The 508858-nt window shown below is 41.2% G+C and overlaps 37 protein-coding genes, 2 long non-coding RNA genes and 1 other non-coding gene across 89 annotated transcripts; 20 read left to right on the plus strand and 20 right to left on the minus strand.

Annotated features, from left to right (window-relative positions):
- The first annotated feature begins 609 nt into the window (after positions 1-609).
- LOC109638033 (uro-adherence factor A-like) lies at positions 610-39598 on the plus strand. Of its 9 annotated transcripts, none has more exons than XM_020100804.2 (21): positions 629-898; positions 8708-8809; positions 9614-9816; positions 10081-10247; positions 11640-11756; positions 12670-12758; positions 20306-20455; positions 21161-21492; positions 21627-23163; positions 25120-25166; positions 27037-27561; positions 29770-29858; positions 30191-30412; positions 30686-30865; positions 31313-31412; positions 31901-32032; positions 32220-32306; positions 32578-32676; positions 34074-34115; positions 35687-35719; positions 36254-39535. In XM_020100804.2, exons 1-21 carry the CDS (start codon positions 860-862, stop codon positions 36282-36284), a joined length of 4323 nt encoding a protein of 1440 aa, XP_019956363.2. In that variant the 5' UTR covers positions 629-859; the 3' UTR covers positions 36285-39535. The 9 variants fall into 9 exon arrangements, with proteins under 9 accessions (XP_019956358.2, XP_019956359.2, XP_019956356.2 ...); XM_020100805.2 differs by having other exon boundaries at positions 27040-27561; XM_020100799.2 differs by having other exon boundaries at positions 610-898; positions 21627-25166; positions 30716-30865; positions 36254-36610.
- LOC109638064 (glucosaminyl (N-acetyl) transferase 1) lies at positions 37227-45221 on the minus strand. Its single transcript, XM_020100844.2, has 4 exons — positions 41867-45221; positions 41679-41772; positions 41102-41506; positions 37227-41009 (listed from the first exon to the last, which is right to left on the minus strand). Exons 1-4 carry the CDS (start codon positions 42157-42159, stop codon positions 40524-40526), a joined length of 1278 nt encoding a protein of 425 aa, XP_019956403.1. The 5' UTR covers positions 42160-45221; the 3' UTR covers positions 37227-40523.
- On the plus strand, positions 45221-50474 carry rfk (riboflavin kinase). Its single transcript, XM_020101112.2, has 4 exons — positions 45221-46420; positions 47739-47890; positions 48876-48978; positions 49148-50474. The coding sequence occupies exons 1-4, from the start codon at positions 46339-46341 to the stop codon at positions 49318-49320; spliced, it is 510 nt and encodes a 169-aa protein (XP_019956671.1). The 5' UTR covers positions 45221-46338; the 3' UTR covers positions 49321-50474.
- A 3223-nt stretch (positions 50475-53697) lies between these two features.
- Positions 53698-128021, minus strand: pcsk5b (proprotein convertase subtilisin/kexin type 5b). 3 transcript variants are annotated; one of them, XM_020100978.2, is made up of 37 exons: positions 127375-128021; positions 122699-122803; positions 112646-112798; positions 111338-111481; positions 108934-109010; positions 104910-104998; positions 104029-104201; positions 100846-101058; positions 99289-99389; positions 94785-94888; positions 93546-93663; positions 89435-89623; positions 88647-88783; positions 88364-88495; positions 88015-88117; positions 85388-85581; positions 83119-83203; positions 80861-80964; positions 80174-80312; positions 78715-78830; positions 71150-71252; positions 70330-70466; positions 67931-68131; positions 65609-65671; positions 61192-61246; positions 60963-61108; positions 60406-60612; positions 59807-59890; positions 59476-59662; positions 59158-59372; positions 58084-58326; positions 57765-57998; positions 57135-57315; positions 56413-56630; positions 55369-55469; positions 54985-55195; positions 53698-54239 (listed from the first exon to the last, which is right to left on the minus strand). In XM_020100978.2, exons 1-37 carry the CDS (start codon positions 127552-127554, stop codon positions 53833-53835), a joined length of 5649 nt encoding a protein of 1882 aa, XP_019956537.2. In that variant the 5' UTR covers positions 127555-128021; the 3' UTR covers positions 53698-53832. The 3 variants fall into 3 exon arrangements, with proteins under 3 accessions (XP_019956537.2, XP_019956535.1, XP_019956536.1); XM_020100976.2 differs by lacking the exons at positions 53698-54239; positions 54985-55195; positions 55369-55469; ... (12 more) ...; positions 70330-70466; positions 71150-71252 and adding an exon at positions 74963-77191 and having other exon boundaries at positions 127375-128008; XM_020100977.2 differs by lacking the exons at positions 53698-54239; positions 54985-55195; positions 55369-55469; ... (12 more) ...; positions 70330-70466; positions 71150-71252 and adding an exon at positions 74963-77182 and having other exon boundaries at positions 127375-128006.
- Positions 128022-132881: 4860 nt separating this feature from the next.
- LOC109638146 (ubiquitin-associated protein 2-like) lies at positions 132882-146248 on the minus strand. 5 transcript variants are annotated; one of them, XM_069523686.1, is made up of 30 exons: positions 146094-146248; positions 144552-144689; positions 144278-144355; positions 144038-144148; positions 143745-143904; positions 143473-143550; positions 142800-142863; positions 142331-142419; positions 142015-142067; positions 141773-141837; positions 141386-141617; positions 141019-141274; positions 140746-140883; positions 140282-140418; positions 139604-139851; positions 139131-139380; positions 138912-138951; positions 138516-138645; positions 138244-138301; positions 137631-137856; positions 137391-137482; positions 137012-137062; positions 136774-136852; positions 136315-136515; positions 135748-135918; positions 134918-135022; positions 134789-134821; positions 134378-134451; positions 133883-134074; positions 132882-133731 (listed from the first exon to the last, which is right to left on the minus strand). In XM_069523686.1, the coding sequence occupies exons 2-30, from the start codon at positions 144645-144647 to the stop codon at positions 133636-133638; spliced, it is 3603 nt and encodes a 1200-aa protein (XP_069379787.1). In that variant the 5' UTR covers positions 144648-144689; positions 146094-146248; the 3' UTR covers positions 132882-133635. The 5 variants fall into 5 exon arrangements, with proteins under 5 accessions (XP_069379787.1, XP_069379788.1, XP_019956541.2 ...); XM_069523687.1 differs by lacking the exon at positions 146094-146248 and adding an exon at positions 145869-145913; XM_020100982.2 differs by lacking the exon at positions 134789-134821.
- Positions 138373-138448, minus strand: LOC138407537 (small nucleolar RNA SNORD121A). Its single transcript, XR_011240960.1, has one exon. It is a non-coding gene; the product is annotated as a small nucleolar RNA SNORD121A (small nucleolar RNA).
- Positions 146249-148375: 2127 nt separating the features above from the next.
- On the minus strand, positions 148376-156854 carry LOC109638028 (kinesin-like protein KIF24). Of its 4 annotated transcripts, none has more exons than XM_020100789.2 (15): positions 156717-156854; positions 155534-155638; positions 154663-155448; positions 154188-154350; positions 153947-154044; positions 153565-153783; positions 153214-153301; positions 152648-152769; positions 152430-152535; positions 151847-151918; positions 151655-151764; positions 149537-151485; positions 149044-149455; positions 148749-148842; positions 148376-148646 (listed from the first exon to the last, which is right to left on the minus strand). In XM_020100789.2, exons 2-15 carry the CDS (start codon positions 155590-155592, stop codon positions 148512-148514), a joined length of 4413 nt encoding a protein of 1470 aa, XP_019956348.2. In that variant the 5' UTR covers positions 155593-155638; positions 156717-156854; the 3' UTR covers positions 148376-148511. The 4 variants fall into 4 exon arrangements, with proteins under 4 accessions (XP_019956348.2, XP_069379791.1, XP_069379790.1 ...); XM_069523690.1 differs by having other exon boundaries at positions 155534-155673; positions 156717-156851; XM_069523689.1 differs by lacking the exon at positions 156717-156854 and having other exon boundaries at positions 155534-155816.
- Positions 156581-160359, plus strand: LOC109638029 (Rieske domain-containing protein). Of its 4 annotated transcripts, none has more exons than XM_020100790.2 (6): positions 156581-156649; positions 157624-157800; positions 158122-158181; positions 158774-159070; positions 159491-159525; positions 159607-160359. In XM_020100790.2, the coding sequence occupies exons 4-6, from the start codon at positions 158800-158802 to the stop codon at positions 159895-159897; spliced, it is 597 nt and encodes a 198-aa protein (XP_019956349.2). In that variant the 5' UTR covers positions 156581-156649; positions 157624-157800; positions 158122-158181; positions 158774-158799; the 3' UTR covers positions 159898-160359. The 4 variants fall into 4 exon arrangements, with proteins under 4 accessions (XP_019956349.2, XP_019956351.2, XP_019956350.2 ...); XM_020100792.2 differs by having other exon boundaries at positions 159649-160359; XM_020100791.2 differs by lacking the exon at positions 158122-158181.
- A 698-nt stretch (positions 160360-161057) lies between these two features.
- On the plus strand, positions 161058-164744 carry gtf2h3 (general transcription factor IIH, polypeptide 3). The gene is made up of 13 exons (XM_069523692.1): positions 161058-161314; positions 161391-161470; positions 161585-161691; positions 162314-162456; positions 162616-162678; positions 163074-163103; positions 163189-163217; positions 163299-163373; positions 163462-163515; positions 163715-163783; positions 163885-164020; positions 164130-164166; positions 164296-164744. Exons 1-13 carry the CDS (start codon positions 161305-161307, stop codon positions 164363-164365), a joined length of 903 nt encoding a protein of 300 aa, XP_069379793.1. The 5' UTR covers positions 161058-161304; the 3' UTR covers positions 164366-164744.
- Positions 164745-164982: 238 nt separating this feature from the next.
- psmd9 (proteasome 26S subunit, non-ATPase 9) lies at positions 164983-166992 on the minus strand. Its single transcript, XM_020101019.2, has 6 exons — positions 166775-166992; positions 166570-166669; positions 165855-166048; positions 165639-165740; positions 165378-165466; positions 164983-165233 (listed from the first exon to the last, which is right to left on the minus strand). The coding sequence occupies exons 1-6, from the start codon at positions 166898-166900 to the stop codon at positions 165206-165208; spliced, it is 639 nt and encodes a 212-aa protein (XP_019956578.1). The 5' UTR covers positions 166901-166992; the 3' UTR covers positions 164983-165205.
- A 567-nt stretch (positions 166993-167559) lies between these two features.
- Positions 167560-173291, minus strand: LOC109638167 (rab5 GDP/GTP exchange factor-like). Its single transcript, XM_020101016.2, has 9 exons — positions 173015-173291; positions 171121-171307; positions 170721-170848; positions 170276-170427; positions 170116-170185; positions 169892-170027; positions 169711-169805; positions 169140-169396; positions 167560-168637 (listed from the first exon to the last, which is right to left on the minus strand). The coding sequence occupies exons 2-9, from the start codon at positions 171276-171278 to the stop codon at positions 168221-168223; spliced, it is 1413 nt and encodes a 470-aa protein (XP_019956575.2). The 5' UTR covers positions 171279-171307; positions 173015-173291; the 3' UTR covers positions 167560-168220.
- A 1199-nt stretch (positions 173292-174490) lies between these two features.
- cfap251 (cilia and flagella associated protein 251) lies at positions 174491-182182 on the plus strand. Its single transcript, XM_020100877.2, has 22 exons — positions 174491-174601; positions 174684-174798; positions 175239-175480; positions 175789-175929; positions 176067-176176; positions 176265-176373; positions 176970-177050; positions 177148-177225; positions 177317-177358; positions 177466-177740; positions 177825-178001; positions 178087-178337; positions 178804-178955; positions 179127-179303; positions 179390-179574; positions 179665-179779; positions 180052-180215; positions 180320-180410; positions 180997-181140; positions 181235-181463; positions 181633-181758; positions 181865-182182. The coding sequence occupies exons 3-22, from the start codon at positions 175244-175246 to the stop codon at positions 181990-181992; spliced, it is 3012 nt and encodes a 1003-aa protein (XP_019956436.2). The 5' UTR covers positions 174491-174601; positions 174684-174798; positions 175239-175243; the 3' UTR covers positions 181993-182182.
- A 714-nt stretch (positions 182183-182896) lies between these two features.
- mlxip (MLX interacting protein) lies at positions 182897-196988 on the plus strand. 2 transcript variants are annotated; one of them, XM_020101037.2, is made up of 17 exons: positions 182897-183448; positions 185641-185747; positions 186466-186551; positions 186721-186807; positions 186891-186932; positions 187678-187918; positions 188162-188251; positions 188422-188516; positions 189928-190519; positions 191258-191364; positions 191523-191634; positions 191717-191826; positions 192225-192332; positions 192464-192591; positions 192673-192796; positions 192897-193026; positions 194461-196988. In XM_020101037.2, exons 1-17 carry the CDS (start codon positions 183138-183140, stop codon positions 194565-194567), a joined length of 2577 nt encoding a protein of 858 aa, XP_019956596.1. In that variant the 5' UTR covers positions 182897-183137; the 3' UTR covers positions 194568-196988. The 2 variants fall into 2 exon arrangements, with proteins under 2 accessions (XP_019956596.1, XP_019956597.1); XM_020101038.2 differs by having other exon boundaries at positions 182899-183448; positions 187747-187918.
- Positions 196989-198111: 1123 nt separating this feature from the next.
- Positions 198112-199540, minus strand: LOC138407481 (uncharacterized). Its single transcript, XR_011240897.1, has 2 exons — positions 199415-199540; positions 198112-198575 (listed from the first exon to the last, which is right to left on the minus strand). It is a non-coding gene; the product is annotated as an uncharacterized lncRNA (long non-coding RNA).
- A 2009-nt stretch (positions 199541-201549) lies between these two features.
- On the plus strand, positions 201550-207887 carry LOC109638063 (leucine-rich repeat-containing protein 43). Of its 2 annotated transcripts, XM_069523710.1 has the most exons (13): positions 201550-201769; positions 201865-202077; positions 202626-202736; positions 202908-203047; positions 203751-203989; positions 204107-204270; positions 204729-204885; positions 205266-205405; positions 205481-205570; positions 205801-206019; positions 206466-206504; positions 206598-206697; positions 206910-207887. In XM_069523710.1, exons 1-13 carry the CDS (start codon positions 201683-201685, stop codon positions 207098-207100), a joined length of 1890 nt encoding a protein of 629 aa, XP_069379811.1. In that variant the 5' UTR covers positions 201550-201682; the 3' UTR covers positions 207101-207887. The 2 variants fall into 2 exon arrangements, with proteins under 2 accessions (XP_069379811.1, XP_069379812.1); XM_069523711.1 differs by lacking the exon at positions 206466-206504 and having other exon boundaries at positions 206910-207260.
- A 432-nt stretch (positions 207888-208319) lies between these two features.
- clip1a (CAP-GLY domain containing linker protein 1a) lies at positions 208320-237536 on the minus strand. Of its 14 annotated transcripts, none has more exons than XM_069523694.1 (27): positions 237237-237475; positions 231785-232103; positions 230394-230980; positions 229684-229808; positions 229354-229570; positions 229043-229240; positions 228823-228914; positions 228207-228267; positions 225393-225497; positions 223262-224164; positions 222964-223080; positions 222599-222656; positions 222421-222504; positions 222184-222340; positions 221865-222030; positions 221460-221675; positions 217130-219583; positions 216095-216232; positions 215882-215988; positions 215626-215746; positions 215450-215502; positions 215284-215304; positions 214845-214962; positions 212121-212271; positions 211266-211318; positions 210075-210202; positions 208320-209380 (listed from the first exon to the last, which is right to left on the minus strand). In XM_069523694.1, the coding sequence occupies exons 2-27, from the start codon at positions 231873-231875 to the stop codon at positions 209152-209154; spliced, it is 6750 nt and encodes a 2249-aa protein (XP_069379795.1). In that variant the 5' UTR covers positions 231876-232103; positions 237237-237475; the 3' UTR covers positions 208320-209151. The 14 variants fall into 14 exon arrangements, with proteins under 14 accessions (XP_069379795.1, XP_069379797.1, XP_069379798.1 ...); XM_069523696.1 differs by having other exon boundaries at positions 230394-230977; positions 237237-237404; XM_069523697.1 differs by having other exon boundaries at positions 230394-230977; positions 236723-237325.
- Positions 237537-238844: 1308 nt separating this feature from the next.
- Positions 238845-243848, minus strand: zcchc8 (zinc finger, CCHC domain containing 8). The gene is made up of 14 exons (XM_069523709.1): positions 243573-243848; positions 243406-243446; positions 243248-243322; positions 242994-243096; positions 242822-242896; positions 242627-242730; positions 242416-242481; positions 242244-242304; positions 242013-242149; positions 241748-241890; positions 241536-241651; positions 240931-241017; positions 240460-240580; positions 238845-240155 (listed from the first exon to the last, which is right to left on the minus strand). Exons 1-14 carry the CDS (start codon positions 243846-243848, stop codon positions 239200-239202), a joined length of 2361 nt encoding a protein of 786 aa, XP_069379810.1. The 3' UTR covers positions 238845-239199.
- Position 243849: 1 nt separating this feature from the next.
- On the plus strand, positions 243850-245907 carry LOC109638136 (uncharacterized). Its single transcript, XM_020100965.2, has 4 exons — positions 243850-243983; positions 244620-244749; positions 244845-244978; positions 245057-245907. Exons 1-4 carry the CDS (start codon positions 243864-243866, stop codon positions 245813-245815), a joined length of 1143 nt encoding a protein of 380 aa, XP_019956524.2. The 5' UTR covers positions 243850-243863; the 3' UTR covers positions 245816-245907.
- Positions 245908-246214: 307 nt separating this feature from the next.
- Positions 246215-252129, minus strand: rsrc2 (arginine/serine-rich coiled-coil 2). 4 transcript variants are annotated; one of them, XM_020100964.2, is made up of 10 exons: positions 252001-252129; positions 250685-250826; positions 250316-250356; positions 248947-249110; positions 248652-248783; positions 248494-248541; positions 247576-247661; positions 247232-247482; positions 247044-247133; positions 246215-246925 (listed from the first exon to the last, which is right to left on the minus strand). In XM_020100964.2, exons 1-10 carry the CDS (start codon positions 252004-252006, stop codon positions 246740-246742), a joined length of 1146 nt encoding a protein of 381 aa, XP_019956523.1. In that variant the 5' UTR covers positions 252007-252129; the 3' UTR covers positions 246215-246739. The 4 variants fall into 4 exon arrangements, with proteins under 4 accessions (XP_019956523.1, XP_019956522.1, XP_019956521.1 ...); XM_020100963.2 differs by having other exon boundaries at positions 247232-247485; XM_020100962.2 differs by having other exon boundaries at positions 248425-248541.
- Positions 252130-252712: 583 nt separating this feature from the next.
- kntc1 (kinetochore associated 1) lies at positions 252713-272101 on the plus strand. 2 transcript variants are annotated; one of them, XM_020100958.2, is made up of 62 exons: positions 252713-252849; positions 253098-253250; positions 253356-253476; positions 253943-254058; positions 254266-254344; positions 254450-254527; positions 254619-254653; positions 254739-254849; positions 255111-255204; positions 255470-255522; positions 255635-255747; positions 255855-255909; positions 256010-256108; positions 256220-256263; positions 256363-256428; positions 256517-256592; positions 256770-256895; positions 257037-257203; positions 257508-257619; positions 257819-257962; positions 258052-258108; positions 258319-258390; positions 258522-258641; positions 259086-259229; positions 259329-259424; positions 259599-259702; positions 259817-259919; positions 260005-260139; positions 260256-260375; positions 260734-260806; positions 261091-261158; positions 261255-261556; positions 261718-261890; positions 262057-262157; positions 262506-262650; positions 262754-262810; positions 262901-263064; positions 263157-263261; positions 263351-263479; positions 264017-264133; positions 264275-264384; positions 264493-264709; positions 265042-265131; positions 265213-265378; positions 266198-266256; positions 266352-266568; positions 266651-266724; positions 266835-267045; positions 267211-267323; positions 267449-267504; positions 268087-268165; positions 268251-268375; positions 268477-268612; positions 268744-268839; positions 268964-269020; positions 269401-269455; positions 269660-269723; positions 270097-270226; positions 270344-270433; positions 271019-271173; positions 271637-271739; positions 271927-272101. In XM_020100958.2, the coding sequence occupies exons 2-62, from the start codon at positions 253110-253112 to the stop codon at positions 271960-271962; spliced, it is 6654 nt and encodes a 2217-aa protein (XP_019956517.1). In that variant the 5' UTR covers positions 252713-252849; positions 253098-253109; the 3' UTR covers positions 271963-272101. The 2 variants fall into 2 exon arrangements, with proteins under 2 accessions (XP_019956517.1, XP_019956519.1); XM_020100960.2 differs by having other exon boundaries at positions 256366-256428.
- Positions 272102-272658: 557 nt separating this feature from the next.
- LOC109638096 (hydroxycarboxylic acid receptor 3-like) lies at positions 272659-274552 on the minus strand. Its single transcript, XM_020100886.2, has one exon. It carries the CDS (start codon positions 274464-274466, stop codon positions 273471-273473), a length of 996 nt encoding a protein of 331 aa, XP_019956445.1. The 5' UTR covers positions 274467-274552; the 3' UTR covers positions 272659-273470.
- Positions 274553-278009: 3457 nt separating this feature from the next.
- On the plus strand, positions 278010-301435 carry hip1rb (huntingtin interacting protein 1 related b). Its single transcript, XM_020101051.2, has 32 exons — positions 278010-278585; positions 287009-287072; positions 287980-288122; positions 288688-288744; positions 288887-288967; positions 289663-289739; positions 289950-290011; positions 290782-290922; positions 291088-291145; positions 291614-291689; positions 292412-292579; positions 292700-292755; positions 292846-292918; positions 293620-293803; positions 293890-293978; positions 294066-294182; positions 294267-294368; positions 294560-294754; positions 295200-295347; positions 295549-295635; positions 295729-295836; positions 295969-296105; positions 296891-297001; positions 297101-297159; positions 297338-297368; positions 297505-297567; positions 297716-297816; positions 298618-298723; positions 298927-299050; positions 299139-299200; positions 299987-300217; positions 300321-301435. The coding sequence occupies exons 1-32, from the start codon at positions 278493-278495 to the stop codon at positions 300327-300329; spliced, it is 3213 nt and encodes a 1070-aa protein (XP_019956610.2). The 5' UTR covers positions 278010-278492; the 3' UTR covers positions 300330-301435.
- A 923-nt stretch (positions 301436-302358) lies between these two features.
- LOC109638048 (RILP-like protein 1) lies at positions 302359-307914 on the plus strand. 2 transcript variants are annotated; one of them, XM_020100827.2, is made up of 9 exons: positions 302359-302493; positions 302572-302924; positions 303719-303869; positions 304956-305074; positions 305174-305449; positions 305566-305754; positions 306176-306339; positions 306420-306518; positions 306845-307914. In XM_020100827.2, exons 2-9 carry the CDS (start codon positions 302631-302633, stop codon positions 306933-306935), a joined length of 1383 nt encoding a protein of 460 aa, XP_019956386.1. In that variant the 5' UTR covers positions 302359-302493; positions 302572-302630; the 3' UTR covers positions 306936-307914. The 2 variants fall into 2 exon arrangements, with proteins under 2 accessions (XP_019956386.1, XP_019956385.1); XM_020100826.2 differs by having other exon boundaries at positions 302394-302924.
- A 1059-nt stretch (positions 307915-308973) lies between these two features.
- On the plus strand, positions 308974-312207 carry rilpl2 (Rab interacting lysosomal protein-like 2). Its single transcript, XM_020101076.2, has 4 exons — positions 308974-309594; positions 309678-309829; positions 311165-311287; positions 311780-312207. Exons 1-4 carry the CDS (start codon positions 309301-309303, stop codon positions 311799-311801), a joined length of 591 nt encoding a protein of 196 aa, XP_019956635.1. The 5' UTR covers positions 308974-309300; the 3' UTR covers positions 311802-312207.
- A 1404-nt stretch (positions 312208-313611) lies between these two features.
- Positions 313612-317766, minus strand: kmt5ab (lysine methyltransferase 5Ab). The gene is made up of 8 exons (XM_020101075.2): positions 317623-317766; positions 317300-317406; positions 316096-316243; positions 315590-315803; positions 315392-315479; positions 315144-315203; positions 314760-314950; positions 313612-314185 (listed from the first exon to the last, which is right to left on the minus strand). The coding sequence occupies exons 1-8, from the start codon at positions 317639-317641 to the stop codon at positions 313975-313977; spliced, it is 1038 nt and encodes a 345-aa protein (XP_019956634.1). The 5' UTR covers positions 317642-317766; the 3' UTR covers positions 313612-313974.
- Positions 317767-318521: 755 nt separating this feature from the next.
- Positions 318522-320434, minus strand: mtrfr (mitochondrial translation release factor in rescue). The gene is made up of 2 exons (XM_020100870.2): positions 319280-320434; positions 318522-318909 (listed from the first exon to the last, which is right to left on the minus strand). The coding sequence occupies exons 1-2, from the start codon at positions 319544-319546 to the stop codon at positions 318691-318693; spliced, it is 486 nt and encodes a 161-aa protein (XP_019956429.2). The 5' UTR covers positions 319547-320434; the 3' UTR covers positions 318522-318690.
- A 4038-nt stretch (positions 320435-324472) lies between these two features.
- LOC109645052 (membrane-associated phosphatidylinositol transfer protein 2-like) lies at positions 324473-369540 on the plus strand. Of its 8 annotated transcripts, XM_069523761.1 has the most exons (27): positions 324473-325285; positions 343344-343580; positions 348244-348458; positions 349208-349329; positions 349760-349993; positions 350132-350467; positions 351945-352040; positions 354068-354172; positions 354271-354335; positions 354936-355007; positions 355584-355828; positions 356063-356252; positions 356543-356662; positions 356796-357010; positions 357205-357380; positions 357700-357870; positions 359430-359582; positions 360899-361063; positions 361909-362199; positions 362695-362843; positions 362929-363045; positions 363703-363819; positions 363924-364072; positions 364208-364357; positions 364466-364646; positions 364878-365006; positions 365398-369540. In XM_069523761.1, the coding sequence occupies exons 2-27, from the start codon at positions 343503-343505 to the stop codon at positions 365779-365781; spliced, it is 4425 nt and encodes a 1474-aa protein (XP_069379862.1). In that variant the 5' UTR covers positions 324473-325285; positions 343344-343502; the 3' UTR covers positions 365782-369540. The 8 variants fall into 8 exon arrangements, with proteins under 8 accessions (XP_069379862.1, XP_069379866.1, XP_069379864.1 ...); XM_069523765.1 differs by lacking the exon at positions 361909-362199; XM_069523763.1 differs by lacking the exon at positions 359430-359582.
- Positions 369541-370223: 683 nt separating this feature from the next.
- arl6ip4 (ADP-ribosylation factor-like 6 interacting protein 4) lies at positions 370224-372770 on the minus strand. The gene is made up of 5 exons (XM_020100945.2): positions 372491-372770; positions 371216-371554; positions 371014-371131; positions 370866-370935; positions 370224-370771 (listed from the first exon to the last, which is right to left on the minus strand). Exons 1-5 carry the CDS (start codon positions 372648-372650, stop codon positions 370715-370717), a joined length of 744 nt encoding a protein of 247 aa, XP_019956504.1. The 5' UTR covers positions 372651-372770; the 3' UTR covers positions 370224-370714.
- A 1343-nt stretch (positions 372771-374113) lies between these two features.
- Positions 374114-378488, minus strand: mthfd2 (methylenetetrahydrofolate dehydrogenase (NADP+ dependent) 2, methenyltetrahydrofolate cyclohydrolase). The gene is made up of 8 exons (XM_020101008.2): positions 378049-378488; positions 376052-376236; positions 375810-375932; positions 375520-375672; positions 375305-375412; positions 375110-375202; positions 374877-375002; positions 374114-374781 (listed from the first exon to the last, which is right to left on the minus strand). Exons 1-8 carry the CDS (start codon positions 378126-378128, stop codon positions 374633-374635), a joined length of 1017 nt encoding a protein of 338 aa, XP_019956567.1. The 5' UTR covers positions 378129-378488; the 3' UTR covers positions 374114-374632.
- A 39-nt stretch (positions 378489-378527) lies between these two features.
- On the plus strand, positions 378528-387695 carry mob1a (MOB kinase activator 1A). 2 transcript variants are annotated; one of them, XM_069523714.1, is made up of 6 exons: positions 378528-378667; positions 381363-381529; positions 382197-382290; positions 383385-383518; positions 384343-384506; positions 385456-387695. In XM_069523714.1, exons 1-6 carry the CDS (start codon positions 378648-378650, stop codon positions 385531-385533), a joined length of 657 nt encoding a protein of 218 aa, XP_069379815.1. In that variant the 5' UTR covers positions 378528-378647; the 3' UTR covers positions 385534-387695. The 2 variants fall into 2 exon arrangements, with proteins under 2 accessions (XP_069379815.1, XP_019956566.1); XM_020101007.2 differs by lacking the exon at positions 378528-378667 and adding an exon at positions 380509-380650.
- A 540-nt stretch (positions 387696-388235) lies between these two features.
- On the plus strand, positions 388236-396227 carry trafd1 (TRAF-type zinc finger domain containing 1). Its single transcript, XM_020101080.2, has 12 exons — positions 388236-388905; positions 389188-389236; positions 389336-389471; positions 390831-390884; positions 390980-391415; positions 392076-392357; positions 392435-392499; positions 393005-393265; positions 393374-393479; positions 394107-394323; positions 394455-394512; positions 395172-396227. The coding sequence occupies exons 2-12, from the start codon at positions 389202-389204 to the stop codon at positions 395208-395210; spliced, it is 1689 nt and encodes a 562-aa protein (XP_019956639.2). The 5' UTR covers positions 388236-388905; positions 389188-389201; the 3' UTR covers positions 395211-396227.
- A 1318-nt stretch (positions 396228-397545) lies between these two features.
- smtnb (smoothelin b) lies at positions 397546-445532 on the plus strand. The gene is given in 21 exon segments (XM_069523715.1): positions 397546-397837; positions 412728-412885; positions 414578-414656; positions 414746-414824; positions 415685-415764; positions 422471-422570; positions 426109-426815; positions 427808-427849; positions 427851-427860; positions 428643-429227; positions 431330-431403; positions 438088-438273; positions 438569-438644; positions 438739-438771; positions 439768-439947; positions 440077-440139; positions 440226-440307; positions 440401-440577; positions 440670-440796; positions 440966-441117; positions 443930-445532. Coding segments are annotated over 21 exon segments (3204 nt in total). The 5' UTR covers positions 397546-397786; the 3' UTR covers positions 444093-445532.
- LOC138407482 (uncharacterized) lies at positions 433132-437384 on the minus strand. Its single transcript, XR_011240898.1, has 3 exons — positions 437265-437384; positions 434415-434538; positions 433132-433268 (listed from the first exon to the last, which is right to left on the minus strand). It is a non-coding gene; the product is annotated as an uncharacterized lncRNA (long non-coding RNA).
- A 319-nt stretch (positions 445533-445851) lies between the features above and the next one.
- selenom (selenoprotein M) lies at positions 445852-448857 on the minus strand. The gene is made up of 5 exons (XM_020110143.2): positions 448583-448857; positions 447854-447889; positions 447639-447673; positions 447449-447527; positions 445852-446571 (listed from the first exon to the last, which is right to left on the minus strand). Exons 1-5 carry the CDS (start codon positions 448679-448681, stop codon positions 446356-446358), a joined length of 465 nt encoding a protein of 154 aa, XP_019965702.1. The 5' UTR covers positions 448682-448857; the 3' UTR covers positions 445852-446355.
- A 2373-nt stretch (positions 448858-451230) lies between these two features.
- Positions 451231-468875, plus strand: inpp5jb (inositol polyphosphate-5-phosphatase Jb). Its single transcript, XM_069523713.1, has 13 exons — positions 451231-451725; positions 456523-457059; positions 458738-458845; positions 459108-459216; positions 461613-461729; positions 462589-462764; positions 463279-463390; positions 463713-463822; positions 464013-464220; positions 464900-465037; positions 465128-465211; positions 465290-465394; positions 465561-468875. The coding sequence occupies exons 2-13, from the start codon at positions 456536-456538 to the stop codon at positions 465897-465899; spliced, it is 2130 nt and encodes a 709-aa protein (XP_069379814.1). The 5' UTR covers positions 451231-451725; positions 456523-456535; the 3' UTR covers positions 465900-468875.
- Positions 468876-471391: 2516 nt separating this feature from the next.
- Positions 471392-476198, plus strand: mat2ab (methionine adenosyltransferase 2Ab). The gene is made up of 9 exons (XM_020101023.2): positions 471392-471671; positions 472320-472397; positions 472490-472612; positions 472700-472812; positions 472909-473052; positions 473139-473357; positions 473437-473619; positions 473731-473864; positions 474423-476198. The coding sequence occupies exons 1-9, from the start codon at positions 471578-471580 to the stop codon at positions 474523-474525; spliced, it is 1191 nt and encodes a 396-aa protein (XP_019956582.1). The 5' UTR covers positions 471392-471577; the 3' UTR covers positions 474526-476198.
- A 6044-nt stretch (positions 476199-482242) lies between these two features.
- c4h2orf68 (chromosome 4 C2orf68 homolog) lies at positions 482243-484269 on the minus strand. Its single transcript, XM_020101082.2, has 4 exons — positions 483941-484269; positions 483391-483506; positions 483150-483295; positions 482243-483050 (listed from the first exon to the last, which is right to left on the minus strand). The coding sequence occupies exons 1-4, from the start codon at positions 484048-484050 to the stop codon at positions 482928-482930; spliced, it is 495 nt and encodes a 164-aa protein (XP_019956641.1). The 5' UTR covers positions 484051-484269; the 3' UTR covers positions 482243-482927.
- Positions 484270-484434: 165 nt separating this feature from the next.
- On the plus strand, positions 484435-489275 carry usp39 (ubiquitin specific peptidase 39). The gene is made up of 13 exons (XM_069523716.1): positions 484435-484581; positions 484875-484953; positions 485069-485163; positions 485246-485382; positions 485926-486078; positions 486169-486394; positions 486476-486550; positions 486948-487015; positions 487342-487530; positions 487734-487876; positions 488060-488195; positions 488345-488431; positions 488989-489275. The coding sequence occupies exons 1-13, from the start codon at positions 484512-484514 to the stop codon at positions 489040-489042; spliced, it is 1512 nt and encodes a 503-aa protein (XP_069379817.1). The 5' UTR covers positions 484435-484511; the 3' UTR covers positions 489043-489275.
- Positions 489276-489729: 454 nt separating this feature from the next.
- sftpbb (surfactant protein Bb) lies at positions 489730-493811 on the minus strand. Its single transcript, XM_020100872.2, has 11 exons — positions 493650-493811; positions 493439-493485; positions 492770-492844; positions 492150-492272; positions 491942-492073; positions 491779-491859; positions 491499-491682; positions 491256-491398; positions 490931-491011; positions 490220-490320; positions 489730-490063 (listed from the first exon to the last, which is right to left on the minus strand). The coding sequence occupies exons 1-10, from the start codon at positions 493699-493701 to the stop codon at positions 490243-490245; spliced, it is 996 nt and encodes a 331-aa protein (XP_019956431.2). The 5' UTR covers positions 493702-493811; the 3' UTR covers positions 489730-490063; positions 490220-490242.
- A 5482-nt stretch (positions 493812-499293) lies between these two features.
- On the plus strand, positions 499294-505175 carry LOC109638216 (eosinophil peroxidase-like). Of its 2 annotated transcripts, none has more exons than XM_020101094.2 (14): positions 499294-499435; positions 499665-499731; positions 499978-500065; positions 500175-500350; positions 500443-500575; positions 500737-500866; positions 501057-501263; positions 501399-501759; positions 501862-502022; positions 502254-502512; positions 502601-502771; positions 502854-503091; positions 503204-503403; positions 503641-505175. In XM_020101094.2, the coding sequence occupies exons 2-14, from the start codon at positions 499665-499667 to the stop codon at positions 504084-504086; spliced, it is 2637 nt and encodes an 878-aa protein (XP_019956653.2). In that variant the 5' UTR covers positions 499294-499435; the 3' UTR covers positions 504087-505175. The 2 variants fall into 2 exon arrangements, with proteins under 2 accessions (XP_019956653.2, XP_069379818.1); XM_069523717.1 differs by having other exon boundaries at positions 499312-499435; positions 499633-499731.
- Positions 505176-508858: the final 3683 nt, after the last annotated feature.

Genomic DNA, 508858 nt, shown 5'->3' on the forward strand with positions numbered 1-508858 from the left:
TAAGGTTAGATATAAGGTTTTGGTTATTGGCTTTTCACATTAAATAGAGGCCAATGCTCAAGTCCTAATAAGGATAGCAGCAAACCTGTATGTGTGTGTGGGTGGGTGGGTGGGTGTGTGTGTGTGTGTGACAGGATGCACTTTCATTAACCTGAAAGAAGCAGTGTGATTAATAACCACACACACACACACACACACACACACACACACACACACACACACACACACACACACACACACACGCACACACTGGTGAACTTTGATTGTGGCTCTGGTTTGGATCATGTTGCAGCACAATAGAGGAGAACAACTGGAAGCTGAACAGTGTAGAAATCGATACCAGTCAATGGGAGGGTGCAGCCTGTGCTGCTGGAGCTGGAACCATTCACTGTACACTCACATGCGGTTATTCTCACTGGTGGACGGTGAGGCTGTACAACCTGCAGGATAGCAGGTGTGTGCGTGTGTGTGTGTGTACGTTCGTGTGCATAAAGAGGGGGGGGGGGGGGGCTTGGATTGGAGGAGTGTGGGGGCATCCATACCGCAGGGAGCGCGGTTGAATCACCGAGCGCGCCCCCTCTTCTTCCTGCCGACACACCCACTGCTGGGTAGGTGCTGGTGTGGGCTCACCCCGGAGAGGAGGAGGAGGAGGAGGAGGAGGAGGAGGACCGACGGCACACGCAGCAACGGAGAGTGGTGCAGTGCGAGCGCAGCGGGGGGACTCGGGAACGGAGAGAAAACACACACATACACACACCATCTCTCTCTCCCTTACATACACACACACGCACGCACACATTAGCGGCCTGAACTCTATGGAGGGATCTGCAGCGGCACCGTAGCGACGCAGCGGGCCGTCATGGAGGAGTATCTGCGGAGGGTCCACAGCAGACTGGGGGTGAGTGTGACAGTGGCTGTAATGAATGAGAGGACGCTGCTGCTGCTTGTTTCCACAGGCTGCGTCCTGTTGCTGCAAAAAAAAAACAAGCCGTGCACGTCTCCTCGGTGCCCCCCTACCCGAGCACCTGTAGATTATGAGGAGGTGGGCGAAGGCAGGAACAGGAAGGCGTGTTCGACCCCTTAAAACACGAGCTGCTTGTGTTTCCAGGAACATCAGAGGGTGAATTTGAATGAGGGGCTGGTTTCTAATGTGGGGGGGTTGGGGGTGGCGGGGTGACATCAACAAGTGTAGCCAGGGGCTGTCCTTCCTCCCCTGGTATCTGGTTCCTCTGCAGACACACACTGACTCACAATTTGCATTATATCCAGGGTTGAATATCTGTTAACACACATTAAAAAAAACTCATGCAAATATGGAATGAGTGTGAAACCTCTGTGCAGCTGTAGGACTCACACTGTGTGTGTGATGTGTTGTTGTGTTGTTGTACTGTATTCTTCTGTGTTGTGTACAGTCAACCTGCCTGTAGTGACACATTTGCACAGACCGTCTGCCTTGCACTTATACCTTGAGGCCACGTTGCCCCTTAAACTGCTCTCTGTGCATGTGGCATAATTGTATTATAAGCTATAGTTCATGGAACTATGTGCTCTTCAGGGGTCTTTGCGTTTATTTTACTTTATGTTTTCACCCCATTTGTTTGTTGGTTGGTTGGTTTGTTTGTTTGTAAGCAAGATTTCACAATAACAGCTTAATAGGTTACTTTATTTGCACCCATAGGTAGATTTGTTTTGCAGCAATAAAAGAGAAGGGACGGATTTCAACGAAACTTGGCGGAAGGGAAGAACCCATTAAAGGCTGTTTTCAGACATGATCTGTGGATAAAGTCTGGAGAATCGGGCCTGGACTTAACCCACGGTTTGATTTTCACACATGAACAATGCAGCGGGAGGTTTTCACGTTCACAATGGCAACAAATCCTCTGTGAGAGGTGGAGCAGCCGGGTGCAGCAGGCAGAGAGAAGAAGTGACTTATTAATTCCACTGCGGAGATCACGTGATTTTCTTGACACCAAATTCGGGTCTTATCCTCACAAACTCTCTTGATATCTTCGTTGGGGTCTTCTATGTGTATGACACCACTTATTCACTGCAAGATATTTGTTTTCTTTTTTATGTTTCATTTGTTGCGTCTGTCGCTTATTAGAAGTGTCATCAATCCCCACACCACTTTCTGTAGATTTTATACTCAAGGGCCAGGCGGAGAAAGTCCACAGATAATGTGGAGGCTCATGTCTGAGTTCATTGCATGTCTGAAAGCAGCTTTGGTGCAGATCAGGATCGGAGGATGGATCTAATTTTTTTTCTTTATTGTTGCTAGATGTTCTTTATCGTTTTCTGGGCTGACATTAACACGTTTAGCCAGGGGCTGTCAATTTGCATTTGATCCAGGGTTGAATATCTATTCACACACATTAAAAAAAGCATCATGCTAATATATAGATCAAATTACTGTGCAACCACTGTGCAGCTTTAGGGGACACATACTTCTACTATTATCTGGTTATTCTGTTCCTTTTACATTTCTGGATTATCTACATGTTACCTACCAGGATGAAACATTACCACAGCCCTTTTTCACAATGGGCAACCTTGCACTTATACCTTGAGGCCATGTGGTCCTTTAAACTGCTCTTTGTGCCGGTGCTTGTTTAAATGGCACGGTTGTATTATTAGCTGTAGCGCATGGACCAGTCGAAGGCTTTGAGCTGTAAACATATTCTCACTCCCACAAAGATTATTTGTGATGATCCAGTTTCCAGCTGATATCACCACTTTTGCACTTCAGGCGTTTTTTGCATTTACCTCATTCGTCATTCATCATAATTTTTGTTGCCTCATGTTGGTTGGTATGTTTGATTGTATTCAAGCAAGATTAAACAAAACAACTGAATGGATTTCCACGAAACTTGATGGAAGGGTGAGGTTCTGTATGAGGTAAGGATGAGGGTCAGGTAAAGACCCAATCAAATTTGGTGTGGAACCAGATCAGAGGGTGGATCCAGCTTCCTTTTTAAAAATTTATTTCAGTTTTCCCAGGGAATAATTTATTTATCTTGATGGAAAAAAGGGGACTGTTGGCCCTCGGCGGAGGCATGTGCCATTCTTATAATCTGTATCTTGTGCATTTTGTTATTTCTCTGATGGTTATAGAACATTCCCAGAAATTGATCAGAATTACGTCTGTCTCCATCTGGCAGCCACTGAAGAGCCTATTAACAGTAATGATGCTGCAGTTTTTTTCACTGAGTCAACCTTGTTCTATCTTTCATGTACAACGGGATGGGAAAACATGAACACACACACAAACACACACAGCAAATATTTATTCACATGTGCACATCCAAACAAACAGCTGCAATCAGATTAAATAATATTATTGATATGTCTCTACAGGTCATATTATCAATTTATCCCAATGTAAAGGGAATATTCACCCCTACACTTACTAGCCCATGAGAACACGCCCATTTCAATGTCACTTTAGGAGCAGTTCTGGAGCTTTCAATCATATCACATAGTCTTTCATCAGCAGATGGAGTTTGTCCAGTTGTCATAGAATTACAGATTTTTCTTTTTAACTTTAGTTTCTTCTGCAGCTGACAAAAGTATGTGACTTTAAAGTTTTCATAATGCTCATTGAGAAACCAGACACACGTCAAAGTCCATTTCGTAGCTCTTCTGGAGCTTTGAATCATATCACATGTTCTTTATTGGCATATAAAACTGTACGTTCTGTGCATATATTGTTCAACCTGTATTTGAACATGTCAAAGTCCAAAGTTTACATCTCCTTGTCATAAAAAACATACAGGTGATGGTTTATGTTAAGTAAAGCTAATTTAAACATGCCTCTGAATGTAGAAAAGTCTAAAATACGCCTGAAGAAAAGGATGTAAAGAAGAATAAAATTATTTATAGTTGTGTATATATCACCAATATGCTATTACTCAGAATACATGCTTGTATTTGCTGTACCTATCTTGAATGTCATTTTAAGCAGGATAAGTGGTTTTATCTCAGATTGTACTTCACATAAACACAGTTAAAGCCAAGGAGACAAGAGATCAGAGAAGCACATCCACAGATCAGAGCACAGCAGGGTAACTGAGCGATAAGGACGACAGCTGATGAGTGTCCTGGAGGTTACAGATTAACACACGTCACGATTATCAACCATTTCACGCACATGCACGTGGATCCACTTTATCTTTCTCTCCCAGCTCTCCTATATAAACTTTGATGACTCGCTCTTTTGCTGGCCACTCTTTGCCATGATCCGGCTCTCTGTCTCTCTACTCTGTGGATGGCCACCGTCCAGAACACCCATACTCATAATTGGCCTGGCTCTTAGTGCTTACTGGACCTGTCTGTCTTTCTCTCTCTCTTTTTGTCTGCATATCTCCGCAGCTCACGATCCTTCAGTCTCACATCATTTGGCATCGAGCTGAGCCAGTGTGCTGAGTGGACTTTTCAGCATCTGTCCTTCTAAGTCTACACACATATATACACACACACACACATTTAAAATAGGTTTTTAGGACTACTTTGCTTTTGGCTCTGTGCTTTGTACCAAAATTTTATCATCTCTGACTTTATGTGTGTCTAGAATGTGCTAACATCCATTTCTTTTCAACCCTTCAAATGTTTTCAGACATAAAACAAACTGCTCAATGAAAAAAAGGTCCACGTTGGCTTCACTTTCAAGGTTTTCTAGGCCCTCTAAATATTAAAAGGAAGGTTGGCTTGAAAAGTGCAATAACTAAAACCTCATTTATTGGCATGAATTAATTGCAGACTGTAAATAAAGATGGACGCTCCGTCTCCACAGCCAAAAGTCTGTCCAGAGGTGATCAGTGGATAGAGCTGCAGTATTCATGTCTTACAGATACATGCTTGACCAATCACGAGACAGTCTCAGCTGTCAATCATGATGTTTCACCCCGTTTCAAATAAAACCAAATTTACCAGAAAAGTGACCCTTTTTTTCGGTTTAAAATTACTGGTACAATGCTCATTAATAAACATTTTTGTAAAGAGCCAGTCCAGCCATCTTGGCTAATTTTCAACTGTAGTCCCTAGGCAGGTGTGCCATGTCCCAGCTGCTAACATGAAGGAGACTAGATTTATCACCTATGCTGCAGTGAGGATTGGGTATCATTGGGTTTTTGTCCTTGCTGGTGCTTAATCGATTATCTCAAATAATTCAAAACTATTTAACACTTTACAGGAAAATACTCCAGCTCTAAATTCATCATCAATTGTCTCCCCACCGCTGGGGCCACGGACGCCCACACTGCCGACTGATGTGCTTGACATGCAATGGTCAAACATGGATGCGTCCTTCTGCTTGTGTGTCGCCAGGTGCTTCATTAAGTTTGTCGTGTTCTTCCCTTTACACAAGTTGTTAAAAACATATGCTGCACTTCCTGGTGTCGGAATGCTCGTGAAATAAAGCCACACTTTCGACAGGTAGCTTTTAGCTAACTGTATGCTAACGTTACGTGCTTCCAGAACCATATAGAGAGTGTGTTGCCACTAGAGTTAAATGTAATAGACATTGGGTACGAACCATGTAGGAACCCGTGCCTGATTGGCACTGGATTTCGGTGCTGAACCCTAACAACACCCAGCTACCATGTGGTGATTGAGACGCTCTGGCTTCACTTTTGGGGAGCAGTCACGTCGTCCATCTTTATGCACAGTCTATGGAATAGATCAAAAGATTCTTAAAAGATAGCATGCTCTTTCACAGGATCCACAACCGTCAAACAATTAACATAAAGTTTAAAAGCAAGCCTTTTTCCCTGCAGTACGCATTGTTTGTTTCTCCGATAGTTGCAAATGTCACTAATGTAAACATGTAATGTTTAAGTATATATGTCTATGCAAGCCTGTGCATAACTGCTCCACATTTTAAACACAAGGAGCATTTACTGAAAGGTTGTAAATCTCATATCAGAGTGATGATTTGCTGAAAGTTTAGATTGAGATAGCTGGTAGGGCTGCATCATTCATCAGATAAAAACCGTCACCTTGATTCACACCGATATGTGATTTCTAATTTCTAACAATTCTGCCGCAGTTTAATTAGGGACATCAGCTGCATCAAGCCAAGGACAGATAATAAAACAAAAAAATGGAATCCACAAGAAACCGCCCCCCCATTCACACACACACATACACACACACAGAGCTAGACAGCACTCAGATTGAAGGATATCAGATGGCCAACACACACACACACACACACACACACACACCAACGTGTTCTCTCTGAGTGGCCTTTTCTCCTGCTAATGCATCACATCCTTTTCTCTGGCCAGTATTGATTTATTCTCCCTTCCCATGGATCCAGCTGCAGACCTCCTCCCCCTCTCTATCTCTCTGTCACACATCTTCCACTTCTTTGCATCACATCTTCAGTTTCTCTCATCTGATGTCCTCCTCTTTTCTTCTCCCAAGCACTTTTTTAAATCCGTCTGGCCTCCTTATAATTCCCCTGTACTCCTTCCTCTACCTTTTGAACGTCTGATTTATCAATCTGTATTTCAGCCCCTTATTCTGAAGCGTATTCTAACTCCCTCCTTCCTCCAATCTCATTACTCTTTCATCCTCGCTCTAATCAACAGCCTCCAGTCTCACTTCTCCCGTCCCTCTCTCACTTCTTCTCCCCTCATTTCCTTCATCTCTGTGGCCTGTTGGTGAGATCCGATGAACCGAAAGGAGACACATGTCAGTTTGTACTACTGCACATAATTACAAGTATTTTGTTCATCTAATGTTTGCATTTAGCTCCCGTTAATTTCACAATTAAACAGACTCAGACATTTGATATATCAACAGTTTTGTTGAGCATTGGCCAAGCTTTCAGGTTGATGTGGAACAAAACAGGATTACTCTGTTAGAGAAAAGTGAAAAAGACCATGTTATGAATGTTTTAACTTGATGACTAAATGTTAACACTGCTGCTGATCATTCTCTGACTCAAACTATATTTTACCTCCTCCTCCTCTGGATCAGGGGGTGGATCCAGGATTATTATAATTGCATTCATTTCTTTAACCTGTTAAAACGGTTTTCACCATTTTCTCAGGCAATAATGCATGGATCTTGATGAAGCTATCTACACGTTTTGCATTGTGAATGCAATATCTCAAGAACACTTCCAGGGAATTCTTTCATATTTGGTACAAACACTAATTTGGACTCACAGATGAGCATATTAGAATGTGGTAGTCAAACGTCAAGGTCACTGTGACCTTAAATGGTTAACGTCTGTATTTATATCGTGCTTTTGTAGTCTTGATGGCCACTCAAAGCGCTGTTCACCTTACATAACACATTTTTTGTCTTGTGAACGCAACATCTCGGGAACTCCTGGTGGGAATTTCTTCAAATTTGTCACAAATGTTCAGCTGGACTCAAAGATTATCTGACTAGATTTCAGTGGTCAAAGGTCACTTCACTTTCTTGTGAATACAATATGTAAGGAACTCCTGAAGGAACTGAAACTGTTGACAACAGCAAACATCCACAGAGTGGTAATTCTAGTTTTGTACAATAAAGATGTTATTGTCGTTAAAAAAATGAGTGAATCCAATTTAATGAATCACTCAATCATTATGACCATGCTATCACTGTTATTTTACCATGGCCACAAAGTGAGTGTATCCTTTGTTAGCTAAGGTCAGAAGATGTTTAGAGGAAATATAACTGAGCTTCTGACATGAAGTTTGCTGCTTTGGTTCTAGATGCAAGAATCTAACCAAGCAGCATAAATAGTCGAGTCGTCCTACCAGATTCTGCCTCTGTAAACTCGCTTCCTTCCCTCCACAGCTCCGTCCTCTCCCATCAGAGCATCCTACAAGTCCATTAAGATGAGCTACAGATAGACATGATATTTATTGTCTCCACATTTTTCTTCTTGATTAATGGTGCAGGCTGCAGGGCAGGCTTGTGGTGAGTCAGCGAATCTGTTTTAGATGAAACAGATTGACACACACTTACACGCACACACACACACACACTTACACACACACACACACAAACACAGAGCAGGCTGTGGATGGTGGTTGGGGATTTTGCACCAAATTACCATCAGTTATTGCACTTTCTACCTTTACCATCAAGTGTGATTTATGATATCAATGCTTGAATCAGAGATGGTTTCATAAGATAATGATGAGCCATAAGAAAGTGTAGTACCACGGCTTGCAGTCAACAAATAAAGGAGGAAACTTAATTTTCTGCCTTTTTCACTCAGAGATGAATGTTTAATCTCTGTAATGGAGCTATCATTAATGTCCACTTAACATAAATGAGGATTGTTTGCCTGCTCTGTTTAGTAGAATTAATGAAACTCATCACTTCTCTGATAAAGCATGTTACTCTGAGTTAACACTGAAGTTACTCTGGATAATTTAAACCAGTTTACCACTGATTGTGCATTTGCATTGTGCAAATTGAGCATTATGTATCTGCTAAGGCTTGCTGCGCAATGATTTTATTATTAAAGCATCGTGTTCATTTCAAACTGCTGCAGTCATCTAACACAGTCATACTGGCTCGATGAGGTCCGGCTGATACAGTTATATCAGCTATCACATCAAACAACAGTCCCTATCTGGGGGTGGTAAACAAACAGATCGAGTGTCACTGAATCATGTCTCGCCAAGACAGAAATTTAGAAATGAAAAAAACATTGAGCCACAGACACACTAACCCTGTTCTTTATGTTTGTTTCCAGGCAGATGTATCAGAGGGTCCTGTCCATGCTGTTTTAGGTGGACCGAGGCCAGATGTTGACACTGTGGCCGCAACACTGTGCTTAGCCCTGCACCTCAGCCAGGTAACGTGAACTGTGCCTGTTTGTGTTCACGTGTTTTCTGCTTAAAAACATGTGAAGACCAAACTTTTATTTACAGGCTTAAATTTTTTGGGTATTTAAAAATGAAAAGACAGAGTCCATCACTGTCAGTTTTATCTATGTTTATACAGTCCATAACAGCACATGGAAGTTGAGCCCACTATCAACTATCGAGAATGTATTTGTCAGCTCTCAATTTAAAAACTTCTATTCTGTCCCAAATCTTAACTACACAGTAATCATATTCAATATATACCACATAGAATTAAATAGGCATATACAGTAGTGCCATCTAAAACATTTTTAATACAATCATAATTTCTTCATTTTAGATATTTCACATTTTTCTTTATTCTAATGTTTTCCAGCTGTAAGCAGCTTCTCCATGTGTTTTATCAATTGATGGCATCATAGACCATAAACAGTGAAGTGGCAGTATGGTTTCAATAATGCACCAAATAAAATTAATTAAACAAATTTTATTTAAAATTCAAGTTTATTTATAAACCACGTTTAAAGCAACCAGAGTAGACACACGTGCTGTACAGTAAAATAACATAAAGTGAAATAACATAGCATAACATAGTAAGAGCCAAAAAGAAACTCATACTGTGTATAAAGTATACAGTACACAGCAAAGAAATATAAAATAATATTTTTACTATAGTGGTATATTAGGAAGATATGACCATCATAAAATCATTTTGTATTATTATTAATATTATTGTCTTTGTAATCTCATAAATGAATCTGGTTTCATGTACTTTGTGTGTTTATGTGATCCAGAAGGAACCGTCTGGTGGACTGTGTCTGCCAGTGTTGTGCGGCCGGCGGTGTAATGCAGCACTGCCTGAGGACACGGTGAAGTATCTGCAGAGGGTGAACATTTGTGAGAGTTTGCTGCTGTGGAGAGAGGATGTAGACCTGGTGACACTTCATTACACCGGAAAACTCTCACTCACTCTGCTGAGAGATGGACTTCTAGATAGGTAAACACACACACACACACACACACACCCACACACATGCATATCACAAACATATCCAGACACAGTGGATTCTGGCTGAGAAGACTGTATTTATGTATAAGTATGTTTAGAGTATGTTTGGATGTGTATTTCAGGCCTGCGTGTGTTCATCCCACATGACCCAAAGGGGAGTTGAATTAATGCAAATGCCTCACAATCATCGCTTTTTCCCCTGCAGCCATCCATAACACCTCCACCTCCCCCCCCGTCTTCTCACCCTCGTAGCTCTGAGTACCTCGCTCTGGAGTCCAGCATCCTGCGAGTGGTCCATCACGACGGGCAGCAAGACACAGGGGATGATGGGGCATCGTTCGCGGTGACGACGGTCGCCAGGGAGATTCGTCAAGAGGCAGCGGAGCACATCAGAGCAGAGCTGGGGAAGACTCTTGGAGGTGAGAGAGGGGAAGACGGGCCCCCTCCCAGGGGGGGGTAATGGGGCGATGAAGGAGGACACACACAAATCCCCTGACATGACTCGCTTAACACTCACCAGGAGAGATAGAGAAAGAGAGAGATGAGGGGTGGTGGATGTGAGTAAGGCAGAAAGACACACAGAGTCCCATAATGGGAGTCTTTTTTATTTTAGATCGTCTGTTTTCTACTGAAATAAGAAAAAAGTGTGTGTGTGTGTGTGTGTGTGTGTGTGTGTGTGTGTGTGTGTACTCCAGTTGTCCGTGTTAGGCAGCTGAGTAAAGGTTGGTCAGAGACATGACTGATCTCTGTTCAATAACTCTCTGCTGCTTTTCCTCTGTGCCGTCCCTCACTGTGATTTACAGAGACACAGTCGCCTGCTACAGGAAAAGTAGATCAAGGTGGACGGAGTGAGAGGAGCTAAGGACGTATGTGAAGAGATAGAAAGCGAAAGAGTATTAGAGCATGAGACTGATGTACTGTGTGTGGTCCAGTTCTCATAGCTCTATGTGAGAGTTGTTAAGACAGTGCATTTTCAGGTTCATTGAGTCCTGAAGCGGTTGGAAGCTAGATTATATTTCTGCTATTTCCTGCTCCTCATAGGCTCCGTCCAAAGGAAACTAGCAAGTTACACTGTGTCCAGTTGAGCTGCTCATTCAGCGATTGGGCTTAAAAAGTATTCAACTACCACATCAAAATTTCCTCTAGATAGAATGAAAGTTTGATTTTACTATACTAGAAACCAACTGATTTATCAGCATATCAGCAAACATTTATATGTTATGTTTATGAAGAATAAGCAATTTAGAAAACATTTACTTTATGTTATTTTCTTAATTCAATATTATTATTATTTTGGGTTGTATAATGTGTTTTCTTTTTATTTATCCTTCATGTACTTTACTTTATAATACATTTATGGATGATCTGCGAGATGTCGAGCTTCAGTTATATATATCTTTGTCATAGATTGCCAATACATCAACCCATTTATCTGTATTGGATATTTTGTACTCCCTAATATCAGTATCAGCCCCGAAAAAAACATTTCAGTCGGTCTCTGTTCTTTATATTTTCTACAGTTTTCTTGGGAAATAAGAGAGGACCGCTCCAATCTATGTCATATATTTATGGATTACTGCTCAGCACAAGAAGTTACTCATTAATTATTGATTTTTGTTTATCAGTATTAGCAGTTAATGATTTGCATTGACAGGGCTCCAGAACAGCCACACAAAACTCAATATTTGCAATACCAGAAGTTCATCTAAAAGGCACAGATTCATCACAAATCTATCTTCAATAAATTCCCATGTTGTACTTATAAATGATATAATTGCTGGATACACTGATATGTGTTCATGTGTCTACAGAGGCTCTGCGGCTGCAAAATGAAGCACTGCTGATCAAACATGGCCGTCAGTCAACACAGCTGGAGGAGCTCAGGAGATCCTTGGAGCAACTGAGTGACGTCGACACAAATCAGTCTGGTGAGACGACGCTACAACGTGTGTATTTGAACTCGTAGAGAAGTGAGGCTTTAATTGAAGGCAAGTAGGGTTTAAATGTAGTGAGGGAGTTGGGATGACTGTAGATGATGAACTGATGCAAGTTAATACTGATGTTAATGATAATGCAGTATTCTTACAACCTTGTCATACTGTCATCTTATACACGTTACATGCAAATATGTTATAAAGTAAATAACAGACACGACAGCAGCGGGAGAAGCATTGACTATAATAGACTTTTGATAGCTGACATTCTGTGATAGCAGAAACTAAACTGGGTTGTATCATTAAAACTTAGCTGTAGCAGTTCAATTAAAAAACAGGCAAGAGTTTCAAGAGGAAATCTCTGTAGCATCACCATGGCTGTAGTTCTTGATACCAAGTGTTTCTCCCATTGGTGCTGCCCACACCATCCCACTCTGGGAAGGTTCAACAAATATAAAACCTTCATGGTTTAACAAAAATTCATAATTCAAAGAGTAATCTTAAAGTTTTACAGACATATAGTCTTTGGGGGGAAATACAGGACCTTATCATGACAGTAGGGGAGCTGTCAATCAAGCACTGTCTGTGTATGTCCATGCTGTTGTGAGAAAAGATCTAATTAGGCAACACAACTGAAATCAGTGTGGGTGTGTAGCAGACACATTTACCTTATTTTAAGGCTCTCACCCATGATTGCTAAAAGTTCAGTAAAACCCTGGTAATGCTACGTTTTGCTCAGTGGCACTTTATCAAAGTATCGCAACATTCTGTCTACTACCTCTCACTTCTGGAGAGGGTAATTCACAGTTCACTGTCTTTTTCTGTCTGTCTTGAAATTGTTGTGTATCTTTTTTTGTGTGTGTTTTATATAACTGTCAGTCTGTTTGTGTGTACTGACTGGATGTAGACTTGGAGCAGCTGCTGACAACAGAGCTGAAGGAGTTTTCTGACGGAGAGATGACATTAGCACTGTCTTCACTCACTGCAGATCAGGAGGTGAGATACTCACAATCAATATACCAATGAAAACAAGTCTCTGAATATCTGAATGTTGAAGTGAGTTCAACAGAGGCTTAATCTACCAACTACTTCCAAAAACATCTGTCTGTCTGTCCACATCTCACAAAACGTTCATCATTAATATCATTCGAATAAACAGGTGGCCAGCGCTCTATTGCAGTCAGTGGGGGCGGGGTGCCTTCAGTCTGCGGACCGTGTTCAACATGTCTTCTTCTTCGTCCTGGGTAACTGGGTCAAACCGCAGGTCAAAATCGCTGCCAGATCAACTTAATAATTCAATTATGTTTATTTCACCATATTAGACTGAGACACACACAGCACAGGTGCTGATCTCTGTCATGGCAACAATATTCATATAATCAATTCCTGCTGCATCGGATATTTGTCTTCAAAGTAGTCGATCCGGAGCATTGACACAGGCTGAACAAACAGCCCATGGTTTAGAACAGACACTGCACTAGTTAGATGTAAATTGACCCAGTTGTACTGGTCAAAAAAACTCCTATAATGTTCAAATTAACTTAAAGCTGATGTTGATGAGTTATGTTAAATGGGTCAGAGTTTCAGGTTTAAAGACCCATTTGATGTCAGTTACATTAAAAGACAATTTACAGCCTCATTAAATAGGGTTAAATGTATTTTATGAGAAATTTCTAACTACATGACTTCAATTAGAAATATGTATGTATATAAATCTTATACTTGACATATAAAGATAAGTGCGCTTAGAAATATTGGTTAATTAATACACTTAATACCTCAATTAATGGTCTCATTAGCCAGATTGTTTTTTACAATATATCATGGTGATTATATTAAAGCATTATTCAGTGCACTTCCCTCTGGTAATTGTTTTGAAAGTAGCTCATGAAAACTTGCAAAGTCTTTTGAAAGAGAGATGAAAGAGACAGAAAACTTTAACCCCAACGATAAAACGATGCTTTTTTTTTTAAAGTTACTTTTGATGCCTTCCGTGTTTTGTAGCCGTCACACCTGCGCTGTGTGATTGTGTAGAAGTGTTCTTATGCAGGTACAGGAGCCCCTCTGATGTTGTGATGTTCTGCATTTGGATGAGATGCAGATGGAGGCCTGAGAGCCTCACACACAACCAGGTATCAGCTTCCTCCCCACTGATATCCTGAGATCCAACACACACCCACACACATACACACACAAATGTACACAAATGTTCAAAGACGTTTGTGCTTTTGGGAAATGTTTGAGTTAACTTCACTATCTTTCTTTCTATGACTTCCTCTTGTTCTTCCTCTTCACATTTGTGATTGCTCTCTCCTTCTCTCTCTTTCTCTCTCACATACACACACGCACGCACACACACACACACAAACGCACACACAGAGGATGCTTTAAGCCTTTAAGCCTACCCCTTGCTTTTCTCCCTGCTGCAACTTCTAATGTGACCCCTCCCCAAACGCCACATAATGTACATACACAGAGACACACACACACATAATACCCCCCCAAAAGAAAGAAAGAGAGAAAACACAAGAAAATGAAAAAAACCCCAATATATTATTTCTTTTATATCTCCCTCTTACTTCCAGAACCCATTTTTCTCTGCGGCTGCCTAGTGTGCAGTATTAGGCTATGTGTAAAATAAATGATGTCTGTAGCCGTGGGGGTATGGCTCTGCCTCCCCCAGAAAACTACCTAACGTCCAAGGAACATTAAACACCCAGATCCTCGTTTAGCGAATAAATAACCATTCATTTGAATGGCTTTGTCTGTGTGTGCGCACCGGACTTTCTGTGCATATTTTACCAACGCTGAGCCGACATGCTGCGTGTCAAGAGAGAGAGAGCGAGAGAGACAGAGAGTGAGAGAGAGAAGGAGAGAGAGGGCCCATTAGAGACTTAATATAGAATAAATGGCCAGGGGCCTGTGTGTCGCCAGCGGACCCTCCAACTCCACAGCGTCATGGTGGGTTACTAATGACCTGAGATCGGGCTCCAAAATGAACCCCTTATATGCATGTCATTTGCAGTGTGTATATATTTATATATTATTTTTTAATTGTGTTTGAAAAGAGAGTAAAACGGTATCAGAGTACCATTCATTGAGGGGGCTTAGGGAAGTTCTGCCTTAAATGATTCTTTTCCAGAAAACTAAATAAATTAGATTCAATTAGCCTTTAATGGTTTATGTGTAATGTGTTTGTCAAAGTGTGTGTGTTTTGTGTGTGTGTGTGATGACAGTTAAAGAGGACAGAGTTAGATTTTGGGGTAAAACAATTCTGGCTTTGACTGTCTAGTTAGCAGAAGAAAAAGCTTCCAAGTGCGTGGTGTAATGATATGGACATATCGTATAGACTGAGTAATGCATTTTTGTCTATTGTTTAAACATACATTAGTCAGTCTGTGGGCTCCCCTATTATGGCAGAGAGAAGTGAAAAAGAATGGAGTTTCATTGTTTGAAACTCACAGGCCCTGTTGGGATGTTTCGATGTATCATTTGTTTTATCTGAAGCCGTAAAAGCAAATCAGTCCCTGAAACTGTAGTTCCATGTTTGGATACAGTTCCCGATGATGTTGGACATGAACAACCATCATATGAGGTTGTCTGTGACGCTCTTTTGCAATTCAGAATAATTAAAAACATGTATTGAATGTGTAAAATGAACAAAGAAAAGGCTATGGAAGCAGTGAGCAATGTATCCATCATACAACCTTGTCAGTTTTATTGCATATTGTAGATATTGTTGAATCTACTTTGCAAAATTCACTACATGTAGCATAGAAATAAGAAATATGATCATCTACTAATTGAGTCTGTCTATCTGTATCTGGAACGCATATCTCAATGTTCATTTTATCAGCTTCACACTTGGCATGTGTATTGTAAATTGCCAGGGGAAGCAATTTGGACACATTGTTTTTTTCTCTGCAGTAAAAAAAGTATTCATATATATATATATATATATATATATATATATATTTATATTTAATTAATTTTTATTTTCTTTTTGTTGGCTGGCATCGCAGAAGTCACTATGGGTCAGCTGCTTGCTCAAGGGCACTCAGTCATCACGCACCTGTAGCTGGGAGAAACTCAACAATTAAAGACAAGTTGATGTAACATAAGATAGATAAGTTGGGCTTTGGGTTTTTCTTGGGAACATAAAAGGTCTGGTGTAACACTGACACGCAGCTCAAATTAATAAACGCACAAACACACTAAATGTCAGTGTGTGTTTGTGTATCAGAGGTTTTCATGGCTCAGTAATAAGCGCTGGCAGATGAAGCTTTGGTCGGATGAGGAGTTGTCATGCTGTGGAGTTGATGAACTGTGGGAAGGACAGGAGCCTGCAGCCACACACACAAACACACACACACACAAACACAAACACAATTACAATACATAATACATAATATTTTAGAGTTCTTTGTTTCTGCTCTTGTGACAGTAGAAATCGTAAAGGTGGAAAAGCATTTGAAGTTTTCCATTTTTTTAAAACTCTGATATGATAAACAGATTTGTTGATTTTTTTGCATCCAAAGTTTTGTGCTGCTAATCTATTTTTGTTTGTTTCATTCTATTTGTGCACACGTGTACTTGTCCATCTCTGCGTCTGAGGTTTGCTTTAGGTCTCCATGTTGGCGACGGTGATTGCCTCAAATGCGTTGTTTGTTCACAGTCCTCCGGCCCTTCTGTTTGTTTATGCGGGGCCAGTTTTGCCCTACACCACTTGCACAAATAATTATGGTCGCTAATGAAGGGGCCCGCAGCCACAGCACTCGCTAAATGCCTTTCTGATGAGAGGCACTAGGAGACAGCAGGTGCAGGGTGGGCCTCCCAGGGACTAAGATTGAAGACCAGGGAGCCAGGGTGTCCCGCCCCTCCATCCCTCGATCTTTCTGTCTCTCTCTGACTTCCTGGTTCTCATGTTCATGCACCGCAGTGATTTTCTTGGCATCAAACTGAGAGATGATTCAAATATTCCCCTTATAAATCTGCATTTATAAACACATGCTGATGGTACATCATTACTCTGTTCGCTGTTGTTTTTGTTAGCGGGGCACAAAGAAACATATCTCCTTTGTCTGGAACTTGACATATTTTGTCATCAATTTGTTTCGGGTTTTGAACTGAATAGAATTCGCTGTATACACACAAATGTGGCATTTAAACAAGTTAAGAAAACCACTGCACAGGAAAGTCATCACACTGTATCTTTACTAACTTTGCACTGATGGTTCCTCCTCATCATCATCTCTTCAGAAACATTCATTGTTTATCTTCCTTCATTTTCATCCTCCCCCTGTGGCTTCCTCTGGCTTTGAGGGCAAACAAACAAACAAAACAAAACATTTATAGACTCAGCGCTGCATCTTGGCCCCAAAATCCCTGCACTTAGAGCTGAGTGAATGAAGCATGCCGAGAAGGCCCATATGAGAGAGACAGACAGAAAGAGCTTCTTTCTCTACAAACTTTTACACCCACCCTCCCCTTTTCCCTCCAAAACTTCATAAGCAGTATGTGTGTGCACGCTCCTGAGAGTAGAGCTTTTGGTTTGTGAGCAAATGCACGCGTGTGTGTGTTGTAAAAGCTATATATTGCACATGTGTGCATGTGCGTGCACATTGGCATGCGTGTGTTTGAGCTGGGTGGTGTCAGCTCGCTCCTTGCCACCCCATTTGCTGTAGCTGTACCGCTGTGATCACAGACAGATGTATAAATCAAACCTCGCTTGATGGATTCATCAGGGTGGTGAAACGATCGCCTGAGAAGAACTCGCAACTCTCTTAGCGTTCTGTGTTCTGACGGAAAGGGTATGCAAAGAGCCTAAATGGATGAACGCTTGATTAATTCTTTGCCAGAGATGTTGGCGACAGCAGGAAATGTGTTTTTGCTTTGACTGTGTTTGCACGGGAATTTGCGCGCGCGGGGCGTGAGTTATGAGGCCTGAGTTTTGTACCTAAGGCTATTGTGCATAATGATGGCAGGTTGGGAGAACTGCAAGCAGCCGCTAAAGACTTGCTACCTGTGGAGCAAAGACAACTAAAGAGAGAGAGGGAGGGTGTGTGTGAGAGTTGGAGAGAGAGGGAGAGTATGTGTGTGTGTGTGTGTGTGTGTGTGTGTGTGTGTGTGTGTGTGTGTGTGTGTGTGTGTGTGTGTGTGTGTGTGTGTGTGTGTGTGTGTGTGTGTGTGTGTGGAGATTGGAGCCGAGTGGGAGAAAGATGAAGCTGCAAAGTGAGGCACACAGGTGATGGAGAAACAGGTTACAACAGGAAAAGGACACAAAATGCAAAATGCAAACTAAGACTGAAGACTTGATCACGGTTTAATTATTATCCTCATAATTGTTTCTCACACTTGTTATTATTTTTTAATCTGTAGTCACATCATGAAAAAGTAAAAACAGAAACTTATTTGCAATGAAAAGGATCAAAAACCATGTTGACTTAGGTTTAAAGAATATAATTGAATGAGAAAAACTACATTTCTAAGTGGTAGTGATGCTGTCATATTACCAGACCTCAAAAACGACAAAGTTCCTTCTTCAAAACCCAAGAAATTTTTTATTACTGACACTATTATTTATTTTTATTTTTCTTGTCTTGATAAACTGATAGTGTCTTTCTGCCTTTGTGTCGTGAAACTCATTTTTTAGTTTTTTATTATGTTTTAAGTATTACCTATATTTAGTTTTTGATGTTTTTTCTCTTATTGTATAATGGAAACTCGGAACACTTGTAAGAGATTGGATTTGGATTTTATACTCTCTTTTTCACTATAAAAATGATTAGGGATAAGAGATCTGCGTCAGTGAAACATTGCTCCTGACTTCATATTTTCTGTGTACTTGACTTTGCAATAATCTTGACTTTTGGATTTTCTGAAGCATATTTTGTACTTTAATGACAAAACATGGCAATATTAACAGATGCTCTTGAATAAAAAGTTAATAGAAAGTAAGTAAAGCAACTCTGTTTATGTCTTAAAAACCTCATTAAATGAGATGCAGTTTTTCCGTGTCCAGATACGAAGGTTCTTGGAGACAGTTAGCAAGTGGATTTTTATAGCGAACATGTTGGTAATTTATAAGAAGAGGCAATCTGTTTATCTGGAGGTGGCAGAGAGAGGGAGGGAAAGGAGGGGCAGGCAATATGAGTAGTAATTTACTCAGTTAAGAGCCAAATGGCAGACAGACTGTCGCCCTGCGTGTTATCGCGGAGATTTGCACTCTGCTCGTTTTCTGACGATGTTTGTGTGTGTGCATACTGTATGCACGCAGCTGGGTGGTAGCGTCAAGAGTATCGGCATCATTTTAACATTTCTGTTTATATTGTACTGTAAATCTTGAAGACTTTATTGCCTTACCAGAACTCATATGTGTACATACAGATTGCACTATATACGGATGGTGGCTTATTGTGTGTATCCTTGTGTGTTAAGGCTTCATGCGCTTTCACTTGTGTGTTAAGTGAGTGAATATGTGTGTTTTAACGAATCTTGGGAGGCTTCATTGCACTCATCAGGATATCAGTGTTGAGAAATGGTGGTGTCAGAGAAGTTGGCAGTTGTGTGTGTGTGTGAGGATTGATGAGCCTGAGTATGACAGCAGCCATATTGTGGAGAGAGAGAAAAGGATGGAGGGGTGGTGGGAGGAACAGGGGGAGGAGTGTTGTAGCCCCCTCATCCTCACAGGTTAATATTGACACAGCCTGGGCAGATACAGCGCCTGAAGCGCTCATCAATCATTTTCAGTGGACCCACACAAACACACTCACACACACATGGGCTCAAGCAGAGAGAAGGACCACACACACTGTAACACACAGAAAAAAGAAGATGCACACATTCAGATCATTGGACTGTTTGAATTATGAAAGAAATTATGTTTTCACATCTTCTCACACACAACTTCCTCGTTTTCCCACAGCTTGTTTTTTAAAAGTTCTACTTAAATAAGCACGAGAACATTGTTGAGAACTTCTCAAAGCAAACAGTACAACCGATTTAGATTAATCAGGCAAATATGTTTTCAAACTTTATGTATAACCCTGCATTGCAAATTGTGGCTGCCATAATTTTGCTGTTAATCATTTCAGAGAGAAAGAAAAAAACAAGTTCCCTTGACAAACAAAACAATTAATTAATGCAACTTTCCATCCATCAATCACTGTGAGTGTCAGTAAATTACCATAATCTGTGCATGGTGGCTGTTTTAAGAGCAAACAGTTAATTTTCAGACAATAAATCACAAAGTGTCTCTCTACCCCTCTGTGCGTTCTGACAGCTTCGTATCTCATTGCTACAGATGAAGGCTGACTTCAACCACTTCAGATTTACTAAAACAAAATTCAATCATATGCGCAATAAAAGGCGGGGGTCTAACAAAGTTTCTCAAACAGCTGTAATCAAAATGTTACAAAACGTTTATTAGACTATTATAGTAAGTGTAATTGCTTTTTAAAAAAGTTTTCATTAATGGAGTAAATTTTAAAAAGTTGTAAATCACATTTTTTTCTGTTTTGCTTTGTTTCTTTTCTCTCTTCCAGCACTGGCCTAGTTATGTGGGGGGACTGAAATCATTCAGTCAAAGCCATGACCTTGACTGTCTGGTGGTTCTCTTGTCCAGCAATGATACAGTTCATCATCTCTGCCAGCAGGTGGCTGTCTACTCAAATGACACAGATATCCTAAACCAGGTAAATCAGCCTTGAGTTAACTGTGACACACAAGACAAGCTTTGGAAGAGGCAGTTCTTTTTTAGTGATGTGGTTACTGGCCATACGTTAAAGAAATAGTCATGTCTCTTTTCAGTGGTTTATTTCCATTTTTTCTCAAAATCCTTAGTTAGAATATTCGATTTGTTAGATTGCCATGGACAACAGCTTGACAGGAGAGGTGTGATGTGTTACACATGGTAATAACCTCTAGTAATGCTGGTCAGGAGATGATGATCAAAATGAACAAGAAGAGACTGTTGTGCACCTCACTGGATTTTGGCAAACATGGTGGGAAGACAGGTTTTGATGAGGGAATGGAAAACACCAGGGACTCATGTTTGATGGACTGGTTTGATGGATGGGACATATACATTATAAAATGGGGGAAATATACTGTTTACCTACGTCCAGATTATGGGTAATGACACATGTGGATGGTTAATAGCACACAGCATCTTATCTCAACCTCAATGGCCACTTGAAATGTTTGCTACTAGCTGGAACATTTGGCATGATACCGGAACCAAGACAAGCAGGTTCCCTTTGTTTTTGGTATAATTTAGTCTTTAAATTTGTTGATAGTTATTGTGATATGTTCATCATTATGGAAACAGTGATGAAATTCTTTTTTTACCTCTGTAAAAAGTAATTTGTATAAGAAAGGTGAAATGGCTCTCATTGCAGATCTGCTGTGAGCTGGAAGACTCCTCCAGCTGGTCTCTTTCTCGTGAACTGGAGGCTCGGGAGAATCTCCAGGTTTACCACATCCCTATCAACACTTCCCCGTCCTCTAGTACTCCTCCTCTGCTGGAGGAGGAAATCCAGAGCTTCCTCAAGGACTTTGTGGACAGACGCAGCTCAGTATTAGCTTGCCACCCCAGCAGTCGGACCTCTTCCACAGAGGGAGTAGCAGGCAGTGTGGAGTTCTCCCAGGGATCATCTGGTATCAATGACATGGACACATCTGACATAGAGAGGGCCGAGGGAGGCAGTGCAGATGTGGTGGCAATAGCAAGGTATTAAATAAATTCCTGATTTTTTTAACCTATCATCAGTAGAAGTCATCAAAACAAGCAATTTGAAAAAAAACATTATTTATTCATGATTTGGGGCAAAATCAATAACTGGATTGTTTTATCTCTGTATATAGGGTGATGACAGATGGTGAGGAGGACACAGGAGGTGTAGGAGTCAGTGCTGGTGGTGAGCTAGTGAGCCCTGACAGCGGTTTGACCACCATCCGCAGTAGCCGCTCCTCCAAGGAGAGTTCAGTGTTCCTTAGTGATGACAGTCCAGTCGGTGAGATTATAGCAGGAGGTGGTCCAGCAGCAGGGCCAGGAGGACTCCTCCTGAGAAACCCCTCTCCCCTAGGGTTGTCATCTCTCTCCCCTCCTGTCCCACTTGAGAGGAGGAAGCACCGCGCTGGCAGAAATAAGACTGACAACTTTGACCTCTTTAGTTTTGACCCACTACAGAGCAATGACCCCTCTTTGTCAGCAGGAGGGGAACTGTCAAATTCTCAAGTAAGAGGAGACGGGGGGCTAAAAGGGCAAGCAGCTAGCTCCAACTTATCAGAACTTGAAGAACTGAGTTTCCTGGATTTTTCTAGTGATAGTAGAAATTCTTCAATTGACCACCATGGTCAAAACCATGGGAATGAGATAATGGACACTGTGGTTCCTCCAACCCCAGTCAACAGCCTGGCTGGTAGCTGCCCACCCAACAGTTGCGCGATCAGGTTCTTCCCAGAAGATGTAGCTGAAAGGATCAATGGCCTACAGCGAAAGGACAGTATGTCATCATCCTTGTCAGAGACGTGGGATGAACTTTGCTTTGACACACAAGGAGCACTGTCCGCAAGTGATAATATTGCCTCGAATAGGACCAAAGAATACGAGAGCCCACAGAATATTGTAGAGGACATTGGATTCAACGAGTCGATCACTGAAAGGGAAAGCAGGGAGGAAATCTTAAAGAATCCCCACCAGAGGCCAAAGACCCTTCAACCTCAGCTTAGTCTGGTCAGTGGGCAGACTGACTCAAATGAGAACTGGAACACAGATTCTGTACTGAAGGAACTGTGGAACCCTGTTACTTTGGCTGATCTGCAACTGACACCGCCAGAGGAGGAGGGAACTGGAAAATGGAAAGCTGGTATTATTGGAGCGAGAGAAAAGACAAAATCTGTGTCAAGAAAGAAAGCAATCTTAAATATGTTAACACCAGACACATCTAAAGAAGAGGATGAAGGGGTCCAGGGTAAAAAGGACGACAGAAAGATGGAGCTCCTAGACTTCTGGACTTACTCTGCTCAAAAGGGATTTCTTAAATCTGATAGTGGAACCACCACATCTTACCCTGAATCACTAGATATGTGGAATATGACAATCCGAGATGACAGTCTATCACCTCTCACAACCCCTGACAACCTGTCTGAAAACTCTGGTTCTTTCTGTGGGGTGAACCCCAGTGTTGTGGGTGGTACATCCGTGGAAAGTCCACCAGGATTCTGTAATGGTGGAATGGAGATGTGGAACACCACCATACAGGAAGACAGCTCTTCCACTGTGACAAGCCCCGAAGGACCTGACAATGGAAAGGAACTCAGCCACATGGGATCACCGGATGCCAGTGATTCTCCAGAGACTTGTGCAGGCAAAGAGTCAGAAGAAGAAAAAGCCATAGAGGTGGGGAACGACGTGAGGAAAGTGATTAGTCATACACCTGAGAAAGTGGAGTGGGGAGGTAATGAGCACAATGTGAGAATAGTCATAGAAGCTGCAGAGAGTAGAGCACAGGGTGAAGAAACTGGGGAGGATGACATGCAGAACTTGGCATCTGAACATTCAGAAAAGGAAACTTCGCCACATCCAGACACAAACATGTGGGACTTACCTGTTCCTGGCATGGTAAACTCCACCTCAGAATATGACAACGTAGGAGCTGGTCAGTGGAGCCAGACATCCTCCCCTGAGACCTATGCTAGCCCCGTAATGGACATTATACAGCTTGAGGGGCAGTCTAGCCCTTTTATAGCATTGACAAAACCTATTCAGTTAGATGAGACACTCGATGAATCCAAGACGGCTATTACTCTGGGAAAAACTGAGAGCAGAGCAGTGATTTCAGTTAAAGAACATCCAGTCAGCCAGGTGTTCTTATTTGAGGGAACTAGTGGAGGAAGTTCTCTTGAGAGTGAATATGATAACAAAGGAAAAGGAGGATCAATAGAGGCAGATTGGGTAGAGCAACCCAGTGATTATTCCCCATTTGTTTTGGTCGACTATTCATCTGCCACTTATCGTTCAAGCCGAGGAGAAGCTGCTGAGACTCAAATCCTGACTGAACAATCACAGTCCTCAAGTCATGTGAATTGGGACAGCTCAGAATCGGCTTCATTGTCAAATGCTCTGTCAATCACAGAAGATAGGACTGCCAATGAAATCCAAAGGGGGTCCAACAAAGAGAATGGAGATGTGGAAAGCAAAATAATTAGCTCCAGCTCTAGTGGGAAGAGAGATACATTAAAATGTAGCCCTGACAGCCTGCACTCAGGTAGTCGAGACGAAGCCAGGTCCAATTCAGACGGAGATTCATCCTCAGGCCTAGAAATGGAATGCATCGTTGTGTCAGGCACAGTAAAAGAAGCAGAGAGAGAGTGGCATGACAGGCCTAAACAGGGAGACAAGCAAACCAAAGGAACAAGTAAGTTCATGGAGACATTTAGCACGCTTTTCCATGCTGCCACAGTGCTGCAAACCCAGGTCCAAGGTGCACATAAGGAGCATCAGGAGAAGACAGAACAAAAAGGTCAAAGTCAAAAGAGCGCAGATATGGAACAGAATCAAGCTGTCTTACCCACTTATCATGATCTGGACAATATAACGCATCACTTGGTGTCAGAAACCTTCAGTCCCAGCCAATCAAAAGTTATCTCAGAAGCTTTTCATCAGTCTCATTCGAGACCAAAAGTCTACAGTCAAACACAGGTAGAAGACGATAAGTCAAGCACCGTGGCCAGAAGTGTGTCTCCTTCATTGAGATATCCGTCAGATAACTTCTTAAAAGCCAGAGAGGAAGTTTATGTCCACTCACAGATCTCAATGGAAGATTCAGATGAGGGTGGACAGTCGCCCTCCGCACCTCCACTATGTCCAACCTCTTTGGGAGATTTTCAAGACTGGGGGGGTCAGTTAGTGAGACAGGACACACCGCAGGCCCCATCTGAAATACAATCCCCTGTACTTAGCAACAGTTCAGTGTCCCATCCCAGTTCTTTGGCTGGTACCCCATTTAGTGAATCTGGGATTTCTACTGACAGAGGACTTGGATTACCATTTTCTGGAGATTTAATGGAAGAAGAGAATGATGAGGAAGAGCAGGAGGAGGAAACAGATATGGAGCACACTACCCTGACAAAATCAACTCCAGAAGTACAGAATGAGAGGGAAGAAAAACAACTGTTAGGATCTTGTGATTTGTTAAGTTTCACTGAGGAGCTGAGCAGAGGTTCATCGTTTGGGCAAACTGATTTTCAAACACTTGAGATGAAGCAGGGCAGGTTCCCTCAGGACACAGTGGATTGCTATAATGGACAACCTGTAAGGACTGTTGATCATGATGAATGTTTATCTGACCAACAGACTGGAAGCCATGAAGCATCTCAAGATGGCTACTCACTTGTTTCAAGGTAAGCAACACTCCTCAACTCATATGCTGTGTCTTAAGCTCTGTGCTGCTACAACAGGACATTACTGTCAAGCTTTACTAATAGATCATGAGGGCACGCAGTAGGTCGAGCTGATACTGAGTGCCCTCTGTTGGATCGCGAGGCAAACTACTTCAGACTGACAAAACCGCCTCTAGACTATATTTTCAATTTGAATGGGTCATTCCAGTTTGAACATGAACTCCCCTCCCCACGTTCAAATAAATGTTTGACAGCCCTCGTTCAATACGTAAAAAATAATAACATTAAAATGTTTTTATAATGTTTATATAAAAAGACAATAAGAAAATTATTACAGTACTTCTCTTAAAAGGTTTGTAAACCCAAATAACAAATAGATCTCTCATATACTACTTTACTGTACATGTAGTGAATTGTGTATATTGCTATGCAGATAGTTTTGGTTCTGCCTCCAGCCCAATACAGTGTGAGTGAAGGTCATTTAGCTTGTGCTGATAGGCCACAGTTAAACATGTTAAAGTTCCAGCATTCTGTTTTTTTCTTTACAACAGATTTTCTGTTCTCAGAATGAGTGAATGAACAGTGCCTGTGCACACTTGTGCCTGTCCCACGCACACTTACACACACACACACACACACACACACACACACACTCCTCTCTTTCCCTCTTTGTTCTCTGCTGGGTTTTCGAGTCTCTGCAGTTTTCCTCAATCAAGTCTGTATGTCAGAGGAATATTAGAATTGCTGAACAGACTGTTGAAATCAAGCTGGAAGGCCCTCCTGAGGAAACAAGTTTGTGTGTGTGTGTGTGTGTGTATTTCATATGTTCAACAGCAAGCCTCCATCCACACCTCTCTGTGTGTGCTTATAAATCTGTTTATGCCTCATTAAATATGCATTACCTGCCTCATTACAGCTGGAGCCCCACCACAGCTAATGAAAACAGCTCCCCTAGCTCTCTTCCAAGGTGTTGGTGTGATTGTATGCGTGAAAACCTGTGTGTGCGTGTTCTAAGTTAATATCTAGTGTATCAGGGAAGAAAAGTTTGTCCCTGCAGCTTAAACTCGTAAACTAGTAAAAAGTATGTAACGTATTTGGGTCTATGTTGTTGTCAATGTTTTGAATATCCTGTATATAAAGCAAACTGCTACTTTTCATATTGCAGATGAGTATTACACGGTATGAATTTATATGAGTGGTGAATTTATATCTTGGAGTTAAAACAGTTAGGTTTGTCTGGATTTAATTCAATTAAAAGTTCCCTCTAGAGTTTTCTATAAACAAACAAACTTTCATTTTCCGTTCAGCGTTACGCACTTTGTTTGGATCCTTAAAGCCAAAGAAATATGTTAAACACTTCCCTCCTCAGAAATCATTACCTCCACCAAGGAAGTTATGTTTTCATTGCTATTGATCTGTGAGCATGACTGTGCAAAAACTACCAAACATATTTTAATTACTTTTGGTGGAAGTGTGGGGCACATGCTGAGAAAGAAGCCATTAACCTTTGGAGAAGAATTTGTTAATTTTGATGAGACATTGCTGTGTTTCCTTGATCAGGGGACTGAAGACAGGAATGCACTTCACATCACCCTTGTGGACATGCATGCAAAAAATACCTAGACAGGGCCCACTCATAATAACACTGCTCCAATAAGCTAACAGGTCAAAAACCCAACTCTCAATTGTTGAGTATTTGACCACACCAGTACTCAAACAGCTCAATAAAAAATTGGGTGAAAATGTTATCTCAGAAGTTTTTCACAGATAAATAATTCCTAGCTCAGATGGATGAGGTTGATTGTACTCCATTTGTATCGACAAATCCTGAATTAATTTCTCTTTCTCTCTGCACTTATTCCCCTGGAAGAAGACATCAAGATGTGACATCCCCGCTGCCTTCCCAGCCAGCCAATGAAAATGCTGCATATCAGTGGACAGGAAGTCACGATGAATCTCAGGGTCAGACCCAGTATGGCTACAACTACCATCACATTGACCAAAGAACTGAAATCCAGAACACGCACTCAACCTGTGTAGAAACCAAATCCAACAGCCAGTGGAACACCACAGCTGTCTACGCTGAGTTTACAACTGATCCAGCAGCTATTCAGTGTGGGTCTGACCAGGCTGAGAGCTACTATGAAACTGGAGTTAACGCTGAGTACACTCCGGATGATTCCAAGTATCAGTATATGGCTGAAAACCAGTATGGAGATGAAGCCTCTCAACTTCAGTGCTCTCAGTATCAAACTGACGGCCAATGTCAGTATGAGATGGACCATGCTCAATACCAGTTGGAGGGACAGCCATTCTACCAATCCGATGTCCAGCCTGAGAGGGAAGATCATGCACGGTACGTGCAGGAGGGATATGTTCACTCTCCCCTGTCAAGGTGAGCTTTCACCCGTACAGATTGAATTTGGACAGAAAATTCAAGGTTCAGCAGCTCTCAGTGTAACGCTTAAGTTCTACTGGCTAAGATTTCATTATTTACCCCACTGGTATCAGCAAATGCCAACTTTGAGGAAAAAGTTTTTATTTAATTGGTATTTCTAAAGACAGTGATTAATTTAAAACTGTAATCAGTCATTAAATTCAGTCAAGAAGTACACATCACGTAATATCTTTACATGACGTGTAATTCCTCATTGCATCATATTTAAGGATTAAAGAAGCAGGGATGTATCTATTTCAACTTCTCAAAATATATTGCACCCCCACCCTTCACAATAATTTAACTTTTATTATCTCTGCTGATCAAATAGAACAATACTGGTCATCAGAATTTAGTTTCTACCTTACTAATGCTGTCAGAGTTTAAGGAGCAGGTGGACCCAAAAATTCAGAAGCAAAAAAAGAAGTCAAACAAAAAAGTGTCCTTTAATAAAATGCAAAGGGTACTAAGGTTTTTAAGTCCAATAATACACAAACAGAAAAAATACTCATCAGGCTAAACTGAAAAGAAAAAAAAACAGGGAACAAGAAGACACTGGAAACATTGAGAAGACACTAGAGAGCATAAACCATGAAAAACCATCGAGGTGGGAAAGATAAATGAAGATGATCTGAAGCACAGAGACTTATATACACAGGGGAGGTGGGGCTAATTGAACACAGGTGAAACACATGAGGAACAGGTGCAGGAAACAGGACGAAGACAGGAAGTTAAGTCAGAAACACATGAGGCGCAAAACTACAAAATAAAACAGGAAACACAGAACTCAAAAAGAAACAGATCCAAACACTAGGAGGAAAAACCACAAAAAACAAATCCAAGATATTCTTTATCTAAGAGTTAAGGTCTTGATTCCAGAGTCATGACACATGCGGCTCTTAATGGAACTGACATGGACCTTGAAAGACATGGTAATTTGTAGGTTTTAACAAAATATGCCACTGAGTTGCATTATTTAATTTATCAACACATATTAAAATCTAAAAGTCCAAATATATCGGCTTAAAATTTGACAGAATGTTTCATCCAAGTTATGTTTTCTCAATCAAAAGTCAAAATCTAAAGTCTTGTTCTGGAATCACTTTTCAGTGATTGTACGTGCACTCTGTGTGAGAGTGTGTTTTGAAGAGATAGACACAATATAATCCAGTGAATAAAACAATAGTGAGAGAGTGTTCAGTCTAAAAATGTTAGTGAAAATAAAGATAAAAGTATAAATTGTATTGTATTGTAAATGAAATTAGTAATTAGTGCCAAATAGAAATAACAAAAGAAATGAGACAGTGAAACTAACAGGCTTCTAAACAAAAGTGTCAGTATGTAGTTATGATATAAACAATAATATGGAATATTACACATTATATTGAAGTAATACAATGAATAGTGTTATTGCACATGAGCTGTAATATTACACATGAAAAAGAAAAAGTATAATTGTTCCTCATTAGTAGATGCATCGGGGTGTTTTTCCCCACTTTGTAATTCAGATGACCCTGGCCCCTCTTTGAGATACACAACCCTCCCCTGTCTCTGTGTGTGTGTGTGTGTGTGTGTGTGTGTGTGTGTGTGTGTGTGTAGTTGCACAAATACACACTTTCCATAATCAAGTGGTCATGTGACTTGATAGTGGAAAGAGTGGTTCAGTCACTCATGCTGGGAGAAAACAGAGTGAGGGGAAGGTAAGTGTCCTGAGATTTAAAAAAAGATGAAAACACAGCCTTTGTTTGTGTGTACGTGTGTTTCTTCATGTTTATAAGCATGTGCACTGGATTCTCTGCACTGCCTCTATTGTTAGCAGGCCGTATGCTAATCAGAGTCTGTTAAAAGGGGCTTTGGTAGGGGGAGGTAGCAACACAGCTCAGTATTGTTTCCTCAGCCCACACGTGCAGCCTGGGAAAGAAGCAGTGAGTCGCTTTCTGTGCGTCTGCTTTGTCACTTCTGTAATCTTTCGTATCTGCTGTGAGATGAACAGATTTTAAACTTTCTCCCTCATTCAATGTCATGGGAAAAGTGAGGTTTTCTGTCGATGATTTTCTTTGGCTTGTTTGGCCCAATACTATGTGTAGCTGTGCCTATGGTGGCAGTGGTGATAGCAGTGGTAATCTATGTTGTGGTTCATTATTGCCTCTCTGTGCCTCTGAGCAGACACTCCCAACAGAGGGACAGTGCAGCAGGGATGATGATGAAGATGGCCTCCAGTGAGGAAGCTGCTGAGGAGCTGGATAACAGAGAAGGTAAATAAATAGCAAGATAAACTAAAACTACTGTATATTGTCTCAGTTATTCACAGTAAAGTTTGAGTGCTGGAGATTTTTGTTGCACCTAATTAGTTTAAGATTAGATGTAATGGTCAACTGTTGAATTTTAAGATGAATACCAATACGTAATGTTTTGTGGGGATTTAAGAAACTGTTTGAATTTGCTAATGTCATATTTAAGTTGTCTAAAAGTGATAATTAACATAATTTAGAATACTTGGATTAATTAACAAATGCCCTCCATGTACTCAACCACTACTGACGAAGTTTATGTAGTATCATGTAATACAAAATCTCTCTCTGAGCAGACCCAGCCTCCTCGGCAGATGTGTCGGGCAGCTCAAATCAAAGGAGGAAGTTGGCTGCTCCGCCACTGAACGTGTCTCTGGACCACAGTGAGGGGTCTCTGCTCTCAGAGGACGCTCTGGACACAGAGGATGAGGCCTTAGATACTGGAGACGACCTGGACATCAACATTGATGAGCTGGACACACCAGACGAGGCCGACTCACTGGAGCTGACCAGACACGGTGAGACAGACGCCTGAAGATACAGTATGAATACGTCTAAATGCACACAGGAGATGGCAGACTCTGCTCTTTTACAGTATGTATGTGGCAGAATCCATCATTTTCATCTCAACCCATTCGAGATCATTTGTGATCTCCACCACCTATTATGCTTAAGAAAGAAATTAAATAAACATTCCTTTTGTTTCTGCCCTGTCTTCTTGTAAATCCTATACAACTTATACACGACCTTATCATATCTTAATTTATATGTATCACTCATGTCACAAACAGGGGACTCAGTAGATTCTGATCTGGGTGCAGGAGTAGCTTCAAGTGACGTCACCACAGGACACAGTTCAGCCGAGGGGAGCAGGGACAGCCGACTGTGGCGGAGTGTGGTGATTGGAGAGCAGGAGCATCGCATTGATATGAAGAGCATTGAGCCGTACAAAAGAGTCATTTCTCACGGAGGTACACATGCTACCACAAACACTAAAATCCATAATTTCACCAAGACTCTGTGTTTCATAACTTTGGATCTTTTGACCTGTTGATGTCCTCATTCTCACATAATTCCACTACAAATGTGACCCATGTTACTATTAGTGCTAATTGATGGGTCCTGGTTAATTGGTTCATTTTCCTCTGACATCACGGTCAAATGCTGGGAAGTGGGGAGCTCAAATGCTGTTCAGACAATAGATGGAGGCATTAAATCTCTTTATTTCTGAGACACAATAATTTAAGCCTCAAAGTGAAATGCACAGGAATCCAGCAGGTCATCTGACACTAAATGTTGTCTATTGTTCTATAGCAAATACAAGAGAATGTTTTTTAAATTATATAGCTAAGAAAGCGCAGGTCTCTATGTACTGCAAGTGAGACCCACTTTGATTGTCCTGTGTTTTATGCTTTCAGGTTACTACGCCGAACAGAATGCCATCATTGTGTTCGCAGCATGTTTCCTTCCAGACAGCGACTGTGATAATTACAGTTATGTCATGGAAAACCTTTTTCTGTAAGTAAAGTTTTACTTCGTGGCTCAAGCACATGTGGACACACAGACATTAGAACCCCACACATCATCCCAAAATCACAGGTATTAAGTTGCTGAGCTTACAGCGCCTACTCTTCCGTCAATGGTTCCCACGAGGGTTGGAGTCTTTCTTGTCATTCAGCCACAAGAGCAATAATTAGGTTTGTTGATGATGTTTGGCCTGGCTCACAGTCACCACTGCCATTCACCTCAAAGCTGGACACCTTTATGGACACAGTCTAGCGCACTGAGGCACTGCCACATTGAAACAGAAAAAGTCCTTCACCAAACCCATGGACGCAAAGTTGCAAACGCTCTTTTATATGACTTTATCATGACATGCTGTAGGATTAAAACTACCTTCAATGGAATGGAAAGGCCTTTAGCCCAAACCAATTAACAAGAAAGTAGAATTTTGCTTTTTGTTGCAGTCTCTGTTTACCTGTGTGTTCTGTTGTCTGTGTTTGTAGGTATGTAATAAGTACCTTGGAACTAATGGTGGCAGAGGATTACATGATTGTTTATCTGAATGGCGCCACACCTCGCAGGAGGATGCCCGGTTTTAGCTGGATGAAAAAGTGCTACCAAATGATAGACAGGAGGTAATATCCACACAAACAAGTGCATAGCAAATGTAATGTAGGAATAGTTTGATGACACTGTCACGAGTAACACAAATATATGGTATATAAACTAGTAAATATAGTGTACTATGTACATTTGGAGAAAGTGTAAAAGAGCTACTTTTAATCATTTCACACTTCCTCTGCCTCTGCTTTCGTCCAACAGACTTAAGAAAAACCTCAAGATGTTCATCATTGTTCATCCTTCCTGGTTTATACGGACTTTGCTGGGAATAACCAGACCCTTCATCAGGTTTCACTGTTGTCCTTTAAGTTTAAATGACACTACTGTAGGTAACACTACAGCACAGGATGTACAATCAAGAATCCTCCTTAACTCTTTTATAGTTTATCCATGTTTGGATCTATTAGCACTTGACACTACAAATTAAATTGCAGCAACTTTAATAGGCCCAGACTATTTCTAAGAATACATTTTTGACGAGTCTGGAAATCCAGGAACCAACATTGAGTCAGTTCACTTGAGTAGTGAAACAGACCTTTCTAATTTTCGTTTTCTACAGCTCCAAGTTCAGCAGTAAGATCAAGTATGTGAATAGTCTGCGGGAGCTTGGAGAAATCATCCCAATGGAGTATGTCCACATTCCACCCAGCATCGTCAAGTAAGTGCATCTGTAAGATTACGATATCAGTGTTCAGGTCGGATCTGTCAGCAAACCTCCCCCTCTTACAGTAACAGTATACACTACTCTACTGTCATGTGTGGGTGTTTATGAAAAAATTCTAAATCCAGTTTTGACAGTTGAAATGTTCAGTGAAGGATGTTAAAGCCTGGAAATCGTTGAAACTTTTCTTCACAGCAGCTGTGCATGGATGTTGATTTTTTTTTTTAATCCAACACATACCTAACGTATACAGTATAAAGTTATATACCTGCAGATGTGTCTAATGTTGTGTCTGGATTTTTTATAAATTTGTGTGTTTTGTTTTCCTCGTGGCCACAGGCAATGACAAATAATATTATTTCTGCTGTGATCACATTTTAAATAGACCATATTCACACAGTGGCCATTTTCTTCTGAAATCATGCTGGGGGGGGCGCGCTGAAATGCTTTTATCGAATAATTGTTCAATGCTGTGGTTTATAATTCATGAACACAGAGTAGCTGACAAACTGGTTTTCATTTGCTTCCTCTTAACTGATCAGAGCCACTGATAGTTCACATGTGTGAAGCCAATAAGATGAATGGTTTGTCAGATATGTGTTCCTCATGCATACAGACAGGCAGACAGACTTTTGTGGAATTAATAGTTAAGATTGGACAAAAGCTAACAATGACATTTAACCACTTTCTAGTCGAGAGGGATGTTTTTATTGAAATGTCAGTGCTCATCTCGGACACATTTATTTAAGAGTGTAAGTAAAATAGACTGGATCTAATCCAGCAATGTAATGTTGTCGTGTCTTTTCACCTCACCCCGGAAATATTCTGTTTACGTCAATCAAGTTATGTCACACTCTGCTCTCTGGTACGTGTGTCTGTGTAATGTTGAGTTTACATAAACACAAAGGTTTGTTTCAGGCACTTTACCATTGGATAGAGCATTAGCAGTAGATTACAGGCTGGATTCAAGTGCATTTTAGGGTTGTATACATTTGTCCCAGAGGCCCATTGATATATCAGGATTAAAATACCTTTCCCACTGTATCAGGTAACAGTGTTATTATTGATGTGAGTAAGGAAGTGGTTGAATGCCAATGTTAGCAGCTATCTAACATGGTCCTGTGTCCCTCCAGATTTAGTCTCTCCAGTTGCCGATGAGTTATTAAGCAGGGAAATGAAATACTTTGTGAGATTATCTGTTTTTACATTATTCATAAACCTGGATCACAGCAACACATCATGATTCTGTTCATAAAAGCATTTGAGCTTCCCACCCTGAGCGTGATGTCAGAGGAAAATGTGTATTTGGTCTATAACAAACAGTAAACAAACACAGTGCAAAATTGTGCCTGATTTGCATTGGCATTTTTCCACATCTCTCACTCTGCCCAAAGGTATGACGGGGACAGGGGTAAACACAGATTTGCATGCATGAGGTAAATCTGCATCAATCACTTTTTTGCCTAAAGGTTTTTAGGCAAAACATTTTTTCAAAGCTGCTGTTAATTTTCATAAGCTGGGACTAACCTTTTACTGACCTCAGGCTGTCACCTTATCCAACATAAAGCAAGCCCGATACTGATTTTCTGTTTGTGTTATGGATTCCTGTGTAAACAGTTTCATCTCACCTCTCATCTGTGACATCTTAGTGAAACTCTAATAAATATCTATAACCTAAGAAAGCCTGCACTAACAACATAGTCACCCCCAACGCTCGGATCGTTTGCTATTGAGGAATTCAGAGGAAATGTAAAGCGGGACAGACAAACCAGAAAACATCAACATCTATTTTAAAGAGATTGTAGAGACCACCAGCACAGACTGTACTTTTTAAAAACTGAGAATAATAGGTGTAGCATTCTATCTGCGGCTGACCAATAACAGTCTTAAGTGAGATAAGTTAATTGTTAGTTTAACTTAGTTTTTCCAATCCTACACAGCAGCTGTGTCTCAATTCAGGGCCGCATCCTTCAGAGACTGAATTTGAAGACCAATTGGGTCACAACTAGGCCAGCCCTTCTGTGAAGGCTCCTTCAAATGCAGCCGACAAATGTGTCCTTTTATCCCGTAAGCTCCTACGGATGGATCCTTCCTGGTCCAACCTATCCCAGGATGCATTGTGCTTCAGTGACAAACCATTTTCAAAGAGGAAATAGTGCCGCCAAGTGACAAAATGTACAATGCTTGAGTATCACACTTCAACTCAACTGAACAGCAAACAGTACACGTTAAAAAAAACCAAAGGGTATTCAAACTCTCTCGGCATGTCTGACTCCAGCTCTGTTGCTAGGCAACAGCAATAAGGGTAGAAAAAGCTGGTGACACTGATCACGGAAAACCTGTGTAGACCACTCTTCATTGTCTACATGGCCCACAAAGGAGGTGGTTTTGGGCCGGGTAGGTGGTGTCCCTTTGAAGGATGCAGCCCCTGAACTGAGACACAGCTTTGGTGGCTTTAGGGTGATTCATTGGTTGAGGTTAGGGAAAGATTGGCCACTGCTACAACTACACACAACCATTCACCCTGACGCGCTCCTTGATACTTTCCTATGGCGAGGACAGTCTTGTACACAACTACTGGCGTCATCAGGAAAATGTAAACATTAAAACAGTGACAGTCTCTGGAATATTTAACATATGTGTGATTACTTCAAACGGATCTGGTGTATAAAGGAAAACTCCCCGAAACTCATACACATATCAGCACAAATAGATGTAAAAACAAAGTCTGACTCATTCTAACTTTATCCCTGTTCATTATTCAAGAGGCCATGTCAGTTTCTATCTTCATGCATTGTGTCACTGAGCATGTGTATAGAACTACACCCATCCACACAAAGTGCTTTATTGTTAGTCAAATATTAACACTCTTAGTGCTATAGTGGACATAAAGGAGAGTCCTCTAATCTCATGTATGCATGTGCACTAACAATGTGGCCGCACCTGACATTTGTTTGACCCCTTCCCTAACCTTTGCTCTCTGCCTTCCCACACAATGCGAATCCAGATTGGATACAGATTTGCAGGAAACCGCAGCTAAGTAAGTAGTACTCCAAGACAAGGAACTAAAATGAAAAACAAAAATGTTGGTCCAACCCAACTGTTTGCCAGTGGAGAAAAAGGGAACGCGTCTTCATTGCCAGTACAACTGTGTCAATGTTTGAACTGTGCATCATCTTTCAGTCACAATAACCTGAGTAACTTATCGAGTCAATTCTTCCTTTCAGTAAATCCTTGACTAGTTTCTGAGGTTTGGTTTTCAGATTGTTGTGTGATGTAGTAGAATGAAATATATTTCCACTGAAGCTTATACTCCATTTGCATTATTTAACCATCTTTTAAAAATTCTTCCCATTTGGCAAGCTGTAGGTTGACAGCATACACCTGTATGTCCAATTTCACATAAAGCCATAAAAGTAAATGCATTTACCACTGGTATAGGTTGTTCAATGCAGATGTATGCTTTTTAACAGCCTTTCAGTATGATCTGACCACTGTTTTAAGTTCTTACAAATCATTTAATTCTAATTCTAAAGATGTACTACAATTCTTTCTTTCATTTTCTCTCACCCAGAGCCGACAAGAAGGGCAACTCAGCCGTTTGACAGACACAGCATCTGACTTCTGCCCATTTCCTTCAGCATGACTGAATATGAGCAACCCTGCAGCATGATGTGTGTGGCACTAGCAACAGGCTGGAAAAAAAGATGCTGTGGTACAGAACATCGGGCAACTGCTTGTTCAGTGAGGGAGTTATTAACGCCTCTCACTGGGTGCTAAACATAATTCCGTATGTACAGTGACTGAGACTGTCACTGTTCTGTACTACTTTATGTTACACAGCACTTGATTCTGTTCCCCATTTTTAGTTTCTGGGGTTTTTTCTTCATCTTTGATTAAATAGTTTTATTTTTCTTTAATTCACTGGAGGAATTACTAACAGGCTTGGTAATAAACACAGTTATACGCCATAACAGCAGTTGTGATCCAGCCCATCTGCTCATAAATACAGATTGGTGTTTCCAGAACAGGATGTTACTGAACTGTAGCTTGGTCAATAGACTGTAATGTTACAGGATACTCTGTAGACTCTAATTTCAGATACGCAAGGTTTACAAATGTATAACCCACACATTAAAAGTTTCAATTCAAGCCTGCAGTTTGTAATGATATGAAACAGACAGTGAAAGCTGCTTTTTGAGTAGTTTATTTTATAGGTACCACATCCCAAACATGTCTTATAAAGGCTACAATTGGCTATTCTGTTAGTGTTGTATATCACTGTGAACATTCTGGGGATGTCATACAGGTAACAAAAAGGCAGTTACCAAAGCTGCAGTAATGTGTTGCATGCCTTCAGGTGCGCCCTTTCAGATTACGCTGATTACTCACCCAGATGTAGAACTGTGTACTTATGTTATTTGAATCATATTTGTCCAGGTTATGTACTTGTATGTGTGTGTGTATCTAAAAAACTATTTGGGGAGTGATGAGGGAATACTATTTTCACTGATGGTTAGTTTTATTTTATTTTTGTTATATATATATATATATATATATATATATATAAATATATATATATATATATACATATATTCTTTTTTTTTATATATATATATGTGTCTCTTGCAAGGTGTTGATCTGTTGTACAACAATGATTTGTTTCATTAAAAGTGTGTTCCTCCTCATCAGTCTTTAAAAAAAAAGTTTTCACATGGTTTCACAAGCACCAGCAGACTGGGAGAATAATTCAAGCTGCGAATTTGACCCCATCCCACACCACCCTTATTATGTAAAGCACCAGACTTTGTTTCTGTAGGTTTAACCTATTTGTTGGAATAGGTACCAAACTAGTTGTAAATGTGGTCACTATATTCTTCGAGGAGGAATGTTCGCCAAATGACCAGTAAGTAATCTATTTGAGTTTTCAACGTATGCTATCAAAAATTCAGTAGGAATACAGCAATCATAGGACACACAAATGTACAACGCTAGACACACGAAACAAGACTTTTAAAAGGAGAGTGAGATATCATATAAATATATAGAATATACAAAATATAAAGTATTTAAATATAAAGGGCCCATTCTAGAGTAAAGAAAACTACAATTCATACAATTTAGATGATCACACACTAGTGAAAACATCCCCAGGATTATTGTTCAATGTGTGCCAATGGATCCATTTCACCTAAATCTTACACACTGAAACTTTAAATGTTTAAATGACTAGCTTCATTTTCAATCATCATGCATATAAAAAATATCAAAAATTCTCACACACGTTCTAGCTTTGACATAAGATAGAATGTAAGTAAGTGAAAAGGTTTAGATAATGACTGACTAATACAGTACACTGCCACTAATGAAACATTTGTATTTGTGTTCATCACACTATAAATATAATTAATTCAAAATACATCTTGAAATCTAATCATGTGCAGCTACATGGCCTTTCCCATGGCCTTTCCCAGAATTCTAAACACAAAACTCTTTTCTGTAAACTACATTCACAAAACCTCTGATTCCTTTTGCAAAACCACACCATCGCTTCAAAATTGTTTCACATGTGCTCAAAACGGAACAATGTTGTCAGATCTTGCAGGAGTCGGTCAAAATAGAAAAACTGCTGAGCTGTCAGTAAACACTACACCAAAAAAATTGAAAACACAGTGGACAAGGCCTGTTGCTCATGGAGAAATGTTTATTGGTCACAATAAAGTACTTTACACAGTTGATCATTGAGCTTCATTGAGCGTCATCCTGTCTTTGGGCTGGGTCAGGCCACAGCACTTCATCCACATCACACGTTATATTTGCCCTTGCCAGGCAAAGGGGGAAAAAACCCTAGTGTGCCGTACCCAGCCCTGACACATCTCCTCACTGATGTCATCACAGGCTAGTTCCATGGACTCAAGAAGATTACTGTAAGCCTGGAGTAGGGCTGCCACTCGTACACCTTCCATCTCCAAGTGGACAAAAACTCCTCTATTGCATTGAGGAAGGGAGAGTACGGTGGCAAGTATAGGTTACTGTAATGATATTCTGATTCATATTCTCTGACTTAGACAGCGCGGTGAAAACTAACATTGTCCCAAATTATAACATACAGTTTTTTACAACCGCTATGACCCGTTTGTCAGAACCTTAAACACTTTTTCAAAACTGTTAACGCACATCACACCTGAAACACACAATTCCCCAAACAGTTAATTTCATGCTCAAAATCACGCAGTGTAATTAAACACAGACACACACTTCCAAAATACAATAATACACTAACACAATTCACCAAATCTACCAAAGCACTGACACACGTTGTCTTCCAACAGAAACATTTAGTCAGTCACATTAAAAACACTGACAACTGATGGAATAACACAAACTGAATCACTTTGCATGTGTCAAATCTACTTTTTTCCTTTTTCTTTTGCAATCAACAGATTATTGTATTGATCATACATGTAAATTAATGTTTGTGATGATGTTCTTCATTTTTCATTTGTTGGGCATGAATTTTGTTCCTTTTTTTTGTACAACACTCAGTACAAAAAGTGAACGACCCATGTCAGAGCAGCTTTGCAGAATGTTTATGAAAGAAGAAGACAGTAAATGACAGGATTTGCAGTAAACACTTTACTGTATTGCAAATGAAAATGACTTACAGTAAAGAGGAAAAAAAATCTACAAAAAATTTAGCTGTCATTCATTACTGTATTGTCAAATACACAAAAAGAAAAAGGAGCAGAAGAAATCACTGTAAAATAGGAAGATAAAAAAGCTAATCTAATAAGCTAATCAAGATACGCCTATACATATAGGTGATGTGATTGAAAAAAGCCCAGCACTTGAGCTGGGTGAGACGGGAATCAGCTGTGATCAGTGTAGTCTTCAATCCATTAGTTTTGTGTTTTGACAAACCGTGTGAAAGCAATTGAAAATTCACCAGTTAACATCTACTGTTTTGGTCTTGTTTGAGCTTGTGTGTAAAAGGAGTTAAAACTCATTCTAAACGTGTAAAATGTGTGTATTTTGTGTCAAAAGAAGAAGAATTGTGTTAATTGTATAGCCCACACAGGCTGATGTTGTGGTAACTGTGTGAAGAGTTTTGAAAAAGCGTTAAAAGTATTGAACAACGGGTCATAGCGGTTGTAAAAAACTGTAAATAGGCCGCTCAATCATCTCATGTTCCTGCTGTTCATTGCAGACAACACATCTATAGAGCACCAAGAAAGGTGAGAAGGTGCTGGGTGTTACAGTATATGGCCCCAGAGTGGCACGATGGTGAAGAACACCCCGGTTGCTTATAACAGCACACAGTGTTAAATTACTGTACCACCGTCAGAAATTGCCTCTCTTCGTCTTCCTCTCCCTCCTCTTCCTCTGCCTCCTTCTTGTCCTCCACCTCTACCTCCTCTTACAGATCCATTGTTGTCAGGACCAACCTGATGCACTCTGAACTTATATTGGTTGTCATGTTGGCATGACATGAAGAGAAACAAGTGTGATCAATTTTGAATCGTTGTGTTCAATGGATGACACGTGTGTTTCATTTGTGTTCATATTTTGCCACTGGTTTTTACCATTATGCATCACAAGTGCATCACAGTGACAACTGTGTTTTATTGCATGAGAATGTGTTTAGAGTTTTTCTAAAGGAAAGACTGAGATCTGCAAATAGTGTTTTACTAGGTGAAGATAGTTTATGGTTTTGTCAAAATGATGCTCAAATCAGTGAGTGAGTTTAGAGAACTGAGCAATTGATTCACACAACAGGAATTAGTGTTTTAGCAATTCAGAAAAACTGTAATGAAGGTTTGAATTTCATGCCATTCTTGAAAAATCTATTGTAACTTAGACAGTGCCCTTTTTCTCAGATATTTCTCCAAACAGTGAACAGCGATGGCGTCTGTGTCTATGTCAAACTTGTTGGCAAAGAGATGATGGTGCTCGAGCATCCACTGTAGGTCCCCAACACCATATATACATATTGACCTGACGTGGTTGCCTTGACACTCTGGGTACACTGCGTTCAGTGAATCCTGCGACCCCTCGTGAAACTGCCACTTCACCAGGCGAGTGATAGCATTGAGGTCTGACATGTCATATTTGATATGCGGCCGTTTTGAGCCAGGAATTCCGGGCATTCGCTGAATGGTTGCCCAGAGAAATTCATCAGGACTGTAGGTGTCTTTCGCCCATTCAATCAGTGCCAGCACTCGTTTGTCCTCCAACACACTGCTGATGTAGCCCCGGCTAACCACAAAATAGGCATTCCCAGACATTATGGTCAAGTTGAAGGGAGGTGGCTCCTTTGCCTTTCCTGTCCCCTGACGGAGTTGAAATAGGGAATTAATTTTAAAGTGATGATCAGTAAATTCAAATGTTAACGTTGCAAATATATGTAATGTGATATAAGTACCTGGATTGTTCCATCTATTATTTGGTGAGCATTTCTCACTCTCCACATCTTTTCTGCAGGCATTTTTTCTGACTCTAAGCTGTTCCCGCCCCTCAGTGAACGCAGCGCCCTTACAATCTCCAAGTTGGTTTTCAGTGGGAAATCTTGTCCACATAGGTTGAGGAGGTATTTCCATTTTGTGCTGGCATTATAGAGATCAGCCATACAGTTAAGGTCTGCCTGGACACGTGGCCAGGCAGAATAGACCACGTCTACAGGCTGGCTGACCATGAAGATGTTCGGGAAGCAGGCAGTAATGGCCCTGATGGCAGCTAAGACTGAGGACTTTGCTTTTTTGTCCACATGTACACAATATACATTTTGAGGTGCATAGATGGCTCGCAGAAGTCGCTCAAAGCTCTGCACCTATGAGAATATGAAAACATTTTTAGAATGTATCCTTTTTGTGTAGATGAACTAAACAGAAGTTCACAAGTAGTGGTGAAGAGCTCCTTTAGTTAATGACTTTGAAGTTATTTGTTTACTCCACTTTTAAAGTTTATTTGAATAAAAAATTCAGGCTTTAGACTCTGCGTACCTTATGATGCACAACCATAGAGTAGGCCAGAGGGAACTCCTCCTCTTCCTGGCTCAACGGAAATGTTAAATATTTCCTTCTTAGCTTGAAAGCACTGTATATAAACAATATCAAACAAAGAACACCGAAATGAAATCAAATATTGGCAAAGTACAAAGTTCTAAAAAATGTAGTTTAAAGCAACACACCTGCAGTCTTGGGAAGCATTCATGTAATATTCATCAGGGATGTGAACACTCTTCTTGAAGTCTTTGGTGATGGTCAGTAATTTGGCCTGCTCCAGTGCCTCCCTCTCTCCCTGCAGGATAGCTGAGCAGTCGCACATTTTCTCGGGGCTGTCATCATCTGTATACTCCAACCAGCTGTAGCTGGGATTCCAGCCTGATCTACTGCGAGTGAGTAGGGAGAGCATCCATAGTGATCCCAGTACCAAGGTGAGCTTCAGGAACAGGAGAAACCTGCCTCGTTGCAACAGCCTCATTGTGGGAGAGGGGGAACTGTTAGGTGTCTTTTTGCAGTGTGAGCTCTGGATGTATGTTCAACCTGCCCTTCCCCTTTTTATTCATGTCACTGTGTCACTGATTTACATGGTCGTCATATTGCTATGCAGAAATAAGGAAGTGTGGGGCCAAACAAAAGGCCAGACCTTTCAGCTTCTTTTTTACTTCCCTCTCCATCCTTTAACTGTCATTTTTATTGACTATTTTACAATTGTCATATCATGTTTTACAAACTGGCTCATGTCAACCAAAGGTTGACAGACTGTGTAAGATGACTATAAAACAAAGTTCACATTTCCCTGTGGATAGAATCAATTTTAACTAGCCAGACATTCATCCACAGACTAGAATTGCAAGAATCACAAGCACAAATGAATAAAAGGGCTAAAGATAAGGATCTGCAGGTAAACAAAATCCAAACTAACACAAGTGAATCCTACCGTTTTGTCAACAATAGCATTAACTTAATATTTCCAAGGTACTTCGAAGGTAAAATGGTGAAGGCAATGAACTTTTTTGGACAACAAAGCTGTCAATCATTTTCCTATCTGACATTACTATTCATTTATTTCCTCATTTATTAGTTTGTTTGTGTCTTCTTATTCAATAAGAATGGCATTCTTGTTGAAAAAAAAAGTTAAAAATTATAATAAATAAAGTTGTGTCTAAAACTCTAATAAGCATAAGTCTAAAGCAAACAAAATGTTAATGATTCAAAACAGAACTGTGAAGTCAAAGCACAGAGATTAGTGAAATTAACTTTATTAAGGCAGAACTGTCTTTTCTCACATTCTGCTTCAGTACAGTCACTGGTGGGCAGGACAGTCAGAAACTACATGTTTGAAAATGTTGATTGGCACATTAACTTTAGCTTCTACAAAAGAAACATTAGTGAATACAATGAAATGATCTCATTTCACCACTTGGCGTTAAACAGGAATGCCATTCAACAAAAACGCCATCTTGTTCAGCAAAAACACCATTCTTGTTGAGGAAATCTCTGATCATCTACAGTAGATGACATGGATACACATTTAATAGTCCAAAAAATAACCAATGTCACAGTCTCTGCTTTTGCAGTCTGGAATAGCTGCTTCTAACATTTTCAAATGTTGCAAACACCAAGTAGCTGCTGTTGCAGTTATACAGAACTTAATGGTCCAGTGTGTAAGATTTAGGTGAAAGGGAACTATTGGCAGAAATTTAATGTAGAATAATCCTCATGATGTTTTTACTAATTTGTTTCATGTTAATTGTATGAATTGTAGTTTTCTTTACCCCAGAAAAGACCCTTTATATTTATACTTTATATTTACATCAAGGGGGTCCTCTGTACAGAGGCCGCCATGTTTTTTACATTAGTCCAGACTGGACAAACTAAACACCTTTTGAGTTTTTATGACAACTGAAGCTACCACAGGTTCTTTTTCATGTTTGGAAGGAGAGGGTGAGGTGAGGGGTGTTTAGCTGCAACATGCAACTTCAACACTAGATATGACAAAATTCTACACACTGTACCTTTAAGAAACATTGCATTGCAAAGGCATTGAGTGCACTGCATTTTTAATACAATAGGGTTTGTATGCATGTTGCTGCTGATTGGGCGACACCTCTGACCCACTCACAACAGAGGACCTCATATAAGTATTCTATATAATAATTAAATACTCCTCTAGAAAACAAAGTTGTAAAGAAGCTTCGCCGATGGGATCTGCAGATTAATGTATCCCGCTTCCTACAAAGGGCTGCATGGAGTTCATGAAGCCACAATATCCAATATGTACGGTGGCCAGGAGAGCTCAACACACTGCAAATTAAGAAAACACATGTGAATAGAAAAAACACATGCAAAGTAAGAAAACAACTTCAATTTGATATCACATGTGCTGCAAAAAGTGCAAAACACATGCATATATGGAAATGCGCTGCAAAATGTTTCCTGGGTCAGGGAACCCAAAAAATGATGAGCCTGGCTGTAGATCAAAGATTGATGAAGTTCATTGAACAGCTAAAAACAGTTAAAAAATGATGAAAGAAGACTTCAAGAAATGTCTGACAGTGAGAACATATTTGAATAAACATCAGGTTTGCAAAGTTTTTAAAGCAGCTGCCTCTGCTGATGAATATTTCATTCTTGTATGTTCCTAAGATTAAAATATATTTTTACAGGCTGAAATAATTTCAGTGTAATGTCATGTAGCTGACAACCATTTTAACCAAATAAGGTTCATCATAAAAAGGGAAAAAGTTGAAAGAAAGACTGCTGATCTGGGCCGTTGAGTTGAGTTGAATACTTAGGAATGACACCCTCTAGTGGTTGAGATCAGACACCAAAAGAAGCAACAACATCAACAGACCTCAGATCAACCTGAGGTAAAATGCATTTTCGAGAATAAAATACTGCAATGTTGGAAAGGAGCTTCATTATAATAGGATTTAAGTGCTGAGGCAGAGTCTGCAGGTTAACTAAGCTTAGTAAACACACTTGAAATGTGATCTAAAATTACCACTAAGCAAAAGTATTTAACTGAATGTCACATAGTTATAGTCACAATTATAATGTCATTCACCTCAGTAATAGACTAATTCGTGGAATGAGCCCTACTGAGTAATTATTTCGACTACAAAGAATTATTTGAGATGATATCTGCACTCAAATCAATAATAAAGTTTAAGTGTGTAGAATTTAGTGACATCTGGTGGTGAGGGTGCATGTTGCAGCTGAATACCCCTCACCTCACCCTCCTCTTCCAAAGATGGCAGAGAACCTGTGGAAGCCTTCTTGGAGTCAGAAAAACTCAAAAGTTTAGTTATTCCAGTCTGGACTACTGTAAAAACCATGGCGTCCTCCATAGAGAGGACCCACTCCAGATGTAAATATAAAGTATTTAAATATAAAGGGCACCTTCTAGAGTAAATAAAACAACAATTTAGATGAAACAAACTGGTGAAAACATCACTAGGATTATTTTGTATTTAACTTCTGCCGATAGATCCCTTTCACCAAAATTTTACACACTGAACCTTTAATTATAATTTGTGGCTTGAATGGTTACAAAACTGTTCCCGGTCTCTCTCTCTCTCTCTTCTATCCCCTCTTTTCCACCCAGCTCTCCTCTCTTCTCTTCCCCACGTTTCTCTCCATAGCAGCCCAAGTACTTGCTGTGGTACCATTAGGTTTCTCTATCATTTTGGGAGGTCTTGACTTGACAATGCATTTTAGAACATCGGACAAGATGTTGATCAGACCCGGGTGCATGTCTGGCACAGGGCTTGTCCAGGATCTCCAGATCTTTGAGAAACCTGATGGTGGATGTTGCAAGGGAAAGCACCTTGAGATAATGAGACAAAGTAATGATTAGGGGCAATACTAATACAATTCAATTGAAACACACACACAGGGCGAATGGATGATAAATATACTTATATCACTAAAAATAGAACTGGGCATGATTAACCTGTCACATTTCATTTTGAAGTCCATCTTTATCTTTCCTCAACTTGAAACTCTGAGAACCAGGATGATGAATGTTGTCCCGACAAAACAAGCCAGAACCTGAGAACAGGGTGTAGCAGCGAGTTAACGTTTGCCACATGGGTTCCCTAGAACTTGCTGATGGATTTCCACATTTCATTTGCCATAACCCCAAAAACCCGTCCAGCAGGAAATCTTCCTACAACACGTGAAGGCAGCATTCGTCTCCTGGCCCGCTGTGATCACGCGGTCGATGACGTCAGCAGAAGCGGACGCAGATGTGTAAGATACGTAACACCGGTGGTTCTCCTCGATCCCCGGGTTTAACTCCCACCGTCACACCGCCGGAGCAGCCGAGACACACCGGGACCGTCATCCTCAACCACCGCACAGCCAGCACCCGTGAACGAGACCCGGCTGATGAGGCTAACAGAGGTTAGCTTAGCTGGTGTAGCTGCTGGAGTGTTACAGCCTCCCAGGTTTTAACTTTATCAACCTCGAGCTAACTCCCCGGAGGCTGAAGGCTCAAGGGCGGACTTTGACATCCGCACGGACTCAGTCTTGCTAACCGAGTTAGCCCACAGCTAAGTGCGGGCTGATCTGCCGCTCCGACTTCCTTGTGTCGTTCGAGGTCATTCTGCAGCGCTCACCCGTCAGACCGCCGACTATCACCGGGACAACAGCCATGAAGAGTCTCCCGTACTTCTGCCGGGGAGAGGTCATCAGAGGCTTCGGGAGAGGAAGCAAAGAACTGGGGATTCCCACAGGTGAGTGGATCATCGGTCAGTGTGAGTGGATCATCGGTCAGTGTCAGCCTTTAACCTGGATCCTGGCGGACGCAGGTAACGTACGGTCACTGTGAATCCGTCTTAGTAGCGTGGAGCCAGAGAACAGCAGCACTGACAGCTGGTCCGCAGGTAGTTACTGTGAGGTATTGGCGACGTATTGATGACGACACGTTTGTTTGCGTGAACTGAGCAGTGGAACTCGTAAGATGGTGAAAGCGCTGTTATTTAAGAAAGGTCATATTGTACCGAAGGCTGCTCCAGAATATCTTACAGGTTAAAAGATGCGAACAAATGAATGATCTGAAGCTGTCACCATCCAGTCTACCGGAAAACGAATCGTATCTGTAGCTAGAGATCATCATGATGAGACAGGATTTATTGTTTTTAATCTCTCTACTACCCGGACATGCAGTAGTCAATGGCATTGTGAAGGTGGAAGCCGGACACTAGTGACTTAGTGTAATTAGTGGTTCTTTACCCATTCAGATTGGGCTTGTGATTATTTTAGGCCTTGTCATGTGATAGTGAGACTCACTCTTTATGCTAACAAACACACAAGATCCAAAATCCATAATGATTCAAAGTAAATAGTCCAAATCATTCTTTGTAAATGCTGTTTGTAACTGGAATGGAGCTCAGTGGAGCGCACTCCTCAACCAAGGCCCAGCAGCCTCCTTACAGTCAGTCAAGCTAAACTAAATTTAACACACTCGTAGAAATCCGTTCCCCAAATGTGCCAGATTTTTGTTCATCAAGATCCAAGTTTTTCTCCCATTCCCTGGGAAAACTCTAAAAGATCTAGATCCAGATCAGCCCCATAACTGAGATGGGTTCTTCCCTGACCCACACCACATCCTACCTCCAGCTTTCATAGTAATCCATCAAGTAGTTTTGTGTACTTTTGCTCACAAACAAACTAACAGGTGTGAAAACATAACCTTCTTGGCAGATAAGAGCAAGATGATTCATCAGTACACATTAACAATATATAGAATGCAAACAGAATTTTTACACAACTCATGAAGATCCTTTTAAGTTAGAGACAAGTTACTTGATTTATTACTATAAAGATAAGAATGACATCTACTGAGTAAAAATAACAAAATATCTAAAAATATATTCAGACATGAATTCCAAGCCCTTCACAGCTAGATCAAGGTTTGTCAAAATAGGTTGTGTTCTCCCCTTCTTAAAACAAGTCTCTATCTTCTCTGCCATTGAGCAAGAAACCAACTTAATGTTACTTCTCAGGCAGAGCTTACATACTGAGCATTTTGTCTTTCCTTCTCATCTCCAGCCAACTTCCCAGACTCGGTGGTGGACAATCTTCCAGCAGATATCAGCACAGGAATCTACTACGGCTGGGCCTGCGTGGGTAATGGGGATCGCCACAAAATGGTGATGAGCATTGGCTGGAATCCATACTACAAAAACACCAAAAAGTCCATGGTAAGCACAAGATGAGCACTGTTTTAGTCTGAAAGAGGGTATTCACATTGGAAATCGATAAGATGTCACAGTCTTTGACCACCCGTGGTTTAAAGGCAGCAATGGTCTGGTCACAAGCCCACTTCTTCACCCTCAGCTTTGGGGGCAAGTAAAGACAGTGGGACAAAACATGAGAACTGATGAAAAATTAGTAACTCAAATGGAACTTTTGAGGTCAGATTAGACGGAGCTACAGGATGAATGTGGGCACTCACTAAAGAAAAATTATCCACGTGGTTTCCGATATGACCACACGTGAATGCTGGTGGCAGAATGTTAAAAGGATTGATTGTTATCAGTTTCATGGTTTGTTTTATTTCATACTATATTGAAACGGGGGAAAAAAATTTTTTCACTTAAATATAGTTTCTCTCACTTTCATAACAGGTTTAATATGCTTCCTATTAGTTTAATTTGCTATGACTCTTGTGTTGCTGAACAGCATTTAAGCATGACCATAAAGACTGCTGCCTCAAAAGTCCACAAAATAATGAGAATAGCAATTTTGTGTTGGGTGAAAATTGTAGGATTTTTTAGTTCTGAACAATTTACATCCCTAAACATGGTAACTTTTCTTTTTCATGATGTAAAAATTTGCAGCATTTTGTCAGCAGTGACATTCTAAAGTTAGAGTTTGATTGCACAAGTGCAAAACTGAAAAGTATGAAATGAATACCCATTGTGTTGAAAGTAGAGTTGTGCTAAATAAAATGTTTGGTGGAAAGGCTGTTTTCAAAATGGTTGCCTTATTTGATTACTGTAATTTTATCGTAGGCTACACTTACACCATACATGCGCATTTATTTGGCAAAAACAAATTTCACATGCACACACAGGGCAAGCCTCTCGTCTTCAGTCTGGTTTGAAAACACTTGGAACAAAGCACTAAATATTAATATTTGTTTGTGTCTTGTGAGAATTTATGTGAATGTTTTTCTGGTTCTAGGAGACTCATGTGATTCACACGTTCAAAGAGGACTTTTATGGGGAGATTCTCAGTGTGGTCATGGTGGGCTACATCCGTCCAGAGAGAAGCTACGACTCTCTTGGTAGGAAAACTTTACTCTATCGCACACTCGAACGCGCACACACACACACACGCACACACACACACACACACACACACACACACACACACACACACACACACACACACTAAGGCCCACTCTCTGACTTCGCTCACTTCTTTTCTGCATGTCTTCATCTCTTTACGAACAGAAGCCCTCATTGCAGCCATCAACAACGACATTGAGGAGGCCAGAGTCAACCTGGAGCTCCCAGAGCATCTCAAACTGAGAGACGACAACTTCTTCACCAGCGCCTGCACCTCATCTCCAGCCCTGCCCAGCACCACAGCGTCTACGTCACAGACTATAATGAATGGTCACTGACAGCTGGCTGTGACTGCTTGTCCACAGGCACACACACACATTTCTGTGTACACACAGGTTTGTGCATTTCTATTCAATGAAATGCACAGAACACATTCTAAGCCTTCTTCGCCATTTCTGCACGTAGACGTAATCACAAACAATCCTTTTAAGTTGTACTTATCTTTTCCTTTGTCAGTGCTTCTGTTTTTTAATAGTTGTTTTTCTTCCTCTATTGGTTTGTTGTTGATATAATAGATGATGTTCATCTGTATATACTCACCCCAGAATTGCTGTATGCAGCTGTATCACTGCTTCTGATGTATATTTGAAATCTTTTATGTGAGAAGGCACCTTTTTATATAAAACTATAATACAGTTCTTGGAATGGCAGTAAACAGAAAATACAAGCATAATATTTAAAATCTGTCTATAAATAATTATACAATTACGATGACCATCAATTCTACTATGTGAACACTATCTAGCCAAGGTTATAAAAACATTACTTATTGAGTCCTTTTCTGTTGAGATTTATTATTCTGAGCCAGATGGTTAGAAAGAAGATCTGGGCATTATTAACTGTAACAAAAACACAGGTGACGCAGTTCGGTGACTTTATGCAACAACGTAACTCAATACAAGACTTTTTTTCCTTCCTATTTCATTCTGAAATTCTTTCCTCTCAAGTGTGACACAAACTTTCTACTGTTCACTGCCCCAGAAATTAAATAAGCAGATGCAATATGCATGTGTGTGAACTGGAATTATTAAATAACAAGCATTTTTATTTATTTAAGGAAATGTACACAAAAACAATTTTAGCAATTTCATCATTCTAATGCATGTCTGAAGGATTTTGTTTAGTTTCACTGCAGACTGCCTGAGGCTCAGACCTACAGTCTACTAGTCTCTGTGGGTTTGTTACAAATAGTAAAACATTGATAGGTGAGATAAGATGAAGAATAATGTTCCCACGTCCTCTTTGCTTTGTTGGGGGCAAAAGTCTTTGAATTGTTGAACATTCATTTACACCACCCACATGTAAAGTCTGAACCTAAAAAAACAAAATTCAATTCTTAAAATATATGGACACATCACAGTTTAATTGATCGATTTCATGGGCTCTTCCAGAATTTCAATAAAACTTTTGTCCAATAAACAAGCTCTTCTTAGATCTGTGTGTTTGCCTGCTCTTTTTAAACTATTACAGAGACAGTGATTTGAAATTTGGTGAATAATATTTTTAATGAATGACGTGTGAGTCTAGCTATGTGCTTTTGGTTTTTAAGTCTGCATTGTATTTTAGTTTATTAAAGTGTTATTTAGGGAGTAAAAAGTCTGAGTGCATTTTATGGCGGATGACATTTATCATGCAACAGTAGCTGTGATCCTTTGCCAGAACCTTTCTATTCCCAGGCTGGTAATTGAGTTTCTTAGACAATTGGGAAAATCATGATAGAAGCAACATGGATGCTGTATTTCACTGCAACACCCTGTTTGATGTATGATCCATTAAGTGAATCCACTTAAGTGCTTAATCCATAAACTAGATCTTACTGTAACTTCAAGTTGTAATAAGCTGCTTCCTCTACCCAAAGCAAACATTTTATTTATTTTCATGTCTACCACTGAAAACTGGCTGCTGTAAGTGTTTATTCCGGTTTACACAGGGACCAGGGTTACTGCATGTAGAGTTACAGGTTCTACACAACTTTATATTTTTATTCATGTGTTTTATGATTAAATCAAATAAACACTTGATTAACATTTCAAAGTTCTTTTCTTTTGACAGTAGAGTGATTACCAACAGTCCTTTTTCATCCAAATATGGAGCGACGACTGCGAGCTAGTTCTAGCAGCCGACTCGAGATGACATACCTCACTCTCCACAATCATATATAATACACACCTATCTTATTAGGCGTTCTATTTAAGCAGAGAAAATATCCCATCACTCCTTTTGCTTGCCCCACTGCTGTGTCAGTATTGCTGCCAGTTGATTCAGCCCCTCCACCACGTTTGATAAACTTTTGAACGTGACTTGTCTGACAGAACAATTTATTATTCTCTGATGGAAACTGTTAAAAGACGTTGTAGCACCATAGCCCCCAGACAGGTGGAGGACCCTACTTGACACTGAAAACTTGAAACTGGAGAAGCAGGAGTAGATGAAATAATTTTATTTTATTAACAAAAAGGTGCTACAACAAAATGAGCCCTGGGAAATGCAACAAAACTAAATCATACTACAGTAGAGAATGAAAAAGGGCACAAAATTAGAAATATCTGCAGCCTTACTCCAAGTTGCCAACTCCCCCCCCCCCTCATTACTGACTGGCCTTTTGCTTTATAGCCTCACCTGTCTGGAACCTACCACCCGCACTGGTAAGTATAAGGTGAGCCATCAGGAAGACAAACAGAAACCACTATCAACACAATTCCAAGTTTGGACTCTGGGTTACCGCCGACCTCACAACTCAATCTATCTGCACGCGTAAAGAAGATCAATGCGATAAATTGACTCAAACGTAATCCAATGCAGCATACTTCACCCATTCTCTGTAATCTTGAGTCCGCCCTGCCCCTCCTTTCTCAGAGACCAGATGGGACAAACATGTGTCACTTTCCCTGATCAACCTGCTGATCTGACCCCACGTACCCGGCAAAACATCCAACAGAGCAACATCACTATCATAAACTGCTTTAAAAGAATACAACACACAATGCAAAAAAGATTATCTACATAATCTAATTGATAATCAAAATTCAAATAATAATCAAATGAGCAAATTTTTATTGTAGGGACACAGGGCCTAGAAAAAGGGGGAAAGAGCTCCCTTTTGATAGACGTCCTATCTCGCAGTTTTAAAGAAAGTGAAAAAAATAAACACAAAAAATGCTGATGTTAAATATATCTTCAGCAAAGGTAGAAAAGGCTCTTACTGAAATTAGAAATAGAAGTAACTTCAGATGCAAAACTATGAATGCTGCACTACTATGGGCCATATTTTGAAGGGGACAGGAAGTGGGTGTCTAGAATGAACCAGATTAACTGGTATTTCATATTAGTCCTGATAATGCACTGCACAAACAAACCCTGACCTGTGAGAGGGATTAGTTTTACATTACGTTTAAATTAGGAAAGGAGAAGCCACAAGTCAAGTCCATGTGTCAATGTGAAAAAGATTGTGTCAGATGTCCCTGAGTCAATGTTGTGTATATTTGTTCAGTCTTGTTTGCGATAAGACACTCAGTGTAAAGGTTATACGACAAAATATCTTCACAGGGTTTTTATTTTAAAGTTATGTGAGAATACAGAACATCAAATAGAGCAGTATGTCTGTTATAAGCCTACTTAGCATGAAATGCTGCAATGGAAATCTATACCTGTTTCAGGAGACTGGTAAATTAGGATTTTATTGTCTTTACACTGACTTAGCTTTGTTACGCAACTAATCATAAACCAGATCCAGTTTAAACATGTTTCGAAGCTTTGTCCTCACTGGGACCAGCGAGCAGCAGTCAACTGTTTGTATTTGTTTGCGTGTAACTCAACAGCACATCTGCAAGTTAATTAATAGCATAACACACACACAAACACACACACACACACACACACACACACACACACACACAAACACACACACAAACACACACTTCAACCCACTACAGAGGAAAATTTCACACACAGCAATACATCTATTACACATATAAAGGAAAAACAACAGTCAAACAAAATGATTGCTGCTGAGGTAAACAACAAGGTGACAGTGATATAGATTTAATCAGCAGACTGAAGCTGGGTGGCCACACATTAGTATTATTATTATTATCATAAACTGGTGCTGCTATCATTAATAACATAATTTCATCGATCACACTTATTTTTGTTATAACCAGCCTGACAGAACTTGATTATGACGGTTACACAACTGTTCCTGGTCTCCCTCTCCTCTCCCCTCCCCTCCCCTCTTTCTGTCTTTCTCTCTTCTCTCATCTCTTCTCTTCCCACATTTTATTCCGTCAAGGCAGATGGCCATGTTGAGTCTGGTTCTTCTCAAGGTTTCTTCCTCTCAAAGGGAGTTTTTTCCCTCCACAGTCGCCAAAGTGCTGCTTGTTGTGGGAACTGTTGGTTTTCTCTACAATCTTGAAAGGTCTCACCCTGACTATGAGATGCTTTGTATGATGCCATTTGGTGCCACACAAATAAAATGGATTTCTTTGTTTACCAGATATGTACCTTAATATGTCACATGTATGTTATTTGTTAAACCACAACTTATGCAGAATAAAGCTGGAAAACAAACAATTTGTTTTATTATAATTTACTGTAAGTCTCTCTGGTCGCCAGGTTGGAGTTATGAAAATGATTTATCATGTTGAAAAGTCACCCTGTCAAGAGAATAGTAATCTGAGTTTATTAGAAAGAAAGAACAAAAACAAATATAATCAGAATAAAAACATGAAACAATTGGCCAACAAAACAGCCAAATATTACATTTCCTTTTCTTCTCACAGTTTCTACATTCCTCAACCGTATGAGTAGCTCTCATCATCATACTCCATCTCAATCTCATCTTCGTCCAAGAGTCCGTACTTAAACTTCCGATACACAGTCCCATCTTGTCCCATGTATATGATATCATCGTCCTCTTCTTCGTCATCCTCCTTACATTCGACAATTCTGTCACTATAATCTCCAAACGCAGAGGTGGTGGGATCTGGGTTGATGCCTCCGTTGGAATCCAGTTTCTCGTAGCCTCCAGATTTGATTTTGGGTGCGATTGCAAGGGATCTAGCTCGGGCACTGAGGAAGAGGAAGACCCCTCCACCCAAGAAAACAATAAGTAGAACACAAGCAGTGATGAAGACTTTGGGGGCGTGGCCTTGAACCTCAGCTCCCTCCATCACAAAGTTCACACCCATGATGCACTCGTCTGAGAAGAAGGAGACGGAGCAGAGCATTAGGTCAAATTAGACAAGTGGAATTTGTATACAGGCTTATACTGCCTCTGTGCCTATGACAGCCCCATTGTTGTGAGAATGCCTTGACGGAATTTCCACAAATTTGGTCAAAAAAATTTGTTGAACTCCAGGTTTGACCCATTAGAATTTGTTGATCAAAGTTTAAAAGTCAGGCTCACAGTGACATTACGAAACACAACAACTCAGAAACACCTTGAGGTTCACTCTCTTCACTCGTTCACTTGGACACAAACAATTATTCATTATGTTTCAGTGATCAAAGGTCAAAGGACCTTATTTGAGTCTGAAAACATTATTTAGACTGAACCTGCACCGATTGATAGAGGCATGTAACTGCTATTACTGTTTTTTTATGAATATGTGTTTCATAAGATGCTAGTTCTAATGAAATGCAGACTCACTGTGATGACTACAGGCTAAGAAAGCTTGAATACTTCCTTGTATGAGGAACATTATCTTTCTTAAATACTGGAAAACCCCCATGAGCCAGGAAGATGTTGACACAGTTGGAAAGCTTTTTAGTATAAAATTGTATACAGGGCAACTGTTTCTAATGGCAGAAGCCCTGAAGGCCTGCAGCCAATGACGCATGCATGCATGCTAAATTTCCATAAAGGTATGAATACAGTATGTATTCTTATGTAGAGCAAGTTGCATCAATGAGATGACACAAGACGCCTCAGTGAACTGTGTTACCTCGTGAGGCCTGGCAGTCACAGCACTGCCTGGATATTGGCATGTCATCCTGACGTTTCTCATTTCCACAGCAACTCAAGCAGCGGCCGTCATCGGACAAGATCTGGAGTGCAGGGCACACAGTGCAGTTCCACATGCTGGGACCTCGACAGTCCACGCAGGAGTCGTCACACGCCCTGCAGTTGGGCTCATCGCTCTTGGAGTCAGAGTCCTGGAGCAACAGAAGAACTAGTTATACAGCAGACTGAGCAGTGTCAGTGTAACGCATCTATGTCAGTAAAGCCTTTTCAAACTCAAGTTATGTTAATAATATCGTTTGTTTTTCATGAGGTAAATGTAAAAGGTATGTTGAATGAAAACAAAAGCACTATTTCTGTCTGTCACCTGTGAAGCAGCATAGAAGCCTATTAGACACTGGGATTCACAGATTCCACCCATGAAAGTGTAGCCGTCATAACAGGACAGACAGGCCAGAGCGCCCTCATCTGGAGGAAAAGAGAGACAGCGAGGAATCACAAGACAGGAAATAGTTTCATGTGCAATCACAAGACTTTACTTGAATTTCAAAATGGTGAACAACCACGAAAACAACAGCAGACGTCTGCCATGACTTGAAGGGTCATAATATGATAAATAATACAAATAAGACATTGTTTTGTAGTCTAATCGGTTTTATGATAGGATAGAAATATCTTAAAAATTGATTTGTTTATCAAAAACTATTTATGAGATGAATAAGGGACAATATTGGACTTTCCTTCACACCCTCTCCATAATGTCTTGATTGGCTTCTGCAGCTCGTTCAGTGACAGACTCATACACCCACGCTGCTCGACAGAACGACATAGGAAATCATTCCTGCCTGTTGCTGTCAAACTGTATAATGAAAACCTGTAAATAAGCTTAAACATGTATACTGTGTATACTTAACTTACATATCATGTTGATCTATATTGCAGATTTATTTCTAATTATGCACATCTTTTACTTTTTACTTGATTTATTTTGATTACGCTGCATTTTTTGCTTAGTCATTACTCGTACTGCTATACCTCCTTTTTCATCGCTTGCTCAGGAGCTTTGTGACGTTTGAATTCCCCTGCAGGGATTAACAAAGTATTTCTGATTCTGATTCCGATTCTGAATAATAATCTAGAGTAGTAATGAAGAAAATACATATACAAAAATATGTTTTATGTGTTTATTTCATCAAAATAATAGAGATGTGATGTAACTTATTTTATTCTCCTGGTTGTCAAATGGGGACCGTGTAATTCCAGCATCACTGAGTCTCTGAGTCCAGACAGTGACCTTTCGTACTTCCACTTTCTCACAGTTCTCTTTGAATGAATTATTATCACCGTGATCACAACTATGACTGAACCGTGAAAGTTCACTCATAAGAAATCACACAAAGCTGTTTGTTACCATCGCAGCTCTTGCACGTTGAGTGACACTTGTGACAGTGGTTGGACCTTTTCTCAAGGTAGTAGGTTGGAGGGCAGCTCTTCAGGCACTGTCCCCACTGCTTCAGGTAGACGTAGTCCTGCCGACAACTCAGACAGTTCCTGCTACCACGTCCCTGGCACTGGCTACAGGAGGGGTCGCAGCGCTCGCAGACCATCGAGGTGGTGTTGCCAAAGTGACTGAAAAGGAGAGTGGATACCTAACTGAACTGTGAAGCAAACTGTGATCTGTTCAAAGGAAGTTTGCGTTTTTTCCACATTGACAAAACAATATTTCTTGTTCCATCGTATTTTCATTGAATTTTTTCTTTTTGTCTTGTGTCATAGTTTAGAAACATTTCTCTGATGGTTCTCCTATAGTCAGAGTCTCCTAGCGGAAAGCAAACTCAATTTTAAATGATGACATGCTCCTTCTCCACAATGAATTTAGGCTTCTTCCCTCTGGACGGAGGTTTATGTCCCTGAGGTGTAGAACAGAGCGATATGAAAATAGTCTTGTTCCAACATTGCACAAATGCAGTAGAAGCTACGGTATAGATTTTTGTTCTTTCCATATTAGTTGAGTTTCAGTTGAGTTTCAGTCCAAATCACAATTACAAACCAAGTATAACCTGAACCTGAACACTTCCAGGACAGGCATTTTGACCTGTGGCCTTCATCAGGGTCACATATGCGTGTTCTTACCTTTCGGAGCAGGTTTCCACGCAGCTGCTTCCCTGCCTGAAGAATCCAGGTCTGCAGGTGCGACAATCCACACTGTGGCGGCCAACACACGACTTACAGCTGAAGTGACAGCGCTCGCACACACGTTCATGCTTGTCCTCGGCATAGTAACCCACGGGACACTGCTGCACACACGTGCTGTCTGATGGACACAGGCACAAAGTCAAAACACTGAAGGAGAAGTCTAGGTTTTTTTTCTGTTTTTTTTATTTACAGATGAAGAAGTGGTCACTATTTACTTCAATTATATTGCATTTGGCCGCAACACTGTTTACCCCTGAAACTCCAAAAGTGTTTTGTGGACTCAATCACCTCACCCACCCCTCCTTTGGCATAGTGGTGAGTAGATAATGAGCACATTTTTTATTTTTGGGTGAACTATCCCTTTTGTTTTTATCATTAACAACAGATTTTTATCACAATTCACCATCAAAATCATACTAAAAATACCAATACCAAATCTAGGGAAGAATAAATAAATAGACAAACAAAATGAATGGATGAATACATAAATAAATAACAGTGATTTTATTTGTTCATTATGGGGAGAAAGAAAGAGGACAAAATGACTGACTGAGTTTGGCTTCTTACTCAATAGGAAGTGTGGCTCTTTGCAGTTGAGGCAGTTGTCTTTGCCTGGGCCAGAGCAGCGATGACAGACTTTGTCACACTGTTGACAATCCCCATTCTGGTCCATGTATGAATCCAGAGAGCACTGGTTGAACCACACACAGTGTCCACTGGCATCTCTGCGTCTGTCGGGGCCACAGCTGAGGCAGGACGAGGGCTCATGGCCTGAGCAGGTCAAACAGGACCTGTCACAATCTGAGACAGTAACAAAACAAAAAATCATTAGACTCAGCCCACTGGAATCCTGGGAAAAGCCCAGATATGTTTCCAGCTTCCTTACCTCTGCATTCATGTGTAGTCCCATCATTATAAGTGCTGTTGACACACTTGGCCAGACACTCTCCTTTGTAACGGACAGCTCTCGGGTTACGACAAACATCGCAGTCGTACGAACCTGGTCCGTCACACGAGGCACATTCAGCGTGGCATCGCACACAGTCCTGCTGCATCTCACTGGCAAAGTAGCCGTCAGGACAATCGTCCACACACTTGGCCTCATGGAGGAAGTAGTACTGGTCACATTCTGGGAGAGAGAGGTTTAAACACAATGCAAGGTGAGAAAAGCCAGTGATAAAAACGTAATATTCCAATCTGCACTTCATGCAGCCCAGTTACAAAATCAAAGCCTGGATGCATTTTTAGATTCAGACTTCTACTTTCCCTGGGTCATTTCTCATGTTCATCACACTTCTTCATCTTATTCTACACTTATATTACAATTACACATCTATATGATTCTTATGCTTATTCTTCCTATCCAGTTTTTTACCTCTATAGCATCATTCATTAAAAAGTTAGATATTCACCTCAGAGGAAATAACACAACTGCCACTGACATAATCAAACACTTTGATGAAAAAACTTAGGGTAGGAGATAGTTTTTATTGTCATTAGTCTGACTCTTAGTAGGATTACACCAAAACTACCAAAATGAATTTTGTGAAACTTGGTGGATGGATAGGTTTGGTCCAAGGAAGAACTCATCAACCTTTGGACTACAGAGTATATACAGTATATTTTTAGAATTGCAGAATCTTTCAACATTTTGGTGAATTTTTCAAAAATTAAGCAGAGATCTTTACAGAACCATGTGTAGAGTGCTAATATCTATGATATGATGAAAATTGGAGTGAATTCAGATAATGAAACAGCTACCAAACAGCCACCTAATAGTTACAGAGGAATATCAAGATACATATTGAAGCGAAACCAAATAGAGTGGTTGATCCAGGATATTTTCCACCTACAGTAAGATGTTGAAAAGATGGCTTAAGTGAAAACATTTTTATTTAGCACTCAACAGTTCCGTTAATAAAACTTTTAACATTAACCCGGCTCCACCAAGTGCACTTACTGTTGCAGAGGCCGTCCTGATTGCACTCGGTGCAGTGAGCTGGACAGTGATGGCACTCTGCGTCTGTGGTGTAAAACCCCTGTGGACAGCTTGACCTGCAGGAACGGTCCAGCAGGAAGTAGCCACTCTCACAACTCAGACAGTGGGAAGAATTTCCATGGCAGGATGCACACTCTGGGGCGCACGGCTGGCATTCACCACCTTGTGGAAACCCTCTGGAAAAGAGGTAGTGAGGTGAGAGGATGAGATGTCTCTGACGTCTTAGGACGGTGCCTCTTCACACGCAAGAGATCAAGAGATAAAAAAAACGAAAAGCACCTTTGACACTCAACAACACACAATCCATTTTGCAGGTAAAGCCCACTCCGACAGCGATGGCATTGCTGTGAGTCCTGGCACATGACACACCCTTCTGAGCAGTCCTTGCACAGGCTGGTCTCCTCGTTGGCAAACGTGCCGGGTGGACAATGAGATGTGCAGGTCTGTCGGGCAGTCAGAAATGTACCTGAAGACATTAAAGTAAATCACACCACGGCCTGCTGCAGAAAAATATATGTACTTTGACAGAAAGTTTGCCTAAAACACATGAGACAATCCCACTAAATATTTTGTAGAAGCTCAATGATGCACAGAGACAGAAGAGGTTTACCTGAGGAGCAGCTCCTGCAGTCCTCCTTCCCTGCAGCAGAGCAAGTCTTACAGGAGGAGTGGCACTGCTCACATTCACCATAACCTGATGACAAGAAAAACAAAATACTAACTGAAAGCTCTGAGATGAGAGATTCTTCCATGTTTTACTTCTTATTTCACTGCCTCTGCTCCCTTTCTCTTTTGTACATGTATGTAAAATGTCCCTGTAATAAAAACATCCTCACCCTGTTTAAAAAGGAAAACAAGCAAAATACTTACAGTAAACGGACACTTTTTATTGTTTGTGACCCTCGGTTTGACTCAGTTACCGATCACTGCTGTTTATGCAGAGGAAGATACGTTCAGCTGTCTAGAGACTGAAGGCACAATGCTGCATTCACTTATTTTTACTCATATTGAAAACACTGTGTGTCCAAATTCCACCAAAGAATACACATGCCAAGTGTGATGGCGATAAGATGAATGGCTCTTGAGATATGCGTTCCCCATATAGACAGACAGACAGACAGACAGACAGACAGACAGACAGACAGACAGACAGGCAGACAGACAGGCAGACATGTGTGGAATTAGAAGGCAGATCAACATTTCTCTTACTATTACTGAAGTGTCTCTCAGGGCAGGTAGCCTTTTTTCTCCCCTCCAAACATTCCCCATCCTCCAGCATGAATCCGTCCTTACAGGAGTCGCAGTCATTGTATTGTGGCCCTCCACAGGTACCACAGGTGCGGTGGCACGGCTCACATTCCCGGCTCTCCTCATCCACAAAGAAACCATCCTTACAGCGATCCACACATTCTCCCTCTGGACATATGAACACAATTGATCATATTTTTCTTTTAATAGATTTGTCAGTTACATGACTTGGATGTTTGTGATCATACGGATCTGGGCCACTTCAGGCAATGATGCTGTACTTTTGCCATGTGGGGGGCCAACAGATCAGGGGCTTTGACAATGATGTATACAGGCCTGAAAACATTTTTACCCAGTTAAAATGTTTTATATGAAAATCAGTGGAAAAGTGGACGAGTCTGAAAACAACAGTGACACTGAAAAAGCAGACCCACCCTGTTACCAAATATGAAGGATGATGAGTCCCCCAGGAGTTACAGCATAACTCCACCCAAAATTACAAATGGATCAAACGTTACCGAAGATGTAGTGTCCTTCCTTGCACCAGTAGCACTGGGACTGATCGCAGATTACACATTGTTTGTCCTCACATGGAGCACACACCATGTGGTTGTCTGAACTGTAGGTCCCATCTGGACAGGACTGATGGCAGTCTGTGTTTAATCTGAGAGACAGATGGACAGTTTGTCAGCATTAGGACCAATACATATGTGTAACATGGTGAAATTCTCAACCCAAGAGACTTACTGGTAATAGTCATCTTCACATTTGAGGCAAACGGTCTCCCGCTCTCCTGAATCCTCTGTTGTAAAGATCAGAAGTCAAGATCAAGCATGTTGTGAAATCTGGATTAAATGGACAAAATGTTCTAATCTCAAAGAAAGAAAAGAAAAGGAGAGTCTACTTGATCAGATGTTGTTCCAGCGTCTGTTTAAATCAGATTCAAATATGATGCAGTAGAGTTTTAGTGCATTCAAGTGAAGCAGCATCACAAGGATAATAAGGATATTTGTCACAGTTAGTAAGGGAGAATCCCATTTTACTGTAGACCCCAGCTCATTTTATCTATGCTCCCATAGGCAGCGCAGTGCTCCAAATCCAGCTTCACCAGCAGGAGGCGCTCTGACAACACACAATAACCGTGCCCAGTTCAGTGTAGAGTTGAAGGGCCCAAATCTAAACCAAACGTAAAAAATCTTTCTTCTTCTTTTGTCTTTGTGGTTATTTCGGTTCACATCCACAGCTTTACTCTCATCTCTAAAGAATCATAGCTGCTGGATCAGTGTTGTGTGTTCACCTGTGTTGTCAGCTTGTACTGCAGGTGTGTGTGTGTGTGTGTGTGTGTGTGTGTGTGTGTGTGTGTGTGTGTGTGTGTGTGTGTGTGTGTGTGTGTGTGTGTGTGTGTGTGTGACTTGTCTTCCTTAAGGGACAAAAGCAAGTCCCCATAACAGAAACAATACAATTTTTAAATGAAGACACGTTTTAATATAAGATTAGGTTTTGGTTTGGGTTTGACAAATCTTAACTATACAGTAAGTCTGCAGGAAATCAATGGAAGTCAATGTAAAGTTGTCTGAAGTCATAGAAACACAAATCACTAAAATAGTGTGTGTGTGTGTGTGTGTGTGTGTGCATGTGCGTGTTTGTGTGTGTGTGTGTGTGTGTGTGTGTTTGTGTGTGTGAGGAAAAAAGTTTTATACACTTGCAAAAGGAGAAAGTTAATTTTTTTTGCAGTCAATCCAACTAGTTCCTGAGGAAGAGCCACTCTGTCATCTCTTAGTTCAACAATGCCAAAACAGGACAGAGAGCAGGAGAGAGGGTTTCGACAGGAAACAGACAGAGGGAGAGAGACAGAGAGGGAGGATAGAGGCAAGGGAAAGATAGAAAAGAGAGACAGAGGTGGAAATAACTTCTAAAAAAGCCCCTTCTGCAGACTTTCCCCAGGGACTTTCATCCTCTCCAGAACAACCTCTGTCGACCCCCACACCCCATTCCTCTCTGTCTCCTTCCAGCACCCACAACTTAACACTGCAACGGTTTGCACTTCAATGCAGTCAACAAGCCACTACCTGTGAAAGCAATTACTCATCCAGAGAAGGACTGGGAGAAAGAAGAAGGTGGGAGGGACTGAGGTATAGAACAAGGGAGAGGGAGCCAGGAGCCGGAAATCATGCCTCCAGGCTGTGTCTGAAGTGAAGACAGAAAATAGCGCCCGCATAAATATTAACTGTGCAAGCCAGGGAATGGAGGGGAGGGGGGCTCAACAGAATTTAAACTGGCATACACATCCTGAGGTATGCACTTGTGGAATGTGCAAGCACTCATACATTTACAGGCACTCACAAGCTATACGCAACATTAGCACCTATATATTTGATGCACATGTACGTATCACATTAAGGTGATTCACTCTTATTTCCAGTGAAATAAAGAGGAGCCGGTGTATATAGACGTCATAGGGGGATGAAATTCCTCCTCAAACCGTCACTTGAGTGGGAAACGCTGATGTAGCACATTTATCAAGAAGTGATTTCTGAAACAGATGTGAGAATATAGTGAAGCGACATATGTTTTAAAGGACTTGATCAAGGACAGAAAAGCAGTGGTAGAGGAAGTACTTAAGTTTGCTGAGGTAAAAGTACAAATAAATAGAGGAAAATTTACCACATTAACTTTTCTACCTGAGTAAAAAAAAAGTACTTGCTTTCAAACACACTCAAAGGTACATTTATCCTATTCCCTACTGCATTTCAGGTGTCTCTTCTACACCAGTGATGCTGCTGCAGCAGGAGGCAGATTCTAATGTTACCTGTCCGCTCTGATTGGATCAGTGGAACCAATCCTCTTTCAATATTGAGTTCTTTTAGAAATCTATAAATTCTGTGTGAACATGTGAAATTGTAACGAAGTATATGTAGTGGAGTGAAAGTGAAAAGTTCCCAAAATTAATTCGACATCAGTAAAGTATTAATAAATGAAAAATATACTTAGTACTTTTACTTTGTTTCTGTGCAAAAGTATATTTTCCACTACTGCAAAATAGAGCATCAAAACTGCTTCTATCCAGTAACCACAGAAAACCACAGAGCCAGGAAGTAAAGAGCAACTTCTTAGAGATTTTAAATTGACGGTACAAGTGAATGTAGGTGTGAATAGTTGTTTTCCTCTGTATGTTGGCCTTGCAAAATGCTGGCAACCTGTCCAGGGTGTACTCGCCTCTTGCGCCATGTCAGTTGGGATTAGCTTCAGCCACAGCGACCCTCAAAGGATGAGCGATATATAATGACTAGATAAAGGGGGTTTAGTTGCCAGTAACCAGGCTGTTCAGTGTTTTCACCAACATTTAAAAAGATAATAATATAATATGTCATATCAAATGTTTTTAATCTAATTTATATCCTGATTCTGATTTAAGACTTAGTCCCAAATTATCCAACAAAACAATGAAGACTCATCAAAACAACCTCACATTCCAGAAAGATCCTCGTGTTACTGTAAATGTCTGACATGCTTTCATTACATTACAAGTGCAGAGTGACACATAGGGTAAGCATGCACGCCCACATATCAGATGCCAGTCTCAGACACCGCACGCTCTGTTTCATCCTTACTTTTGCCCGTAGCATAGCGTCAAAGGGCCAATCATGTCCCAACTCTAATTGTTTAGCCTGCAGAGTTGTGATTACCGAGAGCGGGTGGGTGGCAGAGAGGTTGTGGTGAGGGTGAGAGCGAAGAATGATATTCCACCCAGAATTCATAATGACTTAATAGCAGCCCGTCTCCACCTCAGACTAGTTTAGCACAACAACAACTTTCTATGGTATGTCGGTAATCATCTCTGGGAGACGGAAATGCTCTTGTCTTTATGACTTGTACTGACTGGACGGGGTGAAGCGGCACAAGGAATGAGAGTTAGGGACCTTCTCTTCCAAGTTTTAACCATTGACTGCACATAAAAATGGACGACACGTCTCCAGTTCCTCCCACTATCCAGAAATGAAGCCTAAATACCCCAGATAGGAATGCTGCCATCTTGCACCAATTATGTAATTTGGAGCCAGGGTCTGTGCAGTAGCAAATGGGGGATGGAGCCGTGGTATTGAGGTCCCACCAACACAGGTCCTCCACCACGAGTGAGTCTCAACTGTCAATCATGACTTTGCACCATCTTTTAATAGCATCAAATAACTGATTCAAACCAAACTTACTGGGAAAAATGAGCACAAAAACTGCCTGAGATGATCGGGTGGCTCAGGAGATAAAGAGGGTCATCCACTAAGCAGATGGTTGATGGTTTGATCCCGTGCACATCCAGTATTCATTCCCAAGTGTCCTGGAGCAAGATTCTGAACCAAATTGCCCCTGACAGCTGTGCTGACAATGTATGAATGTGTGCGATAAAAAAAGCGTGAGGCAAAGAGGATGAATGATGTATGAATCCATGCGTGAATGGGTGAATGCACTTTGAGGCGTTGATAAGACTGGAAAATAGCTATATAAATAGAGTCAATTACCATCAGACCATCTTCAAGAAAACATATTTAACATACACTTTTAAGATTGGTCCATGTCCCATCTGTTAACATGGAGGAGACTGGGTTTACAGCAGCCAGCCACCAGGGCACGATTTTAGGGAGTCGTTTATCTTTATGTACAAGCTGTGTCTCAATTCAGGGGCTGCATTCTTTAGAGGCTGCAGACTACACTGTCCGAATTTGAAGGCTCCTTCAAATATGGCCAACAAATGCATCCTTCTCCAAAGAAGACGGACCATGAATTTGGACACAGCTACAATCAATGGTTTTCAACATTTCATGGTGCTGAGGAAAAAACCCCAAATCTCACTTAAAACATAATTTAGAGGTTTAGAGTGAAACTGCAGATTAAGAGATTAAAAAAAAACACTTTGTCAGATAAAAAGCATCTAATCAACATCAGTCCTGGGAAACGTTAAAACTCTGAGATGTAGTTCAAATACTAAGGTGTATGATAATTAAGGAAATAAAGTGAAGTGAAGTTTAATTCTATGAGATGTTGTATGTCAGAGTAAACACAGTTTCCATTAACTACTTAACCTCTCACATCATAATTACTTGTATATATTACTTGTAAATATGGAAGAGGCAGAGAGAAAGTGAGGGGTGAGAAAAAGACATCTACTCACTGCGTTTACATTGTTTGCAGCCCTCGTCACAGTGGAGACAGTCCTCATCATCTGCAACTTCACCTGATGAAGACAGTGGAATGAAAAATAAATAAGAGACAAAGAGAGAAGAGAAGAGACGAGACGAGAAGAGGAGAGCATTAAAGAATACACAAACTAGGATTACCACACTGTGGTTGTTTGCCTCTACCAACCAGTGCAGTTTCAGGCCACATACACCTCTGACCACTGAAATCTAACCAGTTCATCTGAGAGTCTAAATGAATATTTGTGCCAAATTTGAAAGGGTTCTCTCAAAATGTTCTATCGATAACATGTTCACAAGCCGAAAAATATATTTTTCATTGAGGTCGCAGTGAACTTGACCCTTTCCTCTAAATTATAACCAGTTCATCTTTGAGTCCAAGTTAATGTTCATACCAAATTTGAAGAAATTCCCTCAAGGCATTCTTGAGATATCATGTTCACAATATCATGATATATTGAGAAAAAATGTGTTGTCCCCATTAAACAAACGTATCCCTGAACAGAAAGAAAATCTTCCATGTTAGAGATCAGTAATGTAAACTCTATTTTCAGCCAAGCAGTCAACAGACCCCTGAACATGAGCTTAACATCCGTAGGCCCTTCGTCTTTTCATCTTGTTTCCTTTGCTGAGCCGGATCCTCTTTTTTGTTTGTGCTATCAGGAAATGAAAAGAGGCGACACATGTGCGTATGTTTGTGAGATTTAAATTAAATCAAATTATCAAACAAGCACAAATCCAACCTCTGAAAGAGTTTTACCTGCTCCAGAGTTCAAGCCTTTGTCTGTGGGGCCTGTCGAGACCTGCCAACCACATGTGATAAGAATTTTGTCTCATCCTCCAACTCGTAGTTTATATCCTCACATACAAACTCTCATCGTTACACTGCGTCTCACATTCAGTAGAGTCATAGCTCCACACCCCCACCTTTCCCTATTGAGCTAATTAGAAAAACTATTTTCTAGATATGCCCCCCACGTACACTCACTGATTTCTGGATTTGATAAATGGTGATTTTGATTTGTTGTAGAGAATAGACTTATGATCAATTATGTTTCCTCTTGTAGTATAGTATGAAGATTATTTCATTGCTAAACTCTTTTTATTCAATGATAAGATCACAATAATAAATGATCTCTATCTACTCTTGGACACAGAGGTTTATAAATGAAACTTCCTGAACTTTCACATGCACTTTGGTTCATTTATGAAATATTACTGGTTCCTCCAGAAGCTTAAAACTCCTCCAGGAAACTGCTCATTTTTCACACCTGACACTGAAATAAAAAAATATCTTTTCAGTACCGTAGTGGACTAGTTAAATGAAGCCAGAGCCCCAGAACAGTTTCCAGTTCTTTGGTTAGTGTGTGATTTTAGTTCTTTAAAGCTGTGGCTCGGAGCCCTGCCTGTTGGCATATTTTCTGAGAGTGTTTGAATTTTAATACTAGCTTTAAAATGAGGTCAGTGTGCTACATGTGTGTTCCCTGAGGTGACGTTTGCCATATTCAGGCCAGCTGTGTGACAGTGGGGCTGTGAAGCAGCTATTCCAAAATCCTCCACAAACTTCTTCATGAATTGAAATGGTAAGTGGTCTATATTTATATAACACTTTTCTAGTCTTGATACCTACTCAAAATTCTTCACAGTACAGTTTTCACCCATTCACCCACATTCTTGCAGTTCATCTATGAGCAGGACTTTCTCCATCATCCATCACTAACAGACTGTCGACAAAGCCGTCAGGGGCCATTTGAGGTTTGGTATCTTGCCCAAGGACACCTGGCATGCAAAATGGGGGAGAGTGGGATCGATCTCGATGGAGGACGGCCTGCTCTACTCTCTAATGCATTGTCTTATTACCTTCTTCAAGGAGGTTATGTTTTCACCCCTGCATGACTGTTTGTTTGAAGGTAGGTTGGTTTGTCAAAAGGATTACCCAAAAACTATTAAGCAATTTTCCACGAAATTTGGTGGAAGGATGGGACAAAGGCCACAAAAGAACATGTTGGATTTTGGCACAGGACAAAAGGGCAGATCCAGGAATTTTAATTATCACTTTGTTCCTTATTTTTGTGTAATTTACGATGTGAATAAATGTCATTGTTAGCAACATTTGGTTTGGTTTAGCTTTAAGGCTTGAACTAATTGAAGGTGTATGTGCTCTTCTACTTGATGCTAATGTTTTTACTGTGCACCATTTTCAAGGTGGGGATTTTTACCTTGAACATTTGTGCTGTAAATGTGACAATTAAATGAATAGGGACATCAGTGAATGGGGATATTCCTGCACCTCTCACCTGCACTGCACTGCAGTGGGACGCACTGTCCATTCCTGGGCTTGTGTCCTGGGCTGCAGTGGAGGCAGTGGTTTGCTGCAATACAGATGATGCAGTCTTCAGGACAGGGCTCACACCGTCTCCATGTTGAGTGGAAAAAGCCCTCTGGACAGACCTCCCGACACTGACCCTGAAAGAAGTACCTGGCCCCGCCAAACTTATCTGGGAGAAAAAAAGAGAAAATATTACAAGGGTCAAAACTCTGATGCAAAAAACAAACAGACTGGGAACAGCCTTGTTGTTTGTCTGTAATTCAATATATGAGATTATTGAATGATGAGACGTTGACTGCAGGTCTGAGCTGGTTTTTTTCCATGTCACTCATGTAAACTTGTCTTTCTCGAATCAGAAAATAATTTATATTTACTTTCAACAAGGAGGTTATGTTTTCACTTCTGTCCATTTGTATTTTGGTTTGTTTGTCTGTAAGAAAGATTACACAACAGACTACAAGAAGAGAAGAGCCCATTCAATTTTGATGCAGATTGGAAAAGGTGGCGGATGTAGGAATTTTTTTTTTCTATTTCTTTAGTGATTTATCAATTTATTTCAGGCTCAACTGCTAATCCTCAAGTTGAGTATTAAAACTTGACTTGACCTGAATTTTTGACTTAACTTCAATCTAAGCTACAATTGAAACACTTTGAGCCCTAAAAGGTTTTTGATATTGGACTATATGACTAAACCTATTGGAAATATAAACAAGGGGGAATCAACGGTTCCAAACAATTGTATTATGTTCATAATACCGCTTTGGTTTAATTTAACAAGTCGGTATTTAATTGCTTGTAAGACTCTTTGCTTCCCGAGAAATGGAACAACAACTTGTGTGACTGAGATTTCATGCATGTCTGGGATTGAGTATCTGTATTGTGAAATGGACGCTTTCATTTTTTATTAGCAACCTCTTCTTGTTCTTCATCACCCTCCTTGTTCATGGTTATACTCACTTCTGCAGCTCTTTCACTGTTTCCCTCACCACAGACAGCAGGGGTGTAAAAACTCTCTAAGGTCAGTCACAAAGATTATCTGCTCAGCATGTGTCAGCATGTGTCAGCGTGTGTGTGTGTGTGTGTGTGTGTGTGTGTGTGTGTGTGTGTGTGTGTGTGTGTGTGTGTGTGTGTGTGTGTGTGACTGGCCAAGATAAGAGAGCTTGTTTTGAGAGAGAAATGACACGGGGAGAGACAGATGGAGGGTCTCTTCATGTTATTTTTGTTATGTCTCATTGAACGTCAGACAGACCTGCAATTAAATGGAACCACATTTGCAAACACAGTCTGACAAACTTGCTGGCTAATTGAGAGTTGGGGAGCATGTGTGTGTGTTTGTGTGTGTGTGTTTCCCTAGTGTAAATACATTCGTTCTGACAGCCATAACACTGTCTGTGACGCCGTGAGAAACACATTTTTTATTACCACCTTTAGGCTGATATTTCCTCAGCTGTGAGTTTCTAATGACATCCAGGTTTTATCACATTGCTTTTACATGGATGAACAATGACTAAGGTTTCTTTTGTTTTTTTTTAATGGTCTTTGGAAGGCTGATCCTTAGATAGTTTAACGTACCATCAGGTTCGATTTTTCATTCATCAAAGGGAGGAAACAACAAGTAAACAACAAACAAATGGTTGATTACCTCCTTACACACATCTGTCAGCAGGCCCTGGCTGAATTACTGCTTTAATTAGATTCATTTACCTTTAGAGGACTGATTGGTGCAGCCTGGCACAAATGAGCCTTAGCTTGATCCATGTGATGTTCTGAAGAAGCACGATTTCACTTACATCCCAGTCAGAGCCTGATAGATGAGTTTTTAAAGGAAAACACCAGTGCACCTCTGCAAAAAGCAAAAAGCTACCTGTGCCAGTTCAGAGCATGCAGTCTTTATATTGAGGGAATTTATAAAAAAGAATTAGAGATTTATCTTCACTAACTGATCTCGCTTTAGCTTGTCCCAGTGGTCTGGTCCTGAGACACGGGACACAGGACAGGGGGTGGGTTGTCGTGTAATTATTTCCATAATTCTAATACAATGTAAAACTAATTTAAAATTGAACAATTTAGCTCTAATTGTTACAAAACTTTTTTTTCCAGGCAATTAAAAAGACAGTTGCAACAGGTTAATCTATTGCACCAATTACAATACATTACAACTTGGGCACAAAGAAGTTTTTTTTTTTGTTAGCTCAAATCAATATCCTCTGGGGTCCTAACTCTCTGGCACCTCTCTGGTTATTTGGGGGATCGGGGCCTGAAAGGTTTTGGAACCCCATGAATGGAATAAAGGAATTTGCTTTTGATTCACACTATGAGCAAGTTAATATCAAAATATAGATATTTTTTATTTAAATCCCAGTGTACCTCTGTCACAGCTGGTGCAGTTGTCTGGCCCCTCGTCGTTACACTCGTGGCAGGAGTGGTGACAGAGGTAGCACTGCCTCCCCATGGCGTAGCGCCCTGTCTGGCAGCGGATGTTGCAGTGTCCGTCATCGAAGAACCTGTGAGTGAGTCGGGTTTGGTTTAGAATCAACGTGCAACTGCAGCCAAATGGAAAGTTTGAATCAAAACAAACAAACAGCTCAAAGCTTTTCAACATATATGTTTGACTCCACAGTGACTAGTTAGTATCAGTGTTTGTAGAAACCTTGAAGACGGAGGTCGAGAGGATTTCTTGCTCAGATTTGTGTCAAGTGAATTCAGGGTCTACTGTATGTTTAGACTGGAGATGAAGATGGACGACATGACAGCTCCGCTAGAGTGAAGCCAAAGCATCTTGATCGCACCTGGAGGCTGAAATCAGTAAAGGTCATAAACCCTGCCTCCTCCATGTTAGTAGATGGGACACACATCCCACTTAAAAAGTCAAAGTACAAGTCAAATAACTTTTTCTCCCTGATGTATGTTCACAGTTTTTGCTTTTTTTAAAAAGAAGAATATAAAATAGGGTGAAAGGTCATTACTGAAGACTGTTCGAGCACTTTCAATTGCTACTGCACAGACAAGATGGCAGTGTTTGAATTCAGGATATTTTGGCTTCTTTTCTGGATAGCGGGAGGAAGTTGACACGCCATCCATCTTTATATACAGTCTATGGTCTATTGGAGTGCTGTGGGTGCACCTCCTCTGCAGCAGTGTCACGCTACCCTTTGAGTACAGGTGTCAGAGTGTCAGGTGTCCTCACCGTGTTTCAGGGCAGCTGGTGCAGTCGTCTCTCTCCGGACCTGAGCACTGCAGACAGGTCACATCACACAGGTGGCACTGGCTGTGTTTGCTCAGGTACTCGTCTGCAGACAGGAGTGTGAGAGTGAACAACATGACGTTGTCCATGTTTGTTTTTAGTTGAGTCCCAGATTCCTAATGCTTCCAAGTGCTCTCATACATATTTTACTTGATTGACTTGACTCGACGCTGTGATGTTATAGTTACACCAATTATAACCACCAGCCGTTTGCTGTTGTTTTCACATCACTGAAGATCCAGCTCATTATCCTCTGGTTCCTGACATCTCCTGCACAATAACAACTATATTATCCCTTTTTTTCATTTTCCTCCCTGTCTTGTCATCTTGTATATTGTGCAATTTCATTTCACAGGTTTAAAAACAAACATTACTCTCAGACCTTCTTTTTAATTGCTGTGTGCTTTTACAAAAAACAGAGAGAAGATTTACTCATGTGGGAGTGAAGACACAGAGGAAACTAAAAAATGCTTTTTTTGTGCATGTAGGTAACTCAACCTATACACCAGGGAAAATATACATTTGAACAACGTAGGAGAGTATGTTCATCAACAAACAAATGACTTTTGATAATGGTAATATACCTAGTTTGTCCAGATGGTTTGAACAACTATCAACCACCAACAATGCTGTCCTCAGTTCTCTCCCCTATCAGCACCACAAATCATGAGCCCCTAACAAGGTTCCCAGCTGAGTAAAATGACCTGGAAGTAATTCACTGGCTGTAGTCGGTGCTGATTGAATTCTCTAAATGATAAGGAAAGGAGCTTCAGTGCTTCCTAACTTACCTCCTTTAGCGTAGGAAACACTGGACCGGACTTTACACAAGGACAGGAGAAAATGCTGTCTCACAATTCATTGTGGCAGCGACATTTAAAGCAACGCAACATCGTAGTTACACCTGAGCAGAACCACGTGAATGTTTTTTTCCGAACCTGATCCAAAACTAATGTGAACTAACATTTCACTGGCTGAACTTTATCCACTTTTACATATATTCCTCATGTTGTTATATTATTTCAACATTTCAGTCATGTAAATGTTAAATGGTCTGTATTCATATAGCACTTTTCTTGTCTTGATGACCACTCACAATTCTTTACATGAAAGTTTTACCATTCACCCACACATCCATACAGTGTATCTACAAGCTGCACATACTATAGTTAGGAGAGGAGTTTTGTTTTTGACTTTTCGATTATACAACAGCCGTAGATGGTTCTATGACTTAAAGGTATCAACTGCCATTCACACACCCTGACTCAGGGGACCCCAATGAGCCAGGCTTCTTGGATGAGGTGAAAAGTCCAGTTGTGCATTTACACATATACAACTCCTGAAGATCTAATGCCTTGAATGACAGAGAACCTTCACAAACTGATATTTGTGAATGAAGCATGATGTTACAAAACCTACACTCAAACTGTTTGTGTGCTCAGCCCAGGATTGTGTTCTTTCCTGCCACAGCCCAAAGACATGTGGACTTGAAACTAAGTTACCCACAGATGTATTTTCTTCTGGTTCACCACTGATGACTCTCAGGAGTCTTTTCAGATCGTGAGCAAGACAAGGTGATAAAAGATGGTTGGAAAATACTTCTCAGGATTTTACCATTTTCAAGCTTAAAATTTAAAAGGATGCATTTTATAAGCGATTACTTTTAATGAGCTGTATAAGGGAGCAGGTGATGGAAACATCAGCAGATCTCCGGCTCAGCTCCATGAAGGAGAAGTGAGCATGGAGTAGAATTATCTGTCGCACGATAAAGAAACATTATAACTCAGTTGCTTACTTTTCACCTGAGAATAAAAGGCCTGAGAGTCACATCCACTGTTGAATAGACTGAAATTGTGCACAGTTTTTGGAAGGTTGGAAAGTTTTTGTTGCAACATGGAGCACAGGCTGGAAATTAAATGTGTTGGGTGCCAGAAATCTCAACACCTGGGAAAGCCATTGTTGAGTTACTGGCACTGATGAAAACATGATCACACTCCAGGTGGATATCTTACTACGCTTCGCAGCAGTAACAAACATACTGGTCGTGCATGAAATATTACAAATCATGTTCAACAAATTTTTGCTTGCCTTCGGTTACATTAACCCTGGACACTAAAAGTTCCAAAAACTCACCAAACCTCTGCTTCACACTTGGCAGCAGTGAAAACATTGTCTCCTATCCTACCTTTGTATTAGACAAAGACAAAGGTGACAGGCACAGGCATAAGGATTGAGCTGTGTGTGTCTGTGTGTGTGTGTGTGTGTGTGTGTATCCTTCAAGGCAGCGGCAAGGTTGTCTATTCTCTCTGCTTTCTGTGAAAAGCTCAATTGTTCCTTTCAAAACAAAAGAGCTTCTTTGTGTACAAACACAACGGGTGGTGGCTTCCCATTCAGCAGAGCTCCGCTGAAACCATTCTAACAGCTCCCAATAAACGCCGACACTCTCCCTCACCCACAGAGACACATTCTTGTACTTCTACCTTAGAGAGGACGCTCATACCCATAATGCATTTGCCAGCCCCTTACCCTAACCATCAAAACTAACTGCCCTACCCTAACCTAAAACCAAGTCCTAACCCTCAAACAACCCTTTGAAAAAAATCTCCTCACTCCATACAGTCTATGCTCAATAGTCCTTACAAATATAAGTACACACACACAGTCTCCACCGTCTTTCTGTTTGTCTCCCCCTCACTCACATAGACAAACAAACAGGGAGCCACGTTCTCAAGAGATGTAAAGCTGCTAAACTCCACACACACTTTGGACTCCCACTGCCAGACGGGGGGAAGAATGGAGCCGAGAAGAAAGAGAGACTGTCACTCAAGGGAGTCAAAGTTTTCTGCTGTTATAGACTCGGCCGACCTTGTGAGACATCAACAGTCTACTCTGTCAGGGGAGAAGGAGAGAGGGAGAGGGAGAGCTCTGTTGGCGGATACCACACTGACAACCACCACACATGGTCCTGAATCCCAATGCCCTCCCACCTCCTGATGTCGTCACACACTTGGTCCCACAAAGTAAAAGAAAAACATGTTTACTTCACATTACAAGTCATCAAGAGCTCTCATCCTTCCTGAGTCTCCCTCCGCCCGGTCACCAGTGCATCCTCCCACATCAGCCTATCAGACACATCTTCTCCTCAACATCCAATATATCAATTTCCGTTCACACTTTTAAATCAAGTGTTGCTCTGCCGTGGTCACAGCTAGAGAATGAGCTCATGAAAAAGAAGAATAACATTTTGGCAGAAGTCACACGTCAGTCTTATTGTCTATAGTTCAGTTGGGTTAGAGTTATAAAACCTCTGCTTTATACAATATCTCCTATATAATGTGTATCAAGACTGAACACAGGAATCTACATATTGTGGCTGTTAGATAGCAAAAAATAACTTGTAGATTTAAATACAACTAATGAAGCGTTATTTATTATCTGATTCCTCCTCTAACAGAACTGATTTTGTACATGCTGACATTTGAATTAGGAGTTGTTGATATCTACGGCTTTTATCAGACTCAATTACTGCAATGCACTTCACTCTGGTATCAGCAGAGAAACACACAAAGATTACAACTTATACAAAACTCTGCTGCCAGGCTTTTCCTAAGAGAAGTGACCACATTAGCCCAGAACTCGCTGCCCTTCACTTCAGGTCAGGCTCCCGTATATGGGCCTGGTCATATATCGTGATATCGGATGAAATGATGTGCATGTCAACATAATCAATGAAAACTGTAAAGAAAACAAAAAAACATGAACAGATTAAACATTTTAATAAAGAACACTTAAGTAAAAAAAAAAGATTTTCAAAACTAGGACTTTGAGTAACATTAATAATGCATTGTCACAGATATGTCACAGGTACACAATAAAAACAGCTTTTATACGAGGGGTGTGTGTGTGTATACATGTATGCAAGTGTGTATGTGTGTGCGTGTGTCTCTAATATCACACAATCTAAAGTCAATTCAAGTCATCTTCAACAATGACCCAGAATAAGTTTTTGTTAAACAAAACAGGGGATTCATCAAGCTTTATTACAAATCATCAAGAACCATAACCAGTTGACAATACAACAAATCATCTAATACTGTAAATGCTCGAGCTGCAGGTGTGAGGACCCACACAGAAGAAGAATCTTAAACATTTTGTCTTTGCCGTTCTTGGTGAGGAATCAGCAACACCAGGATAACCTCGGACTTCTCACGGGGGAAAGGCTCAGAGACAGATGGGAGGAGAAACCCAGTGTCTGAAGTCTGCCAGGCTCAAAACGAGGACAGTTTTGACTTGTCCGGAACCGAAACATTACTGACACACTGATTGCCTCTTTATTGGTTTTCTATTCTTTTGTTCTTGGGTTGACGGAGCACAAGTTTTACCGACAAATGTTTTTACATCTACATTTTGGACGCTCACCACAGTGGATTGCTTACCGTCTGCCTGTCAGAGACCTTCACCTGCAGATGACACATGATTACAACACAACACGTGCCAAGCATTGACCTTCTGTGTTGAAGTGTGGGACAATACTACCGGTGATATGCAATGGCATTGAAATGTAATGACGTTTCATTTAGACAACAGTAGGGATGCACCGATACAGATTAAAATTATTAATGGGCAAATTTCAGCATCTGGAGGGTCACAAACCAACTCACAGAAAATATACCTATAATATACATAAGTTATATTTCAATAATTTTATCCAGTGACAGCAAAATAATGGAGCTTTAAATTGTTCAGTCACAGTAATGGATGGAATCGATATTATTTTATTTGATTTTTTTATCGGGCAAAGGTTTAGTTTTTGAGGATCTGCACTGAATGGTGTGAAAAATAGACTCCGGTGCATCCCTAGTACCACAAATTCATTATACCTCACTGCAGCGTTTCCTTCCCCGGCAGAAAACTCCGAAAGGAATGGCTATAGACTCGTCTTGTAGTACCTCTGGAATGAATCAATGCTGTCTGGGCTTACATCAAGAATTAATAGCATTCCTCTACACACACACACTAATCAAGACAAACACACACACTATTCAGAGAGGGCAGGTTCGTGTTTTTTAAATAAATGAAATGAGGTGATTTTGGTCAGTAACACGTGTCGGTCTTGTGATAAAGAGACACTGAGGCGTATGTAACTTCAAGTGATGGCTGATTTACGATCAATGTGTCTGAGTTCATGTTTATAAGTGTGTGGTGTGTGTGTGTGTGTGTGTGTGTGTGTGTGTGTGTGTGTGTGTGTGTGTGCATATAATTGTGTGTGAATTTGTCTTCCCTCCCCTAAACAGCCGGAATCAGCCCAGACAGACATTATTTTCACATTACAGTGAGCTTCTTTTTTTCCTCAGACGTATATTTACAGGCAGAAAACGAAGGCCTTTCCTACTGTATGTTCACTTTCCATCTGTTTAGCGTTATCACTGGAAAGAGAGGAGGAAGAGGAGCCAAATAAAAAACGCATACGGATGTATTCAGAGCTTCGCAGGCTGAGTGGCTCCTGCTTTAAGCAATGCTTCCTACACTGGCAACAAAAAGAAGAAGGTTCAACTATTTTGGCATCGATGCTTTGGTCACAAAATACCGACACTTTTATTTTGTTTTTCACTTTTGTTTTCATTTGCTCGTTTGTTCTTGAAATAAGTCCCAGTCATTTTACACCCTGACGACGTGTGTGTCCCAGTACAGAAAAAAAGGTAGGTTTGTTGTAGTCCTGTCATCGCACCTCCGATGCAGTCCCTTTAAGAGGCACAGATTCTCTTATAAATTATGTGACTGTGAATGAGTGGGCAGGGGGAGGGGGGCTTGAGAAGGAGGAGTGCCCCCGCTTCCCCCCCACACTCCCTTTATGCCCGGCGAGTACGTCCCGTCACCCCTTCTGCGAGCACGTTCTGCAGCACAGTTGCTGCAGCACTTTCCTCTGGCAAAGATTGTTCTTTTTAACAAGCACGCAGAAACTGCCTTCCGCCCAAGATTCTTCATTTGCTTTCCACAGACCAGGAAGAAGAGATATGGGGGGGAGTTTGGAAGGAGGGGAGAGGGAAAACATGTGCACACACACACATAATGTGGAAACACAAACACACAAAACAAGATAGAAACATCAGAAATAGTTGAATGGCGGGCAGAGCCATGTGATTGGTCAGGAGAGGATTCAGGTGACAGGAAGAGGGTTTTTTTTTTTTTTTTATCCAATCACAGGTGATGTTCATCAAGGTGGAAAATGATTGTAGTCCAGTGGAGAGATTGGATCCATGTCAGGAGAGAGGGAAAACAGATTCGGGAGAAAAAAAAAACAGAGAGAGAGAGAAAACAAATGTCACACAATTAGCAAATTGAAGGTTTTTAAAATGTACAACTTGCTTTCATTTTGCATCACAGAAAACTTAAAGTGGACCACCGTCTGTTACAATACTGTCTGCCAATTCTTTAATTTATCAACAGCAATTTGAGCTGCCAATCAACATTTCCTCCCCAAATATGAGCCTGGTTCTGAAGGTTGGCAACAGGCTGAGGGTGCACTTTGAGCAAAGTAGTCATCAACAGAAAGGTCACACATTTAAGACATTTTTCTCTTGAGAACATTCTCTCTTCATGCACTGGAGTACATTTTCAGCCATAGGTTCATTTTAACTCGAAAGATCAGGGCAAGAGCAGCTAATCACAGTAAAATGATGAGACCACATAGCCTCTGCCGGTGAGTGGAAAAACATGCACAGATTGGAAAAGGCGAGAACATAAAGTAGAGCAAATAGAACATGGTGAGGCCACAAGAGAAACCAGCGAAATGAGGGATGTTACATGAAAATAAGAAAAGGAAAAGTGGCAGCTTCAATAAACCTTTCAGCCTAGGCAGTGGGTGATGTAAACCAGGAAAGGGGTGAGTTGATGTTAAAATGAAATGATAAGAATGTGTGAGTGCGTAAATCCGGAGACAGTTTTTAGTGATATGCAGAACATGAATGAGAACTTTAGAAGGAAAACTCAAAAAAGCAAAAGCAAGGACAGAGAGTTCTTCTGCTCTGAAGCCACAGCAGATCTCTTTGAGGCATTTTAGTCCAGAAGTTAGTACAAAGCTCTGGGAGATGAAAAAGAAAAACCTCAGCTTTTACTTAATAAAGAAACCCGTTTGCATTCTTTCTATTCCCTCTGGCTTGGAACCCAATTTAATTTAAGAAGAGATGCAAAATTGCCTGAGTGTCACACAGAGAGCGGAGATGTAAATCTACACCTCTGAGGACTCTGCTCCTTTCATTAGCTTGGATTGTGAACTTTTACCTTTAACATATTGCAAAAAAAAACACTGATGTGAATTAAATAGATTATAAAGGTTGTTTTTTTTCTTGCTGCTACTCTATTTAATTAAGTGTTTGAGAAAATTCATTGCAGACCATATGAGAAGGTCAATGCATAAACAATATGTTCCCTGAGAGAGAGAGAGACTGCAACAAGTCTAAAATAAACACATCCAGACTATTATTTTATAAATGAGAAAGCTGACAACTCACCATCTTTGCAGATGGTGCTGACCACGCAGGCTCCTGCCTCCAGATTGTAACCACTGACGCAGCTGCTGCAGTTTCTCTCTCCGGGCCCCAAGCACTCGTAGCAGCTATGGTCACACCTGTCAATGGTTGGAGAGAAGAATTAGATGCTGTTCTGCTGAACTGTGATCACTTATCCTCACTGAAAGTTCTTGAAGGATAAATCTTTCACTGACTGAGCTCCATTGTTTCAGCCTTTTTAGTGTATGTGTGAGCAACAATCATGAAGAACTGGAAGTTTTCAAGTAAACACAACAAAAACTAGGGAAGAGGAAAAATACCTGAAATAAAACTTGGTGCACCAAAGGCTAAAATTTGGCATTTGCAGCCCCGCTCGTGTTAAAATGGGTTATGGAAATAATCCGGTGTCAGTTTCTGAGGCCGAGGGGAGCCGACAGAGAACGAAGGATTCGAGCAAGGTAAAGGGTCAAGCGGGCAATAAATAATTCATGGCGGGAGAGAGAAATAGTAGGGAGGCAAAACTACCACAGGGAGCGATAAGAGCAGCAGCCGAGACGTCTGACTCTGTGGAGGAGTTCGACCGTGGGTGTGATAGGAGGCAAAGTAGTCATCAAACTGTCATCATACATATAAAGGAAAATGAGTATGTTTGAATGAGTATGTCTGTCTCCTCACCCAGGTTCACGTTAGTGAAGCAGAAGAACTGTTTGTTCTGAAGGGCTGGACGACATGTTGACGTATTTATGAAATAATTTAAGTTCAGTTTCATGCTTCTACAGTCAAATTTAAATGAATAAAGTTCAGTAGAGTAGGTTTGCTGCTTACCTTTCCTCTATTGTTACAGACATTTCCACCTCTGTTATGTTTTCAACAGAATTACACAAAAATTGGATGGATTTACCATGAAACCTGGTGGAATGATGCGATATGGGTCAGGGAAGAATCCATTAAATATTGGTTTGGATCTGGATCAGAGGGCAGATCCAGGAAATTTTTTCCACTTCCACTAACATTGCATGATAGGACCTTGTTATTTTGACTTTTTTGGGAATTTCTCAAATAATAAAGGAGATACCTTTAGTAAAAAAATCAGGCATGAGTACTAATATCTATGAACAGATGAAATCTTATGGGAATCCAGATAATGATCTGGATTTTGTGAATCAAAATTAAGTATTTTTACGAGGGTGATATTTACTCAGTTACTATACAAATATACCTTTGGATATCATTGGAAATGTCAGCGTCTGAATCATCTTGTGAAAACGTTCTCAGAATGTTAAATTATAAAACAGACAACTGGGAAATGCAAAGTTTGTGCACTGCAGACAAAACAAGTGGTGCTAGGAAAAGTTTAAACTGGAGTTAGGAAATTTGCACAATCTAAAGATTTTCTCAATCATCTCTTGGGACTGGAGATCTAAAGGTTTTTTTTCCCTGTGGTGCGGACGTGCTGACTCACTTCTTACAGGACCTCTGCACCTGGCCATTGTCTGAGGTCTGCTCTGACAGGTAGTAGCCAGTGCTGCATGTTGACACACACCGCCAGTCCTCAAGTAAGTAGCCCTCTGCACACTTGGTGCACGCCTCGATACCTGTGCCTGAAAGACATGAGACGCACAATGTTGTTAAGGCATTTAAAATCAGATGATACTCCAAACATGTTCTTTTACTCTTAGCTGTCTGAGAGCAAATGTAACTCAAAAGCGGTTTTCAGGCATGTACTGAAGTCCGGACATTTTCAGGAGGGGCTGTATATGAGAACGCAAATGTCCAGGTCAGCTGCTTCAGACATTTTTAGACTATTCCTGCCAGCCCCCTACTAAAAGTTCCGGGTGAACCCATGTGACAATTCAATCAATCAATCAAATTTTATTTGTATCGCCCATATTCACAAATATCAATTTGTCTCATAGGACTTTAACGAGGTGTGACATCCTCTGCTGATGTGTCTTAAACAAAAGCACATGATTTCCGCAGTGGGATATATACACCATGTCCTGTGCGCTCTACCCACACGACAACCCTCGGCTGAATGTTCCGGATATTATCCTGTGGTTGTGAACTTGTCCGGCCTCCATGATCTCCTGCTGGGCTCTACGTACGTGAAAGACAAACTGTGCTCTATCACTGGCTTTCGACTTCCTACCTGCACAGGTGGCACAGGCCCGATGGCAGGGCTCACAAGTCCGCCTGTGGCCGTTGTAGTACGTGCCCTGGTCACAGGTCATCTGACACTTGTTTCCTTGAAGACTGTGAGGAGAAAGACAATAAGACACATATTCTTTAATTCTTAGTAAAACTACTTAAGTCTTTTAATCAGCAACATGAAGCTAACACAAGTAAATTTAAGAAAAGAAAAACACAAGAAAACAATCAGTTAAAGTTTGCCTGTGACACACGGCCAGCTGCTGATGTACAATGTCAAATATTTCCGAAGAATGACAGAAAACTGCAGCACCGGTAAAACTGTGTGGGTGTGGACGGCAGCAGCTGAACTTCAGCTCACTCTCTGTCTCTTGAACTGGAATCTGACGTCTTCTAGATTCAAGTGCAATCAGAGGAAATCTGTTGTTTTTGACAAAGACAGATTCGAGGGGTGCCAGATGTGAGGGGTCAGAGGTCGGTGAGGAAGTAGGTGTAGAGCTTCTAAAGTCACTTGTGTGAAATCACAGCGAGGACAGGTTGGTGAGCTCGCTGCACTGAACTGAAAAACAGCTGGTCTCTGTTAGTGAACGTTTCCCAGAAACAAACTCGCCTGCTCCTCTCTTCCTCCCTGGCTCCTAACCGACCTTGAATGGTGAAATGAATGGGAGACGGGAGAGTTGTGAGAGAATGTGCGTGCATGTGTGTACGAGCATGTGTCTTACTGCGGTCTCACATGGCGTTCGCAGGAAATTATGGCTTACAAGTGTCCCTGCCTAAACCTCTGGCTACACTTAAAGACTAAAGCCAGGTTCAAGACCACAATATGTTTTAAACGCTTCACAAGTGTTTCCTTCACGACCTATTAGGAATTCCAGCATTTTGAAACGCACAATCCTCTGTCAGGTCAAGTGTAGTTGGAGCGCTTTTAAAAGGGGCTGTTATGGAAGTGGCCAGAAAGTGAACTGGAACATGTCTGCATGGATAACTAAACGGCTTAGATCTGAAGGTTCTTCAAAGTAACACAACCCAAAATAGGCAACGGTTCCACTACTTGTGGGTCTCCGCATGACACGAGTATATGTGGGCTTTAATAAGCGTGGGTCACAGGGTGAAACTCGGTTTACTCCATTTGGGTCCCGAGAGGAAAACAGTTGGGAGGCCCCAGCTTCACTGGTTCATGCTGCAAAGCCAAACCACAATGTAACATAAAGTGCTGGTCCACATTAGCAGCACTGTAATCCTGCAGCGCTGAAATGTTTTCTTTTATCCACAAACCACAACAATGACAAAAGCACAAAACCTGAGCTGTGTGTCCTTGTGTGACAGTGGGCTGACTGTAATGATAAACCTACAGGAGGAGAGCTGGGATTTAAACCAGCAGCTCTGGATGTTAAGAGGATTTTTTCCAAACAGGCTACATCCACATACGTATTCATTTGAAAACAGCATTTTCAAATTAAAACTATCTCTGTCCTCACAAGCGTTTTGGCTTTGAATCAGTTTTAATCCTCTTACATACTCACGCCTGAAAACACATAACAAGGGAGCGCTCACACTGGGCATGTGCATGCCAGTGTAAACAGAAAGATACGGGAACTGATGCAGATTGCTTGAATAATAGCTCTTCTCCTACGCATGTCTAACTGAACGCTAACCTTATTCAAAACAAGGGTAATGTGTAAATAACTCGTATAACCCACCGTTTACATTTTTAGTTGAGGTTATTTCTACATTACATTACGGTCAAATGAAAAAAACACAAAAAAAGATCCTGAGCGACATAGAAGTCCTGCTTACTCTCTCACCTCCTCACACCTGGAGAAATTTACTGCGTGAAGTGGCTGCAAAATGTCTCATTGTTAATTTCACACAGTTACAAAACCACCAGACGCAGCAGCCTCCATTTCTAACATCAGAGAGGTGCGGGGAGAAGCTGTTTCCGACAATGAACAACCATTTCAAAAGCACTTCCTTCAACACCTGTGGAGTTCAAGTAGTTCAAATGGGGCCACCAAACAACTTTGATGCAAAATGGTGTTGAGGCAAATCCTCCAAACTGTTTCTGCGGCTCTTAAGATGGAGTGATTTTAATGTGTCTGCAGCATTTCCAGCTAAAGCTTTACCATTTAAAACACTGACATTTGTATAGTTACAAGTTACATAGGAACAGCAGGCGAGGCTAAAATCAGTTGCCGTCAACTAAAATCAGCAAAATGTTTCTAACTAATCAGGCATTGTTCAGTGTAACTTCAAGTTTACCTCATCCCAGGTTTACATTCTGTGCAGATATTGGAGCTGTTGCACCTCTTGCAGTTCTCTGGACATCTCCTGCAAATGTTGGAATCTGGAAGACAGAGGGTGAGCCGGTCACAAACACATGCTAATAAGATCCAGAAGTCTGGTTGCATTTGAAACGAAGAGGGGGAGCAGACGAGTAAGACAATGATGAAGAGGAGGAGAAGTGATTAAGAAAGAGCAGCGAGAAAGGTGGAGGAGGAAGAAAAGAGGGGAATGAGTGGGAGAACGGGGTCTATGAGCAAAACAGGAGGACAAAGGGCAGGAGGTGGGGAAACAGATGGCAAGAGAGAGACGGGGGAAGAACGGAAAGACGGAAGCTGCTGGGATGAAAAAGAAGATTGTAGTGTTGGAGAGGGAGGATGGGAATGTATATGAATATTTAAAAAGGCAATGACACACTTTGACACAACGCACATGGACACCTCTGCGTTCAGCAGCAATGAGGGTTGATGAAAAGATGCGTTAACATCGTGATTCATTACTCGTGGGAAACTATCAAAGACTGACTATTGAGCTGAACTCTCCCAAAATATTGTTAAAACAACCATGTTGGTTTTGTTTAGAAAGCTTCATCATTAATCAATAATGAAACTATGAGGGAATACCAAATATCGATTTTTACTTTTTGACACAAAGCTCTGATTTAACACTAAATAATGTTGATAGCGGCACATAACCTACATCCTGTAGCTTCATTGACTCTGTGTTATCATGTTAGCTTCTCTTAAAAAAGTTTATCTGGACCAGTAACAAAGGAGTCCGTGTGTTGATAGCTGCAGGAGTTCAGCTCAGACTGACAAAGACTCTCGATAGCTCATTTAACGTAACACAAAGCTCAGCAGTGCCAACATTTCAAAGGAAAGAAGTATCCACTACATCTTGGCCTGCTAAAATGTTATGATTGAACTTGGATCAAATCACATCACATCTGCTGCCAGAAACCCTCCGAGCTGCCAGGACTCACACTGTCTTGGCTGCAAACCAATATATAGACATAATTATAAGATATACATAGTTCCAGTCTTTCATTCCTGCTTCACTTTCATCCAGGCTGGCATACATCTCCAACACAAGACATACATTTAGTCATGTGTGCGTTTCCAACACTGCACTGTGCTCATTATAAACACATGCCTTCCCGTAAACATAATTTAAAGAAAGATCCTCACATAGATCTGTTTTATTATAACAATATAGATAGAATAGAATATAGAATAGAGATAATCTGGTAAAGAAAAAACAATCTTATTACACCATGGGATGCGTGAGCATGCATTCTAATTTCGGCCACTGTTATCAGGATAGAGTGGACACACTGCCAGCATGAGACACACACACACTCTGCTCTGCTCGAGAGTCTATACCATTTTGTCAACGTAGCGCACAGCAAAATAAAATCAGAATCTGGGTTTATTCCCAAGTAGGTTTACACATACAAGGAATTTGCTGTGATGTCTTTAGTGCAAGCATAAATATAAAAATGTAAACAATAGCAAACAATATATAATGTTAAAATAGTATAGACAGGTCAAGGAAAATGATCTTTCACCAGTTTCAACGTCGATCTGTCCAATGTGTGGCGGCCGTCGCATGCTGCACATGCAACCAGTGCGGCTCAGGCAGACATTTCAGTTCTGATGCCATCAACAAGTGCATAAAAAAACTTGGACATTATGTAACTGAAACGACAGCATCATTCTGAAATAGAGATTTAAGCACTTCAACTGGGTTTTAACCATGTTTGATGCAGGAGACACATAAAATCCCAGTTCGTTTGAAACATTGACATTGTCCTATTTATAGATGACCTCCCCTACTCTGAACAATACATTTAGTTACACTCTAATTTTAGGGAGTTCAGACCTTGACAATCTAATCGATGGGCAGCAGAGTAACAATGGACTCACCAGGACAGATCAGTGTCCTTGTGTACAATGGGCAATCATGAGGGAGCCTCTGATATTTTGAGTTGATGGAGGCAGTTTTGGCTGCAGGTCCCCAGATCATTAAAGTTTGGTTTGTTGGTTGTTAAATTATAAGAAAACAGGTGCAAAGGAGAAAATTGCTAATGAAGTCAGAAGAAGCTAATAAAACCCAAAGCTGGGATCAAGGAATGATGAAAGAAAACAAATGGAATGAAAACAAATTCTTGACTGCATGCTGTGCAATCATGTGCACTCAATTGGTGAAGACTTTGTGCATCGTATAGAGCCGGCAAGTGAAAACGTACCGTGGTCAAGGTAGAAGCCGTCACCGCAGTTGGCCCCACACGTGTTGGAGCCCTCGTTGAGGTGGAAACCGCTCCTGCATGTGGTGCACTGGTCGCTACGGCTACCAACGCAGGTCTCGCACAACGATGAGCACTTCTTGCAGCGCTTCCTATCATCACGGAAAAAGCCGCTGGGGCACTCAGACACACACATCCTGGAGGACGAAAAGAGAAAAGATGGTCACAAATGTGAAACACAAGAAAGGGACAATTAGTACTTTTGATAGATTTGTGCAGGTCGTAGATTACTCTGACTTCAGTCGACTCCAACTACATTATAATAAAGACTAAATCAACCTCTTTGTTCCACAGTTAACAACCTCGATCACAGCTTGACTGAGCTTATGTTAAGAGGCTCAAAATATAAAACATGTGCCAGCGACAAAAACACATGTCTCTTGTGTGAGAGTACTGAGATGACTGTGTTGTGTGTAATTATTAATAAAAGCTCAAGTAAAACTTTTGAATTAAAGATGATTTTTTTTTTCATGATAAGCTATTGAAAATGTGAATGTATTTTTCGTGTATCAATGCACATAATGTGTAGGGAACAGACATGTAGGGGCGGTGTGTGTGCATGCGTGCGAGTATGTATGCTATATGGTGAACAGGTGTAACATCTGTTGAATAAATCCACCGGCCTCCGACACTTCACCATTTCACCCTAAGGCTCCTTTTCTAAGGTGAAAGGATCTCTAAAATCCTCAAGAGCATAAAATGCACACATACAGATACACACAAACGCACCCTAAACCATATTCACACACTGCAGAGTTTTCCGCCAAGAAACACACATGGTGCGTGAGAAACACATAATCCACATGTGAAGTACACTGCCGTGCGTTTGTCCTCCAGGTCAACGTGGTTTTTCTGCTATGCTGAAACTATTATTATTCAAACAACATAATGTAATGGCTACACCAAGGACAACGCTACATGTGAGAAAAGATTTACACTGTTTTCCTGGCCATGCTGTCGGGGCAAACAGATGATGGAGACCATGAAACTGTGTTTAAAGCAATTTAAAGCGGAATTAAACATTTTTACAACGCAATAAATGAATAATTTGCTTCAACAGGGCAAGAAACACAAGTAGTGTAAAATATTTAGTTGGAGGTGAAAAAGTGAGTACACCCAAAATGTCAGTTACATTCCCTGCCCATAAAGCAATCTGGTTAAAAATGTAGCTACTTTACAAATGCGTTAAAAGACCCTTCCACAGTTACTGCGTGCTATTCAAAGGGCTTTCACAGTTTCTCAATGACTTGTCCTTGCTGCTTCATGAAAAAAGTTTTCTCTTCTTTATTCTTGTAAAAATAAAAAAAATCTCGTAATAGGACAGCTTTTTTTTTTTTAAGAACCAATGTCATGTTAAATTTGATCTTTTTTAAGGTATATTTATCAATATGCGGACAAATTAAATAATTCTTCCCACCAAACCCCTGATTGAGTAGAGAACGCTTTTATATGGTAGCATAAGGAAACTATGGGACTGACTTAAATAAATTGTTAATCAAATCCTGATGATCCTAATGAAATGATTAATCTCATCACCTGAGTATTCCTAACATTCTGGCTGCAGTCGTCACGCACACACACTACGCACACCGGAGTCTAGTCCCCCTCACCTCTTGAGTGCGTCTACACCATCAAACACATACGTGGGGAAGTAATTATCTGAACATTAAACACCACCACTGCCCCTCCTCTTCCCCTCCACCACTCCCCACAATCCGCACTCATCAACTGCTCCCTGCGGTGGCAGAAAAGGGCAGCGCACCTCTGAAGTGGGCTAATGATAAGGCAGCACCTAAGCTTGCACATTCACATGCACCTGCACTGGTTTGCCTTTTATTAGTGCAGAGACCCGCTGACACAAAGGCAATTACAGCAGACTTTGATCCTAATGGGATCTGACGGGCGGACACACACACACACACACACACACGCACGCACGCACGCACGCACGCACGCACGCACGCACGCACGCACGCACAATTAACAGGGGGAAGGGACAGACTAAACATATTATAAGCAACAGGAAACAACGTCTCTGTTATCAGACTGAAAAGGTGAGATTAATCAGGCCACCGCCTGCACGGCTTCTTTTCCTTATTCACATTACAAGCTCATCAAATAACAGGAACGAGCTGCAACCTTTGACCTTACATGTTGGAAAATGTGTTGCGGTCTACATGAATCAGAGGATCCCAGGTTTACGGGGCTTTAAAATGGAAGACTGTTGACCTCAGTAAGACATCTTCCTTTTAGTGTTTCTTTCACAAGGTTAAAAACCTGGACAGAAAATCCTGCTGGTATCCTGATTAAGAAATCCATTCATGTAAAGTGGACGTTTGCATGTCAACACAATCAAAACTTTTGCCTTCTGATTAAATCCACTTTACAGGTTGAGAGCAATCAGCTCGTATTGATTCCTCTCTTCACTCGAAACCATCACACATGGTTATACATTTTAAAAAAACATTGGGACCAAACGAACCTTCTTCAATCTGTAAATTTGTCCATTTGGGAAAATAATTATACAAGATCAATATCAATATTGATTCTAATTGATTCAGCAGTCTGACCTGGTGTTGTTCTTGAACTTGAGGAAGTAGTGGAGGCAGTTATTGCAGTGATGGGGTCCGGGACCCTCACAGCCGTTCTCATTGCACTCAGAGTCACAGGGGCCTGAAGACACAAACAGAATTGAAACATCTTGAAACTGAAGAGTCAACTTTTTTTTTCAACTATAAGACTGAATGTATTACCGTCTCTGACAGTGCTCCTAAAATAAACATTACAGCACAATCATTTCCCATAATCACAGGGCAGTAAAAAATAATATGCTGAGAAAAGTTATGCTATTTTACGACAAAGGAGAACATGGCTGCTGCGGCTGACATGTCTGAGTACGGCTCTGTATTTATTACTTACCATTGTACTCCTCAGTGAACTCCTCATCGGTGGGCGTCAGCATGTCTATGGAGCGAGTCTTATCGTTGCGTAGAGATGAGTATGGGTGCACAGAGGTGCCGTACAGCACCAGCGACCACTCCTTCAGCTTGCCTGAGGAGACGGAGAGAAGAAGAAAAATTTGATTTGTTTATTATATACATATTTTCGTTTGTGTGTGTGTGTGTGTGTGTCTATTAGTGTGTGCGTGTGTGTTCTTGCCAAATTTCTTTTTTTTAATAAAGAAATCAATATGGTGTCGTACCAGGCACTTTCTGGCTGCGGAGTTGAGAAGGAGAGTCATAGATCTCTAGGACCCAGTCGCCTGCAGCCTTCTCTCCCCAGCAGTGGGTGGTCATAAACTCCCAGTTCTTAAAACCCTCCATGGAGTGATCAAACAACCTGCATATCAGGAATACATACAAACAGACAAACAACAAACACAAAACACACACCAAACACACACCACACACACACCACACACACACACACACACACACACACACACACACACACACACACACACACACACACACACACACACACACACACACACACACAATGATATCAGATGAGGAAACAGTGTTGCAAGTGCCAGAACAAACCATTTCAACCACTCAACCAAGAAAAATCACAGCATCTATGGAGCTGTGGACAAACAATGAAGAGGACTGTGGTTTATCTGGAGTCAACAGGGCCTGGGCACATACAGAGCTTACACCGCTCTCAGTATCCAGTTTATGTATTTTGAGGAGTTGTAGCAAATCAAAAAATAATTGTTGCTTAAACTAGTGATTCCACATAATGATGCATTATTTATTTAAATGTGACACAGAAAGCTTTTATTTATCGAATTGTTCCTCACTTCTTCTTTGATGTCACAGCAGAGAAGCTTTTAGCTACTTAACTAAATAATTATCAACGTTTGCCTAGAAATTAAATTCCAAAAAGTGACAATGCACGTCATAGGTTACAGGAAATATAAGAACAGATATACAAAATTCAGACAAACACAATGGGTTTTATCGTCTGGTAACGTGATGGGACGATTACCTGTTGGCAAGAAGCTGAGACTTGGTCCCTGAGGGAGAGGTCAGGTTGATCGACAGGTCTCCACGGCGAGGATGTGTGATTGTAATACGCACGACCACATGCTCCAGGTAGATCACGTGGTGGTTGGGGTTGTCGGTGCATCCTGTCGCCTTGTACACAGACCGGACCACATGCTCTGGTCGGATGGTTCTAGGGGACAGGATGGAGACCAACTTAGAAGGTAGACATTAGCAGCAAATACTGCAGCAGAGGTCACTCTGTGTGCACTCGTCCATAATATTCCTTTACTGTGTTTGCCCTTTTTTCAGGCTGGCGGGACTGTGATGGTCTCACTACATCCAGACATTCTGTCCTGTCAGCTCCTGCCAAACACGCAGTTACTGAATAACATAACACTCAATAACATGTTTCACTACACCCAGGCACCCCTAAAAGCAATCACAGGCATTTCTTTTTTGCTTTAACCTGATCCAAAAACCAAAGAGCACGCATGTCAAGTTTTTTCCATTTGTCAAACCTCAACCAGTCAAAGAAACCAAGAAGCATGATAAGAAAGACAAAGAGCATGATTTACTCAGTCTGCTATGCTCAGCTCAGCAGTAGAACGATCACCCAACAGCCAACGCAAACATCCAACCAACCCTTGAATAACATCTGCGCTATGATCTAATATAACAACGATACAATACCAAAAACAGTCAAAACGTGGACAGGTCCAGGCGCAGGGGACAATTGATACCATCTTGCCAGGGGGAGGCTTTAGAGAGTCATAGGTAGCTGCTGCTGAGCCAACTCAACACATTGTTCACTGCAGCACTGGATTACACTCAGAGTTTATTCACTGGAGACTAGAGCAGAGCTGCTGAATTATACTGGCTGGCAAAATAACACATAAATGGATCATTATTATTCATTCTATTTATCATTTTAATAAAGTTTGTGGTGGAGGCTTGAAAGATAATTAACACCAGTGGCTGTTTGATCCTTTATAATTAGATTCCCTGCTGTCAGGGATACAATCACAGTATCATGACATGTTTAGGGACTACGTGATAAAACGCAGACGTTTATCATTTCCATTGCCCAAGATAATTACCAACTGGTAAAGATCATTTTTGTGCATTAACTTTCTTTTCATTGGAAATTCCTCCTCACACTTGGAGCAAGGACTGGGACCAAGAGTAAAAGTGAGGGGTGGGGCAGGACATAACCTTTTAATTCCACTGTAGAGACCTTATCACCAAACACTTGCTTTATATCTTTGTCAATTTTTTACAGAGGCCTGGCAGGAGAAACTCCAGAGCTTCTCACTCTGACATTTGCGTTCTCACATACAGACCCGCCAAAGAAGATTATCCGGAGTTCAGTGAAGGTCTGGAAGCAGTTTAAGTTTTCAAATCATAAACAGCAGCATTAAACATAAAGCTGATTCCTTCTAGCATGAATGCAACAATCTCAAATGATGGTTAATTGATTGCCTTGACAGTGGGATCAGTCCATTAATTATTAATTCCTGCTAAAAATACATGTTGTTTGTGAAAAGCCCCTAACCCAAAATTTGCATCGGATTAAATTATGTGTGAGGAGAGAAAGTAATTCATTGTTCAAAGCAGTGTGTTATGAATAGTTTTTTCAAAAAATGCAAGCAGTTTAACAATCCAAGCCACTTTCTCCATTTCTGATTATTAAATAACAGAAGGTTGACCGGCCAGTTTGTGAGGAAACAACAGTCCATATAAACAATTTACATTAAAACCACTGAACAAGAAAATGACACGAGCTCAAGCAGACCTGATGGAATAAATAACAGATTTATCTTGGAGGTGGTCGAGGAATGTTTGGAGAGTGGACAGCAGTAACGGCTGGGGAGTCTGGGGCTGATATCACAGCTCTGGCTTCTCTATGACACAACACAGATAACTGCACTGTACGCATGGGACGGAGCAGCGCAGATGCACAGCTGATTACCAGCAGTCTGATTGCGCACACACACAGGACCAGGCCAGTTTTTTTCCTAGTGCGTGCCCCAAGTGGAGTGAGGCGAGCGATTGCAGACAGACATTACCAAACGCAGGCCGAGGGGCCAGCCAGAGGGTGTGGAAACACTGCAGTGAGGTGACGGCTGCACTGGTGTAACGAGTTACAGTGGAGGTGGACAACACAGGGAAATTGATGCACAATGATCTGCTTCCAAAACACTTTCGTACAATCTATCTTACAGTCGTAAGCAGGCAAGTAAGCACAATTATACATACGTTAATGCTGGATTAAGTGCTTCGTTCAGGTAGAAGATTTTTCTCTCTTACAATCAATCTTAAATTAAATTATGTTACACATAAAACTTGACTTTTCATGACTTTTTCGCTTTTGTAACAAAAATTAAATAAAAGAAAGCCTTCTGTCGCCCCTCTCTCTGTAAATATATTCCTATAAATAAGTCTCAAGCTTGACAATTTACAAATGTTTGAATGGCCAACTTTGGGAATCTCTCTGTAATCCAGCTGGAGAACGGAGCCTGGCTGCCTCTGATACAAGCCGGACTTTACATAAGCCTCATGCAGGCTGACCAGAGTATTGGAGCAGAACAGACTGAATAATGCTGATAAATGCTGCAGTCACTGGACACCAAGCCTTCGACTGAAAGCAAACCAGTTCAGGGCCTGAGTTCAACCAGCCAGTCTAACACAGAACACTGCTCCGGCTTCCAGCTGCATCCAGAATAACAAGTTGTGAAGCCCTGGCTCTCTCTCTCTCTCGCTCATAAGTGTGTGTGTGTGTGTGTGTGTGTGTGTGTGTGTGTGTGTGTGTGTGTGTGTGTGTGTGCGCACATAGTAAAGGTCTTATGTGAGAACCACCCTGCCAGAACTAATGCTTGGCCCCTATCAAGGTACAGCTTGCACAACTGCATTCTCAAACACACGCCGGTGCATAAAACACCAGGGAGAGAAAAAAGGAGAAAGAAAGACAGTAGAGACAGACAGACAGACAGGGAGAGGGGGAGAGAGAGAGAGAGAGAGAGGGGGGGGGGGGTAGTAGTGGTTGTAAGAGAGATCTACTAAAACCAACATATTTCATCTGTTTTCATGACACAGTTCGACCACAATTTGTCACTTTTGCTGGTTTCAAAGTCGACTCTCTTCTCTTGCATTTCACTTAAAACTCTCACTTTGTTGACACGAGACAGAATCACATTCCATCGTGTTAAAGCAGGGTCTACTACACAATATGCTTGTTCAACTACAGTCCCGTTGGAGTCCCAAAGGAAATTTTCATGTCCTGGCAGAAAATGTTATTCTAAATATATAGAGTGCTTTCAAAGTGCAGTAACTGTTTGTTGAAGGTCTTTATCCCTGTGAACAAAGTGAGGACAGTGTTGAAGAACTTGACCAGCCTGCACAGATGTCTGATCTCAGTCCTATCAAACATCTTTAGGAAGAACTGCAACGTCGGCTCCATGTCAGATCTCTTCACACACACTCAGTGGCTGACCTCACTGGGGCTCATGATGCTCTGATGTGGGCAAACTGCTGCAGCCTTGTTCTAAAGTGTTATCAAAGTCTTCCCAGAAGACTAGAGGCTGTGGCAGCAGAAACTAGAATGTCTCTCAGTAGAGCACATACCTCCAACAGGCCCAACAGTCCCCTAATGAAACCACATTTAAATTCACTAGATTTACCCAACAGTCCCCTAGTCCCCTAAACCAGCTTGATTATTTTTTTTATCAAGATTCATGAATTATTCTCAGAGAAATCAAAAAAAGAATTTGGAAAAACACAATGTTAAAGAAAGAGAAAAGAATTCCTAGAGCTGCTCCCAAATCAACATGTATTGGGTTCTTCCTTGAGTCACGCCGTACCCCTCCACAAACTTTCATGGAAATCGATTGGCATATTTTTTGTGTGTGTCCTGCTAACTAACAAACAAACACAGATGAAAACATAACCTGGTTATTAAAGTGAGCACATATGGGCGCCATATTTTCATGTACTTGTTGAATGTGACAAATTTCCTATTCATAAATGAGCTCAGTAAGAAGTCTTCTGGTCACTTGGGCGGCCACCTCATCAACACAGCATTAACGGTGTGTGTGTTGTGTGTGTGTGTGTTTTACCTGATCTGTCGGTCTGCGCTCTCCACACAGACGTGCTGAGTGGGGACCTGCCTCCATCCCTCTGCCTCCTTCACCATGGCCTCAGCGTCCATCAGACCGAAGCCGTACAAATGGCTTACTGTAGGAAACAGTGTGAAGATGCAGCTGATCACAAGACTCCATAATGATTCTATAGTGTCTGTGTAACATTAATGGTTTTATTAATACATTTAACCAGATTAAAATGTTGTGATTTTTGTCAGATTAAGAATCAGGGACAAGAGCTTTGAGCAAGTCTGTAATGATTTTTAAGTATACTATCAAACCGACATGGGTTCCTTTAGGTTATTTTGAACTCTAAATGTGTCCAGGAAATTTTATTTTGTAAGGTAGTTGTGTAAAGAGGTAAATTTAAGGTTTACGGTACAGTTCATATAATATGAATTCCTTCCATACTTCACTCAGCCCTCACCCCCTCCTCAGCCCTGTTTCTCTTTAGTTCCTCTTTGAAAAAACAGTCACTTGGATAATGTCCAGGCACACTGGGCCTGCAGCCTGGCTGAATCTTAGTTCTCAATCTCTGCTTCTACCACACACACACACACACACACACACACACACACACACACACACACACACACACACAGGTATGCGTACACACTTAATCACACTCTCAAAACATTACAAAACAGTAACCAACACATGGACCTTGACAGATGGCAGCTGGTGACACAGTAGTTTAGCTAGAAGGAAAAAGTTTTGGTAACTGCTTGGCTCCCTTCTTCAGACTGGAGACAACAAATCCAGGAATCACAGTAATGCATACTGATTTCTCTGTGACTGCTCTGTATTTTTCTTTTAAACACACATCATCCCACCATGAATAAATGCAACTGATGATCAACTGATGTGTGTTGATGCTGAGAACCCACAGCAACATTGACGATTTGGCCACGCATTCAAATTAGCCTAAGTTGTCAAACACAAAGTTTCAACTTCTCTTTTATTCATTGTTCGTGATAGTTTGTATTTGCTTCATCCCTGCTCAAAAACCACAATCAGAACAAAGTTATTTTGGGAGGTTTTATTAAAAAGTTTAATTGGATCCTATCTCCTCCTATCCTGTCTCTTTGTTTATTCAAATGTTTTCCTTGTCGATTCACCGCTTGATATCTGCACAAGGTCTAAAGACGATAACATATCAAAAACAAAACTTCACAAATTTACATGAGAGAAATTCACAACTGTGTGTGTGCGTACCATTGTAACCAGCGGCATTGGTCTTCCAGTCAGGGGCGCTGAGATGTCCGGCTCTAGAGGTCTTTACGATGATGTGCTGTACATCTCTCCATGACAGAAGAGGACTAGAAGAAGAAACACACAGATAAATGAATTTATATACTATGTCATTTATTTAACATGTACATTTCAAATAAACATCCACACACACACAGTTTCAGTGTAAAGTCTGGGATCACTTTCCCATTCAAGTGAACAACGAGGTCAAGTAGCACAAGAATAATGATGAGGAAAAATGCTTTGAATGATTTATTGTGTTGTGGAAGAACAAGCAGAACCTGAGGAGAACAAACAAAATAAAAGGAGGTGAATGGACATTAAGACATGTCTTAGTTACTCGTGTAATTATCGGGTAGAGGGAGAAAAGGTGGATGGATGAAAAGGTTCAGATAAAAAGGGGAGGGGGTTAAAAACAAAGCCCAAGGATTAAGATGCAGGATGAAATGTAAAACAGGGTAAAGAAAACAGAGCGATATACAGTAGGTGGAAGATTACTAAGAGAAAATTACAGAGAGGCAGAGGTGGAGAGTGTAGAAGCCCGTTCATCTGTTTGTTTCTCTGATCTCACGTAAGATCCACTACGAGATGGCAGCCATGTGTCTCCACTGCTTTGATGTCCAAACACTACATTAAAGGGGAAAAACCAGGAAGAAGTGGGTCACCAAGTTTCCTGGGATTCCCTTCCATCTCATATGCCGGCCAGATGCTCCGCTCCCTCCCCTCGTGTCCCTCCCTCGCCATCTGAGACCTCCAGAATCTGCACCACTCCGAATCAGTTAACCTAAAACTAACATTTTAAGTTTGCAGCCCAACACTCTGATTTTAAAAATTCAAGCTTATCCATAAAGATAATTTTAAGTCGAGCATCAAGAAACAAAATCAGATCTGAACGCACTGCTGAGCTGCTTCTATGGGAGCAGGTTCTTTCACAGCGTCCTCTTAAAACCAAGAAACGCACGAGAGGACGTTTGAAATCCACAACATCTGGGAGAAATCCCACAGACTTTTACAGATTACAGTTAAAAGCTGACACATGCACTTTATTCTGTGAGGTTGTTTTCAGACGTGAACTTGAAACATGAAAATGTTCAGACCCAATTTTCCAGAGTTTGAATTTCACATATAAAGAACATAGCCGGTCAGACAGAACATTCTGGCGGGAGGTGAAGTATTCCGCAGCAGAAAGCTCTTTGTTTGTGTTCGTAGCAAATTAACATCAGCTTCAACTCTTATCTGCAAAAGCTCTTGAATCTCTCTGTCCTTCCAAGTTCACATCTTCATCAGTGTCTTGTACATATTTGTATTTTTCCAGTTTTGTGTCTGTTGATTGTTAGAAACGTCCTCAACACGCCCACTCACTCGCTGTGAATTTGGTAGAAAGGTTCCTGCTGTTCTCACATGAGTGAATATTTGCGTTCTCAAATACAGCCCCTCCAGCACACTGTACGCTCGAAAGCAGCTTTAATGTTCTGACAACTCAATATGTATTGTGGATTAGTGTAGATGTGTGATATGAGTGTTAGGGGCAGGAGTTTGTGTTTTCTTTTATTTTTAATTAGTCTTTCGTACATTTTTCTGTGCAAATAATTGTTTTACTTGTGTGTAAGAATAAACAATACATTATTCAATACAAACTGTGATTAGGATTTGGAAAGGGTATTTTAGATGAAAAGATTTCTTGTTTTCAGGGATGTACTGTTCATGGTGAAGCCAAAACCTTGCATTCCCATGATGCCCCTCATGAGTACAACGGTAGCTTAGACACTGCTGTAGCAAAATTCCCTAATGCCCTTACTGAGCCTCCACTCATTAAATCCAATTGAAGAAAATACCCGGGAAATAAAATATCAAATAAAAAGCAATTTAAAGGATGGTAGCAGAGATAAGAGCTATGAAAAGTCAGAATAAATAATGTTTAAATCAATATTAATAGGCTTAGCTGTCACTGCGTAATTATGGTCCCATAAATGTTTTATGGTCATTAATTAAAAGTGGCTTTGGCATCATTATCTAGGCCATGACAGCCTACCCATAAACAAGCCAATACTAATTAATGGAGTAGCTAACATACCGAGGAGAACCAGCAGCAGATCAGGATGTCTTATGTTGGCTTCTCACTGCTCCTCTCCAGTGCAATTATGGATAAAAACACACAAAGATAAACAGGGAGAAAGCAAAGATCATCTCAGTCTCACCTTGGTTCGGTGCAGAGATGAAAATGTGCCCATGAAACTATAATCTGCATTTTCCGTTCTAAAATCTGCCACACAGGCACGAATTTTAACTCAGATGAATGGAGGAGAAAAAAAAGATTTCTCTTCGCCCATCTGTCCCCGCTTTGATCGTGTAAAACCTCCCAGTAGATGAGCTTCGTATGGTGGGTTATCCACGCTCATCTCGAGCTTATCCCTCCAAATTTCCTCACTGAAGCGTCTCCGTGTTCCCTTGCTTTTCCATTTCTTTGCTTCCAAGGACACAAGCAAAAGGGGAAAGAAATAAAGGTTTTGAGGAGCCATACTATGCTGCTCCTTGCTGTCTTAGGACTCTTGCCCATGAAGAGATAAATCACATGCGAACTTGAACATCTTAAAGTTGGCAAAGTCAACAGAGAACAGAGCGCTGGGCTGTATTCAGGCATAAGAAAAGACCTTACAACAGAGAGTTCAGTGAAGTCTTGCGTAATGGCGTCTTGACATGTTTATCACAGAAAGTTTGCTCGCTTTCTTTCACCAGATAAGAGCAGATATGATCAGCGCTGCACAGTTTGTCTAAACTATTTCCCTCTCCTGCTTTGATGCTGTCCTCTCTTCATCTGCGTGTGCATGCATGCAAGTTTATCCATGTGAGAAACTGAATGAATGGATACAAAGAATCTGAGCATTTTCTTGGAGAAGGGAGGAAAAGACCATCGTGAGAGTGGTGGAGGCACAGCAAGCACAGCTGACAGAGAGTGAGAGGAGAGCGGGCAGGCGAGGGGCGGTGTGTGATAATCTTGTTGAGGAAACAGGCTTATTTGCCCGGCACAGCCTGGAAACCGAGAATATTTTCTACTTTGAGGATTTGAATTGGATTATCCAGGTTAAATGAAGTGACCTCGGCTAACTGAGCTGCTCGACATGTGATGATGGGGTAAAGCCCAATTCATGAATTTATCACAAATTAATCACCTCAACAGGTTTCAAAGAGGAGCGGGGAGTCATCTGCTGAGCCGGACACAAAACTGCAAAAGGGCCAGAAATGTCGGAAACCAACTGGAAAAAAAACTTTTCTCTTCCTACTGTCTGTCCTCTTGGAGAAATATTTGGCATTAAAAAACACCTGGCACAGAAAAGTCTGTGCATGTTGTAGACATCAGCTTTTGATCAAGTACACCCATAGACCTGAACTTATTCTTCCACAGAAGACATTGTGAACCTGAAATCTAATTATTTTATTCTCTATGCTTAAAAGCAACAAAGAATACTGTATGTCATATCCCAGCGCATTGGCACAATAGCAAATAACAGATAAAAATCAGATTCTTCACAGTTTCTAAAGAAACTGCATTAGATATCATTTTCTCAGCCAAAGAGCAACATTAACACAACATGAAGTATTTTTTTAAATAGCAATAAAAAAGGCAGGGGGCTGAACAAGTCTAAAGTAAAGCAGAAACAGGATCTTTTCTCTTGACAAGAAGTAATCACGATCGCAAGTGTGTGCAACAGAATATAAGTAAACACTATATGTGGTGTGTTGTCTCTTCTCTGTGGAGAGTTTACTCCTGTTAAAGTTCAAGCACAGTTCACCACTTACAGAGGCTGATGACAATCCATAGCATCTGAAAATCTCAGGCTGAAAACACTTTATTTTATTGTTTAGCGAAAGAAGGACTCAGCCTTTTCTCAAATCCACTGAAAACCCCTTTAGACAGGTCTTGGTACTGGAAGTCAAAAAGTCCACTGTTGATGTCGTACTGGATTGAAGAAAAATAGATTTAAATAAGCTTTCTTACTTCAGCACCCGAGTCCAGATTTTGCTTTTAAAGCAACATTTGAGAGACCCACACATGCTTTGGAAGAACCAGCAGGAGTCCTGCTTTAATGCTGACCTTTGACACTTCTGAGCTGCACATGTAAAAGCAGTAAACGACCACATCACTACATGGAGTCAGAATAATTGCATATAAGCACTGATACTCTGAACTGACTGGAAACAGGTGGATAATGGATAATATTTAGATTAGACATTGGCCCCATTCAAGAAGTACATTTAAGATATAAATATAAAAACAAGAGGCGGCTCTATGAGCATGTGTCCATGTACAGCACATTCCAGTTGTATGTCAGTAGCTCCTCTGTACATCTGCAGTGTGCCTGACAATGTGAGAAAATGCTTCTCGTGCTCCAACGCAATGAGTCCAAGAGGGCAAGAGGGCATTAGAAGGTAAGTGAGGGGAGAAGGGATGAAGTTAAAAGGATCTTACTTTGCCTCCAGGGCCAGAGCAATTATGGCAGCAGCCATGGGAGCCGAGGCAGATGTCCCTGTGTGACTGTCTGTGCACCGGTGTCTCAGGTCGGTTGTGATCTGCAGATAGAGAAGGGGAGAGAGTCAGAGGGAATGAAGAAGAGATGGAGAGAAATTGGAAAAAAAAAAAGGGGCAGAGAAGAAACAGGAGAGAAAGGAGGAGGAGTCGCTGTCAAAGATGAAAGGGGGTAAATGTTCATAAATGCCAAAATAGATGAAGGAGAAGAGAGGAGAACGTTAAAGAGGTGAAGGGAGAAGAGAAAGGGTGACAATGACGGCAGGAGGAGAAAGAGAAATCGACTGTCAAAGATGGACTGAAATCAGGAGGATTTAGACGCACCTGAAACTCACATTCCAGCTTTGACACACTGCCCCACGAGCGATAACACACACATATGTGCACAAATCACCAGTTTGCCTCAAAAATAAATGCCCCAAGGAGAGAGAAGGAAGAAAGAAGCAAAAAGACGTAGTAAAACGTGTTGTTAGAGAGCTTTGTTCACTTTGACTGTGCAGACTTTAGTCAGCCAACTAGTCAAACAGCTTAACAGTCAGTCAGCCAAGAAAAGCTTAGCTAAGTTCCAGTCTGAGCTCTCATCAAAGAACCTTTCCTGGACTGAAAAGTTTGAGGGATTATCTGAACACAAACACAAACACACACACACACACACACACACACACACACACACACACACACACAAACGGTTTAGTCAGTGAAAGTGGTCCAATAGCATAAGAGTAGATGGGGCAGTTTGTGCTACAGTAGATAACACTTTCTTTAAGATATATGAGGTTGCACTGTGTACACAATCAGAGGGAAGCTGTTAAGTGTGTGTGTGTGTGTGTGTGTGTGTGTGTGTGTGTGTGTGTGTGTGTGTGTGTGTGCGCGCTTACCAGGTCACAACACAGCATCCACAAATACATATACGCACACACACATGCATGAACATGCACACACAGTTGGTGTGTATTCATTTTACACTGCACTACAGTGCCTGTAATCGGAGGAAAGCATCAACCTCGTCTGTAGGTTCAGACACAAAAAAGCAGATGCCTGTCGGCTTCAGACTGTGCTCAGTTAAATCCAGACAGAAATATGCGCCCCAGGACACATTAACACACACACAAGGCCCAGTTAATGCCATGTTGTATGATGCTGTGGTCTAATTTGAAGTTATATATCAAATATGCAATGTTTTCAATTTTTCTAATCAAATGGACAGTCTTCGGTGTTAATTAATAGTTACTTAGGACACGGAGACATTTCAGCTGAAAGTCTCTTTGTTCATGTCCCATATTTAAAGCTGAAAACAGGAATCTTACCAATCTGAATTCAATTAAGCACAAAACAGTACAGATACAACTTGGAATGTTTAAGTGTTCTGGTTTGCGGTAAATTTAGGCCACTGGCACTTTCAAGAATTAATGTGTTTTCGTGTGTGTGTGTGTGTGCGATAAGCAGAGGCCCTCGAAATCTACAACAGACACACATAGACACACACACAACAATCCTCACAATCTTTCGGTCGTAGTTCTCCCCACTGCTGTAGGTGGTGGTCAGCGTGGACGAGCACTCCTCCAGATACCAGGGCTTCCGTCCACTCTCGGCCGTGCTGGAGATGGAGATGGTGTAGATGGAGTTGGTGTAGCCGTCACAGGAGCAGTGGTCTCTGCTGCGCCCGCCATTGCCTGAAGCCCACACAAAGATGGAGCCACGGCCTTTCCTCCCCTGATCAGAGAAGATGCAGAGAGGACACGTTAAGAGGCTGAAGATTTATCCTAGTACTCAGAGGCAGTTCATTTTTTAAATGTTTTTTTCATGTCCATGAGACGGGGAGTAACAGGTTCTGTGTTCAGTTTGCAGAGATCACTGTATGAAAACGATCAGCAGGCAGCAACACGCTGTCTGGCACCCGATCTGATGTGATTGTCCCAGTTCAGAAATCATAATGGGTTCTTTTCCTTTGAAACTTTGGTATTTTTGTGTGCAAGGCTGTGTTGTAGTGTTTTTGAGTGAGATGGATTACACAGGTTTGATCCCTTACTGGAAATTAATTCTGTTGTAAATGCGTAAATACTTCAGCTACAAGACAAACATGATATCATGCAAATGCAGACTGTCCAAAATTAATTTGGAAATGTGACACAATTTCAAAATCTTAATTTTCTGACAGCGAGAGGAGAATTATTTAAATATTATTTAACAGTTTTTTTTAAAGGAACTGACCTTTCTTTTAATGAATAGAATATGCCACTGCATCACATTTTCATTTGTTTCTTTTCCATTAGCTTTCAGGTGAAACAGGTTAAAAGTGTTCAAATAATCTCAGGTTTTGTGAGAGGTTCAGGTTCAGGTTGATGAAGTTGCATTTTTTTTTAACTCTATTAAAACCAATTTAACAAACTTTTGACGTGGACATTTGTTTTAAATGAATCCCATGACACTTGCAGCCAAGCAGCAGTTTTATATTCAAATATTAAGTCTTCCAGATGAGGTTACACAGTGCATTAAAAAAAGAGTCATTCCAGATGTATTTTGAGGATTTTGCTAATTGAAAGGCTAGAGTCAGAGCCAGCTCCGAGCACTGCATCAATTTAAAGTGTGATTAAAGACACCAGTTAATTTACTAATAAGAGAGTTTTAGTCCGTTTTTCTTTTCCACTGGAAACCTCTCAGTCAAAATCCTATTTAACTATATTTTAATTTGACTTTGTACTTCAGGGATTGGCTGAGCTGAAAATGATCTACACCCTGGTCCTGGTGGAGACACACTGAGGGAGTCACTGAGCTGCTGATGACCAGCTGAGTTATGAAGGCAAAGTTCAGCCAGAAGTCAGCAGAAAAGATATCTGACAAATTGACTGACACTGCGACTGACTGACTGACTGACATGCACGCGCGCACGCACGCACGCACGCACGCACACACACACACACACACACACACACACACACACACACACACACACACACACACACACACACACACACACACACACACACACACACACACACACACACAGACAGACAGACAGACAGAAAGACAGAGAGAGAGAGAGAGAGAGGAATAAAAGATAGTATGGAGCTCTTCAAAAGGGGCTTCTGTCAGGCAGCGATAAGTAAGTGGAGCCCCTCTGACTGAGAAGGGATCAGACAAGAGCAAACGCTGACAGATGAGAGCCATGGAGTGTGTTTTGAAGGGCAGTTAGCAGAAGAAAGGACGGGACAAAGACAGTGGAAGAAGGAACTGTGAAGGACAGATGAAACACAATGTAAAACTGATTGACAGCAATAATCAGCAAGAGATGAAGAGCAAAAGGAAATGCATAGAGAAATGATTTATTACTCCAACAAACTGCCTATAAATTCATGTATCAACTGTTAGAAATGTACAATGTCAGTGACAGGTTCACTATTTAGGTCATATCAAAAGAAATGCAGATTTTCTGTCCTTTAAAATATGACTATTTGCTTTTCACTATTATATATATTATTATATATTATAATTAAATTTAACATTTTTATAAAAGCTTAAAGAATGTGTTGATGGAAATCACTCTTAGGACTGAGCTGCTTTCAGACATGCACTGAACTCCAGACATGTTCCTGCCGGCATTCTAAAAAATTTGGGGGAAACAGCAACAATATTTACAGCAAGTAAGTGAGCATGCTGATGATGCTGCTGTAACCTAACTGCAAAAATGTTGTTCATATGGAACATAAAGATAAATCATTTCTTCTTTCCTTTACAGCAGATTTAGCTGGGAATCACAAAACACACACAAGAAAACTTTTGAGTATTTCACTGGTAAAGAAACCTGAGCCAGAGCGCAGCCCTCTCCACAGCTGTCAGCGGTATCGCTAACACCTCTGCTGTTTGTGTCTCTGACACTGTGTGTCACATAGGTACATGTTACCCTCACATACAAACCACTCAGCTTCACAAACACACTCTTACTAAGAACAGGGGGACGTGCGAGCGCGCACACATGCCTCACTCGTTGGACAGATATCTCCCTCGCCTCTGTCATCTTAAAAGGTCGAGCTTGTCAGGAACACCGGGGACTCTCTTCGGCTCACACTACCGACATGTCAGTCCCTTTTTTTTATTCGCTCTTTTTTTCGTCACGTGCCACAGGCTCTCAGCCTCCCAGTCAAAGTGTTCAGTCTGAAAACTCAAGAGATCCATATATTGCCCACCACCTCCTCCTCCTCCTCCTCCTCCCCCTCCTCCTCAAAGGTCTTCATCTGCTCAATCGATTGGTAGAAAGCCAGTCGCAACGAACTTTGTGAGTGTGTAGATGTAAGCATGTGTGCGCTTGTGACTTGTGACCAATAAATGACTTCACCCCTGTTAACCTCTATTATAGCTTTTCCACTCTGCCCTGCCAACAACACAGCGCCAGCTTGTCGTTATGCAAAATGAGCAATGAATATGCAAATTGATATAAGCTGATAGACTGGAGGTGCTCTCTAATGTCCGGAGGAGCTTCACAGGTAGACAGAGCCACTGAGGAGTTTGTTAGTATATGAGGGTGAAACACACACATCTGCTTTGAGTGTGTGCTAGTGTTTGAGCATGTGAATACCAATGTCAAAGCCATGGCTGAGCAGTTTATTTCTACACGTGTCTGTATGTTAGCGTGTGTGTGTGTGTGTGTGTGTGTGTGTGTGTGTGCGTGTGTGTGTGTGTGCCCACCATGCGGATGCCGTTCTCGAATGCCTGCCTGGCCAAAGACGCTGGCCCATCCACAGTCTTTCCGTCGTCATCGGGTCCCCAGCTGGCACTGTAGATGTCGATGTGCTGCGGCTGGAGGCTCAGAGACTTGGCCTCCACCATGTCTGTTACATCTCCATCCAGCATTCGCACACCTGGAACACAAACAGACATAATTCATGATCTAAAGTTTTAATGTGTCTTCTTCGTGTTTTCACAGGCCTCGCTGAAAAAGTTTGACAGGTAGCCAACATGAACTGCATAATTACCATAATCAATTCTAAACAGGCAGATTAAGTCATTAATTAGTTAGTTTACTTAACATGTTTTTCAATGTCAGTACAACTGTCCTACACATGTATCCATTTGATTCCAGAAATGTCTGTCCGCAGAACGCATATCTCAAGAACTGTTCATCTTATCAGCTTCACACTTGTATTGATAAGGGCCCAAGGAAACGGAGCTAAATATAATATCCATACAGGCATTCCAGCATTTCCTTAAACTTAAAACATGCTATTCCTCTTTAATGAGTACATTTGCATAACAACGTCTATGTATGAGGTTCTTTCAATAAAGCTTCTATCACACTCAATACAAGCAGGTAGAGGCAGTCAGACATCACCATGACAACATGTCAATCACAACCTGACAGTGTGTGGGACACAATGGAAAGATGGTTCTACACAGGCCGACGAGGGTCAAAGATTTATGAAATCAAAAGTTCAACAATGACAGTTCAGCGGATAATGTCAGTGTCATTTGATCCTCATGGTTATCAGGCCTACACATACATACAAATAAACACAAATGTATATGACAGAAGCCATAACACTGTTGGGTTTTCATTCTCAATCACTTACCCCCTATTCTGGCATTGTAGGCAATTCCCACAATGCAGTGGGAGTTGTTTGCGGCTGCAGCAACTTCGCCTGCGCACCGTGTCCCATGTCTGAGGAAAGAGTAAGAATTAACAGTTCACTATCTGAACAAACACACGCACACATATTTGTACTTCTATCTTAGGGAGGACACCTTAATCATCCAAACTAAAGGCCTAACCTAATTCTAAAACCCTCAAACAGTCCAGTGTAAAAGTGCCCTCACTCTGTAGGGTCTAAATTGTCCTCACAAAGAGGTACAGGAACAAACATACACACACTGGACAGACAACATGTGCTCGGGTGAGACGATGTCACGGACAAGGTCGACACAAGCAAATGTATACACAAGCAGTAGAGCACACACAAACCACCAGATAAAGATGCACCTTTTGAAGTGGAAAGCAAGGACACGTAAACACATCTTCACAGATAAACAGGTGCATTCCTGTTGTAGAGATCCCAAACTAAACAGGTTAAGTGTTACAAATGTGGAAAACTGTAAATATTCCAGCTTTTTGAGTTCATTAATGCCAACTGGTCCCCAAATGTACAAACACACACAAGCAGCAGCGCAGTTTGGACCTTGTTTGTAACGTGTAGCATGCAAGCAGTGTGCCCCCCAAGAGCACAGAGACATAAACACAGAAAAACAATGACAGAGAGAACAACGTCGAACATCAGTAATGAGTTAGACTACATTACTTTAACAACTAATCACACACACACGATGTCGCGAGTCTCTCTTTTTTTACACACACACACACACACACACACACACACACACACACACACACACACACACACACACACACACACACACACACACACACACACACACCAGGGTAACATTCCACCAGTGGTGACAATCGGCCCGGGTCAGTGACCAGCGTAAACAAACATGAGTATGTTTGCGTCCTCCGCCTCCTCAAAAACTCCACTTTCTCGATCGGCACAAACACACTCACACATGCACGCACCTCCTGCAGAGAACATCTGCATTATAACACCCCCTGGAAACAGCTCTGACCGCTACCATGGAAACCCAGCATCTAGCTAGAGAAATCCCCCCAAGGGAACACAACCACACACACAGGGACGTTTTTTGAGTCCAGGGAAGTGCTCAGACAGAGGAGAATCCATTTCACAGTAACCTGAGGGTTTCAGGTCAACATCTACTACAAGATCAAAAGGTTTAAGAAGACATCACTTAGTGGGAAAATTCATCTATGTACAGTCACATGATCAAACATTCATGGACTTCTGTTGTTTAAATATGGCTGATTTATTTCATTATTCCCTTGGAAATCAGATAAAATGTTGAAAAAAAAAAAAAAAGAACACCAGCAGAGAAATATCACTTGAGAGTTTTTTGCGTGATCCTGCTAACAAACAGACAAATGCTGATGAAAACATAGGCTCGGCTCGTAGTAGATCGGATCATTGGAGCAACATGGTGGTTGGGGATCGGAGCAGGTGACAACAGTGACATAACCCAAAAATCACAGATACGTGGTCCCCCCCACTGGATCCAATCAAGCAGCAACCATGAAGTTTTATAACAGATATGTGTAAATCTAGCCTGGACAGTCTGCTGGTACACGTGGGTGCTTGGGCCCCAGGGCACCAACTGAGTCATCGCTACATTTGTACAGATGTGGCAACCCTCCATTTATCCTCCGTCGAACAACAGAAAAGCAAATGTAACTGTGTTTCAGTGTAACATACGAAATGGTTGCAAATATGTGATGGGCCCCTTCATCATGGTTAATGAGCCAAACTGCTGACTCTCTCTTTTGAAATGCTTCAGCGGTCTTCGTTCAGTTCACTTCACTCCACTAATCCATAAAATCGTCAGTCTGGCCGTCTTTTCTCTCTGTTCGCCTGTATTTTCCATTTTCTACACATCTGTGTCACAGTCACTCGGGGATCTCTCTGTGTTTCAGCCAGAAACCATTTAATGTTTGTGCAACAGACAATAGTCAGTGGGAACATTATACAGTCTCGCACAACTCTTTGTGGTCCACATTTGATTTTTTATAACCCAACTTATTTTAACCCTGCTTCAGCAAAGTTAAGTCTTTTTTTTTTTTTTTTTTTACTTGTGTCTGGTATTTTTTCTATATCTGTATTTTTCTCACTGGTTGTTAACATGGTGGCCCTCTGGAGGAAGACCAACATTAACTACCGCCCTGCAGTCGTAAGCCTCCACAGACCAGTGCAGTTTCAGTACACATACTTATTTTCCAGACTTATATGAGGTCACCGTGACCTTTGTCCATTGAGTCTAATCAGTTCCTCTTTGAGTCCAAGTGGTAAAAATGTAAAGGAACTGCAGAAATGCACTTAAGGCAGATTTAAGTTATCGTGTTCAAGAAGCCAAAAACATCACTTGGCCTCACAGATGAACTGAATTGATTTGGGAGGTCAAAGTGAACATTAGCACAGAATTGGAAAGGATTCCCTGGAGGTGTTCCTGAGGTATTGCGTTCACAAGGCAAAACATTCTTTTTGTGAGGCCACAGTGACCAAAATCTGTAGATATCCTAGTAAATCTATGAGTTTGCTTTTATTTCAAACACTGAAACAAAACTGTCTGAAAGTTCTGTGATCACTTTCTCTCCTATCACAAGAACACCTGACTCAGACATTACAGAACGTAACACAATCTAATTTGTCATATTTTCCTTTTATAATCTGGGGTGGGTATGTTTGAGTATCAACAGACAAAAGAAACTTCACTGTTAAAGCAATAGACACATTCATCCAACATATGAGAGGCTGATGCAGTGAGAAGATTTTCTTTCCTGCTGCTTACATTCAAAGTGCACATAGCCAGCAACAAATGAAAATCCACAAGCGTTACGTCATTCTTGTTGCCATACAACACAAAGTTTGACAACAAACCACAGTTTTTCAGATGTGGCCCTGGATGGTGTTATCCCTCAGAAATCTAACACACGGTGTGCTTCTCACCTTTTAGGCATGATGACCAGTTTTAACTTGCAGGCCACCTCATGCAAATCATATCAGCTCCCATGAGACACAGTGTTTTGAGTCAACTAATATGACTTTTGTTAAAGAAGGATAATTTGTTTTAAAAAGAAACAGTTATATGAAAAGTCAAGGAAGGAAAGCCGCATTTCTGTCCACACACATGTCAGAACCAGCTCATTCAGCTGTATCTGGAGGCCTCGTGTCTCTTTAAGACAATGTATTACCAGCAGGGACTGAACCACGGCCAAGACACTTGGGCTGCTGCCGCCAAACACACACCAAAAATCACTCACAGAGCCAAACTGGCACAAGACAAGTGATTGGACAAGCGAGTCTCTCTTTTTTAATCTCTTACACACACACACACACACACACACACACACACACACACACACACACACACACACAGTCTTCCAAACAGAAAAACCACAACTCGCCAACAAATGTCACAATCAAATACAGTAATGTCACTCATCTCACCCACAACAAGGTCAGGGCCCAGCAAATACAAACATATTGAAACAGCTTCTGGAAACGCAGCATTCTCTTCGCAATCTGTGTTCATTCTGTCCGAAGTTGTGCAAGTCCTCTGAAAGCTTACGGATGTGGACGAAACAGAGCAGTACCACCTATAATCTTGAGGGGGCAGTGTAGCTGTTCATGCGAGACAATTATGAGACACTAAAGCTGTCTTCTTAACTTCACCTGCTGTGTTTACAGACCAATGGCATTTACAATGCGACCACTTTTACCTTTTTCTTAGGAGGTACATGTTTGTTTTAGTCAGAAACTCTCAACTCTGTGCTGCCCTCTAGTGGATGTATCACTTAGCAACCATGCCGACATAAATGATGCATGGAAGTTTGTGGGCAGCAACAGTTGCATCAGATTAAATGGACGAATCTCTTTTTGGACACAAGGGGCAGCAAAATATGAGCCATGAAGCCTGAAATCCTACCTGAACCCCACTGTGACTCTCAATAGTTCTGGAAAAGATCTTTTCTCTTACTTGTTCTCATTGGTTGCGTCATATCGAGGCAAGGGATCCATGTCGTTGCCATTGACATCGAAGCTCGCTTGAGGGTCCTGGAGGAGACATTGAGTTCAGTGGTGAGAATTATCAGAGGAGAGAAAACATCAGGTAAACAGGTTAATTCATTAGAAAAGCAGCTTCAACACTGCCCCTCTGTGTGTGTGTGTGTGTGTGTGTGTGTTTGTGTGTGTGTGTGTGTGTGTGTGTGTGTGTGTGTGTGTGTATAATAGACTTGTAGAACAACAAGAAGCTTCTCTAACCCAATCAAACAGTTCACATTAGCATCATTCACAACAGTTTTGCAAATCGAATGCAATCAGGGCTAACTCAATCTGCCACAGCACTCGCCCCTCAGCATAAACAAATCCAGGCGCTAAGACTGGCTAATAACAGCAGCGCCGGGGCTGCCAAACAGGGTGTGAATCGTTTTATCTGCACGGCTGATTGATGGCCTTACCTGCAGCCTGAGGCCAAGAAGTTCCTCTAACTATCTGGCCCTGGTCTGAGGCAGACGTACCTCAGCATGCTCATAAAGTTTGTAACCACAGACGAATAAACACGTAAACACAGCACACCTGCACACCCACACGTTTAACGAAGCTTCCCCTCAGAATGTACTCCATGACGCATGATTAAACTACAATCTTCACAGGCGCCTGGCTAGTTTTCAAAACGGGAATGCAAACTTGGAAAGATATATGATTGGCAGTGGGTCGGGGGTCCTGCCCCCAGGAAAAGCAAATGTGATTTGAAACATGTTTCCTGCATTTCAAGGCCATCTTACCTCTTTGATTAAATCAAGAAACACCAGCATGTACTAGTCTAGATTATTTATATTCAGGGTGCTATGAAAACTAAGAATGCATCAAATCCAGTATAAAACTGGGTCAGGATATGATTATGATAGGAATAGTTATTTCTATTTAACCCTCAGGAGTCCTGGGCTATATTGGCCATTTTCTAATGCTTTTGATTTCTCATTTATATTCCATATAAGGAATGTTAAAAATTCTACCTATGACAAAGTATGTCAACATATTGGACCCAAAACCTCACAAGAAACTAAATCTGATACGAAATTATGTCTTTTTTTTTTTTTTTACACTAACAAACATGCTCAAAAAGCAAAGACATGCTTTCAAAGAATTTTAAAAGTTGAGAATGTAAACACAGGTGCCAAATGTGAAGATTTAGTTGTAAAAGTGATATAATATTAAGTACAAATACATTATACTATTTGAAATGTAAAAATAGGTGTAATCATAGATGTTTCAAGACTTCCTTTAGACTGAAGTTGAACACAGCACTCCACGTGGTTTCGTTTTACGCTGTTACCTCTTGAAGTGGTTGCGTGATTTGATCAGGTCGGCATTATCGTCGACTCCTGACAGTTAATTTTTGAAATTATATTCAAAGAAACCCTAAAATGGTAGTAGATAGCAGCTGCTGGCTGCTTTCAAGGTGAATCAAGGTCAGACAATTTATAGAAATGAGAAAGCAACACACCACAGCATGATTTAGATAATTAAACCAAATTTTACTGTATTTAACCCGAGGGCTGCAATTCCCGATACTCATGAGGCATCTTCCAACAATCTAATAATTAAACAAAAGCATGAATGAAATGGTTCCAAAACAACTTTCTTTTTCCAATGCCATCGCCTTATTACACACAGGTTCTAGTGGTAGCTGATCTAAAAGCACCAGTAGCTGAAACAAAACGTTTGATTTGAAGTTATGTTATGTACGTGTGGGCTCTGTCAACCAAATCCACACAAACTGTTTGCTTTGAGCTCTGGAAAGAAGCCTGATGTTCAGACTTTGTAGTGTGCACAGATTGAAATTATATATTTACGGTTCGTCATATCGGAGCGGATGTGAGGCTTCTTCTTGTTCGGTGTCAGATTTGTGTCATTAATCTGAGAGAGATTAGAAACCCTTGTCCTGAAAATGTTACGAGATTTCATTCATGGTGTTCCAAAGGAATACAATCCTTAAAAAAACATAGCATAACCGTAGTAACTAATTTGCTCACCTGCCGCAGTGCACGAGGAAAAGGAGAGGACACTGCTGATTACTATGAGCATGTAAATAAATTCTACTTTACATTTTCAGGATATTTATACTCACATTCCTCCCAATTGTGTAAATAACCTGCTGTTGAGCTGTGTCGCTCTGTCTCAGTCGGTGCCTATTTTTCACACATTATCTGTTATGAATTTATTTCTCTGTAGACAGACTCCTGTGTGGACTGTGATTGACAGCTGAAGCATGTTGTGGCAAGGATCAGTGACAGGCTGCATTATATATGAATCAATAACTGGAATAATTGTAATGTAGAGCCCATCCTAACATACGCGCACATTACATACACACTCACGTAGTTCTGAATGAGGTCTGGGTGGTTCCTCTCGATGCCGTCATCCAGTATGGTCACCACCACGTCTTTTCCTGTGTAGCCTCTCTTCCAAGCCCCCATGATGTTCATGTCCGACTGGCAGTTGTGGACGTCGTCGTTACAGTGCTGGAGAGGCGGAGGCAGGAGATGGAGAGAAGGTGAGCAAAGGAGAGGAGAGAAGAGAGGTGATGATTAGGTTTTAGAAGGTGTTACTCAAGAGCCGTGCATGAGTGAAAAGAGGTGACATTTAGATAAAGTAATTGCCGATATGAAATATGGATTGACTGCTGACTTTCTCAAGTCACTAAAATCTGAGTCAAGTGCTAGAATTTGTAGGACTCCCTGTGAAAATCAATCCTCTGTCTAAAGCAGTGATACTCGCTGGTGTTACAGTTTCTTCATTAATCACATATGAAGGAATTTGTGCTCCTGAATAAGTCTCTATATCAATAAACATTTGATTTAATTTACAAAACTTACAGCTGGACAAGCTAACAGAGATTTTCAACTACAGGCTATGTCAGGTAACTTTGGAAGAATAACCAAAGGAAGCTTCTTTTTTTTTTTCTATTTACACGTCACACTCCAAGTTCAGAGAGTTCTGTCCTGAAGCTAGAAAAATATGTTTATAACGGCTGGTCAAAGTATTAGAATTTATCTGCAGCCAGTTGAAAATTGACAGAGCTGAGGACTCTCAACCACACATACACACGCATGCACAAAGGCATAACTTAAAGAGCAATGATCAGAGGGTGTAAGCAAACAATTGTGATAAGCCTGCAAATCTCTGCTGCAGAGTAGTCGAGTTTGAGAGTAGCGCGCGTGTGTGTTTGAGTGTGTGTGTGTGTGTGTGTATGTGTGGGTGCAGTTTGAAACTATTTGAACAACACTGCCGATCTCCAAGAAACTATTTTGAAATGCAGGGACACATATTCTTCCCAGCATAAAACCCCCTCTGACAAATACTTAAGAATTTCTTACCTTGACCCTAAATTGTGTTTTTTGAAATAAAGCAATCGCAAAAATTGCATCACCACGGCTTTTCCAGGCTTTTATTTCAGTAAAACACACAAATCCCTGAGCTGCACTGACCCTGCAGTAATCAGAAACATGACACGACCTCAGCCGACCTTTGACCCACAAACTGGATAAATGTGGGCGAAGAACGACACGCAGTCCTCTGAAGAGGAATGGACGAGCACAGCACAGTTAGTCTCAGACTTTGTGATATTCTTGTTTTGGTGCAGTTAAACAGAGAGGCGGTCTGGTACGAGTGTACAGCGTACTCACGATGTACCACATACTGCTCCACTTGGCGTCGTTATAGAATATGTTGTTCTGGGCCAGACTGCTGTGGGCGGGGCTTGACAAAGAAAGGGGTGGGGATGGTTTGTAATCCCTCTTGATCCTCCTCTTCACCACCTGCTGCTGTATCCACTCCACCTGAAACACACAAACAGGAAGCTGAGGAGGCATCGAACAACAAGACACACAGTAGAATCCCTTCAGAGATCACACTCGGTCGACAGGAGGAATTACAACTTATAATGTGTTCATGGTAACCGTATGATTAAGGGAAATACAAGGTGCTGGAAAAACCTGGGATCTCATCAAATTGTTGGTGCTGCATATTCAATTATCAAAAGTAAAACTATAACCAAACGCAAACCTCCACCTCAAAATCCAAATCGCTATCCAGATCCACACCATATTTCCCCTGATCACATTAGCACCTCACATTTGATTTTAAAATCACACCTTTTTAATCTTGCTTTTCATTGAGGCTGATTCTGTCTTATTATTCTTAAGGGTCTTTTCTTTTTCTCATTTACTTTTATCTCATTCGCTTCTATAGCATCTTTCTCTCGCACAGTTTTTACTTTCTTTTTTATCCATACTTGTATTATTTTTCCTTCACAATGCTTGCAAAGCATGTTGGTTCAACTGTTGTTTTCAACTTGCTATATAATCATATCTGACTGCATATGCCTGATTTCTTTCATTGAGACTCTCAAAAATGTTGAAAAACGCTCCGTCAATGTTGTAGAAAGTGACGACAAAATAGAATCAACTCTAGAGGTTGACGGTTCTTCCTTGGCTCATACCTCACCCTTCAACCAGGTTTCAAGGAAAATTCTTCAGTTGTTTCTGTGTAATCCTGATAAAATCTACACAAATAGACACAGCAATGAAAACATTACGTCCTTGACGTAGGTAATAGTGAAAAAAAACCCTAAATTTTGTATTTCCTCTTCTTTGCCTGTGTATGTGATGACTCACCTACTAAAGATAAAGACCATCCAGAGTGAATAGATATGTCTGGTTTACAGTGACACTCCATCAACCAAGACAGACAAATGATTTGAGGGCGGGAGAAGAGAGTTGAAGTTTTGTAAAGGATGAGCCATGAGCCTAGATGACATTTTTTATTAAGAGACAAGAGAGATATTTTTCATCAAAGAGAAGAGTATATATATATATATATATATATATATATAAAAAGCTCTAAAGTGGTTTTACCCTCATGGAGTATCAGTAAATCACTGTAACAGTGTTTCACACGTCTCTCTGTTTAAATGGGGCATAAGGTGAACAGATGAAGACTATACTGAAAGAAAAAAAAACACTGGGAGAAATGACAGCATATGAAGTAGGAAGGATAAAGGAGAATCGCCAGAATCTATTTATTGTTACCTCCATCAAGAAGGTCATGCTCTCACTCCCATCCCCATGTTGGTTTGCAAGCAAGATTATGCAAAAATGACTGAACTGATGCTCTGTTGTGTTGCTGCAGATCTGGACCAGGAGCAGATTCAGGATAGTCTTTGTCACTTTTGTTAACACTGTGAGGAATCTTTCTACATTTAACAAACTCTCTGAGAATAATTCATGGACCTTGATGAAAACAAAATCCAGCAGGAATAATATTTGTGAGTGTGTGCAATTTGGTGCAGATCCAAATAAAAATCCGGATCTGGTTTGTTTCACTGTGTCTTTTCACTCACACAAATGCAAACACACACATACAGAAAAATGTCTCTAAGGTGACTACAGTATCTCAAATGTTATGAGCTCCTGCTTCAAGGTGCAAGACATTCCTTGGCAGAACTTTTTCGCTCCACTTTCAGACGGATTTAAAAAATCAGCACTGTTGGAGTTGAACAAGATGGTTGGAGCCATATGTTGGCCCAGTCAATACCCTGAAAGTCTTGTGTTTAGTCTAGCTGAAGTGCGGCAGACTCCATGAGAAGTTTATAAGTACCAGAAAAGAAGTATTCTTAAAATATTAGCAGGCATGGGACTGGCACAGGAAACATGTGTTACGCTGTATACGCGCAGCTGGAGAATATTTCTGTGATAAATGACTTAGAGATTTTTCAAAAGTTTGCTCATGATAACGTGAGAGTTTACAAAGGTCACATCAGGATTTTTACGCATTTACTTTAAATACAGTGGATGTTGAGATGAACTTATTTTCAATGTGCGAGTAAAACAATCACCACTGTGTCCAGCTGCATGCAAGATTAACAGACAAACTCAGCACATAAAAAATAATCAATAGAATCATTTTAAAACTGCAAAAGTGTTTTCTGCCTGTGGCTCTGTTCGCCAGAAATCTAAAGCTTTACTGAACAATGTCCGACTGCAAAGACCGAGCGTTTCTTCACATCAATACGACTCCAGCAGACAGAAGAGAGGACGAGAGAGAGAGGAAAAAAGAAAAGAATATAGCTGACACAATGACTGCAGAGTGATTATCTGGTCTCATGCACTGAAACAATCTGCCAGGCTCTCCAGAGAGTTGGAGAGTGAGGCAACGAGACAAGATAAGACGGGAGAAGGAAAGGCAATGAAGAGCTGAAGAGAACGAGTCCCGGGAGAGGCATAAAAAAAAGGCTGAGCTGGAAGAGGAGGGAAGTGAAAACAAATAGCGAGAGAGGCCGAGAGACAGCGAGTGAAGGGAGGATAATTGATTTTATAAATAACATTGATTTAATAACTCAAGTATGTGGCTGCTTATAGATCATGAAGGAGGGAGAGAAAAATGTCTGTGGGTGTCGTAATTTTACATCCCAAGAGTGTGGAGAAAAAAAGAAAGCGGATGTAAAGTGAGATATTAGGAGTTTAAACCAAGTGAGATGTTTTGTTTTAGCCCGACGCTCCTCTGCGCACCGAGGCCTCAGCTCATTTCTCTCCATGTTTTCTCAGGACCATCCGCTTCAGAGCGACCCTTTACACACGCCATTAGCATCAAAACAATCATCAGGAATTGTGCGTGAGTACAACACTACCACACCACTGGTGTATCATCACAGTATGCATACATTATCATCGCATCAAGCACAATCTTTGATCAGCAGCGCAACTCATAACTGCTCTTGTCTGTAGTTGGATCCAAACTTGTGAGCAGTGTCTCTGGAGGTGAAAGTGTGAATGGAAATCTCTAAGTGAAAGCCTCTGGAGTTTCTTTGGACTTTCACCATCTGGTTTTCACCTCCACCAAGGAGGTTGTTTTCATCTGCATTTGTTTGACTGTTTGGTAGTTAGCAATTTCCATGAAATGTTGTGGAGGGGTGGGGGTACAACCCAAGGAAGAACCTGCTGGAGACTTCCTCTGAAATCCTGACATTTTTCTGAAATGATCCTGTAAGTGCATGCAAATGTCCCTGTCAGTTGTTCCGGACATTTTCCAAAACTTCTCTGTCTGCACAGCACAGATTGTAGTAAACTATCAGGTAAATGTCCCGTGTGTGAGTGAGACCATAGCAGGAAAAATGTCCAGGACATTTACAGCCAGTAAGTAGTGACGTTGATGAAATTTCAAACACACAACAGACAATTTTTGATAAATGAAAATGTTTCTCTTCAGCCCTTTTCATCTGATTACTTTCAACAGTTTTCATTCTAAAAAAGTACAATATACTTCTGTAAAGCAGAAATACCTTGTTATCAACGTACATAAAGTAGAAGTCTGGAACAGATCAGTAGCTCTGCAGCAGTAGAAGCTATAAATGTGACATAAATATCTCATTTTCAGAGGAGATCAATTACTTTAAGCTGATAAAGAAATTCCACCAAACTGTGGCTGATAATATGACGGCAGAGGAAGTAACAAAGTCCGGAGGTTGCACTGGAGGTGTGGGCAGTATTGATATTATCATCAATATATCCTAACAACTTTGCCTGCGTTAAATATAAATAACTCTGACTACTTATTCCACCATAATCTAATGATCACACAGGAAAAACTGCATGAATATATATGTGTGTATATATATATATATATATATATATATATATATATATTTATGCTTAAAATATCTGTGTATGTCAATTGTGCATGTGTTTTATTGTTCAATGTAATGTTTGAAAATTGTAGATGAAATGATTCCATTTCTTTTTGCCTATGGTTTCTAATTACTACCTTTTATTTCCATACTACTGCTGCTGCTTACACAGGGTGCTTTCTATTACTTAACATGGATTTACTTTTAAAATACACTTTGTCCTCTATTTGTATGGATGACCCGAGGCAGATAAATGATATTCAACATTTTTTAGAGCTGTCAAAGAGCAAAGCTATCCTTTGTTGTCCCTACTAAAAATCACTGACTGATAACAGCCTGCAGTTATCCACATCAACCCATGTCAAGCGTTTGCCAATCCCTATCCAAACAAAGACAATATTGCCCCTCTATTATTGCCTATAAAACTTGCCCATGTATCACTGCCTTTGTTTCACTGCCAGTTTGCTGGCAGGCTCCGGGGCATCGCGTTTGGATCTTTTCCATTCTTTTAACTCCAGCTTGGTGGAGCGGAGGAATGATCTGCTCGCACCTTTACCTCTCTGTCGCCATCTTTTTTTTCCTCCCTCTCCTATCCCTCTTTTTTTACTTTTCTTATCCCTCTCCCTCATTTCAGATCTCCACAGATGCCCGTTTCTCTCAGAGATTGCCTGTCTCTCTCTTCTTCTCTCTGTCTCATTCCCACTCCAACCCCCTTCCTCCCTCCTCTCTCTCTCTCTCCCACTTTCTCACTCGCTCTCTGTGTAAGGGTTTGCAGGTGGCTCTTGCTGGCTGGGTCAGTAACCAGGGAAAACTGGGGAAGAGTTCACTTCAGTAGAACAAATGGGAACAAATTGATCCACTTTCACTGCCGTTTTTGAGATGCTGTTTTGAGCCGCGGGCAAAAGGACAGAGAGCCGAGCGTTTTAAAAGACTAAGGTCAAAGGCTGATGTAGCAGAACACACAAAACAACCTTTGGACTGACATGAGACGCTGGTTCTTCTGCTCTCTTTAGTGCGATTGAGAGCCTCGGCCCAAAAGCTCTGCACACGGCCTCGCATCTTTTCACAGATGGTTTGAGCTCTGTGGTGCTGTGCTGGCCAGCTGTAGGTGCTTGTCTCAGTCTGAATGGCTCATCTGTTAAACTTGTTTAAGGAAAAGGAGTCAAAAGCAGAATGTAACACGTGTATCCAGGCTTTATGGAAATGTGTACCTGGGACTACATGGAGTCTCATAATACATGCATGTACACAGATTACCCCCTAAGGTCCTGACAGGTACACAAGCTCCATCTGTGTTGTCTCCTTGATGCTGCGAGTGTCCTTGTCTTCCGCACATGATCATGGATACAGTGAACTCTGAAGGCAGTCGGATGATGGTGAAATAATTCAAAGAGCTTCAGTCTGTTGAGCAAACTTTCAATGTTTTAGCTGATGAATAATTGGATCTGTGCTACTTTGAGCTGAAGTAGTTTTATTGTTACTACTATAGCAGCTGAGGCTGGAAAGTATAGAGGGTTATCCACTAACTAGAAGGTTGGTGGTTCGATCCCCAGCTGCTCCAGTCTAGATTTTGAAAGTTTAGTTGGGTGAGATACTGGACCCCAAAATACTGATGATATGCTGGCAGTGTATGATAGAAAGACTGATGCACATTGAAGCTGTATGAATGTGATCTGTGCTGTGAAGTGCTTTGAGTGGAAGACAAGAAAAGCACTAAGATTTGTAAAAGCTTTCACCTCATATCATGCCATCTTAGCTATTTTGCAGTTGCAGAGGATTCCGGCGAGGATTCAGGTCCAATCACACTGGGCTCTTAGTTTCCCTGCACTTGTGTTACTTTGGGTAAAATGTAATTAAACAGAGCGCTGTGGACGAGTTCTGCTTCTGGTCGTTTCTCTCTACTAAACTCTTCATAGACTTCAAAAAGGAAATATATGAAAAGGAGAAACAACCATCGTCGTACTCCAACTGTTGTTTAGAGTAAACTTGAAGTGGCTGACCAAAGCAGGAGGATAGTTGAGCTCATTTCACACCAATAACTAATAACAGCGCAGAGCAACAATGAAGAAAAAGGAAAGTCAGCAGTGGTTGAAGGTCTCTTGGAACTCCCAGTATGAATGAGTCATGGCTGTACGTCAGCAAAGCTGTGCAAGGTGCAAGCTGCTTAAGACACAAAGAGAAGATCTCCTCACTGACTGGTTAGGAGCCACCGGGTGATCCTCACTTTGTCTTTCTCAGATTGATATACAGGGTTTTCTGTGTTAGTCAACTTAACAAGGGTTAGTTAGACCTTCAGTGTTTGTTCAAATGCTGATTAACATCCGTCATAACTTGGACCTCCTTGAATTTTGTTTTGTAAAAGTCTTTGAACAGAGACATGTGGCTCATCAAGGTGAGAATGCTCGCTTTCTCTGGTCCTGTGGCCTTGACAGTCATTCCCCAGCAAGGAGAAATAACTGCTCTTTGACACAAGAGGCAAGTGACTCTGCATTTAGGCGAAAGCCATAAAGCAGTAATCTGTGCTGTGCTGCATCGCCATGGTAACGTGCGTGCCAATGACTACTGTGGATGGCAGGGTGCGCCTTTCATGGCACCGCTACACCCATCTGACTCACTCGCAAGCGGCTGTCATCATTACAAAACCTGATTGCAAAACATCATTAGCAGTGTGCGAGACTGCGCAGCAGCCAAACCGGTCATCATGTCGATCCCAGACCCACAAACAGGTCCTGCAGATTACACTGAGAAGATAGCAACCGGGGGAAAAAACAGTGACAGCTCCATTCCTCTCCTTGGTTTCTCTTATCCATCTTTCCCCTCTCCAGCTCCTCTTCACTCTCCTTCTGCTCCTTTCCCCCTTTCTCTCATTTAACCTCTCTCCTCTGATCTAGTCCTCTGAAATCTCCATCTTGCAGCCAGCTGGCATCGGCACACAAACCCTCCACTACCATGGCACAGTGTCAGGCCCAAGAGAGCAAGAGAACCAAAGACGGAGGTGGGGGGGGACGAGCATGCTGAAAGCAACAGTGAGAAAAAAGGAGGTAGGAGAGGGACGGAAGAAGGGGAGAAAGGGATGACAGGTAAGGACAGTGGGTGGACAAAAAGAGCTGACTGGACCAAACAAGAAAGGAGAGATATTTGAAAAGAACAGTGAGCCAGAGGACAGCAACAGTGTCAGGCACCGTTTTGCTCACTCACTGTTTTCTTCTTCCCATTTCCCCCCTTCTTTATATAATCACAGCGATACATCATTATCATTCCTCTGCAGTCAGCATGCACCGATACAAACAAACCCACATGCACCTTAATGCACTGTTCAAACACACTCACACACACAATAAACCAGTGCTGCTGAAAGAAAGTCCTGAATCTCCAAAAAGTCAGCATTTTTTTAAATTGACATGAATGGGATATTTATATACGGTAGCCGGATGCGACAAAAATACACTGAGAACATTCACATGTCAAGAATGAGGCATTTCCCCAGACAACACAATCCTTGAAACCCATCTGAACCTGTTTAACTTTAACACTCCACATATTTTACATACAAATATAAACAGTAAAGAAAAGTCTGGTGAAAACACTGTGTGCTGCTATCGAACACCATTCCCACTCCCACGATTCATTTATTTATTTTGATGAAGTTGCGGGTGGTGTGGAGTTCAGGCTTCATTAATAATGCAGCCCAGGTTTGATGATCTGGTGTAGTGACATGTGGAGCCCCGACAGGACAAGAGAGTGGGTTTACCTTAGGTCACACGCTCCTGTTTAAAAGGGGTGGTTCACCCAAACAACAACCAAAAATAAACCTTGTTAAATATGGCAAAAGTTTAGTTTTCATCTGTGTTAGTTTGCAAATTAGCAGGATTACGCAAAAACCACAGGATGGATTTTCACCATATTTGGTGTAGGGATGAGGTGTGGGTCAGGAAAGAACCCATAAAATTGTGGTGCAGATCCAGGAATTCTTCTCACTTTGTTTATCATTGGGAGATCAGACAATCTTCTTGATGTTTTCAACAATTTCCCATCAGGTAATAGTCCACAGCCAAGTTTAGGCGACTGGAGTTTGATGCGGCTTGACCAAATTTAAGGTCTCTGTTGGCAGAAATATGCTCTCTTCTAAATATAATTTTAGTTCTGATTGGGCATCAGTTGTCCCTGCTGGTTGACTGTGAAACACAACCTAGTGCCATTGATTTAGATCAAGTTACACAAAGTTAATACTACGTGATCTCTTTGATTTTTCACCAACAAACTGAACTTGATGCCAAAATCCTCAGATCTGAGTAAACTCTGTTCTTGCTGTGTTTGAACTCTTCAACAAATCAATTTAAGAGGCTCACCAACATGTCACCTCTTGCAATTAGATTTCCAGCAAGTGAAATATCTAGACAAATAGAGTGTGTCACCATTCAGTCATGTAGTATGAACTCACAGCGTGGTGTATTCCCACAACTTTGAATGTTGTGTCATCTAAACTTGGCATTAGTCCGACATATAAAAGGTTAAGTCCAGGGAGTCATCTGCTCAAGTCACAGAGGCCAGTTTTCAGTAAACTTTCTGGAACAGGACTTTACTGTGAGTCACATATTTAGAATGGAATTTCTAGATTCCCCCTGAATGTTGATTTAACAGATCCATTTTACTGGTTTACTTTAAAGTGATAGTGATGCAAGCTCAAACCAAATTCAGCAAATTTAACAGTATTTTGTTTTACGCAACTCTTCCTGGTTGTGGGGTGTAATGCATCTTACATTTAGAAGCTGTCGCCAGAAGTTGACATTTTTTAAACTTTTTCTTTCATAGAAAATTAGACTTATATAATGTTTCATCCCCAACCTCTAAACCTATCCATCACAACTAAAGTTGCTGGGTTTGTGAAATAGAAATGTAGCAGAACAGGCCTCATCTATCATACTTCATCCGTCAGGATCGTGATCAGAACAGCGTGAGACGACAGAATGTAATAGTCCCTGTCCTCATACACTGTGTCCCTGCAATAACCCACTTGAGTGCAGGTCCTGTCTGCATCAACAAGGACATGAAAGCAGAGTCATTTGGGTTGGTGTGTTAAGTGTTTATCACACTGAGGGTTGTATACAGGAGTGACCTGATTGTAAAAATCGGCACAAAGTTTTAAACAGTAAAGCACATTTTAAAATACGGTGCAACCAGACTTCATAAGCACCACACTGAAAGAGGACTATCAACAGTCTGGGCTGTTTTTCTTTATATGGGACTTTCTGTAGCAAAGCAAAGTTTTAATTTACACAGATATACAAATACTTTAACACAAACAGGCTTGCCAGAACTTCTTGATTTTTCTAGAGCTTTCAACAAAACCTCATAATATTCATCAGTATATTTAGTTTGTTTTGGTCACATAATAAGCAATCACATCAGTTCTGTGCTTGGGTCACATGAACACCACAGTGTATAAAAAGACTCACGACATGACAGATCCACAAATGTAAAACCAAATCACCTCAATCGCCCCCTGGTGGCTGACTGCAGTGTGGGTCATAAACCTAGACTCCTGCATGTTAGTGGACGGGACATAGACCAAACTAAATAACCCTCAAAGAGATTTCTGTCATTTCAAGTAGGTAATATACAGTATGATCAAGTTTTTAATAAAATAAATCTGCTAAGTTTGGTTTTAATTAGTTATTTTTGTTTTAAAAACAGGGCAAAACACACAGATTGTCAGAGGAGACTGAATCTTGAAAGGGTTGAACGCCTGCATTGGTGGGATCTCAATAAATCTGTTCCATCCCCTAATTGCTACTGCGCAGACTCTTGTTCCAAATTATGTTGCTGGTGGAAGATGGCAGCATTTATATCCAGGATACTTTGGCTTAATTTCTGGATTGTGGGAGGAAGTGGAGACGTGCCTTCCATCTTTGTACACAGTCTATGAAATAGCATCTGATGTTCATGAAAAGCATTGATGTCGAACTATCTCCAGTATCATTTAAATGCATGAGAAACATTCAACTACTTTGATTTTTTTAAACCTGTAATTGACAGAACTGTACAACAGGCTTACCTTGGGCTCCATTGATATGAAACTATGGCGTCCACGGCTGGACAGCGTCGACCGCTTGATGGTCCGACTATGGAAGAAGTGATAGTGATCTTTGAGATCCCCGATCTGCAAAAAAATATATAGATGTAAGACGTGTGTAATCCAGTCCATAATCCTTCCCACTACCTCACTATACATTATTAGCATAACTATTAAAATAAAATATAAAATTGTATTCATCGATATACTTGTGAAGATGTTTCCATTCCACTGCTGCAACAGACACATGTACTGTAGTCCAACATACACAGGATAGCTTGGTACAGTCATTAATGCATACTGTAAATTAAGCATCACAGCTTAAGTACTCAAAAATTACTTTTAAATGTTATTATAAGTTTCTTCTCCTAAATTCTGAATTTTTCTGTGTTTTTGTGTCAATTTTCAGATTATTTCCTGTGCATGATGGATAAGGTTTTGTGAGCCAGATATAAGACAAAGGAGACATTGGCTAGAAAAGTAAATAAGTCAAATAAAGGCAGACAAAGACAAAGACACACACAGACAAAACAACGAAACAAAATAAAGCAGCTGATTAGTTTGAATAATTGATAAAGACTGTACGAGCCCTCAGATGATCAAACTGTCATGGCTGCCCAGGGTCCTGTGGTGTGTCACTGATCCATGGCTGAGCTCCACCACTACAGAGCCCATTAGATCAGCTTTCAGCTCAGTGCTCAAACACAAACACACTAATAACTGATAAAATGAAGAAATGAGAAAACTGCAGCACATATCAGAGGAACTGGGTAATTCACTTATAAAGCATTCAACTAATTGATATAATGTGCCTCCATAACAGGCAGCTGCTGCCACTCTTGTCATTGCGTTAACGTGTATCAACATATCATGCTTCCACTGTATTTAATCTACCAAACATCTGCACTGCCATTTTCACTAAGAGTCTGCAGTTATGGAGAAATAGCTCAACACATAGAAATTAAAAAAAAAAATACCAATCCAAGTCTTAACTCTAGCTTAACTTTAGACTATTTTCAGTGTAAGATTTACATAGTTGTAGACAGGACAGCTTGTGTTTAGATGGACGTGCCCCGGTCACAAGTATGAAGTCAACTGAACTTTCATTCTGGTGCAATAACCCACACAGCGAATCACAGTTTCAGCATAACCTCTGGTTGCTTGGAGTGATGTCGTAACTCAATTTGAGAAGTGAAACCGCTTGCCATTGCTTCACAGATTTTTTGTTTTTCACGTTATGTTAAACTTCCAAGTCACTCGATGCAGGATCCGACCAGAATTGAGGAAGTTATTATATAGTGGTTGTCTGAACCACATTTTACAATGGGACAAAGACCTACATGGGACAAGAAGACAAGAAATCACAAACACTGGAACAGGAATTGCTTGAATACTAGCTCCTCTCCTACTCATGTAAGCAATTGTATCATAGATAGATAGATTCTTTATCGATCCAGAGGAACATTTGACTGCACAACAGCTCTTAGCAAAGACAATATAGTCAGCAATGCTTGTAATTGATTGTCCATGTTGCATTCTATACTGGTAGCTGAGAAAGGAGCCTGACGATGTCATTGCCAAAAAAAACCCAATCAGCAAGCGGTTGTGAGTTTTCGACATCATCATTTCCAAACTTCTCAGTTTTTGCTCGTCCAGGCTAAAATACTGTTTTCCAACTATAACAGGGCCAGCAGCGTTTCCAAACTTCTCTAAGACTTGAGTAGTGTGGACACCAGGCATATTTGCAGCAGAGTTGATGAGTTTTCAAACAAAAGTAGAGCTGAGGATGAAGCCAAAGACAAGCAACCATTCACACCTATGGTCAAGTTAGAGACCTCCATAATCCTGCGTCCCAATCCAGTGTTAAGAACCTTCTTGCTCTGAGGCTCCACAGTGTCAATGGAATACCAATATACACCTCTCCTACCTTCTTACTATGTAGGCAACAGTCTTAATACAGCAACACTGTTGAAGTGACTTCAAGAACAACACTGGTGAATTATTTATTGCTTCTTATATGTAGTTGCATACAAATGTGGGCAGATGGAGGTATTGGTAAGATTTTCTTTATTCTGCATATCATCAGTGTCGTCACACTGATGATATGCAGAATATCTCCACAAACATTCATCGCCCTCCTCCCAACTCCATAGCACTCCACCGCTCCAACAAGATTTAAAATCTTCAACTTTGTCCCAGGCTTAATCATCAAGTAAAAAATAAATCACTGGATGCGAGTCTTCACAGATACTGGATGATTTACTTGGATCAGAAATAGTCAGTATGAATTAAGCGTTTGTGGAAACTTGGATAAACGTCTCTCTTGACACCGTTCTTTTCCAATAACAACACCCTTGTTGACCTGATGCCTCTAAGAACTGGTGTAGTATCAGAACAACCTGTACACATCATCTCATCACCTGTTACTGATGCAACCAGCTCCTGTAACAACCAGCAACCAGATCTGGCTTCAGATCATCACACTCCCTCTGGCTCCAAGTCCTCTCCATCTCCTCAACACACCAACTTGAACCGATATCCTTGTCTGGGACCTTGTCAGCTGATCTAAACTCAATGTGGGCCAGTATCTCAGTCTGGGAAGGGGGCTCCATGGTTAAGAGGATTACCCAGAATTCCCCAACGAGGTGCTCTCTCACTCCATGCCAACTCTTTTCATCCATCCATCCATCTATCGTCCCTTCTTTCACTCCCTCCTCCTTCCATCTCTCAGTGTGTGGTTATCTTTGTCTGTTTTCCTCATTCTAACCCTGTCAGGAAGACTATATTGTCCCTCTGTCACAAGTTTTCCATACCCATCCCCCTTTTTCTCCCTTTAACTGATTTTGCTTCCCATCAGTTTTAAACCTCTTCTCTCTTGGCCATAGCATGCACTCATATCTCTGAATCATTCATCACAAACAGTCCCATCCTGATGAACAGTCCCAAGCATGTTTGGTTAAATTATACAAAAACACTTTCACACAAGTGAATCTCTGAACAATTTACACACAGACAGCAAAAAAAAAAACGCGACGATACATCTCACTTAAAGAGTTTCACTTTGTTTTTAGTTTACGTTAGTGCTGACTGATATCAGGAGGGAGGGCTTGATGACGGGATGTCAAAGTTCACATTAGGAAACCAGAGTGTTCTGTTATTACTCCCATGGGAGCAGCTGACCCCCCAAACCAGGAAGTGAAGTAAACCTCTAGTATATGAGGTGTCAAAGTCCAATGAACGCTCTATATTGATATGGAAATGAGGGCGAATGATGGGGGTTGGGGGCGACACTCCACTCCACAGGGGAATTCCTATGGAAAGGGGGGGCGGACTCCACACATTAGTTCCTGTCAAAGAGAGGGGATAAACGAGGCCATTAAGGCCTGCTCTCTGGGGAGTAGGCTATAGTGGGTGGGCGGGCTGGATGAGGCGGGGAAGAAAGCAGGGGGGGGGGGGGTTCCATGGCTGTTGACTAGGCTACCCCACAACAACCTGTCAGAATGCCCCCCTCAGTTCCACGCTGTCTTCACGTCGAGCACTGGCAAGTGCAGGCTTGAACTACAGTGGTGTTTTGGTGGCGACGCTCTGCAGCATGTGTGGGGTCCACGTTTGTACGACATGCTTCTCTTCCCCACAAAGAACACAGGACTTTACTCTTTGTCAAACCCTTTTTCAAGTGACCAGATTAAGTCCTCGTTCTGGAGCTGTGTGGACTCCTGTTCAAGTCAAGTGACACAGTATGGCGACAGATTGACAAATCACACACCTGTGTTTGTGGATTTTTTACAGCTGTGGCTGAGATTTATTTTAGACTTTGTCAGAGGGAATGAATACTGAAGGGCAGTTTGCTGTGGAGGCATACGCTGGGCAGCTTTTAAAAATACAAGTGGTATAATATCCCCTCAGATTATTCTTGTGAAATAAAGCATAAATATTTAAACATTTTCTCTTGTAGTGGTGCTTCAGCATTACTCAGAAGTACAAGGTTTTATTCCAAGTGTAAATAAAAGCTCCTCAGTGCTGTTTTCTAACAGATTAGCCAATGGGTCTATAGTAACATTTAAATATCACTCACAGGGAGAATAGTGAGGAACATAGGCAGAACAAATCCAAAACTAAAATCATTTTTTGATGTTAAATGCTGTTTTCAAGTTTTCAAATGAAAGCATCAATAATCGATAAAAAAGCAGCATCAATAACAGAACATCTTTCCAAATACCGTAAGAAGGGGAAGGAAGAGCGTGAGTTATCTGTTTGGTCTTGGACCTTTTGGAGTCAACTCCGAGCCCATAAACCAAACAGTCCCCTGACTAACTCACTTGAGTGTCAAAGCGAGCAAAGCATAAGAGGCTGAGGCTGGTGGATCAGCTCCCTGTGGCTCCGGGATGCAAAACGCAAGTGATCCACAATGAAACACAGCGAGGAGGCACCTGTTGTGCCATCTCCTGCTCCGGGTCCCTCTTTGTTCCCTGCAGCCTGTGTCAGTTCGGGGATTGGGAGAGAAACAGTGAGTTGGAGAGGGCAGGCTCAGGTCTGCACACTTTTGACGCCGTCCACCAACACGGACATGCGCCACTTTTTTAAGAGTTGGCAAAAGCCAGAAATCACACAGACACACGAATAAGATACAAGTTTGGATGGAGCAAGAGGCGACCTACCGGTCCCATGTTCCTATAGCCGTATTTTTCCGCTATCCACTCGGCCACATCGGGTCCCCCGCCTATCCTCACTGCCCAGTGGTTGGTGTAAATCCGAGCTTTGCACGGCGGCGACACGAAGCTGAGACTGAGCGCCAGGACGCACAGCAAGCTCCGTCTCCAAGCGGCGCTGCGGACCATCTTCTTCCCCCACTTTTAACCCGACTCTTCTCCTCCTCCTCAGCCGACCACGCAGACAACCAAACTTCTCTTCTCACCGAGCGAGACTCTCATAGAAACACAACTCTCCGGGCAGAAACACTGAGAGAGGGAGAGGAGGGGGGAGGAACGGAGCCCCGAAGAGGAGGAAAAAAAGGAATTATGCCTTATCCTCAAACCTCTAGCTTCCACATGGGAGAGTTGGAAGTTTGCGTCTCGCCTCCCTCTCTCTCTCTTTTTTTCCACGGAGGAGGAGGAGGAAGTGTCCGTGCGTCTTTACGCGCGAGTTCGTGTACGTGTGTGTGTGTGCGCGCGGGGCTTCTCAAAGCTGATTTCTCTTCTTCTCCATGAGCCGCTCGGATGTTGCTCGCTCAGCTCATCGGGCTTTCATGCGGCGAAATGGCTACAGCGCCTCCCGACTAATAACTAGCTGACACTCCGGAGAGTAGAGACAACTAAAGCCGCGGGGTTTCCCTGCCGAGCTCCGCTGGGTCTTAAAGACACTCAGCTTGGTTCTTCTCTCAGCGGCCCTGCGCCGCAGTCAGCGCGGGGGGGGCGTCAGGGGTCAGCCCCAGGGACAATAATGTACTTCCAACCAAACTGTCTGGAAACCACTGTTGTTCCATGAACGTGTTTGTTTTGAATGATGCTTTCTGTTGTCCTGTAACGCACTTGGACTTACAAGAGAACCAAAACAAAGTGAAGATTCATGTCAACGTGGCTCCTGCCAGCAGAAAGGCATGATGGCATCTAGGTATTTTTACAAAGACACTTTTCCACATGGTCAAAAAACCCACTTTCCACCAACATCAAGGATGGAAACGTTACACCCGGGTGAACGCCCTAATTTGCCCAGACAGCGAGGAGAGAGACATCGAACATGATGCACCGAGGAAAAACAGAGGAGATATCTCTTCTACTGGCAATGGGTAACGAGTCCATTTCCTTTATTCAGTGGGTTAATCTTTAAAAAAAAAGGATTTTGGCCCATTTTGCCCCTTTTTCTGTTGGAAACTCCAGGGCTGCGTTTTAGTCTGGACGAGCAGAAACCAAGATGTTTGAAAATGATGACTCACAATCACTTGCTGTTTGGGTCTTTATGGTCACAATATAGCCTTCGCTGATTCGTCAGGCTCCTATCACATGACCCCCTTTCTCGGAATACCAGCATAGAATACAACATGGACAATTCATTACATGCATTTCTGACCCTGTTGTCTTTGCCAACAGCTGTTGTGCAGTTAAGTATGACACTACTGTTTACATGCATTGGAGACGAGCTATTATTCGAGTTAACACCAGCATGGACACGCCCAGTGTACGTGAGCGATCACGTGATCTACGTTGTCAGGCGTGTTCATGTGGAAAGGGATTTAAACTGAGATGTTGGGTGGCCCCACCCCTGGATCCGCCCCTGACAAGTAGGGCTGGTCACAATGGTCAAAATGTCATCAAGATAAAACAGTTCATATCAGTTGACATCAATAATCATCACATTTAATATGACATTATAATTTCGTTTTACTTTTAACACTTGTGTTTTTGCCCCTGAGTGTAGGTTGTGGTTTTTAACTTCTCTTTATGGGCAGGAGATGAGAACAGCACTCAGTAGATATAAGACAGTCTCCTTATGAACCCACATTTAAATTAACTCGATCAAATCATTATTCTGATTTACTCTAAAATGCAACAACCTCCTAAACATGCCTGAACTTTCCACATGTTCACAGTTTGGAGGTTGATTTCAAAGATCAGGCACATTGAGGGGACTGATATCTATGAGTGTGTGAAATCTGATGCAGCTTGATTGAATTTATTTAATTTAACTGTTGGGCCTTGTCGGAGATATGTGCACCACTGAATACCACTCGAGTTCAATATGTGCAGATTTCAAGACTCTGCATTGACAGACTACAGAAGAGTACTTCTTTATTCCCGTGACAGTTTTTTAACCTTCAACAACCGAGCAAATGTTCACAGAAATGTTTGAATATCCACACGTTTACCTGTGTGTAATATTTTATAATGTTTTTACAAACTGCTGCACAGGAATGTCGGTGGTGTTTTTGCTAATTTCCCCTTTAAAATAAGTCCACCATCAGTTAACAAGTGGATGCATAACATTTGGGATCCTGCCCCCCCTTCCTACACCTTGAGATCTGCTGTTGAATGCCGGCCTTGTCAGTCTCCCGGGCAATATTGACACAGACATACCAATGTAAAGTTGGGTAAACTATGACCGCCATGCACTTAAGTCATCATCCAATGAGAAGCAGCCACACACATAAAAAAAAAACAAATGTATATTTTCAGAAAAAGCATAGAATTATTCTTATCTCCATTAAGACACACAGATCTCTTTCAGCTCTGTGGATCATTTTGTTGTTGTGACTGTCGAGTGTCTGTCTTCTGCTGAATCCCTGGACATGAGCTCATTTCAGGTGTTTTACTGTGATCGACCTCATAGAAATCCTCACTGTATGATTGGGTTATGTAGCCACCACCGCCAATTAAGTCCTCTGCCCCCCATTCTGGCTTTACTGCATAATTTCTCATTAATCAGTGAAGCTCTACATGTCATGCCCCCCATCGCAGCGCAGGTCACAGCTGACTAAACGCTGTCATTATGGAATGTGCCCGGTATTATCTGCAGTTGAGCCTCTCATTGAAGGCCTTTGTTGATTGATGGGTTTTTGTTTTGCTGCGGTTTCCCGGGGGGTGTCTCTGTGCACAGCGAAAACTCTGTTCTGCATGGGACACAAGTGAAAATCAGCATAATTGCACTAATTGCAGCCAATTTCTCAGTGAATGGACCCCGCTGTCACATCTCACAACAAGCAGGGGGACAAGAACATCTCATGGTCCTCCAGATGGAGATGAAAGGGAGCGGAGGGGAAAAAAAACACCCAGTGATCGTTCTCTATTGAACTGAATGGAAGGGCTTGTAATTTCACTTAAATAAAAAAAAGGAGTGGAGACGAAACACGGACGAAATTGATTTGAGAATCCAAATCAAGCACCCAGGTCACGGGGTCGCCTGGAGCATCAGGGCCCCCGATTTCCATTCAGGCCCAAACTGTCACGATATCCTGTGCGATGGCCTCGCAGCTCCCCCGGAGGAGTGAACCGAGTGAACCCCAACAAAACGTCTTTGTCAACATCTGAGAGCAGAGCAGTCACGAGTGTCAACAAACACTCGGAGGGGCATTCCTGTGGGCATTCCTCTGCCTCTTCAATGTACCGAACTGGATGCATCGTGTGCTCAGGCCAAACACGACTTGGGAAAAAACTGCACCCCCCTCCCATGATACGACATGGGATGGAATGGAAGGCCCCCCGTGAGAGACTGTTGCCAAGTAGCTTTGTTAACTGAGGACACGGCTAATTTGTTCATTTAGTATCAAGCCCAACACTTCTAGAGGGGAACCTCCCACATGATTTTCTTGCCCCATCAAGAAAGGGGTGTTATCAAACATGTGTGGCCCTCTTGCTTTTCAATGCATCTTGCAATTACCTGTCTGCCACTGCTTCTCCTCACCCTCTCCCTTATTGTTCCTTCATTTCCTTCTTATTGGGCAGCATCCTTTTTTTTTAGAAAGAATATGGATCCATTGTTTTCTTTTGAGTCGGTAGTTCACCTTCAAGAATGTATATATTCACCCCCCCCCCCCCCCCAGTCTTGCCCTTCCTTATCTCTTTTCCCTCCATCTACCTTTCTGCTCCCTCACCTATTTCCTTTGGCCCACTGCTCTCTCTGTGACACCTCCCCCTCCTTATCTGTACCTCGCTCTGGGTGGGCCTCCTGGGAGTTAAGACTGACCTTTCAACTTCACTTTGACCTTCGACCTTGTTGCTGTAGGCTCCTGCACTTCGGCCACAATAGCACCTGCCACTCAACCCACTTTCCATCCTCTCCCCTGCATCCCTCCCTTCCTCCCATCACCAACCATCCCTTCTTTACTCCCCCCCTCTCCTTTGTCAGCCACATACCAAGGTTATATGGGCTTCTCTGGGATCTCACACGCTCTACATTCAGCAGAGAGAGATGAGTGAAGGGGGAGACAGAAAGAGCACTGTTGTCACTTTAAACTTTGGCCCTCTGCGAACAGTGGGAATTCTGAGGTCCTCGTTCAGTTCAAAACAACTCCTCACAGAACACACACTCAGATATCAATTCCCTTAAATGTGCCTAATTTTTTTCATCTATATCAATGAAGTCATTCATGAAAAAAATGGCGGAATTGTTGAAAAACCTGTTAAAGAAAAGTTAGGGGTGCTAACATAACCACCTTGGTTGAGCTGAAAAGTATTCCTGTGTATGGGATGGAGGTTGTGAATTTATATATATGTATATATATATACATATATATATAAATATATATGTATATATATAAATATATATATATATATATACATATATATATAAATATATATGTGTCACTGTATGTGTATGCAGTTATTGTTATATATTGCCATCTGGTGGTGATTCATATGATTACCTATAGGGTGTTATTGAATCATTACTGCTATAGAAGAATTTGTGGTTATCTGTTCCTAAATCCATTATCCATGCAGTTCTGAACTGAAAATAATAATGTATAATTATTTCATTATACAAGGATTAAGGAAACCTCTCACCAATTATTAATTCTTGTATAATTGCATCTCATTCTTATCCTTTTCACATTTGAACTAAAAGCTCTGCTGAGTCACAGCATTAATAAATAGCATAAGTGTGTAATATTGCTGACTGACTATGGTATTTGTGGCCTCTTGTGATGGATTCACAGGAATCAGAGAGCCGCCTGTGTCTCACTCAAGCAGAGCCACCATATGGCCAACTGGCTTAAGACTATTTCCACGTAAACGAAACCACATAAAACAGAAAATGTTCTTTTCTGTTTCAGAGAACTTTTCTATTTAACCATTTACATTTTTTTCTAAAGCACAGTGTAAGTTTTTTTTATTTTTTCAAATGTGCCAATTAAACACAATTGTCATTTAAAAATTTGTTTTGCACTCAAAACAATGAAGCCTAGACAAGGTATGGACATGACAATGCCTGAACGAACACACACAGGCACAGCCTGGACTCATCTCACATTCCTCATCAATTAAATATAAACTACATTCTGCCGAAAAGCGAGTCAAGATTAATTCTAAGGTTCATTGAAAAAATGTGAAGCCATTGAGCAGCTGCCTTATATATCTGACAGTTTGTGATTATTTGTTCTGACACTTAAGACAGAAAACCTGAGTTTCATCTTTCAAGGACAAAACCGGTACCAGTACACAAACAAAAAGACAAGTCATTGTTCCAACTGCTCAGAACTTTTATTTCACAGGAAATGAGGGTTAAAATTAAATTAAAATATAAAATTTAGATGAACAGGTCTGTCTTTAAAGGGTAGGTGTAGTCACAAGGAGCAGGCCAACCTCCAGAACAGGGAGAGGGAGAAGGGTTTAGGACAGGAAGCTACAAAATATAGTTTGGGGGATGAACCGGTCATTCAAGGAAGTTATGTATAAAAAAAAAAAGAGACAGATGCAGTTAGTTATTATAAACCCCACCCCCATCTGAAATGTCCTCATATGCAATCAGTGCTGTAGCTCTCTCATTTTCCTTTTTCTGGTTTCTTCCAGGAAGTTTTTTTTTATCGTTAATCTTCTTCACTCGCTCTCTCACCATCAACATAATCCTCTTAATCATCTCATTCTGCCTTAATGTAACATCTTTTCCTGCAGTTTTGAAAAAGTAAACAAAAAGTCCTTCAAAAATAAAATGCCACATTTCATGTTCTACTATTACATATACAGTATATATATAAATACATACATAAATATCTTACATGTACAACCAATTTTGAAAAGGGGATAAAGAGAGAACCCAAAAGACTTATGAGGACTTGTGGAGGTGGGGGGGAGCAGGGCAAAGAGGCCCAAGGTTGCTCATTGTGAGGGTAGTGTGTCTTCCGATTTGCCTTTTTCCGCTTTAGACACGCACAATCGCACATACACACGCACACAGCCTTTTCGGGAACGGGGGAGAATGGGCAGCATTCCTCAGTTGGCCCAATAGGGGGAGCTGCCGTAGCTGGACTTGCTGCCCTGGGTTTTCTGCTGCATGCTGCTGGACTGACTGCGCTGTCCAGGACCACCCTACAGAGAACAATTAGGTAAATCTCATCAATCACGTTTAAGATCAACAAACTACCCAACAGGTGTATTGTGGGTGCAATTTCTCAAATGCACATGTGTTTTTAGAGACTGTGTCCTAGGATGTGATGTATGAGTAGAAACTTGGGTTTACCTGTCCTTCCTGTGTGAGGTGATGGTGCAGCAGCTGGGAGTGGGGCTGTTGGTGTGGTGGCAGGATGTGCAGGAAAGGAGCAGGGGCATAGCCAGGAGCACCCCCAGGGTTCAGGGGTCCTGTTCCCCCGAGTGCTGAAGGTAGGCTAAAGGGAGGTGGTGTCCCCGTGTGGAAGCCCTGCTTGTCAAATGACTGAAGACAACAAGAAGAAGACAGGAGAATAAATCAGGTGCATGCATTTACAATGAGTTTAAAAAACAAAATGCAAATGGTATCAAATAAATATTGGAGTGGACCAGGATCGGGAAAAGTCTTGGTGGGAGTATGCGCTCCACCAAGACTAATGCTAGCTAGTTATTTAAGCAGATGTGCTGGTGATACTCAAATCATTCTATTTTTAGTGAATTAAATAAAAAAAGATAATTCAGGTACAATTAAGTCTTACAGGAAGAAGCATGAAGTCCTCAAACAAAACCAACCATACAAGTGTCTCACCTGTGTTTTGCTGTAGATTGAACCTCCCATATCAGGTACTCCTCCGCTGTTACCTGATCCTGACAGTCCTGGTGCTGAGAGGAGAATGAAGACAGGGAGGGGGAGGGAGATAAAGACAAAGATTGGAAATTAGGAGGGAAGGGAGGAAAGCAAAGAGGGGAAATAAGAAAATGATAGATAGGAAAATCAAGGGGTTAAGGGGGAAGAAGAACAATTATGTCACTTCACTGCTGAATATCAGGCACTGAATGTTCATTTCCACTGTTAGTAGGAGGGGGCCAGCCAGTAGGAAGAAGCATATTATGTGAGGAAATTCTGAGGCACGTTTCTCTTGTTTTTTTTCCCAAGCTTTGGCAAGAATCTATTTACGTGCACATAAATGTGCAGTCACACACACGTGCATATACACACCTCTCTCCAAAACACTCTTGACAGTGGAATCATCTGCAATTATGAGTAAATCCATTTTTCCCCAAAGGAAAACGCCCATCGGTCTTTGTGTGTGTTGTTAAATTGTGCGCGCATGTGTTGTGTGTGTACCTTTCCCTGGGCCGCTGCCCGCTGACTTGGCCTGTGACTGGGCAGAGCCTCCGTACCCTCCCTTACTGTACTCCCCAGCGTGGGCTTGAGACAGGTCATCAAAGGCTGAAGGAGGTGGAGGAGGAAGAGTACAGAGGAGGAGGAGGCAGAACGAGCAGAGAGGGAGGGGAAAGCAAGAGAAAGACGGGGAACAGATGAGATGAAGAGAAGAAGAGGAAAGAGGATGGGAGGAGAAGAGATGGGGGCATAGGAGAGAGAGGCAGTAAGGTAACCTGACTAAAATGGCAGCTGTGTCTATATTGAGCCGTGTCCAACTTCAGCAGGGGGTTTGAGCTACGCATGCAGCACAAGCAAAAAACACACAGGCCCAACTCCACACACGCATGCAGCATTTCATGTACATGTATGCAGGGTTGGAAGATGGATTTCTAACTTTCCTCCCTGTGCACAGAATCCTGTCTCTTCGACAATACCTGTTTTAGTAAAATACAGCTGGTCCAAACCGATGGTTTTGAGCACCCCAACACATTTGACAGAACTTGTTGTTAACCCACCATTAAGATGATCAAGTCATCTCTTTCAAGTTTTAGTGACAGATTGTGGAATTATTATTGTTTGTTTGGTGGCAACAATTTAAGATGAACCTGTGCAGTCATAGTTTAAAGGCACCGTCCAATGCAACCAATTAAATGGCTGAATTACAACTGCTGAATATAACCTTCAGAGCTACTCAACTCTGAAGAAAATGTGCCGTTAGTTGTCTGTAAATAAAAAAAGTAAATAAATCAGAGCAGTGTCAGACACAGCCCTTTGTTAAATCCTTGTCTCACCTGTGCCATATGCGTGCTGTCCGTAACTGGGCTGATGCTGTTGGTGATACTGATTGGAGGGGTTGGCCAGACCCATTGTGGGTTGTTTGGCTGAAGCAGGAGGCACAAAGACGGTGGGGCCATACTGGAAGGCTGAGGGAACCCCAGGCATACCAGCATAGTATGGCAGACCTGTGGGCAGTTAGAGAAATAATGCAGCTTGTAAAGAAAACAGATTGCTGTGCAAGTTTTTTTCTGTTAATACAATAATACAGTCTACCTAAACTAACTGACCGTGTGTCTAAATCACTGGTTAAGTAAAAAAGGTTGCTTCTGTTTAATTTTAAATTAATAGTTTTTAAAACAAGAAAAAAACAAAACTGGTAAAGAACTTGTTCAACTTTTATTTGAGCTTTTAGTACCATTTCACCTCTTTATAAACGTTTAAATAATAAGCCAAAAATAACAAGATGGAAAGTACAAAGTAAAGCTGGAATTTGTATTAGGTGTTAAGTGCATGGATGAGTAATCCATACATGAAATTTGGCAAACAACCTCATCATCAAACATAAATTTGTTTTTCCTTACCAGTGTATCCATAGCCGGGAGGCAGAGGGGGGTTTAGGAAGGCCTGATTCTGTGCCTGTTGACCCTGGCTCTGTCCTGTACCCTGGCCCTGTGTTCCTCCCTGCGGTGCCTGCTGGGGCTGCGACTGCACCCCACCTGTAGACAGGCTGGTTGGTGGAGCTGGAGATGAGGAGTCATTCCTACCAAACTTTGTTGCCTCACCTGGATAAGAAATGAGAATACATCTTGAAACCCATTGTCATCAACCATTAAGTCATTGAAGTACAAGAAAAAAGGTCAAAACCTCTATGGTGTCATAAATGACAATTCTATGGTCAAATAACTTCACCACAAAAGCTGAACGACCAGTAACTATGTATATTTTTTTAAATGCAGTGTCAGGGTGAATTAGCAGCCCATCTTAAAACATAATGCATGATCACAACACACAAACACAGTTCAACATAAAATTTGATTTACCAGAATATGGGTTATTGGCAAGGCCATCTCTTCCAGGCATAGCGGCCGTAGTACCAGGGAATGTTACACCATAGTAGTCCTAGATAGAAAAGATAAAGGGAAACTGGAAATTACAGTATTTATGGCTGTAATATACAGGGAAACAGATTTTAAAGCCAACTAGTTATTTAAAAAAATACTAGAAGCTAAGTAATATGCAGCAGAGGACATTACAGATTCAACTCTACAACAGACTCACCATGGGAAGGCGAGACTGCAGCATTTGCAAGTCCTCGTATCCATAGATCTGCTGTTGAAACAAGGACATTGGAGGAAGAACAGGTTATTATTTCAAAAACATGTTGGAGTTTCTACCAAGCCTCATTGTTGACCGCACATTCCATTTTAGGATCACCTCAGCCTTAACTAGTTTGACGTGTGATCAGAATCTACAAAAACACAATCGCCCTTCAGACCGATAAGCATTATGGAGTGAATCGAGAAGGAGCTGAACTCATTTCCACCATTCTTCCAATTCCAACCAACACCCATCTAGATTTATGCATACAACCCTTCTTTCATTTGGACAAAACCCAGTGGACTAATTTACAAAAATATGATTAGAAACATGTAGTTACCGGGTAAGCAGGGAGCAAGCCTCCAGGGCCCATGATGTACTGGTTAGCCAGGAGAGGTGGTACTCCTTGGGCCAAATTTGGAGGCGCTTTACCTGAGGAAGGAAGAAGAGGAGAAACTGACTTAAAGCGCAGTGAGAAATATGCCATCTCTACTGAAAAAGTCCTCTTGTGATCTATAGATTAGTTTCAATTAAGACAATAATGCAACATATGCAATTCATGTGTAGACTATGAACCTACCAGAAGTGGTGGTGAGCAGTGGTGCTGTGCGGCTGTTTGAAGCTGAGAGTGTGGCGTTTGTGCCATTAGGAGTTAGTCCTGGGGCTCCAGATTGGTGAAGACCATTGATGGTTGAGCTGCTGACAGCCAGGGGGGCTGATAGACTGGGATTGATAATTTGGCTGGACGAAGATGAGAAGGCATGGAGGTTGACACCGCCGCCGCTGCTGCTCTCCTCATTACTCATCTGTTGATGCAGGATAAGAGAAAAGAGGATGTGATAGGAGAACCGGAAACTGTTTCGAAGGTTGAAGCAAGTTCAAGTAGATGTTAGTGTGAGATGTAATTAAATCCCCTGCAGATGTTGCTAAGATATCACATTCACAAAAATGTGATGGATGTACCAACAGACAGACATAACAAGAAGTCTGAAGTCTTGAGTTAAGGCTTAAAATGTGTTTTGTGTGGTCAGGGTTAACCACAGAGTTAACCAAATTTGTTTAAATTCCCTCAAACCGTTACAGAGGAATCACATTCAGGAGATTTGTGTGTGTGTGTGTGTGTGTGTGTGTGTATGTGTGTGTGTGTGTGTGTGTGTGTTTGTGTGTGTGTGTGTGTGTGTACAGAGACTTACTGTCAGGGAGGAACTTGTGGCAAGGACCGATCCAGATGAGTGGGTGTTAGTCACGTGACTAGAAACAGAGAAGCGTTTTTATCAGTCAAATATAATCTGATGAGGCCACAAAGGCATATCACCCAGAAAGCATAGGAGATTCAGTCCAGATATTTCCACATTAGAGGATTAAGATATGTGCTTGTAACCATCATTATCTCCACACAAAAAAGAAGGAGGCTAAAAGAATCTTTGTGCAATATGATATATGATGTGTCTGAATCATTCCCTACCTGCTGAGCGATGGGATGGGCGCTGAGTGCGATGGTGTCACTGCAGGGGAAGGGAGGTGGTGACTGGGGCCGCTGTCACTCGTCATAACAGGAGACTCTGTTTTTACTGTTCTAGACGACGATGATGTAGCTGTATGAAAACAAAAATGAGATTAATTTTGTGTAGATTCTGGTTGATGTTACAAACTGATTATTAGAGGAGTAATACAAGAATAAAAATATCGAAAATGTAAGAAAGGCCATTAGTATGTCCTGGTCTTTATCAAACCTCATGCACTCAGACTGAGATGACTCTCTACTTCCTACCAGATGCATTTAGTAATCAATACTCATTATATTAGATTTTATCGGCCACTCCAGCATTGTTCTCTAGAACTGATAAATGAGTGTACTTACTGTCCTGTGTGCTCTGTGTCTTCATCCCACTGTAACCGTTCTAAGAATGGAAGAAATATTAACAGACTTAGTTGTAACATTCAGCTTTTTGTCAGCCAGTATACAGAGAGTATTTGACAAAATAAATAGTCAGCAGTTGTATACATCTTTGATTATTATTATTTTTTATTCTATTTAAGACCCTTATGCATGAAGACAGAAAAAACATTTATTCCTCACTGTGAGAGGTCCACCAGCAGCTGATGGGACATCTTTGCTCTGTGAGAAGCCAAGATGAGGCGGCAGGGACCTTTGGCCACTGCTCTCCACACGGCTGGCTGTGGTAGGGGCTGCAGAAGATGGTGGAGCGGCTGCACTGGGAAGACCCATGGAGGGTGAGGGCGTGGCACTGGGTAAGCCCAAAGATGGTGAGGGAAAGCTGGGATCTGACAAGCCTGAAGGTAAGCTGGGTAAACTGCTCATGTGTTCACTGTTCAAGGCAAGAGACAGACAGAGGACAAATGTTGATCATGAGAATATGACCCAAGCAGTTTTATCATTTTAGCAAATTCTCTAATTTTGTCCCCATGGCAAGTCAATAATCGTCTTCTTGCCAAATTTATCAAAATCAACAGATATGCAAATGACAAACTGCACATATAAAACTGACAAGCCAGCCCCTCAAACACAAACTCAAAACAACTCACACACACCTCACAGACCCTGGCTTAGAGAACAGGCTGCTCTGTGGCTGCTGTGTGGGTACAGCAGTAGGGACAGACATAGGGGATGCTGCTGCAGGAGCTGGGGCCTGAGTGGGGGCTTGTTCCCTGGGCAACTCCATCTGTGCCATGTCTACTGTTCCACTACCTCCTTCAGACCCAAAGTCGAGAGCTCCGAACTGAAAATTCAGGCCAGACATATCTGCTGAGCCTGGCATCTCCACTGCTGACGATGGAATCTGGGGTAAAAAAAGAACAGTTTAGGAGCGACAGGCAAAATAAAATTTAATCACACTGGCCATTTTAAATTTATGTAAAATGTTAAAATTATGGGAAGTTGTTAATTTGTACAATTCAGCAAGTTTCAGTCAAAAGTTGCCATAGGTCATTTGTTTGTCCCAACTACTCACAACTGAGCTTCTGGTGACAAATATGTGCAATATACTGAAAAAGACGTGTATATCTGTGTTTGATAATAGGATATTATTTCCGATTATGAGAGGTAAAGTCATGGGAGTAGAGTTTGCAGCTTGAAGAAACTACTTTCTTCATGTTACTTGTCAAGCACGTTACAGCAGATACATAAATACATAATTATTATTTATGGTCTTGCACACACTATTGTTTTGTTATTTTGCATGAATAAAAGGATCAGATATGAGATCTTACCTTCGAGGGGGGAGGTACTCTGCGTCTCTGTGTCTTGAGCTGCCGCTGAGGGGCTTCTGTGATGGGAGGCTCCATGCCTGGCAGCTTCACTCCTGGAGAAGCTCCATCTCTTACTGGAGGGACGAAGGACTCATGACCTGAAGGAGGTAAAGAGTGTCAGGTGCATTCATGAAACTATTAAAACGGATAGACCCAGAATCAAAGTAATTGTCTAAGCAAGACATAATGAAGACAGTGATTCTGCCATAATCTTACAGCCCAGATACTGTTACTTCCTTCACACTCATTTATTTAGCAGAGAAAGCACTTTCTACATCCATAATTGTGTGCCAAATCCAATTAATTATTTTAAAAATAATTTATTTGTGTTTGATTTGTATCATTAAAATCATGCAGATTTTCAAACCTTCAATAGCATAAAATACTGAATATAATAATAGCAATAAATCATTCTGAAGTCATACCTGGTGGTGTGGGGACCTGTGGGGCATGTGACTGAGACAGGCCCAGAGATTCTGTGGTGGGATGGATGGTGGACTGTTGTTGCCTCTGAGCCAGCTGGCTGAGCACTGCTGATGGCTCTGGTTGAAGCTTCATCTCCACTGAAGAGATTGAGGGTAAATGAAAAAAAAAAAACCAACTCACTTCACTGTGTACCTTTCACATTGATTTTAACATTTAAGATTTAGTTGGCATATCTTAAAAATCTGTGTTGGATTTACTGATAGAAAACTTACTGTGTTGGGCAGTCGCAGGGCCATTCTCTACTCTATGAGCCTTGATGTCTAAAGGGGGAAAAGAGGCCGGTGAAGGACTTTGCATTGGAGGTGGCCCTGCTTCTTTGGAAACATTACTGCTGCTGCTGGTGTTGGTTAACGTTTGACTGGCTCTCTGACCAAGCCGAGGCCCGATCTGATCTGATGTCCTGATGTCAGGCGGAGATGTTGGCTTAGGTGCACTCAGGGGACCAAAACCAGAACCCAGGACTGAGGACTGAGAGGGGGAGAAGAAAAACAAGAAGTGAATACACTGATACCCTATCTCAGTGTGTATGGCATGAGCTTTGCTTGTGCTTGCACAAGTGTAATGTGTGGCGGTCCGTACCAGTGCAGCGTGTGCATAGGTGGTACTAGCAGCAGCGGCATGGGCGTAGCTGTTGGCGGTGGCATGTGCATAGCTGTGTGTTGCAGTGCGTCCATTGTGGTGGGAATTGGTAAACACCAGGCTTTGGCCCAAATCTTCAGCTGAGGGTCCATCAACTATCGCCACCAAGTCAGAGTCCATGGAGCCTCCTACAGCCACTCCAGCCTTAGACAGAAGGCTAGCCAGGTCCATACTGAGTAGAAGCGGGTGATAAGAGCGAAAGAAAAGGCACGTTTGAGGACGAGTGTTGACAAGGATAAGATTATCGCACAGATTTAATTAAATGTTCTATTAAATAAAGCTTGTTGTTTGTAGTGTTTCAAGTGGACTTCAGGTGGAACATCTTACTTGTGTCCAGGTGTGATGTGGTTTCCTGGAGCAGTCGAGGCAGTAAATACTTTGGTCTCAGACAACTGTAAGAAATGACAGGAGGTACAAACACACATTTTCTTAGATTGCAGTAATAAAACATTCTGGCTTTTACAAATAGACAAGAATATGTTTTAAGTCATAAGCCAGTAATAATAGAAATTGTGCAGGCCAGTGTAGATTGAAAGAAATACAAATACAGATCATGAAAAAAGCCTTACATCCTCATTCCAGTCTTCTAAATTCCATTCTTCCGTGTTCCCTGCCGATGTTCCTATGGGAAAAAAAGCAGTTCACACATACTGCTGATATGTTCTCAGCAATCATCAATCACCCCAAGGCAGTGACAGAAACTATAGCTAATAACAGCATCATCACGACATAGAAATTATCAACCCCTTGTGTAGATTTATTTGCCAATTTCTGCCAGAAAACTGGTATTTTTTGGGAAACTGGAAAATCTTTGCTGACTTGTTTTAAGTTAAGAATTAAGTCATTGAACAATAAAAGCAGGATATTTTCTGTTATTTTCCCTACCAGGTGCTTCAGCAGAATCGTTTCCGTCCCCTTCCCACGTCTCCTGGCGAGTTCCAGAGTTAGCTGTGTAGTCCGCAGGATTGAAGGTGCTGAAAGAAGTCAAGAGTAGAAAGAAAACAAAGTGCAAAGACATGGAGAAAACAGAAGAAATAATGAGTATGTAATTTGGTTTGTTGTTGCTACTGATAACAGGAAATTTAGTTTTAAATGTGTTTTATGGAGATTCAGAAACTTGGTTCTTCCACACATTTGTTTTTAAGATATGTGCTTGTAATTACCATCACCACCTCCTCAACGTACTTCAGTCATATAATTTAAACTACACACACACACACACACACACACACACACACACACACACACACACACACACACACACACACACACACACACACACACACACACACACACACACACACACACACACACACACACACACACACACACACACACACACACACAATCTTACCCCATTCCCTGGGAGGAGAACCTGTTGCCACCAGCTGCTCTCCCTCTTCCACGACCCCCTACCCCTGAGGAGAAAAAAAACAACATAACCAGATTACCTCTGATGACTGGTCCCAGTCAGCCTCAACTACTCAAACATTTTGGAAAAAGGCATCAAACTCATACACGCTGTCAGAAACGTATTTACTGAACAGTCATTGACCTGATCATACAATATCTCCAAACCTGCCTTTTCTCAAAAACTGCTTTCAACCCTCTCTTATCCAGTAATCTACTCATGACAACCGTACACCACACACACACACTCAAGCAGCTGTAGGGACTATGCACATTCCACACATGTTGAGTGCGGCAATATTCTAAATGCCTGCAGACACAAATAGATGTTGCTAGCTCCATCATCAAAACATGAACAATGAAATCTCAGACACAAAACAATGTTGGAATTAACCCAAATATATAGAAAGTCTTGCAAAAACAATGTAGAGTAGTTAACCAAGCATGTAAGATATCTATAAGGCTGAGGTGTTCAATCTGTTTACTCCAGTCCTGCAATTATCATTAATGGGACAAATATCCTTAGGATTTTATTTTTTTTTACTGGTAATTAACTAAATGGCATGACTAATGTATTTAATAAGCCTGAAAGACTCCTCATTTCATGTACCGCTCACCTCTGCCTCGTCCCCTGCGTCCAAGGTCGCCCCCTCTCTCTCCAGGAGCCACCTCAAACCCATTCTCCTCTATACGAGCTGGAAATAAAGAAATGTAATAATGTAAATACTGTTAACACTTAACTGTAAGAAAGACTTCGGAACTATTTTTAATTCATTTGGGAAATCAAAGATGAAGTAAACAGCATTGTAATTTGCTGATGGAAAAACATCTACAGAATACAGGTTTTCTGTCCATTTGATAGGGCTAATGCATCTTTTGACCCAATTACCTTCACGCCCTCGGCTAATTCCTCTGCCCCTCCTATTGGAACCTCCACGTCCACGACTGGCCTCCCTTTCTCCTCCTTTTCTCTCTCTGCTCTCCTTTATCTCGGAGGTTCCTCCTTCTTTCCCAAGACTCCGCTTCTTCCCCACAGTCTCCCAAGAGTTCTGACAGAGGTTAACAGCAAAATGTTGACCTTTACACCTATATCATATACATTTTCTGATATAATTTCATGGTCTTTTAGCCTGTGCAAAAACCCAGAGACTAGCGTTTGTGAATTTGTATATGAACTCTTACTGTGTCAGAGTTGTTCTCTAGCAGGAGATTGATGGCTTTGTTTGCATCTTCGTTGCTATCGTGGAGGGCAACTATGCACTCATCTTGAGTCTTCCCAGTTACCTCAATCAGCTGTAAGCAGTCAAAACAAGAAAGTGCAGGGTTGAGTTTTAATAATGTCACATGGTCCAATAACTACAGGAAACTATGCAGATGATTCATAAGAGGGTTTGTCTAAATGTGCAAGTGCAAACAAATTACCTGTTTGACCTTGTCTTCAAAGTCAGTATCATTTTTGTCGTAGATCACTTGGGCTAAACGAATCTGTTCTGCTGTGGCCTGATAAACACAATCCAGGAAGAAACAATGCAAGAGGTTAATTTTGTGATGAAGGATGCTACAGGATGCTGTTGTCAAAATATTCTTTAAATCTAATGTCTAATAAGGCAATTTTGAAATTAGAAAAAGATATTTATAACTGAGTAGTCATGAATGCAACTCATACATACAGTGTGATGAAACGGTGAAAACCTACCTGTATCTGTTTTTGTGGTTGTGTTGTTTGTGTGGTGCTGGGCAGCGTTCTATCCCGAGTTCCCCGGGCTTGATTGCTGACCAGTGAAGTCATCATATACAGTATATACAAAACAATGTATGTACAAAATAGAAAAATCTGGGGGAGAGAAGGGGCGAAAGTCAAATGACAGCCAGCTGGGAAATGGTTACATTGCATCACAATTCCTAGAACTACATAATATTGAATAAATATACACTGCCAGTACAGTATACTGAATATTAGCAGACCGAGGCTCACCATGTAAGACTATAACCCCATCTGTCGCCCCCACCGCCCAGGTTAAATTTAGCCATGCCAAGAGGGGACTGTCCGGGTGTCAATTTACAACCCTCCCTCAGTCTCCCGAATAAAAACACCAAGAGTACGCACCAGCCTCTGTTCTAGGTAGAATTTAAACTAAAACTATTCTTCATCGATGTCGACGGGAGACGCCATTTGGCATTTGACTGAAGTAATAAGTCAACACAAAAGGCCCCTGGGCTTTATGCCAGGTTACACAGTGTAGGGAGGAATCTAAAGCATACGCATACCACGGGTAATATTATATTACATAAACTAAACCGATGGTTTGCTAAGTATAATACAAATTGGCAGGTTGACAGCATGGGGACAACACATGAGGTTAACTGGCTGGGATCGTTGCTATTGTCCTACAACGATGTGTTAACCGACAGAAAAAAAACACAACAAGAGACGTCGATTGTAGCTATTGTTGGAAATGTTCTTTTCCCGGTTGTGTTATAACGTGGGCGGTGATTTTAATCTCGGTTTAGTTAACGTTACAAGAAGCTCGACGGAAACATGAGCCGTGTTGGCTAATGTTCACACCAGCGTTAGGTCATCTAGCTCACTTTAGCTTTAGCCTGGCTAACAGCTAGTCTTTGTTTCGTGTGCGATCCCACCCGATCAAAAGCTTCGGTCTACGAGGCAGATATTTGCAGTGTGGCCGCACAGTTGGTCAACTTGACCGCTCGTGTGACTGTTGTCAGCGCAGATCCACCGAGACACGAACAAAAACAACTAATGTGACGAGTGAGGACATGTACCCTTTTGTGTGAACCGAAACAGAAATGGCAGGTATAGCCGACGTCATTAGCATGCTAACACAACTACAACGAAAACTAAGAAATCACGCGTCGTGTTAGCATTTCGAGCGGCCGCTGTCGAATATTTAAGCGCTCTGACCGCAATGTGAGAACATGGGAGAGACAGGCTGTCGAAAAAAAAGCGTGGCCCGTCCACGCTACGACAGATTACCGCTGCATGCTAACTGACCCGGCATGTGAGCGAGCCGTCCGCGTACAATGCAGCGACACAGTCCGGATGCAGCAGTTAGCTAGCGAGTTAGTTAGTTAGCTTAGCACCGAACAGCTCGAACGGTGGCTGTGGAACGACACGTTTGTTTCCCTAAACATTTGTAAAAATCATACGATAGAACACATTGACCGTTCGATCGGCTTCAAATGACTATTACTGCGCGTTTTTCGTTCTTTTCTTTACCTGCTAACACGCTTCGCACAGCCAGCAGCAGCAGATGATGTCACGTGACCCACCGCGCCGTTGTTCAACGTTGAGGGTCCGACGCCGCCAATTAGCAGCCGCGAGACGGTCACGTGGTTCCGCGACGTGCCCCGACACGACGTCCGCGTTCACGCCCGGGAGCGCGCTTCACTGTTCCGTGTTTTCCAGCATTGCGCAAGCTCGATTTACTTTACTTTACTTTACTTTACTTTACTTTACTTTACTTTACTTAAGTTTTTACTTTACTTAAGTTTTTACTTAAGTTTTTACTTAAGTTTTTACTTTACTTAAGTTTTTACTTTACTTTAGTTCACTTTAGCTTAGTTTCGTTTTTAGTTTGTTTAAGTTTCTAGTGTAAGTTTTGTTTAGTGTTTAGTGTAGTTTAGTTTAGTTTGGACTACTTTAGGTTCATATCAGTATAATAAAAAATATATCTATAAACGACAAAACACAGCACAATAATACAGAAATATAGTTGACCCAATTTACAAATCCAAAGGGATCAGAACACATACATTTTTAAATAAATGAACCGAGGCACACATCCTTTCAAAAGATACAAATGTACCTTCATGATTCGGCACATTGTGTTTGATAATCAGAATGTTTTTTTTTTTACATATTTCCAAACAGACGTGCCTTTTTTGCCTTTTCTACAAACAGACGTTGTTCCAGTGTCTCCAAAATCACGACGAGTACTTATTGTCGGCTCAGTCAAGACCATCGTGATTCAATTTTTGAGCCAGCAAATTGACACATGAATTTATACATATAATTTGAGCTTAAGCAAAATTTGAATGCTTCATTATAAAGGCTACCAGCTGAAGCTTTTTCAGTTTTGCATTGCTGCACCACTGGTGTGCTGTGTAAAGTGAAGTAAAGTAGACTTGTGCATACAGTTTATATCGTTGTCATCATCACACAAATTGTTGCTAATGACATAACCCCAAAATCATATTTTGTTGACTACATTTAAGACTGATCTGCCATAAAAAATGAAGGAAAAATGGACTGCTCCTCCCAGTTTTTAACAATCAGGATTGGCACCATGACTTAAACCATCACTGTAAGGTTATAAATATGTATCATAAAGGGTTAAGTGGTGATATTAGAATTTTCAGATGAATCTTGTGCAGATTTATTTCCTGACATCAGAGTGGATTTAAATGTTACAGATTATATTCTTTCTTTATCTTGAGCCAGTGTTTGTTTCTTTGATGGTGGTGTAATAGAACTGATGTCTTTTGGTATGTTTCTTCTATTATATTTGAATTCACTCTCTGCTATGCCCTCTATGGGGTTTACACATTTTCATATAAAAATGATGGCAATTTTACAAGGCAAATATAATCATCATCATAAAATTTTTCATAAAATAATCCTCAAATACTGTCAGAAATAAACAACACCGAGCACATTATCTAAGTCTTAAGCAATTTTAATTAAACCGTAAACCAGCTTCAAACACTCCATTGTAAACTGAAAATCCACCTACCTTCTATTTGCTAAGTATCACAATCTTTTATCTGAAGACAACAAATTTAGCACTTGAAAACAGCCACCTGTCAAGTAAACAGCTCAGCAGACAACCTGAGCTCAAGTTTGCAGGTAAGAAAAATGTTAGTTGTGTATCTTTGGTTCAGTGTGTCATTACTTCAGAGATCCAGTTGAGCTTAAACAGAAGAACAACCCCACCAGGCTGGGCTGGTGTTCGTTCAGGCAGAGGGTTGTGGTGGTGTGCAGCACAAATTAAGACACAAACCAGGGAAACTCAAAGCCTTGATCTAGTCCAATATCAAAGTGATGTCTCAAAATGACAAAGAAAAAACAAGATACAGACATGACCAAAGCTGTCAAAAATGATCAGGCTGATACAAGGAGAGACTCATAATATTGGACCAAGACTGGACTTGAGAAAGTACAGCCCTTTAGAAGTTGCAGCAAATACAGTACATAAATAGCTCCTGTCTAAGCAACATAATTTCCAAACATCAGTCATTCAAGTATCCACAGTAGTGCGACAGATATCCGTCATAAGACGAAAATAACAAATTATGATTTAAAGAAACAAATATGCATAGATTCAAATCAAATACTATATTTATATGAATCATCATGTAAAGAGCCCAGGAAGAGGAAAATAATAACCTCACATCCAAACAGTAAAAACAAACACACACACACACACACACATATGAAATCAAATAAAAAATAAAAACACTAATAATGTATTTAACTCATGCTGCATTTTAGTCTTGTCAGTGAAAATATAGTGCAGTTATAAACACCATGATAGTCCTGCACTACCTGCATCCCTTCAGTGTATGTACAGGCTTTACTTATAAATAGAAATATTCCTGCTTTTTACCTTTGTTAATTCAGAAAATCTAAATATTATTATCTTCTCATTGATTGTGTTTGGTTTGACTGACTGAGCATCAGATACGGCTGCAGCTGGGCTCTCATGCTATGCACACACAGAGCCTTTTTCTCCATTATCTCTTCCAGCTTGTGGACATATTCCCCGAATGCCTGTAAGACAAAGAGATGAAGAGTGAGGATATATAAAAATTTGTAGTTACTGTAAAATGTGCAGTTTACAAAAAAGCAGTTGAGGGTGTGATTTATTCAGACCATATCAGGTTGTTGGAACAGAAGTGTCCCCTCTCTGTGACATAAAGCCTCCATCTCTTCAAGCTGCTCCCAGTGGGCCTGGACAACACGGCACCTGAAGTTGGATTAGAGAGGAGATGCTTTGTTCAAATGAATCACCTCTTGGTTGTGATTAATGTGGCATGAAAAATACACAGCACATTCTCTACATCTGTCATCAAAGAGGTCTGAATCATATGGGGGATTAAGATGTGTGAACTAGATCATCAATATATTTTTTATAAATAAAAAAAAACTTGAGAATTCTGTTACTTACAGTGCATGATTCAAGTCTTTCAGGGAAGACGGATGGATTGTGGGCCTGCTTAGCTGATTGCTCGTACTTTCTTGACCTGGTTGGGTTGCGTTGTCGATGGAGTGATTTGAATTTACTATGTGACACTGGTCCAAGACACCGTCTGACTGTGGTTTTGAGGTGGAGGAGTCAGGTTTGCTGTGCATGTTGTGTGCATGTTCTGTTGGCATTTGTGTGGCAACATTTGGGTTTACATTGTGCGAGCTGGGGAGCACATGCACATGAGGAGCTTGCATAGGAGAACATGAAGAGGGTTTGAGTGGGGATGAAGGGGCTTTGGTGCTAAGGACTGGCATGGTTTGGAGTTTCTGATTGTTCTCTCGGTCCTGGAGTCGGACTAGAGTAACTTCAGGCAGTGCAGGTTTTGTCCTACCTGGAAAAGACAAAAAAATACGTATTCATATAGACATTTTAAATGCTAGTTACCATACACACTTAGAGAGCTCACACTTACCTATTCTACGGGTGTCTTTTCTTCGATCCGTGTGATTGATCACGGTGTCAGAGGTGGTGGGGCAGTAGGTCTTTGCTTGTGGCAGCTTTAAAAAAGAAAGATGAATATCTACATCCTCAGCCTTAGCCTCAGCCTCTGCAAGCTTGTCACAGGTCTGCTGCTCTTTTTCCACTTTCCTTTGGGTATTTTTCCCCCTTTCATTCCCAAGCAGACAGAGTGAGGGGTAGATCTGTTCTCCTTGTAGGAACGAGGATGTCGCAGCCTGTTGGTCCACCTGAAGCATCGAGAGGCTGAGGGGGTCCATTGTGTAGCTGAGAGAATCTGTGTCAGTCTCATGCTGAGATAAAAACGCTATTTTGGCTTTGATGTGTGAATGGTTTTGAGTGTAAACTGGACTTTCAGACAGTTTTTTATCGGGTTCAGCTGCTTTATATCTACTCTGAGTGACGGAGGTAGAGAGCTGTTGTGTGGTTAATGGAGAATTTGAAAAAGAGGCATTTTGCAATGGTAGAGGTGGAATGTTGGAGATGCATCTGGTATGTTTTGATTCAAGAGAGCGATCACTTCGTTTGTTTGGGGTCGGGAGTGTGTGGATGTGTTCACAGGCTGGGGAGAGGGGTCGTTCTGCTGGAGCTCGCTGATGAGGGCTGCCACGTTCCCGATCAGTGCTCTGCTCAGCAGGGTCATTTGTGGGATGCAGTCCTTCCTCACCCCTTTGTCTTCTGTCATCAGAACGACAGCTATAAGACACTTGCGCCCCTGCATCAGTCGGCATCGCACCTGTGACCCTATCTTCTTGCTCTGTCTCCACTGTTGCCAACCAGGCCCACCTCCTGTCTCGCTCCTCTATCCCAGCTGGCCTCTTATCTTCTCTCTTTAACCTTGCTTCACATGTTTGCTCCACTGACCTTCTCTTATCACTTTCACCTTGTTCAGGTCTTCCCTCTGTTCCTCCCCATGATACCGTACAGTGAGCGCCAACACCACCAGATTCACCGCGGGCATGATTGTTATTGCAGCGAATCTCACCACTGGGAAAAGGCCTACGTCCTCTGTTAGCATCAGCTCTAATCTGGACTCCAGCTCTGTACACATCTTCCACATCTTGATATGTGAGGGCAGAAGCTGACAGATGGGAATCCTGTGGAAGAGGAGAAGAGGATAATGGAGAGACAGATGAATGAAGAGAGGAAGAGAATGTCGATGGTGAGAGGAGATTGACAGACGATGAAGGAGATGAGGACGTAAACTGTTGCAGCTGCTGGTGATACATTCTCAGATGTCTCTGCCTCTCCTTATCCTTTTCATCAAACATGTGTAAATCTCTTCCCCTTAGCTTTTCTACTTCACTACGTGGGTCTCTACAGCGCTCCACCTGTCTCCGCTGTTGTAACCATCCTCCTTCCTCTTCTCTCGCACCTTCCACAGAGCTCTGCTGGATCTCTTCTTCTCTTTTTCCAGATTCCCTTTGAGTTAAAGGGTTTCGCACCTCCGTCAAAAGACGGTGCTTATCTGAGGGCGGTACCAACACCGTCCCTGCCCTGACGTTATGGTCCCCTCCAGAGTGTCTGTTAATTCCTAAACACACTGCATTGCTTTCACTTGCTTCATGCTTATGCCTCGTATCACCCAGTCCCAGCCAGCCTCTAATTGGTGTCACATGTTCAAGTCCAATCCCTTCTCTGCCCATAGCACTTGTTTCCGCCCTCCATCTGCTGTTCTTGGGTGTGGAGCAGAGATTTGTGTCCCCTGTGGACGACCTGGTGTTTGGTGAAGTGGGAGCAAAAGCCTCTGGTTGTCTCCCTAACTTCTGCTTTTTAGGGGGACTTTTCCCTCGAGGGCCAACACTGCTACCACTGCTGCTGTTGGACAGGTTATGTTTAGGGGAGGGCATCGTCTTGCCCCTTCTTCCTCCTCTTAGTCCTCTTTGTCCCCTCAACTCCTTCACTCTATGAAAAATGAAGTAGATATAACATCTCAAGTAACCTTACTGTTCACTAGTCACTGTTCATCACCACTATAGCCCTGGAAACAACCATGGAGACATAAACATTGTATTTAAAACCACCATGTAATTAAAAAAGGATGAATAAGAACACACACACACACAACACTTACCGATCAGCGTATCTCAGTGTATTAAGTGTGTGTTCGGTCGCTAAGTGACCAGGTGAAATGTTGGCAATCATGCACGTCATTGAATCACCAACAAATGAGTCTTTCAAAACCTAGAATGAGAACAAAGTAGTAAGAGTATATTTATTTAGCACACGATCATTAATACTATAAAGAAATATAAAAAATAAATACCTGAGTAAGTTTGCTTTGTCTGAAAGGTGTATGTGATTGCTCTTGATCAAGGGAGCGGATACATTCTTTAAGCTGAGAAAAAAAGAAAAAATAGTCCTACAAAACATTTGCAATATCTTCAGACATGAAATTTTCACACATAAAGAACATGTTTAAACTAACAGGAACATTTCCGAAACATTCAGGTGAGGTATGAGGCGCCTGGGTTTTCGTGCAGAAGGCAGGAAATAATATATAAATTCCGGAAATCAAAAGTTTTTGTTTACAGCATGTTGACACAGGCATAAGCTGTTCTCACCAAAAACACTCAAATCATGTTGTCTTTTGAAGTTCACATTTTCATAGGTGTCTGACATTAAACAGGAAGAGCACAAATATCTAATTTTAACTGTATTTCTTCCAGTTTTGTGTTTGAAAAGTCATGAACACACCCTCTCGCTGGCTGTGAATTTAACTAATACAACTGTTTGCATTCTCACAAACAGCCCCACCTCAATCTTTCAGAAAAATGTCCAGAGCATTTCTGAATGTGGCTTATGTGAGATCTCTTGAGTATGTCAACATGTGTGTTTGTGTAGCTTACAACTAACAGACTCTGGTTGATCTCAGCTCCCTCCATACGACTCTGTTTGTCTGGGTCTTTGGTATCAGATGCCCTCTCACTTCCAGCCAGGTCCACAAACCACATCCTACAGGCAAACACAGATTTTTGTGTTTATAGAGAAAAGGAAAGCAATTATAAAGAGGCTACATGATATTAAGCCAACAGTATGGTAGAACTCATGGGATATTGACACTAACCTGCCTCTTATCTGCTGGTTTGGACATCTGAGCTGAATTTGAAGCAAAGCGTGAGATCGAGAAGAAAGTGGATTTACTCCACTCATCCCCTGTGTGCGCTCCTCCGTACCCTGTGAAATCACCTTTTTAAGGAAAACAGGAGGAGGAAGAGGGGGGAGATTGAGATGTTTAAAGAAATTGCAATGGTCACTATATCAAACACATGATCAGCCAACCTGATGTGGTAGATTTACTCCACTGAATAGCACGTAAGGTACTATTGAGTATTTAAAGTTATTTAAAGAAATAAGATATTGCAAGCAATCTTTTGATCATGTTACAAAGTCAAAGTCAAAAATCTATTAGAATGCCATAAAGCCTAGAAGAACAAATATTTCCTGAGCCTCTGTCACAGCAAGCAAGAAAGTCAACCATGACATTTTACTTGTCTTTATTAATTGGTAGATCTCTGATTTTGGATTCAGACCATTTGCATTAAAATGTTCTGATGGATGGAGGGCTGATCAGAGCACCAGGTCTGGATAGTGCAGCTGGGATATGAGGACATTTTAAAGACAGAGACAAACCTGCAGCAGGGAGCTGACTGAGTCCACCCTGACGTCACGCAACCCTGCAATGTGAACCACCTTCTGTCCATCCTCCCTGGCAAATAACCTAGAAACAGATGAACCGAGGGTGAAAGAATAAAATATATATATATAAATATAAATATTAAGAAGAGAACATCCTGGTGCCCTTTAATGATGATGATGATGCTGCTAAAACTAAATGATCCTTAAGAGAAGACTTGAGGACACAAGAAATTTTTAAAATCATATACATTTTGCAAAATTCAGTATTAAGTATATTGAAACTTGTGGCTATAACACAACTGCCTGCAAAATGTATTATTCATCAGTTTACACACAAACACAAACCTTTTCCTGTGGTCCAACAGGTCATACAGCTGACCACAGTAAATCTCAAAGAAACTGACATACACCAGCAGGGGAGAGAGCATGCGCGAGGTGGACAGGTGTGCAAAAATGTCCCTGACTGCAAGTGCGTATAACCCTGGTCCCCCGGCGGATGAGCCTAACATGGTGTGAGTCTTCCCTGCACCTGTCTGGCCATATGCAAAACAAGTGGCCTTGCCTCTGTGGACACACAAAGTAGAAATATATGTGGTTAGGAGGCACAGATTCTCAGAGACACAGAGAAAGAAAATCCAAAACTGGCTTCAGGACATTTGGATGGAAAGGAATGGAGGGTGACAACATATACACCTCAGTATGTATCACTACATTAGAGCTGACCTACCCATTGAGCATGTGCTGCACCAGAGGATATGCTGTTCTTTGATACACCTCCTCGTTGGAGCTCTCCTCTCCAAAAACCTGGTCGAAGTAGAACCTGTGCTACAGGGACAACAGAGCAAAGTAGCCTTCTAAAATCGGAATAATCCCCTCTTACAGTTCCAGTATTTCATGAAACTGAACGTCATATAAATATATGATCAAAACAATATTGATTTATCATTGTATCCTGTCTGCACATCTACCTGTAGTATGTATTGTGTGAGATCCACCGCTTCTTTGCTTTCATGAACAATAACACACTCTCCATCTGAGGTTGTCACGACGTCTGCTTCTCCTCTCCTGCTCTGTGCACGTGTCAGAGGTCTCTTCCTCACACACACGCTAATCCGCTGCTCCCCTTCATGTCTGGTACACACACACACACACACACCAATCACAGTCAATATTTGGATGATCGTGTTTAAAATAAACAAAGCGCTGATGCAAACTTTGTGCAAATGTCCTAATGAGACACAATCACATACAGTATGTAAATCATGAAAACGTTGAACATGCACAGGAAACCTCTCCTCAAAACATGTGTTGTATTGCTATACTTCATATTATTTTCTGAATGTGTTTCATGATCAGGAAATGTATTTAACCTGTACATGTCTCCACTGAGACAGATTAATTTAAGAGCAAGCAGTGAGGACAGTATGAACCACTACCACTCACTTTTTGTTTGGAGCAGGAGGGGAACTCAGAGGTAGTCCGTAGTTGTAACCAGTGGTTCTCTTTGATTCATAAATGGGTGTTTTCTTAGCCATGGATCCTGAAGCTCCATTACTCTGTATTTCTGTGGGAAGTTTTTCCTTCTTCAAGATTCTTTTCCTCTCTTTGTGCCCAACTGGTTGGCTGTTAAACATCTTCACTGGTTCAGGCCTGTGTTTTTGTTTTTGGAAGGAGCCACACTTTGGTGATGATCTGGTGGGAGAGTTCTGCACTGCAATTCCTCCTGTGCTGTCTCTTCTTGTGTGTTGATTTGATGGATGACAATGTGCATCTGTCCTGTGGTTGTCGTTCTCTTTGCAGCCACATTTCACAGCTCTCCCACTGTTGAGTTCAAGCTGCAGAGTTGTGGCTGACCCTCTGCACTGGACTGGTACGTCATTTCCCATATGACTTGTACAGACATGAACAGAACCTTTGGGATAAGAAAGTTTCTTCCGATGTTGATCAGTTGTTTCAGAACCAAAATTAAGCCGTCTGCGAACGGGACCTCCATATCCATCATAAGTAAAACTACTATCCACTACAGCAGAGCCTTCATCCCCACCATCAGCACCATAATCATCATAACCATCTTCATATTCAAGGCTCTCCAGGTCCAGAGTTTTGATCATTTGGACAAGGTGGAAGAGTCGAGTCCTCTCCTCCATAGTGCGAATTCCTAGGAGGGGATAGTCCTCCATGGTCAGTGCTGAAAGGTGGGCTGCAAGGCAAACCCCCATGGAGGTAAACCTGACAGCAGACAGAGGGGGAGAGTCAAAGGAGAGGAAGACATCACAAGTGTAATTTTGGATATTCTGTGGGTGAGTATTCTTACCTGGCATAGTGATGCTGCAGCCCAACTGCTCTCAGACACTCATTCAGGCAAAGTGTCATATCTTTCCCTTCCTTTTCTCTCTGTTTTCCTTTTTCTTTACTCCACCTATCCCGGGAGTGGCACACATGTCGGTTTGGTCTCTCCATTGGTCAGTCACAAAAAGAAAAGCATGCAAAGACTGACTGTGCTACTTAAGTGATTCTATGCAGCAGGCTAAAAATGAATAAAATAAAATAAAATACAATCCGAAACAAACACACTACACGAGCTCCCTACAGCAGCCACACCACTTTTAACAAGACCATGTGTCCTTGCTGTTTCCCTCCCTCAGTGATTTCTGTCAGAGACTGATGGCCAATGGTGGGTCACTGTGTCATTACTACCACACTGCAGCATTGGGGGCACGGGACACTGGCATGATGCTGAAATTTGACACGGTAAGGGTAGAGCCGGGGCAGCACAGTACAGTCATGTCACACATTTCTGTAACCTAGCAAATATGATAAATATAGCAGACACGGGCAGGCAACTGTTGCTTCACTGGCTTCTTCAGTAGATTGGCTGGCAGCTGGAATAGTCCTGACACATGAAACTTGAGTGAGATCCACTTTATATAATTTAATGTATATAAATATATTTTTTAATACAGATTATATGCTTTTTATTTATTTTGCCCCTTTCAATTACGTTACTTCTTTTATTTCGCTTGATAATAGTTTTAAACTGTGCTTATTTATTTTAGTTCGATAGTTAGTCAGACATTATTTCAGACACATAAGTCCATATCAGTATAAAATATCAAATAGATCACAAAATACAGCAGAATAATATAAAGTAAAATCTTTGCACTTCATAAGCACATTGGAATTCAAACACATACAGACTTTTGTTCCAGTGCTTCCAAAAACAATCGGCCCACAGAGCAAGGGCATGTATTGTGTAATTCCCTCATACACTGTCTGTGTCAATTCTGCAAACTGAATTACAAAAGGTTAAAATATGGCTGCAGCGCATAAAGTAAAGGGGAAGTATGTTGTTGAAACCTGCCCAATAGTGTTACTAGAGCAAATAACCCACAAAACTAAAGAAAGAAAGGAACAAGGAAACTGCCTGAATGTAAGTACAGCTATAGTTTGAACTGGCTAAAATGTTTGTAAAAGATTTTTAAAAAAGGAAAGCTTACCAGATTCACTCCAGACTTGTTTAAAAGCAACAACACAGGACAGTGTTTTTTATCTGAATGAGCAAAGTGAAGAAACAAGAAGCATTAATTTTTCACAGAGCTGTTAGCTTGAGTGGTATCACCGTTTCCGTACACGGTTGGTCTCCATGGCGACGGCAACGGTTCTGGAGTTGTGTTTTCCCACATGTGAAGAGATCACGTGAATAAACACAACTCCTGCTGCAGCTCATCTGACGTTTTAGATGTAAAGAGACGAACAGTCAGTTAACATCCAGTTCAGCAGGAAGACAGAGATAATCCCTCAGAGGGTTTAATGCCCACAGACACAAAGCCCCCTCACACTAACCCTATTAGACATTTGTCTCCTGCAGCACAGTGAGTTTAACAGCAGCTCCCCCGTGTGATCATATTACCGCTGATATGCATGAGGAGACTATGTGTACACTGATGATACCAAAAGCATATATAATTAACATTTTAGCATTAATTAGAATAGCACTCAGTAGAGCGTGTACCTTCCAACAGTCCCCTTGACATCAATCAAGCTCCACCAGATTTCACACACCCAGCTATCAGTCCCTCAAACAGGCCTGAATTTTATATCCATGAATTATTCCCTGGAAAATGTCAACAAAAGTCCTATAAGTTCAATAAATCAATCTTTTTTTTGCATAGCCCACATTCACAAATCTCAATTTGTCTTAAAGGGCTTAACAAGATCAGACCTGTATTCCATATTAGTATAAAAATGAAATAAATTATAAAATACAGCATAAAAATATAGACTATAATATCATATATTGTTTAATGCTGCCAACTATCTACTAGGCTTGTCTCCTTGTCTGATCAAGTCCAAGTCTTTATTTTACATTATACACACTTCCGGTTTTGCTATTTACAAAATAAGAGTGACGAATATACCAGGAGCAGTTGCAACGAGTAGCTTTTACTCTGAAGGAGAGCGGTCTCTGTTTCCGTCTCTGGATGTCCTGGTTCTTCAGTGTCAGTTTGGGAAGAAGCAAAAGAGAAGAACCCCGCAGGATGGTTTCCTACAGAGGACAACACGGAGACACAAAGAGACGAGGTCTGTAGAAACAACGATTCACAAAGTTACGTCAACAACATCAAGCCTGTGGTGGTGACTGAGCAAGAAGCTGAGCTAGTGCTAATGTTATGCTATGATGTAGCTTAGCATTTATCTCCTGAGTTATGTTAGAAGAACAACAGTGAGTTATTGTGACAGATGTAGTGAGACTTCATCCAACGTGATATGTTGATGGTGTTTTCATTCACCACTTCAATTCTCCATGAATTCAAATTACACCGTGTTTATTCTTATTGAATCCATGCAGTTATTACTGTTTCACTTTATTTGACACATGGAAATGTCTTCTTTGGTTTATAGTACCCTCTTTCACCCATGGTGGCAAATTACACCCTTCCCTACAGCAACAACTAAATGAAGGTGATAACTCTCATACAGAACAAATAGAACAACAACATGCTAAGAACATCCATGTCACACAACATACAATTCTCAGCTTTACCTCAAGGCATGCTGGGAGTCCTTGCCCTTCTCCCCCCAACATGCTACAGTATTATCAATGTGATTATTTTGTCAGAGCTAGTATCCACAATAAATACATTTTACCCATTTACATTCCATAATTAAACTATATATCATATACTTTACATTGATACTGCAAATACATGCATACCTTGTGTATACTTGTCATTTTTTCAATTAAAGAAAATAGCATATGGTACGTTATGGAGGAGGAATCTTTTCATCGGTTCTGTATTTCACTGGGGACAACTTTAGATGTAACACACAGCATTTGTTTTTCTTCAAACTGACAGAAACTATTGCTAATGAATAATCAAAGTTGTGTTTGTGCCGGAAATATGTGGGTGAAAAGTTTCAAACGCGTGCTTTTTAAAATTCTGTTGCAGCCTTCTACAACAACAGCTCTGCATAACATCAGTAATCACTACAATCTGCCTATTCTGCAATTAATCATAAATGACATGTAAACTATAATGTTATTCATTAACAGGAAACCAGCTGTAAGAACTCACCACCATGTCCTCTAAGGAGGAGACTTCTTGGAATTCCTCGCCCCCCCCTTTGTCGGCATTGTCCTGCTCATCCTCCTCCTCCTCCTCCTCCTCCTCCTCCTCCTCCTCCTCCTCCTCATCATCATCATCATCACCTCCCTCCGCCTCTCACTTCATTGGAAAGAAAGAGGACATCGTCAAGGCCGGGCGGGTGACCAAGCTTGTGAATGGATGCAGAGATGTACTGGTCCTGTTCCACCAGGGGCAACTTCATGCTCTGGACATGCGCTGCTACCGTAAGCTCTGAGTTTGTGTTGACATAACAATCCTCATACTTCCGCAAGTGTGACTTTTAAATTTTGATGCCTAATTAGTCTGTCTCATCTCATCTACATTCTACTTTATTTTAATGTATTTAACTTTCACTATTTACTATTATAATTTATTTTACATTGCACTTTGTAATTGTTATTGTTGTTTCACTGCTTGTACTTTTATACACGTCATTATCCTAATTTCCTTTCATTGTTTGTTCTTATTGATTGGTTTGGTATGCATTAGTCTCTCAATGTTAATGTTTAATTCCTTTTTAATATATTAATACATGCGCCTGTAAAGTACTTTGAATTGCATTTGATTTGTTTGAAAGTTTCTTTATAAATAAAGGTTGATTGATTGATGACTAATCACGATGACACTTGTTTTTCTAATGTCAGATTCAGGTGGTGCGTTGCAGCATGGAGACATTGAGGTGAGTTTCCTACTAATCTGAATATTGGAATGCTACTAAATATTATCTTTCACTATCACCATGTTTCTGTGCCACCATAAGGAGTTTAATGGGCGACTGTGCATTGTGTGTCCGTGGCACAAGTACAAGATCACACTGGCAGAAGGGGAAGGGCTGTACCAGGCTGTGGACGATCCTACAGTCAAACCCCTGAGAACATGTTGGCGATCCAAGGGTGTCAAACAGAGGATTCACAAGGTCACAGAAGTCAACGGGGATGTATACGTAACACTTGATGACTCCATCGAGGCCATTGAGTCAGACATCTACCAGACTGAGAGATACAGGACTGTCTTATTAAAGGCCAAGCCAAAACCCAAGCCCAAGAACTAGTCAGATACTGAAATTTGATTATACAACCAAAAATACCTGTTTTAATCTGGGAAGATTTGTTTCACTCTGAAACATCAAAAAAGCTTCAAGAAGAGGATGTGTTTTATTTCAATGTGGACACAGGGGTTCATTATCTCGCTTAAGAAAGGCAGACTGGAGGAGCCCAGGATCGAACCAATCACACTCTGGGTAGTGGTCGACCCACCTCTTGAGCTGCAGCCCTCCATACACTGCAGACAGTGATCAAATCTGTAATGTTTCATTTAGAAAAGTCTGGCATTCATGATTTAAATGGAATATTGGGATTACATTGATTCAATAATTTTGAAATCTGTTGTTTATTTTTGATAGAAATTATTTGTTTATGTCACCACAAGTTTTTCTTATATGGTTGATGTCCTGATCAGATTTTGTCATAAATCCCAATAATCGTTTTATATTAAAGTTCTCTGTTAGTACTTATCTTGATTAATGTCTTTCATATTAACTTGTGTGTTGTTGAGCATTGATGTGCTTGTTTGTAGCTGGTTAACATTATGATTTCCTGCTCTTCACTCTCACATGTCATTGTTAGTTGAATTCCTTTGGGTTTGTAGCTATTGACAGAACAAACAACTTGAAGACCCTGCTTTAGGAACTGGTTAATAATGATCAGTATTTTAACAATTATTGTATTGAGGACAAATATATGTACATATATGTATATTACAGTTAAGCATTTTTATAATGTGTATTTAGAATTATATAGGTTGAAAAAATAAAAGGTTTACTTATAAAGGCCCTGCACAACCACATAGATGTTTCAGTCACTGTGTCTACTTGTATGAGGCACAATACATGTTCATTTTATCATACTTGTATTACACGAGTGTGGATGTACAGTCGGTGCAGGCAGGGGCTCAGTTCTTTTCAAAATATGATACATACAGATTTTGGTGATGTTTTACGAAGCAGTTCTTGAGACAAGTGTTTACTGTATTTGTTTCAATATGTCAGGAGAACTAGGTTGATGGAGATAATGACACATTTATATTTAAATTGTCTTTATTTATTATCCCCCTCCTCTTTTTTTATTTACACGATGTATAGTTAGTGGTCCTGCTCCACACTCCATACCAGCTGGTGGCGGTAATGCGCAAATACCTTGTGTCACCCGCTACAAAAGAAGAAGAAGCAGAAGAAGAAAATAGCGGAAGTATACTAGGTAGTTTCTACAGTTGTGGGAAATATTTTGCAGCTAAACAGAGTTAACTATTGAAGTTGTGCTTTCATTGTCGGAATATCAAGGTTTAAACGTGTAAATCTTCAAATCAAAGATGGAGGCCAACACGAGATAAACCTCCAGAACAACGACGGTCTTCTGTTGTTTTTATTTCTCCCTCGGCTCCAGACTAACACCCTGTTGTGATGGCTTCAGGTAAAGTTGTGTGATTTGTGTTTCACATTTAAAAGTGCCCGTGAGCTTCTCGGCTAAGATGCACATGTGTCCGCAGAGGATGAAGTCAGTCTGCTGGTCATCGTCGTGGACGTGAATCCGATATGGTGGGGCCAGCAAGCTCAACGAGAGCCGCAGGTAAACCCGTTAGCTGTTAGCTTGTGTGCTAGTGTAAATCACAGACAAAGTGTATGTGTGTGTGTTGTGTTGTTAAAATGCTGAACAACACCGTCGGTCCTTGTCTCTGCGCAGTTCACCTTGTCCAAGTGTTTGGACGCAGTCATGGTGATGGGGAACTCACACATGGCCATGACCAGGACGAACAAGCTGGCTGTCATCGCGAGCCACTGTCAAGACAGGTAACTTATACAGTGGTGGAGAAGTAGTGGTACTTCAGCACAACCTGAAGGTACTTGTACTGTGTACTTGAGTATTTCCGTGTTAGATTTTATTATAGTCGAGTAGAGTACACACCTGCAGCAATGCCCTCACTTAACCACTTTTAAATTCTCTGGATTCAAATTACTATTTGGATCTGCACCAAATTGCACAAACTCATAAGTATCAGTTCACTAAATGTTTTTCATCAAGATCCATGATCCAAAATGTTTAATGTGTCGCATCTCATTATATTATAGAAAGAGGAAAATGCAGGATCTGCTCCCTGACCAAGATTTAAAGGGTTCTTCTGTGACCCATACCGAATCCTTCCTCTAAGTTTAATGTTAATCCTTTTAATCATTTTTGCTTAATTATGGTAACAAACAAACAAACGCAGATGGGCAGAACTTGCAGAGTTTTGGTTTTTGTTTAATCTACCCTCTTCTCCCATTAATCATCTCACGGCCTCTCAGATTCGTCTTGTAAGGAACCTAAGTGTGGAACCCCGGGAGCATGCTACCTAACTCTATAAATTCTAAATGTAATGTTTTGCTCCTGTCGCTGCTCACACACTCAACTGCCTCATTTGCTTTATTTCAGTCACTTCCTGTATCCCAGTAAGCGCTGGAGAGGCGGAGACAGCTGTGGGGAAGATGCACCCTCCAGCGGGGATGGAAAATATGAACTGCTTTCAGTTGCCAACAACCTCATTGCTGAAGAGATCAGGAATGTTATGTCAAAAAGTAAGGTCGTAATCAAACTGTTGACAAACCAAAATATGTATTATAACTTAATGTTTTTGCTGCAAATATAATGTACTATTGGCTTTATTGAGAGCTGTTTACTGACTGTGAGCTGCTGCCGATACGTGAAAGCTCATGAGGCGCTTTGTGTGATTGCAGCTGATGTGCGGGGGAATTCAACAGACACTCTGTTGGCTGGATCTCTTGCCAAAGCTCTCTGCTGTATCCTTTCATTGAAACCTCTTCAGTTTCACACGGACTAAAGTTTCCATCTGTAGGGTGAAGGTTGTCTCAACATGGAAATAGATACTGTTGACTACAGCTTTACACGATAGCATTCATGTTTATGTTAGTAGGAATATTACAGTGATACAATGGTATCAATGGTTTATTTCTTTTCCAGTCAAGTTTATTATTTATTGTTGCTGAGAAGGTGCTGGTTGTATTTGAAATGTGCTCGTACTGTATGTGTTGGAGTTGTTTTTTTAAACTGCTGATTGTTTCTTGATTGAACATCACTTTGCTTGTCAAGTTGGAAATTACAGCTGGATTTCTTCTGTATGTTAAGTGACTTAAAGCTGTTTGCCAGCTTTTCCTTAAACCTTTTTAATATTCAGATATTCACAGGGTGTCCAAGGAGCTGGAAGGTAATCATTCTTTTTAAATATCATTTTAACAGTGCTCTTCGTTAGATATTTTTCACTTAACACTCTGAAATTTTTTTGTGTTTAGTTGGGCAGGATATCAAATCAAGAATACTGGTAAGCCTCAACTAGTTTAATGAAACATTAGTCTTTTATTCACCTGACTGACACAGCTTCTCTGCTCATTTTACTTTACAGGTGATAAAAGCAGCTGAGGACTGTGCCCTCCAGTACATGAACTTCATGAATGTGATTTTTGCTGCACAAAAGCAGGTAAAATGTAGATCTTGCCTCTTGTTACTTCATATGTTTACATGTTTCATTAATTCATAAGTGGCTTTGTTTTTGTATTCTCACACAGAACATCTTGATCGATGCTTGTGTACTGGACTCAGACTCAGGTCTCCTTCAGCAGGTACATTTTTACAGCAGGACCAGGGAATAGCAAAGTAAAAGATGCACCATTCCGACCTTTAAGTGATGATACCTGGAGTTCTCAGCTGATACTGAGGACAGATCTGACACCATGTCCTTCTGACCGTATTTATCTGTTCTAATCTGTACAAAGTACAGTCCTTTTTTTTTTTTTTTACCTTCAGCCGTTTATTTTTCAGGCTTGTGATATAACAGGAGGATTGTACCTCAGGATACCACAGAAAGTTGCCATGGCTCAGTATCTTTTAGTGAGTTCACAATTCTGTTTTTATACAAGTCTTAGATTACAGTTTGTCTTTTTTAAATGCGAAAACAAAACCTTTTTGTGTTGTTGACGGTGTTTTCTTAGTGGGTGTTCCTCCCTGACTCGGAGCAGCGTTCCCAGCTGGTCCTACCGCCACGTGCTCACGTGGACTACAGAGCTGCATGTTTCTGTCATCGAAATCTCATCGAAATTGGTTATGTGTGCTCAGTTTGTCTGTCAAGTAAGTTTAATCCAAGACAAACAAATGTGTGACCACAAACTTTATACTTCATCTAAAAGCTGAACTTAGCATTTGTTTTGTGGTGACGCTTTCTCTTGTCTTCTTTAAGTATTCTGCAACTTCAGCCCCATCTGTACAACCTGCGAGTAAGTTTTAATAATTAATAGCTTTAATACAAAACATTTCCTCTGGATAGAATTGGTCTACTCTGGGAATCATGCAATGTGATTTTATTTTTGTGTGCACTAATATGATTTAAAATCATTTTCTTGTAGGACTGCCTTTAAAATTCAACTTCCACAGATGATCAAGCCCAAAAAGAAGAAACTCAAGCAGCTGTCATGATTTTTGGGATTTCACTGATTCACTGATTTCTGTTTTGATATTCAAATTGTTCTGTTTGGGATAGATTAGTTACAAGCTTCAATGAGGCCCTAGAAATATCTTTGAGGCAGCACAGTCATATAGAACATGTTAACTTGACCCCCATTGACTGTTAGTACACAAACTTTGTTTACATGTTACTCTCGACATTATGAATATTTAAGACATACAACTTGCAATCACAAATATGAGTCAAAATCATTTGTTCTGCTTTATGTGATTATTTATAATGACAGCACTCAAATGGCCAAACTGTTTACTGAGTTAATGCTTTGGAAAAAAGTGACATTGGGCATTTTTGTGATGTGAATTATTTTTAAATAAAACAATTGTATTCTTACATCTTTGTCTCAGTTCTTTTTACCATTATCATGCAGTCAGTTTAAATAGCTGCTCATATTATTTGGCTCTTTTGAGATCAATTGTAATCTGTGGAGGTGGAAGTGAAGGTGAAGGTATATGGAAATAATTAATCTTACCAAGATTCTCTGATTTGTTCTTGGATAACATCAGGCGTGTCATATCTTTACTAAGAGTTGAAAATAAGCCTTCACTGAGGACAATAGGAGAACTTAAAATGTGTTTTCAGATATGTTTATTCAGGACTCTGATTCTCAGAAGCACAGAAACACTTTGAAATATCCCTTTCTGAAAGTTGCCCTTGTGTAAAGCCAATAGTTTGAAGATATAATTAAGATGAAAACTGAAGCAGATGGAAATTTCTGTGGTATTTACAAATAACATTTGAAACCATCCAGTGGTAACGTAGGTGGTGGAAGAGTGTCACAAGTGTCACGGTGATCACCGATGGATTGGAACAATGTTGCATCTATAAAAAAAAGAAAACAAGAAAAAGCTTGTGACTGATGTGAAGCGCATGTCTTCGATCATGTGTGCTCAAACCCAGCTGTTCTACGAGACTCTTCATCTGTGCCTTTCCAAGAACATGACTGATAATGTTTGCAACACTCACCCCAGCAGACCTCGGCCAGACCATCGCTGTGGAGTCAGGCTCATCTGAACTTTATGGTCATCCCGGATGACTGAGACACGTAATGGTTTCTGTAGATGGAAATTACAATGCAGTTTACACTTTAGTTAAAAGTGAAGTGATAATTCTGACACACAAAAATGTCAAATTTCAGGAATTACATAAGTCAGTTTAGGAGAAATTCTGGTTTATGAATGTACATCATAGAAATCCAATAATAAATCAGTGGCTTCTGCAGCTTACCCCTTCACTGTGTTGTACCACAGCAGCAATATTCCGGAGGTTCTGAAAGTTCCCTGTGTTCACTGAACCAAACTCGATGACTTCATCACCAACTCTGAGCCCCTTTGGAAAGAAACAATTAGTTCAGTAACAGGAACAAATCAGTTACTTTTTAAGTCCTAACTTTTTAAACCTTTCATGGTTTATCTACAGACGAGTGCATGTCACATTACTCACAGCTCCACAGGCAGGTGAGCCTTGAGTTACAGCATCCACACGTGCGAACGGAGGAGGCAGCGTGACCTGCTGATCCATTGCCTCCCCCTGGGCCTCCACCTCGTCCTGTTCCCGCTTGGCTTTCTCTCGAGCATGCAGCTTGTGCAGGGCTTCTTCGATCTCTGCCATGATGGCCTTGTGATCATTCTGTAGGCCTGGAAGCAAAGGCATTACCTCTAATATGACAGCAGCTCAAAAAGAAATCATGTTATCAAGTTTATTTATAAATGGAGAAATTAAATAATACAGAGCTACAATAATCAAGGAATTCATCACGCAACAAAAGATAAAAAATAATCAGAGTCATCAATCAAGTAAAAATGATGAACCTGCCTCGTGTCAAGCTTCTAATGTGTTCACTAATGTACTTTTCTACATCTTTATTATTGCTGAAAATCTTTGGGTTTTGGTTGGTCAAAACAAAATAAGACAAGAAAAAGTCATGGGCAGCTGACATGTCTGTCTTTGTTTACAGTCCATGGTGATAATATGTGCGATGACAACTGAAGCCATGTTACCAGGTAACCACGCCTCCATCACCTCAATGATCGTCTCACTTTCATAGTATCGTTGTGTCATGATTGTGTTAGCATGTGGGTTGTGCTGCTTCATGTAAACCCAGTTGTCCCCTGCAGCCACAGAAAACACTGGAAACAACAAACAAGCAGCAGCTTACATGAGATGCTGTGTCTCGCTGTTCTGATCTGGTAAACATTGACATCTGCGCGGGGGAAACCCTCCTCGTCAATCAGGGGTCCTTCAACTCCGACACCCTGCTGTGAAAAGTGAAGAGAAGAACCACAGCACAGGGTTTAGCTAACACAGCCTCGGCTAGCCTCGGGTTAGCTTTGTGCTACGTTGAGTCAGAGAAGCGGACTTACGTCTTCTAACACGTCATAATACGCTTTGATCTGCTCCTCAATTTCGTCTTTCTTCTTAATGAGGGTTTTCACGTCATCCATTGTTGTTTCAGAGTCTCCAGAAGTGTCTTCCACTGTCATCTTCATGGCTGCGCAACTTGTAGTGACGCAGCTTCCGTGACGAGAGCTACCTTCTTCTTCTTCTTCTTTTTAACAGCAGTGTTAATACTTTACTGCCCCCAGCTGGTCTATTCAGAAACAAAGAAAATGAAATCTAACATTTCTTTCCTTACGTGCACAATTTATTTAAATTGCAACATATTTTTGTTAAGCAAAAGAAAAACATCATAATCCTGACTGTTGTGTTAAAGTTATTATTTTACTTAGTTGCTCTTATTTGTTGAATGTGTTTTCAGAGTATTCAGTACTTGTGCAGTGTCTGACTTCAGATATTGCTGCTTAAAGAGATATTCAAAGATATATTAAAAATACAACGATTAGTCGTTAATCATGTATCTAATATTTGGTTTTAAATTTTAAAAAAAGTTTCAAATACCTAGTATCTTTATTTACATGTACACCTCCACCTTCACTGAAAAACCCACAAACCAGGCTTCAAGCTTCTTCACCACACTTCACACACATAAATTGGACCAGGATTGGCTTCATAACTTGTCAGAACACATGCTCATCAGTCATAAGCAATGAGCATTTAACAGTTCCCTTTACCAACTTTTTACTATTTGAATCATCTTTACAAATGAGTGAATCCCCAAAATCCCCCTCCCACACATAAAGTCATCATCTTTCAAGTCACCTTCATTTTATTATTGAATGTAATCTTCAATTATAACATACATTTCTTCAGACACCTTTCAACAGTTGTTAACAACACATAACCACCTGAACACCAATAAAAATCTAGTAGGACGTGTTTCACATCTATTTGCATCACATTTTTCATCTCTGCATCATATTGACAAGTTACACAGCTATGAAAAACATTGTTTAGTAAAATACCTCCCCTGACTTGTAGTGGTCAACAACTATCATCTAGCATTTTCTTGTTTTCAACTTCACAGCAGTTTTCTTTATATATAGGCACATGGTGAATATTAAATAAGAACCTTTAAGGTTTTAGGTGACATCCCTAAGTGCTGTACCCTGAGTGCTGGCTACAAACTGGAATGTGTTTTAATGGCCTTCATCATCAAACAGTAATCAAATATAAATCATTTTTTAACAAAGTCATTTGAAAACTTGTGTGTGCCCTGTAATACATATTGCAAAAAGTTTCCGTCAAAAAGTTTTCCTTCCTCTGTCTTAGAAATCTCAGCTCTCTACAGTCGAAACCTGTGCGAACAGGGCATCGTAACGTGAATGTTTGTTTCATTTCCTACAGAATAGGTGAGTGCTGATGATTAAAAAAAGAGTCAAGTGTCAGGTTAGGTGTTTTTGTTATTATTGCTAACAGTCGGTATCTTTTGGACCTGCATGTTGATCAGCAAGCACCAGCACCGACTGGTCTTTGTCATCCCCCTGAGGCAGCGCATCATGAGATGTGGATGAGACACCGTTAGAGAACGCAGCCTGAGCCGTGATCTCCTTCTGTACCAGAGCAAACTGTGCTGTTGCCTCATCCAGTTGTGAATGAACTGCTTGAACCCACTTCTGAAGCTGCACATTGAGAGAATCCATCCCCTGGTCCAGCTTCTCCTGTCTGCCTTGTAGCTCCTCCAGGAGGTGTTTTGTGTCACTGGTAGTCTGCTGCCTCTTGATTCCTCCAGAAGGAGCACGCTGATTCAGCATGTAGCTCTCAAACTCCTCTGGACTGAGGTTTAGTGCTGGTCCATCCAGCTTCTCAATGAAGGCCACAGCACAAGACTGAAACAAAGACAGTGTGATCAACCAACTAGATCCACATCCACATTAATTCATTTTTGTTTTAAATACCTCACTGTTGAAAATGTTTACAGAAACACTGTTGGCACCATTTTGGTTTGAAAATTCTAGTCTGGAAATGATGACTCAGTCAACTACATTCAATTCCATTCATTCACACTTGACTCATCTCTCTCATCTGATTATTATCAAACATATTTGATAATTATCAGGGAGGTACCGATAATTATCAAACATTCTGTGTGACGGTTAAATCAGCCGGAAATTCCAGTAGTCTGAGCCAAGCTAAGGCAACTACTGCAAGGTACACAATCTGTAGGTGAATGGTCATGTGATAAACGTTATCAGATATGATACTATGGACAGAGATTACATCTCAAGTTTAAACACTTGTCTGAACTGAGATGATTTCAGTTTTATGGATTGTAGCCCATGATTCACAGAATTCTGTGGTGTATGATGGGTGAGTTTGCCGTCTACTTACCAGATTTGTGAAATAGTAGCCGCTCTCTCCTGCCATCAGACTGTGAGGGAGACCAAACCGAATCACGTATTGCATGTTGGAGTGTAGCCGGGGTGGGTTGGCCTTCAACACCACATAGATCAGGCCTGACAGGAAGTCGTCTGCATTAGCGGGTTCACTGCTCGAGTTAGAGAGCGCCTCGAAGACATGCTGACTGCATTTGGACACACAGGCAAGTTTGTCCTGTGGCGCTCGTTTGGCATCCATTTCAATTATGGCTGTTGAAAAAAATTTTTTTTTAAAGCATATTGGACAATTTAAAAATGTTTCCAGCATATGTGAAACTTTCTCTCAAAGCTAACCATAAAGACATGGGTGTGGGCTAACAGCTTAGCTGTGTCAAACCAGCCTACCAGCTCCTCTAAAGCTCACTACATACTAACAATGGCAATGCACCATTTTACAGTGAGTTACTCAGACTTTATTATTTAATAAACAGACATAAAGTAGCACCAATCTTCTCATCTAACTCTCCAACAGAAAACAAATATGAACTTAAACTATTTCCTCCAGCACTGACACTGTGAATCACCTGTTATAGCAGGCAGAAAGGGGTCACTTGTGACCGCAGTCTTTTTATCAGGAAATGGAACACTCAGCATCTGTGGCGTAACCCAGTTCAAGGAGCTGCAGAGCAAAGATATTAGGTGACAAACAGTCATCACATGTTATATTTTTTGCTACAACAGAACTGACTTGTATATAAGAGTTACCGTATTCTCCTCTGGAGAGCCAGGTCCTTCTGTTCATCGTCACAGCTGTCATGACAGAAAACCCATTTGTGCAACCGTGTCATTATTAGCTTCTCTACGTGCTCCATTATCTGAGTGACCTGAGCCTCAGGAAGACCTGAAAGCATAAATAACAAGGAGTTTCCTTTTCAAATTCTTTTCAGAATTAACTGCCCAAAAATAGTGTGAACATGAACTGTACTGACTGCAAAAATATTCAGCAAATGACTGGTAGAAATCCTGCACGAGGTCCGACTGTTTCTGAACCGGCAGATCCTGTGGAGACGATGACAAGCTGTGATCAAAAAAAGCTCTGACATTTCAAAGAGAAGAAGTGTAATGTTAATCTTTTAAACAGATAATTACATGGTAAGCCTCCACTGTGTTGAGAAAAGCTGTGCATCGGGACTGCAAGCGCTGGGAGGAAGGGCTCCGTAGTATTTTTAGGAAGCCTGTGAAGTCCCCAGGCTCGAGGCTCTGGTACGCTTTTAACGCATTTGTTTGGCTTTCAGAAGACTCTGGAGGGAGGAAAAGTGGATGTGACTCCAGATAAATAAATGAATTAACATGTTTTAAAACTGAAATATGGTCCTCAGAATGGAGACGGGAGATATCAACACAGTTATCTTGGTTCAATTGTTCTCAGCATTACCTACAGGTTGGTTTTGCTTTGGGAACATACAGTAATGAAGATGTTACACTAACTACATATACAGTGTGCACACGGAGCCTCTCTGTACATTAGATAATGAAGGGAGACAACAGCTTTCCCTGATGTTTTCTCACATTAAATTTCCAGAGTCATGAGTACCTTGGCGTTTTGGAGGCGATGGGCTTCCCCAGAAGAGTCTCCTCATCGTGTTAATCCGATGACCTTTCTCGATGCTTTTCTTCTCCTCAAATTTGGAGAAGGTGAGAGGAGTGCCATCATTTCTTGGCCTACAAGGAATAAATGAAGACAGTTGCATTATCAAAGAATGACAGATGAATCTGTTCATATACATAAGCAATGTTTTTATAGTATCCATTACACATCCAGTTATATAAGTAATAACTCAAATTACAGCATAATAAAGTTTTTGAATTTTGATTTTCTGGTTGATATATTTAATTGGTATTTTTACCCAGTCATGTGTTGCTTTTTAACATGCTGTGACAAGACGTATGTCTTTGCACTGACACCATTATGTCGAGGTCTGTGGTTGTTTTACCTCGTGTCTTGTCTCTGGGCTCCAGCTGGACGGGCTCTCTCCCTCCAGCACTTGGAGCAGAGGCCTTGCCATGCAGGGTTTCCATAATACCCACAGGCATTCTTACAGAGCAGCTCCTCCTTAGAAACTCTGATTCCTCTTTGCTTGTCAGTCCACATTGTAGAGCACTTAATTATACTACTCCCACCTGTTGGATATTAGTATTTCAACAAAAAGGTTTTTGCATATATTTCACATAGATATACATACCATATACTTAGGTCTAATATAATTGCTTTGAAGAATTGGAATTTAAAAGTGTCATGTGTTTGTGACTACAGGGCCTGAAATCTCAAAAGCTCAGTGTTCAGGGCCTGGATTTGCTATATTTGGCACATAACGTCATGTTTACATAGGAGAAGGACACTCAATGATGCAATACAGCTTTGAAAACCAACAACACTCACTTTCAATGCTCCCTAACCTCATGATTTCTATATTTTCATTGTATACCCTGTTCAATGACAGTAAAGGCATTCTTCTTCTTCTTCTTCTGATTGTTATATATATGCCTTGTCTGATTGATTCTCATTTGATATTTATCTTCTTCAGTTGTCAGATAAAGTTTTGAATTCTTTTATTTGTTTTTTTGTTTATCTGTCCATCTTCTGGGTCACTACTCTTATTGCGCACCACTAGAGACACATGGGATACTTTTCTTCTCCTTATCCAAACCCCACATTCAGTTGTCAGTTTATTAGGTACACTTGGCTTAAACTAATGTATTCTAATACAACACTTTGACATTTAAACTGAACATTATGAGGGAGAATTCCTTGTATTCATAGACTGTATTAGTTTAAGCTCAGTGTACCTAATAATGCAGCAACTGTATTATATCAAAAACACCTCATTGTTATCAGGTGCCATGTCAACATTAACAAAAGTAGGTCACAAAAAACCTGTTTAGCTACGTTTCCATTCAGGGGGAAACTCATTTTTGTTAAGCTAGTTTAATTTGACTTCCTGTCCAGCTGCTACAGTCACTGGATGGAACAGCATAATAAAGGAGCATTTCCTGTTAGACCTCATGACCTGTCTGATTCACTCTGAACCTTCAGCAAAATGTGGAACCTCTTCCTCGAATATATGAATGTGAACATATCTGCCTAACTATGTAGAGCTTTTATATGAAGCATGGGGGTTGATAACCAGGATGGCTGCCGTCGTGATACTGGAATGATTTAACAGATTTAGTTTTTCTTTCTCTCTCTCTTCCTTTTACATAGTGGGTTAAATGTCAAAGCTGAAGACTGATCGTGATTATGATAATATTGTGATTTACAAAAAGACACACTTTACTGAAAAGGGAGCAGAAAGTATGTTTTTATTGTGGAAAAGTTTAAATTGTTCAGTTTGTGATATTGACAGATTCTGCTACAGCTAGTTAATAATAACGAAAAACATCTGCCCAATGGAATTATCATCTGTATATCAATACTTTTTGTCAATATTACCCAAAAAATTTATTCAAAAAGCTCATTTTCACTCAGATGTGAAGGGATAAAATATTGATTCAAATATTTCAGACATTGCTAATTACTGTTTAAAAGGGAAACTTCACAATCCTTCACTCAATCTTTCATGTAGCTGCTCAAAAGCTTTTAACGTCCATCAGGAACTTTTTGCTGGAACGTTTCTGTTCAGCTTCATATCAAATGAAAACGCTTTGATTATTTAAGAGTGAGGTTTCCTCGGGTGGTGTCGGAGGCTGTTCGGAGCCCAGCTGACTGTCAGCTGAGGGGATTGGAGATAAGAACCAGCCGCTCGTGTTAGCTAGCGGCTAAAGCTAACAACCTGTTACACAGCAACACATTGACGAAGACGCGATCACGTCCATTAAAAAGCGGCTCACCCGTCAGCTGGAGAAACCATCGTCAGCCTCTTCCTTGTCTAAAACACGTTTCTCCCGTTTTGTGGCGTCGTCACCGTCACAAAAATCACCGTCATGTTCGGAGCAACGCAGATAATCCTTCAAACCCCCCGAGGACCAGACGTGAGGGACAACAGCCACACACAGAGGACGAGGGAACTCTGGACACAAAGTTAGAGCGGCTTCAGACGCAGAGGCAGAGACGTCACGGACCTCTGACTCCGACAGGAACACAGTGACAGTGACGGAGACAGCTTCAGCTTCAGGTCGTCACAGATGTTTCCACCCGGCGACGGCTTTTCAAAATAAAAGGATCGCGGCACGATGAACTGACTCCGGGCTTCAAGCGCGTGAACATGAGGCGCCCAGCGACATTTAAACGATGATACATGACCTCTTCTTCTCACAGAACACCTCACAGCCTGCGAGGGCCCCACATTCTGCTCATTCCAAACTTTTATTAGACTTTTATTTTGAATGTAGTCTGACTTTACCCTATACAAATTGCGCCCTGGTGGCCACCTTCTGTAACCACACCCTTGTCTCTTACGGTAAAATGATAGTCATTTATTATTATTATCATACATATATACATTTGTTATCATATTACCTATTATTATCTATTTCATTTGCATTTTTGATAAGTATCTGTATCAGTGATATTGAACACTATTATAATGTATATATATAACTTTTCAATATGCCCTTTAAGCAGGCCATTTAACTGCTCACATACCGAACAGATGTTCTTGAAGTTTACAGAGAATATGTTTTATGTTATAAATGTTGTATATGTATATATCTACATACTGTTGTTTGTCTGCTGACATCTTTTGTATGCATGTCATCTTCTGTTACAACAACCTGAGCCTCCAGGCCACTGCCTGAAGTCACTGACAAAATTATATTTGTTATTCCCCCTCATGTATTTCAAATATGTGTAGTATATCATACTGAAGATTGTTTTGTTTTTATTTAGGCAATCTTCACAAAATATTAAATATAAATAAATATTCACAAAACCCTTGAAACTTACTGATCGCTACCGTAATATTTGTTAGAAGGGATTTGAAACCTCGTGGTAACTTTTAGGAACTGCAGACTCGTCAAGTGTCGCTAATGCTGATCTAACAGGATGGTAAGGCTTCCGGTAAATACTTTGAAAATAAAGTGACCAAACTGTCGTCATAAATAAATAGAAATAATTGTTATTTCTGTCATATAAATTCTTCGGTTGAATAAATATAGATGAAAACCAATACTCGGTACAGTTAGGTAAAGGTAGTTCGTGTTGAAAGCACATTTTTTTCTACGTGATAAACATATACTGTCAGTGTCGAGACACAAACGCGTGTATTTACTTGAGTTAAAACTTTCAAATTAGGAAACGGACAAGTCAAAACTTTCAAGACGGACAGGTTTAGTTTGACTTGTTCGTGCTTTTAATTTGAAAGGAATCACCGGAAAAAGTGCGTTCTGGCCTCGTTCGTTGTCCGTTGTGTTGTAACTAGGCAACGAGACGCTTCACGGTCACGCTACAGATTGTGTGTTTAAGACCAAACAGCAAAAGTAAGGATCTTCTTTTCATTTCAGTTTGTGATGGAAATCTGAAAACACAAGAGACTTGATTTGTCTTTGTGTATTTTATTAGGAGCTTTCTGCAGAAAGGATCAACACAGAGAGTCACAGGATTCTCAGAGTGCTGATGGAGAACAGTCAAATGCAAGCATCTGTAGGCACAGGTGGAGACAGGACTTAAGACACAGGTAACTTATTTGTATACATTTCCCTTGAAGATAGAAATTTGAAGATCCTTTGAGTATAATCCCTTTGATAGTGACAAAGCAATAGAAAGTTCATTAAATGTATTAGGAAAGTCAAAAAGGTATTAGAAAGGTCATAAAGATTTCAGGTCACAACAGTTCAGGTCACAAAGGTCTTACACAGGGATATAAATGTTTCTTTTCAACTATAAAATATTTTCCCACCACACTTTATTTTTGCCACTAGAAGCTTTAGTCGTTTGAAATAGGCAAAGTATACCTGCGTCGTTATTGTACAGAGCTGATTTCACATAACATCGTGACATTTGATAAATAGTGTAGTTTAACTGCTCTTTGCCAAACATTAGCTTTAGCAGTAATCTAGCGACCTCAACTCAAAAGAACAAGTGGAAAGAAATTGAAGTTGTGAAGTGTGTGGTCAGACATCATGTCAGAGGCTGAAGCTGAGCAGCTCGGCACAAGCTGCGAAGAGAAGAAGCAACAATCACAGGATGGTGATGATGAAGAAGAGAAGAGGGAGAGGAGGAGCAGTGATGAAGCTGAGGAGAGCAGTGATGAAGCATGGGGCAGGGGAAATGAGATTGCGATGACCCGGCAGTCTCAAGTCTACACTGCAACCCCTGACACACTTTTCTCAGAGACTCACACCAGAACACATGCACTGGTCAGTATGATTTTACTCAGTTATTTATCCTTCCTTTCAGGTTCATTTGAGACACAATACCTCTTCTGCACAGAGCCCTGGTCAAAATGGGAAACAATGTAATAAAAAAGGTTTCATATTAGGTCAGATATACACAACAAATATACAAAAACACAGCAAACAGATTTAAAGCACAAAGCAGTCACAGAAACGTAACATTAACTAAGGTCCTCCTGGGACTTAAGACTGAATTTCAAGAAAAATGTCCACCTCAAAAAAAGGTTTCATGAAAGATAAAAATGATAAAGTCTTATTTTCTATCCGTCCAGTCATTGGAATGGGTAATTGGGAAGAATCCTGCACTTCCCGTCTACAGTCTGCAAGACCACGATCAGCTACTGATCCTCTATGCTGGAGCAAACATCGGGATCATCTTCAACCACACGTCAAAGTCCCAGCACATGCTTCAGGTACAAAAAATCACCAGCAGAGGCAATCCCTTTACAGTCAGCACCACGAGAAATCTTAGAAGATATAGATATATTTTCTGATAATTGATGCAGGTTGTTAATAACAGTTTATAAACCTTCTGTAATAATGTTCTCAGGGTCATTGCAACCCCATCTCATGCATGTGTGTGAGTGAAGACAAACGCTGGGTCGCAACTGCAGACCAGGGGCCGAAAAGCCTGGTGATGATATGGGACTCCTATTCTGGGTAGCTCTTTATCATTTCTGCATTAAGGACATTCTGTGTATTTTACCTTTGCTCTTGATGGTAACCACGTGTATGACAATTATTTCAGAATTCCTGTGCATACCTTGTTCGACTGCCACCCTGATAGTGGTGTCATTGCAATGGCGTTTTCAAAGGATGCAAAACATCTGGTTACCCTCGGAGCTGAAGATGTTCAAGTGAGTATGACGGCAGGTTTTAATGAACAATCAAACTTTAAAAAGAAAATCCTTCTTGTTCTTTGTTGATGACCAGGAATTTAAGGAGTTCTTCACCAAATTGTTGTTGCTGTGTAATGTAACTAACATATTCTGCCATTTTGGGGTGCCCCCTCTCAGCCTGGGGCCCCAGGTGATTTCCTGCTGTGCTCATCCTGTTGCAACACCCCTGTTGATGACATAATAGAACCAAACACTCAAAAGTCTCTCTTTGATATTTCTTCTGTCAAATCATCATCAAGAGCGTTGCATGACCAAACACTATGTGGTGACATCACAGTATAGAATAATAATCTATATATTTTAATTCATAAATGTTATGTCATGACTTTATTATGTATTCTTAAGGTTTGAGTAGCATTTATTGTCAAAAATGAAAAGAATAGAAAGTATTTCATCTATTATTAAATGGTCGACAACTCAGAACTGCACTCTGCACAAGAACATCTTAGATTATTCGTTTCTTGTTGGATTTGACAGTATGAAACAATAAATGTCCTTGAATAAAATCTAAATCTGTTAATAAACTGTTCACTCTCTGACGATCTTTTTCACAGCGTCTGTGTATTTGGGATTGGACGAATGAAATGGAAAAGCCTTTATGCTTTACTGAAATCAAACCTGAGCATGGTTTTCAAGTGAGTCGTTTTGTCTTCTGCTAACATTAATTGCCACATAAATTAATGGATAAGCCATTCTGAAGATTAAATGTTTAAATATTGGATGGTTTTTCAGGAGCATGTCATTTTTAACCCAAACAACAGCACTCAGCTGCTCACCAGCAGTCGAAGCCAGGTGCTATTTTACAGTGGGGTCAGTGCAGATGTTCCTTTTTATTGAAATACACAATACAACTGTGTACTATGTGTGTGTTTGTTGCATAAATCAGCTGCTCTTTTTTCAGGCTCAGGAAAATCTGCAATACGTTGCCCTGAATCTTAAAAAGGTAAAAATAAATATCAAAATTACACAGAAGATGTGAATTGTCATAGATGGTTTTCCAGTGGATATTGTTGAGAGATATTTTACAGTTTCATCTTGTCACTTCTGCAGTTCGGTGACGCAGCTACTGGTGGAAGTGGTGCTTCTGTATTACCACAGTCTTCTCCTGATCTTTCTCAAACTGTCAACGTGGCTGCCAGGTTTCTGAGTAGGTCTGCGTTTCACCGGAGGAAGCCTCAGGTCCTCACTGGCACTGCAGCAGGGAGCCTTGTGGTCTGGGACGTGACGGAAGACTCGGCTGCAAACAAGAATCTTTCTTCTCGAAACAGAGTCAAGGCCATTCGGCTTCAGAAAGATCCGATCACTGTTCTCGTCGCTACCGACAGGTAACCAGAGACAGAAATACTTAATGATGCTACCTTTTGCTTATTGCTTGTATTTACTTGGTCTCTTTGCATGTCATATCACAGCTATATTGTAACCGGTGACACTCAAGGCGATATCAAGTTTTATGATGATGAAATCAGGCTTCTCAAATGGTACGACAACCTCAACCTGGATGCTATTGAGTCCATTTCCTTTTCCAAAGAGTGCACAGAGGGGTATATAAAGGACTACCGTGTGGAGGCCAGACCCTTCATATTCAGGTATCAGAAACAAATATATTGTGTTTTCATTCATTCTCAACTGTCTTGTGGATTTTAGCCAAGCTGACTGTTTTTTTTTCTGCAGGAACTTTGTTGTGTCCACAGTCGGGTCCACAGTAGTACATGTGAATGGACAGACAAGCATCACACAGATTCTGCTGAGTGAGGACTGTGACCCTGTACACGCAGTAGCCTGTCACCCCAAACAGCCAGTTGTTGCCATGGGTACCCACATGGGCATTTTAAAAGTATGGGATTACAACGACAAAGCGATCATCTGCAGAAGGGTCTTTGAGACAGAGATGCAGATTCAGTGTGTTACTTTTGATCCTCAAGGTGAGCCATTAAGCTTAATGAATTTATTTGCAACTAGAATGTAGAGTGCATACCTCTACAGGGGCCAAAAACCCAGTCTTGAATCCACTTTTAAATTCACTGGATCACAAAATCTCACATACTCATAAATATCAGTCCCCTAAATATGCCTGATTTATCATGAAGCTCCACAAATTATTCTATGAAAAATCTATGAAAATGTAAAAAATAGCCGTCTCGCAATGTTAAAGAAAACAAATCCTGAATGTGCCCCCTGATCTGTACCACATCCTTCCACCAAGTATCATGGTATCACTTCCAGTAGTTTTTGTGTAACGCTGCTAACAAACAATACAACCTCCTTAGCAGAGGTAACAAACTCATGTTGTTGGTGATAACCCGTGTTTCCCTGCTGCTGCTTGAATTTGCAAATGTTTTCATTACATTCTTCAAAAATAAAATGTGTCCCTTTTTTGTCTCTGAACAGGATGCTACCTGGCTGTTGGCTTTGGCAGCGGTGCTGTTCACATACTGAATCCCAGCACTTTGCAAAGTGATCATGAGGAATGTTTCCATTTCACTAAAGAAGGCATCCTTCACATCACTTTCTCCTCAGACTCAAAGTATCTTGCTACTGCAGTGAGTCCTTTTCATTCTCAAGTGGAATATATCTGAATGTAGTTCATGGCAGCAGTGGTTATGAACTGAAATGTATGATTTTAATTTTGGCTATTGTATAGAAAATACATTTGAAATTATTATTATTGATAGCAAATGTGTAACATGTTTTATGTTCTTGTTCACTGTTAGGATGCTGGAAATGCAGTGACAGTGTTCCGCCTGCAGGCTAAAGAAGGGTCTTCACCTTGTTGGATGTATCTGGGCAGATACTGCTCCCACTACAAGCCCATCAAAGACCTTCTTTTTGGGGTTCACCTGGACAGCACCCAACCCAGACTGCTATCTCTGGGAATGGACCGTCGTCTGGTGAGTTTGCTTTGACTCTGGACTAGCTTTGTGTTTTTGGTAATACTGTTTTCTAATCTCTGTGCTTCTGTGGAACTGAATAATAGGTTGAGTACGACTTGGAGAAATCTGAAGTGAACCAGCTCCTCCTTTTAAGTTCTGAGCGCATTGAGCAAAGTGCCGTTCCAACGTGCATGACTTGGTATCCTCCGCTGACTGCAGAGCAGTTTCTTCTCATTGCCTCAGACCAGTACAAGATGAAGCTTTTCAACAGCACGACCAAGATGTGCAGGTCTGTCAAATGTACTGTAACGATAAGATTTTCCTCATCTGACTGTTGTCACTGCCATTTAATGGAAAATGTTGTGTTCTACAAAAACAGACAGACTCTCCTTGGTCCAACATACGGCTTACCCATTAAGAAAGCAGCGGTTCTTCCCAAGCTGAAAGAATCTGAGACTAACTCATATTACCTGGCTTACATCACAGAGGACATGGTCAGTCAATAATTTGTCTATCTCCTTATTGTTTTTGTGGTAATTATCAATTAACCAGTTATTTAAAAATCACAAAATGGGTCTCAGTCTCAAATAAGACAAGAATTCTCCTTAATAATAAACCACAATTGTTTGGCTTTTATTGTGTCTTATTAACACAGAAAAGTAATTGCTTTTGTAATACTAATTATTTTGATAATGTTTTGGAGACACTTTGGACCTTTGTCCAAACTTTGGATAATGTCACTAAGTGTGATATCTGTTCTCTATAGGTGGGTCTCCAGATTTTGCCTGTTGATGGAAACCCCTACAAGTCCAATGCTCTGATCTGCCACCCGACAGGGGTGTCTGCTTTTGCCTGCTCCTACGACGGCCGATTTGTCTTCACTGCAGGCCGATCTGACTGCACTGTCCTGTCATGGGAGATAAGCTTAAAGTAAGCTTTAAGAGATACTGTGCCAACCACGGTAACCAGAGGAAATGCATGAGCAGTGTAAACACGTTTTATTAAAAATGGGACCTCTCTCTCTTGTGATGCAGTGCTTTGAAAGCAGCAGCCTCATTGGGTGGAAAGGACATGCTACCTTTTTATACCCTTTTAGAAGGAGGGAGAGAAGGAAAGTTCTACAGGGTGAGTCAAACATTTCCTTGTTCTCTACACCGATGAGTGATATGTTAACAGATTATTCCATTAACCTGAAATGAGAGGCATGTGTCCTATTCCCTTATATATATTGCCTTCAAGTAATGAATTATATAGTTTCACATGTTGATTTACTTAGGTTTAAAAATGCTGATTCTTATTTTCAGAGAAATGTTTGCCCTGTGGTTTTGCTTGTATTGACTTGTACAGATCAGTAACCAGTGCTGGTGGAGAACATTTTCTCTACACAGTGACAAAGTGATCTGTCACTGTGCCTGTGTATAATACTTCCTGTATAAATCTTTCAATATTATTTAAAATCAGTTTGTTTTGATGGTGAAATGATAAATTCAACTTTTTAGTGTGCAATGTTTTTTTTAAAATTTTGATGGATGGGTGGCTGGATGGATGGATGGATGGATTGGTGGAAATATTATGTTATTAATTGTCACGGAAGTGTAAAACTATGTAGATGACTGAAAAGGTGATTTAACTTCTCCTGGAGTTATGAGTGTATAACAGTCATACTATCTTAACCACAGATCCTAAGTTTTCTTAGTTTTTCCATTTGTAGGATATTGAGGACTTTTTCTATCTTTGCCAAGTCCGTCATCAAGGCACTTACACAATGGAGAAACGTCAAGTGTCGACCACAATCCCCCTGTCTGAGGTCCCTTCTCTGATGAGAGCATTGGCCTATTTCCCTACGGAGCAAGAGGTAGAGTCAATGTAAATTAATCTGACAACAAAAACATCACATTAATGCAGTTTTACACCTCAGACCTGATGATCGCTGTTTTATTTCCCCTCAGATAGAAGACATGCTAAATGAGGTCAAGTTCAGCAAGTATGCAGAAACAGGAAAATATGTGACCAACATTGACCAAGAGGAGTTTATCAAACTGTATGTCAACCATCGGCCAGCCTTCGGCATCTCTATCGATGAGCTCACCAAAGATTTCCATGTCCTTGGTAACCATAACAGTGCAGGACGGCCTGTCCTGCACAGACAAAAGCTGCTAGAATTACTGCAGGCTCGAGGTACGCTGCAAGTTCCTCCCTCTGAACAGGGTTTGTTTTTCTGTTTTCAGCCTTGCCACTGACACAAGACTGAGAAAAGAATCCATCCTCTGTTACTGTTTCTGTGTACAAAGTGTATGTTTCTTTGTCAAGTCCCTCACAGTCATAACTTTGATACTGTCTTTGATAGGAGAACACATGACAGAGGATGAGGTGGCAGAGTGTTTCACTACACTTTTAGGTCTCAATGAAGAGGAAGAAGAAGAAGGAGGAGGAGGAGTTGAGGATTCTGAGAATGAGATTCATCAATCTGATGGTATGTAAAAAGACAAAACTCCCCCACAACCCTAAAGTTAATAATACACATAACAGCTGAAAAACATCACCTCTTTAATGGTTTCTATGTGTGTCTGTGTGTGCAGGTGGCAATTCAGAGTATTCTTTGGAGTGTGCAATTCCAGATGAGATATCATTGGAGACATTTACAGGTCACATCCTGGGCTTCCCAACCCCAGCAGAGCAGAGTGACAGATCCTCCTCTCCACAGTGATGAAAGCAACAAACGACCTGCTCGTTCAGAATAAGTGGTGTTGATGACAAGCATCAGACCGTTCCTTTCCATTACATGCCCTAATACAAACTCTGGCTTTTTTATGTATTTGATTTTGAATAATATATAAATATTAAGTTAGATGTTTTTTATTAGAAAAGATTAAAAATGAACATTTGACAAGAAAGAATGTGAAGCCTTACTGAGTTATTTTGTTGTATTGCTTAAACTAAGGATTGAAACACTTTTCCCAGCATTGGTTATTACAATTTAATTTCTTCTACAAAAAAAAATAAACACAATCTTTACATTGTTTAGCACAGTCACTAAAACATTTAGTGACTGTATATATATATATATAAATATATATATAATTGTACTTACAGACATACAGTTTGATAATATGTATCTATACACATACATATATATGCAAATAATAGTTTATTTGTTTTTACTATACATTGTTATGTGTTTACATAAAATCTACATTTTGTCCTATTCTTTAAACTGCTACTATTTCTCCCAAATACATATATATATATATATATATATATATATATACTGCTACAGACACTGCTATAAAAGGTTTTCATTTCATGACGAGATGCACATTTAAGACTAATCTGCAGTGGTCTCTTATATTTCAGGGGGGTTTACTGCACATTGAGTACTTGTTAATTAAAGATCATTTTGTACTTGAAGCATGTGAATGCAGGGCTTTTACCTGTAATGGAGTACTACTGGAGTGGTAGAGGATGTGAATACTTCATCGGGCACACTTTGTAAGCTTCAGTCACTGATCTGGTCCGTGACGACATGTCGATGTTTGGAGTTTTTTGGTGGGTGGGGCTCTGACTCTGACCAATCAGAGACGCCCCAGCACAGGAACTTCCTGCTCCGGACGGACAGGAACAGTCAGCTGGTTCCTGAGACTCTCCGGATCACAACAAGTGATCTGGTGCACTAATGTCTAACAGAGGCGTTTAAACATGAGGAGACCGGGCCGGGACTCCACGACACGGCAGCCAGTTGACGGACTTTAATGAAGAGTACGCCGCGTCGTCACCACAACTCATGAACGGGACAGTTTGATTGTCCTAGCTCGCTGGCTAACGTTAGCTTTTTTTGTCTGGAGAGTTGCCGACATGGCCACTGTGTCTCTGCTGCAGAAATACCGTCGCCCCTCGGTGAAGCAGGGGCAGGACGACGACTCGGACCTGGAGGAGACTCACCTGGTGCTGCGGAGGACGGACGGACTGGAGACTCAGATCATCCACAGCGGACACTTCATGGTGTCGTCGCCTCACAGCGAACACCCGCCGAAGAAAGGCTACGACTTCGACACGGTCAACAAACAAACCTGTCAGACGTATCACTTCGGGAAGGCGAGCACGTCGCACTTCTCCATAGACGCTTCTCTCACCAAGCTGTTCGAGTGCATGACCCTGGCCTACAGGTGACTCACTACACACATGAACACTGTCCCCCTCTCATCTGTCTCCAGACATGGGACATGTGTGACTGTCACGAGTCTTCTCTGTCCGTGACTTCCTGCCTGGTTATAATTCTGCAGTGCTGAGTACTCAGACCAATAAAATATAAATACCACCACACTGTGGAGAAAATACCGCCATCAGCAGTAAAACATCTGCATTCAAAATCTCATTGAAGTAGAGGAAAATTATTTTTATTATGTCAATGAGGTACAGCAACATATTGTTAAATTTCATTTCGGATAGTTTTACCTCTGTGAGAAGTTAAAAATTGAAAATCTCTAATACAATTCTGATTTAAGGCGAGTATATAGGGCTGGGCAAAATAATTATATCAATTATTGCAGTATAATTTTAAATAAATGTACACTTATAAAGTTTTCCTCTGAAATGTAGTGGATCAAAAGTTTAAAGTAGCATAGAATGGAAGTATTACATTTGTCAGTACACACTTGACTAAGTCATTTAGTGTGGGACATGGCCTGGTGACCTCAGCTCACACATGGACTTTACGTACAGATAATTGTACTAACTTAGATTGGAATGATTTAAACAAGTAACTGGGATCAATGTATAATCTTTCTGCTGCATTGACAAACAATACGCTGCCAAGAGAAATTCCATGTGCCTTGCAGAAGCTGTCATGGGCTGTGTGTGATCTTATCAGAGAGATCCAACACCATTCTTTCTTTCAGTAGTTTTGTTAGAAATAGTTTGGTTTCATGACGCTGCTCGGTTATCGCCGACTGGGACAACTCCAGACTTGTTAAGTGCTATTAAAATAGCCATCATTTTAAAATACCTTCATCATGAAACAGAGGTTACACAATCTTGTTGAGCAACTGATCCAAAATTGAATTTTGAAGTGTGTGAGAGAGGTTAGTCATTGGAAATCCCAAACACATTTAGTCTATAATTCTGTTGAACACAGAGAAGGATCAGTTCATTGAAACACTGCACAGCAAATGTTAAGAATTTGCATTTGATATAAATGATCCCTAAGATGTCGTTATCAAACCATTATGGCAAATAAATATAATTAAGGCTTAGATATTTTAAAGTTTAATCACAAACTTTATTTCAAATAAACACAGATATGAAGAGGTAGGTTGGAACAGATATATGAGGCACATATTACCTATGGTTCTGTTTACAGCTGTAGCGTTGCTGAAGTGTTGATGCAGAGCCAGTTGGTCAGAGGATTCCCTCTGACTTAGCAAATGGCACCAACTTGGACTGGTTTTTAAAACTATTAATAGACCAGGAAAGCACCACTACTGTTACTGCTGTTGTCAATTATCGTAAAGAGGTGGATAGTATTTTCAAACACCAGCAAGACTGTCCTTACAAGAACATCGGTGCATCTGCAAAGTTTTCCTTTACAAATCTGGCTCTTCTCTTCTCACCTGCCTACTTATTAGAACAGGTTTATTTTCTCACACTGCACTCTTGCAGAAATAAGCACAAGACAGGAAGGGCAGACTGTGAGAAAGACAGAACAGGAAGGACAGACTGTGACCGAACAGGAAGGATGGAAAGAGAGAAGCCATGAGCCTTTGGATGTGAAAAACATGGACTTTATTCATGTCATGTGACATTTTTGACATTTTCAGAGTTGGTACTTCTTATTGTTGTAGGGCAGCAGCAATAATACAAACTTAGCTGTTTATGATTGCCTGTTGACCCTCCTGTTAAAACAGAACAGTTTATTTGCTGTCATTGAACTGACTGTCCAGGAATGTCACTGCTGATATCATAAATTGCACATCCTTTGGTAATTCGAGTGCACGCTCATGACTTCCTTCAAAGTCCTGTTGTTCACATTTTAGTTGCAGCATCAGTATTAATGTCAAAATCATGTCTGTAAGGTGACATCAAGTAAGATTCGGACTCTTCTTTCTGCAGGTGATAAGCCACTAAATTGAGCAGAATGATATGATAGAACCAACCGTATTTATTTATGTCTGTATCCTGTACAAGCGATGCTATCAACAAAGGGTCTTTTCCCCATATAATTCAAAGGAGAGAACTGTTATCTTTGTGGGGTTTTGATTTTTGACTTGTTGAAACACTGCTGATATGTTTCTTCAGGTTAAACTATCACCTATTTTACACAGAATGTGTCATTTTCATTGTTATTTTTTTGCCTTTTCAGTGGTAAGTTGGTTTCTCCCAAGTGGAAGAACTTCAAAGGTCTAAAGCTGCTGTGGAGAGACAAGATCCGCCTCAACAACGCCATATGGAGAGCCTGGTATATGCAGTGTAAGTTCCATACTGTATCTTTCATTAATCGTGCACATGTTATAGAGTGTATTGATTAGTATTTGGATTAAAGTGACTTGAATTAAGCTCTCGACTTAGCATCAAACTGCAGCATCCATGAAGACATCAGGAACAGAACCCAAGTATCGGTTGGCTGAAGGGTAGAGGGTCATGAATTTGATTTAGTTTTTTATAATCATGGGTCTACATTTCAACAAATATTACGACAGATGCCACGAAGTGTTATATGTCCTCTCAGGTCACAGTAGAGTGTGGCACAGGCCGACATTATCTGTCTCAACCCGACCGAGCCCGAGCTTAAGTCAGCCAAGCCCAACCTGAACCTGACAGACATTCTGTTTTGTGTGTTCGAACCCAACCAGAGCCCAATGTTTTTCCTGATTACAGGAACGTGCAGCAAAAACAAAAATCCAGTAGATAGCCCCCCACACATTAATCATTTCTGAAATGAAAAAGTATCCACACAGTGTTTCAAACTCGCTGCAGTAGTAATGGTTTGTTTATGTGCCATGAACAGTTATGTGACTCTCATTCCTGTCATAAAAATAAACACAAACTGGGTCAAGCTTTTCATGACCCGATGAGCTGTTGTTCCGCATGTCGGCCGAGATATTTCTGTTATGTCACCAGGATAAAAATTTAGAAATAGTGCATTTCTCAGCTAAGAATAATTTGGGTTATTTCTTTTCTACTCTAGATGTGGAGAAGAGGGAGAATCCTGTTTGTCACTTTGTGACTCCCCTGGATGGAAGTATGGAACTGGATGTCCATCGTCCTGCAGAGGTAAGAACAGAATACGCAGTGGATAAAAAAGATCCCATATTCCTATTGTGGATGATGTTTAGTCTCTCAAACCTCTGCTTGTACTTTAGCTTTATGTTTCACTTCCTTTCTTTATGCTGTGTTTCCTATGGACTTTGGTTTAGTTCCCCTCTCTCTCTTTCTTCTGCAGGCCATTGCCACAGAGAAGTGTTGGAAAAGAAGAATTGAGATTGTGATAAGAGAGTATCACAAGTGGAGGACATACTTCAAGAAAAGGGTATTATTCAGTTATTTTTTAATATTTCGTTTTTTTTGTGAATATGTTCCGTTTATTTAATTTTCTGTTAATTTCGTTCATAGTTACAGAAGCACAAGGATGATGACCTCTCAAGCCTGCTCAAGGTATGCAGAACTGCATCATGTGCAACCCATAAAAGTGCTGCTATAAATGAACACAAGCATTACAATCAGCTTCTGTTCAACCGGATGTTGATACTAATGGAATTAACCCATGCTAACACAGTCACCTTCAGTATTGATGTACTTTTAAATCAAAGTACTTTTGTTCAACTGAGATTTTGAGAATGAAGTTGTACTTGAGAAGAAAGTCATAATATGGAGAGATTCAAGTAAGAACAATATTTATATTTCGAGAATAGCAAGCAGATGTACCAACAGTCGACTACTATCAAACATTTCCTCCCCACAAAAGAGGCAACTTCCTCCAAGACTGTGTTGTTTCTTTTGAAAAGACAAAGCTTCTTGCCTAATCTTTTCAAACCCTAATACTTATGATAACAAGGTGCTGCTGTGCCAAAAGTTAAAGTATAAAGTTATTTGTGAAATTTATACTAAAGTTTAACTAAACAAGATGCTCCACGTTCCTCATTTTAATGCAGGCGACAGACGGGCTGATCTTCTGATATCCTGTTACGACTTGTTCTTGTATTTAAATTATTTAATTCTCAAAATCTCCGATTTAATTCCCTGTTAAGTGGCCGTGGTATTCCATTTCACTTTTGACTGCTTACACCTAATGTTCTAATTGTCTAATTACCTTGTGACTTGCTAACAGACACAAATTGTGTGTGTGTTTTTGTGTGTGTGTTATTGCCCGGCTTGTTGGTTGCATCTTGATCACTCAAAGGGGCCAGAGGAGCAGTTATCGCTGTTTGGGGAAGTCTCTCCAGACATGCACCGTGTCTCCTTTTATCAGGATGAAGAGACCCTTGCACGCCGCGTGCCACGTAAGCACTTGGACACACCTGCGCCCATGGAGATGGACACCCTTTTTGACATGGATGTTCTGATGTCTGAGTTTTCAGACACGTTGTTTTCTACATTGGCCTCGCACCAGCCCCTAGCCTGGCCCAATCCAAGGGAGATCGGTAAGAAAACATGAGCTGTCTATATCTGAAATCGCTGAAAGACATCCTTATTATATTTTTAGAAACTTCCTACTCACCCAGTACTTAATTTAATAATTTAATACTCTCTAAACTTGACACTCTGTAACATTTGATTTTCATTTATAACGCTGCTTGGGGCTGGATCTCAGCAACATGTTATGTGTCTGTCAAAACACATATATCTCCCTTCTCTCCCTACCTCTGTGTCTTTAACTTTCACAGCCCATGCAGGGAATGCAGACATGATCCAACCAGGACTGATCCCCTTACAGCCCAACCTGGACTTCATGGACTCATTCGATCCGCTGCAAGGTAGAAGTACAGCACCACCCTTAGCTGCAGCAGTACTGCACACACACTAATGGTGCACACTGTACAGGAATCAAGCGCACTTGTTCTAGTAACTTTGCTGCAGCTTAGTCTAACAAAAACAGTAGTGTGATTTTACTAACCTCTAGCTAACATAGAGACTCTTGTTCCAGACTTATTTCACAGCCTCCGTCCACCCGTCTTCCCCTCTGTTTCCCCCACTGCATCATCTGTTACCCCTCTATCCAGCAGCAGTTCTCAGTCACAGGTAAACACCAACCCGTGGGACAGTCCCTAACACACACCAACATGATGAGTGTTTGTGAAAGGAGTGTGTTATTCTTCTTAGATGTTCAATTGTGTGTTTTGTTGTTGTTATGGTCAATTTAGGAAGATTTCCACCACATCTTCTTCCGTCTTTCTGTCAGAATGTAGTTACAAAAACTAAAATATTACTAAACTTTTGACGGATCAATTTTCACACATGACTTACAGCTCAGTCTGCTTAACATCAAATTTAGATCTCTTTATAATGAAACATGTACACAAAATCTGCCTTAATCATTTTGCTTCTCTGTCATTCTGTTCTCCCAGAAGACATAATTAGTTATTTAATCATTGATTTAGCCATATTGTTCTGAAATTATAATTTCAGAGTTTCTGTTCTTGTCAGTTTAAGCATATGTCCTGGGAACAGTAACTGTATTTGTTTGTCATCCCAAACGCCTATTTTGACAGGATGTAACTGAAGTAACAGTCTTGTTAATGGACACGTCTTACCAAATAAAATGATCAAATAAATCTATTCTTCAGTTCACTGGAACCCAGTACAGGTCCCTTTAGTAATGATTACTCTAGTAATTCTCAGTGGAAGAAAGTAACTAAGTACATTTACTCAAGTGCTGTACATTTGAAGTAGTTTATTTATGCCTCTTAACTCTCATAAATGATCTCAATACCACCAGTCTACCAACTTTTTTCCACCGTAAAACATTTTAAAGCAATATAGGCATATCCTTACAGCTTACAAGAAATAAGATACATGTACATTAATAGTAATCTATTTTGGTTTGGAAATGTATCTTTAGCTACAAAGCAGAGCACATAGTGTGATAACATGACTTAAAAAAACAGACACGTGTCAAAGACATATGAGGTAAAAACAATAAATATGATAAATACAACAAAGAAGCCTTAAGTAGTAAACCTTTGTGTTAGTTGGAATAGTAACTTCTAGTACATACAACTCTATTTGTGGGATGACAGGATCTTGTAGGTTTCGTTTGTTAAACAGTGTGAAGGCTCTTCCTGAACTGTGTGCATAGAAAGACACATCTAAAATATAAAGGCTAGTTCAACCCCAAGATTCGTCCACAATTATGCCAATCTACTCTCTACCCTGCTCATCTCAAAGCGTTTACTAACCGTGTCATTGTACAGCCATAAAAGTCAGTTATTAATTAATACTTGATTGAATAATGAATATACTTTAAAAACTGTGAAGGAAATAAACCATATCAAAGGTTTAGAATGTGTAGAATCTGAGCCCTTTAACTGTCACAATCTCAATCAACACAAGAGAGAACATTTACACCTGACCTGAGCTTACACAGAACTGTCTCTCTTCAGTATTATATTGATGATTGTTTGTCCCCTTTTACTTTTTTGTCCCTTACCAGGCCCAGTTAATGTCCTCCATGCAGCTTGCAACCAACCACATCTCCCCTCCTGGCCCCCTGCCCCTCCCCTCTCCCATGGTTGCTCAAACCAGTCGAACAGGTGGTTGTGGTGATGATGCAACCTACCTTCAAAACTACATGCCCCTGTTTTCTGGGCAGGTGGCACCCAGCGATCAAGCAGTAGTTTCTTCCATCTCTCAGCAATTATCCCATGATCGTCTGGCACAGTGCCTACCAGGTCATGGCATGGCCTCAGAGGAGCCCATGGTCCCCTCACCCTTGGACAACACCTCTGTGCTGGATGAGGCTGGCTCACCCTCTGTGATCACACACACAACCTCCTCTGTTGTCACACCCAGCAACGGAGCCTCCACCATCAGCCACGGCTCAGAGTACGGCTCCATATCCACACAAGCTTCACCTCCTCCTTCCCAGCTCCAGCCATTGGCTCCATTACCTGCCACTCCAGTGCAGCACCCTCAGACTTTTGCCCTGCCTCGCCCCTTTCAGTTATCCAGTGCCAACAAGGTCCGCTCTGTGCAAAGGATTGCTCCCGCCAGCACTCTGCCCCCTCCCCACCTCGTCTTCACAGGTCTGCCTTTTCTGATCTCGAGATCGTGTTGATTCAGTATTTGGAGAACTTGTGTGTTTTAATATTTTGGTTCTGGCTTCAGGGCTGTGTCACTTTAACTTAATTAACCCAACATAGAGCTGAGGTCTTTCTTATATCTTATATCGATTTACAGTGAAGTGACTTATATCTGAGTACCTGTAGATAAAGATGGACAACATGACAGCTCATCAAAAGTGAAGCCAAAGCATCTTGATCACCCCCTGGTGGCCGGCTGCAGCATAGGTCATAAACCCCATGTTAGTGGATGGGACATGGACTAAAAAGTCAGAAAACACGTCAAAAATGTTTTTCTCAAAGATGCTATCTGTCATTTCAGGTAGTTCACACAGTAATCTATGTTGTTGTAAAATGTCATGATTGACAGCTGAGACTGACTCAATCTGTCAAGCTCCATCCCTGATTACTACTGCTTCATCTCAGGATAGTTGGAGAAAGTGGAGACTTGTCTTCCAGCTTTATCTACAGGCTATGCCAAGCACATAATAGAACATCTGCTGGTTTATGTTAAATTGAACTATACTAGTATTTGTAAAAATTGAGAAAATAATCTCTTTAGCAAACAGTGTGGGTGTTACGATCTATAGTTGCCACCCTAGGGGCCTTAATCTCAAAAATGATAGCTCATTTCTGGATGTTCCTGTATGACTGCACACAAAACTAATACTAAAGCCTTGTACTGTCATTGTTCATCCTCAGCCCCTTTCTCAGGTCATGCCAATGCTGTAATTGTCACACCAAGCCCTTTGAAAGCAGATGTGGTCCCTAATACTGGAGTGGTCCTCACTTCTTCTCATCTAGGAGGGGTACGTCTTTCCTCGGCTCCATCAGTTCACTTTATTCTTACACCACAGTTAAAAATGATCACGCAACCAGTAGAGAACCGAGATGGTCAGTTACAAAGTGAAGAAAGGTCATATTTTATTATAGCAGTTTTATTGTCTGTTCTTTTCGTGTATCTCAGGCTCCGGGATTTCACGTTGTGTCTCAGATGCAGAAGTCTCCCCAACCAATTGTCCCCAAACAAAAGTCTTGTTCTTCCAGCTGCAAAAATCAGAAAGCCTCCTCTAGTGTTGGTGAGAGTTCACTCTACCCTGAACGTAAATCATGACTCCGAACCCACCACATCGTAAAAGTGTTTTTGTTTTCTCTTTTCAGTTCACAGTCAGACAGGACCAGGTCAAGGGACATCGTGTGTGTTAGATCAAGTTCCGAGTCCCCAGTCACTCAGCAGCAGCACAGGGCTGGTTAAGAACGAACAAAATCAGGTTTGTGTTTGGTTAGGTTTTTTTATTTTAACAGGTTGCTAATGGTAAGGCTACAGTTTTGTGAGCATGTTATTATTTGTGTGTTGAGTGAACAATTTTGATCCTAAACAAATTTCTGAATGAAAATAAATTACTTTATATGTTAAGGCCTCAATTCTAAATACAAATAATTCACCCTACACCACCCTACCTTACCCTCCCCCTTTATGCCCCATCACACCCTACTCTAACCTGCATTACCCAACCCTACATTACTCTACCCTACAATACATCACCCTTCTCTACCCAACTCCACCCCGACCTATCTAACCGTGCGCCAGACTCCACCCCATCCCAACCTACCATACTCTACTCTAGGTAAGTGTTTGTGTCATATTTCCACTGCTGTTGTGTTACAGAGCCGAAGGACAATACACACATCTGCTGAGCAAAAGAGACGATCAAACATTAACATTGGCTTTAAAACACTCTGCAGCCTGGTTCCCACTCTTAAGTTGCAATCATATGTAAGTCTGTGTGTGCTCTTCATAAAATATCCATAATAAATTCAGCAAATCACTATATTTGGCCATGTTTGTGCACAGTATCTACTTTATGTACTGACTTTCTACCATATGAATTAACTCTTTGTATTTAGATCAGTAATGCAGTCACATTGCAGAAGACAGTGGAACATGTTGGGAAGCTCCAGCAGGAGAGACAGCAGCTGCAGGAGGAGGTCAGGAGACTACGAGAGGAGATAGAGGAGCTTGACACGTCCATAAGGTACATTAAAAAACATCTCACTCTTTTAATGATATACACAACACACAGCTGTTTATGTCTCTTGTCGCTGCTTTATCACAGCCTTTGTCAGGAGCAGCTGCCTGCGACAGGAGTGCCAGTCAAGCGGCATCAACTGAGCCACATGCAGGAAAAGTTCAATGAATATGTGAAGAGCCGCACTCTTCAAAACTGGAAGTTCTGGATCGTATCCTTCTGTGAACAAGCTCTGACACTGCTGCTTCTTAATTATATTGCATTTGTCTCAATCTTTGGTATAATTGAACCTTGACCGTTGCTGATTACAGTTCAGCATCATTATCAAGCCTCTCTTTGAGTCATTCAATGAGATGGTATCAACCACAAGCAGAGCAGAGCTGTATCAGACCACACTGCAATGGCTTGATCGTCACTGTTTGCTTCCGGCTCTCAGACCAAGTAAGTAAAAGAATATTGCAGCTTTTAAACATGCACCGAACTCCAGATAATGTCCAGACAATCTGCGGACAGGCAGTTTGTGAGAACGCAAATGTCTTAGTGAGAGGTTCCGGACTATATCCGACCAACCCCCAGGTAAAAACTCCGGAGAATGTCCGAATAAGCCAACGTGAGAACACGGTTGGAAATCCTCCAGGAGGATTCACTGCAAGCGAGTGGGCATGTTGTTGTTTCAAACATGCAACAGACACAAAACAAACAAGAATACAAATATCTTGGGGGAAAAAGCCGTGCCGCACATGTAGGTTGTGTGACGCTCTTTCTCTGCATGCTGCACCACATCTCGCCTGAACACTCCGGAGATTCCTGTGCTGTTTCATTCTGCAGACATTCTTCAGAGTTAGTCTGACTCTTTATGACTCATCAACATCCAGCACAAACACACACACGTGTAGGCCCAGAGACACACAAAGTCGCTGTTCATAACCAGCTCACCTATTCCATGGCTGCAGTGAAAATGATCATTATGATTAGTTGTGGATCATTTGCAGCACACAAGTGTAAATCAGTTGCTCTGTTGGGTTTTTTTCTTTCTCTTCCACTGTTATCAAGTAACCATGACATGACAGTGTACCTCATTTTTAAATCAGGAAATCACCAACAATCCCACTTTTCGACACAACCGTTGTCCAACTTCTTCTCACTTTCTGGCAATGATGTGATCTGATGACGTAAGGTGACCTCAAAAGATTTCTATCAGTCACAGCCTTAGCAGCTCACTGGAGGCTGCGGATAGTTTCTAGAAACGAAAAAGGGGGAACTATCTCATTTTTAATCAGTGAGTCGTGGAACTGCCGTTGAATGTAAGAAATCACATCTGTCAGTGCCAGTTAACAGCTGAAACACCCAGCTTCAGTACAGTAAAAACTGTTTTTGTTTCTGACCTTGATAATTAAGATAAGTACTTAATTAAGAATTGAAATTAAAGAACGTGTTTTTGTTGGATGTATAAATAGGCCACCGTCTGTGAACATTTGTGCACTCTAATAAATCCTGCTAGGTGACGACAGTGTTGCAGAACGCTTGTAGCGTTGCCCCCAAGTTGCCAAGAAAAAATCTAAATTGATGCAGTTTTAATGCAAGAACATAAAATAAAAAAGTTTGAGATTATAAATTAACAGATAACAGAAGCACAGTTTTTTTTAACTGGTTTTATTTCAAGCTTTCATTCGGGGCCTGTTATTAAATAACTACATTGCTCATGTGTCACATTAGACCTCAACCTCTCACCCACTTGTAGTGTTGAGCTGCGTGAATTAAGTGCATAACTAGTGTGTGGCACTCTGTAAGGATACATATCAAGACAGTTAGCTTGGAACGGCTGTGTTTTACAGGCAGGTAACAAGGATTCAATTGTGATTTGTTGTCTTTCAGTGGTGCTGAATACCCTTCGCCATCTGAGCAAAACAACGTCCATCCTCAGTGATCCGTCCCTGTTGCCTGAAGAAGCCATGCAGGCGGTTACACAAACAGATGTGTAGCTTTCTCTCAGAGGAGGTGAGGCGACCTAAAATCCACCTGAACTGTTTCAACAGCAGTCACCAAAGTGGCTCGTCACTACTCTGCCTTAAAGCCACTCAGGAGCGAGGCCGCCACGTCTTCCGCAGATCCACGACCTCCCTCAAAAATAAACGAAACGATAAAACGTGAGCTAGGTCGCGGCACGTGGGATTTGTTTCTACGTTTGTTCTGTTGTACATTGATTCTTGGGAATGACGCACACAGGGAGTCGTACTTTCAACGTCACGTTCATAACAACTGTGGCTTTTATTATACTGCATTTGAAAGATGGCATCAACAGCTTCTTTCACTTACTTAAGCTGAAGATCTTCTAAATACTTTGACGGAAGATGGTACTTGTGGTGTTGCTTTTTGATTATTTTATTATGTGCAGACAAAGCATTGTACTGAAAAGGGAAATATTGAGTGATTCATTTCGTGCTCTCTCTCAGATCTTTAGAAGGTATGTGGATATGATATGGGATGTGTTCCTATAGTTATTCAACAGCGTGGTTTTTCTTACTGAGTTCACGTTCCGATTTTGTAATGCACTGTTGGTTACAAACTCTTACAACGGGGGCGAGACAATTCCATTTGTCGACGCTGCATCTGTCATACTATTAGATGGAGAATTTGACAGACACGCATTTGACACACAAAAAAATCCAGGTGCGGCGGAGAAAGCCGATAGCAGAGGTTTAAGCAACATGAGTGCGAGGAGAAGAGCTGAAGCTGACGCACATGAAATCTGAGTGCACCCGCACAGTTCGAGCACAAGCAGGAGCAATATAAGCAAGTGTGCAGGTTTTAAGTAAAGGCATAAACATATGTGAAGCTGAAATCAATACGTCCTGCTCTCAAACCGAAGGCCTCGCTGTTTAGTAAAGACAAGGGGAAAAAAAATGAAGTGTGCTTTTTTTCACAATGGGAAGAGATAAACGTGTTTTTTTAGGAACAATTGGTTATATAGTTTTTTCCACAACATTGCCTAAAACATCAACAAGCTGATTTCTCTTTGGCTTCTCTATACCTAATCAATACCGTAGAGATGAGATCATGTACTCAGGTGAAAGTTGTGCTGCCAGTTAACAGTCCTTCATACTTTGCTTGCTCTGCCCATATCGAGTGAGACAAAGCAGTCACTTTGAAAACAAGGCGTTTCTACTGGGCAGGTCACAGCATAATGGAGCAATATTACTTATAGCCCTCATAGGGAGCATACATGACATAGCAGTACTGGCTATAAATAGACCATTGAAATGTTGAGTGTTACCAGATCTTATCTGAACGCACAGTAGCTGTGTTTCGTTTCCTTTGTTGGTCACTCAGGGCTGCGCTGCGCTGGGCGTATTTATTTTCCATTCAGAGATCATCAAATCAGAATCATTCTCGGCATTAAGACACATATTTCTGTCAGGGTACAGATATGACATTTTTTTGTCTATGTAGCTACACTCATTTCTAATGTCTGTGTTTACAGCGGACACAGGATAAAAAAGACCATGTAAAGATTCAGCACACTTAAAAACCAAAAGCCATATCAAAGCATTGTTGCCTTTTGTCGCATTACTGACATCCTGTAGATAAAGCACTTTGCTCTCTTGAGAATCAGATTGAGTCAGCGTATGTGACATTACCAACCTTTAGTAAGGCTTTTCTCAGAGTGCCATTTCCCTGTGATCTCCTCAAGGCAGACGTAGACTTTCTGACTTATCTATTTCTTTTTCCGCAGAACAACTTAGTTTTCATTCGAGCTTCACAGTAGCAGAAGGCGCCGCTTTTATCGGACGAATTTGCAGCTTTTTATTTTTTCCCTCTTTTATTGCGGATACTGGGTGTCTTCTAAGCGGTGGTTTTCCTTCTGATAAACATAAAAGTCATTTACCGGCTGTTGTAGAGGCCGCTCAGTTTACAGTCACACCGAGGAGGCAATCATCACAGTTCAACAGTGCAGCCTGTTTACAGTGTTGTCATTCGAATCATAAGAGGTCATATTCACCACAATTATTTATTACTACTGTAAGAAAACACAATGCACCTCTGAATGCAGCTATGCTTGTCATGTTTGAAGATTAGTTTTCTCACTTTTTTGTGATTGTTTTTCAAACATGTTCCACTGCAGCTTGACATTTGTCTTGTGATTCTTTTTTTTTTAAATTTCAAATCATTCGATTATTTTAAAATCTTTGTCATACCAGGTTGGATTTCTAATGTTTGTTTGCTGTTTCTCTTTTGGTGGTTTTTGTAACATATGATTTACAGAGAGTGTATCACTGCATAAGCAGTACAATTATTTTCTTATCCTGCATATTATGCGTTTTCTTTCCCCCATAGTTCCCAAACAGCTTTTCAAAATGCCTTAAATAATTCTGAGTCACAATAAAAGCAACAAGAAACCACAAGTTTGACTCCTTTATTTCTTAATTTTCAATAAATATCACTTTGTAGTACTGAATGATCAGATAAGTGGATATGAAACTTAAATCATTTTTAAAATAATTGAAATAAGAAGCACATCTAGTAGAAAGATCATTTGATGGGTGCTGAATGAACCAAATGTTAGAGAAAGAGAAAAATCTTGCCATGTGGATGTGACAGTTGTATTTACTTATTTGAAGTAACACAGTAGAATCAAAGGGTTGCTGTGCTCAGTTGATCTAGAAGCTGCAGCAGACACATATTCCTGTATTTATAACATGACTGTCCATGTGCTGTGCTCAGAGTGTTGCGAGACCACACCTCATCCTGAATTTACTGGCTGCCCGTCTGCAGCTCAGGTGACAGACCTGGGGTCAGCCCCGACATCTTAAAATGAAACAGCAAAAAGGAGAGAGTGAGCGGCTGCTGCAGACTTGATGACTATAGTTCCCATCAGTGAGTAACAGCCAGGAGGGGTGGAGAGAAACAAAGTGCTCTGTAGTCTTTTTCTTAGATTTGACACACAAACACATGTGATTCACTTATAAAACAAAGTGTTTTATGGCTAAATCCACCCAGTATATGAAGCAGTTAAAGTTATCCTCAACTTCTTCTCTACAACCTGATCTGTAAGTGACATAACAACACTGACGGCTCATCTGCTTCATCAGTTGGCTATTATTTTGTCACTGATACTGATGTACTTTTTCCATAGTAACACTGAAGACTACTGTATAGGAATATTTCATACCATAGTATTCATCATGTTTTCCTAAGTGAATATTTTGAGTTAGCCACTTGTTCCACTACTGATGCTAATGAAGGCAATGTCCCATTAAATACTCTGACTCTAAGTTTCTCCCTTCAGATTACCAATAAGGAGATCATTTTAATAAAACATATATCAAGCTTTAATTATAGATACACCATCCTTCTGATTGTACATAAACTGAATAACTGTAAACTGCAATTATTCCTCCAAAAGATGCAGAGTACTGTGCACACACACACACACACACACACACACACACACACACACACACACACACACACACACACACTGAGGCACAATCTGCAGTCACCACTTGACGGTTTTGAGAAGAAAATATGTTCGACATTCTTTATTATAAATTAAATAAATAGCATATAATAAATAAAGACATCTTTAAATTACAACCAATAAATAAATGAATACATTATTCGATGTCACAGGAGATGGTCGTGTTTGTGACATGCTCCACCCATCGCCTGGAAAAGTACAGGATGCTGAAGCCCTTCCTTTTCCAAGTGAACATATGTGAAGTTGTTAACTCTCTTTTTTTGCATTTCTTGTGGGTGTCTCTTAAAGCATGTTTGAACTGATGAAGAAATTCTTTGGTGTTGTTGATGATCTGCTCGTGAGAAAGGGTCAGGTTCCTGGTGATGTATGGCAGGTGGTTTTCCAGGTAGTCGCTGATGGCACAGATGGAGGCCTGAATTTCTGTGGTGTTTCCCGAGGGAAGAGTTATTCCCTCAGGGAGCTTCAAACTCTTGTATTCCTCCAATGGATTTTTCTGAAACATTAGTTTGACCTGCAGAGAAGGAGACAGTCAGCATGACAGAGTTAAGATTGCAGAGCATCAGGGCCAGACAAAGCTTTAATGAGGCCCCAAGCTGAATTTAATTGGGGGGCCCCACTGCCTTAGTGCAGCTGATATGACTGATGATTGATAAGCAGTTTTCAGACTTGAACTCTGGAGAATTGTGTCTGGACCTTGTTTGCAATTTGCTGTTCACACATGAACAACACAGAAGAACTCAGACGCATTCACAACAACACAGTAATCTCTGGAGCGCCCAGGTGAGGGGTGGTGCAGCAGGAAGAGGCAGGATGGAATATTTAAATTCCACTGCTGAGATCACATGTGTCAGTTTATTGGCGCCACATACTCACTCGGAGATATTTGTTTTCTCCTTGTTTTTCTTTTTCTTTTTGTGTCTCTCTGTCACATGTTAGAAATGTCATCAACACGTCTCCTGCTCTGTTCTCACATGGGCTCATTTGCCTCTGACCCTGAGATTATCTGGAATCCATTGCATGTCTGAAAGCAACTTTAGTGATTGATCATTCACAATATAATATTGTATTTTATATGATTACAATTTACATTATACTATATTACATATTAAAAAAGCAGTTTATTGAGGTCTCTAGTGGCCACATGGGCGCTTAGCAGGCGTTCAGTTCATTGATGCCAGCAACTTGGTTTGACCTTTATGTTATGTCACAATAACTGATTTTACCACTGAATACAAATCATATGAAATGGAATTCTTCAACATTGTGAAAACAAGATTAGGCTATTAAATGTTCGAGCCATTAACACTGCACTGCAAATTTGATGAACCCAGGTATGATGTGTTTACTTACATATTTGTTTTCGGCGTTCAGAAGATTACAAAAAGATAACTCAATATCCTTCAACTCTTGAAGCTCCCCTTCAAGTGATCGCAAGTCCATGAGGGAGACATGCATAATGACGATGCAGGAAAACAGGAACCCTGCAAGAAAAATGCAAAAAAATATGATGGCGTCATTTGCATCGTGATTTAACATCTTCAACAAATTAGTGGAATAAGCACCAGAGTCAAAAGTCCAGATCACACTGAGACAGAATAATAAGAAAGAGGCAGCTTTCCTTCTAACATGTTCAATCTTTTCCATGAACTCTTATTTGTAATACCTCAAAATTCCTGACATTTTTACAAAAGATATTTAAAGTGACAAGTTTTTCATTTTCTTACAGTCCCCAGAACATAAAACATCAAAATGATTTAACTTTCATGTAAAGCCAGCTTACCTTTAGCAAAAGACATGGTGTGGTTTATGTTAAGTCAGTGCCTCTGTGTTAACGCACTGTCCTTATATATCGAAACACTGGATTTTTTTGTTGCATGCCGCCCGTTGTAAAATGACGTTGTTAGCATTATCGTCCAAAGGAATCATGCTGTAAGCTTTTCTATTTTGCAATTGTAGTCAGGGCCACCACAGAGGTTTGATGTGGGAAAGTGGTACAAACTGCCAGTCTCATCTGATATGATGAGTGATGTGATCACCTATCTGTCAAGCTTCATGTGTCATTTGCCCCAGAATTTTCAACCCACACAACCTGAGGTATCCTGGAAATTCTCATTGTTACAATGCAGTCAAACTTTTAGTGAGCACATGTTCTCTCATATTATTCTTGTATAGTGTTTACATTTTTCTTTATATCTATATATACATGTATGTATATTTTTATTCTTTCTTGTTTTTATTTTTATTCTATTTTAATTTTTAATGCCCTTCTGCTGCTGTAATGTCCAAATTTCCCCAGTGTGGGATGAATGAAGTCTATCTTATCTTATCTTATGTTAATGAGAGGTTGGTTTGTAGGTGTGTTTGATTGTGAACAAGATTACACACAAAAAACTGAACGGATTTCCATGAAACTCTTTATGTGGGGCCTTTGCAGAAGTATGAGCCCTTCTAGTATTTAAAATGACAATACATCAATGCCACAAGGCTCAAGGACAGTTTCTACCCCCAAGCCCCCAAGACTGACTAACAGCTCCAAGCCACTGCCCCAGCTTCCTCCCCCTCCCACCCTCCACACATAACCACCAAGGACTTAATGCAACTTTCTGCACATTGAACAATTTGCACACAGTGAACATTATGCACCTTGTATTTTTGAGCAAACTGTAATAATTCTGCACTGAAACTAAATCACCTCTTCTACCTCAGCTGTTATTTATCTCCTATCCCTTTTTTTAAGGTTTAAACTTAAAGGTACAGTGTGTCGAATTTAGTGACATCTAGTGGTGAAATTACATGTTGCAGCTGAATGCCCCTCACCTCACCCTCCCCTTCCAAACATGAAAAAGAGCCTGTGGTAGCTTCAGTTGTCATAAAGACTCAAAAGGTGGTTAGTTTGTAGAGTTTGAACAACTGTAAAAAACATGGCCGCCTCCATAGAGAGGTCCCCCTGGATGTAAATATAAAGTATTTAAATATAAAGGGTCCATTCTAGGGTAAAGAAAAGAACAATTCATACAATTCAGATGGAACACACCAGTGAAAACATCACAAGGATTAGTTTACATTTAATTTCAGCCAATAAATCCCTTTCACCTAAATCGTACACACTGGACCTTTAAGTTTCCAGTATATATATATATATATATATATATATATACATTTAAATGTTTCTAGTTTTCTTTGGATGTATCTAGCGTTTTAATTTATATTTTTATTTTAATAACTGAGGGCACCTGGCAGGGACAAGAGAACTAAGAATTTCATTGCATTGATAACTTGTTTATTTCTGCATATGTCATTAAAGCCTTTGAACCTTTGAACCTTGAATATTTATGTGACTTTATTTGGGTCCAAACCTTTAAAGGAGATTTAGTTTAAACCTCAGATTTGTAGAATTTTAATTTGGTATTTGTCACCTTAAATACTTCTACAAATTGTTGATAGACACGCAGATACTTCATGTGTCATACAACCCTGGAGCTGAAATAAGTTTTTCACCTGTGCAGACACTGAGTCTTGACTGGCTGCACTGTTACCAGGCAACCGACAACCATTAGGACACAAACACTGGGGCCAAAGACAACCCGAACCATTCCACATTATACTGCAGATAACGGCATGAGTCCACTCACACTCTCTGCTGTGATAGAGAAGCACATTCGCCACCTGTGTCTCACTGACTTTCCCTGTGGACGTGGCAGCTGGGTGAGTTTCTTCAGGGAACCTGGTTGCAGGTCTAATTATCACTGCAGCATGCGTTTTAGATTAGATATCAATGTACGTGGTGATTGTGTTGTCAGAGGAAGGCGGTGGACAGTGCAGAGGAGACAGAGACAGAGGAGACGGACTCTCTCCTGGATCTGCTGATCTGTCCTCACTCTCCATGGTGGCACGATGCATCATGGAGCCCTCAAGCTCTGACCCTGAGAAAACTGGCCATGCTCTCACCTGAACACCTGCACACCAACTTCATTCACAAGCACTTCACTACACTACGCATCGTGGATGAGAATGTAAGTAACTGTTCGATTTTTTTACAATTAAACCCAAAAGTGGTTTTAGTTCTAACTCAGTCCATTGTCCTGGGCCCATCTGAACAGGCCCCAAGCCCTACTGCAGGATTTGAGTTTCTACTCAGTAACTAATCATTTTAGTACTACAATCTGTTCTATGTGCTCCTAATACTGACAGAAATAAGCACAGATGAATATATATATAATATTACAGAAACCACTATGGAGTTTATTACAATCTCAAATGGCTCCTAAACCCAAACATCTGGCAGAGATGACCCAAAAACATTAGTTAATGCAACTTCTAAAGTACCGAAATGTAAATTTAGTGTGTGTTTGTGGTGCTAAATCATTCCATACATTTACACGGATTAAGGTCAAGAGCGTCAAATATTATCGGGAGATCATATTGTCATCTTGCCTGTGGATCCCCTAGTGGCTGAGGGGCTCTGTGCAACCACCTGATTCCATCCCTCCACTTCAAAACACAGAGGACAAGGGTTATTAATTCTTAACGCTTTGACACAATGAACAAACTCGTGCTGCAGGTGTCGGTCGTCGATGGCGGCCTGTTGAAGTTCTCAAAGCTGGAGGAGCTGGTGCTGAGTGCCAACAGAATCTCAGAAATCCCTGCAGACAACCTCCCCTGCACTTTAAAGGTCAGTATCAATGCTCATGATGACATGAAGTCTCTGCTGCAGAGGTCAATCAATCAATGGTGATTCACGACAATATCATGATCACAGCTGGCTGTGATGTGTCGAGTAGTACCTGTCTGAGATGTAGTTGTGATGTAGTGATAATGAAATGTTTGCTGTGTTCTCTTACAGATTTTGGAGCTACGTGCAAACCGGCTGTCTGCTCTGAACAGTCTCACCAGCCCCCCACCCCCCCACCTACAGTACCTGGGCCTCGGCTCAAGCAGTCTTGGTTCCTGTCAAGACATTGCTAATCTCTCTGGAAAACACTGGTTAGTACGCACACATACAGGAACTGAGGTGGTTTTTTTTAAAGATAAAGCAAAAGTAGGTCAAATGAAACTACCGTTACGCAAGCAGTTAATTAACATTTATTTAATCTGAAAGTCACAATGAGATTAGGATCTGGTTTCCAAGAGAGGCCTGAGAAATTCACATTCACAATAACGAGGGATAAAAAAAAACAACACAATAAAAATAAATGAATAAAAACATCAGGAAATGTAAATGATGAGCGAACTCAGCAGTAAATTCATGCAACTCATTATTTATATCATATTTATTTAGTCAGTAACTCAGTTATAGTCTGTTTATATTTCAAAATATGTACAGGACGATTTCATTTTTAATTGATCATTTGAGGTATAAAGAGCCAAGAATATTAAGGGTACACTGTGTAGAATTTAGTGACATCTAGAGGTGAAGCTGCACGTTGCAGCTGAATACACCTCACCTCACCCTCCCCTGTCCAACATGACGGAGAACCTGTGGTGAACTTCAGTTGTCATGAAAACTCAAAAGGTTTTAGTTTGTCCAGTTTGGACAAAAATCCCTTTCACCTCAATCTAAAACACTGAACCTTTAAGTTTACTGTCACAGGTATGTGCAGAAGCTTGTGAGTTATCAGAAGCACTAATTCATTTAATGTCAACCCACTACTCGTTAATGACACACACACACTGTCTCTGACCTCAGGCCACAGCTGGTGTGTCTGGACCTCAGTGACTGTGAGTTTGAGGACCAGAGGGCCCTGCTGAGCGCTCTGACCACTCTCCCCTGCCTCAAGACGCTGGTGCTGGAGGGAAACCCCTTCACCCTCGCGCCCTCGTACCCGGGCTCCACTGTGGACACTCTCCCACGGCTCTCTTGCCTGGACAACTCATGGATCACCCCTGAGGAAAGACATCGCTTTAAGGGCTTGGCCAAGCTGAGCGGTGAGACTGTGAGCACGGGCTCCTGTTTCTTTTTAGATTTCCAAACAGTTGCGTCCTTTTAACCACAACAAGAGCGTTTTATGTAATTTACAGTTTATGTCATTTTCCTGTGAACAGATGTGATTGTGGACCAGGCCTCAGCCACAGTGAGAGTGGGCGGAGTGATGGGAATCCCAGACCCGCTGATGAATGTGGATGAAAACGCTCCTGACTTCCCTGTTGTCACCTACAGCTATTTTATCACATACGAGTTCCTTACTCAAGAAACACCTGTTAACCTGGTGACTCTCTCTTAGTATTTATCTGTGGCATGATATATATATTTTTTAATTTACGCATGTTTGAAAGTACACTGGGAATGGGAACGTGTGTAAGGCTTTGAGACAAATTAGAACAATTACCACCCTGCAGTTCTATGCCTCCACCAACCAGTGAACTTTCAGTCTGTACATTGCTTTTTTATCCCAGACTCATATGAGTTCTCTTTGACTGAAATCTAATCAGGGAATTTCATTACATCTGGCACAAACATTCACTTGGAATCAAGGATGACCTGTGTCCTAACAAAGCAACGTTTTTTGGCCTCTTGTTCCAGTGAACATTAAAAACACTGTAGAATATGAAAAATGTGGAGTTTAGATTAGGAACGAACTTGTTTAGAAATATTCCACTGAGCATTGATGAAGATGAGAAGTGCGCAGGAATAAACATCTCTACTTTTTGTGTGGTTTATTTACAGAAAGTCGCCAGTGAGTCTAAATGTGACACAGATCATGAGACAGAGGACGGCTCCACTGACGCTGACCCACAATCAGTCAAGAATTGTAAAATAGAGAAGTCGGCACCAGACACTGGAGAATTGAATCCCGAGGGAACCTGCTGTGATATTGCACATGGTAATAACACCTCCCTCATTTGACCTGCACAGCTTTCAGACCCACAAATGGTTCATTGCACAACCACGAACAAAGATAGAGCTGAAGCAGATCAGAGCTTGTCATCAGGAAATGTGGAGAGAAAAGAATGGGACATTTTCAGAATGATGTTTGGGTTCATTTAGTCACATATCCTGTGTAACTGGATATACGTTTTTCTTATCAGTTTCCACAGAATTGACAACTTCACAGTCAGAACATTCGATGTGGAAACTGATGACAACACTGATAATTTATTAGCTTTATTATTTGTCACTTTCAGCTTTATTATTTGTCATTTCCCTTTTTGTTGCATGCAAACATTTGAACCCGTATATTTTGACGTTCTTTCTTTTCTACAGTGTCGAGACACAGCACATCAAAGCAGACCTGGTCAGAGCACATGGACTTCAGTGACACGCAGGTTCACACTGTCAGTGATCTGGGAGGCTTGAAGAAATTCCTCAACCACGGACTTTACCTCAGGGTCGAAGAAGAAAAGGTTCAGAAGCTGTGGGGCAAACATTAAGATTCCAAAAATGTGTAAGGACTCTTATTCTGACATGTGATGCTTTAGGTGCTGTCATGGCCCGCGAGCTCTGAAGACGTCGCAGTGACCAAACCCAGCCAATCAGTCAAAGAGAAGAACGGAGGGAAAGAGAGAGAAGTGAGACCAATGGTTTTTTTCCTACTGGATCACAAATAAAAGATTTATGAGCTGAGTACAGTCCAAGTAAATGTGGTCAACAACATACAGTAAGACCACAGTCATTACATCTATTGATTTGATAGAGTGCCATTGATTTATTTTACTGTTTTACATGTGGTGTGTGTGTGTGTGATAAATTCAGACTGCATCCAAACCGATTGACTCCCTGTCTTTTGTATCTGCATCAGTGTCCAATCAAATCTGGTTCCACCAAAGACAAGTCTAAAGACAAGAAGAAGAAATCAGTACCAGACCTGGTAAACGACGCCCCCGTCAGGAGAAGCCTCGGCTCCGTCCACGTCCCCCTGCAAAGCCTGTTAAAAGGAGATCGTAAGGTCGAAATCCTCTGTGACCTCGGGACCCTGCACGTAGAGTCTGTGGTGGAAGCTGCACCAACGTGCAAAAAGGCAAGTTTACATATGACGTCCAAACACAGAGAGCTGACTATGAAAGAGAAAAGAAACTATCCTACACATGGTTATCTCGTTGTAGAAACATATAAAATAAAAAAGGAAGTGTTTTAATCGTCATTAAAAATAGTTAAAGAAAGAGAAAAAATATATCATGGATCTGCCCTTTAATCCACACTTACATTTAAAGAGGAGACGTTGCATGTTGCAGCTGAATGCTCCTCATCTCACCCTCCCCTTCCAAACATGACAGAGAATCTGTGAACTTCAGTTGTCATGTAAATATAACGTTTTTCAATATAAAGGGCTCATTCTACGGCAAAGAAAGCAATTGATACAATTTAGATGAAACACACCAGTGAAAACATCACTAGGATTATTTTATATTCAATTCCTGCCAAAAATTCCTGTCACCTGAATCTGACACACTGAACCTTTAACAGGCTTCATCCCTTTCACTGAGTTTGGCAGAAATTGGTTTGGTAAGTTTTTGCGTAATCCTGCAAACGACAACAACAACCAACTGCCAACAGGAGACTTACATTACGCTTGCTGTGTTTTTCACTCATCCGTAGGATCTGGGAAAGAAAATTAAAGAGGAAAAGAAGGATGACAAAGACTCAAAGAGGAGAGGAAGCAGTGGAACAGGACAGAAGAATACAGCATCTTCAAAAGGTTGAGTAAATAATCATCTAGATAAGACTGATTTCAAAACCAAAACAATAAAAGCTGATGTTATTCTTATTAAATAACACAAGGTTTATATCTTATATTAAGAAGAAGGTAAAAATGTGAGACAAATCAAAAATAAAGATTTTCTTGTGTCATTTAACTATTTGTCTAGTCTGCTTCACCTCCTGAATCCGGTTTGATGTTTTGCTGTGTAGGTAAAGGAAAGGCAGGGAGGGAGCAAGAGGTGGATGTCGTCCCCGCAGACAGCTCCGTGTGTGTCCGCCTGCAGCCAGCGACAGTGGAGCTGAGTGTGGAGCTGGAGAAATGGGAGTCTGAGTCTGAAGCTCGCCGACTCCTGCACACAAAGCAAATCCCCAAAAGTGCAGAGACTGGAAGGTTGAGCTAAATTACATAAATCTGTTCATTTTGAGGTGGGCTGCAGTCGTTGTCCTCCTCAGACCATGCTTAAGTCAAAAATATGTGCTTTTAAATGCACTTGACATTTCCAAGTCTTCTTTAGCTCTTCATTGAAAACAAATAAATATGATTTAGCCTAAAACTGAAAAGGTAAAGGAGCATTCACAAAATTTTCTTTCACTTTACATGTGGCACTACTTCACAACAGTCCCCTTCAATTTTACCGAGGTGAACACACCCTAAATATGTCAGATTTCTTTCATGGAGATCCATTAATTATTCTCTGGGAATCTGGTGAAAATGGCAAAAGAAAATGTTAAGCAGTGTTAAAGAAAGTGATAATGTCAAATGTTCTTCAACATCCTTCTACCATGTTTCAATAAAATGGATTCAGCAGTTCTCAACAGACTGACAAGCAGCAATGACAACATAACCTCCTTGGAGAAGATAGTGACAGGTGTTACATTCTTTTGCATCAGTGTTTATGGCATCATGCTTTGTTTGATGTGTTTTCATGTGATTGTTGCTTGAGGAGCTGGACTACTGAACAGGCCACATGAATGAATGGGCAGAGACACAGATCTGTCCCAGGTTTACTACAACACTATGTGTTGTTTGGTTTGTAGCAATAAGAATGTTTTTAGAAAAGTGCAACCTTAACTTAAATCCCCTTAAATTGTACTGTCCTGTTTATTGTACACTCTTTGGATTTTATACCTCATTATCTACCTATACAGTTATTTCAATATTTCCTTGTACTATGAAAATACAGTTTTACATCATTCTGTGCCACTGCACTTTACTCAAGCACATTTCTCTACAAACAATATCTCCTCTTTGTGTGAAAGGTATATTATGTTCTTATTCTCTGCATGTATTGGATTTTTTATTCTATCGTCTACCTCATTTTGACTATCTGCTGCTTTTGAATTTTCCTGCCGTTGGATCCATAAAGTTATATCTTAGCTTTATTAGTCTGTGGGTCCTTGACAATGTAATATTGTGCTCATCGGTGTAAATGTTATAAGATGTTAAATCAAGTAACCACAAACTGATTTACATACAACACTGGGTTTACTAGTTGTACAGAAACCTGCCTTGGTGTCAAATATCATGAAGATGCCAAATATATACGTATTGGGATCACAGTACTTGACAGGACTAACAAGGGTAACAAGTATAAAGCACAGACTGCGCACAGTGCACAATTTAAAGATGTTCGATTTTTAATTTATACATACATTTCATTTATTTTACACAGATATTCAAAACATTTTTTAAAGAAAGTATTTCATCGTTTGATACAGAAATGATCGAATAATTGCAAAAGAAACGCTTTGGAAAAGGCCATTTCACTGGAGCTGAAGGTGTACAGTAAGTGTGAAGAGCTTCTTTCTTACCCATCATCCAACAGTCCCATTCATGACGACCATAAAAAAGTTTGTCTCAGAGTTTGACAGCATTGGTTCCACGTCTCCACTTCAGGCAAGACCGAGCAATAACCCTCCTTTCACAAAATGACACACATACTATCAAACCAGAAAAGAGCACGTAGTATTTCCAGGCATAAAAAAATAAACTATAGCTCGCCCATTTTTGCACAAATTGATACTTTTTAATCAAGTAATTTACAGTTTCAAATAAAGACCTTTAATGATAGTATATTATCTTTGTAACCCCCCCCCCCCGACAAACTGTGCAAACAATGTTAGGATATTGATAAATTAAATGATCCGCAGACCATCGCTTCTCCCACAATAATATGTCCATCCAAAAGATCCCCTGACTCACACAAACCCAGGATATCCAACCTCTCTCCTCCACACTCACAAACACTGTTTTTTTCGGTATGTCTGAAGTATAAACTGAGGAGGCCGTTCACCTATAAGAGCGCTTGAGGGCTGGTGTGGACGATAAAGACGCTTTGCAAAAACAAGCACACTGAGATGCACACACGCACAAATTAAAACCCAAAAAGGACTGCCTTATCTAACACCATGTGCAAATAGAGTGATTGTGCGAACGAGGGTTTAAAAGGCTTTAAAAGGTCTGGTCGTCGTTACAGGATTCGGTCGAGTGGCCAAAGACCTCACAGATGTCACAGTAGGGCCGTTCATCGCCCTTACTGCCGTGGTAGGTGGTGTGTGGGGGCGAGTCGGGCATCTGCATTTGTGTGGGACAGTCCTCAGTGTCGTGGAGGTCGAAGCAGTCGCAGATGTCACAGAACAGCCTCGGGGGCAGCTTCTTCTTCATGGGTTCCTGTCCATGGCTGTGAAGAAAAGAACTCATAAATATTTTTCAAACCTGTATCCAGTCAATGCAAGCTTTCAAACCAGCGATAGAATCTTGCGATATTGCAGCTTCTATTTTTTCGGAACAAGATTTCTCCTCTTACATGTACACATCTAATCAGAATGCACATTGTTGTCAGCGAGTCTGATATAAAGTGCTAAACTCTAGCCATTGGTCACAGTTATTTTTGTCTTGAGGAGGATATCCTCATACAGGATCATCTGAAACTAAGATCAAGCAACAGGTGACACAACCCCTGTCGAAGAAAAGGAACGAACGACGAACGAAACCATCTTCAAAATAAAAACTGAAGAAATCTTGGTGCCAGCTGATGCAGCAGTTCTTCAAACTTTCCAACAGACGTCCTGAAATATGTCGTGACGTGGCTGTGGTGCAGTTTAAGCTCCTGAACAAAGCACTGAGACTCACCACGTTCTCCTCCCTTCGTCAATGTCGGGTGACCCCAGACATTTCATCTTTTTTTCTCTTTAACCAAAAACACCAGATCATCATCACTTGATCTTGATTCCATCTTTCTTTCCAAAGGCTTCTTTTTTTTTAAGGCACGTCAAAATTCTCTTTTATTAATTACATGCAATTTTTTACTCTTTAATCACGTCATCATTGACGTGCACTTACATGTGAGAAAGTCTTCTGTGAGTGGGACTTACCCGCCGTAGTTATCCAGCTCACTCTGATTATTCCCATTCAGAGCAGCAGCTGCCATTTTCTCCAGCTTGTCCTTGAGCTCCACGTTCTTCCTCTGGAGGTCGATGATGACTGAATTCAGGAACTCAATCTGCAAAGGAGATGTGGAACAGTCATATCAATGTTGCTGCTGCCCCATATTATAATCCATCATATACAGGCAAACTTTTATTTATTTTGAAACTGATACAATGTCTCCCTCTTAAGTTCATTAATTGTGTTATGTGGCAAGGTCTAAAGATAATAACCTCATTATATCACCCAAATATATAAAACCAATCTTAACTAAGATGGTGAATTATAATCGTGAGTTGTCAACCAAAGAAAAATCGAAGCTTGAAATGAGTTAGTAGTAGAGTCTGTGATCCTTAACAGATGTGATGTCTGTTAAGCATCTATGATCACTGACATTTTCACTGAGAATTGCATAAAGAAATCAAGCTTGATTTATCTTTGGAAGACAAAACATAAGAGCCACAGTGACAGTGACAGACAAACATGCACAAGTGAAGCTGATGGAAAACATCCACAAACCGCTGCCTGATGGTTGTGTATCATTGCCAACATCAGAGACAGGGCAGAGGAGAGGAGTTGGGATTTAAGAAAGAGAAGAAAAAAAATGAGATTCAAATTAGGACCCACATACTGCACACTCAAGTCATCACTGACACAGATAATACAGTATAACATTTGATTATCAGCAGTCTGGAGGCGAGACATGAATGAAGGTTGTGAGACTGATGGTTGGGAAAGAGCAGAGATGAGCTTCATGTGCTTTTAATGACATCTCAAACCAATTTGGACCCATGTCCCCTCCGTGAAAACATTATACTGTACCGGCTACCTGAGTCAAAAGTGAACTGTAAAATCCAGCCTACTGCTACATCAAAAGCAGGATGTGTTAGTAAAATGTGTAAGCAGCACAGTCATTTCACAAACAGCAGTCAGGAAGACTGTTTCCGTGCGCCTGCCCTCAAATATGATAGAAATGAAAAGGAGACCTGGTTATTGTCAAAGCAGAGAAACAGCTATAGGCAGGGTAGGAAAGCATCTTTACACTGAGCGCATAAATTAAATGGAAAACACACACACAGCATATCATGCCCTGTGATTGGTTTCATTATTATTCAGGTCTAGTGCAGCAGTAAACTCACCTGACCGTCCGCAGTCTCCTTATCCTCCTTTAACTGGTCCAAAACAGCATCACCTGGAAAAAACATCGAGAACAAGATTATGTGAAAAGCAGGAAATTAAATGTTCACCTTTCACAGAACTGACCTTAGTGCAACCAGACAGTGTTTCCTCTCAGCATGTATTTGTAAACCTGCTCCCTCATTTATTTTGATGATCACATTGATTTGACATTCAGTCTGAATATTGTTGGAAAAAAAGATCCTTTATTGTATCGGGGTGGCCGCGTCTGCCCCCCCATTAGAAGGTCAACAAGTGAATCTGCTCCTCTGTTCTTCTCTAATCACTCAAACTGATCTTTATAAATACCTGCTGAATATATATTGTTCTGGATCAGTGGGGTGATACTATTTCTGCAACAATGAACTGTGTGTGTGTGTGTGTGTGTGTGTGTGTGTGTGTGTGTGTGTGTGTGTGTGTGTGTGCTCATCTCTGTCACCACAAACTGACAAGGACACTGACAATCACATTATTTATTTATCAATGGTGTCGGATCGTGTTGTGTGTGGCAGGAGAACTTTTTCCCAAATGTGTTCATGGGAAATGCCTGCCTCATAAATTCTACAAACAAACACAAAGTAATTTTAAAGGACTGTTCATGTCCTTATAACTTCTAGTTAGGGTTCCTGTTTATTATTCATGTGTATAGTGAGCGCAGACCAGCGGGGGAGTGGGGAGGGACTCTGGCTCGAATGTACGTCTGCCCCAATGCTGAAGCAGTGGTGGTGAGAAGTCTGCAGCAATGGTCCCAGAAAGAGATGGAGATCTGAAACCCTGAGGGATATTTGCAGTCGGCTTGTGCTAAGCCCTGTTTTTACCTGTCGAGTCGTTGATGTTTTCAGGCCCTGCAGCCAGGTCCTTCTCCAGTCTCTGAACACGCTCCTGTAGATTGGCCTTGTCCCGCTCCAAGGCTTGAATTGTTCCCTGGAGTGTCTTAGCTGAGACACTTTCCCCGCGCAGTGCAGTCAGCTGTGAACACAACAACACATGCTGTTCACTGTTAGACAATGAATGACGATTACAGTCAAAAGTTATATAAACATATTCAATTTGGTAAGTCATTCAATCTTCCAAGTTGAGATTCATGTGTAAGTGGATGAGTCACTTTCTAACAACTAACTTTGACGTCAAGACAGGCTGTAGCATCCTTCATAAGCATACTCAAAATGAAAGGGGGTCACAGTGTTTGTGACCTAGAAGGGACATGGTGTTGATATATGGGAAATGTCTTAACAGGAATCCTTTTCATTTGTTTAGCAACTGTGAAAAGGAAATGACACTTATGACAGCTATATAAGGGCTTAAACAGGTATATCCTGTCACTGGCTGTGGGCAAGCAGCTGAAGAAATCATACTGTTTCAGAAATGTCACAGTTTTGGATCAATAAATTACATATATCTAAATATCTATGGAGTTAAAACTTGACCCTCTAAACATTTCAGTAAAACTCTTCCATTTGACAGAAAAGGGTCGAATGATCTCTCCGGGTTGAAAGTGAAAATGGTTTCGGTATCTTGGGGTCTTATTCCCCTCAATGATCACAAGCTCTGGGTATTGACTGAAAGAACAAGATAGGAAATACAGGCTCCTTCCTATCGAAAGGGGACAGTTGAGGTGGTTGGGCATCTAGTCAGGGTACCTCCTGGTTGACCCCAGGGTACAACCAGAACTGGCTGGAGGGATAACATATCCTGACCTGGCAACGCTTCAGATCCCCCATGAAGAGCTGGAAAGTGTGGCTGGAGTGACGGACATACAGTCCCCTCCAAAAGTATTGGAACGGTAAGGCAAATTCCTTTATTTTTGTTGTTCACTGAAGACATTTGGGTTTAAGATCAAAAGATGAGTATGAGACAAGAGTTCAGAATTTCAGCTTTTATTTCCAGGTATTCACATCTAGATGTGTTAAACAACTCACGACATACCACTCTTTGTTTGAACCCACCCATTTTTCAAGTGAGCAAAAGTATTGGAACATGTGACTGACAGGTGTTTCTTGTTGCCCAAGTGTTGCCTTTTAGGTTGATTTTCCAAACATTAAATAGCTCTGCATGACTAGTCTAAGTTTTCACCCTTGGTTCAAACCTATCAAGACTGCATTTCCTGTTAAAGAGGATAAACCAACATGAAGACCAGAGAGCTGTCTATGGGAGAAAAGCAAGCCATTGTCGAGCTGAGAAAAGAAGGAAAGTCAATCAGAGTCATTGGACAAACATTGGGCATACCAAGCACAACAATTGGGAATGTCTTGAAAAAGAAAGAAATTACTGGTGTACTGAGTAACAGGTGTCGAACAGGTCGGCCAAGGAAAACAACAGTAGTTGATGACAGAAGTATCGTGAGAGCTGTGAAGAAAACCCCCAAAACATCAGTAAGTGACATCACCAACGACCTCCACAGTGCAGGGGTGAAGGTATCACAATCCACTGTTCGAAGAAGACTCAGAGAGCAGAAATATAGAGGCCACACCACAAGATGCAAACCACTCATCAGCAGTAAGAATCGGAAGGCCAGATTGGAATTTGCAAAGAAGTACAGAGATGAGCTGCAAAAGTTCTGGAACACCATCTTATGGACTGATGAGACCAAGATTAATCTCTACCAAAGTGATAGAAAGGCCAAAGTGTGGAGAAAGAAAGGAACTGCTTATGATCCGAAGCATACAAGCTCATCTGTGAAGCATGGTGGAGGTAATGTCATGGCTTGGGCGTGCATGGCTGCTTCTGGAACAGGGTCATTGATATTTATTGATGATTTAACTGATGATGGTAGCAGCAGAATGAATTCAGAAGTGTACAGAAACATTTTGTCTGCCAATTTACGGAGAAATGTATTGAAACTAATCGGGAGGAAGTTTATCATGCAGCAGGACAATGACCCAAAGCACACTGCCAACAAAACAAAGGACTTCATCAGGGGGAAAAAGTGGACGGTTTTAGACTGGCCAAGTCAATCACCTGACCTTAACCCAATAGAGCATGCATTTCACCTCCTTAAGAGGAGACTGAAGGGAGAAACACCCCGAAACAAACAAGAACTGAAAGAAGCTGCGGTAAAAGCCTGGAATAGCATCACAAATGCAGAAAAAAACTGTTTGGTGATGTCGATGGGTCGCAGGTTTGGGGCAGTTATTGCAAGCAAGGGTTATGCCACCAAATACTAAATGTTATTTACTTTAAGATTATGTGTTCCAATACTTTTGCACACTTGAAAAATGGGTGGGTTCAAACAAAGAGTGGTATGTCGTGAGTTGTTTAACACATCTAGATGTGAATACCTGGAAATAAAAGCTGAAATTCTGAACTCTTGTCTCATACTCATCTTTTGATCTTAAACCCAAATGTCTTCAGTGAACAACAAAAATAAAGGAATTTGCCTTACCGTTCCAATACTTTTGGAGGGGACTGTATGATGTGACGAAGATGGTTGTATGGATCTTTGATTTGCTTGAATTCATGTGGTGCCTGCTCCACTGTCTTGCCAATAACCTGCCAAACCAACGGACTATAAAAGAGCGCACCATCATGCATTCGATTCTCACCTCGCTCCTCAGGTTTTCCACCTGCTGGTCCTTTTCTGAGATTAAGGCACTGTTTTTATGGATGGACTGTTGGAGGGCGGCCTTCTCCTTGTCCAACTGCTCCTTCAAAGTGCTCTCACTGTCAAATACACAATAACAACTAAATCTCAGAGATACAGAGACACAATAACTCCACGCACATCTGAAATTATGACATTGTGATACGAATGCAACGACACTTGAAAATGAGCATAGACGAGACATTTGTCAGTCAAGTTTTAGGTACAATTGCTAAAATGGTGCGACAGAATTTCCACATATTCACTATTTAATCTGGAACATAAACAAGACAATCAGCACACAATGACAAAAACTTATGTATGTATTTATATCATGCTTTGCCCCAGTATTCCTAACATAATGATGACTGACATCACAGAATATTAAAAGCATAGAGTACCTGAAGGCATTATATGGCAGGCTTTGAAGGAAAAGAACAGCATGACATACCAATCGCATGATTACTAATGCAAGTGTCACACAGATAAAACAGGCTTTAGAAAAACCCTTGAGACATCTGTGAATATGCAGACTTCAGAGAAACTGATAACAGTGAATCATCTCACCTTTGCTTCAGCTCCCCCAACTGCTTTTTGAGTTTTGTGTGCCCATCTTTGAGCTAGATAGAGAAAAAAATAAACATTGTTCACATTCAATCACAGCCGGCCAATGAGCAGCTGAAACACAAGATGATCTGTTGTTTGTAGTTTCGTTTGTGATTAAGTGATGATAAGTGTTATACCTTCGCAAGATCACTCTGGTCTTTGTTATTTGTATCCAGCTCCTGAGTCAGCTTGTTGTTTTCATCCTGCAGAGTCTGCAGGGACTGCGACTTCACAGAAACCGCCTCTTTAAGCTCCTCACTGAAGAAATACAAATATTAGAAACACCTTCTCTCATGTGTCTTGATTTCCTGTAGCTCAATAAATATATCATACTGTTCAAAATTTAATCGGACAGATTTTTGTGTCAACCGCCAATGTTGTGGATACACTCACATTTCCTGGTATAGACTCTTGATCTTCTGACTTTCTGTCTGAAGCTGATCTTTGGAAATCTTCAGATCCTCTTGGTGCTTGGAATTCTCCTTTTTCAGTGTTTCCAGCTGAATAACACAAACATATCAACACGGCATGGCAAAGATTTCCCCTCACTCTATTCATCTCACATGCACAGTATTAACATTTTCTCAACAGAAACCCGTCTCTTACCTGAGTTTCGGTGTCCTTTTTGGAGCTGCGCAGCTCAACCAGCAAAGACGTGGCTTCGTTCTTCTCCTGAATCAAACTGTCCTTCTCTTTTGCCAGCTGTTCGAGAGCCTCAGCAGTCTTGCCAGAGGCCTCTGTAGCCTGCACGGTGCACGAGCAACATGTTTAATAAGAACAACAGGTCCACAGTAAGAGCAGCAAATGAACCTCAACAAATCAGTACAAGGACATTGCTGCTCAATTGATGAAGCTACTCATTATTCATCATTTGATGTCAACCAATGATCTCATTTTAATATCATTTAATAAATTAACTTCATACTTACACATATACATTTGCTCTAAATTACTGATTTAGAATCACTTATCCAAATCACAGTTCATTGTAAATTGTTAGAACAACCAGAAGCAGAAGGTTGACAATAAAGAATAGAAATATTACACTGAAGAAGATTAGTAGAAACTCTACAATACTCTACAACCTGTGGCCTCAGAACGGATCCTAACAACCCAGTAACTTGTGTAAGAGCCAGTTTAAAAACAACATACAGTCTGTGTAGGATTCACTCAAATTTAAATTGGTGGTAGAACAATTTGTTTCCCCTCATATATTTAGAAATTGAATTGTTCCAGTCATATTTTTTAGAGATGTTTCAAGCCCTGCAGTTTTAATTTCTATGAACAAATACTAATGAAATCAGTGATATGTTGAGATCTACCTTTTCAAGTGGATGTATGAACCTCAATTATAAACTGTTATAATTGAGGCATTAGATGATGAGTGTGATCACCTTAGATCTAGATAATCAAGTAGCCTGGAAGAATTTCACCTAATGTTAGATCACGTTATAAGCCCACAGGCAAAGGCTGGGAGCTAGGGGGTAGTAGACAGTGGTTAGTAAATGAAAGATGAAAGTTAGACACGAAAACCAAAAGGAGGGAGAGGGAGATAGACTAGCAGGCGTGCAGTTAGAAGGTGACATAGCCCCAGCCACTCTAAACTATGTGTGTCAGTGATTACTACTGGAGGAGGAATACCTCAAGCTGCTTAGAAATGACATTTTTTAGTTGGGACTGGAGCTGTCTGACTTCCTGGATGGCTTCATCTCTCTCCACCAGCAGGGAATTCTTCTGAGATGTTAACTCCGAGACACTGGAGGAAATTTCTTCTTTTACTGCGGCAGAAGCTGAAACCTCTGCGACGGCATTACTGTACTGCTTTTCCAAAACTTCTTTATCAGTTTGTAGGGCCTTGACATCAACCTCCAATTGTGTCTGGCTAACCTGCAACTTCTCCAACTCTTCGAGCAGCCTTGATTGTTCTGCGAGCCAATTTTCTTTGTTGGCACGGAGAGATGAAACATCCTGCTCTAGTTTACACTGTGCAGCTAAAAGGTCCTCTTTCTCTGTGGTCAAGAGGGTAATCTGTTTGCCCATCTCCTCAAGCTTAGATAATAACTGTTCCTTATCTTCCGTGAAGTGACTGGTTTCTTGCTCTCGCTGCTTTAACTGTAGTTTCAAAGCCTCCATATCCACAATAAAAGACTTGTTTTGCTCATCAGCATTCTCAAGGTTTGAAGAAATCTTTTTATTTTCTTGTTTAACTTTGGACAATGTTTTCTGGAGTTCATCGATTTGTTTGGAAAGACCATCCTTATCGGACATCTCTTTCGTCCGTTCACTGGATTCAGCTTGTAGCCGAGTCTCAAGAAGCTGCTTTGCCTCTGCCATCGACTCAGTTTGAGCTTTTAACTCTTGGATCTCCTGAAGCAGCCCCTGGTTCTCTTTTTGCAAAGACTGCACTTTCTTGTCAGCTTCAGTTTGCAGCGACTGCAGACGATGACCATCTTTCGTCAGGTTATCCAGCTGTTGCACATGTTCTAAATTGGTCTTCTCAAAATCCATTTTTATTTTATTATGTTCTTGAACAAGTTCACTTTTGCCCTTCTCAAGAATGTCAATATCAGAGATTTTTTTCTGGAGTTCATTCTGTAGTTCAGCCTTTTCTCGTTTAAGAGAGGTCAGCTCCGCTTCAACTTCATCTTTTCGCTGTTTGTTTTCCTCTAGCAATGTTGATAAATGAGATTTCTCTTGAATAAGTTCAGCATTAGCTCTGGAGTAACTGTCCAACTGGTCCTTAGCTAAACGAATATCACTAGCCAGCTTATCACGCTCAAGAGAAAGAACACCTTTCTCAGATGTGGCCTTGGTGTGTTTCTCCTCCAGCTCTCCTTTCTCCCCTGCCAAACGCTCATAATCCATTTTCTGCTGCTCTAGTGCTGAATCCAGGCTCATCTTTTCCTTTCGAATTGCATGCAGAGCCATCTCAGTTTCAGAATTCTGAAGGCGAAACACTTGCCTCTCTTGCTCAAAGGATGCAGATGCTTCTTTATATTTTTCATTGGACTGAGACTGTTGTTCTGTTGAAGTTTGAAGCTTTTCCTTTAATTCTTCCATCTCTCTGAGGAGCTCTTCCTTCTCATTACAGACTTTTCTTTGGATTGCAAGCAGGTCTTCTTTCTCCTGCAGAAGGTGGAGTCTCTCAGAATCGGTCACCTGACTGCTTGTCTTGAACTCCTCCAGCATCTGGCTCAGGCTCTTTTTTGAGGCCTTCAGTTCTTCACATTCACGGACAGAACTCTCCAGGTCTTTCTTTGTAACAGCAAGCTTATTCTGGAGCTCTTCCTTCACTGTCTCCAGGCTCTTTTTATCCAGCACAGAGGCACTGATTTCCGAGGACATCTCCACCTTCTCTTTTGTCAGTGTTTCTGTGAGTGCCTGCAACTGGGTATTCTTCATTGTAAGATCTTCTTTTTCCAAGTTCAAAGATTTGAGTTTTTCCTGCAGTTCAGCATTCTTAGCATCAAGAGACTTTTTGGCATTTCTAGCAGCATCTCTCTCCAAAATGAGATCGTCCTTCTCACATGTGAGCTTTGACCTGCTTTCATTGGAGTCCTCTTCCAGCCGGCTCCTCTCTTTACAGACGTTTTCATAATCCTCAAGCAGTTTCTTCTTTTTAGCCTGAAGTTGCTCAATGTCCTGCTGATGCTTTTGGAGCAAGTCGTTCTTTCCTGCATTTTGGCTTTGAAGCTCCTCGATTTGGGCTATTTGTTCACCTTTAGTATGCGTCAGGTTCTGGTTTTCAGTCTGCACTTGCTGAAGAAGATCTCTGAGCTTCTCCAACTCTGTGTTCAATGAAACTCGTTCCTCATCCGAGTGCTTGTTGTTGGTGAGTAACTCTTCTTGATGTTTTGAGAGCTCATCTCTGGTTATTAGCAGTTCTTCATTCCGGAGTGAAAGCTCCTGGTGAGTAACCTCAAGGGCAGAGAGCTTAGTCTGCAATCCTGAAAGCTGTGTCTCCAGTTTTCCTCTCTCAGCCTTAACATCCTCACTTTCCTTACACACCTTTTCCAGATCTAGGTTCTGCTTTTCCAGTTTTTTCGACAATTGTTCAACATCATGCTTGCAGGAGTCAAGCTCAGCAGAAAGGCACTGGAGAAGATAAAGATGAATGGGAAAAAAGGTGGGGAATATATGTACAGGGAAAGATGAATATAAAAAATAAACCAAGCAGATATGAACATAAGTGATATGCATTTGGAAAGGTTAAGCTGCAGAAGCATCAAAAACTCAAAGACCACACCACAGCTTACACCAACATCAATAAGGAAAAAAAGGTGGAACATTTTCACTTCAGCCCGTATTTACTTTCCATATATTAATTAAATGAGTGAATGCCAAATACGACTGGCATGCATACAAAGAGTTTATGATTACTATATTACTTCCAGTATCTTATACAACACTTCTTCAACTACTATGCAGATCCACACTAGGATCGCATCCTGGATTTTTATTTTTTTTAATTTTTTTTTTACAAATGAATGGACACAAACTCTTATCTTAGTTTGTGAAGTGAAAATGTTCTACTTCAGGGTAAATGCAATGCCAGCAGGGGTACGTATTGTTAAAGTGATTGCCACCTGATGTGACAGACAATTTAAATCAATAGCTGAACACAGAAATCTTAACTCAGGCTAAATCAAAAATAATACGCTTTAGTTTTAAAACTCAAACGAGTGTTTTAGCCCCGCATTAGTAATAACCCTGTTCATACTAAAAAAACTGAAAATGCATATCACATGACCATTCATGTACACGCACAACTACACACATGCTTGCCGGTGTGAACAGGAAAGAAGATTGTCTACTCTGCTGTTGGTTACTTAGTTACAGAAAATGAAAAACCACGATGGTGATAAGAAAGACAAGAGTATTATTTTCTTGGACTGACGACAATTGGACAACGTGGACCTGTTAATGACGTCCAAGTGTTGGTAACGTTTTGCCTTCACCTCTGATAGTCGAGCTATGACTGGTATGACCCAGTCAGGAAGTAAGTGCAGGTGTCTGCGTCAACGTCTCTGTTTCTACTTGTCCAGACTACAATGCAATGCAATGACTAGTTTTCAAACTAAACTGGGGCCAGCAGTGTTTTCTAAACTTCAAGGTTTTAGCCACTCACAAACTCTGAAGTATTTTAAACTAAAATGTAGTCGTATGTAGCCACAGTTTGAACTGAATGGGTATCATACCTAGTGCGTAAATATCTATTTGGCAGCCACAATATAAATAATGTTCTTCCTACTGTGAAGGGTTTATTTGGCTTTGCCAGTAATCAAAAATTGTCTTTAAATACAGGAAACACATGATTTTATAAGGCGTACCCCTGCAAGCATATAGACCATTCTAAACAGAGCTAAGATGAATGTGAAAAAATGTGACTGTCTTAACTGTTTGTGGAAAATGAGCAACAAATAATGTGCTTGATGGTAATTAAAAGTGAAAATGATGTTGAGAATAAACATTAATCACTGATGTTAAATGAAGACAGTAATGGCAACACAGTTATAAATAGTCCCCCATAACTTTGCTGTGAAGCTTTCTTTGTTTAAACAAGTATAAGATCTGAGCAGTGTTTAAAAATCTAAATTTCATCTACAAACATTTATTGGCGATATTCTCCCTGATGATTTAAATGTTTCATTTGCAAAATAATACATCACACTAATGTATGAATTTAGCATTTTACTTATAATAATTACTATAGATAATAACTAATACCTATGATGTTGGAATATTTAGCATTTAGTTACTACTTCACTACAGAAATATATGACAGATATTTAAGAGGGACTTTTTTTTTTTTTTTTTTACACAATATTATGAGTATTATAAACATATCAATATTTGATATTTTAAAACATCTGTCATCAATAACTGTATATTCATCCCTTCATTAAACAAGTGCTTTGCAAAGAGAGTTAAAATCATGATTTAACTAATGTGCCTGTGAGCATGTGTGTACCTGAGCCTGTTCCTTGTATGGTTGCAGCTCGGACACCAGCTTATTCAGCTCCTGGGTTTTGTCCTTGGAAGACGAGAGCTCCTGCTTCAACTTTTCCACCTGACTCTGTAGCAAGTCAAGTTCCTTGAGGTGGAGCTCTGAGGCCTCAGAGAGGGATTTCTCTTGAGAGGCCTTCAGCTCCTCTACCAGCATCTCACCCTGTTTAACAGTCTTCTCCTTGTAAGCAGGAAATGAAAAAAGGCAATAACTAATCAAATTACAACATTTGTTTTGAAGTGACTGAAGTACTCACTTGGCATTTAAAGTATTCAAGGATTTCAAATTTTTATATTCATAAATCAATTTTAAAGTATGTGACTAACAATTCTAAAACAATCTTTTTTGTAAGTCCACAACAATACTTACCAAGCTATCATTTTTTTCCTGAAGGTCTTTCATTTGAGAGTTATGTGCGTCGTTGCTCTCTTTCAGCTCCTGCTCTTTGCGGGAAAGTTCCTGCTGGATTTTTTCATCCAAGTGTGCCACCTTCTCCTTCTCCTCTACAAGTTGATTCTGTAACTCTTCAAGCCTCCTGAGTGACAACAAAAAAAACAGCGATTGAAAAATGATTGGTGATGATTAATGATTGGTTAGATAAATGAAAAATATATGGACTACAGCATGGTATAAAACAAGACAGTGGTCTAAAATGAGTGCCAGATCAGGGAATAATAAAGTGATGTACCTTTCTTTGTGAATGAGGTCTTCATTCATTTTGGTCAGCTGTACTGAACTGTCCCCAGATACTGTCATCATTTCTGAAATGTCATTTTCCAGCTTGCTTTTGTCCTTTGAAAGCTGCTCCAGCTTTTCATCTGCAGCCTTCAGCTTCCTCTCCAGCCCTGATTAAAGACAAGAGGTTAGTTTGTTGGGTCTGAACGTTTAAAAAACACATTGAAGAGGGCAGTTTGAATAATCTCACCGGCAAGTTGACTTCTTAAAGACTCTGACTCTGTGGTCAGGGCTGTGCACTGCTCTTCCTTCTTACTAAACTTCTCAAGTGTTTCTGAGAAAAAAAGTTACATGAAAAAGGGGGAAAAAGCAGCAGATGACCGGGATGATGGGAAAGTGAACAAATAAAAATTGCTTTTCTCATTTACCTTGCATAGATTTAGCTGATTTTGTCTGCTCCTCTGTGCTTTCAGCCAACTTTTGTTTCTGTGGGGAACATTTTAAGATATGTTTAAGTAATTAAATATTCAAGAATCAGAAATTCAGGTGTGTGGTTCAATGGTTGGTACAGCATTTGAAATATGTGTAGTCATAAGACCAACTGATACATCAAACAGGCTGTTTTAAGTTCAATGACACTTCAGCCGTCAAAAAGTAACAAGAAACTGAAGTAAAGAAACTCCAAAGACTAAGGTACTTTAGAAGCACTGACAGTGACACTGAACATCATAATGATTTAAATCATACAGCAAATGAGGCACTATCCACATCTATACTGTGACACAAGCCTTACCAAGCCTCCAAGTTCTTGTTCAAGGGTTTCGTTCTTCTGCTTCACAGTGGTCAGAGTCTGCTGTAAAGAGAGGACTTCTTTCTGCTGACCTTCCAACTGAGAGCTCAGCTCACTAACCTATAGCACGTTATGTAAAAAGAAGAAATATGTAAATTAAACATTAATAAAACTGTGGGTGACTATCATTGTCTGACAATATAATACTAACTTGAGAAGTAGTAAGAAAACCACTGTGCTAAAACATGGCATACATGACAATGGAGAATTAATATGGTAAGGAGGAGGATGTAAAACCCACCTTGGTACCCTGGTTGTTTTCTTGGCTCTGAACCTTCTCTAACTGACTCTTCAGTGTCACCACCTCCTGGTTACCTTGTGCTATTTTGCTGTGCAGAGCCTCCAGTTCTGCCATCTGGTCTTTGGTTTCTCTGTCCTTGTCTTGGGCCTGTTGTGCCAACACTGCTTCTTTCTCCTCAAGCTCCTTAACCCTAAGTTCGGCAGTATGAAGCTTTCCAAGGACATCCTCCATCTCCACAAGGTGCTGCTCCTCTGCTTTTTCAACGCTGGACCGTGCCAACTCCTCCAGTCGCTCCTTGTCTTCGGTCAAAGACAGGAGCTGTGCTTTCAGTACCTGCGTCTCCTTAGTAAAAGCTGTAGTGTTAGCTTCATGTTTGGCTCTCACCTCCTCCAGAGCCAACATCTGCTCTGACTTCAGTGTCTCTAGTGCACTTTTGGTTTCAATGAGCTCTTGTGTCTGGGAACCTGCATCTTTGCTGAAGGACACCTTCAACTCCTCCATGGTTTGCTGGTGAGAGGCAACAGCAGACTCCAACTTGGAACGCCACAGTTCAGTGTTGTCTGCGTTCTCCTTCTCAGCTTGGCTTAAGCGCATTTGCAACTGTTCGTTGTCACCAGAGAGCCTCACAGATGTGGCCTGAAGCTGAGCAACTTCCTTACTGTGGACCTTCTCTTGAGCATCTTGCTTCTCCTTGAATGTAGCCAGCTCCTCTTGCTGTTTGGCTTCTTGGGCAGCCAACTGATCCCTCAGAGAGTTTATCTCTTCCAGGAGAGGAGAAAGAGTTGAGTCCTCAGAGCCCTGCTCGGTTCCCAGACGCAGCTGCAGGTCAGCTACCTCTCTTGTACGCAGTGAAAGGTCCCTCTCAAGATACATTACACGGGATCTTTCCGACACTGAAGCAACCTTTAAAAGCAGAAATCTTGCATTTAAATATGTGTATCAATGACATACTGGACGTGTGTGCACTAACAAAAGCAAATTAATAGACTTAGAGATACTTTATGTCTACTAAACAAAATATACGCTAAGAGTATGTAATATTGGTAAAAGTAAAACTAAGCTTTCTAGGGCATAAATTGATCACTTTATTTACTCACTGAGGACAGTATACATTTTTGATACAAAAAACATGTTATACTGACCCCTTGTGGCAATTAAATGTACAAATAATGGACGTGAACACTGACAAGCATGTATGGGCTACAGCACTGTGCAAGATATTTTGTTTCTTAGAAACTCTTCATCATTGAATCAATGCTATTTTTGGCCGAATGATTTAGGAGAACTAAGAAGCCTCTTAGGGAGCAAAGGTATGTCACACTATTTTTATGTTAGTCAATTTATGTTCACAATTTTGTTTAATAATCAAATATGAATCTCCTTAAGCTGCTTCAACGGATTACTTCACAGCTTGAATATGATTGGTTAGAACAGATCCTGTTAAAAATATGGCCCTCGTCTCCATGAAACTATAGAATCCGTATTTTACTTCATGAATCTCTAATTCGCTAGGGGAACACATGGATACATTGTCTGGCAGGTAGAACAGGTTTAAGACTACCAAAATGCAGGAACACCAAATAAGCAGGGCAAATGGATGCTGGGTAGGACTGGGAAACATAGGATTTCCAAACTAATCAATTGCAACTGATTAGCTGGGGATATGGGGGACGTTTGTCTGTCAGGTTAAGCAGTGATACCAGTAAAGCAAGTGTGAGCTCAGGTTGAGTAACTTACTGGAGAATAGTACAAGTAAAAGAGAAAGCTGGAAAATGCATGTGGTTATTTGTTTGACAGTTATAACTGAAATTAATGGCTTTAAACATAATATTATTTAAGTGAATCAATTTAAATCTGCATTCTCCATTAACTGCAATGCAGAATTTGCAAATATAACTTGATCGGTGCTTTTAAACAAAACTAACATATGGATTTTATTAGTTGGATTGTTTGATTTCAAAGCAGGAGTATTATTTCAGGCAAAATGCATTTGAAGGGTTCATCACCACCAGCCCATACAAAGCAAAGCTCCAGTTACTGCTCGGCCCCTCTCTGTAGCCACTGCAAATTTTGTTGGCCACTATCCCAAGGCCTTTTCTAACGCAGCACGCTGCAGAGCAGAAGTCATTACCCTAGTGTCTTCTAACTCTCTTTGGAGTTTCTCAGCTTTGGTCTTTTCAAAGAGCAGGCTCTGTTCAAGCTCCTTAATGTGGGCATGCTCCAGTCTGGTCTGCGTCTGTTAGTAAACAAGGGGGAGAGGAAGAGAACACACCAGTGCCACCATCACATGCCAGCCCAACACAGACAGAGAGGGAGGTAGGGAGGGAGGGACATAGGGGGGGAGGATATAGGGGTTTGGACGATGATAGTGGTGATGGTGTGTGTGTGTGTCTGTCTTTGTGTATTTGGGACTGTTGGGGAAAGGGTAGTGGGTGGAGGTGGGCAGGGGTGGAGGACGAGTGGAAATGGGAAGATACCCCATGCAGAGCTCTCAGGCTGAGCCATCAACAGCTGCATATAAGGAACTTTGTGACAGAAATGGTGGGGAAAACAAGACAGGCAGCAAAAGAGGGAGGCATGTGTGTTATGGATGAGTATGTTGATGGAGGCATTTTAGAAGTAAACCATGCAAAATTGACACCTGGTGAACAAAGCATGTTGACTGTTATCATACATAGAAAATTTTATATTGTGGTTTAAGCCAGCAAGTGCGGGAAAATGACTTCACCATGTCTTTGAGAGAAAGCAGTGATGGTGGTTTCTTGAGTCTCACTTCATATTTTAACATGAGGTTAATGGATGATATCATATAGGACTGATCTAATGTTGTGGATTTGTTAAGACATTTGACTTCATTCATCGTTTAGTTATTTTGCTGCACTGAGCAAAATATGATATTTATTACTTATGATTATTTAGGATTTATTATCAACATTATAAGCACCAGAACTGTTTTCTCTCTTTGGTGATAAGGCCACTGTCCACACTGTATAATGTAAGTACCGTATAGGAGACCACCAGTTATCAGACCGCCACGTGCAGGATTTAGAACAAACTGAACAAAAGTCCATCAGTAACACAGAAGCATGTGGGGCGCAAGAAATAGAAAGGATTCCCATTTGACCTCTTGGTATTATGTATTACAAATAACTGTCTTATGATAACTCAATGCAACATTTCCTGCCCCAATTTTGTACTTCTCGTCTTGCATGTTACCCAGTGTATGTCAACTTAAAAGTTTCATATTGAAAGGGGAATAACACCTATTTAAATTGTCATTATATGTAGGTCTTGTATGAGGTCTTCAGTGGACATAGTCCAACAAAAATGGTTTACTAAATTCAAGAGGTGATGAATAAAGCACGAAAGGGTAGGATTATGAAACTAGAACAAATTAAATTTGGGTTTAACTGTACATTTTATGTTTTGAATTCTTTGGAACTCTGAATGTAAAAATGACTTCAACTGGGCTCAGACTTCAGGAATGTGGAGCCACTCTCAGGTTTTCAAAACTCCCGCAGTCTGAGCCCAGCTTTAACCCTGTATGCACCCACTGTGAAACTACATTATAAACTATAATGTAGTCTGGGAAATATATTTTTAAGTCAGTTCCTAGGCTGAGTATTATTCCCCTTTAGTTGTGGTGGGCAGACTGAAATCAAGTCTGTGACTGGGCAGTGGAATGACAAGGGAGCATCTCCAGTGGTTCCATTCTGAGCACTGGACCAACATGAAAAGACGAGGACGAGAAGGAAGAAGAAGCAACGACATCACATCACTGAACAGAGAGGCACTGAGGGTTATAGCACAACATTAGTACACCTTCAACAGCTTGAAATCAACAAAGCATTTTTGAGTTTGGCCTGTTTGGAGTTTTTTTGTTTTTTGTTTTTGGTGTATTTCAAGCTACATGCAAGTTTTGAATGTATCCACAGCTGTGAGTAAGTAATAAACTGTTAGTATACGTGTTTGACAAGAAGATAAAAGGGTACTCTAACCCTGTAGCCCTCATTTTGAACATCTATTTTGAGATCAGATGCCTTTGTGGTAATTGAGGTGGTCCCTTGTGTAGCACTGTGGAATAAATAAGAAATTCTTTGATCAAATATGAACAGAGATAACACTGATCCCTAATAAACTGCATATCATATCTTGGGATGAGATTATGACTCACTTGAGAACGAGACAATGAGTAATCAGCGTCTACTGGGTTAAATTAATGTCAGGCCCCTTCATAACAACTGAAGAATAATAAAATTACTCTTTTCTGTACAAGCAAGTATCAAAGCAATTTTATGGTATAGTTTCCTATACATATCTCTGCATTTCCCTGGGAAACAACAACAACAAAACAATAATCATCATGCCCTGTTAAGTGACCACGTGAAGCCTCATAATCCTTCCCATAATCCATTTGACAGCACATTATCTATTGCAAGATGAAGTCAGTGTCAAACTGTCATGTCAGTGTCAAACTGTCACTGCAGTGACGCTGCAGAATGGGACGTTCTCTAGAACTAACTTGAATGAGAGATAATGCAAATTATGCTGTGCCTGGACTTGACTGTAGCACTGTGACAAGATATACCAGATAATCTTGTCTTTAATTCTATTAGACCTGCAGCCAAGAGGTAACACCAGATGTAAACCAAAAATTAACTTTCTTGTCACAGGTAAAGAAGAAGGTTTATGTGAACTGTAATCCTGAGATTGGACCAGGTTGCAAGGGGACTGTAGTACCTGCTGCCTCTGACTTAATATTAAAATTTGAATTTTAAATGAATGGAACAAATGTCAAGTTAAGCACACAAATACTTATTTTTATTCAATAAAAATAATAATATATTTTTAGCAGTCTGATTCAATAATACTGCATTTGCTTTTCAAACATGAACCTGTTACAATATGCAGGTTGCAATGGTGTGAATCTGTGTTGTGCATTTACCTCTAGATCTCCTTTGGTAATACAAGCTTCTTCTACACGGAACTGAAGGTCCTCCACTTTCCTAGTTAGAAGAAAACAAATCTTAATCAAGCTTGTTCCCTTTCAGTCAATTCACTCTGTAACGTATGGGATGTCACGCCCTCACGTGTCCTGACTGAAGACACCTCTATTCACGCCTTTAAGGAAGATGACGTGTGACTGCTTATGTGAGGCCCTGCTCACACATATTCGTTCATCACCTCACCATGGGCTAACTTAGCTCCATTTTTCAGGCTACTGCCAGCTCCAAGTTAGCTGGACTGCTCTAAATAGAGGTGTCTTCAGTCAGGACACGCGAGGGCGTGATATCACAAACATTATGTCTTGTACCTCGTTATTCTCCTTCAGGGAACAGAAGTCATAGTAACAAGATTTTATTTCAGGTTGATTGGTGGAAAGAAAGATTACACCAACATGGGCAAACATCTTTCCTCATGATTTTTTTAAGACAAAGTAGAAGTGTCTGTAACTGTAATTTCCTTTCTCAGCGAACTGACCATAAAATGTGGGCTAAATGACAGTATATCATGGTTGATGTGATGAATCTTTGACTTGTTAAACCAGAGGGTATCCTTACCTACGCTCCTCCTCCAGCTGATTCAGTAGCTCCACTTTGTCTTTGTCTGCAGCTTCTACCAAGGCACGTAACTGATCCATCTTAGTCTCCATCTTCAACAAGGTTGGACATTGGATACCAAATTAATAAAAATGACAAGGCAATAAAGAGATGAGAGACTCTAATTCTAAAACATGGGGTTAATGCAAATTGATTTGAATCAATCACTGCATTAACTGACCTGCTCGTGATCATCCCTGAGCAGATTAATTTCTTGCTCCATCTCCCCAACATGGCTCGTGGCCTTGGCGACCTCAGCTCTCTCCATGTCCCTCTCAGCCATGAGCTGCTCAATATGCTGCTGCTTCTCCTTCAATGCCTCCTGCAGGGCTGTAGTGCCAGAAATCTTTCGATTATACCGTGATGATGTTTCTGTCAGCTGTGGGGAGGCAGAAGAGAAGTACAACCAGACAGGTGAGGAAGCAAAAAATAAAACAAGTGCATGAATATAACTTTTTAATATTGTTGTCTCTTAGTGTGGCTGTGTCTCACCAGGCCTGTGCGGCTAGGCTTGGCGCTGACAGAGGACGCCACAGAGCTCATGGTACTGATGGAGGAGGCACTGGGGCTTCTCTTCAGCCCTGATGGTGTGGCCACTACTTTCCGAACTGTCGTTTTTGCTTTGGCTGGCGTGGTGGAGGGGAAGCCGATGCGCGTGACTTTGTGCACTGGAGCAAATAAGCCATACTTGGGTTGGCACTGAAAATATCTGGGGATAACAGAATTGAATACAATATTGAAACTGATAGTGATAGTGCACATGTGGATGACAAGTATAACAACTTCTCTTCCGGTAATTTCAAAGAACTGTGGCTTTTGTACCTTGTGCCTGCCACTGCCCCGTCATTCTTTCCTAAAGGCTCGTCCAATTCCACACCGCACCATTCGCCTTTGGCAAAATCAGTTTCTCCAAGGAAACGTACCACCCCTGCCTTTGTACCACCAACCTGAGAGGGAAATATTAAACATAATTTAATCCCTTCAAGAGATAAGAGAAGCCTAAAGAGTAATAAGCTTGTTAATAAGTGAGATAATTCCATCACAGCAACTGAAACAAATATGTGCAAGCTTCAAACAGAATGTCAACAGGTGAGACACAGTTGTAAAGGTTTACATGATACTGAATTTGGGAGTGTAGAGCACATTTCCTCTGCAGTCCAATAGTCATGAGTAACACTTCCTCTTTAAAATGTGTTACACACACTCCTTTCTAAAGAAAGGGAGAAGATAGGAATCTGTACGGAGGAAGAGGGATGCTAATCAAGATATAATCAGGAGTACATCCGGATGGTGACTGCACTCCACATTTTTAGTAACAGAACTTCCATTGACTCAGAAGAGAGAGTTTCTCTGAGTTTACTTCATTGAAGGAAGTTTACTGAGTCATGTGATGCTATACAGGCATTGTTCTTACTAATGCTACTGGTGCTAAAACATGACTCTAGAGTTTTAGGGTTCTGTCACTCTGCTTAAATATGCACACATATAAAAAATGTCTCTTATTTTCTCTTAAATAATGCAACAATATTTACCAATACACGGTCGCCCATCTTCAGTTCCCTTTCCCCCTTCTTGACTGATCCTGTCTCTGAGAGGTTGGAGATAGATTCACTGTTTGTGCGCACAAGGTTGGAAGATGGTGTAGCTGGCGTAGCTGGTGTGGCTGGAGTAGCCGGTGTCGCTGATGTAGTGGTGGAGGGCTTCTTGGCTGCCGGGGTAGTAGAGGGCATTGTTGATTTTGTGGCAGGTGTATGAGAGGCTACGCTACCAACTGAAGGCGTGGGTGATGTGGCGCGGGAAGGCGGTTCGGTCAGAGTTCCATTAGCCTCCCCCTCTGTGCGAGACAGCTTGGACGGGCGGGTGAATATACCTCGCAGAGCTTCGCACTGGAAGTAGCGCACCCCTGCCACCGAGCCGTCATTCTTCCCAATTGGCTCATCCAGAACAATCCCAGCCCACTGCCCCGGGGCAAACTGTGTCTCTCCCAAAAACTGAATGTAGCCTGGCTTGTTCCCGTTCACCCATACCCGCTCCCCAACCTGGAAGGTCTCCTCAGCATTTTGGGCATCTCCTCCACTGGCACTTGCAGCTGATTTGTCAGCCGCAACTTTAGCTCCTGCTGAAATAGAAGGAAAGAGAAAGAAGAGTTTTTTAAAAAGTCAATGAGTAAATGTCAAATAATGTACAAATCAGTGAACCATCTTGTGATTTGATTGAAGTTTAATCCTTCATGTGTTAATGTCATTATATATATTTAAAAGATTATTTAAAAGAATCTGTGAACTTTTAGTGTCTACAATTATCTTGTAATAGTTATCTGTTCCCAAAGTCAAGAATTGATCACCATGCTCAAAATGTCACTATGTTTTACAACTGACAAAATTCTACATTGAGATCAATCTAGACTAAATATTTGAAAACCTGCTCTGACACAGATTGTTATTTTTGGCAGGATACAGATGTACAAGCTGCAATGCCTAGATCTCCTTGATGCCCTCTAATGCAAGCACAAAACAGTCACTCACCTATTAGACTGTGAGCTCCATCCTGCAAAGCTATGCTGAGATTTTATTGGTTCCAAATCAATACACGTTAGGGGATTTTTGAATCTTATATTTTCTTTAAAAGCATGTTCTGAGAGAATATTGTGACTGATTAAATACTTGAGATCATACAGATTTTAAAATATAGGATTTTTCACTTGCCAATACTGATCCCAATACCTGGACTTTGTGTATCTGCAGATTCCTGGCACAGATCAGATGCCATTAGAATTTTTTATAAACAACAACAAATATAACTCACTTTAACAGCTAACCATACAGCTAGCATAGCATAGCAAACTCTTCATGCTCTTTAGTCTGATGGTTCTTCAAATGCATTGGAACATTAGTTAAAGAAGCTGGGATACCAGAACACATACCTGCACTGGGGTTGGTTTTGGGGGCTCCAGGCCCAGGTGGCCTGGCTATCTTGCTGGGCCCTTTGATTCCACTGGGCTTAGCTGTGCTCATGTTTCCTCCTGTGATCTGTTCTACCCACAAGGCTTGTGTCCGTCAGTGGGTACAGACTGATCCCAGACCATCAAAACAACTGGTCGCAGTTCTGTGGTGGCGAAGTCGTTCTCTCCGCACAAAATCAATTTACAAAAAATAAATAAAAGCAAAATTTTTTTTTAAAGGAAACCAAAAGAAAAACAGGAAAAGGGAGGAGGGGAAGAAGTGGTGCTCACAAAAAGGACCCTGTGTGGAGACAAAAAAAAGAAACATTACTTCACTATATTTAGACTAGACTATACTTAACGAAGCACCCTAAGAAGCAGTGATTGCTAGTTAACCAAGAATCAGATTGTTTAAACAAGTTAATTAATTGTTATATAATAAATGTACCATTTGATGAATTTGCAGTACAGATATGCCCTTAAGGTAAGCTCACTAACTTTGTATTTGTTGCTCTGTTAATGGAGGCATTCTGTTTCTGTTATGACAACAAGCTCCTCGGCCACACCATGTCACACTCACAGACCTAAAAATACCCCGTCAGAGGCCATCCAATATGTTGTCAATGTTAAAGCCTGCATGATCTTCTGAATAACCTATCATCTGTGACCTTGTCCACAAAATAGACAGCACAACACACACTTTCTCTCACTCAGTCCATCATTCTGGCATATTAAACCATGTTAGTCTGGCTGGCAGCTTTCTCTAAAATGAGATTACAGTAGAAGCACTACCACGACCACCAGCAGATTATCCTGTCTGATCTCCTCACCGCAGAAACCGATTGGCTGTAGGGCTGCTATTTGAACAGTCTACCTGTTGTTCGGTGCTGATATGGCTGTGTGAGGCCTTGTGTTGGGGTTTTATTGCCTTCATTAAATAAACCAAATGAGCAAATCTACTATCAGATATGTAGCATCATCCAACATCCTCTCTTCGCTGCAGAAAAGGTTCACAGTCTCAGATACCAAGTCTGAAGCTTGTTTGTGTGACCACACTCAAAGCAGTAAAAAATAACTACACACATGCAGCCTAAAGCAAGGAAGTGCTACTTTGTCAACCACATGACCCAACAGTTACTCCACAGTTATTAAAGGAACTGCACATGTAGTTGTAGTTATCAATGTCTGGAGGCTCACAAAATACACTTCTACAAAAGCTGTATTACAATATTATGTATAATAATTAGTATGTGAAATACAGAAAACAAATTTCACATTGTCATGATGAATTTATTGCAGTATTTGGAAATGCTTGAAGAAATAACAAAAATGTCCTGCATGTTTTTCTATACAAAGAGAACTTGATCGAGATTTAAGGGGATTCACCAACCTTTTAAATTCCTCTTACTGTGAAATGAATCTATGAAGCAAACCCATGACGTTATGACAGTGCTCTGCAAAGTCAAACCATATTAAGTCAGCTGAGACAGTTGACCACACACAGGATAGAAATTCAATATAAACTTGTTCAACAGCCTCACACAAACATACCTTTCATTCCTGAAAAGGCCTAAGAGCTACAGTACGGAGCTCCACCAAAACAACCCAGAACCAACACTCTCTTAACACCCTCCAAGATATTTCTCAGCAGAGAATGAAGAGTGGCCATCAGTAGACACGACCTAGTTTGGATATAGTGTTCCAGTTTTCCCCTGCTGTGCCTTTGAATGATACTGATTGGTACCCTCAGGTCAAGAGAAGGCCTGAGAAGGAAAGCACTTGAATAGTAGAAGATTGTTTGGTGGAAAACAAAGGAAATCAAGAATCATATGCATTACTTGGCACATTGTTACCACCCAACGTTAAACAGCAGAAAGATGTTGAATGAGAGAACCACTGAGCTTTGGCATTAGTGTCTTTAAAGCATGAACAGTGGAGGTTTCAGCTCTGATTGGTGAGCTGCTCCAGTCAGCTGAAAATGATCCACTTATTCTGGAGACTTTCCCACTGCAATAATGTTAATCTTTTACAACTGACTCTCACTGTAATCTGGATCCAGGATAAAAGCCAAATGCTAATGTTTTGCATACGTTTAAGATAATTAATCTGTAGCTAAATCTTAAAGTAAGATTCTTAACTTGATTAAACTTCAGTACTGGGTTTTATGCAAATCCCTTGTTGTCTGGTTTTATTTGTCTGATATAAATGAATAAACAAAAAAAAAGAGATTTAGCCCACTTCTGAAATTACATATACAATACACTTCCATATTGATAATGTCAAAAGTTTACATGCTCAGTCTGTCTCAGCAATTGACAAAAAAACCTACACAGAAGATTTTACTGTCCTCTATCATAAAGGTATGATGGGTTATCAATGCATTGCATATTTCACTGAAGCATAACTTGCTGACCATGAAGTGTGAAACCACATATGATACAGACGTAAACAAAATGTATTCATGTTTTGCAAAAACAGTAAAAACTCTATCAATTTCAACCAAAGTATTTTTAATCAGAGGGGAAGGTTTCAATGCTACACACGTCAGTAGACTTCCATTCCACAATGACTAAAAGAATACTGAACCAGTAAAAGCATGGTGTAGGAGCCATAAATAAGTTAAGGAAGGATATTATCATCATTATGTTTGTTATGATATAAGATGTAATGGGTTTATATTTTGGGAGTATTATTTGGATTATTGGTTATTTATTGTTTAACTGTAACCATATGACAGGATATGGGTCATGCTAAAACTTCACTACGCAACCAGCTATTTTCAGATTGATCGATTTAATCTATGAGTTTGTGCATGGTCAATAAGTGGATCTTCTTTTTCTTTGATAAAAGTTGAAACTCATTTTTACAGATTGCAGTGATTATTGACTCAGTGCGTCATTCAAATTATTAGGCCCTACCTCAGCCTCTCAGCGATATGTTTGTTTTCACGAAGTCGCTTCACATGGTTTCCTTGAAATGTTTTACAGCTTTAATGAAGTCTAGCTATTGAGGCATCCCTCTGAAAATCTCCTTTACATGCAGAGCTAGCAGGAAATCTTTTACCTGAACAGTGACCTTGATACAGCACACTCACAAATAGCTTTCAACAAAATGGTTAAAAAATACACCTCTATGTCTTCAGAAGTGTGTATTCACTGACGCAACCTCTACTCCTACTCTCGTGCTTTTGTCATCACAAGTCCAAGGCTGTGGTAGCAAGCTGTTGTAATTCCTCTTAGAGGAAACATCTGTTGGAATGATTATGTAGGCCCCTGCAATAGCAGTGACAGAGGAAGGTGTAGAAAAGCACCAACAGGACATAAACTCAGCATGAGAGTCTGACGCATCCTGTATCCACAGTGCTCAATGTTTTGAAGTTAACAATCTTCATTGACTAAAAACAGGTATTGAACCTACTTTGCAGAAAGTAGGCCCATCAACACATCCCTGCACGACAGAGTCTGGCTCTTACGATTGCACTCAGACATAGCTGGGACCTGAAATAGCAAATATATGTTGTCAAAGTTTCCTCTGCAGCCCCAATCTAAAATCCAAACCTTCCAAAAAAAAGTAATGAAGCCTCCTTAACTTTATCAGACAGAGTGTTGTTATTCCATAGAGGTAATTTAACATTATACAAAGTTGTTTCTTGTCCAGTGGGCTGAAATCAACTATATAAACAGCATGTATGTGGACAATTAATATAAGTCTACAGGATTCTCTTACTTGCCCACCAATGTAAGCCATTCTTTCACATACAGGTTTTCTTCAACTGCCTATCAAGAAGTTAGAAGGAATGTCACACTTTCAAGAAATATTGCATTTGTAGAAGACTTGTAGCCTATCAAGGTAATGTCAGTCAGTCCAAACAAGCTAAACTGCTGCTTACGATAAAAGTCATGTTATCAATTATTTTACATTTAAAGAGAACACAAGAGAATGACAAACATTTGACAAACAGTTAATTATTCTACAAATCAGAGGTCGATCAATTGTGCCTTATACCTCCTCACTGTGCTCGCACCTTGCATAAGCTTTATATCAATATACATTGGACTTCTGTTATATTGCTATTGATTAGCATTACACTGCAATAATAAATGATATTATTTCCCTGCCCTAGGTATTGTAATACGATGCAAAACATTTTCTAAACTGTACTAAGGATCAGATTCAGAATTGACTTCATTGGCCAAGTTCACAGAAGGAACTAGATTCTGGTTTTACATTGCTTTCAGTTTACTTGCACAGAAATACAGTTACAGGAAAGAGGTTGAGATAAGAAACTGAAGAAATAAGTTAAAGAATGGTGCAAAAATGTTTCACTTATAGTGGTGGATGCTGTACGTATGCCACTGTTTCACTGCATGTGAAAAGAAAGTAAACTGGAAACACTGACGACCAAAACCATAAAAGTGTAGACATGAGAGTGTATTTGGTTTGATATGTTACAAACAGAACCAGTAGTGCAGAGAAACAATAAAGTATGTTTACAATTTATATATTCCTGGGACGTTTACAGGGTGATCTGATTTACCCACACATGTGAGTGATTCTTTATATCATTCAGAAGTGTATAGACTAGTGTAGATACAAACATGGGGGTGTCAGATTTAGCTAATCTATCGAGCTCATGTCACACAGTCCAAAACAACTCAACTGCTCAGTGAAACAGAAAAGGCTGAATCATATCACGCCTGAGCCACCATCAGAAACAGCCAGTGTCTAACATCCACTGACATACTACACGATGTACTACTGAAGCAAGTGTACTGGTCCTCCAAGGGACTGGCCCATCAACGTTAACCCGCCTTGTCACCTTTCTCCCCGGCTAACTGGCTGAGAGCTGTCGGTGAGGTGGCACGTCAGCTAACAGTGGAGTCTGAATAAAAGAAAGAAAATACACGACAGCTAACTCACCTTAGTGGCTGATTCTGCGCCGATAACCACGAATGAAAAACTCTACAGCCACATGTTCAGAACGAGCCACAGACTGTTCACCGCCGCTGAGATTAGCGCCTCGAACTAATTCCCTGAGTCCAGAAGTCTCCGCAATGTCACCGGAGCTCCAGCAGAGCACACTGCTGCTACAAGTTGAGAGGCGGCGGCACAACACGTTGATATTTCGGATTAGATCACCTGTCAGTGTGGCCTGTCGGGTTAATGCTGCTGCGAGGCGACGCCACAGTTTAACATTCGGTTTAAATGTTATCACGACAGAGAACAGACGTGATTAGTCCGCTGACGTTAGCAGCGAGGGCCCGGGCGATACCGGTGGTGAGGATCCAGGAGAAGGGCTCGTTCGTTAGCTAGCTAGCCGAAGTAACGACTGCACTACGGGAGTAACTTCTGGCCAAAGGCGGCGTTTCCCTGGTTGTATCGGCGGCGAAATGCCGAGGAAGTTTGCGGGAATGCGGCGGGAGCTAATACTGACCTGATATGTGTCTGCGCGGCTTTCGACTCTCCCGAGGGGGGGTAGAGAGAAGTGTCCACAGCTAGCAGGCTAAGTGGAAGAACCGCAACGACGACCGCTGCTCGAATCCCACACGAGCAGGCACAGCCCAGCGCAGAGCCCAGCCTCAACGGTAGGTCTGCTGCCAAAGAGGAAATGCTCGGTGAGATGGAGCACCCCACCCGAAACGATCCAGTGACAAAGAGGACTTTAATGCTGCCGAACGAAGAAAAACACGTAGAGTCTGCGGCTGGAGTGTCGGTTTGTTCCGCGGAGGAGTTTATTGTGAGTGGATTAGTTCCAGATTACAGATCAAATTGTCGAACAAACAATTTTTTGGACAAGGGACACGTTTCTTTCTTGGGATTGGACCAAGTGTAAAACAAACACTGAGAGAGGATTCAAAAGTATGATCACAATAATAATCATTAGAAATCAAAACAAAATCCCGAGGGAAAACTTAAATTAATATATATGTATAACAATAATTATTGAATATATATATATATATATATATTATTATTATATATTATATAACATGTTTGCTTTGAATTAGATTTTCCTAATGAATATTAAGACAGTACCCAGTAGCTTAAACGTAGTTTAGTTCAAACAATGAAGTGTAAAAACAAAATGTGTGAGGTGTGGTAGAAGCCAGTTATAGCTCATATGAAATTCAGAAAATCTTCAATATGGGTTGTCTATTAGTATAAGACAGACAATTGGACATACTAGTATAACAACAAAGAGATGGAAGAGTATATGCTATTAATACAGTATGAACAAGATATTCTACATACATATAGTTTACAAACACACATATATTCTTTATTTATGTAATGCCAATGCTTTTGGTCCATCCCTTCTTGGGATTGCAAGACATCTGTAATTTACATTCACATACATCTTCTTCCAGTATTCACTTTCCAAAATGTGGGGGAAAAAGGAAATAAAGTCTTTTGACGAAAGAGAGTAGTCATCATCATTTTCACATGACTTTGTAAGATGTTAAATAACTGAGATTCTCAGAGTACAGCAGACCCAGACATACATTGCATTATATCTGCTTGCAGGCGTGTATATTTGCATAAATATGTATGTAGGGGTGTTTGTGTGTGTGTGTGTGTGATTCATTCAGTATGCATCATGGATGCATAGGTCATTTACAAATCTAGAGTTCAAATATTCTGCATACATGGGGGTGTCAGCATTCAGTCATAAACAGATGGTCTACATTCATTATGTTGGGAAATTCTCTTATCTTTGAAACACTAAACATACGCTTGGTAGAAATGTATTTGAGTCTACAACTGAACAATTCTTGTCATTGATAGTGTTAAGAAGGTAACTTCAGCTAGTATGAACCAATGTGATAATTTCATAATAAATAAAAAGATAAGATTAAACTTCTTAACCTCGTGGGAACCAAATAAAAATAGTTTTGAGGCAGATTTTCAGTTACATGCAGTTTCATGTGTGTTTTGTTCCATTATTAATAAAACAAGGGCCTGAACTGATTATAGCAAAACATGGTCAACTTGTTCAGACACAAATATACAGCAAAATAAAAAAAGCAAGGACGCAAGCAGGTTTACTTGAAGATTTTAAAGCAATTCAAGTAGGAAGTAAAATAGAAAAAGCCTTTTAAACAACATATGAATATTAATACATATCATGAAATTGCCATTTTACAAATTATACAATAAACTCAAGAGCCGCAGTTACACTACTACTTTAAAATGATGGAGACTAATAAGTCAAAATCTACAAAACAATGCTGTTGCATCATCTGCCACTGCCCCTCCCACATTGTATGTTTACAAATTCATTTTAACTTGACTAACTGCTAAAAAAGACATGCTTGATAGGCTGGGGACGAAAATGAAAATATTTTTTCGGTTAAAAAAATAGTCACATATTCATGTGTCCAAGTCAAGATATACAATTATTCTTTTTTCTTTGCCAAATTTCGAGGGGAACCTTTAAGCAAGTCCCTGATTCTAAGGTACGTCCCTGTGGCTTCAGCAACTTCAGTGTATTCTGGTGTATCTTCAAATGGAACAATGCCAGCAGCAAACTTGCTGCGGTGAGGAACAGCTGTTATCTTCTCATCATGCTTAAGAGAAGCGTCATCATCAGCATCCCTGTTAGAGAAATCTGGATCAGGGCGCTGTGGATTGTTATCCTGGGATTTGACAGGACCAGGACTCTGAGGGCTGTCGTCTTGGACTTTGAGTGGTTCGGGGCTCTGTGGGTTGTCATCCTGTGATTTGACTGGACCAGGACTCTGAGGGTTGTCTTGCTGGGATTTGATTGGACCAGGACTCTGAGGGGTGTCGTCTTGAGATTTGACTGGATGAGGGCTCTGAGGGCTATCTTCCTCAGCTTTGATTGGTCCAGGGCTCTGAGGGCAAAGTTCTTGATTTTCTGGTTCCCTTAGATTTGGGCTACTTTGGCCAGTTTCTAGAGGTCTATCTGTGTCCATTGCTTTTTCAGCCTCTTCTGTTTCTGTGTCGACATGCACAGGTGTCAACACGCTCGGTGAACTGGGTATAGGTGTTCCCATAGTAGGTGTGTCACAGTCACTATTTGTGGCAGTGTCAGCATTTTCTAGAGCCGCCCAAATCAGCCTCTGCTGCTCCTCCAGTTCCTCTAATGTCAGCTCATCATCTGTCCCCTCCACAGCATCATCAACCACGACCCAATTCTGCCCTCGCAGAGCTGGAGAACCGTTGTTGGGAGTAGGGGGAGGCGTACCTTTTGGGAGAGGGGGGGGAGTGGGTGTAGCTGGAGGAGTGCCGTGGGGTAAAGGAGGAGGTGAACTGAAGCAAGGAGATCCTGGGGGAAGCGGTGATTGGAACTTGAAGTCACCTCTGCGACTGTTATAAGGTGTTCCTGGATCTGAAAGAAGAGATGAATTAAGTCACTAAAAGTTTCAAATATGTACAATCAAAGAAGCAACTGATAGTATTTCTGTGCATACTTCTGTATTTAAGATATAACTAAAACATAATATTAGCTTCTTGCAACACAGTATTGTAAAAGAAAAACTAAATGGAACAAATTATAAAACGTGAAGTTCACTGGAATTTGGGATAAAACTCAAGAAAATTACAGATTACTGTTTATTTATTTAATTTGGTTTTCTGGACATTTAAGACTCATAATATGCCTGCTGAAAAAAGTGACTAAGATGAACAGTTACCTGATTCGATATCCATATCTGAGCTCCTGCTGGAGTTCTGATCAGGACTGGGCCTATTTTTCTTCCTCGGCTGTGGAGAAGAGTCCGATTCACGGCGCCTCTTGTTGCAGGTGTCACCAGGCTGTAGGCAACGAAGAATGACATGTGCAATGAGATTATTATTAGACTCTGCCTATAATGCAGCCACCAGACACTAATCCGTATCTGATAGAGTGCCAATATAAGAAAAATTGAGGCCAGAATGACAGACAAGACTGTGAATTCACATTAGTATGATTGGGTGGCTGAGTGGGATGAATGGACATCCACTGTAAGAGGACAGCACAGACTGTTATGTAAAACAGAGTGGCAGACTGAGTTCACACACAGTCATTTCTTTTTTATCCTCCATTTTTTGATTTTTGAATAGGGAGCTGTTGATACAGGAAGCCAGGAGGAAACACCCAACCACTGAGAGACTAAGATACTCACCATAGGAAAGTTGTTGGACAGGTACGCTGCATAGTTTTGCTTTATCTGGTGGCTCTGCAGTGGAATTGAACCATACTGCATGAATTCCTGGAGGTCAAATAAAAATGAAATAGTGTAAGGTGCACAACTGTGACAGACACTCACTTGTAAAAATGCAATAAACCATATTTATGATGCCACCATGTCTAACAGACAAAATTATTTATACTGACATGTAATACTAAATTATTATTTTCCATGCCCATCAATTAAAGATCAAGTCTCTTAATTTTTTGACAGGAAAAAATACAGAAGTGAAATGTAGTATTAATACAACCTGCAATATACAGTAAATATTGCTGCTATGTATGGATTCACACAACTTGTGATACATTCAAGCAAAATATTTGAAATAAAGTAATGATAATAATAATGTGCATTTGTATAGAACTTTTCATAACAATGTCACATAAGAAGAAGTAAACTAAAAAACACCACCAAAACCAGACAAGGCAGTTGACTAAAAGGCCATGAAAGTGAAAGAAGACAAATAAAATCAGTATAAATAAATACAAATCAAATATTTCCAAGAGCTTTGTGAAGTGAACCTTGGTGTAGGGACTTACATCTTTCATTTTGTCTGGTGCAGCTACATTGAAGCCAGGGAAATCTTGCAGTTTGGAAACATCATAAGAGATGTTTTCTGATTTACTATTCTCCGTTGTATTGCCATAATTTGGTGCTACAAAAGAGAAAAAAAATATATAGATTTGTAGCAGTTTATTAAAATGTACTCATTGGAAACACACAGTTGTCTGATGTTTGATTTACGACGTACCATTTCCATCGTATAGTGTTAGGCCAGAGTTTTCCATCTCTGCCTCCTTTAGCCAACCTGGAGGGTAGCCGAGCTGCCTCATGCGATAAATCAGAGGAGGAAGGGTGTTGCCATCAATTCCCAGTGCTGCCAGCAGCTCCTCACTGTAAGTGAACAACACAGTGAAAAACATTATGTAATCAAGATTTACTTTGACTTGTTCCAACAGGTACTACATGTGGTTCAATTCAGCTCATTTCTGTTCAGCGCTAAGTAAAAGTCCTGCCTCATGACTCCAGGCTTGTATTTCGCAAAGCGCTCCTCCACTTCATCAGCATGGTATCGCTGGTTACTCTGCATGGTTTGGTTGTTGTTTTGATTGAACTCTTTTCTTCTCTCATTGATTGCAGCCATGTCTTTAGGCTATGGAGGTGACAATGTAAAAATGAAGTTAATCAACTTATGACTCTTGTGTTTAACTTGGGTTAATGCCACACTAATAACTCATTATTCTCACCTTGGGACAATCCCTCAGCTGATGACCGCCGCAACCACAGTTAAAACACATGGACTTGGGTCTAAAACGAAAAGACACATGAATGACTCATTATACACCACGATTAAACAAAGCAAGTCATAAACACAAGATGGAAACTAAATAAAGCTTCTATTATTGAACCCAGTCATACCTTTTGTCTTTCATTTCGATTTCCTGTCCATTTGTTCCGAGTACTTGGTTAAAAACCTGGGAATAGCTTTGCAATCATTCAGGAAATTAAATAAAATTTGATGAAATATCAAATTATATTGTCTACTTAGACTCAGCAGCACACTTTTAAAATAAGAACATATTAAAATGAATAAAAGTGAATGTTTGACACAGCACCATCTTAAAGATACATTGGAATGTCCCATCCATCTGTCATCTGGGGGTTTTCATTGACCAGAGGCTGCCCAAGTTTATCAATACAGAAAGAAGTGAAATATGACACACTTCCAACCACCTACGATAGAAGAAAAAAAATCTGTTTATATATGTTGCATTATTCAAACCACCGAGAGATACCATTTTGAAAAATACAGATACATACTCACTTTAAAGGCTTGTGTTGCTTTTTCACTGTATGAGGATGAGCTTGGTGGATCTTCATCCATAGCAAAAGCTGAACTCTTTACAAGGGGTAGAACAATGATTTACTTTTCCTCTGCATATACAGGTATAACCGTGTGGATATTAATAACAGTAAAACAAATTCTGGGTAAATACCTGAGGTTTGACACAGGTGGGGGGTTGTTTCTTCTCATGTCCTGTTCCCTGGTGCTTCAGTATCACACTATAGATAAAATCTTCAATCTCTTGACGACACTGCCTGAAAGAAGTATTTTTTTAATTTATTGTTTCAGCAATGGATAAACAGATGCGCACGCATGACAAGGGGTTTGCTGCTGTGTTTTCTGATTTGAAGTCGTGATTAGCACTTCAGGGCCACCGTAGATTAACAACACTGAAACATAGCTCACTTTGAAATACTGTTGTTCGCATAAAGGATTTGAAGAAGGGGTCCGCCGGTGTTGACATCTTCAATTGTGATGCCACTGTAAAATCAGAGGGACATTAGCATTAGCGCTGAGTGATTAGCTTTACTTGTATTGCGATCAACCGAGTGTCCGCCTGTTACCTTGGTGGTGTGAGGACGCTCAGCTGTCTCCGTAAAACTGCATGTGAAACTGTGAGTTAAGGGAAATGCACAAATAAGAAGAAACCAGCTGTTTTGGTCCCACACAAAATGCTAACGGTGCTAGCAGAGCCCCGCTAGCATACACAGCGCGGATCTGACGGAAGGATATTCTCCTCGGTGAGTCTCTTGATGGAGTCGTGATACTCCTTCAGTCTGGCGCGCCGGCTCATCTCCTCCGGCTCTTCCTCGTTATCTGTGAAGCGAATGTGTGTCGGTGTCGGTGGTTCGGAGTGATCTAGCTGCTCAAAGAGCTCACTGTCGCCGAAGTCTACGTCTGCCATCTTTCCTCCAGCTTTGATACTTTGGAGATCAAAGGTCAAAGCAGCGACCGATACCCGCTGTTCCTGAGGGACAGGGCAGAGCTGAGAGTCGGTGTGAAGCATCGTTTGCTTCCGACAATGTCCAGTATCTCAACTATCCACCTGACTCTGCCGCAGTGGGACGGAGGCTCGAGGAGAATCCGCTTTATTTATCTGGTGGATGTGACATCGTTCAGGATGGCGGAGAGTCCCCACAAGGTGAGACAACCACACACTGCAGCTTCTTATTGTTCTTATAGCAACAAGTGTGTTTATCATCACACCCAGCTAGAGGGCGCTGCACGGGCCACCATCTTCACAACTCCTACCACAACACCAGAAAAAACTAAAACATTTTTGTTTTGCGTGAACGTCATTTACACTAATTTAAAGGGATAGTTCACCCCAAAATGAAATCTAACTCACGATCTAAGTGTTTGAGTCCACAAAACACTTTAGAAGTCTCAGGGGTAAACAGTGCGGCAGCCAAATCCAGTACAATTTAAGTCAATGGTGACTGATTCCTCGAATGAAAAAAAAAAACTACAGAAAAAGACATAAACGCCTCCATACTGCTCGTATTAATGTTTTTTGTGAAAAAAAAAGTGAACAAAAAGTCCTCAATTAAATGCCACATTTCATGTTCTGCTATCACATACAGTAGTATATAAAGACATACATAAATATCTTACGTGTACAACCAATTTTGAAAAGGGGATAAAGAGAGAACCCAAATGACTGATGAGAACTTAATGTTTGTTTGGATACGTTTTAAGAATCGGTCACAATTTACTTCAGTTGTATTGGATTTGGCTGAAACGATGTTTACCCCTGAAAAGTTCACGTGTGTTTCAGGCTCCAGGAATCCCTCTATTTTTAGGAGCTGATGTCTTCTCCAGCACTGACGTCCGCACAGAGAACCATCCCAGGTACCACGCCAAGTTTGCCAAGAAAGGACTGGCCACCAAAATACACTTTTCCTCAGGTAACAGACATTTATTCATGTGACTTACACCAGTTCACACACATACACTGCTTCTCACACCTAACACTGTTGTCTCCCATCCTGGCTTGTTGCAGCATTCAGGTTTCACGGGTTGAAGGTACCTGCTGCAAACAACTGCCTCTGGTTCTACAGTATTCAGGGGCTTTTTCGTGTTGCCTTTGAGATGTACAATAAGCAAGAGCAGCTGGCTGTGCTTGAGAACTTCCAGGTGCAGTACTGTTCCCATTATGCATGTGTCTGCATGGTGCACATGGTTTGTTTATTTTTTATGTCCTTTCCTTTGTAGGATGTTTGGAAATCGCAAATAAATGACAGCCCTCTGGAAATGAGTTACAGCCTCAGCAGCATGCTCGATTGTTCAACACCCAGCAGTGGGGGTGAGTCAAGAAACGAAGCATCACCACCACAGCATTGCAAGGTTGGCAGGGAATTGGACACGTTAGGCGGCAACACATCAGCAGATCATGATTATTGCTCTTTTCTGGGGAAGAGCTTGCCAACAGAGCAAAAACAACAAGTTGTGTCCAGGATGAAGCAAAGATTGCACAGCTTGGATGACAAACTCTCCTCTGAGATTCACAGCCACACAGAACATCTGGAGACCGTCTTGCTACTTTTAGAGAACATTGATCGGTTTATAAATGGCAATCTAGACGAAAAGGATGTGACTGAAACTGTGTTGGCCCTGCTGAAGGCCAAAAACTGGGGCTCTGTATACTCAAGTTCCCTGCTGAGCTGTATGGGACGATGGCTGGGCCAGCAGTTTCATGCAGCTAACAGTAGCATCAGTCAGAAGGTGGAGGGTTTTAAAGTTCAGCATATTGAGCGAATAAGTGACTTGCCACCTGCTGAGGAACTAGCCACAGAACTATTCCCAGAGGCCATGCAGACGCTGCTGCTTCACTGGATGGGGTTGAGTGAGGAGTCCACCCTGGAGAAGAGACACAGCGAATATCCGATCCTGCTCCTTATTCTTGAGTTTGCCAACCACAACCTCATCACCGGCGTGGCTCACGTACTGTACTCCAGCCTTATATGTAAATAAAGACAATTTCCATGTGGGCATCAACAGATAGACCTGAGATTTAACTTAAGTTCCAGTATTCTAATAAATGTATATTTTCTATGTGAAATTTACAGGACAGTCTCTTATGTGCCATATACCATTTCACTTTGGTTTAGAAATAAGTAGGATTCTTTGACTTTAAATGAAAACATATTTTAGTATTATTTCATTCTACTAAATTTAAATTAATACAAACACTTAACACCAATTTGATTCCAATGATTTGGAAACTGTGACAGAATGTGATACTAGAAAAAAAATATTATCCTTAAGGCCAAGCCCTTGCAAAAGCACCAACCTAATATAAACCAAAAATGTAATTACCCACATACATATCACAGGCAATAAATAAAGTAATGAGGTGAGGTATGAAAAGCCTTACTCAACACAAAACTAATTTATTTCAAGAATACTCTTCTTGGACCTTTCTCCATCAGTGGCAGTCTTGAGACAAATGTGTACCACAGCCCAGTTAAGTTTTTCCCAGTCCGTAGAAATTAATCCATTCTGGTAATGACACCGACCTCAGTAGCATTTTGCTAAGTGGATATAAATTGTTTTCACTTAAACCACATTATAATCAGTTTTTGTTCCAACAATCACATATCAATATATTTCAGTTAAAAAACAAAAAACTAATACATCATTCAAAACAAAAATCTAATTCTAACTAGCATCAGTGAGTCAGACTGATGCTTCCTTTACAGAAGATGTACAGATGAATCATCACTGAGACAAACTCAGCGTCTGGCTATTTACATTTTAATAATGTTCCAATAACGGAGATGTTTGTCCATAAATAAATTACAGATTCAGAGCAACATCCATGCAAGCCTTAAAGCTAGCGATGAATTGGCAGTCCTACATGACCAGATGAGCAACACTGACAGTCTAGGTTTGGCACTAGATAGAATCCATTCCACGTGAGAATGAGGACGTAAAGCCGAGGCCCATTCCCCTCTGGGTGTGTGTCTGAGACCGGGCCATTTCATATTGAACGTCAAGGTTCCGGAACATCTCTTCCTGTTTTTGCAGAGTCTTCAAGCCGTCATCGTTGAGTGGTTTGGAAACTTCAGCCTCATCCTCTCCCTGCAGAGACAGCAACTTCTATTTAACTCAGACGTAACCCATTGGAATGCTGAAAGTTAGAACTTCATTGATGTATCAAAAACACTGAGATTAAGTAAAGTGACATTGTAATACTTACTTTAATACCCATAAGTTTGCGAAATTTAACATTTTGGTCCTTGTTTCCAAAGTTTAGCTTCTCCCACAGCTCAGTCGTCTGGGACTTGTCCTTAAAGATAAAAAAATACATCAGTTTCTAGAGTTTTTGCCAGCTCAGACAACTTGAGGAGGCAAAACTGGATAATTGACAGCAAAATCAAGTCTTACCCCCTCCTTCTTTCCCTGCCATAGCATCTTTCTCTTTTTCTCCTGCTCTGCAAACTTCATGGGATTTACAGCAGATGGGTTGTAGTAGCTCGGCACAGCAATACCAGTCTCTGCCAGAGTTTTTGCCTGTAGGGCTGCCATCTGAGCCGCCATGGCAATCTGTGGTGTGACCTGTGTCCCAGAGGCCAGGAGAGCCGCCACATTGAGGGCAGGGTTTGAAGCAGCTGCAGCAGCTGCTGCTATAGGCGCAGCTACTGGAGACAAAACACATGGAGGCAATCAATACCTGAATGCAGACTAAATTCTAAATTTCAAGGTTAATCAACACAACATGCCCTTCTCACCTGCAGTGATGTCCTGCTGTTGCTGCTGCTGCTTCTCAATCATTTCCTTCTCCTTTTGCTCCTGTAGTTTCTTGGCTCGCTCCAGCCTGGAAAATAAAATAACGAAAATAATGTTACGCAGCTTGTTTACAAATCATTATGATAATAATAATAATATGCTCAGTACATTGAACTTAAAAGTGGTATGTGTGGACCTAGTCTGCAAACAAACAAACAAAACAAAAATCATACTCAAACATGCTATAGACATCACATTTAAATAATACGTTTTTATTCAACAAGGTACAGTTAAGAATTTAAATGAGGTGAGGGGAGAGAGGGAGAGAGAGAGAGAGAGAGAGAGAGAGAGAGAGAGAGAGAGAGAGGAGCAATGTCCCCAGGGCAACGTGCAACAGAGTTCCCCGGCCAGAGACAAATTGTGGATGTTGAAATTACATGGTCTGTGTCTTAAGACACCTATGTCGCCAATCTTCTTCTTTTTTTTTTTCTTGTTTTCCTTCCAATGTAATTTCCTTTTATGAACAACAATGCTCTCTGGCATGTGCAACATAGATGACAAGTCTGATTACAACCACAACCAGCGGTCACAAACTTATTTGAGTAACTTGAAGAATGAATGCTTTGATTGTTGCTGATGACAATGAGCTTTACGTTTAGTTTTTTTTTTGGTTCCATTAATGCAACCTAATCTCTGTTGGGTCACAAATTTCTTAAAAAGGTCAAGGTGTAATCAAACTACAGAAAGAAGCTTTGCAGCCACAATTAGTGAGTTGCAACAGGAACCACCATCAGCCAGTTCAGAATGACCAGTCATCTATATTGTAAATGCCCTGTAAGCTGTTGCCTTACCTTCTGGCCAGGGCCTCTTGTGCATCCATAGCTGTGTTTCTGCCCCGCAAGAGCGGTGGGTTAACAGACCTGCTTCGACTCTTTCTGCGCACTTTTTCAGTCCTTTTCTTTCGCTCCCTGGTGGAACAACCCAAATAATTCAATCAACATTCTGTTCATGTCATGTTGAATGGTCTACAGGGAGGACGAAAGTTCAAACACATTCTCCTAATTTAAATCAAACCCACCTGCTCTTACTGCGACTTCTACTGTGATGACGATGTTTGGTCCTTGAACCTGAGCGAGACCGTGCCTTCTTCTTCCTGTCCCGGCTGCGTGATCGTGACCGCCGCTTGTCCCTACTTCTACTGTGATGCCGTCTGAAAGTAAAAAGATTCATCATCTTTAATTAAATAAATCACGTAAAGGATTTCGTGTTACTATTATTTTATCTATTAAATACTACCAGAACCATGATAAAACCGTTTTCTCTTGCATCATTTAATAAGTCAAAAGACTTACTTACTTACTGACCACACTAACCTCTCTCGTGAGTGCGACCTGGACATGCTCCGGCCTTTGGAGGGCCTCCTGTCTTTGCGTCTGGAACGCTCCTCTCCATTCTCTGCTGACAGTCTCTCTTGTTCTTGCTGCTCATCTGTTTTTCTGTGCGATTTTGACGGCTTCTCGGAGTCTCTCTTTCGTGCCTGTTTTAAGAAGAAGTTGTCTCTTTCAGGAAATGCAACAAAAAGAGTTAGTACCATGGCTACAGCAGAAGGTATAAATGTTGAAGTGCTGAAAAAAAACCTTATGATGTCAAATCCAATTTCTTAACATATAAAAAAAATAATTCCCAGGACATGATTACAACTGTGGACATTTCAGTGATACAGAAAAATTTGACAAACATAATTAAAGAGAATTAATCAAACCAGCATGTTTGGAACCTCACTTCTTTCAATAGTGAGCATGCAAACCTTAAGATCTGATTCATAGGGAAAGACTTCACTGTAGTTTGTCAGTTGAACCAGATAAACAATTCAATGTGGCCTAAATACTTTCAACTTGAACCTACTATAAAGTGGGAATAGGGATGGGCATCTTACTTTTTACAGCTTCTCTACTAAACATCATCCAAATCACACAATAATAAATTAGCATGAAACACATTGGTAAACTTCCTCAAATAAAAATATGCATTTATTTCCAGGTTTATTCTACTTATGTCAAATTAACTTAAAGGCAGAATCACAGTGTTTATCTCATGTGAAAATAATTTAGACTATGTTCCCAAGAGATAAATAGCTGTTACTGTTCTCTTTATAAGACAAATTAGTTTTAACAAAACTGAATTTTTTACATTGGCTATGGTTTAAAAAAGATTCCATCTGAATTCAATATATTAGTTATGCCCATCCCTAGATGCAAGAGTTAATTCCAAATAGTGTGAGACAAATAGGAGTTTGAATGGCAGATAGTTACCTGTCCCAGTAGTAGACATATTATTTTGCTATGTCAGCAGGGTCTTCTGTTCAGTCTCTTCGTGCATTAGCACGCTGAGTATGATTTATTGTAGAAATGTTATCATGTGATCTACACACAGGATGTCACAAAAAAAGAAAAGAAAAAAAAAGCTACTCTTTCTTTAATATGGCTACAAATAATGACACATATCCAAGGATGAAAGCTTCCATTGAGATATGTCTGCATAAGGAGGGTAAAAAAAAGACCCTTTCCCTGTAAGTAAGTCCATAACCATCTATTTCTTTTGTTCTGAAATTTGGTTATTTTAACAGATCCACCATAATAAAAACATACTCACCTTGACCTAAAACTAACAAGGGCTAAAACCTATGGCCTTCAAATTCACATCAAATATCTTTCTAATCATAGATATTGACTTAACATTTACCTCTTTGCTCCTGCTGCGACTCCGTCTGTATTTTCTGTCACCTAAAAAAGGTAAAAAGCAGACTGTTGACAAATCCTGTGAATTTATTAAATGTGCACTTTATTCATAAAGAATGTAAGAGAACAGATTTTTCTAAGTAATTGTAGTGATCATAGTGCAACATGTTAATTTAGCTGCATGATAATAAAACAACCACATCACAAATATTGGTGTGCTTTCATTTTCGTTGCAACAGCAAGGGGTTCATCTTCTTTCCAAACTTTCAAATGTTACACCTCACGAAGGCATATACTACGAACAAATGCCATCATGGGGACCACATTTTTCTGCTTTTTCGGTATTGTCTAGATACTGTTACTGAATACTAACGTTTTCGGTCCCTGGACCGTGACCTTGACCGCGAATGGTGGTGTTTGGAGCTTCTAGGAGATCTTGATGACTCCATGCTGTGTTTTTTTCTGTGGTGAACAGGGGAGCCTGTTCTGGTCATGTCGACAGAGTCATCACTGGCCTACAACAAATGTATGTGAGAAAAACCATTAGCAGCAAATCAGTGTAATGCAATATGGTCAGTGACGTCCTAATTGTATACACTCCCAAAGGCAGCGTGGACGTCAGCAGGATTTCTATTGTTGTTGAATCAAGACGATAAGTAAACATGTACTTCAACATCACTGAATAAATTAAATAATCACTAGTACTGAAATAAGTTGATTAGTCTCTGATAAGAATCTGTTTCAGAAATTAGTAGTTCATTTACAAAACAATGATACTATAAATCTGCTCATTGCCTCTGCCAAAGAAATTATGTTTTCACCTAATCTGGTGGTTTGTTGGGTTGTATGTTTGTATGCAAGATTTCGCATAAAACACATGGGTGCGTTTTTAAATGTTTCACTCTTTGTCCAGAGAATAATTCATGGATCTTGATCTAAGAAAATAATCTTTTGGGAAATGAGATCTATGAGTGCATGAAATCTGGTGCAGCTGATTGAATTTGAGGGGATCCTATCAACACACCCCTCTGCCCATTGTGACCACTCATCAGCAAACTGAAATTCAAGACTAATCAAATTAAGATGGTTTGAATAAGGATGGGCTGCAGGGATGAAGAGTAATTGTGTGTTTATTGATTTTATATGGTTGTATTTACATGTCGCATAGTGTTTGTTGTCTGTCGCTAGGCCTAGTGACGATCAGTTCTCTTCAGCTCAATGAAAACCATGTGAGAATTATGTCAAATCGTTGAATACTTGTTTATAAACGTATTATTGACTTAAACCAAACAATTTGTTACGATTGCGTGGTTATGATACAACAAGGGTCTTCACAATGTAAAGAGGCTGCTGCAGGTTCATCTTCACTGCGCTACATCGAATTACGGTTTACGGTGGATTAAGTATCATGACTCAAAGAGAAATACATTCAAGACAATTAAAGATGCCTTCGAACAACATACATGCAGTGTTAGCAAACGAGCTAGCCAGATAAGCTACTTCTTCGTCCACCATTCATACTTCCAACACAGAACAATTTAGCCTTAGCTTGGCTGCCAAGCTAGCTGATGCTAGCCGCCATCTTTAAGTGATAAATATTTTTTAACATCGATGTAAACTTACAGTAGCGCTGTTCGGATGTAATCACATTCGTGTGTATCTTGTTTGTGTTCGTGTGGTGGTACTTACCGACATTCCGAATTCTGAAGCGCACCGTGTATGTGACGCCGCTGCTTGGTTGAATGTGCACACGGACACGGAGAGGTAGCTACAGCTAGCAGCTAACTGCGATGTGTGGCTCAGCTAATTTGACTTTGGGTTGCCAGGTTTAGCAGGGGAGCAAACAAGAAGCAGAGGGAATTCTTAATCATAAATAAACGAAGATTCTTCTGTTTCAATGAAGTCAGTTCATTTGTGTGTAGTTAGATAATATCTACAGGAAATAGGATGTTACATCTGTACCACTGTGGGAGCTGAGTTTTACAAGGTCGATAAACTAGATTCATGAATTATGATGGTATTTCTTTCGTCTTAACCCAGTGCCTCGTTAATTACTGAAGTTGGTTCAGTTATTAAAAAAAATATTAATTGTTGGTGAAGGAAAGAACAGTAACTGTTAGAAACACATAGAAAACATCGCAACAGACGGAAAGGTATCCAACCTGGCAACGCCACGAGAAATTTCTGAAACAACCCGCCCCCTCTGTGTGGGGCGAGGAGGCATATTCCCTTATTTTTGCTTGTCAGGCAACATTATTTATAAACTGTGTACAGCCAAAACATGTCGCATCGACAATATAGATCAGATTCAAATCAAAGATCGATACTATCAAAGTAGCAGGGCTTCACTTGGAGTTTACTTCTGTCTGTCCCTACGAAAAAGACGCACCGCCTACGAAGCCTGCGACGGAAGCTGCAGCTGCAAGACAACACTGAGGGAAAACATCTACCTCGGATCCACAACGACCCGCCAAATTACAAAGCTAACAGAGTGGAGTTATGAGGATTGTTTCTGTCACTTTGGTCTGAGTGTTCACGGTGAGTCACTGTAAACTGTTCCTACACGTTAACCCGCATATGAACCGTTTCCCGGAGATAGCAACAGTCTTTCTTTAAAGCTGTAGCTTTGTACTTAACTCTCAAACCGCTAGCATTAGCGTTATCATAACATTGAATCGACACACTAGAGGCTAGCTTAGCTAGCCCTGTCAATGTAGCATCCCAGGTCACACTGAAGTTTTTTTAAACACCAGATTAAGTAACGATTTCGTTTTCTTCCACGTCAGGTGAAGTTCAGAATGGCGACGTGGGGCGACGTTGAGCTTCTCACCAGCGAGGACACGAGCACGGTGCGGTGCTTGGGGAGCGTGTCCCGGGAGGAGAGTGGCAGCGGCTTGTATCAGGTGGACACACTGGTCAAGATCTCCACTGCCAACGAGGTAACGTCTCCTAACCACATCAACACGATCTGTACTCCACTAGTGCAGTCTGTCATCATAAAGCACTGACCGGTGACACATGGGTGAACATGCTCCCTCCTGCAGGTGCAGACGGATCCCTGCCTCTCCTCCTCCAGTGGTTCAAACTGGAGCATCGTTGTTGCTGATAAGACTGTCATCCTGTTTGACCAGAGTTATCAGACCATCCTGTTGCTGCTTCACTTTGGTACACATCATTTATTTCATGCTCACACCCCTTTCTGCATTCTACTCTGTTTTGACAGATGTACATCAGTGTTGACAATTTATGCTGCTTTCTCCCTTTACGTCACTACCACATAAGGAATTATTCTAGCTTTTACTACATTACATATGTCTGGAAGCTTGAGTTACTTCTCAGATGACAGTGAAACCAGGGGCTCTCAAAGGGAGAAGGGTCTGAGAAATACCAAGGGGTCCCTGGCAGAAAGTGAAATCTAAATATTTTTACTACAATTTCATCCAACACTCTTGGTAAATGCATGACTATATTTGTCCTGAATTTCATACACTTCCTGAAAGAAAACATCTAAAACCAAAAATCCAGTGAAATGGGGGTCTAGTTGTTCAGTCACATGCCAGACATCAGCATGTCTTTCCAGCAATGCAAAATGTGACATCTCACAGTAATTACTGTTTAATTTATTTTTCAGAAACTGATGTGGACGCTATTGATGCGTGTCTGGAAGGACAGTTTCTTGTGGTCTGTGAAAGAAATGGAAATCTTCATTTGATCTATGTTCCCCAAAAGAGAATTCTTCTCACCAGGGTATGAAGGTTTTTTAATATCTATATGTCCCACTAAGATTACACAGTGTCTGACCTTATATTGTTATATGCCCATTCTATCTGATTTCACCTTCAAGGCTTAAAGTACAATACTCAATTGTACAGGATGGCCACAGCAGTAACAGCCCTGGTATATATTTCTAAGGTTATTTTATACTTATGTTGTGTCCTTTTTGTGATTTTGTAGGCTTTGGTAGAGAAACCATCCAGTGGAGATAAGAAAACATATCGCTATCTCATCATAGAAGAGGACAAAGCATCGTCAGGTGAATTATATGAATGGATATGAGAAATATTGAATTTGAATTCATTCTCTAGCTGTTGTACAGTATTTGATTTGAGTTGTGAACAGTTTTTTTTCTGGTTGGCAGGGATGTACCATGTTTTCCTTCTCATTAAGGATGGGTTTTTCCACATCACAAACCTTGCTTTGGCAAAGATCGAGACAGGTATAAAAATATTAGGTGCAGTCAACTTAGTTTTCTTGGAGTGACCTGTTTTTTACCTAATTAAATTTGTATTTTTCTTTTGCCAACTTAGCCATTGAAAAAATGGATTTGGGAGCTTTGAAAGAGGTAAGTTATGACAGTCTTCTTTTTTATATAACTGTTAATTTCTTTTTGAACAGAACATACATAATCACTTTTTCCCTTTATGCAGCTTCAGTCTCTCATCAAGATAGACTTCTGCTCCACTGAGGATTACCACGATGAGGGCTGTAGTACTGCAGTGATGTATAATGTGGGCAATGAAATCCACTTACTGATTGGGGTCAGTGTTTTAATTATTTATTTACAGCCTGCAGTTGTATGTTGGTTACTATATGTTGGGTACATGTCAATGAAAGCATGTTTAAAGGAACACATTTAACAAAGTCTTCTATGAACTATGATACTACAAATTATTTCTCACTTTATTTTAGCTGCACTTCATATTGGACTTAAGTCTGTTGCAGTGCTCACCTTTGTTTAAAACCTGTCTAGGAATGGTATTTACGTCTTACATAAAGTAGTAACATTATTATCTTCAAAGGGGGATAAGGAAAATGTCGTGACTCACTGGATGATGGACCCTCATCAGGCCAAGATGAGTCTTGCTCAATCCGTCAACAGTAACTTAATTCCAGGTAACCTTCAGTAAATACTGTGGCTACAGAGTTTTAATGTTTCACTTTGTGAGACACTGAGTATTTATTATAATAATATTATCAACATTTCTCTTCATTAATCAACAAATGATGAATGTGTGGGCTCAGTTTTTTTACATGTATGGTATAATTTCAAGTGTCAGGTTCAAAAAAGAAGTAAGAAAGAGAAAGAAACTGTTTTATAACAAATATAAAGTAAAATGCCAGAGTTATGATGCATAAATGTTCTCTTTATATTTTAAAGGTGTGAGAAAAATGGTGGTGGTGGAAAATCTCTTGTATCTCCTTGACACTGAGGTGAGTTCAGTGGTATCTCAATGTTATTGTTTGATATACCAGTTCATGTTATTCAATCAGAAAGTATTTGAAGTTTACATATAGATTTCCTAATATTTTTCTTTGGTCTCAGGACGTCCTGAGTCTCTGGGACCTGCATTTCCTCGTCATGATTCATTGTTGGCCTGATCTTGTCATTCACGACTTTGAACTCACCACTGAATGTGGCTCTGCTTCTATGGTGGCGTATGTATCAGTGTTTAATACATACTGTTGCTGTTAATATTATACAGAGGGCAGTGCCTCCTTTTAAACAACGCTAAAAGAAGTAAATCACTATGTTTGTGTAACAGCCAAGACAAGGGCAGCATGAAGATGATCGCACTGACAAAGCAAGACAGCAGTCAGGTATCAGTACAACTCCTTTTTAAGAAAGTTTAATAAATCGTTTAAATATTGTCTTATAACCTACTCTGAACTTGATCTGTTGGTTTTTAATTTTTTTTAGATCAACTCACTACAAATTCGACTTCTGCCCTCCATGACGATTTGCTACTCTCTGGATGTCTCCTCCGTCTCTTGTCTTGTCCAGACAAAGATAAACATGGTAGGTGAAAAAACATAATTGAATTATGATATGTATGAATTTTGCTTGTGTTATTTCTTTGTGTTGAAATCGCTGCTCATTTGATTCAATAGCTTTGTTGTCTGATTTCAGGACACAATTTATTTAGTTGAGGGGATTTGTCAGGACCCAGAAAGGTAGGAAACGTCTTGTGTGATTCGTTTGAAGTTAAGTCACAACTAACATGTAAAGGTAAATGTTTTAAAATCATCTATTGTTTTTTTTTCTTGTTTAAGTAGTGGAGGAGAGAATATATCCTCTGTTGTTGTCAGATGCTTCACAGAGGCGTTGCCTGAAAACAGGTATCTAATTATACTACATAGACACATACACAAACATTGCTTGAGTTCTGATGTAATCTGACCTTCTTGACTTTTCTACTGTTCCTAGACTTAGCAGACTTCTTCACAAACACATGTTTGAAGAGGCTGAGAAGTTTGCCATCACATTTGAGCTCGATTTAGAGGTATGTGTGTCTGTTCTCAGGCCTCAGTGTTCATAAGAGTAACATAGTTGCTATTTGACCAAAGAAGTGGGCTTTTAAAGTAGAAATATACTTTAATATTGCAGAGTGGAGATGCAGTTGTTGTCATTTCCAAGCCTAACCTGGGCTGCATACAGCTAACATCCTGTTTTTGTTCAGCTTGTTTATAAGGTGAAGCTTGACTTTGTGCTGGAGCAGCTGGCCTCTGCATCAGTGGGTGGATATGGACAAGATGTGTGGTCTGATCTTGTGGATGAGGCCAAAACCAACCTGATGAAGATCACAGTAAGTGTCACAGATTGGAGCCGTCTCAGTATTTTATCTAATCTCCCTTTCCTGTTCCACTGTGTTGATTATACAAAAAATTTAACCAGTACCAAGTATCAACCTGCTTCTAAATAGATGTTGTTTTTTTCTGCTACCTAGGATGAGCAGTATGTGGTGGAATACTGCCTCAAAGCACCATGGCCAACCTTTGACACAGCAGAGAAGATGCTAAACCACGCTGCCACTCGATATTCGTCTTTACAGATCCAAGAGGCCTTGGCCAGACTGGCAACGTTCTGTAGCCTCTACAGCCTGGAAAATTTCAAGTAGGTTCAGTGGCCAAGAGTTTGTTTTTGGGTGGCTGTGGCTCAGGAGGTAGAGCGGGTTGTCCACTAAAGAGGGTGGCGCAACCCCCTTGGGAAAGACACTTAACCCTGAATTGGGCCTTGTCTGTGTCAGCAGTGTGTGAATGATGTGGGATAGAAAAAGTCCTGCATATAGAAGCGTCATGTGAATGGGTGAAAAGTATTCCAATTACCATTTGTTACACAGTAAAAAATTTCCATAATGCAGTTTTTCCATTTATGCACATTCATTTGTGACCTCTGTATGTTTCTCTGTCACCCATAGTGGCATTGCCTGGATCGAGTTTCTGAACAGCACCGACATTTTAGGAGACATTCTGACGCACCTAAGAGAAGGAGACATGAAGGGTGCTCAGCTCCTTTGGCTCAGATATGAGGTAATAAATAACGAAATCATCAAAAGGACTGTTCAAAGTTTCCCATTATCATTTTTGTGTATATACACTACAGCAATAATGGTGATGCATTAATTCGATCCATACATCAATAAAAATGGCCAAACAAGCAAAGCTGATTTCTTCAACATTGTCGTCTTCTGTCTGTTGTGATGTTGTTTACTGTTGTGTTTTTTGACAGGGTCAGGTTGGATTGGAGTTTGATGAGTGCCAGCTTGAAGCTGTGCTCAGTGCCATCCCAGAGGACGTGAAGTCCCAAGATCTCTGTCCATGGTTTAGGACAGTTTTTGTTCCCTTTGTGAGGAGAGTTCTCCCAACAGGACAAGTACGATACATTCCTTCAAGCATAAAGTACTTTTATCCTCACCATGTGCTCTTATGTTTTCACTACTAAAAGTTTTGTCTTTATCATAGAGAATCCTGGCAAGATGGCTAGAGCAGAGGGCGAGGAATCTGGAGCTGACAGAAAAGGTAAAATGAAAAACCAGCGGACATTATCCACGTTGATTTAGATGAGTAGAGAAAAGCAATGCTAATAATAATTAGTGAAGTAGGGAAACATGCTGTTGATCAGTTGTTCAAATCATCTTTCTAGATTACTTTATTTTTTTCAACTAGTAAAACCTTTGAGTTGGTCACCTTAGTTTGAACAACAATGATAAATGCAACTTGTTTTTCCAGGGAGCTTGGCCACAGAATGGGTTTGACTTGGCAGTGCTTGGACTGCCCTCTTTATGGACATGGATGAAATCTGTAAGTTGGCCACATTTCCTGTCTGTGCTTTGAATGACGGTGTGCACTCAGTTATGATCTACCTGTGAGAATATATGTAACTGAAAGGGCAAGACTCAAATTGTTTCTTTTCTTTCTTTTTTTTTTATCAGGATGATAATTACGGTGCAGAGGAGATCGAGAATCTCAAGTCTCTGGTGTCGAACCTTCATCGGCTGCTGGACCTTCACCGCAAATACAGCTGCAGACTTTCACTTTCCGTCTTTGAGAAGGTGTGTCTTTTATTAGTGATGTAATCAAATTACACCTGTGCTTCAATTAAATATTTAAGCAAAACTTAGAAAAGTGGCTAAAATAGCAATGAAAGCGAAGCAAGTAAATAATCTGTAGTAGTTTGCCTTATAATCCAGCAGAGGGCGCTCACTATCATTTTGATATGTTGAACATATTCAAAGGCATTCAAATTCGGTCAAACTTGATATTTGAATAAAGTGACAGCCCACAGCTCTAACGTCTGATTAGAGGTATCAAATTGTATCATGGATTTTTACCATGTTGTTTCATCAAGGAAACAAAATTGCTAAATACATTGCAACCTTGTCGCCATAAATCACATCATTTAGCAAAATGTTCAGTTTTCACAAATGTAAATAGAGACATATTCTTAGTACATTTTAATTACTTATGACATTTTTCTCCTTTTGTGAATTTGAAAGGGAAGTGTACGGAGCGTCGCATTCTTCATGCTGGACAAAGTGTTGGCTCCAGAGCTGATCGCTGCCACAGTGGAAAACAGCATCCTGCCCTATGCTGAAGAGCATGACATTCCTTTTGATGAGCTACTTCTGCAGTATATCAAGGTAAACCTCTGCCACAGCCTGACCTACGGGGGATTTAAAAAACTGTTTTCCTAGTGTGCGATGACACCTGTTATTCCCTCTCAATCTCATCTTTACTAGGATCTGCTGGAGCGCTGCAGTTCTCAGACCACGACACTTTTCACAGAGTGGGAAGCTAAAGCAGTGGCTGTACTTGGCTGCATGACAGATACTGACGTAGGTTTCTCAGCAACACTTCACATACAACACAGTTCACAACATGCTCAAGGTTCATGAGCGCAGGTACTTCAGTTGAACCGAAATCTGCCTCAACAGCAGCAGAAGAGCCAGTAAATAAGATGGAGAAAAACAGTTACATTTCAAATCTCACATTATTGTATTTCCTGTCAGCTGATGGTGGATGCTGTGCTGGAGATCATGCAGAAAGCTGTCGTACCCTGGAGTAATGTGGTGGAAAAACTGGTTCAGCAGTACCTTGAGATGGATGGACCAAAGTATGTTTTTTTTTTTTTCACCTTACATTTTGATGTGACAAGATGAACTAGCATGTATTTATAGATGTTATTCATATATTTATATGATCTTCCTCCATCTGCTTTATTTTCCAGACAAGAGCTTCTCAAGGAGAGCTACCGTCTGATGGAGATAAGGAAACTTCTCCGTGGCTATGGGATCCGTAACTTCAACTTGTCTAACAACACTCAAATTTTGGTATGTTTGATTTAATTAATTATTAGACATGTGACTTCTGTTATACCTGACTATACATTTTCTGATTCTTATATATCTTCCTCAGACACTGATTAGATACATCCTGAAGCAAGACTTGCCAATGTCTTTAGAAGACTCCCTGACACTTGCAGAGGCGTACAAACTTCCAACCTCCCAGATAAATTATTTGTATCTCATCCAGCTGATTGGTCAAGGCAAGGTATGCTGATCTGTGTGGGAAAATGAAATCACAAAATTGTTTATTTTGTATCTTTATATTCCTTCTTGGCATGTTTGTAGGAATTTCAATTTTTAATTTTTTTCTTCTGCCTTCAGACTGAGGAATGCATGACGGTCCTGAAGAGGCTGGCGTCTGCAGAGGCAGAAATTGTGTTTGAGCGTCTCACATCCTGGGCTCGGCTGCAGCTGGAGGACAAAGCCCACATATCTGACGAGGTGAGATTTTAAGTAGATGTATCCAAGGCTCAATTTTGTAGATTCAATATTAAAAATGTTTGATTGATACTTTTTTTAAGCTGCTTTATAAAACTAAAGGGTTAGGGTTAAGGTTTTTCTTGCTTAGCAGCAAATGTTACTTCAGTGTTGCATCTCGCTCACAGATATCTGATCTCATGTCCCAGGATTTTTCCTGCGTATCTATTAAAACAAACCCATGTGATCCCATGTTTACATAAATGGCGCAAAATATGTCTGGAAGTAGATCATACTTGAAATTATCACCTCAAGATGTGAACATAAAAAGTAGAACATCATTATGGTGACTATAGTTTTCATTCTGGCCTTGCCTTAACAGCATAAGAAGCATAAGATGGTCATAGCTCAGGTGATGGTGGAGGCTCTGAAATACCTGCACATCATCCAAAAACGTAAGTCTTCACTCAACTCAATTCTAAAACATGAACAGCAGGGTGACATAGGGAGCACATCACCTCAAATTTTGAAACCAAGTCATTACATCCGATACATTCATTATACCTCGTTTACCTGTTTTTTTGCCATCTGGAGCAGTAAAACATCACAGATTTTTAAAGCACTTTTTGTATTTCTTTCATCTGTAATGATATAAAGACAGCAATGACTGTCTGAAGGCAGCTCACAGACAAAAATGAGGGAAATAAGTGTCTGAACATCCTTTTCATGTCCTCTGCAGATGATGCTCTTAAAAGCATGGAGTGTGAGAACAACCTCATCATGTTCAAGGCGATCGCCAACCTACAGGTGACCTTCTGTTAAGCAATGCTTTTAAAATGTTATTCTATCTGTTCTATGATTTTATGTTTAACCTGCAGTCTTTTTTGTCTATTTCTTCATCAGGAGGACTTTGATGTTTTCTTCACACCATCTAACTATGAGGATCCAGACATGAGAAAACAGATCCAGGACCATCATATCACAGCCTATGAAAACACACGTGGTCGCCGTTCATCTAAGGGCAAATCTATGACAACTCCGGTTGTGGCTAACGATCCAGATGGGAAAACCAAGACGATATCCACAGAAGCTGGATTACGTCGTCTAGGAAGACAGCTGCAGCGCACTGAACAGGAGCTCTGGTCTGACTTGGCCCTCCGAGCGTTAAGAGTGGGAAAGGTGGACAAGGCCCTCAAGATCCTCAGGTTTGGACGTATGAATGCAGCGATGGTAAACTGTTAGTGCTAGTAATCTTTCCACCGATGTGTTCTCTCTAAAATTATTGGTACTTTGATTCAATATTTAAAGTGTTGCAATGTATTTGGAGAATTTAAAGTTTTTTTTTCTTTTTCCGTTGTGTCTACAGTGAGCTGTATGAACACCACTGTAACACCAGCACAGGGAAAGTTTTGTTCACTGCTGCCAAGACATTATGTCAGATGCTTGAAGCAGATGTGCCAATGGTGCTTCCTGATAACACAGACTTGCCAGCAGTCATCCATGATCTGGCCTGTCAGGCCATCACTGTGTGCCATTCAGGTAAAGAACACATAACAATAATGTTCTCGCTGTGCGTGTGGCTGCGTGTGTTCATGCCTGCGGATATCACTGCGTGATGGTGCTTAGATTTTTAAGGTGTTGGTTTAATCGTGTACAGTAAAAACTGCTTCAGTTTCAAAATACATAAATATAATCACTCTTCCAGATTTGCTCCTGGACTGTCTGGAGCTTTGCAAGTGCACACGGATAGCCATGGATGTCTATCATCAGTGTCAGTTATCAGACAACTATGGTTTTATAGCAAAGGTCAGTATATTGTCTTTTCCTAAAGAAAAACACTTAAATTTGCTTTTAATTTATTTCAGTTTGGTTGTATTTATTTTGGTCTATGCATACTTCAGTCTTTGTCTGCAAACATTTCAATCAGCCATCATGTTTTACTTATTTACTCTAATTGGTCAATTGTTTATTGGATTTCAAGGTGTAGTTTCTGCATTCACAGTAAGACTTGGGATATAATATACATATTTTAAAAGTCACATGTTTGTCCAATAAAAGAAATAAGAGAGAAAATAATTTAATATAAGTACATAAAATTAATGGTGCTCTGCCAAAAAACAGCTGACTTTGTATTTCAACTGTGTCATATCACAGGATTTGACCTTGGAGGCAGAAAAAGATCCACATTCTCAATGGAGTTTCCAAGACGTTTTTAATGAAGACTGCATTGTTCTGGACCCAGTGTCAGTGCTCCCTGTCCAGTATGAAATTACTAACTGCCTGCTGCCGGTATCTTGGGGTAAGAAGATGCTTAAATGTATCATCTATTTAATATCCTTGTTAGGATATCATCACTCAGGCACTGAGTGGTTGGTTTAATCAGTTGCTTCCCATTCTTATAGATGCCAAACTTCACCCACTGGACTGTTCCTGTCTTTCCCACTGCTCATTTGAAGATGGTAGGCATTCAAATGGATTCTTCCATTTCTTTCTTCTTAACGTTGTAGTTTTGTTTGTTTACCTTGTGTCTTGTCTGGTCCCACATGTAGGTTCAAACTACCTGCGGCCCCTCCTGGGTCCTCTAGCCAACATGTTACAGATGTTGCAGGAGTGCAGTCAGCTGGAGCTGGCTCTCAGAGTGCTGGTCAACTCGTATGGCAGCTGCCTGCAGCACGTCACCTCCAATGTTATGGACATAAAGCTAAGCATGCAGGTATGACTGCAACATGTCCAGTGGTACTATGAATGCCGGTGCTATATATCCTCATTATAACTATCAATCAAAATCCAATGTTTGTTTTTCAGCTTTATGATACCAAAGAGCTTAAGAAGTACAATATATGCCTGAATGATCTCCAAAAGTCAACCACATCCTCACTAAATGCCGTGGCTGTGGCTCTTTTGAACAAGGTGTGTTCTTTTCCAGAGTCATGAGAGCATATTCACAGAATGTTTGTGTATTTTTAAACAACTCTATCTGTATTTTCTTTGTGCCGCAGGTGTTTAACTGGAGAGTGGTCGATTGTGATCTGGCCATTGGCCTCTGTACGCTCCTATCCAAAGCAGAAGTCTTCAAAACACTGTGGAAGGTTATTGACAACACCTGGCAAAACTATGACAAAATCCTGGTAGGCAATATGCTCACTGTTCACAACTTTAATTTCCATTTCTTGATAGAAGGTTTCGGAACCATGTGGGAACCAGAGAAATTAGTTAATGCTTGGAAACGCGAGTAAGCAGCTATTGTATGGATTTGAAGGAGCATTGCCCCCTGTAAATCTGTCTGGCTGGTTGCAGTTATCTTTCTGAAACAGTAAAAGTGACCTGCAGTTATTGAGCTGCGGAAGATAAAGCCTTTCTGCAGCACTCAGTCCACAGAACCCCGAAGCTGCTCAGTGAGAAGGTGATAAGATTAATGGACCTCAAGATAAACAATCCACAGACAGAGAGAGATTTCCCGAATTAGTCGATGGATAATAATTTGTTTCCACAATCACAAAAGGTTGTAAATGTTGTATACCATATTTAGTGAGAATTATTAGTCATGACCCAACATAAAGCAGTTTGTTTAAACAAAGTATTTATACATAAACGTGCATGTGTACGTTCTCCATCCTTGTTATAGTTAGCAAATCTAATCAGTGAGTCTGTCTTGATTATTTCAGGCTGTGGCAAGAATCGGAGCCAATCTCTGCTGTTTGTACAATGAGCCAGAGGAACAAGAGAAGTTTCTTTCTGTCATCACTGATGCTGACTGGGGCATCAAGCTTGGAAAATTAGAGGTAATCTAACTTTTTGGCCAAGGGCAGTCTGATCAGAATTAATGTTTCCATAGAATTAGTGTCAATATATTTTGAATTTCACAAGTGGCTGTCTCTTCTACATGTCTTAACATTAATATGTGTACCCCTGCTCTCCTGCAGATTTCCATCCAGCCAGTGTTCCGTCAGCGGCCTGAGATGAAGAGTAGTCTGATCCCAGTCCTGGTGAAGAACAAGAGAATCACTCCAGACATTATTCTCCAGTACTGCAGGTCAGCAGCTCATTCTGCATTGTCAAATTTTCAGTTTATTGCAATGTGGAATATAACATTTATTTTTGGGTTGAGACTTGGCTAAAAGTCTCTTGCGTACATCTGCAGCACTTTTGGTTTGGACCGTGACAGTGTCATCAACCAGTACATTACCACCTTACTGCTGCTCCAAGAGGACGAGGAGGGTGCTGGTGACTCAGTTGCAGGCCAGATGGAGGTGCAGCCTCTGTGTCCTTCAGATGCCCTGGAGCGAGTCCTGCAGATAATCCCAATGTTACACAGCACCAGCAAGCTGACTGAAAGTCTCTGTGCTGCCCTTTTCAAGGTTTGAGCAAATAAGATGTGGAATTAGAAGAGGTATATTCAGAGTAGTTCTCATTCTCTCAAGTGTGTGAGTTAATGATTTTTAAAGACAGAAATGTTTTCAAATTTAAATTGTGATTGAATATCTTATTAATTTCACCTAGAGGCTGATTCAAGTAAAAACATGAAACAATCGTAATTAATTAATTGTCATTTAAAAATGTTTTTAAATACAATTATCCACAATGGCAAACAGATGCAACACAAGACTGTACCTGTTGTAATATCAAATTCTGTTGGTTCTGTCCCAAACAGAATTTAAGTATGGATTCACAACATGCCTTTCTTATACAGCTCAGCCCTTACAACTATGAGAGGATTGAAGTAGTGCTGAAGATCATACAGGCTGCAGATGACAATGTCACCAGCTTTTCTATAAGTCAGGTAAAAAAATACACTTTTTACATTAAGTAGTTCATTGTTATTCTCCCACAGACTTGTAAACAATATCTTTTTAATGCACAGGCCATGGCCCTTCTTCAGCACCTGAAATCCTACATGCGAGTCTCCCCTCCATCAGACATGGAGAACACTTATCTCCTGGAAAACTGCCTCATTCCGAACCACTTGTCCAACAGCAGACTGCCCTTCCACCTGCTGATGCAGACCAAACATTACTGGAAGATCATCTGTGAGTCAGAAAATTTACTTTTTATCCCTCTGCGGCGCCGACAGTTAGTGGCTAGAAACATTATGTTGTCGGGTCGTCCGTCCTTCTGTCTGTCCCATTGTGAACACAATATTTCATGAAGGCCTTGAGAGAATTTCTTCAAATTTGGTCCAAACATTCACTTGGACTCAAAGATGAACTGATTAGATTTTGGTGAATCAAGGTCAAGGTCACAGTGACCTCATGTTCTTGTGAACCTGATGTTTCAGGAACATCCAAAGTGAATTTCATTACATTTGGCACAAACATTCAACTGGACTCTAGGCTAACCTGATTAGAATTTTGTGTTCAAAGGTCAATTTCACTGTGACCTCACAAAACCTTTTTTACCTCATGAAAGTTATTTTAAGAACACCTTGGGAGACTACTCTTAAAATTGCAGTTCTATGAGTCCAGTTGTCACTAGGAATCAAAGATTAACTGAATGGTCATGGTGACCGAGTGGCAGAGGCAAACAACCACACAGCACTAACTTTAGTCCTATTTTTATTCTCCAGTATTATTGCTGACAAACTCAAATTACTCTCATGATTTTTTTAGATTTTGCTCTGGTTACCGGCATCATATAAGAATTACTTCCTTATTTAATTTATAATTTATTTAACCAGCTGTAAATCAGAATAGAGTTGTGTTCCTTAAGTGGGTGATAGATAGAAAAACACAGTTTTCTTTGTCAAGCCTCTGATGACAAGATGTTTATTTTTATTGTTAATATTTAAATGTATTAATATTATGTGTTAGTGAGATGTGTCGAGGAAACTAAAATACTTTTCTGTTAAGGTCCTGAGCTCAGTGAGGAGACCTTCCCCACTCTTCTTCTCATTAGCAAACTGATGAAGGTACAGCACACTCCTCTAAAATGTAGTCTTTAAAAATAGTTGTCCATTAAGTTTGACTGGCTTGAGTTTATTCATACCTTCTTATCTCTTTCCAGGTGAGCATTGACAAGTTATACATGTCGGCAGCAAACTATGTGTTTGAGAAGAAGATGAAGCCTCTACTCTTGGAGCAGAGGAAAAAAGGTCAAAATCAAGGCTATAAGAAGGAGACTTTCAAGGTGGCTAAAACCATGATGAAGTACATCCACTGCATCCAGAGTACAGAGTGGGCAGCGGCCACTGCCCACAAAATCACCCAGGAACTGCCACCAGGTCTAACCTACAGATCAGCCACTACGCTACACAGCTCAGTTTGTTTGCATATTGGCACTGAATTGTTTTCTGCTCCCTTCAGGCAAGGAGAAGGCTCATTCACTCAGGTTCTGTTTGGGTCTTGGGGATGCATGGCTGAAAGATCCAAACCTTGAGGTCAGTATGGGTTTTTCACCTGGAGAAAACTCTCAAATTCTCTATCTAGGGAGTTGTTTTTATGCACACATGAGTTTGTTTTAATCTACTACCCTTGGGATCCCATGCAGGAGTCAGCGAGGGCCCGAGGGGAGACCTTTCTTACCAAGCTGAAGCTGCAGTTCCAGCGTTCGGCCACTGAGAATACATTGATTGCCAACCAGCTGAACAGCCCAGAGCATCTGAAACTGACCGGGATGCCAGCCAGGCTCATAGTGGCCCTGTATGAGCACAGCAGCGTGGATCTGCGCTACAAAGAGTCGGGAGGTCAAACCTATCCTGGTGAGTAAACTTAAGTTTAGAAGCTAAAAGAAAGTTCCACAATGAGATAATTCTCTTATGATCTCAACACCCAGACCAGTGTATTGGTTTGGTATGCTGTGACTCGGAGGAGGTAATCAACAATATGGGATCTTTTTTAAATGGGATCCTTCGTCTCTGTCTCAGACATCCACACTGTGGTTAAAGAAATAGCTGCAGTCAACAACGTAGATCTCCTTAAAATCCGGAACATGATGTTGGAAAAGTGGATCTGCAAAACGGGCCCTGTTGTTGTTAAGGTTTGACAGTTTTAGCTCATCCTTTTTACTAACTCTTCATTTCCTACTAATCTACTTGTTTTGTGTTATAAAATGTAATTTAATTTGGCTCTGTACATTTTTGACAATTGTTTTTTTTAAAAAAGGATATTGGTAATCATGAATGTGTCAGCAACATTGAGGAAGACCCAGACTTAATGAGGTAAAGACATTACTGTTTTTTGCAGCATCTGAATACCTCTTGAATTATTATTATCAAAAAAGGGTTGATATGTAAATAATCTTAAAATGTTTTATTGAACTATCACTGAGATCAAAGAATTGATTTGAAAATGATATGGGATTAAGTTGCATCATCTAGTGGTTGAATACTACTATATAAAGGTCACTTTAAGGAGGGGAAATTCAATTACGAGAATAAAATTGTATTTTAAGATTTTTAGAACAGGAAGATAAGAAGATCAGCTTGTCGCCTGTGTTAAAAGATGAATGTGGAGCCTCTTGTTAAATTCTGTTTCTATTTCCTAAAAATTAGATTTCATATTTTGATTTTGGGGTGTTAAATTACAACCTAATTCTTGTAATTTCAGAATATCTTTTTCTTCAGTATGGCCCTAAGACTCCCTTGTACCTTTTTATGTACAGTTCAACATAAAACTGCCATTCTGAGTTGCCTGTTTGTTGAATGACACTCGCCTTTTCATTTTATTGTAGTTAGAGACTGTATTTATGACAACCACAGGTGCAAACACTCTGTTTATTGTGCTCTTTAAAATGTCCTCAGGGTGGTGTACATGCTGCATTCTTTGCCCGTGGATGAAGCGGTCCGTCTTCTAAATCCTATCCTATCTGCTGAAACCTGGGTGAGGAATACATCACATTGAGTCAGTAACGTTTATAGATTCTTGAGAAAGTGGCTTCGATCTAATTTTGGATTTTCTCCTTTAGCCCCTCAGTACTTCTGGGCCTCGGTTGACCTTCTGCCATCGGACTCGAGCGCTGCTTTGCCTCGTTCGTCTCGTTGATGCCGATACACTGGAGGCTCGGTTACAGATCCCCAGGACCAAAATCCAGTACGATAGTTGAAAGTGATAGTTGTTAATCAGTATGAACTTAAGTTAATTTAAATAAGGTTTATAATCATCAATACTTCTGTATTTCGTGTCTCACGCAGCTTTTACTTGAAGTGCTACATCTTTGTCTCTCAACTGGAGGCATTGAACATCCCCTACACGGTGCAGTCTTTCCTCAGTAGTCCCAAAGAGGGCTTAGTGAAAGGGCTGTGGAAGAATCACAGTCATGAGCCACAGGTACTGTCTGACATTAACACTATTACATCTTTTTTCTCAATTTTAAATTCACTATTTCAGAAAGGTTACTGGCATCACACAGGCTGTATGCAGACAAACTAGAGATAACACTTTCTGCCACCTGGTTTCAGGCGGTGCGTTTAGTGGCAGACCTGTGTTTGGAGTATCAGGTGTATGACCCTCAGCTGTGGAACAGTCTGCTTCAGAAGCTGCTCAGCTTCAACTTGGTACGAACTCATGAGCCTCGATTTAAATAAAATCCGACTCAGGTTTCACACATTTGTGATATCTGTCTGTAGTTTGTTTCTAGGTGTGAAATAAAACTTTCATGTATTTATTTTCTCCCCTCAGATCAGCCACCTTCAGAGGGTGCTAGAGGCAGTTGTAGCTGTGCCTACACTGTGGGAGGTGAAGTTGATTCATTTTAAAGATTGAAACTCTGTGTGTTTGTTGTTTCATTTTCATACATAATGTAAAATGTTGTCCCAAAGTGTATATTACATAAATTACAACACAAGAAACATAACTGACACAACCTGCACCAGAACCACTGCTCAGATATATATATATATATATATGGCGGATGTGTTTGTGTATACATTTTCCTTTTGTGGCTTGGGTGAAACCAAGAAAGATGCATGTCGTGTTTTTTAACCACTCCACCACCGGATGTCCTGTTTGAACATATGATGGGCCAAAAGTTGTAAGGAAACACTTATTACCATGACTGCTGAAATATGACAAAGGTTATTTTGTCACTTTTTTAATGTATTTAATTCTCTCTCCAGATTACTAGTTTCACCAGGACCTGGAGGAGTATGATACTGGCACCTTTTGTCTCAGGTACTAGATTTATAACTTAATTTCACCTCTATTGACAAACAACATGGATTAACTTGTCTTGATACTGACTGATGTTTTATCATACAACATTCTGGTAAAATTACATAATTTTGTTCGGCTTCATTTTCATAATATAAATGTTTCACTGGTTGGTATATCTCTGAAATGCTCCTCATTGTCTTATCTCTTTTAATTTGGTGACAGCTTCTGTTCCTCTGAGTCCTGATCAACAGGAAACACTCTACAGGACCTTTGTTCTCCTCCTCAAGTATGATTTAGTTCTGTTCTGTTCGTTATATCTACCAATGTTAAAAAATAAAATAGAAAAAACAAATCCTGGATCTGCCCCCCTGATCAGGATCCTTGCTTGAATTTAATGAGTTTTTTCTCAACCCATGTCTCATTTTCCCAACACGTCTCCTAGAAATCCATTCAGTCATTTTTGTGTAATCTCCTTGACAAACGAACAAACCAACCAACAACCAAAATTCACTTCCTAAACAGAGCTGACAAATTCCAGTATATCAAACCTGGCTGCATGAAAAAATTGGAAGTGACCTTTATTAATTTATCAAACAAAGCAGCGATGAGCTGAATTATTTATCATATTGTCTTCACATTGACTCGTCTTTCTTCCCAAGGTGCCCTTTCCTGTTGAATTTGGATCTGATAGGAATTGCAAATCGCTTTGCACAGTTCAATCTGCCCGCCTTTGCCCTGGGAACTCTCCTTCTCATCCCCTGTGCCAATAAAAAGGCTCAGCAGATCCAGGTGAGTACATCCATGTCAGTACAACATGTTAGAAATAACTGTTTGGAAGAACAATAAGTTTTAGGCTCTAAATGTAAATGCATATCATGACCACCTGTGTGTTTTTCCTGCTTGCAGGGCTTTCTGTCCGTCTGTAGCCCGGTCACCGTCCTTGAGCAGGTGGAGGAGCTTATGACCACTGGTGAACTGGCTGGAATCCCCTCAAAGGTTTGAGGTTTATTTAGGTTACATGTGTATTTAGACTCTTTGTGCCACACAAGAACTGACATGTCAACTTTTTTCAAGCAGGGTGGCTGCAGGTCCTTAAAAAGTATTAATTTTACAAAGAAAAGGCATTAAAAGTTCTTAAAAGGTTTTAAATTTAAATTAACATTTAAAAAGCTTGAAAAATGTTTTGCGCAAACATTGTATGTTGCATATGTGTCTATTGCAGCCTTACAGTGTTACATGTTGTGTAAACTTTGATGCTGTTTGTAAAGGTTAAGTCAAGATAGATGTGAACAGGAAACACAGTCGGATGAGTCTGATGGGGTAAAGATTGTGGAGGTGTTGGTTTTACTGCATCCAAACTGTTTACCCGTCTGAAAATGTGTAAATAAAAATAACACTTCATGCAGAGTTATGTGTGTCTGTATGAGAGGGTGTGTGCTTGTGTGTCTGAAGAGAAAAGGGAGCTCTAGTGCCCTGAAATGTATTTGGATTGTTGCAACCTTTATAGCCATTTCTTTTTATTTCAATTCAACTGTTACATGATGTCACCACATGACATGATTGTCTTTATGACTCCCCCAGATCAGGGAAACTGTTCTAACTTTCATCAGCCAAAATGGGCAGCACCAGAAACTGATGAGGACCAAACACTTCAAGCATCTGAAGGAGCTCATGGTGTCAAGTGGCCACCCCGAGCAAGTGAAAGACCTGGTGGACTACCTGATCAGCCAGAACTGGTAATTTTTTTGCTTATTTAAATGTTTTCTCCCTCTGGCACTAAATATCACAGGAAAGCAAAAAAAACATCTCTGATCTGACTTGCTTTTAGTTTAGTGTCCAGTGGCTCAATGTTGGACACAAAGTTTGGACATGTGACCTTTGGTCCAAACACAGTATTTCAAACTGAATTTCGTCACCTCTACATCCAGTTTATCCCCTGAAGGCAGGAAAACCGTACAAACTGTGTTCTGGGAGTTCTAACTGAGCTATAAAGATGTTTGAATATTTGGTTTTAATTTTATGTAAAGCCATGGAATCAGTTCATTTTGAGTTTTACACGGCTTGAAACCTGTGTAACTACAAAATGGCACCTGGTGTCTGAGGACCTTTGACAAAACAAAACCTACATTAAGCTTTTGACCTTTTTAAATGTATGATGCGAGTTCTGCACGTCAGATTCTTCTTATATCTGCTCTTCAGTCAGGATGATGCTGATTCGCTCGTTCGTGAGTACATTAAGCACAGAGAGCATCAGGGAGGGAAAACGCTGACAAACGGCTCCCCGTCACCAAGCTGCATGAAGGTAACTGAAGCCAGATCAACCTGGGACAAACACCCCACCACGACATAAATAAATAACCTGGTGTTTGATGACATTAAACTGTTATTGATGTAGGGCATGACACTATTATTTCACTATCACATCTCTGGGATTATCAGCGATAAGCGAAACACAACAATAATTCTGTGATTCCTCTTTTGATTTTCAGGAGTTTCTCCACATGCAGAATGGAGGTTCAGGATGAGCTGGATGGATTCTGTCTGTACATTGTATCATTTATCATTCTCTTGGTCCATCTGGAGCAGTGACGCAATATTTGCACTTAACATTTATCTTTGAATTGTTCATGTAATATCTGAATAAATGTCTTTCATTATCGGCAATTGCGTGTAGAAATACTTGAAATGAGTTTAGAAGCTGCAGATCAAAAATCCATGTCTTTTTAATCCAATTTTACCTTCTTAGCTCATGGCTGTTATTTACAAGCACTTTATTAGGAACTCAGTACTGTTGCTGGCTACGGCCTCCAATAACATTATATTTCTGATCTAGTCAAAAGGGAAGATTCAGGGACTTTTGGTCTCTTTCCTGAGTATTGTGAGAGGATATTTTTCATCAGTCTTTCAAGAAATAACGGATCTTGAAGTGAAAATAAGACAATTATGGTCTTGACATCAATGAGTTTCTACAGTTGAATGCAGGTTATCATTCTTCCTTTTTATTTCATATTTTAAGAGTGAGACAAACATGAAGGGTGGTTTGGCCCAGGAGGTGGAGCTATACGCTCCATTTTTCTTTCATATGCTAATATTATGTAATGTAATAGCAGGATGCAAGTAAATGTGCGCAGGTTTTATTTGGTTTATGGATCTCAATTCTTGTGGTGACTTCTGTGTATTAGAGCTTACATGTTGAAATCACATGAAACAAGAAAATATGATGAGGATGAAAATCTTTATTTATGGTTCCAGCAGCGAAGACAATTCATTGACCAAAGACTAAAAATGATCTTTACATCTGTAATTTGGTAACAATTTAATGCTTTTTCATAATTCTGGTATCATTTTTATGTGATGAAAAGATTGTTTTTAATTCATATGAGCTCATAAGAATGAATAAGACTTTATCGGAGGGGTTTAAGATGTAGTTTGGTGTCTTTAAGTTGGACAATATGTCAAAACGACAAAGTGTATTTATTATTTCACATAGCACATGAAGAAGAAATATTTTTTAAATGCAGTTAATACATAGAGAAATAAGAGTTTTCCTCTTTTCAAGAAAGTAATGTTTGGAAGATGAAATAACATGATCTTCCTTTCACAAAACCCATATGAGACGTTCAATTGCTCAGTTTGGCACATTTATGGTTTTGCTGACAGTTTTACTTGGTGTGATGTGAACAGAAGCTTATGGAGTTGATGTGAGCGGATGCTGTTCTGTAACAGACATGATTTAAGTCTTTTCTCTTCATGACCCCCTGTAAAATATTTAATCTTTTACAGTTATCTCAGAATAAGACTTGTGGCAGAGGTGGATAATGGTTTTGCTTGAATTCCTTAGTTTCATAACTTAACATTAGTTTATGTTTTGAAAAGAAAAAGCGCAGTCAATATGTACTTGATAAATATAAGAATTAAAAGTAACATTTTGTTGTCTGTTGCAGTCGCAGGACAACTTACAGAGAAAGGCTTGACCTTTGGTGAAAACCTTTAGTTGTTGCAGTTCTTCGTTATTTCCTTCTTTTCTGCGTGATCACAGCTGGCTGAGCGACTGGGAGCCGGTTTCTCGAGTTTTCCTCCCTGTGCTTTCAGTATGCTCTGCTTCGGGCAGGCAAAGTGCTTTGCGGCAGATGTTCTTGAAGGCAGGGATGGAGAAGTAGTAGACCACGGGGTCCAGCACGCTGTTGAGATAGGTCAGACTGATGGAGATGTAGAATCCACAGGTCAGGTCCTCCAAGGCGTCACAGACTTCAGATTTGGGGCGGGTGCTGGCAACCTCACTGGTCTTGAACCAAATCACCAGCTGCACGATGTTGCTCGGCAGGAAGCAGGTGATGAAGAGCACCACCACCACTGTAATGAAACACAGAGCCTTCTTGATCTTTGCATGCTGGGCCAGCTGTCTGCCTCTGAGGTGGCTGATAATGTGGAAGGTGCAGTAGAGAATCACAATCAACGGCAAATAGAAGGAAAAGAGAAACTCAAACTTGTGCCAGTTCACATTGTGGTGGGGGTCGGCCTCCACCATGAAGCTTTCACAGTACGTCCTGTTGGCATGTTTGGAAGATGGGATGAAATGTTTTGACATGAAGATGTGAGAGGTCATTGCAATGGTGACTATCCAGATTGCAAGTGATCCGAGAAAGGCTTTGAAGACACTCAAAGAGTTGATGGCATGATGGGGATGCACAACACGCATGTACCTGTCCACAGCGATGGCCATCAAGAAGAAGATACTTCCACTGCGATTCATTGCCAGCATGAACAGGCAGATGTTGCAGAAGGCCTCTCCAAAGATCCAGTTGAGCCCGGACATGTAGTAGGTGGCACGGAACGGCAGAGCCATGATGAGCAGAAAGTCGGCCATCGCCAGGCTGAAGAGCAACACCGTGCTGCTCTTCCAGGGCTTCAAGTGGAGGCAGAAGATCCAGAGGGCCAGACCATTGCCGAGGATCCCCAGAATGATCTCTGTCACCAACAGTGGAGGGAGGACTCTGATCAGCAGAGTTCCATCAAAGTGGCATTGCATGTTGAGTTGTTGTCTCTCTGGCTGCTTCAAAGAAATCACCTCCTGAGCACTGTGCAGTCTCTTAACAGAAGCATGTTTGTGGTTATTTGACAGGAAGTAGTTTGCGAAGGTTCTGCTTTATCAAGTGTTCACACATCTCTATTCCCTCTGATGTTTTAGACTGATATATAGGGCCAACAGGAAATCAACGTTATTAGTTGATTGTTGAGAAACAATTTAACCTTAAAACTTGTATAGAAATCAGTATTAAGCTCAAAGCTTTATTTTTTATTTGGATTTACACACAGAACTAAACTAAAAGTTTGTTCCAATGAACATCAACAAGTTATATCAACACAACTGATTACTTCATGAGACATTCAAGTGTGAAACTCTGACCTGAGACTCATTGCCTCCACCAAACAGGATATGCCTTCATCTGCTCTTCAATGGAAAATGACTCAAAAACTACAAGATGGATTAACACAGAATTTTGTGAGAGGATGAGGTATGAGTATAAGAGAAGAATTAGATTCAGGATTTCTTTTTCTTTGACATTGCGAGATTGGGGCTTTGTTCAATATTTTACAAATTTCTCAAACAGTACTGCAGAGATCTTGAACTTGATCAGGCACGTTTAGAAGACTGATATCTATGAATGTGTGAAATGTTTGCGGCTTGATTGAATTTAAGGGGACTGTTGGGCCTCGGCGGAGGTATGTGCTCTTCAGGGTGCCAATCTAGTTATTCAATTCAATTCAGTTTTATTTGTTTAACACCAAATAACAACATACATATATCAAAGTCAGGACTTTACAGTATAATGAAACTCGACAGTTCCTACTATGAGTAAGCGCCTGTGGAGAAAAATAAATTTACATGCGTCTTTATATATGCTTGATTATGATTCAGCGTTGAGCTCAGGACCTGTTTTGCAGAACAAAAACTTCATGTTCTTGCAGTTTTTATCGACTGTACTTCTCTTTTCAAATATGACTCTTGGAAATATAGCTCTACAGCTATACATGAATGTTGCAGTTGCATGATATGATGAAAAATATGCTTTTAACTAACTTGATCAGGTAATCCATTGCCTCTTTGAACAGCTTCAAAGCTTCAGGTTGAGGAAATATGGAAATCGAGCTTGAAGCATTAAAAATAAACCTATAAGAGAAAAAGTTTCACTACATATTTCAGTCAGTTTGGTCCTTGCTTTGGAGTTGCAGCTATTGCAAAGTCTCGAAACATTCAAAGTTTTATATCTTTAGTCCAGGTGATATCTGTGTTGCAATGACTAAAATGGAAATTTATTTATATTGCACTTCCTTACTCAAAGTGCTTTATAGTTCACAAACGGCACGCAGCTTTTTCTGTTCCACATCATTTTTACACTGTCAGCTCAGTCATTAGGGACAACTTGGGGATCAGAATTTGCATGAGGGAACTTCAGAATGCAGACGAGAGGAATTGGATAACAAACCACCGACTTTCTGGTTGGTGGACATGCCTCTCTATCTCTTAACTCATTTTGAGAGTTTCTGAATCAAAGCAGACGTTTCAGTTCCATTCATTGACTCAAACAGAAGGACTGAAGTGACAAGTTCAGTCTGAATATCAGGCAAATATGTGTTTAAGAAAGCGATGGGACACGTTCTGCAGAGATGGATAATTAATGCACTTTATACTGTAATGACAGGATCATCAACAAAAAAGGGTTAAGAGGAAGCTCCCTCTAATTATATGTGATCTACTGCTATCTAGTGGACAACATTTGAAAATTCTGCTGTTAATTTACACCTTGTTGGAAGTTTATCAGATCAGACTGATAAACTACCACAACACATTCATTGTCATGAAGGTTTGAATGTTCAGTCTGTGACTTTGGGGGCTGTGGCATGTGTTACTGCTGAACTCTATTGTGAAGCAAAAGCTCATGGATCTTTTCACTCAATATTGAATCTAAAGGCTGTGTGACTCATAGCGATACAAGAGTCAAAGGCAAAGAAGTGGGAGGGGTGAGTGAGGAGGAGAGTCTGTCGAGGCCAAGTATTTCCTGAATTAATGTTTTTGTGTACATATCTATATATAGTGCTAAAAAATCCACAGACCTACGTGTTCACATGACTTCACAATCATTGCGTCGGTCACTATATTATATGTCACAGCAGTCACTCAGGTAATTTGTCTGTGGATGTGACTAGCAGCTTCGAAGGAATCTTGGCCTGCAGGGCTAAAGTGTCTTTTGTTCCCTTCTCCTGTTGTCCCATCAGTCTTTGTGTTTCCTTCACCTGCATACCTGCAAACAAAAACATCATGGCCTCTGCTCCACCCGGCGCAATGAACATGAAATTCCAGTCTCGCAACCTTGAGGAGGACTGAACACAGACGGAGCCTGAATGTACAAAAGAAAGAACACTGGTAACTTGAAGTCTGGTCAGCATCAATGAAAATCAATAAAAACTAATTATATGGAACAAATTTAGATTGTGTGACTGCTAATTTTGTAACTTGATTGTTTAAAAAGATATTTAAAGTTTTAGCTGAAGTTAGCTAATGCTAAAAAGTGAAGGAAGTAGTGATTGACAAACAAATCAGGTTTATTCACATACCATAGTCACATGGTTGGGCAAAGTGAGAGATGCAAGTCACCGTGGTAAAAACCCATAATCTTGGACTTGGTGATGAAGAGAAGTATGACATGATGCATGATACAATAAGATATGATATGGTTGGATATGCTGCGGTGAGATGCCATACGATACAAGAGGACAGATATGAGTTCCCTCTGTGCCATCACAGCCCAAGACAATGCATAAACTGCTGAGATGAAGATCTGAAAACATTATTTGCATTTTTTTTGTTCCTTCTGATTGTGTAAAAGATGTGGGCACGATAATTCTTTCTGGCTCACGTCCACACAAGGTGCATTCGACGTCAACGTCTATGACTTTGGTGTTTCTGTGTATTGCAGTGTATCCAAATGAAGGCACACTCTGTGATTTGAATCCAGGGGCTAAAATCTGATTAGCTGAAGTGCCCCCTGTCTTTTTTTAATATAAACTAGTCACTTACAAAAAATATTAACAATGAATACGACAGTTTGATAAGCACTTTTATTGTCTTAGCATATTTGAAGTACACAATGTACTTGAATAAGCACTAACAGCAAACAAGGAATTAAGTAGAAGCCACACGTTTGTATGGTATCAACCTCTTTATATACAGTCTATGGTATCAACTGTGTTTTGAGAAAATGTGTTTTATTTAAGGAGAAGTACTACACTACCCACAATCCTCAGCTGTAGTAGCCATGTTGCTGATTGATGGAGGTATCTACTTCACTCTCAAAAAATAACACACACACTTGTAATCGATTGTTTCATGGCTCAATTCATCAGATAGATTTTTATGAGGATCTTCTGAAACATCGGTGGAGAAAGTAAAGTAGAAATTTACTCTAACCAGAGTTCTAAAAGTGCTGAGTCACTGTTGGCCCCCTTTGATTGCCCCCCCAAAAAAACCATATCCGCCACTGTTTCAAAACTGAACTGTACTTCCTGGTTTGTGTCGTCACTGTTTGGCAATGACGGAATTGGAAAAAAAAGAATCCTCGTGGGTTTTGATCGCAGTGAAATGACTCCGCAGCTCGAGTCAAGCGACAGTAGTGATAGAAAGCTTCACCCCCACGTCAGCTGAGCTGTGAACAACAAGCTGACATTAGCGTGGGAGGATGTGATCAGCAGCAGCGGAGGACATGATGATGAGGATGATTGTCTCCACCTTGGGGGAGGATCCGTTCACGTAACACGGAGCAAACACGCTCCGCCGGTCGCTGCGTCTTTTTCCTCCTTCCACCGCGGCGCATCTCCGGCATCTAAGCGCGGGGAAACACCGGGGCATGTCCGTGACGCACCGGCAGAGAGTCCGGAAAGCAGACAGGAGAAGACACCTCTGATCGCTGCGTCTCATCCGGACGTTTGTATCTGTTTTTTTGTCCAGGAGCGAGAGATTATTGTGTTTGCTGCTTCTCCTTCCTCTGGTGGGAGGATGAACAGCATAAGGCAGGTGCCCACCCGGGTGAAGAGCAGGAGGACCGAGGTCAACCTCGGAGCGGAGAAGGAGCATTTTGACAAGCAGCAGGTAAACACGTCAAATATAATGTGATGACAAAATGATAAGTGGAGGTCGGAGGGTTGGCTGCGCTTTATTCAGGCCTGAAGATGTGGCTCAGTCCACTTCACTGCACAGGCCACGTTTCCAACTTCAACCTCTGGATTTAATGATTAACCAACAAGGGACATAAATGTCTTCAAATGAGTTAGATTGGTCCTAATGTCCAGTTAAAGCCAGCAGGGACACGAGGCTGCAGACAGAGTGTTTGACATGAAATGTTTTTATCATCATTTATTCATTATCTCATGATCCTGCAGGAATCTGAAGACATTGTTTCACTGCAATAACCTTTTTATTCATTTATTCCCGCACTTCATTGTTGCAGATCTGCCTCCGCTCAGTGAGCAGCACACACTTGAAAGCCCTCAGTCTTTTCTGAGGGTTTTAATTCCATCATTTCAGTGTTGAGGAGTTTTAACAAGGTAGTTTTCTTTAGAAAGCACATTTCACACTGTGCTGTACAGGAACATTCAACAACAACACAGAGACGACATTGAAAAAGAGCTTAAAACACGTTTCCAGCTAAATGAAATAGATTAGAAATAGTAGAATAAAAGAGGTAACGAGATTAACAGTGGATCAAATCTGTGGAAAATACTAAAAGATCATTTGTAGGAGTAAAATAATAGAAATAAAATTGATAGAAATAGAATAAAATCCAATGATGTATACCTTAGGTTTTGTAAAATAGTTGAAAGTCATGGATTTAAAGACTGTAATGGATAGACCATCAGGCAGTTGGTTTCAGTGCTGTGCTGCATAGTGACTAAACTTGCTGCTTCTCCTTGTTAAGCGAGAGCCCTGGAAGTAAACCGGTGCATGTACAGTCACACTGACATCATTCCTTCCTCCCCTGAAGTCTCCTGTTGTCGTGCTGATCTCGTCCTTCTTGTTTGACCACCCCTCCTCCCTTACACACGTTTCTCTCTTTCATTTTTTGAACACCCTCCCTGTAGGATCTCCTACTCAGGAAACATGGAGTGGAGAATGAGATCAAACTTCCTTTTTGGACTTGTGCGTTAGAAATGTGATTCAGTGTCTTTTGAGTTTAACTGAAGGAATGAAGGTTCTTCCTTCTTCAGACTACAACAGGTTCTTTGTGGCCTCTGGCTCTCACGTCACTTATATGCAAGCAAGCATTCATGAGTGTAGGTGGTGCTTCTCTACACTGTATAGTAGAGATGTTCTGATACCATTTCTCCCTTCCAATGCTGATTCCAATACCTGATCATAGTAAAAATGTCAAAAAGGCAGTTATCCCTATGTTAGAGAAAGTGAAAGCGAATTTCTGGATCCGCCCCTTTGTCCTCGTCCTTGGCTTATGTCCCATCCTTCCACCAAGTTTCATGGAAATCATGTCAGTCATTTTAAATAACTAATGGAGAGGGGTGAAAACATAACCTCCTTGGCGGAGATAACAAATTCCAGTTTTTAAGTAAATCAAAACTGAAACGAGTGGAAGTGGAATGTATTCATTTATCAAATTCAGCAGCGATGAACTGAATAATGTATTTTGTTGCCAGCCCAGTTTATTCCAACTGGGCTGTTATCTTTCCTCCTATGGTTCCGCTCCCTGTGGAAAAAAAAACAACAACCTGGATCTGACCTCACTTTTTGTGTATTCTTGCTCACAAACATAAACCAATTAACAAACAAACAGACAGGGCTTACACAACATAACACAGATAGATGGAATGATGCCATAGAACTTCTTTTATCATCTCGTTTGACATAATTGGAAAAAGAACACAAATAAATAAATCTGCACAACAATTAATTCCTTTTAATAGCTTGAAACTTAAGACTAGCCTACATCACACATTGACTCGACTGGAAATCACTACTCCTTCGCGGCTGTAAGATTTTGGATCTGCTGTTTTGAAGTGGCGAAGAAGAAGTGATGTCCAGGAGAAGAAAATAGCAGTTTTATCTGGATCAAGTTCTACTGAACAGTAACAGGTAAAACAGGTCATGTTGAAGCTGCTGTTTCCAATGGAGCACCCCCCCCGCAGTCTGACTGGGAAACACTGGAGTCAGAACCAGGTGGAGTAACTGAACACGCTGTGGAGCCTCTGGGTGTTCAGACCTAAAGTTCTTTCAGTATGTTGTTATCTCAAATGGGCTGAGCTCTTTCCTGTGCAGGGCGTGCATCACTATCCCAGTGGTTTATTTGCTTTCCCAGCACCACGTGTAGAGAGGTGGAGCCACTTGAACACCCCCCCCCCCGCCACACAAAACAGCCAGAATGAATTATTTGTAATATTGCTGGTTTTATTTATTTTACACGCCCTGATCTCTCTTATTTAGTGAATGAATACTTACTACTCAACGCTGTGCAGCAAAGTACAAAGCTGTGTGCAAAGTTTAAAACTCAACATGCGCAATATACAGTCAAACTAGTCAGATTAGCTTCCTTGAACTGGTGTTTCCTGTTAATTTGCCTTGTCTGAAGGATGCAAGATGTGCTCTCAGAGGGAACACGTCAGCTGACTGGATCCACTGGCATGAAGAGCAAATTAATTGGTTAGTGGGAAAAAGAATCCAAAACACCTGATTGGCTACTTTTATTCTATTTATATATTTAGCAGAAGCTAATAAATGAATCTATACACCTCCTAATCAGTGTTTTACCACAACTAGTTCTGTGTCCGTGCAGATTCAGACAGAGTTCCACTTTGCACTGACTGAACAGAGCAACTGTTTAAAAAGGCACACTGTGCAACTGTGGGCTTTAAAGGTCCAGTGTGTAAGATTAAGGTGAAAGGGATTTTTGTCAGAAATTGAATATAAAATAATCCTAGTGATGTTTTCACTGGTGTGTTTCATTGAAATTGTATGAATTGTTGTTTTCTTACCATAGAACGGGCGCTTTATATATCTAATAACTTTATATTGACATGGAGGGGGGTCCTCTCTGTGGAGGCCACCATGTCGTCCAAACTGGACAAACTAAAACCTTTTGAGTTTCCATGACAACTGAAGTTCACCACAGGTTCTCTTTCATGACTGGAAGGAGAGGGTGACATGAGGAGTATTCAGCTGCATAACGAAACTTTAAGTTCTACACACTGAACCTAGAAGTTATTAAGGCTGCTGTGTTCAGGAGGAGATCTGTATGTGACTCTATAAGAACGATTGAGTTTCTCAGTTTTGCTGATTCATCCACCAACCACATTGACTGAAACCGCTTTCACTCTCTCCTGAGCTCTGTCTTCTTTATGTTGACCTCGGTGCCAAGGTGAAATGTCTCACACAGTGCTGTGTGTGTGTGTGTAATGTAGTATACTGTTTGCTTTCCCTCACTGATGTTGCCTGAGTGAGTGCCCATGAGAGAGGGAAGGGGGATGGTGGGAGTATAGCAGAGAGTAAACACTGAGTGGGAGTCGAGACAGACAAGTTTCACGCTTTAATAAAAAGCCCTGAAGTGTTGTGTTGGGTTTAGTCTTTGTTTTTAGTGGAATCTGAAAAACTGAACTTAAACTTCACCTTCTCCAGTCGAGCATTAAGAGCAGTAACCACACCTTCTCCAGTCGAGCATTAAGAGCAGTAACCACACAAAGTGCACATGTAACGCTCAGGCTACACATGTGATGCCAATGATATCCTTGTATTTTCACTGACAATATGCCTGTGTTTAAATCCTAAACACAATGTAATCCCTATAGTGTTTACATGCTATGATGTGTATGTTTTGTGCTTATATTTTGGTCATGAACACCATGTTAGAGTCCTGTTAACTCAGCCAGCTGCAGCAAACTGCCTGTTAAGAAACAACTTGTCTTTTGTTGAAGTGTTTAATTGGATGCTGTGGATATATAATTTAATTAGACATAAATCTGAGTCATGAGACACGATCTCTGTCTGTGCAGCCGTTCGTGATTCATTCATTCTTTAAACTGATGCATTCACACTACCTTTGTTAACATCTTTTACATTATATTTCTAAATATCCTCTTGTCCCTTCAGTCTGGGTTTCTCTTATTAGGGAAAAGGCCTTCAGAACAAAATGTACATCCTATTTAGTGAGTGTGTGTGTTTGAATGAGAGCTTTTGAGAGGTGTGTGTTTTAATTTTTGGCATTGGGAGATAAGAGAGCAGGAAATCCTTTGCAGAACATCAGGGTTCTGGGCTGAGAGAGCGCGTCTGATACAGAGGTTTTACTTGTGTTTCTTTGCACAACTACTTCATGTGCAGTGTCTTGTGTGTTAGCACCATGGAGAAGTTGGGTGAGTTTAAATTATTTCCTGTGTTGATGTGGGAGAGAGCGTGCTGGTTTAATCAGTCAGGGCAGGAGAGTCAACATGGGAGGAGAGGAGAGCAGCAGCCAAACATGGAGTTATTAAAATACAAAAATAAACCTGCAAAGCCGTTTATTCTGAGGAAGAATTTTAAATCGAAAAATTGCTTTTGAACATTCAGCATCAAGAATAGTTCCTTTTACTATACCTCCACCAAGGAGGCAATGTCTTTGTGTTTATTTGTTTGTTAGTAAGCAGAATTAACCAAAAACAACCAAACTGAGATCCATGAAGTGTGGCATGACCCGAGGAAGGACCCAGTGAACTTGAACTATATTTAGAGGGCTGATAGCGGATCCAAATAGAAATCAGGATCTAGTGAATTTAAAAGTGGTCTCATAAGGGGACTGTTGGACCTTGATGGCATTGGAGCTCGACTTAGTGTCTTTCTAGCTGAGTCTGTGACACTGTTGTGAATAGTGTTACCTGTAACTAACCTGAGCAGATTTGAGCTGTGTTAAAGTCTGTGTGTGTGTGTGACCTTGTGAGTCAGGTCCCCTGCAGCAGCAGACTGTTGATTTAAGCTGATAAGGACGTGCATTAAGTGCTCCTGCCTCGGGGCATTATGTCCAGTGAGAAGCCGCTCAGGTGTGGCGTTGATGCTTTGACTTCATTAACCTCATGCATGCTTCACACACCACCATGTCCAAGCACATGGACACGCTGCTGAAGAGAGATGACAAGGTAAGTAGAGACGCCTCAAGGCTGGAGCTCCAGAATGTGTGGTTACGTTAATGCTAGCTGGCAGTAGACCTTATGGCAGGCCTTGTTTGTGTGTGTGGGGGGGATTAGTCCAGGCTTTCCCTCCCTCTCACTTGTCTCTGCTGGTCAGGGGGATTTAGTGGCATTCGGGCCGGATGCAGCGGCGCCGTCAGGCAGACGCACACAGTTGACGGGGTCAGCATGTTTGCAGCTCTCGGACCAAATTGCTCTGTTAGTAAATGGTTTGGATTTCACCTGAATGTCTTTGACCGCGTCGCGAAGGAGCCGGTAGCTGTGTTTTACCGTGTGACCCTTGTGTCGGCTGACGTGAGGCCTGATAGTGAGACTTAGTGTTGTGTGTAGCAGCAGAGCTTTAACAACAAGGAATTTAGTTCTAGTGGCATAAATTCACTTAAGGAATATCATTATTAACTTGAGCCGCAGTGATTGTCTATTCATTGATTTATGTATCGGCAGAAAATTAATCGCCAACTATTTAGACAATGTTTTATTTTTATGTAAGAAATTAAATATATTCTCTTATTCCAGCACCTGAAATTTAAAACACTGCTATTTTTAGATAAAACCAGACGTTTGTGGACGTGAATTCCAAGATTTTGTGATGGGTATTTCCTAGAGTGTTCTGATGTGTGATTGACCAAACTAATAAAAAAAGTTATTGCCTTTCCTTTTTTACCTTTTTATCTTTTATTTATTAGTTTTTTTTATTACCTTGTATTTTGTGCAACACTTTGTTACTTTCTTTAGATAAGTGCTATACAAATAAATAAATACAATTATTATTATTATTATATTTAGTGATCTAATCACTATGGAAAAAAATTACCACTTTCAAAACTACTATGCATTGCTGTCCTGATCCTTTTGTAGCCAGACACTCTCCTAGTGGCCTTGAGCAAGGGCATGTGAGGGAATGTACTCTGAAGTGCTCCGTTGAATGGCGCTGAATTCAACTAGTATTTTTTTAAATCCTGCAGTGCAGTTACAGCCACGCAGCACATGCTTGTTCTGACACTAAGCTGTTTGTAGTATTATGTCACATGTCACCTCTCCTGTCTGTGGTTTGCGACTGACAGCCACTCTGAAGGTACCACGAGAGTCTCCCTGCAGCCTCGCTGCTCAGCAGCCATCTGTTGAGGCCTCTGTGCCAGGCTCTGTGTGCCAGAGCGCGGCCCCCTTCCAATTCAGTCTTCTACCCCAGCTGTCGGCCTTCCTCCCCAAACAAACCCCCCATTGTCGCTTGGGCCCCCATGTTAGCCCACCGCACTTGCCCCTGTGTAAACGAGGGAGTAGCAGGCAGTGGAGGGTGGAGGTGAGTGTGTGTGTGTGTGTGGGGGGGTCTCCTACTAACCTCTCTCTCTCTCACTCTGAACGGCAGTTTCCACCCACAGTAGCCCCTCTGTGCTTTGTTGTGTGGCCATGTATGTTTTACTGTGTGTGCGCGTGTGAGAGTGGGAGAGTGTGTGTGTGAGTGAGTGAGTGAGAAAGAGGCTTTATAGGGTTTTGCAGGATCAAGGGCCTCTGCCACTGATATGTGATCATGTTTGAAACCCAGATTGGATTTCTAAACCTTTTGTTTGTAGACTAAAGAACCTCTGTGTTAAGGTGGTGCATTCATCTTCTGCTACATGTTATGGTGAGGTACTGGACAATATGGATATCGATAATTATCACCATAAATATCATCATTTTCTTTGTTTTGCAATAATTGTCACAAACGTATCTACATAACAGACTGTGATAAAAGAGGCTGAGATAGAAGTTGCTTTAATGCTTGAGCTGGATGTTGGATTAGTCTCTTGTATAATACTGTGATGGTGGAGCTGATCGCTAGCATCATACACATGTGTCAAAAGGACACAGGCATGTCATTTTAAAAAGCAGTAGATGTGTATTTTGTGTAACATTTCTAATCCGGGCATTTTGTGATTATTAGAATAATCAGATGTGTTTACTCTCACGAAGCTTCACCAGGTTTTTCCAAAAAAAAACAAAAAAACTAGCAGGTCTGGTTGATTGCAACACCGGAGCAGGACACAGAGCCACAGAACGAGGTGTCGATGACTTTTTCAGAGCACTTCCCTCACACACAACACAACAGTACAAAATTGTGAGTGAAGGCGAGGATGCAACACACAGTCTGAATGAAGCTATGGAGATGTGTTGTCACAGTGGTCCGGGTTAATCGCACTGCTGAGCCACAGTTTTGATCATTATGTAATTGTCATGTGTTGGATGGTTTTAATCTCTCTTGTAGGATCTAAGAAGGAAACATGTTTGTTTTTAATCAGGGAGGCTCCCACAATCCTCGGCCTCAAATGGCAACAGGGATTTTAGATTCAAATCAAATTCCTGTCAAAAGACAGGAAGAAGGAAAAGAGAAGTTCTACAAATCTGAATTATTTTTATTTGAGTAGATCCTTAAAGTCGTGGTATCAGATTCAGAGTCAGTATAGTGAAGGCAGTTCTTATGCAGGTATCAGAACATCTCTGTATTTGTTGTCACTTAATAGTGTCACAGGATTTTTTGCTGTATCAAATTAATTTGTAAATTAGAGTCATTAAAGCATTAATAGAATCTGATGTTTTAATTAAACCTATAAAGTGACAGTGACAAAATGCAGCCATAACACATCGACACCCCAGCTGAGCCATTATTTTATTGGCACAGTTGGAGGATGACCATGATGAGAACACTTGAGTGTAACATTACAACACCAGCCAGCTATTGCATCGTGTTGTGGCAATGCTCAACTGTAGTTGAGATCCATTGCATTGGGTTAATATCCACTGAGCACACACAGATCCAGCCTGTGTGTGTTTCTTTGTCTCTCCCTCCCTGTTCCTTTTCAGCCACACTTGTTTTTCCTGCTGGTCAGGTTGCAGAGCGGCTAGCCGTGTGTCCTGTGGTTCCTGTGACACTCACCCTGCAGGCTCATCATCTGTGGGACAATTATTGTCTTTCAATCCAGGGTTTGTCTTCTTTGACCTGAGCTCTTGTATATACTGTATAACTAAAGAAATATAAAGCTGAATGCAGCCTACATTTATTTTTCTGTGGTCACCTTTGTCTCTGTATCAAATTAAACTCAGGATGACACTCAAATGAAAACAATCAAGCAGCTAGTTGATCCTGAATGCAACCACACGGTGAAAGACGAGAGTCCATCTGCAACAGTGACTGTGTGTACTGTCTTTGCAGTGCAGCCTGTTCTCATTTGTTTGACTCCTGCTCTTTATTTAACCTCTCATGACTTACGTATTTCTCATCTATTGTGAGGCCTGTTGGCTGTGTGCGTGAGTGGAGAAGCAAACTGCACAAGATCTAAGATTAACTCCGGTCCTTTCCCTTTTCTTTTTTTTTTCTAGCTGAGCAGCATCAGCAAAGCCATCAACTCCACGGAGACGCCTGTGAAGGAGAAACATGCACGACGTATCCTTAAAAAGAAACTGTTACGAAGTTAGATGCATTTCCTTTTTGATCATAGTAGTATTTAATGAGGAGAGTGATACACTGACAGATGTGTAAACTAGTGTGATCAAATCTGTGATTGTGTTATTGGTTGAAGTATTTTTAAATTGTAGAATCATGCAACCAAGAAATCAGTAAGAATAACATCTCCAAAGTAAAAGTAAAATGAATATTCATATATATGAATTCCATCTAGACTAGAATATCACTCAGTAGAGCACATACCTCCACTTGTGAAACCACATTTAAAGTCACTAAATCAAAAATTTTATTTTATTTTTTCACTAAAAATCCTGGATCTGCACAAAATGTAATGAGGTCTCCCCCGACCCAAAACCTTTGCAAAGAGGAGAGGTTAAAAGATCTATTTGCCAGTGAAGCACAAGCTTCCTCTTCAGACTTCTGATAAAGAAGGGAGTCATCTTCTGAAATACCCACAATATATTATGAACTAATCCTATGATGCATCAGCAATACAGAATATACACGTATAGTAGATATCATAATAAATATACATAGAATAAAACTAAATATAAGTTTGCGTATAAAATTCATGTCACATAGTTTGTATTCTATAACAGGTGAATTAGCCGAGGTTCCTTTGTCTACTTACATTTTAACCTAAAGAGAGTCAGAGTTACACCATAGATAAACATTCAGATGTATAATTAAATATCTAGAGAACATATTGATTAAGAGAGAACATACAGGACCCATGATGGAGGAAGAAAAGTCACTGGGGACTTGAGGTCCCATTGTGTGTTATCCAGTTAAAACCAAACGCTGATGAAAACACAAAAGGCTTGTGTCGTCTGTGGAATAACCAGCGGTCCTGTGATAAACGTTGCTTTCCTTAAAGACTGAACAGGAATCATCCTGGGGACTCACAGGGAGAAGGGAGCCTACACTTTCTGGTCGTACGCTCTGGGCTTCCCTCTGGCCGGCAGCTCCATCCTCAGCTGGAAGTTCTGCCACGTGCTACACAAAGTGCTGCGGGACGGCCACCGCAACGTAAGTCCCCCAAGTCCTTTTCCCTTACCGTCCATGAATTATTCATTCAGATGATATAAGCGAAGAGCTGTTGAGTAACCAAAGGCCAGTTGGTTGTGACTGTGAATTAATTATAAAGAAGGGGAGATCACCAAGGCACAGACAATTTGTGAGTGCATTCAAACTGTCGGCTGTATATAAAGATGGATGAGGTAACAGCTCCCCAAAAGTGAAGCCAAACTGTCTGGATTTCCCCCTGGTGGCTGGCTGCAGTAAAGACCATAAAGCCCACCTCCTTCATGTAAGTGGACGGGACAAGGACCAAATAAAAAATGATTGACAGCTTAGACTGACACATGATTGGTCGAGCGTGTGTTTCAAAGATGTCAGCGCACATGTTGAGGATATTTGGGCTTCATTTCTGCATAGTAACAGGAAGTTTAGACACGTTCATTACATTTTTTGACTGTTGCAACCCACATGATCTGTAAATATAATGATATCTGTTCAAAACACACACGTGAATGTGATTTTAATAGAATTTGAGCAATACAAGTGATGCTCATGCAGATGCTCACCTTCACAGGTTCTACAAGACTGCATGAGACATCACAGTTCTCTTGTTGAAGTAGGAAAAACTTGGGTGAGTCACTTTTTCATCTTTTAAAAATAATTTCACAAGAATGCAGTTTGTGGATTACTGGATTTTCTGTAAAGCCAGGAAGAGAAAAGAAAAGATTTAACTTCATTTTTAACTCTCGCTTGTCTGCTCCTGTGGTTTTCAGGGGAACCTCCATGATAGATACGGACAGCTGGTTTATATATACACCAAGCTACTCTGCACAAAACTGGAGTTTCACGTGAAGGTAAAGGACCTCTTCTGTCACATGTCACACCACACACTGACATTAAAGCTGTTTTCAGACATGCCCTCTGGAAAATGTCTGGAAAATTGGTTCCGGGCATTTTCTGGAGTTTGCTTTTCACATATAAAGAATGCAGCAGGAGAGCAGAGTTCAGGTCAGATGCATTCACAATAATAGAACAATGTCAAGAACTTTCAGCTGAAGGGTGGCATCTGGGTCGAGCATGTTGGAATCAGGACATGACGTAAAAACTCTGCCATGGAAATAGCGTGTTTTTATTTTGACACAGACGTCGCCCTTAATTACGAAAAGCTCTGGAATCTCATTGTCTTTCCAATTTGAAATGAGTCTGCGTTACCTTTGTGTCTGTCACCTCTTTTTCAACTTGATATATATTTATATTTTTTTTTCTTTCCTTAAGTTTGGTATCTGTCACATGTTAGAAACAAAGTGACACACTCAGACATTTTCCAGAAATCTTACTTGTGGGCTGACAGAAAAAGTTCAGGAAAATGTGTGAAACAACTGACTCAGACATTTGCGTTCTCACATACAGCCCCTCCTGAAAATTTCAGGAAAGGTCTGAAAGCAGCTCTAGATGCATACAGTGGATATATTCAGCTCAATGTTAGGAATTCACCCTGTAAATGGCACCCGGTACTGAATCTCTAAGAAAATGTTTTATCCTGACGCAGCATCCAGAGATCCCACCCAACCTAGAGGTCACAGATGAAGTCCTGGAGCGCACTGCAGGGACTGACATTAATAATGTGTGAGTATCCACCTCAGGCAAAAGTAGCTTTATTTATATCTCTGTTTGGCCTCAAATCATAAGTACTTCAGCTGCTGCTTCCAACCAAATGTATCCACAAAATAAAACAGACAACCCATGCTGACGGTTTAATTTCACAGCATCGCACCGTCACTGTTTCTGAGCAGGCGTCTTCTCTTTCTTATGCTGGTATCAACTTCTCTCCTGCAGATTCCAGCTCACAGTGGAGGTGTTTGATTACATGGACACAGAGCTGAGGCTGGCCGAGACAGGTGAGCGAAAAAGAAAACTCCTTCCACAGAATAGAAACCCGAGCCTCAGTCGAGGGCGGCAACCTGCTGACATTACCTATTTATACACAAGAGCAAGGAGGTGTTATTATGAACATGCTGCACATTTCCTTGGTCCAGTTTTAACTCGTGCTCTCCAGTGTATGTTTAAACTGATGAGGAAATGCCGGCCTTTAGAAAACATTGAGTTGATTTCCATCAGCTTAGCTGTGATGGTATGCTCCTCCTCTCAGGCCTGCAGGGTGGAGGCCCGGGATCACAACTCGACGCCTTTAACAAATTTTGCGAATGGCGCTGTGACCAAAGTTTGCTTGTAAATAGAAGAACAGTCGGCTTCATGTAGAAACAGAAGAAAGTGGGAAGAATGAACTCTTTTCAAACTTAAATGATCTCTGTTCACTCAGGTGTTTTGGCTTTGTATCAGTTTTTATCCTGTGCATCTTGACACATCACGTGACCACTCACATGCAAGCGTACCAGTCTAAACAGGAAATTCTGAACATTCTTATAAAATAAGATAAAACAAGTTCTTTGCAGTGTTAGAGCAGCCAAGAAAAGGTAATAAATAAGTGAAAAAATACAGTCGAAACACAAGGAACTATAACAAATATGTACAGTGTAACAGTATAGACATATGAACACGTGAGATTGAAATTGCGCAGTTAGAAAAAGATGATAGCACAGTTGAATTAAACCAGAGTGATTTATATAATGATTAATTTATGCTTGTTCCTCTGATTTTTTTCCGCCAGTGATCCGACAGCTCAACACATCCATCGCCATCTCCACCCTCACATCAGGCCAGTGTCGCTTGTCTCCACTCACCCAAGTCATCCAAGACTGTAGTCACCTCTACCACTTCACCGTCAAGCTGCTGTTCAAGCTGCATGCCTGTAAGAAGCGTGATCGCCCAGACAAGATGAGATTCAGAATACGTTTCTGCTTATAAAATCTGAGTAGAAATTGTATGCATAGTTAAAGTAATTCAGTATATTGACCATGATGTCCTTTGTTTTCGGTATGTCTCTGCATTGCTTTAATCGTATCATGGATTTCAGGTCTGCCTGCTGATACCCTCCAAGGTCACAGAGAACGTTTCCACGACCAGTTCCACAGGTACGAGGCCTCGGGCTACAACTGAATGAGTGACGAAATAAAAGGGAAACATTTCTCTTCTACTAAAGGAAGTGTGTAACACAATCCTGCCTCGCCCAGTCACCACAGAACACTGAAACTATGGAAATGTGTCCACCGCTGCTTCCCACCCCCCCTCGTGTTGTGGAACGTCCTGTGGTGTCTCCATCACAGACGCATTTATATCAGAGAGGAGCCTCCAGGGGCGGAGGGACATGTTGCCATTAGATTCACTTGTTAAAATATTAATCCCACATTATGTAGATCAACTTTATAACCCAATGCTTCATGTGTATTGTTGTAAATTGTTTGATATATCCCGATAAAACATGAAAGTTTTAGATATAAAATCTAGAAATATAAGAAGACAGATATAGCAATTGAGAAAATGTCTTTACATCGGAGTATCTACTATCTGCTGATGTAAATGTCTTTTCCTTTGTTCCACAGCCTGAAAACCTTCTTCAACAAAGCCAGAGACATGATGTACTTCAAGAGACTGATCCAGATCCCCAAGCTACCTGATGTAAGAGCACAGGGAGACAGGCAGAGGTGGCGTGACATCAGTGATGAGTCACAGCCTCCGTCTTGATTGGCAAAGACTTCACCATCAGCTAAATACTCTCGCAAACAGGAGTAACTGGCTTATTATATGCACAGATGTTTATGTTAATTTCACTGAAACATTTCCCATAAATATTAAAAGGTTTTCTTACTTAACATGAACACAATGACAAACATGTTCAGACCTAGTTCAGGTATCCTGAGATCTGCACCTGGCATCACTGGTGATCAGATCTCACTTCCCTGCTATATTTGCAAATAATCAAATACGTCATTTGTGTCCCGAAGACACGCGTGCGTGCATGTGACGGCTCAAGTAAGTAAGAGAGAGAGAGAAGCAGGCAGAGTCAGGAGGGGTTAAATGAATCAGTGAGCGGCCGATGAAGACATATTTTACCCATTTAAAAAAAACTAGAACTACTATGTGTTAATATTGTGGTCACAAATCAACGTATGGCCACGAGTAGCATAAAAATGCGTTTGATTCATTGGGAAACTGTAGCGGGTCAGAGGACGAGAGGTTGTGTCCCAGACCGACCTCAGGACATGTTCAGAGTGCGTTCACACTCATATTGACCGCTGACCTCTTGTGATTAGATCTTTCAGGGTGGATGTTAATATCAGGTCTGAACAAGGTCTTAGCGGTTTAACAAATGCCTATTTTTTTGTCCTTCTCACCGTCAGTCCCCACCAAACTTCCTCCACGCCGCCTCGCTGGCCAAACACGTGAAGCCGGTGGTGGTCATGGCCAACGAGGAGGAACCGGAGCAACAAGATGACGAAGATGACGAACCAGAGCCGCTCATCGAGGTCAGCGATGTCTCCACATCCAGCCTACAGACGCAGCCGCAGGTATGTCACCACTGTCACAGGTGCACTCAAACAAGTAAACACAAGTCTCCTTGTGTTCTTTTAGCTTATTGTCATTCATTTTGTTTCATTCATTTGATTTTCTTAATTTTTTTCTCACAGCAACTTGACATATTCGATCAGACATTTGGACCTCCCAATGGAGGCTTTGACGACAGGTGAGCCAGGACGTTTTTCACTGTGACCTGTGGTTGTAAGATGGATTTGACTGTTTTCAGCACTGTGACAGTTGGTTTTCTGTCCTACAGGGATCTGCAGATTGAGAGCCTCAAGCGTGACCTGGAGTTGTTGAGAGCAGAGCTGGAGAAGGTCAAAGCAGAGGTAAAGACTCTGGGACTGAATAATCTTTTGATCAGGCTTGGACTATTTCCTGTGTGTATGGGACATTACGAGGCAATATTATCTGTGGGTAAAGGAATCTGGGTCATGTGTTGGGCGGATGCAAATACTGCTCCTGCCATGTGGAATGTGACAAGTACCCTGTGAACGAGAGATGAGTGTCCAGTGGAGAGTTTGACGTCATGGATACAATTCTTGCTTGTAACCTTTTCTTTTTGCATTATTAAGTTTTTGTTTTGCATATCATCCCCTCTCTTTCTGACGTGACTGTGTTGGGAGTTATTTAATAAAAAAAATTGAATTGATAGGTATCATGGTCGGTATGACAGGGGTTGGTGGAGTTTGCATGTTCCCCCCAGGTCAGGTTTTATCCACCTACTCCAGCTTTCTTCCACAGTCCAAAGACATGTAGAGTGGCGTTATGAGAATTGGAAATCGTCCATATGTGTGAATGTAAGAGCAATTGGTTGTTTGTCTCTTCATATTTAGCCCAGTGTCAGCTGAGATTGGCCCCAGTTCACTAGCACCTCAAAAGATAAGCGGTTTAGATAATGAATGGATTGATGGATCTTGTGGAAGGAAATTCAAATATCTTAAAGGTTTATTGATGAAAAAACTGGATTTACACTGACACCGGCAGATTTTTTTCCTAATGTGCAGACCTGTCCTCTCTGCTCCCGCAGGCCCAGCGCTACATCACGCAGCTCAAGTCCCAAATCAACAGTTTGGAGGCAGAGCTGGAAGAACAGCGTGCTCAGAAACAACGCGCTCTCGTTGAAAATGAGCAGCTGCGCATGGAGCTGGAGGCCACGCGGCGCAGAAACGCAGAACACGAGGGCTTACAGACCACCTTCATTGAAGCAGAGCGTAAGATGCCTTATTAACAACTCTCAGGGACACGATCGTGGACAAGTCGGTGAGATCACACTGTCATGTGTCTTGTGTGTGTGCAGAGAAAGCACAGGCCACTGAGCAGCGGTACAATAAGCTGAAGGAGAAGCACACAGAGCTGGTGGCCAGTCATGCGGAGCTACTTCGAAAGGTACAGATAGACTGCAGACCAGTTCAGGGATATTCATGCAACTTCAGTGAGTGTGTGGTAACAGTAAATGTTTTGATGTGCCGTTAGAGCGCAGACACTGTGAGGATGCTGTCAGCGACCCAGCAGACCCAGGAGGAGGTGGAGAGGACCAAACACCAGCTGTCGTTTGAGATCGATCGGATAAAACAGGAAGCTGACATGAAGGTTGGTGGTGCTTTGCTTTGCTTGTGAAAACATGGATGTCCTGTGTGGGTGTTTGCGATCAATGCTGTTTCACTGTGGCTTTAGCTGGAAGAGCAGAAGTTTGAGATGGAGAAGCTGAGGAGGGAGCTGCAGGAGAAGATGGCTGAAGCGACGCGCATCAAGGCGACTCTGCAGAGCAGCGAGATGGTGAGTGCGGCGCACCTCTTATCAGCAACGACCTTGATGTTCAGCGAACTCACCAGCATTTGGTTTTCACAGTTATCGTCAGTGTGTTTGGAGGCTTGAGGCATGTTACACATTTCCGCGTGTACCCTCGCACCCATCTGCCTCTTCTGGCTTCCCTCAGCGCACTCTCTCTTTTTTTTTCTTTTTGCCAGACATCAGAGCAAATGAACAGTTCAATGACAGCTCTGCAGGCAGAGAAGGAGCGTCTGATGCGATCTGTGAGTGAGAAGGAGGCGGAGCTGTCCTCTCTGCGGCAGACTGCGCAGGTGCAGCAGTCATCACTTCAGCAGGAGCGAGAGAGGAGCAGCAGGGAGCTGGGAGACCTGCAGGGCAAACTGCAGGAGAAGGTCGGTGAAGGACTCATTTATAACAATATGCACAAAATGGGGTCTGGGGGATGGACAAACAAGGAGCACTTTTACACAAACTCATGCCTCATGCGTACAAACATTTTGGAGCTGGGAAAGTGGTGACACGGACGTGAGGTGGTAAATTAAAGCCAGATTATAGTTTCACTTTATCTTAAACATTAAAGTGTTATTCGCATTTGAGAGACATAACTATTGCATAAGAATCTTCAGTTGTAAATGATTTCTGTCACATTCACGAAAATTCTGCTCAGTTACCATAAAATAGCATTATAGAGCTGTAGCCCACACAGCCCAACCTGAATTTTTCAAGAATAAGGTCAATAGATGGAATATATTTATAGATATTTTGTATAATTCTCTTATATCATCACGTAGATAAACATGTATGTATGTTGTGTTTCTTGTGTGCTCATGTGTGCAGTCGAGTCAGGAGGAGCAGCTGAAGCAGAAGCTTCTGGAGGAGCAGTTTGCTCTGCTGCAGGGAACCATCACAGAGGCTGAGAACATCATCCAGGATGCTGTTGCCAAGTTGGATGATCCTCTCCACATCCGCTGCACCAGCTCTCCAGGTCTGACACTCTTTTTATTTCAGAACGTACTGTCAATAAACAGGACACAACAGAAATGTGAATGATGTGAGGATTAAATAAGTAAAAAGCAAAAATGAGTGTTAGAAAGACAATGATCTTAGCTGGTTGATCACATAGAATATAACTTTCTGTTATGGAGATTTAAACAAAGCTTGTGTTTTTTTTATCCACCAAACACAGATTATCTGATAAGTCGGGCCGAGGCGACACTGGGCTCCATTGACAAAGTGAAAAAGGGCCATGCAGATTATCTGAGTAACATGGGCGGTAAGATGTTTGTGGTTTGACTTCTTCCTGCAGTGTGGTTGGTTTGTGTCTGTTGATGTGGCTGGTTTCATTTTGTATCTTCTCATTAACCAGATGCTGGAGCACTGCTGAGGGCTCTGACCCAGTTCTCCCACCTGACGGCAGATACGATCGTGAACGGCAGCGCTACCGCACACATGGCTCCCACTGACCATGCAGACCGTAAGACTATCTACATCCACTTATAAAGTGACATGCATAGGGTTTAAATTCCGCTCTGCAGAAGCAACATATCTATAGTGACTTCAATAACCAGGAGCCTGCGGTTGATCTCTGCTCTTACACCCCCTGTAGGCCTGACGGAGAACTGCAGAGGCTGTGCCACTCAGAGTCTGCATTACTTGAAGGACCTGAAGTCCAAGACCACCCTGCCGAGGGCAGACCCGGCTGCCATCCGCGTAATTATTCAGAAGATCTTACATTTGGGCCAGGTGAGGAAAAAAACTCATTTTGTATCAGTTTCTATGCAGGAAATATACTCTTAGGTGCAGTAATAATACTCTAAAAAGTATTAGTAATAGCCAGAAAATTTCTCACAAGGTGGTTGAGATTAAATTACTGAAATTGAGTTTTGACTTTTTGACCTCTGGCTTTGACTTGATGTCAGTGGGGAATGATTCACTGATACATAAACAACATTAGCTGTCCTCTACAAATTAAAAAGAAATCCATAAGAAGCCCATCAACCACCTCCTGTTTCCAGAGCAGTCTGGTTAAATGCAGTGTATACATTTTGCAAACCAATTGAGAAATGTGGATAAATGGATCTATTTTATATAAAGATAAAATAAATATAAATAAATAAAATAATATATGGCTTTCCTAGTGGCAGCCTGTAACAGCAGCTCTCGCTCACTCTGACCTTTTTTTTTTCCAAGGAGGGAAAAATAAAGAATTGCTAACATTTTTGTTTATTTCTTTATCTCTCCACACCGGCAACATCCTGTGGCCGGAGGTATAATATTTTCAGGTTTTCCGTCCATCCAATTTTTGTGAACGTGTTCTCTCCAGAACGTCTTGAGAGAATCCTTTTAAATTTGTAACAAATGTTCACTTAGACTCACAGAGTGAGTTAGATCATAGACTGAAACTACACTGGGTAGGAGGCATACTACCGCAGAGCTGTAATTCTAATCATCAGTGATATTCCAAGTTATTTCCAGTATCATTACCTCATTTTTTCTTATAATGACTCATAATTTTTCTCACTGTCCAGGAGCTGCGGCCAAAAGGCATGGACGTTCGTCAGGATGAGCTGGGAGATCTGGTCGATAAAGAAATGGCTGCGACATCAGCAGCTATTGAGGAGGCGGTCCGTAGGATTGATGTAAGTATTTCAAATCTTAGTTTAACATGTGTCCACATATTGTAAGGATATTATCTGCAATGAACATATATTAAATATGTTGTATGGTCTTGTCTTTAGGAAATGATGAATCAGGCACGAAAGGACACATCAGGAGTTAAACTGGAGGTCAATGAAAGGTTTGTTATTGTTAACAAGATGCATCATCCATGAAGCTCTACAGTGGAAATGTATAAATCCAAATCCATGTCTGGAGCATTTGTGTTCTCACATGCAGCAAATTCACTGTGTATTGTTTGTTGAACTCACCTTTTAAAGAACTGTAAATATTAAATCTCACTTTTACTCTTTTTACAGAATTCTCTTCAGCTGCACAGACCTGATGAAGGTACAGTAGTTGGACATATTTCCACTAATAGTATGTTGTAGAATACTCCATACTGTGCAGTATATCCATTTTTATTCCAAGTCCTAATGAACATTTGTGTTTGAGCTTTTTGCTCTTGTTCTTGTCTCCCTCTCAGGCCATCCGCATGCTGATCATAGCATCAACAGATTTGCAGAAGGAGATTGTCGAGGGTGGGAGGGTGAGTCACACTGTTCCAACTTTGATTCCACAACGGACAGCTTTTCTTTCTCTGTTTCTCCCAACAGCTTTTGTTTCTGAAATTCGAGTGAGATTCTCTGTGTGGTTCAGAGAAACAGTTAACACTTCTGATGTTTGTCCTTGCTCAGGGCGCAGCCACCATCAAGGAGTTCTACGCCAGAAACTCTCGCTGGACTGAGGGACTCATCTCTGCTGCCAAGGCTGTGGGATGGGGCGCCACAGAGATGGTGTAGGTTCTCATTTATACATCCCACTTTATAGTCATAAATATATTTAAAGCTTTATTTAGCACCGGTCCAATTAACAAATTTACATCACTTGTTAGCTCCTAGTGTGGCCTTGGTCAAATTTTATTTATTATCACTGTAAAGTACAAATACTTTGATCATATATTTATAATAGAAATATTGGTTTGCCACCAAGTTCTGGAGATGTTTTGATAGCATCAAATCTAAATTTGGATACTTGTACTTTAGGTATAAACTTGTATATTGTATTTTAACAGCTTTATGCTACTAACCCTGTCTGGAAGTGATTATTGTGATCCTTGTTGTTTCCATGTAACTTCATAACCTAAAAAAATACACAAATAAAAAAAAAATCTACACAACAATTACTTCCTGTAAATGTCTCAAGAAGGAAGTCTTGCATATGGTACACATTGCAGTTTTACTTGTGGGACGTTCAAGTGTGAAATATTACCAAATTGCTGCAAAAAAACACTGGCTAGTGCTAAACTACAGGAAATCTTTGCTACTCTAAAAAACAGTACTTGCCAGTGGCAGCGCAGCACAACTGACAAATCCCGACATCTTACAAACATTTTTGTTACACAATGTAAGATGCATGTAAAAGGATGCAAGTATTCTTCCTGCTGACCTTAAACATTTACTATAATTGCTCCTTGACTTGAAAAGAACTTGGTAATGATGATTAAATCATTTTGAAATGTTTTGTGTAGCATCTTTATGTGTCACATCTTTTAATCTGCAGAGGTGGATTCATGTGGTTCATGTGTGTTTACTCACAGAGAGTCTGCTGATAAGGTGGTGCTGCACACTGGTAAATACGAGGAGCTGATTGTCTGCTCTCATGAGATCGCTGCCAGCACAGCACAGCTGGTTGCTGCCTCCAAGGTAATGCTCTCATTTCTCAGAGAATCACAACCGTAGAAACGTTTTACTGTAGAAACCTACCATGGTGAATTGTTAAAGTGTGAGTATCATTTTCCACATTTCTCTGAGCTGGAAGCACCATTGAAAACATTTCTGCGTGGACCACTGACGGGACTAAGTTGGTTTTGTGTTAACTCTCTCCTATTTGTGTCATCTTCGCTCAGGTTAAGGCGGACCGCAACAGTAAGAGGCTGACGGTTCTCCAGCAGGCGTCTCGTCAAGTGAACGAAATGGCAGCTAATGTGGTGGCGTCGACGAGGACGGGCCAGGAGAACCTGGAGGAGAAAGGTGAGTCCATGAGATATGTGCACTAAACCATTACACACACTATGAGTGGGAGTTTAATAATTGTGTTTTATTCACTTTTCATTTACAGACACCATGGACTTCTCTGGGTTGTCCCTCATCAAGCTGAGAAAAGAAGAAATGGAGTCACAGGTAAGAGCGTCATATTTTCAAATGCAAAAATGCTGTTAAAGTCTCCAGGTACACTAGAGAGACATTGGTGATTTTTGTATTTGTGTGATACATTTGTTGAAAGTTCAGGAAGATGTCATCTTCTATTTGAAGTGAGAATGATCTTGGTGTAAGTGTTACACTCCACTTACGTAACATACTCTGCTGCTCTTAGAGGGCAGGAACGATTGTTACGCTCTGTAAAACACCAGCAGAGCAGGAACAGGAGGACAAAATAACTCGCTGAGTCATGGTGATGTGAGTTCAGGAAGACATCACATGCCGTGCAAGTGTGCATGGCAAGCAGACTCACAGCGAACTTACTGTATGATGGAGGAGCAGGTAGCAGTAGCATGTGATTTGCTACAACTTCAGGATTAGTTTTTCCCACACGTATATGTCCTGTATAAAAAAATCCAAAATGGACGCTGTAAGTAAACTAATTGTAATTTAATACACTTTTAATATAGTTTTCTTCCATATCTATTGGATTCATGTGTTTTAGCTGTTGTTGGAACCCCCCCTTGATCCAACTGCACACAGCGTTAAATGATCATTAACTTAACAAAGAACTACCTAAACAACAGATTATTAGATTTTAGACTTTTAAGACCCACAGTAACTCTGTATTTAAAAAGTGCCCTGGTTTATTTCCAGAGTTTTTCTGTCGTCTGCATTGGCATTCTGAAATCAGTTGAATGAAATAAATAAAGCAGTATCAGTTTTGCCAGTAGATAACCGTCTTATTTAATTTTTCTCGCTGCTCAGGTGAAGGTACTGGAATTAGAGAGTCAGTTGGAGAACGAGCGGCTGCGTCTGGGCGAGTTGAGGAAGAAGCACTACGATCTAGCGGGAGTTCCTTTGGAGCAGGTTTCCGAGGGGAACGGCGTAACCTCCTCGCTGGCTCATCCTGCGTCCATGTCGCCGAAACCCAGCAAACCCTCTCTCATGAAGAAACCTGTGTTGGCCCAGAAACCCAACATCCCACCCAAAAGTCCAGTAAGAGCTGTGAAGTAAAGTCTGTGTTGTGTGTGTATAAGACATTCAGATGCGACTTGTTGGTAAATCTTAACTTTTTAAATTGTTCTTCTGTGTGTTGCAGTTTAAGTAAACAAGCGCTCCAAGACCAGATGTTTGGATTGACCCGAGAAAGATTGCCTTTTTGTGAACATGTGTTCTTTTAAGTTGCATGCTGACAATCCTCCTCCTCATCCTGCATCTTTACTTTTTATCTTTTCTTTTTCTTTTAATTTTTGTTTTTGCCAAAATGGACCTCTGATGCCAGTAAGGATTATGCTTACTTTACCCTCCCTTTTTTTAAATTATGCATACTCCTCCGGGCAGAAACCTTTTTACTTTACTATTTGGCATCAAGAACAAAAAAAAGCTTATTATTATACTGTAACACTGTGTGAAAGTATTTTTTTTCTGAATCACAAAAATTTTGGATGATTAAGCACTACTGCTTTTATAGTACAAACCTTGACAATGACCACAAATTGTTTTGATCATGCTTTGGACGACCTTTTTGCACACTGTTTTGGATGTTGGTTACAGAGCACATCACATTTTCTTTTTTTATTGTACACTCATATGCTATTTATGTTGAGGTGGCAAAGGACACTGGGGAAACATGTTGTGTGCGTCCACGTTCGTTGCAAAGGTGTCACATACCTCCGGCTTTGCCTTCATGATGGACAGTGCTCCTCTTATGTGCAAAACAGCTTTCTCCCTCGGCAGAACAAGATTGTCTCAGAGGCCTTGATATGTACGGCACTAAGTAATGAAACAATAAATGACGGTCTGAATAGAAGTGTGTGATCTGCACCTGGTGTAAGTTACACTATATCTACACTCAGCAATCTCTTGAATGTCCTTTTATTAGCAAAGAACCTGGATATTCTTTTAAAATTGCATAGATAGACTTGATTCTTGCGCACACACACACATCAGACGTAGTTGTCCCAGTAGTTATTTTAGGCTGAATATAAGTATTTAGGGTTAGTTAACAAAGGTGTTCATGTCCACTTTGCCTTTGGGAGCTTTTCTTACAGGGTCTTAAAAATGCATCTGTGTATGTTCTGTCCTTTTCCTCTGTACGAAATGTCTTTATACACTCAGATCTCTTAATATATTTTAGTAAAGATAACGGTGGTTTCTCCTTGTAAGAAGTGTAAATGTGACAGAAATTAACAATAAATGTTCGATTTAATGTTCCACTGTGTCATTTCATCTTGTTTTATTTTGGTCCAAGATTTTATCAGTGACGTATGATCACATGAAGTTTTTTGGTTGGATGAAACTTTTGTCCTGCTGGTAAGGTTAACAATATTACTTTTATTCACAGCTTATGATTACAACTGGTAAAATGACTGTGAAAAAAACATAATGTTAATAAAATAATGATATACAATTAAAATTTTGGGCAAAAATGTACTTTTATTATAGGCTGTCTTTACCGTGGGTACAGTAGGGTTGGGGTATTTTAAAAACTTGGGAATACACTACTATTATCATGAATATGAATATTTAAACACTGATGATAGCTTCCAGAAGAGTGGAATAGAGCCCTACATTGTTAGTTACATACAAAAAATGTACTGCTATTATTATTCGTAGAAGTAGCAGTAGTCATTTTACAGCAACTCTGTTTTATCTACCATCTACTATACTATTACTAAACTATAATATTAAAGTTAAAAAAAGCCAGTCAAATGAAATAAAAGTACAAGTCAAAAGTATTTCAACAAAGTTTATTACTAATTTTCACAATGAATGGAGGGTAATAATAGAATAAATGTTATTTTCTCGTTAAATAAGGTTTGCATCCAAAAATTAAAAGCTTTTTAAAAAAGGCATCTTAAAATAAAGTGCTTCATTTTAGAAAAAATTGATAAAAAGGTGTAGTGAGTTTGAGTTTCCTCTTTTCTCTTAACTGCATTTCACATACGAACAATCGAAATAAATATTAACAACCAAACAGCTTTAACTTTTCTCTTTATTCCCAATTTCTCTTGTTCAGTGAGAGAAGTGAACTCTACCGTGTGCTGCCAGGATAGAAAAGCTGCGCAGGTTAAAATAAGACCACCGTAAGTTGCGCAGAAACAGTCCCTCAAAATCTAATAATAGGTCTGGGTCCATATTGAACTGTGTCTGGGTCCAGATCCAGACCGCGGTCCGAACATTGGTGACCTAAGCACTCCAGACTACTGTGACATTTTATGTTCGTGACATATACGAGTTTTTGCAGGGACAGTAAACGCAGCATCTGACTGGTAAAGTTTCATCTGTCAACAAAGTTGCCTTCACGGACTCACGGTTCGTGTAGCGTGTGTAAACGTGTTTTTCCACAGACAGGGAGTGTTGTCCGGGGACAGGGAGACATGTTGGAGGTGTAAAGCAGAGGACACACATGGAGACCTGCGGGATTATGTCCGCTCTGGACAGACCCGCCGCCGAGCTCACGGTCATGGACGTGTACGACATAGCGGCGGTGCTGGGACACGAGTTCGAGCGGATCATCGACAGGTTCGGCTGCGAGTCTCTGGTCCGGCTCGTGCCCAAAGTGGTTCGGGTGCTGGAGCAGCTGGAGGCGCTGGTGAGCCGAGGAGCCGCCGGACAGGAGGCCGAGGAGCTGAGGAGGGAGCTGGAGAGACTGAGGCAGGAGAGGAGCGACAAGTCCGAGCAGGAGAGGAGGCACCAGAAGGTCTGTGGTGTGTGTGTGTGTGTGTGTGTGTATGTGGTGTGTGTGTCTGTGTGTGCTCCTCTTACACAAAAAAACACTTTCTTTTTCTCCTGTGGCACCAGGCTGCGGACAGACACGTACGCACCTTTCTACCTTTCTGTTCCAAGGATTAACAGTTCACGTGTCACCTTCAGATCATACCTCTCTCACCAATGTAAACAGTCGGTGACCTGACTGCTTCAGGTCACACCAGCTTCCATGAGGAGTGTCTTCATTCTAAAGGGCCTGGTGGAGCTGAGGCCTCCTCCTCAGGGTGTAAAATAAAGTGTGCATCTGCGCCTGGGTGCAGTGTGAGGTGCCTGCTGAGATTCCCTAAGTTATTGGAGACTGACAATGAGAGAACACCAGAGAATAACTGTGGATGGAATGAAGGGTAATGGTTTGATTATCAATAAGTCACCGCTCAGACCAGGTATCAACATCCATCCGGAGTGATCCAATCACAAGTGGTTGATGCTAAGCTACAGATCTGAATGCACCTGAATGCATCCTGAGATTTGGTCACTCAAACCACATTTGGAGGTGGTCTGGGATGCATGCGTTTTTTGCTGTGTGAACACAAATGCATCCTGGGCCATATATGCATATATACATTTGTGGGGCAGTTTAGGGTTCTGTCAACATTTAAACAGGAGGAGCCAGGGATCGAACCAATGACCTTCTCATGACTGGACCCACTTTACCTCATGAACCACAACTTCATACAAAATAATGTCAGGGTATACAAGCTCTGCTTTTTTTCTGTATGTGTTCAGGAGTTGGAGCTGGTGGAGGATGTGTGGAGAGGTGAAGTCCAGGACCTGCTCTCTCAGATCACTCGGCTTCAGGCAGAGAACAAGAGGCTGTTAGTGAGTCTCTCTCTCAAAGAGTCGCCCGTCACAGAGGAAGACCTGCACAAACAGGAGGGTAGGTCGTCTGCAGCGATGATTCTCAACCAGGGTTTGACAAATTCATTATGACATTAATGTTTTCCTGAGGTTTCTTTCAAAATCTTCAGGAGGAACAAATTGTTTTCCTTTAAACTATAATTTTCCTATTATACATCGATAGGGATGCACTGATCTGATATGGAAGCTATAAGCTATAAGCATCGTCCATGATGTGACCAATCCACAGTAAGACAGTGTTTGGTTGGTTTCCAGCCAGGTATTAAAATGCACAGGAATTCACTCATGTCAATCAACAAAAAGTCCAGTGTGAAAAATATAAAGGCAACATAAAATCTAAAAGTTTACAAATACTTAATAAGATAGAAATAAGTATGATAATTATAATACCTACACAACATAACACATCATGATATGTAGTCTGTAGCTGTTGCTTTTTGAAGCCTTGCCCTGTGAGTTGTGTTTTTCTGAATCTTGTGATGACTAAAATAGTTTGGTCTTGGCTGAGATCTCATATGTTTTCCACATTTGCGAATGTTCCACTTATTTACCCTGGGCAGTCACACTGAGGTGTACAACATACAGTGGACATGCTGAATGCTTGTGTAGTGACATGAAAGAGGAGGCTGTGAAGAGAGGCGGTCAGGAGGAAAGGAGACTATTTTTGAAGCGGACAGAAATATAGCTCTTGTGTATGACCTGCACGGTGGCTGCAGCTTCACCTCCTCTCAGGGCCACGGTAAACATGTCGACATATAGCTTAGCTTTTAAAAGAATTCCCTGCAGGTCTCAAATTTGAAAGATTTTGTAATTTGAATAATAAACAATCATAATTGTAATCATCACAATATAATTACAAACTGCATAAAAACAACAGAGCTGTGAAAAACGGTTGAAATGTCAAGCAAGCATTGATCAAAGGGGTAAAAGACAAAAAGAAAATATAACATTATAAAAATAATCAAAGAGAATAGGGGTTACATGAATGGCATTGTATAAAAATAGGTTTAATAAGGAGACATGACAGAAGTAAATTCAAACCACAACTCTTTGCACTGTTGCTTGTGTACGTATTTTGTCAGTTCTTATTTTACTATACCTGCAGGAATGTCAGAAAAAGAAAGACATGGAAGGAAGAAGCTGCTAGACTTCGTGGATAAGCAGCGGGATGAAATCCGGGCGAAGGACCATGAGCTAACACTGAGAAATGAGGATGTTGACGCGGTGAGGTATTTTCCACCACATGCATCACAAATAATGGCTCCTGATAGGATATTAACTTTACAATGTTTTATCCTCGAACGGAAATTCCCTGAACTACAGCTCCAGATGCAGCAGCATCGGGTGATAAGGATCAACCAGGACCTTCGTCACAGGATAGGAGTGATGGAAGCGCAGGGCAAGGCACTAATCCAGCAGAGGGCTGAGCTGCAGGCTGCGGCCCAGGCACGGCAGCAGGAGGTCGGGGCTCTGCAGCTGGAGGTCAGAAGGCTGAGAAAGGAGCTCCGAGACTGGGAACTGGAGAGAGAGATCTCTGAGATCGAAGGTTCCTCTCTTACAAAATCTGGAATGTCCCCACCTGCATCGCTACAGATGATGGTACAAAAAGAAAAAGCTTATCTTCAGCATTAATATTATTAGGTTTGAATTATTTTTGACTCATTAGATCTGGCTGGTTTTGTAGTGTGTAAGTGCCTGTCTTGTGCGAACTCCAGCCCTCAGAGGCAGCACCACCCAACATCATCAAACCAAAGTCAGTGTGGGTGGAGTGTGGAGGGGACCCTGGCTTCATGGCAAACTGCTTTGAGCACGACAAGAGTCCTTCCATCCTCCGGAGGTCATCTAACAGAGAAAACAACGAGGAAGAGGGTGACGAAGATGAGGAGGCGACAGCTTTGTTATTGGTAACATCTGCCTCAGGTCTCCCATATATACAGTGTTACTGTACAGTGTGTTTATAGCACAGGTCCATTAATTGACTGTTAAACACAACACAACATTATATCTTATTAAATCATATAAATCCATGAATCTGATTTATTAAACATTTGTTTCAGTAAAAGTAAGGCAGTATCCATTGTTAGAGGCAAAGTTTTAATTTGTTTGTGAGCAGGATTACTCAAAAAGTACTCAACTGATTACCACAAAACTTTCATAGGGGGATTGTTGGGCCTTTTAGTTCCCTTCTAATTATTCATCATTATCAAATAACATTGTTCACAATCATTGTGTGAGGAAAAAGCTCAGCTATACCCATTTCTTTGCTAGTGTCACATTGTGTCCATACTGTGCTGAGAGAAATGGTCAAATGTGATTTGGCTGCAGAAGGTGCCAGCTGACACAGAGCTGGAGGAGCAGAGCGACAGCCCGGAGCAGGAGTCAGACAAACCTCGCTTTACTCTGCAGGAGCTGCGGGACGTCCTGCAGGAGAGGAATGAACTCAAGGCCCAAGTGTTCGTGCTTGAGGAAGAGCTGGCGTATTACAAAAGGTCTATTTTTGTTAAATTCATTAAATATTACATAACAAAGGTGGCAAGAGATAACGCTCACCCCTTCCATATCCCCTCAGTGACGACTCTGAGGATGACACCAGCCCCTTTGTTTGTGCTTCACCTCCTCCACCATGCTCCAATTCCACTGACCAGCCTGAATCAGGAATCCGGCGCTTGTGAGTAATGAGTTTGACATGACACACATTTCTTCATTTACAAAGGTTCACCTCTCTGCCCTGTTTTTCTTATGTGACTCCATTTATACAATGTGCCACCACGATGCTTATTAAAAACATCACCAGTTAAAACTTAAATTCGACAGCAATTAGTAAATCAGATATCACTGGTTTAGATTTTGTGGGAGATGTTGATAGTGAGCGTCACTGTGGTTGACTGAGGATCACAAAACATTACACTGATCAACGTTTCTGATGCTTTTTGTGATTTTTGTCTGACTCACATCTGCTGTGTCGACCCTTTCCCCGTGTTCCTCTCTGGACAGGATCTTCACCGCCATAATGCCGATGGTGGCAGCTGGTTTGATCACAGACGATCCCACGTTGTTGCCAATCAGACGACTTTCCTTTGTATGACTGTAAATTTATAGTCTCCTCATATAATTGCTCATATTTTCTGCCTCCAGTTTGTTTCTCTCTGTTTGCCAGCAGACATTAATAACAATTGGTTTAGTTGCTGCTGTACTTGTTGATTTTTAGACCAAATCTGGTCTGATTTTAATTTGGAGCTTAAAATTGAACTGCATTGATAACCTTCAATTTTAGTTTGTTCATTTTTTGCCATGGATTTTGTTAAGCACTTCGTAACCTCGTTAAGATAAGTGCTATACAAATTAAGTTATTATTATTATTATTAACCTATGGTTTATACAGTCCAAATTGTGATGAATGAACCACTGTTACATTTTGGTAACATTATCGCTAACTTGGTCAAATGAACCTAAGTAGCAAAAAACTAGATAATGGGCTCAACCTGGACACTTGTATGTATTCATGACCTCTGAGGTTTTAATGGCTTTATAAAAAGTCACAACCTGTCAATGCGCCACTTTATTTAAACAATGAATTCAGTGTTCTCTCTACATCACTTGCTCCCGGCACAGAAATTGTTTACTTGTTCTACATAATAATGTATAAACTGGATTTTTATAGACTCCAGCTGCCATGAGACCTACAGAAGGTGATGGGACATGTAGTGTCATGTATGTGCAGGTGATCTTAACATGTATTTGATGCCAAAGTATTGTCAAGTTGTTTGAGTCTGGTTTCAAGATTCAGTGAAATTGAGCTACAAAGCTACGTTCCTCTGTTTTCCTCCAAAAATAGTTTGTGCTTTGTTCGTTTATCGTTATCTCTGCCAAGGCTATGTTTTTATGTTATGTTTGTTTGTTTGTTAGCAGGATCATGCAATAAATATTAAACAGATTTCCAAAAAACCCAGTGAAAGGATGGGGAAAAAGAAAACTATTTAAGATTGATTGAGAGGTAAATCCAGGATTTTTAAATTGTTCTTAAACAATGTTTTCTGTCAAATAAATAATTTATGTTATCAGAACCCTTTTCTTCTATATTTCTATTTTAAAAACTAGACAATCATGTGTATTACTGTTGGGCCATAGCAGAGGTGTGTGCTTTACTGGGTGCAATTCTAGTTATACATGACATTTCACTGTGTTTTAATAGCATCAAATAACTCATTAAAACCATACTTACCAGACAAATGAACACATCAAACATCAGTGTGCTAAGAAATGCCTTAATGACAGACAGTGAGTGGACAGGGTTTATGACCTATACTACAACCACCCATCAGGTGGCAATGGAGACATTTTGGCTTCACCTCTGGGGAGCTGTCATGTCGTCAATCTTTACGTACAGACTATATGGTTTACACTGGTAAGATAATATTGTTAAAGCCTCAGAAGAAATATGTTCCAACATAAAACGTGTCCCAGCCATCAGTAAGTACATCTGTAAAAGAATGTTAGTTCTGAAATAAAGTTTTATTGAACTTTATTATTGCGTATTACACTGTGTATCAAATGCATGTGCCCAAGACAATTGTGCTAGATGTAGTGTTTTTATGTCATAATTTTTACTTCAAACTTTGCATTAGGAAAGGGGCAGATCTAGGGGTGGTGTCAGGTGGACACTGGCCCCAGTCGAAAACTGACAGGGGTCCCCTAAAGCCCCCCTGTCCTGTCAGTAGTTTTTACGTGCACACTGTGCTTGAACAATGAATGATTTTCAAAATATATTCAATGATGTGTGGCTTTGCACAAAGCTACAGAGCTAACAGCAAACAAGGAATTACACAAACATGCACATGTACCTTATATACATGCTACTGCACATTACAGTGAAATTTGTGTTTATGTTTCAAACACTTATGTTCAAAAGTTATTTTCTTTTAGAAATAGTGCGAACAGTCGTGACATGACCAGTGCAGTATTTCATTTTATATCTTTTATCAGAATATCTCCTTAATCGTGTCACTCTGACAAATATGAACTGAAAACTGAGAGAAATAAAACAGAAGACGAGCACGTGCTCTCTCACCTGATGGAGGAATATCTCTATCTGATGCAGAGAGGTGAACAAACTGAGAGCTGTCACTCTCACACTTCACTCTCTCGCTCTCTGCACCGAGAAAAAACAGGAGTCCCGGGCTCCTGCGGGGGGAGAGTGGAGGGAGAGTGGAGGGAGTCCTCTTGGCCCGCAGACGATCTTTGTGCTCACCTGTCGCTAGGATACTTTGCCCTCCTCTGAGTGACGCCATCGGCGGATGAGTGATGGGGGAAGTGCGGATCCTCTGGAAGTCGATCACCTTCTCCTGCCTGAGAAAAGTTCTCGTCGCCGGCTCAAGCAGACACAAACAGCCCGGGACGAGGCGCCGGTGGAGAGAAGTTAACTTTCACCACGTCGACTCGTCACTTCCGTCATGGAGTTCGGTGAAGAGTCGTCTCCCGCTCTGGCTTTCGAGAAGGACGCGTTCGATCTGACGGTCGAGGACGTTTACGACATTTCCTACGTGATCGGCCGGGATCTGTTAAAAGTCAGCCGCACGGGAGACGAGGTGTCGGACCTGCAGTTCCGCATTGTCCGCGTGTTGGAGATGTTCGAGACCCTGGTGAATAAGTACAACCTGTCCGTGGAGGAGCTGCGAATGGAGCGGGACAACCTGAAGAGGGAGCTGGACAGGGTGGTCCAGGAGAGATCCTCCGGCCAGGGCACGGTGAGGGTCCGCCGAGTGGCAGCCGGACATCAGCTCACGCAGGTCTAACACCGTGTATGATTCCTGTCCCCTGTGTTTTAAAGCAAACAGCGGGGCCCAACCAGCTGGTGGTGGACCTGACGGACCCCAACAGGCCGCGGTTCACCATGCAGGAGCTGAAGGAGGTTCTGCAGGAGAGGAACCAGCTGAAGGCTCAGCTCATGGTGGCTCAGGAGGAGCTGCAGCTCTACAAGAGGTGAGCAGCTGAGCCAGCTTCAATTCAAACACGTCATTCAGTCTGTACTTTCCTTTTAGTGAACTATGCCACGTCTCATCCACCCACATTTACAAACCGATCAGAGCATCTTGCTATGGTGTCATCTGATAAATCACTGCACCTCAGTAAGGGTCATATGTCAGGGTGGGATAGAGGCCTGTTATGTGGTGCTACAGGAGATTGTGATTGTGAACCTGTGAAAATGTTAGTCTGGATTGTGCATCTTGTTTTGAACTCATCAATTGATTACACAATAAGTAGAAGAGCAATCAGAGTTCATACCTCCGCCAAGGCCCAACTGTCCCCTCATGAACCCACATTTAAATTCACAAGATCTGGATTATTATTTTGATCTGCAGCACATTTCACACACTCATAAATAATTGTCCTGGTTGTTTCCATCTAGGTCAATGAGCTATTCTCTGAGACATCAATGAAAAACCTCATGGTCATCTCTCATTGTTTGGGAAAGTGAAAATAAAAACCCTGATCCAGATCTGCACCCAAATCTGATTGATTCCTCCTTTGGTCATGACCCTCCCCTCCACATACTTCCATGGAAATCAGTCGAGTTGTTCTTGTGTAATCCTGCTAACAAAAAACCATAACCTCATAGGTCAAGGTGATTAGCTATAAAATAAGTTCTTGTTCAATGGACTCTTAATATCCAGTATTATCCAGCTTGTTAGAGACTTATACTGTATATTTGTGTAAATATAGGCATAACTAACTTGTAGTAAGTACTACAACACTACTACTAAAATAAACCTCGAAAAAATCAGCCACAGTTCGGTAAATTTTTTGTAAATATCAGCAGTAGAACTGCCCAGTTCTGACATTACACAGCTCAGATTTGCTTTCAACTTCCTGAATAGCTTCAACTCAATAGGGCTGACTCCTTCAACTCAAAATATTCTCGGTAATCATAAATCTGTAATTTCCTCTGGAAGTCAACAGATATGGTTTGACCTCGGTTGATGGCAGATATATTAATCTGTTATTTTGTTGTACTGTTGTTTTCTTTTTATTATTTTTGCATCTGATAAAATGCATTTTAAAAACAAATGACAAAAAAAATGCTCACAAACAAACTCCATTAACTAACCCTAGATCTTTTCTTTTTTAGTTTTGTCAATCAGGCAAAAATAAGACGACACTTTTCTCAAATGTAGAGGACAAAAAGGATATGTGGGTGTTAATCAGCCTTGTAAGTGCAGGCATAGGCCATAGCCGTTGATGTCTAAATGCCAGATATTGTCCTGATGAATCAGCTGACCGATTTTTAAAAAGACCCATCACTCCTTTCTTCCGCAGTGGGATCCTTCCACAGGCTGAACCAGCCATGGTGGAAGTGGATCTAAAGACAGAGGCAGCCACAGAGCACAGTCCAACCGAGATAAATGATGTAAAAGAGGAGAAGACGACCATAAGCAAACTGTGAGTATCAGGCTGGAGTCCTTCAGTGAACACAGAAATATCAATGTGCACACTAAAATAAAGTTGTGAGAAGAAATCACAAAGAGGCACCGTAACGCAATTATAAGATTTGTGTGTAGTAATACATTATTTTAAGCTGTACACCTCTGATGGCAAGGTTTCAAGAATATTTAGTGCAGCAACCACATGATGCTGAAGTGAGCTAAGAGGAAGATTGTTCTCAAAGGCCGTCTCCTGGCTCCTAATGATTTACTTGTGACCAATTGAATTCATGCTGATGCTGAGGATGTTTGTGGGAGAGAGAGACAAGCTGGAAACTGGGAGTGTGTCTGCCAAACTGCTGTCAGTAATTACAATCTGCCGTGACTCAATGTTTCTTTTTTGTTTCTCACCCCGGCCACTTTTACCTCAACGTTCCACGTTCACCCACCAGCAGCAGCAGTAGATCCATATACGAGCCGCTTAAACTAACCAGGCTTTTTCTTTTTATAGGTTTTCATTCAGGCGAAAATAAGAAAAACCTTTTCACACAAACGGACCACGTAGAGGACAAACAGGATTTGTCGGCACAGTTTTTCTCATCAGTTAACCACTTTTATACTGAAGATTTTTTACTATGTGTATTTGTCAGTCTAACAAGCACTGTGTTTTATACTGGTAATTTTAACCTGAGATTGTTTATGTAATTAGAGTATTATATATATTATTTGAAACGTTTGATGAAGGAAATGAAACTGGAAAGTATTATCTGGCTGCTGATCATGTTGATGTTGAATGCATTAACCTAAAAATTAAATTATCTGTAGGCTTGAAATTAATTTGTTTAATCTCTCACTCTCAATGTCACTATGAACTCAGCTGTCAAACACAGGCAGTAGGACCCCCACCCCCAAAACATTAAAAATAATCATTTTAATTCATTTGAACTAGTATGGTTTTTTTCACACAGGTTAAATATTTAATAACTTTGCATGGTGTTACAGGTTATACATCCCCAGGACAAATCACAAGGCACACACACTGGTCACGAACTACAGCATCACATGATGTCATGCACGTTCGTGCCACAGTAACGATGAGTTAAAGGTTTGACAACAACTGATAATTGACTGTTATTCAAGTCCTGAGCCAGAATCCTAATGTATGACTTCTCTGTGTAGATGTGTTTTGATTGGATGAATTGAGCAAAGAGGAGCCAGATTTATTCTGATTCAATTTATTCTTAACGTGCTTCAATACTAACTATATCTGAATCATACTCATTGTTCTGCTTTGACGCTGCAGATAACTTGTTGCAAAACGGAACCAAACTCTAAGCTTTGCTGCACATATCTAACTCTACTAGCAATGTTTCTGCAACATAATGTGCATTTCTGTAGCGCTGGCATAGAGACAGACATGTTGGTAGGAAAAAAAAACACAGTGTAGAGTCATTTTTATAATTTACCATAGCAGTGCTCCAGTGGCTAATAGATTTAGACTCATAGTACATAACCATGTCTGGATGTGACTTTGAGGCAAAAGCAAACAATGGAGGAGGGTGTCATCTTAGAGCGCCATAGTTACCTTCACCATGGAGGTCGTGTTAACCCTTCCATCAGTGCGTTTGTCAGCAGAATACACAAAACTGGGAAGGATGTGACATGAGCAATGAATCATCCCATAATATTTTGAGGCAGACCCAGGAATTGTCCTCATGTTCTTGAACACTGAGAGATAGGGTGTTATTTATTTAGTTTTCACAGATTTCACAGTGAATAAAAATGGCATGTTTAGGGGACTGATATTTACAAGTGTGTATAATTTGGTGCAGATCCAAATAAAAATTGATTAGAAGTGTGGTTTTATAAGGGGACTGTTGGGCTCTAATGGCTGCCACTTGCAAGTAGTTTTTAGTGCAGCAAAGAAATTATTTGATTGTGTAGCGTCGGGCAGAGCTAACAACAGCAAACTGGTAATATTGCATACTGCAGAGTCCCACAAATACAATGGCGACGTGTAAAGTATGTCAGTGCCAAGTTCTGCGGGGTGTTTTCTCCTGTCAAACTGGATGATAAAATTAGTTCTGAAACATTGATTCTCTGCATGTATTTGCTTTTCAAAAGATTTCACCTGAGCCAGGCCAAACACTGATAGCAATCATCACTTCCATACAGGGTTGGTAACATGCAGCTGATAAAATACATCTCATAAGCAAAGTATTTTAAATGCACTGGTATCGGCCAATAAGTAAAGTCCAGATATTGGTATCAGGAAGGGAGAACTGGTATGGACATTTAATATTTTTTTCAGATCTTCACCATTAACTATGTCACAGCTGGAAAGAGATTCAACTGTTTATTCCTCAATTTACAGCACAGGTAATAATTTACAATCCCAGAATTGGATAGTCAGAATTATATTCATTACAAAAGGATCTGCTACATGTCCAGGAGAAATACTCTTGAAGCTTAAATCTCTCTGCTACGAGATAAGAAAAATATAAAACAATGATTAAAAACAGTTGTGGCAAAAATACATGTTTCATAAGTTGAAGCTTTAGCCTCCAATTAAAACAAAATCCTTTTTTTATACTTAATAAAAAAGCATGTGGAGGACTGCTCATCTATAGCATCTTTTACAAAAAGACCAACAGGACAGCAGTGAGCACCAATTCATCTCAAATACAAAATCTTGTGGTCAAAGTTTCAGTGTTTGAGCCACGGGTGAGCCGAGATGGAGGCTTTACTCCGATCACCGTAGTCGTACAGCAGCTCCTCCTCAGCCTCGATGTCTCTGGAAGCCACCAAGATCAGATGGGGTGTTCCGTCGATGTCGTGAAGCTTAGTCTGGCAGTTGCCGGTTTTACTGTGGTTAATTAGTCTTCCAAGACGACTTGTTTCCTTTGTAGCGTCTACACTGAAATAGATCGACACAAAGATGAAGCTATTAATATAACAAGGTGTCCACAGTACAAGTCAGACAGAGAAGGAGGAATATCATTTTCAAGTTTACTGTAAACTTTATGTCGGGAACTTTTAAAAATATTTTTTATTAATATGTCCGCCCTGAGAGACTTGTGATCAGAGTCGCTCTACATGCAAATCATCATTCTGTCCTTTGTGCTCACAAAAACCAGATGACGTTGTTTTTAGCCAGTCTGAGTTTACAGATGTGTCTTATCACAATGTCTGTGTGTCAAGAGAAAGAGTGAGTGGAGTCAGGAGGGGCTAATGAATGCGCAGCTCTGCTATCAATCATTATGTGTTGGTCAGTGTTTATCAACTGAAGCAGGTCAGAGGACGTCAGCTGAGTTGGCGGTCCTTCATGTGGCCCAGGACGCATCAGCATTTACACAGTGAAAAGAATGTCGCCACATTTTCCCTCATTACCTCCCGATTTGTTCTGAATGATCAGATCTCAGGACACATTTGGGTGCGTCCAGCGCTACATTGGCCGCTTGTGACCATGTGTCGATACTCTTTCAACTTACCAGTAAGTTTTACATTGGTATTGGAAGTAGTACATGTAACAGCCAGTTTGGGGATCCAGAGCATACTGAGCCTCTCTCAGTTTAGCCTCAGCTAGTTCCAGCAGGTCTCCATGGTACTCCACAACAAACTCTGCCTTTTTGAAGCTCCGGACAGCAAATACTCCTCTTCCTTTTCCTTCTATGTGTTTGACCTGTAAACATTCAGAAGCAAATTAAGTGGGAAGCTTATCTAGTAAAGATGCAGGAATTGTTTTACTACTGTATAAATACATTCGTCACAAAAGAGATATTGAGAATTTACAGATGACATGAATTCACACAGTGCTCTCCACGTAGCATGTTCCTGACTAATGTGGCAACATTAGAAGAATCATTAAATGTCACCTGCATTCCTTCCTCAGTGCCGTTCTTTATCAGGTCATCAATGTATCTGTGTTCTTCACTCTGTTGACAGACAGTTCCAAAAATTGGGTCAACGTTAAACATTGTGGTACAGTGGCAAAATATTTATATACACGCTTTTACACACAAATCAAAAACTAAGACTCAAAAAGAGAAATTCAGTTATTGTATTTGATTAAGTGTTAACACAGATGGTCAACCCTCTTTATAACAACATTTTTCATACAAACCTTTAACTCTGCTTTAGTTTTTCTGTTACTTCGTCTGATAGGATAATAGTCGGTGACCTTTCTGTTTTGAGGAGCTTTATTTTCCATTCTGAAAAAAACAGATATGATCAAATGATGAGAGATTATGATTGAGTAATTAGACCCTGTCTCGTGTCTGCCCTCCACCCCCCGACACTGATATTGGCTTTGTGCACTCACTTTTTTGCTCCGTGTTTGTGACCGGCTCTACTCCGAGGTTTGAATGCTGAACTTTTGCCATCTGCTGCAGACCTGACCTGGTTTGCATGCGCGGTGGGCTCTATCTGATCAGGTTGTTCAGCGAGCTGCTCTCTGGTCCCATGACTGTCAGAAGGCATTTCTGGCTTCTGCTCTTTGGACTCACTACGCTGACATTTCATTTCTTTAGGTACATCTAAAACAAAAAGAAAAAGAATCAAATTGAAAGCTGCCCTAACTATTTAGAGAGTGACACTCCTTCATAATCGTCATAAAGTCAAGTTGTGTCAGAAGATAGTACGTCAGCAAACGCTGCTACCATTCACAAGCGTGGGACAGTGTTCTGAGGCACACAACGATCTGCTGACCAGACAGGGTTGGAAAGAAAAAAGGAGGCTAGGAGATTACATGTAGTAGAAATTATCTAAAAAACACTTTTCAAAATAGTTGATTCATTTTTTTTTTTTTAAAGATAATTAGGTATTCACCTTTTTTCAGCTTTGACACGTCAGGATTAGCCGCATCAGAATCATTTCCTTCCTGGATCAGCATGCTTGAATTGTCACCCAGAGGGGATCTAGGTTTGGTTGGACTCCGTAGACTCTGAAAAATTGACTGAACTTTACCTACGGAATCCTGCAAAAAGAATTATTATTTACCCAGATGAAGAGATATATAGATGAATTGTCTGGTTATATAGTGCAGCAAAAAAAGATGCCGAACATTTTTAAAGTTGCAGATGAAGGCAAAATCATTCAAAAATGATATATTCTCAGAATTCAAAGGGTCAGAAAGCAGATTGGAGGCAACAGAAAATAGCTGATGAAGGCTTTATCGGCCTGCCTGTCATTTCCAGCTGTGAGTGGTTCCTCTTCATGGTAACAGTACCATGGTAACAGTACCATCTCAGATATATTAGAGTTGCTAAATATATTAATGAAACAGTGATCAAGTGGCCAACTATTGCTTTTGCACAGACATTTTGAAAAATGTGAACTTTCTGTGGCTGCATAGATGATAATTTCCAAACCTTTTAGCCAACCATGAATAAATCTTCTACAGTGTTGGTATGTGTGATACAGCCAAAAATCATAAAAGGGACACAAATGTCCAGTGTCACGATATTATTATTTAGGCTCCTGAGTGAAGGTTGTGGTTTGAAACTCCTTCTCATGTAAAAGCCAATGACAAACAATTGATAAACAACAACGCATCTGATGTAGATCAATCATGTTACACCTCATCGCTGTACTTACACAATGCATTAGCTTTATACAATAACATATCGGACTGGTGCTATATTGCTATTGATGGGAATTATTGATACCATCTTGTTGCCCAGCTCGAATGTGCTGCTCACCACTTTATCCAGTGACAATGAATCACAGTGTTTGCATCTCATAGCTGCAGCACTGTTTATATGGGTACACTTGATTTAGCCTGAACAAAAGTCATAGAGAAGCTGTGCACAACCTGATGTTGGGTTCCCCTGACATGCTCGTGTCTGGGTAACGATAAGAAGCTTCCTGTTGTCAATAAAGTTCATGACTGGAGATTATATTGGTCGCTAAACTGAGGCAGGAGCGTAGTTGCAGGAACTTTAGCACAATGTCTAAAGAGCAGCTTGTATTCTGTTGATTGATCTCGTTAACATGAAGAAGCATCGCAGTTAAACCGAACAGTAAAGCTCACCTTGTGTTTCGCAGCTGGTTTGTTTTCTTTTGTCCCCTCCCCTGAAGCGACTTGGTGTTCAGCTCTGTCCTCGGGCTTTACGTCTGTTCTCTGCAAGAGTTTCTTCCCTTTAAAAACACGGAAACACGGAAAGATAAGCTGCTGTCCGACTCACACACCCCTGCACACCAGCGGGTTTATTTATAACCACCAGCTGCGTTTTATTTCAACAAAGTCGACCCTCCAATTAGGCTAGCTAGCATTAGCTGTTAGCACCACATTAACTACAGCTGTGCGTTTGACACAAGCGGACACAGAAACGTTGGCGCGTTGTCAAAGTTCACCTTTTGCCATGTCAGTCATGAAAATAAAACCCAAGAGGACGAGGAGTGAGTTCAGCGCTGCCTCAGTTTTAAATCCCCCGTTCCTGCATCGACTGGCATCGGGGAGCCGCTGTGGAGAGGCTCGGTGCGAGCGTGGAGGATTTAAAAACCCTACGGCTGCTCTGATTGGCTGTTAGGCCGTGACGGGAGGAGCGCGAGCATGACAGCGGCGCTCTCATTGGCTGCAGCTCAGCATTAACAGTAAAAGGGAGGCTCTCGGAATTAAGGAGCATTAATATTATAATACTCAGACACATTAGAATATTAGAAAATATCAATGTTTTGGTAAAGGCTCAACTGGCAGTTTATTAGCTACACCTAGATTTGAAGAGCTGATTCTACTATGTTGTCCACCCCACTCAAATCACCAAGGGTAAATAAAACAGAACAATGGTTGATTTCAAATTTAACCGGATACAAGAAGTCTCCTACATCCCTGAATGTATGTTATCAGTATATTTGCAATACAGGCTTCAAGTTTCCATGTCCCATTTGAATAGTGGGGAGAGAGACACCCGGAACAGATGTGCTCCATCAGGTTTCAACTCTGACAGACTAGTATAATGAAATCAGTAAGAGTGATAATTATGGATGTAAAGATGTTATTATGATAGCAGCAAGAGTTCATATCGTAAAAATAATAGTTGTTATCTGAATCCTGCAGCTTTTTTATTTTCAGCAGATCACTTTAAAAACCTATCAGGAGACTTGATGAAATGAAATTGAATGTTAATCTAAATCAAACCACACCTAAACGTAAATGCTGTACACTGTACCTTAAGCACATACCCTTAATATTCGTGTGGTAAACATACTTCAAAAGAGAAAAAGTATCAAAATATGCACTACACATCACCAACTTATTTTTAAGCAACTTTTTATTTTTTTATTCTCCATCCTTGGCTTTGCATGAAAGATGCTAAAAACAAATGGCTTATTTGATTGGATTTACTATTTACTCTTTACAGCCATAAAATATATTGATACATTCACATACTCGTGTCTTCTTAAATTCTACAAATAAATATTTTACTCTTGTGTGGATTCTGTAACCAGCGCTTCTTTAAACAGTCTTTTCCTCTCCAGATTCTCATGTGCTTTCTTCTTCTTCTCTTGTTTCTTTAGCACAAACTCCTTCTTCTTAACAAGCACTTCACTCAGTTCTCCTTTATATGCAACATCAAGTTTCTCTCTCATGATTCCACGGGCACGCTTTCGATTTATTTCCACAGATCTGGTTTGATGACACTGAGGGGGACATAGTACAAAAACAATAAATAAACATAGTAAATCACATATCTTTGATTGTCACAAAACTCACACCTGGGCCAGACTATAGTGCTAGACCAGGGGCTGGGCACATTATTATTACTATACACATGTGTGATATACATATCCCCTTTAAAGTTTCAGTGTGTAGAATTGAGAGACATCTCGTGAACATGACAGAGAACCCGTGGAAGCCTTCAGTTGTCATAAAAACTCAAAAGGTGTTTAGATTGTCCAGTCTGGGCTACTGTAAAAAACATGGCGGCCTCCGTAGAGAGGACCCCCTCCAGATGTAAATATAAAGTATTTAAATGTCAGGGCCTTTGTTTGAGGAGACCACTGGATGTACCTTCACTACGATCCCGGTGGGGACGTGTTTGAGCACCACACAGTTGCTGGTCTTGTTGGTGGCCTGTCCTCCGGGTCCGGATCCTCTCACGAACTGCTCCTCCAGCTCGTCTTCGTCCAGGACAGGCAGGTCCACCAGGTCCTTTTTACCGGCCGCAGACACACATGGGAGTCCAGGGAGCGGGTTCAGAGGGAGGGAGACACCGGGACACCCCCTCCTCCATAGGACCCGTCTGGACACTGATGTGATGAGCGGGACAAGAGACATTTGCTTCAAGCGGAGCGACTGACCAACGTCATTACATCAGGTTGTACGTCATCAAACAGATGAGCTTTCTCACCGGTGACGTATGTCCACACAATAGTTGCTGTGGTTATATTCTCAGTCTGTCTCGTTACATCAGCGTGCTATTGTTTTTTTTCCGGTCACGTCTTCTTCTACGCTCCCGTCAGTCGTGTCAGCCAATCAGTCACCGCCTGTTTTCTTCGTGGCCGAAATAGCAGTTTTGTGGTCGACTCTGCCGCCATCGTGTGTCAGAACCAAACTATAGCAGGTTTTTAAATTCTACAAATATTTGAAGATCCACGTTTAAAGTTTGACTTTGTTTAAAGGCTTCTTGTGGCAAACACAATAAAAGACGTAATTCTGTGTGGAAGTTGGAAAATAGATTATACTGCAGGTACATGAAATCCATGAAAATACAAATATAATAATGCAGGGACATGAAATCTATGAAAACACACCTCTTATATTGCAGGGACATGCTCAGGTGCTGTACAACCTTTATTTATACTTGATAAATCTTTCAGTGGGTGATCCTCATATAGAATAATATCTAGTCAAATTACATTTCCAAAATTAAATTAAAATAAATCCTTTCTTGAGTGGGTGTTAGAACATTTTGAGGGATCAAGATTTTTCAAATCCAAAGTAAAAAAGATGACTTTGCAACCTTCAAATGTTCAGTGTGTAGAATTTAGTGATATCTAGTGTTGAAATCACATGTTGCAGCTGAACACCTCTCACCTCACCCTCTCCTTCCAAACATGAAAAAGAACCTGTGGTAGCCTTGAATTGTCACAAAAACTCAAAAGGTGTTTAGTTTGTTCAGTCTGGACTTATGTAAAAAACATGGCAACCTCCGTAGAGAGGACCCCCTTGATGTAAATATAAAGTATTTAAATATAAAGGGCCTTTTCTGGGGTAAAGAAAACTATAATTCAAATAATTTAGATTAAATGAACTAGTGAAAACATCACAAGGATTATTCTACATTAAATTTCTGCCAATAGTTCCCTTTCACCTGAATCTTACACACTGGACCTTTAATTGCCAAATTAAATTCAGTTACTAGACATTACAGTTGAAATAACTGGGCCCAAAAATGTAAAGTAAAAATACAGTACTAGTAATACAAACAATTTCAAATAGAAGTTGGTAGTTTTAAGATCAGATTTCTAAAGTGTTCTGTGAGCAGGTCCTTCTAGTCGACTTTCTGGAAGCTCTGTGATGGTACTGAACTATCATCAGCTGTAAAGGAAACCTGCTGCAGACGCCCTTTCTGTTGCTTGCTGTAGATTTTACATTCATCATGTTGTTTGTTCACGTGTTAAAGCAGATGCATGATAGTATCAACAACCTTCTAGAATTATATGATGTTCCAATTTCAACCGATTTTACACTGTGGCTCTATGTATTGCTAACCTGTGATGTGCATATAAAAAAGCTCTATTCATAGTCTCTGGATATAATGTATTCATGTGTGACGCTGGTAGTTGTAACTGATGCTGGTGATCACAGTTTATCTGCAGTGGATGATAGTTGGATTTTAAAGTCATTAACATTAACAATGGCTCTGTTCTGTTCATTATCACAGGAGGAGCCAGTAGAGCCTTAAACCAAAGCAAGTATTTAATCTCTTCCTGAAACATATAAAAATCTTCCATCTCTATAGGTGAAATTCAATTATTTACTTTTATAAATTTTTTAATTTTGATTTCATTGTTGTTTTATCCTCTTGTGAAGCACTTTGTAACATTGTTAAGAAGAGTGCAATATCAATGCTATTTTATTATTTTCATTATTATTTACCAACCAACGTACAAATCTGCATTTGACACTGTTTGGACTCTCTGATCATACGCAGAGTTTCTTGGGACATGTTTGTACTTTTTCTATCGTGCAAACTTGTCCTTTTAAAAGCCATGTTAAAGTTTATGGTTAAAATCAGTTACGATTCCTGCAAACTCATGATGAGCACAGCCTCCACGCTCCATGAAATGACACATTCACATTACACAACAGTCTCTGTTAACACACGCACCACATTAGATCTTTGTGTTGTAGGTTCTGCAGGATCAGTGCAGGATGCCTGGAAAGGTGCGACTAACTCAAGGAAAAGTATTAATGTTCATTCAAAGCTATAAATACATTGATTGCAAACTAGTTTCACACATTTTTTCATATGGATATAATTAACAGAGTGTTATGTAACGCTTCCTCTTCTCTCCCTTGACGTGGACTATAATTATAGTAAATCAGGAAACGATGTAGGTCACAGGGAAAAGACAATCTCTCTGATGACCTGTGATGACATCTCACTGATGTCACTGCGGTTGAGGGGGGAGGTGCATTTCTAATTTCATGAACTTTATCTTTAGTGTCCACATTAAAACAGACCCTCCCTTTAGCACATTGTAACCTTGACAGTGTGATTCTCATGTGGTTGTTGCAAAAAAAAGACAAACCTTTACAGTAATGTTCAACCTGCTTTCAGTCCAGATCAAACTGTTTGATACATTTGTGGTATAAAACTAAAATCCCCATGTTCCAACGTCCTTCAAATTGTAAATTCAAGTATCTGTGTTATTCTTCCTTCTTTAACTGTTGTGACATTTTGAAAGAGGTCACAGCTGTAGTGTGGGTGGTGGCTGTTTGTCAAGAATCAAGAGTTTATGACTTTGTGGTGTATTCACATCTAGATCAGTGGCCATGAGGTGAGACATCAGACCCACTGCGGTGTGAAGTTCACAACAAGGAAGTGAGTCCTGGTGTAGAGAAGGGAACTGTTCAAAGAGACTCATCTGAGGTGTGGCAGCAGTAAATATTATATGAGATGTATAGTTGAACAATTACAAAAACTATACCATACTCTCTGTTTGTGTGAATTATGGAAAGGAGACAAGTACTTCAATGGTTGTTGTATTTACAACATTTTATTAAAAGAAATGTAAATACATTGTTTATGGTGTCAATATAATGGTAAGATGAGATGGTATTGAATTTATAAAAACAGTGTTGAGGACATTTTGATCAAAAAGAAACAGATTTCCTGTTTTTTGCAAAGTTCTTAGAAAATCTTCAGAGCAGGTTGTGAAAAGCCCTGATGAGAAATATGTGCACATTGTACACACATGTAGAATGTACAGTCAAAGTTGATGCAGTAAGTTATGACATCTATTCTGCGAACAATATTTAATTCACTTTGTCCCTGAGTTACATGATGAAGGTGAATGTGCAATATCAAAGCACATTTCAAATATGCACATGGCTGAATGTTGGCTCGTCTCTCTCTGAATGGCAGATAAATAACACAGCAGTCAGTAGAGATGACGTACGAGAGGCGGTGGCGGCTGTAATTTAGAACTTTACGTGCTATTACAATGTCAACGTCTGCGGAGATACGTGATGATCCCAGTGCACATCACATACTCCTTCACCAGCAGGAGGCGCCACACTGTCGAAACTACTCCTCTGCATGTCTGTGCGGGTCTGAGCTTCGTCAAGTCCCCCAAAACAAAGACAAAACCGGAAAACGAGGGAGCAGTCCTTCACAATCAAATACTACTGATTGATTGTGCTGCTCTGAAAAAAACAGCAAAATGTTTTCTTTATTTGAGACTTGTGGGATCTGTATATAATCATCCCGCTACCAGAAGCGAAGTCAAAATATCCCTGATATGGACGCTGCCATTTTGTGCTGATGATGTCTTATGCACAGAAACATTCGGGGGATGGAGCTCGACCAATCTCAAGCCAGTCTCAGCTGTCACTCATGACGTTTTCACTCATTTTTTTTTTTTATCTAATGAGCAATTAAAACCACCCATTCATCTATTATCTAGACAGCTTATCCTTTTGTCGGTTGTGGGAGAGTCAATTTATTATCTCTTAACTTATTTTACAACATAGGACAGGATGTTGAATATCTCTTGTACGTTTGAATGTCTTCTGCACAATTTAAGTGAGCAACTACAAGTAGATGTTAGCGGATGTTAGGGACATAACTTCAGATGTGTACCTTATCGTCGTCAAGTGTTTGGGCCTTGTGATCAATCAGGGTACACTGAGGCTAAAGGTAAATCTGACTACTACTACTGGCTTGTAAGGGAGACATCCATGTGGCTCAGTAGATCATTACCTCTATTCCTTAGTAAACTAGTATTATCATTATTATAATCATAATAACAAGTGGTAGGCATTAATTAATACGGTGGAACATACAAGACATATTCTCCATCTTGTCCTATGTTCAATAAGGGGACAGGGATTAGTTCAAAATGATGAGGTAATGATGTCTGACCAACTGAGTGGGCCATATGGCTTTCATAATGCTGCCATGATAAATGATATATACATATATATATTTATATTTAATATGATATAATTATTAATTATATCTTATTATTATTTATTTACTTATGTGTCTATCTACCCTTCTTTTGGTATAAGTTTTGTCACTAACATCTAATGTGGATCTCGTTAATTAAAGGTCCAGTGTGTAAGATTTAGGTGAAAGGGATTTATTGGCATGTAGAATAATCCTCATGATGTTTCCACTAGTTTGTTTCATCTAAATTGTATGAATTGTAGTTTTCTTTTCCCTAGAAAAGGCCCTTTATATTTAAATACTTTATATTTACATCGAGGGGGTCCTCTCTGCGGAGGCCGCCATGTTTTTTACATTAGTCCAGACTGGACAAACTAAACACCTTTTGAGTTTTCATGACAACTGAAGCTACCACAGGTTCTTTTTCATGTTTGGAAGAAGAGGGTGAGGTGAGAGGTGTTCAGCTGCAACACTAGAGATCAGTAAATTCTACACACTGTACCTTTAAATGTTCCTCTAGTGGAGGTATACACTGATGACAGCCGGTCCGCTCCCACTTTTATTTTGAAGCCCGCACCGGAAGCCTGGTGTGGCTGGTGCTCTCTCGGCAGATGTCCGTCTGAAACCACTGTGGAGTCTCGCAGCGGCGCAGACTTGAAGAGACACAACTTAACGATGGCGAGTCGTCTTCATCCGTCCGCCCCTCGCTCTTCTTCCCGGTTCTCTGGACGGAGGCGACCGCTGCTGCTGGGCTGAGCTCACGGACCCCCCACCTCCTCCTCCTCCTCCTCGCCGCCGCCGCCACAGGACGAGCCGCCAGCCGCCAACTCCTGGAAGAGGCAGCCCGGAAATATTCAAGGACATTTTGACGTTTCCATAGCTACTCTGGCCTTTTCTGTCGCTTGAGGAAACCCAGCGTGCGCTTCTCCGGCGCGAGGATGTCGCCAGATTCAGTCAACGCGCCCAGGAACGGCGGCTGAAAGCCCGCGGAGAGAGAACCCAAACATTCCGGGGCTGATGATGTTTGTCTACGCGTCATCTTTACATGTCGTACCCGCGCCCCTTCCCCTGCTGACGGGCCACACGCACACACCCTCACACACACGCACACTCACACGCACTCAACGGCCGAGAGACGGAAACCAGCGGCTGACTTCAGACGTGTTCGTGTCAGTGATGGCATCGCTTCCACAGCTCGAGTCGGCGGCTGCTTGGAGCTGAAGAAAACAACTCAACCCCCCCTTCACACACACACACACACACACACACACTCACACACGGTGCTGGTGAGAGCAGTGACCCGCAGAGAGAGCAGAGAGCGACCGTTGAACTGTGACTCTGAGCCGGAGTGAGCTGCTGGAGCCCGGGGAAGCTTCATCGGCGTGCGTCAGGTCCAGGTATGTGATGAGCACCGGGAGCCATCAGTCCGTCTTTACCGTGCTGCTGCCGTGTTGCTAGGTAACTAACTGACGGTGGGTTTACTCCAGTTCATTTTGTTTTATCATCATCATCCACTCCCGAGCATGCACCGCCACGTTTAGTGAAGGAACCGTTTCACCATCTGTCAACACCACAGCTAGAACTTTGCCTTCCTCCAGGGCCGGGCCTGGACATTTGGGGGCCATAAGCAGGATAAGTTTGGGGGCCCTGGATAAACCAGGTTCTATGACCCCCTTGAGCCAAACTCATAATTCATTCGTAACCCTACCTCGTACCCTGACGTGCACCTGCACATAAACTTCACTATGAGTCGAGCCAGTGCAGACAGTAAGAGCTGTGATTGGTCCGCTTGGTAGCGCCGTATCTCCAGCAGACCCGCCACCATTTTTGAATTCAGTTGAAGGAATGAACTCAGACGACATCTTCATTTTCTTCATTTCAGTTCTTTAAAAAAAAGTAATTGCATTTTATCAGCTCCGACTCCAACACGATCCACTTAGAAACGCTCGCCGTTGTTCTGAAGTAAACAGAGACGCCAGAGAATTTGTTATTAAGCCGACCAGAAACCGGCAGACGCCCAACACCAGCATAGAAACTCTACCACCACTAACCTTTCAGCAGTGTAATTGCTGAGCGTCTCACACACACCTACATACAACTATGAATGCTCGGCCCTGTACATAGTGCATAGGCACCTATGGCGCAGGATTGGTGCTGGACGTTCTTGGGTTTGCGTTCTACTCATGAACGACACCCCGGGAGATTGTCTGCACACTGGGCGTGTTCAGGTGAGGAGTAAATGGTAAATGGTTGGTATTCATATAGCGGCGAGAGGCGAGGGATGTAATGTAATAATTCCACAGCACATCGACATCGGCCCAAAAGCTTTTAGACATCTTTGCCTTCCACATTTTCATCCTGAGATATTTCTTTTCTTTGTGTTTTTTGCATTCGTGGATCTGTCATGATTAATCCTGCACAGGATATCCTGCTGTTTCCTCACATGGGCTCATTCGGACATTCTCCTGAGTTTTTGCAAGGGGGCTGGGCGGAGAAACTTGTGCAGACAAAATTGCGGAGGCTCTCACTCTGAGGTTTGCGTTCTCACATACAGCTCCTCTCGAGAACGACCGGAGATTCTCTACAGCTCAGTGCGTGTCTGAAAGCAGCTTTACTTATTATAATTAAAACATTCACAAGGTCAATTTCTCTGGAACATCTTTAAATAGATTTAGCCTTATTGTTGCACATACAGTACATGTAATATAAATCATTACATTCTTTCACTTGTCAAAGCAAATGACTTTAGGGGGCCCCTGGTGGCTGCGTGACATCTCAGTTGTCTTGTTGGGAGGGCTGGCTCTGTTGTCGCTCTGAAGTATATCTACATGTTGTTCATGCTCTCATGCTGTGGCCCTGTTGCTGTCACACTGACACAGACATGCTTGTTACAGCTGATGAAAAGCTCCTCTCTCTTATCCCGACCCTACGCTCTTCTGATGTTATCACGCACAGCCTCCTATTAGCTGCAATTGCAGGAATCACAGGTGGAATTTTTTTCATGCTTCATGTCGTTGCCCTGTTGGTGCATGATTATCTTGAACCTCCTAGTGTTATCCAGGTGCAGGCACCCTGCTGCATGTTTAATATGATTTTCACTTCAAGCAGGAGGACTAAGAGGAAGAGCCCAGGTGTAGGATGCAGTCTAGGACTGGACGATATGGCTCAAAATAATATCAAGATACAAAATTTCACACACAACACATATCAATAACCACAATGAATGTCAAATGACTATTTCTGTTAAGTTCTATGACAGATTTTTTTCTCCTAAGTGAGGGTTATGGTTTTAAATTTGTCTTTTTGACAAAGCATTTTACAAATCCGAGGTTGATCGGTTGAGTGTTATACCTCCTCACTTATATCTGTTGAACTTTTGTTATATTGCCACTGATAAAAAATATATTGCGACAATTACCGATAAGTGGTTTATTGCCCAACCTGCATGTCACAAGCTTGTGTTTGTTTCTCCTATAGGCAAGGTTCTGTTTCAGTGTGACTTTATGAGTTTCAGCATCAAGTCATTCCTCTTGACTCAGCGGGGCCTGGGTGGGTGAGTCATTGAGGCTGTGCTGTATCGGATCAGTGCCGCCCAGATGATGGCTGTTGTACAAGGGCTGTTGTGACCCCATGCTTTATTTTCAACAGGGAAGTTTGTCTTTAAAAACCTGAGGAGAGTTTTTTTAGATCTGTCTGTGCTATTGATCACCAGCCAGCCTTCAATAAGAACAAGTTCCAGCCTGCATGAAATGCAGAATACTTCTGAGGAAAAAAGTTTAATCGTGTTGTTTCTGGGCCTGAAAGGTACTATAGCAATACACACGAGGTGCAGTTTCTTTTTGACATGTTAAAACTTGCGTGCTGCCTCCTGTACGCCGTAACGGTTGTCTGGATTGTGTAATCCACTCAGCATCAGCCGCTTTGTGATCTTGGCTTTGACAATTATATAGTAGCATGAAAACAGGAACTGGTAAGGTAAAGTTCATTGCAAGAGCAGTTTGCAAAAAATAGATTATGTGTTCTTTCCTGAGCTGGATTTTGGGCAACATGAATTTTTCTATTTTTGTTCCCTTCTGAGTCACTTTTAGTTTTTACTTTTAGAAGTGTGTTCCTCCTTTTTTTTTTTTAAACTGAGACTAATGATCAGCTGACAAAAGCTCTCGGTTCTCAGGATATACTTTCATGCCATTCATTTGTGTCACGAGGAGCTACAACATAAACACCCTTCCTCCGCTGCGGCTTGTTCTTCACTCACTTCCTGTAAGTGCTGCTCCGACAATTAAGGGCAGACTGCTTGAAAGTGAAGGCCATTGATTATGGCATTGTCTCTGATGACCGGTAATTCAAATGTTGCTTGTGGAAGGACGTGCTGACTTCTTTACCAGTCACACCTGTTATGACCTTGAACATACAAGGGCAGCTCCTCGAGATATTGGTCTCACCGTATTTCTGAAGCAAACTCACAAAAATATGGTACATGGACAGGACTGTGCTGCTAATCCAAATTTAAAAATCCCATTAGTGACTTTAACCTTTGGCAGAATCTGTTTCTCTTAATTGTCTTTGAATAGTTTATTTCTACAGTTTTCAATTCGGACACCTAGGCAGATACAGAGTACCAATATGATACTAGTGCAATAAAACCACTTTTAGAACATATTTCAACAGCTGTATGCTACTAACCCTGTATGAAAGTGATTGCTATCATTGTTGTATGGTCTGGCTCAGGTTGTACTCGCTGATGCCCGACCTGGTATTTTTAGCAGTATCGGAGGCATTTCTAGTGCTGGTATTTGCAACATCTCTAATAGTTAATTATTTTTTAAACAAAGTTGATAGTTCACACTTGGCCTCAGTCCCAATGTCCTTCATTAACTGGGCTGTCAGAGTTTAGTTGACATCACCTATTTGCACATTGAAAATGTGTGAGTACATCAGTGCACCATAAGGAGGTGGACTTATAACCCTGTTTCATTACATTTTGTGTTCATTGGCAAACTATACCACAGTTAATTTGGCAACAATGAGTATGAACTCGCATGTACCTACACAGATTGTTTTGCCGTGATGTGTCTGTCCATATTCCTTCATGATTTATGTTTCATTCTGGTTCTTACCGCTATGAATTGTGGGTTCTTGCCTCAAGCAGGTTCTGTAGCATTGCAGACATTCAGAAAGGTGCATATAGGGCTGGAAAAGTCTTGAGTTCACAACAAGTTTCACTGATTTCACATTCTGCCTTATCCTTATGTATATAAATATACTCTGAGTATGTTTACAAGTGTGCGAGTGCAGACACTGGGGCTGTGCCATGCTGTTGAACAGATTTAACAAAACAACATGTCTAATCACTCTTCATTGGCAGCATTAGCCTCTTTTAATTCTTTAGCTTCTGTTTAAAGAAATTTAAATCAAACTGGTTGAGATTGTGCTAATGTTGAATTAGATTTGATGATTTGAGAGGTTTTAACCTTTGTAACCAATTCATTTCACTAGATTTCAAATACAAATATTGTAAAAATGATTTCTTGGAAATGAAGACTGGCAGCTTTAGCATGACCTGTTTATTTGTTTGACATGAGATCTGAAAGGGTTTGAGTTAAGTAGTTCTTTTAGAGCAGATTACCACTTTTTTTTACATTTTCAACCATTTTTCTTTGAATAAAATATGGATCTTGGTTAAATAAAAATCTGGCATATTAACTGATATCTTTGAGTGTGTGAAATTTGGTGCAGCTTGATTAAATCAAAGGGAAGTGTTGGTCCTTGGTGTTATGCTATATTTTAAATGAAAATGAACTTACAGCATTATGTTGCCTATAAGAAGATTTACTTTAAACTGGTTTAGACTACATTGAAGTTGAATTAATTTACATTATTTTATTTGAATTAATTGATAATATCACCCCCTCAGAAAAGTTCTCACTAGTAACCAAGTAATTTTACTAGATTTCAAATATTCAGTAACTATACATATAATGAGTTTTTTCTTGGAAAATCGAACTGCACTTTTATTTTCTGAGATTTATTGCCACTATGTACTTTCCTGTTGCAGTTTCTTAGTTCAGGGGTTGTTTTGTTTTAAAACAAAAAAGAAAAATACCATAGAGTCACATGCGCTGCACCACACAATGAAATCATTTTTTTGCCAGTCATCAACTGATACACATACACATCTGTTAAAATATTCACGCAGAGCAGCAGCAGCACGTTTGTCCGGTTTAGTTTGATAATGTTTTGTTGCATCCATGACAATGCACGGAATCTTTGAAGGAGACAGTAGTTGAGAGGCTGAAACCTGATAGCTCTTCATGTCTCAGGTGCCCCTGTTGAATCTAATACACCACACACAGTGTCACACTACAGAGTGCAGGTGATTATGAATTGGTCGATGGTTATTTTTCTCTCGCTCACTGAGCACAAGTTGTATTTTATGAATAAAAGCATATCTGGTGCTGTTTTAAAAAAACTGCCTTTTGATGACCTATTTGATAAATAGGAATAATAACTTCATTCAGATACTGAGGGAATGTTTGCTCATTCATGTAACACGGGCCTCTCTAAGGCTAAAAATATCCATCACTCTGATGTTCTACAGTTGCAGGAGTGCCTCACAACCCGCTGATGGTCAGAGGGAAAACACTGTGAGAATATGTAAATATATGCTGTATGTCTGAGTGACTGTGGAGTGGAAAATCTCTGACAGAGGAGCCTGTAGCTCTGAGTGTACCAGCCTTGTTTGAGTATTCATAGCACTGTGTTGGATCTTCTTTTTTTTTAAATCTTACATGTGGCAGGTCTGTGTTCCTATTACAATCATCATGTTGACTTACTTGTTCAATAATCCTATCACTGTCAAGAATACAAATGGCTATACAGCCATTGGCAGGGAAAGAAAAAAAAGTCTCACTTCCCGTCAGCTTGAAGTTTGCATGACACACTCGGCAGCTCACCGCATCTTTTGGTTCCACTTCTGTAACATTTGAAGATCAGATGAGAGCAGTGGCACAGGAAGAGCAGAAAAAACGTATGGTACAAACACAGTAAAATGAGACATCTAAAAGACTAGTTACTAAGATGCAGCAGGTAGTATCACAGATGGAGCAGCTATACAGCTGATTTTCCTTTTTACCCCTACCAAAGAGGTTTTTTTTTCATTCTTTGTTTGTAGTTTAGTTTGAAGGAATATGCAAGATTACGAAAAAGATTCTGGAAAGATTGACATGAGTGTGGTAAATGATCTATGAGTGTGTGCAATGTGGCACAGACCCAAATACAATTTCCAGATCTACTGAATTTAAACATAGTTTCATATGGTATGTGCTCTACTGAGTGCCAAGTTTTATAATAGATTCATGATTCAAGGTGTTATTTGTCGCACCATTCATTCAATACAGAAAGGTAGTTAGGTAAGTAATAAGATGAAGTAATAAAGACAGCCAGTAGTAATATCTATTATGGCACCCAGAACAGCACATACCTCTGACCAGCAGTCCCCTTAAAGTCAATCAACCCACACCAATTTCATAAACTACCCTAAATATGCGTCTGTTTTTTATTTATTTATCCAGATCCATGAATTATACCCAGAAAAATTGGTAAAAACTTTTTTTTTTAAATTCTGTATCCACCAACTGGTGCAGATCCACACCAAGATCTAATGGGCTTTTCCCTAACCCATATACATACTGCCCAGTAGTTTTTGTGTAATGCTGCTAAATAACAGATAAAAAAACATACAGACAGATGAAAACATTTGTTTTTTGTTGTAATTTAATTACATTTACAAAATAATGTGCAGTAGTAGAATAAGAATAAAATAAGAATAACTTGAATGGACATGATAGAGATAAATACATATGTAACATGTGGCCAACTAAGATTCCTCACTTTGTTTCTTCTAGTCTGTGGAAAATTCTGTGTCTTGTACCTCATAATCTCTCTGAGGTTCATTTCTCATAAAGGGTGAAGTGCTCATATGTTCCTTCATCAAGATATTAGAAAAGTCAATTAAATGGACTGTTTATACATGTTTGTAGTGTAATGTGGAGATTGTTACATGAGCCTGAAGAAACATACTAAACAGGATATGCAATGAGTCCGTCATGTAGTGTAAAGATGTTTTCCCACAGCTGATAACTCTGGGGTACAAAGACTCATGTCATGTTTGAGTCATTTCTTTGACAGTCAATCAAGACTTATTCTTATAGGCACTGACAGCACCTCAGGGAATTCAGGAAGTGATGGGTGCGTTTTCTGACCATTTTAAAATGTTTATTCGAAAACAAAGGAGCTTTATCTAATATCCTCTGGTCTTCGTTGCTTGTCTGTCAGACAGGCTTGTTAACTTGTTTGTATGCAGTGGTTGAACAGGAAGTACCTTGAGGTAAACTTGGCAAACAGTTGCTGAAGGTTGTTTGGTCAGATCAAAATAATGCGACCGACTGGTTTTAAGGATGATTAAACATTTGTTTCTCCTGAAATTCAAATATGTCTCAGAACAGTCTGTGAAGGTGATAATATATGTGACTATTTTTATGCTGGAATTTTCCACGCATGTGAATTGTCTGGGTGTCCAGTGCTCTGCTGAAACGTTGTCGTGATCAGCCCAACGTCTGCTTTGAAAATTGGATTATGATGAGTGGATGAGGAACACCACTTCCTGTTTGTTTATTCACTGCACTACACCCACACTCGGGCTTATTTGACACAACAACAGGTTCTCCGAATCTTTTGGGAAACAGTGGGGAAAAGAAGATGGTGACACGGAACCTGGTGTAAAAGCAAAAAAAAAGCATCATCTGTTTTACACACCAGCATTTTGAAATTAAGAGTATAATTTTCCAATCTTATGTTTTAGTTTATCATTATTTAAAAGTGATGCAAAAAATATATTTATTTTTTTATTTTTTTTACAATTTACCATCTCATCTTAGGGGAGAATAGGGATGTATTGCCAGCTGGATTGTTATCTGAAGGTCTCATAGGTCTCTTTTTTTATTTATATTTATTGTTTTATCCCGCACCATGACAGCATTAACAAACCAGCCCCCATCATACACCTGAGTGCGAGCCAAGCACTGAATGAACATTGTGTTTTCTTGGTCTCTGTCAAGTCCTTCCTTCTCGAACCCGCCCTCCCACCTAAGCTCCCTGGATGCTAATATTGGTGTTGAGCTGTCAACAGGAACCACAGCAGCACAACGTGTCCCCACGCATCCCAGACGAGCCAGCTGTTGGCACATCACTGCAGATGTTCCTACACTGGCATTCATATAAATGTGTGTATATATATATATATATATACTTTTATTTTGCCCCATAAAAGTAAAGCCAAAACATCCTGATTGACCAAAAAGCAAAAGCACACCTTAAATAAATTTTTCTCAAAGGTGGTTTCTGTCATTGTAGCTAATTCTTATCACGCTGATAGTTGCACTAATGCTACATTTTCTTTATATTGATGCTATAAAAACAGGATTTTTTTTAGCCGAGACTGAATCATGATTGGTCGAATGCATAACTAATAATCTAATCTGTAACGAGCATACTCATAAATGCTGCTTGCACCAGCCCATCACTGGACAAAGGTCTGGTTAGTGGACGTCTTCCTTCCCATTTTTCAGTGTGTCAACATAAATCATCGTGATAAATCACATTTTATTTGATATTTTTTCGTTCACCCCCACAGCGCTGAATTCATTCCTCTTGTGTTTTGTGTCCGTATTGACTGTTATACCTCCCCAACAGCCGTTGCAGCGCTCTCTGACTCACATGGATCATTTAAAATGAAAGTGACAGCGCTGCTTCATGTCACTTTACCCACGCTCCCCTTTTCTTTTCTACTGGCCACAGACACCTGGTTTCTCAGAGACTAAAAATAGACTCCTTCAGACCCTACACCCCCCCTCGTTGCTGCCCCCTCACCTTTTTCCCTTTTTTCCCTCCTGGTTTACAACCTTTAATTGTTGAGTCTCCCTGTATTCTGCCCATTCTTTGCTTCCATTTGCCAGACAAAGCACCACGTCTCCATTCAGCTTGGTGCGTCTGTGTGAGAGAAATGTCTGAGTAGACTCATTTAGTCTGTCTGGTTTATATAGTCTCTGATGGAGAAAATCCTCAGTGCAGTAAAGCCTTGTTTTCCACAGAGCTGGAAATCTGACCTCAGAACCGGTTGAAATGTTCGCCAAAAGTCGTAGGACCGTGAGCATCTTTGAAAATGGCCTTTTATGGTCAGCATGAGAGACGGCTTCTGTCTTCGGTCACTGGGTACAACACTTTTGGGAAGCCTGCATTATTCGTGCTGCACAAGAGGGTTTGAGGTATTTCATCAAAGGGCAGATGGATGGCCTCTGCTTCTTTTTATGAGCAGCTTTCTTATCATTGATGGTTGGCTTGGATCCACGGTGTCCTTGACCTGTTGAGCTGAGACTCTGTGGAGGTTGTTGTGTTAAGGCCAGAGTCATGTTTCATGTTTTCTTTTACAAATGTATTGGTTTGCTGTCAGTTAAACAAGAGTTAAGTCTTATATTACTGTAGTTGTGAAGGGTTTATACCACCGTTATCCGTGTAATAAATACACAGATTAAACATCATTTAAACTTCACTTTCCCACTACTTTCTCATTACCTTATGTTTGCATCCCTGTCCTTTTGTTTGTTGGCACAATTACACTAAACTACCAGGGACTTGATGGGGATGCAGTACCAGGGGGCAGATCCAGAACATTTTTACAGTTTCCCCAGGGAATATTTCTTGGATCTTAATGACAAAAATGTGTGTTACACCAAAGTTTTCAGATCCATTTTTCTCTCAGCTTCTTGAGAATGAGAAAACTTGGGCATGAAGAATAATTTTTTCCCAAGGTTTCAATGAACTGAATATCGATTGCTCATTCTTCTTTGTGACTGTTATATCTGAGTCTGAGCTATTAGTCATCTACTGAGGTAATATTAAACTGTATTGAGTGAACTTGCATCATAATTACACATGGCACAGAGCAGTCCTCAGAGTGATGCAGGTTTTAAAAATCTTGCCATTTTAAATGGAAGTACAATATAAGCATTAAACCAGCGTTTTAGATCTGTGAAACCCACATAGCTGTGTTAAGACTTATGTCTTAATCTACGTCACTCCCGCCACTTATTTTAGCCCTGCATTGTGTCATAAGGAGAACTGTCATCTGCATGTATCACACAATAGCATATTATATTTAGGTTGACGGTAGAAGCAGTAAGCGTTGCTGCCATAGCCAGAAGACAGAAACCTGAGTTTGGTGCAAATTGGCCTCGGTGGGGGAAAGAACAGAGAGAAGTGAAAGTGGAGACAGGAGAAACGGGAGAAAAAGTATCAGCCCCAACAGCTACTGGTCTCTACTTTCCTCGTCACTCTGACTTCATCTCTGCAAACCAATGAGGAGACGGCCCTCTGTGTCTCCATGGTAACCCCCTTTCAAGCAATGATGGAGAGGATAAAGGGGCAGAAAAGGGAATACATTTTGGCCTCAGGCAAAATATTTTTCTTCACAAGATTTCTAGAGTTTAATCCATTTCATTTCTCTTCTTCGACGTAGTTATTTAAAAAAAGTTCCATTACTTGTTATTGGAGTGCTGCTGACGTTTTTTATTATGTGGGGAAACTAAATATAGAAAGGGCACAAAAGGGTTCGTGTTTGCATTTACTTTTTGATTTTATGCCACGCTTTCATTAAAATGTATAATGGCAAACATTTTAGGCTACTACACATTTTTTTATTTTGTGTCAAGCTGTTTGCTGTCAGAACTTATAAAGTATTAATTATCACATTTAACCAATCCTTATAGGTACATTGCACACTTAAATTAGATTTTATTATCTAATTGTTTGATGGTTGATGGTTTTAAAATCACATTCACTGTCAAATTTATAATAATCTACATTTCTGGGTTGAACATGGCTCATGAATTCTGAAAATCATCTTGTTGTGCAATGAGATTAAAGGGACTTTATGTGTCTATCTCACATAATGTTAGCGTGCTAATTGACGGGTGTGTGTGTGCGTGTAAGGGGGGTTGTAGGTAGGTGTTTTTTACCACTGTTCTATAAACATTTTACACTTAAAGTTTCCAGATGATGGAAAAGCATCACGCCAATAACAAAAGTTAGATTGACTGTACTAACTTTACATTCAATCATTTCTTATCTTATCAAATATCTAATCTAAACTCCTTTGACTTATTACAGACTGGCTGTCATTCTGAAACCCGAGACTGATAATGTACATAGAGGGAGGGACTGATGGAGATGTTAGAGAGAGAATGTCTAAGTCCGCACAAGCATTCCCTGCTTTGTGGTCACAATGCGATGGTAGCTATGCTTTCCCTTTCTGCCGGAGTTACATAAGATCGCTCTGTGCGAAGTTGATATAGGCCGTCTGAGCGCTCTGAGAGAATGACAGCACGGGGAGATCCTCATTTAGCCTTGGCACGTAACCAATTAATCCAAGTGTAATTTGGATATAAGGTAATCTAACTGGTGTTCAGACCAAAGCGTCGATTTGAGATGGAGTTAGTATGTAACGAGCTAGTTTTGGAAAATGGTGGGCTGACGAGCTCCGCCGTGGCATAAAAAAACACTCATTAAAGCAGCTTAAAGTTCTCAGCAGTCACTGGGCACCAGATTTATTTTTGTCAAATTTTAATTACGTGCTGTGTGGGCATCCAATTCAAACGTCACGTCTTTTCCACTGAGCTGCAGATTGGGTGATGTTCACTGATCTGCGGTGAGTGAGGAGGAATTCTCTCAAACATTACGTACATATACATGGAGACTAATATTTCATTTAACCAATTCATTTACGCGATAGTCTGAATAACACACTGCCATGTTAACAGCAATGTCTGATCATACTCCGAATAAGCAATAATCGAATCTAATTTTGAGTATTCTGATTCTTCAGTAATTTTTTGTAAACGTGTATGTTTTAAATCCCATTATAATGTCCCATTGGATTTTTACATGGCAATCAATGTCATAGTCAAGACTAAGTTCTGTAACATGTTACATGGGGTGACTTTCTTCTATATTCATGTTTTGCTTCAAGCAACATTTCCAAGCAGTGCAGTAAAGTGTTCACCTGCAAATAACTGAGTTTGTCTAGTCGTGACATACTTAGATTTAACTTATGCCATAAATATGAATGTCTTGCCTAGTCTATATGCAGGACTAAAACTCGAAGTTACTTGAAGATGAGCAGTTTTCTGCACCAATCTTCTCAGCAAACTTCTACTTTCTTCTTGACAGCACATTCTCTGCCGTGCCTGTGCTTCTTTTCGTTCCCCCACGTTGACGAGGATCATTTTTAGAAGCAGGCCTTATAGTTGCAGGACTGCTGTAGGAGGAAGAGGACAAGGAGAAGAAGGAGGAGGAATGCAGTGGATGTGATGCTCACAGGGTGTGAAATATTTTTAGCTTTCCCCTTGTACTTCGTCGATGAGTAAAAGAACAAGGGCAGGTTGTGCATCCCACCTCCTTAGCCTGTGGAGGAGCATGGGCCCAGATGATGGCCTTGTTCCAGGCCGCATCATGCATGGACCTTACTGTTTTTACATTATGTGGCACAAAATGTGGCACCACAGTTGTGATCTACATTTTTCTCTTGCATTTTTACATGATTAAACTCTGCCAGCATATGGCACAGCTACTGTCAATGCTAACTGCTGTTGAAGTATACCTTTGTGGTTGTCTTTACTTTCGCTAGGGAAAGTATGATTTCACCCCTGTCCGTTTGGTTATTGGTTGGTTTGTTAGTAAGAAGAAGTAAGCAAAAATAACTGAATAGATTTTCAGGAAGCTTGGTGGAACGATACTTTAAGGGTCAGGGAAGAACCCATTGAGTTTTAGTGTGGATCCAGGAATGTTTTTCACTTTCTTTAGGAGAGAACATTTGCATTTTCATAATTTTCGTTGATTTCTCATAGAATAATTCAGGTATCATGATAAAAGAAATCAGGCATGTTTCCCCTGAACGATTGATATTTGAGTTTGCGCAATTTAGTTGCAGATCCAAATAAAAATCTGGATTAAGTGAATTTAAAATGGGGTTTCATAACTGGCTTGTTTGGCCTTGGCGAAGGGTTGAGCTCTACTGAGTGCCATGCTTCTCGTTTTTCAATTTAGTTAAATGGAGTCTGTGTTAAAGACTAAATAATGAGGCATTCAGAATGTTTCCCATGCTCCTCCTCCACCTGTCTATGGGTCGTGTTGTGTAGCATGCAAACAATCCTGACCACTGTTTTTAAATGGAGGGAAGATAAATGTTTGCTCAGCCCTTTGGTGCCTTATTGAAGCCACACAATCTTTGTCATCTTTGACAGCCTCACCCAAACTACGCTACTGTATACAGCTCCATGTTGCTGAGGAGCATTTCAAATGGTTAGAGATTAAGAAAAACATCTTTATTGAGGGTAAAATTCTTTGATTAATGCCCTGCACAATCGCAAATGTAGTATAAGTAAATGCTCCCTTAGTACATTTTAAAACTGTAATACAGACAGATTTATAGATGGGAGTAAAAGTTAGTGAAGGGAGAAGCGTACATCCCAATCTTCGTTAAGCCCTAAGGGGGGGCAGGTTTTGTAGGTTGTAAATCAATGTTGTATTGAGTCATTTGAACCAAGTAGTTTATATTTATCATAGTTAAACCCCTGACTGATGATGCTTCATATTTTTCCCTTATTAGATACTAAAATGGGACGGAAAAGTCTCGTATTTGCACAGTGTGCTTGTTTGCTTTGGTGGATGGCAAACTCCGGTCACATGGCACAGCATTGTCTAAAGCCCTTTGACATTTTAAGTGGATAGCTGGATAAACCCATCAGCTCAATCAAGGGTTCGCCTTGTCACAGGCTGAGTGTGTGTGTGTGTGTGTGTGTTTGCAGCGGTAGTCATAGCTGAAGTCGTCTCCGCGTAGTGTCAGCTCTGTGTGAAACGGATCTATGGTAATTTTGGCGATGCGGCGGGGGGGGGGGGGGTAACTTTTTCCACTTGTGTTTTAAGGGTCTTGCCTCGAGTCAGCCATGAGGGAACTCCTGCCCGTGTCACCCTCCCTCCCCTCCCTCACCCTTTGAGATTCATCACCTCGTCTGTCACTCCGCCTCAAAGTGGTGCTCTGGAAAACAGGGCTAAATTTAAAGAAGCACTACCATTATGGCCTTTGGGGAAAAAAACCTTTGAGTGACTCCACCCAACCGTATTCTACTTTGTGTCCACAGCAAGACCCAGCTGTTGCTCCCTGTCCTGTGGTCAACCTGTTAGCTTTCAGCCTGATATGTTGTTATTCCTTTAGACAGAATTAGCGATGCCACTTTCCATTATCGTGGCACAGAGCAGCCCGAGGTGGCAAAGGAAAACGGATCTCGGAGCAAAAGGTAGATTTAATGTGAAGGTGGCAGCGAGAGCCCTCGGCCTGTGACAGAGAATCCAGCCTCTGCTCTGTGGAGAGTAAGCAGGTTTCATCTGTTTAAGTCGAGACACTTATCCCTGTTTAGAGGTGAGCAGATGTGCACATCTTTGAGCGCTTGATTGTTTATGTTGGCTCTTGCTGTCACACAGATGTAGCTGTTTTTGCAGGCATCCTCCTTGGGGCTGCTGCTGTATCACGTATCATGTTATATGGAAAGAGTGTCCACAATATTTACTACTGCTTCTGACTAATTCAGCTTTGAAACAGATTTATACAAGAATAACCAGTTATTTTAAGAGTCATGTTCCTTCCTGGGGGACTGTTTCATCACACCCTCTGAGAGCGTCACAGATAAGGGTGCACGGTTCGGCCACAACTGGCTGCATATTTCACAGATTAGGAAAGCAGAGGTTAAAAGAGCAAAACACAGTCCTGCTTAAAGAATCCTGTAGCTATCGTTTGCTTCAGTTTTGTGGAAACGAGCAGGAGCAGGAACATCGAGGCTGCTTTGTGATGAGCGCTGTGCATTGGCGTTTGCTGCTATTGCGTCACGTCCTAGAGGGGAGCAGAGATGGTATTTTTAGAAGGGAATGAGCATATTCTCTGAACAAACAACGTCAAGCGCTCTGCTTGCGTATGCTAGGATTATTGTGACCAGGCTATTTTTAACCTCGGCGTGTGAGAGGGCTTTTTTCTGGGTCAAGCATGATGCCAGTACTCTCTCTCGAGGGTGCTGGTGGATGGTGCATTACAGGTCCTTTGGTGTGCACAGCATCTGCATCAGTCAGAGAGAAAAAGATTCAGGATTCAACCAGAGTTACAGCATTTCAGTGCAGTTCTGATTCTGCAATACAGCTGCAGACGAGACAAACTAATGATATTTGTGGAAGACCCAGGCCTATTAATCTGTAGTGTGTCATCAAAGGGGACATTTCATACTCAATCTAAACCATAATGTATAAATATGTGTGTGTTGTGCTATAATGTTGTTATGTATCCAAAACCACAAGCTGATGCTGTTGATACGAACATATGTAACAGATTTTTGTGGATGTCAGTTTGGTTTTATCCATCTTTGGCCGTTTCTCCCACCAGAAGATAAAACCTAACATGGCAAAAGTTTTCTTTTAAAAATGTTTTTGTCGTCAGTCACTGCAAGGAAAGTTAAACAAAATTAGTCTTATTAATCAATCCAAACATAAACTGTTATACATTCATTATATTTTGTGACATAGGCCAAATAGTTGTGTATATATACATGTATAGATGTGCATATGCTCTAATTTATTTTTGTTCAATTAAACCACAGAAATTTGATTTGTAAAAAAAACGTTTTGTCTAAAGGCAAAGTCAAGTAAAAATTGATTGATCAATAGATCAACTGAGAATTAATTATATTAAGACAAAGCAAGTGCTTTACATAAAATATGAAAGGCATCATGGCTTATTGTGAAAGCAACAGAGGACAATACAACAAAGAAGCATTTAAAAAGAATAAATCAAAAATAGATAAAAGATTAATATGAGGGAAAAAATTCCAAGCATTTGCTGGCAGACAAGAAACTATTTGAATACACCAGCTTGGGTTTTGTGAAGTTTTAAACATGCTTCTTTATTCATTTAATTTAACGGACATATAAACGGATTCATTAACAATACAGATAACTTTTTCAGCTGAAATTGCAAACTTGTCCTAATCCTGCTTGATAGTTACTTCACATACACCAGCATCTCAACTGATCTGTGTGCGGTCTCATCACTGCAGGCTCCTGACACGTGCTGCTGAACACAGTAATGCTGGGGCTCCGTTATGCTGGCTGGAGCTTTTCCTGTCTCTCTTTACATTCCTGGTGTCACTTCCTTGTATGCGGGTAGCCGTGTCTTTGGCAGCTGTCTGGGCTATTGATGATTCTCCGGCTCATAATCAGACCAGTGAAAGTCTGTCTTCAGACGCAGACGGACTCCCAATCAGAACACAATCACTGGCCAATATTAGATTTCAAAAACAAAGTTTGTTGCCGCATCAGTTGCAACCCGCATTCAAACTGTTTCCACATCGTGCCGTCATTCAAGGAGATTGTGAAGCTGTTTATTATCGGCACTGTCAACCAGGATGTCCTTCCCCTTTCATAGCCAGAGGCCTCGCATCCACAAGCCCCTGAGCTACAAGCTTTTCTCTCAGCTAGCCTAGTTTTATCCCAGCATTTCCCAAGTGTGCGGTTATTTTCAGCAAAACGCTGCATTTTGCTCTGATTTTGTCAATGTATCGTTTTTTTCTGCGCAAAGCAAAGATATTCTAAGATAAGATAAAGATAAGAAATGTGTTGAAGGCAATGCTATCCTCCCAGTGTGTTTGGAAGCATCTGTGTTTTCATATTGAATGGGGAAGTGAGATCCAATCACAAGTGGTCACACTCTTGTGATCAGATCTTTCAGGACGGATGTTGATAGGGTTAGGGTCAGACACATTAGGTGGGTGTGTCTTCACTGGGTAGTTGTCGGGGTTACCTCGCCCCTTAAGTTACACCAGCACCCTCACCAAAGCTGGACTTTGTTCGCTGGACGCAGTTATTGTTGTGATTAGGGTGATTAGACAGAGTGGCCAGGTGCCAGAGGGAGGTCCAGTTGCTGCCATAGGTCAGAACTGAGCTAAAATCGGGGTTATGTAATGCAGTGTGGTCACATTTGGGCGGCCAAACGCAGGCTGTGCCAGGACAGTGTTGTTGTTCCCTCACACATACTGTACACTGCAGCCTCCTTAGCTCTGTGACTAAGATCCACTGCTTCCATCAGACGTATGGTGAGCATATGGGAATGAGTATTTTTCTACAAGATGCTACATATCCATGTTTACTAAATATATTAAAACATAACCTACAATTCAGTAACAGTGTTAATTGTTTTCCTCTTAAAGGACTGAGGTTACTTCTCTTTAAATAGGAACATTTAATATTGTGCATCTTTGTGCGTGCCATCACTTATTTCCACAGAAGCGTTCTTTTGTCTGGTGTGGAAATCTCTCTTCTCCTTATTGACTCCTCTTCAGTGAACGTGTCACCTCAGCTGACACCTGTGATATTTAATTTAGATAAACTCCCACTCCACCACAGCTCAGTGCTGTACAGTCATGATCTTTGTTTTGTACTCGCATCTGCTTCGGAGAGTTGTCAGCGGTCAAAGCAGAGACTCGAGCAACTCACGCCACCCACACGTTGCGTATGTATAGCCCACACCTACCCCCATCTGCCCAGTGGTGCGAAAACATTGCTGCGTGTGATTATAAGACCGCTATTTGTGAAACTTCGATCATGCACACATGGGGGGGGGGTGTCTTACAATGTTATGTAAATCTCCCCCACTCAACTGTAATCCCTCTTATGCTGAGTGAGCCCCCCATGTGACAGTGCTGAAGGGTTTGGAGGGACAGGGGTGGCTGCAGGGACCGCCGGCGAGGCACGGGTGCTCTGTAGGCTCCCGCCACCCAACCCACACACACACACACACACACACACACACACACACACACACACACACACACACACACACACACAGACACACACACACTGAGCTGTGGCCTGTGTATAAGAAGAGAAGTTTATCCTGGGAAGTGCCTTACTTGGATCTTTGTTGCTGGACGGAGAAGACGGCAATGCTTGTCCTCAATGCCAAGGCTCGGACCAGACGTTGTACCTACATTGAGCAAATATTCTGAATAACACTGTGAGCCACGAGAATAGCTGTTTACCTTGAGTTACATACAGGAATCTTGTCGCCTCTGAAATTAGTCTCTGTGCTGCTATCTTTGCTCATGAGGAATTTTGTTGCTGATTGAAGCCTGGATTCTGCTCTTGAATGACATGTTTGAATCAAGTATTTTTAGAGATCCAGCATCAGACTCAACATCATGTTTTGACTGTAACTAACGTCAGCGGATGGGATAAGTGACGGTATTTATTTTTAAGTATATTCACAGTTTACGTACCTAACGTTTCCTCCCTCTTCTTCCCCCACAGGAATCATCCATGTGGACTGCAGCTGGTGGTCTGACGAGTTTCGTATAGAAGCCGCGGAGTCTCTCCTGTCCCCTCTCCCTCTCCCTTCCCTCTCTCCCTTTCCCTTCCCTTGTCAGTCTTCTGCCTCATCCCCCTTTCCCCCCTGCTCCAAGATTCACGATGCTCATCAAGGAGTACCGCATCCCCATGCCAATGAGTGTGGAGGAGTACCGCATCGCCCAGCTCTATATGATCCAGGTGAGGTCACAACTTCACCACGTCGCCCGCCAATTTCCCCAAAACAGCCAGGTGACGCAGAAGCCGGTGGTTGAAAACAAGCAGTCAAAGAGGAGATAAATGAACACAGGATTTGGATTGCAATCTCAGCGTGCCCAATTATGAAATGACTGGTCACACGGTGTCTGACCCTGGTGGAGTAATGGAACAAAGAGAGCTTGTACGCTGATAGATTATCCAATTTAAACTCTCTGAAGCTGGTTATTTCCATTCGTCATAGGCTGCCTGCGTCTTCAGGAGGAGGGTGGGAGCACATTGCTTTCTTTGGAAACTCAGTGCAGACACACACTTCACATTGGACATGAACATGATGCTTTGTCTGTCTGATAGTTTCATGTATAGTTTACAGATGCTAAACGGAAATGAGCTTTAATTATCCTATGTGGCAATGTGTGTTCTCCTCTTCAGGCACATGTACATGAAGGAGGATTTATTTAATCCACTGGTACTGCCAGGTGCCCTGAGAGCAGCAGCGCACAGGAGAGGCACGGACCTCAAGTACTTGTTGTTTAGATCTATTTTAGACATTTAGTTGTATTTTCCCTGTTTAAATTTTTATCATTTGAGACAAGTTGAGACAAGAGAGGTTTCCTGGGGATATGAGCTGTGGTTATGTGATGTGGTGGAAAAACTTCTGGACGGTTTACCACGGAACTTGGTGGAAGGATACTGTATGGGTCTAGGAAGAACCCATTACATTTGAGTGCTGATCCAGGGATTTTTCATCACTTTTTTTAACATTCCAAGATCGGCCGTTTTTCAGCTTTATTGTTGATTTCAAGTTTAGTTTTGAGAAATCTGTTGAAATGTAAAAAAAAAAAAAAAAAGAAGCCCTATCTCTCAATGTTAAAGAAAGAGAAAGAAAAAAGTCTGCTCTCTGATCTGGATCCACACCAAAATTAAAATAGTTCTTCTCTGACCCATACCACATCCTTCCACTAACTTTTGAGGTAATCTGTTCAGGAGTTCTTGTGTAATGCTGCTTAATAATAGACCAACAAACAAATAACATAACCTCCGTGGTGGAGGTAACAATTGAGCTGTAGCCTCAGGAAGCAGCTCCATTGAGGAAGGTTAAAAATTAAAACCTTGAGGAAATCCCAGCATGCCTGCAAACGGTTGACCTCCCCAGAGAGAGGTCTCTCCCACGACTGTTAATCTTACACCCAAAATTAATAAGCATGTATGTTGACAAACCTGTCTTAAAATTAATAACCTTAATAAACCACCCACTGATTAACAGCGCTACAGCTGTGCAGTCTCCTTTTCCTTTTTTTAAATCTTAGTAATACAAAAACAGTTTGGCACGAAGTGTTTCCAACATTCTCTACTAGCTTCAGCTGTAGTTATTTGTCATTATAAAATCTTTGTCCTGTCTGCACAAAGAGAATAATAATTGATGAGTACAGCACAGTACGTTAAGAGTTGTGTCGTTCTCAGACTTCTCAGTTGACTTAACTTGTCTCTTGTTCTGTTTGTCTTCGTATTGTCCCCCTGGTGTAGAAAACGAGAGGTAATCTGGTTGAGCTGAAAGATGTTTGGGAACATGACTCAGCGGACATGCCCCAAAGCAAGCAGACGTTTCGAGACGGCACAAACTAGTCACTGTGCCAAACCTCTGCACGCTGGATCATTTCATTGTACTGTGGAGAATTATTAATTATATGGAACACATTACTACAGTATTGTTTTTATTATTTTATTGTGATGGACAGAGACAGGGCATGCAGCAAAGGGCTGCATTTTAATACATGGTACGTGCTTAACTAAATCAGGTTCCGGTGCACACTATGGCATCTGTTCTGATCTGCCTTGCTTTGAGATCCTCTGCATGCCCTGCGTAAGAATTTGTCACACAGGACGTTGTGCAAAACCTGACGTGATGTTGGAAGACAGATAGCACAACATCTCAGTCTTTGGAAAGAATCACTTTGCGTGTGCGCACTCTCAAGCATGTAAACAAATCATCAGCGAGAGGAATTCTTACATTAGTGACCCATAGTTACCTTTCCCCCTGACCTCACCCTCTCCGCACAGCCACAGTTGCTGTGAGGCTTCTGTCGCTATGGCAACACATGACATCAGCAGCGTGCCGGTGGTTGGGATTTTGTTCTGAGAGAGGGAGGGAGTGAATAAAAAGAGGAAATGAAGAATAAAAAGAGTGACTGCGAAGGAGGGAGGGAGGGGTAGAAAATGAGAGAGGGGGTGGAAGGAAAAGCGAGAGAGAGTGATAGAGAGAGAGATGTATTCTGAGCTGAGAGGAAACAAAGATTTTGCTGGTGTCTGTAGATTCCCCTGCTTCATTGCTGTATGTTGTCAGGGCAACCGCAGCACGTCGACCTGCCTACCTGCAATCCATCCCCAATGTAAGCCTCACAGACGAATCCAGGGTCTTAGGACAGTCTGGTCAAATCTGCACCCCAGCAAGCAAGACCTCATCTCTCCCCCCTCACTTCCTCTCCCTTCACTATTCTGGCGTCTTATCTGATGGCTATTTGTAAATTGATCATCGCTGCATAGGGATTTGCACTTTTGCACGCAATGCAGAATGTGTGAGAAATTAAATATGAGTAGGATCTCAGTGTGTCTCATTCACTCGCACACTTCCATCGTGTTCTGACGAAGTGACTGTGTCTGTGGAGTGCAGGCGAAAAGCAGCATCTCAAACAGGAAACGCTCCTTACTAAGTTGACAGTGAGAGAAAAAACCCAGGATGTGACTCCCATCCTGTCAGAGCTGTCTGCTCTAAACACATACAGTGGGCTTTCACTGTGACAGATTTTATTTTTGGTGTTTGGAGGCTGTTTAAAGAAAAGGTGAGTGGAAGCGAGGCAGCGTGCGATGTGGCCAAATTGTAGGGCAGGACTTGAGGTTATAAATGTGAACCTCCCTCACCTCTGAAGTCAGTTGACACACTTGAAAAAACTATTTCTTCATCTCCGTTCCCCTTGCATATAGCTTACATCTGTACACAAATGATATAATCTGTTTCTCCACTTCCCCTTTTTTACCCCCAGCGTAACAGCTGAGGCCCTGGCCAGTGTTTAATAGTCTTGGGGAGAATAATCTGTTGCTGCAGGGGGAAGAGAAGGGACGCTGCCTGTGACAGACTGCAGTCACCTGTCTGCTAATTAAAGGGACAGTCCACCACAAAACACAGCAAAGCTTATTTTACCTGGACTGCTCACTTAACATCCAGATATGATAATATTTTACAATAAAAATATTACCTGTGTCAAGGAAGTTGAGTTTTCATCTGTGTTTGTTTGTTTGTCTGTTAGTTAGCAGGATTACACAAAAACTAGATACCTTTCCATGAAACCTTGTGGACGGATGCAGTATGGGTTAGAAGAACCCATAACATTTTGATTTGGATCCATCTTTCTTTAACATTGTGAGAAAAAGCATTGATTTCTGAGAGAATAATTCATGGATCTTAATATAAAAAATCAGGCTCATTTAGGTGACTATTAGTAAGAACTATTTGGTAAAGCTTGATTGAATTTAAGGTGACTACCTTACTGATTGTATGTGCTCTACTGGGTGCCATTCTAGTTGCTGGGGAGCAATTTTTTCTTCCATACATAATAATACTTGTCACTAATTATCTTATTGTAATCATTTTACTTGAAAGGTCAACTGATCTATGTAAATGTAAATATATGCTGCATTGTGTTTTTGTTGAACCCTTCCTTCCCACGATTGCATAAAATCTGGATTGAGTCGTTATTTGTCGATTTCATGGTGACATGTTTATACTGTTTGTATGTGTATCTAAACTTGACATTTACATCGTCTGTGTTGCTCCGTCTCGTCTGCTGGCTGCTGTGGCGTCTGCGCTATGTCTTCAGAGCCCTGTCTGTGCTGTTGAGAGCCGAGCGGGTGGCTAATGAATGACCTGTCAGAGGTAATGAGGTCCGGAGTGCTGGCTGCTTCATGGCTTCCTCCTCCCTCCACTCCACTGATTCACTGCCTCGCCTGCGTTGTCGCTCACCCCCACTGGACTGACAGGAGAAATCTGTCTCCCTATTATCCTGCCGCTGCACTAAATACTGCGTTAAACTCACTTTGAGGTGTATATGGAAAGACTGCTCGACGGCAGAAAAGATGACACGTCAGTAATCTCTGGTGTTCATGTTCCTTGCCCCTTGCTCCCTGTGGTTTTAATATCGTCAGCACTTGGACTATGCTCTACTGTCTAGGTTTGCTGTTTCATTGCTTTCATACCATGCCACACATTCCTGTTTAGAGTCACCTGGCTGTTGGAGCTGCCTCTGCAGGCTCCGCCCTGCCTGTCTTTCCCTGTGCACCTGGAATGTAAATATGGGAAAGGTGTGGCTCCACAAGCGGGTTTTTGGGCTTCCTCATTTGCAATTCTCTGCTGATAGAGCTTTCAGGGAGCTATTTGTATTTGTGCCTGTATGTTTGCTCTTATAACAACTGACACCGTCCAACACTTCAGATTTTTATTTGCAAAATGCACCATGTCCATTTGTTTTAGTTACTTCTTAGATACATGTTTCAGATTAAGGGGAAATGTTATACTTGTACTATACTGCTATACACTTTATGCAAACATAAACACCTCACCAACTCACTGCAACTTTAAATCTTCTTCTCACAGAAAAAAAGCAGAGAGGAGAGCTGTGGTGAAGGCAGTGGGGTGGAGATCCTTGAGAATAAGCCCTACACAGATGGACCAGGTGGGACGGGCCAGTACACCCACAAGGTCTACCACATTGGCATGCACATTCCCAGCTGGTTCCGCTCCATCTTGCCCAAAGCGGCGCTGAGAGTTGAAGAGGAGTCCTGGAACGCCTACCCTTACACCCGCACCAGGTGAGGGTGACCTCCACCTCCGCACCCTGTCAGAGTAGGAATGTAGAGGAAATTAAACTCTGCTGAGGCCACGTGTAAACTCTGAATTTGTTATTTCGATAATGTGGTGTGCAAACACAGCAGCTGGTAGGTGCACACACATTTAAATACAAAAGATATCAACTTGCACCTGAAGATATGTGAAAACTCAAATGAATATATTTAGTGTATGCAGTCCATATAGAATTAAATGAGTGTGAGTTTGTGCCTTGTCTAAAGTCCTGCTTTTGCTTTCCCTCAATAAAAAGGAATAAAAAAAAGAAAATAAAGACCTCAGATCAAACTGTGAATATTCCGGCCAGCAGACCATCAGATCAGCATTTGGCCAACACTGCACCCAGGCTGTTAGCTGCCGATGGCCCCAGTTCTCATTTGTGTCAGTCTGTTTGTCTGCGAGGGGCCTGGCAAACACACAGACGTGAAGGTGCTGAAAAGGGATGCATCCCTGACTGTCGTGTCTGGATATTGATAGAATGCACGCCCCTGTTGATGCATCCATTAAAGCGTTGACAGCTTTGCTCCCAGACGCCTCAGATGCAACAGATGGGTACAGCTCGCACATATTCTATCCTCAGCAGCGAGAGGGTATTGTCACTTTCAATAAAATAGTTTGGATCACGAGCCACTCAGATGTCAACCAATATTGGACTCTTGCTGCATGACAGTTGTTCCAAGTCTGTTTCTTAATTTGGTTTCCTCTCCTCCTTCAGATACACCTGTCCCTTTGTTGAGAAGTTCTCCATCGACATTGAAACCTACTACAAACCCGACACAGGCAACCAGGCTGACGTCTTTAACATGTCTGCAGTAGAGAAGAGGCAGAGGACAATCGGTGAGAACTTTTGGTGTTAACTCTGAACATAAACACGGATATTAAAAGATGGTGTCTTCACAGCTGTCCTCTTTTTACTCAAACATAAGCAGCAGGTGAGGCCCACTTGTGGCAGTTTAATGTTACTGCATCCATTTTGCTTTGGTTGAGTGCACATTTGATGAAGATGAAGGTGCTCAGAAGTGGATGAGCCGGTGATGAGCCGAGCTGTGACCTGGTGACAACATCAACTGTATTATTTTGAATCAGTCAATCAATTTTGTGTTGGTGTTTCCCAGACAGAAATTAAATTATAAAAGTTTCCCACCTGTAAACACAAGCCCATACAAGTTTGCCTACCCTGCCGACTAGCATGCACAACATGTGCACTACAATCAAGACACCAGGCTGTTTGAATCACTGTTTTCTGAATATGAATTGTACTTGTCAGACCCAATCGACATAGTGACAGACCCCATCCCCCCTCACGAGTACAAAGCAGAGGAGGACACACGGCTCTACAAGTCTGCCAAGACCCAGAGGGGTCCCCTGCAAGACGATTGGATAGAGGAGTACAACAACAACCCAGGGAAGACCCCCATCATGTGTGCCTACAAATTGTGCAAGGTGGAGTTCCGCTACTGGGGCATGCAGTCGAAGATTGAGCGCTTCATTCATGATGTTGGTGAGTAATAAACGATCACAGATGTTCAAAGACATTTTAATTTAATGTGTCACAGTTTACTTTACCTTACACTATACTATAATTGGTGGGTTAATCACTTTAGGATTTTCTGTAACATCTCCCATCATAACTCTCTAGGACTGAGAAAGGTGATGGTGCGTGCCCACCGGCAGGCCTGGTGCTGGCAGGATGAGTGGTACGGTCTGACCATGGAGGACATCAGGGAGCTGGAGCTGGAAACTCAGCTGGCCCTGGCCAGGAAGATGGCCCAGTTCAGCCAGGCCGATGAGGCCACCGAGGCCAATGGAGGGGCTCCGTCTCCAGACAAAGATCAGGAAGTGAAAGAAGCGATCAGCTCCATTGAAGCAGAGGATGTGGTTGTCAGCTCAGGGGGAGAAACTCTGCAGCCACGAGGTGTGCTCACCAAGCAGTGGTCCACCTCCTCAAGATCGTCTCGCTCCTCCAAGAGAGGAGGTGAGAAGCATGTTCACTTGTGTCACCTCATTCACTATGTTGCATCCTTTCATACAGTCTGCCACCTCACTGCGTCCCACCTTCCCGAGGTGACAAAAACCTCAAACTGCTCCATAAGTTAACAGCCAGTTGTGATATTTTATATCTTGATATTTTATAATTATTTTCACTATTATTTGTAGTTTAAAGTCACAATAATACTTGAGTCTTATAACTCATTCACATAAGCTAACAAAACCTAATTCTAATATTATTATCCAAAGTCTTTATCTTGGACTTTTGAATATTAATTGTTTTCCAATACATTACAGTAGACATCATTTTTTACACAAAACACTTGTCCTTGTATTTTGTGTTTCAGCTGCACACAAGTGTATACAGAGAGACAGACACACACACACACACACACACACACACACACACACACACACACACACACACTCACACTGTGTTGTTCTCAAGCTCAGTGAATCAGAGTCGACAAAGAGCTCAGTTAAATTGGTGTGAATAAAGTCAAACACCTCGGGAGCGTCTTTGTACCGCACTCTGCTCCACTGTCCGGCGACTGATGTTAATTGGAATGTTTTTACTCCGTTGGACTAAATTTACTCACGCCTCCACGTTCCCTCCACGAACCAGCCTCCCTTGCCTCAACCCTTACAAGTCAGTGGATCCTACCTGGGTTATTTTTAGCCGCAGCTCTGACATCACAAACCACATTTCCGAACGCACATGATCTCCAGTGTCACCCCTACCTCAAGGCACTTGCTCACTGTAGCTGCCACCTGGACCCTGACTCTCATCCAGCATGCCTCGTCTCACCCCTGTAACTCCCCCCTGTGGTTCTCTCCTGGGCTATTTTTAGCAGCAGTGCTGACATCACAGACCAGAGGAGGCTGACGCTCTTCGCTGTGACTCCCCCCACTCCGCCACTGATGTTGTCTTCTGTGCGTTGACAGCTACAGCTCTGTGCTCCCCCCTCTCTCCCCTCTCTCCCCAGCCCGCCTTTCAGAGCAACACCCACCCTTCTTCCTTCGTACTGATGATATATGAGGCGTAGACTGAGACACGTGACAGACAAGGCCTGCTTTTAGAATCACCATTTTCCTCAGCTGGCATTAAGTTGTGCATGTCCTTGCATCTTTTTGGTTGTTTTGTATTGAACCTCACTTTTCACACACTTTCCCTGACCACCAGTCCATCTGTGATGAAGTAATGCACCACAGAGACTGTGGCATGTTTTCATAACACGTGTGTGTGTGTGTGTGTGTGTGTGTGTGTGTGTGTGTGTGTGTGTGTGTGTGTGTGTGTGTGTGTGTGTGTGTGTGTGTGTGTGTGTGTGTTGAAGGGGGGGCCCCAGAGAGATTGTACAATTTTAATAAGTGTGTGTGTTACAAAGGGCTAAAATGTCTCAAATATATCCATTGGTGTCCAGTAATGGTGGATTTTGTTTTTTGCTCATGTGTGTTTGTTTTAGTGAGCCCGTCACGTCACAGCATCTCGGAGTGGAGGATGCAGAGCATAGCGCGAGACTCAGACGACAGCTCGGACGAGGAGTTTTTCGACGCTCATGGTAAACACAGTTATGTTTGCAGTTTACAGGTAGAGGTTAGATCTTAAGTTTACTGTGTTTAGTTTTCTTAGAAGCTACTTGCTCCCACCTTGGCTGACTCTGCATGCATCTCTTTAACCACAGATCAGTTCTTAAGCTTCCCAGATACCCAGCATGCTTTGGGGCTGCAAATGAAGTAGGTGGGTGTGGTGCAAAACAAACCCTTGGCTCTCTGCTGGATGAGTTTTGGCCAAGGAGACCGGCCATGTGTCTCACCCTGACGTCAAGTTGATCAAATCGGTCTTCTATGCGCATTAGTCCCTCCCACACAGACACACACACACACACACACACACTGACACACACACACTGACACACACACATACACACACACATCCAATTCACCAGTGCTTATAGTTTGAGTAGATTTAGTCCTGATGATGAATCATGAATAAAGTCATGCACGTTGCTGTCATGTGTTATTTCTGTGAATAACTTGAATCCAATCATTAGACTGAATTGTGTTGACGTCTGATAATTTATCATGTGCTGCAGTGTTGAAATCTGTGTGGATTAATGACTGTGACAAAGCACATCACAATCATCAAATAAACTGATCATTAATTAGTATGTGTGCATCTCTGTCTCAGTAGCGGTTAGTGCAGTGATCAGTTGTTAATGATGAACAGATGTTATTACACTGTAAAGGTGACCTCATGAAATAAGCAGATGCCTACAAAATATAGTAAAGTAAATAAGATGGGTGAAACTAAATGAGCTGGAGAGTGTGCTGTGGTGACTGCATGAATCACATGATGAAGGTGTGCAAATTCAATTTGGAAACAGGCTGACTTGGCTCAGACGACCTGTGATATTAGATTTCTTTCTTTAACTTTTGTTATGGTCGTCTTGCAGTAAACATCTATTATAAACACACAGCGGGAGACAGGTCCAGGTTTATTTTTGTCTCTCACGTGTTTCCCCCCTCGTGTGTGACAGAAAATGTATTTCTTACTGAAACCTTCAGGAGGAGAACTCATAATATAAATCATATTTGATGTGTTTGGTTTATTAGAGCTTATTAATCAGATCTATTTAAATCTATGAATGATGATACACCATTAACGTATTTGTTTTAGGCTACAACTGCAGTAATTATTCATATAAACAGACCACCGTGCCTGCTACTGTGAAGTTAATGAGATTTTTAAAGACATTGTTTTCTGGTTGAAGACTGGATCATTACTCTTGCCTATCACTGAAAAAAACTGAATCAAACTAGAAAAGAATTTAGAAACAATGAAACGTGTATTCAACTTTCATTCAGTAATGTTTAACTGATTACTGAATGATCCAACTCGTGTTTGTGTTTCTGAGAAACTGGCTGCAACCAAGTCACTTTGAAATAATGATTTCCATTTCTTCAGTTGAGTTAATTATTTATACTAGAATTCACCTGGAAGAAAAATGATATATGTGAGAATTGTTAGTAAAACGTTCGTTAAAAGTAAATCATAAAAGTTATTTTGAACAGGAACAAATGTGTTTCTTAGAAATTAAGATACTGGCAGTAAAACTAAAAAAATTCCCAGGAGAGAAATTATGGAATAATCTAAATTCACAGATAAATGTGTGTGGATGGAGAACACGGTCCATCTATATATTAAGATAAATTCCATGACACACGCATTTAAAAGCTTTTCTCAATAGACATTTGATTTTGATATTAATATATAATGTTTGCTCTTAAGCCATAGATGAATCCAAAAGTTGTATTTTGAGACATCCAGCCTAACATGTATTTGATGGTCACCCCAGTGAGTGATTCTTTACATCAGGGCGTCAGATAAGCAGTGATGTATTATAACTTGTGGGAAAAGCTGTTTCAAAAGCTGGTCATCTGTTGCATTTGATAACCGAATGAGCAAATGTAACTAATACAACTGTGTTAATCACTAAGTTGGTTAAAGTGTTGGTGTAACGACATTTTTCAGCCCTGTTTGTCACGTGCGCTTCAGTTGATGGTTTTTCTCGTGTTGCCTCTGCAGAGGATCTCTCAGACAGCGAGGAGGTTTTCCCGAAGGAAATCGCCAAGTGGAACTCCAACGACCTCATGGACAAGATTGAAGCGGCGGACACAGAGGAAACTACTGGTATGACGAAGAACATCACAAGAACTTCATCAGACAGTCATACTGCTGTTTTACTCAACATGAAGAGTCTGTGTGTGTGTCTGTCTGTGTGTTTTCAGGTGAGCTGTTTAAGGAAATGACAGTGGATTATGAAAGGGCAACCAGCGAGGACAGACTAGATGAGGTGAGTGTGTACGCAGCACAGTTCTAACCTGCCTGCTTTGATGCAGAAACATGTCTGACACTACAAAATCACTCCGTAGAGATCATACCTCCACCAAGGCCCACCTGGCCCCTTATGAAACCACATGTTCATTATCATTTGGATCTGCACCAAATTGAATAGATATGAGTCCTTTAAACATGTCTGATGAATTATTCTCTGATAAATCAAGTGTTGAAAACATGCTATCTCTCAATGTCAAAGAAAGTGAATTAAAAAGCACCTGGATCTGTACCAAAATTGAATGACTTCTTCCCTGACCCATAACACATTCCTCCACCAATTTTCTTGGGAATCCGTTGTGTAGTTGTTGTGTAATCCTGCTAGATAACAGACAGACAAACACACCTGAAAGCACAACCTCCTTGGTGAAGGTAATAAATGTAAAAACATATTCAGGAAATGCCCTCGAGGCCCCAAAGATACATTTTTTTTAACTTGATTTTAATTTCAGTTCTGGTTTTATTAGATAAAGTGAGTGTTTCATGTGAGACTTTGACCCTTCAGAGGAAAAGAGGAAGGCTGTTTGTCCCTGAGGCCTCTCTGTCCTCTTGTGTTCAGATGCGTGGCTCTGTTAGGGGCCAAGCCGATAGCTCTCCCATTCCCACCATCACAGTAACAAGGCACCAGTCAGTAAGTAAACATTTTGGCCCCAGTGCACTGTGGCCCTGAGCAGCTCCACTGAGACCCCTGACCCCCCACCCCCCGAAACAATCCCAGTGCTCACTCTCCCCCTGCCCTCTTCCCTGCTGTTACTCCTCAACCTCACCAGCCTCTGTTCAACCCGTGGTGTTGACTGTACACACAGTGCTTCTATGGAAAATGTGAAGTTTTGGATCCGACACGTTAGACAAAACTACACATTGTGCTGTTCTTTAAATGTGACTTGTCGTCAGGAAGCAGTGTCATTGTTTGCTGTCAGTTGAACAGTTGTCCAGGTGGAGTGCAGGTTGGCTCCGTTCTGTTCCCCTTCGTGGTTCTCCGTCCCCGCTGTCATTGTTTGAAGTCGTTTGTTGTGTGGTCCATGTTTGAAGAGATGGACACCAGTACTCACAAGCCATGACTCACAAATCTGATCAAAGTAATTTCATGCCTAATTACAAAAGCATTGTTATTTCCAGTGAGCATGATCTTTATCTGTCTGTGAGGATGCTCCTATTTGTTGTTCCTCAGTGTTCCCACCATCACCTTCTATTTAAATCTTTCCAGGAGGGCTCGTCCCAGCAGTGCCTGCAGCCTTCCAAGATCCACGTGCTGATCTTGGTTCTGCACGGAGGGAACATCCTGGACACAGGTGGAGGGGACCAGAACAGCAAGCAGGCGGACGTCAACACTATTAGCACAGCTTTTGACACAGTCATGCGCGTTCACTACCCTGCTGCGCTGGGACGCATCGCCATCCGCTTGGTGCCCTGCCCTGCCATCTGTGCCGAGGCCTTCTCCCTGGTGTCCAAGTAAGGGGACACACATGCAAATGATTTTTTCAGCAGCCTGCAAATATCGCTGATAATGATGAGAGGTTTCTGTTTATTGGCTATGACTGTTGTTTGCTGTTGTAGCTCCATGTGCGGCTCATCACCCTCACCCCCTGCTTCCTGTGTTTATTTCTTCGAACTCCTCTGTGGTTGTTCTGGGCTTTAAAATATGTTCATAATTATGTCAAAAAATGTTTTTGTTTTTTGCCGCAGCCTGAGCCCTTACAGCTATGATGAGGGATGTCTGTCCAGCAGCCAGGACCACATCCCATTGGCAGCGCTTCCCCTGCTGGCCACCTCTGCTCCACAGTACCAGGAGGCCGTGGCCACTGTCATCGCCAGAGCCAACCAGGTGTACACCGATTTTTTGAAGTCCATGGACGGGTCTGCTTTCTCCGGCCAGGTCAGTCAATCTCCTGTGACGTTAGCACGGTCAAAAGATATTTTGGTTCATTATGAAAACTGTGGTGAGACAAATGAGAATATAGTGGGCTTGTTATTACCTTATGTAAAGAATATTATAACACTGTCAGTCAATTCCATGTTATCTGACTTACACCCATTTATCAATGAATGCCTACATAAGTTTCTTTTATTATGTTAACATCCAGCTATCAATATTTTAAGTAAATTATGACCCATGATTTCATAGTGTGATCATAAAATATTGTCCCTGATGTGTGACCTGTGTAGGTTTGTCTCATTGGGGACTGTGTGGGAGGAATCTTGGGATTCGATGCTCTGTGCAGCAGCAATCAGACAGTCAATGAAAGTCAGAACAGCAGCCGCAGGGGCAGCATCATCAGTGTCCAGGTAAGAGACAAGACAGAACCTAAAAAAACTCATTTTATTTTCCTGCTGATTGGTTTGCTCCGTAACTATAATTAATTGAGTCAATATAATAAGGTCATTTAGAGATATGTAATGTAACTAATCTCCTCTGCAGGATCAGGACCTCCTCTCTCCTGGCATCATTGTCAACAGTGGACACGGCTCATCTTCTCCGACCCTGGAGGGCAGCCGCCACCTCAGTCGCAGCAACATCGACATCCCTCGTGCCGGTGCAGGCGACGACACCAAGAGACAACTGCCGCGCAAGAGGAGTGACTCCTCCACATATGAAGTGGACACATTAAAACAGCACCAGTCCTTTCTGTCCAGGTGTGTGTGTGTGTGTCTGTCTGTGTGTGTGTGGTGTGTGCACGCACATGCACGTGCGTGCATGTTTGCGTGTGTGTGTGTAATGACAGATATTTGGTAGACAAAAGAAGTGCTCAATCCTTGTTTCATGTCCTGTCAGAGTGAGATGTATTTTTAGGTCTATGGGAGGAAATGACTTTGTGATGTTCCTCCAGCTTACACTCCAGTGTCTTGCGGAGCGATGCGGTTTCACGCAGGTCAAGCAGCAGCACCATGCTGGATGGAGGCTCCCTGGGGAAGTTTGACTTTGAGGTGTCCGACTTTTTCCTCTTTGGCTCTCCACTGGGCTTGGTTCTGGCACTGAGAAAGACAGTCATTCCTATGCTGGACGGTAAGCTATTTGGAACAGAGGAATTCAGTATTAACCACAGTGTTATAGATGATAGCTACACGATAAAATAACAGGTCAACTGTCTAAAGTTAGAGGTTTGTCCCAGGTTGAGATGAACTCAGAAGTATTGTGACCTGCAGAGGGCATAAGGTCAAAAGAAATGTATAACATGTGAATATGAATTGTATATCTGATTGATATGATCAATACTTAAATACTAGTACATGTTTTACAGATATGGTTTCTAAATACAAAAGCACAACTTCTCCATCTCCTCCCTTCTCCTCTCTCGTGTCTTTGGCTCACCGTCTCCCTCTAGTGGCCCAGCTGCGACCTGCCTGTCAGCAGGTTTACAACCTGTTCCACCCTGCCGATCCCTCAGCCTCCCGCCTGGAGCCTCTGCTAGAGAGGAAGTTCCACCTCCTGCCTCCCTTCAACGTGCCCCGTTACCAGCGCTTTCCCCTGGGTGATGGAAACTCTGCCCTCCTGGGTGAGCCCTCTGTCCTGTGATGTAGAAAAGCCCCATTAAAATCAATGAATCACAGTGTATTTCTGACTTGGATTCACAAGCACAGACACAAATGCAGAATTCCCTGTAAATGAATGGCTGTTTTGATTTGCTCTGTTGACTTGAGGACACATCAGCTGACACTTGCATGCCATAGACAACACATGCCTTAAAGATGCTTTAGCAGCAAACTATGAGTTCTTTCACAGAGATTTCATGGAGAAAAATGAACCATTTTTCTACTGTTTGTGCTTCAAAGTCTCTTGTGAAGCAGTTTATTCATCTGAATGTGGTCATAGTCCTGATGGTGATTTCTGTTCAGACTGGTTGTTACAGTAGAGTAACCCTTAGAGCCTCAAGCGAGACACAAACCTACCTCAAAGATTCTTTAAGAAAATTGACAGAGACATTTTTAAAGCAGCTCAACAATTAGCAAATTAATTATTAGTATTCTTGGTTGAAATAGCCTCCACCTCCTAACCAGGAACCATGGCTCATTAAAGAGTGACATTAGGACTAACTGGTGCTTTCCACAAGAGCTTGCTGTTCAATAGCCGACTGCTCATTGGAGTCCAGCTGGTATTTCAAATGACTGAATTTTTTGATCGCTCCCGGGACATAAAGAGGATTTCAAAAAAGATTGCCAACCCTGATTTACAGGCTTATTGTGCCCTTAAATTCTAATTCTCTGTTTGACTTGTACAATCAGCCATATTTTACTGTGCATGCGAGTGAATAAGTATGTTTGATAAGCACCTTTATAAGGCACAAGGTGTTTAATAAGGACTATCAAATGCCACCAGCGCACGAGAGAATAAGCACGTTTAATAATCTCCATCTGCCTTTTTAATTCATTTTCTCGTAATTCTCTAATTCCTAAGTTTTCTTTGTACGTAGTATTTCTTTTATAAATTGCTACATGTCACCAATCAGGTAGAAAAGATCAGTGGCTATGAAGGAACAGTGGCTATTTAACAGAGGCACTAAATTTGGACTTTTACAACAATGCTTTTGGAATGACGCCTGGACCCCAATAGCTGCCAACTTTCCCCACTGGCTCAATACTCAGTATCCTTGTGGAAAGTCCAGACTTCTAGGTAATAATCTCAGTTACTTCAGGTCAGGGTTTCAATGTATTAGAGTCGTAAAGTGATTGTTCTCATCAAATGAGTTGTCTCTGAATATCCTCAGGTCTTCCTAGTAAAACTTATTCACAAATCTTTCAGTACAGGTAAACTGATAAATTCAAGATACTAGATTCTGTCGCAGCATCTAGAACAGTTTGATGTGACAGTAAATCACTTAGAAGCAGTTGTGGTGTAGAGAAGTTGGCTCAACTAAGGGCTTGACTCTGCTTTCTTGTCTTACGTTCAGTTGTTCTTGCTTCATGTGTTTTTGTGTCTTCCCTGTCTTCTTTCCTTCTTCCTCCTCTCGGCCTCCTGTCCCCATATCTGCACACTTCCGCTCTCTACCTCCTCAAACCCCCTCCCCTGACCTCTGCCTCCCCCTCCTCTGCCCTCCCCCTCCACCTCCCTCTGTAGTGGAGACAGTCCAGAGCAACGCTCAGCTGCTGCTTGACAGCGGGCATCCCCTGTCCCTTCGCTGTCAGGAGACCATCAGTGAGACCTGCATCCCTGTGCCTGTGCTAAACTGGCAGGAGGGCTCCCTCAAAGCCACACCCGCCACTATGGAGTGTGTGTAGCCTCTCCCATTCATCTGCATCCGTCTCTGCTCCCCCATTCACCGTGTTCCTTTGTTTGTCCGTTCCATCCGTCTTGCTGTCTCATCCATGATGCTCAGATTTATATCGAAGGCCCTGTTCAGGTATTAACATCCGACCTGAGAGATTCAATCACAAGTGGACAGTATTAAGTAGGTGTGGTCACATCTTGTATTAAAGTACGTCTTTAACATGTGACCACTTGTGATCGGATCTCACTTCTCTGCCTTATATGCAAATAAACACATATGTCATTTGTGTTCTTAAAGACCAAATTCTGTTGATTTACCCAGTCAGAGTTTACCAATGTGTCCGATGGCTGTGTGTGTGAGAGAGAGAGAGTGAGAGAGAGCGAGTGAGAGGGAGGGAGGAGGGGGGAAAGAGAGAGAGCGAGAATTGAATCTGTACTTAGTGCTGACCTCTTGTGTTTGGATCACTCAGAGTGGATGTTAATACCAGGTCAGATCAGGGTCTAAACAAATATCCCCGTCACTTTGTTTCTGTTAAACCTGTAGATTCACTGCGTATAGACCTCTCCTTGTAGCATCAAGTCTTTAAACTGGAATTGTTGTGGCAGTCTATTTTACTGGCTGACGAATATTATACGGTTTGGAATCAAAATGCCATGGAAATACTTGGAAATCTGAGCAACATCTCATCTGGTGTTTATGTTTGTCTCTGCCTTCATACATTCATGTTGCATTCAATGTTTGTAGGACGCAAGCATTTGTGTTTGTGCTGTGGTTTTTGAGCGAGGCTTTAGTGTGTCATCATTATTGATGTCAGCAGAGGGTAATTGCTATAGATGTCTGTGTTTCAGGTTTTGATGTGAGTATTGTGCCGCTCTTGGTGTTGTGTTTCTACTTACTTATCTTAACATCTTGAATATACTGTGTGCTCTGTGTTTCTCCCTGTGATTGTGGTCAGAGGTCATCTGATTTTATAAAATGTCCAGAAATAATTCAAGGATTTTTTTTACATATCACTGTGCTAATAGATAAAAGGAAATCAACCTTGGTAAGAACTACTAACACATGGATGTGACTATAAGAGATGTGGACATTTGTGATTCATTAAGTGTTTTATGTACTCATGTTCTGTGTTGCCCCTTGGTCGGTGACAGAGATCATACCTTGGCTACCATGTGGCGGCCTTGTGGTTTCACATGTCCTCAGAAACCACGCTGCCTGCCGTCTCACCCCTCTCCCACATCTCCCACCTCCCATCTCTGTGAACTTCCATGTTCCTGTGTCTCTTGTCTAATGGGATCTCCTTGTTTCGGCTCAATAGCGGATGTTGTTCAGTCTCATGGTGGTGTCTTCATGGACAGTTCGTACCCCTCATCCCCCGTAACGGGCCCCCTCTCCCGGGGCCAGCGGAGGGCCAGTGAGGTCAGCATTGCCAGCCAGGTCTCAGGAATGGCAGACAGTTACACTGCCACCAACATAGCCAACAGTAAGTGTTCTCAATACCAACCAGTCTCTCTATCTCTCTGCCTTCCACTCACACAAACACTGGTACAAGTTTTTTTTTTTTTTTTCCTCCATTTTTTCGAGCTTTTCTCTATCAGTCTGTCTCCTTAACTCTACTCCCACATCTTCTCTCTCTCAACCCCTGTTCCTCTGACTTTACACACACACACCTTGCACTCCAGCGGAACAGACGAGTCAGACAGGTTGAGCACGAATACCCCCCTCCTTTTGCTATTCAACCAGCCAGGCTGAACACCGGCACCAAGCAGGGAGACTCATGCGGGTCACTTCGTCAGCCTCCTGTTAAAAGTCCCAAGCAGAGTCCTGAAGAGCGAGCTTAGCGCCACTCTCCACTGTCTGTCTTTCTCTTCTTCACTGTCTCAATGTAAATGCAAAGAACGAGTGCTGCATTTATCTGATGTTGTTATGCATGTAGACACCTGCCTCCCTCAGCCATCACTGCACTGTCCACTCCCTACTGCGATGTCCACTGAGATAACTGGTATTCTGTTTCCTGTTTGTTTGATTGTCCTCCTGAGCCCCCTGTCCCTCACTCTTTCACTTTTGTTACCAGAACCTTTATGTGTACTTCACATTATTTTTCTGAAAACTACTTTTTTAGCACCCATGGCACAACTAGGAAGGTGCACATGACAAGATCTATGTATCCGACCATCCTAATTGTTAATAACTGTTATTTTTCAGCTTTCGCCCCAGCAGCTGTGTTTAAGGCAGCTCACTGACACTGGACTCATCCCAACATTGTTCTTCAAACTGTCATAAACTCTTTTTTACTTGGCGTCTTTCTCTTTTCTTCTCTTCCCATAGCCAATTCATGCCAAAATAACCAATCCAAAAAGTTGAGCCTTTTGTCCCAACTCGCCTTATCGTCACAAAATAAATTCTTCCTGAAAAGTCCTCCTAAGTCCCGTAAGAAAGCACGGGCTGGCCAGGCGGCGGGATCTCCCGATGCAGATCTAGCAGCAGAGCTGGACGCTGAGGCAGACAATAACGAGCCTCTAAGTCCCACTGGCCAGTACGAGAACTGCCTGTCAGCAGGGCTGGACTGTGCTATATCTGAGTTGGTCTCGCTGGACTCCCAGGCTGAAGTGGAGCAAGGTATATTTCTAAGGGAGGGGACAAGTGAAATAAACGTGAAGCTACAGGTCTTTTTCTGTGTGCTGCTCTATGCTTTGCTCCAAATCCAAAGATTTTTGCTGCTCTTGCAGAAAGCCTCTCTTTCCTCCTCTTTACTTGGATGCTTTGAAAATTGTATACATAAGATTCAAATCGCTTCCACTAATGAGGGATAATTGTAAACCCAAATCGTGCAGCTTCTTTCCAAATCCATCATCTTTTTTTCAGGCCTGTACTAACATGTTTTTCTTCTTTCTGTACTTGAATGCCTGCACTTCAACACTTCTTGTCAATAAGGGTTCTAAACTCCTTCCTCTCCCTCCTAAAGCTGAAGAACTGCTGGGATCAGTGATGATTGTGGTTAAAGATTGAAATAATAGCTTCAGGGGTGCTTCACCTTTGCGTGGCATCACACACCTCCCACTAGAAGTGTCATCTTACATCTCTGTCACCCTATTCCCTCAATTCCACTCGCAGTTGCTGCACGCTGGTGGGGCACAAAGCGGCTGGACTTTGCCCTGTACTGCCCCGATGCTCTGACCGCTTTTCCCACAGTGGCTTTACCGCACCTCTTCCACGCCTCTTACTGGGAGTCCACTGATGTTGTGTCTTTTCTCCTGAGACAAGTGAGTAAACCTTATAATCCCTGCCTTTCTTTATGGCCTGTTAATATGTGACTTGCAGGATGAGTCATTGAAATGTCCCCTGTAGGTCATGAGGCATGAAAACTCCAGCATCCTGGAGCTCGATGGGAAAGAAGTGTCTGAATTCACCCCGTCCAAACCTCGAGAGAAGTGGCTCCGCAAGAGGACTCATGTAAAGATCAGGGTAGGAATCAGACACCAGTTTCAAGGTGCTTTGGAGCTGGAGTTGATACTTTCTATAACATATAATATGATTCATTCTAATCACAACATCCAGGGTTCAATACTAGACTTTTGTCTTTCAAAATAAAGTTCTTCAGATATTCAAAAGAAACTCTAGAAAAAGCAACTCAGCATCGAGTGTTGTCTTTTCATCTGCTTGCTCATAGTTTTGCAGCTCCGTGTTGATCAGTGATCTGTTGGACTCATGATCCATGAGGATGTATTATCCTGGTATATTAATGAAACCGAGTAGAAACAATACAACCGTGGAGGGCGGTAGTGCATAAACCTGGTAAAGCCTTGTATGGGACATAAAGCTAACGCAATACATTTGTCAACACTACACCTGGCATGCTATTGGTCGGGTAATTTCCGACAGCACACAGAAGCAGCGTGAGTGCGAAGAGACGAGCTGAAGCTGGTGCAAGAGCTCCGCTTGAGCACAAGAAGGGGCAATTTGAGTGCGTGCTCTAGGTTTTGTGAAATCAAGAAGTTCTGCTCTTAAACTGAAAGACCACACTCTTAAAATGGAAATAAACCCCATAACCCTTGTGGTATAGTTCAATTCAAACACAAAAACTACATTTCTCCATGCGTCTTTCTTTGTCTCCTGCGACAGAATGTCACTGCCAACCACCGGGTGAACGATGCTGTGTTAAATGAGGACAGTCAGCAGGTCGTGACAGGTCGCTTCATGTACGGCCCTCTGGACATGGTCACTTTGGCCGGAGAGAAGGTGAACTTTCGTGGACTATCAGACTGTGTGTCATTGATGCCATGTGTAACTTGTGCTCTGTGTAACTTGTGCTCATCTTTTTTTGTTTTTCAACCCCTGTCCAGGTTGACCTCCACATTATGACCCAGCCTCCATCAGGAGAGTGGGTGTACTTCAACACAGAGGTGACAAACAGCAGCGGCCGTGTGTCTTTTATCCTCCCAGAGGACAAGCGACTGGGCATCGGAGTCTACCCAGTTAAAATGGTTGTGAGGTGAGATTAGTTTGGTAGTTTTTCAATATCCAAGACCTGATGATGTGTGTGGTTTATTGATTTTATATATTTTAGTGTCCTCAAAGTGCAATTCAAGAAAATGCATTTGTCTCTGTTCTTCTCCTTATTGCTCAGGGGTGACCACACGGTTGCAGACAGCTACCTGACAGTTATTCCACGTGGCACAGAGTTTGTGGTATTCAGTATTGACGGGTCTTTTGCTGCCAGTGTGTCAATCATGGGCAGCGACCCCAAAGTGAGAGCAGGAGCTGTGGACGTTGTCAGGTACCTACTACGCTTCTTCATGTCGTCTTGAAGTTTTTCCAGATCAAACTATGTAAACATGTTTGGTTGTTACTTATGTCTTCATTCTCTTGTTGCTCCTCTTTGCAGGCACTGGCAGGATTTGGGTTATTTGATCATCTATGTAACAGGACGTCCAGACATGCAGAAGCAGCGGGTGGTGGCTTGGTTGTCTCAGCACAACTTCCCTCATGGCATCGTCTCCTTCTGTGATGGCCTGGTCCATGACCCACTCAGACACAAGGCCAATTTCCTCAAGAATTTAACAGAGGTCAGACGTAAAGCAATGGAGGACGGGGGTGGGGGGGGGGGTCTTTGTGCAGTTTTAGAAGCACTCTTGTTTGTGTCTGTATGTGCGTGCGTGTGTAGTCTTAATCTTTTTCGAATAAAGAATACAGTTTTATATGTGAAAACTAAAACAGCAATGTTTACATTGTGTTACTATGTAAAAAATATTGATTAAGTTGTTAATGTTGAAGATCCTTCATTTCACTCATTTCAGGCTCACATGAAGATTTTCGCCGGCTACGGATCAACCAAAGACATCTCAGTCTACACCTCCATCGGCCTCCCTGCCTCCCAAATATACATCGTCGGCAGACCGTCCAAGAAGATGCAGCACCAGTGCCAGGTTCCGTCTGATCGTTTTTATGCAAAACCTAGGAAAAGCTCTTTCTAATTTAAAATTAATACTCTACTCTAATTCTAGACTAAATACACAAAGCTCTGTGTTTTAAAATAATACAGTAGAGTGCATACTTCCACCAAGACCAAACAGTAAATTCAATCAAACTGTATCTGCACACACTCGTATGTATCAGTTCTCTGAAATAGTCTGATTTCTTTTCATCAGGATCAATAAATTATTCCCATAAAATGTTAAAGCTCTATTTTGCAATGTTCACGAAAGTGGGAAAAAAATCATGGATCTTCTCTTTTTCTGAAGAACAAACTTATGGACAGGAGGCGAAAGAATAATAATTAAATGTAACAGTATGTCTCTGCTCTGATCCTCTCTACAGTTCATCACAGAGGGCTATGCAGCTCACTTGTCCCAGCTGGAATACAACCACCGTTCTCGGCCAGCCAAGTCCAGCACTGCTCGCATGGTGCTGCGTAAAGGCAGCTTCGGCTTGGGCGCCAACAGCGACTTCCTGAGGAAGAGGAACCACCTGCTCCGCACCATCTCCTCCCAGCCGGCTCCCAGCTCCCCGACGGGCAGCATCCACAACAGACCGGAGCGCACGCAGAGCCAGTCGGACAGCGAGCGGCTGGAGAGGGAGCGGCTGGAGCGCACTCACAGCCACAGTCAGGGAGCGACCCAGCGCAGCATGAGCATCACGGCGAGCTGCTGGGGCCGCAGCAGCAGCACCAAGTTTGAACCAGGAGCTCTCAGCCCAAAATGAGATTGGAGACACAATGTGAGACTTCCTTCAGGAGAGGGACTTATAGATGCAGTGCTGAGGAAGAGACATGGGACATTAGGTTAAACGGAAAGAGGGAAAAACAGTTTGCTTGCACCAGACGGGTTATTACTACAAGCAAAATCACAGGTGCTACAAACCACTCTTTATAGAACTAATGCCAGTCACACTTATGGACAGAAGCTGCAGCTTTACTTATTATAAAACACACCCACAACTCAACAGGCATTTCAAGAAGCATCTTCCTGAAGAAGGAACGTGCACACAAACAGACCTGGCAGATATTGTGGGAATCCAGACTGTTTCTACTGTTTAGTAAATATTTATCCGTCTTAAATACAATGTGAGTTTTACTCCTACAACAGGCTTTTAGACTGGAGATGGCTACTTATGAAAGAGCACCCCCCCCCCCCCCCCCCCCAGATTGTATCAGGTTCACATTCTGATACAACTCAGCAAGCACAACAATTACTACAGAGATCAAGTTTATGAGGAATAGTTTTAAAGCCAATGTCGTTTTTATGAGAGAATCAGATTAGTTGTAGTTTAAGAGAATCAGGACAAACTGGACTGAGTGTGTTTCAGTCATTTAGCCAAGATTAGTCTTTACTAGAATTTCTTAAGATTTATTAAAAGTATAGAGCAAAGATTTGATCCAGAGCTGCTACGTCTCTTGCATTAAAGCATTTACAAACCGCAATGACAAATCATACAGTCCAGTTTCGCTTATTTTCTATTTGTCCCTCAGACCAAGGAGTCATTCAAATATCACATGGAGCAAACTGCGAAATTACCCTTTAACTATGGTCGCAGCTGAAACTGTTCCTGAGGTTTTTATAGCATTTCACCAAAATCCCACCGCGCTGCTGCACCTTCCTATTAAGTAATGTATGACTCCGCTATAGGGAAAACTCCTTCTACTGTACGGTTAATGTGCCAAAGCAAACAGTGTGGATTGATATGCTGTACGTGAACGGAGGATATAATGAGGGTGTCCTGTGTAAAAATGGAATAGATTGTGTAAGTATGTAGTTGATTGCCTTCACAAGGCTTGTACATAATTGTTATATTACAGTGCAGATCTGGTATCTGGTCCACTGAAGACCAGTTTCAAGTGTCTTCTTTCCTTTGGGGATGAAAACTGCCTCATTCAGGATCCACTTTATTGATTGATGATGATTATTATTGTTATTTAAGATTATAGATATTTTAAAATGTCTTGATTTTGTGAACAAAATGTGTTTTAAGATTACTTTAGCTATATTGTGTGTTTATTTTATTCCTTCAGTCTAAACTTTCAGTCGCAGCAGCCAAAACTCAGAGGTCTTTGCCTAGCACAGTATTGTATTTTTATTCTTTTATCCTGCAGATCACCAGAATTGTATCAACAGAACTGCTATCTCGTGACATATATAGTATGTTTGCTATTATCTATTTTGGAAATTTGGGATATATGGCTTCTCTCTGGTTATCCCCAAGCTGTAAATGAGGCGCTGAATGTGCTCAGATAATCCTCCCGAGGTTAAGGTTTCGTTCACCCGTTCTGCTGCCAAGTTAGAGGAAGTTGAAAATCTGCAAAGTGTAAATTCTGTACAAAATGCTGTCAGAAGTAGGAGCACGGAGCTAAGATTTACTTTATGCTGTAGGCCATTTTATTTCTGATGTATTCATTCACACAATGTTGATCTGTCCCTCCGATAGGCGTGTGCGGAGCTGACTGCAGTGGACCAATATGGGCTCGAGTGTGAGGGGAAACGTGCAATATATTACTCAACCACACGTTCAAACTGACTGCGTTGAAGAAATGTCACAGTGCATTGACAATCAGTTGAACAGGCACATATTCTACAGAGGTCACAGACACACACGTGCATGCATGTCCATTTTAATGTAACATAATCCGTAGTCCCACAAGGGGGGGGGGGGGGTTTACCATGGTAGATTTCCCACAGTAAATTCTCACTGATGTGATTTTACATTAGGTTTACTCCAGTGGACACACACGTGCTCAGTCTTTGATTTAGTTGTGGCGTTTACGTTCCAGCACATGAACCAACGCAACACTGACTGTGAGAATGACCCCAAATATCAACGCTTGCTAAAGATGATTCAGTCAGCCCAACACCGGCATTCACAAAGGTTCCGCACTTGAACTGTCAATGCAAGTGAAAGGTTATTTTTAGGGTCTGTGGTTCATGGTGCTGTTAAATAGACTGTCCCTGAGGTTTTTATAGCATTGCATATATCACCGGGTTCACACTGTTGCCATTTTTCTCTGACGTCATCTTCAGGTCGGGAAGCTTTAACGCTTTTGTCAACTGAACTTGTTTTCATTTCACTGCTTCCTCACTGATCAGCAAATCTGGAGGCACATGAAACCATGTTTCCAAGTTAAACGACGTATTTTAAAAGCTCTTTAGACTGTTCAGTTTACATCGACACAAACGTTTGTTTTAATGGAGCATTTAGATCACAAGCTTGATTCCGGTGCATTTCACGTCCAGGCTTTAACTGTGTCCCAGAAACTTAAGTGCAGTTATTTTTCAAAATGAAAATGTGTTTCCCACTATATCAGGTCCCAGTAATTAACAGTGATGTGAGAGAGACAGTGGTTCATTGCTAACATTAGCTGATGTCCAATCATAGATAATGATTATATATCCTTGCAACAATACAAATACATTGCTTAGCTTTGAAACATGCCCCCATGTCCGTCCAGATTTTAACCCTCTATTGTCTTCTCAGTTGCTGATGAGTTCGGGACGTGTGAAATTATGAGTTAGTCCGATTCTTTAATGACTTTGAAACCTGGATCACAGGAGTACATTACATCATTGATGAGGAAAATATGGCCGCTGTTTGAACGTGGTTGATTGTATTGTGTTCCACTGAAGAGTTTCTAATATTTCATCCACTACACAACTCAGTGAGGAGTATTAGAGGACTGAGGTAACGTCTCAGTGTAAATGTACCTCTTCCCTCCCTCATGCTTCTTTGATCCTGGTGAAAGACGATGTAGTTCATACTGTCCCTCTGCATTCTGACTCTTTCAAGATTAGGTTTGAAGCCATATTAACAACTCTTAGGAAAGCTGCTATTTAAATAACGGCTGTTTGTACGTTCGTAGTGATAAAGGGGGAAAAATCAACGCTGGAAAACATGCACTCATGTGAAGTTGGTAACTACTGAACCATTTTCCCTCCCTCAGAGGTCTGTGAATTGCTTGGTTATTAAAATCCAGAGAATGTAAAAGACGCAGCAGTTATCTGTGAAGTTCGGATACCTCTGGGCAGACACTAGATTCTGCTACAGACACACACTTTACCAGAGGCCTTACATTTCCCTTCTCTGCCTTACATTGACCATTGTGTTGCGAGGCCAGAGAATGAACGCTGCTCACACCTGAATTGACTTCATGGACAGGGACAGACTGCTGTTGAAAAGGCTATTTTCTTAGAAAAGGCTGTGGTTTGTTTTACTAAGGAAATGTTAAAAAAGGGGAAATGTTTTCAACATATTTCACGTTTGGCAAGTCATCGCTGTCTCAAGCTCTGCCACAAACAGTTTCCCCATCAGTTCACTTTCACAGGCTGTAAATACATAAACAACATACCATGGTAAATTAAGCGTAGAAAATATTTTCATTGTACAGCCTGTGTATCTCGTAGGTTTTGGATAATTTCCTTTTATCCATTCCCTTGTGTTTTTATGTACAGTGTATAAAGAACATATAAAGATCAACCAAGTCATTGGGGCCTTTTTTCCCACATACATAAGAATATTAACAAGAATTTAGTTCAGCTTGATTTCAACTGAATTCATATCACTAAACAAACGTTATTTCTCTGGGATTAGCTCACACAAATGAAGATTTATTCAGAGATACAAAACGTGAGATATAAAGGTGGGAAGACTCAGTGGGTGTAAGATATGTAGGTGAAATACAAAAAGACAAAACTGTTTGTTGTGTCGTGCAGGAAACAGAACATTTAAAGAATCATCTCAATGCTGATTTGAAATACAGAAATCCTGAGAGGCTGGGGCCAATCCCAGCAGGCAGGACGAGAGGCTGGGGACACAGCGGACATGTCACCATCGCATCACAGAGCCGACAGAGACAAACAACCATTCACGCTCACATTCACACATACTAAACAATTTAAGAGTCTCCAATTAACCTAACCCCAATCTGCATGTCTTCAGACTGTGGGAGGAAACAGAGAAGCTGGAGAAAACCAGACAAAAGACTCCGGGGATTGAACCAAGAGCCTTATAACAGTGAGGCAACCGTGTTAACCAGAGTCCGACTGAAACTTAAACCTTATTATCAATAGCTATAAATGAAGAAAACAGAACTACAACTAAATGTATGGCACTTGAAATAAGAAAGAAACTATTTTTAAATTAAATCCAAAAACTTTCAATCTTTTCTGAATTGTTTATTCAGTGAAATAAAAGTTTTCATAATAAGTCTGATGAGATATTGGGACTCTGGTCATGAAATTCTGCTTTTCAACATGAATCAGAGTAAACATCAATGTTCAAACTATCTGGTCGTTGTGTTCACTCCTTATATAGATTAAGTGGAATCAAACAGATTTAAATTCAACATAACGGTATTCATCTGTTTTTCTTTGAATCACTTTTGTGATCAGCTTAAATTAAAAAAGACAAATCAGTAGAAGTTGAAGACTTTTACTTGGATTTGACTCATTAGTGAACAGAGTGCGTTTTTTTTTAACCTTTTCTACATTCACCACTGTACTGAACACATTAATCCCAAGCAAATCTTAATATAAAACACAAACTCAATATACAATTCAGTCACGATCTAAAAAAGTGTTCCTCCTCCATAGAACTGTCAGTGTCAGCAGTGTGGGAAACCTCTTCTTAGTGAAGGACTCCTCTGCATCTTCTACCTGTTGATCCCCAGTTTTCTCTGGAAGGCATTCCCGTCTCCCTTGGTGGCTTGCTGCGGGTTGAACAAATGAACAAATGTTCAATCAACTAAAAGTTAATGTGTTCATTTCACAAAGCTACAGCTGAACGTTTCTTTTTTTTTTTACCTTGTTGACCTCTTTGTGTTTTTCTCGGCTGACGATCTCCTCTATGATTTCTCCCTCTCCTCTCACCAATCTAGAGGAAAGCAGAAAAACAAGATTCAGTTTTTCTGCGTTGTGGATTGTAGGTGCATGCTCCGTGGTTGTGCCTTACCTGGTGCGTCCTGATTCAGGGTCCACAATCCTGCGGATCACACTCTGCCTGGCCTCATACTCCTCCTTGGTGAGCGGTCTCTTGGTGGAGAGCCGGGCCTTCTGCTCATCGGTCATGACTGCAGTGGAAGACAAAAGTTAAATCACTGAACTTGAATCGTTTGATTTGGTGGAAGAAACCAGAGATGTGCAAAATGTCCCACCAGGTCCGAGCTCCACCGCCCCCTCATCACTCTGCCACACCTCCAGATAAGACGGAGGTTTTTCTGCTGGACTGATGGACAGCAGTACCTCTGTCTTCTTCTCCTTCTCTTTCTTCAGCTTCTCCTGCTTCTCCTTCTTCTCCTTCTTCTTCTCCTTCTTCTCCTTCTTCCTCTGTTTCTTGAGCTTTGCCTTTTTCTTCTTCAGCTTCTTTTTCTTGGATTTACTTTTCTTCCTCTTTGTCTTCTCGTCACTTGACGGGGACGAAGATGACGAGGAGGAGGAGGATGACGAAGAGGAGGAGGAGTTTCTTCTTCGCTTCTTTCTTTCAGTTTTCACATCTGAGGGACAAACAGAGAGTAGTGACGGTTTACCGCAGGTGTTGTTTCACTGCAACGTGACGGTAGATCTCAATTAAAAACAGTGTTCATGACTATAGGTTTGTGACAAGGGTTCAGATGTTTGTCTACAGAATGGTGGATTTAAAGGTACAGTGTGTAGAATTTTGTGATATGTACTGTTGCAGCTGAACACCCCTCACCTCACCCTCTCCTTCTAAACATGCAAAAGAACATGTGGTAACCTTTAATTGTCATAAAAACTCAAAAGGTGTTTAGTCCAGTCTGGACTAATGTAGAAAAAAAACATGGCGGCCTCTGTAGAGAGGGTCCCCTCGATGTAAATATAAAGTATTTAAATATAAAGGGCCTTTTCTGGGGTAAAGAAAACTACAATTCATACAATTTAGATGAAATGAACTAGTGAAAACATTATGAGGATTATTCTACATTAAATTTTGCCAATAGTTCCCTTTCACCTAAATCTTACACACTGGACCTTTAATGGGAGGCACAGGGAGGTTGATATAAATGTATATGAACTGAACAGAACCTAACTCACTATGTCTCTATCCGTCTGTGTTTTGTGAATGTGTAAAACATTCTCCAAATGTGCAAATCTGTATTTAAAGTGTGTGTTTGTGAGTGTGTGTGTAAGTGTTCAGATTTCAAAGTGTATTTATATCTGTAAATGTGTAGACAAATCTGTTTACACGCACACACACACACTCTAAATACAGAATGTACATTTGGTCATTATTTTACACACTCAAAATGTGACGTCACAGACGGAGTGAGACAATAATAACTGACCCTTGTTGACAGAAGCGTCGCTCATGCGTCCACTGACATATCTGAGCTTCTAAAACAACTGTGCTTTAATGACCCATTGTAGACGAACGTATAAAACCAAGGCTCTGAATTCACACTGATCTCAACCTTGGCTCTTGTGCGTCTCTTTCTTGGACGACCTGCCCCGGCTCCTGCTGCTGGATGAGGAAGACGACGGAGAAGAGGACGAAGAGGAGGAGGACCGCGTCCGTTTCTTCCTCTTCTTCTTCTCTCTGTCTGCTCTGTCATGTGACCTGCTGCGACCCATCGTCAGAGAAACGCCACGAAGAGAAGTCGCCGCTGAAGAGTCCGGAGAAGATCATGAAAACCAGCAGCCGAGCATCAGCGGCCATTCAAGTTCGGCTTCTATTTCCTTCCGGCGGCGTCTAGGAATACAACATTAAAGGTTCCTGGTTCCTACTTGAAATGCGCAGCGCTCATTTGCTCACAACGGCAGAAGAAGAAGATTTTAATTCTAATAAAGTTACAAATAGAAATCAGAAATGTACCTGATCACATTTTAGCTTAGCTCCTTCTGAAATGTGCATCATCTAATCTGCAGTACTCATTTTAAAGTAATGCATTAAAGGGTATTTTTCTTATATATTAAAAAAACAGTAATATCCCTCTTCAGTATGCAGAATAACCTTCATATAAAAATGCCATTAAACAGATACTAGATCAATCTTATTTGATATATTAAAACACACACCATTGACCATTTGCTTACCATACAAATCTCCTGTGCAATCTGAAACGTATTGCACATAATTTTGTATTGTACATAATTGTATTTTTAATTTTATACATCTCATTTAATTTCATTGTATAGTTTTATACTATAGTTACTTTCTTCTTAACTTGCTTGATCTAAAACCCAAGTTTCTGCTTAATATGTTTGTTATTCACCAAACACAAATGAATATTTTCCCTGGGTTTAATATCTTCACTCAGGATTTTTATTTAATTTTTATTGGTTTTAGCAGAGCACTACCAGGGGAAGTTAAAGTGGAGCGCTTTGCAGATCTCACCATTATTTGCACCAAATAGAAAAATCCCTTCAGACCTGTGGTACCTCAAAAAGTACCACAAGAGCAATAAGACAAAGTGTTAAATTTAAATTTAAACAAGTGTTAATTTATCTACTTGTCACTTGTCAAACCATGTTAATGTTAAGGTGACTGAAAAAGTCCACTGCTTCTTAACAAAAGAAAAAGATCTTTGTTGGGGAATTGACCTTTGTGTGAGAAGGGTAAAGTGTTTCTGACCAAAATACTTCAGTGTATCAAATACTGAGGTTGCATTGAGTGAATTTGCTTCCATGTCATAAAAAAAAGCATCAGCAAGTTAAAGGAATAGAGTGATACAACTACATTTTGACAGTGATCTGTAGAGAGAGACAGTTTGTGATCCAGTATTTGATTTTTTTTCTTTAAAAGAGTGGGGGCACTGGTGTGAATTGAAATGTCTGCTATGTTCAAGTGAGTTCAGAGTGAGTTTAGAGACTTGGATCTGTGGGGGACTGATATCATGTCAGTTACATAATGTTGGATCTGTGGATGAAGGCAGGAATAGATGGTTATTAGACTCCAGTGATATGATACAATGCAACGCATTCAGAGTAATGACTTATATTTAGAATCTATTAGCATGTATCTGACACTGTACTGCGGTCACTTCATTTCAGACGAACACAAGGAGACACCATTAGTGTGCACAGTAAGCGTCACATGTGAGAACAAATTCGTATTATTTATTTCAAGGTTTTTACAAAGGCAATTGTGAATCTTTAAAGCTTGTATGTTGATAACAGACATGTTCCTGATGATGTTAGCCCTTATTACTCTTGATGCACAAGGCTAAACTAACAGGAAAAAAAGGACAGTCGCTCAGCTTCTCACAGGCTTTGAGGGAAATACTGTAGTAATCTGTCTCCATTCAAGCTTAAATCTGATCCCACTGAAGCAATAAATAAAACAGTCTCTCAATATTTCTTAAAATACTTTGAACACGATAAATACCGAGAAACGTGTTACATAAAACTTTCAGCTGCATGAGTGAATGTAACAGTCTAAACATGGACTTGAAGTTAGGAGATGTTTCAGATGTCAGCAGGAACGGAGCCTTAAAGCTATCATCTTTCCAGTCCGTGTGCAAGGGGAGCTGGTCACGTTACTCCCAAAAAAAAAAGGGTCGGTAGTGTTAAAGTGGGCGGAATGTGTCACTGCTGCTGGAATTCGCCCCAGCTCATTAAGATGCAGCCGCCATGCGGATCCTCTCGGGTGGATACAGCAAAACGTTCTTAGCGGCTTTAATAGTGTTTTTCATGAGCATCGCCACAGTCATGGGTCCAACACCACCGGGTACTGGAGTGATGAAGCCCGCCTTCTGTCTCACACCTGAATAGGGACAGAATAAAAAATGAGGTTAAATATACCTGAGACACAGAGTAACACTTTGCAGACACACCACCGTGTTCACTGTGCTGCCCTACCTTCAAAATCCACATCTCCGACTAATCTGTCCTTCCCAGTGACCGGGTCCTGCACTCTATTTATTCCGACGTCAATCACCGCTGCTCCCTCTTTGATCATGTCCGCGGTAATGAGGTTCGGAATCCCTGAAAGATTCAGCAATGCAGTATCGTTAGAAACCACAGGAACAATTGAATCTGCTAAACAGACTTTGAACAGATCAGTCATGAATCAGACAAGTAGAGACACGAACCTGCAGCAGCCACAACAATATCAGCGATCTTAGTGTGTTGGCCAAGTTTATCCTTTGGAGTGTATCTGTGAGAAATGGTGACCGTGGCATCACCTGAAACAGAATTAAGGTTTAGTATTTAACTTTAACTGTATCCTCTCAAACTATTACAAAAGCAAACACAGAAAAGCAAACACACACACAAACACAACCTACCTCCGGGTCTCTCGTGACGCCCGTCTGTGTGCAGTAACATGGCGATGGGCATGCCTACGTTCTTAGAGCGACCTGCGACCACGACGTTCTTCCCGATAGTAGGAATACCTGAGAGACGAGAATTTTGATGGTTTTGGTTAGAAGATACTTCAGTGAGCTCAGAGTTTGTTCAGCAGCATTTCAGCCCTGAGGAAGTAAGAGTTCTCGCCAGTTACCTGTGCGTTTGATCATTTCCCAGACTCCCCAGGGAGTGGCGGGAAGCATGGTGGACTGATCCAGGCACATGCGACCCACGTTGACGACATGGAAGCCGTCCACATCCTTGGTGGGGGCAACTGCATTGCAGATTGCGCGCTCATCGATGTGGTCTGTCACAAACAAAAGACAAGTTCGAGTCAGGACAACAAGTTCACAACGTGCACACAGTTTTTTTTCATTGTGTAGAAAAAGGACTTCCTATAACTACTGTCAGTGTTTCTCTTCTACTTTTCCAGTTACTCCATACCTGGCAGAGGCAGTTGGACCAGTAGGCCGTCCACACGGTGGTCTGTGTTGAGTTTGTAGATCAGGTCCAGTAACTCCTCCTCACTGGTGTTCGAATGCTTGCGAATTGTTTCACTAGAAATTCCTGTGGGAGGATGAAATTAGAAAATAACTTAAAACACAGAGAAGCATTTGCCCTTTTGTGATATTCTTGTAAAAGCCTTGCATTTACGTGTACGAGGACTGTGCATGGGTTTCACTGACCAACATCAGCTGCAGCACGTGTCTTGTTCAGGACGTAGGAGTGACTGGCTGGGTTGTCGCCTACGAGAATCACACTCAGATGTGGTCTCTTGTGACCTGCTAAAACCCAGTTGTCAACGTCCGCCCGGGCCTCCTCCCGAATCTGCCTTGCTAGTTTCTTTCCTGAGATGACCTTTGCCTCGTGCCTGAGTGAGAAAACAAAAACACAAGGGTTAGTGTAAATTCAATAACTTGCTTTGTCTCAGTTTACGACTTCTATGCATTATCTTCCTCACTGTTGATACTTTTTCCGGTGAAGAAAAAGCTTGTTTCATAAAGGAAATGTCAAAAATGTTCATGAATGCCAATCTCTCTTTTTTCTCTGTCTTTTTGAATTTAGTCTGCGGGGAAGGACTCCACATTAGCTCTCGGAACAGGTCTCTTTGACGTTTAAGGGGACGTCTGTCTGCTGCACATGTTCCGATTGAAAAGGGCTTTTGACACCAGATACCTGAAATCAATCTCCAACATCCACCTTGGGAATGCAGCAATTCTTTTCTTAGAGCCTGCAGTTCTCCAGCTGACTGAGAAATATGTTTAATCAGCACATTGGCTGTAATACTACATGTTCAGTCCCTGGATTGGTGAAAAGCTTTTCTTAGTGGGAATCTTTGGACAGATTTCAGTAAGAGGTGGTTAAATGGTTAAAACTGAAGTGCAGTGCTCTTCATTATGCAAGTCACAGACAGGGTTAACACTCCCTCCTGCCTTAACCAAACAAAAGAGCCAGGATGGTTTTCCATTATGTAACAACAAACACAGAGAGCAGTGGTTAACAACTGAGGAGTAATGAGCCAATCCCCGGTGACGTAACACTCCCTTTCATTCTGTCAAAAGTGATTAAACCTCAGGGGAAAAAGTAGCACATCTTTGGGGCGATGTGGGGTGAGGCCATGGGGCTAGTAGTGAACCAGGTCCCAGAGAAAATTTGTTGGGATTACAGAGCAGCAAGTTGCTCTTTCACCTCATGAATTTAAATACTGAGAGAACTTCCCTTTTCACATGCATGAGCACATATCCATGTTAAAGGAGACCCACCTAAGAAAAAAGTTGTCTCTTAAGAGGATTTTCTGCAGGGTTTTTCCCCCCGTAGGTTGATGTTGATTGTTTTTAATATTTTCCTTTATGTTATTTTCGGGCTTTTTCTTGTTTAACTCACAAGTATTTTGTAAAGCAATTTTTAACCTTGTTTAGATAAGTGCTATAGAAATGTAAGACAAATACATATTCTTATTTTTATAATTATTATTTATAGTTGTGTGCATATTTAAGCAAAGCCTTGTATCTAATTTGGATCTAATTTAATAATGCTTTAATTGTGTGTCTATGTTTTGATAAGTGGTAATAACTCCTGCATAATGTGACATTTGCTTTAGATTATCTATCTTGTGACTGTGGAGCTGCAGGTCATGTGCAGGGACCACACGAGGTTTGGGTTTTTGAGACATTAGCCCCATTACATGTCTCATGCTGAACTCAGCACGTTCCCAATAAATACCTGCATGGGATACTGCAGAGAAACATCATCTTCCATTATTATTGTGATTATTCTACATTTTAAATAATCTGATATCATCCAGAACATTGTGGTCGCAATGCATTTGCCCGTCCGGTTCCTCTGTGTGCAGCTCAGCACCTCGATCTCCAGTTGAAACCTGGCTCCTCAAACCAGTGTGCAAGTACAGAGAGCGATTTCATCAGCCACTCTGAGGCTGCAATGTTACCGGCAAACCACCAGGGGCGCAACACTAGCGCGGTGATTCGGTACAAGGTGATCTAATAAATCCTCAACATTAGCGCACACGATGTGGTCAATACAAACCCAGCGTGGCACTAAATGAACAAACGCGGACATCTGGTGAATTCACACAAATCTTTGTTTCGATCGTGGAGAGAAAACAAGCGCCGAACGTGGTGTGCACCGGATCGAGGTGAGAGAGACGCGGGCAGAGACTCACCTGGAGACCGACGTGTGCAGTTTGCAGACGTGGTGCTGGGAGTGTTGGCACAGAGTTCGGAGGGTCCTGAGCGCAGCCATGTTCTGATCGTCTGTGAGGCGGAGGGAGCCGAGACGGGAGACACCGAGGCCGGTTACGAGACACAAGCTGCACAGCCCGGACTGACAGAGCGTCGTCTGTGAGAGAGAGAGGGAGGAGTGAAGCGGGCTATATAGTCCACCCCCCCTCCCCAGCCTGCGTCACTCCGTGGAATCTGCCACTCGTATATCACACTGACAAGCTTCCACTGAACTCCCCTGCACCCACACACTGACAGACTCAGAGGGGGGGGGGGGGGGTTCTCCCAAACACGAACGTTCTCCATTATCTAAATTGTGCACGCCACTGTGCGTCGATGGAGGGGTGGCCGAGGTGTTTGTGTCCACAAGAGATAAACAGCGTTTCAGCCAAATCCAATCGAAGTCACCGCTGACTGCTTTTATCAAACGTGAGGGAAAAAAACTACAGGAAATAACACAGGTCCTCTGGAGCCACGTTCACGTTGGCTCGCGCTCACAGCGCACACGTGGTGAAATGAAGCTGCTCTGAGTCTTATTTGAATGTTGGGGCTTCCAGACAGGTGGGTGAAACCACAGGAGCAGTGTGGGGGGGTTTATGTTTTTTACGTTTGAGAAATCCGTCACTAGTTGTAAAAACTCAAGCTTTTGGTTTGGACTGTTGTAAACAACATGGCGGCCTCTGTAGAGAGGACCTGCTCATCTGAGGGTTCAGAAAAGAACAATTTGTACAATTTAGATGTAGCGAAAACATCAGCTGTACTATTATAGATTATGAGATTGTTATTACTAAAAGACACGTTTAGCTGAGATTGGTGAACATTTCTGATCTACTTTCTATAGACTGTGGGGAGGTTCAAAGTACTCTATAGTAATGCTTACCATAGGCTTTTAAAGACAGTAAGAAGTAAAAAGTACATTTCCCTCTGAGTGGTACAGGTAGGTAAGAATGCTGATATCCAGATGAACTCAAACAGAGCATTTGGGGAAATAGTCACAAGGCCAGAATAACCAGTTATGACACAACAGAGCAAATTTCTTTGGTTCTAATGCCTCACAGGCAGCCACTGTGAACAATTTATCTTCTGAGAATTTACATTATGTACACCACACACACACCATATGACACCCAACCTGAGTTGCAATACTTGTCAGTTAGGTTTTGGTAATTTAACTAATACAATAGAAAAAAGTGCTATTTCATTTGGAAAAAAGAATCTTTACACAACAGGGCGGCAACCTTATGGAAAAAGAATGGCACTCAGTAGAGCACATACCTCCGACAAGGCCCACCAGTCCTATTAAAGTCAATATAGATGCTATATAGATTTTTGTACTCAAAGATATCAGTTCCCTAAATCTCTTTTTTCATCAAGAGTCATTAATTATTCCCTGGAAAATTGTAAAATGTTGAAAAAACATACTTCCTGGACATGCACCAAAATTCAAAGGGTTCTTTCCTGAGCCATAGTGTATACTTCTGGTTTCACGGTGTAATCCTATTTTCAAACAAACCATCCAACAAACAGACAGGGGAGAAATCATAAACTTCATAATTGCTAGACTGTGAAGCTTGATTTTTTGTGTCTGGGGATCTATGGGCAATCTCCCACTTTCTACAACAAATCCACATCTACAGAATCTAAGTCTCTCATATATTAAGTTTAGTGCAAAGTTTTGGCTCTTTAATGTTTAGATATTAACCCATTATACAATATGAATATAAATACCAACAACGCCCCTCCAAGCATATAGTCAGAGTCTTAGAGAACAAGCTACAGAGACAGATGGCGTGGCCTGTGCAGAGCCCTGATCATCTACATTGTGAAATAAGTCTGGGATTACATGATGAGGTGACGACTGTGACACAGACTAATTCCCCAGACTAATTCCAGTGCAGCCAGTTGTGGTGAGTTCAGATGTTTGAACCAACCTCCTTGTCAAATACTTAGTCTTGAAAATGCGAGAAGTGTATGTTTGAAGAATAGGTGTTTTAAAGATAAAGGTTAGTCACACTAAATAAACATTTTAATTAGTTATTTCTTTTACTGCACTTAATATGAAGTTAACTTTCCATTATTTTATTCTTCTTTCAATCATTTTACTTTTAGAGCGTAAACCTTTAAAACAGCACTGCACATTTAGGTCCTGAAAAACACGAGAGCCTATGAGTTTGGGTGTTCAGTTATTCATTTTTAGTAAGAACTGAGGTATGATGTGAAAACACAACAAATTAAACTCTGAAGTGTGAGTGAAGTGAAGATGGACAGAAAGTTCAGTTTGCTGAGTGGACGTTTAGTTTAGGGGAGGGGTAGTACTGCGTTTAGCCGACAGGGGGCGACAATGTCCCCGAGGAGCTTCCACTGTGAGCCGATAGAGGAAGAGCCGCTGTGGGTGCAGCTCGTTAGCCTGAACGTCGCTGTTAGCAGGCAGCAAGCGACTCGCACCGTGTGATTATAAAAACTCATTTGTGTTCAATAAAACCTGGGACCGGAGCTGTGACCGAAACTCTCCAACGACCGCTTCGCCAAGATGAGCTTCCTGTTGTAAGTAAAGTTAGCAGCTAAGTTAGCTTCGTTGCGGTTAACGTTAGCTTCGCCTCCACGAACTTCCAGCAAGGCAAATCGCTTTTTAAAGTTAGACACCGTCACAGAAACCAAACCGGATGACTCACAAGCTTGACTTGTGCTTGAATCACGTTTTCTTACGCCGGGCCATCATTCGTCGTCGCAACATTATCGGTGTAGTTTAATAGTTAATAGTTTCCCTGCACCGGCCAACCATAACTTTTTTAACTAGTCTAGTTACGTGCTAACCTAGCTAGCTGGTATTTAATGCAAGCTCACGGCAAAGCAGACAACTTTGCTCATATAATCAGTCTATTCCCAGATAAAGGTAGACATGTTGATCACAGTCATCCTCTACACCTTAGAGTGGATCAACCTAGTTACTAATTGACAAGTATTGTTGTGATCTGTTGTTTACACTGTCGCACTTGTCTTTCCTGTTTGTTGCGGGTATGTACGTTACACAGTCACCACTATGTCACAGTGAAAACAGGTCAGAACAAGTATATGGCTTGACAAATGCATCACGTTGATAGATGGTCAACATAAACCCTTCCTGCTGCTGCCGATTGCACAAACCAGACCGGAAGGATCGTCACATGTGAAGGCCCAAGTGGAGTATCTGCTCCCACGCAAGCCTTGGGTTATGTACAGACAGTTGCTAAGCTCCAAGACGTTTGTCTCTCTGCAGTGGCAGTCGCTCATCCAAGACCTTCAAACCCAAGAAGAACATCCCGGAGGGCTCCCACCAGTATGAGCTGCTGAAACATGCGGAGGCAACACTGGGCAGTGGCAACCTGAGGCAGGCTGTCATGCTGCCGGAGGGAGAGGATCTCAATGAGTGGATTGCTGTCAACAGTGAGTGGACAAAAAGATAACTTAGTAATAAATACATAGAATACAATAATATTATCATTATTACACAAACAACTGTTGATTTAGGCAAAACAAGATTAAGATGAGCGTTTGAATCAATATGTTGTAGTCAGACATGTCCAGGCATTTTGCCACTATGGTGGTAATTTTTGAGTTTTCCTTTTACATTTGAAGAGTGAAGCATGAGATTGTGCAGATCAGACATGTTAACAACAAAAGGAAAAAAGATTTTATGTTTGTCATGTGTCTGAAATATTATTCACCCATCCGCTTGTTTGCAGTGAATTATCTGGACGTTTTGCCATTATGTTCTCACATGCTGGCATTTTCCAGACATTTTGCTTGGCAGGTAACATTTCAGCAAAATTTCAAGAAAATGTCCAAAAGTAAAAGTAAATGTCTGGATCAAAAATATGAAAAAATTTTATGTACATGATTTCATTAGAAATAAAAATAATTTACTCAAGAATGTGAAGAAAGAGAGCACATACCAGATATTCAAAAATGTGGTTGCACACTCATTCTTCAGGTTGAAAAGGCAACTATATGCCTGGTTAAATAAAACCTATTATGACTGTATAGTATTAGTATCATTGGTGTTGAATGTCATATCTGGAGAACAAAAAATAACAGTCTACATTTCTTTCAGCGGTGGACTTCTTTAACCAGATCAACATGCTGTACGGCACCATCACTGAGTTCTGCACTGAGACCAGCTGCTCTGTGATGTCTGCTGGACCAAGGTATTTTTTTAATTCTTTTTGGCTACAGGGCTTCTAATGGACCTTTTTTTAACAGAATACATTGTGACATGACACAGTAGGAAGAGCTTTCAAATGCTGCTGTGCTGTCACATGGTCATGGTTAACTGAGACACGTAAGTAGAAAAACCCCACTGTTAATTTTATCAGTTACGCTAGGCTTACTATGACTAGTCAAAGTGTCGGCTGTGAAAAACACTATTGTCAATACACTGCCTGTAAATGTGGATTAACTTTCTCTGCATCATAAGCACGAGGAACAGTCCGAATCAATAATCAGAAAACAGCACAGTTTCATTTAGCTATAAATACCTCTTATTATCAGAAGATCCTCCCACTTCTAAAGACAATGCAGTATCGTGTCTCTGTCAAAGAACAAATTAAGGATTTAACAGTAACTAATGAGTGCATGTTAGTTTATTCACGAGTTATCAGAGGTGCACTTTTTACTTGTTATAGTGTTTGAAGCTACGATGAATTCTTTTTGACCTCAAGAGCTTGTTCTGGCTGAAACTTAATTCTGATTACAACTACTTAGTAATTAAAGTTGAATTGAGTTTGATTTTCAATTTCTATAATCTATTTCAATTACATCACATTTAGTGCAAAACCACCATTATAGAGTTTTGATGCAACATCATTTTAACTTTAGGCCAGTGGACTCATTTATGGTCCTGCTAAGGGTTAGTTTAAAGTTGGAGTGAGGTTAAAGTAAATGAATTTGAATGACATCATCTGAGTGTCACATGAGGAAAACAGGAATTATACTGTGCATCTGGTCCCTGCAGAGGCTGTTAAGTTAGAATGTAGATTCGGCACTTCCTCTTTCCCCTCTACAGCCAAGACTGTCTACAATCTTTAATCAGGAGGAAGAGACTGGGGTTCACTTCCCGTTAACATATTTGCCAGCAACAATATGACTGTAGACATTTTCGCATTTCCCCCTTCTGCTCTGTTTTATGTTGTCTGCTACCAAATGATGATTTCTTATCGGACGGAAAAGTAGAACTGAGCACATGTATATAAGTAGGGTTTTTTTATATTTGAGTGCCAGTTATTTTGCTCCCTTTCTGTAGATATGAGTATCACTGGGCTGATGGCACCAACATTAAGAAACCTATCAAATGCTCTGCACCCAAATACATCGACTACCTGATGACCTGGGTGCAGGATCAGCTGGATGATGAGACGCTGTTCCCCTCCAAGATCGGTGAGAAGTATTTTTTATTTTCAACATTTTAGCAAACTGTTTCAGTTCAGGCTTTTTGTGGTGATACTGATTGCAGGGTTGAGCTTATGATCTCCACGAATTTCACAGCAGAAGTTTTCTATCTGTAAAGTGCAGGGACAGAGAAAAAAAACATTGTGTAGTTGCATTGTTCTGCAGAGGACTAAACCACTACATGCACCAATTATATTTAATTTGGATGTTGTCTTCCCACAGGCAAAGTTGAAAAACATAAATGTCACTTTTTCAGATTAAGTTTTCCATCTCTGCTTCTTACATACTATTTCTTTCTATTTATCTAACAGTCTCTATTTCATTTGATATAAAGTGTATGTTTGTCTGTGGTGAGTTAAAATTAGCCATTCAGAATGTTTTTTTCATGAGAACTTCTGCAACCAGATACCAAACATATCTGTACAGGCTCCACTGTCAAACATTCAGAGTGCATTCAGAAAGGATAAGGGCAGTGGTTTTCTGTTTGGTGAAGAGGGATCTATTTTGGTGTATTGGATTTGATGAGCTGACTTTCAGTTCTAATAGTGTTGTCAGTATTCATGCCCCGAACAGTGTAGGACTTATAAACCTTTCTAAACATCGCCCATTTTTAGAAAAGTAAAGCAGGACAGTGTCCCTACACATACAGACAAAGCAAAGCAGTGTAATGTTATTTTCAGTCTCCTGATTTGAGTCCAGCTGATTATTTGTCTCACGTGAAGACCAGATGGACTATAATCTTGCTCCAATGACAGCTGAGAGCCTCAGTGGATGTTGCTCTTCTCTTGACATTGCTTTCCTCTGACCCACAGGAGTTCCCTTCCCCAAGAACTTCATGTCTGTGGCCAAAACCATCCTGAAGCGTCTGTTCAGGGTTTATGCTCATATCTACCACCAGCATTTTGACTCTGTGATGCAGCTGCAGGAGGAAGCTCATCTCAACACCTCCTTCAAGCATTTCATTTTCTTTGTTCAGGTGATTATCCAACTATAACCTGTTTTTAAATCACTGATGTGAATCTAAGACCTCGTCCAGAACCGGAATTAATATCCATCCTGAGTGATCCGATCACAAGTGGTTGGCTCAAAGTACAGTTCTGAATGCGTCCTGAGATCAGATCACTCAGAACACATTAGGAGGTGTTCTGACATGTGGCCACATTCTTTTCGATGTGTGAACACCAATCTGTCCTGGGCCACACATGAAAGACCTCCTACTCAGCTGACCTCCTCTGACCTGCTCCAGTTTCACAATAATTCAAACAAATATTTTACGCTTCTCATCACCATACGTTGATTTGTTTGTGGTCTGCACCACAATTTCAACACCAAATAACGATACTTTTCATAAATTGGTAGAATCATTTTTCTACAGCTTTGCATTCATACATTACCTTTGTCTTGATCTGATCACAGGAGATGCATTCATGATATATTTTAATGCGAGCAGACAAAATGACACCCCGTTCAGACCTGTGTTTAACATACGTCTTGGACGATCCGATCACAAGTGATCAGATCTATGTGCATCAGTTCAACCTGACATTCAAATGTGTCCCCACAGGCTTCCAAGGGACCGGTGGGTGGGCGGGTGGGTGAAAGAGGCAAGGGGGGCTGATTAATGATGAAGATTTTAATTTTAAACCATAAAAAGAGAAAATCAATATTTGGTCAATGTTGATATTGTGGTGATGGCTACAAAAAGAATCAAGGCATGGTAAACACTGACTGAACACTCACTGACTATTTTTAGTTCACTAGGACACTGAGGTCACTAGTGGACGTCAGCTGAGCCAGCCTTCCTTCACCCCTTCATTTGACCTCGACTACTTTTGTGTGTTTTCGAAGGTGATCAGTATCAGAGAATGATTTGCATTGATCAGTGTTGACACTGATATAAATAACTCTTGTTTTTCGACTTGTAGGAGTTCAACCTTATCGACAGGCGAGAGCTTGCCCCCCTGCAGGACTTGATTGAGAAGCTTGGATCCAAGGACAGATAGACATTTCATCACATACAGTATCTCCTTTTTTTTCCTCCAAGTGTTTCCTTTTTTCCTTTGTTCGTCTTTGTGACCTCTGCTACCTCTACAACTTCTTGTCTCAGTTCTAACAATCTGTGCCTTCTTTTCATCTCCTCATTGTTAGTAATGTATTTTCTTTTCTTTTATTCCCTCAGTTGTCTTTCATGCTGTCTTTGAGCCTTTTTTCAGTTTTGCCATTTTAGATCATAAATAGTGCAGTGTAGAAATGTATTTTTCACAGGACTGTATGGTTAGCAACTGACTAAGGGAAACTTACTGCATTTTACATTGGACCAAGGACATTTTGGAAGTTAAAGTGAAAACCAGCTTTTTCCGTCAGAGGTGTTATGATTGTCTAAAAACTGTTTAGTTATTTAGCTGATTTTCTTTTTTTATTGACTTTTAGCTATTGTAATTACCTTGACTGACCAAATATCCCAATATTTGATTTTTTGGAATGTCTGTCATTAATGTCCAGTGGAGGGTCACAGGACAGATAGCGAGATAAGTATTGACATGAATCCAGTCTTGATGACTTACTGTGTCAATAAAAGTGTGTAGAAGGTATTTTCAGTCCAACATGAAGGCAGAAAGAAAAAAGAAGTGATAAATATTGTATAGCTCTGTGTCACCAGCTTGTTGACATCTGATATCCCACGTACAGTGGAGTCCAAAAGTCTGCGACCACTTGAATGGGAAGGTTATCTCTCTCTCGACTTTTAGACCCTACTGTGTGTTAACATGCTTCTGATTTACATGCTTAGTAATGACACAGTCATGTGTTAAAGATCGTGAATATGATCTTGCCCCACAAAAAACAACATTTTCGACTGCATAATACTGCATTATTTCAATTAAGCCATGCAATATTGTGTTTTCCACATTTTCTCGGCTATTTTCTTAATTAAAATTGTTAAATACAAGATATAGTGCTTAAAGTAGTATCTTAAAATCTACGACTTATGATTATTAGCAGCTTAAAGCTTATATAAGGACTCTATAAAGGAGCTCTATGGTAGAAATCATCAACAGCTAAAATAGTCAAATGTGAATTTTTAGTTTTACAGTCATTTTAGTTCCTTTCTGTAGTGCCGATTAATTGTGGAACTCTTAATGTTTGTTCTTTCAATGCTGGTACTAATATATATATTTTTTCTATAAATATTTTCCCCTGGATTGGAAAATGGAGCAATATCTATTGCACCTGTGAACGGTAAGGATGAGTAACCTGAGATGTATGTAGTATTTTGACAGATGCCTTAGTCTTGGTGCATGTATCGTGGTCATTTCCTGTGCTTCCCTCAGGCTACAGCAGCGGGGCTGTTTGTACTGCCATCCTCTTTAAAAGCTGATAAAGCTAATATTTCTGATGAATGTTCTTTTGGCAAAGTTTGAGCAAGGAAATCAGTCCATAATCTTCCTCATGTTGGACCTAAATTCTTATGAGACAATCATTTAACAATTAAGAGCTGTTAGATCATTTAAATGCATCACCAGGAACCAACCAATTGAGGTGGAGAAATGTCAGAATTTCTCCACCTCATCAAATTGGTTGGAGTGTTGATTTAATTGTTTACCACTTTTCAGCCATTTGAAAAAAGTTTGTTTAATTATCTTCTAAGTGTGATTTATCCACTTTTTGCCCCTCAATTTGCTTGATTTGAAAATTTAAAAAATCAAGCCAGCATCCATTAGGTTACTCATCCACGGGCATATTATTTTATTTGCAAGACCGATTTATTTTACAGATTATATATGAATATACAATTCGTCCTTTCTTTCAATCAAGTCACATGTTTTTGAAATGTATTGCTTTTTTCCCCCTCACATTTTGTTTATAAACGTTTGGCACAGGTTTACATTTCATATTACATTGAATACAAATTGTTTTTCAAATGAAGAACAAGGGCTTCGAAATGAATTAAAAAGTTTTATATATATTTTCAATAATGGTCCAATCATTGGGTGGTCATTTTGACTGGGAAGAGGTGCAAGGATTTTTGCATTGCGTCCCCCTCAAACATTTTTTTTGTAAATAGTATCAGTGTTTTATCTGAACAAAACTGTGCCTTACAAAAATGGAAATGTCTTACATTGACAGTATTGGTGGAACAAAAACTCAATAAATGCTGAAAGGACAATGTTGTGTTGATTTTTCATTTTGTGTGTATTGAATATCTGGAAGATTGTGCAGACTTGTGCAAAAGATTTGTGTTTTAGATCTACAGTGAACTACTGATTCATACTGTTCAGCAGATTTTGTTGTTTGTAAAGCGGCCTTGGGTACCTTGGAAGGCGCTCTACAAATCTATTATTATTCATTCTTTTTATTCTTTTTGCAAACAAAATACCTTAAACACAGTTTTTGGAAATTTTATTATTATTATATTATATTTGTATTACACATTGAATTTAAGGTAACATTTTTTTAAATACTGGGTGAATAAATGTGAAATGAGCTTTGACCTGAGACATTTGTTGAAATATATTTTCAGGTCACAGCTGTAATAAAAGAAAACGTATATTTATTTATATTAAACATGAATTTATCACAATAATAAAGGACATTTTATAAAGTCTACTTACATATTAGACGTCGGGTCGAAGGTTAAAGCAGTGGTGTCACCCGGAACGTTTTTATGAGAGCACAGAATATTCAACCAATCAAATTCCAGCCTGGCGATATATTTGAGAAATTGTGCCCCGAGTGAGGACTTGTAGACACCTTTAACCCTTAACCTCTTTCTTATATGCTCCCCGTATCCACCCCCTCCACCAGCCCTTCATTTAGTGCGTTCAGCTAAGATGTAGGAAAACAAACTGTTGTCGGTTTCGACTCGATTGTTCCAATGTTGAAGGAGCCGTAGTGGGATCTACGTAGACATCCTGCGAGACTTCAGACGGGACATAGTTGTCGGTCCGTGCGCACAGGGCAAGGAGGAAATACCGAAGTATTTTTTCAGGCTAACGTTCAGTGGTTAGTTGTCCTGCGAGTTTCATCTTAGTTTTATATTCTGAAAGAAATCCCCTCATAAACGCCGAGCTGTCGCCATTTTGCCTGCACCGAGCGGCAGGAGCCCAGGAACCCGTCGTTGCGTTAGCTTCCCGGCGCTGTAGCTACTTCGTAACATAAAGTTAAAGTTAGCTAGCATCAAGTTAGCGGCGCTACGTGGTGGTTGCTGGCCGCGTATCTGATGCTAAGCTACACGGTTAGCTGAGGCCAAGACATCGGACATCGTCCAGCTTCTTTGAGGGACCTCGAGATGCGCGCTGATTAGAGTTAAACGGGAATTTCCTTGCTGCTCCAAGCTAGCACTGTCAGCTAACGTTAGCTACCTGCCTGGATACACGGTAAGAGAACCGGAAGAGCTGTCAGTTTCATTTGCTTACGACAGTGATAGCTACATGTACTCTTTACGTCAACACTGATAGTTCACGGTTTGATTCATGGTGAGTATTTATAAATCAGCTCTGTTAACATGAGTTGAATTAACTTGACGCATCGTAACTCGCCACTCGTGAATCAATCCGTAATGAATTCCTTCCTGTCGCTACAAACTAAGCGTGTTTACCTTTTGTGAGCAGCAAATATAACTGAACCAGAGAAATCTAACGTGACTCTATTGTCCTCAGGCTTTGGCACAGTCATGGCAGATGAAAATACACAGTTCTGTGGCAATTGGTAAGTAGCAATAAGTTGCATGAAGGGATGGATCTGTTTGTTAATGTGGGGGAAAACGGGAAAAAAATCGCTTTTATGGTATGTTTTTTTTTTTTTTAGCAAACACGACATTCCAGAGGGTAATTTTACCACCCATGAGATCCACTGTCAGAGAAACATCGCCCTGTGTGGGGTGTGTCAGGAGCCAGTACCCCGGTCAGATCTGCAGGATCACATGCAGCAGGAACATACACAGGTAACATCTGAACAGAAATACTGCAGACTTCAGCATGATGTGCTACTTTATAGGGTCTGCTGAATGCCTCAAGTTGGAAATATGTGATAATCCAATGAATCTATTGCCAAACCATGAAATCACTAAACCTTTGACTTGTGTGAGTTTTATATCTCACTAATTCAATTTCCAGTTTGGATTGCAGCCCCTATTGGTGTCAAAGTTACAACAGGGTTAATGTCTTACAGGAAGAAGTCTTATAACGATAATTGGGCCATATTACAGATTGAACAAACCATCTTTTTTTGCACAAACACACATATATTTTTAGTAATTACCAATGCTTTAAGCAGTCTCCTCTTACATATAGTAACTGTATGCTCCCTAACGTAGCCTGAGCAAAACTGAAGAAAACTTCAGAGCAGCCACATACTTTATGTGACCTCAATAATAATAATACATTTTTTTTATAGGCACGTTTCAGAGCACTCAAGGTCACCTTACACAGCAGATAAAAACACAACAATGTATCAAAACATCAATAAAATAATAATTACAATGAAATGAACAGTAAATAAAAATGAAAGACAATTATACTGAAAAAGCCCCCGTTTAAAAAGATGAGGTTTTACATGTGATTTTAAAAATGGAGAGAGAGTCAATGTTTTGAAGGTCTGGTGGGAGGGAGTTCCAGAGGCGGGGGGGAAGAGTGGCTGAAGGGTCTAGATCCCATGGTGGTCAAACGGGCAGGTGGTATAGTGAGGTAAATGAAAGAAGAAGATCTGAGGGTGTGGGAGGGTTTGTCAATGTGCAGGAGTTCAGAAAGGTGGAGCGAGATTGTGGCCTTAAAGGTGAGGAACAGAATCTTAAAAACAATGCAGTATTTGACCAGGAGCCAATGAAGCTGCTGAAGGACTGGAGTGATGTGATTAATGGAGGGGGCTCTGGGAGGGATGCGAGCGGCAGAGTTTTGGACTAATTGAAGTTTATGAAGGTATTTATTAGGGAGACCAAAAAGAAGGGAATTACAGTAATCAATGCGGGATGTAACCAGGGTGTGGACGAGAATGGCGTCGGTGTGAGGGATGGGCAGAGACGATTAATGCTGTTTAGGTGAAAGTATGTGGACTGGGTAACATTATTGATGTGGGCTACGAAAGATAGAGTGCTGTCCAGGATGACACCCAGACTCTTAACCTGAGGGGAGGGAGAAACTAAAGATTTGTCAATATTGAATGATAGATTGTCAGATTTTGATATGGTGGATTTGGTGCCAATATGGTGTTCAAATGATCACCCTGAGGAAATTACTAAAATGAAACAATGTCAGACCTAAACAGAAGAATTGCAAACTAAGATCATTTTCTCTTTCATTTGCAGATTACATGCAAGTGTGGTTTGAAGATTGAGAAGAATCATTTTGACGTTCACCAGGTATTGAAGACATTTTGATTTCCCATGTATATGTTATTTAATTATCGTGGTTAAAACATTTAAATATGCTTCTTCGTGTTTTGTGTCTCCTTCAGAGCTCTGAGTGTTCTCAGCGTCTTGTCCCGTGCCAGTACTGTGAACTGGAGCTTGTTTTCAGTCAATCCAAAGAGCACGAAGATTATTGCGGTACCCGCACTGAGCCCTGCCCAAACTGCAAGTGCAATGTAATGTTGAGGGAGCAAGCTGTGCATCCAGTCTTATGTGGGAGCCTCACACCTCCCCAAGAGAGAAACAACAGCAGGATGAGTCGCAGTCCACTTGAGCCACCGTCTCCAGGGACATGGTTTGAAGCCCACTCCATCCGAAACATCATAAAAGACCAAGAAAGAGGCTCCAAGAATAACAACGTCAGCGCGGCAGAACAACACGCCTTTCCCCGTTTGTTTGATCCCAGTGCGTATAACATTACGAGGGGACCTCAAAGCACAGAAGACTGGGAGAATGCTTCACAGAGAAACACATTCAGTCACTGTGAGTTATATCACTGACCCATTCATTATTTAATTTTCTGTGAGGAAAAAACAAAAAACTTATTGGCCCAAAAAATGTCAGTGTAGCTTTAAAGAACCGTAAGAGTAATTTAAAGGTCCTATGTGGAGATATCATGTTAACATGAGAAAGTTATTACGTTATTACATCCAGTAACCTCCCCCATAAAATATTTGTGGTGGGTTATAATGAATATTTAAAGCTTATAATGAATATTTAAAGCTTGCATTGTTTACATCCATCTTCTGTTGCTGGCTGTAATCTATCCTGCCATTGAGGGTGCAGTGTTACACTTTGTTATTTTTACACACGAGTGGACCAGCAGCATGAATGGTATCGTGTCATCTGTGTCCTTGAGTGTTTGTGTTTCCGCACGATACAAACAAAACAAGGACCCACAAAAGTGCTCGAGATATCTGTACATCTTGACCACACAAAAATATCTGACTGTTAATGTTACTGTCAGCTTTTCCTTTATGTACTGCAGTCTTTGAAACATTTTACTGGCAAAGGAAAACTTCAACAGAACCAATCCTAAAATATTTATAGATTTTCTCCCATGACTGAGCTTAAAAACGAAGTTGCTGTGCTGTTGCTACCAGCTGTAGTTGTTTATATCTCTATACAATATTTTTTTTTTAGTGCTGGGGCAGAGAAGTTTTCAGAATAGCAGCTCCACGTGGCAACATGTCGATCAGACACGTGACGAGGACTCATCAGGCCTGGACTACATGTTGGCTCTCAGCCTGCAGAGTGATGGAGAGTCAGTGGCCGGAGGTATAGACAGCAACCTGTGGAGTGATATCTGGGATCACAAGACATCTAACACCTCGGTAAACTCTGCACTCTCTCCTCCCAACAACAACTTCCCGCACTTCACTACAGGGATGAGCACAAGTACAGTCCAGGACCACGATCAAACAGGTAACAAGCACTGATTAAAACATATTAAAGTTGTTTATTTTGTCACACTATTAAATGTTTAAAATATTGTGTTATAGATGCCATGCTGCCTTGTGAGTTTTGTGAAGAGCTGTTTCCAGAGGAGGACCTCATTTTGCATCAGGTGTGAGATGCAACTTAAATCTTTCAGAATCTCTGCCTTTTCATGCTTTATAATTTAGTTCTTTCTGACTTTCATATAAACCTGTACTTAAAAGTTGTTTTAATTACTGCCAAAAGACAAATTGAAAGTGAATCGGAAAATGAGCTGCTGATCCTTAGGTCTTTAGTCCTCTTGGATGCAGAGATGCCTCAAACACTTGCTTTGACCCACATTTTTCTGTGCTGCTCTATTTTCTGTAAAACATGTTCATGGGCTGCTTTCCTCCCTATTATGTTTCTACAATCTAATGGTTAAGAAATAAATCTGGGTGTGCACAAATCTAATCGTTGCTCAGATCCAGTCAGATGTCACATGGCGAGCAAACATTTGAAGACCTGTTCTTTATTTGTGCTTCACAGTGTTTTACAGCCTTTTACTGTTTGAACATGTGACTCTCTTCTCCCTCTCAGAGGAACACAATAACCCGATCACAGAGTCAACCTATCACCCCTCTTCTTTGTTTCAGACTGGCTGCAGCCCTGCCTCCGCTTTTGCGTCTTTCAGCAAGCAGCCCACCTCTCCGCCGAAAGAGGACAGGATGAGCAGGAATGCCTCAGGGCTGATGCACAGCCTCCCTAACACGCTCGCTTCAAACATCCCCACTTTCCCTCGGTCCCTCTCCCCTGCCTCTTACAGCCCTCCAGCCAGTCCACTAGAGGGCGATGTGGTTATTCCATGTGAATTCTGTGGCGTTGTTCTAGAAGAGGCTGTCCTTTTTCACCATCAGGTTTGTTGCTGGTGGCACAATATTAAACATTAAAGAGCAGGAAACAAGTACACAGCCACCATCTAAAATTCTCATGTTTTGTGATGTCTGTGTGTGTTTTGCCTCCAGGACAAATGTGACATGCGCCCTCAAACTGCTCATCCACTGAATAATATAACAAAAGCATCCATCAGAAAACCACTGAGCCCTCCAGATCAGAGAGTAAAGCAACAAGGTAATGTATAAGATGTATTCAGAATAGTGAAGCATTACTAATGTATAGATATACCCTAGGGTTTTTGACTTAATTATTTTATGTGAACACCGTGTGTAATTTAAACTGTGGTGATGAGTCTCCTGTTGCAGCAAGAAATTTTTGTGTTGGAACAAAAAAAAGGATTTAAGATTTCGAACCATTAGCCTTGTCTAGAGCTTCCAATTGTCGGCTTTTCAAACAGTTTATACTGATGAACAGTCTATAGTAATCAATGCATCATTTCAAATGAATGGCGATTCGGTCTCATAGTCAGTCTATATAATTATTAATAGACAATTCCTTTGCAAGAAATACTATTGAATCATACCCTTGGAAATCTACAGCTTATATTTGACTGTGACATGGTCATTTCGGCAGTGGTGTTGTTGTGTGTGTAATTTTTTTATTTTACGTGTATGTAACAAATTAGCATCCAGTTTAAAACCTCGATGTGTGAAGACAACACGTGTTTGTAAAGTGATTTATGTGAATTTGATAGCAACTTCTAGAGCGTCTGTAAATCTGTGTGCAGGGTTTTTATGGTCCTCTGGTCTGTCTGTATGTGTTTTGTTTTATATGCTTACTTCATATACTGTCCACATACAGCTGACTTCTTGGATGAGGACTTTGGATTTGACAGAGATGCCGCACCAGGAAACAAACCAAGGGATTGGCAGAGAGGCTACATTGGACTGCCGAGTCAAAGGAACCCGTCCAACAGTGAAGTTTTAGTGAAGAACAGACCTTGGCAGAGCAGGGAAGCAGAAGGGGCTCAATCATCTTTCTGTGACTCTGACACTTCAGCCTCTACATCTCTAAAGGGGTAAGAGCAAATATCAAATAAGTTTTTTTAGAGACACATTTTGAAAATTCAAATTGAATTTGAGTGAATAGACTTACGTATAAAACATTTTTGTAATGTTATTAATAATCTAATTTGCTTTTTTCCACCAGACCACATCCACCAGAAAATAAAGAAGGGAGAGGCAACAGAAGTAATCCAGTGACAAAGGTAATGAATGCAACACATAAGTTAGCTAGACAAACCAAAGCAAGACGCCTTCTACTCTTTTAACATAAAAACAAAAAATATAGCATGATCTGCATCATGAGGGCAGTGACTATCGCACTACTTAAACTTTTGAAATGGTAATGTCAGAGTGTTATTCTCGACCAGGTTACTTCACCTTAGCTTCAACTATAGTGAAGTGTTAGTAAACCTGGGACTCTGATATTCCTTCATATTTCTCGTATGTGACGTTATTATAGATTTCATTCATTATGGTCTTAAAATGTCTTTTATTGAACTGGTTGAAACCTGTTGAAACCCGGAATGTGCAACGATAAGGGATGACTGTATGGGAAAGAAGGTTGCCTTTTAAGGAGAGACACACACACACACAAGTTTATAAAATATGTTCATGTATTTCCATGAGAAATATAAGGTTGCTGAGGAGAGAGAAAATATTATTTAAATAAACAGCTATTGCCTGGTCATTTAAGGAAAACTCTCCCGGGAACAGAGCTACAGTTTATATTTCTGTACCACTGTATGTACTTTCTTCACAGAATGAAGAAACCACAGTGTCAATTCTGCTTAGGGCAGATTTTCCCCAACATATATTCTGTACAATGATTTTTTTCCAATTGTAATTCTTTTTCCATCTGCAGTTGCCCAAGAAGCAGAATGAAGAGCAGCAGGACGAGTGAGAGCACGAACATGTGGAGAAAGAGTAAAACCAAATCTCCTACTCTGTTTTCCATAAATCTCTTTGCACACTTGTGAAAATCAAACATATGTATCTGATAAGTGCCTGTGTGAGTATTGGCATCTTGTAGTTTTATTAAAGTCTGAGTAAGCAATTTGGTTGTTATTCACGCATATTCTGCTTTATTTCCAGATTTGCAAATGTTTGTATGTCTAACATTTAGCTAAAATGAATTCTACCCACAGTAAACTTTGATTTGATTTTAACTGTACAACGCCATGGCTCTATGAACATAGAGGACATCAAACACAGTCACATGACTTTGTGGGTGTGCACTTGACTTAATCTTTACTTTGTTACTTCAGCCAAGGACGTGTTGTATCCACCTGTGTCGGCCTGTTCTCTGGGCATTTCTCTGTGTTCCTGTTGGCGTCTGCATCTCTTTGTAAGCTGAAGCACTTTGATAGATTATTTTGTTAAAAAAGGGCTTAAGGAACAGATTTGATAAAATGATGCATCTTTGACCAAGAAAAAAACATTAACTGTATTATTTAACATTTGTTTTTTTTTATATTGATAAAGATCTGTCTTTAATACTCTTCGGTAATATTTTAAATCATATCTGTAGAACTGTAGACGTTGTGTTATGATGATTGGCTTATGAAGCAATGTATCCTGTTCCCACCTTCTTTTAAGTAGTCTGTATAAATGTTGTGTGTTGTTCCTTTAAAAATGATTTAAGATTATAATATGTGTTTTATTCATCCTCTTTAGAAAGACGTATCAAATAGGCAACCTTGTGCCATTGACAGTTGAGTCAGCAAACTTCCCCTCTAATGAAAGACAGCATCAGAGTTAAATGACATCTGATCAAGTAGACCAAGTAGAGAGCAGCAACTAATCAGTGAAATCATCTGGTGTGGGTTGGCTATTAAATGGACTGACCAGCTGACAAGTCCTGTTAAAGAACAACTTTCTTCTCTTTGACTTGTACGGTTATTAAATGTTTTAATAAGGACGTTCATGGCTCCGATTTTTTATTCTGTTGTGTCTCCTTCATGCCTCTACAGTTTTTTTTGTTATGTTATCAAACCTGGGTAATAAAAGCTCAAATATCTGTTTTTAAATGCCCATATTTAAAGTCATTTAACCACTTCATCAGCTTCTCCTTCCTCATCTGCTGACTTTCATACAGTATATAGTGATGAATGCTGTCGAAGGAGCTGGGACACCAGAGCAGCATTTTTATGTATTTGTTGTGGCATCAGAAGCAAAGATAAGATTCCTGTCACACCAGGATCCAGCATAGGTTTTGTTGTGACAATGGAAAAATGATTTTTTTTCCCACTATCAACATGAAGTTGCTGATTGTGGGAACAGTTGGGTTTCTCTCTCTAACATTTTTACTTTACTCTGTGAAGTGCCTGTACGGTGTAATGTGGTACCAAAATAAAATTAAACTAATACAACTGTAAACTAGAATGACACTCAGTAGAGCGAAGTCCGAACAGGTCACTTACAAAGCCATATTTAAAACCACTAGACCCAGCTTTAGATTTGGATCTGCACCAAGTGGCACACACTCACAAATATCAGTCCAAACATGCCTGTTTTTTTCTCATCGAGATGCATGAATTATTCTTTGAGATGTTAATGAAATGTTGAAAAATGCCCGATCTATCAATGCTTAAAAAAGTGAAAAAATAATAATTCTGGATTTGCCCCCTGAGGAGGATCTGCAGCAAAGTTTAACGAGTTCTTCCCTGACTCATACCGCATCATTCAAGTCTAGCTATAATCTGTTCTGTAGTTTTCACGCAATCCTGCTAACTAAGACACAAACTGATGAGAACAGGTAGACATAATATGTGATGAGTTTACATCCGATGACTGCTACTGTGCAGACTCTGGCAACAAATGACATCATTGTTGTTTATATCAGGCTCTTTTGGCTTCACTTTTGGATATTGGGAAGAAGTGGAGACATGCTTTTCATCTTCCTTACCCTTAACATTAGCTTAAACCTAATCTTAACTTAAAGTTAACCTTAAAACATGTCTTCACCTTTAAATGTGATGATTCTTCTTATGGGGACTTGATTTTTTTGTCCCCATAATGAAGACAAGTCCCCATGAAGTATAGTTTTATGTCCCCACAACATAAGACACACACATGTCGTTCCCTGTGCCTCCGCACGGCGGCGCGCTTTAGATGAGCTCCGGGACAGGCCGGGGTTCATGGCGGGAGGGGCGGAGCTTACACCTTTGAGTGGGAATCCTCGGTTCAAAAAGCTGCTAACGTTCCCGCACAGCCGCGCGTGCGTGTGCTTCCACTGCGACTCCTCCACAGACGGTCAGTGGATCATGATCTCCTCCGCGAGCAGGACTCCAGTTCATCTCCGCTGACACAGAACGAGCCGCTCCGACTGAAGCACCGAACCGAACCGAACACGAAGAGGAGACACGAGCAGGGACGGAGAGAAGAAGTCCTGCAGGTGGCTCGTGTTTGTTGGAGCGGACACACAGACGCTCTCAGTCCGGACCTGCTCGTCTCAGCCGGGGGTCGGTGAACAGGAAGATGTCGGTGGAGAGTTACTCTGCGCTGGATGAGTCCTCTCTGCGAGCTCTGGTGAGACATGATGGATGAAGATGGTCTTTTACCTGTCTGTCTCTCTGTGTGTGTCTCTCTCTCTGTCTCTCTCTGTCTGTCCCCTTGTCTCTCTGTCTGTCTCTCTGTCTGTCCTCTAACTTGTACTTTCTTGGTCACGATCTTTCTGCATCATTTGAACTTGTATCTGGTTCATTCCTTCACATGGGTGTGAGCTCTTATGAGGAATGTCCCTCTATAACTCACAGTGCAGCAACACAGTGGTGGTTCAGTATTCTTCTCAGTCCAACATCATTTTAATGTCATCATTTATATATTTCACTTCACTCAATGAACAGGACAGCTCCTGACAGGGGATTGATTTCATGTTGCTTATTTTACCCCCACGAACCTCAGTATATTCTAATTTAAGAGCTGAAAGAATCCGTCAGTTTTATGTTTTTGATATAAATTGTTTCTTATGTCATTGTTCGGACAAGAGGAGACATTTCAAACAGGTCACCTTGGTTATGATGAGCAACTTTCTTTTCTTTTTTTTCAGTTCATAGAATAACTCCTCAATAAATTGACAGATCAAAGGATGATGACATTTTGACTCTAAACTCATAATTGAGTTAGGAAGTATTGTTATTTAGTTTTTTCAGCCCATTAAAACAGCATTTCTGTCATTTCAGTGCTTTTATTGAAACATCTTCTGAACATCTATTGAAACATAAAGTTTAAAATCTCTGGGCTGGTGATAGGGAAAAAATAATCTGAAGATTTTTTATACTCAACAATTTATTGAGCAGTCAGATAAGACTGAGCCGTGAAGGAAGTAATAGTTGGTTGAAGAACTGACGTTCAGTTCCGGTGTGATCCTCATGATTACACACAACAGACACAACTCTGGTACAAAACAGTGGAAGGACGTAAAAATCTGATTGTAGGTGACTCACTTTACACTACATGTCTCTCTGGATGTCTGGATTAGTCATGTCCCAGTGATTTCCTGAGGCAGAGGAAGGTGAGACATCATCAGTCTGCCTGACTGTCTGACACGCCATGACACCTGTAACACTGACACCTTTACAAGGACGCATGAGTCACGCTGTACTTATTTAGATGTCGCCACGCAGGGTTTTCCTGAATCACGGTTAGACACAGGAAACAGTCGCACATGAAATATCTGAGATACGTGTTCATACTTTAGCTTTAAAGAGGCCGTTTCAAACAGACATGTTGGTTTCTGTTCTTAAAGATCAATAAACCTGAATAGAAGAAGATATTTACTTTGGATTCTAAGCATAGATATAAATGTGTGATAATATTTAAACTGAATCCATTGTTTACTTGGAAAAAGTAATAAAGTTCTTGGTGTGAATCCTGATTCGGATGGGGTCTTTCTATGTGTAGTTTGCATATTCTCCTTGTGTCTGTGCGGGCTTCCCACAGTCTCTGACACACATGTTGATTTTCTGTCCGAGAAGAAAATGATGTTTACTTTGGATATCGACTTAGAATTAAATGTTGAGAATGTTTTGTTGACCAGTGTGACGACATATAAACCAAATTCATTGTTTCTTTAAAGTCTGGAGCCTTTTGGCCACGAGCCACAGTCGTTGTCTTCTCACCACTCAGCTAAAGGACAAGTCTTTGAGTGATGTTATGACAGTGGGAGAACAGGAGAAGGCTGAGGACATTTTCCTGATCACAGTTATTTACTAGGGCAGCACGGTTGATGTCCACAACCCAACAAGAAAGTCCTTCGTTCGAATCTTTTCGTGCTATCTCATGGATGCGTGGGTTCCCCGCAGTCCAAAGATATGCAGATTGAGGTTAAGTTGAACGTGGACTCTAAAATGACAGTAGGTGTGAGTGGTTGTTTGTCTCTTTATGTCGACCGTGTGATACACTGCTGCCTCTCGCCCAGTGTCAGCAGGGAGCGGCTCCTGCCAATGCTTAGATCATAAGTGTCATAGATAATGGATTGTTATAATTATTTACTTTTAATTCTCAATGGCGTTGATGGTTCAGTTTATAGATGTTGTTTATTGAAGGCCAGAGTGGGAGAGATGGAGTTAAACTGAAAACAACAGAGGAAGGACTCCGAGTTCACCACAAATATTGTGAGAAAAAAACTGAGGATCTTTTTGCTGGACCACTTTTATTTTTTCATCCCTCAGCTGCCTTTTTATATCTGCAGTAATACATGTCAGAGATGTTTTTCCACTCATAACATCATTAACCTCAGCTCATTGTTATCAGCCATCTCAAGCTCGTCTGAATCCTCCTGTGTTGCCTGAACCTGCTGTCAAAATGCTGCTTTTGTCTGGAGAGCTGTGTCACGCTGGAGTTTGTTGGATTTATCTTCATGTGACACTGAATCCATCACCGCGCACAGTTCGAAATGTCTCGTCGTCTCCTCTTTGCCTGATTCATGGAACAGAGCGTCTCCTCCGAAGCTTCCCTCCTCCTCCGCTGATGTGACCACCAGTGATAAAGGTCACCAAGATCCCACATCTGCACTGATGATGTTTGCGGGGACTCGAGTGTCAGCATTTTCCACAGTGAACTCGGCTCAGAGGAGACGTTCATGATAGAATTGTTTAGAAGGAGATAGATTTCAGATACGAATTGTTTAGCAGAGACGTGAATGGTGCTTTGTGTGTTTAGTTAGAATGAAATGAAACACGACTTGGTGTTGAGGACTTGAGTGTTTTTGACGGACATGTGGCTTCATTAAACAGCTAAAGGAGCTGCTGTTAAACAACAGTTAGACGACGAACACAAACTGCAGGCCTCCGGTGCGCTTAATGAACTCAACAGTCAGAAGGTCATATGGCGGCCTCTCTAACGCCACTAATCCCATCTCTACACTTCTATTCAAAGCCCAGGCTGTCTTTTATATTGCTTATTTAATCTCCTCCATGGCAACCAGGCAAAGCATGTTCCTTTCTCTCTCACGATTATTTAAATATGCACAAAAAACGAATCAGTTGGTGTCCTAGTTTCTTTTGGAGAGGTCGCTTGGTGCGGGTCGTCTGTCTGAATGTTGCTGAAGATGTGTGGACACGAAAAGAACGGGGGGAAAAAAAGCTGCTGAAGAAAAACTCTTTCCAGCCAAACCACTCCAACCACTGTCACTTAAAAACAGATATTATCAGTCCATTGTCCGCACCCAGTGGGATGATTATCACCTTTAACAGGCCTGAATCTGCTGTGTCTCAGTGTGTCAAACCTGCAGGACGAGCCAGCTCTACAGGTGTCGGCTCCTGTTGTTGTTGCACTTGTGCACCTGCCTACTTAAGGTTTGACTCTGGCATCTGTCAGCCACATCACCATCTCCCTTCTAATCATCTCTGGACACCAGTGCAGCAACATGTTAACACTGACACGCTCACAAATCACTAAAAACATCAGTGTTCACGTAAAAATATCACCGCTTATCGTCTGCACTTTTATTTTTTAACGGGTGTTAGCGCACTGAGACATTTCTGTCCACGGCCCCCACTGGGCTGATTTCACATGCTGGATGTCTTGCATAATAGTTTGTAACTGCTCTTGCGAGCTCTGTGACCGTCTGCTCTCCCCTGGTCAACAAAAAGCATTCACACATGTTTAAAATAGGGTAATTTCACTCTTTGGTGTGGCCTCTGTGATATATGGGGCCCCTGGGGATTTGTTTTATGGCTCTCTAGACTCCTTTGTGCACTGACAAGGGTTCAACGGTTACAGTTGGAGAGGAAGAATAGATTTGTTTTGTAGTCTCTCAGTACAGTCCCCAGGTTCTCTTTATTCCCCAGAGGCATGGTCCAAAATGTCAGACTCATCATCAAGAACGAATAAATCAGAAAAATTACGATGCATTAAAGTGTCGTCTGGGAGGTTTTTAGATTTATGTTTTTCCTCTGTCTGCTACTCAGAAGAACTGTATTTGTTGGAAAATACCTTCTTTGTTTGATTTGGTCTCATTTTGTAAAAGTAAAAATGATAAAGCTGCAGACCTTGTCAAAAGTCTTGAAAACCATTTTTCTTTCATCAAAGACAGTTGATTGCTGTGTTGTCTAAGAATCTGCAGATACAAGTTGTTGCATGCAGCAAATCTCCCTTTGAATAAGCTTCTCCAACTTCTTTCTACATGCAAAGAAAAGAGTCTCAAGGTTTTTATGCTCCCGACGGCTGATAACACCTGGTACTTGTGAGTTTGTGCTGGCAGTTTGACCTATAGTGGATGTTTATTGCGTGTTTTTGCAGCTAAATCTCTCAGTCGGAGTGACAAAAAGGGTTGTCAGGGCCATAAACTACAAGCACACGGTGCACAGTGCACACCTGATTTTTTTTCCTGCAACCTGTCATCATTCTCACAGGTATTTGTGCCCTTCACGTCTGCACAAAGCGTTTCCCGTATGATTAAGTTTCAAAGATGAAGAAACAGGTTGCGGGCGGTTCAGAGCAGTTTTCCACTTACTAAACACACAGTATAGTAGTTTTCATACATGAATGTCTGGAACATTTTCCGGAGTTTTTACTTTCACATATGAAGAACTCGGAAAAGGTGGTTGTCTGGGTCATTCGCGTTCACAACAACAGCAAAGTGTCCGGAACATTCACCTGAGGGGTGGCGTCTGGGTGGAGCCTGCAGGAGGCAGGACATGACGGAGACAGTTTTGTTTACAGCACATCACCAGCGTTGGCTCCTATCATCAAAAGCACTGGAATCTTGCTGTCTTTCCAAGCGTCTTCGTGCGTCTTTTACGTGTATGACTCCTCTTTTTCATCCTGAGATTTTTTGGTTCTCCTGGTTTCGCATCTGTCACGTGTTAGAAACATCAACACTCACTCGCTGTGAATTTTCCATTCTTGGACTCACTCTGACATTTTCTGCACAATATACAAGGGGTTGACAGGAACAGCTCTGGAAAAAGTCCGGAGCATTAGACATTTACGTCATCACATACAGCCCCGATGAAAATTTCATGAAATTGTGCAAACTTCAGTTTAATGCCTGAAAGGAGCTTATGAGTTATCTACACTGTTGCAGTGACAGGACTGAGCCCATCACAGCGAACGAGAGCAGACTTTAGTCTCTGAATATCTAACCACACGGCCAGGGAGCCAAGAGATAAGAAATAATTCTCTTGTTTGTTTGATAAAACAGGAAACATATGTTGGTGGACAGTGCTATAAATATCCCGTCCTATTTTGGCTCTGAAAGGACTCAACTTTGAGATCATTCGCATGCAAAGTCCACCAAAAGTCTATTTTTAGTCTGTGGCCTTAAGTCGGTTGCTTCTGTGGAACAATAATTCAGATTGAATGTAACACATTTTAACACACCTTCAGATTTATTCAACAAACATTTACTTTATTTATACAGTTGAAATTGAGTTCAGTGAGACCAACTTCCTCATTAAAGTGGATACTTTTGAGAAGTTGGTTCTTAATAACTTAAGCTTCTATTTGATTAGAAGGAGCAGTTTGTTATTTTGATTATTAAAGTGGTCATTTTAAACGTCACAGAAGAACATCTTGACAGGAAATTCAACGCAGGAGCTCCCAGAGGCTGATGCTGCTTGTGTCCGTGTGGTAATGTGTTTAGATTCTTACAGTAAGTGAATTAACAGTGTGTCACTGTGCATTAGCCGTTTGTTAGTGTGACTCCTGCACTTATATGCTGAGGAAAGACTCAAACACCATAATGTAGACTTTAGATGTAAAATATTTTATTTATATGTTTTTACCATTTTTCTCTGCACTTTTCCTTTTCTTGAAACTTTTATGTGTAGCAGAGTAGGATTGCAGGATGTGAATCATGTCAAAAATCATGTCAAAAACTCCACAGGGTTCCACTCAAGTTTAGACAGACCATAGTTTGAAATATTATTGATAGAAAGATATAATATACATATATATGGTAATGTGATAAATTAGCTGGACTAAGAGGGAGATAAAAGAGTTATAACTTCAAGATCAGTACAGAGTAACTAGGTAAATACAGTATATTCTCTGTTGAAAAATGGGAATGTTAACCGAAGGGTGAACCAATTTGCCATCCAAGGTGCTCTGGTGTTTACGTCTGTCTGGTAAGTGATCCAACAGAGAGGGTTGTTGTGACTGATCTGTCTGCATCATGACCCTGCCAAAAGGAGAAGGTCTGGATAAGGGATTTGGTTTTTTTTGTCCTCTGTCTCCTTCACCACCACCAGGTATCTCTGACTAGTGAAATCCCGGTTTGAGAAATAAGGCTTTCAGTTCAGTGGTCTAATCTATAATGTCCCAATACAAGCAGACTTTTTACAATATTTCTCACCCTTATAAGACCTCATCGTACTGAAGAGGTGTGTCTGTGTGTTCAGTTTGTACATAATCATGACACTTAAAACACTTTGGAAGAAAAGGAGAAACTATGTTTTCTCTCACGGGAAAGAAAAATGTTGCCATTATGAAGATGAAGGACAGATGGCTTTGATTTCCAGCTGCCTTTTTTCTTTAGGCAACTCATGTTTGAAGGTACTGAGCAGGTCCATGGTACAGCTTTCTCAATCTCCAGCTCTATATTGATGTAGCTCTATTTATAGAGGAAAATAGCATACAGGAAGTGGCGTACAGCGCTGTGGGGGATCAGAAATGTGGGGATTCTGCCAAGTAACATACTGAATTACACCAATATAAAAGTATAAATATATCACATCTTGCCAGCTTGGGAAAGGAGGGAGTGTTTAAAATAAAAGAATATCAGATGGAAGAGAGAGAGATAAACATAAATACATCATCCAGGTCAAACATAGACGCACTATGGTTTACGCCTTTCCTATAGGGACTCTTGGAGGACAGAGTAATTTCCTGAGATCTGCAAAAAGCCGTCATGCGGATGTTGATGTTTTTCTTTCCGGCTCACTGTTGTTAATGTTATGGCATTCTTGAGATGGACACAGCTGATCTGTTGGATTTTGTTTGGCTCTGTCTGTCAGTGTGTGACTCTCACTCCCATTGTCATAGTCAGTGAGGATTGTTGGAGTCAGCGTGGCTGGCTCTCATGGATCCATTAGAACAAACTGTTTGTGCGCTGCAGCCTCCCAGTGTGCTTGGACCCTTCTGTGGGACGTCCTGCTACTCTTACTTCATTAAATCAAAAGTGCTGGTCATGCAGCAACCCCCCACATCTGGAGAAGACCCATTCCTCCTCTATAATGCTTTGTCAGACCTTCGTCTGACCACCATTGGAAGATGGCCATAAAGGTGCAGCTAGCTCCCTTCCTCTGTCGGTTTGCTTTTAATTAATGTCAAAACTCCTGCTTTTGAGGAAAGGCATGTTTTTGTGAGAAGATCCTGGCATCCAAATATGTGAAATACGAGAATAGCATTTACTAGAGTGCATAGCTCCACCAAGGTGGTCCACTTAAATTTAACCAGGCTGCACCAAATGTCACACACTTATTGCTATCATTCCCCTTAATACGCCTGCATTGTTTCTGTCATCAAGATCCATGATTTATTCCCAAATTGGTAGGTACAAGTTTGTTTTATATTATTATTAATAGTAAAACATTTTTTACAAAGAATACTGTATACCCCTGTATTCAATTGTAGCTGATAATTTGAGGATTTCTGGGGGTAAAAGAAAACTTTCCATATCTGTTACATAAGTAGTTGTGATTTGATTTATCTGTCAGACTCTAGCTTCAGGCAAAAGATCCAGCTCTCAAACGTCTCTGATCTAATAATTAAGGGAGTGCTTCACAGATTTTACACAGCTTTGCCAGAACTGTTGCAGCATATGTGAAAAATATTTTATAAAGCCGTACGTGGCTCCAGAGTGAGCTTCGTTAAGTCACCTGAGTCAGTGTTGACTGAAGACCATCAGTTCGAAAATGAATAGAAAATCTGGGGGTGTTGCCAGAAGAAGTCAGCTTAATAGACCTTTGTAACTCTGAACTGTAGTCAGGCGAGTTGCATTATGGAGCCAGGTTTTGCCACAGAAGAAAGTGTGATGGATGAAAAAGAGACTACTTTGTTTCTGCAGTGATTTTCCTGAATATAGGGATTTTCTTTGTGCAAAAACACTGGAGTTTATGGAAATCGAATGCTCAACCTGAAACAAAAATTGTCAAACATTCCTGTTCACTCTCAGGGGAAATATACCGAAGTGAAATCAGGAGCTGCAGACATGGTTGTCAAAGTGAATGGATTGGTTTATGTCTGGTTGTATCACAATAGCTCTGGACAATCCGCAGCTTCTGCCTTTGTCAGATTATACGAAACCTTTTGATGAGGCAGCGGCTCCAAAAATGTGGGGCATGCTTGTCCCGAGTGCTGTGACTGACCTGGATCCCTCTCCGTGACCTGACCTGCCTCTCTGAAGAGAAACCCATTCATGAGGGACACAGAGTGTGAAGCCAGACAAGTGGAATGGGCCAAAATCTCTCACAGAGGCAGGTCAATGAAGCCAGGCAGGATTATATCACTGATTACGTATAGGGTTGTTTGTGATGGAGTAGAGATTCCAAATCATTTGTTAGGTCCTGCACAGAAGTGAAAGGCCAATATAATACACTTCAGATCAGAGTGCTGAATAATCTGTCAGCATGCAGTGGTTCAGTGCATCATTAAATTCCTATACAACATTTTTGAAGCTTATACCCCCCTCGGACCCACATGCATTCCTCCAGTGCGTCTGTTCTTTATGCCTGCTACCTCAAGTGTAAAGGGGCACACTGTTTTCAGGTCTGCTCCGGGCCTTTGTCCCACCTTCCACTTATTAGTAAAGGTTAAGCTTTCCTACACGTGGAGCTGCACTCGCAGAGCACGTTGCCACATGTGCAGTAATCTGTCTTTCTCCCTCGCTTGCTTGTATATTTCACTGGAACTTTTTTTTTTTTTCCTTTTTTGATACCAGACAATAAAAGCAGCAGCACAAAGAGTTTTCACCTCTGTTCTGCTTCATTTCTTTTGAATTTTTCTGCCTAGAGGTCCCTGAAACTCCCTCTTCTGAGAAACCTGCAGGGCTCTCGTGTATCCTGATTATATTTCCATTTTTCAGTGGGTGTGGTGTGTGTGTGTGCCGGGTCCAGTGTATGCATGCATTGTTTTCCTCAGGTGTTGAGAAATGATTTACAGGCTTCCACCTGTTTCAGATTGGAGTTGTCCCCCCCAAAGAAAGGCAATAAAGAGATTTGAAACATTTTTTGGACTTTCTCACCCTTTGTAGTTCTTCTCAATTGTTTATTTGTGTCTCTCTCTCTCACTGTCTGTACTCGTCTGCCTTCCTCAGTGGCAGCTGGTAATCCACTTCAGCTCTTCTCAAAGGAGTGTCCCACGCGTCCTTATAAGGGCAAACTCCCTTGTAGGCCTGACACAAGTGAGTTCGAAGCACTGATCCGATGCTGCCGTGTTGCACTCTAACCTCAGCCCGCTCTGGAAATTATTACTGTAGCCCCGGTTTCATGCTTTAACACACGCTATCCCATTCAACACTTACTCATTATGCACGTGGACGCACATGCGCGCACACATTCGTGCACAAAGTATATGTAATCCATTTATGCCAGGAAATGTACTTGACACAAAGGAGAAAGTGCAAAAACAGAAAATGACACAAAGCACATGTGCACCCACTGAGAGTCAAAAGGTCTGAGGGGTCGTTGTGCTCCCGGGGCTCGTGAGGGAGGGGTGAGGGTCTTCTGCACACAAGGCTGTGATGACCTTTGTCAACCACGGTACACAACATAATGCAGGGACACTCTATGATGTATTTGACATTTTTGTCATATTCATCTTAGTTTGTTTTTATGATTTTCCTAAAACCTGTCTGAGGAATGTTTAACCTTTTTGTCATTAAAAAAATGAAGCTAAACGTTTTAAATGTTAAATGTCTAAATATAAATTCACTTTGTTGTAGAAGAAAAAAACTGAAACTCAAATCATAGAAATACAGGGAAAAATATAATTGGATTATAGCAGCACAATTTGATAAATGTAATAATGTGATTATTGTGGACAACTTTATGATTTGAGATTGTGATGTAAAACACAAATGGTATCATGAGACTACTTATTTATCAAAGAAATTTTGAATTTTGAAATGTGCATGTCTCAGCTCCAACATACAAAAAAACTCCAAAATCTAAATTCATACAGTACTGTTTTATATATAACTTAATAGCGGAACTTTATGGTGTCTATGATTTCTTTATTTCCCTGGGAGGACTTGGCCTAACATTCCTGTTTTGTTTTCTTTGGCTCACAGGCTGGTTCAGTTGCCTCTTCACTGTCTTTCTAACTAAAATATTATATAACATTGTTTTTTTTGTTTTTTCCAGTTCATCGTCAGCTTGCTTGTTGGCATCCATGTCTGCCTGGTCCATACACTGGACGTTCATTTCACCACTGCACACGCTTCACTGCCTAAACAGAGACTGGTTATCTCTTTTATTATGGTCGTGGAAAATGAGCAGATTGCACACAAACAAAGAATAGGTTGTCGAACTCACACGTGCACAATTTTGATTGAATTAGATCTCAGCCATTGTTACGCAACCGTGATTTAGATTAAGTTAATTCCAAAAACACCTGATTAAAGAATTTGGCTGAGCGTTCAATTACATTGTTAAATACTTGGAACTTTGTGATCCTCAGTGAAGACACAATTTCCTTGGTACAAAAAAAGTAGATGTTAAAGTCAGATGATATATCATGTAAACTACTCTGTCTAGTGCACTGACACATATAAAAAACAGAAGACAGAGCCCAGACCTTATAAGTGGCTCATTACCAATAATCCATGTTTTAGCAGCTCAGAAAGAATCTGTAATGCTATGTATTCCCATGAATAATGCTCTAATGAAACAGGCGGTATAAAGGGGAGTGATTAGGACAAATCTGAGCTTGTGCAGTATTTGCTTTCTATTTGCACGCCACTTTAACGGAGTGCTCTGTCTTATTTCACTCCCACAGCTTTAACTTAATCCTGTTACAGTGCTGCACCCACAGGTACAGTGTGTGTGTGTGTGTGTGTGTGTGTGTGTGTTAATGTGTGGACCAACTAATAGTGGCTCAGTATGTTTTGAGGAGGATTTTTTGAGTTTCTGCCATATTTTTACCATGTTTCCCCTTTAGGCACAATACATTTAAAACTCTCCGTATCTGTAAGCTGCATCTCTCGTGTGGCGGATGAATTCAGAGGGAGTTGCTGTCCTCAGAACAGAAGTGTGTCCGCTGCCAGCTGGTCGGATTACTGCTAAACCACGAACACTCTCTAATTGGCCGTGATTGATTGAGCTGCTTCTTCTTCTTCTTCTTCGAAGGCCTTTAGATAGGCTTGTGGGTTGGACTTCATAGAAAGCCTCTGCTGGGCAGGACGTGAGTCAAATAAAGCTACGGTATGGCACATGCCTCAGCAAGTCTGCCCGTGATGCATCAAAACCTTTTTCTTTTCACCACAGTAGAATTCCTGCAAAATAAGGTCATCATTCTGATTCAGTAAGTAAGTGCATTTGGATTAAAAAGATAAACTTATAAGTAATACCCCTCTTAAGCGACCGCCCCCATTTCTATACAGGATTGCCTCATCTGTCGTCACACCGTCAATCATATCCACTTCCTCTGTCCTGTCTCACTGCGTCAGGTGACTGTGCAGAGGTCTAAGGGAGTGACGGTGATGAGTCTTCAGTCAGCAGAGCAGACCGTGATATGACTGTTCCTCTGCCGTCATTTCAGGTGCTGACAGCTCGCTGAAGTCTCAGAGACGACTTATTTTGTGTAAAACATAACGTGTGTGTGTGTGTGTGTGTGTAATTTCTGACTCATACGTCTGTTAGCAGCTAAAGCAACACTGCATGAAAAGCTCTTTCTGTCTGGGTATAACGGCTGCTCTTCACAATGTTGTTATTTGGAGCCACTATGGCACCCAGATACCCAGAGGCCTGTGGGCTGGTTTGAAAAATGCCTTTGGGGCGACGGCCGTTGCTGGACGGTGCTGTCACTGAGTAACTTCATTGATTTTTCCTTTCCCCCTCCTCCTGCTCCTTCTCCTCTGAGCACAGATCACTCACTGTAAAGGCCACTGTCATGTGGGGCTTTTGTCAAACGCACAGCTTCCGGACGGCCGTGTGTTTCCGTCTCTGGCTCTTTATTAGTTATTCTGTTTTCTTTGGCAGGCACCCAAGTTCAAGGTGTGGTTTATTGGCTTGAGTTACACCCACTCGTTACTTTCCTGTGGAGTTAGTGGTCATTGGTCCCTTTCATACATGTAAAGGAAAAGTCAGTTACAGCCGCTGGCTTTGTGCCTGCCGGATTGGCCTGTTGGACCTAGTGTATGACTCCTGCAGCCAATCCAGAGTCACTCGACATGCATGATGCACTGATTGGTCCATTTAAAAAAACAACACGTAAACATGAACTACTGTTGGTTAGCTTGTCGGTGCAGGCAAGAGTCAAGGTTCTGACGTCTAAATGTTTTTCATCTCTTATCACCACATCATGACTTTAATTGCTTGTGAAGAATAGTGAAACTGATTTGGACAGTTCTGCCGCTTATCACATGCTCTGAGTTTTTTTTTTTTTTTTTTGGATGGGATTTTATTTTATGTTCGTACTGATATGTGCAGAAAAACACAGCCTGTTATTACATGCCAAGCTGGAGTTACTGTTTGAACTGAGGCCCAGGCCTGAGGCTGTTATCTGTTACATGTCAATAATATATAAATACATAAATCAGTCAGTCCTAAAACCTGGCAGCATATGGGCTGTGTGATCACATCATGACGTTGGTTCAGTAGTGGGCCGAAGAGTGTGATAACAGCTGTGAACCTGACACTGTGGCTCCTGGTTGTCATATCACCTCATCACCGTCGGGTTGGACTCAGACGCTGATTTCACTTCCATCTCTTTTCCTCGTGAGTCAGCAGGAATGTGAGGAATGACCTGAGCGTGGCCCGAACCTTTCCCACCCATTTCTCATCTGCCCATTTTTAGGCATACCGAGGTCTCGCTTCTCATTTACATTTTTCCCCTCTTTCACTTTGTCTGCCCTCCCCTCCTCCTGTCTCATATCCTTTTCTTTGGGCCTTTTTTTCCCCTGAGCACTCTCTCCTCTTACTCATTCCTTTCAGTCAGCTCAGCACTTTAAATTTCCACAAATTACAGTATATAGGAGAGCCCCTCTGAGCCAGTGCTGCTCGGGCTGCATATTTTGACAAACCACAGCAAGACTTTAAAAACCACAAGCCTTCTTCATGTGTTGTGAGACCCCCCCTCCTTCCTCCCTTCCCTTCCTCGTCCTCTGGGCCCAGCAGGGGGAGCACATCATCCCCCTTTTGAACCCACCAGGGTGTACGGCTCAGCTTAGCAACCACATCCAGCTTCCTTTTAGTCGAAGGCAGAAGGCATTTTGTGTCTTAACTCTGCAGGTTTTAACTGGTGCAGCAGGGAACCTTAACGTGTGTGTGTTTGAGGGTGAGGTTTATAAGGAAAGCCTGCCAGCAGAGCAGCTCATCTCTGCATGTGATGACAGGTTCCCGCTGTTGACCAAAGGAGAGAGACATCTCCCATTTGACAGCAGAGGACTCCCTATACCCTCATATGTTCACAGCAGCTGCTCACTTGAAAGCATCCATGCCTGTCTGCAGGCGTGCTGTATACACACACTCACACGCCTTAATTACTCCTCTTTTTGTCTGACAAAATATAAACTCTTTAAAGGTACAGTGTGTAGAATTTTGTAATATCTAGTGTTGAAATCACATGTTGCAGCTGAACACCCCTCACCTCACCCTCTCCTTCCAAACATGAAAAAGAACCTGTGGTAGCCTTGAATTGTCATAAAAACTCAAAAGGTGTTTAGTTTGTCCAGTCTGGACTACTGTAAAAAACATGGCGGCCTCCGTAGAGAGGACCCCCTCGATGTAAATATAAAGTATTTAAATATAAAGGGCCTTTTCTGGGGTAAAGAAAACTACAATTCATACAATTTAGATGAAACGAACTAGTGAAAACATCATGAGGATTATTCTACATTAAATTTCTGCCAATAGTTCCCTTTCACCTAAATCTTACACACTGGACCTTTAAGTAATGGTCACTCAAGCGATGACATTGTTTAGTGAGTGTTTAAAGTGAGCCACTTCAATGTCTGTGTGTCTGAGGCCTCCTGCGACGAAGTTACTGTTCCACCAGGATGAAATACAGCCAGAGAAGAAGACACCTGGGTGATAAGTCGACCTTAGAGAGCCGAACACGCTTCTCTCTTGTAGCCGAGCACCATCTGTTGACGTGCCTGTTTCTCATCCTCTGCTCCTCGGTCAGGTGGTCCTGTGTTTTCACATTAGCGCAGTCAGATCACTTGTCATCACCTGTCTATAAGCTGTCCTCTGGCCCTGCTGTACCTGTAACTCACATTTAAAAGTAAGCCAGGGAGTTTCACCCCAGATTTGTCTTACATGCTTTACTGCTGTTCGCATTTATCATCTGTAGGCAGTGCCTCGGATTGAGCTAGCATAATTAAAAATGACAAATGGAGTTCACATGAACTTTTCAGGACACCGTCTTTCTATTTGACAGCTGTGTGTGTGTTTGTGAGGCCACATTGGCTGAAAGTCTGCCCCCGCTTGTAAACCAGTGCCTTGCTGTCCTTGTTTGGCAGGGTTAATTACAGAGGGCATCTGAAAGAAGCCGGGGCTGCGTCTTGTATTTTGACCCAAGATCTCTGCAGGACTGCTTATTGACCGCCCTGTACTTACACTGAGAACAAGCCTGTGACCCTTGAGGCGCAGATTCTTGTGGTGCACTCACTCATGGATGCAAATATAAGAATGACAAGTACCTAATATTAGCAAGCCAAATCTTTCATTCTCTGTGAGGCGTCCTGCTGTGCACACTTGTATTCGTCTCACGTCCTGTTTTGTGTTTGTCTTTTTTTGTGTTTCGCGCACAGCTGGATGGAACCGTGGATCTGGACGAGAGACGCCTCATCCGTTCAGCCATCCGGGAGCTGAGGAGGAGGGAGATCGAGGACATGGAAGCTGCTCTGGCCAGCAAGAGATTTCGACCCACACGCTTCAAACAGCAGGAGGACAAGGAGAACCAGCACAGGTGAGCGCACACACAAACACACAGATACACTGCTTTCCGACATGCACTGGAGTCTGGACGCTTTCCTTAAATCTTCCTGCCAATCCCTTAGTAAAATGTCCAAGTGGGTCTGTGTGAGAATACAGGAGAAAATATTCTGGGAAAATTCACAGTGATGATGACGTTTCATAACATGTGAAAAACAAAGAAGAACAAAGATGTTAACTTGGAAAGACGACAAGATTTGAGAGCAATTGACAATAAGGGCCGACGCCAGTGTCAATGTGCTGTAAACAAAAAACATGGTTCCCACAGCACAATTTGTACTTCATGTCTTACCCTTTGCTTGCTCTACCCTTTGCTTGCTCTACCCAGTTGCCCCCCCCCCCCACTGGAGTTTTCTGGATATTTTCCTGTTGTTGTGAACGCATATGACCAGGACTAAACTTAGACCTGTCCTAATGACAAACTGCACACGGTGAGGAGAACTGTAGATGCTGAGAAAACACTCACAAACCCAGATGTAGCGTTCCTGTTTTTTTCTTTGGGAAATATCACAACGGACAGAAAACTGCAATCACTTTGAATTGTCAATATCCATTTTATGTTTCCATTTTACAGTAATAGTTTCCTTACGTCAGATTATCAGTCAGCATTTATGTCATGAGAATAACATTTATAACATTTCTCTCTTTTACAGTCTCTCCTAACTTCAATATATTTTTTATAAATGCCTATTTAACAGTTCATTTGCAAAGTATCATAAAAACATTTTGTTCTCCTGAGACATAGTTTAGTTAACGATAAAATCACATAAATGTTATGGTATGGGAATTTAAACCTTTTGATGGTCTGAAGTTTCCTCTCTGTGGGTATGAAATCCTGTGCTCCTCACAATAGGACGGCCCAAGTAATTTTACAGGTGTTAATTTGAAACTGGCTCCAGTTCAAGGCTGTGGAACAATCCCAACATCTGGTCTGGAGCACAGTCTAGATTTAACATGAAGAGGAGACCCGGCCTTCTGCAGTCGTCTTTCTCCGTAACTGAATCTTATTAAGACCAGTGGCTGGGTCGGGACGAATTATTACAGAGGCCTAATCAGTTCCATCCATCGCTGCTCTCAGATGACTTTGGTTACGATAACAAAGGCGATGCCTCACCGGAGCAGCAACAGGAGGCCTACCTGCTGCAGCAAATGCATGCACGTGTGCACACGTTAATGCACGCACACTCTTACAAACCCATCTGAAAGTTGCATTACCCGGTGCCTCTCCTTTCCCATGGAGGAATGTGAGAGATTCCATTCCAGCATGCCACACATCCGTTTATACCAACGAGTGGAGGGAAGCGAGGATAATGACAGAACTGGAGGAGTGTATTAGTAATAGAAACCAACATTAAAGCAAGCAGTGAAAATGCTGAAATACGAGACTGAAAGAATGGAGGATGAGAGAAGCCCTTTTCAGGCACTGTTTGTCACTGCTGTCAAATCTCTTATGGCTCGGTATCACTTTTTCCACACTCCATCTGGGAGTTTTTCCTCTATCGTTTTTTTTCTGGACAAGAAAACGGTGTTATCTTGCATCTGTCTCCTGCTGCCTTTCACACGTTCACTGACGCCTCAGATCAGAGTCTGATATTTTAAGATACTAACGGTTAATGGTCATTCATAATAAACATTATTTAACCACTTTACTGTCTCTTTCTCTCAGGTCAGAATCTAATGAAAACTTGGACATACTGTCACAAAAACTCCAGTCGATCCAGGACATTGATGAGCTCACGAAAATGGTGAGTGTTGATGAACTCAAATAATGAAATATGGTGACACTGCAGCCTTGTGCTCTATGCACTGAGATATGTGTGTGTTTTGCTTGTAGCTCCGTGCTGCCGGCGAATACGAGGAGAGGAAGATGATTAGAGCAGCCATCAGACAGATCCGAGATGAACAGCAGCAAGGTGAGTCCAGCTGAGTGATTAAGTGGAGTCAAGCTGTTTTCAGACATGAACTCTGGAAAATTGGGTTCAGACCTTTTCCAGAGTTTTGCTTTTTCACATATTAAGAACGCAGCAGGAGATTCTCCGTGTCAGACACATTTACAACAACAGGAAAATGTCCAGAACATTGAGGTGAGGGGTGGCGCACTTCATGAATCTTTTCACTGAATAGAAAAAAATGTTTTGGCTTGGTTGTGGCGCCACTTTAAGGACAATGCATTTTGACACTTAAAATAATAAACTTGAAGATGGAGCCTTAAAAATAAAGTTAAAGGTCACGATGTCAGACTTAAAAAGGCCATAACTAGATTTCTATTTATGAATGTGTCACCACAAGCAAAAAAATACTCCTAATATGTTGTGATATTCTAGACTCAGGGATTTGATTTATTTTGGCACCAAAGTCTGGATCTTTTTGGCCTAATGAAATTACTGTGAACTGCCACAACTCATTAACGACTGGTTTGAAGTTAATCCAAAATTTAAAAAAAACATATATATATATATATTTTTTTTTTTAAAAGAAACTCTGGAGATAAATACACATTGTTACTGAGTTTGTGCACATATTTCACACGGGAAAGACAGCAGTCTGTCTGGTGCTGCCATCATCTCTGTGGTAGATCTACCTATGATACTGGATCAGATAGTGGATTCCTTTCATTCCTCAGCCCTGTCTGGTCTTTGTGAGGCCCCTGTCAGTCTGAAACACTGTGACACAGTGACACACACACACAAATATGTGAGCAACTTCCACCCTGTATAGTCTATTTGTTTGTCACCTATTTCATTCTGAATATTGTGGCGCTGCTGTGTTTTAGGGACTGTGGAGAGGGTTAAAGCTCCCGGTCGCTGCCTGGATCCTGAGAGCGTGGAGCCCCAGGGCATCATGGGAATTGGAGTGAGTAAAGCAGAGTTTAATAAAGTGATCATTGTAGTGATAATTGAATGTCACAGCATGCATCATGTTCATCGCCACCATTACAGCTGATGGGCAAACTATCTTAGATCTAACGTGCACTGCTGTCAGTTTCCATTTGCAAGAATGAACTGAGCACAGAGCAATTTGTGGGTGCTGAGTCTGTTTGCATGGCAACGCAGACCGCCGAGGTTTCTCTGCTGCCACAACCAGGAATGCAGCAAACAACAACAAGCGTTGTGACTTGAGTCACACACTGTGTCACGAATGCGGCTGCAACACGCACTCGCACAGACAGACACACAGAAAAATACATGCAGAGGCCATACCACGAGGCAAGGAATGTGTTTTGTTTTAACCTCCTTATCCAGGTTTGGACGAGTATGTGGAGAAAGATAAAATCGTCTCTGAGTTTAGTGAAGGCAACAAATCCTGACAGGAACAGCTTCTCTGCCATTGTTATCTTGCATCTGTCAGCACAGGCTTTTACTTTAAGCATTGAGAGGGATTGGGTTTAATCAATGGCAAAGAAAATATTTTAACTAGAATGCTGCAGTAGAGTCAAGGCCCAACAGTCCCCTTATGAAACCACATTTAAATTAACTAGAGCTGGAGTTTTAGTTCGATGTTATGTCTGCTATTCGTTCTATATTTTTTCTCCTCACTGCATTTTTTCTGTTGTACTAATATAGGTCCAATAAACTCTTTTGTAATATGTGTATTGAGGATTGTGGCATGGTTTCCATATAGGAAACTCTTGTCAATCTTGTATCCACCCCCTGATCCGGATCCGCACCAAAACATGCTCTCCAGAGAATTTCATGGAAAATCACTTGAGTAGTTTTTGCATAATCTTGTTAACTACCAAACAAATGCAGACAAAAACATAACTTCCTTGTCAGAGGTAATAACAATATGTCAACCACCTCTGCAGTCACTCTCTATAACGCCAGACTTCCTCCTCACAGCTGATTGGCCCTCTAGAGGAGGACAAACAAGACTGTTTTCTTCTGTCTCTTCCACTGAAACAGATTGAATTATATAGTTGTTGCAGAGAACATGATGTGAAGAGACTTGACTGCCTGGTGTTATCTTATCGGCTGTGTTTGATCACTGTGCTTTTTAAAAAAAAATGAATGCTCTGTTTCCACTCGATGAGATCTCTATGGAGAAAAAAACAAAGCATGCGCTCAGCCTTTGAGTGATTAAAGTGAATAAATGCTTACAACACTGTGTCTACGCTTTGAAAGAAAATACAATAATTTGCTTGATCGGTGCTCCATGTTCTGGTTGTTCATGCGTAAGAAGCCGTTTATATCACCATAGTCATAAAAATCCGGGGGTAAAACGCTATGAAAGGCTGTTAGTATCATTCACATTGTCTGCTGCAGCCTGCGCTTCGCTTGCGTGCACTCCCGGTTGTGCTTGTGTTTTCTCCTCAGATGGGAAGTGATGATAGGGTGTTGACGTCACAGGATGCTCTGGCATTCAAGCCTTTTTACCTCACTTCCTGTAAGACGGCTGAGTGGTACAGTGGTGGGTTTGTGAACCACAGGTGGTGTAATGGATGAGAGGGTGGGTGTTGAAGATCTGGATAGTGGGTGGGGGGATTGGACAGACAGGCAGCCCACCAGCTGCTGTGTCTCAGCAGTCCAGTCTGGACTGGAGTGGGAAGGTGGCCAAATACAACATCGGCCTGCAGCAGCAGCAGGGCTCCTTCCACTCACATCACTGCAGCGGATCTCTTTGAGCTGAGTGCGATTGTCCCGCGGCAGATGGATGTCCCTGATAGGCTCCCCACAGCAGCCCAACACACAACAGCCAAACACATAACATGCAATATGACGGCAGCCTCAGACAAACACCAGCTCAAGAGCTTTCATTACTTCATCTGAGAACATGATTTGTGCCTGAATCGCATCAGGTAGATTTTGATTTGCAATGATGGTGAAGACAACAACTCTCATGACCTCAAGCTGCTTCACAATGTCATCAAAATGATTTTGATTTAGAGACACCAAGCACATAGTTACATATTGTACGTTTAAGGAGGGAAACTATATGGAGTATGTGCTTGTTTATTAACAAACTAATGTAGTTATTCATGTGCAATTTTACTAGAATTTTAGGACTGTTATTAATAGGCACGGTTGACATGTCATAGCTGAGGTATGGTAAAAGTTTCCTTTTGCTCATTCGGGGAAACTACTTTCACGTCTTATAAAAAAATTAATTATACGTATGGAGCGGAAAAAACTGCCAATAGGAATAAGGAATCTTTTTTGTTTCTATTAATTCAGGGGAAAAAAAGTATCAGATGATTTTAATAAGGATTTGATGCAGTAAAATATCTTTGTCTAAACAACAGCAGTTAGAGAGAAAAGGAGAAATAGGAGGTCACAGTAATGGCAGTGTGTCAGAAGTTAATGTGTCAACCAGAGTGTGTGTGTGTGTGTGTGTGTGTGTGTGTGTGTGTGTGTGTGTGTGTGTGTGTGTGTGTGTGTGTGTGTGTGTGTGTGTGTGTGTGTGTGTGTGTGTGTGTGTGTGTGTGTGTGTTGGGTGGGGGTCAGGTCCCTGTGGAGACAGAATGGGAGGGAGGGGAAGTCAAGGGAGTGGCTTGTTGGTATTTTGTGTGTGTGTATGAGTATGTATGATGTGGCTGAGGGAGTAGAGTGGCAGAATAGTGGACGTCCTGACTCCGATAGGGTAACTGCTGAGGGAGAGGAAGTCAGTCCAGTGAGGAGAAGGTAAATGTCACTTTGATTTTCCTGCTGTTGTGTGTCACAGACGTAATGCTCCTCAGACTTTCTTCGTCTTTTTATTCCTACTAAAAGAACAGTTAGACAGAAACAGATGTAGACAGATGTTAAATTATGTCTGTTTGAAGAATAATGGGATGTGCCTCCCTCTCTGTTTAACTCTCAGGTTTTGTTTTTTTTTAATTCACCTTTAATTCATTTCAGCTGACAGGCTATAAATGACCTTAATAATGCATGATAATAAACTGGCTCATTGGAGAACTTTACAGGAAATAATGCAGTGAAAGAATTTAAAACAAAATGAGATAACTTCAGAGTATTGTTTATCTTTTTTTTTTGTTTAAATGTGTTTTGGTAACTTGTCTCTTTGAGGCTGCAGGTCTGCATGTTATCTGGGTGTTTTGGGAGAGCACAGATAGGCTGCATGTTGGGCGGGTGTTGCAGCTGCAGACAGACTTTTGTTTGTTCCCTGATCTCATCATAAATGTGTTGCAAGACGAAACCTGAGGAAAAGCAAAGCTTAAATTGTCTTAAAGCTGTTGCAATAGGTCCGACTTTGGAAAAAGTACAGTAGATCCACTTTGAAAAGCTGAGAGTGGCATGTGGTGATTTGCAGTAAGTAAAGATGGGACTGAGGCTCAGTGCTGACTTCTGTGGGTTTCCTCAGACTGGTTGTGTGAGAGTGATACCCAGATGATTGCTACTTCATTCCAGCTACTTTATTTCAATTATTGGAGGTGAGCCGAGTGTGTGGTTCCTCCGGCTGCAGTAATGGAAAATGAGCTGCCAGGTTTTGTCGTCTCTCTTCCACATGGAGAGATGGTGGAAGACCCTCAGAGTCTGACCTCACCAATGATGGGGACTGATGAATTTAACTTTCATGGAAAAATGGAGCATTAAAACTCCAATGTGTTGTTAAACTCTACTCTCTGAACTGATGGTGGAGGAGGTGTGTAACCTCAGCCCTGGCTCAGCCTCTGCCTCATTGTTGTTGTTTTTTTTTTTGAGGGTTCAGAGGAGTCCAGATGGCCCACGCCTCGCTGTGGTCACGAGAGAGGACAGTTGTTTTTGTGTTTATGAGTTTTAGATATTGCAATTATAGCTCAACACAAAGAGGCCTCCTGAGGCCAGATTGGGGCAAGTGGTTAGGACGAGCGTCGGAGTGGGACGGCGTCGGTGTTCCACTCTGTCAGGTCCCCCGAACGTTGGGGCCAGGGCGAAGCCGCTAATGACAGCTCGGTGGCTGGCAGCAGGTCCCACGTTCTGGTCTGCGTCTCCAGTTCAACTTTATCTTCCCTTTTTTCCCTCTGCCTCACTGTCTGTGAGAAATATGTTCCCTGTGGTTTGGTGGGAGCTGTGAAATGACGGCTGTCTGTCTGACTTCTGGTGGAAGCTGCACAGTGAGAGGAGCAACGGGTGAGGAAAGACTCGTTCTCTCTAATTGTCTTTATGGCTCAAACACAATTATCTCCTGGTGACTCTTTGAGTGACTCCTCTAAAGAAGTGTCCTCAGTGTGTGACCTCCTCACATTATAACACTGTAGTGCCTCCAGTCTTTAGTGCTGACTGGCTGTGTCCTCATCAGACACTGGGATCACTCATTAAAGCAGCATTCCTCAAACGTTTTCGCTTTCCCCTGCGGTCTCCAAGACTGCATCAGCAACATTAACCATTGTCTTGAAAAGCTGAAATGGCATTTTTGTACCCTTAAATCTGTGCTGCCCCTTTTTTCTACTCATGGAAAGATGGTGTCAGTTTGAATCAGGAACTTACTTGCTTAGTCTTCCCTGTCCCTTGAGGGACATAAGGCATCAGCTACCTGCCTTAATCTGGGTCTGTCTGGCAACGTGTTGGGCCTGTCCCCATGTCAGACCCAGTTCTCTCAGCTCGGTCGTCACTGTTCGCCGCTATGCTGTTTTGGGCCGACCTTGTTTGCATTTTCCAGGCGGTGTCATCTTAGGGCGATTTTTGGTCTGAGGACATGCCCATGACATTGTATATGCCCGAGTCTGATCTCTAGCACCACACTCTGGCTTTGATAGTGGGTATACATAAGTTTTTTTTAAACTTGCTTAAGCCGCTAAAAAGTCAATTGACTGAAAAAAGGAGTCAAACCTTTCCTATTGCCAGTAGAGGAGTTTGACATCACAAATGCACTAAAAACTCAGGTGCTCTCTTTCACCTTGTGGTCGTGGGTGTCACTTTTCCATCACTGCCACCAGAGCCAACAAAAACCCATGTCTACTCATTTCTCATTTGACCCAGAGTGATGCTGATTGTACTGTATTTACTCCTGAAGCATCAGGGAAGAACCCATCAAGTTTAGTTACGGATCCGGAACATTGTGAGATAAAGCATTTTTGACCTTTCACTGATTCCCAGAGATTCATTCATTCATGGATCTTGATGGGAAAAACAGGGACAATATAAAGCACCTTATCTGACATATTTAGTTTTTGTATTCTCTAACTTGCCTTTTAGCAAACCTTTTGTCTCTTTGACAGCTTTAGCAAAACAACTTACCTTATATTATTAAGTAAATATTTTGGCAGGTTTAATCATCTGTCTTTGTTAACCCGAGCAGTTTCACCTTTTCCTTTTTGAGCTGCCATCTCCCGCGACAGCGTCTGATTACATTTTCTCCTCGGTGATTGAGCCTCTTTGCCCTGTAATCTGCTCAAGGTGGGGAAGGTCACAGTCAGTGGAGCAGAAGGCCTTGTCTCATTTTACACCTCTGCCTCTCGCTTGTGTTTAAAGTTGGAACGGGCTTTGTGTTTGGTCTCCACCTTGACTCTCTGCCTCTCTCTGATCACACACTGCATTGATTAGAAACCTTTAAAACACAAAGACACAAAGGTGCGATTTATAAGATTTCAACACTGCTGTTGACAACTGTACCAGTCTCCTGTTAAGTCACCTTGTGTACCCATGGAGAACTGATTGTGTTTGTGTGCTTTCTTTGCTCACTTGATTGTGAATGTGTATTCAGAAGCTTTTTGCAGTAATGTCAGGCTGTAAATCTGGTCTACGTATTATTATATTTTCAGTATGTAAGGCCATGACCTGTTTGTTTTTCCAGGATCCACCCAAACGTGTGCTGGTCTATTCTTAACCCAGATGCCTCTTGTGAAACACCTTTAAGCAGATTATGTGCCGTGATACGGTTACAGAATGATGCATACCACTTTAAACTCCACTTGAGTTTTTTGCCCTTTAATAGAAAAGTTTCTTAGTCCTCAGGGTGTTGTGGATTAAGAATATGTGGAGGAGTGATTTAAAGAGTGTGTGCACACGTGCTCGGAGGAGACTTATTTGTGCAGCTGATTCTCCTGTGGAGTAGCTCAAGGTCAGACACCAGAGTTGACATTTAATTTGCCATCATCATGATATTCTGAAATGACTTCTTCGGCAAGCTAAAGCCTTCCTCCTTCACCTCAGATCATGAATGAAGGATATAACAGCATTGAGCCATTTGTTGAATCTACATGTTTGCTCCTCTGACTGCCAGGGCGTCTCTCTCAGACATATACAATGACAAATAAAACAGATCTTTACTTTGCCAGCTGGCCAAACGTGTTGCTCATCATGGCTGGAGCATTTGACCTCAACCTCCTACAAAAAAACTTTTGTTATCACCATCTGTCCTCAAACAGATGATCAGAGAAGTGATTTTTATTCTGGACAAATGGGCTGACAGTAGTAACTGGATGCTGTCCTAAGAAATAGCTGAAGACATTTGTGATCTGAGAGAAGAAAGGCGAAAGTATAAAATGAAATAAAATAGGCCAGGAAATAGAAAATTAACAATACAATAAAAAAACTGAGAATATATACAGAAATATGATAATATGTGCATGATATACAAAATATACTGAACTTGAAATGCACTCAGCATGTGTGATTTTTGTCTGGTTTTTTTTTCCTCACAGGAGACGGAGAATCACAGTGATCGAGACCGTGTCAGATCTCAGATCCGGGAGTTGCAGCACAGCCAGCAGACGCAACAAAGCAGAGAGTTGCAAAGAACAGGTGAGAAACACTCACTCACCACCAAACTGCGCAGGACTTCTCCCGGAGCAGTTGTTCCATCTTTCGACTGGCTGCGTTAATACTTGTGTTAATGTGATGTGTCTGCAGGATAAACACGTGACATTTAGAGCATGTTTGGACATGCTACTCTTTCTGGGTCATTGAATAACAAAAGCTTGTATACACTGTAAACAGTCGCCTAAAGATTTAATCTGGGTAAGCAGCACTGCAGACGTGAAGCCAACACTGACCACCTCTGTTACGTGTACCTGCTCCTGCTTACATCGGTCTTGATGCAATTTCCTTCCCACTGCCTGTTAAAATATTCAGCCTAAAGAAGCCATTCTCCCGAGGTGGCGGTCAAGAGGTCATATTAGTTCAGACTCTTTGAGCTCCTTCATCTGACTTTATTAACTGTTTGGAGTCACTTACAGCCATAGGCTTAATGACTTTGGCTTCTTAAGTGTGAGGTAATTTCATTAACCGCTCTGTTACCATTAATAAAGTAGCATGAATGCAGTCCTTCAGGAGCGAATGAACGTGCTTCCTTCACCTGAATCCTTGAAGCTTTGCAGGCGAATGAACCAGAGCTGATGATGAACGGCTTGTAAAATGACAAACGTGCATTGTTGATGGGTCATAAATGTCGTGACAGAAATTTGTAACATTTCAAACACCTCAGGCGTTAACTGGACAATCCCATTCATCTACGACACACAATTGAACGTATAAAACATTGTAGCTAAGCTTAGACCAGGCTGACCTCGAGAGGCCATGATAATGCCATTCTGTGTGGCCTGGTTTTACCCTGGACTGTTGGCGTTGGGGTTATGGGAAGCAACGGAGGGAAACCTAACAGCCACACCTCTGCTAAATAAAGCTGATACCAGAACAGAGCTGAGGCTGGTTTGACGTGGCACACAAACTTCCCAGTGTTCCTGATTTATCCCTGCTTTACAATTTAAACCAGGGTGAAGCTGGGGTGAACAGAAAAAGACCACCGAAGAAAAGCATAGGAGGACACGAATTGAGCAAGACACAGGACGTTTGTGGTCGGGAGAGGACAGTGTAGCCGGGGTGGGCCCGTGGTTCATGTGTTTTTCAGCAGAGTGAAAGTAGCAGAAAATTGAAGTTTAACTTGGATGATTGTAGCTGAATGTTCTTGGTCTTTGAACGTGAGACAAACACGTGCCTCTACCTCTTGGACAAAAAAGGCTCACATTTACATTCTTTACCTCAATGACCGTACGTCCAGCTGTACAGGATTCTTGTGCAAACTGTAGCAGGTAAGGCTATGATTTAGGAAATGAAATGTTTGCAGAGACTCTCAGTGGAATGTGCTACGTTTCTCAAGTTCCCATAACAGAATCTTGCTCGAGTTGGAGAATAATACAAATTCAAAATTCACACAGGTCCGAGCACAAGAGCATCTTATGAATTACCATTAATATCAGGCCGCTTGTCATGCATATAAATCAGAACACCCTGGTGTGCAGCTGTAGTACTATTCAGCTGCATGAGACCTTTTATTGTCCCAGTGAAAATGTAAAATCTAATTACTCAACCACTCTCCACTGATGTCATTAGATAAATAAATATTTCATATTAACCCTTAGGATGTATAACAATAACTTGTAGAAAGTATACCGCCACCAAGGCCCAACAGTCTCCTTAAATTCTAGAACCAAATCCTTCATGTTAATTTAGACGGATTCTAAATCTTTTGAAGATATAATGCAATTGTTGATGCCCCTCTGAATGCATATAGTCTCAGATACACATTGGTAGTCCAGATTTCTAGCCCTATTTGTTTGAACAACTTTTGAATCCGCTAGATCCAGATTTTGTTTGGATCTGCACCAGGTTGCACACAAGCATAGATATCAGTCCCGTAAAAATACCTAATTTTTATTTTATTTTTAGAGATTCATGAATTATTCTCTGACACTTTGGTGAAAACGTCCAAAAAAACTGCCCTATCGAAAGCAAAATATATATTTGTATCATGATGTGGATCCAGACCAAAATTTATTGGGTTCTTTATTGACCCATGTCCCATCCTTCCACCCAGTTTTGTGGTAATCTACTTTGGTCAAGTTGGTAAAACCTGTGTTGATCCGTTGGCAGTGAGATCAAACGTGCTTTTTTTGGTCACTGCTTGAGTTTAAAGATATATAAAGAAAACCCTTGTCCTTTGTTTGTTCTCTATATATTAACTGGCAGCAGAGTGCACAAGTTCAGCATTTGTTTCTATTCTGGAGCCAAAAGCAAACCTCTCATTATAGTCCAGCAGCAGTGGGGGATTTTCCCAGAAATTGCTACACAATGGACATTACAGTTGGTGAATGGCAAAGAAAAAAGATATGAACAATAACATGAGAGTTTGTAGGAGAAGCAGTGTTTTGCTCTCGCTTCAGTTACAGTTGACCAGTAATTGAGTTTGGGTTGAGTGCATCATTAGACGTAGACGCTGCTGCTGCTGCTGCTAGTGAACCATTCAGTGTCACATGTGAGACACATAGTAGCTGTTGTGTCTCTTAATCACGTTTCCATTCAGACCATATTTCATAATCATCTTGGTCTGTTTAATCAACAACCCGCTGCCATATTTAAATTGATTGTGCACAATTTGGCAAGTTTTTGGGGAGGTGTGCACGATAACAAATAAAAAAAACAAACACCAAGAAAAGATCAGCTGCTTTAAATGAAGCTGAGAATGTGTAACCTTCAGCTCAGAGTTGAAAGAGTTTGCTGTGGCTGCCGCTCAGACGGGAGTTTCTCTTTGATTTGGTTTGTAAGTGAGAGCCATGCACACTTGGTGAACCTCCGCTTGGTTTCAGAGTACGAGTTGGTGCAGACATGGGTCATACAGACGTGCTTTCATGCGTCTGTGTCTCCACGTATTATGTGGGAATCTGATAAACTTCTCTGATTTCGTTATCTGTGCTGCATACAGAGTCTCAGACATATCGTTCACTAGATGCACCATGGGGAGCTGGAGGTAGAGAGGATCGCAGACAGAGAATGTGGGCACCGCTGTGTTGTTTGGAGTGTGGTTTCCTGGGGTGAGAAGTAGTAGTTAAGGAGCTCGGACAGAGGGGAAAGGGAAGTACTTCTCTTGGTCTCTATTTCACCCCATTTCCTCCTTGACTCCTTGTACTCGGTCTCCATGACTATGGCTACACCGCATGGCCATTCCTCCTCCTGTATGCACACCCACCAACACAATCTCAGTGATCTCGCTCAGGAACTGAGGCCAGTCTAGAGGAAATGCCTACATCCTCTCAAGTCTCCACGTGCCTGCTCTGTGATCCCAAGTGATTTTTTTCTGGCCCCAGCCTCTCATGGGGCCCTAGAGCCGCGGAAGTATTTCATTTAAATCGTTTCAGTCTCTGACTTCACGTCCTCCCACATACATTCTTGTCACTTTAGTTTACTACCCATGTAAGATGAAGAATCAGTTTTTATGATTTCAGAAAAGGCACGTGGTACAGGGAGGTATTCACTGCTCATCTTTCATTGATGTTTTCTGTTGCAGGCTCCAACTCAGGCATGGTGTTGGTTCTCGATCACCTGGTGAAGGATGATGGCCCTGGACCTCTGCTGATCCAGCCTCAGAGAGAGACTATGACTGCAGAGCCCGACCTGGTTCTGTCTCACCGTCAGAGGTCAGACTCCTCGGCTTCAGATCGCAGCGTGGCCTCGGTGCTGTCCAGGTCCAATCAGGATTCTGTGGCCTCAGAGAACAGTCTGGGCTCAGCCTACAGAGTCCGGCTGGACTCTGGAGCCTCCGACAGGAGCCTGGGTTCCTCCCAGCGTGCTCGGCTGGACTCTGGGGCATCGGAGCAAAGTGTCAGCTCCCTGTCCTATGTCAGACAGAGACTTGGCTCAGATGTCTCCGACTCTGGCGTCCGACCCCGTCTGGGTTCTGGGACTTCTGATAGTATTGGTCCTTTGTCAAGGGAACGGACTGACTCGAGGACGTCTGACCTGAGTGTGAGTATGTCATCTGAGGAGAGGGGTCCAGGGGAGGAAGTGGAGGTAGCCATGAGTGGTTCAACCTACAGCACAGATTCAGAAAGCGAGAGCAGAAGCCAGGAACCTGACAGCCTCGACGCTAAGTCCAGCCAGGATAGCAACAATGATGAGGATCAGCCTGATGGGGCCATTTTATCTCGGAGCAGTCCTGCGAATGGACTCCTCAGTGACAGCATGAAGGGGCTGAACGGCTTCCAGAAACAAGAGGTAAGAGTATGCTGTCCTTGTATGAGATGAATGTAGATTTGAGTCTAGAGCACACTATATCTCAGGACACTCAGAGCTAGCTGAGTGACAACGATACACAACTACACCACTAGAGCGTGGTGTTGAGCTACACATCCCCAGTCACGTGCAGCAACAGTCCATGTGCTCCCCCTTTTTTTTCCACTTCATAATCCCTGACAAGGAAACCCCGTCACTCCATTCTTCAGTGACACACAGGTCACATCAGCATCCACAAACTCACCATGCTCAGCTCCTGTTTGGAGCTGTTTAACTTTTGTTACTTGGCTACACAAACAAACTGCTTCACCTCAGCGGCATGACAACCTCACCTGTTGTCAGAGAGGGATAGGCAGCATTACGGGCCAGAGGGTCTGTCTGTACTCAACCCCCCCCAAACGCACAAAGCAGCCCTCTCTGTGCTGACTGTCAACTGTTTTGGGGGGTGAGGGTGGGGGGGCTCATGTTCATCATGACGGCATCCTGACGCTCATCTAAATGTGTTTACCCAAGGCAGGCCCTGGACTTCTTTTATTGTTCCCTGCAAGATACGTGGATGCTCAGTCTCCTGAGAGTAATGTAAACACTCTGGGGCCCATCACAGCCCCAGCTGCCAAAAAAAGAACAGAGGCCACTGCTTCACTCTATACACAAATGTTACATAATGAAAACACCAATGGCCAGTTCTGTATTTAGAAGTGTGTGTGTGTGTGTGTGTGTGTGTGTGTGTGTGTGTGTGTGTGTGTGTGTGTGTGTGTGTGTGTGTGTGTGTGTGTGTGTGTGTGTGTGTGTGTGTGTGTGTCACAATGGCCATCCATGTAGTCTCTTATCAGTTATGAATGTCCATTACTGCCCTGTCAAACATGGAGCAGCTCTGTGCTCATCAATCCAGGCTCAGTGCATGTTGACCCTTAATCTTCTCTCCTTCCTCTAATCACTGTGTTGCCATGTTTCTTTGTTTTTTCCTTTTATAGATAACAGCTAACAGAGATCCTCTTCCTCTTACTCATGACAAAGAAGGATTCTGGTAAGAAACTAGTCCAACTCTATTCATCCTGATCTGATTTAATCAACATGATTCAGATAATCCTTAAAGACATTTATAAAGTAAAACTCCAACTTTTAAAGTATAAGGATTTGCTGAATCTCAATCTCAGTTTTTTATTTTTCCAGAAAATTGTTTGCCATTTTCAAGTGTCAGACCAGTTGATTCACAGTCTGTAGTAACCCAGTATATAGAGACAGTCCCAGTCATCAGTGTGACCATGTAGGGCCACTTACAGGAGACAGGTCTGAAAGAGCGGAAAGAGCATTTTGTAACATACACCGTTTTCTCTCTTTCTACGAGACCACGCTCTGTGCTAGAGTGGATCTCTACTATAAACTGTGGTTTTCATCTTTGTGAGGATGACCTCAGTGAATATCTTCTCCTCTAATCACATTTTTTATTTGTCTTTTTTTCCATTGGACATTCCGTGCCAAATCCTGAGCTTTGTTCATGGTATCTGACAGTATTAAGGATCAGAGAATGAAAGAAATGTCCATGAGTGGAAAAAACATGTCCTGAAAAGTCCAAAAACTAGCAACTGTAAGACGGTGAAATGGGGGGAGGGGGTTAGTCAACCAAAATAAAGGGTCTGGAACAAAACCTAGCAAGAGGATGAAAAGAGGAAAGGGATTTTATTAGGGGCTTTTGAGGTGGAGGAGATGGTGGAGTGGGTCTAGCCTTTCTGTGTCTCTGATGTATTTTAATCTTGTTTGAGTGTTTTTCTGTATTTTAAACTTCTTATCTCCATAATGTCTTTGCAGTACCTGAGAAGAAAGAAGCTGTATTGGGACAATTCAACAAGACCAACTCTGTACGTGATCGAATGCGCAAGTTCACAGAGTCCGGCCAGAGCCCAAACGTCCCACCATTGAAGAGAGCTCCTCTGAGAAACGGTGCGACCACCGGCAGCAGCGGCCAGACAAACTTCTCAAGAGCCGCTGAGCGCTTCACACAAACAGCAGCATCCCTCGGCACATCTGGAGACTCCACCTCTCACACATCTGCCGCATCTCAAAGTCAGGCTGCACCTCAGCCAAGAGGAGGGGCCAGCAAACCTCTGTCTGCAGCTGGCCAATCGCAGGATTCCGTGGGTGGGACGAGGCATCCAGCTGAAAAAGATGTGCACGCCTACAGTAACTCAAAGGAGGACAACAGCACCCAAGGGAGAGCAGCTGGACAGCAGGTCACCCAGGGAGAGGCAGACCCGGACATGAAGACTTTCCTCACCATTGAGATCAAGGATGGGCGCACCACCACCTCCTCTACAGCCTCCTCCAGGGGCAGCATCGTCCCCATCACCAACATGACCCCACGCATGGCCCCTAATGCATTGGGGCAGAGACCAGGTAGGAGCATCAACCTTAATGCAGAAGGAATTGCTTGTATTGTAGCTCACTCAGTGCTGAAATAGCTTTTTGAGTTTGAATCATAATTGAATGTAATAAAGTTTTTCATTCAAATTTTATTTCATTGACTTTTGAAGCTTTTTATGGAGCAGGTAGAGTATGTGAAGCTGCAGCCGACTGTGTTCCTGGAGCTATGAATCCTTGTTTAGCCACTGTATGTCTTTCCTTGCTATTATCAACACTCAGATCTTGATCGAATCCCAGTCGCTGTGGGAGACGGCAGAGACATATGAATCGGTCAGAAGTGGGATGATGACAATGGTTTCAGTGATCCGAAGCAAAGCAGCATGGATGAGTGGGGATAGCTGTATGAAGCAGCATGGTTGTACACTGAAGGTTATTTGTTATATCGTGGGCAAGTTGTTGCAGTGTGGAGGGGGCGAAGTCAGTAGTCAACAGCAGAGTGTATCAGGACAAAAGAAGAGTCTCAGACAAAGCTGAATAGTATCAGTGTTACAGTGATACAAAACCAACACAGTAGATGATGTGTAAGACTTGCTGCTTCTTTAATACGAACAAGCAGCAGTTTCATATTTTTTTCTGAGATGCTCATAAAAGAAGACAAACATTTTGGGAAAAATTAGGAAATAGAAACCGCTGTCATGGATGACCCAGTGGTCCTCAGATTAAATACACTGTTTCATCAGTCACGTCCATAAATGGAATATCTCATTGATTTTGGTTTATTTTTGCTTGAAGTAGTGAGTCAATAGTAGAGAAAGGACAAACAAATAGGGGAAATGAGGACAAATGTCCTCTTGCAGCACCTGTTTCTCTCATCCAACACTGTAATGTTGACCCTGTTGACTTGGAACTTGAATCAGGGATGTTGTGGTTCGTGGTCAACACCTTAACCCAAGACCACCAGGGCATGTGGATGATAATGAATGGTAAAACATTACAACAATTGTCCCCTTTTTCTAAGAAGCAGTTATAATAGATGACAGTATGACAAAATATGTATTGATCTACCTCATCGTAATCTGTTGAAAACCACAACCTTCACTCCAGAGCAAAAATCACTCTCAAAACTTAATGAGAAATAATATGACATTTATCGTGATAATTACAGACACAAAATGTTTTGTCCATATCACAAAGCCCTGGTGAATCCACTTGTCATGTCATAATCAATTAGATTTAAAAAAAACTCACATTTAGTGCTTATATACGTGTTTGATGACATGTGGGTCATTGGTTTCAATATTCTAAAATCTTCATCCACATATTGAGCAGTCGGCCAGTCTCACAATTACATAATGTTCTTGTAACGTACTGTACCTACACTGTACATATAGTACTCATAGTGCAAACAGTACCCGCAGGGACTCATTAATTGCATGGAACACGTGAATCTCAGTCCATTTCAGGAGCAAAGCTGCTTCAGCTGCTGTTACGGTCTGTCCAAACAAGACGTCTTAGGTTTCAGCTCTTCACAGCAACCGGGACCTCCAACCCAAACAGTTTATTTAAGACTCGAGCTGAACCTGTGCGATTGTAGCCTCCTCACCTCTTACAACCACCCTGGCCCCCCTTCCCCTTCCAGGCCAGATTCTGGCAGCTCCACTGGGCTCCTCTGCGAGAATCACTCACTTTCTTTTCAGCTCAATTTGCTTTAATGGTTTTGGGCTCCTTTTTGGGAACCTGCCTGCACCTACCAAATTACACTGTGCACAACTCCTGGATTTTATGATATAGCTTGTGTGTGTGTGTGTGTGTGTGTGCGTGTGCGTGCGTGCGTTTTCTTGGAGGCAAAGAAAGTGAGAAGTGATATATTTTCTCACTTGTCTCTCATTAGACATGAGAACCTGTTGTTTATGACACTATGGCAGCTTATGTAATTGAGTTATGCTACCACCAATCCAGTTCAAAGCCAGGCGCACATAGCAACCGTACACATGCATATGGGCCCCTAGGACCTTTCTTGGAGTTGGTTCTAAATCATCCCGTTACTGTGGATTAAATCAATACCAGAATTTTGGACCAAATGTGTAATATTTCAAATCCAAGTAAATCTTATAACTTTTCTGTGTCTGTTTCAGAGTTGACCCTTGGCCTCAGAGCAACTCCATTCAAGATCTCCTCATCCAGCCTCTCCTCTGGATCCTCTATCAAGGTACAGTCTGCCTCAGGAAAGATGTTTTGGGCAAAGATCCCAAACTTGACAGAATCTGTCAAACATACTTTAAACAAAAGCTGTTTCCAGTCCCTTCTAATTAGAGATAAATGCTGTAAATGTTTTCATGTACTGTTTCATTTCCAACTCATTCAGTTGAATTCCGTCCATGTTTTTTTGCTGCGTCTCCATCTGAGCAATCACCTATAAAGGCCCGAAAAGCATGCAAGTCGGGACAATGAAAGGCAGACAGAGTGTGAGAAACGGAGTGAGAGGAGGGAAGCACAGTGTTTATCAAACACAGAGTGGGTAGCCAGTCACATCTGTCCTTGTAGGGTCTGTGAAGGAGAGAGAGAGAGGGAGGGGGCAGTCCTCTTTTTCTCTCAGCAGACCATGCCCACTGAGACCTATCAGAGAAATGTTTCCTAAATCACACCTGTCTCTCCTTATCTACACCAACTACTGTCCAGCTGCATTAAAATGCATGATTGCTCAAGTACTTCATAATTCGTCACTTCGCCAAGTGCATTCTGATTTGGTGAGGGTTGTCTTTGCTAATGGTAGAAAGAGGCATCTCACAGTGACCTCTGAGGGTTAAGAAGAACGTCTACACTCCCATTTGCCTCACTCCTTAGCTTACTTGCTCCTCCAAGAAAGGAAGCGTCCTCATGAATGGAGAGCAGGGGATTTGGAGGGTGAAGAGCGTTGTTTACTCTTTACCGGCTGCGTATTCCATCACCCCCATGCCGAGCACAGCAGCAACGTGGTAATGCGATCAGGGATCTGGTTAATAAGGGCTGGGAGGAGGCACCAAGTTGCTGCAGGGAGGATTTAAGGTGTTGGAATGAAGCCCTTTCTATCAGTTAGGATCCTTGTTGAGATGTAGAAACACAGGGTCAATTATCAACTAAGATACTGCAGCAGAGAAGAAAGTGATTTTGCACAAAAAAAAGACAAAGATCGTGGAGGAGATGAAGTTTATATTTAATTGACTGTAACAGCATCACCGTAACGACATGCAGGTAATGTCTCTGTGTGAGTGATAACATGTGTTATATTATGCATTTTAAATCATGCTAAGAAAAGACCTGCATCACAATTTGAAATAGTTTCTTCATTGATAAACCACAAGACTACAAAATTATTCTCTCTTTTCATCACTTTCTGTTACTTGTTGCGAGGTTTGTCAGACAGAGCCTGAGTGATTTGGTTAATTAGAATGTAAAAACAGACACTGATGTGAGTATCAGCCACGACGAGGCACTTCGGTTACTTTCAGACCGATCCTGAGATCCACTTGACCCCGACTTTCTCTTGTTTTGCTTAAGTTCAAGGTTGTGTGAGAGGAAGTGACACGTCAAGGGAGGATTCATATTAAAGTAGCTTATGTAAAAACCCTCATATTAGTCTACACTACGTGTTCATTATAGCATGGCGAGTGTGCAACATGTGGCGTTAATGTAACTCTAGCTATTGCTATTTAACATTGTTGATGGTTGTTTATTGGCCACAGTGGTTCCTGTCTGTGACTCTGATCTGGTTGGGTGGTCCAGGTTGGTGGTCTAACTTTTTCCTTTTTTAAATTCTAATAAAACATGTTGATGCTGATAGTATCAGCTCTTGCACAGACTTGCCTATAAATTGCAATCTGAGAATCAACAGAAATAAACATTGTTGGAATTAACAGTGGAAAGACTCAAACGATGAAGATTCCCCTTGTGATTTATTCTAAAAGCATGATGAAGATCAAGGTTAGATGATGTCGTGTTTCAGGTGAGAACAGCAGCTGATTATTGATGCTTCTTGTTCCGACTGATCATCAGCTGCTCCCGCTCATCTCAGCTGTTGGTTCCACTGAGCTCAGCCTTGAACACAAATACAAATTTTGTTTTAGTTTCATAACCAGAGTGATGACACGACAGTTAATCTCTTCCCTGTGGTCGCAGAGGCCAAGCCACGGGTCACACCACTGCTGCATGAGCGTGGTCGCACAGGCCCACAGTCAGTGACAGGCCGTCTTAATGTTACACGGAGGAACAAGGACCCTATTGTAAACATGCGGCTGATTCATGACACACGCTGGTTACCCAACCAGTTCACATGTGTCGCAGATTTAAGTTTGGGACTCTGATGTCAAAATCATAATTTCTTATTCCTGATGTATTAAAGCAAACTGAGATTTAGATGTTCCCTGATTGTTTCCTTTTATACTGAACTATCTCTTATTTTGGAATCTCTTATAAATCACAACCCCACACAACAATAGTCTCAAGCCGATATAAGTAGAACTATACACAAACAGAAAATAGTGTGTGTACGTACATTAGTCTTCTTTTTTGTTGTGCTCCTTCCTTCTACATCTCTTTGCTTTACTGAAGAAGAAGCTTTAGAGCTGTGATGCATGATAAGACTAGAGTCATGTCCTTCTTGGGGTTTGACCCACTTTCCCTGCTGCCACTCATGTTTCTCTCCACTCTACATTGAGGCCAGATTCTTCCCCAAGAAACCGATTCACCTGTTGCCCTTTGTCACATTGTGCTCCAGTGAATGCCTGTCCTGATTCATGCTCTCTGTGTTTAGAGTCATACAAAGACGGGTTATAGTCTCTGCATTCATTCGTTCACTTTAAAGTGAAGATATTTACTTTGAATGTGTCTGTTTTGATTGAAATCCAGTTTTAAATAGATGGATTCATTGATAGTTCTACATTATTGATTGATCCAGAGGGGAATAAGGGACACACTTACCAACTGCAGAAGAAGAAGAGTGTGTCATATGAAGCCTCTTGCTTCTAATTAGAATGTATCCAGATAAAGAATGTGCAGTATTTACAATATGCCAGTAAATCTTAAGTAGGCATTTTGCAATATGAAACACACACACACACAGACTGTCAACACTCGTGACAAGCTCTTAATTTAACACAACAGCACTTTAAACACCTGCTGCTTTGTCAGTAAGCCTTAAACAAAATCTTGGATGGACTACAATGTGCCTCCTAACATCCTCACCCACAGCTGGGAAGTCCTATAGCCTGCTCGTCCTCTCTGGTCACAGAGACTGCCCAAAACCGTGTGCCCTTCATGGACTGATCTTCCCTCTGGATGTCCTTGACATCACAGCCATGCAGTACATCTGAACTTAAAAGAGACAATATTAAGAGGAGTGAAACACTGATGTGCAAGTCTTTCAACTCTGCCCTGCTCCAGAGCCACATCTAAACCCACTGTATCCTGCCAGTGGAGGTGTGAAGGACAAGGGCTGTAAATAAAAGGAAAGTTGAGAGAGGGAGGGCTGAGTTTTTTAAATTGTTGCCACCACCCGTTCCCCCTCTGGCCTCCACCAGTGTCCCAGGACTGACTGTCTCAGTGGAATAATAGCAGGGCAAGAGATAAATAGACATGTCCACAGCACCTGGAAATAAGGGGGTGGAGCCACTGCTGCCTGGGAAACAGGATTTCTTGCATGCTCATTGGCGGTCAGGGTGTTTGCTGGTAGAGAGGGGAGATTTGCTGGGAGTATAAAGACCATGCATTGTTTTGAAAGGTCTGTGACAGACAGACAGAGAGGCACCCTCTACCCTCTCCTGTGAAGCGAAGGCCACAAACCCTCTCTAGTCTAACAACCCAACTATAGTTTTTGAGACGTGTAAAAAAAAGTGTAGCTGGTCGAGCCATGCCCGGAGTGAACCTGGACTTCCTCCCAGCCTCACAGGCTCCAGAGGCGTTGGGCAGCCCAGACAGTGTTTGTGCCGAGTCTGGCCTGGAGGAGGTGATCGGAGATCTTCTCGCTCAGGAGGAGGCTGAGAAAGAAGGGGAGCAGTTTTGCGAAAGGAACTTTGAACTAACGCTGCGGTGTGCAGTCGGAGAGATCCACACTGACCTGCAGGCTTTTGGGAAACGAGTGAATTCCCGTCTGGAGGTGGCAGCAGCTCAGGTGACTCCTCTGGCTGAGGCCATTGTCAGGCTGCAGGAGGAGAACCTGAGGCTGAGGGTTCAGCAAGAAAATCTGGTGACTCAAGTGGAAGCCCTGTGCCGGGTGATGGGGTTACCTGACCCCTCGCTCCATGAACTGTCAAGCAAAGAAAGCATGCCTTCTATTGTTTGTGAAACAAAAACTTCTTCCAGTGATCCTCCAGCTTGCACTCTGCAGGATACCTCTTTTGAAGCACTACTTGATACTTCATCTTCCAATCCCAATGATTCTCTATCCAGTGCACCCAAGGACTCTCCAACTAGCCCTGTCCTGGATACTCAATCAAGCATACCCCAGGAAAATCTTATATCATGCCCCCAAGACTCTGCAGAGATTAGCATACCTCAGAAGTCAGAGCCTTCACCAATTTCTCACCCACCCACCTTTGCAAGCTGCCGTTCCCTCTCTGCTCCCTCTCTGATGGCAAACATTTCTTGTTACGACAGTAAGGTACTGTTCTCTGCTCATGGTTCTGTTCATGACCTCTTTTACTTCAGATAAAACAATGGGAATGTATTTTGTTCTAGTGTTGATATTACCTTCAAATCAGCTGACTATGCCATGTCAGTGACGAGATGTTCTACTCACTCACCTCTTCATCTGGTGTTCTTTCATACTTGTCCATTGGTTTCAATCTTGCATTATGTCCTTGTTTCATTATTCAAAAAGCTCAATCCTGCAGCAGCAGTGTTTCTGATTGTGTCCTGGTGAGCACTTATATCTGTAGGTCTGCTACAAGTGTTACGTTGGGTGGCTACACTTCCCGGTGGAGGAAAAAAATGACCACAGGTTAACAGTAACTGTGGCCCTGGCCTATATTTTACCATCCCTGATATTAGCTTTGGCAGGAATGTGAACTTAGCATGTGGGGTCAAACGTAGCCAAAAATGAAAAAGTTTGTCTGGCCTGAGAACAAGAAAAGGGATTTAGGGTCTTTCGTTCCTGTTCTATAAATCAATGCACATGCTCTCATCTGTAGGATTGTTTGCTTTTCCATGTGTGTGTTTGTGTGTGCTGTGGTGACATTCTGAGGGATATTGAGTATTTGTGGCATTATCTTCAGTTATTCAACTGGTTAGAGTTTATATTCCTGTCTAATCCTTCAACGACAGCTGCGTCTGCCAATCAGCTGCTCTGGTAAAAGTCACTGACCTCTCTTCAGTGACTGTGATAATGAGGGGTGACCTTATTTAATCACTTTTAACCTTTGTCTTTTGGCAGCATTAGCTCTTTCTCTTCTGACATCTATTCATTGTATAGGTCTAAGCAGTGAATCGTAAGTGTTGTTGCCTTGCTCTCATTACAAGAAACCAATAAATTGAATGACACTCACAGTGCAAACCACTGCCAAGGCCTACCAGTCCCAATAAATGCGATCAAGCTGCACCAAATTCGATCCGTTCCAAAAGTTCATGGGTTCTTCCTTGGATCCTGATAGAAATGGGTTCAGCAGTTTTTGTGTAATCTTGCTAACAAACAAACAAAAAAGAGAAGAGGAACAGTCCCCTTAGGAAACCACATTTAAAATTTACAAGATTTCGATTTTTATTTGGATCTGCACCAAATTTTACACACTTGTAATTGTCAGTTTCCCAAACAGGATTTCTTTCATCAAGATCCATGAATTATTCGGTGATAAATAGAAACTAAAATGTTAAAACAAAGTGAAAATAAAATCTTGCATCCACTCCCTGATCTGAATCTGCACCATAATTATCTATAATGCATCCTTCCACCAGGTTTCATGGAAATCTGTCCAATAGTTTTTGCATATCTCTGCTAACTAACAAAGGCAGACTGACACAAGAGCTTTATTTTGTCACAGTGATATTCTGAAACTGAATTAAATACAACTAGAGCACTATGGTTAACAGGGATTTTCTCACCCCACACACATTCCCTGGTTGGCTGCCGACTTAGATCCCTTGTTTGGCTGTGTTGTGTCCCAAAACATTCCTGGTCGGTCAAGTGTCTCTCAGTCCAGTCTGTCCCATGGGTCAGATGTCTATGTCCAGAAAAGCCCTTAAACCAGGGTCCACCCGTGATCCCAGCTCTGTGGCTGTGCCGGGCAGCATCCCTCCCGGTGAGACCTGGCCTGGAGGCCCACAGAGGAGGGTCGACAGGGTAGATGGTGTGGATAGGGAGGGGGCCAGCTGTCTGAGCTATATCTGGAGTGGTGTTTTCTCTAGGATTTATGGTCACTCCAAATAAGCAGGGTAAACCGTTTTACAGCACGTTATGTTCTCATGGTTCTCTACATCGTCTTTACTCCTGCTCGCATGCTCACCAGTCCCTCTGTGGTACACATACCAGAGAGGATGGCTTAGAATGTTTTCCCCTCAGAGTTTATATCTGCTAATGCATTGTTCTCGTCTTGCAGCTGCAGTGGTGTACCAAACCTGTCACATAAAGTTGTGATTCCCAGCGGCTTGGTATCACTTAGACACTGTGTCAGTCACACTCCATGAACTAAGTACACCGTAACTTGGCAGAGTTTCTCTCGCTCTCATTTGCTCACCATGTCTCTGGCATGGCTGGAAGGTAGAGGGGATGGAAGAAATAATGAGATGTGGTGAATGAGTAGTCTTAGCAATTTTTTTAAGATTCATACACACAGTTCCTCCAAAGTCTTTGTCCTCCTTCATGTCTGCATATCTATGATGTGGCTCACAATGTGTGTGTGTGTGCGCGGGTTTGTGTTTTGTGCAGATCGAGACGGAGCCTGTTATGGCCTCTGAGCCGGTGTTTTCATCTGGACCGTCTGTCCAGGTTCCGTGTCAATTCCCAACCATCCCCAACGGCTCCAGCACTCAGGCCAAGCCCGACGAGCGCTCCGGAAAGCTGACAGCCGAACAGCTGGCTGCCATCGAGGATGAAGAGCTCCTTGACAAAATGGTACTTCACGCCCAAGTTACAATTCTGGATGATTTAGATTTAAAAGCGCCTCTTTGTAACGACTACAGCAGCCTCAGTCGTTCAGAATGTTTGTGTATCGACACTAAATCTAAGCAGCTATGTGACAGTATATTTGTAGAAGTCACAGCTCAGTGTTTTGTGTGTGTATGCACAATGTTAGAATTGCTGACATAAATGGAGCCATGCCACTTTGCCTCTTTGTGGGGAATGACCGCACATTGTTTCCGTTTGTGTGTGCGTGCGCTCACATGCTCATTTTTTTCCCCTTCCACAGCTCGATGAGTCAAAAGACTTTGAGGAGAGGAAGATGATCCGTGCAGCCATGCGGGACCTTCGCAAGAGAAAGAGAGGTAACAGCAGAAATACACCAAAATATCTGACACCAACCACATGAGTTTAAATCTGTTTTATTTTCCGAATGTAAACGATCCATTCTGCCCTCAGAGGCCATGCTGGGATGCACACAGGAGGAAATCGGTAGGGCAGGTTGGTGTGCAGTGTGCATAAACAATTGATACTTGCCTGCGTTTGACTTTTTATGAGCACCATCTTGTCACTGTCAGACCACTACCATTTTTATTCAGTGTATCTTTGCAGTGGATGATGATGGATATGTTTGATGTGTTTTGTTAATTTTGCATGAATCCTGTTCTCAGTGTGCCTCAACATAATGACTGAAACATCTACCACGTTGAGTGTGTTGACGTCTTGCAGTGAGCACTCACCACATGGTTTCACCAGGTGTCTGCACTGAGCTGACAGTTAAACCTCCCGACTCCCAGATCTGAGGCTGTGCTGTTTATAGTGTAGTGTAGTATAGCTTGGTGTAGTAAGGTAATAGTATAGTGTGGTGTAGTATAGTACAGTATTGTATGGTATCATACGGTATAGTATAGTCTGGTGTAGTATGGTTTATAAGGTCAAATCTGCACTTTCAGGGGCTGTTGTTGCTCAGGAGGTAGAGAGGGTCATCCACTAACCAGAGGGTGGTTCGATCCCTGGCTACTCCGGGCTGTAGCCCTGTAAAGAGCTTGTAGTGGTTGATCACAGTCAAAAAATGTTCTATTTAAATATAGTCCATTTACATTATGTTAAAATCCACGTACATCTCAGGTGCTGCATTGTGTGCAGTTATTCTGCACATGTGCTTGCTCTTTTTGATCTGTGATTTCTGAGCCTCACACATCACTTGAAAGCTCGGCAGTGAGTCTCCCGTGTGTGTGCTTGTGTGCGTGTGTGTGTGTGTGGACACATTTTACAGTACTGTGGAAAGAATCCTGAAATGTATCGCCTCAAATTTGGCAGCTCTGTTTGAATCCATCTTTGTGGCAGTCAGAGGAGGTGCTGTCAGTTTGTTTAGGACCTTGTGTCCTCCTCCTCCTCCTCTTTTTCCACTGACATCATCGCTCCACTTTCCCAACCACATGTCCATCCCTACTCACCTCTAACCTCTTTTTTTCTCCTCCACCCCAGACCAAAGAGAGAAGGAGCGCGAGACCCGTCTACAAGAGCTCCGGCAGCAGAGAGAGGACCGTTCACAGAAAGGTCGCGCCGGGGTCGGAGCAGGAGAGGTGGTGATGAGGAAAGTGGAGAAGTCTGCAGATGGCTCCACCCTGAGTCAAGTCACAAAGACGAACCGCTTTGCCCAGTCTGGTACTTTGTGTTTTCATTTCTTCATCCTCCCAAGTCACAGTTGAACAATGTGGGAGAGAAAACAGACAGAATGTAAAATGAAAATTCAATGATTATGTAATAATGATGCCAACCATGTGTGTGTGTCAGATGATGGGAGCAGGTCGTCACGCAGCACTGTCGTCGAGGCCAGTTATGTGCAGAAAACAGACAGTGAGTCATTACTTTATTTGGCTTCATATAATCATCTCATTTTTTCGTGTGTTCATTTATCATGACACAATCTGTCTACATCTCAGGAGGGACGGTCCAGTCAAAATCATTCAGCTTCACATCTTCCAGTTCCTCTTCCTCCTCGAACACAAGCAAAAAAGTGGGCAGGTGGGTCTCGAAACATCAGCGATATACTTTAACACAAAATTTAAAATCCCAGCACCTTCACAAATTCAATTGTTGTTCATGACTTCTTCTCAGTGTCTTCGACCGCGAGGATGACTCATCGACTCGCAGTGGAAGTGGCGGGTTGGCCGCCGTGGAGCGACGGCAGGCGGAGAGACGCAAGGAGCTGATGAGGGCACAGACTCTGCCAAAGACTTCTGCCATGCAGGCCCGCAAAGCCATGATAGAGAAGCTGGAGAAGGAGGGAGGCGGGTAAGGATAAACAGAGAGGTAGCGATACCAAAGAAAGGAAAAGAGCAGATCAAAGCATGTAAATATTAACACAAACCTGACTTTTCTTTCAGCCCTGGAAACCAGGCGGTCGCCAAGGTAAACAAGGTGCAGCGTTCGACCAGCTTTGGTGTACCCAATGCAAACTCAATCAAGCAGATGCTGCTCGACTGGTGCCGTGCCAAGACCCGCTCATATGAGGTTAGCCAACCTGCCGCGTGTTGTGCTTTTTGTTAATGTCAGCCAACGACGCCCGAGCTGAACTTGATAAAGACAAGATAGGCTGAGATAATGTTTTCCTACTTTGGAAATGTTTCCATCACTGATCTATCAATGCCTTTTTGTCTATTCTGCGTGTCTATTCCCTCAGCATGTGGATATTCAAAACTTTTCGTCCAGCTGGAGCAACGGCATGGCGTTCTGTGCCCTGGTGCACCATTTCTTCCCAGAAGCCTTTGACTACGACTCGCTGAGCCCCAGCAACCGCAGGCAAAACTTTGAGGTGGCCTTCAACGCTGCAGAGTGAGTACACGCAACAAACATGTTTGTTCTCGTACCATGTGCACTAACCACATCGTTTTGGATGTTGTTCAGTTTTTATTGCAAATAAAAGCCTCAGCGGACTTTGTGGGGGAAAAGCAGAGAAATGTTTGAAGAACATGCAGAGAAACCTGAGGAAGAAGCTCCTGCAGGCTTCTTTTTTCCTCCATGGATTGAAGATATCAACGTTATTGTCCAACGAAGGCTGTCATGAAGGCACAATGAAATTCAACAAAAACAGTCCAAGCCAGTTTTTCTGGTGGTTTTCATCGTGCTGTGCAGAAGTTCCCATCATTCTTTCATTTCTCTGTAAAATCCACAAATAGCTTTTACTCGATGTTCCTCTTTACCAACTTTTACTCGAGCTAGAAGTTCAGAGGTCAAACCCAGAACCACGTGGAAGCTCCTCGACTCATGTCCGTGGGTTAACTCTCTCTCCCAGGTCTCTCCCAGGTGTATCACACGCCCAGCGAGGCTGAGTGGGCCTCATTACCACTGTAATAACTCCGCCTCTAAACCTCCACTCCATCTGTCCACGTCTGCTCTAAACCAGAGACCCACGAACAAAAAACGTCCCTCAAACAACCACCAGGTTATAAAAACGGAAGAGCTATCGCTTCATCCCTCTCCTTTTTTATTTCTAATATCTCTTCTCTACTTTTCTCTTCGTTCTTATCCCTCCTCCATCACGGCATTCTCACTTGTGATGTCCCCCACCACCACCACTCACACTGTGTGTGCGTTCACATGCTCCCAGTAGGATGACGCCCATGCTGGTGTTATGAGTAGTGATTCATATTCTCATCACTGGACCGTCACCCAACCACAGCCCCTGTCTGCCCACATTTGTGTTGTTGCACTCTCCCATCACTCACCTCTCCCGACCCTCCCAACAGTTGACTGTTATCTGGAATCCCAACGCACACACACATTCACACACGCTCCGTCCTGTGCACCAGTGTGTTTCTTTAGAGTCACCATATGGATGTTGAATCTTGTGTTTAAATGCAGAAACATTGTTGTTTTTTTCGTTGTGTCTTCAGCGTAGTTGTATTGAAATGGTCTCTCGTCCTGCACAGAAAAAAACAACAACAAACAAAAAGGCTGAATGAGCATCGCCTGACGCTCATTTAACGTTTTGTTTCGTGTGTGTATGAGTGTGTTTGTGCCACATACTGTACAGATGTTCATGAAGCATGTCCACTCATGGATATATTTGTGAACACAGAGAATGTAATGTCATTGTTTCTTTTTGTGTCCTTTCTCTCTCCCTCTGTCTTCTCACCATGAACCTTTTACATTTGGCTGCTCACTGCTTTATCTGTTTTTTTTCTCTGCTCCTCCCTCCTTCTTTCCTTCCTTCCTTCCTTTCTTTTTTCCCTACACTTTGTCCACTATCTCTGTCCTGTTCCTTCTCTCTTTTTTATCTGTACTTCCCTTCTTGATCCCTCCTGTCCTCTTCTTGTCTCTCTGTTTGCGTCTTCCTTTCCTTCCTCTCTCCATCCTCCACCCTCCCCCTTTTTTTTCCTCCACCCTGCCGGGCGTGGGCGCAGGAAGCTAGTGGACTGTCCCCAGCTGTTGGATGTGGACGACATGGTGAAGATGCGAGAGCCGGATTGGAAATGTGTGTACACGTACCTGCAGGAGTTCTACAGAGGTCTGGTGACGAAGGGCCTGGTTAAAACCAAAAACTCATCCTAGAGTCGCACCCGGCCTAAAACTGAACCCATGGTGAGAGAGGGGACGAATGTGCTGCGGAACCTCACTCTGGTTCTGACAGGCGTGTGGGTGTCTGTGTGTGTCTGTGGGTGTGTGTGATAGGATTGGTGTCTAACGTAGTGGTTCAGAAGACATGCTTTTGGATATTTGATATCTTCATGTTAATCTGAAGCCACTGGGCTTTAAAGTTCCAAACATGGTATGTTTGTGTGCATGTGTGTGTGCATTTCTGCATAGCCAGGCAGAGAGCCAGGAGCATCTGCAGCTCAGCCCTTTAAAAGGATCTGCCGTATCACAGTGTTACAAACACACAACTTAAGAAACAAAGCAGAGGAAGGAATATTGTCCTCTGACTTTTTATCATGTGTGAGTTTACAGGTGTTTACGCTCTTTGCTCTAAAAGCCTTTTAAAGATATCCTAACCTTAAAGTGCACAATGACCTGTTTCCTCGAATAACAACACAGATTTTATATTGTTGACATGCTAAACATTTAACCTTGAGTGGTTTCTGTCATTGTACTCTTGGTTTGTGTAGACTGTAACAGAAGTATGGGGAGATAACGCCACCCTGTGGTCACCCTCTGCAGGAACCACATGTGAGGTCTTTGTCCTTTAAGTGGTTCATTGACATACACAGTGACCGTGGAGTTTATTCCTAAAAACATTTTTAAAGACCATTCCAATTTCACTATTTATTTGGATAACATCTGTGACTGAACATAACTAATTAAGGAACAGACAAAAACAATAAACACAAAAAGGTTTTTCAATAGTTTTTCATGTCAATTTAAACACTTGTTTCCATTTCATTCCCATTTTTTATCAACAGAATGTATAGACTGCACTCTGGGGTTTCATGCAAACAAAAAGGATAGTAAAAAATGTGGACATTAAAAAGGTGTGTGTGTATGTGTGCGCGCGTGTGTGTGCATTTGTGTTTTTCGTTGGTTGATGATCATGACAAAGCCATGAACGTGATGGTTTTGAAATGTGTGTCCCTCTCCCTCCTCCATCTGTGGTCCTCTCCCATCTGTTCATCCTCCCATCTCATACTCGATGTCTCATGTTCCTCAGGACATGGGCCAACTGCATGCCTTTGCTGGAAGTGGAGGACATGATGATCATGGGCAACAAACCCGACTCCAAGTGCGTCTTCACCTACGTTCAGTCTCTGGTCAACCACCTGCGCAGATACGAGATGTCCATGGGTCGGCCCTCTGACCTCTTTGTTCAGTGAGCACTCGGCCTCAGCTTGGTGTTGTCTCACTCCCGCCTGATGACCGTCTCCACTCTGGGCTGGGTCACAGAGTTTGTACATCTCCAATTGGACAAGTTGGGGATAATGTGTGTGTGTAAATACGTGTGTGTGTGTGTGTGTGTTTGAGTGTTTTTGTGTGTCAGTTTATCTATGTTGGCAGAGGTGATGTGTATTCAGTCTCTCTGTTCTCCTCTGGACACGTCTCCCTCACACAAGAGGGCGCTAAAGTTTTTATGAGTTAGACGACAGCCTTTTTAAGCTTTAAAATGTTGAAAACATTTTGTACTGAAACACAGCTTTGTGTCAGGTGATATTTAACATACAATAGCTGTGTCACTAAGCTAGTGTACTTTAAAACACCAAGAGAAAAAAAGAATATTTCATATTATATATACAGTATATATAATATGTAATATTTATTATATATTTTTAACATTTACCCTTTAAATTATTTTTTAGCGACATGTTTCTCTGCGACACTTTTGTCATAATGGTAATTTGTTAGCAGCTGTTGGTAATTCCACTGACGAAGAAAAATACAACCAGTCCAATATACGATGCATTTCTTGGTTTTTATTTTGGTACTTTTTCATTTTTACCAAACTCTGGTTGCTTGAAGTATTTTCATTATTGTTATTATTATTCTTACGTTGACATAACCAATTATCATTTAACTATTTAACGCATGAGCACAGGAGTGTTTTCTCTTCTTTGTTCTAACGGATCCAACATCGTCTTGCTGTTGTTGTGTTTGAGCTATCGTACATTTCTGAACTCTGTAGTGCTACTGAGAACATGTTTAAGTTTTTTGAACATTTCGTCCCTCCTGTACTGTACCATCATCAGATTATTCTAAATGCTCGCAGTTCAACATGTTTATTTAATTTAATCGAGGTAGACGGAAGAAAGGAGGAGTGGGTTTCAAGCTGATATCATAGAACTGAACTGTATCGTTACTTGATGTTTTCTTTCTGCTCGACAGCAGCATGGGACACTATTGTTTCCATCATCTACCAGCATCACTGCCACACTTAACCAAACACATTCACACACAGCTCTTTCAGAGGGCTCCTTATTTAAGCTTGGATAGATTTTTCTTTTTTGATATATCATTTTTTTAAATTTTGTTAGTGTGTACATTATACTTAAACCTATTGTTTTGTGAAACAATATTGGTGTATTTTGGACAAGTTCACAGGCCTGATGAAAGCCGGCTTTCAGTTTCAACACGAGTAATCAAGACTGAACTTTTCTGCCAAGTTTATATTTCACGACATGAAGCCAAGGGAGATTTTTATTCTGCTTGTAAAATTAATTTTCCTTTTTGAGAAGATGTCTAAAATTTGGTTTCAGCGTTGATTTTGGTTCAATTTTATTTCAGTAGAGTTAAAGAAATTAAGGTATTTTTCAATTTTCCACTGCTGCCAACTAAAAAACAAATGATCTTCCACCGAGCAGTGAGTTGTTTATAAAGAGCTTCAACACTTTATAATTTCATGTTTCTGTGCACCACAGTTAAATGTGAATTAACAATTAAACCAATTTGAGAAATTAAAGTGTTTGTGGGTAGTTTTTGCTCTGAATATCTTGACAACCTGTCCCACCTCGGATTGACATCAGCTTTCTGCTAGAATAATGGATGGATGAAGTGTCAAGTCTGTAATTATACTCTACCTATGGGAAATTAAGAACCTTTAGAAAAAAACACCAACCACAAAAAAAAACCCCGGGATGATAATTTTTCTCCCATATATCTTTTATTTTCTTCTATTGCCAACTTTTCACTGGACTCCTCTTGTGTGCATCAGTCCAACCCACCTGAAAATGTAGCATCAACCTCAGGCCACTGACAATTTTCAGCCTGAAGCTTCATTCAGTTTCACAGCAGGTCAGAAGCAGTCAAACACACAAGAGAACTCGAGAGACATGAAACACGATGAACAAAAAACTAAATATAACAAGCACACTTCCAGTCTGTGTGGAGGGTAACTCACAAAGCGTCTGTCGTGTGTTTAGCACTACAGACACACAGCAAGAACAATATGTGCAAATTCAGACTGTGGACCTTTAAAGGCCTTTAGCTGATGCTAAGATTGTGTCCTTCCCCGAGAGCTGATCCATGATCTGCTGGCCACCGCCGCCCTTCACAAGTGGAACATTTCTGCGGTGACCACCTGGTTGTGGAGCAGCTCTGGGGAAGAGTGGTTCTGTTACATTCCTACTTTTGGTCACTCCCAATGGGTTATAGGTCAGTGTGCTCGACTTTTGCGTTGGGCTCTGAGGAGGCGTTCTCTGTGGCGGGTTTCTCAGCTGGCTCCCCTTTGAATGGGCTGTCTTTGGCGGGTGAGAAGCGAAACTCCTCCGGCACCTCGTCCTCGAGTTGAGCCTTCTTGTAGAAACCCAGTTTCCCCAGCATCTCGTTAATCTCAGAGCGGGTCATGTCGGAGAGAGCGATCCGCTGTGGAGGAAATCTGGTTAAAGGATAATTCCACTGTAAACTTTTCTGTCACTGTTAGTGCTGCATGAAAATATAAAGTACATTCAACACATTAGATGTCAGTGCATCATGTGACTGAATTCTTAAATAAGGAGTTTAAAATTAGATGGTATATTAAACATTAGATAAAAGGTTAAAGCTCCACAATTAAATATTATTACATGAAAGGTGTGATTTGTTGTTGATGATCTCACAATAAATGACCACCTCATGCTACAGTTCCTCTCAGCTCTACAGAGCGCTTTAGAGTCTTGCAGCTTCCTGTTTTGGTTTCCGGCCTACATTATTTGAATGTTTTGGTTCTCTCATCGACTTTATTTCAAGCAACACTTCTAGTGAACTACAATATTAGACTTTCTAGGTGAGCAGGCGACTTTTTTTGAGGAAGTTTGAGGGGAGGCCACAGTCTGACTTTGAAAACCTGTGCTGTACAGAAAAACTACAGAGCCAGATATTTCCTTCAGGAACTGGTTATGACCAAACCAGAGCTGTACAATACAATATTATGCCTCCAAATGTAAACTCTCATTGCTCCATGTCTGCTGGACACATGCAGGCATTTTAACCTTTAATAGAGGTGATGGCACATGTGGATAATTTTCTGCCTCCAGGTCAAGTGGATTGATGTAGCTTTAAATTACTAAATTCCTTTATTTCAATATTCTGATACTATAGTCTTACCTTATTTCATTTGTGGAAAATGATAAAGTTTCAGCAAAACCTAACCCCCCAAAAAAGATGATTTCCCAAACACCATAGTTATATTTTAATTTTAACACAGGGGCTTTCTTCTATTGAAAACAAACACTGAATATAACAAAATGAAAGCAAGACTTACATCCAGCTCTTCGAAGTAGTGATTCAGGAGGACCAGCTCAGGGTCGGCCCCAGGAATGTGCTTCATCACCAGGTTATGGCTGAGAGGGTCATAGTCAAAGATCGTCCCAAAGAGAAAATGCTGGATTTCTTTTGAACCATTTGATAAACAAATATTTAAGAAGGAGTAACAGCGATGAATGGAAGGATACTAAAGAGGAATATCCTGGGTCACAAAGGCCTTGACCTGCAGACAGAGGTGGGGATTAATGTTTTTTTTTCACTCAGGGCTGGTTTCAGTGACAGACCTATCGGGGATTATGTGGAACACTAGATGTAAAATGTAAAAATGTCCAACACTTAGACGGAGATTAAGCTTCAGAGTGCATCCAACACTGGCTGTTTTCTGTTTGTTCCTGTAACTTACCTCCCTGAGCCGGTTCAGCTGTCATCCACCACATGTCTGCAGAGAGATAAGATCATGAGTCATATTTTAGAAAAGAAGGCATCACCTGAAGTAAGAAAATGATTATTTAACTGATGTGGCAACATGTTGTGGCTTCTGAGATCTATCCTTCAGCATATTTTCCTTCATGCACACCTTTTGCACCGTGCACAGGATAAAGCAGGCCTCTCTGGGAAGGATGCCTAACTCATTCATGCAGGAATTTGAGCCTTAGGTGTAAAGTAGCAGGTTTAACTAGCACAACAATAGCAGCAGATAGCATGTCTTTCTCCTTTCAGTGATGATCGCTACCCTGAGGGACAACTGCATGGTTCCTCACAAAAAAGCAGGTGTCGAGTTTCAGAAACTTTTGTGCAACCTCCTGAAACCCACCCTGAGCAAATTTTACACCAAACCAATTTATAGTCATTTTTAAAAAATAATCACAATAATACATTTGAATTTGTGTTGTGTGGCTTAAACAGGTGGAGAAGCACTCAGGTTACTCCAGCTCCATCCACTTCCACATTAGAGGCACTGACGCATGCGCCAAACAAAGACATCCGAGGGGGAAAAACACGTATCCATTCACACTTTTACGCACGTTCGATTCAGGAACCGGTCACAAATAAACCTGTGCCCGGCTTCACAGTGGCTGTGTCCCAGCCTGCCTCCATGTATACCGGGTAATATGAAGGAGGATGAACGTACCTCCACCCTCGCTTTAGCCAGCCCGTCCAGTTTCTTCACATCCACGTCATAGGCCGAGGCGCACTGGAGGAGAGTGGCCAACACGAGCAGCCACGTCATCTCGGACCCGGTTCAGATCCTGGACCAGGTCTCTTCAGTCTTTCTTCAGGACCCAGGACCTGTGGATGTTTGACGGAGAATGAGCCCAGGAGCAGCAGGGAGAAGAGGAGGAGGTGGAGGGGGAGAGCTGATGCACTCTTATGTCACATCCGGATCTCTCGCCACGTCAAACACTTCTTTCAGTGCAGAGAGAGGGGGGGGGAAGGAAGCTCATTGGTTAGCCCAGAGATTCCCATAGAGATAGTTTATCCTATAGATTTTAGTTGTGTTATCATTTGAATAAGAATAATAAGAAATAAGAATAATTGATATGGTCTGTGAACCTCTTGTTATATAATGCAGGTAATGTGGGACATTTTGAATTCTGCGACTTATTTCGATCTCTGTTTTACACATTGGATCAACATATTGATGTTTCTTATCACACCAGGGGAAAGAATGGAGGAATCATACTCAGAGGAGACATGACACAGCTTTCAGTGTCCTTTGTGCCAATAAAGAAAGTTTGATGATCTGGGTCAGGTCACTTTGTAATCTGGGACACTTTTAAAAAGACCTAAATCACATCATGCTTTATGTATGTTAATGTTCAATATTGCCATTAAACAAAAATGACAGAAAGCTGAATAAGAAAAAGTATTATTCAAAGAATGTCATTCATTCATACTGACATATACAAGTCCTATTTTTTTCATAAAGAACTCGAGCCTTAATAAAGAAATTATAATCTTCACTTCTATTTTTTTTTTTTAAATCTATAAAAATTCAATTAACTACTTCTTACCAGTAATTGGGTAAAAACAGCATCTTTAGAAGTTGTGGTTATGCATCTGTTTACTATTTGCTTTCTATATATTATACACATTAACCTTATTACAAACTAGATACTTTAGATATGCATGCGAGGGAACAGTGTGCAGGTATAGTTTCATCCCGTACTTCATATTGTTCATTTATTCCAGTGTGCATCTCTTGCGTGTTATCATCAATGCAATTATTTAATGCATCTAGTTGATGTTTTATGTTGACCCAGTTGTTGCCTGTATGTTCCTTTGGGGTGGAGAGCAGAGATCCTTTGAATCAGAATTTGCAGTTTTCTTGTATTTAACTGATCAATATAACTAATTTATGATCTAAGCTCCAGTAGCAGCTGGTGCTCCCTTTCTTTAACAAGAGCAAATCTGTCAGCTACAGGGTGTGTGTGTGTGTTTGCACTGTGCAGTAAACATTCACAACATCCTGCAGAATTTCAATTACTTCTGTGTATGAAAAGTAGCTTCAGGAAACCTTCTTTTTCATGTACTGTAATACACAGCTAAAGGAACATACACACACACACACACAAACACATACAAAAACACACACTGGGATACAGTTTTGTCTCGTTAATTGTATAAAGGCCTTAGGCATTAAAGAGGTCATGGAGAGTGATGAAGTGCCCTTAGGTGTTGGCTCAGTGTAGAGGTGCTTTAGCTTCTGGACAGAAGTGGTGTTAAACAACAACAAAGGTTTTAAGTTGTTTTGTCTTTCTTTTGATATTAGTTTGTCTCTATATGGTCATATTTGTGTCACTTTATTATTCGTGTCTCCTTTGGATCATTTGGCTTCTCCCTGTGGTCTGACCTTTAACTGAGCTCTATAATTTTCAAACAAGAATCATTAACAGTCACTTCATACAAAGGCCCAGGAAGCTGGGAGCATTTCTGCCAGTAGTTAACCCACTTGGTCATTCATTAATTGAATGGTTGACCAAATCTCATTTGTGTAAAACATTACGTAAATGTTATTAAAAAGGGTTATTTAATAGATGCAGGTGCTTCTACTTATTTATTTTTATTTGGCAGGGTTTGTTTATAACCGATTACATGTTCTTTGGATTACATAATCGGATTTAAATAAATATACAATCAACCCAGATTATATCTTCCTGTAATCTGCATTAGCCAGCATACAATACAACAGTAAACCAAAAGTATTCAGATGCGATTATATTTTTGTAATCCAGTTGAGTACGTTACTAATTACAAATAAATTGCCACGTGATTTATAACCTTAAGGTTGACCAATACATGTCTAACCAAAACCTTAACCTAACCACAATCCATATCTTACCCCTAACCTTGACCTTTGGCCTCATTAGGGCCAGGCTTTCGTCCCCATGAGGTCAACTGAAAAAGGCAACAAAAACAACTACAAACACACACACACACACACACACACACACACACACACACACACACACACACACACACACACACACACACACTTACATACATACATACATACAGATAATATTTAAAGTAATATTTGTAATTAGAAGGTGAGGCCATTTAACGCTGGCTGCTGTTCTCTAATTAAACCACGTACTTCCCCATACTAACCACTAGGCGGCAATAGTGTTTCATCATAGCTTTAAACTACATAGAACAGTTGTTCACGGCGAAATCTACAGTTTAATTCAGTGTCAGCTTGATAAAGACAAATACTTCGATAACCGTGGAAACACGTGTGGAGTGTGGAGCTTTGATCTTTGCTTTGATCGTATTGAACGGCCGCCATGTTTGTGTGTGATGATGTGCGGTGTCTATGTGTTTCAGCTCTCACCGCTGAGTGTAATCAGCAGCACAGGCTCTCACTCTCAGTCCTCGCTGCTCGTTGTACGGAAGCGTTGTGGACGCGGCGTTAAATCTGAAGGACACGGTGCAGCCCGTGTCTTTGAACGCATCTGGAGACGTTTGGTGTTTCAGTGAGATGTAAACGTCTGCCTGGTTCATCTGTCTGCTGCTTCTCTCCTGAACCAACCTGCCCCGGATCTCTGTCACACATCCCCCCGCTGAGGAAGGAAAGGAGCAAGGAAGTAAGGGAGGGAGAGAGGGAGGAAGGCGCTGGGATGCCGATGGTTTCAACTGGGAGGCGACTGGAGTGGAAAGTTGTGTGTTTTTAGTTAATGGTTCAGTCCCATCGTGCACCGAGGCTCCGCACTGACCGAGCTCCACCAAGATCCACCTGCTGTTCACGTCCTCAGCACTGACCAACTAAACCAGGTAAAGGTGATCACTCATCTGCTGCACGCATGCGTTATTCTTAGCATTTCTCAGTGTGTGTGTATCAGGACTGCTTGTGTCAATCACCGTTACAGCTTCAACACAACACCCACCGAAAAGGTCCATAATGTTGTCGTTTACTGTTGCTGCAACAGCTGTAAACATCCCTGACACACGATCCTCGTGCTGTGCATGTGTTTACAAGAGCAGAGATGTCAATAGTGTGTTACAGAAATTATTTGTAACATAAAACAGTCATGATTAAGAATAAACGCTTCTCACCTTTTTTTCTTTGCCAGAATCTATGCTGATGATTCATAATCACGGAGTCACACATTAGAAATGTAGACACACACACACACAGACACACACACACAGACACACACACACACACACACACACACACACACACACACACACACACACACACACAGACACACACGCACCCACACACACACACGCAGACACACACACACACACACACATGCTTGTCACTGAGCTAATATCTGATGAAAACGACCTTCATCATCTCTTTTTCCAGCCTGAAAAAAATGATTGTCCTTGAAGAAGCTGGAGTGTAATTAGGCCATATATTTATATATCCATATAGATAGATAGATATAAATGCTGTGCTCCTACTGTCACAATGCATAAATATGTACATGTACCGTGTATTCACCAAAATACTGGTGTGTGCTGCCCGACTGTGTACAACTTGTATTCCACTGTTTACATAACAGACTGGGTCAGATATCATAGGACACATCCTGTCAAAAAGCCTCCCTGGTTGTCAGAGGCAGCTTCAGGCTCTCCAGCTCGTGCTGTAAATTTGTCATCTAACATATAGTGCAACATAAATAACTTCCCTCACAGAGCCATACATGTCATCGTTCTGCAGTCTTCAGATTCTCTGCTCATGCAATGTAGCGTGATAGATGCACACTGAGAGGATTTAACATAGCTTAGCATTTACGTTAAATTTCAAAATGAATCATGTAAATACTAATTTCATTTTATTGCAGAAACACTGATGTTTACTCCCCTAACAGGTTTTCTCTGTTGTTACTGGAATTGCAACCTCTGCTGCTGTTGCAACTTGTGGCAGCTCTGTGGCGTACACAAAGCATTGTGGGTATTTCTTAAGTCATTTTATCTGAAAACTGGTAACAGGGCAGGAAGTAACATGTGAACGAGTAACTGACTTCTCTTCACTACAGTGTTTTACATGTTTTTACAGTACACATGCATTGGGTCTGTTTTCATTAAGGCCAAGCTCTGTGAGTTTTTGATTTTTATTTCACGGTCAGCGTTCTTCACGGACTGATAACGTTGGACTGAAAGTGTTTCTCTTCATTACATGACATTGTGCAATGTGTATGCATGTAAATTATTTCGGTGAACTATATGCTGCTCTCGAATCTGATAACCACAGACTGTTTTCCTCCACGAACGTTTCTGTTTGGCCGATTTATGTAATCTTTAATTGACAGAATCTGAGATCGAACTTGCTGCATAATGTTGCGATGCCGACATTACGCTCTAGGTTGTCAGCACATGTCATCAGTGTTGAGACTGTAAAGCAGAATCTTTTTAACGTCCTCTAGCATCGTCTGTGACCTGATCAGCAAGATGAGGGCCTCTGGATACAGGGGGAGAGACAGGCAGTGGCACTAGGACCTGGAGGAGCCGTTTACAGCTGTGGCAGCAGTGTCATTTCTGTCCGGGTCATCATTAGTATCCCTGTCACAGGGGCGTATGGCCCCGGAGGCCTCGGACACCAAACCTCTGCAGGACTGTAATTTCAACATTAAACACAGAAGAGATGAAGAGACTGTGATCAACACTGTGTCTGGAATCACTGTGTCAACAGAATGCAGCCATGCAGAGCTGTTGGTTTGAGATTAAAGAATATTCAGCATTAGGATGTAGACGACTTTTCTTTATCGCGTCCCCTAAAGAGATAAGACATGAAATATGAATTTGTCTGAGTCAGTTATCTGTGTTGTCAAACGCCTCCATCAGAGGAGCCAAGAAGGTTGGCTACAGTCTTCTGTTTGGGTTAAAATACATCCTCCCTGGCTCTCTCGGCTCTCACCCCTCAGGAGGGTGCATGTAAACACCATGACACATTTGTTATTATCAAATCCTTCCACTCTGTCCTCTGTGGACGTGAGAGGAATAAGAAGTGGTAGTAGGCTTTGACTGTTCCCGGAAAGGCTAATTTTTGGCTCTTGCTCAGCCAAATATAAAAAAACCTGATTTTTTTTTTGTCTAAATGACTTCACTTTGCTTAGGTTCAGCATGCAGAAAAAAATGTGTTATCACCCTCACAAAATCCTTCACACTGTACCTCCCTGTTCACAGCTATTGTTGTGCATTATCTTATACATGAACCAAGATGCTCTCATGTTCACAGCCTATTGTATTCTCATGTTTCTTCCATGTTACTGAGCAGAGGCAGCATATTATGCCGCTGATCATGGTCCACGTCTGGCTGTTGTGATGGAGGCCGGTGACGCCATCGATAGTGACTGTGAGGTGGTTGGCTGGAGGAAACAATTCACTGCATGTCGGAGGAGGAGTGTCACCTCAGAGCGTAGGGGGAATAAGAGAGGGAAGGAGAGGAGAAGATTTGAGGTCAGCTTAACGTGAAAGGAAAAATGCAGGAGAGGGGAAAACTGCACTGGAGGAGGGATGAGCGATTCAATTGCCGTGCAGTGGAGGTGTGTTTGATGGAACAACAGAGTCTGGGAGAAGATGGGGAGAGAGAGAGGATTATAGAAATGGGACGATGTGAGAGAGAGACAGAGGAGACGGATTAAAGCTTGGAAAAATAGATAGTGCCAGAGGGAAGTGTGAGAGGATCAATTTAGCGACGTTCTGCGGAGAGACAGTGTCTGAATGGACTGTTTCGCTCAGCTCCCTCTCAGCTCATTTTGCAACAACACAATCCCATGTGTGGTCGAACCCAGTCCACTCACACACATACACACACACACATATAACACTAAATGCTATATATATATAGACCACAGGAACACATAATGCCCAGCCAGGGTATTGGTGGGCTGAAACACGAGTATGTTTCTTGACACGGTGGCAGCTATCGTCTCCGCATGAACGTCATGGCCTCTGTCTCTTCAAGGTCATGTGGAATAATTGTGAGAGAGCTCTGTTGTTTCTGTGTCCCTAACGTGTTAACCCTGTCTCCTCACCCACTAAATATATGTCCATATTGTACATGACATGATTTCAGCTACAGAATATGATAAAGATTGGTTAAGGATATGACTGTGCACAAGGTTAGTTTAACTCTCACTCAAACAAAATATAAGACATTGACATTTATGGTCGTCGCCCACATATTAGACATCGTCCGCCACTGACTGACTAAATCGATGGGTCAGGCTGCCACAGTTTTGTGCCAAAAAATGTGCTCCTTGGATCAGACAATTCCACAAGCAACATAGATCCTGATATGTGGCAGTTTGTTCATTTTGGAGATTTAGCATTTGAGAAATCTTCATTTGTTACCAACTGCAGCCGCATAGAGTCCGATCGAGTCCTGTCTGTGGACTTGTCAATGCAATGACATCAAGTCTGTAGTTGAGATTAGCTACATATTAGAGCCCAACAAATACTGATTTGGGGGATTTATGTTGATACTGATATCAGGGAGTAGGAAATGTCAAATTCCGATATATGGCCCAACTGAGGATTGATATTTTACATTTTAACTAAGCACTTTGTCATAAATAACTATAAATAAAAAGAAAACACAAATAAAACAAAATACTCAGGACTTGAATTCAGAAAATAAACATAAATGCACATCTTTTCTGCATTGTTAAATCTCTAAGATAAAATTTGTCATATCAGCATAAACGTGACATAACAAACGCTGATACGGAGGTTTGTCAAAGGCTCATAGAAAAGTTTGAATCTACTTTTCATCCAGTCACTGAAGCAGTTGCCTCTGATGTAAAGCGCTTTACGCATTTTGCTTTTCAAAATCCTCAGCTTGATCTCTGTTGTGTTATCAGTCGGTCGTAGGGGAAAGGAAAGTTGATATTTATTCACACAGTAGTTAAATGGATATTGAATCAGTCGGTTAATATTCCTCCTCTATCCTCGCTGCTGTCGCTCTGATCTCTGCAGCTCCCTCTCTCTCTCTCTGTTGTTGTTTATTCTGTGTGTTGCTGCTCTGGACTGTGCAGTGGTTACTCATGTCAGTGTATGGCAGGTGCTCTGAGCTGATATGAACTGACTGAGCATCTCCCTAGTAACTGGAGGACGGCTCAGGCGGAACTAGAAGAGATGATCAACGTTGTCCAGGCCCCCCCCCCCACCACCAAAGCTCCATTTGAAAGCTGTATGAGTTGAGGACAGGCTCGTCCTCCTCTCTCAGTTGTTTGTATTTTGTGTCTTTTTTCCCCCAAACGTCTTCTCCTGTCAGTGCAAGCAGCTGCGCTCAAGGCCGAGAGAAGACAGGTTAATTGAATAGTCACGATGGTGGGAGCCTGACTCGCTGGGTTTTTCTGCTGGGTCGCTCGGATCTCACGACAGTCCGACACTCATCAGCTCTGTTGACTCGTCATTTTGTGACAGAGGCTGCATGTTTTGCAGTTTCAGTGGTAGAAATCCTCACTGTGCCTTTTTTAAACTTGTTTTCTTTAGAGACTGTGCTTTAGTTATAATTGTTAGATTAATCCTTACATGCTTCACTAGATGTTGTGCATGAGTTAAAGATCCTAAAAAACTAACAACCATTCCAACATTTCTTTTCCTTTTTCACAGAAATCTTTAAAAAATGGACCAAGATAATCAGAGCAAATGTCCGACTCAAGAAGAAAACACAACGGTGGGAGCAGAAGCTTCAACAGCTCTGGCATCAACTCCAGCTCCGGCATCGACTCCAGCTCCGGCATTGACTCCAGCGGCTCCACCCTCAGTTCTGCCTACAGGCCAGCCCCCGTCCGCTGCCCGCCCTCGACGGCCCCAGAGAAGTGCCAGAGTGGAGGGCTCTGTGGACATCTCCGACCCTAAAGCTGAGCCCAAAGCTGAACCCGCTCCGGAGGCTCAACTGGACGAGAGCACTCCTGACGGCACTGTGCCCAGTCGTCCCAAACCCTCCCGCTCTGCAGCAGTCAAACCTTTAGGAGAGCGCATTAAAGCTGGCCACAAGGGTCCAGGGCACCCCCCGGTCAGGGCTGTCTCAGTCCCCCACCCACCCGTGAGCAGGCCTGTGGCTCCTCACCTGAACCCTCATGCACAGAGAGCCTTCTCTGTCGCAGGTACAGCTGACACTCAGGCCCAGACTCTGGAAGACTTCAGGCAAGTGTCCTGATGTGTGTGTGTGACGTTCATGTCTCAGCATGTCTCATTGAGCCTCTGGTTTCCAAAGAGCTGAGAAAGATTAGCCCTGGCACATGAAGCCACTGAGTGCACGACTGCACGATTACTGCAAACATGTAGCACAGTTATTTGTTATTTGAGTGTCAGGATTATTTATGTTGGGTCACACGTTATTATTTAGGGTTTATAACAGACTATATTATAGCAAATACAAGTGTACTTGGTAACAAGTGTAACTACTGACCCATAAGTGGTGGCTGCTGTGTAAACATACTAGAATGGCACAAAGTCCCCTTAGATTTAAACATGCTGCCCCAAATCTTACACACTAATAGATATCAGTTTTTTATTTTAGATCCAAGAATTCTACTCTTTGAAAATGTCAATGTTAAAGAGAGTGAAAAAAAAAATCCTGGTTCTCCCCTGATCTAGATCTGCACCAAAAGAAGATTAAAACACAGTTGTACAAATAGATAATGTATTCAAACAGACATCATAAATATTGACAAATACTCTACGTTAACAGACATTTAAAAGCCCTCACAGTTATTCACAGCTACATTATAGTGTGTTATAAATTATGTATGAAATGTTTGTATACTGCTTCTAACTTTCTAGAACTTTTTTGTTGTAGGTAATAAAATAGATTAAAGACAATTTACAGTTTACAACCTAAATATCACTCATGCTTCTCTAATTATAGTATCTACTGTGAGGTGGGTCTGTTGGATGTTCAAACAAGTCAATGTGAGCATAGTGTGCTCTCCATGTTTTAGACAACATTGTTGGAATTTGCTTCGGAGCTGAATATTTACACTAAAACTTCTGCCTTGGGGCCAAAGTAGCTGACCTAGCTGTCCTATATAATCCTGCATTATTACCAGGATTTGTGCAGTAAATGTTCATTTCCTTGGGTATTTTAGAAAATTAGTACAACAATACGATGGAAAATATAATTACAATGGCTTTTTAATTTGACACTGCAATTTGACACTGCATCTTCACATTTATATGGATGATTTAGTTTTTTTATCCGATCTCGTTGGATTAGGCACATTGCTGAGCTTCCAGGTTGTTTAATACACCTTATCATACCTTCGCCAAGGCCCAACAGTTCCCTTATGACACCACATTTTAATTCACAAGATCCAGATTGTTATTTGGATCTGCACCAAATGACACACACTCATAGATATCAGTCCCTTAACCATGTCTGCTTTTATTCATCATGATGTCATGAATTATTCCATCTCACAATGTTAAAGAAAGTGAAAAAATGTTTCCTGGATCTGCCTTCTCAAGATGTTTTTACATAATCTTTCTTACAAACAAACACACCAACAAACAAACTGACAGGAGCTAAAACCTAATCTCTTCACTGAAAACATAGAGGTCATTACATGTGTGCACACAGTTCCCTATACTACCTTTGTTTTGTATCTGTCGTTTGATTGCTGTTATGTCAATATGTCGATAGTGGCAGCTGGACACTCAATTTACAAAGCAAATTAATACAAAATTTATACAGTTTATTATAATTCATCAGGATTTTCATCTCTCTGTATATTAATATGAGGCCTGTGCTGCCTCACTAAGAGTCTGGAGGTATTGACACTGAGGTGTGAAGGAGACATTATATAACACCTTGTTCCAACAGGGTGCACATCATCACTTGGAACGTGGGTTCGGCCACGCCACCTGATGACATCACTGCCTTGCTGGGTCTGAACGTGGGTGATGGAAACACAGACATGTATATTATCGGGTGAGTGTGTTTTTGCGGTGCGGTAATCATCCAGTCTCCACAGAAAGGCTGAAGTGTCCCTTTATGCTCTCTTCCCTCACATTAACGCTGAAGACAATATCACTAATGAGCCGTCTGTGCTCGGCTTTGAATTTTTCTCCTCCCTATGGCAGCGATTCTCCTCTTATTTATCAACCCACTATTACATTATCCGAGCTCCTCTTCACATCTGTGTGTGCTGTTGACCCTTGTGCTTGTTGTGTGTCATCTTTTTCTCTTCAAGGCTGCAGGAAGTGAACTCTATGATTAACAAAAGGCTGAAAGATGTCCTCTTCACAGACCAGTGGAGCGAGGTCTGCATGGAGAGACTCAGCCCCTTTGGATATGTGCTGGTCAGTAATGGCTCTTATTATAAACACATATGCACGCACTCAGTAAAATGCTAAAACAGCTCAGACTCGCTGATGAGCTTCTCTTCTTCCTGCCGCTGTTTCGGCTCATTTTGTTTCCTGAGCAACGGATGGGGTGATCATTTATAACAGGCGTGTAATGTCACTGTATCTGCTTTCCTCTGTTGCCAAGTTTATAATGCAAAGTCAGGCAAAGCACCCACTTTAATTACCCTCTCTGTGTGGCTTCACACCCTTTTCTCCATCTTTCATATTTCACAATGCCTACACATACCCAGTGTGGAAAGGTTGTATACAAAGATATCAGAGATATACAGATTCATTTAAATACATCTTATAAATATCCCTTCAAATAAGAAATTTGAATCATGCCATAGAAAATGTTTGTTTTCTTAATAACTGCGTGGTGTAAATGGTTGACGTTCATGTGGCTGCATGTGAAAACGAAGCTTGGCTCGGTTGGCATGGTGAGCCAGAGAGCATGAATCAGCTGTCGGGCTGAGAGAGCTAGACAAATGTCTCCCAGGGTGCTGTTTTATTTTTGGATCACGTTGTTGTCAGTGTTGATGGGCCTCTGACAGTGAGACTGATGCAATCCCCCAGCTATCTCGCGGCCTGCTAGGCTAGCTTAAGTCTCGTTCTAATCATCTCTATGTGACCTTTTAGTGGACTTCATGTGGATATGGATGCGGTGAGCATGTTGGGGGGAAAGTGTTGGTCGGAGTAGGTGTCAAGCGCTCAAAGAGAAGGAGATAGACACTGGTGTCAGTGAGAATCTCAGCTGTCATTACATGGTGGACGGACACGTAGTTAAAAGACACGACGTGTGTTCTTTCCGCTCGGAGATACTCGTCAGATTCATTCTGTAATCACCAAACACTTCCAAGCTAAAGTTGCACAGATTATTTTTATTGATACACATTTTCTCCTTGCCTTTGATAAAGGATGGTCCGATGGTACCTATGCCGAAGGAGATAAGTTAGGAAGCATTGAAGCTCCTTTCCTAATCCTTTAGAGAATTCAAACAGCTCTTATAATGGCAGCCACTGAAATACTTCCAGGTCATTTCATTCAGTTCGAAAGGTTCCTAAGCAAAATGGACTATTTGAACGCACCCCCGGTCTTTTATTATTGTTTTGATTGAGAGATCCTGAGTGGGCAGAGTTACATAATGTTCGTTTAAATACATACTGTATGTCAATAAATCAATTTATCCAGAAAATGATGTCCCACATACATGCTGTGTCATAAGTAGAAGAGGTTGTTGGGCTTTCTGTGTTTGTCAGTATCAGATACTAAAATAAATAAGCCAGGATTTTGCCCTGAACTCGTCTAAAATCCCTGGCTGCTTTAGTAACATCACACTTGTTACTCACAGCTTATTTCCTCAGTTGTGTGAACCACGAGGTCAAACATACACTGCTTCTCTCTCTCTCTCTCTCTCTCTCTCTCTCTCTCTCACACACACACTTGTCTAGGGCTTAACTGTCTTTCCTGTTCTCATCCTAAATGTATCTCGGCAGCCTTCAGGAGCTCTTCCCGTGTTCACTCATGTTGATAAGAAATGCTTTTCAACCACAGGACACACAGGCATAGGAGGTTAAGGTACATTCTCTCAGACTTCAGCCGAGCGCTCGCACAGAAACGAATTGCCTCCGCACACGTACCACAAATATAGTCGGTCCACTTCACGGTTCAGTGGAATGTATTACGCAACAAACTGGTTTAAACACCAATTTAGTATACAAGCAAGAGGGTCTAATGTCACGTGGAGACGTGTGCCTCCATTACTGCCCTCAGGACATTTCAGGCAGGGTGTTATCGTGCTTCTTCGGCCTGTGGTTGGGGGTTGGGATGTGTGGAGATAGGGAGGGATGAACATAAATATCTGGTGTGGGGCTTGATATGGCATGTAAATACCTCATCTTTCCCCACTCAACAAATGCACTTCACGTTCCTGCTCCTCTTGTGAAGTACAAAAATAGTCCACAGATGTCACAATCAGCTTGTTGTTATGTAGCATCACAAGAAGCATGATGGCGGAGGGCGCAGGGAGTGGAAAAGTCTGAGTGTGATGGTTCCCACTATAAAGCAGTTTGTTTCCACTGTGAGGGCAGACCACGAGCTTTGACCTCTATAATGTGCAGTGCTTCATGTAAAGTAGTGGCAGAGCTGAGCCACAGGGCTGAATGAAAATGTTACAAGGTAGAAAGATGAAGGGTGCAAGAGGAGGAAGTGAGGAAGTGAAGCAGCAAAGCCAGACTTTTTTGTTGATTAAAATTTCAGTGCCAGCTATAACATAAAGCTAATTTCTCATTTGTTTAAACCTATCTTGATCTTTCCTATCTTCTGTCTCCATTTCTGCTCACCCGTCTCAGGTGACCTCTCAGCGGATGCAGGGATTGCTACTGCTGGTCTTCACCAAGTATTTCCATCTGCCGTTCCTCCGCGGCGTCCAGACCGAGACCACCCGCACCGGCCTGGGGGGTTACTGGGTGAGATGGCTATGACACCCGCTCTGTGATCAGCACTGTGTTGTGGAAGCTTCGCTGTACATCTCTGTGGGAGTGACCAGGTGTACGGTTGCATGGCTTTCACAGACACCCTGACAGAGTTGTTACACAATGCTCAGTTTGTAAACAGGTGATGATGTGGCGGGTGTTGAATTTGCAAACTTTATTTTGGGAATCTAGTGCGTGTTATCAGCTCTTCTTATTCAAATGATGTTCCATCTGGTTTTATGATGAGATGGATTTTTGCATCTATCAGCGAGCGGTTAGTAATGCTTGGAAAGTCAAGCATTACAAAAGTGAACCAGGGGCAAACTGCAGACTGAGGGGAAATTCTCATATTCACTCATTTCTTTATGTTAGAAAGGGCTCAAATTGCAAGATGTTAAAAGGTCAGTATTCAAGAGAGAACCCTAACCCTAAGACGACAGAGGGGGGTTTCTGAAAAGTTCCATGTGGTTCCATGTTCTAAGTGAAATCCTGCTTTTATCCTCCCTGTAGAATATCGAGACATAAACACACATTCGTCATCATTTTCACTCCAGTGTCTCTTGGGTATTAGTGGGTCACAGCAGTCGTGAGAAGAGTGGGAAGAAATCCACAGACTCATCCTGTCCCCCCACTGTGCACTTTTAGCATTAAATATTGATGGTGCTTTTTTCAATGAGTAAACTTCCTGTCTGTGGCAGAAACACAGCACTCAACACAGTGAAACCTGACAAACCACTGACATGCTCCATCACAGACCATATTTTATTCATACCTTCATTTGTCCAGTTCTGCTTCAGAGAAAATGTCACCCTCGCTCTCATAATGTTTAACTTGGTTTTGGTGTGTGTCACAGGGGAATAAAGGTGGAGTGAGCGCCCGCATGTCAGTGTTCGGTCACACCGTCTGCTTCCTGAACTGCCACCTGCCAGCTCACATGGAAAACTCGGAGCAGCGCATGGAGGACTTTGAGAGCATCCTGCAGCAGCAGCAGTTTGAGGGCCAGGCCGCCACCGGGGTTCTCGACCATGAGTACGTCAGCAGTATAAACACATACACACATATAGTTAAATGTATCTGTTGGATAAGAAGAACAAGATGGATTTGTTCCACTCTATAGACTGTACACACAAATGAACCCAAAATGTCACATAACTAACCTGCAATCTTGCGTCAATGACGACTGTTGGAGTCTAAGCAGTAGTGATTGGGGAGGGAGTCGTGGTATTGAAGACGTTTCAAGAACTGCCCCAAAATAACAGAAACCATCTTTGAGAAAAAATCATTTCTCTTTTTAATTTGGTCCATGTCCCATCCACTAACACATAGAGGAGGTGAGGTTCATGACCTATACTGCAGTCAGCCACCAGGGTTGGATCAAGACGCTTTGGCTTCACTTTTGGGGAGCTGTCATGTCGTCCATCTATATAATACATCTGTGCTCTGAGAAGACTTGTCTCTTGTATTTATGGTTTCACAAGTAAATTCTGTCACAACCTGCATTGAAAAGTACTTAGAATTCATGCAGTTCCTTCTTTGTGTACAGTGTGGTGTTCTGGTTTGGAGATCTCAACTTCCGCATTGATGACCTGGAAATGCAAGTGGTGAAATCAGCCATTGACAACAACAAGTATTCCATGCTGTTGGAAAAGGACCAGGTAAAAATAGTGGTTGTGTATCAATATAGGAGGACTGTGAAAATGAATAGGACTCCTCTGCGTACTGTTACAAATCATCCCTCACCTCATCCATTTCCATAACATTAATCAAGTTCCTAATTTTATCAAAAACACTCAATGGTTTTGAAATCTTGTCATTTCTCTTGCTCAAAAAATCTGGATGTGTATGATAAAATGTAGTGGACAATGCACTGTGTCGGTGTGTGCACTAGAGGGCATAAGAGGAAACCCTATTACAAGAGCCATTAGTCATTTCCAAACCAAACTCCTCAGTGATGTGTGTTGATTGTTATCGTTTCAGCTGAACATGGCCAAAGACAGTGAGACGGTGTTGGAGGGTTTCCAGGAGGGGCCGCTAAAATTCCCTCCCACCTACAAGTTCGATGTTGGAACAAACACATACGACACAAGGTTTGTGTTGCCAGGGGTGATGTTGTGAATTCTAGCCCTGATTTCTCAGTGCTCAGTAAACTTGAATCTCTGAAAGGTCCTCACTTGCCCAGGGACACATGAAAGGTCCTCTTTTTTTGAGAGAGATGAAATGTTATTTAGGGGATTTCTCCTCTCTTGCTCCGTCTCTGTCTTTCTGTCCACATCCCAGCGGAAAGAAACGCAAGCCGGCTTGGACTGATCGGATTCTGTGGCGTCTGAGAGCTAACGCACCTGCCAGTGCTGCACCTGGCGAAGGGAAGCGCACTTCGATTTCAGGGCTGACCAGCGGGGCCAAAGTGACGCAGCACTGCTACCGAAGTCACATGGAATTCACCGTCAGCGACCACAAACCAGTCTGTTCCATTTTTACTCTGCAGGTGAGACACCAAAATACAACGTGAAGAGGACTGAGACCTATCAACCACAACGAGGGCCTTCATCTCTGTACTAATGTGATAATATCATATATAGTAAAGTTAATAAGGTAAAGTTCTTTGTCTGTAAAGTGAATCTAAACTTCTAGTTTTATGTATTGACTTTATTAAACATGTTACTGCACTCAGTAGAGTGCACATCTCCACCAAGGCCCAACAGTCCCCAGATTTTTATTTGGAAATGGAGCAAATTGGACACACTCATAAATATCAGCCTCCTAAACATGTCAGATTTTTTTCATTAAGAACTGCAAATTATTCTCAAAGAAACTTTTGAAAAACTGCCTCAAAATTCTCGCCATGGTAAAAAAAAGAGAAAATAAACCCCTGGATCCAGCCCCTGATTCAGATCTGCACCAAAATGTATTAGGTCCTTCCCAGACCTCTACTGCATCATTCCACCAAGTTTTGTAGTAAGTAGTGTTTGCATCATCCTGCTAATTTACAAACCGATTCCACCATACTTATGTGCCAACTTTCCATCCTTCAGTTCTGGTTTTGATAATTGACACTCTGCACACATTTTACTGAGGTCAAAGTTCGATACCAAGCCCTTGTCATTTTGGAAACCTTTGAAATATTTTTGAACTGTGTAAATGTTTATGACAAATGTTCTGTGCAGTTCCCTTACAAGGTGGATGTTCCCCTGGTCACGCTCATTGTGGAGGATGAGTGGAATTGCATTGCTGATGCGATAGTAAAATTCAAACTGACGCCCAACTTTGCACGCAGCTCCTGGGACTGGATCGGACTGTACAAGGTAATGTGTAAACCACGAGGAAATATTTCTGTACATTAACAACTTTTAATCAAGTAGTAACAGTTAAAAATGTTGCTGCTGCCTCCACAGGTGGGTTTCAAACACCACAAGGACTATGTGGGATATGTGTGGGCCAAGCAAGAGGAAGCTGATTTTCAACGACAAGAACATCAGGTAACCTGGATACGTGCTGAACTCTCCTCCGATGATTTCATTTCACATTTAATTAATGTCGGACAAACTGTTTTCCAGGTAACCTTTACCGAGGAGGAACTGCCCAAGGGCTCAGGGGACTTTATCATAGGTTACTATAGCAACAACACGAGTACCATTGTGGGCGTGACAGAGCCATTTCAGGTAATCATAACTGTGATGACATTAAAAGTGTGGAATGCTGTTATTTCAGATGTTCCCATCTGCATCCTCACGCTTTTCTATTTCCTTCTCCTGACATTTTGCTGCTCTACCTCCACATTCTATAATTTCTCTCCCACTCTTGTCCTCTTTTTTCATCTCTCCTCAGATCCAGCTTCCCACTTCAGGCCTTGATGCCAGCTCTTCAGACAGCTCTGACTTCAGCTCAGAAGACGACAGCACTGTCCTCCACATGAAGACGAGGTCCCGTAGTCCCAGTCCACGCAAGGGCAAACACCGCCGGCATCGCAGCGGCACCCACAGCGGTAACCGCAGCCGCTCTGGCAGTCCTGCACAGGTCAAAGTGAAAGAGCACAACATCCCCGATGGTCCTCAGTCCGGCACCACAGCTGAGAGTGAGTCCGCAGGGCGTCCAGCAGAGGGCAGCAGCAGCACGCCGTCCGTTCCTGCAGGGAAGGACCAAAACCCAGAGGATTCAGGAATGTGATGCACCAGGTCCTTCTGTTGTCACAGGTCACATAACCAACTGTTGTGTGTTTTATTTGATACATCCACTGCGTCGTATGTTTTCTGTTGTGAAAATATACAGTTTGTGATGCCATACTTTTCAGGAACAGCCCTCTGGCTTGTCCAGAAGGCCCACTTTGCCTTGAGTTGTTTTATTAAGCTGTGCACATATTATATGTATATTTTTTTAAACCTTTCACTTTGTTCTGTGTTTCTTGTATCTTTGTCCGTTCTCAGGTGTGGACAGTACAGGGAGCTGACACCTTGCTTTAGGAACTACTCAAGGAGTTATGGTTATGTAGAATATAAGGGTGGTCACTTCATACTCTTTAAAAACCATCTTCCCTATATTCCAACAGTGGTTTGAAATTCTGCACCTTTGCAGTCATGTCAGCAGACTGCAAACAAGCAAAAGAAGAAAAACATAATTGATGCAGAGAAAACTCACAGATCACTCAGTTTGTTTTAGTTGCAGAACAAATATTTTTAAGAAACAAATCTGCTCAAACCAAACAGGACCACAAAGAAAGAGTGAAAGATGCTTTTCATTCCCTCAGAAGCATCACCAATCACTTGCATTGTAAGTCTGTATAAATCTGCAAATGGGCATCCAGATTGACTCTTGGGTATATTCACTATTTTGAAAACTTCGCATGATATAACATACAGGAAACATTACAAATGATCCACCAATCGGATCGAGGTCGCTCTGGTGTGTATCAAAACAGAGGAGAGCCAATGTAGGTGGAGAACAAGTCCAGGGGGCTCGGCCATCAGCCGCAGCAGCAGCAAATCACATGTCAGCAATGAGAGTGAGTGTGGGCGTGAAGACCTTTAAGTGGAAGTGATTGGTGTGACACTGACAGAGCGAAGCTGTCAGAATCGGTTGACATATTGTTGGCCACTAACTCTGCTGGGCCAGCCCCAGCAATATCTGATCCAACATGTATTGCTCTTACACAAATACCTTTTCTGGGAGTTAGTGGGCCTCATCCAAGGCAGGGAGGGGGTTAAGTTACTTTGTTTAGATGAGTTTACCCTCAACACCAAAATCATATTTATAGTTTTGATTCCATTTGTAGTATTTAATGATATTTTTGACTTTGTGTGTGATGATTTCAACATAAGTAAGACTTGATTTTCAATCTGGATGTCTTTGACAAATGTGAACATGGACTCTACTATGTAGAGCTACTACAGGGCTTTGTATTATACTGTGAGGAGTATAATACAAAACTGACATGTTCCACTATCATGAAGTAACACAATGGTAATTTGATATTTCAAAGATATGGAATAGTCCTTTAAGTCCTATAGTCTTATAAGTTTAACTTTTCACTTCACTGTGTTTGTTTTTTCTTCTTCTCTCTTGCTCAGATCCTTATGGATCCTGGTGATTAGCTGACAGCAACAACAGTCACAATAGTTATTTTGCTATGTTACCGTGTGACCTCTTATACACCATCGTAGACACTTCGTACGGTTGGGCTGTTAGCATTGGACAGTGTTTACTGTTGTAGCTGTAACCTCAGTGTGTGTCTGTAATCAGGTTTTGTGTGTGTGTTTTTATGGATGTGTGTTTTGGATGGTGGAGGTGTGTGTGTGTGTAGGTAGCCTTGGCAGTGGGTTTTGTGTGAATGGGGTGCGACTGTGTTAGCATGGTTTGCAGCTGTACATACTGTACATTCCGGTACTGTGTTTTTGTGCCGTCAAGTGCTGTTTTTGACTTCTCTTTGTTATAATCGTGGCTGTGACAATTGTTAGAGAAACATGTTAGGGACAGTATAAACATTTAACATCAGTGTAAATGTAGGTAAAAGAAGACGCAGGATAGTTAATGCTTTCATCAATCTGAAGCTGTTTGAATCATTTCATGGTGCATTCATGTATTTTATTAATTTTGAAAAATCTATGTTTGTTTAAAGTAACGTTTAAAGGTACAGTGTGTAGAATTTTGTGATATCTTGTGTTGAAATCACATGTTGCAGCTGAACACCCCTCACCTCACCCTCTCCTTCCAAACATGAAAAAGAACCTGTGGTAGCTTCAGTTGTCATTAAACTCAAAAGGTGTTTAGTTTGTCCAGTCTGGACTCATGTAAAAAACATGGTGGCCTCCGTAGAGAGGACTCCCTCGATGTAAATATAAAGTATTTAAATATAAAGGGTCTTTTCTGAGGTAAAGAAAACTACTCACACTAATTCATATAACTTAGATGAAACGAACAAGTGAAAACATCATGAGGATTATTCTACATTAAATATCTGCCAATAGTTCCATTTCACCTAAATCTTACACACTGGGCCTTTAAAAAAGATTAAGATTGTTAGAACCTTGTCGTATTTAAGGTAATTTAGATAAGTATGATCAGTCCTGCAGCCCTGACCAGTGATTATCTATCGTGAATTGTTTATGAAAAAAAAGCTCTGTCAACAGAATGTTATTGTGTTATATAATTATGTGGCTATATAGAGGAATAGAGGAAAACACATATGAACATATGAAGTATGGTAGAAAACATTATATAAGAGACAATCTATGCCACAAAGTTTATTTTTACTTAAATTATGTATTTATTTTCTTATTTAACTGTCTTATGAGCCTGAATTCTGCTGGCCAGTGAGGGAGCATTATTTCAAAGAATATTTCAAAATGGTATTACAAAAAGATTGATTATTATTTTCATTTTGTATTTGGAACTATGAAGAGTTAAGCTTTTAATGTCTGAAATGTAGATTGTTATGTCTACAGGTGTTTGTATTGTGAATGAATTTTGAAAAAATACAGCAAGCGAGGTGTGAAGTATCGATCGTTGGCACATAAGGATGGTTCATCTCTGTGAACTCATCTGATTGGTGAGGTGAGGAGGATTTTTATGGGTTGCTTGCTTTGTTCTTCAACCCCTGAAGTAGTGCAACACTGTCCAAAGAAAAAATATACTCCCCTTCAAACTGTGGTCTGTTTGTTTCTTGAGTCTCTTCTTGTGTATTGTCATTGTTTGCAACAAGAGTGTGTGTGTGTGTGGAGGGGGGGTGAAATCTGTGACTCTGTGGTTTTGTGAGGTAATATTTCATCAGCCAGTCACTGTAAAGCTCATTAGTGCAACAACAGTATTAAACATTAGCTTAAATTTGACTTATTCACACGTATTGATTACCTGTATTAGATTATCCCTCTAATCTATTATCAATCAGATCTGTGTGATACATTATTGCATACAGTGGATGCAGTTCATTATTTTCTGAATAAATGTGGGCAGTGAACATGACAAAACATCCCATAGAAGGCAATAGCAGGTGCATCTTGCATCATGCTTTTGCCCTCTGAAAAGAAATTGTCCACCATGCAAATTCAAGCTGACTGTACCATTCTGAGGCAACACTGGTCAGGGATTGAGGTGCTTGGTTTACTGACATATACACCATGAGCCCAAGTATACAAACTGGTGAGAGAAGTCCAGCAGGATGATAATAAAAATGAGGCTGTAGCTATGAACAGTCCTATTTATATGAAAATTACAAAACTGAAGGTTAAAATTGACAGTATGCAACCTTTGATTTTTGACCTGTCCACAGTGTGTACGTGTTTGATATTAATGCCGCCTTTGTTCTTTATCTTGTATAGAGACTATAAAAAATCCCTAGAGCCTCTGTTGAACATCAAGTCCTTGTGCTTCATGATCTAACACTGGACTTTAAATGTAACCCCATAAATACAGATTAGAGACATTATATATCTCTATATATCTATATATTTCAGAAATTGTTACTCAGATGCTGGTTGTCAGATATTCTAATGCAGAAAAGCTGTGTTGGTGGAGCTGACAACACTGTGAGTCACAAACTCTCTTAGATTTGGAGAAATATATATGTATTGACTAATACACAGCCAAAGTGTGCTTTTAGTGAAAACAACATTCCTAAACTGATGATAGAAAAATAGAATATATTTTAATATTAAAAAGAATCGTCACCTTTAGTCTTGCATAGAAATGGTCCTAAAACCCAGGTAGTCCAGCCCTTGCAGGGACATCAATTAAACCCATCTGTAGCCTACAAAAGTACATGTTCACAATCAAAGATTTTGATCATATTGCACAACAAGGCCTGAAGCAAAAGAGGAAGATCCAAGCTTTTTGAGTAAAGCGTAATCAAATTCTGTTGCGACATCATATCCCCAGCCCCTGCTCCTACTCTCAACTGTCTGCATTTCACATTGTTGTAAATGTATTTCCAGGTCTATCTGGTTGTTTCGCCAGGGGAGCACATGTTCTGATGTTCTTGTGATAGCTCCAATTAATACAACTGATCAGATTAGTTTTACCAGTATTGGCTTATAACAAACTCTAATGATGGTTGCAGGGTAACATCTATTTGTAGTCTGGTACTTCGACCTTTGATACAAAAACACATCACACACAAATACATTAGGTGTTTGTCATATGACATTGTAAAGAACAATGAAACATTAAAGCTACAGAATAAAGAAATAAAAGATGGATGAGCTTGGACGTGTGATGCCATCGAGGTAGAAAAGAGTGAAGGTCAGAATTAAAAATCTGTTCAACTTTATGATTTAAGATTGGTAGGGTTTATAGCCTGGGCATCAGGTGAGAAATTACAACACAGCACAAGGTCCAAACACCTTTATTGATTCTTCAAACTTCGAACACTGACATGCTCACTCTTCAGAGGCAGCGTGGTAATTGTTAAGATAAAAGATGGGGATTAAGCAACAGTGGTGTCAAGTCATTGCATTTTTTTGACAGCATACGGTCACCATTCTGCACTGTAACACACTCAGGGGCTTCCCCAAAATATTGATTCAGATAATCTCATTGCCATTCTTCCATCATCTATACTGCTTATCCTCTGTGGGTCGTCGGGGGGGGGGTTACATCGTGAACAGGTCGCCTGTGTATCGCAGGGCGAACATTCAGTCCACCTCATTTTTGAAGATCACATTTAGTGTCACTAGGATCGAAGACATTTTCAGGTACTGTCCTCTGGTATTTCATCAAAGAGTGGAACTGTGGGTCCAAACATGTTCTGTGGTCATTAAACACAGTGATGGCAGAGGAAAGTATCATGTGGATCTATTATACATCAGTAAATAAGAAGGATGTTCACAACTTTGGCAACAAAAACATAATCTCCCCTCCTTCTAATAATACTATAATAATAGTTTCTTTGAGCACAGCATGGTCATTAAAATGTATTAAAATGTAGCCTGTTGATGAAGCACATATCTCAGAACATAAATCCAAATGCATGAACAAAAAATAGAAAAATCTATATGATTTTTGTTTTACTCTGCCTTGTGTGTTATCTGATGAAATAGACCTTGTTGCACCTTTGTCACATCGCCCAACATTTCTCTCTGGGTCATAGTTTTTATATCCTGTCTATGCCCCCCCCCCCCCCCCCCCCCCCCGGATGGACTCGATGGTACGGGCCACCTTGTCGTGACGTCAGAGCAGTCTTATAAATACAGGGGCTCTGCGCCATGAGGCTCAGGCACCAGGATCAACGCGGCGAGGTCGTTGTACGTCTCGTGAGAGAAGAGAACACACTAACCAGTGTTTAACTTTCACTAAAGCAGCTTCATATCAGCGTCACATCACTATTCACACTCCGCGTCCAGAAGCCGCCGTGAACCATGATGAACGGACAGATGAACGGTTTCCACAACTCCCTCATTGACGAGGACTGCTTCTTGTTCACCTCAGAGTCGGTCGGGGAAGGACACCCCGGTAAGTCGCCGGCCTCACACGAGCATGTCCGGGTGAATTGAGCCGAGTTTGCCGCTGTTTGTCCCTCGTGCCATTTCACTGAAAAAGGCGGCGGGGACGTTATTCGCAGTCGAGAGTTACGGCCTTTTCAGCTACGTAAAATGTAGCTGGCTCGGTTTGAGGAGCACGCGCTACTAGCTAACATAAGCTAGCTAATCTTGGATGATACCACCGCGTGTCCGATCCGCCGGCGATGAGCTCTGTGAGTGTGAGTCCGACGTTCACTGTTTATCTGAATGTACGCCTCGTTGTATTTTTATTGATTATTGAACGTTATCCTGAAAGTGTCGCATCACCCCGGTGATTAGCAAGACACGCGCGGCATCACGCATTAGCCTGATCATGGAACAGCGTGACATGTTTTAACATCGCTTTATGTGATTATTTCAACGTAATGACGTTTTACGTTTCACTCCCGTCTCCCGGTTTGTTGCCCGCGCTCCCTCCATCCTCCACACGTGCACATGCTGAAATGGCGACTGGAGCGGCCCGGGCCACTCCCACAGAGCACGAACCGGTGGCGCTAATGTGTATTAGTTCACATCCACATCTCGTGATCGGGTCTTTGTGGACGTCTGTTATTGACGCTGGTGTGTTCTGTGTTTTCAGACAAGATCTGTGATCAGATCAGCGATGCGGTTCTAGACGCCCACCTCAAGCAGGATCCTGATGCCAAAGTTGCATGTGGTAAGTTTGGTTCTGTCTGTCCTTTCTGTGTCTGCTCACGTCAGATGTTTGTCTCTTGCTTTTGTTTGCTCACATTATTCCTCTTCTGGCAGAGACTGTTGCCAAGACTGGGATGATCCTGTTGGCTGGTGAGGTGACATCCCGTGCCACCGTAGACTATCAGAAAGTTGTTCGTGACACCATCCGCCAAATTGGATATGATGACTCATCCAAAGGTATGGAATGCTTTCTGTTTCTACAATTCTCAGACATATTATTATCTTGATGACTGGTGTCTTGATCGACTGCTGTCTCTTGCACAGGCTTTGACTTTAAGACCTGCAATGTTCTTGTGGCTTTGGAGCAGCAGTCTCCTGACATTGCTCAGGGTGTCTATGTTGACCGCAATGAGGAGGACATTGGAGCTGGGGACCAGGTCAGTGGTGACATAAACATTTTGATCTGCTGAGTTTGTTCTTAAGTTAACTATCTTGTTCATTAAACACTGCGTTTTTTGATGCTTGCTCTACAGGGCTTGATGTTTGGATATGCCACTGATGAGACTGAGGAGTGTATGCCTCTCACAATTGTCCTTGCCCACAAGCTGAACGCTAAGATGGCTGAACTGCGCCGTGATGGCACTCTTCCCTGGCTCCGGCCAGACTCAAAGACACAGGTGGAGCTGTCGCACTTTGCTCTTAACTGCTGCAAATTATCTTGTCAGTGGAACTTTGCTCATTTAAATGTTCTCATCCTTCACAGGTTACTGTGCAGTACCGCCAGGACCGTGGGGCCATGCTCCCAGTGCGTGTGCATACGATTGTTGTCTCTGTGCAGCACGATGAGGACATTTGCCTTGAGGAGATGAGAGATGCCCTGAAGGAGAAAGTCATCAAAGCTGTTGTGCCCTGCATCTATTTGGATGACGACACCATCTATCACCTGCAGCCTAGTGGACGATTTGTCATAGGAGGCCCGCAGGTAACTGTCAGAGGGAGTGTCTTAAAAAAGCACTTATAGTCTTTTACTTACCTGCTTAACCCCTGTTCCTCCATTACAGGGTGATGCTGGCCTTACTGGACGCAAAATCATTGTTGACACTTATGGAGGCTGGGGAGCCCATGGGGGTGGGGCTTTCTCTGGGAAGGATTACACCAAGGTTGACCGCTCTGCTGCTTATGCTGCACGCTGGGTGGCCAAGTCTCTGGTGAAGGCTGAGCTCTGCAAAAGAGTTTTGGTCCAGGTTAGTGGTCACAGTTCACCGTTCATGTTAGAGAGTTGGGCTGCAAGAGATTTGTCTGAATTCTTCAAATCTTTTATATGCTTGATTTATAATACATATATGCTGTATTAGGTGTCCTATGCAATTGGAGTTGCCCATCCCCTCTCCATTTCCATCTTCCACTATGGGACATCCAACAAGAGTGAGAGGGAGCTGCTTGACATTGTGAAGAAGAACTTTGATCTCCGACCTGGAGTCATCGTCAGGTAATGTATAACCTCTGACACCACCTGCTACCCAATGAAACCACAGCTTCAGGCTCGCTCCTTTCTCTTGTTCCTTTATATAGTTTTACTTGGATAGGTGATTAAAATTAAGTAAATTAGATTTATTATGAAAACGGCACAGCCAACGTTTTCCTTTGCTGATTGTAAGCTATGAGTTAACCGTATTCCTTTCTACTTAAGTACAAGCAATGTAGGTTGTTCACGGGGGTATTAGTTGGGGCAAAAGTCTCATTTATTGGGGCAGATGCAAATGTTGCCTGACTTAATGAAGCCTTCTAGCTTCTAGTTAAATAAGCATTTTCTCTGCAAATTGAGGGCGGTTTCCATCTGCAAGCTACAGTGTCCAGTTTGGTTGGCAGGGTAAGTGTCGAAGCTTCACATGTTTCCCACTTATCCAGCTGCTCAAGTAAACCTGGTTTCTGTTTTGGTGGCTCTCGACACACTGGCTAATGTGAGCGTAATGCCTGTGTGAGTATGAACGTGTGCATCTGATTTTTCTCACTGACTGCTGCTAAATATGTTGATTATGTATTCCAGGGAGCTGGATCTGAAGAAGCCCTTGTATCAGAAGACCGCAGCGTATGGCCACTTTGGCCGAGACTCCTTCCCATGGGAGGTGCCCAAAAAACTAAAATGCTAAAACTGTTAAGCTTTTCCCCCCCAGGCTTGTTGGCGTATACTACAGAGAAGCCTCCAAGGTTCCAGGGGGAGAAATGCCCTTATCTCTCATAATTATGGTATCATTTAACACATGACTCCTTCCTCTCACTCCACTTCCCTTCCTTGTCTTGTTTCTGTTTTCTGCTGGTTGCAGTTCTTGCTGGGTCCTATGAGGCATGCCTCAGAATCTGTTAAACTATTGGATGGGTTCCATGAACCCATACACTGTAGTACTGTAGATGTTCTCCCACGTCTTGAGGTTCCCCCCGCTTCTTCTTGTGATAGGCCCTGAATAGCTGTGTTCATTTGCTCTTTTGGCATTCAACACTCGTCAATAGTGTCAGCCTTTTAATCAGTGTCACAGCGGGAGCATATTTGGCAATATGCAACACCCCATGTAATATACTGGTGCTACGAAATGACTGCATCATAACATTTTCGTCCATTTAGAGGCAGAATTTGAAAGTTGGTGGTCCTGTTATTTGGCCTCTTCCCAAACAAATTTAGCTTCTTTCTAAACATTCCTCCTTTGTCAGTCTAATACAGTAATTCCCTGACCCAGTATTCTTTTTTCCTTTTTTTGTTGGCTTTATTCCCTCGTCTTTGTGGAGGATGTTAGAATGGCACAATTAAAATTTAAGGGTTGTTGCTTTTTGTCACTAAAAATGCTATGCATTGCAGGCTAAGGGGTGCGCCAAATTGTAATTATTCAAGCTCATAAATGAGCCTTAAACCTCAGATGCCCCTACAGACCTTGGCTGTTTTCTGACGTAATACAGAAAAGTCAGAAGCTGCTATGTCACTGCTCTGGTCTGCAGAGGTATTGATTATACTTGATGATGTTAAAATTGGATTGTTTATGCATTGAAATTCAATTTTAAGTGAGCCCTTTTTAAAATGTAGTTTGACAAGCTTTTTTTTATGGTTTGACTGAAAGCCCATTGTACCCCTCTATGTATATAGATGGCAGGTGTAGCTACAGAGAAACCTGGTTCCCATCTCTATCCTTAAAGGGGTGTGTTTTATTGATCTTATTGGCTAGGAATCAAACCTCATCACTATTTATTTGTTCTCTGAAGCTCGGCGTGGATACAGAGAAGCCGATATTTCAGAAGGCAGCTTTAAACAAATAGAATCTTGAATTCCTCCTAACTTGATCATTTTTCAGTGTTTTGCTTGAGGCCCCAGAGTGTACTACAGAAAAGCTTTGGCCCGCCTCAAGAGAAAAGGTGTCATTGGCTACAATTAATGAAGATTTTAAAACCAATTTTATTTTTTAGACTACAGTTGTTTTTAGGTGGGTTACTTTAAAATCCCCTGAATGTGTGGCACAATTCTCTTGCTCTGGCCTATCCTCATGAAATGGATGGCAACAGTTGGTTGGTGTAGTACAGAGAAACCAGCCGTGTTTACATGGCCATCCTCATGTTGGATAGAGTGAGTGTTTTTGTTCCCTTTGACCACTCGAGAGCATCCTGTTGGCGACAGTAAGTTAAGAGTGCCTTTTTCTATTTCCTCTACTCCTTATTTGCTTTTTTCTCCTCCCACCAACATGCGTTCAACTTCCAGAGGAACAAGTAGCTCATACTGTTATGCTTCATGTCTAAATGGGTAGTTTCTTTATGCTCTGTAATAAACTACTACTCCTTAAAAGTGTCTGTGGCTCTGTATATTTTCCTGTTTATAATTGATATTATCATGATGATGAAGTGGTATAGTTTATTGCAGCTTCTCTTTCTGTCTGTTTTTAATTGTTATCACTTAAGACAAACACTCCTATAGATTAAACCTATTTGATGTTTTTTTTATTATTTTTTTACAAAAGATGTCTTGACATGTAACAGTAGAAAAGTGTTGGGAGGCATTGAATACAACAAAGCTATTGCAAGTCTACTTTGAAATGATGAACAAGTTTACATCTAAGCATCTCCATTGTCTCACAAGAGATTCACCAATTGCTGTATTTTTTTGTTCATGCATGATTTACTCCTGAGCACCAGAGAAACAGCTTGATTTCTCATCTGAGCTGCATTGACCGATGTCCAAAAAGTTTAAACACCGTGAAACTTTCCATACTTAAAAGATAATGGAAACCATCGAACATTAAGGTGTTATAGGCCACATCAATCCCTTAGCCCCACAGCCTTTTTCTCAATGGTCTATTAGTTTAAAAAATGTATGGTTTTCTAGTTGCCAGTTCAGCATTCATTAGCTGGTTTACTATTGAGCTTGTAGGTGGGCTGTACATCTTTCTCCTTTATCTGGTGCAGTCCTAAGTAATGCTGACCTCAGAGCTTGACCCCAGGCCATACTGTCTTCTCATTGGCCTTCAACAGCTGCCTGCACCTAATTAAATGGTCAGTTTCATTTTGGTGTGACAGGTGGAATGGCACTGACAACTGCCTCGACTGCAGCCTGAAAACAGGATCTGCTGGCATTGTTCTCAGCAACAGCCCAGGGGCCCAAACACCCTTGATCAACACACACGCAGATTTGCCATATCTACAATACAAGATGATCCATGTTAGATCCTCCATCACGTGAAAATACAGTTTTATATCTTAACTGTTGCCTCTGCCAAACAGGTTATGTTTTTGTCTGAGGTTGTTACGTAGAAAAACTGCTCAACTGCTCTCCAGGACATTTTGTGGAGTGGGTCAGGACCTGAGGAGGAACATTAGGAGATAGGATGTTTTTCAACATTGTCTTTTATTAATAGATCTTAATGTAAAAAAAACCTGACATGTTTAGGGCAACTATAATTATGTGTGTTTGCAATTTGGTGCAGATTGTGGTTTTACTTTTTATTGAGCTCATTTGTTGAGTTCAGGTTTATTTAGTACTTTTTATTTGCTTCTGTGTCATGTTGATAACGCAGATCTTGGGTGAGGTTAAAGTATAATTTTTAGTCTTTAATCATCATGCATTTACATTATAAATGATAATTCAGATTTTTTTTAATAATCAGTGTGTCCGTTGTATAAAAAGTGAGTAAATGGAGAATCCTGAAGCCCAAGTTAACATAAGCTTGAGCCATAATTCAAAAAGCGGTGAAAGGTAGTGAAATGATTTTCAGATAGTAATGGCAGTTAATAGTGTGTTAGCCTGACCAAAAACAGCATGCGTTTTTTGTCCTGCAATATAAAACTTTACTTTTAACAAGAGCTTTAACTGTTGATTGTCAATAAGACCATTATGTTCAGAAGGTTACTCTGACAGCATCCGAGTGACCTTTTCAGATTACCAGAGGAATGCACATGTCAGAGTGGACCTTGGATCGGTACCAGAGGTTAGACATAACAGAATAAACATGCTCGCTCTGGGACTCTGTGGCCATTTGCAGCTCACGTGGAACTTTGACACACTGGCATTGTGACCCAAGCACAAAGAGATGGTGAATCTCGAAAGCTTTGGTTTTGCTGTAAGCATGCATTGATGTATTAAAACAACACAACTGTAAATGTAGATGAAATAAAGGAGCAATTAGGGGGGAATGAAAATTATTTATTTTAAGGTGCATTTCAAAGTCCATGTTTTATTGTGCTTTTGTTAAAAGTGTTTGACATTTTGTGTCATTTGTTGGTTTGGTAATGCCACAAAAACCCAGAGAGTGTTAGAAAACCAACAGCCAGTCAACATTACATGACCAATTATGGAACATATATACAAAGACAGAGTCATGGATAGGGCAATGATCAATTTCATCTGAAGACGTGCAAGATTTTTATACAGATAGATGTTTTGTTGATTTATCACGACCCAGTTAATACCATTAAATACAACATAATTCAGTAATTAAACAATAACCACCAAACCACTTCCACTATTAATAAATAAAAATGATTCTAAAAGGTGTCCAGAAGTTCTGTGTCTGCTTTTTTAATATTGTCTTTTCTCAGTGTGACACATTGATAAAGTCAGTTTATCACATGATAGCAATGCTTCGGATGTTGACACAGAGATTGGAAAGTGTGAAGACAGAAAACCCAACATGGAGGACTTCACTAGAATATTCTATTAGAGTGTGTAAACCTTGAGCTGATGTATTCCACGTACTTAAGGGACAAAATTTGTCAAGGACAATATGAAGTCTTGTGAAGTCCGTGGGAATCCCATGACGTGAAGCCTCATGTCACCTTGGCTGCTTTATCACAAAGGTCAATAATGGCAGCCGCTCCTCGATCATCTTTTCCTGCTCATTCACATAATGATTTGAATCTTTATCTCTGAGCCTGGAATCATCTTTGGGAAAATGTCCTCGGGACAAAATCTTACTCACTCTTAAATCGATCATTCAGGATCAACACTGAAATTATATTAAAGTTGAAAAACATGACAAGAAGAACAGACATGATGTGTAAATCAGAACAAATGTCATGTCATGAATGCATGGTTAATTACACCATACAGTAGAGTTACTTCACTTTTTAACACTGAATTTTCTATTGATCAGTGACTGATGTATAGAACCTTTAGATGTAAGACGACTAATATGAACATATAGAACATGTTACATTTACATTCGTTGTTTCCAGTTATTCAAATATTTGCATCAGAAAGAATTGGAATTTACTAAGACATGTTCAGGCAGGTCACATTGAACAGCCCCTTGAGGGAGTAGAAAAGATTTATTGCATGACTTTATTTTGTCTTTTACAGTGAAATATCAGTGAACTGATTTGTTCCTGATGCCAACAAATTAATTATATTTGCTTTAGATCTTGACTTAAACTCAGTTGCAGGGATTCTAGCATCAAATCCTGTTGTTGCAAAGAATCTGTGGAGGCAGCTCTGTGCTGAAGTGCTAACCGAACCAACCTTTTAACTGTAACTGGATTTGTTACTATGCCCCATCGATCCATCCAGCTTTGTGAATGAATGAGTTGATTTGTGGGTTGTTTATGTGATCATGCACTAGTATTGTGGAGACCTGAGTACTTGCATCGATAGTAAACATTGATAAATGTCTCATGTTTTTATTATTATGCCCGAGAAAGACATGTCAAGAAAGTGTAAAAACAAAGCTCTGTGGATCTCTTGAATTATTATACCACAAATACCAAAATACACATCCATCATCTACATTGCTCCTCCTCTGAGGGTCATGATGGGGCTGGAGCTAATCCCAGTGGTCTCTAGGCGAGAAAACACGAGAGTTTACTTTTTTCAATCTCTCTCCTGGAAGCTGGTATTATATGACCTTAATGTCTGGAAGTATTCCACGTCTCTGAAAACTTGTCTCGTGTAACTCATGTAACCAATTACGTAGTAGCAGAAACAGTAAGTCAAGCTATGAATATTTATTTCTACTAAGTCATCGTACTCTGACCTTAAGTCAGTTGAAGTGACACAGCAGCTGTGTGTTTCCCCTGCCACACTGGCTCAGTCAAACATCTATATTTATCTTTGAATGGCGGGGTCAGGTTGTGCTGAGGATTATGTCCCACGGCCTTGAATGGGCAAGATCCCTCACTCCTGCCCTACTACTGCTGGATACTGAAGTGCACCGGGCAGCAATAATATAAGTCTATGAAACTGTACCTAGACAGCATGGCAACACATTCACTGTACATTTCTGAGGCACCTTCACTGCTCACGAGCTCGAGCACTGCATCACTGCGGTCTTTTAGCTTTGTGGGGCATTTGGGTGAGGTGAATTATACCTTTGTTAATCCTTAACAAAAAAAAGGACCACAGATTATTCTTCACACAACAATGAGCTCAAAGGACACAAACTGTGCCCGCCTCACACATGAGACCAAACAACTCACAATGGATTTCTTAAACAAAATGTCAAGACCAAATATTATTGTAGACTTTCAGATAGGGTCTTTCTCACAGTGAGGGCAGTAGGATTTCTTCTAAGGATTGGGTGACAGCTGATGCAATATTTGTATGAGCTTGCTGTTGCAGTTTTGCAGGAAGTGAAATCCACGAATTGCTCCTTAAGCACTTTGCTCATGTGATAAATGACTCCATTTTCTTTCACAGTGTTAGTGCACTTCAAATTGATGCAGGTCCACACATTGTAGCAGTGCATAGTATTTATATGTTGGCTATAAACCATGCATATATTAGGTTTTATTTCACAATTATTTGAGTATATTAACACCAAAGCAGTTTAATTTTAAAAAATGGAATTCAAAGGTGTTGTTTTTGTGTGGATGGTAGTTGTGAGTTTTTTTTTACAATGTATATGTGTGATTTATCATAATAACAATCTCCCATATTATGAAGGTCACAAATACAAAATGATTTGATTATCATGAGCATGTCAAGGTGCAGTATAGGAAGCATGGAAAATAAAAGCCTGGAGACTTAGTTAACTTAAATAAATAAAAGAGAAACAAATGGATAAACATAAATATTTTTCTGCTGTCAAAGTAACCAGAATGCCCCAAACCAAACACAGAGAGGGGGGGCAGATATTTTGTACTTTTGTGTTTAACAATGGAACTTGGCTTGCAACATATACATAAGTATTCAAAAGTTAAGTACCGCAATAAATAAACAGAAGGGCAGATTCTGTTTGAATTTCAAGCAGTGAAGGCTCTGGGTCGATACTGGCCCAAGACGATTTTCCACTTTGATACACTATTAAGTTCTATTCTATTCTACTCTATATTAATTTTGGATTATCTATAAATGTTTGAATACAAATGTACAGAAATAGATGCTTAACAATGGTTACAAACTTATCTTTTTTTAGATGCACTTGGTTGGAAAATATATAATAGAATGGTATAATAGAATATATAGTATATAATAGATTCTTTCTAATTAAACAGTAACTGAAATACTCCCAGTCTCCCTGTCACAACAGGTACTTCAATAAACTGCACATTTACTCCTTACCAAACATTTGATGAGTGACTCTCAGAACTACAGTTCTATATATGATGCAATTTGTTAATGTGATACTACAGTAAAGGGGGTAAAGAGGGAAGGTGTGGGCTGTGATTGGGTCACACTGAGCCAATTGAGAACTGAGCAGAGATGGTGACAGTGTGTTTCTCGCCTCCTAAACTTCAGTCACATGCAGACTGGGGAGTGTCTCTGCTCCACCAATGGCCCTGCAGAGCCTACGCCGCCTTGACAAGCCTTTGCATAACACTGGAGACTTGGCCTGCCATGTGGCCAGAGGATGAAGTGTGCAAACTGTTCATGCATTTATGAAAACAATGAATTAATCTTCCTCTAAGGGGTGGATCAACAGCTATCTGTCCAAATGTCAAGTCAACCTTGTCTCTTCTTTTGAAAACAGGTGCGGAAAAAAAAAAAAAAAGTGATGCAACAAACACCATCATGTAGAAACGTGTACATCACAGCTGGTATCAGTAAGTGTGAGTGGGGGGGGTTGTGAGCCTCTGCTTTCACCACTTTTATTTCTCTGTTAATTAACTGATCGTAGAGACATTTTCTAGAATATCTCTTGGACTTTTATATGAACATGACAATATATAGTCATGTTTATGCAGATTAAGTGCTACTATGCACCGAGAGACTATACATTCTCATTTGAAAGTATGAGAACAGCAGTTGAGGCTCAATAGAAGCTATACAGGAATGTGCAGTTGAAAATGGATTCACAGCGCCACCTGCTGAAAACATGTGTAATATCAGTGTCTTAAAATGCATTGCTCTGTTATTTTGGCCTCAAACATAAATATGCCAGCAAAACATTGAGAAGAGTCACATTTGGACAGTAAATAATATTTTTTATGTATATGTCATCTTACATGTAAAGAGTTGTTGTCAAATATATTACAGTATCAAAAATAAAAGTCTTTCAACAACCCTGAATAAATTAGAATACTGAAAACAACAAAACACAGTTGCCACACAAACACAGTATCATGGCTTCATCCACTAAACTCTTCAACTCAATATGAACCAAAATTGAAGTCTCACATTTACAACATAGGATCAGTGACAGGCTGTAATTCTGATCTTAACTCTTTACCAAAAACAGTTTCAATACAAAACCTAGATTTTTGTAAACAGAAGAAACACAAACATATTCAGTGGAGGATCAAGGTTAACAAGGTCCTTTCTGAAACATACATTTATAGGTCCAGTCAACAATATGCTCAGTCATTGTATGAGGTAATGGTATAAGATGAGTAAAATGCAGTGAACATAACGTCTCCACACCACACTGTCTGTACTAACTGATCGTTCCTTCTCCTTTAATAACAGAAAACTTTGCTGGAGAACACATTGGGATCTCTGCTGACAGCTGCTGCACAGGAACTAGTTCCTCATTATTCCTCCAATAATGTGAACATGATCACGGAGGAGCACAGAACTGTGTACGAAATATTATTCCACAGGCCTTTGCCTGTAGGGCCTTTGACATCACATTCTTGCTTTCGATATCGCTCAGCGTTTGTCTCGTCTTTTGTCCATTTCCTTTCGAATCCGAGCCACCAGAGCTGCCCTCATGGCTGAATCCAAGCTGTTCTTATCCGCAACACGTTCCACTACTTTCTCAGGCTTATCATCCTTTACAAAAAGAAAAAAACAGAAACAATTTAGAAAACTTAAGAGGGAGAAATCACACAAAAAGCAAGAAACCTCAGATAAAAGGGGATGTGCAGGTACCTTGTGCACAAGAAAGGATGTAATGGCACCAGAGTCTGCCTGATAGTCGAGCCAGAAAAGTTCAGTCCCGTGGGTTTCCGTCTCTGTGCTCGACCCACTCTCGTTCCACTCCTCAGCCTCAGCACCAGCCCCTGGTTCGGATCCATCTGCAACATAAGCACACACAAACCTTCTCTTCACTCTTATTCAGTGGCTGTACCATCAACAGCAGGAACCCAAGTCAAGGGCAGCTGGATCTTACGTCTTTGCCGTGGATGGTACACTTGGATGTCAGGTCGACGGGGTCGCCTGGGGGTTGTGGTGTGCCTCCGCCGCTGAAGCTCTTTGGCATGCTTCACCTCTTTATCATAGTCATCCCTGGAAGAGGCAGAGAATCAACTATTTGTTACTGCTGAGAAAGACACATGTCACCCTCTAACCAGGTGAACAGGAGAAGTAGATCATGCTCTGGTGTCGCTGTACATACGGATAATATTTAGAAATCATGCTTTCCTAACAAAAAACAAGCTGCTGTTCCAGTTATACTGGTTCATGTTGTTCTACCTCCAGAATCTCAAACTAAAGAGAACTTTGATCAACAGGCCTGTGTTACCTTTGCATGTATTGTCACTTTGCTCGTAAAAGGACGTGTATTAACAATCATGTAACGTAAACGTATGAATCTTTCTTCGCCATCACATCAACTTCTATTTAAAATAAGATACAAGTAGCTCCAGATACTGTGGGTGGATGCTGTGAACCAGCTAGCATGCTCTCTGCTAACACAAGCTAACAGCAGTTGAGGCAATCACCTAGCAATCTGGTTCCTCCGGATATGGTGCAGGAAGCCGTGGCTCATGTCCAAACGCCCCGCGCGCTTGTATTTCAGCTCCTGCTCTTCATCGTCTCTTAGAATATCCATTTCAACAGGCACCTCCAAAACGGTGACAGTATTTACGAGCTAATGGCGCTAATGTTAGCTTCCAGTCTCAATCAGAGCACTGACAAAAAGCTATATGCTAGCCAATGGTAATTGGTTGGCCAATCGTAAAACTCCCGGAGTTTATAAGGTTAGCCAACCAAAAACATCGTTCAACATTGAATTTTACAAACGTTTCACAACATTAAACCATTGAAACGAGTTCAGATAAAAACAGCAGACTATACATTTAAAACTCTGCTGGTTGTCACGTTGGTTTTGGGCACTGAGCAGCTCAAAGAGCCATGCAGCGCTACCTCCGGAATAGTTTTCTGTCTATTTGCGAGCTGCGACGCACAAACACCGCGGGTTTCGACGCACACGGTGTGCGACTCATTCATCTGATCCACACGAAGTTGAGTCTTTCTCTGTTGCTTTGACTCTACGGCCTCAAGGGAACAGCGATGATGGTTTCTCTGAAACGAGAAAGAGAAGTTGAGGTGGACGACGACGACGACGACAGCGACGACGGAGGTAAATGTATTTACTGCTAACGTCTGCACGTCGTTTCATTAGCTGGTGGCTATCATACTCACAGTTAGCCAAACGTGCGTTAGATTGTATCACCGGCTCGCCCGGCATCAGAGGCGGCTCGCTTAATATCCCTTCGTTGTTGTTTAACACCGCCCTTCCAGTGCACCCCGTGTATCAAATGCACAATCTCCAGCCATATTAAACGCTCTCCTGGGTTAGCTTAGCATGTTTAGCTAGCTTTCGCCCAGCTGATTGGGGATCAACTGTATTGACTGTTTCCTTCCATGTTGCAGTGGCAGCTAAAGTAGGACGAGGACGTGTAGTAGAAGACCGAAGAAGTCGCCACTGCCCGTATCTAGACACCATAAACAGGCAAGAGAAAGTCGACTTGACTGTTCACTGCTTATGTTAGTGCTAAATGCTAGTTAGCACAGTCCTTCTCCAGTGCCCTGCAGCTGATCTCCACTTCTGCCTGTTGATCCTACAGGAGTGTGTTGGACTTTGACTTTGAGAAGCTCTGCTCCATCTCTCTGTCCCACATCAACGTCTACGCCTGCCTTATATGTGGGAAATACTTCCAGGGTGAGTGAACGATGTGAGAGTCCACCACAGTGAAACACTTGGTTGTGCTGGGACTGAGTTACTCATGTTTGCTTGATTGCAGGTAGAGGACTGAAGTCCCATGCCTACACCCACAGCGTACAGTTTACCCACCATGTGTTCCTCAATCTGCACACACTCAAGTTTTACTGTCTGCCAGACAACTACGAGATCATCGACTCTTCACTGGAGGACATCACTGTAAGTAAAACCACAGGGTCATTTCCTGATCGTGTGACGATGCTTCCATTACTTGAACTTGAATTGCATTTATGATTGAGGACATTTTGTGATTAAAGCAAACTTCACGGTGAATGAGAATGAAATGGTGCAGTGTTGATATTATGCTATCAATGGGTATATTTTGTGAGTCTGGTTGTATATATACAGCATATATTTTTTGTTCAGCTTAAATTTTGCTATTGTCTGGTGTGAAAGGTTACATCACAAGTCCAAAATACTGGCCATTTCCCCTAGAGGCTAACTTTAAATGATGCTTCGAGCTGTTTTGGCAGATTTAAAGAATAGTCAATGAGTACACCTAATTGGCATATGTATGTAATGCTGTGACACTCATGCTTTACTAAGTGTTAGAGCATTGATCACAGATTATTTTAAAGCACTATCAATGTGACTGTAACTCTCTCAAAATATTACATTGTACTGGCACGTTTCAGCATCTTGTTATCATTTTCAAACTCCAGTTTTGTGTCACTAATTTGTTGACACTTCTTTTTTTTTCAGTATGTGCTAAAGCCAACTTTCACCAAGCAGCACATTTCAGGACTGGACAAGCAAGGGAAACTGTACCGAGCCTATGATGGTACGACATACCTACCAGGCATTGTTGGGCTCAACAACATCAAAGCTAATGACTATGCCAACGTGGTGTTACAGGTATGACAAAACTGCCACAGTGCCACTTACCTGGGCATAATCAGAAACCTTTTATAAAACATCTGATTATTATTTGCCTTTTCTTCTTAGGCTTTTTCCAACGTTCCACCTTTGCGAAACTACTTCCTGGAGGAGGAAAACTACAGAGGAATCCGCAGGCCACCGGGGGACATCATGTTCCTCCTGGTGCAGAGGTTTGGGGAGCTGATGCGCAAACTTTGGAATCCAAGAAACTTCAAGGCCCACGTGTCTCCCCATGAGATGCTTCAGGCCGTGGTGCTGTGCAGCAAGAAGAACTTCCAAATTACCAAACAAGGTAAGATTTCTGTCACAAACCATCACAGTACAGTAAAGTACGGTAGGTTGTGGCTCTGATTGTTTGTTGCCGTTTCTGCAGGAGATGCTGTGGACTTCATGACGTGGTTCTTGAATGCTCTGCATGGGGCGCTTGGAGGCACAAAGAAAAAGCCATGTGAGTAGGAGAATTAAAGATGTTTTCTCCTACGTTTCAGATCACTCACATGACAGTTTTTTGTCATGTTAATATTAAATTGTTAGGATCTAAATACAAAGTCGAATACAATTTTCTATTGAATGAGTTTGTTGTTTCTGGTATTGAAGCTAGTTTGTTTCCCATTAATTATCTACACTGTGGTGTATATATATATATATATATATATACACTAAAGAGCTACAGACATATATATATATATATATATATGTCTGTAGCTCTTTAGTCTGTCTTCCTGTCACTTTGAATCTATTGCACGTGAGAGCAAACATCGGACATGAATGTGTGCACACCATTACCGTCATAGATTTAATGAATTCTGTGGGAAACACTGCCTTTTCTCTTTCTTCCATCATAGCAATCATTACGCAAGCATTTCAAGGCTCCATGCGGATCTTCTCCAAGAAACTTCCACACCCAGATTTAGTAAGTTTGCTTTTAGTTGAACTTAAATAACTGACATGAATCATGTTATTAACAATAAAGTCAGATTATTTATATACATATATATATATGTGTGTGTGTGTAATGTATATACTACCTAAACAAAGTGCTTGTATATAAATTTAAAAGATTAAATTTCTCTTATTGTCAAAATTGGAGGCCCAGTCAAAACTGGTTCTTCAGTTTTGAAGATCAGATATTGGACAAAGGGCATAGAGAATATTCTTTTTCACCTGCCACCTTCCTGTGAATATTTAATTTAGATATTTTTTTGTTATAATTCAATTGTAACTGTAATAATTTCCCAGCCACCGGAGGAGAAAGAGGCATTACTTGTGACGGAGGAATACCAGGAACAGATGTCTGAGTCCACCTTCCTGTTTCTGACACTTGACCTCCCAACAGCTCCACTGTACAAGGATGAGAAAGAGCAGCTTATCATCCCCCAGGTCCCTCTCTTCAACATCCTGGGCAAGTTCACTGGCAGCACAGAGAAGGTATGTGGGTACAGATTATTGTAAATGTTACAACGTGACCATGCAGTTGTCTTTACTAATAGATCTTCTGAACTAAATCTGGGTTGTAATTTTTTGACTTATAATCAGACCCAAAGCAAAGGTTTACTCTCTGCATCCTCTTTACTCAGATATTACACATATTAGTTATAATCTACACACTTTCCTGTCTTTTTTATATTCAGGAATACAAAACCTACAAAGAGAATTTTCTCAAAAGGTTCCAGTTGACCAAACTTCCTCCGTACCTAATTTTTTGCATCAAAAGATTCACCAAGAACAACTTCTTTGTGGAAAAGAACCCAACAATTGTCAACTTCCCCATCACGTAAGTGCTGCACATATACTGGTGATGTTTGTAGGCTTTCATTTAAAGTGACTGTGCTATGATGTACCGAGGTTATCTTTGAATAATGCGAACTCCTGTAAAAAGTGTGTAGGTTATGTGTATTTTGTCTTCATGTATAAATATGCACATGTTTATATTATCACTTTTCAATTTCTTCAACAGGAACGTAGACCTTCGTGAGTACTTGACAGAAGAAGCTCAAGCTACAGAGAAGTGCACAACTTATGACCTCGTCGCCAACGTAGTGCATGATGGGAAACCCACTGAGGGAGCGTACAGAATACATGTTCTGCATCACGTATGTTGCAAGCAGATATTTCTGAAACAATAAATATGCTTGATTTATTTTTCTTTGTTGCAATAACCATACACAACCTACAAAGAGCATTACATTTTATTCATGCTGTTGCTGATCATCTGTTCTGAAGCATCTTTTTGTTTAATCAGGGAACTGGGAAGTGGTACGAGATGCAGGACCTTCAGGTGATCGACATTCTCCCCCAGATGATCACGTTGTCAGAAGCCTACATCCAGGCAAGTCCTCCCACTCATTGTGATTTTGTGTTGGAAAATGTAAATGGCACAGTACCTTGAATATGATGGCACTCACAGCAACGCACTTTTATGTCTTCAGTTGTTTAGAGAACAGAAAGTTGCAGTGTCAGATTATAGTTTTGACTATTGAGGATTGAACAATTTTTGTAATATGAAAAATAAGCCACTGTTACCCATTCATCCTTATGTGTATGAATTTAACTGTTGAAATCATCCCTTTGTCAAGATACAAAAAAAAAGTAAACAAAGCAACAGAATTTAACCACTGTGGTGTTTCAACCATTAACTTGGTGATTTCAGAGCCTCCAATTAGTGGGGGAAAAATCCTTTTAATTTCTTGGTAAAACTTGTGATGATGCATTTCATTAGTGTTGCTAGAAAGATGTTGATATCAGCTTTTAAAAACCTTTTTTATCTGAATCTTATTTCAAAGTTTTGAAATCAAAAATAGTCTTTGAATCTAACAAGGAAGCTTAGATTGCAGATTTGTATTGTGCTCATTTTGGTAGTAATTGTTTATTTTTAACCGTTTCTAGATCTGGAAGAGACAAGAGTGTACTGATGACACAAACAACCACACAGAGGCGTAAGCGAGCCAGGATTTTCTTCTTCACTGTGAATGGCCTGAAGTGATTTCACCATTATGAGATGAACTGGGTATTTAAGTGATTGAATCTAACAATATAGAAAAAGAGTGGTGAGAGAGCATCAAGACTTTGTGTTTATAGTCACAAAAAAGCAAATACATGTAAATGTTTCCATGTTTTTTTCACTGTTTTATCTTTTTACTATGTGGAGGTTTCTAAATAAACAAGCCCCAGAACATGCGTGTCTGTATGTTGAATTCAAAACTAAATTTGAAGAAAAACAGGGTTCCTTGGTCACTGGCCAAGAGCTTCAGACATAATTGCATTAACTCTGAACAGAGATTCCTCCTCGGGGAAGCCTGTAAGCTAAAGTGACTCACTATTGGAGATTGACATGTCTGGGGAAAGTCCAAGCTGGCATTAGTTTGCATGGTGAGAATGCTTACTTCAGCAGAAGCAAAGAAGTGATAGAGAAATAGAAGCAAACCAGAAGTTGGCATTGGTTTGTTTTTCTTGGCTGGAGACAGCTTTTGGCAATTGAGGAAATGAAATTTGATCCTTAAACTTGCAATTGAGGATTGTAGATAAACGTCTGTCAATACTAAACTGGCTCAAAAATAATATCCTTTAATGACAAGTTTGTTGGAGGACATTTGCACCAGGCGTCAAAGGAAGACTCAAAGAAAAGGATTATCAATTGTCCAAACTGTCTTTAATACATATTGAGGGTTCATCTTACAGCTAATAATTTTCACATTCATAGTGACATACATATTGTAATGTGCATAACATTTGATTAAACTGCCTCAGAAACATGTTTCTGACTAAATCCCAGCCCTGGTCTCACAATAAAAGCATGCACCCCAGAAAAATTCATGATGAATATTTATGGCTTACCTGAAAGTAAAAAAAAAAAAAAAGTGTGCAACATTAAAGTGGAATCATTTGATATAAGAAAGTGATTCATTGTGTACACGTAACGACAGTTTGGTTTAATCATCTTCCATGTGTTGTCACAGAAAACCTGCAAAGACAGAAGTACACAGACGTAAAATCATTCACAAAATCTCATCACAAATTAAAACTGTATCAGGTAGTGCAGGTGTATGTGTCCAGTGCAGCTAATAGCTACTGAAATATATGCATGTGTTTTAGCTGTATTTCACAGTTATTTTCTGACCTGTGCATCGCTTATCAGTTAAACTAACAATATGGTCCTTCAGTACAACGACGCTTCCCCAGCGGCTCCCTCTTCTTCAGGGCAACACACAGATCAGCCCTCTGCAGAACAGAAGAGACAAAATTCAAGAGAATCTGAACCTGACCAAAGAAAGAAGTGAGCATTCAAAACGTTACACTCTTTGTGACTGGTGCTGCGTGGATGTGGGCTCATAATTCTGTGGCACAGTTAGTGAGTCAAATAAAGATTGGTCTTTAGTCATTTAACCTCTGGCGAAGAAGACTTATAAACTTGATTCCTTCAGACAAATCCACTGAATCAATAATACTCTATAATAATACACTATAAAACATCGGTCATTTTTGTCTCTATTGAGGTAGGTCATTGCACATATCCGTCCCGTCCCCTGGCCGCCACCTGTATGACCCTCTGCCCTCAGGGAGGCTCTACAGCTCATTTAAAACTTGGACTAAACCACACTCCCAATCATGTTTTCCCCCAAAAAGCAATTCACACTCTAAATATACAAAATGAAAAAACACTACATTTAAATTTACAATTCATCAACTACTCTTGACCGTACAATCTGCTGACGATGGCAATTTATACCTATCTTTCTTACTTTATTGACTTATTTTTTTTTTTTTAAATTGTATGAACCAACCAGGTGATAACATTATCTATTCTATTCTTACAAAAGCTTGTTCTTACTTCACAAGCATGTGGAACCTCCATCTGGTTTCCCAAAACCTTCTGCAGTCGGGAGCCATAGATTTGGGTGAAAGCTTGACACTGAAAAGAGAGAGTAATAGTTTTTAATGCAGAAAGACAAAAGATGTGTGTCTATGAGTGGCCATATGGCATAATTTAAAAGCACACAGTAACAGGATATGTAGATTCATTATAGGCTCAGTAACTACATAAGATACCAGTGTGGACTCAGATGAAACATGTTGGCTTGTAGTGATCATGAATTTATTTGTTAGTTGAGACTCAGAGTATAAAGAGTATTGGGATTATAAGTAAAGGGTCAAACCTTGGGGATGGCATTGGGGTGATGGACACACACAGACTGCAGGAAAGACGAGGTCTCAGGTTCGGTTGAGTTAGGACCCAGGTGCAGTCGGCTCAGCACAGCCAGTGTGCGGCACGACTCGCAGTCCGAGGGGAGGAACGCCACTGAAACCAGTAGAGCGTTAACTTGACAGTGAGGAAGGGCATGGTTCCTCATCTATAAACCTGTTAGCAAAATATGAGTGAGGGTATTCATGTGACTGACCTGGAGGAAGCTGCTCCTCAAACATACACAGATGCAGAAGAATACATATTGTGTGAGGCGCCGCAGACGACATGAGGAACTCCACTATCTCTACGCCATATTTACTGATGAAGTCATCACATTGGTCCTTGTAGCTATGAGGTAGAAGTTCACAGACCTCTCCCATGAGCTTCAATAAAGCTTCCTGCAGGGCGAGACAGGTCCGACAGTGAGATTTACATCATGTGATGCATAACAAGGGACATGGGCCTTTAATCAATACATATGGGGAAAAAGTCACCTCAGTCATGTTTTTAGGCAGAAGGGTCTCCAGTTTGTTGATGACAAACAGACACAGGGAGCACACTGGGTTGAACCTCTCCTAGAGAGAGAAGATTTGGTGGTGATTGGGACATTTACACAAGTTTCACTTTTATGATTGTGTGTCACTTAAACTGACTCACATAGCTGCTGATGGCTGCACCAAGTGCAGAGCTGGATATGACTTTATCAGTGACATGTTGGGGAAGTTTCAGCAGCTCTTCCTCATTTTGGGCAGCACAAAGTCCAAAAACCAAACAGGTCTCAACTGGCTTCTACAAAATCACACACAATATGACCTTGTGTTTTTCCATTTATCTTAAAGGAAGTGTGAATAGTGGCGTAACTCACCAGGTGACCAGGTGTTTGATGCAGCACTTTGGGCAAATATGCCTTGACCTGTGAGTCACACTGTGATGCCTGTTCATGTGGGAAGCGCTGGCAGAGAGCATGCAAGGTTTCATACACAGTTTCCTGTGAAAGCAAAGTAGTCAGTGAACTGTTGCGATAAATAAACTGGGTGTGTCCTTTTGTAGAGAACAGTCAAATGTTTAAAAGTAAAACCCAGTTTCTACCCTCTTATCTACAAAATACCAAGCGAGGACAAACCAAAACCTTTGTAAGAGAATTGAATTTTAGTTTTACCGTTTCTTCAAATTATATGTGGTTTCTTTTGAGTCCACATTTCCCCCCTATAGAATGAAAACTTTCAAACTAATCCGTCTCTTTTTTTCTAAAATAAATAGCAAAAATCTAAATTCTGTTGGCTGTCTAACCACAATAAGTTAATACATAGGCATTCAAAAAACAAATGACAAGTAGTCTTAGTTTTGTTATTTCAAAACACACAATTTACATTAAAACTATACAGGGTACTACAGAGATCCCAGCTGCTGGATGTGGTTGCCATTCTTTCAAATCAAACCCATGTGATCATCAGTAAAGTTCAAGTGAATCACAGACATCCTCACCTTAGTGTCTCTGCTGGAGATCATGTTAGCGGACAGCTGGAGGATCTGTGTGCATTCTGAACACGTGTCCAATGTCTGGTGAGGACAGCCACAGGGAGAAGATTGTTCAGGCAAGGTACAGTCATGTTAAAACAATTTAATCCAAACAAAGCATGACATTGTCCATGTTTTTTCACCACGTGCACATTTTAAGAGGAGCACACCAAAATATTTGTTGCTAAAGCAGATACACTGTACATGGTAAAAAAAAACACATCTAGTAAATGAATGTATGACTTTTTGCCATTAAATAAAAGCGACACATACATGCACGTGATGAGACTGACATTTTGCTATTTCAGAGGACTGTAATAGTACAAGTAAGCTTCAGTTACATGGTGCTTTACCATTTAAAATCTATGAATATGAAACGGTTACAAAAAGCAAACAATAAGAAAGAATTTAAAAACAATTAGAAGATCACAGACATAGTGCACAGACAGATATAAAAACATGTTACACAGAAGAAAAGAGTAAAATCAAGATAAATAAAACATAATAAGATCCCAGGAGACGAGAAAGCACACCAATAAGAACGTGTCTTTGAGAGAGATTCCCTGTCTGCATTATTTTAAAATGAATATTGTTGAAACCACACTGATGATATGGGAAGCAAAAAACGAGGATTACCAGCTGTTTGATGAGAGACAAAGGTTCTATGATGAACCTGCAGTCTCCTTCAGAACACACAGAAAGAGAAATGAACAGTCAAATATCTCAGCATCACTCGGGAAGCGTCGACACGAATGGGATGCATGACAGCAGAAGGAATGGAGGCCGCTCAGCTGGCAGAGAAACACTGAAGCAGGACGGTGACGTAAATATTGGATCTTCATCTTACCTGGACACAGAGACAGCGCGAGCATCACCAGCACGAGCCCAGGTGTTGTCATGGTGAGCGGAGGCACGAGACGACAGACGGTCTGTGGTCACGATGATAACATCTGGCGGCTGTGTGGGTGGTACCGGAAATAAAGGTCCGTCGTCACAGCGAATCAGAGCGGAAGCTGTGAAGCGCCGGCGCCGTGGAGCAAAAACCAAAAAAAAAATATAACAAACAACCCCCCCCCCCAAAAAAAACCTATCAAATATTAGATAATAATAATTATAATTATAAATTCAAACTGGTCCTCACTCTGTTATCAGATGCCATTTGTCCTATTCTGAATAAAAGAAATAAGAAAAAGACATACAAACTAAAATGACATAGGTTATTAGGTGGGGGCTTAACTTACATAGCAAGGCAAAGCAGTTTTAAATATAAAGCACATTTCATACACAGGGGTAGATTCAAGGTGCTGTACATGGACATAAAAATAACAGAAGACACAAGATTAAAAAGAAACAAAAATTCATTTTGAAACAATTTGCAAGCAAAACAAGAGACTAAAAGGAACGGTTAAAGAAATATAACAGGATAAATCTGTATAAAGATTAAACACTAAGTTGAGGGAAAATAAAGTAGATAGAAATATGCAAAATGTAAAAATATATTAAAATTCAATAATGGCTTGTAAAATAAATTAAAGGCACTTGTGAATAAAGAAGATTTCTATCCAGTTGTACAACTGCAAATGAGGCATTCCTAAGAACACCAGGCAGGAATTTGGTGGTGGTGTGTCTTAACGAACCATTTCACGTTGTTTATATGGTCATTAATTTGTAATGAATACTGAATTCAAGTCCATTATTAAATATATGAAGTGAAAATCACTTCTGACCAATAGATGGCAGCAGAGCAGAGGTCCCATAAAGGCATGGCCTAGTTTGACCCCCAAGGCATGCTTTTGAGTGGAGGAGGTTTGACTGGGATGCTCTGCAATCTGCTCCACCCAACAACCTGATAGATCAGCTGATTGAGAACTTGGAGCCTGAATGCTGACCAGGACCAGAAAAAGAGATCACCTCACTCCGGCCCAGACTGCTCAGATTGGGGGGCCAATTAGAATTTTGGGGTGGGCACCTTTTCACCCAGTGGACTTATTATTGAGAGATTTTCCAAGTTTCAAAGAATGGGTCACAATAGGAAATTCAGTCAAACCCTGGTATAATAATAATAATAATAATAACAGTAATTATCTTAATTCATTACTTTTTACATGATGCCATGCACAGACAAGCGCCTCTTGACTTTTTTATGCCTGCGCTGAAGCACCCATGCAGGTGATGAGTTCCAGTAAGGCTGCTGTATTTTTAATGACAGGTGTGTAAATAATTGAAACAATGTTAAACAACAAGTTCAACAGCTTGGTTGACTTCAGTAGCCAAGTGATGTTTCATAAGCTGTTAACCCTGGAGATGCTGCCCTATTTAAAGCTATAAGAAAATAATTTGTAATGATACAGGGTTTCATTAATTTAATGGGAGATGTTGATCTGGTTGTCCTATTTTTTAATTTTTTAATTTGACAGCACCTGAAGGCAGCACCAAAAACTAAAGGTATTTCCCCCCTGGGGATCTGAGTGTGATCGATTTGTCCTTTTTATTAATAGATATCAGATTATTCAAATTAAGATGTAGCACAATTGTGTTGAATTTCAGGTCTTTGTCTCATTTTCAGTGAAATATAATGCAACCAAACACGACCTGAAAAAAGTCTCTGTCGCTATAAGTTAGTAAGGCACAGCAGACATTTTGACTTGGTGGGACATCAATAGCACCAGTGTCTCACACTCACCAATGTTTTCTTATCTGGAACTTGTTCGTTAGTAAGAACAGAATCTACACACACTCAAATTTATCAGTTTTTTTTAATCTACAGTTTTATGATAAGATTTCAATTAGGATACCATAATATTTCATGATTTTAAGTCTAAAAACCACAGACAGGTTGATGCATATTTCTATTTTCGCAGATGTGTGTCAGACATTTTAAAAGCATTGTATTTTTTGAAAAAGAAAAGACTCATTTACAAAAATTGTCACCCATCATTAGGTTTTACACCCTGGTTATTTTAAATGTGTCACATGTTCTACGGTTTTCCTTAAAATGTTCTGTACAAATTGTAGCCTGTTAAATCTGAAGAACAAACTAATTTATTTGCAATTATCTCCTGATATTCTTAACTTATTCAATATCCCTCTCAGTTTCTGTGATTTCTCTGTGTGCACATGACCCTGCAGTCTCATGCCCTTTTATGGGCATTGGCGGGGAATGTATTTGATCTCAATACATATATATGCAATAAGTTGATAAAGTGATGAATCAGCAAGTTTTGTGCTCTTGTCCTTCTAGTTTGACAGATGCTTTTGGTAGCTTACAACTGAGGGACATCATTGAGCTTGTGGGACAGGAGACCTGTGTGTAAGTACTCCTCCTGAGTTTAAGTCCTGTGCTCGATCCATTTATAAGAGAAAGCCCTGGGTCAATTCTCAGGAAAAACATGACACATACAAAATATTTTGTTTTTGTTTTTAGAAGCATGCCCTGCCAATATACATACCAAAGCAGTATGAGGAAACAATCCAAATCTTTCATTCCATCAAAAGCATCCAAAAGCAAATAAACAAAAAGAAGAAAGGGAGGGAAAGGTGTGAGTCAACCTGTGAACATAATATTTGAGAACATGCCCGCACGCAAACACACTTAATCAATTATCCTCAAATCTACAAGTATAAAATGCTCTAATGTCTTTAATCATGTAGCCACCATCAGTAAGGTTTTAGACCTTTTTTCATTTTTAGATAAAACACTTTTTTAAAAACATGTACTCTGTGTCACACCAATGTCTGATCCAAGCAGTCTTTCTCCCTTCGGAATCTCCTAAACTAAATGTATTAAACTGTGAACAGGCAATGTAGGTTTTGGGTCTATATCAATATTGAAAAGTTTCAACACAGGATAATTTCTTTCAACAATCATATCATTGAAAGCTTTGGCCCCACCAAATTGCACAAACCCTACAGAAAGAGGAAACGCACCGTTTGCCACATTACTCCCTTAATACCATCATTTGATGGTGATTGTGGAATGTTTTTGCTTCTGTTATCTAGATGCAGATCAAGCCACGTTTGCAGTTTGGCATCTCTGCCTTCATGTCTCTTGAATAGGCTTTCATCATTTCCACGTAAGACTAAGAGATGTCACAAAGCTATCAGTCAAAGAGTTTTCCTTGGCACGGCAACGCTGATGGCCTGATTCAGCCTCTGTGGCTGAGCTCAGATTGGTTGAAATATTATTTGAATTGAATGCATCTTTTGATACCTATAATATTGTGTTTGACAAACTCGTAAAATTTTAATGCATTACATTAGGATGTTTTACCTTGAGATAGTCTCCACTCTTAGGAAATCTCAACAATGTTATTATAACCTCTAATGACGCAGGTTTGTTATTTTCTCCCTACCATATCAGATCGTACTGAGATGTTTCCATTGTACTTCAAGTTTCAGTTATGACTGTTCGAATGAACATGAGATCAAGAATCTTCTGTCAACAGATCTACTGTATGTTGGAAAACTGAGGCTCCTCGAGTGAATAATTGTATTCACCAGTGTCAGCACCAATTACAAATTCAGCCATATTTTATCGTTTGTGCAGAAGATACGTCGTCATCATTTAGCAACATTCAGAGTAATGATACTTCATAGAAATGATAGGTGGTGGTAGGTGTTCACAGGTAGGTGTGGGGGGAACTGGGGGACCTTTAAAATATTTTCTTGCCAGATTTGAGAAGTCTTGAATGAAATATGAAGAGAACCATAGCATACAGTATATAAGTATTTAAGTTTAAGTTTTCCTGAGCCAGAATAACAAGAACACTCTTTACATTATTAATCTAATTTTGGGAATTTCCCTTCCAATGTTTTTATGTCCCATGTTATGATGCATGCTGTCAATTGATTGCTTACTTACAGTAAAGAAAACCAGAGAGGCCACATGTCAGCTTCCACCCATGTGTTAGATGTTTTTGGGTGGGGGGCATTAAATTGCTCCATGAGTTATTGAGGAGTCCAATCAAAATGACCATTCCATTTTTTTTTTGCGTTTTTGTCATAATCCTTGACTGCCTGGAAACTGGGTAACTCGCAAGATGCCACTTAAAGTCAGATTTACCTAAATTCCGAGAAGATTATATTTCCTGTTACATTAACATTAAAAGATTCAAAATATCAGAAAACTGTTGAGAAATTAATCACGAAACATCTGAAGACATTTTGAGAATATTTCATTTTCATCACTATTGTCTAAGGGCAAAAAAATCTTATCTGGGGAATTTCTCTTCCAATGTTTTTATGTCCCATGTTTTCCTTAACACGCACGATTTGTCTCTAACTTCCAGTAAAGAAAACCAGAGAGGCCACATGCCAGGTTCTACCCATGTGTTAAATGAACGGCTATTTTTGGCTTTGAGGAACCTGGTGACTTGTAATCAATCTCATACGCAGAGTTTGGAAATTACCAACCAGTTTCTTGAAACTAAAAATTGGGGTCAAAGACATCATATAAAAATCCACTGAAGAAGAAAATGCATGAAGCAAAAGCCAGTTGTTCAGCTTATTGCAGGGGAACTAAAAGCTGCTTCACTTCAGGTTTTAGTCTTGCCCGGCAGAAAAGTTTTTTACAAGAAATTACCTGGGGAAGCCCAACTAAAATGATTCAATATAAATACATGTATTCTGCATTTTTGTTTGATTGTCAGGCAGGACAAATCTGTAATATCAAGTCCACTGGGTGAAAAGAAAAATGAATCACAAAGTCGAACCCGAATCAAACATTTTGATAGATGAACTGTCAGGCTCAACCTGTAAAACATGTCACATTGTTTTTAACTGCACTTGAACAAAGATGACCTCAGATATCGCCAAGGAGTGTCTTCTACCACAGAAAAACCCAATATACAAAGTCTCATCTTTGATTTAGCTTCATTAGTCAGATTCAGTCACTCTAGGTCTTTTCCTGACATGAGGTTTTAGAGAACAAAAACAGATTTCCTGGTACAATATGGCTCAGGGTATAACAGGTAATCCACTAATCAAAAGGTCTGTGGTTCCATTCCTGGCTTCTTCAGTCCTTGGGCAAGACACTGAACCCTAACCAGCCCTGATGGCTGTGATGGCTGTGCTGTTAGTGTGAGAATGGATGGTGTGAGTGATGGACAATGTGCTATGTATGACAAAATACTTTATATTTACATCGAGGGGACCCTCTCTACGGAGGCCGCCATGTTTTTTACATTAGTCCAGACTGGACAAACTAAACACCTTTTGAGGTTTTATGACAATTAAAGGCTACCACAGGTTCTTTTTCATGTTTGGAAGGACCTATATAAAGTGTACCTTTATATACATATGCAACATAAGAGAGTGATTGATGTTGGCTTGGCAAAGACAACATTGGCTTATCATGAAGACATAATCATAACCTTGACATACTGAAACCTTTTACTTTACCTGTCGGAGCCACATCCTTGTTCCTGCAATGAACACATGCGGTCCATTGAAATGACTGATGCAGAGGAATGAGGAAGATGAAAATGTATTGTGTGAGGAGCATTTCTGAGAAATCAAGTCAAGCTCAGACTATAAAAAAGAGAAACCTCTGATATCTGACACATGCTGCAAACTCTGGATGCTGGATGATACACAAACCATTAGAGGACCCAAACTTCAACTTCAACCACACAGGTTATTATTTATTAGTTTTTACATATGCTATTTATTTCCATAGCCTACAGTCAATGTGCTATAATTTAACATGAATGTGTTTTCCATTACATTTTTCAAGCTGTTCAACGTTAATTCTGAAATATATACTTATATATAAACATATGTAAATCGCTGAATAATTATTTTTAATCATTTGCTTTTTGACTTAATTACAGGTTGAATACATTTCCCTTTTCTTTTTATTCAGATGAATCACTTTCTGTTTGTGCTGGCTGCGGGACTTTACCTGTTCATGCAATGTCACGTAAATGCAGGTGAGTGTGACCTTAAAACACAACAGCTAAAAAAAATGCATCAATTTATTTTAGATTCTCAACCTGACAGTTTATTCCCTCATTTTTGTATTGGACACCGAAATATGTTTGGTACTAAAGTTTCTATAAATGTTTACTTTGTGACATGTACGAAATGTTAAATTGCCAGTAATAATGGTAACTCATTTATTATCATTATTATTTAAAATGTATTTTATTTATTTGTTAATTGTTATTGTTTTACAGAATCTCGTTTGAGCAGGAGTGTTATTGAGAGAGCTGTGGTTGCGGCCAAGGCCAATGTGGACAATGCTTATACAAGCTCCCGAAAAGAGTAGGTGTACAAACTGGTTGGACTTGTGTTTTGTCAATTATTCGCTAATTGAAACATCGCTCAGTTTTATAAAATGACACTGACGATATTCTGAATGAAATATATACAGGAGCCTCGCCCGAGTGAGGAGGAATGAAGCAAATCCTTCAGACGTGCTGCGGTTGCTGAAGCAGCCTGCCGGGCTGACTCGCAGTGCTGTGCGGGCTGCAGACTATATGGACATCACTGTGTCACTGCTCAAGAGCTCTCTGCAAAGACGCAGAAAACGCTCAATCAACGCCACAGGTGTGTAACCTTTCACATATTCTCCAACTTCACCAACAAATATTTGCCATTTGTAGAGAACTGAGTTGCCATTTCTCTGCCCGATGAATTAGATCTGATCTCTGAAGAGGATCTGCAGGTCATTGCTAATCTGACAGGCTGCTCTCCCCGACATCGTGTCCCTTCCTGCAGTACGACTCCAAACAAAGACAAGTTTCGCACTGCCAGCAATGTCTGCAACAACAGGTGAGGCAGCTGCTGAGTAGTTCATGGAGGAGCCAGGGAGAGCAAATCATAGTCATTTGTCCTTTACTTAAATTAATTTACCAAATAAAGATATTAAAATGATTGTGTATAATTGACAGAAAAAAGAGAAAAAGACCAACAAAGGATTTATTTTTTCTCAGAAAAAACCCTCGATGGGGGTCTGCCAACACACCTTTCACCCGCTGGCTTCCTGCTGAGTACCAGGATAATGTCTCTCTGCCCAAAGGATGGGACCCTAAGCAGAAGATCAACAACCATTTGCTGCCATTGGTACTGAAGTAAAATATATATATAGTATACAGTACAGCGATGATCACTGCTCCTGTAAAAAAGAGAGCAGAACCTGAAAATGTAATCACATCTGTAGTGATGTTTTTGTACAGATAAAACATATAAGAGGTTGTCACAAATGTATAAATCATTTTCACCAAAGTGCTGATTGCCTGCATCAAATCCACAGGTGAGGGACGTGTCCAACCGTATTATGAGCACAGCTAATAAGGATGTGGAAAGTGACCCATTGTACACTCACCTGGTGACAATCTTCGGCCAATGGACCGACCACGACCTGACCTTCACACCTCAATCTCCTGTCATCAGCTCATTCAGTAAGGGGATCAACTGTGACAAGAGCTGCGAATACACAGAACCCTGTTTCCCCATCAAGGTCAGTATCATTACATTACAAAACTAGAGACATGTTATCCTAAAAGAACACACACACACACACACACACACACACACACACACACACACACAGACACACAAACTGAATAATCGTGGCCTCTTGTCATCAAAACAGATCCCCAGTGGAGACCCCCGCTTCCTCAATCACTCAGAAAAATGCATGCCCTTCTTCCGCTCAGCAGCAGGTTGTGGTTCTGGCAACACAGGTTACCTCTTCGGTGCAAGCAATGTTCGTCAGCAGATGAACGCTATCACAGCTTTCATTGACGTGGGCCAGGTGTACAGTTCAGATGATTCCAAAGCTCGCTTCCTCCGTAACCTTACCACAGACCAAGGACTTTTAAGGGTAAACGAAAAGTACGATGACAATAGCCGCGAGCTCCTGCCGTTTCAAAACAGTGGTGCCAACATGTGTGCGACACGAGCCCGCATTACTAACAATGTCATTGCTGAAGAGGTGCCCTGCTTTCTGGCTGGTGAGTGGAAGCAAAAATGTTGACATACAAAGTGCATTGCAAGCTTTAATCACACATTGGGGTTGTGATTATTAAAAATATTTTCCATGCTTTGTCTCCCAGGTGATGAACGCTCCAATGAGAACATTGCTCTGACCTCTCTGCACACACTGTTGCTGCGTGAGCACAATCGTCTGGTACGTGCCCTGGCAAAACTCAACCCTCGTTGGAACGGAGAGAGACTCTACCAGGAGGCCCGCAAGATCATGGGAGCATACTTTCAGGTGCTTAGTCACAACCTAGCTCAAGGCTGGACAAAGGGGGGAAATTGAATGAAAGTAACATGAATTGTTACTTAAAATTTGTTTATTTTAAAGAAATGAAAAATAAATTTAAATAGTGAACAATACAATTACAATCCAAATTAAATGCTGCTGACTGCCACCAGCTTAAAAGGGGTCTTCACAACATAGCTGCATGAGCAGCACAAGTCTCATGTCTCTTTTTTTTTCCAGGTTCTCACCTTCAGAGACTACTTGAACCACATTGTTGGTCCAGATGTAATTGCAAGGCAGCTGTCCACCTACCCTGGTTATGATGAACATGTGGACCCCAGCATATCCAATGTGTTTGCAACAGCTGCCTACAGATTTGCTCACCTGATGGTTCAGCCATTTATTTTCCGTCTTGATGAGAACTATCAGCAGCACCGTGATTACCCCAGCCCACTACTGCACAAAGCCTTTTTCACACCATGGAGGGTGATCTTTGAAGGTAAGGCCACGATCCCCGAACTTCTTAGTCGTTCCCTAAAGAGAGGACAAATTCAAGTAATCATTTAATGATTGTCCATGTACCTTAGGTGGTTTGGACCCAATCCTGCGGGGGCTAATAGGCCGCAAGGCCAAGCTGTCTACACAGAAACACATGATGCCTGAGGAGCTCAGGAACAAGCTGTTTAAGTTCTCTGCTGAGTTGGCGCTTGATCTGGCCTCTCTTAATATGCAGAGAGGCAGAGACCATGCACTTCCAGGTATTTATCTGGTTTTATACAGTTTGTATCCTTCATCTTTGTAAAGGCTTAAGTGTCATACTAAACATGTGGCTCTTTTTAGGATACAACAAATGGCGCAAGTTCTGCAAGCTCTCGCAACCAAAAAATCTGAGCGAGCTGGAAAGTGTTATGAACAACACAGATATCGCCAAGAAACTTCTGAATCTCTATGGCACACCTGACAACATCGACGTGTGGATGGGAGGAGTGGCTGAGCCGTTTGTGAGGGGTGGTAGGGTGGGACCCCTCTTTGCCTGCCTAATTGCCACTCAGTTCCAGAAGATCCGTCAGGGAGATCGGTATATTATCTAACTAATGTTTCTAATTATGTGAACATAACTTTATCAGCTCCACCTTCATAGTCATTTATAAAACCAGAGACTTAAATGATAACAAAGTGTCCAATTTCAGACTTTGGTGGGAGAACGATGGAGTTTTCACTGAGGCTCAGAGGGTGTCCCTGAGGAAAACATCACTTGCCCGCATCATCTGTGACAACACTGGTATCACTGAAGTACCTAAAAGCCCCTTCCAGTACCGGCCTCGTGGGTCAGGTTACACTCCGTGTAAGAACATCTCTGCCTTTGACCTCAGCCCATGGAAGGAGGATGGTGAGTTGAGTCCTCTCTGTCACAGTTGACTGAGGCTGATCAGTGGCAACATGATTCAAGTATTTTCGAAATAACAGATTTCTTCCCTTGGATTTTTGTTTTGATTCACATTGATCAACAAATAAATCTTCCACTCCCTATTTAATTATCCAAAAATGTTGTAATTGTTATACTAGATGCCTTATTTTAAAATGGAAAAGTTCTGTGGTTTGATTGTACCCATGTCTTTGTTCACAGGAGTCCCAGCCACACCTAAACCCACTCAACCCCCTCACATTGAAAACAAAGTTGCCTTCTCTGTGAGACTGGGCAACAATTTTCCTAAAGCTGGCATGCCGATTGCATTTCGTGAGGTAATCTACAATGGACAGAACCGCTATAACGTATCGACAGGGTATTTCACCTGTGAGCAACCAGGTGTTTATGAGTTCCAATTCCACTGCACAATCTTCAAGAAAGCTGCCAACATAGATCTGATGCATAATGGAAAACTGATTGTGCACTCATTCACCACCAAGCAGAGCGGCCGCATCACAGCAAGTGGCAACGTGTATATTAAGCTTGAGAAGGGAGACATGGTGTGGCTGTTGGCCAACCAGGGAGGCAATGGTCTGTCCAGTGATAGCTTCTTTTCAGGGCATCTACTATTCACTGAGACTGATGACACAGCTGCTTCTCCTTGACATCCTCAAAACACTGCACATTCAAGTGTAGTAGAGCAACGCTGAGTTTGTTGAAGTCACACATTTCCATTTGGAAACTTGTTGACAGAGAGCAAAGTGTCTGAAAAAGCTGTATGATTTTTTTGACTGTTTAAAAACATTATATGGAATGAGCGGATGTTCATTTTGCACTGGTACCTACACTGGAGATATAAAGGGTTAGTCGCTATCATTCGTGTTATTTTTCTATGAAAGAACATTTTGGAGCACTTTTTTATTCCCTCAAAAATAGATAGATATTTTTGAGTCACTTTATCTGTGACATTATTCATTCTTGTGGTAGAGATTCACTTTTGCATCTGAAAGACAATAATGATGATCCAGAACAAATAGAAGGTCACATGTTTGTCTGAAGACCATGCTGACGATGTCTGTAAGCAGACCAGCAGATGGCAGTGGCGTACAACTTTACAAGGACAGGAAGGCTAGCACAAGCTGCACTGTATACTAATGCTCAAGAACAACTGTTTCTGTGCTGAGGATTTACAGTATTTGCCGAACAGAAAGTGTGTGAAAGGTCTAGCAAAAAATTTGCAATTATAATGAGTATAGGTGGATTTTACCTGCGGTAAATCTGTGTTGCTCCAAACTAAAGGAATCAATTACAAAATAATGAATTAGGAAATACCAATTCTGAAGGAACCACAGTGGGTTTGTTGCCTTTTGTAAAACCTAAAGCTAAACTTTGATGCTTTCTTGAATATGTTTGAAGAGGCAGTTGAAGTTGTATCAAGTATGTATGTAAACTTGTGTTTTAAGGTTCAGTGTCTTTCCTTCCAAGTGTGGAAGAATCTATGGTGGCCTTCAGGTAACAAAAATGCCATAGGGCCTCTCCAGACAAACTGTACACTGGCTGTGTGGAGTTTGTCCATTCCAGGCTGTAGAGACATGGTGCAACATTTTGTAGTGGCTAATGTTTGGTGTTAATGTTAGGTTTGGGGTTATGATTGTGCTCTGTGATGACATCACAAATGTTGATTGGCTTAGTCAGTTGTGAAACAAAATGTTGAGGTCAATGTGCACAAATAAAAAAAAAAGTGTGTGTCTGTTCCTCAGACTTTGTGAGACTTCACTGTGTAACATGTTCCTGACTTTTTCCACACATAGTTACAGTAAAAATGACAATGACAGTTTTATGGTGACTCTTGTCTATATTAGAATGGCAGGCCTTCACCGGGGGTTTTAGAAGTCTGAGACCTTAATTTTGCTTGTTTGGCTAAATTTCCTTAATGCCAATGATGACATTATTTGTTCCTTTTTTCCTTTCAAAACAAATGTTCAATTCACACTACAGAGTGATTTACATGGAGTATCTTGCTGTTATGGATGACAAAAACAAGAAGGTAATGGCAAAATGGCAAAATGATACTTGTTGGACTTAAATCCGACCGGCAATCCAAACTATTGACATCTGACACAGAAAAAGGCTGAAATGTAACACAGTGGACCATTGTGTGCACCCAAACCCTGGTAAAAAAAAAAGGAAGATAAACCCATTTATTGCTGTTTCCCTCACAAGCAAAAGCAAGCTGTTGAATCACATCAAGTCAAATCAAGATGACGTGCAGCCTAGTAGCGAAACCACTGCCTTGGTTTTAACTGGGACATTATGGAGACAATAACGTAATGCTATATGAAAGGAGTTCTTTTCCTGTCAGACAAATGCTGAACCACCTCTCAACAGTACTTTTGGAGTCTTGCACATTCAAGTGGGTACTTGCATGACACAATGAATAACTTAACTCACTTCAGTAAAAAGGGAAACATCATAAATGTCTTTAACTGCACATGTGCTTTTTATGTTATATGATGAGACAGAGTGTGTGGTGTGAGAGGTTCAATATCAAAGTTTAGAATAATGTGCCGAGCAGATGCTAGAGGTAAAAATATGTTCACCCAATTCTCCAGAAAACCAAAAATGTCTCACTTTATAAAACTTAAAAATCATTTCACACTTGTAACAGTACTGTGGGCCATACAGTTGTGATATTCAGAAGTTCTACAGTGAAAGTTTTATTATACATCAATAACTCTGACAAAATCCTCTTCAGGCCCCAATCATAGCTGCCTTGTGTATTTTCCTTGGAGGAATTGATTTAAGTGCAAGTCTTGTATTGAGATGGATCCAAATGTGTGTTTAAAGTTTTGTGGATTTTAGTTTCTTTGGTATTGAGTAATGGGGCTAAATGTGGTCCCTCCCCCAGGGGATCTGAATCCCTTGCCAAAATAAGTAAACAAAAAAAACAAACAAGAGCAATATATGGCGATCGATTGAGAGGGTGGTGGGCTGCATCAGCTCTGTTGTTTTCTGTGGAGGAGAGGAGGGACGGGGACCAGCTGCTGCGCCCCCAGAGCATCCCCCCCTGCACCCACACACATACACACACGCACACACGCACGCACGCACGCACGCCACGCCCCCCCTGACCTCCGTGGACACAGTGCCATCCTCAGAGAGTGGCTCCGGGTGTCCCATGGGAGCAGGGGAATGCTGGAGAGGACGAGCGGCACACGATACCCCATTGTTTGGTTAAGCAGTCACTGATCCTCTCCCTCCCTCCTCCACCTCCTCCACCCTGAAGCGCACGGGCTGACCGACTCAACGGGTTAAATTGATTAGAAAGACGTTTGTGGTTTGACTAATCTCCCCCCCCCCCTCCTTAATTTTCGCCCCTTGCTGCTCACAGCTTCGCCAAATGAGACAAAACCACACACTTTTATTGGACAGGTCCTGGCGGGTTGTGTGAATGATCAGGGCGCACGCATCCTCTCTGTCTCCCTCGCACCTGTGGAGAGACACATGGACTGTCACAGCTCATCCACTGCAAAACACACACGATTACAGAGGAGAGAAGAATTTCTTCTGTTAACTTTTGCAGCACGACCAGTTTTCCTGCCAAATGTAAAACTTTCTGTGAGCTTGAAATGGGTTGCAGCCACAATGCTATAACACTATTCTCACTATTATAAATAAACAAAGTGAATGAATGGATGAATACACCTCTAAATTCTAAATCGCAGAAACCTTTCTGATCTGCTTATTTTGACTTATTTCAAACTAACTCAGGATTTCACCACCATGACGTCACTCAAATTAATTGTGTTTAACACGCTGGAGAAACTTTCTAAATGCTCCATCGCTGCGCAGATGTGCATTCCGTTCGATTCCAGCTTTAAATCTATTCTTTCTGCAACTTTTATTTTGCAGTGGAATCTTCAATTTTTTAGCACACGTCCGTCCACTCTGCGTCAGTAGATGAGTTTTTTACAACAAGGCATTGAACCAACCTCACGCTGACTGCACTGTTCAAGCGGTGCTCCTCCTAAAGCACCAACACATCCATGTGCGCTATTTTAGAGCACACGTCCAACCTGCAGTTTAGCAGCGTCTGGAGGAATTTCATATTTAAGTGTGTGTCATCATATTTAGATTTTTCACGGTTAAATAGAGCTGTCAATCATTTTTAGGGAAGTGTGTGAGGGACGGAGACAGGGCGGGGACTTCGGAGCATGGATTCCCCAAGACTGCTCTCATAATTGGGGGAACATCTGACTTTGTCCCGCGCTGGCAGATGGTGGGTTGGGGCGGGATCCAAAGGGGGGAGATTTACATTCATTGTCCGGGCGCACAAACTCCACACAGAGACAATGGTCTCGGTGAGGGGCGAGGAACCAAGGATGGAGGAAAAAAAACTTTCCTTTTCAACGCCCAACGAACGGGAGCGGAAATTAATTTCTGAGCAGCAAGAAAATGCTCCAGAACATGATGAAGCTTTAAATTCGTTTTGTTTAGGCTGAGAAGAAACCTCAAAAGTTAGAGAACAAAAGTTTTTTTATTTATTTACATTATTTAAAAAAAAAAAGGTTGGGATTGTGTAGCAAACACTTTTCTGGTTCGTGCACTTTCTTTTTCCAGGGCCTTTCCATGAAATGATCCAAATCAGCAGCTCGATTAACTTTGTCACAAATAATTACTTTTGTATCTGAATACATCCCTTCCCATATATTACATTTTCTATGTGGGCCTTGACTGAACTCATGGGCAGTGTGGACTTGAGGAGAAGCTTCTCCTGTATTGATTAAGAGCTCATTTCTACCCCACTGTCAGGCTGCGCTCCGGACGCCAATCAGAGCTTGGCCCTGCGCGCTGCTGGCGGAGATTGATGGAGCAACCAGACGTCCATTGTTGCCGCTGACACTGATGCGATGCCTCCTCAGCGGAATCATTGCGTTCAAAGCGGCAGACGGCAGAGCTGCTGAATGCGCGCCCGTCGAGAGCGCACTTGTGTTGAATGCTTGACTGGAGTGAAAAGACCAAACAGGATCTGCTGCTGCGGACACTATTTGGAGCAGAGGACAATTCAACTCGATTTATATGTGCATATAAGCGACAAATCATAACGTACATTATATCAAGGCTCTTTACATGGTGAGGATGAGACCTTAAAAGTTATAGAGAAACTATTCCACCAATGAGCCAACACTTAGAGAAAAAATACCTCCTCTAAACTAGAAGAAACCTCTGGCAGAACTACACTCAAAGTGGGCAGCCACCTGCCTCGACCGGTTGGGTGAGCAATGAATGAAAACCACAATTAACAAGTGGCTTTGGGTTTACTGAATATATATAAATACAAAACAATCGGTGATTGAAATGCACACGTTATACAATATACACATGGATTTTGATGTTGAATAAAAATAATAATATTGATCTCAGAGGCTTAACCCAT

The sequence above is a fragment of the Paralichthys olivaceus genome, chromosome 4 (assembly GCF_024713975.1).
Source record: "Paralichthys olivaceus isolate ysfri-2021 chromosome 4, ASM2471397v2, whole genome shotgun sequence".
Lineage (NCBI taxonomy): Eukaryota > Metazoa > Chordata > Actinopteri > Pleuronectiformes > Paralichthyidae > Paralichthys > Paralichthys olivaceus.

What these genes read in the sequence shown, in the direction of transcription:
- LOC109638033 (XM_020100796.2), top strand. Translation starts at nt 860, where the DNA reads ATGGAGGAGTATCTGCGGAGGGTCCACAGCAGACTGGGG. An exon ending in TAGCCCTGCACCTCAGCCAG is followed by an intron (nt 8,810 to 9,613) that starts GTAACGTGAACT and finishes TATGTGATCCAG; the next exon opens with AAGGAACCGTCTGGTGGACT. An exon ending in AGAGATGGACTTCTAGATAG is followed by an intron (nt 9,817 to 10,080) that starts GTAAACACACAC and finishes TCACCCTCGTAG; the next exon opens with CTCTGAGTACCTCGCTCTGG.
- LOC109638064 (XM_020100844.2), bottom strand. Translation starts at nt 42,159, where the DNA reads ATGAGGCTGTTGCAACGAGGCAGGTTTCTCCTGTTCCTGAAGCTCACC. An exon ending in AATGCTTCCCAAGACTGCAG is followed by an intron (nt 41,773 to 41,866) that starts GTGTGTTGCTTT and finishes GTTTATATACAG; the next exon opens with TGCTTTCAAGCTAAGAAGGA. An exon ending in TAATAGATGGAACAATCCAG is followed by an intron (nt 41,010 to 41,101) that starts GTACTTATATCA and finishes CAACTCCGTCAG; the next exon opens with GGGACAGGAAAGGCAAAGGA.
- rfk (XM_020101112.2), top strand. Translation starts at nt 46,339, where the DNA reads ATGAAGAGTCTCCCGTACTTCTGCCGGGGAGAGGTCATCAGAGGCTTC. An exon ending in AGAACTGGGGATTCCCACAG is followed by an intron (nt 46,421 to 47,738) that starts GTGAGTGGATCA and finishes TCTCATCTCCAG; the next exon opens with CCAACTTCCCAGACTCGGTG. An exon ending in GAGAAGCTACGACTCTCTTG is followed by an intron (nt 48,979 to 49,147) that starts GTAGGAAAACTT and finishes CTTTACGAACAG; the next exon opens with AAGCCCTCATTGCAGCCATC.
- pcsk5b (XM_020100978.2), bottom strand. Translation starts at nt 127,554, where the DNA reads ATGGTCCGCAGCGCCGCTTGGAGACGGAGCTTGCTGTGCGTCCTGGCG. An exon ending in TGAGAGACACTTCAGTAATA is followed by an intron (nt 59,891 to 60,405) that starts GTAAGAGAAATG and finishes TCTTGTCATCAG; the next exon opens with GTTATGGTGAATGTGAGCAG. An exon ending in TGTGTTGTTGAGTGTCAAAG is followed by an intron (nt 59,373 to 59,475) that starts GTGCTTTTCGTT and finishes CCTCTTTTCCAG; the next exon opens with AGGGTTTCCACAAGGTGGTG.
- LOC109638146 (XM_069523686.1), bottom strand. Translation starts at nt 144,647, where the DNA reads ATGATGACTTCACTGGTCAGCAATCAAGCCCGGGGAACTCGGGATAGA. An exon ending in ACGCAGGGGACGAGGCAGAG is followed by an intron (nt 142,864 to 143,472) that starts GTGAGCGGTACA and finishes TTTTCTCCTCAG; the next exon opens with GGGTAGGGGGTCGTGGAAGA. An exon ending in TAGAAGACTGGAATGAGGAT is followed by an intron (nt 141,838 to 142,014) that starts GTAAGGCTTTTT and finishes CATTTCTTACAG; the next exon opens with TTGTCTGAGACCAAAGTATT.
- LOC109638028 (XM_069523689.1), bottom strand. Translation starts at nt 155,679, where the DNA reads ATGGAGAGACCAAACCGACATGTGTGCCACTCCCGGGATAGGTGGAGT. An exon ending in CTGCAGCATCACTATGCCAG is followed by an intron (nt 155,449 to 155,533) that starts GTAAGAATACTC and finishes GTCTGCTGTCAG; the next exon opens with GTTTACCTCCATGGGGGTTT. An exon ending in GTGCAGCACATGCTCAATGG is followed by an intron (nt 153,784 to 153,946) that starts GTAGGTCAGCTC and finishes GTGTGTCCACAG; the next exon opens with AGGCAAGGCCACTTGTTTTG.
- LOC109638029 (XM_020100790.2), top strand. Translation starts at nt 158,800, where the DNA reads ATGTCCTCTAAGGAGGAGACTTCTTGGAATTCCTCGCCCCCCCCTTTG. An exon ending in TCTGGACATGCGCTGCTACC is followed by an intron (nt 159,071 to 159,490) that starts GTAAGCTCTGAG and finishes TTCTAATGTCAG; the next exon opens with ATTCAGGTGGTGCGTTGCAG. An exon ending in TGCAGCATGGAGACATTGAG is followed by an intron (nt 159,526 to 159,606) that starts GTGAGTTTCCTA and finishes TGCCACCATAAG; the next exon opens with GAGTTTAATGGGCGACTGTG.
- gtf2h3 (XM_069523692.1), top strand. An exon ending in TCTTGCCAAAGCTCTCTGCT is followed by an intron (nt 162,679 to 163,073) that starts GTATCCTTTCAT and finishes TTTAATATTCAG; the next exon opens with ATATTCACAGGGTGTCCAAG. An exon ending in CCATGGCTCAGTATCTTTTA is followed by an intron (nt 163,784 to 163,884) that starts GTGAGTTCACAA and finishes GTGTTTTCTTAG; the next exon opens with TGGGTGTTCCTCCCTGACTC.
- psmd9 (XM_020101019.2), bottom strand. Translation starts at nt 166,900, where the DNA reads ATGAAGATGACAGTGGAAGACACTTCTGGAGACTCTGAAACAACAATG. An exon ending in AGCGAGACACAGCATCTCAT is followed by an intron (nt 166,049 to 166,569) that starts GTAAGCTGCTGC and finishes CTTTGCTTCCAG; the next exon opens with GCCTACAGAATGATCACAAG. An exon ending in TGGTACAACACAGTGAAGGG is followed by an intron (nt 165,467 to 165,638) that starts GTAAGCTGCAGA and finishes TTCCATCTACAG; the next exon opens with AAACCATTACGTGTCTCAGT.
- LOC109638167 (XM_020101016.2), bottom strand. Translation starts at nt 171,278, where the DNA reads ATGTGGACTGACAAGCAAAGAGGAATCAGAGTTTCTAAGGAGGAGCTG. An exon ending in GCTCTCCAGAGGAGAATACG is followed by an intron (nt 169,806 to 169,891) that starts GTAACTCTTATA and finishes TTTGCTCTGCAG; the next exon opens with CTCCTTGAACTGGGTTACGC. An exon ending in CTTTCTGCCTGCTATAACAG is followed by an intron (nt 169,397 to 169,710) that starts GTGATTCACAGT and finishes TTTTTTCAACAG; the next exon opens with CCATAATTGAAATGGATGCC.
- cfap251 (XM_020100877.2), top strand. Translation starts at nt 175,244, where the DNA reads ATGTCAGAGGCTGAAGCTGAGCAGCTCGGCACAAGCTGCGAAGAGAAG. An exon ending in CTTACATCACAGAGGACATG is followed by an intron (nt 179,780 to 180,051) that starts GTCAGTCAATAA and finishes TGTTCTCTATAG; the next exon opens with GTGGGTCTCCAGATTTTGCC. An exon ending in TCATGGGAGATAAGCTTAAA is followed by an intron (nt 180,216 to 180,319) that starts GTAAGCTTTAAG and finishes CTTGTGATGCAG; the next exon opens with TGCTTTGAAAGCAGCAGCCT.
- mlxip (XM_020101037.2), top strand. Translation starts at nt 183,138, where the DNA reads ATGGCCACTGTGTCTCTGCTGCAGAAATACCGTCGCCCCTCGGTGAAG. An exon ending in GAGAGCCTGGTATATGCAGT is followed by an intron (nt 185,748 to 186,465) that starts GTAAGTTCCATA and finishes TTTCTACTCTAG; the next exon opens with ATGTGGAGAAGAGGGAGAAT. An exon ending in CTTCTTCTCATCTAGGAGGG is followed by an intron (nt 191,365 to 191,522) that starts GTACGTCTTTCC and finishes CGTGTATCTCAG; the next exon opens with GCTCCGGGATTTCACGTTGT.
- LOC109638063 (XM_069523710.1), top strand. Translation starts at nt 201,683, where the DNA reads ATGAGTCCACTCACACTCTCTGCTGTGATAGAGAAGCACATTCGCCAC. An exon ending in TACGCATCGTGGATGAGAAT is followed by an intron (nt 202,078 to 202,625) that starts GTAAGTAACTGT and finishes CTCGTGCTGCAG; the next exon opens with GTGTCGGTCGTCGATGGCGG. An exon ending in TCAGGGTCGAAGAAGAAAAG is followed by an intron (nt 205,406 to 205,480) that starts GTTCAGAAGCTG and finishes GTGATGCTTTAG; the next exon opens with GTGCTGTCATGGCCCGCGAG.
- clip1a (XM_069523694.1), bottom strand. Translation starts at nt 231,875, where the DNA reads ATGAGCACAGCTAAGCCCAGTGGAATCAAAGGGCCCAGCAAGATAGCC. An exon ending in AGGAAAAAAATGATAGCTTG is followed by an intron (nt 221,676 to 221,864) that starts GTAAGTATTGTT and finishes CCTGCTTACAAG; the next exon opens with GAGAAGACTGTTAAACAGGG. An exon ending in TGGAAAACCTGAGGAGCGAG is followed by an intron (nt 212,272 to 214,844) that starts GTGAGAATCGAA and finishes TTGTGTTCACAG; the next exon opens with CTGACTGCACTGCGCGGGGA.
- zcchc8 (XM_069523709.1), bottom strand. Translation starts at nt 243,848, where the DNA reads ATGCTTCACACCGACTCTCAGCTCTGCCCTGTCCCTCAGGAACAGCGG. An exon ending in CCACCTGTGTCAAACCTCAG is followed by an intron (nt 242,897 to 242,993) that starts GTATTTACCCAG and finishes CCCCTTGTAAAG; the next exon opens with AGTTCAGCTTTTGCTATGGA. An exon ending in AGCTGAGGGATTGTCCCAAG is followed by an intron (nt 242,150 to 242,243) that starts GTGAGAATAATG and finishes TCACCTCCATAG; the next exon opens with CCTAAAGACATGGCTGCAAT.
- LOC109638136 (XM_020100965.2), top strand. Translation starts at nt 243,864, where the DNA reads ATGTCCAGTATCTCAACTATCCACCTGACTCTGCCGCAGTGGGACGGA. An exon ending in TGGCGGAGAGTCCCCACAAG is followed by an intron (nt 243,984 to 244,619) that starts GTGAGACAACCA and finishes CGTGTGTTTCAG; the next exon opens with GCTCCAGGAATCCCTCTATT. An exon ending in CTGTGCTTGAGAACTTCCAG is followed by an intron (nt 244,979 to 245,056) that starts GTGCAGTACTGT and finishes TTTCCTTTGTAG; the next exon opens with GATGTTTGGAAATCGCAAAT.
- rsrc2 (XM_020100961.2), bottom strand. An exon ending in ACAGCAGGACATCACTGCAG is followed by an intron (nt 247,486 to 247,575) that starts GTGAGAAGGGCA and finishes TTTTGTCTCCAG; the next exon opens with TAGCTGCGCCTATAGCAGCA. An exon ending in GGCAGGGAAAGAAGGAGGGG is followed by an intron (nt 247,134 to 247,231) that starts GTAAGACTTGAT and finishes TTTATCTTTAAG; the next exon opens with GACAAGTCCCAGACGACTGA.
- kntc1 (XM_020100958.2), top strand. Translation starts at nt 253,110, where the DNA reads ATGGCGACGTGGGGCGACGTTGAGCTTCTCACCAGCGAGGACACGAGC. An exon ending in TACTTCTGCAGTATATCAAG is followed by an intron (nt 259,230 to 259,328) that starts GTAAACCTCTGC and finishes CATCTTTACTAG; the next exon opens with GATCTGCTGGAGCGCTGCAG. An exon ending in CCTGCTGCCGGTATCTTGGG is followed by an intron (nt 262,651 to 262,753) that starts GTAAGAAGATGC and finishes CCATTCTTATAG; the next exon opens with ATGCCAAACTTCACCCACTG.
- LOC109638096 (XM_020100886.2), bottom strand. Translation starts at nt 274,466, where the DNA reads ATGCAATGCCACTTTGATGGAACTCTGCTGATCAGAGTCCTCCCTCCA.
- hip1rb (XM_020101051.2), top strand. Translation starts at nt 278,493, where the DNA reads ATGAACAGCATAAGGCAGGTGCCCACCCGGGTGAAGAGCAGGAGGACC. An exon ending in TTCCACGACCAGTTCCACAG is followed by an intron (nt 291,146 to 291,613) that starts GTACGAGGCCTC and finishes TTTGTTCCACAG; the next exon opens with CCTGAAAACCTTCTTCAACA. An exon ending in AGATCTTACATTTGGGCCAG is followed by an intron (nt 296,106 to 296,890) that starts GTGAGGAAAAAA and finishes CTCACTGTCCAG; the next exon opens with GAGCTGCGGCCAAAAGGCAT.
- LOC109638048 (XM_020100827.2), top strand. Translation starts at nt 302,631, where the DNA reads ATGGAGACCTGCGGGATTATGTCCGCTCTGGACAGACCCGCCGCCGAG. An exon ending in GAAATGAGGATGTTGACGCG is followed by an intron (nt 305,075 to 305,173) that starts GTGAGGTATTTT and finishes CCTGAACTACAG; the next exon opens with CTCCAGATGCAGCAGCATCG. An exon ending in GAATCAGGAATCCGGCGCTT is followed by an intron (nt 306,519 to 306,844) that starts GTGAGTAATGAG and finishes CTCTCTGGACAG; the next exon opens with GATCTTCACCGCCATAATGC.
- rilpl2 (XM_020101076.2), top strand. Translation starts at nt 309,301, where the DNA reads ATGGAGTTCGGTGAAGAGTCGTCTCCCGCTCTGGCTTTCGAGAAGGAC. An exon ending in GATCCTCCGGCCAGGGCACG is followed by an intron (nt 309,595 to 309,677) that starts GTGAGGGTCCGC and finishes TGTGTTTTAAAG; the next exon opens with CAAACAGCGGGGCCCAACCA. An exon ending in GAGCTGCAGCTCTACAAGAG is followed by an intron (nt 309,830 to 311,164) that starts GTGAGCAGCTGA and finishes TTTCTTCCGCAG; the next exon opens with TGGGATCCTTCCACAGGCTG.
- kmt5ab (XM_020101075.2), bottom strand. An exon ending in GCACTGAGGAAGGAATGCAG is followed by an intron (nt 314,951 to 315,143) that starts GTGACATTTAAT and finishes GAATGTTTACAG; the next exon opens with GTCAAACACATAGAAGGAAA. An exon ending in TACCAATGTAAAACTTACTG is followed by an intron (nt 314,186 to 314,759) that starts GTAAGTTGAAAG and finishes GATCTATTTCAG; the next exon opens with TGTAGACGCTACAAAGGAAA.
- mtrfr (XM_020100870.2), bottom strand. Translation starts at nt 319,546, where the DNA reads ATGTCTCTTGTCCCGCTCATCACATCAGTGTCCAGACGGGTCCTATGG. An exon ending in CCACCGGGATCGTAGTGAAG is followed by an intron (nt 318,910 to 319,279) that starts GTACATCCAGTG and finishes TGTCCCCCTCAG; the next exon opens with TGTCATCAAACCAGATCTGT.
- LOC109645052 (XM_069523761.1), top strand. Translation starts at nt 343,503, where the DNA reads ATGCTCATCAAGGAGTACCGCATCCCCATGCCAATGAGTGTGGAGGAG. An exon ending in TACCCTTACACCCGCACCAG is followed by an intron (nt 348,459 to 349,207) that starts GTGAGGGTGACC and finishes CTCCTCCTTCAG; the next exon opens with ATACACCTGTCCCTTTGTTG. An exon ending in GGAGTTTTTCGACGCTCATG is followed by an intron (nt 352,041 to 354,067) that starts GTAAACACAGTT and finishes TTGCCTCTGCAG; the next exon opens with AGGATCTCTCAGACAGCGAG.
- arl6ip4 (XM_020100945.2), bottom strand. Translation starts at nt 372,650, where the DNA reads ATGGGTCGCAGCAGGTCACATGACAGAGCAGACAGAGAGAAGAAGAAG. An exon ending in GGCGGTGGAGCTCGGACCTG is followed by an intron (nt 371,132 to 371,215) that starts GTGGGACATTTT and finishes CTTCCACTGCAG; the next exon opens with TCATGACCGATGAGCAGAAG. An exon ending in CCTGAATCAGGACGCACCAG is followed by an intron (nt 370,936 to 371,013) that starts GTAAGGCACAAC and finishes GCTTTCCTCTAG; the next exon opens with ATTGGTGAGAGGAGAGGGAG.
- mthfd2 (XM_020101008.2), bottom strand. Translation starts at nt 378,128, where the DNA reads ATGGCTGCGCTCAGGACCCTCCGAACTCTGTGCCAACACTCCCAGCAC. An exon ending in ACGTGCTGCAGCTGATGTTG is followed by an intron (nt 375,933 to 376,051) that starts GTCAGTGAAACC and finishes ATCCTCCCACAG; the next exon opens with GAATTTCTAGTGAAACAATT. An exon ending in GGTCCAACTGCCTCTGCCAG is followed by an intron (nt 375,673 to 375,809) that starts GTATGGAGTAAC and finishes TGTTTGTGACAG; the next exon opens with ACCACATCGATGAGCGCGCA.
- mob1a (XM_069523714.1), top strand. Translation starts at nt 378,648, where the DNA reads ATGTTGGGGCTTCCAGACAG. An exon ending in ATGTTGGGGCTTCCAGACAG is followed by an intron (nt 378,668 to 381,362) that starts GTGGGTGAAACC and finishes GTCTCTCTGCAG; the next exon opens with TGGCAGTCGCTCATCCAAGA. An exon ending in ATTTCATTTTCTTTGTTCAG is followed by an intron (nt 384,507 to 385,455) that starts GTGATTATCCAA and finishes TTCGACTTGTAG; the next exon opens with GAGTTCAACCTTATCGACAG.
- trafd1 (XM_020101080.2), top strand. Translation starts at nt 389,202, where the DNA reads ATGGCAGATGAAAATACACAGTTCTGTGGCAATTG. An exon ending in ATCATTTTGACGTTCACCAG is followed by an intron (nt 390,885 to 390,979) that starts GTATTGAAGACA and finishes TGTCTCCTTCAG; the next exon opens with AGCTCTGAGTGTTCTCAGCG. An exon ending in GCCTCTACATCTCTAAAGGG is followed by an intron (nt 394,324 to 394,454) that starts GTAAGAGCAAAT and finishes TTTTTCCACCAG; the next exon opens with ACCACATCCACCAGAAAATA.
- inpp5jb (XM_069523713.1), top strand. Translation starts at nt 456,536, where the DNA reads ATGGACCAAGATAATCAGAGCAAATGTCCGACTCAAGAAGAAAACACA. An exon ending in CAGACTCTGGAAGACTTCAG is followed by an intron (nt 457,060 to 458,737) that starts GCAAGTGTCCTG and finishes TTGTTCCAACAG; the next exon opens with GGTGCACATCATCACTTGGA. An exon ending in GCGTGACAGAGCCATTTCAG is followed by an intron (nt 465,395 to 465,560) that starts GTAATCATAACT and finishes ATCTCTCCTCAG; the next exon opens with ATCCAGCTTCCCACTTCAGG.
- mat2ab (XM_020101023.2), top strand. Translation starts at nt 471,578, where the DNA reads ATGATGAACGGACAGATGAACGGTTTCCACAACTCCCTCATTGACGAG. An exon ending in ATATGATGACTCATCCAAAG is followed by an intron (nt 472,613 to 472,699) that starts GTATGGAATGCT and finishes TCTCTTGCACAG; the next exon opens with GCTTTGACTTTAAGACCTGC. An exon ending in GGCCAGACTCAAAGACACAG is followed by an intron (nt 473,053 to 473,138) that starts GTGGAGCTGTCG and finishes CATCCTTCACAG; the next exon opens with GTTACTGTGCAGTACCGCCA.
- c4h2orf68 (XM_020101082.2), bottom strand. Translation starts at nt 484,050, where the DNA reads ATGGATATTCTAAGAGACGATGAAGAGCAGGAGCTGAAATACAAGCGC. An exon ending in GTACCATCCACGGCAAAGAC is followed by an intron (nt 483,296 to 483,390) that starts GTAAGATCCAGC and finishes CTTATGTTGCAG; the next exon opens with ATGGATCCGAACCAGGGGCT. An exon ending in CATCCTTTCTTGTGCACAAG is followed by an intron (nt 483,051 to 483,149) that starts GTACCTGCACAT and finishes CTTTTTGTAAAG; the next exon opens with GATGATAAGCCTGAGAAAGT.
- usp39 (XM_069523716.1), top strand. Translation starts at nt 484,512, where the DNA reads ATGATGGTTTCTCTGAAACGAGAAAGAGAAGTTGAGGTGGACGACGAC. An exon ending in CTTCACTGGAGGACATCACT is followed by an intron (nt 485,383 to 485,925) that starts GTAAGTAAAACC and finishes TTTTTTTTTCAG; the next exon opens with TATGTGCTAAAGCCAACTTT. An exon ending in ATTGTCAACTTCCCCATCAC is followed by an intron (nt 487,877 to 488,059) that starts GTAAGTGCTGCA and finishes TTTCTTCAACAG; the next exon opens with GAACGTAGACCTTCGTGAGT.
- sftpbb (XM_020100872.2), bottom strand. Translation starts at nt 493,701, where the DNA reads ATGACAACACCTGGGCTCGTGCTGGTGATGCTCGCGCTGTCTCTGTGT. An exon ending in ATCAAACACCTGGTCACCTG is followed by an intron (nt 492,074 to 492,149) that starts GTGAGTTACGCC and finishes GTGATTTTGTAG; the next exon opens with AAGCCAGTTGAGACCTGTTT. An exon ending in GTGCAGCCATCAGCAGCTAT is followed by an intron (nt 491,860 to 491,941) that starts GTGAGTCAGTTT and finishes TTCTCTCTCTAG; the next exon opens with GAGAGGTTCAACCCAGTGTG.
- LOC109638216 (XM_020101094.2), top strand. Translation starts at nt 499,665, where the DNA reads ATGAATCACTTTCTGTTTGTGCTGGCTGCGGGACTTTACCTGTTCATG. An exon ending in AGCAATGTCTGCAACAACAG is followed by an intron (nt 500,576 to 500,736) that starts GTGAGGCAGCTG and finishes ATTTTTTCTCAG; the next exon opens with AAAAAACCCTCGATGGGGGT. An exon ending in ACAACCATTTGCTGCCATTG is followed by an intron (nt 500,867 to 501,056) that starts GTACTGAAGTAA and finishes TCAAATCCACAG; the next exon opens with GTGAGGGACGTGTCCAACCG.